The 568,553-nt window shown below is 25.8% G+C and overlaps 21 protein-coding genes and 2 long non-coding RNA genes across 45 annotated transcripts; 12 read left to right on the forward strand and 11 right to left on the reverse strand.

The window, feature by feature from the left end:
- Positions 1–6,142: 6,142 nt before the first annotated feature.
- LOC126550321 (uncharacterized) lies at positions 6,143–8,701 on the forward strand. Its single transcript, XR_007604385.1, has 3 exons — positions 6,143–6,494; positions 6,572–6,661; positions 8,224–8,701. It is a non-coding gene; the product is annotated as an uncharacterized LOC126550321 (long non-coding RNA).
- Positions 8,702–85,568: 76,867 nt separating this feature from the next.
- LOC114122836 (neuronal acetylcholine receptor subunit alpha-7) lies at positions 85,569–159,130 on the forward strand. Of its 7 annotated transcripts, none has more exons than XR_007604540.1 (12): positions 85,569–86,878; positions 126,187–126,326; positions 129,059–129,103; positions 131,795–131,904; positions 133,964–134,144; positions 134,604–134,679; positions 138,757–138,951; positions 140,523–140,717; positions 145,959–146,045; positions 150,438–150,547; positions 151,880–154,153; positions 154,767–159,130. XR_007604540.1 is itself a non-coding variant. In XM_050202043.1 (11 exons), exons 1-11 carry the CDS (start codon positions 86,833–86,835, stop codon positions 152,441–152,443), a joined length of 1,749 nt encoding a protein of 582 aa, XP_050058000.1. In that variant the 5' UTR covers positions 85,569–86,832; the 3' UTR covers positions 152,444–159,130. The 7 variants fall into 7 exon arrangements, 5 of the variants coding, with proteins under 5 accessions (XP_050058000.1, XP_050058003.1, XP_050058002.1 ...); XR_007604541.1 differs by having other exon boundaries at positions 155,370–159,130; XM_050202043.1 differs by having other exon boundaries at positions 151,880–159,130.
- A 3,879-nt stretch (positions 159,131–163,009) lies between these two features.
- LOC114122833 (T-complex protein 1 subunit eta) lies at positions 163,010–167,742 on the reverse strand. Its single transcript, XM_027985604.2, has 7 exons — positions 167,587–167,742; positions 166,146–166,565; positions 165,867–166,058; positions 165,023–165,187; positions 164,071–164,204; positions 163,698–164,002; positions 163,010–163,626 (listed from the first exon to the last, which is right to left on the reverse strand). Exons 1-7 carry the CDS (start codon positions 167,590–167,592, stop codon positions 163,226–163,228), a joined length of 1,623 nt encoding a protein of 540 aa, XP_027841405.2. The 5' UTR covers positions 167,593–167,742; the 3' UTR covers positions 163,010–163,225.
- A 2,289-nt stretch (positions 167,743–170,031) lies between these two features.
- Positions 170,032–173,271, reverse strand: LOC114122839 (39S ribosomal protein L13, mitochondrial). Its single transcript, XM_027985612.2, has 4 exons — positions 173,101–173,271; positions 172,818–172,941; positions 172,074–172,228; positions 170,032–171,171 (listed from the first exon to the last, which is right to left on the reverse strand). The coding sequence occupies exons 1-4, from the start codon at positions 173,122–173,124 to the stop codon at positions 170,932–170,934; spliced, it is 543 nt and encodes a 180-aa protein (XP_027841413.1). The 5' UTR covers positions 173,125–173,271; the 3' UTR covers positions 170,032–170,931.
- Positions 173,272–177,545: 4,274 nt separating this feature from the next.
- Positions 177,546–229,987, reverse strand: LOC114122843 (protein split ends-like). Of its 4 annotated transcripts, none has more exons than XM_050201197.1 (18): positions 229,204–229,987; positions 204,954–205,199; positions 192,878–193,066; positions 190,995–191,177; positions 190,742–190,921; positions 190,530–190,675; positions 190,224–190,449; positions 189,879–190,005; positions 189,511–189,813; positions 182,479–188,731; positions 182,101–182,396; positions 181,635–182,026; positions 180,737–181,487; positions 180,389–180,608; positions 180,106–180,326; positions 179,790–179,981; positions 179,531–179,689; positions 177,546–179,323 (listed from the first exon to the last, which is right to left on the reverse strand). In XM_050201197.1, exons 1-18 carry the CDS (start codon positions 229,284–229,286, stop codon positions 179,195–179,197), a joined length of 10,296 nt encoding a protein of 3,431 aa, XP_050057154.1. In that variant the 5' UTR covers positions 229,287–229,987; the 3' UTR covers positions 177,546–179,194. The 4 variants fall into 4 exon arrangements, with proteins under 4 accessions (XP_050057154.1, XP_027841416.2, XP_027841417.2 ...); XM_027985615.2 differs by lacking the exon at positions 229,204–229,987 and adding an exon at positions 205,388–205,619; XM_027985616.2 differs by lacking the exons at positions 192,878–193,066; positions 204,954–205,199; positions 229,204–229,987 and adding an exon at positions 191,262–191,667.
- An 11,703-nt stretch (positions 229,988–241,690) lies between these two features.
- On the reverse strand, positions 241,691–250,356 carry LOC126550046 (sideroflexin-1). 2 transcript variants are annotated; one of them, XM_050200841.1, is made up of 9 exons: positions 250,268–250,356; positions 245,295–245,512; positions 245,028–245,201; positions 244,496–244,594; positions 244,328–244,403; positions 243,578–243,663; positions 243,306–243,433; positions 242,990–243,174; positions 241,691–241,868 (listed from the first exon to the last, which is right to left on the reverse strand). In XM_050200841.1, the coding sequence occupies exons 2-9, from the start codon at positions 245,444–245,446 to the stop codon at positions 241,815–241,817; spliced, it is 954 nt and encodes a 317-aa protein (XP_050056798.1). In that variant the 5' UTR covers positions 245,447–245,512; positions 250,268–250,356; the 3' UTR covers positions 241,691–241,814. The 2 variants fall into 2 exon arrangements, with proteins under 2 accessions (XP_050056798.1, XP_050056797.1); XM_050200840.1 differs by lacking the exon at positions 250,268–250,356 and having other exon boundaries at positions 245,295–245,564.
- Positions 250,357–250,987: 631 nt separating this feature from the next.
- Positions 250,988–252,263, forward strand: LOC114125380 (biogenesis of lysosome-related organelles complex 1 subunit 5-like). Its single transcript, XM_027988996.2, has 4 exons — positions 250,988–251,194; positions 251,521–251,603; positions 251,679–251,867; positions 251,939–252,263. The coding sequence occupies exons 1-4, from the start codon at positions 251,176–251,178 to the stop codon at positions 252,116–252,118; spliced, it is 471 nt and encodes a 156-aa protein (XP_027844797.1). The 5' UTR covers positions 250,988–251,175; the 3' UTR covers positions 252,119–252,263.
- Positions 252,133–253,436, forward strand: LOC114125379 (uncharacterized). Its single transcript, XM_027988995.2, has 2 exons — positions 252,133–252,496; positions 253,034–253,436. The coding sequence occupies exons 1-2, from the start codon at positions 252,133–252,135 to the stop codon at positions 253,276–253,278; spliced, it is 609 nt and encodes a 202-aa protein (XP_027844796.1). The 3' UTR covers positions 253,279–253,436.
- A 2,984-nt stretch (positions 253,437–256,420) lies between these two features.
- Positions 256,421–259,141, reverse strand: LOC114125364 (methionine--tRNA ligase, mitochondrial). 2 transcript variants are annotated; one of them, XM_050201226.1, is made up of 3 exons: positions 258,910–259,129; positions 258,689–258,830; positions 256,421–258,074 (listed from the first exon to the last, which is right to left on the reverse strand). In XM_050201226.1, the coding sequence occupies exons 2-3, from the start codon at positions 258,702–258,704 to the stop codon at positions 256,576–256,578; spliced, it is 1,515 nt and encodes a 504-aa protein (XP_050057183.1). In that variant the 5' UTR covers positions 258,705–258,830; positions 258,910–259,129; the 3' UTR covers positions 256,421–256,575. The 2 variants fall into 2 exon arrangements, with proteins under 2 accessions (XP_050057183.1, XP_027844780.2); XM_027988979.2 differs by lacking the exon at positions 258,689–258,830 and having other exon boundaries at positions 258,910–259,141.
- A 17-nt stretch (positions 259,142–259,158) lies between these two features.
- On the forward strand, positions 259,159–261,598 carry LOC114125360 (RWD domain-containing protein 1). Its single transcript, XM_027988975.2, has 6 exons — positions 259,159–259,305; positions 259,373–259,449; positions 259,541–259,746; positions 259,803–259,946; positions 260,048–260,231; positions 261,312–261,598. The coding sequence occupies exons 2-6, from the start codon at positions 259,380–259,382 to the stop codon at positions 261,395–261,397; spliced, it is 690 nt and encodes a 229-aa protein (XP_027844776.1). The 5' UTR covers positions 259,159–259,305; positions 259,373–259,379; the 3' UTR covers positions 261,398–261,598.
- A 6,174-nt stretch (positions 261,599–267,772) lies between these two features.
- Positions 267,773–270,979, forward strand: LOC114125375 (centrosomal protein 43-like). Its single transcript, XM_027988990.2, has 7 exons — positions 267,773–268,223; positions 268,300–268,353; positions 268,810–269,008; positions 269,552–269,628; positions 269,691–269,928; positions 270,173–270,366; positions 270,561–270,979. The coding sequence occupies exons 1-7, from the start codon at positions 268,146–268,148 to the stop codon at positions 270,612–270,614; spliced, it is 894 nt and encodes a 297-aa protein (XP_027844791.2). The 5' UTR covers positions 267,773–268,145; the 3' UTR covers positions 270,615–270,979.
- LOC114125376 (mitochondrial import inner membrane translocase subunit Tim13-like) lies at positions 270,639–272,944 on the reverse strand. Its single transcript, XM_027988992.2, has 3 exons — positions 272,667–272,944; positions 270,967–271,035; positions 270,639–270,894 (listed from the first exon to the last, which is right to left on the reverse strand). The coding sequence occupies exons 1-3, from the start codon at positions 272,751–272,753 to the stop codon at positions 270,793–270,795; spliced, it is 258 nt and encodes an 85-aa protein (XP_027844793.1). The 5' UTR covers positions 272,754–272,944; the 3' UTR covers positions 270,639–270,792.
- A 1,943-nt stretch (positions 272,945–274,887) lies between these two features.
- On the forward strand, positions 274,888–281,606 carry LOC114125363 (uncharacterized). Its single transcript, XM_027988978.2, has 4 exons — positions 274,888–275,776; positions 276,624–276,732; positions 279,044–279,501; positions 281,168–281,606. Exons 1-4 carry the CDS (start codon positions 275,645–275,647, stop codon positions 281,585–281,587), a joined length of 1,119 nt encoding a protein of 372 aa, XP_027844779.2. The 5' UTR covers positions 274,888–275,644; the 3' UTR covers positions 281,588–281,606.
- A 68-nt stretch (positions 281,607–281,674) lies between these two features.
- On the reverse strand, positions 281,675–424,664 carry LOC114125368 (glutamate receptor ionotropic, kainate 2-like). Its single transcript, XM_027988984.2, has 16 exons — positions 423,946–424,664; positions 345,543–345,704; positions 319,477–319,734; positions 319,040–319,206; positions 293,583–293,636; positions 293,317–293,481; positions 292,479–292,634; positions 292,166–292,369; positions 285,785–285,988; positions 285,617–285,721; positions 284,986–285,231; positions 284,724–284,921; positions 283,304–283,691; positions 282,613–282,710; positions 282,369–282,530; positions 281,675–282,061 (listed from the first exon to the last, which is right to left on the reverse strand). Exons 1-16 carry the CDS (start codon positions 424,088–424,090, stop codon positions 281,999–282,001), a joined length of 2,775 nt encoding a protein of 924 aa, XP_027844785.2. The 5' UTR covers positions 424,091–424,664; the 3' UTR covers positions 281,675–281,998.
- A 29,249-nt stretch (positions 424,665–453,913) lies between these two features.
- Positions 453,914–475,586, forward strand: LOC114126466 (glutamate receptor ionotropic, kainate 2-like). 3 transcript variants are annotated; one of them, XM_027990421.2, is made up of 19 exons: positions 453,914–454,014; positions 454,222–454,330; positions 454,387–454,502; positions 457,054–457,215; positions 457,290–457,541; positions 458,619–458,797; positions 458,879–458,932; positions 459,235–459,399; positions 459,489–459,641; positions 460,939–461,142; positions 465,789–465,992; positions 466,541–466,645; positions 467,418–467,696; positions 468,939–469,136; positions 470,446–470,671; positions 470,734–470,898; positions 470,989–471,089; positions 474,978–475,106; positions 475,242–475,586. In XM_027990421.2, exons 3-19 carry the CDS (start codon positions 454,412–454,414, stop codon positions 475,290–475,292), a joined length of 2,718 nt encoding a protein of 905 aa, XP_027846222.2. In that variant the 5' UTR covers positions 453,914–454,014; positions 454,222–454,330; positions 454,387–454,411; the 3' UTR covers positions 475,293–475,586. The 3 variants fall into 3 exon arrangements, with proteins under 3 accessions (XP_027846222.2, XP_050057371.1, XP_027846223.1); XM_050201414.1 differs by lacking the exon at positions 458,879–458,932 and having other exon boundaries at positions 453,969–454,014; positions 458,619–458,795; positions 459,257–459,399; XM_027990422.2 differs by lacking the exons at positions 453,914–454,014; positions 454,222–454,330 and having other exon boundaries at positions 457,054–457,174.
- Positions 475,587–488,968: 13,382 nt separating this feature from the next.
- LOC114126457 (tyrosine-protein kinase Abl) lies at positions 488,969–498,682 on the reverse strand. The gene is made up of 13 exons (XM_050201408.1): positions 498,084–498,682; positions 496,529–496,783; positions 496,155–496,456; positions 495,808–496,080; positions 495,600–495,684; positions 495,341–495,518; positions 495,108–495,279; positions 494,933–495,045; positions 494,145–494,287; positions 493,972–494,073; positions 493,777–493,906; positions 493,585–493,709; positions 488,969–492,946 (listed from the first exon to the last, which is right to left on the reverse strand). The coding sequence occupies exons 1-13, from the start codon at positions 498,217–498,219 to the stop codon at positions 491,211–491,213; spliced, it is 3,750 nt and encodes a 1,249-aa protein (XP_050057365.1). The 5' UTR covers positions 498,220–498,682; the 3' UTR covers positions 488,969–491,210.
- A 140-nt stretch (positions 498,683–498,822) lies between these two features.
- LOC114126456 (ubiquinol-cytochrome-c reductase complex assembly factor 1) lies at positions 498,823–501,945 on the forward strand. Its single transcript, XM_027990408.2, has 6 exons — positions 498,823–499,002; positions 499,833–500,042; positions 500,138–500,210; positions 500,281–500,450; positions 500,690–500,881; positions 500,956–501,945. Exons 1-6 carry the CDS (start codon positions 499,000–499,002, stop codon positions 501,028–501,030), a joined length of 723 nt encoding a protein of 240 aa, XP_027846209.2. The 5' UTR covers positions 498,823–498,999; the 3' UTR covers positions 501,031–501,945.
- On the reverse strand, positions 500,916–507,616 carry LOC114126455 (embryonic polarity protein dorsal-like). 4 transcript variants are annotated; one of them, XM_027990406.2, is made up of 12 exons: positions 507,170–507,616; positions 506,750–506,832; positions 505,753–505,973; positions 505,424–505,667; positions 505,183–505,323; positions 504,996–505,094; positions 504,795–504,928; positions 504,610–504,706; positions 503,378–503,455; positions 502,273–502,350; positions 502,027–502,209; positions 500,916–501,539 (listed from the first exon to the last, which is right to left on the reverse strand). In XM_027990406.2, exons 2-12 carry the CDS (start codon positions 506,802–506,804, stop codon positions 501,124–501,126), a joined length of 1,746 nt encoding a protein of 581 aa, XP_027846207.1. In that variant the 5' UTR covers positions 506,805–506,832; positions 507,170–507,616; the 3' UTR covers positions 500,916–501,123. The 4 variants fall into 4 exon arrangements, with proteins under 4 accessions (XP_027846207.1, XP_027846206.1, XP_027846205.1 ...); XM_027990405.2 differs by having other exon boundaries at positions 506,750–506,858; XM_027990404.2 differs by having other exon boundaries at positions 506,750–506,868.
- A 105-nt stretch (positions 507,617–507,721) lies between these two features.
- On the reverse strand, positions 507,722–509,597 carry LOC126550241 (uncharacterized). Its single transcript, XR_007604280.1, has 3 exons — positions 509,377–509,597; positions 508,911–509,308; positions 507,722–507,847 (listed from the first exon to the last, which is right to left on the reverse strand). It is a non-coding gene; the product is annotated as an uncharacterized LOC126550241 (long non-coding RNA).
- A 4,761-nt stretch (positions 509,598–514,358) lies between these two features.
- Positions 514,359–519,450, reverse strand: LOC114126464 (mediator of RNA polymerase II transcription subunit 17). The gene is made up of 11 exons (XM_027990418.2): positions 519,091–519,450; positions 518,838–519,011; positions 518,633–518,768; positions 518,141–518,321; positions 517,105–517,308; positions 516,618–516,823; positions 516,274–516,533; positions 516,113–516,203; positions 515,836–516,054; positions 515,601–515,749; positions 514,359–515,538 (listed from the first exon to the last, which is right to left on the reverse strand). The coding sequence occupies exons 1-11, from the start codon at positions 519,183–519,185 to the stop codon at positions 515,325–515,327; spliced, it is 1,929 nt and encodes a 642-aa protein (XP_027846219.1). The 5' UTR covers positions 519,186–519,450; the 3' UTR covers positions 514,359–515,324.
- Positions 519,451–519,718: 268 nt separating this feature from the next.
- LOC114126463 (brahma-associated protein of 60 kDa) lies at positions 519,719–524,692 on the forward strand. The gene is made up of 11 exons (XM_027990417.2): positions 519,719–519,883; positions 519,949–520,034; positions 520,116–520,315; positions 521,221–521,410; positions 521,479–521,646; positions 521,947–522,075; positions 522,137–522,310; positions 522,378–522,523; positions 522,585–522,705; positions 522,766–522,903; positions 523,742–524,692. The coding sequence occupies exons 2-11, from the start codon at positions 519,957–519,959 to the stop codon at positions 523,895–523,897; spliced, it is 1,500 nt and encodes a 499-aa protein (XP_027846218.1). The 5' UTR covers positions 519,719–519,883; positions 519,949–519,956; the 3' UTR covers positions 523,898–524,692.
- A 1,900-nt stretch (positions 524,693–526,592) lies between these two features.
- On the forward strand, positions 526,593–532,283 carry LOC114126460 (cap-specific mRNA (nucleoside-2'-O-)-methyltransferase 1). 3 transcript variants are annotated; one of them, XM_050201096.1, is made up of 18 exons: positions 526,593–526,963; positions 527,042–527,134; positions 527,198–527,444; positions 527,527–527,647; positions 527,703–527,923; positions 528,028–528,189; positions 528,247–528,414; positions 528,500–528,667; positions 528,726–528,921; positions 529,707–529,816; positions 529,885–530,114; positions 530,196–530,372; positions 530,676–530,869; positions 530,959–531,078; positions 531,140–531,359; positions 531,427–531,650; positions 531,866–531,977; positions 532,038–532,283. In XM_050201096.1, coding segments are annotated over exons 2-18 (2,778 nt in total). In that variant the 5' UTR covers positions 526,593–526,963; positions 527,042–527,132; the 3' UTR covers positions 532,144–532,283. The 3 variants fall into 3 exon arrangements, with proteins under 3 accessions (XP_050057053.1, XP_050057052.1, XP_027846216.2); XM_050201095.1 differs by having other exon boundaries at positions 526,593–526,959; XM_027990415.2 differs by having other exon boundaries at positions 526,593–527,134.
- A 9,362-nt stretch (positions 532,284–541,645) lies between these two features.
- LOC114126461 (ATP-binding cassette subfamily G member 4-like) lies at positions 541,646–561,283 on the forward strand. Of its 5 annotated transcripts, none has more exons than XM_027990416.2 (12): positions 541,646–542,006; positions 556,188–556,327; positions 557,164–557,281; positions 557,342–557,531; positions 557,606–557,751; positions 557,816–558,054; positions 558,125–558,253; positions 558,455–558,564; positions 558,929–559,097; positions 559,172–559,272; positions 559,344–559,499; positions 560,542–561,283. In XM_027990416.2, the coding sequence occupies exons 1-12, from the start codon at positions 541,984–541,986 to the stop codon at positions 560,887–560,889; spliced, it is 1,869 nt and encodes a 622-aa protein (XP_027846217.2). In that variant the 5' UTR covers positions 541,646–541,983; the 3' UTR covers positions 560,890–561,283. The 5 variants fall into 5 exon arrangements, with proteins under 5 accessions (XP_027846217.2, XP_050056834.1, XP_050056833.1 ...); XM_050200877.1 differs by lacking the exon at positions 541,646–542,006 and adding an exon at positions 549,813–549,983 and having other exon boundaries at positions 556,167–556,327; XM_050200876.1 differs by lacking the exon at positions 541,646–542,006 and adding an exon at positions 549,813–549,983.
- The last annotated feature ends 7,270 nt before the right edge of the window (positions 561,284–568,553 follow it).

Genomic DNA, 568,553 nt, shown 5'->3' on the forward strand with positions numbered 1-568,553 from the left:
ACAGGCAAAGAAATAGGAGTAAGAGATTATACCGAAAGTGTTTTCATAAAAGTTAATTTGTCAATAATGCCAAATTTTGTACGGCATTTATATAACAGTAAAACAGTTTCTTAATTTGCATCGAAACAATAGATATCCATTTGCTGCGACCAACAGACGCTGATAATATTGTTAGCGTATAATGGATCGTGGTGCGAACAAAGGATATATGACCGACATTAATGCTTTAATTCATTAAAATAATGAAATCACTAATGTAATTAACCTGTACGTGACAAGAGCACAACTCTAGACTTTATGTTGTAACTTTGGTGTTTCACGTTGTATTGTAATACGCCTAGAGATTAAATGTGTATACTGTATAGCTACTTAAGCTTTCCTCCATGTACTTAATATGAATAAATTGTTTCGTTTAAACAACTTATCATCATTCTGGTTTTCATTTTTTATTTAAATTTTTATTTCAATAAAATTAATAATAATAATAAAAAATAAAATAAACTAGGTATAATTAATGCCAAACTCACAGAGAGGTATTAATATATTTTCAATGTAGGTATTCACATCACCCCTATTAATAAGCCATCGTATTTATGAGTGCTATACTGGAAAACGATTTTATTAATCTGCTGTAATACGTAAATCAGTTAGTTCCATATTATTATTATACTATGATACAATATAATCTTTTGCTATAAAAAAAAATAAACTATATTTTCATAAATTCGATCTGATTGTATTTTATTTTGAATATTAAATGAACTTTCGATATGATATGGATTAATAATAACAATAAAAAAAAAATTGTCTAACGATAAATAGGTTTGACTTATTGTACTTATCTTTTCTTATAAAATAAATTAAACTTTGGGCACTGTTATTTTAAGTTATCTATATATTTGGAACTTTGCCCGAAAATACGTATTTGTTGGAAGGCCTAAATATGCATTTCACCACACACACACACACCGGATACGAAATGATGCCATGGTTATTATGCGGCATTCACGTTGTCTAAGTCCAATATATCTTCTTCCACACTTCCTTGACTATAAACATCGTGTAAAATGACGTGATGAATGAGAACGAGTGAAATATGTATATTGCAGTTGTAAACTGGGCGGTTCCATTTTGACTACATTGTTCTAATAATCCATGATTTTTTTTTTTTTAAGTAACTGACGGTGTGTCATAAACATATGTTTTTGGCACATTTTCTCGTGATGAGTACTGTGTGCTCATGAAGCAGGTTTTTTCTGTTGTTCCATATTTTATAACACTCTAGGGGCAATAAAGAATAGGTAGGTACTTATGTGTAGTAAGTGCATATATTCGTGCAAGTACATGCAGTAAATTGACCAAGAAATAAAATAATAATTTTAGTACTTATTTTACATAATTCTTGCACAAACCTTGGACGGTGTTCACAATTTTCTGGTGAGTTTGTGCAATTATTTATCTTCACCGAGTTTTCCCACAAAGTCAGTTTATCGTAATAAAAACTAACATTATTTTTTTACAGTCGAGCTAATATTTATGCTAGTTTTAAATTAATTAGCTCGTACGACGCTACACAGACAATAATTTTAAATTAAAATATAACTTCTCCGGAGTCAGTTTTAATATATTTTTTTAGCTTAACACATTTTATGTGTCTGTTATACAACACAAATCGAGGTTTAAATCAGTTTTCCGAGGAAAGAAAATGAGCAAAAAAAACTAAATCATAATTTTTTATCGTGGCACACTACTGCAACATTTTGAACAGACACCCCACAAAACAATGCCTTGAGAATAAATCGCCGAAACCATTAAAATGCGCGTAAATCACACGTGCAAGGAAACTATAAAAAAAATATTTTTTTTGATACACCCATGTGTTTATTTTCGATATATAATATATAGTATAGCTATATATTTTTACGGAGATACATAAAGTAAAGTTTGATTTTGCCGATAGTTTTCACAGCATGTCTGAACGCTAAAATCATTTTTATCGTAATGAAAGTTTTTGAGTTACTGCCAATATGGCGTTGGTGATGTGTGTACAAACGAAAAATGTCGTCAAAATTCTGCGGTAGTATATGATATTGCGTGAATAAAAATAAAATATCTCGAACAAGTCCGACTAAAAAAAAAAAAAGTATAAAACAAAAGCTATATAATAATAAGTTGTGTATAGTGGTACGTATAATGGCTAGTCATATTATGCAGAGTCACGATTAAATACTAGAATTATAAACGTTTTACTCGTCGGATAAAATAATGTTATACATGGCGCATGTATATAGGTATTAAAGTTGTAGTAGTATTCGATTTTAAATGGAGTAATAACACACAAATATATTGATCGAAAATATTGTATTTATTCGATAATTACACGGAATGTTATAAAAAACATTTTACGATTCGTGGAAATCGAAATTCACCAAATAATTGCGATTTTACACTTTCGGAAACCCTATTGAAACGTTGTACCTATTTATTACAGTACATTAGGTATTATAATTATTATTTGATTTTTATGTAGCTTAAATTAAATTTACTGAACGCATAATAATACCATGTTACTGCTATACCATAGCATCCGATGATACAAAATATTTAATAATAAGCGATGATTTAATTAAAAATCAAATCGTTCAACCTGTACAGTACACGTATTATATAGGTACACGGTTTTTATTTTTTTCACTAAAATTCTTCGTCGATTTGCATATATTGTTATAATAGGCGTTATGGTTTTGATCGTATGTACTGTATATGTGTCTGTAATAGGGGTGTATACTGTAGTATTGATAAAACCCTCTGAATAATTATGCATATTAAAAACGAATATATGCAGTTCACATGGAACGTGTTTCGTTCGGAGGTCCTCACACAAACAATAATAATATGTATAGTAGGAAGGTACCTAACTACCTACCATGTAATACTAACCCCGTAATATATTATTACTGTGATATTGTATATATATATATATATAGATAGATATATACGTACGTCGTGTACCTCCCCTGTGTTAATATTTAATGCAAAAACGTCATCCGTTAAAGTGACGCAGAAGGAATAAAACGGTAGTTAACCTCGGCGTTTAGATGTCACCGTTGTTGTAAGCGATCCCAATCGATATTCATTATAATTTACAGTCTAAAATGTGCCATCGTTTGACACGGTATGATCGATAATGAATTACGTATACACATTGTGAATATTGTCTTGGTAGCGGTTTGTTCGTGGTTATTGTCTATCGTGTACTAACTATTATGGTTTATAAATATATAATGGATATGAATTGTTTCGCGGTATCATGATGGCTGGCGCGTGATCACCACTAATGCTGTAAGATGCGTGCCCTAATATATTACGCGTGTTAGTATTGTATAGGTTAGCCGATGGATAAGGTTGTATAAATAAGAAAACAAAAAAAAATATATATATGAAAGCGTCTCATTGTTTTGATTTCACTTTAGACACAATTTTGGCGATTGAATTAAAAACAGTTTTAAAATGTATAGTGCCTAACAACTTAGAAATAACTACGTAGGTATATACGTAATATTTTAATAAGAATTTTATATTAAATCAGTCAAGCAATATAATAATAACATAAATTAAAGCTAATTTTAAATAGATTGATTGATGGTTAGAAAATAACAGTAAGTATAATAATATTAATAACTACAATATATATTTTTTATCAAAAAAGCTCTATAAGCACCATTATTAGTAAGTTAATTCATAATATTACATAACAAATCACGTTTTGATAGTTTATATCTATAATATGTACACTTATATAACATTATTATTAAAAAAAAAGATAAAAACATACGCTTAATCAAGTGTGACATAGAACTACAAACCATATTATATATTATAGTAATTATTTCTCTCTGGCAAAGTAATACAATAAATTAAGAAAATAAATGAAAATTGTTAACAACGTAAAAAATACATCAAAAATATTTAAACAAGAATTATTTCAATAAAAGTATTTATGTTTAATATTATCTTATTTTTTTCTTTAGATAAGTGAAATCATTCATTATGTGTAAAAAAAATACTGCTATCAGCAACTTATAAATAAAAAATATCGTAATGCAATGAATCGAAAAACATTGTGAATTCAGCAATAATTACTATTGCCAATATTACTGTTACTCAATGCAATTTTGTAGTATATAATCAGCTTTTAAGATGTATTATTGAAGGTTCATATCACGCTCATTACTTATAATTTTCTACATCGTTATAACTAAAGGGTGGATGTTCATGCCCCAAAAAACTGAAAAAACTTTAATATATGCTTTATATAATTTTAAAATATGCTTGATACCATCTTATAAGACAAAAAAACAAAAAAATGTAAAAAATATGAGAAAATCTACAACGAAATAGTAAATAATACTTATTAAAACTGTTAAAAACTTAATATTTATTAAAACTGTTAACTAACAATGATAAATGTCACTCTAATTCAGAGTACTAAAGATACCTAATAATTATTAGGAATTCCTGATTAATAACATTTATCAATAAATATAAGATTTCTAAAATAGTTATTGAAATAGATAATAATACAATATCAAGTAAAACCTAAAGATACCAAATAGATATGCATTATTATTGTACTAATAAAATATAAAATATGTGCTTTAAAGGAAAAATGGATCAAAATATGCAAATATATTATGCAACATAAGAATTTTGCTTTTATATTCTATAGGTCTCAAAACAAATTTCTATCCTACTTTGCGATTTATATTATTAAAGAAAAAAAATATGCAAATTCACGATTTACCGCTTTTTAGTCATAACTTACGAGCTATTAAAAAAAAAAAAAAAAAAACAGTTTTTAAAGCATAGCGCTGGCCGCAACGCTTTGGCTATTCCGTGTTCGAGTTTTTGAAATTAAAATCCCGTTTTTCAGACGCTCGTGCTCCCCGCTTTAGTATAACCATCATCACTTACCTCGAGCACAATAACGAGAACAATACGTGTGTATAAAAATAAAATATGTACACGCAAGATATTTTCCACATTACATTATGTATAGTATATTATATTGATGAAAGTCGACACCGGTAGAAACACTCTACAAAGTATGGATATGTATATAACTTACCGTACGTCAGATTAAACCCTCTATACGACAGCGATCTCTCAACGATCCAATTAAAAACATCGGATACCGTGTCGGTAGAAAAACGAACCTCTCGATTATCGTGCGTGCTAAGGACGTGATCGGCGTCAGTTGAAGTCTGCTTGTATACATATATATACTACACACACACACACACACTCACACATATACGTGTATGGTATATACATATGACGTGTTTATGTATGTGTGTCGATAATCGTGTTTACCACCGTCGAAATCAATCCTGAGTAAATTAACGAAGCTAGTAATGGGTGGCCGGCGGCGGTGGTGGCGCTGTTAACACGATCAACAAGTCGTCTGGCCAGAAGAAACTCTTGGTGATAGTTTTATTCAAACCTAATAATCACATCACATGTACAAAAATTTCATACTGCCTCATATTGTAGTAGTGACGTATATTATATATTGTTTTTATCGTTTGAAAACACATACACACACACACGACGCTAATAACGCTTAAACACGGATACATAACCGCATAATATAACTTTTCAGATAAAAAAAGGTTTATTAATTTGATAGTGAATTTAAGTTTGATACTGTATATAAACATCGGTTGTATATAAAATTCTATAATAGTTTATTGTAGACGAATTTTTTATTTTTATTTTTTTAACCTGTAGTGTAACACATTTTTATTTTTATTTTATCCAAATAATTTTAACTGTTATTTTTGTTTTTAAATCGTTATTATATTTGAGTTTTAGTTGATAAATAAAAAATAAAATACGATTAAATGTTTTAAATTTTAACTCGTATAATATAACTATTATGTATGTATACTAAAAATTATTAGCCATGAATATTACCAATATTTTTTTAATAACAATTTAACTAGGTAAAGTAATTATTTTTGTGTAATTTTTATGAAACTATAGTAATATATAAATTTTAATTCATAGAATTTTTTTAATCACTTCTCATATCAGTTCTTACATTCTTGACCATGACAGGTTTCGTTTATGTTCCCTATTTTTCGGTATAATCCCCTATTATGTACCAAAATATTTCCAAACAAAGATACGATGTCGAGAATTTTAATATCATATACAATTGGTATATATACTACAATTCCCTTTCCCTGCTCCCCAGACTAACATGTATATAAACTCATCTTGCATCGACAATAATTCCATCCTTGCCCATCTATGTAGCCTATACATATACCGTATTCGTGTATCATCATCAATCATCCAACGTCCGACATCATATTTACTCAGTTTTCACGCAACCAACAGGTTGCATCATGACAGCAGAAACGGCAGCAAGTGGAGATAGTTCACATCGAGGATAAAATGGTGGCAGAATCCTCAGGCTGTTAATTGGGGTAAATAAAATACTAACCATGGTCAATTACGACTGTTAACCACTAAAATATATACTTACTTGAATCATATATTTTAGGTAGGTCGTAGGTGGAATACAGAAGAGCAACATTTTCAACATCGAAAGAAAACCGTGACTGGAATATCCTGTACAACAATAAATATTTATGTAAGATTTTAAAGCTTTTATTTTTATAACTTATGATTATTATTTAAATTAGAGATATTTATTATTCATTAGTAAGTTGTTATTTTTTTTCAAATGTTATTATAATATTTTTAAATATCATTTATTTGAATAGCAGAACATTATTCTTAATACCAAGTGTAATAAATTTTCAAACACAAATCGAGTATCGCTGTTGTTAATACTACTTATTTTAAATTTAGCTTAGAAGAGTATAGTGAAAGATGCATTTGTAATTTGAAAAAGTATCTTTAATGTTTAAAAAGTGTGCTACCCATGTCACGAATAGTGTCTTCCATCAAGTCAATCAATCCCTCTTATACATCTCCCCATCTATTGTGCTTATTGTAAAAAAAAAAATAATACTTTATACAGATTGTACAAATTAAATTAAATGAATAAATGACAATAAAAAAAGAAAAAAGAAAAAAGAAAAATGTTTAAAATATTAAAATAGTTATTCAATCATTTACATAAAATATAGGTACATATTAGTAATGACAGTTATTAGTACATTTTATTAACGGTCACCACTACATATAAGTATCCAGTTAGTACTATAACGCATAAAATAAAGCTTAAATTAATTTGCATAAAGTTATTAATTGAAATACTTACTTGTATTTTGTTAGTACTATAAGTCCGAAGAGATAATAATAAGATTTTATAAATAAACAATTTAGTATTAAAGTGAAGTGCTTACTTAACAATAAGGAGTAAAGACTTTTACCTGAAATTAAAATTAACCCATTTCCCATCAAAATAGTTAAATCAGGTCTGACGTTTCATGGTTTAAAAAAATATATGTTACATCTATGTCAATTATACTATTATATAAATTGCAATAGTAATTTATATACTTATATGTGTTTAAATTGAATTTAAAATATTTAGCTCGATATAATATTTTAATTTTAAATGTTTTGCTTTAATTATGATAAAATTATGTAAGCACATATTATTTTTAGTTAAATAAAAAAAGAAATTATATTTAATAACTATTAAAAATATTTAAATATAAATATATGGGTTAATAAAAATAATCAAAATAAATATATTATTTTAAATGTTATAGATAATTAAAGATTTTAAATATTAAAATATAACATTTCAGTAGTACAATCAATTTAACTGAATAATTAATAAATGTAGTATAATATCTCGAAGTGTATTATTATTCATTAGTTTTGAATTTTAAGAAGTTGAATATTTTTTATACGCTATCGGTTTGTAGGAGACAAAGCTAAAAATTCAATCTTTACACATACAAGTTTCAAAATAAAATATTTAAAATCCATATTTTGTTTTATTCTAGAAAAAAGTGCACGTCTAATAATTTTTGTGCTAATAGTACTAGTTTTTATATTTATATTAATGATATCTGTAAAAGTTTCTGTTTGTATTTTATGACTTATGTAAATAGTAATAATTTACTGTACATAATAAGAATACCATTTATTATTATTATTGTTATTAATATTATTATTACTTTATATTATTGTAATATATTGTTGCGTATTAATTTACAATGGAAATATTTTCAGATACCAGGAAAAAAAACTTCTGAGAGTAATCGATTGTTATTTGTTAAATAAACACAAACATTGTGACAATTCGTATTGGTTTGTTTATGACATTTATACATTCCGAAGCGTTTTGAAATCAATCCTTTAAGATACAACTGTGCCAAACTAAATCAACGGTGGCAAATAAAAGAACATAATAAAACTGTAAATGACGCAGTGTAGTCGTAAGGAAATAAAGTTGTACATAAACAGTATAGATCTTGTAGCTTGTATGTACATTAAATACAGAAACAACTATATACATACTATGATGACTACATATAAGAAATGTTACGATAATAAATTGATCGTTTTATGAAGATATAATAATAACATTTATATACTTTGGTGAACAAATACAAGGAATTCACTCCATAAAACATAAAATTCTTCCGTACAAAAATATATTTTGATTTAATACACCAGAAGCAACCGACATGAATATGGATATATACAATAACACCAATTCCAAAAATGTTTATAAATACATTTTATATAGTTTAATGCATTGTAATAAATGTATACCAAAGAATTACAATTTTAAATGATAATTAAATTTGTATTTTATAAACTAAATGCTAGTTGCAAGTTGACCACCACTGTAATACAAATGTATAAACAAAGTCAAGTATAGGTAATATACTAATATATATATATATATATATATATATTTTTGATAACAATTTTATTAAAAGACAACCAAAACAAAAAAAGAGGAGTAGATTTTTTTCATATATTACTTGAACTCAATTTCACAAAATCATATGCTCACTTTGAGCGTCTAAATTTGTCTAATGGGTGTGAAATTGAGAGCAAACGTTTGAAAGAAAATCGCAGTTACACTGTGGTTTGATTATACGAGTCTTTTCATTTGAAGAGTTTACTGAAAATAACAACGATAAAATAAGAAAATTTAGTTTATATTTTTATAGACCATTAAGCAAAGATCTCCATTTAAAATATATTTTTACATTGTATTTAAATCGTTTAAAATCCTATATAAATAGAAAAAAACTATTTTAAATTAAATATATTGTATACTTAATACATTATTTTATACAGTGAAAGAAAAATTGATATTATAGTAGGTATATAAGTAATAATTATTATTATTTATAATATATACATTTAAATTTATTATCTTAGTTCAAGATTAAAATATGTACAAAAATAATTTAAATAATAATATAAATGTTGACTAATATTGTAAGTACAGATGGACTATAACTTAAGAAATCATGTAAATATGAAACATAATTATAGTTAATTCATAATTATTTTACATAATATAGATATGTCTATATGAGATAGGTATATCTTGAATGTCTTATTGAATATTTATACATTTTGTTGAATAGTTATTCTAAGTTTATTATAAGTATAATAAAACAATATCAATTATTAATATTTTATTATGGATTTATGGTGGTACGATTGTGTTTGTTTAATTTTTATTTATTGATAATGAGGTTAGTCTTGTCTAATAATTGAAAAACTGGAATTATTTAATAAATATTTTAATTCAATATTTAATGTGATTTATATTTAATACTCATTAATATTCAATTATCGGTATTTTAAAATAATAGTAAAATGTGATAGTATTTATTAATTGTCAACTCTTTTACTATCATATTTTTAGGGTATTAAATTGTTTGAATATTTTAGTTCAGAAAAGAATTTAAAATTCAGTTTTAAATAACGTTAAGTTACCTAATTTATTAGTAACAAATTTGCTAACATTATAGTAGAAACAGTCATAAGTTGTTAAGAAATAATAATACATAATCAATACATTGATTAATATTCATATATTGGTAGTGAAAATTCTATACTTATATGTTAAATTATTTCATTTACATTTTTTTGATGGTAACTGTGCGGTATAAATAAATATAAAGTATTATAATATAATAATTATTTTTAATTGAGTTCATAAGATAATTTTTAACGGAATTGTTAATGAAACAAAATAATTTTTCTCATAAATTATATAACAATATAATAGCATGACATGATAATTTAACATATTATTTTAATTTTTATTTAATATTTTAAATAAAATATAAAACTATGGTATTCTACAATTTAAATTTATAATGAATATTTTTATACTCACTTTATGAAAATGTTTTTATTCTGGATCAATATGATGAATGATGTAAATATAGTTTATATAATGCAATTGTAAATAATATACAAGTGTATGCAATTTTATTAAGATGGAATGGATTACAATTTATCGTTTTTTCATAGTATTTTTTTATGATTTAAAGGCAATTGAAAGACACCAAAGATTAAAATATAAATAGTTGTGCATAAAATATTTAGCATACAATTATTTAAGTACATAAAAAAATAACTAATGTGTTCCGGAAAATAGATAGTTAAATTATTTTTATTGAATTGATAATTACAAAAACGCTTATTTTTTAAAATTTCTAAACATAATATAGATAAATATGATATCAACGTTATTTAAAAATATTAAATTTATTAAATTTAAAAATCAAATCCAAAAAAACTTTTAAAGTATTATTAACAACGATATTATATAATAACTAATACGTAAATTTTGGTTCAAAAGTATTTTTTTCGATATTACCGACTGAAAATCATTAAATTATCAATTGCAATGTATTTTCTAAAATAATTTCGCTATTTAGTAGTTAGTTTTTTAAATATGTTTTATTTTATGTTTTTCATAAAAAAAAAATTAACTCACGTTATGAATAAAAATTGTATTTATCGTATCAGTATTACGGTCTAAAATATTTTTTTCTCAATAAAAAAACATTGATTTAACCTTTATATTTAGGTTTTATTTTTTTTTTTAATGAATTTTATTCCAGAATACCTATTGTTTATTAAATTAATAAGATAAATATTACTATTTTAAACAATTACAAGTATTAAACTACCAAAATTTTCAACAACTATCCTATAATTTAAATGATAATTAACATAGTAAATTTAGTATACTAAATTTGCGTAAGATATTCAGTGTAAGGTATTTTATTTTGATAGAAAATAAATTGTACGGTGAAGATGATTTATACAATATCACAGTTGTCGAGATTTATATTTTTGTGAAAGAATGTCGTTATTATGAAAAACCCGCAGGGGTTGGTTTTTTAAGCGCATATTAAAGAACATTTCTTATCTTGAATACAGCTATAGGGTTTCCTTTTCGTAATCCTGCGAATAGTCAGCATTTTTACTAATTTATGGATAGAAAACGTCTCTAACAGACCGTGTAGTTAGTACACTATCATATGTTCACAACAAAAGTCATTACGATTTTTTTTCTATTTAAAGATTAAGAAAGTTATAAACACACAATACAATTTTTTTAATTTTTCAAGTTTGATTTATTTATATTATTTTTGTGATTTAATTAAAAGTACATTTTATTCTTTTAGGACTGAATTTACAATAATAATCAATTAGTTTTATCGTGAGTAGAATTTTTTAATGTTACTTTACCAAAGATACAAAATGCAAGTACCATGAATGAAATATTACAATATTAATGTTGTGGAAACGAAGTACATTGTTATTGTTATCATACTGTTAATAAAGGAGAGAAAATGCTGGATAATCAAAAAGAACCACGTACTACACAAATTGATAAAACAGTTATAAAATACTGTACGGATGTAATAAACATTTTGAATTAATTTTAAATTAAATAATGCTATTCAAAAGTCTTATAATATGACATTATAATAGGTTAAAATGTTCACTAAAAAATAAAAACAATCATATTTTATTTTTCAGAAATAGAGATATAAAATCAAATTAATTCTACATAGCAAGAAAAAATATTAATAATTAAATCTATAAAGAATATTTAAAAACCTTGTTCTTATTATAGTTTGATAACAATTTTAATTAAATACCATTACTGTAATTTAAAAAAAAAAAAAACAAAAAATTTCTATAATTTAATATAAATTGAAATCGAATATATTGAAAAATAATATTGTATTATATTGTGTGTATATCACTTAGTTCGAGGTAATAATATTTCTTTGTGTAGTAATACATCGTGTAAGTATATTTAAAAAAATTATTTTTAAATATTTTTATAAATGTTAAATTATTTTTTATTATAATTTATTTACAATATTGATCGTAACCTGTTCTTAGACTTTTTTAATAATATATTTTTTTTAAATACAATTTGTGATAACTAATTGAAATAAAATATACCATGGTTTTACTTTTATTAGAGTTTGAAGAATTTAGAACTTTGTATGAGCTGCTGAGCAGACTGTTTAATTATTTAAGTTTACTTAAATAAAACAGTATTGTTGAACAATGTAGTTTTAAATTGAACACCATTAGTATATAGTAGGTATCATTGAATACTCAGTTTGAGTGTTTATTTAATTTGTTTTTATCTAAATAATAGAAATCAATAATATGAAATTATATTATTTAAAACAATAAAAGTTGTATTTGCGTTTGAATATCATTATAAAACATTAAACATCACCATAAAAAGGTAGAAATAATTATATCGAAAAAGTTAAAACAATATAATAACATTCAATCGTTCTATACGGATATCCATTTTATGTTTTTCACTAATTTTCATTGACTTTTTATCGATGTATAGTTTGTTTTTTATGACCGACTTTTCATGTACTAAAACCAGCAGCCTATATTATAAGAGGAACATTTTAAGCAAAGCACATATTGTACAAGTAAGGTAAAAATGTATATTATATATAAATATCCTAAATATATATATGTTTTGAGTGTGTGTGTATGTGTGTATGTAATATTTACATTATATAGATAATAGTATATGGGGTAGCAACGAGCAGAGGATTGTATTAAAAGGTGCCGGTGGCGACAAGTGTGGGTTTGACCGACGTGAAGAGGGTAACGAGTAAAATCGATGGTCCGGCGGTGGCGGTGGCGGTGGTGGTTGAGCACACCCTCTTACGCTGCCTGCACCACGCTGATTCCGGTACTGCCGTATTCGAAAGAGTGCGAGGGATTGAGGGAGAGCCATAGGGGAGGCAGTGAGAAAAGACAGAGAGATACGGCGAGAGGGAGGAAAAGGATGCGTCGCCTGAGGGGTGAACGGCGGAGAGTGGATGACCGAGCAGGGATGACGGGCGAAGGTTCGCGACGGGGGGCATCGCGAGACCGCTCTAACAGCCCGTCGCGTCGCTATGGTTACCGGGCGCGCAGATCAATGGTAGGTGGAACATTTTCGAAAACCCAACTCGTGTGCGCGCCCGTAGTACTATCGGCAGGACGATCCGGTGGCGGTACACCGCGGGTAGTACTATAATATATATCACACATACACGCAAGGTATACACCGCCGTTCGATGTGAAACGTAAACTGGAATTCTTAGAAAATACGTTGAAAATTTCCCGTCAAAATCTATGTTATCTGAGTAATCTACGTATCAAAGAGTTCGATTGAGTTTTTTATAAACGTATATTTTTGACATTTTCAGATGAATATATTTTTTGTTTTTCGTAATTTTTTTTTTCGAAAAACGAAAGTTTTTTATTATAATATATTATAACTGTTTGAAAAGTTTTCCCATTTCCACAGATACTTAATAACTTATCTATGGATAATTAATAATTACGAATAAGACTGAGAACTGTAAAGTTTCGTTATATTCAATTTTTTTTCTTTTTATTTAATTAAGAAAAAACAGATATGGTGAAAACGATAAACAGAAATAAATAAATAGCAGCGTTTCAAAAATAATGTCAACAAATTTAAATGATTAATAAAAACTATACACATAATATACTAAAATAGTGTACAATAGCATTCCAACGTTGACAAATATTGTTCTATTGGTTGTAGTTCCCTGCGATGAAATGTGGAAAGTCATAGTAGTTATCGTCTGCGCAGGACCATTAAACTCTTGTTTCCACGTAGCTTTTTATGTAGTTAATATTAACGTTTTGGATTAAAATATTCATTTCAAACTGTGATAATATGAGATTTACTACTTGTAATCAATTTTTAAGTTAAAACCTTACTCAGATATTAATATAAATTATAAAATATATGAATATTTCTGAGTTATATTTTTCAATACGTCACTGAACATACAAATTTACCTATACGGTTATCTTTCAGTCAAATAATAAAAAAAAAAAAAAACTAATAATGATATTAATACGATCACAATAATATTATATTATATTATATTGGGTTTTTTTTTTTTTTTTTTAAAGTTACCTACTGAAAACGCTGTGCGCTAAAGAACTTTACGTCGAAACGACGGTAAAATATATAGTTTCTATTGTAATACCACGAACAATAAATTGTTGACGATAAATCGTTTGGCACCTATGGAATTATAAAATATTATCTTTGACTAGTGTAAACCGATTGTGCGTATCGTTTTTGTGAATTGCAACGCTAAAATGTATTTTTCATCGATGGATCTTGCGCGCTGGCCGGTGGTGAAATGTCGCGAATAAAGAGGTCGGCCTCCCGAAAAACTAGGTCAACTTTGCACATAATACGAATACTTTCTGCGGTTTGGTTAAATTAGGTATACATCCTCTTCACCCCCACACCGTAGGCACTACTATATAATACTCGTCGTGCCTGTGCCCTCTAATACTCCATCCACTGGTATAATAATGGTCTTGACAAATAATTAATCCCGTCCCCGGGGTGAGCAAATCCCATCCGCAGCCATTGTACATTGTACCACCGCTACTACTACTGCTACTACTACTGCTATTGCTAATATCATCACAAGATATATATCTATATTATAATATAATAATATACTCGCCAACATCGCCACTATTATCATTATCATAATTTTATATGCGCTCGGGTAGTGGTTGCCGGTAGAGTGGTATTTGTAATGTGTGGTGCCTATAAAGTTTTCGACTCTTCGTCTTTTCATATCATCATAGTTATCGCTATTACAATAATAACTGCGTATATGATATTATGTGTATAGTGTTAAGTATAATAATTATTATCGAGATTCTTCTGAAACAAATATCACTAATATTATAATAATGTGGAACCGGACGTCTTGCCGCGGGTGAATGATACAGAAATTATCCATTAATGCTAATATCATAGACGTATTCAATAGGTCAGTTTAAACTATTTGGTACTTACTACTGATATAGTTATACGACTAATACTTTTCGTTACCGTGGCTTTTGATCGATTCTTACTAATAGACAAAATTACCTATACTAAATAGATCACAGATTTTATAGATTTATTACAGAACTTTTAGCTTCTATAAATATTCAGTAGAAACATTAATTAAATTATAATACTACAATATTCACAGTAACTGTGTAAAAATGTATATTGAAAAAATACAAAATATATCGAAATCGGTAGAATTAGTACAATTGTACATCGCATACAATACTTTGTAAAAAAAAAAAATATATTAATATTGTTCATAGTTTTAAATTTCTGTTTTTAATATTGTCCGAATATCCATAATTTCATCTGGTTCAATTTTTATTTCACGAACAATTTATTCTTTTTTTTTATCCATGTCTACCTATTAAATTTATAGGATTCTACACATTTATTCAAAGCGTGTGTATACGCGGTCACCCAACTTAGTCCCGATCTGCTGTTTACCACGTAATTCTTTCATGATAATATATTATTATGTCAACGTTAAATTTATGGTTATTACATATTTACGCAAATAACTGCAGTGTACGTTTATGACGTTTGACTATAATATCGTAATAATAATATGTTCAACCGATCAAGGAATGGTATAGTGTTATCCGCAACTACTCACCGTCTGAATCTACCATTACGTTTCTCGTCGTCGTTAACGTTTCTCTCAATATATAATATTGTATTATATTATATACATGAAAGCATTATCTTTATTTCTATTTAATTATTCAATTATTATTGTAACTCATTTTTTTTTTTTGCTACACACCATGTGACTGTACACGTACTTGGGAATCAAATACAAATCGTTCTACAAATTCATATTATTACGTATTGTACGTATGTATTATATTCGATCCACATTCGGCGGCATCCGAGCGGCGGGTACAGCAGCTGTTACACGCGGGCGCGGGACTTTCGAGACTACCGTGCGAAATATTTAGCAGACACTCGAACACATTATTTATGTATTCAAGTGCAACGATGTTCATGTTAGATTCTATCGGAGTGTACGGGGGCGATATGGGAAAACTGAATCGTATTTACATAATATTATACGAGTGTGTTATTCTTGCGAACGCGATTTCACTGTTCTACAACTGCCACAGCCGCCACTGTCGTACGGCGTAATGGACACGGAATAATAATAATAATAATAATATACATATATTGGTCTACATAGACCGATAAGCCACTACGATACCATTGTGCGTGGTCTGGCCGTACGACTGTGTGCGCGTGTGTTAGGTTGATGAGATGAAGAGCTTAGTGGAATTTGATTGATTCTACGAGAATAAAATAATCACGCGTTACCTATCGTGTAAATCGTGGCGGCGGCGGAGATGTATTAATTGTGGTATTATAATATATTATAACAACGATACGATATCAAAATAATAACTCGTAAGTGTTATAAAATATTATGTTATATTGTTACAATATAATAATAGTAATATGAGTACAAAATAAACGCTTATATCATTCATGTAGAAATAAAAATCTATAGGTACATAACACTAATAATAAGTAGGTATACACAGTGTATATAGGTTTAGTAAATACGTGTTATATTGAATTTTATTTTTTCTGTTAAACATTTTAATTAAATTAAATTTTTTGAGTTACAATCTTTTTTTTTTTTAAAAAAAAGGTCATAAAAATAGACATGAAAAATATGTAAAATATGCAAACAAGACGTATCTGTTTTGACAACGCCTAATCTAGGTGAACCAATATCTTCTCAGAATCGTTTTCGAATATTCTATTAAAATATATTGATTTCAAACACGCATAAAATAAATAATGATTGTACACTTGCTCAATACATCAATGTGAGTATAGCGAAACGTTTACTTATACCTATACATATGCAGTACAATCATATATTTTGTTCATGATCGTATTACAGGTACGTAGATAAAATATATATTAACAAGTACCTATTATAGTATATTAAATTTTATAGATAAAAGCCGATTTGAGACAAACGCATACGAGTTGAATAATAATACTTATTTATAGATATTTTAAACTATGGCTATAGTAGGTATAAATTATAATAATCATTATAATAAGTAATCACCAACATCATAATATATAAATTAATTTCAGAAGCTCATCTATGTTTTAAAGTTTAATATTACAAGTATTTTTATTAATATTTTCTAGACGAAATGTATTTTTAAAGTTGACAACATATTATGTATAAGTTTAACTCAGACTTGAAAATTCAAAAATCTTGACATCTCAAAGGATGAAGAAAAAAAATTTCCTTCAAACTGTCAAAATTCTTAAAGTTTTGTTGACCAGAGTTCACATCAGATATTATCAAAAAAGTCTTAATCCATTTGACCTTTGAATTCTGACCGTCTACTATCTACTGTATATTTATTTGAGGTCAAATATAGCATTATCGAACATGAATAAATTGATTTTTAACATTTAACATAAAATATATTAAGTATACCTATAATATTGGTTACACGTGTGTAAATATTAATAATAATAAATGTAAACTTAGGATTTTTTTCCTAATAAATAAAATAATTGAAATTATTATGATTTTTTGATAAAAATGAATACTATATTATTTTTTTTTTCAAATAAGCAAATCACATATATTTGAATATTCATGATTATTACTTTTAAAAATACAATTACGTATAAATCAAGATTTATATAACATTTTTGTTCCATTTTATGTTTCTAACTACTTAATCAATACCCAATGTTCCTTTAAATACAAATCGAGAACATTAATTTTAAATTGAATTTTGAATTTTGTTCTTCATCTATATTTGTGATCATTTAATTATATCTTGATTACTTTTTTATTATCTACTATATTTTTATCAATTGATTTATTAAATTGATATATTCTTTTAGGCCTTTCTATGTATTGTAAATAATTTTAAAATTGTGATAAAACGTGAAATAAAAATAAGAAAATAACTAGATACACCAATTGTATTTATGGAATGTTATATTTAGCTATATAAATTAATATTAAATATAGCTACAACATGCAAGTATTTTATGCATATAAGGATTTCAAGAACAAATCAAAATTTTTTTTTATTGAACGGACATTTAAAACATTGTAAAACTTTTTTGAAAGATGGTTTTTAATCAAATCTCTCTAAAATATTTCTGAGAGATTGTTTAACATTATAAAAAATAAAACCATTTTAAAACAAGTGTGGAACTAAAATTTAGGTTAACGTCAAATCGTTTGCGATATTATGCGGTAAGTTACTCGTATTTTACAATTTAAATTTTCTAATAAGTATACAATGAACAATAGACATATTCATTATTTCTGAATTATTTAATAAAATAATACAATCTGCGGAACTACTATAAGCTTTATTTTATTTTTATTTTAAATTACAATTAAATTTATTTGTCATAATAGAATAATTATTAATATAAGAAAAAATATTTATCGATGCTCTCGTTTGTTATTATAACCTAACTTTTAGTTAAGATTTAAACATATATTGCCACACAGTAAAAATACTATTTTTTTCATTTCACATCCTGATGTTTTTTATTTATTTATTCATTTTTTTTTAAATGAATGTCATATGTTGATTAGTCAGCAGCTAACGATATACTAACGATACAGAACACAGTGAGAACTTAGTGAATAACGTTTCACACATATTGCTGTTAAATGGTATTTTGTTGATCGTTCGGTGCTTGACCGAACACTGTCGATGTGGTGCAAACTATTGAGCGGCTAATAGAGTATTATGAATAAAGGGCAGATGTTTATATATTAAATTTTTTTTATTAATATATTCAACAAAACGTCATTATATACGTAGTAATATATGAAAATATGTTCAAAAATTTTAAAATATTAAATAATATTTAATAAAATTGTTAAAAACTTAAAATATAAATAAAATAGACAATTTATAATAGTTTAAATAAAAAAAAACAATGTTATTATTATATTGTAATATCAATAACAAGAATTATAAATTTATAACAAAAAAATAAACGTGTCTTCTTTTATTGTTGATTTAATCTGAAAAATCAAATTATTTATTGAAATTATTATTTTTTTTTTTTTTAATTATTGTAAAATGTATTTAATTTTATTTATTTAAATATGCATTGCACTGAATAAACATTGTTTTTGAAATATTTTTTAAGTGCAAAGAAGTCTAGTTTATGTTTCAATGTATTTTTATACTTTGAAAACTTAGCTCAATACCTAAAAATATAATAAGTGTGTATTTAAAATAAGATAAATCATCTAGCGTTACGTTTTATTCTGTCTTGATAGTGTTAAATTCATCATTTAATATGTTTGATATCGTACACAGTAATCTTAAAACCTTTGATATTTCATGTCACTTTTTACGATTGTTTAAACACGGCAATTCCTTTGTTTTATTTTAAGGTCTATTTCTATATTTTTATTATATTAATTTCATCAAATAAAGTACACATAAGTATCAATTATTACTAATAACTTATTATGTACTTCCAATTAATACAATGTATTGATAAAGATACAATTTCTAAAATAATGATTGAAATAGACAATAATTCAATATTAAATGTCAAGTTAAACTTGACAATATATAGGATGCACTAATATACCTACACTAATGAAATAAAAATAAATCGAAATATATAATTATACTAGTATAATACGTATAACATAACAATTTTACTTTAGTATTTTATAGGTCACAAAACAAATTTCTATCCAACTCTGCAAACTATTTTTATTTAAGGAAAAATATTCAAATGCATGAACAGTGAACACCCATCCTTTAATTTATGATTTATGATAGTTAACCATAAAATATAATAGTACTACAAGTGTACATGAGAATATTGTGAGCAATTGTAAATTGCGCCCATGGTGAGCAGGTAGTAAAAATAGTATAATAAATTGCACTCGGTATTTGTCAGGTATAAATTTCTATGTGCCTAGTAAGTTGTCTTCATAATATCTAAATGATCTTGAACTCATCGATATCTGTAAATTTTTGTACCTTTATTGGTTTAAAAACCAAACGAGTATCACTTTAATTGTTATAAAACTATAGATGTTAATGATTTTACGTATATTATGTCTAGTAATATTTTAGTATGTTTATTGTTTTCTTTGCATCATTCGTCAACATGGATATACGAATTATATGTAAACAAAAAGAAAATTAAATTATCATTCAAGAAAATTATAAATTTTCAAAATTAAAACGTGAATTATCTTCAGATGAATGAAAGTGGTGTTTTGTAAAAACGTAAGTAATTTTGAAAACGATAACAAAAAATAATAATATTTTAGAAAAAAATGTAAATCATTATTCATTACCATTGATTTAAAAAATTAAAACGAGGACAGTGATAATCATCTCCTTATATTGTCCTCTGGGTAATATTTATGACTATCATAAAAATAAAATTTCTATTAAGTGAAATTTATTACATAGAAATTTATACCTGAAAAATACCGGACACAATTTAAATTTTTACCCTTCGTTGGAAGCAATTTACGTTTGTCCAATATTGTGACCTGCCAATATTGACTAATACATTGGCTTCAACAATCGACACTACGTTATTTCATCCGTCGTTTACAATGAACTATCCATTATGCTATCTCTTGTATTGAAATTTAACGCTCAACGGCCGTTTTACGGGCAATGATCTAGTTTGAACTTAAAAAGTTTTGATTTTTTCAAACCAATAATAATTCTGGTTAGTGTATTTTCATAATTCGACAAGACAGTAAATTATTATATTATCCTATATTCCTCAATGATTTCAAATTTGTAACCATTTTATCAATAATTATTTCAAGACTCGTGATCATGTGAGGCTATATAGGTTATAGTTAGATAGGTGCATGGTTGCCCGATTTTGAGTAATATGATACCACATAAATGGTATTTTTTCTGCATGATTGTGTACGAATTTCAAACTTTTGATATTTTAATATTATCACTAGTTAATTTAATTATTTGATATTTAAAATTAGTTTTTATCTTTGCATATTGTATTCGTAGTATAATAAAATACGATTGAAAAAAAAAATTACTGTACATGGTATTTGGGGTTTTTTTTTGCATTTATTACGTATTTATATTGTTTTGTTTGGAAAATCGGCAGAAATTAAAATAATACAAAACTCCGGTCACAGAAATATTTTTTCTTGAAAAATGTAAGTTTTGGTGTTTGTTAGTATTTTAATTTTTTTGTCATATTAACTTATCATTATGCGATTTTATTTTACTTTAATTGTTTATTTGTATTCAAGAGCCAAATCAAGAGATTATAAATACAAAAAACATGAAATAGGTACATTCAGGTAACTTGAATCATACAAAAGTATAAAATTATTATCAATAATCTAAATATCTTAAATCATTAATGAGGTTATAACTCATAAAAACAATAAAAAAAATACCAAATTAGTTAAAAAATATTAATTTTATTTATGAAGTATTGTATAATGCATAACATACAATTTAAATGAATATTATTTCATGCATTCAAAAAAAAGTATATGTCATGTAATATATTGATATATTGAGCTATGAAATACTTTCACATTATAATTATAACAGAGTAGAGGTAGAGTGCAACTTATTATGAAAATACCAATTTAATTATTTATAATAATCGTGTTCTCATTCTACACTTAAGTTTGTAAAATAGGTATTATACATATAAAAGTGTTTTCTATCCTTATTTTGAATCATCTATTTAAAGTTCTCATTATAATAATAATAATAATAATAACAGCAAAGTCTTGTTATTATTTTTTTGTTTGTTTCATTTTCATTTTATAATGGGAAGATCATTATTTGAATAAGGGCTCTAGGTTGTTTCTCTTACGAGTAATGCTTTCAAAATGCATCCATTGTAATTGAAGTTGAACGTAAGATATATGTGCGTACTATAGTATTACTTAATGGATTGAAATCAAAAGAAACGTATTAATATTATATTCAAGGATTAAAGCTTATTTATTTTTCAACAAAAAATATTTATGCTATATGCATAGTATGAATAAAAAAATAATTATAATTAGGTATTATATTGGTTTTATTAGATAAATTTAATGAATAGAAGAAAAAAATAATTACCAATATATTAATTTTAACTGGTGGCCAATTTAGATACAATATCTAAAAAAAAAAGTACATTACTAATAATTGTATTACTGTTGTATATAACTGAGGATGTATTTTATTTAGTTTACTTATGATTAACATTTTATTCTTTGAAATAATATACAAATATACATAATAATATATTAAGTACTTTTATTTTTGTCAAGATCTTAAGTTGCCCGTGAATATATTTTGTAGGCAGTTTTAAATTTCAAATAGATCTAGACATTTCTAAAGTGCACAGGTTTATAAAAAATAAAACACCATAGTTTAAGATTCAACTCAATTCACAGTTTTTTTTGACGTTTCAAAAGCTTCCAATTCAATTTTCAAAAATCTATATGCTCAAAGTTATTATGGTCGAGAAGTTTTTCATATAATTGATAGGTTGCGTATGAAAAGAAAAAAATAATAAAGAATGCTGAGAAGTTTTCATCGTTAGCGATGGATAAAAAAGAATTGTTGAAATAAAATAGAATTAAAAATAATAACACAGACTAAGCATTTCTGGTATAATAAAAGATAAAATAATTTCAACTTAGGTATTTAAAAATCAAAAATTATAATTTAATATATAATGTGGTTAAAACTAAATCATATATTTAATATTACTAGGTATGATAAGATATTTTTGAATTTTAAAAGAATATTCATGTTTTTCTATATTATAGAAACCAGACTTTTTTTATTACCTTATACTAAACAAATATCTAAAATATAATTTTATGTGTTTCTATTACTTTTCTAAATAACTTTATCAAAATTATTCCAAAGTATTTTGAGTCAAAATACTAATATAATACAGCAAAGATGAATTTAAATACATCAAGTTTTTGACAGTTCATTTAAATTAAATGAAATTAAGTTTAATAATAAAATAATAATATTTATTTTTAGTCTTATTTCGTTTAAAATGTATATTAATATGCTGTTATAATAAATTACGTACTTTTAATGAAAAAAAAAAAAAATCATAAAATAGCATATGATAAGATATATTGCGGGTTTATTATAGGTAATTTAATTAATAGTAAAACATTTATATTTTTATATTACTAATTTGTAATTTACATTTTATTCTTTCTACCTAACATGATTAATCAAATAATAAAAGTGCATAACTATATTAGTGAATACACATACCTAGTGTATAGGGCATTAATTTTAGTAATATATAAATATATTTTATATTTTAACAACCACAAAATATTATAAAAATAAATATATATTTATATGGAAATTAAAGTATTTATTTATGCTTTTGAAAGTTCAAATTTAAAGTATCCTGGCCCAGGTCAATTTTTAATAATCAATATTTTAGATTATTTAAAAATACATATTATATTCCAATATAACAAAAACAACCTATGCACATAGTAGATTACATAGTAGATACAATAAGTAGATTACAATTAATTGTGTTTAAAATATTAGTTGACCATTAAATCTAGTACAGTAAATAAACAATATTGTATGAAACACAGGTATCATCAAACTAATGAAATATAAATATACTATGCATTTTGATACGACTCAATGAATTGTTTTAAAATATATCAGCACTATATAATATTGTTTGAATTAGATTTAACAAAAATGACCAAAATTGCATTTCAATCGATTATTTGTTTTGTGTGTTTCAACCTTTGAGAACTTCAAAAAATCTAAAAAAATGAATATGAGCTTATTAACTTACACACTATGGATTATTATTAATATATAAAGATAAAAGTGGTACATGCAATGTTTCAAAATACAAAAGTAATTAAAGTTTGTCAGCTCTTTCATATAATCAAAATAAGTATAATCGGTTTTGATGCTGGTGATAGGAACCAAAATCGAAACAATGGATTTTCATTGTAAAAGTCATCATTAATATAATAAATATTTGGTGTCCGTTATTATTTTACTTTATTAGTGTTCGAAATGTGGAAAAAATAAAAATAAACATATTACACCTACTACAAAGCTGCAATCTAACCTAACCCAAATGTCAAACAGCTATTATTGTAATATTATAATTGGGCTTAACGATAGGGGTCCCTAGGGAGACCTGTCAATTTTTCATATGAAATTATATCAGGCGTCACGGGTGGGAAAGCTTCGAAAACTATTTTGTGAATAATAATTATAATAATATTATTAACTACCCATGTACCATTATAAATTCGGTCGTTCGCCGGGTCCGATGAATTTTTTTTTTTTTTTATTATTTTTGTATAATATGCATTTCTGTTTTGTGGTCATTACGCGTTTTAACCGTGATCCCTCCCCGTGCCGTCTCCAAACACTACATCCTCCACCCACGACTTCATCCTACTTCCCCTAGGCTTTCCCTCTACACCGATAACACTTCCACGTACACACACCTCGCACACACGCAGAGCACGGATACACGACCACCGGGTGACATGGGTAGTAGTGTGTGTAGTCGATTGGAGTGTGTCCAAAGTGCCTCCTCTCTCTCTCTCACTGTATATATACATACTGAGATACTGTATATACCGATCCACTTCGCCACGCCACCCTCTGACCATGTCTCTACGGTATGTCCTTTGCCTGCACCACCCGCGTGTACACCACCGACTCCCGCTGTCGTTGTATAACATGCGTGTTACTGCAGTCATGTTACCACTGCGCTTATACTAAACACATATACATAAATATATTTATATATATATAGCTGTGTGTGTGTGTATTGCAAAATATATGTATTCACTTGACACAGCCACACGACTGCTGCTGCTCACTCTCTCGTCTTTTACCCCTTTTTATAACATTTGTCCATTTGTGTGTGTGTGTGTGTGTTTGTGTGTGAAAGACGACCGGAGCCGAGTATAAGTATATACGATATGTCGGTAGTGGGGAGGGGGTGTAAAAACCGAGGCGAAATAAGTAACACTCGCGCGCGTTACTGTCGGTCGTATGTACTTAGAGCATATATTATGTAGTATATGTGTACGAATATACAATATATTCACCGCGTAGTAGAGCTTATTAAACAATGATATTATACCAAAGTCCGCTGTAATAGGCGATATATACGACAGGAATCACAATGCGCTCGAATTTATTATCTGCAATTAGGTATACCGGGTATACCAATAATTTTCATGTGCACAGTGCACGCTGATAAATATCAAAATAAGACAGACGTCGGTGAGTGGCGTTTTTTTTTTTTTTTTTATTTGCTTGGATAGAATCGCGATGTCTGTGTGGAAACAGACTAATTATCGGCAAAAACCGTGTATGGGTACATTTTTTTCTTTTAACACACATGCGGATAGCGATTAGCGTATATTATATGGGCGCGGCGTGCTCGGGATAAGGGTTAAATCAAAGACCGGCCCGTATTATATTGATATACCACATGGTAGGTAGTAACTTTTGTATATTTATATCGTATACCATTATGTGTAGGACGCAGGCACACGTGATCGCATTTATCAGGGCCCTCCGACACTTTATATTCTTTTGTCTCAGGCGCCCGTCACTCGATAATAATTAGCCACGTACAGCATTATAAACCTATATAATATAGCATTTTTCACATATATTGTCATTGCATAGAGCGACTTTCTGAACACTCTGTACTTTATACATTATGTGAATTTCCCCTCAGTCACATTAACGCATGTCGTTCACGTAATATTGTCGTATTACGATAATAATGTGATTTTAGATTCTGAACATATATCGAGAAAGCTATCGGCTTTTCAATGACGTGGGGGGGGGTTTGTTTCTGAATATACACTATATAAGGTACTCAGTGAAAGTGCCCTGAAAACCTCTCATAAGTCCGTATATCGATTGGAAAGTGAACACTAAAGGTACTTCAAACAGGTGATTTTCAAAATTGTTGAAAAATGCCGAACATGTCTGTTTATTTAAAACGGTTTTTATATTGTGTTCTGTAGATCTTACTAAATTGCTTTGCCACAATTGTGTTTTTTTGTAATATTTTACAATTAACTATCTATAAATGAATATTTTTATTTCTAAATCTCAATTAAACGATAAATTTTATATTTTTATATATAATTATTTATGTAAATAGACTTGAGGTACAGTATCAGCTGGAAGTTGTCCGCCTAATAATTAATTTTAGTTGCGTACATCGTGTTCTTAATATATAATGTATACTCGTGTTCAATAAGTGTTCCTAGTTCCTTACATATACTGTAAATCGTTGATGGTGTTGTTATTAATATTTTATTGCGACTTTAATCAATACAACTTAAATACCATACCCATATGTGTTTACAATTTTTATATATAATATAAAAAAAAAATGGAAATAAAGGTTTTGTTCAATATTATTACTCTTATTTTACCGAAATACCTAATCATGATCATGTTAAAAAAATTCAATAAAAAACACTACCTACACCAATAATTTCACATATTTAACATAATGATTTCATACACAACTATGACTATTGACTTATTGGTAAACTGCACTGAGTTAGGCCGTGCTTTTAATGTGTAGTTCAGATATTAATCCGTAAAAGCTATACATTTTATTTAATTGTAATATGAATGTGAAAAAGTATACTTACGGAATTTATCAGTTTCTATAATAATATTATATTTATAATATGATGTACAAGTCATACAACATTGGATCTAATGAGTTTCTAGTAAGTTGTACTAAAGTTCACAGATATTTATTGTTTTCCTAAATACCTGTAATAAATTTCTTTCTATATTCACACTTTTCGTCAAACCCCCATAATTATAACTAAGACCAGAAAGAACATTTAAAAATATAATATAAAATATAAAATCTCACTAACGTTTAAAAACAAAGAAAAATCTCTACAGCCATGAACCAATCACCATAAAATATATTGTCTTACACTACCAAAAGTAAACAGACATATCTTATTGAAACACCCATTGTAAATGGAAAAGCACTTAGCAAGGAGAACACCGCCCAAATTTATAACTTTCACTGTCTTTGACACACAAATTTAATTTTAATTATAATTATATGTAAATAATTTAATATTTGTAAATGTTTATTGTGCATGCTAATAGCTTTGGAATTGGAAGTCTTATTCTCACAACAAAAAAGGTAATATGTGTAACTCGTTTCAATAACAAAAAGTTTATTTTTTTTTGCATTTGTTAATAATTTAAATTTAAAATGCAGTTTACTGTAAAAAGCTTGACAATATAATATTAATTCTTTAAGAAAAGAAAATTCTATACGTTATTTGATTTTAAAACGTAAACATTCATCGTTAATATAATTTTTAATGTATTTTTAAGTTTTAAATTAAAATAAAATATATATTTAAAAATAAATTACGTATAACAAAATGTTATTTCATACGGAAATATCTTAAACAAAAAAAACTTGATACATAAAATAATAATATATAAATAAACGTCGAATGATAAAAATAATTAAAACTACATTAAATTGTTACAGTTTTTAAACAATTAATTAGTATTTTTGAGAAATGTTTAAAAAATAAAAATAAAGTAATAGGATATAGGAAAAACCAGATGGCTAAACTACTGTTACAATATAAACTATTTCATTAGTGGAAAGGGTTGGTTAATGATGGTTGCATTTATTAATTCAGTCATGTAAATTAAAAATAATGATTAATTGCATTTTAAGAATGATTTTCGTTATATTTTTATTAATAATAATTTTTCACTGTAAAAGAATGTATTTTTTCAATTATAAATTCCGTTCAAAAATTGTATTCAATTACAAAGATATGATATAACAATCTAAAATTGCTTACTTTAAAAGAAATAAAAATATTGTCTACATTCAAATTTATTTCATTTTGTTGATATTACATAATTTAGATAATTAAAATAATTTGTAAAACAATCAAATTTAATAAGTAAAATTTGTCCATAGTAATTAAAATTTTTAAAACGAAAATGGAAGCATGTGTATTAAATTTCAATATCAACTTTTTTACTAATTAAACATTTTAAAAATATGTTATCAGTTATGTTTATTCAAATTATCGTAATTTTAAAGTAAAATATCTGTAAAATATTATTGAAAATATTTATAAGCACAACTGTAAATATTAGATTATTATATTCTAATAATCGATGATCATAGATAATCATATGTATTTAAACCATAATGTCTCAACAAGTTCAATAAACACTAAATACATACATTATGCATAATTTGTGTGATTATTTTTAAACAATATGAAGTACAGCCCAATTACAAAGTTAAAAAACACTATGAATTGAACAAACAACTTAAAGAATAATCAGAATTTAAATTAAAACTTTTACTGTTATATTAATATAAAAAAAATGACGAATTCTCATAATTTATATGAATAATTCTAATTAATTATAGGTTGGTTCATTCCTTGATTAGTACATATTAATACTTTGAATGAATACTTTAGACGAAGATCATTATATTCATTAAGTGTTATGAGTGTAAAATATTAAACTAAAGCATAACTCAAATATAAATTACATAGTTAAAATATTATTAAGTCGCTAAATATATAATTCATGTATAACATTACTAAGATCAATAATTAATGTCTAAAATAAGAAGCTTTACTATCAATTTTTATATTCTCAACATGAAAAATTATAGCTACCTATATTAAATGTTCATAATAGTTGAGCCCCGAATTATTTTAGATACCTATTACACTAATTGATTCCAAGATAAGTTGTGATAATACCTAATCTATTTGACGTCATTTCAAAATATTGTATTAAATATTATCATGTTCGCAACAAACATTTAAAGATACAAATAGAAAAAAACCATAAACATGATAAAATTAGTATTTTACAATGTTACATATTGATATTGTTAAAATAATATTTTCCAAAGATTTCGAAGGTAGTTTGTGCTGAATCAACTGTGCGGGCTAGTTGATGTGTTTGATGTGTTTCTCTAGTTTACTTCATGTAAATGATGCGACACAGTAACATTCACAGACACTAATAAACATTCCATAACTAGTTTAGTGTATCTAAACTAATTCAAGACTCAATTCTATTATAGGTCTTACATGTAAGTATCTATATAGTGTTTGAGATCCAACTCTTATATGATGAAACTACATATGTTGCTTTGATAAGTTATATTGTATACCAGCAGGAGTTACCTAGGATTTGCCTGGGTTGAGGTGCACTTTTTTGGCTTTTTTTAATTTATTAGTAATTAAATAATATAAATATAAATTAAAATCGAATGCTGTTTTCCCAAAACTTTAATTTTTTTACAAGGGATTTTAGAAATATTACTTGAAAGCATTCGAAGAATATTTCAAAGTAAAAATAGAGCATTAATGCAAATACACAAATGCTTATAAATTTTTATAATTACAAATAATGAATTAAATACTATACATGGAATAATAGCAGTAAAAATTGTAATATGAGGAAACAAGGGACACTAGGTTAGGTGTATTCAAATGTTCATCAAACTGACACATTAGGTCAAATGTATACAGTATATCCAAATAATTAAGAATGTTTTTTCTACGTATATTATTACATAATATACACGGCCCAACGTCGTTTGAACACTTAAAATTTGTTAATATTTTATATGGTACACAGTGGCAGACGCAGGGGGGATCAACCCCCTTCCAAAATGAATGGATGATTAATTTCAAACGTAGTTATTCTCACTTATGAACCTTCAAAAAATTCTAATTTTTTTAAAACCCCACCCGAAATTTTTTCCTGCGTTCAACCCCTATTGGTACATAAAGAGAAGCATGCCTACAACTTGGATTATTCAAAAATAATAAACACTGGAATGATGCATTATCTGAAGATAACAATACAAAACGATCAAGTCAAATAAGATCTTTTTTAACGTCGTGTGTTCCATCAAATCCCCAATAATTATGGGATAAATATAAAGAAAATTTGAGTGAAAATATATCATATCGAAAACAGAAATTAAATTGTTGTGTAGATTATACAGATGAAATCTACAATGAAGCTCTCACAATCATACATCGTATATCCTCAAGTATAAAAATGATTTACGAATAAAATTATAAAAAAATATAATAAAAAAATCTGAATAATCTGAATTGTTTTTTGTTTATTTATTTTCATTTCATCTATGTATTTGTAAAAATTATTTGAAAAATAACAACAAACCATGTAAAATAATAATAATAGTAGCTTGGTGACCAAAGATGGCCTCCGGGGTAATTCTTATATCAGTTTTGAACACCTTTGTAAGGAACATGGAATAGCCACAGATATCTATAGTCTATTCAAAATAAGAACGTGACCACGCGGCGACCAGTTTTCGTCGGGCGGCGGTCAGTTACATAGAAAACTATATAGATAGACACTTCCCCCACCTAATCAAGCAATAATTCGATGCTTCGGATCAATGCCACGCCCATACGCACAACTCGGCCGCCTGGTCACGGTCTTATTTTGAATAGAGTATATCTGAGAAATCTGTGAGAATAACACGTACCAGTTCGTTACTAATAATCCGCTTTACTAACTGCACGTTGCCGTAATTGTCAATAAAATGGCAGAGATCCGAGGCAGTTGGCACCATGAACTAAGATAATATGGACTGGTAACGATAGAATAATATGCGGTCAGGTTTTAATACGGACTTTTTGTGGAGGGGGAAATTGTGAGGTTGAAGCGCCATCTGTCGGACATTATTTCAAAATCAAATTCCAAATAATCTAAATATATAATATTATAAAATAGTAGAATAAAAATAAAGTTTTTGCCACTCAGCGAATTATTAGACATTGGTAATTTTAATAAAAATATATATGTGGACATGTAAGTCGAAAAATATCAAACCATACAAAATGCAATAATTATAAAATGGCAATTCTTAAAGGTTAGATATTAAGTTAATGCATATTATAAAAACCATTTTAAAATATACACACAAACTTACATTATACTTACATATTGAGCAGGGAAATCTTCAACAATATCTGAGACAACTTAAGCCAATATGAAATCTAAAGCAGGCTTGATACATCCCAACCAAGGTTTTTTTAAACTAATTTTAGCAATTGAGGATTCTTTTGAAAAATATTGCAATAGTCAACATGTATTTCAAAATTGTGTTGATGATTTGTTATTAAAAAGTAGACATTTAACTGGGTTCCCATGTTCTAAACATAAAACAGAAATCATGACATATATTATAACATGTTATAAAATAATGAGAATGAGACAACACACAGCATTACAAAGTAGAGATCTTAAAAAAAAAAACAGTTTATTGAAAAAAAAAAATCAAAATTAGTTAAACCTATGACTACTATAATTTGTTAAACATAGCTTATAAAAAAATATAGGTACCTATATATTTATGTGTATGACAGAATAAAATATAAGTTTTAAATTTTTAATATTGACTTTTTGTATTTATTTAAGTATTTCTATCTAATAAAGTTGAATAATATTTTGTTATTTTATGTTATTTAATATGAAATACACAATAGACATTACACTAATGTTACAATATACATACCTATGAATTTCAAAATTTTATTATGGTTGGATAACCAGAGTTTGAAATCGAAAACTTTACCACCGTCCGGTGGTCAGAGGTCGAATTTGTATTAGTTACGATAAACAATACTAGGATCGCTGCGGCTCGTTAAATTGTCCCACCTAAGAAACTACGTAATAAAACGTGACCGCACCACTACCACCCACCGACCAGATCGTTGCCGGTCCATATTATCTTAGTTCACGGTTGGCATCAATTCCCAAACAGTCGAGCCAACAGCTGGTTGGCAATTGACAATTTCTCTCGGTTTTCTACTTAGTGAAAAAATCAATTGCGCGGCCTATCAGCTGTGACCCGATTACTTGCTCGGGGATGCGCTAACAGTTCGCCCGTACTCCGTCCGTCAGTTCGTATTTTGACGCGTAGGTACTGCCGCTCTTCTCTTCCGTGTTATTTTTTTTTACGAGTGTTGTTCCACATTTTCGGCCACCTAAAGTCCGTTTCACGAGAGAATTATCAGTCCGCTGACCGATTTTCGTCCGTATTTGCGCACGCCCTCACTCTAACGTTCGAGTGACTTCGTCGGTGCACGCCGGTGGTCGGGTCGTCGGCCATATTGTCGTCGACGCTTTGAAAGGGAAATCGGGGTGCGGCGTCGCTGAAGCCGTCAGTCGAGGTGCGCGAAAAGTGACTATAGAACGGCGACACATTTTCCGTATTGACAGTCGGTCATCGGCTGAAATAATCACCGCGTCGTCGCGCCGTCATACCGTCCGTCCGACAGTGTTGTCCTCCGTTTTCGGCCATTTGGATTAGAACGAGAACATACTATCTGATCGACCATGGCGGACCGGCTGAAATTGTCGTCGCGCCGTCGTTCATTATATCTGTTTACTGCAGTCATTACAACTTTAATACAAATTTTACCGTGAGTAGCCAAACAATAGTACTTATGAAAGGAACAGTAGAATTCTGTAGAAATTATTCGTTACTATTTATGTACTTATTATTCACGCATTTAAATTATTTTCTTATATCATCTCCATATCATTCGTGGTATGAAGATAACATAAAATCACAAATTTCTATATAGAACTTGATGGCGAAATCCCGCTATCAATTGTAGCCAGGTTTTTCGGTTGGCATTTTAATATGGTATTTTATATGATAAATATTAATTATGTTGTATTGTATTTTATGATGTCTAAACCTGTTGTTTAAAAAAAATTAAGAATATTTTATACAAATCATTTTTCATTTATTTCTATATTTTACCATTCAAAACGATGTTATTCCTGATACATTTTTATAGGAAATGTAATGTTTTGAAAACCGACAAAATGGCGGACACCATAGACATATTATAAAACAACTAGATAGCGGACTGCGTATTACATTCTCATAGGAAAATTGAAGTCGTGCGGCTATATGCCAACAGGGCAATGTTTACAAAGTAACTCAATGGATAAGATAGCTATATTGATAATAATATAAATAACGAATTTATTTTCTTAGTATAAAATTTTGTAAACATTTCCTTGTTAGCATGTGGCCGCTGATTTCAATTTTATCGTGCAGTCCGCTATCTAGTTGTTTTATATGTCTATGGTGGAAACTGATACGCGAGCTTCGATATTAATAATATAAATAATATACGAGTTCCTAATCCAGTTAGTATTTCAGTCTGTGTATAAAACTTTGTATAATCAAAATTGTTAATATTATATCACTATTAATAATATTAAAACTTGTATATTTATTATTTATTACTATTCTAGTAAATTCAATTATTTGTCGTTGTCAAAAAAAGAAACAAATATTCATTATGCTCAGAATTATGTTTTCAAATTATTTGTAATTAGACAATTAAAATGTCTGTTACACCTTCCTCAGATTTAGCTGAATATAGTCGTTTTCTTCCGCACTCCGTAATAGTATGTATACAGATTGATTGATGTATTGTTAGTACGTTATTAATCTGCTAGAGCGCGTCACTAGTTTGATCTGGTTTTGACCTTATTAGATTTTCCCTAAATCATGTTGAATTTCAAATGAATTAGACGAGTAGTTTTCGAGAACAAGAGGATAATAAAAACTTAGTTTTATTTTTATAGATTATACTGCTCAAATATATGTAATTAAAATATAAAAAAATTAGTTCTATAAACCATAAATTAACATCTAGCTACATTTTTTTATTACAAAATATTATTTTCGTCATTAAACTAATATCCCTTTAAATCCTCTATAAAGGACATTTTAATAGCAACAACTAGCTTTTCCGAATACTTTGATTCTAAAATACTTTGAATTAAAATTATAATAAATATAAAATATATAAATATATAAATATATAAATTATAATAGTCGTAATTAAGACTATTTATTTGTATTTGAAGTAAGCAGTGGCATATATGGGGGAGTTTTAGGGGTAACGTAACCCCCCCCTCAAATATATGGTTGGTACAGGCATTAATTTTGATTGTATAACTTATTGGAATTTAAAAGGGAGTAATAAATATTTTTTTTTAGGTAACCTGGAAATTAATTTCTATTTACGCCACTGGAAGTAGATATTTAATAAATAACCAAAATGTATTCAAAGAGTTTCTTCATACGTGTTCGTTATAGATACAAAAAACAAAATAATGATTAGAGTCACGAGAAACTTATTAGTTCGCCTCTTCACTTGCTCTTCTCTACTCATAAACTTTAATATTTATCCCTATATTCCGTGGCTATTTTGTAATAGAATTGAATTCCACGTCAGTAACTTCCCCAATTAAAGTTTCAAAACTTATATATATTATTCCTTGCTGGTTTTGGTGGGACCAACGACCGTCCCAGATGACGTATGTGGACTGAGAGAGAGTTAGTTTGGTTTGTGTACTTTAGAAGGTATACGAAGTAGGAAGATAGATAGTGAGAAAGACGTACATACATATACACATAGACAGAGATATTTGAACAGCGAAGCTCTAGTCATGACGGCCGACGAGATATTCCCTTTTCATCGCTTCATCAATCAATGTGACGCGTGAGATGTTTGCCACCGTTGACATGCTTCTCTATTCGCAGGCTGCCGATGTGCAACAGCTTAGCACGTTAGATGTTGTACAGGGTTTATGAAAACGAAACGAGACACTGACATACACGACACATGCATACATGGCGTATATAATACAGTGAAACGATGGAGGTACCGTGGGTAGCATGTATAGTAGAAGGAAAAGAAACTGATTTTCAGTCATAGTTTTTATTGCTGAATTTATTCTGCATAATACTCGTTGCCATAATATTCTGGCCATCGAATACAAAGAAAAAGTTTTAGAATGTAAAACTTTGCAAAAAAAAAAATATCATAATAATAAAAAATGAAACTTGTGTTAAATCTTAAAATAGTTCAGATACCTATTTTTTTTTATTTATTATTATTTAGAATCCTATAATTTGAAATTTAATAATTTTACTAGCTAATTGATATTTTAAAAATTTGGATTTCAATAAATAATTTATTAATTTTTACTCAGTTATAAACTTTATTTTGATTAAAACATTTTATAAAATAACCTATTTCAATAATTTATTAAATTAGTTATTATCGATTAAATAATGATTGCATCATAATGAATTGTATTAAATATTTTATATATTTATATATTTTTTATATTAAATATAAAAAAATACATAGATAAAATTGTTATTTTTTAGAATAAAAATACCAACGTATATCTTGTGTGTGAATTGATATTTAATGTGCCTATGCCATTGTTTTAAACAATATCTGTTGGTATGTGTACAATGGAGTGTAACTAATATTTGAGCTATGTATTAAGTATTTACCCTTTATGAAAAAACGTATTTTAAATTAAATTTTAATCACGAAGTATAATTATTCGTACAATACAATATTATATTCATAAAAATTACAATATAAAAAAAATATAAAAATTATAATATCCATCTAGTATAACTCTAGACTTTTGATAATTTTAAATTAAAATCTTCTAAAACTTCATACAAATCTAAATACCATATCACATTATATTAAATTATAATTGTTGTACATATTTTTCCGTGAAGTTAAATTCTAATGCATTACAAAGTTGTAAGTTTTATTGCAATAAAATTATGAAGTTAAATATACATAGTATAATCAGATGATGAATAATTTATCTTTGAAGTTTAGCTACTAAATAATGTACTAACTTACTTCGTAGTATTACTAACTTTAACTAACAAAATAATGAAATATCTTACATTTTGTGTTCATACGTAGATATAAGTTTCAAAAATAGAGTTACTAAATATTTGTATTAATGTATTATACATTTATACATCGAAATGAATATTATGTTCATTCAGTCCAGTGTAAAATACATATTAAAAATTATAATGATATAAACAATTATAGTTATAATTATAATTAATAAAATAAATAATAAGTATTATAGGTCTATAGTGTCTATACAGTTTAACTGTCTGCAGTTTTGTTTTTCTGTTACTATTGATGATAGGTATATTAATTTTTAAGCAAAGCGAAAAAAATATTGATTTCAGCAAAATGTGTGCTATTTATTTATCAACAATTTTCAATATAAGTAAAAAAAAAAATAATCAAATAATGAATAACGAAATTTTTTACGTAAAAATTGTAAAATTATAAAAATTTGTCAAAATCACGAACATTTACTATTTGCATTGAAATTTAAAACAGGCACAGCTTTATATATCTAAAGCTTGAAAATTTAATGCAAAAGTTCCTCGTATGTGTATACTGAAACCAATAAAAATTTAATAATATCTTAGCTTATTTTTTTTTTTATTTTATAGATAATAGATCTAGAAAATTCAAATTCGGACAAAATGATACATTTAATCAATTATAATAAATACATAAATAAAATAAATAATTATAATAATTTAAAAGTATTATTTAGATGGATATAGAACTTAACATATTTGCTATATTTACATAATAACATTTTCAAATTTAAATGCGAATATTAATTCGAGCTATTATATTACTTATAGTAAATTAAATTACTCTACCTAATAATAATATTAAAAAATATAAAATGTTACTTAATGATAGACTGTTCTGTTCAAAATATTTAATGCATACACTGTGTTTGCGATTAAATTGTATAAAAAAAAACATAAATCACAAATGTATAGTATATAGGTACCTACATCTATATATCTATATATATAATAATCTAACTTGATTTTGGAGACGAAAGAAACCGGTTGTTATAGCAACCAATATACATATAGTATGAGATATATTAACGTATTGAAATGTTTCTATTGGTATTAATGTTAAATATATTTTTATTAAAAATGAGAACATAAAAATATAACCCCCTTCTCCCGTCCCTCCGACCAAAATATCGGACAATGTGGTGACATTCAAGAAATTATTTAGTAAATTTCTGGGAAAAAAATTGTAAAAAAGTTCAATAGCATCGTCAGAATTATATTATATCAGAATATTTGTTTCTACCTTATCTCTATTCTATAATAAAAAGAATAAAATTTACCACTCCAGTGGTTGAATTCTAAATGTAAGATTTATAATTTTCAGAAATTAGCTATAACAATAACTACAATATGTAATATATTATATTATATTATCTGTATAACCAAAAAACAGTCTTATGTTTTTAAATTGAATTATAAAAAAAAAATTTCTTTCGGAGGAACATCGGGCAGCTAGTATACAATATATACATGTAATATTTTAGGGATATTGACTTTTTATTATAAAATTCAATTCCTGTGATATTTTTATGACATTTCAATATAATATATCTGTCATGATGTGAACGTTTATCATGCAACGACCAAAAACTATTTTCTTGTAGTACCTGTAAACATTATATTATTATACAGCTAGTACAATATTATGGAATATCATGTTTATTTTATAAATATTTTAGGGAAATGTATTTATTAATTATTGTGAATAGCATTCAATGTCAATAAGGAAAACAAAACATAGAGAACATTTTGAGATAAAACAAATGTTGACATATTCATGCTAAACACAATTCATAACGTGTACCTACCTATATTTTTGTAATATTTGAAAGAGCAAAACGTAAATATTTCAAATACCAATAGGTGTTTATAAATAAACATGAACAAAGCTGTAAATCTTATCACAGAGGAAATATATATATTTATATTTGATAACTAGTGGTATTATACGGTCGAATGAAAATAGCCACGTCAGCTACAGGTTCCTACGACTGAATGGTTAATACATAGAAATTGTTTTCTAACTAGTCTTCGACTAATTTTGAAGTTAGTAAAAACCATTCATAAATTATAAATATACTTATCTATTGTTTTCTATTTCTATTGACGATTTGAAATTTACAAGTTCCATATGCGCAACAACCTATATTCTACAGTAATATGGTTTGGACAACTGTTCTTTTCTTACTAGTTATTTGATATACAGTATAAAAAATTAGGCGTATGAAATGTACTTAAAAAGTAAAAAAGATCACCAAATTAAAATTGAATGACATGGATAATGCAATTTAAGTGAAACTATTAACTATAAAATAGCAGTCAACATATAAATAACACAAAATAATTACAGAATATTTTTAAGAAAGAATTAAAAAATAGAGTTTTTATCACTTATGACTGATACTAGTGATACTTGTCAGAAATACTAATGAAAATTCTGAACATAATTTTGTTTTTTCGTAAATAGTTTTTATTTTTGTTTCAAACAAAATCATTATAACGTAATATTATTTTAAAATTATTGAAGTGTATTTTTATTTTTATTTTTTTTAAAACTACATTATTTTGAAATATTTTTTATATTATATGGAGAATAATACATTTTATAATATAATATCATTATTTATTATACATTTTGTTCAAGCTAAATTTAGTATATTTCATAGGTACTATTTATTTTTATATTAATATTTATATTTATTTAATTAACCATATCCAAATAATCATTAATAAATATTACATGAAAACATTTGATGTTAAATATAAAGTAAGGTGTTATTTAAAAATGAATTTTACGTTAGATAAACTTTAGTACACATTATAAAATAGTAAATACTATACCTATTAAATGTTTCACTATTCTTGACCCCTTTAACTTTTTCATTATTTGTAAAAAATATATTTAAATATTTTTAAGTATTTAAATCGTATATGTTTGTAAATGTACAACTACTTAGTATTAATGCATTTTTATTATACAAAAATAATTATTTGTAGTAATATTAATTATATAATAGGTATGCTTTTTCATAAAAATTTAAGAAAATAAAAAATCAATTAATTTTTATGGACGATCAATCAAAACTGATTAATTTGAATAATAAAAATGTAATTATAGTTTATACCTTCATATGAATTTATTTATGTCTTATACGTTAGAATTTATAACTTAAGACCTGTTAATTTGTTACCATTCACTGATAAATTATGCTTATTGTATGTACAGATACAATATTTAATAAACAAATTGAGGTTTAGAAGAAAAAATATTTTCAAAATTATGAATTGTATGTATTATCAGTTAATTTAGATGATGGTTAAGTCATTAAAGTACACTAATAATATAATATTTAATGATATTTATAGTATCAAAATTAAAATACGTATCATAAATCTAAATATATCTATATATATTGTATGAATAATTTCTCATTATAAAATAATTAATAAAAAAATATTTGATGAAATAGTGGCACCTTTAAATCAAAAGGAAATACATTATTAACATTATTTTGTATTCAAAATTGTTAAATTGCTGCTATGATTAGAACTTTGACGCTAAAAATCTGAATGTCACTGTATTTATGCACGTCGGTTACCATATATTTTATGATAAATCATTTTTTTTAATTCTAGTCTTTTATATGATTTTTATTTTGACTTAAATACGAGATTTATGATAAATACTTTAATATTTTATCATGCTAACTGCTGAATGAAACCCTTCCTTAAATTAATTTTTAATTGTGTATACCTGTATTAATATTGAATTAAAGATGGGATGGAGTTAAACTTGCTTGGAAATACCTTGTATTTGTATTTCCACCACCTTTAATTTTTAAACAGTATAATTTGAAATAAATGGCATACAATATGTTCTTTATTGTATTGTTATTATTTAAATATTAATCTATTAATATATAGGTACTATTTATAATTAGCTGCCACAGCAAGCATTATTTTGTTCATAAAGAACTTTCATACTTTATATTTAAAGATATGACAGGTATATATTCTATTGAGCTGAATAATATACATTTCACAAAATACTTATGTATAGTAACGTTCATATAAAAATTCTATAGAAAAAAGCATCAATTTTTACTGAATCGTTAATTTTTTAGATAACCTTATAATTTTTTTTTCTATTTATTTTTATTATAAAAAACATTTTTTCAATTATTGGTCCATTCGTTTTCAAGTTATGAAATTACAATAAAAATTATTTAATTTTCATATAAATTGTATATGGACGTATAAAGAAATATATATATTTTTTTTTTCATAGGTTTAAATATATTTAAATATAATATTTTCATAAATATTTTAAATCTTGAATTAAACGTTCAAGTTAATACTATAGAATCTAATGACAAAGGTAAAAATTAAGAATTTTGATGCTAAAATAAGCTATTAACATCAAAATTATTTTGATAAATTTCGTAAAAGTTTTGAACTTTAAACGCCAATTAAATACTCGTGACTACAAATATTTATTATTTTTTTTTTTGAACTGCACTAATATGAAATAACTATTAAAGAAGATCTTTGTAATTTAAATATACATAATTGTTTCACTAAAAACAATATCTTATTCGAAATTAATTTTGTACTTTTAGCTTTCTAAGTTCCAACTACCAACTAAATTCAATTTCATACTATAAACCAATCTCTAAGTTAAAGATTGAAGTTTTTTTAGATTCCGCTCTAAAACTGAACTACTTCCATAACAAACAAAAAAATGTATTCGATGTTATGCTTAGAATCTAGAATAAACATAATTATAAATAACATTTAATATAGACAATTGTTTTATAATAAATGTAATTGCTTTATATCTAAAGAAAAATTCGATATAATATAAGACTTATATACTAGTATTTTACAAAATATAATTTACCGACTTAACTTTATATAATATTATGCTTAAACATTTAGCTTAACTCAACTTGGATTAAAGATTTCATGAAAATTTATCAAAAACCCCAATTAACACATTCTCATTATGAAGAGAAGTTTAAATTAGTTTAAATTCAACAATATACGTCAATTTTATCACGTAGAATGTTATAAAATAGTAGAACCTTATAATTAAATTACTTCTGTTACATCAAGTATTAAAATTACTATATTAAATTAAAATTATGTTATATTGGCAAGTATTTTGAAAAACAAAATATTATTGAAAATGATATTATCATATATTTTATCATATAATTATTGTATTAATGTTCAATAACATACACAGTTAGGTAGAATTATGTTTGAACATATTCAAAATTTAAATACACGATATAAAATACTATTTTGAGAGGAGACGGTGTGTCAGACTTCATTTTTAAAAAATATTAAATAATTTTTTTATAAAATAATAGGTTGAAATAATTGTTGAAAAAACATCTCATACATTTTATTATAATATTATTGTTATTATAAATAATATGTGTGTACTAATATACCATGAAACAGTGCAAAAAAGTTCATAATATAAATAAGTTAAAATTAAACTAAATATTTTGAAAATTACATTATGTACATAAAATAATTAAGTTTAAGCATAACGATGAAGAATTACAAAGCCTTGCATTATATTTTCTCCTTGCTCTACGAATAAAATAAATACAATTTTTATTTCATTATTACTTGACTATTAATAATTTAATAAAATTTACGGAAAATATTTATTTATTTATTTATTTATTATTTTTGAAATAAAAAAAAGGGCACAATTAATATGACATGTGTATCACAGATTTATACATTTTATTAAAGAAAAAAGTTTTATCAGTATTTTTTTTTTTTTTAATATAAACTAATACTTTCTATTACTAATACTATACTCTGATCAGTTAATAAATCAAAATGTAACTTAATGGGTACTAAAACCAGTTATAGTAGTATAGTAGCTTCTGTATATCGTATGAGCTATAAGCCCCCATGAAAAAGATTATTTACCTTTATTTTTATTTTGTGTACATCTATGTTGAGCAATAAAAAAATAAAAGAAGAAAGGTAACATCAAATAACGTTCTTACATGATTCAAATTAATTTATATAGGATTAAATCTTTAAATTTAGTTAAAACGCGTAAATTTCTTATAGAATTATAAAAAAAATACAAGAATTTAATTTAAAATTAAATGTAAACCACAATGGCTGTTAGATTTTAGTTATTAGTTACTTTTACTAAATACACTGACCTAGTTTATAGTTTTATTGATGTTTCAAAATCAGCTATCACTTTAAAAATATAAAAACCTAGAAAATAGGTAACTATTTCTATTATTCATTAGTTTTCAAGTAAATATCAACATTAAGTAAGTCACTGTAATGGATTTAATAAATTTAAATTAAATAATTGGTATATTTAAATCGTATGATAAACCTAAATTATTAAGCATTTTGGTGGAAGGAAAGTATTTATAGAAAATAACTAAAAAAATTTAAAACAGGAAAATTTCAAATGATTAAACAAATGTCTCAAAATGAGTCAACATAATATTTTGAAAATAATACCATGTATATTACGTATAAAAAATAAAATCGTTAACTAATTTTACATAAAAATACAATTTTTCTTAATATTTTTTTTTTGTAAAATAGTGTGCAATTTTTATTTTAAAAAGTACCATATAGATTCAATTTCCCTAAAAATCGGAGTATTTTTAACGATGATAACTTCAAAAACACACCCTCATACATGATTGTAAAATTAATGTATCCGTCGCTCGCTGAAAATCTAATATGTTTTTTAGTATATGTCAAATATATTATGTACATTATTTTAAATAGTTGAACAATATAAATTAGTTTAGTTAAATACGTTTAGTTTAATTTTTTTTATCAAAAGCATACTATCTAATTCTATATTATAGTACCATTTAAAATTTAAGTTTAGTAGGCAAGGAACCATGTTATTAGAATTATAAAACAGGAATAATGAACATTGTAAGAGATTGCAAGTAGGATAATATTGTGTTTTCTTTCAATACAATTAGAAAAAAATCTAAATTATAATATTTTTCAACCATTAGTCATCAAATTCAAAAGAATTTTCTATATTTTATAAGCATAATCTTCACATAATTCAGTGGAAAAATTAAATAATTATTTGACTCTCATTATAATATAATTGTACAACTTTAATGTCATAACACATCATTGACTATTATTTTTTTAGTAGTGAGAGCTTTTGTTTCTCTTCCACTTGTTATAAATTATAATTGCATATTATACTAAAACTCATAAAATTTTCAAGTTAATCAGCAACTATATAATTTGATGATATTACGTTAATGTACATAATATGAATACATAGTGGAATGTACTTTTACCAGAATAGAGAACACTTAACTTGAATTTGTTTTATTTCAATACATATATATTCGATAAATTAATTAATATATGTACAAAAGTATAGGTATAAAATATAAATATATCATTAATTATTTTTAAATTAATTTGATTTAAGTACATAAATATCATATTTGATATTTATTATAAAAATAAATACTTCACTAGAAAACATGGAACTAAATATGTATTGTTAAAATATAATTTAAATTACTATTTTTTTAACATTAAAAAATGTATAAATTTAAGTTTCTTTTGGTCATTATGACAATATAAGTTGAATGTGTGTGTGTGTGTTTGTAATATGTGCGTGTGTGTGTCAAAACTTTAAATAAAACTAACTATATACACAAAATGTACTTTTGCGAGCACTTTACTTCTTTCTACAGCATAAATGTCTAAGCTTAAGAGGTCTTGATAGTAAACTATTTTTCGTACAATACATTTTATATTCTGAGTGAATTATGCAAGTTAAGCATTATGCGCTATTAATAATAAAACTTTTCAATAACGTACGTAGACAATAAAATATCGAATTGTAAGCTAAGCCTCTATAAGTTTGTCTCATGCATAAAATTTGCCTTCTCCTTTAATAATATTTTATATTTCCCATCACATCAACAACAAATATGATAATATAATATTACCTGAATTAGAGTATATAATAATATATACTATAAACTTATAGCATCATAGTAATATAATCATATAAATGAAACTTATATTTTTATTAATCATACATCAATATTATTATAATATGTACAGCATACAATTGAAAACACACGATTATATGATTTGAATATAAAAATGTAAGAACTTCAATTTAAAATAACATATCTGATTTTTATCAAAATTGATCACTTTAAAAAAATTAGCAATGAATATTAGTTAGTATTAGGATTGTTATTTAATAACAACGATAACCTATGCAATTTGAAAACAATATCCAAATAATATAATTTTTAATGTTTATTAGGTTATTATTAATATTATATGTTATTGATAACAGTAATTATTAACAGATAGGGAATTTAAATTATATTAAATTATTAAATATAAAAGGAGGTACAGGTATAAACATAGGAAATAATATATCTTTAAATTATTGTAAAATAATGTGTAACTTTTGTTAAATTTTAGATTTATATTATGTATTTAATATTTTATCGTATCTTATTATTGAGTAGTTTTACAACAATAAAACTCAATTATTCACATATTTATCAGATTTATGAATTTAAAAATGAATTTTTTCTTGTATTATATTTAAAAAAAAAAAAAAAAAGGAAAAACATTTGAAATTTTAAAAATATTTGTAAATTATAATACTTTAAAAAATTCAAAATTATAAACATTTATAATACATAATCTGACTCAGTTATAAAATAGTTTTTTTGCTCAAAGTACTTACATTTCAAATAATATATATTTAATTTTTATTAAATATTACATCAATGTTAATTAATTTAACATGATTAAATGATTAGGTACTCCTTTGATGAATAAACACATGTTATTCATTATACGATATATTACAAAATATACGGAAAACTATAAAAGTGTAAAAAATAGCTTTAAAACCAATATAATTGATTTATTTCAATCTTTTAACTTTACAAATAATATAGGTGTTGAATGTTATTGTTATGCAAATAAAAATGGATGGTAAAAAAGTTATGCTTTTGTATTTTCAAAAAATAATTAAATAATTTTAATGAACATTAAAATATATAAGTTAATTTTACCATATAATATAAATAATTTGGTTTGGACATAATATAAAATTTTAAACAATACAAAAATTATTATCAGATATATCTATAATTTATAAAACAAAAGCGTAACAATAATAATATTTGTTTTTGTTATTATTATTTAACTATTTTTTTATAATACCGTAAAAAGTTAATTATATAAGAAATTTATTTGTAAATTCATTTAAATGCATTAAATGCAAAAAAAAAAAAGTAGGTCAGCGCATTTCGGTGGTGGATATTTGTCCATCGTCTCTTTGGTCCTCGGACAGAATAGTGTAATTTTACTGTAGGTATTCGATTTGAATGCAATGATTGCATTCGATAAAAAACGATTCTGAGCAGACGAAGGGATCTTTTTTATTTAATTTTATTCGTTTCTATGGTGATAAACAAAGCCGTAATTGGTCATCCGTAATTATTTAATATTACAAAATCGTGATATCGTACGTTTTTTTTTCCTTTAACCGCTTTTATTTCGAGTACCGTTTCGAAAATCCAAAAATGACCTCTTTAAAGTACCAGCTCAAGAACATTACTTTTCAGAAAATATGCTACACTAGTACTTTTGAACAGGTTTAGGGGGGAAAAAATGTTTACAGAATAAAAAAGAAATAAACATCATTGTAAAACCATTACATTCCTCGCTCCGCTCAAAATCTAAAACTATGAATTTTAACCATTAGTTGTACAAATCATTACATACAATTACATAAAATAAATTATAAATTTAAAAATATATACAGCTATACCAAGACTATTTAACCAACATTGTAATATTTGTAATGGAATACTTTAATCATAAGTCATTGGTTTAAATCAATAATTACCTAATAGAAGAATAACGCTAATTTATTATAAAAATAATAAGAATTAAAAATAAATATTTATGATATGACGGCACTAACAATAGGCAAATACACTACATAACTGTGTTATTTATATTGCTAATGCTTAAATTTTTGAAATATTACAGTACCTAGGTTATGTTATTCTTCAAAAAAATAAATAAGACAAGTGACTTGTATTTTTTTCTAATAATTTATGTTAATTTTTGTATACAAAGATTTGTATAAAATTCAAAAAAACATTGTGTATTGACTATTTGTTAGTAACTTGCTAGATATCTCGTGCCTTTCAAATTATTATAATTTATTAATCTATAGGTTAGTATTACATATAATATACTATTTCATAGTTGAAAATTAATTTATAAGTTATAAGTTAATAAAACCCAATCAAGACAAGAATAGTTAGCGTTTTACATATATATTAAATTGTATTAATGTAATATACATACAATGTAACAATAAATGAATTTAACACACAAACTCTAAAAATACAACAAAAATTAAAAATATTTATTTGAGTATTCTAATAAATAAATATCTGTAGGACTTTCTGTTTATGCACGTTATGTTAATTAAAATACTAATTCATAAAAGGTTATGTAATAACTTCATTTAAGGTATTTTTTGAACTGACATTTTTAACTATTAATTGAAACTTAAATTAACCATTAGCCATCACTTTCTAATCAACTGTGTACCTTTTTATATAATTTAATTTACTCATTCTCCAGGAAAATAATTATACTTAAAAGCAAAAAGCAATACGGTCACAGAAGTAATACATTAATATAAACGAATCTTGTTAATATATTAATTAAGAATACAATTTTAATGATCTAATCTTGAATCAATAGTTTTAATGTATAAGTACGTTTACGGAAATCAATTTATTTAATATAAATATCACAAATTTACAGTCATAGTTAAATAATAAACAAAATGTATTGATTTATACTCAAACAGAATCATAAACATTGATATTTACTACGGTTAAAAAAATAGTTACTTGTCCAGTTCACTTTTTAATAAGTTTTGTCGTTATCTTCATGGAAACGAATATCCAACAATCGAATGTCAAATCGCGTTCATATTTTAAAGTTGTCTTCAGTTAAAATTCACCAAGGCGTTGTCATTGAATTCTGTCACACAGTTTTCCAGTAATTGAGAAACGATATAGCTAAAGCAATTATTATTTTGATCCTTTAAAGAATATTTCATATTTATTGAACGTCGAAGGTTTTAGTTTATCGTTTTATTTGTCACGATTATTTGAAGAATATCCAAAGATAATACGCAAATCGACTTTTAAATTTAGATTTTGTAATCGAATTGGATATTATTATTATTCACCAACAATCGAAGAGAGGGAATTTCATTAAAATTTATTATTAGAAACGCGGGCGAGGAAAATGCTGTTAGCACCATCATTCTGCCAATGGAAAAATAAAGTTTTCCTAAACTATTGCCACACATTTGTCATTCAAACATAACCAGGATCTTATTTTTATTTTTTTTTACTTTTTGTGTTTTCTACTCCAACCGTATTATTTATATTTATTTTTTCATTTATTATTGCATAAATTAAACGTTTGACATTAAATAAAAAAACCACTAACCTCGAAAATATTTAATTTATATTTGTATTGTTTAAATGCATCCATTGCCATAAATAAATCAAAAACGAAACAATAATAACTTTCGTATAATTATCATAAAATTATTATTTCGTAAATGGTATGTAAGTATTTTTTTTTTTTATAATTAATCAAAATTATTGATAAAAAAAATGAATGACTTTTAATAATATTTTAGTGATAGATGTGTACTCCTATTTACCATACTTAGATAGGAATCAAAATATTTTTAAATTTATGTTACTTTAAAGTATACAAACTACTTCATTGATTATTGATTCAGTGATATATTTTATTCTTTGAGCGTTGTATTTTTGTATTGCTTAAATTATTTTTAAGATTCGTCAGCGTTAGCGAGCAATATATGTATGTATTAGTTTTACAAAGATATACTTTTTTTTGTCGTCCATAGCCATAATTTGAAGCAGCAAATCTTTATCTGAGAATATCTATATTTTTACTATTACTTAAATGTAAATAATAGTAAATAGAAAATATAGGAATCGATGATTGCAAAAACGTCATGAGACACATTTTTTATGAAATTGAGATATTAGTAAAAACATATACTAGTCATATGTTTCTATGGGTTGTGTGTAAAAACATCTTTAGCTATACTTTTTTTATCCATAAAAATCCAACGGAAAAATCTGGTTGAAAGCGAAAACATCTTTAGTCAATGACGTGTGACATTTTTACACTCAACAGTAACTTCAGATCCACACAATCGTACCGAATTTATACTATTCTCGAATATCTCAAGTTAATTGTACACTTTACAGTTTAGTAAAAAAAAACAATTTTAAAGTCCAACTTATAACACACACAAATATTTTTAATTTAAATCATGGTGGAATAAATATTATAAGAAAACATGCAATTTGGTAGAAACTTCTAACAGATCAGTTCCGCAGGAGTAAAAAGTACCTTTTAATGTTTCGCATTTTCACTGCTAAACTTATAAGAAAGGGATGTTAATAACTAGCGAAAATATTAATAGCGTCAATAAACATCATTTTTGGTTGACACTACCTGGAACAAACCATATTGAATTACCGATAGAAAACTATAAAGACATTTTACCGATAAATTCGAATAAAATGAAGGATATAAAAAAAAATCAGCATATACATGGCACTTTCTAAAACAATCAATTTATTTTGGAATGAAATTTTGAATTGGCGTACTATAGAAAAATAAAATATAAAAAATTTATGAATATTTGTAAATTAAAATTGTAATTCTATAAAAATGTAATAATTTACTAGTTGTTTATAATAAAATACTGTTAAAATATAATGATATAACCCTTTAATCCTTAAATAAACTTATTTTCTTTGTGTTAAAACAAATATTTTTTTTTTTTATTATTATTATTTAAAAATAAGGGTTCAATAACAAAGATTATTAGTCCTAGTATTATTTACAAACTAAGTATTTGTTTTCCAGATTTTTATTGATTTTAAAAACGCCAGAAGTCATAAAACTTGGAAAGTTAATAATAAGCACAAATATATTTTTTTTACACAAACATTATGTATAATTAGTATATGATATAATTTAATAAGTTTTTATTCTTAAATTTATTTATTTTTTGTATTATACAGCTTTTATCAATTATCTAAAACTTTTTACTTCTGACTTTTTTGAAATCATCAATTCATAGGTAGTATAATATTGCATGCAATAATAAAAAAATGCTTTAATTATATTCAGAAAATTTTAATATCATCGCATGTATTTGTGAACCAAATCAAAAAAATATTAACGATTATATAAAATTGTATGTATTATTTTTCTGAGAAACGCCGGTAATACATTTAGGATCTAAACTGTACTCGTATTGAATGGTTTTTTGTTGATAAGTAATAAACAAAATGCAGTTATACACACACACACAAACAAGTATTTATTAAAATTTTCAATATCTTGAATAATTCATTCATACCACGCTTGTATAATACTATAATATAGGCCAAAGAAACAAGATGAAAATGTTATTTTATTCATTCAAAAATAAAATTTTGATATAATTTTAAAAGTCACATTTTCTTTGCACCTGCAAAAACCTATCAGTACACCGTCACAATCAGCATTTGAATATTACGACTATATTGAACGATTGAATCCTTTTTCATGGTTATTGAACACATTCAAACATCTTTACGTACATAATATTATATCGTACTATAATAGTATCCTTCTCCATGACAAAACCCACCCATTGTAGACCGTCTGGGTCAAATATCTTCTTCTCCTTGATTTTCGCGTCTCTTCAACCATAATTTTCGTGAACTATTCAGCTTGTTGACTAAATAACTACCCTTAGATTTTGATTAGGAAAATGGAATTTTGGGATTTTAAACAGCGCTAAAAACAAACCCAAATTTATACGGCCAATGCAGTTTGGATCACGCACTTATGAGTGTTTATATAAACATATAAAATACATTATATATTTACTTATAATATATACTATGTGTGTACGTGCGCGTGCATGTCAATAAATCTGCATGACCCCGATATACCCCGTACCAATTTTTGGGTTGGACCATAAAAATGGGTTTTGCGCCAAAAATATTCAACTCACCCTCCACACCAGGAACCATTGCACACCCTGACCGAGAGCGTTATTTATTAACGAATTTTCACACCGAAACGTTTATATCGGCCCATAGAGAAAATAATAGACCATAAAAAATGTATAATATTAAGTATTAAATGTATCCGTCCCGTGCTCTCGTTGCTTACCGCCTCCGCCGTTCGTTGGCCATTTCGAAGCTGGGATTACCGAGGAGTCGAGGGTAGGACTTAAATCGGAATACCAACGGATATAGGTTTAAAAACGAGTTATTCCCCTGACGGACTTTTAACATAATTTACGATATTTTATGGTGTGTACAAAAAAAGAACATAATATAATGTTTGTATATACATATGTATACGATTTATGTGTAAGCATACTAACAGTAAATACTTCAAATAACTCGTGTCTGTTATACAATTTCCTCGAGTTGTTACACACGCATTTTATTATTTTAATTTTTTTTCAGAATTCTTTAACATTAATGCCACTAAGCTCGTGTCAAAAAAATTAGTTGAAATAATATACATTTTGTTCAGACAACTTCAAAATTAATATTACCATTCTAAATCAATATGACATACAAGGAAAGACATTTTTTTTACATATAGAATACATGATAAATTTCTAAAAGATCACAAGCAATGCTTGAAACATTTTTTATAGCAATAACATTTTTATGTTTTATTTACAAAACGAGTTTACGACATTTGAAAAAGTATACATTTTATGTACAAAGGTGTTTTCACAATTCATCGTGTCACTCACTTTGAAATACATTCAATGTGTAGTTAATTCGTTTCCACCATTCTGATACCGACCCACATGAATATACATTGAACACCAAAAGACAAGACATGTAGCAATGTAAGGTTTTTTTTCTTTACCATACGTGAGATAAAACCAATTTCATTTTACGAAGAAAAGATTTGAAACCATGTAATGCACATCGTTTATTATTCATAAACTCAAACCTTGGTATGAAAATGTTTAAAACAAAATATTATAATTATATATTAATATTCTGAAATCTGAAATGTATAATATTAAATTAAATCGGTACAACTCTATTGTACGATAGATATTAAGTGGGTCACTATAATGAATGTACTAAATTTGAATTTAATGAAATGATATACCTACGGAAAATGATTCTGAGTGGAGATGAATTGTTACCATGCACTACTAAGTAAATTTCATGTTAATAATATATTTTTGATCTTTTTGTTACGTAAAGTAATTTGATTTGTTTTACTATTATAGTAATCAACTTACTTTCTGATAGAAAAATACCTATATCTAAATGGTATCCCGAAGTGTTAAAAGTTAAATAATCTTTGAGTATAATATTTAAGTAAACATTTTTGTTCGTTTGTTAAAAAATATTTAAAGTTTATCATAAAGTTTTTAATAAATTGAAAAATTGATTTATAAAAAAAAAAAATCAATATTATAAAGTCATATTTTTTTCTATTTTTCAGAATTTATTTATTTACTTATTTTGTAGCTTTACCAATCAGCTATAGGTAAATCTCCAACGAGATCTAACTAAAATGTTGTTTAATAACAATTATTATATTATATTGAAAAAAATATATTTTTCAGAATAATATTTAAAAAAAAATATTAACAACAGCCGAGGACCAAAATGAGCTGAGTTATAACTAGATACACAAGCTCTGTTTTAAACTTAAACATTATTAACATACAAAAAAACAATAAATAATCACTAGAACATCGTCCAAAATCCTCCACTGACAGATTGTTTAACTGATATCCTGCTTTCGAATTATACAAAAACTGAATTGACCTTAAATCGAATTACCTATTCAATACCTAATCTTTTGCAGTCCTATTATAAAAACAGAAATTAATTTGCTGACAGAGTTAACAAGTGATAGAGAGACTATGGTACAGTCTCAGCTAGTAAATACATTAATTACGTGAAGCTATATTAAGTATGCTAAGAAATAAAATCTAGTAAATATTTTTCAGTGATAATCGTTTTTCATATTACGCAATGATTTATCCAGGGCTGTCAAAACCGGATTAAGTATCAAAGCCAAATTAAGTATCAGTAATGCCTTAGAGCTATTCTCGTATATATTTGGTATCCCTTATCAAGAAGCCAATAAAACAACATATTTTTCATGTATAATACTATATGAATATATGAATTATGCCGTTATATAAATTTACAGCCTTGAAGCTAAAGTTTTGTTAATCCGACCCTGAGGGCTGTATTTTTATTTTTGAAGCCCGGTATACTTTTACAATTTTACCCCTTGTTTAGGGCTCTCCTTAACCTTTATTACACAAATAACAATTTTAAAATATCTAAAAGTATTAAGTCCTTAAATACATTTTTTATAAATACATAATAATATAATAATTTAATGGTACTGTTCACAATTTCAGCATAGAAATATATAATAAAAATGTATTAACTTAAATTAATTATTTGTTTAATTTTAAATAGAAAAATACCAACTTATTATTTCAACCATTGTTTTAACATCAATAAATAATTAAATTACAGAAGAACAAATTAAGACCTATCAAATTAAAACTATAAATTCGTAATTATTTAACATAATATTATTATGATGTATTATAATATAATTTACAGTATATATTAGTTACAATTAACAGCTACTAATTTGAAATACATTTTACATTTTTACATAATTAGTTATCTGAGGAATCGTTTAAATAAAATATATTTGAAAGAAAAATAATAATAATGTAATATAATTTAGATATTAAAATTTTGTAACTTGTACTTGTCAATTATAAAATTACTATCTGACAATTCAAAAAGAATCTGAAATAATTTACCATAAACATATAAGTTCTCATTGTAAAGTATATCCTGTTACCTTAAATACGAGGTTTGTTGAATTTTTAATCGAACTCAATCTTAACACATTCATTAAAATACCAACCATACTCAACGACGAGGTGCACGCGGTATCTACTATAGAGCGAAAAGACTCGTCTAGTTGTTTTACTATTTTTTAACCATTTAGAATCAACAAATTTAAAAACAATATATATTAAAATTGTATTCAAGAAATAATATTGTCGCAGCTTCACCATATAATTTATAATTTTATATATACCTTAAATACATAATTAAGGTTTCTAAATTGTCATTTTTCCAATGTATATCAATAAATAAAAACACACATAATTAAAATATAATCAATTTATTGATGCCTCATACTTTTTAGTGATTCTGCTGAAGAACCATTTTTGGTTATTTCTTATATTATATTATCATAGCTTAACTAAGTTTCCTATATTGATCTACAGAATTAGTGTTGAGCTACTATTATCTATTGAATGTGGACTTAATTATACATTATGTTATTTACATTACATAACTTTTTTCTTAAATTAGTCTTATACATATTTAATCAATAATCATGTTACATCGGTACATGTATAACATAAACCAAAAGTTTATAATAATATCATATCTATAATAAATGCACACGTATTGAATACAATTTGAATTTTAACTTAATCATTATAATGATAAAATCATAATATAAATTGTAGACCTTTATAATAATTTCAATAATTGATTTTGATGGAATGGAATTGTATATCGACTATTGAGCGATGAAAATATTTTAATAATTTTATTCCGCACTTGAATGGGTTTTTATTAATACAATTCAAAGTAATTGACACTTATTTTGAACATATAAAACGTTCGATATTTAATATCAAAAATGATTATAATAAGGAAATTTATTTTATTCGGTCTCTGAATTTAAGCGTTCGAGGTATACACTTGTAACATCCTAAAGTGGTTTTATAATTTAAATTGTCTTTATTTAAATTTATTATTTTAACCTACAATTATTATCTATATAATCATAATAACCAATCATCTTGTTTCTTCTTGCATGCAAAATAACTCCTTTTATGATTTATAGGTAGGTATATTATTATGATGAGATGTTCTGACTGGACTTGAAACTTGAATTAAACGATTAACTATTCAGTGTCAAATATATATACGGAAGTAGTACGATAAAAAAGGTCTTTTTAAAGATACAGAATTGCACGTCTGTCTGGAAGGATATCCGGTTGAAATAACCATGATATACCTAAAAGGTTTCAACTCGAATCTACTTTTATAATTTACATAACTTCAGCTCTTTTATATGGGTTCTCTGTATATAGGTAACCAATTTTATTTTATTTTAATAGATATAAATGTCTTCGAAATAGAGTAAAAATAATAATATTTATTATATTATATTGTATTTGTTATGTCTTGTTATATATATTTAATAACTTATTTTTTTATTGTTTAAAAATTTATTCTGGGTTTTAATTGTATAATATTCATGGTACCTAACCATATGTATAAGGGGGATATTTCGTTAATAAATTATGAGAGCCGCAATAATAAAAACAACATTGGTCATTACGTCATAATTTTAAGTATATCCTAAGATTTATTTAATGAGGCAGCGATGAAAATTTTGTAAATTATATAAAAATAAACAAACTGACGCACCTACAGTATGTTTAGCAATTATATTAATTTATATATCATTTTTCTTATACAAAAAGGGTTTTCTTTTTTATTATTTTAACAATAATAGCAGTGGAAGTAGTATCGATGGATGTTCACTTTCTTCATTCTAAACGATTGAAAAAGTGACTCATTAACAACATAAAGTAAATTGACTATCCAAATATCAAAAAATATATAACTATTAACTATACATAATATTAAAAATCGAAATTTCTTAAAAAATATTTAAGTAGGTAAAAATAATAATGTGAAGTATAAAAGAGGTGTTAAATGATTCACTTTATATAAAAGTGCTTGATGATAATATTGTTAAAAAATTACAATCAGTTGTATACTTTATTTCAATGATTTAGAGTTTTAACTGATTAATGAAATATTTATTTTACAATGATTGTTATTTTATAGATTTTGGGTAGAAGTATGAATATTATATTGATTTTTAATGATATGAGATTTTTTGTATGATAAAAGTCAATAAAATCCTTTAATTTTCTATTTTAATATGGTTTTGGATAAAAAAAAAAAAGAAAGTATGTAGATCTGATTTAAAAAAATCGAAGTTAAAAATTCTTTTTTGAAGAAGAAGAAGAAAATCAGGAAAAACAATCGAAAAACGGTAAATTTTACGCAAATTCAATATTATTATTATTATTGTTTTGTACCCACGGTTATTAAAATTTTGACAAATCTTAGCTCAAAATTGTTTTTCATCATTGTATTCAAATTTAACATAATCTATTATAGTGATTTATTCAAGATCGAGTTCCATTCGGCATCTAATGCATACTGCATACAGCAGAGCGGATACCACTTGCTTATTTCTTTTTTTATTAATTTTGTGAATGATATATAGTCACATTTTGAGTAGAAAAGATGTTTAGATTTTCAACTGAAATATCTTTTCTCGATAAAAAGTGTATGGTGTTGATACTTTAGTAGTCAAAATAAAAATTTCCTCATAATTATCTCCATAAATAACGGGAATTTTTTCATAAAGCTGAGTTTTTTTAATTGAATTGATTCTATTATTTAGTTTTAATCTTAAAAAAATAACGTAGATAATTAAAATTTTCACCAAAATAAATATGAATATTATTATTTTTTATACATACTGTTTCCGAAATATTTTTTTCTTTTTTTAGACTATTTTTAGGCATTTGATATTTTCAATTTTTTTCCATTAATATTAACAAAAAATATGTTTGAAGAATGAAACAATTGGAAAATTTAATACAAAGTTCATCATAAATTATTGACTTTAAAAAAATGTATCACTTCTATTTTTTTTTTTTATTTAATATAGTTTTTTATTTAAATGAATTATTTTTGTTTCTGTCTTTAACCAATATACAAAACTTTAAATGTGTTATTTAAAGCTTATATTATATCTCAGAATTATAAATAATTCATTAACCAAAAAAAAAAGGTATTATCCAAAAAAAATAAGTATATTTATTATTTATACAGTGGAAAACAATAAATTGATCAAATTGTCCATAATTATTTATTATTGCATTAAATATATTTTAAGTGTTTGAGTAAAATAATAAAATATCATTATTAATTATTAGTTATTTTAAATAAATAAATAAAACAATATAAGAATGTGTCTTGGATAAATGAATTAGGCCAGTAGTTAATATGCCTGAACTATACTTAAGCATTAATAGTGACATGCATTTGGCACTATTAATTTAAAAAATTGCATTATTATAAACAGGTTTTGATTTTAAGTGACTATAAGGACTTTCGTGTATAGCCTTACTAAATACCTAAGGGCAGATGGTTGCAATTTATACTGTCCAATTGCTTATGTCTCCAATTTCACCGCTATATAAGTACTTCAACGGTACCCTCCTTAACCATTGCATTCGATTTGAACATTGTTTTGTTGCTAAATGAGTATTTACATTGGGGTCGAATTTCACACACAATTATTGTGTAAAATGGTGTTAAAAGGTAATAGGAGTTATTCGTCTTTATAGTTTCTCCTCCTATTCAACCTTACAAATCCAAATGACCAATCTTGTAATTCCGACTTTTGTGCAAAAGTATTTTTCAACTGTTGTCGTTAATAAGAATCTTATTTGTTTTATTTCTTTTACATTATATGTATGAAGCTTATTTGAATTGTATACTAACTGCATTAGATATATTACTATTTTACATTATTTTCTACGAAAATTATATAATATTACATAACAACATGTTTGATTTTAATTCGATCGTGTATTTAAACACATTTTCACGTATATTACCTTCTATAAGAAGTACTTTTAAGGTTGTAATTTTAGTTTTTTTATGTCATTACTCTATTCAGATAAATTATTACTGGAATATAGTAAAGTAGAGTATTATGTCAGTAGAATCTAGAAAATTATTTTCTTAAACTGTACAAATATACTTATGTATGTTAAGCATATAAAAGATATTCAACCTCGCGGTTGCGAATTTTGCGTTTTTCTATGAATAAAATATACTATAAATTATTATGTATAATCTAATTAAACTGTAAAATTTTATCCCAGTGCCTTTTACGATGAATATGTGTATATATATGTGTGTGTGTGTGTGTGTGTGTGTGTGTGTGTGTGTGTGTGTGTGTGTGTGTGTGTGTGTGTGTGTGTGTGTGTGTGTGTGTGGTGTGTGTGTGGTTATGTAAATAATTATCGTATTGATATCAGTGGAAAATAAATTAATCTAATTTACTAATATAAAAAAATCTTAATTTGCAATTAAGATGATTCAATATTAAATATTGAAGACAGTTAAAAAATGAATTGAGTTTAATATTTTCTGTGGGTGTAGGGGATGATGGAAAAATCCCTATACAATTTTAAATAATTAGGAATTAGTAGACAATTATCATTATCGGAAAATAATCAGAAAATTATGACAAAATGTATATTTACCTATATGTGAGTATGTGTTCAATACATTGTTTAAAAGATTTAACTTAATTATTTTTAATGACATGAATTATTATTATATTACGTTAATTTACTAATTGTAAAAACAAATATATTGTAATGGCTTTATAATATTTATAGATTTCTACTTGATCTCTAGTTTTCTCTAGTGCTATAATATTATACTAAATTAATAATTATGAATTCATATTATTTTATTGCCCACTTTAATAAACTAAAAATAATTATAATAATATTTGAAAACTAAAAAAAAAAAAACAATATTTATTAAAAAATAATTATTATTTGTTTATTATTATTATTTATTTATTTTTTTGTATATATTATGTAAACGAGTATATTTTTAATTTAATCCATTTAACGTACAACACAAAATTTATTATATCATAGGATAATTTAAAAATATTATACTAGTATCAGTAATAAGCAGATATTATTCATTTTCACGTTTTGACTAAAGCAATTAATATTTTAAAAATATTTATTAACAATTATAATGATATTTTTGATAATTCATGAAGTGCGGCAATGAATAGTTAATAAATAATATAATCTTACATTTATTTTAATAAAAAAACGTATTATATTATATTATTCCTATATACCTTCTTTCGATAATTACAAAATAACGATTAAATATCATTTAACCAAAATATATGAAATACAGTTTAAAAAAGCATATAATTTACATTATACATTAGGGTTCGCACCATATTTTTTTCCCAAAAACGAAACTGTTGTATATTAATAAATTTTTATTTGTACAGATTTCGTATACACAAAGAAAAATCGTAAATATTCATTTACAAATAATAAAATAAATAATCAGAATTCAATTATAACTTTTGTGTGTAGCAATGTAGCATCAGTGCATATTTAGGATTTGGTCTAGAGGAATATACGTTGGCAAACATAATTTCCCAGTGGAGGATTACACACTTACCATCACCATCACCACTTTTTCTCAAAAATGCTAAAGATCAATACAGTATCAGTAAGTGCACACATATTACACTTGTAAAACTGTTTTCATTAAATAAAAGAATAATAACAAATGAAAATATGTAAGATAAATAAACAAATTGGTATGTATGACATTAGTAGTATAAAGTATTTATAATTTACAGTGTAAATATAATTTAACAATAATTAATATACTAAATCAGTTGATTTTTAAATTCAAACAAAAATCACAGAAAAGTTTTTAGGTACTTGAAGTATTGAACTATATGGTCATAACTATAAGTTAATGACAACCCACAACCATCTGAGTAGTGCACAAGTGTAAGTGTATGTGTATTACTAATCACTATAGTGAGTAGTACTGAATAATGAGTTTTGCTAGAATAAAAATAAAGTAATTGAATAATAAATGATAAAAATAACTATATACTATTTAATTAACGTTGTAGATTTATTCTATTATACTACTGGAATTACTTAGAATGTTCAACGAAAATATTTATACTTCATAATAATTAATATATATATTACAATATTTATTACAACTTATAATAAGCCTATAAATATATGTGTTTATCCTGTAATATGTTTTGAATTTTTGATGAATTATGTCATAAAAGTACTTATGTTGTTTAATATTCAAATATTGTAATATAGTATTTATATATTTACTGTAAATCCACTTGCTATTGTCTTAAAAAAACTATTATTTTTTTAAAAACAATTATTATTAGAAGCATGACTAAACTTTAACCAGACGAATAGTTATTGACAATAATAATGATTGACCATATTTTACAATAGGAAACGTTTTCAATAATATTTAGTTGTTCGGCCATTATTTTATTAATATATATTTCGGCCATATTTTTCGTTGACCGGCTGAATCTCTCTCTCTCATACACCCACACACAAACATACACATTACATAACAATAATATTATCATTAGTTTCGTTATTTTCATTTTTGTATTTTGTATACCTTTATATCCGTGTTTTGTGAATTAGGTATTATATAAACTAATTAAATAATTATCTGGACTGCCAAATCCCATAGTATTGTTGTAGTGCGTTGTAGCGAATCGACGCATTTTTTACATTATTATATTCGTGAATTTCAAACGTTAAATCATTTTAAGTTTTTCAATTAAAATTATTTACGTGTGTGTTAATCTCCGGGTATTTTTATTATAATATTTTTTAAGCGACAATCGTCGTGTAAAATTATTTTATAATATTATATTATTCGAGTGCACTTATCGTCGCTGTAAACTGTATGCCGTCATACAACGCTTTGTATTCCGGCTCATATAGCCACTACAGTGTATTATTATTATTTTATTATATCATGTGCGTTAATCGCCACTAAAATAGTAAAATCGTGAGCGCGAATAGCCACTTATATCATATTGTATTATTGTTTTTTTTTTCGATGCTTATCACCAAATATTATCATCATTCCTATTAAGCCATAAGAATCGTTATATTTTATTTGTTTAATACCTATTTATATTGGTATTTGTATCTTTGTAAAGCAATTTTTTTTATATATATTATTATAGCTATAGAACCAGCTAGAGAGTCAGCGTTCCGTAAGTTATTTTTGATGTATTATTATTATTTATTATGTTTTTATATTTCAAATAATTATTTCCTCTTTTTACTTGTTAGACCAACGGGGCCGCAATTTATTTTAAATTATAATACATTTATTACTATATTTATCACTGAGTTACACTTTTTGTCAGTTACTTGCCTTTTTTGTTTTTACTTCTTAGTTCACACATACATATACATATTATACACCACTACATACTGCAGCATATTGGTCGGTCGGTGGGAAGTAGTGTGCAATAGGATATTTTGGTGACCAAACTCACAACTTATTATTATTGTTCGTAGCAGGCCACACACTAGTAGTAAGCAATGTATAGACTACAAACATTGACCATAATTTTTTTGAAATTGTTTAATATTTCAATATTCAATAATATAATAAAGTATGTAGTCTTTTTGATAATTTAATTCTGTATTTCTGTAATACTATTGTATATCACAACAAATATATAAAACAATATTATTACTATTATATCCCTCATATCCCCCTCCATCCTACGACGGTAAATATACTACTGTGCAGCATAAATATTAAACAGTATAATAGATATATTAAATAGCCAATAAACTTATAAAAATACTTTTATTCAACCAAAATGAATTGATTCGATTATTTTTTATTATTGACGAAAAGGAAAAAATATTGAATAGCAACATTATTGTAAAGTACTCCTTTGAACCAAATATATTATATGACTGCAAAATCATATAGCTATCTAATTGTGATAAAATGTTATACTTTACAAATCTTATATTATTATACTATAATAATAATTTAAACATATTTTTTAATAACTTGCATTTAGTAATATTATCATAATATGATAATATTATATAATACTAGAGCCATTTTGTGCGTGTGATATTTCACTGTCAATAATATTTATTTGTTATATTACATTGGCTTTGTGGTATTGTAAATGTTATCTTCTTATAAACTTAACTTAATTTATCGGCTATTAACAAATAATAGTAATTATAATAAAGAATAAATATAATAATAAATTAATATTACTATTGTCATTGATTGTAATAATATAATCAATGCCATTGCATAATATGGTTTATTGATATTATTAATTACTGAATACTCATCAGTAAACCAGTAACCATAGCAACATATAAATGAATTAAGTAAAAACTGACTAACAGATGTACATAACAAATATAATATAAGCATTTATCTATACATAATATAAAGGCTTTTAATATATTCTTTGAATTGTATTCTAATAAGATTAAATAAATATATTATGTTACGTGAAACAAAACTATAATTTTACCTAAAATAAAATATTTCTACTATTTCTATCCTTGTGGCTACACAAATAGTTTTATTTTTACTTAATTTTTAATTTTTAATATGATTATTATTATTTGTATGGTAACATTATAATTAATTACAAGTAAAAATATATAATAAATTGTTAATTTTGCAAGATTCAGCAAAATTTATGTTAGTCCGTTATGTATCTACTCAGCTTATTTTTATATTCTAGTAAAAAATAACTACATTAATAACATATGATCATGTATTTTTCACGAGAGAATATTATTTTTTGTGTAACATTAATAAAAATAAAAATAAAAACCATGTCGTATAATATATGAATACATGTACAATTCTTGATGTATAAAAGTGTCCTTAGAATTTATAAAACAAATTAAAATAAGAACATTTTAAATAGAACAATTCAATAATATTTATCACATTATTTGAACTTTAAGTAGAACATATTGATAATTCTTATAAATAAATAAGTAACATATTATCTAATAAATTGAATTTAAATTAAAAAAATATATATATACATAATATAAAATTATTTTATTTGATACGTTTGAAAGTCGATAAATTTACAATAAAAAAAAATAATAATTAATTAATTAAAATAAGACAATAACTAGTGAAATAATTAAAATTAGTTAAAACTCTTTTTACTTTATTTGTCTTTATTTGTCGAATATCCCAAACACAATCTAAACAGAATAGAAGTTATTTGCAATACGGGAGGAGTTTTTGGCAATGTAACTACAAATTCAATATTCTTAAAAACACACATGTAATAATTAATGTAGTGATCACTTTTTTTTAGATTTATCAGTAAAGCTATTATCAAATTAATTTAATTGATTTTTTGAAAAAAGATAAATATATAGGTACTTTTTTTGGAATTCAGATTTTCAATACAATTTAACAATATTCTCTTTGTGTTCTCATTAATCGAATAAATTCTTAAATATATTGCATATTTTAATACGAGTCTATCGATGTTGCTGATGTCAATAAAATATTAAAATGCAATTGTAATGTATACAATGGATTTGAACATAATTTTATGTATTTTGCATTAATTATTTAAATCTTTGTACTAATCAGCCTAAATAAATAAAACTAAAATAGAATATAAGCTATATTAAGGATTAATATTTAAAATTGAATAAGTTTTCTGATAATAAAAATGAAAAAAAGACGGTCATGAGGGAAATCAAAACTCGAATTCAATCGATTGTTTTCTCGTAGGTACATTTCTCGAGAGATACAATAAAAACTAACCTACTGGATTTTTGTTTTTATTTATTTTTAACTACATACCTATGTATGGTGTGGTAATAAGCGAATAGTACGATGGACGAAGCTAAATAATATAATACCATAATTTATGTCGGTGGTATGCACAATGAGCATTCAACAGCGACAATTAGTTATTATTAAATAGACTCGGACGCATTTTACAGTGACGTAACCTTGGTTGGAAGGGTGCATAACCATATGTCTTTTATCTAATCAAATTTAAACACAATAGCATTGTATCGGTTACATCGTTAAAAGAGTTTGTTCAAAAAAAAATATCTACTTTAATTTAATATTATAAATTATTTTGAAGAAATAGTACCTATGATCTAATAATATCTAACAATAAAATATTGTATAATTTGTTAACTACCAAGTACACTCCTTACGAATGTACATATTTTTTGTACATTATATATTATTTATATTTTCATTAAATTTTATCAATATGTGTTAATTATGACTAGTAGTCAGTAGATAACTTAATATTAAAAATTATTTGGTTATAAAATAAAATTTGTAAAGCACTTAATATCATTGGTTTCAATATTCTCTCCAATTTAATGAATAGTGAGATAATTATCTCCCTTAAATATTATTTTGTGACTTATAATTGATCCACTAAAGTACTGTATTAAATTTTAAAGTATATTCATTAATATTATTATTGCTAGTTTCTATTTAACTAAATGAATAATAGGTACATAATTTGATTTTAATTTTCAACGTTGTATATTGCAAACATTGTCTCGAAGTTATTACAAACTTTATACGAACTATCCTAAAACATTTTTTTTCGGTTAACGTGTTTTTATAATTGAGATCATTATTTTTTTTTTTTTTTATTATTAATTTTATTATGCAGTTTTAAAACATTCTTCTTATCTTAGTAGCTTTAGGTTTGTACAAAAATTCTGCAATTGTCTCGGTTGCGGTGACAAAGTATAAACTGTACATGGATGGTGGTTTATAATTAGCGTATAAATACTACTTGTACTCTAGCACCCATCGTTTCTGTGCACAAATACAACTACAATCCCACGATAACACCCCCGGTCGAGACAATTCAATAATAACGGGCATGTCGGTAAATACTACACGCCTTTAGAACCGATACTCAACCGAAGCTGCCAACGACTCGTACAACACGGGTATGGGTAACCCCCTGGTGTGTGAACTTGGGACACGTAACAACAGGTCGTTAATACGTCATCATTTTTAACACCATCAGTATCGGTGGATAGTCCGGTAATAGTGATACATACACAATAGGTATGATATAAAATTCCTGTATAGTATATATAATTTAATAAGCGTACAAACAGCATATAGTTCTATGCAATCAGAAAGGAAATAAATAAATATTAGTTTTTGGCAAGGGTAGAGAGTTTTCACGAATTTACGACATGACGTTTTTATGTCCACCCGGTCGTCATTGTCGTCGACTTTAACTGACACGCCCGATCCGAAACAAATCACTTGACGATGGCACATTAGGTTCGATTAACCTTTTCTCCTGGACGTACGTACGCGTTCGTCGTGTCTTGCGACGGAGAGACGGTGAGACTATCGCATTTTTTTTCAGCCATCTCATATAAACGGTACGGTGAGTGTAAAAGAGTGTGCGGATACCGATCAACGTTCGAAATTTATGTTTTACACACACAAAATTCTGCAAAATCTCCTATATATAAAGTCCGTCATTCCAACTAAAAGCCTACCGCTAACTCACAAAGCTAACTATATTTAAGTTAATGCTCTAAAAATAATTCAATATAATATGTAGTTCATACTATTGCCATTTATGAACGAAAAGTATTTAAAACTCAATATTGCTATAATGCCTGTAAATACATAGGTAATTGTTTAGAAATTACTGTAAATTAATCAATAAATACCTATTTTATATCATAAATACTAAAACTCGTATATCGCAGTTATATTCATTAACATACAGTATTGGGTTAATAGCAAAATTATATCAGTAATCACTATTTATTTTTCTCTGGCAACTAATGAAGGGTACATAACACATCCCAAGGTATTCACAAGAAACGCTAGCATTTATTTCCATGGTAACTATAAAATGTGTAATAAAGCATATCCTAAAAAAAAATATTATAAAAAATCTCTTTAAAATAATATTTTTTTATAAGATATTTAATAAATATATTATAGAAAAGTGTTACTAAATAAATACTCAAGAATTTCATATTTTTTTATACCATACAATTTGGATTATAAAACGTAATATGTTTCAGTTTACATTATAATTTAATATAATATAATATATGTAATATGTATATTGTATACTGATTATAATAACATTACGAGTATAATATACTTAATAGAATTTTATGCATTAAAATTAATTGTATGAACATACTTCATTAATACCATATTATTATAATATAGAATAATTATGTAATTAAATTTATAATAGTGTATACTACCTATTGTTAAATAAATAAGCGAATAAGAAATGTGGTGTAAATATAGTAATGTATTATTATTTATTAACATAATTATTTCATAATCTGTTGAAATATAAACATTTTTAATAAGATTTAAACAAGAAATGCTCTGTTATTTTTTGAATATATGATATATATATATATATATATTTTTGTTTTGAGGTTATTGGTAGTTTTTTCTTACACTTACACGAGTTAAGAAACTACTCAGAAAATTGAAAATGACCTTTTAAAATCACATTCAATTTTTAAAGCTGGTTCAATACTCGTAAAAGAATTCAAAAAAAAACTTCATTGTAAAACCATTATATCCCACGTTTCCCTCAAAATCTAGAATGTAATACGTGCCATCACCCTGAAAACTAATGATTGTATTTTTGAGCCTTACAACCTACACATATTGATTCTCAGATTATATATAAAAATATTGAACCCAATCTCTAAGAATATATTATTTATATTAAAAGCTAATGTTGTTTGTTTCAGAAATAATCTTAAAACCAAAATAAGTGAATTTATAATGTAGTTTTAAATTCAGATTTAATTTAATTTAAATTCGTACCCACACATCCCTTAAAATATAATACATTTGTGATCAGTGATGTTAACGTCCTATAATGCTTTACAACGAACATGTATGAAGTTGTTCTTTTTGTTTTTCAATTACTTCCAAACCTTCAACTTATTTTTAACTTATTCAACATTTTTTCAAATTTTTATTTTTGAAGTAAAAATTATTTTATAAGTTATAGCGGGTGAACTTTACGATGTCCTCACATCCTCTAATACAAACATTCACAAATACTTTTCAAAATTATATTTTAGAATAGATATTGGAAAAAAAACCAAATCATTTATTCACAGTATCTCGATTTGTTGTTAGTTTTAAAAAAAAGTTTGAAGGGATAAAAGTATTTGATTGATTTTCATATAGCTACAGCACTAGTAAAAAATATTATCGTCATACAAAGATAAATATTTTATAACTGATAAAAATTCTCCCAAGTGCAGAACAGTAATCTCTAGAAAATATTAATTTTTGTGTTAATTAAATTATCACTGGAACAACATTTTTTTGAATTTTAGCTTTCTATAAAATATTTTACCTGCAATAATTTTTGATTAAAATGAAAAAAAATAGTTTAAGATAAAAAGGTAAACATACAAAAAAAAAAACGTTCTAAGAATAAAAACGTAATGTTACAGTTGAAAAAGATTTGATATACAATTGGAGATGAAAACACGTAGAAACTTTAAAATCGTTATGACATTCTCGCCATACTTTATCGTAATGTCATAATGATGTACTACGCAAAACAATACAAAAATACTGTGATAGAATTTTAAGAATTGCAATAAAAAATTGCACTAGTCATCAATTGAGTTCTAATATGATTTTTTGTACTCAAGCGTGTCCTGTTCAATTCATACAATCGATAAAAATCTATTCGTAGTTCATTACTATTATACTATTGTATAACTGACTCAGTAGTCACCGAGATACTATATACAAAAATGGTGAACATTGAAAATTATCAGTATAAGGAACATACTTAATGGTTTAAAAAAAAAATAAATTATACATTCTTAAATTTGATTTGGGCTTAAATATTTGTAAACTAAGTTCTTGTGTCAACTAATATTGGTCATATATCAGTAAATATTGGACAATGACTCGGTTACTATTCGACAGATAGGATCATTTAATAATTATGAATTAGCTTAATCAATAGAAAAACTATATATTTTATGGTACAAATAAAGCTAATTAAATTATTGTTTAGCAATAAAAGTAATCAGTCGGCTTCAGATTAAATTCTCAGAATAAGTTTTTCGTCATCAGCAAAAATTAAGTACTTACTTTATTCTATTATTTATAAACAGAGAAAATATGAGATAGAATAGTAATCACTGATCACCTTCCAATACATCGAGTGTAACTTTTTTAACTGCTGCTTATAAGAAAAAAATTTAATCACTGCGTTCACCTTATGAACTAAGAGGGCAAAAGTTCACCAAATCCTGGTTTATAAAAAATATCGATAAAAACCGCATAATTTATCTTATCAAATTCTTTCGAAATATCTGTAAAGATAACGTTAACTTAACACTAGTTTTTAATTCTATAAAGAATAAAATATTGTTAAGTTACATACTAATGGAAAAATTATTTAGTCCTAATAAACAATTGGTTAGCAAAAGTATAGGACATATCAATCTCATTCGATCATGATATATATATATATAATTATGCAGTCTAAATTAAGAACAAATACTTATACTTTGTTCTGTAAGCGTCTATAAAACTAAGAAATTAAATGTATATAATGTATGCATAATGTATTATGTATCAGGTAATAAAAAGATCTATTATGCATTTGTCCCTAGTTATGTTTACCGATAAAATCACACAAGTAAACACGACCTGATTTAATCTGCAGCAAAAACAAATATATTTTATCTGGTACATAGTAAAAAGTTACGAAAAATCGTGTTTAAAAAATATAAAAGTACATCTAGAACAGAATAAATTAACTAATGAAAGGGCATTCTTAATCTTTGAAAACAATTAAGTTTTCATTAGTTTACATTTTAAATATTATTAATAACTATACTTTGAACTTTACTATGATTTAAAAAACATGTGTTTCTGACTCCTGTTTACATTTCAAATTTTATTATCTAGTATAACAAGTCTCTAATGTAGTGAATTCAACTAACTTTAAGTTTATGTGATATAACCACTTAACATGACAAATGGATCTCGGCTCAACGGTCCTACATGGCAAAATCCACTTTAATTATATGATTTTTTGCTAAAATTTACTTTATTAACCACCTTACAAATTTATGTTTATGATGTGATGTATTTTTAGTTACTGAATCTGAAAATGTGTAGACATTTTGTGAAAACATTAATTATACAAGTTGTTGCAAAAAAAAAAATAAATAAATAACATAATGATAATTAAATACCCAACCACGATATACTTTAATATTATTATATATGTAACATACATTTTCTATAAATATCATTAATTCATGACCTATCTATTGTTATTTCAATGCGATTATAGTAGTCTTCCAATATTCCAGTTTCTATTCGGTATCCAACACCAGATCATTTTTATACATTTAAGTTATTTTTTAGGCGTTTTTATAATATGATGACTGGGCAGTACAATGCTAGTTTTTTCCGACACCTAACGTCGCCATACCATACTATTATACATATTTTATATAGTTTATTATTATTCTTCCCCCTCGTTCTCCGGTGAATACATAATATTGTGGTACCTATCTAACCGTACACTGGAGTTACTGAAATGTCACGATATCGTGTAAATGACATCGGAAAAATGTAATATATAATATTTAAGCCCCCCTTCCAATTTCCTCTGACCAAGTGGCCACGTAGCGTTAGACGAAGACGATAGCGTTTTTTCAAAATTAGAACGACTGCGGTGGCGTGTATGTATATACTCGTGTGTATTCAATTATGGCGGAATGTCTTTGCGGACCGTATTCCTCGCACGTACGGCATCGCGTATATACGAATACGTGACAGGCCGCCGAAAGAACGCACAACTTTTAATACGATTCTGACATCTGATCCGGAGACAGGACGATATATATATGCGTGTGTGTGTACACTCGTGGCTACTGCCCCTCCCCAAACAAGCATCCAACCCGTGTACTACAAAAAATAAAAAATATATATACGCGTATTATATATTGTCGTCTCGTTGTTTGGGCGCGCGTGTGATCTACGCCGTCGTCATCGTCGTGTCCACCACCGTCACGTCTATATTATATATTATATTACGTTTGTGTGTATGTGTATAATGTTTGAGTGTGTGTGTGTGTGTTTGTGGCTGTGGTGCAGCTGTGGCAACAATGCGGGTTTTGAGTAGGTTACTAGTTACTGATTTCCGCCGGAACCTGGCACAAGTATTTTTTATTGCCGCCTCCATCGGATCTTGGATCTTGATATAGAATATTCCCGCAACGGCCGGGTAAAGTAAACATCATCATCAAGTCCGACCGCGTTATTAGGTACCAATACTAAAAAAAATGGCGGAGGCACTATAATAGAGCGGTAAACGCGATTTTATAATTATTTATCAGAACTTTTGATATAAATGTGTGTATGGAAATAATTTTTTGAACAATTTATCTACGTGTTCTCACAGATATCAGAAAACAAAATAGAAAACACACCTTTTATAGACCTTTTGATCATTAGAGTTGAACTCAGAGTCTTTTTTCACGATTTTGTTTAGCTATGTGTATTATTTGCAGTGGAAGACATAAGCGCCAAAATGAGATAAGAAAAAAAAGTCGCATTGCACGAAAGTGCCAAAATCAACAAATGTTGGTGCAAATTATCTGTCATTTTTGCACTTTTGGCGCTTATGTCATATAGCTTGTGTTTGATTATAATTTTTTTTATTTTTTTATAATGATATCTGGTAAAATTCAACAACTTTGGTATTTTTATTATGATTTAAAATCGTTCGAATGTCGTAGCTCACGGGTATCCTTGTATCTACAGCCGATACGACAGGACGCAACGAGTGTTATATTATAGTGTGTATAAGTCACAGGTGCGTTATAATATTAAATTACGTAATATCGTATCCTGGGACGGATGAAACGATATAATATATTCATATAATATCATCTGAAGGCGTTACCTGCTGCTACTCACACGTAGAATTTTCTTAGTCATGTAGATATACATAATATTATTAACACAATTTTATCACTTCCGGTCTGTAAGATAGACGTCTGGCACTTAACGTCCACAGAAGAATGAAAGCATAACATCATATTGCTATATAGATTAGGCTATCACGTGACGTTTCTATTACAGAATCGACAGAAAAAATGTGTTCATTAATTCGTTCAATAAAACGCCAATGACCAACGGGAACACGAATGGCAGGATAAATTTAAATTTGTGTTCTGAATTTTAGAATCTGGAAGAGCAATACATAATATATTGATTTTACTATAATAAATGATAAGTATTTTTTTATGTTCTATTTTTTATTGTCTTTTGCGACAATAAAAATGCTTTAATATTCAATACTAAAAGTACTTATTAATAAAAAAAATTGTATTTAGTTGTACGATTTACAGTGTACGCTTTAAATTAATTGGAGTAAACTAAAAAAGTTGCTGGAAAATGGGAATATTTATATAATACCATTTTAAGACAACATTTATTTTTTATGTAATTAAAAAATAAACAACTTTATTTATTTGGAATATTTACAGAATAGTTATATTAATATTTTCTAGAAAAGACATAATGTTCAAAGTTCTTTGATTATTTATTTTAAGTTTATTTTTTGAATTCTATTTATAAAACTATTGTTAAATAAGTTAAAAAACTAGAAAATTTAATGCAAAATTGTTTATAAGCTTTTGCTCAAAAAAAAAAAAAATAGCGTAAACCACATTTTTTATGATAAATTTAAGTACAAATGTTGACGTCATTGGATATTAAGGCATATAAATTACAATTTATTGTCTAATAATATGTTTTATTTTTTTATTAATTCATAAAATATTGATCGAAAAAACTTTATCAGGTCTCTAATAAGTTTATATGTACCAACGTAATATGTGCGTTCGAGTTGTTCTATCAGATTTGGTAATTTGTTTCTTATTTTTGATCACCTAGAATGAATCTTATTACGTTACGCTGTTACTTAAAACATTTTAATTCAAATAAAATATTCTTATCTAAGAAAAATAATATCTAGTTTTCAGTATCAGAGAAAATGTATTTATTTCAAAACGCCATTGTCTTTTGTAACCATAAAAAATTACCAGATTTCGAGTCAGTATCAAAATGTTTGTAGATTTCCAAAACAATATTCTGTGCATAAACTTTTATCTAATTAAATTAAGAATAATTGTTTATTTTACGTAATTATTAATAATATCCTTCCAATTTAATACATATATAAGTACCTATAAAAGTATCATGTTGTATTTGTTTTTATAATTGCTTGTAATTCTATATTCTATGTTTTATTTTAATTATAAAAGAGAAACATAAAGAAAAAATAGTGATAACCATTGTAGTATAATACTATTTTGTCTCTTTGTATGTTTAGATATATAATTTATGGAAACGTAAAAATTTCATAGTTATGTTTAATATTTTAAATATTATGAAACGTTCTATTTACTTAATTTATTAAATAATGTCAATCAGTTAATAATAATACCAGCAGAGTGATAAACCGGAATATTTCAAGGAAATATAGAGTTATACCATTAGGTTATGAGGACAGATGGGGATAAATCTACGTCGTGATACTATAATGTCCAAAGGGAAATTATCCCATTTCCGAAATGTCATTTTGCAGTTGAATATTGATATCTACTTAACGATGTTACAGATGTGCATATTCATATCATGTTTGTATACAAGTGACATATAAATAATATAAATATATATTTTTTTTGTATACTTGAGATAAGTATTATTTTTTTTTTTAAATTAATTTTGATACATAATTCTTTCAAAATACATTTAAATTTAATTAAATCAGTGACTATAAAATACAATTTAAAAAAGTTACTTATGTTTTATCATTAGTAATATATTTTTGGTCAGAACTAGGGCTAAAACTTCATGCTCTAAAAAAGCTTCAAAATATGAATGCATTTAAGTTCTTAAAAATTATAATGCATGTCATAAAATTATGGAAAAATGCTTACATGCTTTATTTTTCATTGAAAAACAAAAAACTAAAAATATATTTATTATTAAACAAGGAATTTTTAATTTAATTTTCACAATAATAATCTGTACCTATTGTAGAATATTATACTAACCATATTAACGCAAGCCGAAAATACATACGACACAAATAACGAATTGACAAAACCAAACTGACCGTATTCAGCGTATTCCTTATCTACTGATTTTATGTTTTCACAACAAAAAAATAATTGGGAAACACGCAGTAAATAGTTTATTTAATAATATATATTTAATTATTTTTATCTATTTTTTCCAATATTGTATAGTATGTATAAAATATTATACTCTATGTTACATATTGTTTTAATCTTTTTTTTTCAATAAAACTTTGAAATATGTAACTACTTATAATTCAAATATAACAAAATATGAACTTATAGGGAAAAAAGACCTGAATATGCAAAGTATGCAATGTAAAAATGATTGCTTTGAACTTCTAATACTATGAATCAAATATTTATATTTCTTAGTTATATTTCGAAAGATTATTGAAAAACATATAAAAGCCCATAAGTCACTTGTAATAGTTATAATTTAGTATAATATATACCTTGAAACATTTTAGGTAACATCTAGTAGATATTTTTTTTAAATTTAATTCAATCAATTTCAAACTTTGACTAGTTAAGGATTATTAATTATAACACTTAGACAGTGCTCAAAATTTTGTTTTCAAAAGAAATTTTATTCATGACATCATGTTTAAATTACATAATATTTTTTCAGTATTTTTATAGCTTAAACTTAATGATGATACTATTACATTAATTAATTAAATTAAACTATCTATATTAATAATTGACTATTTTATGTACCATGATATTAAAATAAATACAAAATATGTATTTAAATTTTTTACAAGCATATCGATTACTTTTGCATTATATACTAATGTGGTTGTTAATATTTAATCAAAAGTAAAGTAAGAATATATAATACGTTTTTGAAACGATGAAAATAAATGAACTTATAATAATTTTAACTTTGATTCGTCATTTTTTATTTATCCATTGAATAACTTCAGCAATGTTGAGAAAACCTAATTTTTATCAAAAAAATAAAATGTATTAATAATATTTAATATAAAATCAATAACATTAAAAGAATATTACGAATTAATGATGAAAGATATTATTATAGTTCTTTAGAAATGGCCTTATATACAAAACTAGGATAAATATAAAATATTATACTATATAAAATTAACGTCAAATTTTAATCACCTTCCTCAATTTTAATTATAATACTTTTGGATATAATAGGTGATATATTTAAATTTTTGCACGGTAATTATGTGAACACTCTATTGATTTCCAAAAAACATAGTTTTATGGTAAGTAATTTTTTGTAGATGTTAAATCATTATTAATTAATTAGGTCTATGATGGATAAATATTGTCTGGAAAATATTTAAATATTGCTTAATATTTATCACTGAGTTTTGGTAATGTATAAAATTTAAAAGTGCATTAATATTAAACTTGCTGTACCAATTAAAATTGATTGATTTAAAATTGAGATTTTAATTGTATTAAAATAACATAGGTTGGTTAATTTATGAATTTAATATACTTTTTGATAAATCAAAAATTCAAATGTAGCTGGTGCATTTTTTAATCCCATAATATTCAATAATCATTATTCATTATTATAAGTGAGTATATTGGGCCTGGATATAATAATATATTTAATATTATATTCTCAGAATAATTACGACTTAGAATAATTTTATAATGGTTATTAAATAATAATAAATAATAATTAATTAAAGATATTTATTATTCTATTGTTCTTCTCTGATAATTGTGGAAATAAATAGTATAGAATTTTCTGAATTACATTTTACTTGAACAATAATTATAATATATTAGCAAATGTATTCAAACAGGAAAATTATAATATAGATATTAGATAATGTGTTCTTAGTTTACATATAAACATTATCAAGCATATGATGACAAATCGTTTTTATACTTTTTGTTTACTCGTAGTACGGATTTAATGATTCCCACTTTGTATATTCATTTCGTTTTTATTACCATGTATTTTTATAATATTGTATTTAGATATATACAGTTATAAACAACAGTTTTAAATTTGAAATGATATTACATATTCTTTAAAATTATTACCTATTTTTAATATTCCAAGATAATTATTGATATTAGAATAATAACCATTTAAAAATTAGAAATAATTCAAACTTCTGTATCATAATTCAATTAAGCATCCCCAAGAAATACAAATTGAGGAAAACAGAAAATATCTTTTCCCTCTTATTTAAGTCATTATAAGTAACAATTAAATTACATTAAATCATTAACTAGGTATATAATAATATTATCTTTAAAATTAGATAATAATTATTATTAATTTTTAAATTATTATAAAAGAGTATTGTATTAAATAAAATATTAAATATAGGTCACTCAACTCCTCAAAAAATCTGTATGTCTATATATAATACATAGGTAATTCTATAATGTGAAATACATATTAATGAAAATCATACAACAAAAAATAATGTAAGAATAAATAAGAGACATAAAAAATAATAATTATCATATTACTTAATATATAAGATACAATAATTAGTGAGAAGAATTGTATGCTAATAATAATAATATGTGAAATATAATATATTTTATCATATTTTGTGGATTTTAATCGACAATTAAATTGATTTAGTATCAGACGTTGTACAGAAAAAGTGTGTTTTCAAAAATTGGAAAATGAAATCTTTATTTGTTAAATTTTTAATTAGATAACTCTATTCTATATATTTATAAGAACAAAATTATACGAATTTTTAAAAATGTTGAAGCAACCTAACCTTCAGACTTCTCTCTTAACTTAGTAGATTTCTAAAGAAAACTATACACTTAAAACATAAGAGTAAACAGACTAACTAAACATTTTGTTTTGTTTTTCTAAGCTCCTGTTCTTGTGTTATAGAATTTTGGTTTTAAATATTGTATTTAAGCAGAAGTTTTTATCAAATTATTTTCTTTTGTAATAGTTTTAGAGAGCAAAACTTATTTCCAAACATTCATCCTTAATAATACAATCTTTATAATTTGATAATAATTTTTGAAACTTCTGTTTTAAGAGTTTAGATTTATTTGTATTCTAATGATTTTTAATAAAGAAATGTTAAAACAATTTTATAATTTTTAACTTAACATTCTATGAAAAATTGTTTCATAATCACTTTTCAAATTATCTTTAATTCCAATCTATAATATATATTTATTTTTTTGTAATGCCGTAAGAAGTACATTTCTTTTTTTAATAACTGTGGTATAATAAGTAAATAATTATTTATTGAAAAACTTTAAGTCGTTTTATTGGTTATAATTATATAAAATTGACTTAATGTCAAAATGCCTATATGTGTATGTTTAATTGTTTCATTATCTTAAATCATGTAAGTTTAGTAGTCGATGTTTTATTTGAATGATTAAAAATTAAATTGTTATAAAATGTTGCAATTATAAATATTAATTCTTAAGTAAAGCATAAAATTCCCACGGAAATACCTGGGAGGATTATACAAATATCTGATAAGTGACATCATTTCTAATTATAGATTATATTCTAATTATTATAAAATCTAAAACCAAGCTATTTAAATAGATAAGACTAATTTATAGATTGAGATGCAATTTGTATATCTTACCTAGATAATTAATATTTAGCACTCCAAAATATGTGAGATAACACTTCCTTCTAATTTTCGGCTCACAATATTCGTTGAGGTTGTTTCCGAGTTGTCAGCACTTAATAAAGACCTTCCTTCGTTCGGTCTTCACATAGTTTTGACTTTAAAACGACACCTACTTACTTAATTATTCGAAGTCTTAATGTTGATGATTAAAGGCTTTTATAAACTTTTTTAATGAACGTGAGAATAAATGTATGCCCATTGCCGCCCATAAAATCCAGTTGAGCATTATTTCCAACACCTTGTTAGAACTTGAACTTGGGTCAAACCGTCAACGTATATCAATATCGAACAAAATTTTCAAAGTGAATTACACATAAGCTTTTAAAAATTCAGATATTTATCTTATAATTACACATTTATATACCTTAGTACCTTACCCACTTATATACTATAGGAAGAATAAACTCTCAAACCAAAACCTTTTCTTGAAGGGAAATTCAAAATAATATTATATTGCGCTGATCAATGTAGCTTGGTCGATTGAAATAAACTTCGATAATTTTCTAGCAAATCGAAATGTCTAAAAATTGTATTGTAAGCTATTTCACCAACTTTTTATAAAAAAAAAAAACAAATGTCTATAAAAAAAATCACTATTAAACTCAAAATCACTAAAAAGAAAAATAATCTTCTGAATCTATCAGACTCAAAAGATCATCGTTGTATATTAGTATTATATATGAGAAACCTTCAGCCACTATATATTAGCAATACTTATAATAGCATCACAGTCACAGCCATAACCTATTATGACTCTTTTATCCAGTCACCTTCTCTTTTCACGAAACCTATATCTATATCTTTCAAATAATTTTAATGAAATTATATAACTACTGATAATACCCATGTAGTAATATACAACATATGTATATAAATTAATTTATTTGCATTAGTATAAACTTATATGTATTTAAATTTTGTAACGTTCTAATTACATAGATTATACTTTTCTCTTTTTTTATATAAAATAAAATGATTAGGTATACCAGTTATAAGCTTTAACTTAAATAAAAGAAAACCGTATACAAAAATAAAAATAAAGTTTATTTCATTTATTTTATCGTAATACGTTTCTCGTAAATTTCGAATGAATCATTGTATAGTTTACGGTTCAGCAACATTATCAAGAAAATACGAAGTTCCAAAGATTAAGTCATACGAAAAAAATGGCTTCACCATATAATACTGTTAATGGGTAGTATTTTATAACAAACTTCGTACTTTGCGTTGCGTTATGACGCCATAATTTATTGAGACATTGGTTTGGTTATTAAAATAATAATGCAATCATCATCACAACAATCATCATCATCATCATCTCAAATATAACACAATTTTAATATATAAGTAATAAGTATATTACTATTGTAATCGAAAAACCTCTTATAATTTTATATAATGTAAGAGACAAAACACAAATAACACGTTTTATTCTGTGAACTTTTAAAATAAGTCTCTAAGACATTTTTGCGGTCCATCTAGTAGCTTTATCGATATTAATGATATTATGATTATTTTTATTATAACCATTATTATTATTGTTATTTATTTTTTATTTTTTTATTACTCTTTTTATTACCTACCCACTATTATTATTTGACATTCGCCAAAAAAATACTAAACTCACACATTCATTTCTGTTATAAATGTTATAATTAATACTATATTATATTGTTCAACTACTACCGTAGTTACTCTGTTACGGTTGTCGTTACCAAGCCACAAACTAGTAGTGTATCGGATAATAATCCATACTGGACACAAGTTATATCAGTAATTTCAAATAAGCCGTAAAATAAAAACTGAAAAATCGATAATTTTCTGTGTCGTATAGAGTAAAAATCTGCCGCAGTTCTTTGTAACATCGACGGAGTCTGTTGCCAACTATACGCTGCATATGCTGCATTGTATAAAATAAATAGTACACGTTCAATCAATTATTTCCTTTAAAGCGGAATTCGATTTTATTCTATTGGTACATCTATTTAAAATATGAAACTACGGAAGTAAAATAATCTTGTGTTTTCGTCAAAATTTGCATCGAATGCATTACAAATTTTCTTCTTAATCACTCGTACGCATGCTTACACATGAACACACTTAATAATATGTGATCCGTAAACGCGATCACGTAAATTATTTTTATGGAAAATTAATTCGCTTTTGCTTCAACTTAGAAGATATATTCGATGAAACTTTAGAACCACCACAAAGTGCCGTATAAAATGTCTTGAAATTTCAAATGTCCTTATAATTATATTTTGTTTTCAATTATAAATTAACAATATGTACTTAATTATTACTCAGTACTAGTAACAAGTATTAAAATAAGTTGTCATATTTATAATATGTTAAAAATTAATTATTGGTACAGTGATTTATAACTATTAACCTTCAATTGATTTAAAAAAAAAAAAAATGAAACTTACAAGACAATTTTTACAAATATTATTTGTATTTTGCTTTTAATATATTTTGCTTCAGCTTAAGATTATGATGTGTTCTGATAATCAATTAAAAACAATAATTAACATCTGTGTTCGAAAAACGATTTTATGTAGTTATCAGTTTTAATCGTTTTTCCTAAATAATTATTCAAAATACATTGATAGTAAGTTATGAGTAAGGTTTCTTTTCTGTTGACAAGTTATTGTCAAAATCTTCTAGATAAATATAACAATCGATAAATGAACTTTTTTAAAAAAAATTTATTTTTTAAAAGTAGAAATACATCATAGTGTTTTTTGATTAATCGATAAAATGAATTTTGCATTTGATATTTCGACAAAAAAAAAGTATCGTAATACACCTAATACTATAATATTTACTCAAAATGGTTTTACCTAATGACTTATTTAAAAAAAATATCATTCTTGTAAATATCTATTTTAATATAAATTGAAATTTGCTAAGATATTACTTACAATAATTTAATTAATATAATTATATTAGCAAAAAATCATAGCTATAAATATATTAAAATTATTACCAAACCTCACAAATCTTAAAATATAAATAAAATTTATATTAAAGTATTGTCTACATTTTTATTTTCATTTATCAAAATAATTAAAATATAGTTACCTATTTGATATAAATCAATTGTTTATATTATATATATATATATATATATAATATATATATTGTTTGAAAATGAATGTCAAAAATTTTAATTAATAATATTTTATTTCCAGTCATCAAAGTCAAATTGACAAGTTGTCAAATGTTTCACCAAATATAATTTCTGCTAATCCTCTATAATATGTTACAGAACATTTTTAATAAACGTTTTATAATTATTACTTTTATGAAATACATTATAAATTATCGGCTTAAAAACAATAATATATAGGTTAATTAATATTTTCAATATTAGCCTAACTTTACATAATAACGAGATACAATTGAAAACTATAATAGTGACACGTCTCCAGTTTTCATTAGTATAATTATATATTAATAATAATATTATCTAATGAAATATATTTTAATATATTTAAACTCTTGGTCGTTAAGTTAAATAATTATGAATGTCAGCAATTTATGACACTTTGAAATTTGAATAAATTCGTTTAATTTTTGAATTCATAAAATAATACTATTATTTTAGTGAGTAAGTAAACAAATTTAAATAAATCTAATTAAAAGGTTTTTGTTATAATAACTTGCAATGCTATTTTAACAATTAATATACTATAATTATGGTATGCCATTACATACCTATATTAATATTTATATGAAAAAACTAAGCATAAGTTACTTTGTTTTTAAAATAATATATTTTTAAATATTTTTCATACTTAAAAATAGTTTCTTCATCAATTTTTCCATATAATTGAAAGTTTAATAACGCAAGCTTTATTATTAATCCCTGGATTATACATTAGGATCTAGTTGAGTTCATTGAAGAGGTAATTGATTAGGCTCGAGTTATTATTACCTATATCAATGTGTAACTACACCGTTAAGTCCTTAGGGAACTATGACTACTGCCTATAGCTATTATAATATGCCATTCTAAGTATAGAAGGCTTGTAAATTTAACAAGTTAAGTTAATTGTATTTGAAATTACATTGTATATAACTGCGATAACGTGTTGATCCGTATTTTGAAGAAATTAACTTAAATTTATACACTAAAAAAAATCGCCATTGTGGTCATCATAATAAACTTGCAGCAATACACGAAACTGTATGAAAATATTCACGTGTCACTATAATATAGTCATTAAACAACTTTATAGCAGACGTACTTTGACTATTATTAAATTTATCAATGTATATATTTAACATAATTTGAGTGTAGGAATTTTGCAGAAATACTACATCAATATCATATCAGCAACCAAAAACGCATTTGTATTGATTAAGTTTAACGAGGTGTAATTATACAGCCCACGAACTTATTTCAGCATATTACGCATTTTCTAATTTAATGTATGCTACATCAAACTGTATTACAACTGATGTTATTGACTATTCGACGGGAATATCACTGGAGTTAGTTATTTAATTTTTTCAGAAGACAATCATATCAGTTTGAAATGAAGTTAAGTTTTCAACATCTACGATACTTAGACAAATTAATAATTTACAAACAATAGTAAATAATTCAGCTGAAATTAATATAATATAATTAAATATTATTTAATATGAAAAAAAATCCTTTAACCGGACATTAAAAGGTGTCATTGAAAATTAGGTGACAGTCGATAGATTGCATAGGAACACCGGTCAAATATTTTTTTTTGTAGATATCAGAAATTTCAAGGTTAAATTTAGTTGATAGTATTATAATAATAGTAATTTTATGTGCGGCTGTAAATATGAAATAGATGTATTCGTGTACTAATGAGTCGGCAAGTGTTAACAACAGAGATACTTGTTATTTTATTTGTCTTTTTTCCCGGAAAAAATGTAAGATAATAAATTTATTCACATTGAATTTAGCAAATCATATGCATTTAATTACGTTAATGTAATAATCCAGATCTGACTATATTTTGATAGCTAATAGGTCAAAATAATAAGTTGAAAATGCAAGCATTTAAAAAATGTATAAATTAAACTTTAATAGATGAGTACAACTCTAAAAAATCTTATGTGATTAAAATAAAAAAGTATAGTGAATGAAGCTATAAACAATACATTATTATATTATTTTAATTTTTTTTTACATAAGAGGACAATACTGAATACGCGTTAACAAGATGTTTCACCATACAATGAATACAATAAAATCATGAAATCTTGAATTCATTTATTAGTTAATAATAGGTACGTTAAATTATAATTTTAATTTCAAAAATCTAATTCAATGTTTTAGTTTTTTTCCGACAAATACTGACATATCATAATTTTAACATAACATACGAGTAAATAACTACAATATTTTTATTGGATAATTAAAATTATTAGATTATATATATTTAAAATACTTTTGTCCAAAAACTTTTTCGATCTAATAACATTTTTACACAACGATATTTTTACATAATATATTACGTTTCTTTTTAGCTGACAAATACATTAGATATTTTCCAACAATTACTTCAATTCATTTTCAGTGGAAAATAAATTTAAAAATCATAAATAAAAAAAATTAGGGTTTTGTGTAATACATTTTATATGATTAAAAAATGGTAATGTTTTAAATATGATTCCATAAAACTACGATTTGCATATTAAGATTTTTTTATAGTGCACTTAATGACTCGGAAGAAGGAACTAAATATCATACGAAAGTGTTACGATGCATTATGAACAAAACATTAAGAAAATGAATAAAAACGACAGATAAGACAGTTTCTGAGCATTTAACTCGTATCAGCGAGAAACTTATATGTTTCGGTAAAACATTTAAAAATCATAATAAATTATAGAATTCACAAAAATAATTCTAAGTGAACCAAGGTTAAAATCGTATTTACTGACATTTCTCCAAAATTATTTCAAGGCGATTTGTAGGTTTTCCTTCGTTAAGAGTTACTTTTGAAAAAACTCGAAAAATATATTTTTTAAAGTACTATCTAGACTCGATTTATTATCTATAAACATGCTTCATGAAACTTTTTTAAAACTTCTCTACGCAAAAACTTTTCACAAAAATTGATAAAAAAAAAAAATCACTGTTGTAGAACTAATACATATAATTTGACATAATAACAATGATCGTAAAATATTTGCGTCTTATTGAATTCCATGTAAATGAACACATCAAAAAATGTACATTAAACGACAATTCAGTAAATTGATTTATTTCACAATTTATCAGGTAATTATAAAATTAGACAATTTTATTTAGTACATAATAGGTATAGTAGATACTAATAATAATTAATAAATTTGAAAGTTGATCAACAAAAACGCAATATTATTGCAAATTAATTAAATTGGTAATTTTATATTACAAGCAATGTATACAAAAAAAATATGATATATTTATCTATTTTAAGGTAAAACATGTATTTTTAATTCATTTTTTTGTTTCGGTTTTGTTTTCCGGCGGTAGTGAATTCCATGATTTTTTTTAGATTTTAACTTTAAAAAATATGTATTTGTAATACTAAAGCAAGATAAGAAAGAAAAAAGTAAGCAAAAACAAAAATATAATCAGAAAAAGTATATTTTTTGTATTCATAAAAAATATTCATATAAACTTCTACTCAAACGACCAGTGACTAAACTTTTCTGAATGATGATTTCAAATAACAAACCCAGAAAAATGCTCACTCAGATACTCTAGTCATCCAATTTTTTTTTCAGTTAGTGAAATACATGATCTGTAAGGATTCTCTTAATTAGCTCAGTGTAGTCGAGTTTTTTACCCACAAAAACCAAGAGATGTAGATTTTAATAATTCCAAGTTATTCTCACTATTTGAAGTATACTTTTCATATGTAAAATGCGTCATGCTGTATTTTACTTTTACGTAATTCTTTATAGTGATATACTAGCTAGCATAATTATTATCTATTACGTGTTATCTTGGGCTTTCGACTAATATTCCCTGGGTAACATATGAACTTTCCGGATACCAAGGAAGTAACTGAAAAAAAATCAGGAGACAACAACATTTTTTTAAATATATATAGATACTGAACACTTGTCATTTTTACGTTAAAAATATAAAATTTGATTATTATCGTTATTGAAAACGTAAGTCGTCATTATACAATTTATTCGATTTACGTACTTAATAGTTTATTATTTAATAATAAAAATATATTTCAACTTTAAAAATTTCGGGAGGGTGAGGTCTGGACCCCTAGACCCTACCCCCCAGTTACGGCCCTGCCGGGTACATTCAGTTTGTAATGAGTTACACCATGCGCATACTTGTAAAATCTATCTATTGTTTTGTGATCATACGCGTATTTTGACAATACCGATGTGTTATTATTATATCGTAATGTAAGTATGTAAGTGTTGGGATGAGCTAAAATGGCACACATCGAGTTACTAGTGTAACACAAAGTGGTTATGAAACATAACCAATCAAAGAAGCGTCAAAAAACTCGAAAGGGATAAATCATAAGGAACGACTACAGCGCCAGTGACAGTGAAGTCGTCTCCGCGCGACGTTGATGGAATTCTTGGAACGCAGATGCAATGATCGCTGGTGACATCAACAACTGCCGAACGCAAGGCGTCTCCGTGGGCCACGTCGTGTTATCTATAGACATTTGCCCAACTCTGTCGTTTGTTTTCGTGCAGCGATGTGTTTTTTCAAGCGTTGCCAGACGCCAAAACGTTACCGGCGTGATAGGCAAGTCCGCATGCATAAATATGGGTAAGAGACACAAACCCAGACAGTACACGCGTAATACTATCAACGGAAAATTAATGAATGCAATAAAAACCAAATTTACAGTCCACTCAAAAGCTCGACGAAACACAAGTACCTACTATTAGAATCTGTTTCAAACAATATTTCGTACGTGTAAAAATATACACCTATAAATTGACGGATTCGATTCAAAATTTCAAATACCTGAATTCTTTGCAATAAATATATTAGGTCGGGTTAAATGCTTATTACAAAGCATCGTTTAATAATAATATGAAATTTTTAATGTACATTATATTGTGTACTTATTGACTATTTTTGAGTATTTTACTTCTAATATATATTTTTAAATCGTATCATAGTTATGAGTAAAAAAAAAAAAAAAAAAAAAAATAGAGAAGAAATTACGATAATAAAAAGTCGTTTTACTTCAGCCGTTATAACGAAAATACAATGATAATGATAATATTTTTTGTGTTATAAGTCTTCGGAAGTAAATGCCGTCGAATACGTATTTCAATACAATAGAAACGACGAAGCCATACTGTTTATTGTATTATACGTTATCGTAAAAATAAATTTAATGTGAAATGTAAAATAAAATGAAATGTTGACCGCGTACGTGAGGATAGGGATGACTGCGATAATCCAATATCACGTCAAAGCGCGTATCGCCGTCGACCGCTATGGAAAAAGTTTCCCCCCGGGAAGACGTGTCGTCCATCAACACCGGTTGGCGATCTGCCGTATTAAGGCGATATCGGAGTGGCGCAACAACAAACACAAGATAAATGACATGTGTTTGTAGTATTAATCCGGGACGCCCCAAGAATTGGATATATTTATTTCATAACTCTTTGAATCTCTATTATATTATTTTACCATATCGTTCGGGTCCGTTCCGAGTTACATTTGTACGAATAATACCTAACCTACTATCTATCATAAAATATATGTCGAAGTGAGGATATGAAAAAACGACTGAAGTCGTATAATCGACATCGCGACGGTTCATCAAACCCGTTATGAAAAATATTATAACGGCGTTTGGCAAAGCGAGCGTTCAAGTATTCCGGATTACAGAACACAAATTATTACCTCCGCGGCGGTATAACGTGTGTACAATATTATAATATTATTATGTATGTATGGCATCGCAGCCGGGATTTTGCGACCACTGCGGCAGCGACGGCGTCCGCGTAAAATAATTTCGGGGTCGTTTAATGCGTATATGTTGCGCTACATTCCGTCGTCGACGCCGCCACCGTCGTCATACACCCTAACCCCTTTGACCGATACGCGCACATTCGGAAAATATTCCACGGAAAAGTTTTCCTCGTCGTCCCCCGCGTCCTCTGCTACGTACGCGCGCCGTACGGTCGCTCTCCCTCAAGCCGCGTGTGTCGCGTCGCGCTCGCTCTCGCGCCCTATCATTCCGCGACCACGTCGTCGGTCATGCGGTGATGGTAATTATCGTATACGTATATACACACACATATATATATATATTCGATTCGACGAGCGGCGGGCGAGTACGCTGCACACGCAGAACGGCGTTCTCTGACCGGAGCTTTGGCGCATGCACCGTCGTCGCCGTCGTCCGGAATCCGCGACGAGTAGCGCGAGCGTGCCGGCCTGGTCCGCGGGACGAGTCGGAGGCGACAACGGCAGTTTGGGCCCCGTGTGCGCGTGTGTGCGCGTGTGTGTTTGCGTTTTACGCGTGTGCGCGCGCGCCAGCTCAACGGCAGATAGCCAGTGCGCGCGTCGTCGTCGCCGTCGCCGTCGTCACCGCCACCGCCGCCGCCACCGCCGTCGTCATCTCGCCACCCGGCGCAACACGAAACACGGTGCACACGGCGCCCGGGCAGAAAACGGCGAAAACGGGCGCGCGCTTTACGGCGAGCAAACACACATAATATAGAGGTATACGCGGGCGGGTAACGGGGCGGGGTCTCCGGATCGCGCGGAGAGTTGCGCGCGCGCTTCGGCGTGACGGCAGGGCGAGCACGCCAACCGTCAGCACCGCCGACAGCATCGACGGCCAGCAGCAGCGGCAGGACCAGCGTTGGGAGCAGCCAGCCAGCGGTTGCATCTCGGCAGCGGCGCAGCATCAGCATCGGCGGCAGCAGCAGCAGCAGCAGCAGCGGCAGTAGTGTGTGTGTGTGTGTGCGTGTGTGTGTGTGTGTGTGCGTGTGTGTGTGTGACACGGAGAGAGAGAGAAGCACGAGCGTGAGTGTGTGCGTGGTGGCTGCGCGCGCCAAAGACTTTCCGCCGAGTACGCAAAGACGGGTTTTCGTACACAGTCGTACCGCGGTTACCGCTGTCGCAATACCTCACGACGAAAAACCTCTCTCGTCGATATTCTACAACGATCCGTGCACAGTGTTGTTGTATCGTCGACGGTCGTCGCACACGATATACTATTGTTATCATAACAATAATTATATTATAATAATATCGTTTCCGACGTCGTCTGTGTCGCACGTCTATAATATTATAATATACCTACTGCCGTCACTACCTCAGAAACCGGCCCGACCGTGTGTGTGTTCACCGGTCGCGGACGCCGCGAGCTGCTTTCCTGTCTCCGCGTTTTTCGGGCACGCGCCGCCACACCGACGGACACGGCACTGTACCGGTCCACCGCCGTCGCACGGACGTCGCACCAGCCTCCGCCGCCGCTGCCGTTAAAATGGACGCGACGGTCGGCCACCGTCCCGCCACGACCCGTCGGCGACCCAACACCGGTGACGGGCTCGGCCACCAGCAGCTGGTATGCGGCTGTCAGCGAAGACGCGACGACGGACGTCAGAAGGAGCCACTGATCGTTGTTGGCCGCAACGCGTCCTGTTGATAGGAGACCGGACGTCGACGACGAGGACGGGTCGCGCGCGCCACCGCAACCGCCGCCGCCGCCGCTGAATGGGACATGGGAATACTCCCGGATCTGCTCATCGTCTACCTGATCATTGCAGGTCAGTTTTTCTATAAATGATTTTTCAGTCTATGTTTTTACGTCGGTCTCGATTTCGGCGATTCCAATTCCGAAGACTGCTCGGGATTTCAGTACAGTACCGCGATGATGTTATGTCGTTTACGGAAATCCTATTGAAGGGAACGTTTTATTTTTAGAACTTCCACGTGTATTTTTCCGATCACGAGTTGAATAAAATTCATAATACGTGATATCCCTGTTTTAACTTTTTCCCTGTCGAATCGTTTTTTTTTACGAACTTCGTAGGTACTTGTATAAGCGTAAAAAAAATATTAAAACCTATAACATTGTCTATTATTAGTTGTATGCCTATTTGTGGTCGATATAATATAGGAAAAATAAATAACTATACCTAGTTGTTTGGAACTATTTCCACTTCGCTCTGTAAGCATTTTAAACCTCTGTATAGGCTATTACCAATGCGGATTACGTAAGTCATTTTTTTATATTTCGCCTGACAGCTTTGTTCATATTTACAACTGTTGATTTAATCCCACCAGCAGGGAAAAAAGACTGCGATGTCTGTTAATGACGTGTCTGCGATGGGTTTGCAACTAGTTGCACCTGTCAATAGCGATTCATTCAACGACATTATGCGCAGGCGGCTACGAAAAAAAAATGTTTCATATTATATATGAATAAGTGTATTCGAATAGTGCGTGTCATTTCGAGTTTTCTATAAAAAATCAAACATTTTAAACACACCAATTTCACGATACGAAAATAACGGGAGCATACTACTTGCGTTCGAAATTATTATCTGTAGGTTAGGTTAGGTTTAGGTTAGGTTGCGCCCAAAAAGGAAAAATTCAAGAACACACATAACCTATTTACGTCCCGGTATAACTTTTTTTATAACCTAATTATGTCCCGAAAATATCGATATAACCGATATCAATATGTTAATAAAACATAAAAAAAACATTGACATTTATTTTAATTTTTTATGATATAAAAGTTTCATAACATCAGATTGTCATCGTATCATTCATATCAATATACGAAATCCATGGTGTAGGTTGTCATATGGTAATAATATAATTTTAAATAATAAAAAAAAATCATATTTTTTACATTTTGTCATAATATGGTAATAATAGTTTTTAGTTCAAATATGGTATTAATTTAAATGAAACGTTTATTATAAACTTAAATGGGAAAATTTCGATTTTTTAAACTTTTAATTTGTTTTTTTAAGAATTCTTATTTTGAATATTTTTTTTCTCTATAATTCTTTTTGTAGTTTGAATGCTATAAACTAAGACATATAAATATATCACAATGTACCGAATTATTATGAAAAACCACGATTGGTATAGATAAATTGTGTCTACAAACTGAACTTTCCAGATCCCACACATAATGAGGTTTATTATACATTAGTTTATTAACTATCGATCTTAGTGATTTTAGTACATAATATTGATAATAATTATACAGCCGACTTGCGTCCACAAAACGAGAAAAATTTACTATATAAAAAAAAAAAAAAAAATATACCTTTTTTTGGAATGCGTAAATGTTACTTGCGTCTCAAAAAAGTTCTTAAAAAATATTATGTCATCGGAAGTAAACTATGGTTAAAGATGTAGGTGAAATAATTGTCAAATAAAATGATGGCACAAAGTCCGATTGTAATAATTTAACATACAAAATATTATTTAAGTTTTCTTAACTATATTAAGAAAAATATTGTGTATTAATCTATATCAATAATAACTAATGACTGTTACAGACTAAGTGTATAATAAATAATGAACAATAAAAAAATATATTATTTACCTCTAATAACAAATTGTTAGAAGACTTGTCAATCGTACTTAGGGCCGTATACTTAAGTATACCTCTGGTTGTTACTCCCACTTTTGTCTATTAAGGCCGTTATTTTAACCATAATACAGACAATTTGGCGAACACTTAAAAATACATATAAAAAAATTATTATACGTTTAATAGTATCCAACTAGTATTTAGTACTAAATTTTGTACAAATATTCTTGGAGGCTTTGAGAGTGTTGCGTTTATCAACTCATATAAGTTGCTATAGGGTAAACTCACTTATGCATTTTATCAAAGACTTTTATTTTATTATAACCTAAATAAAAATATATATTAATGTATATTTGTATCTCTACTGATTTTGAAAAAGTTTTCAGAAATTATTCTTAAAGATATAAATAAAGTTCAACCACGTTCAAAAATATACAAAGTTTTATATCCCAACCACCATAGGCGGATTTTCAATTACAGTCGAATAAATTCACAAAGCGAGGTACATCAACGTCGATTTGTGTGTGAACTGAGGTACACTAATACTGAGATACACCTATTTAGCACCGTATTTTTTTCTAAATGAAGTCGGGTTACACAGCAAATGTATTATAGTTTATTTCAATTTAGAATACTGTCTACTTACATAGAGAGTTGTATAAATATATTGTCTTGTAATATATATTTTTTAATAATCCATTTTCTGCGTGAACTATTTCACAGTTATGTTTATTTGATGTTGAGAATCAAAGTTCGATAGTATTTTCTGAAGAAAAAAAATATGTCACAATTATTATTAAATTTATAATTGTTTACAACACATCGTATTAAGTATACAAAGTCTTTCTTTAAATATACAACACTTTTTGAAATATTTATATTTTTCACATTGAAAAGTAGTTCATAATCTTAATTAAATTCACATTTTTTTAATTTAAAACATTTTTATTTATTTTTACTCATATTACATTATTTAAATTTAGTACATGAATTAGTAAATACTTTATATGAACGACTAAAAATTAATTCAGCCATTAAAGTAATAAAAGAACCAGGGAATTTGTAATCGGTGTTTATGTAAACCTTTTTTCTATACGTATTTAAACTGACAAGGAAAGCCCTTTGACTATCTTACCTAAATTTATCCGAACCACTTAATTAAAATTTACCGATTTAAAAAATCTAAACCAAATTCAATGTTTAATCTTTAAAGCATTAACTGAATTTTACTTTTTTAAGTTACAGTTACTTATTCGGAAAAATACAGTCAAAATTTAATATAGAATAAATCAAAATTGTAATTAAACTGTTAGTATATATCAACATTTGTGTTAAAATAATATTAATATCTTATATGAGAATATAAGTTAATGTATATTTTTTTTTTGTGATTTAAGGTTTAGTATTACACATTTTTTTCTGAACGAATACTATGTAAATTTTAACTTTAATAAATTGCGTGCCCACATAATAGTGATAAAAAGTAACTCAATTACTGTAACTGATTATAAGTTTCACTAAAATTGTGTATCTGTTACAAAATACAATATACTTTGGAAATGTGTAACGATTACACGTCTCAGTTACAATAACTAAGTTAATTGTCACTTAATTAATTATGTTTATTTCTTCAATATAGTAATGACACGAAAAAGTTAATGAACTAATGAGAAAAATATGTTTCATGAATTGTAAGATATAAATCAAATTTAAAAGTACTTACATTGAAATCTATTTAATACTGGTTAAAAAAATATTATATATCTGAAGTAATAACTTATATATAAATGGTTAACGCGTAGTATTACATAAAAAAAAAACTATATGAACATCAAATAACGAACTATAATATAGTATGTTGACACAAAATATGAATGGATGGTACACAATTTTTATACATCATTACAAATCCTTTATACTAAAAATTAAATATAAATACATTAAATAAAATAATACATTTACCATTTATAACACAATATATAATAGTACTTACTATTTTAAACATTTAATATCACTAATATCAGTAAAACTGAAAATCATATATACCTAGTCATGTATGAAATAACACGTATAATCAAATGCTTCTGTTTAAATCTTAAATATTTGTAATATTTATTTAACAGTTTAACGCGCACATGGAATACAGTGGATATTAAAATAGATTAAAATAAATCAACGCACAAATATATATATTATAAATTTGATAAAAATTAAAATCAAATTTCTCTAATCCATTATATATAACTTAAGCCAGCAACATAATAGTTATTAATAGTATTAATAACGTAATTTTTAATAGTAAATATATGAAAAAACAGAAATTTATTCTTGACTTGGATGTTAGGACGTGTAACCCAATATTAGATATAACATTTCAGAAAAATTGAGCTTACAATTAAATAATGTATAATATACAAGACATACATCAGGGTATTTATAATGTCACTAAGATAAAGAGAATAATTTAATTTATATATTTTAATAATATGAATATTGATGTTCATTGTATACAATTTTCCAATTTTCAAAAATACATGTACCTATACATGACAATTACCTAATCCTATTTACGTGACTTCCGCAGAAATGTTTATTTTATAAATTATGTTATATTATAATGTAATAACTTATAATAATATTTTAGTTTTAAATATCAGCTTTTAGCTGACGATTGGTGTATACGATTTCAAACCACGTTCACGCATGCATGTTTAAACATTATCTCCTAAAGTCTTGTCAAACCATCACCCGAAAGAATATTTCCGATTTCGAAAACTTCCGATGCATTGGTTCAGCATATATTTCTACTTCCTTTACTCAAGAAATTATTGGTGCAAGACGAATGTTGAGTTTGAACACCAGAGAAAGGAAATATGAACAGTTGCTAAATGCAAATTATAATGTATTCAGTAAATGAATGAACATTGTTTACATACGAATACAGATACAAAAGTTGTATTCTCGATGTTGTGATATTATCACATACTGTTTATAACACGAATGCCTTGAACAAGCAACATTAAACGACAGTAAATTTATCAGTTAAAGAGTGATAAAGAAATGAGCGGAAGTGGGAAAATAGTGCTATGCCTGATAGTTGATCCTATGCTATGGAACATAAACGTTACTTTGCCTCGTTCCACGCACAAAATTATTTTTTTCTTTCCGTTGTCGTCGTTACCATCTTTTCCTCTAAATGGCCAACAATCGAGTTACAAAAGTAATAGTCTATTCAAACACATCTGCGAGCCGAAACGATTTTCCCGAATAAAAAGTTTTGTGACTCTCGTGTAAAAGAACTCCACCATCATCGTGTTTGCCGGCGACAACGAGAGCGTTTATGGGTCGTCGACGGGCGGTGGCATAAAATGGTAGCGGACGGTCTCTCCCTCCCCTCCGTGACAAGTGTACGGTACAGCACACTGACTTTGTACTTTGAAACTAAAGGTGTGGTATATAGCAGTAAGAGAGAGAGAGAGAGAGTGAGTGAGATACATACAGGGTGAGAAAAAAACAGAGAAAGAGGTAGAAAAAATGAAAGAGAAAGAATGGGTGGCAGTGTTTAAGAGAAGGAAAGGAACCGAAGTGGGGTACCAACACGGTACCTACATAAAGAGTCGGTCGAATATTATTTTTTTTCCTTTTCTCACTCCAAGTTTAAGTACTTCGGGAAATATCACCTAAGAGTTTGCCCCGCGTTCCGGATGCAAAAGATTAAGAGACGAAAAACTAAAACGAAATGATTCTACTGCGACCGGCGTGCTGGCGTTAACTTAAAACAAGTTTTTCTTGACGACCTCGTCGCTTATGAACGCATGAAGTGTGAGAGGAGGGGTCAAAGCAAAGGATCTACATGAAGGTCTTGCTACGGCACGATGCCGTCGACGCCAGTGGTTTTTTTTTCAACGTAGGCTTGATTAAATTACCGTTGATGCTCAACCCGGCAAACCACCTTCTGTTACTGCCGTGTATAGATGTATGTATATGCATACGCACCACAACGGTCGGATAAAAACTAAAAAAATTGTATTTTCTATTTGATTTATGGTGTACTGAAAACTTTTGTTTAAAACATTTCGTTCCATCTATTTAACTTTATGCATAATAATATACTGTTTTCCTTCCTTGAATATTTCCAAGAGAAAATTTCATCCGACAAACATTTATATTTAATTATGATTTATGTGTTCAAGAAATGGTTTCATTTTTCGTTTTAGTTCTTATTTTCAATTATTACAGTCTGCTGTACACTTGTTTCCACAGTCGTTTAAATTCATTGCTACCACGATACAACCATAGAAATCACTTAATAGGTACCTATGCATTTTAAATAATATTATGATCGCAACATTTTCACGACATAGAATATAATAGATTCTCAGCAGAGAGATCATAATATGTATTGATTTTATCATACTTTTCTATAATTATTTGACATTTTTCTCTATATTGATATTATCACTTTTAACTTGCAATAACATTTTACAAATATTTCGACTATTTTTGAGTAGAAAAAAAATGTTTAGTTTTTTTTATAAATATCTATTAACAACTATTTTCTGGACAGAAATAGTTTATAATGTAATTCACATTTTCATATGTTATTAATTTCTTAATTAAAAACTATCGAAAACCTATACTTAAGTCACAATATATTTTTATAAGCGTTAAAAGTTACAATTTTGACAAAATTAGCATATTTTATGGTTAGAAATTCATAAAAGTTTTTGTTTTTATACCTATGATCTGAAAATTGAATACAAAGCACTTTACAAGTTTTTAAGCTCATATATAAAAAAATTCAACCAGAATTATTATAAATTTTACTATATGTAATAAAATTTTTTATTTATTTCAAAATGTATCTATTGATAGGTACTGTATGAATCAATTTTTACTGTTTCACGGTATTTACAGAAAAATTGTATTAAAGTTTGATTTATATAAGTTGATATGATTATATTGTTATAATAATATATATATATATATTGTTATATATTGTTGTAATAATTAAATACTAATAATACAATAAATGCAAAATTTTCGAAAAAAATGATATTAACCTATTATTATACTAAAAGTAAAATAAATGACATTAATATTTATATCAAAAAAAAAAAAAACATATCAATTGGTGATATAGGCTAATAAATCGTTTCCGTTCAGAATCGTTTTTCGTATATAATGATATTATATCATTGAATTGAAATTTAACACGTTCATAATAGTGTCCCACTTGACAAGCAATGTACAGCAGAACAGTACCCGCTTACCTGCCTTTTTAATGGTAAAAATAATATCAAATAACACAATATAAAACATTTATAAAGTTTAATCATAAATGAAAAGAGCTTTTCCTAATTACAACATCAATTATTATTTTTAAGTATCTATGATGACATAGATAAATAATGTTAGGTGTTAATACGTAAAATAATAATAATGTTACATATTTATATGTTATTTAATACACTTAATTGATTTTTACGTCAAATAATGAAAACAATACATTAATTATAATTATAAACTAAAACATATTTTTGACACTGAAATTAATTAAATGTGACTAGTGAGTAGTGACGACTAGTTACTTGTATACTAATTTTATAGTAATGTAAACTTAAAAATAAAATTAAGATTATATTACTGTAAGTAATATTGCACTGATTATCTTATGTTATTAATATGTTTATTTAATGGTGAAAAGAAATTGCTAGATGACTATGAAAACGTTGTAAAATGCGTTTGATATTCCGGAAGTACCTACATATTGAAACAAATTGATGAAAATTGGTTTTTAATCATCCGATATGACAATAAATATTTTAATATAAATTATACTATAGCTTACAAATTATGTCAAAAACAAAAAAAAAAAAAATGGAGAAGTAGGTAACCGCTCCTCTGTAGAGTATACGTCGAATATACCTCATCGTTGAATAAGTCACTGTAATGGACGAGTTCAATTTGAATTCAACGATAAATCATTGCATACGAAAAGTGATTCTGAGCGGAAACAGTCTGTCCAGTCTGCCAGCCTATAATACTATAAATATATTTTACGATTTTATTTTTAAATATTGTTATTATAAGAGTTATATATTTTATAATCAGTAATATTGTAGATTGGATTAATTTTCGTAAAAAAAAAAATACATTTATTATATTATTAATTATTATAATAATTAATAGTTTATATTAAATGTACATCATTACTATTAACTATTTAGTCAATACTGATTTATCATAGAATGAAGTGAATAGGTTTGTTATATAAAATAGACAATAGCTTTTAAACTATAAATAAATCTAAATAATTCGAAAAATTTAATTGTGTGTAGCTATAAACAAAAACTGTTGAAAAGTTTTAAGCCTTTATTATTAAAACAAAACTGTTAAATTATAAATTCGTTATTTTACGTTTAAGAATTCAATTTCATCGACATTTTAACGTTGGATGCTCCGAAAAAAAAAATAATTGTGCAATTACGCTCAAATTTGTATAATATTTGCAAGGGAAATTTATAAGGATAAGGTTCTTTAACGATGCTTCAAACATGAAATATTGAATAACATGAATATTAAAATGTTTTAAATATTTAACAACAAAATCTATTGAACAATTTTCTGATTTTTATTTCGAAAAATTTTGTACATTGAGTGCCTATTAAAAAAAACTATATAACTATTTATTTTTTATATTTATCATCTGAAACAACGACTTAAAAAGAATCTTGTACTAAATTTCCAAGGTTTTTACTCACAAACAAAAGTGTGGTTGTATATAAATTGAAAACAAATTTAATAAAAATCAACACTTTCCAATATCTATAAGTAGCACAAAAAGAACAAAAATAGTACATATAGAACTACGCTGGAAAAGCAGAACTTCTAAGTATTCCACCACTTGAATAATAATTATAAATTTTATCCAATTTCTCAATTGTAGTAATTTCTGGATTCGGATTACAATGTAATAGTGTTTGGTACTTTCCTGATAAAAAAAAAAATGTTTTTGTTTTTTTTTAAATAAAAAAAAAAGATCATATTATTTAAAACGGTATGGTATAATGAAGTGTCGTAGACTGACATTGTAGAGAACCAATATTTAAATTAAAATTTACTAAGGGTAGATTTATGTAGGTACCACTCAATCCTCATTCGTAACTATTCACTTTAATATAAATAAATTACCTGATATTATGGCACAATGGTAAATAGCCATTAAACTCCAGTATCGAAGTAGACATTAAACTAAATTAAACCAAATGGCATACGAGTAGGTAAAACTAGTAAAAATTAAAGTATGCTCTGGATGTAACATTATTAAATTTATGATACCTCATCAGTCGCTCAATATTATAGCGTAAGACAAATAACACATTCCATAAAGTTTGACTTTTATCCATTTTTTCATAAAATATTGTTATATTTTATCAATATTTGTTCATTGTATAGGTTGTGATCGATTACTGAAATGACAAATGAGTATGTTCACTATGTGAATATTTACTTAATAACTATTGTACATTGTCATTCTCAATCTATGTGGATATAATTAAATTATCAGTACACAAATATTTTGTAAATCGCTCATTTAAAACATAAACACATTATTATTATAAAGAAAAACAGTTACGAGTAAGGTAAACAAGATTTTGTATATTTATGCCGTGCCAATAAATGTTTTATGTTATTACATTAAACCAATATAATATTACTTTAATAATGGCATATACTTATATATCGTGGTATAAATAAATATTAAATTTCAATAATCAAATATTAACTTGATCGATAGGGTTTTTATTTCTAAATTATACTATAATAAACTAGGAATAATAAATACTTAGCAGAAAAAAAATAGTAGCTTTGAATAATATAATACATTACCTATGTCAATAAATAAAGCACTATAAATCAATTAATTTTATAAAGAAAATGATAGATATCTGTTGTTGTGCACGCATCACGCAAAAATTACTGGATAGATTTCAATAAATTTTTTTTAGTTTCACTTCTTAGATACTTGGACTTTATTCAACAACAAAAAAGATATCACGATATTATCATTTAATAAAAAATTATTATAGTTTAAAATTGTATACGAATCTAACCTAAAGATGTATGACAACTATTAGCGGATCTTATAAATCAATTAAAGAACAATTCGGAAGCCAAGAAACTAACCAGGTGAGAACCTCTACTTCGAAATTTACTGAAACACCTAAAAATCAAGACACATGACGAGAATCTGACCACTAATAGCAGAGTTGATCAAGAACGAGAATCGATCTTCATTCAATTTCTATAATGATTATGATTACAGTATGGCAATATTGTAGTTGGTCCAATGATCGATTATAATTTTAAATCCATATTATTCTTCATTTATTTGCATTACTCATTAGACAACCAAATTTAATCAGTATTTGATGCATTCTTTATGAGAAACAAAGTTCACGGCGTGTTTATGGGATCGCTGACATTTTGTCGAAATATTTTACGTGATTTAAGTTTAAAATTTTAAGTAAATTAACGGGTTGATAATTTTTGTAACCAGATCCCTCTCCACCAAACACCTAAAACCAAACTATGGATTCGCCCTTAAAACCGACAATCACGATTCTTAGCCAGAAGTTAATAACACTTGACTATAATGAATACGATTGTATAAAATATAAATATAAGCTATTTATTACTAAAATATTGCACTAATATTATATATCTCCTTGAATAATGCATTTATTTTGAAGAAGTAAACATAATTTTGAAGTTTATTTCTGACATAAAAATAACGATTATTGCAGTCATTTGGGCGGTTGCCTCGTATGCAGTATAAGAGGGAGAAACCAGCTCAGGACAATGGGTTTTATATTATATGTATACATAAGATGTAAATGTGTGTTTGTGTGTATCATGGAGTGATTTAGCGAGGGGCCGTGTTTAAAATGGCACTCTAACTACACTTTTGTGTCTGATGAATGTTATTGTTCACGTCTCATACGAACGCGTATCTTTATTTTTCAAGTGGGTTCTCATTCTCGTACACTCTCATCCACATCTTTTACACTCGACCAAAGGACTTAAACACCGAGAAAATCGGTAGGGTAATTTCAATGGGAATAAAAAAAAAATATTGACCATTATCTTAACGATACCAAAAATATAAGTCAATATAGTTATTATAATAAAGAATAATATACTTATTAATTTGTTAATAAGGCTATAAGTTAATAAACTATAATATACAAAACAAATATATCTTTAGAATAGATAGATATTTTAAATAATAAAATATAATATCATCACGTAATTTACATTATAAAAATTATATACATTATGTTTTACAAATTTAAGACAATTAAGACCATAATACTTAAATACATTTATAATTAATGATTTTATGTAAAAATAATAATTTTAAGTTTTAACTAACTAATTTACTTACCGATAGAAAATAAATATGTAAACTACATTCATAAAACATAAAAATAATATTTAACCCTTAAACAATATAATATTATTACTGAGAACTAATATAATTTGTTCTTATCAAGTATGCTATAAAACTTTAAATGTTATTAAGTACTTATATTTTAATTTACCAAGACTTCAATTAAAATTATATTATTAAATTATACACAAATACAATTTCAATATTATCAAAATCATACAAATTTAATACAAAACTGTTATTGTTTCACTTCTCATTATAACAATCAACAATCATCGTTAGACGTTTACGTAGCAGTTAGTCTCATTTATATTTTATAATTTGGATTATTCATTTAATATTAGTTAGTGAATTTTTCATTTAGCTACATTATTTATTTTATATTCAAAATAATTTTGTAATTATAAGAATAATTTACAATATTTGTTTTATTTCAAATATATAAAAACTTAAATTCATTGTAAATTTTATTTTACGTGTAACTACGTCTAAGTTTTTAGCACAATTTAAAATGTTCTCAAAATATCTATAAAACCAAAATCAAGTATCGTTATTTTCTTAAGTAATTTATAGACGTGATGAATAAATCAGTTAAATTATAAGATAATTAAATGCATAATTCACTAGCTATCTAAATATTTTTTTTATTTCTTTAATTTGATTTTTAAATAAGTTAAATAAGTTATTAAGGTAGGTATTACGTTTCTAACGAACTTTTACAACCATCACTAACAGATTATAAACTGTCTATGGCATAGAATCTTAAGTTTTTCCTGAAAAAGTTTCTAAGGAAAAAAATTTTTATAACTTAACATTTTTATATTTTATTTACCTTTTTAACACATAAATTATAAAAATTATTTACTAGTTAATGACTTTTTAATTTGATGTTAATAGGTTTCATTTCTGAATAAAATAAAGTGTAGTTATGTTTATAACAATTAATCATTATACGTATTACGTTATTAAATAGTTTTTAAATACTAATATTTATGTACATTATTTTTAAATATTCATTTCAAATAAATATTAATCGATAAACTACTATCTAATAATATTTTTAGTTATTTATTCAAAAATATAATGGGGTTATTGATTAGGTTTGTGTGAGTCCCATGAATTTACAATTCACAATATTAGACTTAATATTCGTATTAATATGATTTATATTTTAAATTTTTTACAAATTTAGAATTTTATGATGAAACTAATTAAAACATTCAATATAGGTAAAAATAATTAATATAAAGATACTAATAGTATAATAGGTAACTAATAAGATACATTAAGTAGTAACTAGATTAAATGTTCACTGCAATATTTTAAGTTTAAGTTTTTTTTTTAACTTTTAAAGGATGTTATCATTTTGATGTATAATAGTAATCTAATTAGAATAAAACATCTTTACATGGTATAATATTAAATTTTGAACTTACTATAGCATAAACTTTAATTTTATTATCTTATTAAGTTTAACTTCATTTTACTAAATCCCTAAATCAATGTTTTTTCTTCATTGTTTTAAATTACTGCAATCAAGTAAAAAACATATTCTAAAAACCAATTAATTGTAAATACTTTAATTAGTTTAGTCTAGTAAACTAGTAAAATTTGATGCATTTATAATACAATACATTTGTGTACAACTATCATCAGTTGAATTTTCATAATAAAATCAAACTTGAATACTTGTAAATGTCCTTATACTTGGCATACGGAGTGCAAATTGATTGAAAAAAAATTACAAATATTATCAATCGTGTAAACTTAATCAACATTTTTTCAAAGTCCAATTTCAATTAAAAAGGTTCATTTTTGTCTATTTTACATGAAATAAATGAAATAATTTTATCATACATTAATAACCCATATATTCACAATATTTTCTTAGAAAATTGTAACCAAATTAAAATAAAAATCATTTTGTAACCAAATAAATACTCAAACTATAACAGTTATTGATGTTAAACTTGCATAAGTACTTTCTCATTACAAAACTAACTCGTAACTTTTTTATATTAACAAAAAGCATATTTATCATTTATATTTTATAGTAATTATTAAAAACTATTTCTTGATTACCATAAACTGTTGATATGTATCCAATAATATATCTATATCAACTAATTCATTTCAAAGTAGATTTTATCAATCATTCCAGTAAAAAAATCAACAGATACGTTTATTATGGAACTTGTGTCAATTTAGCTACAAATGATTGGTATGCTGACATGATATATATGTTATTCATGAAAAATATAAAAGCCCAGAGTATTGTCTGTATCTTTTATTCTTCAAATAGTACAATACAAGGAAAAAATATATCTATTATTAAAGCCATTTACCAGTTTTTTTTTTTTTTTTATCAAAAACATCCAGGATTTCAGGCTTTAGTCCTTCAAATAATAAAAAAAAAAAAGTATTTCAGATATAATTTAAAAAAAAACATTGGTTTAAACACAATCAAAAGTAAAATTTTAAATTATAAAAATCAATAAATTTCATTATAAAAGATAAAATTTAAATTATCTCGTATTTTTTTTTTTTACAACTAGTTTAATGGTAGCATTAAACTTAAGTCCATTTTAATCAAATTCATTACTTAAATGATTTTCTATTAATATTTCTTGTAATTCATTATTTGTGCATAGGTATTTTTTTTTTTTTTTTTTACTGAAAATTAATAAGTATCTAGAGTAAATTATTAAACTTCGCCATTATATTCAACTAGAATATTTACAAAAAAATAAAAATAATAACTGCACGACAGTGTGTGTATAGTATATCGAAGTAGAAGTTGGCCATTTAAACTGTGTAAATTTGTTATACGACATAACTAATTTTCTATAATACATCAATCAACTCTTAGTTAACTCCAAAACATCAAAAATATTGTGTATAATGTGCTTTCGTAAAAATCATCAAAATTTTACGTTTAGAAATTAAGTTATAAATGAAAAAGTGCGAACTGTTTCATAGAAATTTATATTAAATTCAGAATCATGGCAGTTATTTCTAGCGTCGTTGTTGCCATAGATAATAATTCTTTATTATTATTATTTTCATTTATGATAAAAATTAGTGATATCACAACAAAAACCCTTCGTAAACTACGTTTAAAAATGACTAAGTAAAAAAAAATATTAGATCTTTGAGCACTATAAAGATGCAATAATATGAAAAAACGCTTAGTATATTGAATTTAAGTAAATTATTTGGTTTCAATTATTTATTTACTTGACGAGAAATTATTTCTTAAAAGAAACAAAGTGTGATGAACAAAATAATTAAATGGTGAAGGACTATTAAAATGAAACTTATTATTATTTAAAAATATCATTATTAATATTTATATACTCCTCTCAATAATTCTTCGACAAGTAAATAAATAATTGAAACAAAATGAGTTTACTTAAATTCAATATACTTAGCATTTTTTTCATGATATCATATCTTTATTATGCTTAAAGATTTAATATTTTTTTTTTACTTAACCATTTTTACACGTAATTTACAAAGGGTTTTTGTTGTGATAATTAATGTATATTTATATCAAATTTAAAATTAATTGAATACATATAATAAAATGTGTAGGTAATAAAATATTGTAAAATATAATATAAAAATATTATTCTTAATATTGATTTCGTTATTTTAGACTAAAGCCTTAAGATAATTTATTAATTTCTTTTTGAATTATTAAACTTATATTAAAGTTATTCATGAAATTATAACTATTCACCGTCATATAATTTTTTAACGGGTAAAAAATGCTGGCTAATGCCAATTTTATTACCTTTGAATTAAACAAGGTTGATTTTGTATTGTTAAAAAAAAAACTAATTTTCAGTAAACGGGCAATATAACTTATAGAAATTATTATATTTTATTGATATCATTTATACTTCAAACAACAAATGAGTCATTTGTTTCCATAAAATCCTGAACAAAAAAAAAAATAACAAATAGAGCCGTTTAGTTGATTGTCATTTAAAATTATTATGCCTGACATCATTATTTACTGCGTGATGATATGTGACATGTTTGACGGATTAACTATACTTTAGTACAATAGTATCAGCTGAATGGATAACGATACCAAAGAAAAATATCTGAGGTATATCACAAGAAATATATCATGTTGGCAGACAATTTTACAAACATTTGTTACCTACTTCAATGTTAACATAAATGTTGGTAGGTACATCAATAATTTGTATTTTTACATAAAGTTTTTATCATAATATATAAACAATATCATATATTTAGTATTTATTATTGTTCAAGTTGGTACTCGTAAATATTAATTGCTTAAAATATGAATAATTTTAGTTTATAAAATTATATTATCCAGTTTAAATTGAAATATGTATAATATTTTTGTTATTATACCATATTTTAAAAGAATGCAACGACTAATTATAAACATGTTAAGTTCCTAGACTTCAGTAAAATATAGGTATTTGAATTAATGAAATACTTTAGAAACTATCCTCGTAAAAGCCTAATGAAAAAAGTTTTACCCAAATATCCTAGAAATGTTTGTACTATCTCAAATCTTTTTAAAATATTTAGTACTTAGTAAGTATTAATAAATAACTACGTTCATGCTTAATAGTTTTTTTTTTTTTCTATTAAATTTAATATTAAATAAAATACAATTTGTTCTATAAAAAATCATTTCCATACAACTTGGTTCAATTTATAAGACACAATACTTACTTCTTTACCAAAATAGTATTGGTTATATTAAAACTACTCTTAAACCTCTATTAATGAATACATCTCAACATTGGACACTTTAAATTCCCCGACAAAAATGTAAGTAAATAATAGGGATAAAAACCTTTTAATAGTGGACACTTAACACTCCTAATAGTGGAGGTGGACATAAAAAATTGTTACAAAAATTAAAAAATACCTCTCATAATTGGACACAATACACAATAATGTTTATGTAATAAAAATACTATATTAATTATCTAAAAAGTTTATTTCGTTCATATTTTATCTTATCTCAATAGATAAAAGATAACACATTTTTTTAATTGTACATAACATTTAACATTTAAATTTATATACCCTCTTTTTAATACATACATACACACACACATAATATCATAATAAATAATAAATTTAAATTTAAGTTAAAATTTACTATATTATATATAGTTATACAGTATATAATAAATACCTACATTTATATTATAGCTAATACCAATTTTAATGTTATGTATGCCTACCCTAATCTAATTTAACCTTTTGTATGTGCTTTGTAATTTTTTTCTGATAGCACCTCCCTATAGTAGAAATTCACTAATTCCTCGCAAATGGCCTGTCCACTCAAAACTCAAATATATTTATTTTCCTGGTATTGCGTAGATAACTTATTCTCTTTGGATAAAATATAAAAACTTAAACTATGTATTTTTATACCATAAATATCACTTAGATTAATTGTCAAATATTACATAATTTCATATACCGATAACATGTTATTGTAGGTAAATATAAAAGTGTATACATAATAATAAATACAACACAATTACATAATTATACTTCTAAACAACTTTTCTAAACAAAAAAAAAAAATTATAGCGACCTTCAATATCCCATTGTATCGAGACAAAAACGAAATGTTTTTAATATATAATAATATATTATGTACTGTAAGTAACCGGGAACGAATTTATAATCAAAAAGATTTTATTTAAAGTGTATTGGATTTTCCAATTTAACCATTCTATCGTCATTGGTCTTGATAGGACTTTAATCACATTTTATCGTAATATGTTCCACGTGGCATTTAAATAGCAATGATCGTTGTTAATCCGATAGGCTTTCAAATTCATCGCACTGTCATTATCAATCGTCTTCTACTTGGCAGTAGTCTCCTTTGAATCCAACCAATTACTTCACATACGATTATATCTGACAGTAACAGACATCCTTCAGGGTATTTCGTAATGTGAAAAATGAACGTTGCAAATACTGTAAGCAATAAAAATCAAAATGAATCTGTTGAGATCAGTACAGAATCAAAAAAAAAAAAAATGTTTTTATTCATTTTATTCACGCCTACTTATACATTTTTTTTCTTTTTAAGAACTTTCAACAAGAAGTTGTTATAGCTAAAAATTGCAGATTAAAATTATACCGAAATTGAATAATTATATAAAAAAGATAAATTATATCATTTTATATTATTTGGCTTTTATTAATTATAAAATAATTTGAGTATTAGATACAGTATTGACGATAAATTTGATAATAAGTAGATCGAGGATGTTAGGTTAGAAAGGAATTTTTATAACACTAATTCAATGTTTGAATTTCGGCTAAGCTATTAGGTTCAAGGTTAAAAGTAATAGAAGCATATTGCATTGAACGTGAATTGGAGAAGGGCTCAAAGGGCTCAAAAAATATTTTTTTAGGATTAGGGTTATTTTTTTTGTGACTGTTAAAATATTAAAATATTACTGTGCATTACTAATTATTTTAATACCAACTATAAACGCCGCATGTTGACGATTTTATCGAAAAGATATTTCCTTACGTTTAAAAAAAACTTACTTGTTTTTTTTTTATTTATATTTTATCGCAACAACATTTTATGATGTGTATAATCATATTTTTGCTACCCATTCTTCATTTATCAACGTTATCCTCCAACGTGATTATGTGAGGTTTAAAAAGCTTTTTAATATTCTTTTATCTAGCTTTCAGACAGTATCATGTTCAGATAACTCGCTTCATACGATACTCAGTACTCCAGTATAATCATCAGATTCGCTCGATCGAATATTCTTATTTTTATTAATGAATTGAACACAAATAATTATAATAAATGTTTATGGAAAGATACAAAAAAAAATTACGTTTTATATTTATGCTTAAATATGCAAATTAAATTTTTTTTTATAAAATAACATTCACAAGGTATTTGTGAGATAATATTATTTATCATAAAAATATTTGATTGTACTATACCATTTGTTATATGGGGTAATTTTTATTTTCATTGTACTTTTTCTCATCTATAATTTTTAATGGTTTTAGAAACATACTAATCATACAGTGGCAAAGTATTGAGAAATACAGTATTAACTAACTTCAAATTAATTTTTTTATGGCTAAACTCTTCACATGTTTCTTATCAAAGAAACTGAGTGAGATTTTTTTCTGTTGTGTAGTATAAATATTTAAAACTTTCGCCTTACTCTTCAGTTTACTACTCATGTATAGAAAACAAGAGTAAACTCTTTTCACTTTTATATTATTTCTTGCAGATGATATGCTTGATATAGAAGCACACTAACTGAAGCATACATTTATAATTCATAGAGTTATAAAAACAGCTTTGCCTGAGCCCATAAGAAATTAATAGGTATACATATTAATGTGTTTTTTTTTTTTTTTTTTTTTAACACTGAATCAAAACTACAAAAAAAATGCTATATTATATTTTAACGTTTAAATTATAAAATAAAACCTATTATTGTTTTAAAATAAAAATATATGATAGACACTAATAATTTATTTATTTATTTATTAACACCTGAATATAAAGTATGTATAGTTCAAATATAGATACTAAAACGTAAGGATTAGAAATTCTAAATAGTTTATCAAAATTGCTCTCTAAAGGAAAAATAGAATTGTAACTTAGATGAATGCAATCTAATAATCTATAAAATGAAAAATGGTTTTAGGCTACCTATTTTATAAAGTCAACTATGCTGTATTTTATCTATTTGATTTTAAAGAAAAAGCTGATATCAGGATTTTCTAGAAATCATTTAGATTGAATAATGGTACCCTTATTTATGAAATAATATATATAGATGTTATTTTTTTACCATAAAGGAATAGTTTGTTTATGCATGCTAGTGTGAATTCGAGTACCATCTCAAAAAATTATTTTACTAAACACAAAAAATATTTATATTATTGTTGTGTGAACGAAGGATAGAATTTATTTTACATTTTCCAGATTTATTTCCATTATAATAACGTAAAAACTACAAAAATCAATATTGTATGCCAAAAATCCGGCGTAGATATATTGTTTCATATTTTATGCTAAAATATAGTTTATATTTACATTTAGGTGCCCATTATCTTAGTGCGCTAGTAGTTTCTATTAAAATAGATTATACTAAAAATGCATGAATAATAACAATAAAACGTAAGAGATACCTTTTTGGAAAATGGAATATTATTATATTTAACTATATATACGATCTTTAATCACATCTAAATGGAAATAAAATGCACCAGCGCGGTATAGGTCGGTGAAAATTGAAAGAGAGATATTTATTGCTCCTCTTTGTGTACACACAATATGGCTAATATTGAATAGCAGCAGCAAGCACACTGCCATCAGGAGCATCTCATCCATCCGGCTTTTGTTATTGATTTTCTCTTTTCCTGTTTTTTGAGCGAAAGAAGCACGGTGGCAGCACCGGCAACGGCTACGGATGGGTGGGCGTCAAGCGCGGGTGGTCGAGGCAAAGGCGGCGGCGTATCTGCTAGTTGTATATTTTTTATATATATATATATATATATACACACACATTGGGGTAGGGAAGTATACCTTAATGTCGCGAGTTTAATGTGAAAAGGAACGATGCGGGTGGATTTTTAATTAAGACTCGTAATACGTTTTATGCATTATGAAGGGTTAAACTTATTAAATGAGAAACTCGGTACCCATGTTCATTGCGGCATAAAACCGAAAGAAGAAAAAATAAAAAGTATAGAAAGAACCTAGTTGGCAGTAGGAGAGTGGCGTAGTGGCATACACCGCGTGGCATAGAGGCAGTTATACCTACCTACATTGTAGGAATAAGTGGAAAACGAAAAAAAAATTAACGCAGTCCCACCGTATAATATTATACAGTATATACACCGAACTTCACCTATGGAATGCTGCGTTTAATATTATGTGTGCGCTAGTCTGAAGTAATAATGTATTATAATAATAATACGTACGAATACGTTTTTGTACGAGTATTCTACATCACTAACACCGTTGTACGGATATGCCGCGTAATTTATAACAACTTCACGACTGCAGTACCTAACCCTGTCGGCCGTCATCGCTGCCACCACCACGTTGATCGTTTAGATTCGTTGCACTCACGAACAGAGTTTGGAGTTATTAAATATAAATTTCTTACTATTTTTAAAATATTTCAAGTATCCATTTATTATAGATCTAATAACTTTATTGAGCTCAAGGACGCCGTATTTCCCCTAAAACCCACTACCGGTGACTTTGGCCACGATTTTACTGGATCGTAAAATTTTTACTTTATAGGTACTTTATTTTATACAGGTATATATAGAGTACAATAAGAAGTAAAAACCATTTATTTTTGTAATAAATAATATAAATAACTCATTTTTATATCGTATATAATGTTGTATTACAAAACTATTTATGATATAATCATATCAATTGTTAAAATTTAATACGAGATTCCTCAAAAATTGTTCTTACATTAATTTCAAGACATCAAAAGACAAAAATACATTCAACTTTATACATTAAGAAATTATTCATAAGACAATTAATACAACATAATTTAAGCTATCTTAATTTCCATTTTCCTTCATTTAGAACCGTTTTTTGTAAACAATTATTTACCATTGAATTCAAATAAATGAACACAAGTAACACAACCTACTCAATTATGAGGTATACTCAAAATCCACTACTACAATAAATTCTCATCTTCTTTTTTTTATGATAACATTGATAACTAATAACAAAAAATATATATTTACTCAGTAATTAGTATACACTATACACATTTATATATCAATTGTGGGTAGCATTTTTATGGCTCCAAGAAATCGAAAATCCGTAATCCTAAATACATTTCTGATTAAGTTGTAGTCTATAAATAAACGCAATAATACGATATTTATTGCGATTTGTGACATAAATCAGTTATTGCAATATCCACATGTTTAAATTTTTATATACATTCATTTAAAGCATTTAGTGTAATCTTAGACTATTATACCTAACTAGATATTATAATAAAATATAGTGAATGGAGTTTGGACGTCAAATCATATAAAAATTACTACTTGTTTTAAATTTATAATATCATCATCTTTAAAAGATAAATAAAGATGAATGCTCACAATATGTTAATGTATTATTATAATGAGGTATTGTAACGATATTCTTGCTATCCTGTCATCACGTAGTTATGCAATTTTTTTAATAAACTTTTAAAATGTGATAGCTTTCATCAATATTAACGAGTAGTTTCAAATTCAACGATTCTACTCCCAAATACTCATACAGAGATATTACTAAAGATCGATTATATTCAGTATCCCAACTTTATCTTGATAGTTGGTTTTGAATAACTTATAGATGATCAAAAATAAACGTAGCTTAAATTTAAAATAATTCTTTCTATGTACGTATTTTATGTTGTAACATGTTACAATTGCTTTTATTTGTATAACTTATAATTGGTAACTCTTAATTGTACACTCAATGGCCATGTTATCGCGGGTCTTTAAAAAAAAAATTCTACATTTTTGTAACTTTAAAAATTGTATGCATTTCATAATTTTATAGTAGGTATATAATAATTACGCTGCTATACATTATCAGTGGTAACGTATTAGGTTTAGTAGTAATATATTTACACCGAATTATATGTCATAAAACTATTATTAATATAAATATCGCTATTAAATAATAACTGTTTTTAGCGACCTATATTTGTTTGAACATGGATATTGTAAAATTCGATAATTTATATGGTAGGTATAACTTTTTTTCTCATAAAAAATTTCATTTATTATGACTTACGCCATTAAACAAGATATTATATTATATGTTTGATGTGATATCAATTTAACACAATTCAAATCGTTTGTATTGATTAGAACGTAGTGTTTATTAGGTCAGTGAAACAATATCAGATTTTAAGTGAAATATTTAATCTGATAATCCAGAAATATCGTTAATTCTGTTTAATAACATCATTCAATATTTTAATATTCAATTCCTTTACATTAATAATATAATACAATTAATATAAATTTAAGTATATTAATAATATTTTTATATTAAAATTATTATGGACAGATTTTAAGGTAGGTAATATGGTAACTACTCTCTCCTATAATCAAACATCAAATGTGTGTACAAATATTATTAAATGCCACACACCTATAAATTTACTAATGACAGCGCACAGTATAAATTAATTATACTATAATGTGTGACCATATGCATTTTAAATAAGCGAGTAGGATCTTATTAAATATAATACTTAGGTCGGTTCAAAAGTGGGTTAATAAATATGATAGTTTAACTACTATTAAGTATAAAGTATCTATAATACAAGTTAGTACTAATGTCAGTCAGTTAGTAAAATGGATTAAAAACGATGATTACAAATCTATTAGTATGTGATAAGTACTAAACTTTTCTTATGGATAAGACTAAATTTGGTAAATGATGCGTTTTAATTATTAAACCCAATATGAACAGTTCTTGGATCCATTACTGAACACTATGATCATATAAAATTAATGTTTAAGAATACATATTATGAAAAATGTGTTATTTAAATAAATAATAATACTATTTAACAAAATGTAAAAAAAAAAGATTAAATTAAATTAACAAGGAGTTGTTAAAATAATATATTATAATTTTTGAACAAAATAATAATAGATTAATAACTGTTTAATTTTTTTTTTTTTTTTGTCTCATGTTTAGGATAAATTATTATTTGTTTTGATTATTTTCATAATATTTTTTTCCCGATTAATTCATCACAACGAAAGTCAATCATATTCTCTCAAGGGGCTTGATAGGATCGGGGTGAAAGTTTCAAATATTCGATAACCTCTTTGGATATACACCTACCTCGTTGAATATCGTTATTTGTAAGCGGCATTTTAGTGTGCATAATGGAAAACTACGTTTAACCACAGCCACTGCTGTCTTCGAAGGCAATAGAGTGGGATGAGTGCGTGGGAGCACGAAGTAGGCAATAGCAGCGACGGTGACGGCTGACAAGATTGATGGCATGGACCCATCATTACCGTAATGCGTTCTTCCGGATCGATTGGATGTGAACTTTTTATTTACTATTATTATCATATGGCTGGACGAACGAGCAATAAGGAATACGTAAAGCAGTAATAGACAATTATTTATGTAAATAAGTTTTGATCGAAAAACAAAAAAATTCAACTACATTGCTATTGCATTTATTTATTTTTTTTTTTTTTGGTTATCATACTAAATTTTTTAAGTAGGTTTCATCTTTCTATGTTAAGATATTATGATGGTTTTAAAGATTCCTACAGATTTCCACCAAATAGTACATTGTGCGGTTGACCATACAAATAGGTACAACTAGTCATTGTAAATAGATTATATATTTTTGGCCTTACAAAAGTCTTAAATAAACAGATAAAAAAAGCGAAGGAAAGCAGAAAATACTTATTGGGTATATGAGGAATGATGAAAAAAATAGTTCAATTTAAAGGTAGAAATTCAGTTTTACACCCAAACGAGAAAATGACGCGCACGCTTTAAACGGGACTAGCACTGTCGTCACTACAACTCTTGTGTTTACCTAGTGGATATAAAGGAAAAGGTTGAAAAAATACACATTCGTATAGGAAAAAGGAGTTGACCAAGTAGAAAGAATATATACAATATAAGAGCAGAAAAGTAGGAAAGGTAAGAAGGGATTGAATTCTGAGAGGATATTTGGACAATCTTAATGCCCTCTTATCCTCTTGATCGCTTCTATATTGATATACCAATGGTCAACAAAAATAATGAAATAAAAGTCATTTCGTCGTTTTCTCACAGGCACTGTTTTCATTTATTTATAGTATGATACTCTCTTTATGAAATCTACTAAAATCAATCCATTAATAAAGTTACTAATATTATCAATAGGTACAAAAACAAATTTCTGTACATACTTAACCAACTAATCTTCTTATTTTTTAAGCTACTCCATATGAGTTAAATCCTACTATATTCAAAGTTAGGTTAGGTTTTTTTTTTTAATATTTCAAATTCAAAAACATCTGAAAAATTATTAAATTAATTTTTAATTCAATAATTCATTGTTGAAAGTAACAATATTTTTAATTGTATACAAATAATCTATATAATATAAATTTTTGTGTAAATAACTCCCATTACAACTCTTTTTACTTTGTAGATAATTCAAAGTTTAATAAAAATAACATTAGCAACAATATATATTGTTTTATTTATTATATAAACACTATGAAAGAATCTTATCGTTTTATATAAATTATCGATCCAATACGACTAATATATTATCATTTATAACTTATATACCATGTCATAAAATGAAAAAAAATAAAATGTTTAAAATAAGTACCTATTCTAAACTCTTAGCAATTTGTCAATAAACTAAGTATTATTTCCTTTTATATTATAATAAATGTTCTTTTTGTTTGAAATTTTAATCCTAAAAGACAGTTTTTCGAATGACAATCATGGGATTTTGTATCATTTATAACTTTGGGAAACGTCCTTTTAAAGCCCTCATTGTAATGAATCAGTTTTTATTCATTTGAATATAAGCATTAGTTATTTTAAACACTTGTTCAACAGATTTTTTATGTAATTTATTTTCTGTTGTATTAGTGAATGACTATAAAACGAATTTCATTAAAACGTTATAAAATCGGTGAAAAATATAAAACGAAATACGCTAATAAAATCCTTTTAAAGTTAAATATAATGATAAACTATAAAATTCGCAATAAAAAACAAAACCAATTTGTCCCTACGCGAAAAGAATCAAAATAAATATCTACGTTTTCTAGATGATAAAATTGTTTTTAATCAATATGTACAACATTCATCATAATTAGATTTTTATTTATTATAAAATTATTTTGAATAGTTCTACACATGTAATATTATAAAAGGTTATATATTATTATTATTTAAAATTATATTTTTATTGTAATTTATAAATTAACATTTTAAATGGGAATTTTTTCGGTAATCAATATATTTAAATTATCTAGTGTATTCTATGAAATAAAAAGAGTTGAAAAAATTGAAATCTACGTTTTAGAAAATTCAAGTTATAAATAATTCCAAAATTAGATATTTTACCTGTCCTGAACTTTGGCTCAATAATTTTGTCCATGCTGAATAATCGGCTACGGGTATATTTATTTTATATTGACCTATAAAAAAAGGTTTCCACAGCCACCCATGTATAATTCAAGCTCCTTATGTTTTTCTTTGGAACGGACGCATAAAATGGAAAGATGAAACAAAATAATAATAACAATACAAAATCCAAATATATATATTATATATATACGCATTACACATACCTGTATAGAAATTGACGTCGTAAAATGAAAAACAATTCCTTTTCTACGGTATTCAAATTTCACTGGGGACAAAATACGCATAGCAAAAGAAGACGATTACATTTACCGAAAAATAAAATCTAACGATTGCCATGGCGTTCGTTAGGAGGGGAAAAAGCCAATTTAAACAAACCCAATATTGGAAATGAACATTTGTTATATGTGTTTTATCCAACAGACAATCCTATTTAAATGGTTATACTTAGTATATTTTTGGAGAGTTAAAGTAAAATGACGATATTATACCCAGTATGAATTATTTAAACCCAACTAAAATTGAGTGTATATTTTTGGTATGAATCACGAAAAATTCATAAGATAAAATAATTTGTGTAATACATTCTACTTTCTAAGTAAATATAAATATACATTTAAATATATATACTTAACTCCCCTTGTGTTTAGATTAAAATAAATATAATATATTATGAAGTAACATAAATTAAAATAAATCAAATAATTGTTTATCATTTTTAATATACAATTAATATGAAATAAGTAATGTATATGTGTTAATTTTAAAAAAAATAAATAATATTTTTTTTTTTTTTAAATTACATCAAATAATTTTAAAAATATGTTTTTTGAATGAATAATTTAAATTGTATTATAGTTGTCTATAGTCGACGATATAAAAATAAATTCAAAAATATAACTACACAATTAAAAAGGTACATTTTTCAGCCATAATTAATTTAAATTAAGGTACCTATACTTATTTTTTCCGTATAATATTAATCTTGTACATAGGAAAATAGACCATACATTTTAATTAATTTTGATGATACAAGTTATATTATCAATAATTTGTTTAAATTTTTTAATTTGTTAAAGTAAAGTTTAAATTCTTAAAAAAATATAAAGCTGTATTTTACATCACTTATTTAAATATATTTAATGTATCATTCCATAAAACTAAATATTTAAATAATCCCATTGATAAATAGCTAAAAAATAAAATAAAACCGTGATGGATACAATAATTATTTTAATTTGAATTGACTACAATGATTAAGTTAGATACTTTTCTCTTGTATCAATAACTAAAAGTTACTTGATTATAAACCAGAAACTTATTAAATTACTTATTATGAACTAATAGCTATGATTAATATACATTATACACCAAATATGAAATCAATAATATATATAGTAATACTGTATAAAATTATGGATAAATTTCAAACTATTAGTTGGAGAAAGTTTTACAAATTAGCAGTTCACAACTTAATCTTCCCTAGAAGAAAAAATAGTCTTATTTTAAATACCTTTAAACTTGTTATAGTTTTTTTGTTTTGTTACATCTGCTTTGCATTTTAATTAATAAAGTTTTAAACTTAGTTCGACAGTTTTTTTGTTTTCACTTAAAAATATTATCGGACACACTTTTTAATATTTATTACACATTTAAAGTATAATATTTTACAGTTAAGCAAATCAGTCAATTTTATTATCTTCACTTTTTTATAATTTTGTCCAAAATTATAATAAAGTCATCACATAGATTTTCCAATGTTCAATAGACAATAAAACTATAAATATCTCAATTAAAATTGTGGCCTGTTATGAATTATTTTATTTTACCTTAGAGACGATTTATGTATTCATATTATTTTTAAAATACTTATGTGACCACTCCACAGTCTTATAAAAAAATATAAATAATAAAAAGTTGTTTAAGTCATTATAAATATGTTAGCAATCATTTCGTTAATATAAGGTTATAAAAATGGTAATAAAAATCTAAAGTTCGTAAAAAACAAAATTATTGATAACAAATAAAATATAACAGTTAAAAGTTAAAAAGAGTTTGTGAGAAAATGATGTACATTTTTATCATCACAAATTATCAAAAATATGAGATATAGATATAGAAATATAAAAATAAAATAAATTATAAATGATTTCAATTAAATCATATTATTGAATATTAATTATAAAACTATAAAATATAATATAATGCATAATAAAATGAGTCGCTTTAGTATTAAATTTAAATTTTGTAACCTTCATAGAAAAAAAATTGTTTTTGTATTTTAAATAAAGTACTATCTTTTAATCTTTTTTTCATATCATCTCATTTTTCTACCATACAAATCACAAAATCGTTTTGTGTGCTGAACTGTTCAGTAATACAACAAACACCTGTATGATTTAATATTTGAGACAAGAGCACTTTAACTACAATAAAGAATTGTTGCTTCTATATTATAGTTATCACGTTTTCAGAAATAAAATATGTTATATTATTTTTATAAGTGAGTTTAATATCATAATCTCTGAAAAATATTGAATAAAAATTATAGATAATGAATAATAATAATACATAATACATAATGATACATAATATATATGTACTTCTACTGAAATACTTTTTATTTCGCCAACTTTTTGAACTGTTTTAATTGTTTTATACAAAACGTCAAATCCTACCTACCTACCTACTATATTCATCTTTAGATATATAACTCGTAATAATATACCATGTATTAATGATAAATGAAAATTTACTAAATGTCAAAATACATATGAAGGTCCACTCATTGTTACGATACAATTATCTTTGGATACCATCGGGAAGTTGATAAATAAACCGAAAATGGAACTTTCCTTTATGCGCTGATGTTTGCTTAGGCAAAATACGATAACAGTGAAATAGATTATGCTATGTAAGGAAATCGAAGTTTACTTGCAAGAACATCAAATATGAAGTACAATGTGTCCCCAATAAAAAAAGGTTTACTTTTGAAACATGAACTGAAATAATTTATCGGTTTCGTCCTCCACTTTATGTCATCTTTTCTCTTATACAAAATATGATAAATTATATTTGAAGCCCAGAAAATAATCTGATCAAACTTCAGTGATCTCAAAATAGAATAACATTATGCATTCAACACATTATTATTTATTACAAAGTAGCAATGTCTTATTTTATCATTTTAATAAGCATAAATAAATAAAGACTAAACATAATAATATGATATTATGATTCTTCAAATTAATTTACTAATTTGATACAGCGTTAACAGGATACTTTTAGTATAATATATTATGCACGAATACGTTAAATAGGAAAAATGAAACGCATTTGTTGTTTATTTTAGATTAACAAAAAACATTCATAGTAAGGTATAAGCCCTGATAAACCAAAAAGGGAATTTTATCCCCATCGTTTTCAAGCGTAAGTAATATATGATGGAGATGATTCATACCGTAAATTGTAGTTTTGTAGTTGTGTGTAAGATATAAAAACAAATTATATAACAAAATCCATATGTAAAACAACATTTCACTGTCCGATTTATATGCGTACACACAGCTAATAACCGATAAAAAAAATTGTGTTGTAAGTGTAAAAAAAATACATTTCAGTTGTACTTATCTTTTGACAAAACATATTCTGATTGGAATTTGGCTATAAAAAGCTTTTAAAATTAGGGAAATTTTCGTTTTGAAAATATTTTTTTTATTCAAACCGTTTAATATGGTAAATAATTCTCAAGAAAAAGAGGTTTAAATCATTTTTTTATAACTAGACCCGTTATGATAATACGTAAGCATAATTGGTTATGTTTGATAATTATAATAACTATACGCATACAGTTTATCAGATTAAAAACCACCGCTTTTATTCGTTAGTAACCCTGGAATAAAAATTTTCGTGATAATGATTCACGAGGTTTCTATTTTGCTCTTGTTGTTTAGAATTACGCGTAAAAATCTCGCGGTAACGATCGGTGCAAACGGACAGACCTTTTTTCACACTCGCATTTCCGTTAGCCGTATTACAGCAATAATAAAACGACAACTGGAATTTTATTTAGACCAGACCCAGACCGAACGATGTGAAATATTGCTATATTGATTTCCTTTTACGAGTGACAACTAGAATTTATGCATATGTATCTTTTTAAAAAATGTATTAAATATCTCTTTCTTTGCCACTAAAATTACAACAAAAAAAATACCCAGAATGAAAGGAAATGAACAAAACGTTATACTTAGTACGAAATGAATGTTGATATTGTCTATAGCTCCATGCATGAGAACATATATTCTCGCTCGATTTTATACTTCAATTAAAAGCCCGTCTATATTCACCATAGTCGAGTAAAAACAAAAACAATAAACAATCGGTACTCGTATGATTTTTTTTTTTTTTGAAACCTCCCTTTCCAAGTATAGAAAACGTCCTCTCCCATCCAATATGAATAGCGAACAAAACACTCATGTGGTTATCTCAACATTCGACATAAAACATAAAAAAAAAAAAAAACGATTTTTGCGTATTGTTATTTATTACACAAATCGTTCAAATGGGTACCTACACATTTTTGTATTTTTTTTTTTTTTTTTGTATGTTTATATATATATATATAAACATACTTGTATAACAAACAACAATATAAAAGAATTAAACCTATATGTATAACAAAATATGTAAAAGGCTTAATAAGTTGACAAAAATTATTTTTAAACTCATATTTTGATAATATTGTTTATGTATATTTATTATTTATGTGTAATTATTATTAAATATAAATATTTATCATAAAAGTGGCTTTATTTTGATTTCCCCGGAGGTTTAGACAAACTTCATGTCTATAAGGTTTCCTAAATTACCAACTCAAACGTAGCCTATACTGCTTTAAAATTAACTGCACATTTTCCCCACATTAAACATTTTCCACATGAGCTTTAAATTAATTTAAAGAAAGTCAAACATTCAAAGATAATTTAATAATAACATTACGACGATCTGAACTGCTAACATTTTTTTTATTAAATATTTCGAATTTTTTTTTTTAAATATTCTGGAATTTTTCGAGGACTCGTTGCTTATACATAAAAATTAAAATTAATATACTACCAAGTCTTAAACGATAATTATACTTTTATTATTTATTTTTAATTACAAACGAAATTTAAGATCAAAATCTGAGTTTGAAATATATTGTTCTATATCACTATCGCAATACTACGTAGGTAGTACCTTATAGAAATATTTCATCTCATATTTCTTGCGTTTCCATATTTAATCATCATTGATAATTCAAGCAAAGTTTATCAAACTTGGGATTATAATAAAAATGATTTTCCCGCTGTTAAGTTATACGATTCTAAGACTTAAATCCATGAATAACATATTTACAATTATAATTCATTCTTGTTATGTAAACTACAATACGAATAATAATAATATATACATGTGTATCGTAAGTATTGTGTAGTAAATATATGTATCCATTAAAAAGTTATTCTATTCTATAGGTATTATATAATTTTTTTATTATCGAAAATCTGTCATCAATAGATTTTTAGTTGTATGGAGCTATAGGAATATCATTTATGATATGGAAACAATGGTATACGTTTGTTTATTTCATTATAATATTATTTACGAATTTTAGGGATACCACTTTACGATTACTCAGAATTTGAGATATGTATAACACGAATAAGTCAATATCCATAAAATTGTAATTATTTCGTAGTTATAATGATAATGTCATATTTAAATATATATATTTATTTTTGGAATAATTTTCATTCACAGCTATTGTTTTGCACCAACAGAAAACAATTTTAATGCATTCGGAGACCACATATTTTTTTTTCAGTTATAGTAATTATTTGAAAAAGTTCAACCCTTCTTATGGTATTAATAATTATGAAATACACAAGGAGAAGTGATAATCACTGTATCATAAGTTTTATTCGGTTTGGGTAATAAATATAAATTGTATAATAATAATCTTCAACCACGTAGACGTAATAGTATAATTTTTATTAAAACACAATCAAACTAATAAACATTGTCCGCAAAAATTTATTATATCATTACATTTTATGAAGTTTTTATTTTTAACTTTATCGCTTAATCAAGCATTCATAATATACAAAAATCACAAAATCAAATATATACTTGAAAAAATAAACATAGTTTAACAAAAACTATAAACCCTATTTAAATAATTTATTTTTAAAATGTGCTTAAATGAAATGTATAATAAAGATTTTAATGTATTCACTTGATATGCCATAACATAAAAAATAAAATTTTAATTTTATCAACAAAATAAATGTAATAGTATTATATTATTATAATGTACCTACCTATTGTTATTCACTATTTCTTATTCTATTAAACTACTTAAACTTAAACTTATGATTCAAATTCTGCTCATAAATAATTATCCTAAATGTTATCTATTGTTAACATTTTAAAAATATGTTACCTACATATTTTTATTTATAATACTTTTTTAATAAAATTTAAAACATTTTATTTTTGGTCTTTAAAGTTTTCGTAGTTTAAATTTTTTGTATCTAAATCACAAAATAATTATCAAAATTAAATTTATTATTATTATTATTTTTATTTTTTATTTTTTAAATGAATCACAATTAGGTATTGAAAGAAAACTGGGAATAAAAAAATTAATAACAAAAATAAAATAAAAGGAATATTGTCATCCTTGTAAAAAAGTCTTGACGTAATCATTGGATAGTGTACAACGTTTTTGTTGGTATCATATTTTTTATTTACACTGTAGTTATGTAAGTAGATTGCACTCCATCTCACTTGCTTACTTTACTAGACTACCAAATGTATAATATATATAAATAAAAATTTAGATAATAAATAAAGGGTTTATCATGAGTAAAAATACAATTGGAATACATACAGGGTTTCTTAAGAAATCGCTAGCACTATTTTTTCTTTACACTTGCACATTTTTATAATTCAAACACAAAGTTAAATTACTATATTAATTAAATTACTTTTCTGAAACATGAATTTACAGTTTTTTTTAAAAAAAAATCATTTAACCAACGCATAAAAAAATAAACACTACAGTACTTGTGAACGACAAATACTTAACAAAGGTAAAGAGAACATTATGCATACTGTGCCAGATATTAATTTTAATAAAATAAAAACGAGAATAATTACAATTTATACAATGAGCGCTGCTCTCTCAAAACATACCCTATACGTACAAGCGCGTGTGGTCGCAGGGGACCGACATATTTCCTGCGTTTGACTACTTCCTCACCGCCATAAAAAGATAAATGACACTGAGAAAATGAAAGGATAGAAGCAAATATTCTTTTTCCTCTGCAATAGCCTTTCTCTGACGTTTTTCCACATCACAAACATCGGTTCACGTTATCAATATCTGCGTAGATGACTTATTTGGATTGTGCATGATTTTTTTGTTTAATAAAATTGAATCTTTAGTTTTTTAGAACACTGAAGAGTTTGATATCTAAAATAGTTGGTGAATTTGTAATATTTGCTAATATTTAATAATACAATTACTTATAATTTAACTATGTATAGTACAAATTCAATTATATTATACTTACCTGAAAAAATAGTAACAGATTAAAGTTTAATTATCTAGTTAAAATATAAAAGGTAAATACGTACCTATTATTACATATTATATAGCTTAAGTTACATAAATAAACAAACCACCTAAGCACAGAAATTGAGTATTAAATTTATCAGAATATTAAAAATAAAGATATTGAACTAAAATAGTTAAATAAGCGTAAAATATAGGTAATTGATATTATGCTGAAAGATATGATTAATTTTTGAACCAAAAAAACTAACAGACAAATTTCAAAACTGAATTCTAAATTAGATTATTTAAACACAATAAAAATAATTGTTATGATTTCATTTTATGGCTAATTAATTATTAAATTTTTGAATAAAATAGAATTTATTAAGTTGATTTGAGCTTCTTATTTTTTTTTAATTCAATTTGGATTCAATATTCAATCTTAAACTTGAATAAACAACGATTGCATAATAGGTATTATACTTGGTTTGAATTTGAATAAAAAAATAAGTACATTTTAGAATTTGATCTTAACCAATTTAAGTTAATATGATATAATAGTAATTGATATAATAAATAAATAAAATATATGTTCGCTCACAACAATTATTAAATGCAGAATATTTTATATTTTATTCACTAATAATATTTAATTTAATATCAGAAGTTTAAAAAAAAAAAATAAGAATAACTATACTAAATTGATAATTTATAATAATAAAAAAATTATACTTACTTCGGTTACTTTCTTAAATTTAAATTATATTGATTACTAACTGAAAATTTGATAATAACAAATTTCAAAATTATCAAAACTTTAAATTGATAGAACGATAATCATTATAATATGTAATATGCTTTATACATAAATATTTTTTATATATATTTAAAGTTTATCTCTCCCATGGTATTATACACAATCGATAAACATAGCTTTGCCATAAATAGCAGGTATATTGGCACAAGAAGGCGTTTCATCCGCCGCACTGCACCAATATAAATCAAATATTATGATGTATAAAAAATATTACATTCGTATGTATAAGTTATTTCCAAATACAATATCAAACAACAAATACCAGAGAACAATAACATCAATCAATAGAAACAAATCACATTTCAACAGATGAATGTGTGTGTGTATTTAAATTAAAATTAACTCTAAATAAATATTTGTCATTAATATACTTAAAATAATTATACCAATTGTTGATTATTTATACAATTTAGTTTTTACTATAAATATTTAATTGGTGGTACAAATTACATATTATATATTATAACCATTTTACAGTTTCTGAAATATACATTTTAAAATAATTATAATAGTGTGAAAAAGTACAAAAATCTATATTTAACTCTAAATTAATTAACATTACATCAACGTAAAATTAATATCACCCACGACGAAACTTCAAGTAATATTAGTTACTCCATAAAATGATTAAATTTGAATTACGCTTCTCTGAAAGATTTACGTCGATATTTTCAATCGTATTCATTACTACGCGCATACAGAATTAATGGAACATGTAATGAGCGTTCAAGTTAACAAATTGAAGAGAAATGCTTTAAGAATGTTTTTAATAAAACAATTTACCAACACCTGCATGGCTGATCCATTTAAATTAGTCGAAGTTATGAGGAAATTAACAGGCTGACTGTTATAAGTTTGTACAATAGTTTCATTCTGCGATCGATCGTCGCAAGTTTGATTGCAACTTTTCACATTCCGTAGAGACTAGAGATTATTGTTGACATTAAATTTAGTAGTCTCATCTGAGGCTCTGGATCGTCCAAAAAACCTAAATTGAAAACCGCCTGGTCTAGGGAATTTCGCTAATGTTCAAGAAAACCCATCCGTGGGATAAAAATATTTATAGTCCAATGTACAATTTGTCCAACGTCCCCGCTGGTTACTAACATTTTCTTTACGGGTCAACCGCTTTTAATTGGTAGATTTAAATTTATTATCTTTACGTCAGAATCCACCCAGACCTCTTGCCTTTTGATTTATTATTATTATTATTATAGTATATAATATATTTATGCATTATTATTTTCAGTAATTCATTGCGGCCTCACAACCGTGTTGTGTTTGTTTTAGTACCTACATTTGTTTTTATTTTCCGTAAATCTCTAAATAATTCCTTACACAAATTAAAAAAAAAAAAAACTATAGCGATTACCCTGAAAATTCCATTTTTAAATCATTGACTAGTAAAATAAATAACTTATTAGCCTGTAGTTTAAAAAAAAGCAATAATTGTAGAAAAATATATGGTTTTTTATTATTGGGTATTATTTATTAGTATTTTGGTTAAGTTTTGTTATTTTTATTAAATAAAAGATTATATTTGTTAAATATATAATATGTTACAATATCGTCAGAAAAAAATGGGTGTTATTTGATGTAATTTAATTAATATTGAACCAAATAATAACCAAACACTATTACCAGGTTGTATATACAGATGTTACCTAAGATACTTAAATTTTTGAACTCATCATTAGCAAAATCACTTTCATAATTAATATTATTGACATGAATATTTTCACTAAATGTTAGCATATTATAATATAATGTTGAAAATATTTTGGCTGTTTTTGCATAATTTATAATTTAAACTTGTTTTATCTATTTTTTTGACTTTCTTATTTTTTTTTTTTTAATTATGTATCATACATTTTGTATATATAAAAAAAAACTGGAAATATACAATGATTTTCTTGTTTTTCTCCTACAACATTTAAAAAATATAATGATTCATAGTCACCGTGAACGTTTGAAATCACGAACATTTCTAAATTATTTTGTAGTTAAAAATGCATAACATTTTTAATTTAAAACCTAAAGCTTGTACAAGATACAAGATTTCTCATAAGTTTTTATTACAGAAATTATAAAAAAAAATATTAAGCGTAAAGCCACATTTATTTTTATGCGTGTTATTTTTTATTTTTGGTCACCTAACTTAAATAAGTTAGCTGTAAATTTTTTTTTTAATTTATTTTTTTTTCACAAAGGGATATGCATGAACAAATCGGGTATAAAAATAAATTATTTATTTTAATTATACAATTATTTGTAACTTTAATTAAAAAATTACACCCCATGAATAAAAGTTTATTCAAATCTAATGTTGTTTCATAAATTTATGAATATTTTAAAATATGATTTATTATATATATATTATTATATTAAAGAACCAGAAGTCACAAAATCAGATAATACTGGATAGTGTTTTTTAGATTGAAGTGAACTAAAATTAAGAAAAATTAAAAACTTGATTCTTACAGATCTGAGAGAACCCATTAATAAAATATAAAATTGTTGAAAAAATTGCAAAAGTTATTAATTTTACAATTAAAATATTAAAATATTCATGTAAGTCTCAAAGTTTAAGCGAAATTGGGAAAATTATAAGTATTCTATATTAGTAGATGAAAAAGAGATATCGAATATATATGCGCGAGAAAAAACACTCGGTGAAATACTACGTATTATAGGTTTAATATTAATAATATTATACATAAAAAATCGTAAATAATATATTTATTATTTTTCAATGATCTCTTCTCAATATAAAATATACATTTAGTGATATTTCCATGTTTATATTATATTATATTCTGTTTTGTATCTTAATAGAACTCTTATTTCGATACACCGTGTGTGCGTGTGGCTGCTCCTCGCCACCGCATCAACGTACCAATATTCGAATCCCAAGAAAACAAAAACTAATAAAGTCCCAAAAGCAGTTGCAATAACAAACATGGCGCATTTTCGTTATCATTTCAGTCACGTTCAAATCGAACGTAACGGGTCGGACGGGCTGGCGGCATCCGGTCGCTCCGGCCCCGTTCCTGCTCCTTTATCTACTTATAGTGGTTTGTCAAGAGGAGTCAGCTACTGATGCCAATCGACCGGGTATACATGGAAAACCCAACGGTGTAGTCTGGAGTAATTGTTGTCCTTTGACATTTTCATTTCAGACATCGTCGACACGACATTTCGTACACAAATGCTATTCAAAAGCAGTGCACTACACTATGGTCTGATAGAGTAGAACTCATATTATTATATACATTATAATGTACCTAAGCATCGACTCGTTTGAGAACAGTTTATGATATCATAATAATATATAGTCTCTCTAATAAGAAAAAAAACGGTATTTACTTTTTTTTCCGTCCGTCTATTACGGTCAAACCACTCGATTATCATCACAGATGATTTTTATTGTTCTTTTTTTTAGTTTTTTCGCACATTATTATTACCACTTTTTTTTTTCTTTGATGGTAAAAAGTTTTTATTTTGTTTTTTTTTCTCGCGTCCTTTGGTAATTTATCGACAATATAATACTTTATTAATAAGTTTTGAGTTTCTGAACGAAATAACTACACGCCAACATAACTATGTATGAGGATATATAAAGACCATTCGTACTTTATCTGCAAAAAACCATTTGTTTTTCTTACAATGTATTTTTTTTGTTTTTGTTTTTTCTCAACAAAACTAGTTTTTATAGAAAACTGTAATGCATAATACCGAACGTAAAAAACTTTATAAAAAACTTTTTTAATCGATTTATATGGTGTACCTACCATATTAAATAATTACTGTGCGACTATAAGTGCAGAATTTATGTATAACAAACTTAGAAAATAATAATAATAGTATATTTTATAAAAATCACTTATAATATAATGACAAGTATTATAAACCTATAAAAAACTGTTTGTATTTTAAGATTTGTTTATTATTCCAAATAATATAACTACGATATCACCTTAAAAGACATTAATAAATTTCAAAATAATAAATTCCTAACTGTTTATAAATAAAATTGAACAATAATAATATTATAGTTATATAAGTATTTTAGTTCTTAATGTTAATTAAATAAATTATAGTGAAATCAATTCTGTTCAAAATAAAAATAAAACATTAATTTTATTAAGGGTTTTTTTTTTTTGCAGTTAACTCTTACTTTTAATACCATTTTATTAGGACTTGAAGTAATGAAATAATGCGATCGTCAAATATTATTGTAGCATTAACTTTTTATTAAATTGGTTTGTACACAACTAAATTAGGCAAACAATATAAATGTTTGTTGATTATTTATTATTTTTTTTTTTTTTAAGATAAACGATATACAATATTGTTTAATGATATTAAAACAATATATTATTTATTTTTGTACTAATTAATATTCCTCAATTTTTTTTTTTTTTACTACAAATTATTATTACATATTTTTAACAGTATCTAATAATTTTATATTATGATCTACACCAAATAATATCAACTATAATAATTAAAATTAGAACTTCTATAATTTATATAACATGTTAAAGTGTACATTGTGTATATGATACTATTTATTTATTATGGTAGTCTGTATGGGAAAACGCAGAAATATTTCTAAACGCCACAGGGCAACGAAATACTCATTTATCAGCCGAATACGGTTTGGTGCAATATTATGTTGGGCGCAAACAAAGTCTTGTGAATCAATTATCATTCTATATAACGGCCGAAATTAGATAGGGTTGAATGTCATGTGCGTTTAATGACGTCGTCGGTGGCGTGAATTTATAGCCCGGGTGGCAATTCGGGTGCTGTGGGGAAATTAGGAATGTTCGAAGAGTATTGTCATAGCACAACAATCGTAAGCTAATAATTATTATTAATAAATGGAATTTATCTCCACCACTATTTCGAACACACGACGACCCCCGGCGAAATGCACCCAGACATTCGACAGCATATTTCCCCGTTGCAAAACTATTTCCAACGGGCGAGTATGGGTGAGCCGCAGCCGGCGAGCTGTCTCGTTTTGTCACAATTATAGTATAATAATAAGAAAAATAATAATGACGTATCAATATCGTTTATTTGTATTACGAAATATTTTAATACAAATAATACAATAATGCGACTGCCGATCGTGTTTGTAATAGAATTATTATTATAACTGTAATGCTGTACGGGTACAGTCAAAAGATCGTTATTTATTTCAATTGATATTTTAGATTATTACATATTTTTGTACAAGACTCGGTTGTATAAAACGTTGATCGAGTTTAGGGCGATTCACAGCAGAAAGTGTTTACCCATTTATACACTTCGTATGTTATGTAACTAACGCGCAAACAAAATAATCTACTCTGTACCTAAACATATTTATATTATTCACCCACTCAGATTTCGTATAAACACAGCATGTGTTAATTTTGGTTCGTATTTTCATTTTACAGAAACGCTATGCGGACCTCACGAGAAGCGATTGCTCAACGATTTATTAGACCCTTACAACACACTAGAGAGGCCAGTAGCTAATGAATCGGAGCCACTACAACTTAGTTTCGGCCTTATGCTCATGCAAATCATAGATGTGGTAAGTATCATTATTAATAATTTGATTACGTCAAAGTCAATTTAAAAAAAAAAATTAGGAAAATTATTAAGCAAGTTAAAAATATTTTTACTATTTTTTTATTTTTCTGGTAATAAAATAACTTTTAAATAATTCAAATTCATTTGCCTAACTTTACAAGCTTAAGCTATGTCACTATAGTGTTACGTCTATATTATTATAATTGATATTTGTATTTCCGAATTGGAAATGTAGAATAACACGAAATAACAAATAATTTCTAATTATTGATTCAAATTATGGTTTTAATATTTTATAAAATTACAATAAATTAAAATTTGTTTATCACATGAAACTTCAACAATACAAATACTTTTTAAATTAATAATTTTTCAAAACTATCAATAAAAAAATATACAGCAAATAAATACATACAATACATATTCATATCAAATGAAATAAATAAAAAAAAAAAAAAAAGATTAAATAATTTGTTATATATCAACTAAATGCAATAAAATAGTAAATATTTTACCGTAATAACTCGTCATAAACTTATTATTTAGTTATTGTATGATAACATATTTAAATGCATATAAATATTATTCAATGGTTTCTGTTGGCATATCAATATTGACATATATTAAGCTTTTTAATGGTTCTAAAAATGATAATAGTATTAAAAATTTACATGCCACATTTGGCCTACATTCAAAACTATGGTTAATTTTGTTTTCTTTCAGCAAGTTTTGAATTCTCTTTTTTACTTTTATACATGAAAGTCACCTAACTTTATAATAATATGCTTTTTGTTGTCACCGCTGTTTTTGTTGTTTGGTTCAATAAAAACCCGTTAAAAATGTTTCATCCAGACCACATCGTCTGCTAGAAAAGTCTAGCTCAGAGGCGTGGACAAACCGTATAATTTGTGCAGGGTGGACCAAGATAAGTTTAATGTTTGAAAAGTACCCGAGCAAGTTTTCTTTCTAACTTTTTATTTTTTTTATCCTAATAATTTATACTGCTGTAAAATAATAGATTAACGTTTCGAAGGTATAGAAAATATTTTTATATATTTATCGAATTCAATATTATAGTTTATTTTAAATGCATTGTTTGTCAAGTAAAAAATAAGATATAGATAAGATTTTAATATCCCATTCTAAGTTTCTAACAGGCATTATACTCGTAATAGTACCTACGTAGGTAAATCCAACAAAAACCGTATCGAGCTGAAAATTTAATTTAATTTACTTAATATGCACAAATTCATAATACAATTTTTATACTAAAAGTTTACAAGTTCAAAGATTATTTAATTATTTAACAATTTAACATAATTGAAAATATTAATGTAACTTGTGTGAAATAAAAATAAATTTTAAGTAGGTATATTTTGTAAATAATTATTGTATTGTATTTTATTTCATATAGTACTTACATTTTCTATATTCAAAAAAATATTATAGGTACCTATGTTTTTTTTTTGAAGATTTAAAAATCAGAATAGGAATAATTTTTTGTAAGGTTAAAACTAAAAATTATTATTTTCAAAAAAGGCAGTAATTAAACCAAGTTAAATTTTAAACCGTTGGTAACAATAAACTTAAGTAAATAATTGAAATACAAAATGTAATTAATCAAATATCACAATTATTAATACAATCAAAAATGTTATGTTATAATTTCAATTGAAAATAATTCTCAAACACAAATACATTTTAAATTTTAGTTCATCTTTTAAATAGTTTCCTCATTTGCATATAATGAATATACTTAGATATCAAGTTTGTTTTTTCGATTAAAGTTAAACTAGGTATCTATTGCAATCATAACTTAACTAACCTTACATTTTAGGCATCATATAATAATAATATTTATAATTTACTTATACATCTACCAATTTATTTAATTTTTAATTATTTGATATTGTTATTTGTTGTCAATAAATTTGTGTTTTATAATTTGTTCTGGCAAATAAAATGTAAATATTTTATGAAAAAACCTCTATCAGATATCAAACCTTATTAAAAAGTAATTGTGTTGTGTATCTAACGTAAAGTTGCTGAGGTGAATTTTGAATGCATTTGAACTTTAATACTGCACGTCACAAAGATTATCAAAGAAGTCACAAATTCATTTGACAAATGCTAAGTATTTTATATTTTGGTCACGAATATTTTATCCTAGCTCAAATATAGAAAATAATTCAAGATTTTACCCAACTGGCTTTGCAATATATTACCTATGGTAAATTTTAAATAAGGGGAAAAACTACTATTTTAAGAATAAGTTAGGAGGGCACTTATTTCACTGAGTGTATCCAAAAGAGCAAAGGGGACAAGAGGACAGTTTAATAAAACATTCCTAAGGTATATTTATATTTTTTTTTGCTGTCCGTCACCACCCTTTTCTACCGAAAAAAGGAAGGGCTGTTTAAAATTTATGTATTCGTCCTCAGAGTGTAAACGTCAGTTACCCCGGTTACCTAGCATTCTGAATGTAAATTTATCGACCTCTTTTAAAGGGGGTTGAGAAACATAATATTTATATCTATAGGTAGATACATAGATAAATTTTTGTACAGTTGAATTATTTGTTATCGACAGAAAGTTTATGTAACTCAAATACATAAATGAACCGAAGTTTCTTTCTTTATTTAAATATATACAAAATAATATGATTAAAACTTATCATTACACGATTACTTGAACCATAAATTTTACTAACATACGTATAATTATTTGTTTCAGGATGAAAAGAATCAGCTGTTGATTACCAATATGTGGTTAAAATTAGTAAGCATATTTTAAATTTAATTAACTATAACATATTTTAACAAAAAATAAAAAAAAATTAATACAAATGAAATTTAACTTAAGATACTTAAAAAAAACTACTTGAATAAAAAAAAAAAATAATGAATTATGCACTGTGATTTACAAATATTATGTAAATAATCATACGTAAAATAAATATTTTGTCATTTTTAAATTAAATACAATTTAATTGATGTACGTCATAAATTTTTCCGAGACTTATTCAAAATTACAAGATTTTATGCCAAAGGCATAAAACTTTAGTAAGTCTCAGTTGTTTTAATTTATATGAAATGGAACGTTTCATTGTTTGTCTTCTAATCTTAACTTTGCGCAAAACATTTATATATACTACAATATAGTTCCAACGGATTGGGTTTACAATATAAACGGAAAAAGAAATTAAAACAATTTTATGTAATATACAGCCAAAAAAAAAAAAAAAACGTTTAAATAAAAAGGAATACTTTTTTTTAATAAAAACGTTTACCATATTTATTTGTTAATAAACTATGATATTCACAGTAACTGAATAAATCAATGATGACAAACATAATTTTATTTTTTTTTTATTTAAAATAATAATAATGATAATAAGCTTAGATGTGTCTATATGAAGATAAACATATTTTTATAAATTGATATATAATCGAAATATTAATAAGTTTAATTTCTAAATATTAAATAACAAAAAATAAATTATAATTATACATTGTTATGAATTTAAAATTGCCTGTTCATAAATCATAATTAAATTATGTATTCAAATATCATATTTATTAGGTAGGTATTTTATTATTTTCAATAATATTGTAAAATATTATATTTTATTTAATAAAATGTAGTATGTACTGATTCTATTTTAAATTAAACAATATATAATGCTTTTGTTGAATTATTTTTTATTTTTAACCTGATAAGTATCATATGGACTATGGAGAAACATATTATTTTTAAACGTTCTTTTAGAATTTACATATATACCTACCTCAATATACTGTATATAGTATATAATAATGAGACCAAATGTGGAATGAAGTTCTTAACAGCCTCTCGCACGTAGGTACAAAAGAAAAAACCCATAAATTCTTTAATAATGCACAAATGTACCTCAAAACGGTGGTTTCAAGTTAAACACTTCGATTCTTAGAGCTTAGAGAAAATCTATAGTTAGAGTAAGTGTACTTTACATGTTTTTATACACGTATATAGGTACGCGCGCTTACTCCTAGCAGTTTTCAAACAAATACAAAAAGTTTTTCCTTCTTGATTAATGTAATGTGCAATCATATATATCCATATAGATTTACAGACCATTTGTCATGATTTTTATTTTTTCGTCTTTTCACCTTAAGTCATAAAAATGGATAGTAACATAAACGATTAATCACACAAGTGGTGCGACTGAGTGACAAATAAAGAACGAAAAAAGTGAGATCCTGTAAAAGCATTCATGACTGCAATGTAAACCAATTTAATGAAATAAAAAAAACACTGGAAAAATACACTATTTCAAAGTGCATATATACTATATAAATGTTTTTGGTTTTTATTCATAATTAAAAATAAACGTACAAAAACTTTAAATTTATATTTGTTTATTTTTTACGAAGTATTAAAACACAATTTGTCACACGAAAAAACATAATTTAAAATTTACATCAACACCTATCGTCATGAATGTATTATCATGAATCACTTAACCCTTTTTAATGTATTAAGTTAAAATGTGTTTTGCTTGTATATAGCTGGTCTGAAAAAAAATGTATTAAAGAAATTTAAAATTAGTACTTTTTTATTTTTTCAACTGATATTAAAAAATAATTTTTGTGAAAATTTAGACTCGATTACATATCCCCTTCACGTACTACAAAATGTTAAACTATAGCCCAAAGAAACTTTTCATATTATTTTTCAAATATTTTATAATTGTAAATTCATAATTGTCAAACAAAATAAAATAATATTATCATTTTACATGTTATATTATGGTAACAAAAAAATACAAAATATGCATATAATACAACAGATTTTAAGTTTTGTTTTGAAATCTTTAGCTAATAGTTGTAGATACGTTAAAATTATTTCTTAAAAAAACAAATTTAAAATTTAATCATCTTATCAAAAAAAAAAAAAGGTTAAAAAATGTCGTTAGATCGCTTGTTTTACATAAAGATAATTAATAAGTTAAGTTCAATGAATACCTCAACATATTTATGCAACCTCTATCTTTAATTTATATTGTTATTTTTATACAAATATTTATTTTCTAACAATAAATAGCTATCGTCATTCACTAAACCTAATGGTAGTCAAAAAGTTTTCATTAAAATTAAAGGTAGTCCTCCTAAAAATATTATACTTGATTCCAACTTCCAAGAATTTATTATAACCATTTCTGTAATTCCAAATTTCACTAATTTTCCATTAACTTCATCATCTATTATAATAATAAAAATGTTAATATTAATAATAATAATAATATAATCTATAATCTATATATTTTATATATATATATAAATATATATAATTTAGTTTATTTTAATTTATTTTTAATATTAATAATTAACAAGTATAAAGATTTATTATTTTAAGAATTAGAAATATACACTATGCACGCGTTACTTAATAATTAAATGTATCATTAAAAAGTTTTTAATTTAAATTTAGGAGTGGAACGACGTCAACCTTAGGTGGAACCACAGTGACTATGGTGGTGTGAAAGATTTAAGAATACCACCGCACAAAATATGGAAACCAGATATGCTCATGTATAATAGGTTAGTACACATACTAATATTTATGCCTATACACATACAACACAACTTGAGTGGTGTATTTGAACGTTATTACAGTATTATGCAGTGTAATATATTATAAAATATAATAAACGAATGTATGACAATATTATAGTTAATAAACATCACGTGTTTATCGTTAATAGTTAATCAAATGCTTTGGTAACGAAAATTACTACACTGTGTGAAATGGGTCGAATTGAACATGGGAAACTAGATCTTGATGGTTTCTGGATGACCGGGGAAAGAATGGCTTAAAGAAAAATAAAATGTGTTTGAAAATGATGCATATAAAATTTTAATTGCATCCAAAATAGTTTAATGATATTCAGGGATTGATAATACTGAAGACAAGGATGCCAACAATCTTGAGTACAGTATACATCCAAAATAAAAATCGAGAAATTTAGAGTTTTATTTTTAACTTATTGTGATTAGTTTAGTTTTGATTCAAACTCAAAATTACGTGAAAAAGAAACAATTTTCTTTGTCTACTAAAAAAAAATATAAGTCGAAGAAGGGTTGTTACTTTTTTTCTTGGCGGTCGTGTAATAGAGTCATAAAACAAACTCAAGACAGTTGAACAGGATCTTGATTGTCGATTTATAGGGTGATTCTTGAAAGAACTTTAATAACCCGTGTTTATAATAAGAATATAGCATTGAAAAAGTTGCAAACAAAATTGTCTATTTACTATTATGTCGAAACGTAAGGGATATAAAAGATAAGAGACAAAATTAATGCGATAAAGTTTGAGAACCAACCGAGTGTAGATAGTTAAGGATATAGTGGATGCATATGTATATAACACATATAAGTTTGACCAAAGAAAATGGAACAAGCCACAGAAATAATATGAGTTAAAATAAATCATTTGAAAAGTATAGGGAAGTTTTCTAATAGGAGTGACATTAGAATAGCTATGAACTAAGGAAGTTTGAGCGAAATTGAAAGATTTGTGTATAAAAAAATATAGTATAAAATACTGGAATTTCACAAAAACACGCTCATCCACTTTTCTTACAAGATTTTTTTGAATTACGTTATCAAAGATAATGTAATGAATATCTAATGAATTAATCCGTTATAATTCACAATATAATTTAAAATAACATATTTCAAACTAAAATATGACTAAAATAAAAACATATAATCTACTATTAAAATTAATCAATTGAATAAATATTTTATAAGTGGTGGATCATGAAAAAGTAGTAGCTGATAGAATAACTACACCCCTCCCTCACGTTATATCATAATATAGATAAATAGTCAACATCAAAGGCATATATAATTATTAGTTTAAGCTTATGTCTAAATTGAACTATAACATATAAATGATAAGTAATTGGTAAATTAATTGCGATAAACAGTTGATCGAGACTCGAACGAGTGACGGTGTTTTAAATAAACGTATCTACGAGATCTGATTAAAAGTAATACTAAAACGACTTTCCACCCTTGAACAATTTTTGAATCCACCATTACCTATATTTAATAATTTGTTTTTATGCAAATATTATAATTTTAAATTTAAGTTTTATAAAACTAGTTTTCTTATCACAGTATTCACTAGTTTTCTATTATTGTAAAACTTCAACGAAAAAGATGATCATGTTAAATTACATAACATGAAAAAGTTTTGATTAAATCAATATAATACAGTGATTAAGGATATTAATATATTATTGTAGTAAATTTAAAATCCATATTCACACTTTATGTGTGATATATACTCACACTTTTAATCAGTAAAACGATATTAAGAATAGCTAAATAATACTCCAATCATTTTTATTGAACAAAATATATTTTCAAACTGATTCAACTAAATTAAGTATTAAATAAAACCAAGATAAATTGTCGTATGCCAAAACAAACAAAACTGAAAATAAAATCATTTCAATTACTTTCCACCAAATAAATAAATATATTTTTTCCTATAAAAATTTAAAAGTGTTATTTTCGAAAAACTAAGAACTATGTACACAGTATTATATATCACACCGATGCTTAAATTATCTCTGAATTGTATTTTTAGCGCTGACGAAGGATTCGACGGCACGTACGCAACCAACGTGGTGGTAAACAGCAATGGTAGCTGTGTATTCATACCACCGGGAATATTCAAGAGTACGTGTAAGATCGATATCACGTGGTTCCCCTTCGACGATCAAAAGTGTGATATGAAATTTGGCAGTTGGACATACGACGGATTTCAGGTAAACGCGGTGGTTTAAACTTAATGATTTTTTACCCAAACGTTTTTGCGTCATTTCATTTATTTTGTCCGTCAAAAATACTATTTTCATCGAACGCAACAAATGGATAATTTTTAATATTAGGTACATTACACATTTATACGTATACCAGGCATCCATTGTGTTTATTGAACATTTATAATATATTATGAACTATTGACTGTATAATATACAATGTTGAAAACATAAAACAATAGATTATCTCGTTACTTCCGCGGTAGAAAATCTTTTTATTTCTATTCTTGTGTATAGAAAATAGAACATTGGTGTATTATAAATAAAATTAAATTGAATTGATTTTCTGCTGGTTCTATTTTTTAACGATATAAAGAATATGTATAATAATAATGGTAATTACATGTTGTACATTTTAGTACCTAAATATTTAACCAATAAAATCGTTTTGATTATGTATTTTAGTTGGACCTTCAACTCCAAGATGATAACGGAGGAGACATCAGTGGTTTTATTACTAATGGTGAATGGGACCTGCTTGGTGAGCAAACAAAAAAAATCACTATAAGAAATGATTTTACAGCTTTGAATTGTTTTTTGTTTTTATGATTTCTAATTATTAACTAATATATAATTTTTAGGTCTATTTGTGGTTTTTTAAGAAAAAATACTGATGGTTTTGTAAATAAATAATTTAATTTTTCATCACGCTTTGAAATATTGTTGTATTTCTCTTAAAAAACCACAATATAATTTATTATTATTATACATGTACATACATAGAAAAAATAATCAATTAGTTTTCAACAACTCATTCTAGGTAGATCATTAATAATTAGCATATAACATTGGTTTATCATAGCATCACTTAGATATATATTACATCTAATTTTATCAATGTAGTCATTAAATACAACAATTTAGACAATTTTTATTCTTTCATACTTACACAAATTAATAATTATTATTTGGGTATACTGAAATTCTTTAATAAATTACAATACTTTAATTTCCAACTTAGATATTTTTTTATCTATGTTGAATATTGATATTATTAACAAATTTAAGAGAAATCAAATATCCTTTATGAATCAATAAATTTTTGTTAGTGTAAGACACAAAGCTTATTGTGTATGAACATTTTAAATAGGTACGTCATCTACAATGTTATTTTCTAATATAATCACTTTATGTGTAATGCAATAACACATAAGTCATAACTTCGCCATTAAGTAGGAAGCATACTTATAATCATTTATAATCTCTTGTGTGTGTATACAATTCAATATTCAGTTGTTCCTTGAGTTTCAGTTGCCTTTAGTCTTTATACATTTATTATGAATTAATTTGAATCCTATACTTTGACGTAAATAGTTTTCAATTGAATATTTTGAAAAAATCTATCTAATAATATGGACCAAAATACATCAAAGCACATAAACACAAAGTTTTAGTCACTATGATAAAGAACGAATGAGATAGACTACACACAGACACACAGTTGTACTTTTAAGAGAATTTTTGTTTAACATAGTACGTTATGTATATGTATATAACTCGGAATAATGTGAAAATATTTTTTCAGATACTTTACAGTATCGCTTATTTTCAATGTATAAATGTAACCAAAAATAAATAAATCCCATTTCAATATTTTTTAAACCAAATCAAATTTGTATCTTCGAATTATTACATCAATTAGTATAATCATTTTACCACCACTTAATAGAAATATTAATTTTAATAATAAATAACACGGATAAAAAAATATTCATTTAAATTTCAGCCTACAACGGAGCATTGTTCCACTTTATTTATACTCTCCGAGTGAAGATAAGGTAGTAATAAAAAAAAAATGCACAAACATAAAATATTACTCATAAAAAAAAATCATTGATAAATCACCATTTGAAGGGAATACTTGCTAATTATATCCTTTGGTTATGAATACATTTTCCTTTAATTCCAAATATCCTAAACAAAATATATAGTAATATACTAGTACTAAAAATATTTTTAAATATATCTAATCCAAAACACAAAATTATATTTTTTTTAAAAATTACATAAAATATTATTTTATATTGGCACTAAATCGCATCGATTTAAAAAGCATGATGTAGATACAATAGTGAGTAGGCATAAAACACGATAAGTGACGAATTCAATTAAAAGTTTTTAAATTCGTAATTTCTAAAGTACCTAAAAATTGAATTTATTCTATCTTTTAACAATACAATTTATTTTTATTTTTTTTTTATCAAATGTATCAAAGAATTCAATCAAGTTCAAAATTTTATTTTAATATAGTATACATTATATTATTACAACAATTTAACTGTTATTATTTGTTTTAAAAATTTTACTGTTTTTCATTATTTTCATAATCTATTTTAACATAATATCTTAATCGTACGCGGCATCATATCTATCTTTACAATTGATTAAAAATCAGTTTCCAATATTTAATAATTGTTCAATATTTTTTTAAATATAAGGTTATATTATTTGAATTTGTCTTTTGCATCAATACTAGCACTAATCAAACTTTAGTTGATGAATAACAATACATTATTTGTGTGACATTCGTTAAACATGTAATCAATTTAGGTACCCACTCCACCTAATTAATTAGGTAGTTTATTTTTTTTATCGTAGTTTTACCTATTTAAAAAATATATCACGAAATAATATAGCATTGACTTAAAGTTAAAACAACACATTAGAAATACATCTGTACACAACATTAAATTTAATGTATATGTTCTGTTTCTTAATTATTTGCACGTTTATTTAATTTTAATAATCAAAGCATATAATTAGTTAAATCGCTTATTTTTTTTTTTTTTTTTGCTTGTGTGTAGTTATATATTATTATACAATACGGTGGTCCATTATAATAAAAACTTAATATGACCTACTTACATTTATAATAATAAATAGTAATAACTCTTTCAAATTATAAATGTATAATAGATTTATTCGTTCATAATTTTAATAATTCTTTACCAGTTTTTGGCTCTGTGTATTATTTATTTTAAAGTTGACTTAATTTCAAACAAAAATAATATTATTTTATCTTATATTTCATAAGACAAATATGTTTGAAAGTTATACGAGTTCGACAACATTTTATTACTTTAAATAATAGAAATAATTTTAATTTCAATATAGAACAGTTATATTTTCATGGAGATTTTGTCATGAAGCATTGTTAAGTGTAATACTTATAATTTAACAATTTAAACTGTAATCATCTAATGCTTTATATCGTTTAGTAAAAATTAATGGATCACCTCATTTATATTTTCCATCTCTAAATCCATTGAGCTATTATATTATGTTTATTACAATGACATTTTGACACACGACTGTTTTATTTTAGTGTGTTTTTGTTACCACGAAAGTATTGATTCACTTAAAAAAACAATTAAATCATAAAATATAAATATTATCGTTATAAATGAAATATATAAAATATATTATAACATCTGGACCGTCTGAGCTGTGTATTATTTTATAACGTATCGTATGATATTAAGATGAACTATTTAAAATTTATTATTATTTATATGACTTAGTAATTTTTTGATTTCCCATCAAAACCTATGTATTTTTTATATTACTATTATTTAAATAGCTGTTATTATATGTTATTTATATTTTACCATGCTAAGAACCAACAAATAACATTCTTAAGAGAAATTTAGTTCATCAATATTTGCTTGATTTTGAAATTCAATGAGATTTCTATTTTATTGATCATAATTAAGATAAACACAAAAAAAGTTTTAATTAGTTTATTATTAAAATATTTCTCTAGCCTTTTCCATGTTATATATTTCAAGTATTTAAATTACATTAAAATAACATTTAATCAATATAATAATACTCGATTTACAATACAGATATTAAAATATACCATTATGTGACAAACCGTATTTTACAATTATGGTCAATATTTAAAAACTACGATATAGCACTCCAACCATTACACGTCAATAAAATAATATTTATATGCATAAATTATATTTTAACAATTTATTCAGTAATATTTTTTTCAATCACAGCCCAATATTTTATACTTTCACGTTTCAACTACTGTCATTAAAAGAAAAGCAAAAACTTCTAGAGTACCTACCAATTACTAAAATGATTAAAAAATTAATGAATTAAAACAATTCAACATGTTTTTTGTTGTAATACAAAAATTATTGTTTAAAAACGTTGTTCGTGATGTTTTCGACCTCATTTCACGCGTGTATGCAGAACATTCAAGAAAAGACACATGATTTATATTTTATACAACATAAGAGAAAGAATAATCTAGTAATATAGTATTTACTTGAGAAAACATTATACATTCCCTCTTCTCGGCGTATTCCTGATTTAAAAAGCTAAGTTTATAATAACATAGAGATTATACCTATAATAATATAATATATTATATTAAATTATAAACATTTCAAACTCATTTCAAAAAACGGCGACGGTCCAGTATGTTTAATAACACAATGTCGTGAATACGACGATGATAATATTATAACAATAATAACCATGTTTAATTATTTGTTTTTAATAACTGTTTTCCTTCACACATGACTCTTCCTTTTGGCAGGCGTTCCCGGAAAGCGCAATGTCATCTACTACAGTTGCTGCCCCGAACCGTACATAGACATAACGTTTTCCATCCTAATTAGAAGGCGTACCTTGTATTACTTTTTCAACCTGATAGTCCCGTGCGTGTTGATTGCATCTATGGCCGTACTAGGATTTACACTACCGCCGGACTGTGGCGAAAAGCTATCTCTAGGTAAACGAAATTAAATTAATAATCGTATAGTAATATGATAATAAATAACTATTTATGTTTTTACAACTTTTCAAAGTGTCCTGTAGTGCAATGTCTGTTGTTTATGACACAAGGGTTTTTATGTTTAGTCTTAAGTGTAACATAATATGGGTATACAATATACATATTATAATATATATATCTAGAGTAACGTTATAATTAATGAAATATGTGTTAACATTATATTATTTATAGGTATTATTAAACTAATCAATATACTACGTATTTTTTTCAGCTATTTTTACGTCTCTCTCGGCAAACTTCTTATAAATAAACATTTAGTTTTAAAAATAATTTGTAACTAATTGAGTAATTGGACTCAAAGTAAAAGTCGTGTCCTTTTAGTTGGATAACTAGTAACTACTAACTTTTTACAATTCCCAATATGTATTAAGCGCTTTTCATTAATCGACCATTAATCAACTTTAACCAAAACTACGACCTTCGGGTTTTTTTTCATTATAACGAGCGTCTTTTGTCGTATTATATACATAGTAACACAGAATCAACCAAAATCGAATTAATAACTTATTCGCATTGTTAAGAACCTCAATAAAAGAAAGAAAACCAAAAATTGTGTTTCTGAAAATCATTCTTTGGACGTGATTTATTATTAATGTTTGAGATATTTTTGTTCAAACTATAGTTTACTGCAGGCTGATATATGATACGTACAAACTTACAGATAGTTTATATACGTAATTTAAAAAAAAAAAATAGCTATTCATCAGAACTTTTGTCGTTTCGAGTCATGTGATGAATCAAACACCAGAAAAGTTTAATGACATCGATTTCACTATTATTCCGTGTTTCATTACATCAGTGTCGAATATAAAATTATTGATTTTTTAGACCATGTCCGATCCTATAATATGACAATATAATGCATCTGAAATTGCACTCGTAGAAAAAGCATCTCGATCTGTCCGCCCTTGTACAACAGTAACGTGGATGACGTAAGCAAGCATAACTACAACAAACACGGCCGTGACAATATCAAAACGATAAACAACTATAAATAAATGGTGCTTTATAACTTCTCGATAAAAACATCCGATCCGGCTAAGATGGGGGAGGAGAATAAGAGTAGTCAGGTACTATAACTGCAGGGTAGGTGCGTCCACTTCTAGTCATCACACACGCACACACACACACACACACACAGACACACTCTAATTTCAATTTTCAGACTATGTTATCGAACACCGCGTTAATAATATAATAATAATAAGTAATATATTATAATAATATATTTTGTGTGCAGAAGGTGTTAGTGCTCGAGAGAGATGAAACTATCGCGAGGTAGTGAAAAAAACCGTTATTCACACTTTGCAAACGCATACACAAATATACGAATAATTTTTTTTTTTTTACTTCGCAATTGTTTTGATGTGTATGTATGTGTATTGTGTATTTTATTTTGAATGCGTTAAACTCTACAATCTTCGAGCTATCCGTATTGTTTATTTCGTTTTTGGTTTTTGGTTTTTTTTTGTTTTTTTGTTTTTTTTCTTTACATCAGTTTTTTACAGACATGAAAGCTGCGAGAAGCTTGAGAAACTACTCTTGTTGTCCGAATCCGTATGTGGATATCACGTTTACCATATACGTTCGGCGCAGAACAGTTTATTACATCGTCAACCTGATTTTGCCGAGCGTAACACTAGCCGCTATGGCCATGCTCGGGTTCACGCTGCCCTCAGATTGTGGCGAGAAAATGACCTTAGGTACATGCGTACACAGTCTTAAACTTACATAAACTCGAATACATACATTAACACAAGTACACCAACAAACGTTTACACACAAGTCACATTCACACACGACTCGAACAAACTCACGAGTAAACATAAACACGGTCACACAATTTACATACACAATAATGCGCGTGCGACAAGACTTGTCGTACCGACAATAATATAATGTTTTGGTGATGTCGATGACACGACCAGACTGTTATTATAATAATATATATTATTATTATAATTCATAATATATAATATGTATATGTATTTATATGTCTGTATATAATGTAACAATTCAATACTACTTGTGTATAGGGTTCATACGAAACGAACCGTGGTAACCGGGGTGTCCGACGAGACGTACTCTGCAAATATTGTGGGCGGCTGGGGAAACGATATTATTATTATTTTATTTAATATATATTTTTATTTTTATTTTTTGTCAATCTACCATAATAGGCATGTAAATATAAATGTTTTAATTAAAGGTGTAACGATTCTCCTGTCGTTGACCGTTTTTCTAAACATGGTGGCCGAGACAATGCCGGCTACTTCGGACGCAGTTCCTCTTTTAGGTAACGCACGGCCAACTAAGCATTTTTATATACAATATACGTACTCGTTTTATACGAAAATCTATACGTATATGATATACATAATATATTGTAATAACATATTTTATAAACATTTTTTTCGTGGTCACACGACTTGGCTAAGGAGGGCACACAAAACAACCACACTGGTAATCGAAACGCACCGAGTATATCTTTTTCATTATATATGAATTTATATAAATATATATATATACATATATTGTAACAATATTATTGTATTTTTTCACAAACACATTTGAGGTCAAAAATGTTAAGTACTATATATATTTTTTTATTATTATTATTATTATGATTTATTTTATTTTAATATTATTATTATTATTTTTTTATTTTTTTATTTTATTATTATTATTTTATTACCGAGTAGTAAGTTATTATTGACAGAAAATATTTATATTGCATATAATCGAATTTTCGTATGAATCTATTATGCATAGGTACTAATTAACTCCAAATAAATAATTTTGTACCATATTATTATTAATATGTACAATGTGCAATATGTACAAAGTTGCATAATAAACATTATACAGATATTCATAAAATAAGCTATTTGAGTACAGATATAATCCATTTTTTATTTGATTGCAAAATATAAAATATTATTCTAGAAAAATTGTTTTAAAAATGTGATATCAATTTAGACACAAACAATATCTGTACATATTTAAATTTAATTAATTAGCAAAATATAGAAAGTTTATAAAACTAAATTCAATATAAATTTATACTTGTGTATTTATGATTATACAAAATCATTTTAGTCGCATTTATCAAGGATTAAGTCTATTAAATATTAACCTCGAAAAATATTTTTATTTTTTTAATGCATACTAAACGATTTCAAAGTAAATCAAACTTTACATTTTGTATGTTTCTTAATAATTAAACGTTTCAATCATAAATTTCAAAAAATAGTTTGATGAAACCTTTAATTCCATAAGATATACAAACATTTAGTTTTTAAAGAATGAAGTTTTCAAAAATTACCAAAGTTACTTATTTGAAAACCCGAATTAATATTATTTAAAAGACAATTTCAACGTGATTAATTTGAGCAGGCTGTTGAACAAAATGAAGTGTCGTTAACTAATAAACCAGTTTTTAAATTTTACACCAACAATTTTTTGAAAATTCTATAACTCGAACGATTATTCTTTCTTAAAATAGGTGTTTGAGTGAGTTTTGTGTTAAATTTATTTATGTGGTTCTTTACAAAAATAATTTTTAAAAGTAATGGAAGTTAATATTAGTTGATATGAAAATTTCAAGCTAAAAAAAATTGTGTTTGTGCTAATTATTTTAATAGATTTTGAACATATCTATTATGTTGCTATTGTATTATTATTATCACAAAATAATCTTGTTACATTACAAACAAATTATATGATATTAAAAATAAAATAATAATATACTTATCAAATCTATCATAGCTCGAGAGGAACTGGAGACCAGGTTCCCATAATTGCATTGACAAAATACACATTTTCAGCTTATAAACCGTGTTGTAAACAATGACATTTTATATTAATTTATATTATACATTTTTTTTTTTTTTTGCAAATAATATGTATTCTTTTCAATAAATTATTAAAATTATAATTAATATATTTTTTTGATGTTGGCGAACAGGAGTTACGGTTTTGCTATCGCTTACATTCTTCCTAAATATGGTGTGCGAAACAATGCCACCTGCCTCTGAGTTACCATTGATAGGTATAATCAAATTAAAAGTTTGTTATTTTTCTTTGTGTTGTTGTTGTTGTTGTTGTTTTTATTATTATTATTATTATTATTATTATTATTATTATCATTATTATTATTATTATTATTATTATTATTATTATTTGCACCTGTTTAAGGATTTGTACTTGGATGGCAGGGGTGCAACAATTGGGGGACTTCAATTAATAAAAATCAAATTTAACACGTACCATAAACATCGCAATGATACAAAAAAAGAAATATATTATTATTGTTTAAACAAAAAAATTAGTTTCGGTCACAAATTGCTTGGAGGCTTCACATAGTGTCAAGTATTTTTTCTTTTTTTTTTAATTATTTTGATACGGCCAAAATAAAAGACTATATAAAAAATGCTTATTAGATATTAGATAAATATGCTTGTTAATTATAATGATAACATATTCTAGAACTGTAGGTGTTATTCTATGGGAACATAACAATGTTTTGCTCAAAAATCAACTGTCTAGTCTAATTATTTAAGAATAAATTTCATAAAATATCTAACTTGTAAATATAGACTTATAGACTTAAAACGCTTTGTTTAAACACAACTTTTATTATTGTTGTTGTTATTATTATTTTGTTTATTATTTTTGTTATTAATTATTTTCATAATAAAATACGAATACCTATGTATTCTATAACTCAAATGAACGGTCACGGGTTTTTGTTTTCCTTTTTCATTCGGCCCCACCATAATATTTTTATTTTCCTCCTATAAATATTTATATTATATATATGTATAAAAATACAATATACGTACATAATATTATATACTATAATAGATATAGAGAAAATTAAATAAATAGATCATTTTTTGTATGTATAATGTTATAATTTATAATATTATAATATACATACTGCACGTGAAAAAATAAAAAATAAATATTATTGAATGCATATACTAAATTGTACGTGTATGAAACCATATTATGTCATTTAGAGCGCTTAGAGCCTATTTTAGATATAGTTGGTTAGAAAAGTAATGCTCGGGATACACCCTCATAGACACAAACGCACAATACACGCACAAATACAAAAAAAAACATACACATTATACAAACTCCCCTCCACACACACACACACACACTTCTCGGCAAATGTATAGATGAAAATATAAATATATATATATTATAATATACGCTTTAGAATGCGCTTACAGACGCGCACACTTAACACACTGAACATCCCGATTGCCGTGACTACAGCAGAAACCGCCACTGTGGGGATGCAATTTAGTGGTTTCAAAAGAATAATAAACCTGTGGGGGCTTCATATCGTCCGGATGATAATGTACATTTTCTTATATATTCTTATACACCTCCCGCTCGCCGGCTTACCACGATTTCCATTATAACCCCACGTCACCATTGCCTCGCGATCATCTTATAACCACAAGTCCTACCTTCAAGAACTACCACTAGCCCAATAAACATAATATTACATTCCAATCGAATTAATTATACTATACACCTATGTATACACTATACATATTATAAATTCTTACATTTATATTATATATATATAAAATGTATATATAATTATTATTCTCGTAGGTATATTTATATATATATATATATCATAGTATACATAATATATTGTACAAGATCGATAAACATAATATAACGTGTAACCATCATAATAATGCATGTATTGATCTTTATTATTTTTGTTTTATATTTTTTTTTTATTATTATTTATTACATAAAAAACAATTGTTTAAAATGTTTTTGTATTTGAACATACAAACATCTTAAACTTTAGAGTGTGGAGTCCTTTAGCTTTCTACCAAAGTCAGTGTTCGCTTAATTAGTGTTAATACAAGTCAAAGCAATAATAATATCATTTTTTTTTTTTTTTTTTATTCGCACTGTAAAAATATTATACTTTTTCTCATCACACAATAATTACCATTAGATGTTAAAACAACAACGTTGCATCATAATATATAAGACGCAGGTTTTGTAAATGATTTATATTATAATATATTTTTGAAATGCGAATATGCGATGAAACTATTTTGGAATTTCAGTCGATATAATAAATACACATATAGGATCCCTGTATAATGATATTCTACTGCTTAATATTAAAACATATACGTAAAACAGTTAACGGGATCGCATTAAAAGTATATCATAATAATATGTACCATAAACAGCACTGTATTATTTTATTCACCCTTTGAACCTGGTCTCCAGAAGAAATGACTTATCGTAAATAAATTATTAATAAAAACCACAATAAAAAATAACGATCTAAAACATATATTTCTCTATGTTGAGTGACCTGAGAAACAAAAACCCAGTGAGCACACACGTAATTTTATTTTTGTAGTTTCCGTGTAGTTAGCTGTTTTGTTCGAGTTTATTTTCGGTTTCATTTCAACACTACCACTGTATACTGTTCATATAATATTGGTATAAGTTATTAACATGTATTAAAATGAAATTGTATTCATCAACAACACATATAGGTACAAACGATTATATTATAATCATTAAGTCACAAAATCTAAATTGTCGTTTGACAGTTGGTATAGGTAGGTACCAATTTAGTAGGTACTCGAATTTTTGTCCACTAGTTATTACTGTTTTTTTTTTAGTCACCGTTAGTCTATACTTATACCTAAAACGTTATCATTGATTTAATTTTGTTGTTGTTATTATTATCACTATAATAATAATTATTATTATTATTGTTATTTTTATTTTTATTATTATTATTATTTTTTTTTTTTATTATTATTATTATTACTATTATCATTATTATTATTATTATTATTACTATTATTATTATTGTTATTATTAATATTATTATTATTTAATGGAATGTGTGGTGTTTGGCATTTATGTTGTTTCAGGAGTGACAATCCTCCTATCACTGTCCGTATTCTCACTCATGATAGCCGATGCCTTACCACAAACATCTGAAGCTATCCCCTTACTAGGTCAGGCAAAATTAAAAATAAAAACAAATAAATACATGTCGTATTAGGAACAATTTAATATTTATATATAAATATATAAATATGTATTTAATCATATATATAGGTTTAAATGTGCATAATATATATACATTATACACACTATACATACATGTATATATATATTTATATTTATTTACACTTAAATCTTATATGTTTATATACATATGTATTATATTTATATATTGAATTATATAAATTATGTTTCATATTTTATATACATATTTTTAAACACTGTTTTTCTAACTTGTATTTATATATATATTTATACATATAATATTATATATATATACATATATGTATGTATACATCCATCTATTGCTGTGTAACCATAACCTAGTTCGAGTTTTTCATTTTGATTTTTTTCCATTTAAATAAATCACACGTATATATATATATATAAATATATATATTTAAAATTATGTATATATATATTATTATATATGTATATTTTTAATATATATACATTATACATATACATGTTTTGCGGAATTTTGTGGTTTGTGTTCAGCTCAGCTTGCTCTTACTTTCTCTGTTTTCTCGTACATACAATATAAAATAACACATTCAACACACTTGCAACAACACAAACAATTCAAATAATCAAAATTAAGGTATTTTGTGTTTGAAAGAACAATAAAACCATAACGCTATGAACAATAGGTGAATCGTTACTTGATTAGATGAATAATGAATGATAATATTCAATATTTATAAGACTTAAAATTATTTTTATTTATTTATCTATTTTTTTTTTTTTTTTTTTTGAATGAGGAAGGTAATATTCTATACTTTTTAAGCTGTTTGTATTAAAAATTTGAAAAAAAAATGACTGGTAATAAGAATAACTAATGGAAAATATGGTATGTTTTTTTAAGATTAAAATAATTGAGCTACATTTTTATTTTCACGATACTTGTTTAAATAGACAAGTCAAAATATTTACAGGAAAAAAAAATTATTAAATAATACAGTATCATACATCCTAAAATCACTTTTATATCGTACAGTTATTAAGCATTTCGGGGAAAGGGGACCTTCTAAGTTCATAGCGATATGGTTATCAAAACATTAAAATTACAAAACACATACAAAATAAATTATTTACAATTATCATTTTTTTTTTTTTTTTGAGAAAAGCCGAAAACGCTTGTACAATGTACATAAATACAAAAACACAAAAATAAACATCATATTTCTTCAACATCATTACAAACATTTCTATAGCATGCTATCTTTTTGTTTATGTTTCGTAAACTACTTGATCGTCACCGTGTTTCATTGTGCATTCGTATTTGTATTTGACATTCTGCTCTCAGTTGTCCGATAAACCATCTAAGCAGAAAAAAACTAAATAAGAAAAAAAAACCGTGCGAATTTTAAACAATAATTTTAAAAAAAACTACTGCTAAATAAAATACGTATATTAAAATATATATGTATAAACATATACATGATTATATGTTAATATACACCACTAAATATTTAAAAATATATACAGTTTTGTTCGTGTGATCATGAATATGTGTCAGTATGTTTTATTTATTATTATTATTTTTTTTTTTTTTTTTTAATTTCACTCATTATAGTAGTTTTATAATTGTTAATTTATTTTTATTTGTCATTTTTTCTACATTTTGTTTCTGTTCAGTTTATAACACCACACTATTAAAACCGAAACAAGGTACCAGATGACGTGATATTGCAGACTGCACCAGTGATTTATTGATTTTCAAAAGTTAAACAGTAAACATAATAAAAGAATTGAAAAAAAAATATTAGTTTATTACAAATCAGTATAATTATTATTTATTCATTCATTTTTATATATATTGTATATATATAAAGTAAAAAGTACATTTTTTTTATTAAAAAATGTTGATATTATTTTTATTTTTATTTTATTTGTTATCATTTTACGTTCAAAATGTTTGTCACACGATTATTTCATTATTTCCTTTCTCTTCCTTCTCATTTTATGATTTATTTATTTTTTTTTTTATTTTTTTTTTATTTATTTTTTTTTTTATTTAATTATTTTCTCTCAATGTTGTGTGAAAACAATAAAACTGATTAAACCGATGTTACCGCGTCAAAGATAAATATTAACCAATTCGTATTGTAAATTAAACAATATTTGTTTATTTCACAAATTAAAAAATGGTTAAATATTAATTAAAAAACAAAATGTTTAAGCAATCATATATATTACTATTATAATATATTTGTGGGCCCCTCTGCCTCCAAGTAACAAAGCCGGTAGTTTCTTAAAAATTGTTTAGCTAATTATACACATGACTTCATGCAAATCGGTAAATAAATAAATATACGTCCATATTATAAATACATTTTACATCGAGTAAAAGAAAACATGAAACTAAAAGGCGTTAAGAACAATCAACCCGCCATTAAAAATTTACAATATTTAAAAATACAATTAATTTAAAACTAATATTTTTTTAATGAAAACAGAAACGATTAAATAATAAGTTATTTTAACTCCGATTTGTATAAGTCATTAAAATTATGATTACCTTAAGACCATAGATGATATAATTGTGTAATTGTTTCTAAAGAAGGAATGTACATAAGTATGTCGTTTTTACATACGTTTTAAACATCTAGCGAAGTTTTTTTATAAACTATTAACATTTTGAAAATTACTTACAAATAATTAGTTTGATGTTTTATATTATTATTTTGGTGTTTCTTTCATAAAACGTTATTCAAATAAATTTTACATTATTGTTTTTACTCAAATTGTACCTATTAAATATTTATATTGTTGGTAAAATTTGAGGTATAACAAAAATGTAAGATAATATTATAAGTATTGGCTGTTATAACTCTGGTTTATAATTTATTATCTGAGTATTTGGATTTAACTTAGACTCTGTAATCAACATATATATTTTTCAGTATAAATAGTTACAATTTTACAAAGTAATAAAGTGATATATTTTGTTAAAACTTAAAATGTTATAGTTTAATACGTCAAACAAAATCAATTGTATTTTATCCAGTAAATTTATACTTCGTCCAGTTAAATTACCAATATTGAATATGTTATTTATACTAAGCTCAAATATTTAACTGTTTATATTAATTACAAGACTAATTTATAAGGGAAAAGGTAAAAATGCCTACAAACCGTACGGACCGTATGGTTATATTTTATTTTTTACCTGGATTGTTATATTTGATTTATGTATTAACAACATACAATTCATACGATTTTGTTGTTACTGTATTCTGTTTTTTTTTTAACTGTAATTATGTTTATAGTGATAAATCATTTTTTCATCGATATCACACAGCAACTACTACTAACATAATCTAAAAAAATGATTTTACTATATCATTTATAACATTTTAAGACTCCATATTATAATATGTGACAATATAATATACAGATGTAATTATTAAGCAAATAAGTGTCCATTATAATAACAATAATAATAATAATAATTATTATTATTATTATTATTATTATTGTTATTATTATTTTTATTATTAATAATATTTTACCATTATTATTACTATTATTATTGTTGTTATTATTATTATTATTATTATTATTATTATTATTATTATTATATATACAGTATACGTTAAAGCGCTAAAAACGCGCCAATGCATGTGAACAATTCTTTATTTTTATATATATATATATACCTGTATACAATATAGAATTAAGGAAATTTGTATAGATACTTTTGTTTAATTCATCAACTAAAACCAAAAGAAAAGTACTTCGCTAGATGATAAATCGTCAACGAAAATAACAAAGTTTCATTTTACAGTCATCCGTGGTCTAAAGTGTTCATTATATAATGATGATGATTTAAACAAGACTTGATCGTTTATCAAAAATTAAATTTTAAATATAAAAATAGTTACGAATGTTACGATAATTATTGTATTACTTGCATGAGTAGTACATTACTTTACATCTGTCTGTCTTAAATATACAACCCTGTCTTGTTTATGTCTGATTTTATTTTACAATTTATTATCTATATGTAGTTTGATTAGAACACTTTTTACTTCCTCGGTCATTACATTTAAAAATAGATATTTGTTTATACAAGAATCCACTTATGAATTCTTCAGTGACTTGGAATTATATTATTTTTTAAATTTTATTTCAATAAAATATTAAAGACAATAAGTACATTAGATTATATAAATGTGTAATACATTATAAATTCAACCTTGATTGACATTCGAAGTCACAAATTAGATCACATTTTTGCACTTAGAAAACATGAACGCACGATGCTTTAAAAACAATGGAAAACAATGCCAATGCGACGATTATTAATACATGTTTTATTGTGTTCCTGCGATCTATAGGTACTTATTTCAACTGTATCATGTTCATGGTTGCATCTTCAGTCGTGTCTACAATCATGATCCTAAATTATCACCACCGTAATGCGGACACTCACGTCATGTCCAAATGGGTAATTAAAATAATATAAATTTCTAACACTATAGTTTATAACGAAACAAAGATTAAATACTAACTAAGACAACAAAAAAACAACACGACACAAGAATGAAGTAAGAACTCCATAATAACCATAATCTAGATATTATTATGATATAAAAATATTTGATTTAAAATATTTCGAGAAAAAAATATTAATATAGATAACTCAGTAATGAATTTAAGATGCTTAAACTGTTTAAATCTTACTTTTAATGTATTCAGATTTGCATAACATAAGTAGTATTTCATTAAAACATTGTTTTAATACAATTATATATATATATACCAATTATATTTAAAAAAAATTTTAAATAATAAACAATGATATAATATTTTCGACGCATATGTAGGTAATAAAATTGCACAACTAACGTGACAATACATAAATCTTAACACTTTTATATCTATTAATATATCATCGTTCTGAGTTAAATACAGTTTAATAAAAATTACAATTAATATAAATTAATGAACAAATGATCTGCTAAAAAACAAAGTTTAAATTATGTAATTTATTTTAAGTATAAAAAAATAAAACATGGTTATAGTTTAACAACAATTTATGTATAATTGCGTTTAAATTTAATTAATACGTACAAATAAATTTATTGTAAAAAGTAATTTGTATAGCTTATCGAAATCGATCCATTCATACGTTTTGACTTAAAACATCGCATTCAAGGGCACGTACCAGAGCTCAAGGGCTCATTATTTAATCTTTGTGGAATATATTTTTATAAATATTTTATATATTTTCATGAAAAAAAATTATTTACTCAACACTCGTAATACCTAGTTTAATGACTTTAATGTTAAAAATTATAAAATTTTAAAAAAAATGCACGGTATACCGTTGCATATAATAAAAATAGAGTAGGTAAATATTATAATATTATCAAAGAATATTTGGTATCACGGTACAGAATGATCTGAAGTATGTTACAAAAATCAAAAATGTTGATATTCAACAAATCGTAATCCTTAATAATTTATTATTATAGCGTTTTAGACGGTTTAAAAAATTATACTTAATAATAGGTAACGCCCATTTTTCAAAAAAAAAAAAAAAACCAATAGGTAAATATTATCCTAAGCTCTACAAATCGGATAAAATAAAATTCACATACCTATAAAAACCACCACTTATTGAAATTTGATAATTTTTCAACTATATATATCAAAAAAAAAAAAAATAATAATAAAAATAATCTAATTTTATACTAATTGAACAATTTAAGAGATAGGTACCGATACTGACAGTATGCAAAATTATACCATTTTAATATGATTAACGACATAACAGGTGAAACTCATGTTCCTGGTGTGGATGCCGTGCTTGTTGTGCATGAGCAGACCGAGCCGCGACGACGCGCCCGGCAACGGGAACAAGTCGTCGGACACTAAGAACAAGTCGGCGACGTCGTCCATCCACCACTTGCCCGACCTGGAGTTCCGGGCCAAGTCGTCCAGAAGCCTGCTGGCCAACGTGCTCGACCTGGACGACGACCTGCGATCGTCCACCCGGAGCTACCCCGGCGCCCGGAGCCAAGTGGCGCCGATGCCCGAGCACGTCATGGTCGAACAGCAGCAGCAACAGCACACGATGCTGTCCGGCGGTGGCGGGACGGCGTCGGCCGTGGCCGCCACTTCGTGTCTGGGACCGCACCGCGAGCTGTCGCTCATCCTCAAGGAGCTCAGGGTGATCACGGACAAGCTGCGCAAGGACGAAGAGGACGAGGAGATCACCAACGACTGGAAGTTCGCGGCTATGGTAGTCGACCGCATGTGCCTGTACATATTCACTTTTTTCACGGTGGCCGCCACCATAGCGGTCCTCATGTCCGCACCTCACGTCATCGTCACGTGATTGCACCGCAGACCATCATCACGTCCAGTTCCAGTTTCAGCTTCTCTCTCTACCTGCCTATAAATATATATATATAGGTAATATAAAATGGATGCAGTGGAGCAGCTATATGTTATTATATTATGACGACCACACGAAGTGGCATTTACATAACACGTGGAAAATGACACATGGAAATCGATGTGGTACAGTTTTAAATTATTCATACGAGATAACTATAATATTATTAAATTATTATTATTATTATTATTATTATATACTCCTAATATCTAAAATTATTATAAAACTATAATTTTTTTTCTCCAAACTACTTCTTTTCTAATGGTTAACTAAAGTATATCAATAAATATATATATATCTATTTGGTTTACTATGTAATAATAATAATGATAAATTACTCTGGCCCTGCTCCTTGAAACGAATTAATGAACGAACAAAAATTATTGAGTAGATTTTATATTAATGTAAATCTGTTCTATAAAATATTAAATTGACACGTCAAACATTACATCAATACAAAAATATATCCGCATAAATGACATTTCTAAAACAAACGTTTATATAAAAAATTTTAAATATACATAACAAGCCTATTATTAAATATTCAAAGTTAGAACGTACACCGAGTATAATATTGATACATTTTTAAATATTTGTAAATTTTTAGATATTTTCATAATATTGGAGGAGTTATTTGCATATTATGTTGATAAACTACTATAATATGGATATTATTTTATTCATTTTTTTCGTATTGTTTAAGGAATAAGGGCTCTCAAAATATATACGACATTTAAAATCTCAAACACAATCTAGAATCGATATATTTTTTGTTGTCACAGCATCGTAAAACCAACAGCATGTCGTGACAATATCAAGTCTTAAGATCAGAAATTATTATTATAATTATATATATTACTAAATACCGAAATAATACTATGGACAGACATATTACTAGTTCCCAAAAAAAAAATAGGTTAAATTAAAAATTATGTTTAGCTTATTACTATATATAATACTGATATGTATTTTTACATAACTGCACTTATTTCAAATTATCTTATACTGCATATTGATAATATTTTTAATTATTCATATTGGGTTCCTTAATTTATTTAACTGTGAATAGTTTGAAATAAAATGTCGTTTTTCACATACATACTCGTAAACATTTTGTCTCACACCTTCAACAATCTAGTTTATTCATTAACTTACACAGTATAAAAACGTTTATTTCAAAATTCACATATTTCACAACTGCTCTGAAAATAAAACATATACCTTAAGTCTCTGAGTGATCTAATTATCAACAGTCATTATCTTAAGAGGATGTTGTACCCGCGTGTCTCCGTCTTACACGCGTACGACATGACAAATTTTTGTTCACCAGTTGCATACTCGTAAGTATGCTGTTAGTTTTGATATTAGGGTGGTTTGACTTATTATATAATTTAAATTTTGAATGTAAAAATTTTATAATAGGTCAATAATATCAAACCTAAAAGCATACTTTTAAGACTGGTGAACGAAAATTTTTCATGCCGTACGTGTGTAATATGGAGACATTACACGCAAGTACGACGTCCTCTTAAGATGCCTACTTACACGTTAAATACGTATCTTTCGATTTTTGGTTTTAATTTTAAATTTCGATGGCGTTGCAAATTGCTTACATACTACGTGTTGTATATTTTTAATTATTCATATTAGGTTCCTTAATTTATTTATCTGTGAATAGTTTGAAATAAAATGTCATTTTTCACTTATATACTCGTAAACATTTTGTCTCACACCTTCAACAACCTAGTTAATTCATTATCATCAATATACCTACACAGTATAAAAACGTTTATTTCAAAATTCACATTTTTCACAACGGCTTTGAAAATAAAACATATACCTTAAGACTCTGAGTGATCTAATTATCAACAGTCTTTATCTTAAGAGGATGTTGTACCCGCGTGTCTCCGTCTTACACGCGTACGACATGACAAATTTTCGTTCACCAGTTTCATAAGTATGCTGTTAGTTTTGATATTAGGGTGGTTTGACTTATTATATAATTTAAATTTTGAATGTAAAAATTTTATAATAGGTCAATAATATCAAACCTAAAAGCATACTTTTAAGACTGGTGAATGAAAATTTTTCATGCCGTACGTGTGTAATATGGAGACATCACACGCAAGTACGACGTCCTCTTAAGATGCCTACTTACACGTTAAATACGTATCTTTCGATTTTTGGTTTTAATTTTAAATTTCGATGGCGTTGCAAATTGCTTACATACTACGTGTTGTGTATTTTTAATTATTCATATTAGGTTCCTTAATTTATTTATCTGTGAATAATTTGAAATAAAATGTCGTTTTTCACATACATACTCGTAAACATTTTGTCTCACACCTTCAACAATCTAGTTTATTCATTAACTTACACAGTATAAAAACGTTTATTTCAAAATTCACATATTTCAAAACTGCTCTGAAAATAAAACATATACCTTAAGTCTCTGAATGATCTAATTATCAACAGTCATTATCTAAAGAGGATGTTGTACCCGCGTGTCTCCGTCTTACACGCGTACGATATGACAAATTTTCGTTCACCAGTTTCATAAGTATGCTGTTAGTTTTGATATTAGGGTGGTTTGACTTATTATATAATTTAAATTTTGAATGTAAAAATTTTATAATAGGTCAATAATATCAAACCTAAAAGCATACTTTTAAGACTGGTGAATGAAAATTTTTCATGCCGTACGTGTGTAATATGGAGACATCACACGCAAGTACGACGTCCTCTTAAGATGCCTACTTACACGTTAAATACGTATCTTTCGATTTTTGGTTTTAATTTTAAATTTCGATGGCGTTGCAAATTGCTTACATACTACGTGTTGTGTATTTTTAATTATTCATATTAGGTTCCTTAATTTATTTATCTGTGAATAATTTGAAATAAAATGTCGTTTTTCACATACATACTCGTAAACATTTTGTCTCACACCTTCAACAATCTAGTTTATTCATTAACCTACACAGAATAAAAACGTTTATTTCAAAATTCACATATTTCACAACTGCTCTGAAAATAAAACATATACCTTAAGTCTCTGAATGATCTAATTATCAACAGTCATTATCTAAAGAGGATGTTGTACCCGCGTGTCTCCGTCTTACACGCGTACGACATGACAAATTTTCGTTCACCAGTTTCATAAGTATGCTGTTAGTTTTGATATTAGGGTGGTTTGACTTATTATATAATTTAAATTTTGAATGTAAAAATTTTATAATAGGTCAATAATATCAAACCTAAAAGCATACTTTTAAGGCTGGTGAACGAAAATTTTCCATGCCGTACGTGTGTAAGATGGAGACATCACACGCAAATACGACGTCCTCTTAAGGTGCCTACTTACACGTTAAATACGTATCTTTCGATTTTTGGTTTTAATTTTAAATTTCGATGGTGTGGCAAATTACTTACATACTACGTGTTGCTAATTGATTTCATTTTTAACGGTGATAATATTTATTATTCATTTGGCAAGTATATAACTTATATAAAAACTGCAATAATTTATAAGTCTGATATAATAAAATCCATACCATAGCGTTTTCAACGAATTAAAAGTCTACTTATAAACAATTTTGAGTAATAGGAAATTAATTTTCCATCACATAACAATGATCAAAATTTCAAACCGTGTTTTATTTCAACTTCGGTTCTTAATGTTTATTTTTAAATAATGTGCTGCTAAAACGTATGTATGTAGCTATAATTAATATTAGTATAATTGTTGGATCGTTAATATCTTACTGGAATACTTATATCAAAACTTTAATTCATTCCTTAATATATCCATGGTGATTACTAAAAATACTAAATATTATATAAAGTTATTTATCAAGACACCCAATTTGTGTGTCCTCTTGCTCAAATTAAAATATATATATATTATATATATTTATAGACTTGATATAAATATATTATTAGTTTAGCTAAAAAAAATTGCTTTTTATATTAATCATCTGTGAAAATAAGATATAAATATATATATTAATCAGACACACCTAATTGTTTAATACGTAATTAAAAAGATTATTATGCGATCAGATTATGCTAATAATCGTATTTAAAATTAGTACAAAATCGATCACATTAATTGTTTATGTATTTGTTAGAGATGTATTAGAGTACTTAACTGTTTTATTTTACGCGCACGTTTTGCTGTGACAATCTTAAAATCTCAACATCATAAAGCCCACAATAAATTAAAATAGTAACTATACCTACTAATAATTATTAAAATTATTATCAATATCATTATTATTATTATTATTATTATTATTATTATTATAAATTAAACTATTAAAAATGTCTATGCATTAAATGACAAAATCTTGAGTCGTCTTCCGGTTCAAACAAATGTCATGAAATAAAAACAAAAAAATTAATTGAAAAATATATAGAATATAAAATACCTTATTTCATTTGATATAAATTATATACTACATATACAATTTACTAGGGATATTATAGAATAGCGATTTGAAATTAATTAATTTTCTTCGATGATGTTTCATGATTCATCGTTAATAAACAAAGTGTTAAATAATAAATTCAGCTCAATTAATTGCTTTAATAAATAAAATAAAAGTAAAATTATTGTAAATTAAAAATACATAAACTACGTTTGTTTAGAGCTATACATTGTTTACGTAATATAAACACAACTATTTTATAAAAATGGAAATCATTTTCAAATTAAATGTAAAAATAATTATAAAAAAAGTTTTATATTAAAAAATAAAATAAAAAACATGTAAATACCTACTTTGTTATTTGTACGTTGTTATTGAATCTTGTTAACATAATTATAATTGATTTTATATATTATTGTAGTCCTTAGAAATAATAAAATCTTAATGTATAGGTTTTGAACATTTTGTTATGTTTTAAGATGTAATAGAATATAAAACAACTATAAGAGACTTAAACTATACGCATTATGAATTTGTCAACCAGAAAGTTTGAAAATATGTGTAAAAAACACAGTATTCCATATTCTACATAATTAATACAACGTATTGTAAAGTAGTTATGCTATAACAACATTATTATATCAAATTGTTCTAAAAATTATTTTATTTATTTTATATAGTTAACTCTTGTCAGTATTATTTTTATTATAATTATTATTACTTGTATCATCATTTCAATTAGACAAATAGTAAGATTAGTAAATAAATTAATTGAATATTTAAGTATATGAAAAGTAATATATCTTCATTTATATATACCTACCCAATTTTTTATCAGATTTCATCTAATATCTGGATATATTATTTTTGTTATATTTTAATAATTTTATTTAATCTAATTGTTTTATCATTTGTTTGTTTATGTTTAGATACGGAACGCTCTATTGTATTATTTTGCCAGTCTTTAATCTCAAATTATTATCATGAAAAATTAAAAAAAAAACATACATAGAAAATATAATACAAATAATTCCTTAATTTCTTAGACTTTAGTTTGATTCAATAATTTAATATTGTACCCTAAAACCAATATTACTATGATAAAATTGAATTGAAATTATGGTCCTGCTCATCTAGGCGCTGTTTTTTAAATTGTTAAGCAAAAATAAATGATTAAAAATAAAAATATATAACGTAAAATTATTATAAAATTAATTAAATCCATTTTATTATAATATATATACATTATATATGTTATATTATCGTTAAGTAAAATACAATAATTTCGTATTCGTTATCAACTAATCGGGTTACATATATCTAAATTAATTTTTTAATTTTTGTTTTTGTTTGTACGCCTGGGTTCATCTTTCTCTGCCACTTTTTAGCAGACAATCAAAAAATATATTATTAACATTAAGATATTTTGCAAATCGAAAGAAGTATTTATTATTTTTTATTATTATTATTATAATTATTTAATAATTTAAATCATTGTTTTTTGTATAATTCAAATAGGTAACATTTCTATTGCTGTAGGTTTAACGTTTCAGTAAACTGAAACGTATCTCTTTCTTAGACTTTTAGAGGTTTAGTTAATAAAAACTGTTCAACCGTTATTTTAAATAATTTATCATTATATTCTACGATTCTTTTCGAACCGAAAAAATATAATCTAAAGAGTATAAGAATGTTAAATTGAAAGATTAATTATCAATTTTAAATACAATATTAACAACAGATATTTTGTTATCTGTAACTAGCGGTTTCGTATAGTCTTATGACTTTTTCTCAGTATTTTTTTTTTATATATATAAATGTCATAATAAGCTAATACTATTAAAATTGTTTATATCATTAGATTACATAAAATGTTTCGTTAAGTTATTTTGTTTATGTTTTTATGTTATACAAAATTTGTTTATTTTATTTTTACAGTTGATGTTTGTTTATTTGTAATTTCTATGACAAATCGTAATGTTCGATTTTAAAGGCCAAAAAATATCTAATATTTATAATGATATCCGTAATGTTATTATATATTGATGAAACAATACAAAATGGTGTACACATAATATAGATTTGCTCATAGTATTTGTTAACTCTTGTATAATGTAGATGATGTTTAATTTCAAGCAATTTGTACTTAAAAATATATAAAGTTATAATTGTGATTATTAAATCATATTAATTTTAATCGTCTACTGAATATTATGTTGACTCTTATACTTACCTAATATTAACATGAAATAATACCAGTGTTTTCACATCAATGTGTGGTGCTAACAACAAATTAAACATAATGAAAACTTATACTATTATTCATAGTTTCACTTAATTTTCGTTCATATAAAAAAGTATATAATATGAATGATATGTGAAAGATTATGATTTATGTCATAATTTTTCTAAAAATATACAAAAAAATATAGACACATATTCTATATCAACCTACCAGTACCTCATCCATTTAACGTAAGTGCATTATTCAATTTTTTTGTTGAATAATTGAATACCTAGGTAGATAGTTAAAAATCAAGATTTTTACTAAATTAAATCGTTATATATCTTTTAAATGTTTATTTTATAATATCATGCATTTTTAATTCCTATTGTAAAAGGATATGTTAAATAAAATAGAATACTTTTCTGTGTACTTAGATAGTTAGATGTATAAAAAATCGTACGAGAAGCTTATGAGTTATAAAAGCTTTAAATACTGATAAAGTTATAACTCATGAATTAAATGTTTGAAATTAGATTTTAGAATTTCTATAAACAATCATAACACATATAACTATATAAGTATAAATTATCAAATACCACTTTGAATATTTCCTTTTAATGAGTATTACTATTAAAAATAAAAATTGTTATAGCCATGCTAGGAAGATCAAAGCGAGAAAATACACAAGAGCACCAACTTTTTAGGAAACCTAAAAAAGTACATTTTTTAATATTTTTTTCTACATTTTTATGAGTGTATATACTATACATATATGTATAGGCATTTAAAAATAATGCTTCGATTTTCAACTTAAATTATGATATCGGATAACAAATTAAATGTAATAAGAACCCTAAAGGGATCAAGATTACCAGGAAAAATTAACAAAAAATTAAGGATAAACGTGAATTTTCACTCAAATCTGGTTTTTGAGAAAGTCAATTTTAATTTTTTAATGTAACTCCAAAACAAATAACTGCAGTTACTTATAATTTTTACAAAATATTTTTTTGATCATTATTTATACATTATAAAAATTTCAAAGTATTTACTCAGTACTCTTTTTGATTTATTTATAGATATTTAATTTTTTTTTTTTTATAAATATCGTTAAAAAAATGTTGCTAGTAAAAATACTGGAAAATTTAATACAAATATCCCAATAAGTTGTTCATTTACCAATTACAAAATATAAAAAAATTGAGTCACAATATTTTTTTATAAACATTTAAAATGACAACTTTGACGAAATTCGTAAAATTTTTTAAATTTTAAAATTATTGTTTTGAAATGTTTTCTTTTTATAGGTATCTAATTTATAAACATTTATTACAAGGTTTTTTATACATTTTTCAACCTATATTAACAAAAATAATTTATAGGAAAGTCGAATTAATTTTTTATAAGCATTTAAACATTGAAGTTAAAATTGTTACGATGGTAGTCAGCAAAAATGTGCAAAATCAAGAATGTCTGATGTTAAATAGTCCAAACTCAAAAATCCCTGTGTTAAAATTATATAAAAAAAAAAATAGTGTACCTATGGAATAAAAGAGGAGCGACTTATAACATTAGTTATCGTTATATCGTTGTCAAAACTGTAAAACAGACTGCAAACATTTGTATAATAATTATTAAATATATATTATAAATTTTATAATTTTTAAGTGATGGCATTGTGTTACTGTTATTACGATTATGAATTATGATTATCTTATTATCTAATTAGACATAGCCTTAGTTTGATTGTTATCTAACATAATTCTCTGTTTCAGTATTTAAAGTCAAATATTCATGCTAGCTTGAAGAAGCTAGTGATAGTTGGTTGACTTTTTTGATTCGACTTATATATATATACTAATTTATAGGTATATCGGCAGGATTTCTATGAGTGGGTGGGTAACATCAATGTTTGACAGTGTAAAGAAAATGTTCATGAAGCCACTGTACTTGATGAAGGAGTAAAATATCACATTCAAAATTCAAAATACCATTTTTTTGAAAAATCACATAAACAATACTTAGTGAAGGAGTAAGTTTTCAGATTCAAAATTCCACATATATGATCTCATGTGTTGCCTAATTAATGTGCATGCATAAAAACGTAAAAAAAGTCAAATTTTTTTTTCCAATTCGGTACAAAGCCAATTGTTGTCAATTTTTCTAAAAAAAAATAGTTTTTCGTTTTTTTCAGTGTAAAATTCATACCATCATTTCACAAACGCACTAATACACATTAAAAAAAACGTCGTAGTATCGTATAGAACAATAATAATAAGAAATATCTCCGATTTTAATGTCAAAATACAATTTTTTTTTAAAAAAATCACATTATGAACAATACTTGGTGAAAGAATAGGTTTTGAGATTCAAAATTCCACATATATGATATTGATCTCATGTGCTGCCTTATTAATATACACGCATAATAACGTAAAAAAATTTTTTTAAGCTATTGCGTAGCTTTTATCGCAGGCCAGGAGTGGTGACTGAAAATACATGTTTAAAATAATATTATATTATATATTATTTATTTTATAATATTATAATATAATATATCATGTTATTATTTTTTTTAATATTATATTATATAATTTTTTTTTTTTTTTTATTAAATTATATTAACTTCTTGTTAATGCAATATGCAATAGCTTTATCGCGGCAGTTCCCGAGTACCACTTGACTTTTTTTTCCAATTCGGTCACAGCCGCTTGTTGTCAGTTTCTTCTAAAAAAAAATAGTTTTTCGTATTTTTCAGTGTAAAATTCATGCCACCATTTCACAAACGCACTATACCTACACATTTAAGAAACATCGTATTATCGTATAGAACAATTTTAATATGGAATACCTTCGAATTTAATGTCAAAATACCATTTTTTTGAAAAAATTACATTACAAACATTACTTGGTCCTAGGTGTCACGACCTTATTTTTTTGAAGCAATATCCCAAAAATTTTTAAGTGGATTTTAATTTTGCTGGATCATAACAATATTTTTTTTTAATATTTAATAATTAGATATATATTTTTTTGTTTGGTTTGGTTGGTGAGTGACTTCAAAGTTTGCCCCTCTGAAGATAATGTTGGTGATGCCACTGAAGTTTACCACCAGCGGTATCAACCTCGATACTTCCATCGTCATCGTGCTGTGATGGCAGACAAGACATGACTACATGCATGAATACTGAATAGGTTCACGGGTAAAAACAAATAATATACATATTGATATATTAAATACCTGTTGTACTTTGTACATATTATATTAGGTAATTATAGAGTATATTATTTTTAATGTGCATTGCAAGTCACGTCGGGGGAGTATATTATGAATGCGGTAATAGCTACTGTTTGGTTTTTTTTTTTTTTTTGAAAACCAAAAATTTTTGTTTTATGTAATAATACTATAGATAAAACCTATAGCACAAAATAGATTTCTTCTATTCTGTACCTGTAGTAAGGTAAATCAATTTCCAATACCTTAAAGTTGTCTGACTTTGTTTTTAAAATAAATTAATATAAAATGATTTATTTTCAAAATGTAAACCTGTTGTAATTCATAAAGGTTAAACCTACACATATAACTATATTTGTATATTTATCCTATTTATAGTTCTAAACAATTTAGACACGCTATTTATGGTTTTGGACAATTTAAATATATAACTAGACTAACTCTAGGTCATAGAAATAAATTATAATTTATAAAATACCCTTAGAAATAGAAACTACTTGGGTATTATTGGATTCAAAAAAATACAAAAAAGAAAATTAATTATTGGGTAATTAAAAAAAATATTATCAATTCTAAGGATTTTTTTTGCAAAATAAAGTTATTAAAACAACTACTTAATAAAATTAAAAATTGATTATTATTTTTTTAGTACTTAACAATATTTTATATGAAAGTTTGTGTGAGTTTAACATAAATAGAAAATTATTTGTTATTAAACAAGCACAGAGGAATATTAGTTTTCAGTGTATAAGCATATAAAGTACAAAAACTTATACAAAAAAAGTATTAATAATTATTATAAATTCAGCTCTTGAATACATTTAAAATGGTTACATAGGTCTTCCACGTCCACGTCCTTGTTGTTCTTCACCACCGCCTGATTTTGGATTTTTAATTGTTTGATCTACTGATAGAACTAAACAAGCAGCTTCAATAGCAGCTGCAAGAGCATTTTTTTTAATGATAACCGGTTCCCAAACACAGTTTTCAAAATTGTCTACAACATGCTCTCGATTGATATCCACACCAAATGCTTCACCTCCTTGAGCATGTTTCTGACGTAATTTGTTCAATATATTAGTAGCATCGAATCCAGCATTATCGCACAATTGTCTAGGAATGATTTCCAATGATTTTGCAATAGCAGCTACAATCAATTGTTCTTTGCCGGCTATTGATCTAGAGTAATCACGAAGTACTTTGCTTAATTCCATTTCAATAGCACCTCCACCTTTACAAATATAAATAAAATTAATAAAAAAACAATACAGCCTAAATTAAATAAATTATTTGTTTATTTACCAGCTACAATGGAGTCATTTTTTACAGTTCTTCGGACAATCATAATAGCGTCATGTAAAGAACGTTCAGTTTCATCTAATAAATGTTCACCTCCACCACGTAGTATGATAGTACATGCTTTGGCATTGGGACATCCAGAGAATATATTGAATCTATCACCTCCAATTTGTTTTTCTTCAAAATACTCGCATTTACCAAGTACGGAATCATTTAAATCATAAGTTGTAGCAACAATGACACCACCACATGCTTTCATTGTACGTTTTAAATCTTCATCAACAACACGACCAGCACAAAACATATCTCTAAAATAACAATTAAAAAACAACCAATCATACAACATTACTTAAGAAATTTGACATATTGCACATACCTGTCAGCAAAGTACTGAGTAGCTACATCACCAATTGGTAGTTTAGATAATACTACTTGAGCTCCACTTTTATAAATATGTTCGAGTTTCTCATATAAAATATTCCATTCAGTATCAACAACTTTTTGGAATTCCTATTATCATAACATAAAATAAATTACAAATAAATATTTTATTATATTACATTAAAATATTTTTATATTATATTTTTCAAAGTTTTCATACATATATAACTGTTTTTTAGTGTGTAAGTACATACATATTCATACATTTTTTAGTGCATAAACATCCTAACCCTAGTTATAAGCATTAAGCTGTTAGTTTTTAAACTTTAACAAGAATATTTTTTATGAATCAATTGTTTAACCCTTGAAGGCTTTCTTTATTTGTATAGGTACCTATAATGTTTATAGCATGTTAAATAGATGCTAAGTATACACTTATTGTGCTGAAGGAATGTGATAACTTTGCACATACAACTATGATGTGGTGTGGCTCACTCTTTTATTTGTAATCCCTACAAGACTTATTCTATTTTGATTAAACATAATTTTTTATAATGAGCTGATGATTAAAAGTTATCAGGAATAAGGAAAAGATCATCTACTTTAGATAATATTACGAGGTATGATACACATTTTAGTTTGTGTACAAACATAATATAAAATAAAATAAGTTATTTTCATGCTAAAAAAATCAGTATTCTAATAAAACTATCAATTTTTGGTGAATCAACAAATGATATGCATTCAAAGATTAATTCTAAGAGACTACATATGAGGATATGGTATTCTTTTAAATACTATATAATATTCTAAAATCAAATTATTTATATATGTATAAATATGTAATATTACATTTGATTGTTTATAACAACTTAATCCCTAATTTAATTTAGACAAAAAATCTTAAATTAATAATATTAGTAAATTATAAAATAAATAAAATTTACCTCAACAGTATTTACTCGCACTTCAGCATTAGAACGTTCAGCTTTCAATTCAAGCTCTATATTAAGCAATGCAATTTTTGGAGACTTATAATGTTTTGGCTGCATTTCAAAACCAGCATAAGAAAATGTTTTCTTAAATGATACACCAGTAATGAGTTGTGAATCCTATTAACATACACAAATAAAAATAATTACAATAATAAGTTGAAATATTAATTCAGTAAACTTTATTAATACAGCTAAAAACCCAAGTTGATTCAGTTGAACACAAATTTTCTACTGTAAATGAATCAAGAGATAAAAACATAAGTAAATTCGATGACACTTTCTTAATAATTATGATTTGATAATTAATCAATGATATTAATAAACGTGTGAAATTGTAGTATTGTCTATTAAAAGTTTGAACTATTAATGAAATTATGTTTTTTTTCTATCTAAATTATTTTTATACTAGTTTTATTATGTCATTCCATTAGAAAAATAATTGTCTACCTTTTCAACTGAAAGTTGACACAGCTATTAAGAAAATATATAATGTTATCGTTATCATAATCTAATAAGTAATTTAAAAATAAACAAATTTAACCACGTATTGGTGTTATATCTTTTATTTAAACAGTAACTTTATTATTACAAACTTAATTTCTGATTTTGAAAAGTAATATAAGTAATAAAAACACATTAGCTAATGTAATATTACTAATCAATATACTTAACTATTATTTTATTTCAATGTAAATACAACGGAATATTATTTATTTACCAAAATTGAGGACTAGGTATATACAAATTGGAGGGAAACTTAATTTAGTTATAAAAGCTAAAATTTAAAAAAAATTACCTGTAATCCACCACCTTGAACTTTTTTAATACCAATCATGTTTAATGGCAATAACTCATCTAATAATAATACTGCATCTACGGCAATCTTTGAAAAAAAGTCTTTTTCTTGATGAATAAGCTTTGAATTAAGAGCAGTGGCTGCACATTTTTGAAGGAAAGTACGGTATTCTTCATCATTGTTAAATTTCATCTATAAAAATAATAATAGTATCATTATTATAGAATTAATTTAACGCATACACAATACTATTAATCTATATTTGTATCAATAAATTACCTTATAAGCAATTTGATCGATTCTATCTTGTGCAATTTTTAATCCTTTACGCAAAGCTTTAATGATAATTCTGGGATGAACTCCTTCTTCAACATAAGGTTTAACTTGTTTAAGAAATTCTCCTGCAAGTAGAACAACACTAGTGGTACCATCACCAACTTCAGCATCCTGTGATTTAGCAATATCGACAAGAATTTTTGCTGCTGGATGGATTATATCTGATATTTTCATGATTGTTGCACCATCATTAGAAATAGTTGCCGTACCACGACTATCCACAATCAACTTATCCATACCACGTGGACCTAACGTAGTACGAATAGCTTCAACAACTGCTTGACAAGCAGTAATATTAGATAATAGTTGAGATTTGCCTTGACTGTCTTCAGTTCCTTCTTTAAGTAATAAAATTGGGGGACGCTAGAAAAATAAATTAAAAACATAACAATATATCTGCAAATTATATACAAAATATTATTCAAAAATAAGATAAATTATCAGTAAAAATACTGATTTCTTCATTTTATCAGTAATTATAGTTATAGCAAAATTCAACACTGAAAAATAAAATTTATGGTATATAGTATAAGAAAAGATAAGTTTAAACATCTATTCTCCAATTTTAATTGGCTTATATTTTTGAGGCAATCCCATGTCTTGATTTTGATAAAATAGGTAATGTAAAAAAAAGCTCCTTTTAGTTTTTTATATTACTATATCTTCAATGCTAAATCTGTACACTACTACTCTTTGACAGTATTTTGTATACTAAGTTTAATACTAAAATATTAACCAAGTATCATAACAATAATTTATTATAGTGAAATATTTTTATAATTTTCATTACATTGAAGGAGATAAAATAAATGAGTTAGACATCTTCTTAATAGGTCTCTTTAAAAAATGTACATATTCTAGGACATTTGTATGTTTCTAATTCATAAATATTTCTTGAAAATAGAAACGATTCAAAACAATTAGAGCTATTTGTTCAAAAAAATCATTTAATTTAGTTTTATACAATTATAATACCACAGAAACCTGCAATAGGTACTCCCAAAATAATAAAATTATTAATTAGTAAAACCGTTAGAAAAACGGAAAATAAATAAATAATCAATAATAACTGATCTACATGTAGTAGTACAAAAGTCTGAATTATTGAAATATGTTTGGCTTTAAATCTTTTGATAAAATGTTCTAATGTTCAAATTTTATCAGGAATCATCATCAAGGGATATTTTTCTATTTTGGTAACATTTCAATAGAGTTTCGACTAATATTAAAGGTAATCAATCAAATAATCTAATTTTTTGCACTCATGTGGTAAAAATAACAATAGTAAGAGTGCAAGACTATAATTTACAGGATATTTCATGTATCCCAGCATGAAATATTATTGTTTTATAAACGAATAATTGACTACACTTGTAACACTTACCATCATGTAGAATTCTTATAAACTTTTAACACTTAAAAAACAATAATTTATAAAGTATAAAAGTATAAGAACACTAAGAACTTTGGGATTTAAGATTTTATTTGTCAATTTTTATAGTTTCTTACTAACCTATAATTGTTTCCAAAGTGCAGCTATCTGCACCCAATTGCAAGGAGGATAGAGAATTATTGTTCGGTATAATGGTATCAAGGCAAACACTGTCTGTATTAAAAACACTAACCATAGTATACCGTATACACCCCCGTATACATATTTTAGTTTTGAGTTTTGATTTTTTACCGTAAGGCGTAAATACGATAGTGCCTATACGACAAAATAATTTTTAAAAAATTTTAATCTATGACAAATTATGAAATCATGACGAAACAAAATAACAATAAGTAACAGGCTAATTTTTCACATTTAAACAGAATGATTCACCAAGCTTAATTACTCCCTTTTTATTTAATAATGCATTAATTATTCAAAATCTGATTTTTGTATTTTATAAATATGCAGGAGTTTTCCCATAGGCCATAGGGTATACTACAACATACACGTCGTATACTTTCAATATTATTATAGTATAGGTACTGCGTATGCTCTCAAATTTACCAACTATTAAATTAGTGTTATAAAATACTAAATAGTAAATATACATTCACCCGTATAATAACTATTATTTCTCAAACTTAGTATTTTATGTTACAATTTAAAAACGAAAATCTAAATACTTGAAATTTTCACAAAATGCTTTTATCATCATTGTATAGTTTTCAAAATATTTCGACTTTTTAAGCCACTATAGGCATTTTTGATTTTTTTTTTCTTTAAATATTAATAAAAATTATTCGCTGGGTAAAAATTCTTAAAAATTTTAACCAAAATCCCATATAAGTTATTCTTATATCTGTATAAAAAAAAATTAAAAATACATAAGTACAATTTTATAAATTTTAAATTAGCATTTTTATGAAATTCGTCAAAATTGCAATAAAAAAAAGACCTTAACTTTTTTACAATTAGTTATTTATAAAAAATGTTCTTAATACATCTAACTTTGGAAAATTTAATAAAAGATTTTTTCGCAATACTGAAACCAAAAAATCTAAAAACAATTATACAGGTAGTCAATTAAGAAATTACTTATTTAAACAATAAACATAGAGTTTAAGTGAAATAAGTTGATATAATATGGTAGGTATAAATATATGTTATTGTAATAATTTAATACTAATATTATAATAAATGTAGGTAATATTTCCAAAGCTGAGTAAGTTAGTCATTTTATTCAACAAGTTGAAGTTAAGTTACTTTAATAAAAAAACTAAGTTAGAATATAAGTTAATTTCTGAAACTTAAAATTTCGAACTTAGTTAAAAGTTAATTTGGTGAAAATAGTAACTAAAGTTAGAGTAAAAGTTAGAAATTAGTTTTTTTATAGATTAAAAAACTTTTTTTGTTAAATTGTAAATAATCAGTTATCTAACTTCAATTATTGATTAAAACTAAAAAATTAAAATAAACACCTAGTAATTTAATCAAAATATTCTACTTAAGTAAGTAATAATTTCAATTTCTTGAAAATTAATTGGTATATCACTTGTTGGTTATTAGAAAATGAAAGGTGAAACAAAATAAAAAAAATACAGAACAGTGTAAACACTTCAAATATTAATATTAAATAATAATACATAATATAATAAAATTATAATAATAACTAGTTACTTTTTTTCTAACGAGTTAGATTAAACTATTTTACACATTAAGTTCGACTAGTTAAGTTACAAAGTTAATATGAATTAAAACTAACTAGTTAGTGCCCAGCTTTGGTAAACATTGACAAAGTGTAATATAAAGAGGATTTATAAAAAATCTGATTTAAAATGTTTCCATATTATTGACACACTCTTTACCGTCTTTACTCTTATAACCCATAAGAATAATACCTACCTGCTACCTATCTATAAATACATGATACCTATTTAAATGATAACCATCCTTTTTATTTAGCCTATTAAGTATTTAACAGATAATTTTACTTTTAAAGTTGATACATACCTAGGTACCTATTTCAATTCTAAATCATAAATTGAACTAGTAGTTTCCGATTTATTAAACACAAACACATACAGTTAAATAAAAAATTTGATTATACAGAAATGGTAGGTAGTTGTAGTCTATTATTAGTTGATTTTTAATTATCTAATAGGTAGGTACACAAATTACACTCATAGTATGCAAACTACATAAATCTATAGAGATTTGAAAATTTTAATAATTATCTGATTAATTAAATATATTAACATGACAAAACAAATATATTATAATTTAATGTATAATTGTACCAAGGCGTTCAGTTCATCATTGAATATTATCCTTAGTACCAAAGCTAAGTCGAAAACTACTCTGCTGAATTGTTTTAAATAAAAAAAGCGATCCTCATTCTATTTAAAATGAAAGTTTATATTGCCAAAACATACTTTAAATGGATCAAAAAAATCTCAAGTACTTAAACACAGTATAATATAAAAATTCCAAAATTTATATTTTATGTAACTGCATTATTATAGGAAAAACAGGGTGTGTATACTTAGTGATTCATGTTGTATAATATAAGATTTATAAAATCAAGCCGCATACCTACGACTGGTGTACTTAACAAATACGCCAATAGTTGTACATTTGACCAGTGCATAATTACGGTGTTCACACGACTGGTGTACTTGACATGTAATACGAGTATTATTGGCCATTCCTTTGACTTTTGTCACATTTACTGACAACCCTCGGGAACAGCACCAGTGACAAATAATTGTACAAGTATGCTGATCCAATGGAATGGCAAGTAACCACCAGCACCAAATATTAGCCAAATACACCAGTCGTGGGAATGCGGCTTCACACTAATTTCTCACATATTGTACTTTTTGGTCTCAGGATAATCATTCACAGCTAAATGAATTTTTTTCAAACTACCATCATTTTTTAATGTTACAATAATGAATATAAATGAGGATTTAGGATTAGATTTGAAAATCAAAGATTATTATTCATATTTTATTTCTTAATAGAGGATCACAAGTGTTTCCTTATTAGAAATATAAGAAACTATTCTGAAATAATAAAGGACTTTAGAATGTACCACAAATTAAGATATCTCTTAATTCGTGGAATGTACTTATATAAACAAAAAAAATAATAATAATATAATTATCAATTGAAAAAAAGTATTATTAATTAACAACTAACCAAATGTATAATAGTTATTGTTAATTGTACTTTACATTATACTAATGATAGTCTAATCATTCAAAATATTACAAACAAAATATATATGTTGTATTAATTTTTTGTTAAAATAAAATCTTCAGGGTAATCTATAATTTTTGGATATTTTTCAATTTCATCTTTACTGTAAGAATCCAATGTTTTAGGTATAGATCGTAATGATCGAATTTGGTTGGAAATATTCTCCATAACCTCTTCTGGCACGTTAGAATCTGGGTAAATATGTAATCGTTCCATGACTACTCTTCTAAATAAATTGCCTTTCATATGATGATAAACAGCTTTTCTGAATATCTAAAAATAAATAAATTAAAAAAAATGCAACTCAATTATAAATAAATCTATCAAACTATAAACTCTTAATTTAAAAGAAATATTCATAAATAGAACAAATTTAGTTCCGGTAAAATATTTCTAAATATTGAGTTTAAATAACAAAAAAAAAACACACATGATAAAATCATAAAATCAATACATTCATCGTTTCACTCAGAATCTAAAAACAGGTAATCCAGACAATATATAAGTGGTACAATCCAGTAATCTAGTTCATTTTTGGAATAGACATTCAAAAATAATGTTACGATTGTATCGTATGCCTCCAAAACATTATATCACAGACCTCAGTGTTTCTACTTTCTAATATAATAAATAAATTTGAATTATGGCCATTTTTAAATGAACATTCTCTTTAGACAATCCATGGAGTCTTTCTTATGTATGAAGTTCCAGGGATTCATAACTTAATTATTAAAATTGTATTAACATTTAAAATGCAAGTTTTAGACAATTATCAAAAATAGTTTAATAAAATAAAAGTTGATAGCTAAAATTAAATATAATTGTTATGATATATGAAAGCTATAATATGGTCTATAATAGGCAATTTTATACCAAGTGATAATTGCGAATTTGTGATAACAAAAAACTTGGGGCATTACTGCATTAGTCACATAAACAGAGAAGTGCCTATAATTTTTTTTTTATTTAAATACTCTAGAAACTAAATTGATAATTACTAATTGTATTTATTGTAAACATAAGAGTTGTCTATTTAACCAAAAAAGCTCTATGCTCAATATTGTATGCAATTCTAAACGAAATAAAATGTTTAAAAATTAATTGAATACGTAAGATATTAACATTAGGTATACAATAATGAAAAACTATTAATTAAGTAATAACTTTTATTATACCATGGTGGGATCTCTATCATGTACTTCCCAAGCTGGAGTCCAAGATGCTCCACCTGAATATCCAGTATGATGGAAATAAGCACGACGACGCCATTCCTCGCCAGGAAATGCGATTTGTTTACTGTTTATAACCACAACATGATCGCCACAATCAACTAAAAATAAAACATTAATATAATTTTTTTTTTATACATAGTTAATGTTTAATTGATAATTTAACTTTTAAGAGACCATAGCTATATTTAATTAGATAAGATAAACAACTGGGTCATCAATCATATTTTATTCATAGTATTATTAACATATTCAATATTTATGAGACACATATTTGCGTCATTAAGTTCATTGGCTTAGATTGTTTACTTTATTAAATGTTTAAGAGTTGTATCACAGTTTTTCTATTTTTTAAATATATTAATTTTTTCCTAAGCACCAAGGGACATAAAAACAATGATACAAAGCAATAAGTAGAATCTACCATTATTTTTTTTTTATCCATTCAATTAAATTATTTTGTACTATGAACATTATTAATTATAATCCTACAAACATATAATCAATTAAAATTTAAAGTAAATTTACTTTTTTTAATAATGATTTAAATGATAAGTTTAGATTTTGTTAAAACAATATTAATAGTAATAGCGTATCACAAATAATTATATAATATATTATTATTACTTAATGTAAGTATAACATATGCCTAATTTTTAGAATATTTATGAATTAAATATCAATACTAACCTAAAGGATGATAAATTGGTTTAATGAGCCCCTTTAAATACTTTTCAATTGTTGGAGCACATTCTAAAGGATTTTGCCAAGCTGCGTCAAACAGATGCCAACAGCGAGCAAACGTGTTCCATTGCTGTGAAAGTGTACAAGTAATTAAAACATATAATTATAATATAATGCAGTATCTATAGTTATTTAAAATCGTCGATTCAACTACACATGTGCTACTCCATATTATATAAAAAATAAACAGCAAGATGGAATTCCAATAATAAGAACCTAAAGTACTCACCTTTACCCTTCCTAATTGTGACATAGGTATTTGTAGATTAGAAATATAAGAAAAATGTATTTAAATTTAGATACAACATACGATTTTAGAACAAATAAATGTACAAGACCATTCAATTTCAAATTGGTTCTGTATTTAATGTAAGTAATAAGTTTATAACCACAGAATAGATAAGCAATAAATGATAGTAATAATGATAAAAAATCTTCAAAATTTACTGATAGATAGTACTATCTATAACCGTGATCGTAATTCTCAGGGCTACCACGACAGTGTTGTACCCATAGACATATTAAGAAATAAATAATAATATAAAATAATATAGGTAATAATATACTATATAATGTGTTAAACTACAACAGACTGGTTTTAACAAATAATTCCTTTATTGTTTAACATTTTAAATCATACATTTAAAGAATTATTATAAGTTATTGTGACAAAAATGAATATAATGAGTATCAATGGACAGACAAAAAAAAAATTACATTTCAAATATTTTAAACTTAAATTCAAATTTTGGCGGGTTAATCAGTTAAAATAATTCTTATCAAGCATTGGAAGAATAAATATTTTATTATTTCTTCCACATTCGGGGTAAGTTGTAGTCTATCTCTCTTACTCAATGATCAAACTAGTTTTCTCTCTCAATGCGCAGTCCATTTCTTAATATGTCTATGGTTGTACCACATAGGGTTACAGATATAAATAATAAATTACCTATTAATACTTATCACGATTCACGATGTCTTTTGAAAGCAAGACGTTGCGTTTTTTCCATTATTCCCAAATTCCTAATATTGTAACGTTTATTACTTTATTATATCGTTTAGAAATAGCGAATTAGCGAAAATGTCAACAGTTTTAAATGACCATGAACTTTTCAACATATAAATTTTTTTTAAAAAAAGTGCAGCGTCTTGCCCTCAGAAATATTATCACAAATCATAATTCAATTTTATTATAGGTGTACCTATTTACTCTAGAACCAAAATTGAGCGAGTTCTACTCAGACTACGTAAACGCATTTGTCTATGCCGTATATGTGTCACGTGTGTAAAACGGAGACAACACATGCGGGTATGGCATCCTCTTAAGTCAATTAACATTAGATATTAAACCTCCCATCACTATCTGTCTATAAAGATATTTTCAATTTTTTTCATTTAAAAATTTAAAATCTAGATGATAGACGAGACTACGAAAGGTTGTATATTGTTCAATTCATCACTAGATTTTTAATCAACTATAGAGTTACCTAGTTGAAGAAAAACTTATGGAAAACTTACTGTTGAATTTTTTAAACTTAGATATCAATACTAAACATTTTATGAATTTTCAACTACAAAATTACTTACAAATTTTAGCAATTTTGACATATTTCGTAAAAATATGACTTTTTTAACATTATGACTAACGATTTTTGATTTTTTTTTTTAACTACAATAAGAACAACTTATAAGAAACCTTGTATTAAATTTTCAAGTTTCTTTGGGCTCCAAAATTTTATTTCCCTATCGACACTTTGAAAAAAAAATACTTAGAAAAATCGAAAATTTCAGTCGTCTATAAATAATTCAAAAAAAGCCAAAATGCCCAAAATATTTTGAAAATTTAACTGTGTATAGATAACGCCAATACTTATAAACATTTGGTGAAAATATTAAGTATTTATAGTAATTCGTCAAATTACAACAATATAAAAAAAATCAATTTTTTTGAAAATTGTTGGAAAGTTTTTACTTTGACCTCTATAATGCATTAATGTACCAAGGATATTCACTTTGCCATTGGAAACCACCCTCGAAGTTTTAAATTGAATCATTATTTAAACATGATATGGTTTACACCAGTGGCGTAATTATGGTGGGAGGGATATGGGATGTATCATATATCCCTCCCCAAATGCTTTTTTTAGCGAAAAAAACAAAAAGGAAAATTTACTTGATATTATAATTTGTGAAAAATATATTTAATTTAATTAAATTATTTACTTTGTTGTCTTTGAAAATCATTATTAAACCATTTAACTCATTTAATTTATAATAATAATAAATTAATATAATATTGTAATCCAGGAAATTTAATGGTCAAGGGGAGGGGCATAACCCAACTAGAATGATAGTATAAGTTTATAGTTTATACCCCAATTCCACCTCAGAACCAATTCCAAATTACGCCACTGGTTTACACACACAAAAACAAAAAAAAATACACATCAAAAATTTCAATTATTTACGGACTACCTATACGGTTATTCATTTATAAATTACAACAAAAAACAAAAATCGATTGGAAAGAAATAGTTATTTTACAGATTCGTATCCAATGTCGTAAAGATTTGAATTTAAATGTTCCTACATAAAAAATAATGGCTTTCGAGTAGAATTTTATTTTTTATTCAATTGAAAAAACTTATAAAGAACCTTGAATAACATTATAAAATCCTAAATTAAAAACAGAAACTTACCTTCAACAAAGGTAACTTTTATTTTACTATAACATAGGTAACTTGTATTTTTTAAAGAATGAATTTTGTGAACAAATTAAATTTGAATGATTATAAAAAAATATTGTATTGTGACTATATTATATTTTTTAATTGAGAAGTGAACTACTTATTAGAAACCTTGCATTAAATTTTCACACATTTTTACCTATTCATAATTGTTTTATTAATATAATATGTATAAAAAAAAATGTCTATTACCTATCAATAAATTTCTATTCTCATCATAAATTTATCGATTTATGATTTATCGATATTTTTTTTTACAAAACGCAAATATAAATCATAAGACTCGGACTTGTGACAGTGGACACGAAATGGTTTGGTCAGGTAAAAAAGGGTCGGTGACATTGTGGCAATGTCATTTAAAATTATGTCGATGAGACAAAGGTGTTAAGACAAATAATTGGCTACAAGTTTCTTAGCCTCTAAGGTAAAACTACCAACTATTGTTCACTTTATTTTTGGTTGGGCTCATAATCTGACATCGACGGACTAAAATAAACGTGAATTTGGACTGAGCAAAGTTACTGCTGTAGTAGATTGGAATAATTATATTTGAGAAGTGTGTGTGTATGGACTTTCTCAGAGCGATTCAAAAATAGGAGGTGCTAGTCGTATTGTTGAGATTGATAAAAGTTTAATTGTTAGACGTGAGGGATAAAAATAAAATACTTAATGCAGATCGATTACTGCCACAGCAATGGGTAGTTAGTAGCATGTCGCGAGAACATCGAATACTTAGTCGTATGTCCATGTATGTGTACCCGATTAGTCGGGAAATGCGTTATTAGTTACTACTAATAATTTGAGATCGTATACGAGTTGGATCGACCATTTTGTCAGATTCATGGCGAGTCTATAATAATATTCAACGTTTCAGCTGTTATAATACCATTCAATAGTAAACCACAAATATAACTTTGTAGATCCTATAAGATCAAGTAGAGTTCATACACAGAATATTGAGGGTATGTGGGGTAGTGCCACCAACAATAAGTAGGGAAATAAGAAACGAAGAGTGATTAAAAGAAATTTCTTCAATCCATATTTGACAGAGTTTATGTGGCGAAGTAAACTGAACGGACGTGATCCGTTAAAGAAAATACCAAAAGATTCACCTGCACTTTGGCCACTTATATAAGTATATTATGTATTTTTATTTTTTACGATTATTTTATATTATTCATATTATTTTATAATATACAATTTTTCATATCTTTATATATATTATTTTATCATTATTTTAAATACATGAGAATATGAGATATAAGTAACTTTTTTTATCTGAAGTATACATTTTATAACAGACGATTAGCAAATCGAAAATACAAGAGATACGTGGAGGGTATTAAACCTGAGCGGCGGGAGAATAGTATAAGCTGGTCGGCGGGTGTCAATCAATCCAGTACCTATATTTATTTTTATATTAAAATGATAAGACACTTTTGTTTATTTTATTACACAAAAGATTGAATAATGATACAATTTAATCATTTATCAATCAGTAACATACGTCCAAATCTCACGGGGCATAAATAATAACTTGTAAAATAAACTGACCAATAAAATTTTTTTCATTTATATGTTATATACATTAAACTGTTGAAAAATAAATACAACTTTGACAAAGTTACTTAATCAATTTCATAAGTACAATAATCCTATTTACCCATTTTATTTTATTAGGATAGGGTTATTTACATATCAAAACTCAATTACGATTTAAAAAAGAAACAGAAATATGTGTGTAGATTTAATATCCTAAAATCTTTACATCCTTAAAGATTCTATAAATATAGATGATAGATCCAATTTTAATAGTATGCAATCTTGTATTAAATAATAAAATGTGCTGTTTCAAACCTCTGTATAAGTAAGTTTGTAGTAGAAGTTTTGAATAACAAAAATTATTAAAAATTAAAACACAAAATAATTATAACTATCAAAACTCATTTTCATATTTGTCAACGGGAAATAACAATGTATTTTATTTATAAGTTAAATATACCATTATATACAAACAAGGTAGTAATATCAATTAGCAATATTTTTTCTAACAATGTTATGAATATTATATTACAAATTAAAAAAAAAAAAACAGCAATATTATTCATATGATAGTTTGAGACTTGTGTTTGTTTTTTTAGAAAAAACACTACAATATAAAAATTTTTGGATTTCAAAAATCGATGTTAAGTACTAAACTGTCATAACCTCATAACAAAACAAAACTAAAAAACAGTGTTTATTTTTCTAAACATTGAGTTTTTTATTTATTATTCATTATTATTTAATATGCAATAATAATAACTAATAGAAATAAATTTAATATACATACATTATGCACTTGTTACATTAAAAAAAAAAAAAAAAAAAAATACTATAATACAATCAAATTATAACAGTGAACCTTAATGCAGAGATCACAGCCAAAGAACAATTTTTTTTCTTCTTTTCTTTCTTATTTTTATTTATTTATAATTTTAAATGGGAGGGGGTTCATATACAATGCAATTATAAGGTGAGTCTAAAATATTAAAACAATATTCACACAAAAATAATAAAAATAAAAATCATAAAAAAAACCTTAAAATATTCCTAATGTTTAGGTTATATATTTATTAATATATAAATATATATACATGTATAGGTGTATATATAAATATATATGTTTACATATATATGCATATATATATATACATATCACTATGATATATATATACATATATATACATGTATAAAATATATATATATAATGTATATATCAATATTGACTGTTGTTAGAAATTAGTTGAGCAAAACACATTTAATAGTAGAATACTTTATGTACACTAGTGTTTGGGATTAATTTTTCGATTTCTCATATTAATTATATATATATATAATATATAATATGTTCTTATTTTTAGTATTTTTTTATTTTTATTTTTTTTTTTTTTACAAGCATCTTTATATATATTTAATATGTTAAAAATTGAAACTTACATGAAACAATTTTCTACATAAGTACATAAAACATTTTACCAAATAATACTGTCAATTTTAAAATTATTCATTTAATTATAATTAACACGTATTAATTAACATTTGGCTGTTTAAATTATATCAACAATATGTCTACATTAAAGTAAATATTTAATGTCTACAGCTTATTAACTACAAATAAATAATAAAAATAATAATAAAAAATTGAGATAAAAAAAAGTTAGAATTTTTGAAAAATAAATAACAAAAATTTTAAATAAAAAACAATTTTTTTCACTTCTAAATTTGTACAGTGATTATTCGTCTTTACATTTTCTTAATTTAAATATGAAAACTTCTTAAATTATGGTAACCAATTTGAAATCATTAGCATTATATTCCAATAACAAATTGTTAATGCGTAAAAAATAATAATAATAATAATAATAATAATAATAATAATTAATAATAATTAATAATTGTAATAATAATAAAAACTGTTAACAATTATCATTAGGTATATTTAATGAATTTTTTCATTAACTATATAATATATATTATACTTTGTGCACCTAATGCGCTAGAAGAATATTGAAATTTGTACTCATTATAGTATATTTACACGGTGGCTATGACAATAATTAAATGGGCCATAGATGCTATTTGTTTCACCATTGCAGGATGAACTGTAGCTAGGACACTATTTATATAATCACAAGGTGGGAACATGTGCACTATGTAAGCATTCTGAAACAAATAACAAAAAACAATTTAGTAAAATTTCAATTGTATAAATATAATCATGTATAAAATATACCCATCATTTATTATTCAAAACACACATGCATATATATAATATACATGATAAAATAATTAATTATTTAAATTTTAATATATTTTGTTAGTTACTTAATACTTAATTTTGTAGTTTAATCAAATTTAAAATTTAAATACCTGAGTGCTTCCAGGTGCTGTGATGTTGATGATTCCTGCAGCTTGCTTTTGTTGTAAATATGTTATAAAACCATTATGCAATGTGCAACTTTGTTGATTCCATTCTTCTTCACTCATACCAATTGGCACAGCAATTAACACACAACATTCATCTTCAATCTAAAATTAATTGAACAATGCATTTAAATATATTATTCAATTATTATTATTCATGCATACATGCATGTATAAGCTTTATGAATAGTTGAATATTTCTTACCTGCATCTTGCGTGAAACACCATCTAATTGCGTTTGTTCTAATCGCATACGTTGGGATAACTTCAGTTCACCATCAATATTACGCTGTAGTGAGTGTTCAGCTACAGCCGCATTCCCAAACAAATAATGCATTTCTACAAGTGCTTTATCATTTTTGAGTGCTAGTGTTCCTTGCCAGTAAATAGGATAGTTCTAAAAAATAAAATATTATTTAAGTCGATTTCTTAGTACATTATTATTTATAAATGATGTTAAATTATTTTAGAACATTATTATTAATATAATATTATCTGAATCTTCTCATAAAGTTACATACCTTTAATATGGTATTAATGGGTCGATAACCATAGTTAATTGGTACAACTTGTCCATACGGAAGACTACCAATTGGATGAGTTACTTGTTGAACATTTATATATTGTTGGGTTCCACCAACATTATGTTGCAGTCTGTCTGTAATACATTCATCAGGAAGCCTTTTGCGCAATTCCAATGGTGGCATATTTTCTTCAATTTCTGGTACTACTTTTATGTTTCCTAAAAAATATATTAAATATTAATAATGTTTTCAGAATAATATTAAATATATTTTAACTTACTGGGCGGTATAAATGCTCCCATTGAATCTCTGATGTAATGTGGATAAATAAGTTGTGGATGTAGGAAATGATGAGCTGGAACCATATTTATAGGAGTTGAGTCAATTCCAGCTTCGAATGACATTGGTTGGCCTGACAACACAAGTGGAGATGGACTCCTCATAACAATGCACCTTGAATTTTCCATTTTAGAAGGATCAAATCCTTTTGGACAAATAATCTAAAAAAAAATAACCAAATTTTGTATTTATAAATAAAACAAATCACTACTCAAATAAATCCTTATAAAATATTTACTATTAAAGATTAAAAAATATAAATATAAAAATAGTATTATAAAGTATTTACATCAGGTACAGTAGATGAACTGTGTACAGACGAGGTAGGCTGAGATGGAGGTACAATAGCTCTTGAAGGTGGACTCAATAATCCTCTTGATGGTGGACTTAACACACTTCTTGATGGCGAGTTTAAAACTCCTCTTAATGGTGGACTCATAACACTTGGAGTGTTTATCAACAATGGTTGTGAAGACTGAGTTGTTGGAGAAGGATGTAATATAGAATTCTGATTAACTGCTTCCATTGACTGTGATGTATATGCTTGTACAATGTGTCCTTTAGGTGATAATAATTTAGGTAATGGAGGAGTACGACTAATGGCAGTTAAATGAGATTTTATTGGTGGTGGCATTGTAGAAATTGGAATTGAAGGTTTGCATGTTGGCTGCTGACTAATTACAGGATTAGATGCTTTATTTAGAACGTTTGGTTGTGTCTTAAGTGGTGGTGGCGAAGGAGACATGACGGCAGTGGATTTTACAATATTTGTAGGAGCTATTACAGAAGCTGTAATATTAGGTTTAACAAGTCCAACAGGTGCAGAGTTGGCAGTTGTCATAACACAAGGTGTTTTAGCCACATTGGACATTCCAGGGGTAACTGCATACGTTGTGGTAGTCGCTGGAAGAATGTTATTTGGAGTAACAGCCAAAGCAGGAATAGTTGTACTGTTTTTGGAAATTGCCATGGATGTAACAGGCGATTTCTCAAGACGAGCTTTTTTCTCAGGTGGTTCATTTGATAATGATCTTTTATTCCTGTAAAAATAAACATTTATTTAATAAAACATTTTAAGATATTCAGAAGTTATTTGGGAAGAAAATAATAAAAGCATAGAGAATATACATTAAAGTATAATAGTAAGATATATTTTTTTAAATAATTATTCAACAATTAATACTTGCCTATTATTATCTCCATCATCGATAGGCACATATTGTCCTTCTTCAGATTCTTGCATTGGAATAAGTAAGCCTGTAACTGGATCTATTAATGTGGTTGTTTCTGAAGTAGTTGAAGATGATGAAGATGTCGATAATAAAGAAATTGATAGCTGATTTTTATCATCATCTTGATCATTAGACAATGGAGATTCAGTAGTTTCTGTTTTAGAAACTGGTTGTGGAGACTCAGCTTTTAATTTTTTCCCATTAATTTGTTTAGTTTTTCGTGGAGATGTTTCTAAACTTAGTAAAGGTATTGCTTGAGGCTTTGAACGTGTGGTACGTCGAGTACATGGACCTCGAGCAACTTCATCAATTGTTTCCTCTAAGGTACTCTTACTTCCATCTTTTTCCTAAATACAATTAGATACAGATATATTAATTTTTACATGAACATTCCACCAATTAAATTAATAAAGAAATTTACCTGTAGTCTTCTAGACTTTCTGGTTAATGGAGAAGTGCTTACTACCAAAGCACCAGTCGGAGGAGATGATGAAATGTTTGGAATAATACTTGTTACAGGTGGTTCTGGAGATTTGCTATACTTTTGACTAACTTTTTCATCTTCATCCGTAAACTCATAAATATCAGTTAGAGTATTTTGAGGGGGCATATTTGGCGTTACAACATTTTGCCGAGTTCTTCTTGGAGTAACTATAGTAGGAGCTCCGCGAGTTCCACGTCCTCTACCACCTCTTCGTCTACCTCTAACTGAAGAATCTGGACAATTAATAAAATATGATGTTTAATTTATTAATATTAATAATAATTATAATACAAATATAAGAATTTAAAATTTTACCTCGATCAATAGCTTTTGAAATATCTTTTGTAAACTCGTCATCTTTCTTAATTCTAGCTGTATCCAATTCTTTAGGTTCACAGCTACTTTCACCTGGACTGGCAAAAACTTCATTTTTATCTTCAATTTTTGGTGTCAATGGGGCCACAACTAAATCTTCTGGTGACTCCATTTCAACTATTTTAGATTTAACTTCTACAACATCTACTTTGCAATCGGACCTGTTTTCATCTTTGTCTTTTGCAATCAGAGCCTTTTTTAATGGCATCATTATAGGTTCTTTTGTTAAATTTAATGCAGTTTCATTAGCTTTAGCTCTCATTTTTTCATTTATCTGTTCAACAATGCGCTCAAGACCTTTTGCTTTAGGATGCTTAGGCATTGATTTGTCATCAATTTCAATAGGTGCAACAACAGGATGTAAGGGTTCTTCATGATTTAAAACTGAAGAGGAATTTTCTTTTGGTTCTAAATGTTCTAATGTTTCATCATGAATTATAGACTTCTTTGCAAACGTTATTGTTGCTGCTTGATTAGATGGCAACTCTTCAGAAAGTTTTGATTCATCAATGACCACTTCTGGTTCTACTATTTCTTCTTTTATGGAATCCAAGTTAGGTTTTTTAATTTCAGGTAAAATTGTTGAAGGTGAAACTATACAACTTTGAACAATTTGAGTATCTTTGGTGTGTTGTAAAACAGACGTTTGACTAAATTCTTGTTTTGGTAATAATATTGGCGCACATGATATAACAGACTGTTCTTGACAAATCACTGTTGGTACTTGAGAAGTAGAAAATTTTACAACAGATACATGATCTTCAGCCTTAATTTCAGGTTTTGAAATACTTTCAACGATTGTTTCTGAAATTTCTGGAGATGGCATTGTGGATGGTTTTACTTCAGTTATTGGTTTAGCATAATTAATATTTAATGATCTTATACTAGCTTGTTGAATGACCATTTGAGGTAATCTAAAGTTATGACTTAAAGGTGACTGTGGTTTAGTGTCCAAAGGTTCAGTTATTGGCGATTCTTGTTGAACATCAGAAACTTTAGGTATTTCTATAGAATTTGGTTCATCTTCTAGTTTTTCATCTTCTATTATTTGGTCAGTACAAAAAACAATTTCGTTTTTATCTGGTTTTACAATTTCATCATCGATTTTAGATGGAATAGTTTTATTTTGTGAAGAATCTGGTACATCATTTTTGCACTCATCAATAATTGAATCTGTACTATCTTCATCATCTGTATCAATTCGTAGTTCACTATCTGATATTGGAGTGTCAGGTTTTGCAGATCTATCAGAGTATGAAGAGTCACAAAAATCTTGACCAAATGTTGCTTCAAGTAATGCTGCAACAGCTCCTTCAGTTTCTTCTTGAGAAATAACCGGGGTCGATTTTTCTTCTGAAGACGCCATATCTACAGGATCAGCTTCTTCTACTAATGGCTCAGGTGTTTCAGATATGCTTTTTACAGCAGTTTCATCATCCATGTGAGATCCAAATCCAATCATTTCTCTTTTAATAGGTTCAAATGTATTTATGGGTCTAAATAATAGTTCTTTTTTCTCATCTACTTTTCTGAACATTACTTCAGTCTTAACAGTATCATCATCTCCTTTAAATATAGTAATTGTTTCATCTTCAGGACCTTTAGAGTCATCAAAATCAAAAAATGAAGAAAATACATCTCTATTTGGAGTGATTGTATTGACATTATTAGCAATGAATTCTTTTGGTTTTTTCTTTGATTCTATTATACTTTGAAGATTATCCATTACTTTTATTTCTTCATAATGTTTTGTCTCTCTAGATATTTTTCTTTCTTCAGGCGGCGTAGTTGTTAGTCTATCACTTTTTATTTCTTTTGGCACTTTTCTTTCTTCGTGCGGTGTATTTACTAATCTATCACTTTTCACTTCCTTTGGAACTTTTCTTTCTTCATGGATTATATTTACTAATTTTTCACTTTTCACTTCTTTAGGCACTTTTCTTTCTTCATGAGTTATATTTATTACTCTGTCACCTTTAATTTCTTTTTTATCATTCTTTATTTCTTCTTTTCGATCATCTTTAATTTCAATTTTTCGATCTTCTTTCTTTTCGTCTTTACGATCTTCTCTTCGCTGTTCTTCCCTACGCTCATCTTTTCGATCTTCTCGTCGTTGTTCTTCCTTGCGCTCATCTTTTCGATCTTCTCTTCGTAGTTCATCTTTGCGCTCTTCTTTTCGATCTTCTCTTCGCTGTTCTTCTTTTTTAGGTTCATCTTTTCGATCTTCTTTCCTTGGTTCATCTTTTCGCTCTTCTTTTCTTAGTTCATCTTTTCGATCTTCTCTTCGAGGTTCATCTTTTCTTAGTTCTTCTTTTTCTTTTCTATCATCTCTACGTTCTTCCTTACGATCTAGATGACATTCTCTTCGGTCATCTCTACGATCATCCCTACGTTCTTCTTTACGGTCATCTCTTCTTTCTTCTTTACGATCTTCCCTTCGATCTTCTTTATTTCTTTCCTTATCTTTCTTTCGTTTCTTTTTCTTTCGAGCTATTTCATCTACATTATGAGACAGTGATTTTAATACATCCTTACCAAATTCGTTGAATTTTTTAATTTCCATTTTTGGTTTATTTTCTTTACGTTCATGCTCAGTATCAGAATCAGTTCCAAAAACATCAGACACACTCCATTTGTTTACAATTGTCTTTTCATTATCCTCATCTGATAAGGATCCAAAAATATCTTGCATTCTTTCATTAATATTAGATTTATGACTAATTGAATGTTTTTTCTTTTTCTCCTTGATTGACCTATGATTACTATCCAATCCATTGATATCAATTGATTTTCTTGAATATTCACTTTTTTGTTTCTTTTGTTTCTTTTTCTTTTGGTGTCCATTAAATCCTTGAATGTCAACATCATTTTGTATTCGATCAAAAGCAAATGAACTTTTTCGAACAAAATGATCATCACTATCACTACATTCAGATTGTATTCTAGACTTAAATTTAGATAATTGCTTGAATTTTTCATTTTCTGAAGAATCTGATACAACTCTTAGAGCTTTAAGCCTGTCATTATCATAAGTATCAGATCCTCTTTGAGTTTTAACTTTATTACTTTCATAAGAATCTGATACAGTTCGTTGAAGTTTTGGTCTATCATTTTCTGATGAGTCAGAAACTGGTCTTTGATTTTTTCGCCGAAAATAGTCATCATCATCATCTGAGCTGGTAATGAGCAATTTAGATGAACGTCGTAAACCTCGGTCAGAATCTGAATCACCATCGTACGATGTAGATCTCTTCTTTTCTTCTCTTTTAGCTCTACTTTGTTTTAATTGACTAAACTTTTCTTTGAGTTTTTCTTGACGTTTCTCTTCTTCTTGTTTTTGCATATTTTTGGTAGATCTGGCTTTTACTTTATCATACATTGAAACATATGGTTCATCCAATACAACTTCAAAAATAGAATGATTTTTTCTTCTTTCTCTAGCTTCTTCGTCCTCATCATCATCTTCAGATTCTGTTTCATTTGGAGTTTTGATAACTTTTCTTTCTTCTTTTTTCTTATCCAACTTTTTTTCGTGATGTTCTTTTTTCTGTTCTTTGTTTTTACCATCTAAAATTTTTGATATGAATGAAATATGTTTATCATTAGTTTTCTTATGATTTTTATCTTTAAAATTTTTAGTATCTATTTTGGATCTTTTAGAATCATCAAGATTTTCAGAGCTATCGCTCATTCTCCTTTTTGACGAACGTCCTGTAGAACTATTACTACTAATGCTGTTTCTATCCACTCGTTTGTCTTTTTTAAGATCTTTATCGTCATTAAACTTCCCATCAAAATCAGAAGTGACATTTTGATGTGATTTTTCTTCTTCTTTACTTTTATTATAATGTTCTTTTGATCTTTTACTACTGTTTTCATGTTTATGCTTATTATTTTCATCTAAGCTCTTTTTTCGTTCTTTGTGCTTAGGCGGATCTTTATCACGTTTGTCTTTCTTTTTGTCTTTTAATTTATCAACATCATCCTTTTTATCAGTTTCTTTAAGAAAATCTTTTTTCTTATCTTCTTTTTTAGTTTCTGGTTTTTTGTCAAACTTGACATCTTTTTTCTTTTCAATATCTTTTGTTTTACCATTTATCAAAAGTTCCTCTTTTTTCTTATTGATTCGGTTTATTTCAAACATGTTAAACTCTAGTTCTTTACTTTTGCTGCTTTCACATTCTTTAGATTTAGAACCTAAAATCTTTTTGGGTTCATGGTCTTTCTTTTCTTTGATTTTAGTGTGGTCAAAATCAATAGATTTCTTCCTTTCGTGTTCTTTCTTTTTTATTGATTCATTAATAACTTCTTTCTTTTTCTCAGTATCTGAAAGTTTGCTAACAGATTCATTTGAATTTGTTCTTTCGACTTTATTTCTAGTTTCTTCTGTTTCAGTCTTCCTATTCAAATTTTCAATAGAAGATAGTAAAATATTAGCAATAGTATTTTCATTGGTAATGAAATCTATCTTATCTTCATCAATATTATTCATTGTTGGAGGAGGTTCTGGAGGTTTAATTTCTTCAGTTACTTTTTTTATCTCAATACGTTCTTCTCGTTTTGTGATTTCTTCAACTTTTTTATGTTCAGTAAGTTTTTTAAGATCATCAATATTCTTTTGTTTTTCTTGAACACTGACAAAGTATGGACTAGGATGAACTATGGTATCATTAGAACATTTTCTTTTTACAACAAAACCATCTAAGAGTTTTTGTTTATTAATTTGTTCAATTTTCATCTTTTCTTCTTCTTCTTTTCTATAGTCACTACTAAACCTTCGACGATCAAATGAGTCAACTAATCTATAGGTTGGCTCATTATCTTTCCGGTCAAATGTATGTAACCAATTTTTGGTATACTCATCCCGAATTTTACTTCTATAAAATGCTTCAGGTCCGTCTTTAATTTCTGCATCTTTATGTATAGGATGTCGAGGATCCTTAGTATTTAGTATATCAGGAACATACCTATTATCATTTATAGTACATATATTTTGTTTAGTCAAAAATGATCCTCTTGAATCAGCTGATAATCTAGGATCAGCAGCAGATAATCTTGGGTCAATTAACCTGGGATCAGTAGGTGGCAATCGAGGGTCTGTAGGTGAAGTTCTGCAACTTTGTGTGATTATTATAGGCTGAGGATGACTTGGAAAAGAATATTGAGTTTTAACAGCTGCTGGAGAAGAAGCTGGGGGAGATTTAGATGACCCACTACTCGATGGTGTTAACGGTGAAAATGAACCCAATTGTTGGTGTCTGAAGTTTTGTAAATTAGGGCTTGTTCGAGATGGTACAAACTCTTTAGGTATATATTTATCAGAAAAATTTTCAAGTCGTTTGGTATCTTCGTCAAAAACACTTGGTTTTGCAAGAACTGACTTGACAATATCTGAAGGTTCTAGTTTATCAACAGTATCTAACAACTTATATCTTGAACGAAGACGAACCGATGTATCAAGTTTTAATACACTAGTTCTAGAGCCACTCCACTGTTCATATTTTTCATCTAGGCTTCTTAATCTTTCTTCAAGACCTGGCGCACCAGGATCAGAAGCTTGAGAATCATCAGAGTTAGACGACTGAGGTCTCCTAGGGGAGCTTAGAGGTGGGCTGAGCAGGGGATTAGAGACGTGCACAGCAAATCTGGGCAACGGCAACGAGATCGGTACATGAGATCTAGGAACTTGAGTCGGAGGAGTGGTACTCTTTGGGGGATGTTCAATACATAAAGGTGTGGCCGAACGGCTAATAACTTGCTGTGCTTTAGATGATTCATTATTCAGAATTTCATCACCAGAACTAATGGAGTCCTCAAGCTGAAGCTGTTCCAGAATATGGTCACGTTCCTTTTGCAAATTATGCATGACTTGAGGGTTAGGAACAGAAATTGAACTAACGCGTGGTTCATCAGGATTCCTTGGGTAACTTTTGTCACCAGCAGCACTACTACAAGAAGATGATGGAGTTTCAAAACCTCGAATAGCAACACCATTTGTACTGCTAGGTGATAATTGTGCAGTACTATCGTGTTGTTGACTGGTGGTGAACCTAGGACTAGATTCACTAGATGTCTTATCTAAGTGTTCATAGAATCCTTGTTGACACTCTCTAGATGCAAAATCAACTTGAAGTCTTCGACCTTTCATAATGGAACCACGCATTTGAGTAACAGCTAACTGTGCATGTGCAATCTAAAAATAAAAATAGTTTTTAAAATTTGAAAAATTATATGAAATTTAAAAACACAATAAATATGTGTAAATATAATTAAAAGTATAGTAAGTATTAAAAGTAAGACAATTAAATAAATTTAAAAAATTTTCATTTTTCCCCTTTAAAAGAATATTTCATGATTGCTTTAAATACCAACAATGATTTGTTAGTATTTTATGAATACATTATTTTATTATTTTTGAAATAATCATATAACCAAAATATTTTATATTACTACCAATTTTTTTTTTTTTTTTTTTTTATTTAACTAGCTTAAGTTTCTCTGCTTTGGAATATTTGTGATCTTATTTATTTATATCAAGTAACCGTAAGTAATGGTTTATAATAAGAAAAGTATGAAATATAATTTTATGTATGTAAATGTTCAACAAGGAAATATTAGAATGTGTATTTAAAAACTAAAAAGTGTTTAAAACTGTAAGGTAAACATCTCTAAATGAGATTCACTTAATTAATTTTCACCTAGTGAAATAGCATGTTGCTAGAGAAACTAAGAGGTAACATTTTTTTTAACTCTCCAATAAATAACATATTAATGTCAAAAACAAAAATTATAACCTAATTTACTAATGGACAAGTTTATTTCAGAAATTATTAAAATTACACAAACAAGAAATAGTAAATATTAATTTAATAAATATTATTAAATTTTTAGTAACTAATATTATCAACATTCAAAAATATATGGATAATAATATAATTATAACTTATAAGTTATAATAAAATAAAAATTTACCTGTTGAAAAAACACCAAAGCATGTTCTCTTGTTCGGTCAATTACACAGTGAGTAACACTGCCAAACTGATTAAAATGAGATGCCAGATATTTTTCACTGACTGCTTCAGCAACACCATCAATCCAAACGCATGTAGTCGCCAATGATTTTCCAAAACCTAAATTTATACGACTTCCAGCCAAAAATTCACCATCCATTGTACGCATAGCTTTAACAACACTGGATATATCAATGTACTGGACAAATGCATATGTGCCTGTTGTACTGCCATTGATATTATTTCCTTTTTTAATATCAATTTCCTGTAATCAAAAATTGTAATTAAAAATGTTTCTTTTATTTAATTAAAAACTATATACTATCTTACAATAATTTCACCAAATGTTTCAAAATTTTTTCTTAAATCAGCCGCTATTGTGTTGCTGTTTAAGTTACCGATGAAGAGAGTTCTGGTTGCTTTTGAATGAAATTCATCCACGTCTGTTTCAATCGGCCTATAGTAAATTATTTATTAATCAATTAAAAATGTATTTTATTAACAGACATGTTGATTATTATTAAAATCTAATAATTCTGCCCATTCTTAATAAAAATGTATACACACTTAGGTAGTTATTCTCATAAATTGAACATAGAATCAACAATTATAATTTACAAGCAACCGACACTAAAGAAGAAAACAAATAAAAAATTATATAAATAAGTTCATTACCTGCTTTCATTGTCATCCACATCTTTGTGTCCCTGGTATGAAGAAACTTCAATTTTAGAACCAAAAAACGACTTGTCGTGAGATACTTGTAAAGCTTTATCAACATCTTCAGTCTTTTTAAAGAATACCAAGGCGTACCTTTCGCACCCTTGGCCCACTACTTTGACACAAGTCACTTTGCCGTGTCGTTTGTATTCATGATACAGACCATCTTTAAGACTGGTATCTAAAAAAATTTTTAATTTGTTATAATTAGCTTTAAAAAAACACAAATTAATTTAATCAAAAATCAATTGTAAAACTTACCACTAGACCTCAAAGGTAGATTTTTTATACAGATTGCATTATGCCTCTGTTGTTCGAGTGAAAGAGATGTTTGACTTTCTAAGTTAGGTGACTGTGCGCAAATGGTGTGGGACGGAACCGTACTGCTCTTCGAGCTACCATGAAGGCTAAAAACAAAAATAATAATAAAAGCATGTACATTTTCAATGAAAAAAATTATTAATCATTAATACCTATGACTTGAAGAAGACTTGTCGGATAATGCGGGACCTGGACTAGGGCTGCGTGGCAGCTGTTGAGTAGGGCTAGGTGATGAAGATGAACTACACGAACTACTTGCCTCTGAATGACTTGCAGCCGAACTAGAGCTCGAAGGCGAACCAGAACGATCCTCACTACAACCCCTAGACTCACTATATAAGGAATATGAATATAATAAATAACAAATTTATTTTTAAAAAATTAATATAATAGTATTAAACATACCTAGGGGGTTTTAGGTGTTGTTTATTCCGGACGATTATTATAGGTGTATCTACCCGTCTATCTTCCGGGTATGTTAAGTCCGGTGAACTACAACTACTTAGGTGGTGATTGAACCTTGGGTTATTGGCTTCAAAAGCCCAGCTACCTACACGATGGTGGTGACCTCTGCTAGAAGTGACAACGCTATAAAACAAACGTAAATATATTATGTTTCACCATTACAATATATAGACCTGTTGCTATTTCACTATAAAAAAATCTACCCACGAAACATGCATGGTGCACAGTTTTTATTGTGTAACATGTTCATATAAATATACACACAAACACACGCGTTTATAAACCATTTACGGCGTGTTGTAAGCTTATAAAAAAATGTAAATATTAAATACACAATATGTAGATCACGAAAAAAATAAAATACTTTGGAATGTTAAAAATAAACGACTTTGAATGAAAATATCGAACTAATGATCGAGAGTCGTTGCGCGCACACACGACAATAGCGTCCAAAGAACCCCAGGGAACTGTTGGAATACTAATGGGGTTGCAAGAGCCAGGACTGCGCGCCCTTCCACCTTCACGCCCACTCTACTCTATCGCTTGTGTCGTAAACACTAACAAATCAATACTGCTATACTACAGTGACAGTCGGTTGTCCATAAACGCTAGGAAAATTGGATATCCACCATAATTATTGCATACCTAAATATTACACTTGCATAGTATATCAGCAATTGTTTATTTATTAATGTTTTACAGTTAAAATCGATTTTATTGATATTTTTAACATTTATGTATAAATAATTATTATATATGTGAAAAATAAATGTAAATTATAGATTATAATTATATTATTATTTGTACTAAAATCATTATACATAGTATACAATTGACATGCAAAACCATCGAACAAAATATTCAAATAGTACAATATACGAATAATATATTATATACTTAATTTAAAATATAAGCTTTGTATACTAGCATATTTAAAACAACAATATTATTATAATATCATATCATTTTTTTTTTTTTAATAACTTTTTATATTTCCAATAAGTGAGTACGTCGAAATAAGAAACACTATACAATTTTTTTTTAAATAAAACAATCATTATTAAGGTAAAAAATGTACTAAGCACATTATTTTGTTTAAATGTACAGTTTCTTGATATGTACTAAATTTGAATTTAACCTCTGATAGTATTTAATATTTTTTCTTTCCATTAAGAACTATATTTATATATTTCATAATATGTAAGCACTCTAATATTACACAATAAAAATCATCAATTGATATTTTCAAAATAAAATAATATACATTAAGGCCCCCTAATACGCCCTGTATTAGCGAGATACACTTGTGTGTAGTGTGTTGTCTCCGCTTACAAATATACTCGTGTACAACATAAAAATTTTTAATTAGCAGAATATATATTTTGTATAAGGTTACTTTAAAAAATAACCACAATATGATTATAAATCTATTAATTCAAATTTGGCAATGTAACATATTACGTTTTCTCAATGGTTTAAGAAATGAGTAAATAACTATAAAAATATAAAAATGTTACCTAATATAATAATAATCAGTTTCATTAACATTAATATTTAAATCAAATTTATTTTAAGTTGTAGTACTATTTTTACTACAGTTCATAAATACATTAGTATTAATATTTAATAGTAAAAAACATAAGCCTTAGAGCTGTCTCGTGTTATATGTTAAGTTTAAATACTTGTACGTTATTTTCAATCAAAAGCGTCCAAATAATAACACAAAAATCGTTTTTATTTAATACCTACAACCTTACCAAAGTTGAAAAACTTAAATAATCACCCCTATTGACTACTTTTTGAGACACCAAAATGATAATTACCTTTCATGCGGGTACGCCCTGAAGACGGTCCTCTCACGAGGTCGCGTTCGGAGCGGGTCGGTCGACCCTTGAATCGGCGATACAACGTGGTAGCCGGCAGCAGTCGGTCGTCCGCGGTAGCTAGCCTCTCGTTCACGATCGTAAAAATGACTAGAACGTTCAAAGCTGCTGAGTTCCTCTAGAGGAGACCTGCGAAACAAAAAGAAAACAAATCTTCAGTCATGAATGTACACCAGATAACAGTTGACGAGTATACAAATTCATTTTTTAACGCAGCAACAATACCGTCGGATATAATCTGTCACAACTAATATTAATCTTTAGTGTTTAAATTTATTCTATAGTTCAATAATATTGCTGGAATAGGTAAGGAAGTAAAGGGCGTTACTTATATTTAAAAATAAAACTACGCACTCGGGGACTTTATCTTATTTACTTGGTTGATATTTCCCTATCTCCAACACTATCTATACTTAAAGGAAATACATCAAATTATAAATTTGGAGTATTAATATATCTTATAGATATACCTTAATAAAATATAATATAATAACATACAATAGTTTTATACTACAACGCAATCGAGTAGCACAGTCAAAAATTAAACAGTATAATTGATTATGCAAGGTCAAGTTCATGTATCCTTTAAGCTAATATAGAATGACACTATAAACACAAATCGCTATTGTTTTTAATGTCAAAACAAATTTGTAAAAGCTAATCGAAATATTTATCACTTATGATTAGGTACATAACGTGTACGAATTAAAACTAATATTTAAAACAAAAATAAACAATATTCATTAATCATATTATATCAATATGATAACAGAATTTAAAATAAATGGTTTTTAAAACTCTCCAAATAGAAATAGATCAATGGGCGGAGCTACGAGGTGAGATTAATAGAAGCTGCACGACCTTTATTAAAAAGAGTCACTTTAATTTAAGTTTTGAGACCCTGTAGTCAGTACCCATTAAACTTAAAATTATTATGCGATTTGACAATTTTAAGTAATTAATAGGTAGTAAATAAAATAAAATAATAGAATATATAAACCATCGAGTAGTTTGGAATTTGGATGACAAAAAATTATTATCAAAAATAATTTAATATAAATGCAAGCTTTATTAAATTATTTGATCAATGATATCACCAATTCAATAAAATATGGGAAAATAAAAACAACTGGCGGTCGGCTAATTAAACAATACTTTATACTCCATTATCTACATAGGTGATGTTATTGAGCACATAATAGCCGTATAAACCAATCCTGCTCTAAAAATATGATCTTTTAACGTTTTGATTTACTGATTTCAAATATAATGTTTCACGTGGTCAATACATAAAAATTAAATAGATAACTAATTGAAAAAAAATGTTTGTTGATATCAAAAATAAATTAAATGAAAATTGAAATGCAAGAAAAATAATAGCATTTTGAACAAATTCTAAAATCACGGATTTCAAAAGCAAAAGATCCTCGCAGGTTGATTTAAATGTCATATTGTTAATGTTTAGACAGACAATGTTACATGCGGGTACGAGGTTCTTTCTTTTCTCTAAGGTGATTCAGTAGGACTATAAATTTGAAAAAAATGAATTGTTTTAGCGCATTGTAAGATTTCGTAATACTACCATAAATTTATAAATTTAAAATTATACGATAATGAATTTTAAAGATATTACTATGCATTTTTTTATTATTAAATATTATGTTGTATAAAATCAAAAAAGCTATAATTAAATAATCACCTACACATGCTAAGTACACTAGTACACTACAGAAGTACAGAAATACAGACGCAAACTTAAAAATCAAATTGATAATATACAAAATCCTCCTAAAATCCATTAGAACTTATAGTCTCCAGCTCTAGAATAGTGCAAAAAAATCAAACATACAAAAAATTCACTTTTCAAAATATTTCTCTAAGAAAAAAAACTAACGCTATGTTTTTAATCTCAAGACTCCACAATGACTAAAAAATAACAACAGTACTTGAAGTTTAAGATTTAGAAGGAAAATGTTTCTTCATAACATTGTATAATAAACTATCTCTCCATTCTAACCCTCTTACAAAAAAGTTATCAACCTTATCTAATATTCATTCCAGATAATCCCCAAGACGGTTAAAGTGAAAATGGTGTTACGATTTGCTTATTAACATGTTAAAAAAATTAATAATAATAAATAAAACAAAAGAAAAACTCAGACTAAGCAATATAAATAATGGTGGATTCTTCTTAAAAAAGCTTCACGTATAACTCGTTTAGCGTTTGCTTATAATTCTAATTTCGAAGTAAAAATAGATTGTAAATATCTTATGAAAAAAAGTAGGAACTAACGTTTGTAAGCCGATTAAGATTATGCATACTCTGAACACAAGAGGAAATTTGGTTTTGCAAAAAAATTATGATGTAGAAAATAAATAACAAAAATAAATAAACTAATACATCAAATAAGACCTTTATATAAAAAAAGAAAAGATTACACTTTAAAATACTTAATTTTTCGTCTTAATAGATAACTATTGGTGCACTCCGTTTGTTAGAACGACTTGACTTTCGTGTTCCCGGTGGCACCAGGTTTAAGATGTTATTTTACCTACCAGTAAGTCGTACAACTTTTGCAAAAAATTTCCTTTTGGTGAGAATGTTGTCGATTTTCAATAACAATCAATAGTATTTTTTTTACTTAGGCCTACTTCTACATTCATGTTATTTGTTATCTAATTTTAAATACAGTTATTCTTGTTTAATTAATCCAAACGTTATGTTTATGTAATTTAATTTAACTGTTACCCTGTTTCAATTAATGTTATGTAACTCTGTATTGTCATACTGTTGTCAAAAGCCGCATGGCGTATACTCTAATCTTAATAATAATAAATAATATAAATCGCACAATTACCGAAATATTATAATTTATCATGAATGACTGAATGAATAACATCAAATTAATATAAGGTGTTAAGTTACCAGATCTAGAAGAAGTAGAGCAGAATATGGAACATAATATTATTTATTTTATGACAATGAATTATTGCCGAGGAAACATTACAATTTACAACATGCATATAATTATACAAGCGTAACAAATTACTAGCGATCCCTTAATGAATTTTCCCTTTACAATTATTACGCAATAGTGATTAATTAAAAATTAAAATAATAATAATAATCGACGGCAAATAATAATGATCGATAATAATCAAGAGCGGCAATAATGCACAATCACGAGTCGTACGATTGATCTATAAGGAATCAATAAAAATGTTTGTTATGATCAGGGTCTCACGTGTTCTATTTAATCAAGATTACCTAATATTATTTTAATATAATTAAAGGCAGGGCTACAAGAGAAATACTTGAATGCCATCGAGAAAATAATATCATAGTAGTGATGTTAATTAAAATTTAAAACTGTCATAAAAATAAGTTATTTACGTTAAGAGAAAAATAATGAGTCAATCCAAAGCCTATAATCTATAGCAATCGAACGTTTTCCTTAAAAAATAAACAGATGTGAAATAAGGGACAATACAATGAAAAATATTATTAAAGAATTTGTAAAAAAAATTAATTCCTGTATGATAAATGGGTACGATTTTACATCTACATATGAGTGGGTACCTTAAATTAAATACACAAAATATATACAATTAATAAATAAATTTCAATATTTAACCTAACCACTAATGCATAAAAGCAAGGTATTTTTAGAATTCAATCGTCAAAAATTAACAGAAAGAGAATTTTCTTGGTGGAGAACCATTTTTATATATTTTAAGCTGGTCTAGTAAAAATGTTTAGTTTTGCTATGCATATACTGTGTATTATCGTGCATGTATATTCATAATGCATGAAAATGACAAAGAATTATTTATTATAATATTATATTATATTATAAAGCGTTATTTTAATTTGAAACTGTATACTGTAACTGTAAAGTTTACTAATATTGAGTATACAATTAAAATTATACATAAAAATAAAAATTAAGTTGATTTAATGATTAAAATAACAATTATTTTTTATTTCACAATATATTTCTATTATTACATTATCATGTATGTATTATAGTAATATGTATTATTTAAAAAACAGCTATATTTAATATATCACTTAAAATATTATCATTGAGAATAGATTATAAGCCAATGACATTATGTAACTTTTTATTATAAGTAAATTAGAAAAATGTATGAAAATAATATCCATTAGAGATAGCATTAAGTATTTTAGCATTTTAGCAATTAGTGTTTTTTAAATAGCATTAGTAATTCCAAATTGTAAACGATTTATCATGTTATATTTATAAAAAAAAAAAAAATTATCTTAAATTGTATTAATTTTTGTAAGTATTTTTAAAATAAAATATGGATTATCAATATTATAATAAGTTTCTTTTACTTAGGTAAATTAATTTTAGTTTATATACAATATAAAAATCTCAATATTATTAATTAATTTGACATAATATATTATATAAACTATATTAAATACTTCTTTAGAATTTTAATATTTTAGTATATGATTGTACTTTAATCTTATGTGATGGGGATCAAGTTAATTCTCTTGTTCTAACTACATTATGTACCAAAGATAAAAATCATTTTTAAAAAATAAACCTTGATTGCCTAATTTTAGTACAAAACAGATAATTTGATATTTATTTTACGAACGAAATAGGTTATGTTATAAATACTTAAAGCGCATTTCTTACATTTCATACACGTCATATTATATTGTACGTACATTTAAAATTAAGTAAAAAATATTAAAGATAACCTTTAGGAAAAAATAAATGATGATTGATACCTTTTTATAATTTATACTTATACTTTATAGTTTATTGATAGATATGAATATGGATGTTATCGAACCAAGATCCTTGGTTATTAAATAGGTGTATAATATTATCTAGGTACCAACTACATATTATTTACTAGTTATAGATTTCAGTATTATTTTATTAATAATGCTAGGATAAAAATCATATTTTCAATATTACAATTATCTACTTTAATTCTTATAGCCTACAAATACTAAAATTGTAATTAAGTGTTGTACATAATATCATGTTTCACGTAAATTAATAGATACTTAAATAATTTTTCTTCGATCGTAATTCGTAACAAAGGTAGGTAAGAATTTTGAAATTAATTTTTTTACAATTATCAAAAAAAAAAATAATAATAATAATAGTTTGCCCTAATTTAAATACATATTATATAATTAGTGCCAAAAAATATTTAGTAATACGAAGGTCATAAATTAAAAAATAAAACAATTAGAAATAACAGATCTAATAATAAAACATTTGATGTAGATACCTATTACATTATTTTTTATTACTTTTTATCATATTATTAATCTAAATAATTTTTATTATTACTTTACATATTCAATATATTATATATATTATATATATATGTATAACCTAACAAAGTACATAAAAACAATTTTATGTTGTAATTAACATAGTGGGATTATCAAATAATATAATATACCGTTAAGAATTAATAAATAAATCGAATATAACACAATAACTTTTAAGAAAAACAATCCAAATTAATGTTTAAATAATTCTCTTATTAGAAAAACAGTTCGACTTAAATCCCACTGAACGCTCTGGCACACATCGCTCATGCTATCCATAACAGTCTTGTCGTGGATACAAATTACCAAATAAAACGTAGTTTTAGAAAAAAAAACTGTTCAATAAAAACGTTATTATTATTATCTTCAATTCCTAATTTTATTACGTATGAAAATAAATAAACCGTAAGGCGTATTATTATACTATCGGCGCGTTTTTATAACTATTATATCCCTAATATTTTATTTAAAAAAAAATATATAATCTGTACGAGAATACTATGTTAACAATGAATTACAACAACAATACTTATGCAACCAATACGACTGATACCTACTATATACTACTATATGCTACTGCCACTACTACTACTGTGCATGTGTGTAATAATAATATTATGCAGTTTTTTTTTTTTCATTTATTTTTTATTTTATTTTGTTTTTTATACAATATATAAATTGAATACAACGACGACGAACCGTAAAACGTTAATTAGGCCGCTATCGTCACTCGACACAGAGCCGAGCGAACAAAGAGCGAGAAAAAAATATAATAATATATACATATATATGTATAGTCTCTATTCGGGGTCCAGAGAACTCGTCGTCTGCACAGACAAAAGCCGTTTGCCGTCCGGAATAATAATAAAAGCCGAAGCGGTGAGGAGGGGACGTGTTCTTTTACACGACGACGACGTTCGTCGCAACCGCGCATTGTATTTTATTATATAAATCGGTCAAACGGAGTGGGAGACGAAAAGGAGGAGACAAGTAAGGGCGAGGCGTCGACGACGAGTTTCCGCGGGGGAGAAGCATCGGCGGCGGCGGTTTCGCGGGCAACGAGTAATAATTTTTTTTTTTTTTTTTAAAACGTATAAGCCGCCGACACCGATTACGGGCAACTCCAACGAGCCGCGGCGACGGGTACGGAACCAGCAGCGTCGTGCACTTGCCCCCGCCGATCGAGGACCGAGTGGTGAATGAATCTGGCAACGTCTGCGCCGCGATGCGATCGCCGCCGTCGCCGCCGCCGCCCGGTCGACGGTTAGTTTGACAGCAGTCACCGAGCCACCGTCGGTTCGGCGGTACGCGCGCCGCCGCCGCCGCCGCTGCAGCGACTGCGAAAACTTCAGAGTAACGTTAGAGTAACAGGACGACCGCGAACTTTGAATCGTCGCCGGTCGCGTGCTTCCAGCGATTTGCTCGACGACATCATGTCGCGCGGACGTCGTTGTCTCGTTGTTTTATTATTATCGTTATTCCGTTACTTCTTCGTCACTCTGGTTATTTTTTTTTTGTTTTTTTTTTTTTTTGTTTGTTCAGTCGTCGATCTGTCGAGTTTTCTTAATGCCGGAGCGCGGGCGCGGGCGCGTGCGCGCCACTACCTCACGGAACAAGAGGTGAAAGCGCTATACGCGACGGCGGCAATACTGTTTTGCAATAGGGAAAGCTCTCCCGCGGGTTCACTGGACTCTCGTTCGCAAAACAAATAGGACCGCCGACCGCAGTTTCGAGATCTCTTTATTGCTACTGCTGCTGCTGCTGCTGTTGCCGTTGTTGTTGTTGTTGTTGTTGATTTCTGTTTTAAATGATCGACGGTCTTTGACTGCACGGGTCGTCTCGTGTGATCATAATATTGCGTTTTTCTGAGATATCCGACTACTAACTACAGCCTAATATTTATACGGAATTTTTTATTTCTTTAAGTATTTTTATTAAGTACTCCCGTAGGTAGAAAAGTAGAAAATGGTAGGTAATTAATTAATCTATCGTATGGAAACGACGATATTGTCACGGGGGATTAGATGTGTTAACCTCAACATAAATATCCTGTTGATTCGCTTTTAAACGATATATCGGGCGAGGATGGAGTTGATTCTGAGATAACGTCTTATCTAAAGATATGATTCGATATTTTCACTTACATAAATCGAAACGTAACTTGATTACAACTAAAGCCTAAAATGTTAATATTTAAAGAAATAATTAAACATAAACATTTAAAACCTAAAAATGTAGACGATAAGGTTTATGTGAAAATTATAATATGCATAGTAGTAGTAGATATATCTTGCTCAATTATAATAAGTTAAAAGTTTTAAATTTATTTTTATTTCAGTGATAACCAATATCCATTATCTCAGAATTGACTCTGTACATATTATATTATTACTGAACCGTATTGGTTAATATAAACTAATAAAAAATAAATCATGCGATATATTAAACTATATAATAAACAAGACAATTTGCCTTGTACAAAATAAAAACCAATATCTATAATAGTGAAAATAAAGTAAATAATATGATTCAATTGATAACCCATAACACAAAAGCATTTATCAGAAGCAAACAAGAAGAATGGACAGGCCGTGTTAGGGAAATAATGGTATTAGGAAACGGGTAATTATACGTAACAAGACCTAAAGGTTGCTCCAGACAAACAATGGATGAATAAGTTAAAATTAAACTTTGAAAAATGTGTGTAAGGAACAAAGTTGGAAATTAGTGAAAATAGAGAAAGATGGCATGGAACATAATGGATTCAACGCAAAGACTGAAAGGGCTATAACAGCTACTAAAGAAAAATAATTTAACACAAATACTACTATTATTGAATAATAAAAAATAACTGTAATCCACTGTACAAGTTAACACGCTATTTATCACACTTGACAATAATAAAAATATGAATATTATTTGTTAGTCATTTTTACATATTTGATGTTTTAGTCAACTCCTGTAGAACAACTGAGATGCAGTGCACCATTACGTCTAGAAGCATAATTTATTCGTATGGCATCGGCACTCTTTTTAAACTTTCAATGATTATTAAATAAAACTAACTGAAGACGAATGGCATTTTGTGTTAGTATTTTACAATTAAATATTTAAATACCAATTATCGTTAATCATAAATAAATTAGCAAGAATACTATTGGTTTTACACAATAGATAAAAATGGGAAAAAATATTAAAAATTAAGTTTTTCAATGGTTGAATAACTTAAAGATTATTAGTTCTTGAAACTTTTACACTATGAACAAATTGATTATTAAAATACAGTAATGTTTATCTCGGTAAATATTAATTTTTACTATATATAATAATTGTAACTAAATGGATTATTACAAACAATTTCATGTTGAAAATATTTTGCATATTGCTAAATAATATAGTGTATACCTAACATAGGTAATCAAACATAGTTTATTACGGAAAAATATTTTACGCGAACGTCATTCAATCAGTTTATATATAATTAAAGCTTGACACGAAAATAACAAGGACATATTATGACTTATACACATTATGCATACACTTTAATAGTGTTTAATTAATTTATTATGCCCAACTAAAAATGTAAATTTTATACTACTCACATTTTTTTCTATTTATTCCCTTAATTAATTAAATTTAATCAATAAATTATTAAATAGGTATTAACAGTAATTGTTAAATATATTAGTAAACCTAAAATCGAAGCGGGATAAAAAAAAAATATACAGCTTTATTACAAGGACATAATATAGTAGGTAAAATAGAAATTAAATAATATTATGTAATTTTAGTACATGGCGAATTAGTTTGTTAATTATATTGAGAACATATTTCCCGTCTTTGTATATTACAATTATAACATTAAACTATTTCATTAAAAAATATCTAGTATTAACTTTGAGAAAATAAACGTATTATTTTTGATTTTTTTTTTTCTTAATATATTATTAAGTATTACACTATTATAGTATTTATGCGTGTAAAGACATATTGTGACAAAGAACATTATAATGAAAATAAGTAGTAAAAATGTATGGAATATTAAAATTTTATCCAACACATACAACAAATAACGGCATGGTTTTACAGTTAAAATATTTTGACACAATTAGAGAATTTCCATGATTGCAAAATATAACGATTATTTATTAAATTATTTGGTATGTATTTTAAATAGTGGTAACAACGACCGTAATAACTACGATGTACACACCTAAAGCGTTTTATTAAATGTACCAACTGGCAACCCGGTAACCCATGTTCGTTAAAAAACATACTCATAAACTTTAGTTATTTGATATAACAAAGTAAAAATCATTACACATAAAATTCAATGATAATTTATATGAACTATGAAGAATTCGTGGAATACAGCTAGAAACTAATTCAGATTTTTAAATACCTATTTTAAAACCAAGCGTAAAAAATGATTAGGATAGCGTTAGTGTATTTGAAACCATCAACGTCTAGAGAAAAAGTTGAAAATTTCAAACGCAAATATAATCGGTTTGAAAAAAAATTGAAAATCTAGAACGTAGTTATCTAGAAGAACTAGTTTATTTTGATGAAAAAATCATGTTTCTACGACCAACGAGAGCTGAGGTAAATGGGAAGTACGAAAGCATGTTTTTACGGCCTCTTAATAACTACGATTTAAATTCGGAATTTTTTTCTATTATTCAATTTGTACATAGTACGTTTATGAACGATAAAATATTATTATTATCATTTTATTTTTTCATTAACTTTTCGGCGCACACAACTGAAACAACAACGAAGACTTACACGCGTAAAGCACAATATGGTAATTAAAAAATATAATGGTTTTAGTTTCCACGAGTACAGAGTAAACGGAAGTGCGCGATAACAGACTAGGAACACGCGTACGTTATTGTGAGATCGGTAGTAGTTACGTCATAATATTCATAATCATAATAAATTATTATTATAATAGTGACAAATGTTTTTATACGCTATCGATAATAATATTATACTGAATTTCTTTCAATCCAACCGATTACAATTCACAATATAATGATAATAATTATTAGGTCTATGTATAATTATTTTAATTGCCAAGTTTAATTTATCGACAGCTGTGTGTGCGCTGAACCGTCATGAATGCGTGCGTGTGTGTAGAGTGTACTATTTAATACTATCTATCTGTGCATTGTTTACACTTAAAATATTTTTATTAAATTTGATTCCATTAACAGCCACATATCTATCATCTTTTATAGATAGATGGATTGTATATTATGCCCCATACACAGTATAAAATATTATATGTGGCGGGCGCGCAAAGAATAAGACAATGGGAAAACAATATGTGTAGAATCGCGACAGTTATTACAAATATACCAACATAAATTGTAATGAAATTACTTATTCAGCTAAATAGTACGTGAAAATCAATGGAATAAAATTTAGCAAAAATGTTTTAAAAAAAAAATAGTTATCTTTTTATTATTTTTTCTTGATTAATTTAGTGTTAGCTATCAGAATACTTTACATAACACCCGATTAGATATAATATAAAATACAAATTATAATAATGAAATTGAAATTGAAAGATTGAAGTTCTACTGTGTTTAAACTTTTTAAATTATAATAGGCAACTATAGGGTTGTTACTTATTATCATAAATATTACACTTTGTGTGCTCATAAGATATTTATGAAACAAAAGTGTACAAGAAATAGGGATTATTTAGATAATATTCTAAGCTAGTAAGCTTTAAGGTTAATTATAACTTAAAATGATATTTTTTATCACGTAATTAAAAAAGTAATTTAAGAAAATCGTAATCCATATTAAGACATTTATACATTTATAAACACATACGCAATAGAATATTATTATTAAACTGTGTTTTTGACATTTGAGTTCTTTAGTATGATATCTACCAGTATTTATAAATCGAACACGTCTACTATTACACTATTCGCACAATTATTCTGCAGTTAAATGCACAGTCACAAATGCAACACGAGTTTGACAACGACATAGGTTCATAATCAATCACAACCACTTGTGTTTAAAAGCAATACATCGACAACGACAGCTTTAGAGGCGAGTTGATACGATTCGTAAAAATATATAATAGGTAAAACCACTAACGAATAAAACAAAATTATGAGAAAAAATATGAAATTTATAATAAAAGAAAAGAATTCACTATTTAACCATTCCTCGATAACTCTGCTATACATACAATTTACCAATTATTTTATAACATTGTTTTAACCCCCACACACACACACACACACGATGACGATGGTGGCCGCCACACACACAAACACACACACGTCATGTATCAGCAATAGTATAGATATAATTATAATCAAATCGATTTTTAATTAGATGGGTACCAGAAGGAGGTTTACCGTCGTCACATCTGGCGTAGTGTCAATTTTTTTATACAGCACATAAAGGTAGGTAAAGTACGTGCTTCCTCTCCACTGCACACATACAATCATACTCACTCATTTTATCTCCATAACAACCCACCTTTCGCACGCTTCTCTATCATTCTCTCTCTTTCTCTCTATCGTTATCTGCAGTGTAGTACGGCGGGGGTGTGACGAAAAATTTTTAAAACGATAAAAATAAATGATAATACCATCTCGAATAAAATATATTGCGTATGAGATAGGTAACTAAATATTATATAAAGACGAAACTCACCCGTGGATGTACGGCCTGGTGGGGGCCGGATACAGGTGTGGCATTGTCGGGCTGGCCGACGATATGGAGGCGGGCTCGTGGTACTCGGTGCTGAGGGGCCTGTCGTCCAACTTTTGCTCCACGTTGTGAGCTTTCGATGCGGACTTGATGTCCATGAACGACACGGTGGCGCACAAGCCACCGGGGGCCAGCACCGCATCTTCCTTCGATCTCGCCAGTATTTTAACGCTTTGCACGCGTCCATACCTGTGGCAAAAAACACGCGACGAAATTATTAGTCATGTTCGAACCGAGCAACAAACGTCAGGGCGGTGATAACTGTAATTTGTTCATATTATATTGTTTGTATTGAAAATTAATCGCAGAAATGTGTTGTATCTTTTCTAGTTTTATTTCTTATATATGATATTAAAAATACGTTTAACATTAAATACATGATTTGTTGTTATGACGTGGAATTACGAGCGGCGGCGAGTAGATGACGAACGACGAATAACTACTACACTACTCGACTACCGGGCGACGAACACGAGTGAGATGGTGTTTTGCAGAACGAAATCGGTCGGTCGGGGCACGCGCAAAAAACCCAGCTACGCACACACTCGCGGGGCGACGGCGGCGACGGGCGCGATTTAATGCACTCGACGAAACGCGCCGCCGCTCGAGTCGTGTTAGTCGTCACTCCGTCAATCAGTGCCGCGAATTTCGTGCACATCCACCTTCGACGGTTGGATGTGCACGACAACGACGACGACGACTAAACACAAAACTATACATATACGTACGCGCCCCATCACAGCCTGCACTGGGTTCTTCAAAACTATTATTATATTGATATAAATGCGCATATAACTATACGAGACACGGTGGTACTACCCTGGAGGAAGTCGAAGGGGTTGCGGGAAAGAACAACCCCCTGGCCCGGAGAGAGACCGTAATATAAAAACCCCAAAAACACACGGTCGTCGCATCGATTTTAATCGAAATGACGCATGAGCGCAGGGCGTTTCTTATACCAGACTAGTGGAGTTTTTACTTTTTTTATTTCCTCCTGTACGTTTCTCTCTTTCACGATCAAATATAATATTATATAATAATGGTAAGTGTAGAATACAAAATATTATTGCTTAACGTTTGTTAACTTTATTTACCCAGATCGAAATTTTATTTTGCTACCATGTGTAAGACACATACACATAGAGAGTATAGGACAACTGAACAATTAATACAAATCAATTTCACAATGGTTTTGCGATGATAATAATTTTTTATTAACGGTAATTACGTAAATGCGTATTATTAAAAGAAAAAATGGAAATCACATTTACAAGTCCGGGCTACACGCTACACATGTAAACAATTGTGCTGCAGGCCCGAACGCGCGAATACAATTTAAAAAACCTTGTAGAACAGCGTTTTAATATTTATAAGCCAACAAAATTAAATTGTGTATTTCCGAGTTCGTGTTCAACATTTTTCAAATATTTTCTAAATAGTTTAATAATGTACGATTTATAAATTCTAAATTACGATTTTACGGGCTAAATAAAATGGATATTCTTAAAATTGTTATAACAATTAATAGTTTCTCGTTTTAATCAATTGGAATAATATAAATCAAACAATAACTAGTTAATAACTTTTTCTATTTTTTAGTAATTTATTTTCATCGTTTCATAACTTAAGTTTATTTTTAATTATACTTTTTTTAATAATTATTTAAGTAAATTATTTCATAATAAGATGTAAAATGTGTTTATTTTTATACGGTTACACCTGGTTGATTTTCGTTGGAATTTAGTACACATCTGCGACGCATATGGAGGGTAAGTAAATAGCTCCTAGCAAAAGTAAAAGTACTTTTACGACCGCCTCCCTCGTGGTTTTTATATAACCGAATTCCGTCGACAAGAAAAGGTTTTCAGTTAACGACAAAAGTTCTACAAACGTTTTACACATCTTTTACATCTTTTACATAATTTGCTCGTTTATTATTCTATAAATGGAACCGTAGGGAACTAGATATAGCTTTTTATCGTTTACTAAATTAACATTTTGAAGCAAAAAACGTTCAAGTTAAAAATTTGTTTTTAATCGTCCTTCAATAAATATTTGCCAAAAAATAGGGCTTTTATTTGTATACGTATTGGCTGTACATACAAATAAATATTAATAAGCAAATATATGTACCAACCCAAATCATAATAAAATATTAATAAATCGTACACATATTTATCGTGGGTAAATACGTAAATAATTGATTCCAATCGATGTCAACTAAATTCTTGACCTAAGAACAGATAAAAATACTACAGCAGCGATAAGGAAAAACTATTAAGTAAACAAAAATAAAAACGTAAATTGGCCGTTGTTCGTAATCCGCCCCGACCTATACTATCTTATAATGTTAGACTACTAAAAATGCTAGTCAAGTTAAAAGTTATTTATCAGTCTCTCGGCACTCCACACATAATACGATTCTTAATTGTATATAAATGGAGTAGACTATTTTTACCCATTTTTCGTATGCGTAACGTTCGGAAATAAATGTCCTAATTTAATTTTTTAATCAAACGATGTTAAATAGCTATACCTACACTTTTAATATATTTATAATTTATATATACATATATATAATTAATAATTTCTTTTAATGAAAAAAAAGATCAGACAGATTTCGGTTTGTCTAGTTAACTTTAGGAAAATTATTGTTAATAAAAATATTTGATACACCCAGTCATGATATCTTAATTATTCTTAATTAGAAAATATTAGTTTTTAATTTTTGTAGTTTGTATAAGCACGTAGAAATATTCCAAAAGTTATTAACATAAAGTCGCTATGTAATTTTCTAAAATAACATAATAATATAAAAACCATAATTTTAACAAACGAATACAAAAGAGCCAAACTCTTGATTTTTTTAAAACTAATAGAATATTAATACAACTATACTTTAAAATGGTAATTTTGGTAATTTTGAAGGTAACTGATGAATGAATTGACAACAGTTGAACAAAATTAAATACTACAGTTTTACTGAAAAATTATAAAATAAAACTTATGTGTATAAGTAGAATAAATTATAAGAAAAAATATTTTAAGTTGTAAATAGTTTTTTAATTAAATAAACAAACAAATATTCATACTGCAATTCGAAAATTCTCATATATAAAAAATATTTAAGATTTTATTTCAAAGATCAAATATAATTTGAGTTTTATAGTTATAATATATATAATATATATAATAATACATACAAAAAGTCTGAAATAATTTCATAATAGGAACATAAAACAATAAAAAAAAAAAGTGAAAACATAAACAAACATTTTATTTTACTCCGACAGAGACGGGAATATTTTGTTTTTATAATAAAATACCTATAATTTCAACAATTAAATACAAATACTACTAATTAAAATATAAAAAGTAACTGACTGTAAAATTTTCTGTATTTATATTAGTAATTCAACCAAGATGGAACTATAGTATTGATATTTATAAATTTTTAGTAATTTTTAAGTGCATACAATATAGAAACGATAATATAATCAAATATTTATTTTAAGAAATATAGAATTTAAAAAGGTCACTAAAAATCATTTTTTTTTTTTTTTTTATGTCATATTATAATTCCTAATCGGTTCAAATCATTACTTTTATTTAATAACAATGATTTATACCAATATTTTGTACACCACAGTAGTAATTATAAAGAAATATAACTAAATTAAAAAAAAAAAATAGGTACAATAGTCAAAAGTCATTGAAAAAATTATATCAAGTACAATATTAAAAGTCATAAATTGCTTATCCAATAGACACGAATAGTAGGTTTATAAATAATTAAAGAAGTAAATATTTTTCTTTCAATTTTGTTGTGATAGTTCGAGTTTTTAAATTTTGGTATCATATACATTTTTTGAACATTATATAAAATTTTCTCCTTTTATTTTCCCTGATAATGTGACTTAAGATTATTCTAAGATTTATAATATTATCTCAAAAATGTTATACACTTATATAATAATATTATTATGATTTTACACTGCAAATTTATATCTATATTATTTAACATAATTTATCTTTCAAATGATCTTCTATTAGTAGTATCAGAGAAATAGTGCAAACCTAACCTTATTACCGAGTTCTATGTAAGGAAAGAGGGGAAAGTTTAACAATACTTACAACGCATTTTTTTACGTATTTGACAATATGACGTATTAAAATAAAACACAAGAATGGGTATAAACAATATTATAATAAATAAGAAACAAACACCACGTACCATAACAGAAAGGAGAAGCATTATAAATGGATATTCAATCAAATAAATATGTAAATATTATTAAATTCTTAAATAAACTAAATTATATGACTTAATTAAGTTAAGTTATTATAAATAAATTGTAAATAAGATTAATTTGGTAATAATGAAAAAAAAAATAATAGTATAATTATTGATTTCTCTAAAACAATGAATCTTAATGAATCATTGAGAAATTCCACCTGTGCCCAGTCCTGATTTCATATTTCTAGAATATTAATTTATTTGAGTATTTAAGTGTTTTCACCGTTGTCATTATAAATGTTTTATTTAAGTTCAACTAAAAAATAATTCTTTAGCTAAGCAGCCTTCGTCGGTATGTACCTCACTTCGTCTTAGTTATACTAACGCATAACAGCAAATTTAAAGCTCAGGAAAACCCATTTAATCTCTTATTTTTAATTTTGTTATAACTAAGACTAGTTGTAATAACTAAGCTATACCCACTCATGAGCTTTTAAGTTCCTAACTTTTATTTTAACACCTAAGGCTTGAATATTTAGAACAAAATTACTCAGAATTTGATTTTATTGAAAATCGAAAAAATTTTAGTAAAACCCTATATAAACATAATTTTTTTTTTAGAATGATCAATTCAAACATAACGAAATTAGATATTCAAACGTATAATTACAATTAATCCTCAAAAGATGTGGGTTTTTTATCATTATTCAAAATATAATAGTCGCAAAAGCTTGAAGCATTCCATAATTACTTTTTTTAAATATTAGAACCAATTTTAAGCTATTTAGGTATATTTTAAATAAATTTTAATTTTCGAAATTGCTTTAATATTTTTCTTTTAATAAAAATAAAGAATTTACTCAAAAATCTTTACTTCAAAAATCTCAAGAACACAAAACAATTAATATGAACTATATTTTTATAATACAAAAGATATTATTCGAAGAGATTTAAAACTTTTTGTCATCACGTACATACTTTTTTTTTATTACTAAACATATTTTCTAAATATTTAAATTAATTTCAAGCTATTAATACATTTAGTATTATAACAAATGCACACCATTTGTATATCACTCGCTAACAATAATGATATTAGTCAGTACGAATATATTAAACAATGTTTTTTTTACATATTTTTTGAAAAAATAATTCAACAAATTACCAATATAAATTTAAAATAAAATATTCATAGGAATAGGCCAACAATCGCTTTCCAGCGCAATAATTTATCATTATCTCAAATTCAACACATCCATTTCAGTAAATAACAAAGTATAGTAGGTAAACTATACAGCAGAGCGACCTCCTCGATTTATTTATTTTTTGATATTGAGTCTATACCTTTAGACTGTCGTTTCAATGAGAATATTCTCTATTTGTAAACAGTCTACTATAAATACGTATATAATTGCTATTATAATAATATATTAACATTAAAAAGATTTATTGATATAAATGTGTAAAAAAATATAATACGCATAGCTATACAGTATACACTTAATGGTTTTGCCTTCACTCCCCTCCTACCATAACCACGCGTAAAATAGTTTCTGCACCACAGTCTACAAAAACAATAATATTTTGTACATTGACAAATAATTTACTATTTCAGTAATTAACGATATAACATTATATATAGTTACAATATTCATTGCATATATGGACAAACATATGTTGAGATTGTAATTATCTCAATATGTCAAAATAATAATATAATAGATACTATTAGGTATCTTATACGGAGTGATTAGATATGATTATAGAAGTATCACAAAATTCTAATCTGGTATACTGTATAGTAAAAATCTTTTCATTCATAAAAATATTTTAATTTAAACAATAAATATAAATACAGATCAATAATAATACGTTATACTCGTTATACGAACTGTAATGCACATCATAAACTATTTTTTCCAAAATTACATTTAAAAATGTTAGATTAGTGTATTCCGTGATTTAAATTGATTAAAAAAATTAAAAAACTTTTAATTATAATTTTTTTGTTTACCTAGACGATTTTGTCCAATACATATGTAATCTGTAATTTTTTTCAACCGTATGAATTTACTTAATAGTATGTTCAAATAAGCAAGGTTTAGATTATTATTATTATTTCAAAATTATATATCCTTCCTTCTATTGTGCTAATTGTAAATATATTTTAAGCAGATAGTACAAATAAAAATATATATTAATATAGATTTTTTCAAATATGTAACCATTTAATTTTTTCATAGATGCAGAAAAACAATTTATTCCATTAGGTATATTATTAAAATTTCGTAGATCCATATCTAAAATAAGATAATTATTATATAATAAAAGATTCTTTTGATACCATTTAATAAACCTACCATTGACAAAACTGGGTTTTCTTATAAAATTTGTTTTACTTGATAATCATTTATAAACTATTGCACTCTCGTCACTATCTAGTGTACGTGCAAACATAATTAAATATTAGACCCATTTCGTATAAGATCTTCTTTTAGTCATTTATCATTTTTATTAATTACCGATACTGGTTATTCGTTATATTTAATTTAATTTAAAAGTATGAGCAATACGGTCTCTATGCGTATGTATTTAAGTTTTAACAATAAAAATTGTAGTAATTTTCCAGAGGGCATCATCTCGGGGGAAGAAATACGAGATCGTCTGAACCTATGAAACCCCATGACATTAGCTGTCGCGTAAAGACAATCCACCAGTCACGCCTAAATAAATTAACATAAGAATAAGAATAATAATAATTATTATCGTTATTATAAAGGAATAGACGAATCCGGTTTTCTGATGTTATCCGTTAGCGTCACAATACATATTAAATTTATATACATATAAATAAATAAAAAGTGTTACAATATAATAACAGCGAATTACAATCTCTGGGTATTATATTATATTGACCTTAGGTCATAAAAATTGTTTGCTATTGGAATACATACATAAATAATAGTATAATACAATTTACATCTTCTCGCCGTTAATATTTCCGTCGGATCGACAAGGAAAAAATTAACAGCGCGTTTACATACACACAAGGTGATACGAACACTGCTACGTGTAATGTTATAATATACGCAGATATGGGATTGAATTTATTATTGAAAATCGACGATCGAATAGTTACAAATAAATACTTGCGACGGTGAAAGAAATAATAAATAATAACTTATCATTATCGTGTATAAACAAACTTTACACAACGATATGTAACAGGCGACAGGCCGGTACAATTCGTGCACAATTCCAAGTCGATCTACGCGTAAGTTCGTGCTTCGCTGTAATTTCAGAACTGCGTAAATGATAATATCGTACACGTTGTAATATATTATTATAATATATTAAAATAAAATTTAAATTAATGTTATTATTGTTTTGAATTTTCGTATTTTTCCACCTTAACCTCGTGAATCCGAGATATTGACGGACAACGCCACTGCATTCCAGTCTTGTGGTGCATGAAAAACGTTACGACGGCGATGGAATATAAAAAAAAAAAAATCCGACGTTTCCATTACGAATTGGTGGAAAAAAAAATAATAATCTACGGAAAAAGTATCGAAAAAAGAAAATCCAAACGTTCAGTCGGCTCGGTCGGCGGTTTGGATCCCGAGCATCACGAGCAGCCGGGCCCCCTCCCGCCGCGCACCATCACCGCAACCACGACGGCATCGGCGGCGGCGGCCCGGCAGCGGAGTTCGCCCACCGACCTAACGATTCAAGCACGTCTCTGTGCGTGTGCGTGTGTGTCCAGGCTGGCCCCGCACGCCACGTTGCCAAACCGTGCGTGCGCGCGCGCACGCACAGACACACCGTCATACATAATAAAACTATGTGCTCCGGCAGCGACCGGGCACGGCTTTCACATCGATACCAAACACCGCCACCGTACCACCACAACGACGACACTACTATTACAACCCTTCACACACGCACACACACACATACACACCCCCGCTGTTCAAGCCCAAAACTTTTGAGTTATTTCATTGCGAGTTTTTTTTTTTTTTTTATTCAGTATCTCGAGTCGTAGACGCGCTCGCTACTAAAAGTACTGGTCCGTTTTCTGTGTTGAACGAGTTTCGTTTGTTTACAGTTTGCTGTCCGCGGTATATAAACGATTTCATTCATCGATAGCCATACATTATTATTATTATTCAAATTTTGTTCACGAGAACACTAAGACCGGAAACACACACACACGACACATTTCGAGTGGAAATAATATTAGTGTTCGACGATAAGTATATACAGGTTGCATGGATCGTTCGTTTTCAAAAAGTGTTCACAGTTCGATTTTTAAAGAAAAAAAACCACTGCACTCGCACGCACGACAACCGGTTTGACGAGATTCGATGGATCTCTTCTTTACCGACCCCCGTCGTGTATCCCTTAACGACACACACACCGCATTAGCCAATAAAGAAGACCCACTTCTTCCCTCGTATTTCTTAAGAAAAAATACCTCGTGCGGCGGTCCCCTAGCGTTTTATGTAATAGCGTAACACTCGAACACGACATCGTGGACTCACGCACACGTTTATTTTATCCGACGAATCGAACACCGCTATTATTCGTTTGTCTAAGACTTATAGTGCGTATAAAATATAATATATTACATTGTACTCGCTCGGGGAAAAGATGTTGCAAAATTTCACCCGAGCGAACACCGTTATTGCACGTGTGTGACACACATTCGTATTAGTTTCCTTCCACACAACGCCTAGTAAATTTTCTCGATCACTGACACACACACACGCACACCTACGTACTACGGTGGGTAATTGAACACGAGCGGGAAAAAAGTATTTGATCATATTTAATGGGAGTAAAAAAAAAAAAAAAATGTCGATTGTATATTATGAGCGCCAAGAGTCTTATCGTTACAATAAACGCTCGTCGTGGTATAATGAAGTATTCTACTACGAAAAACCGAACGAAGAAAAAAAATTATAAAAGATGATGATGGTCGAGAAAAAAGAAAAATGAAGTGTTTGTGCGCGCGCGAGAGAGATGAACTCTACACTAGTAGTACAACTACTACTACTACTACTACTACTACTACTACTATTACTGCCACCCGCCATACCAGGCGTGGGCATTGTGTGCGTGTGTGTGTGTGTACCGCTCCAGCGGTGCGGACGAAGGGAGAGAAAGAGAGAAACCGAGTACGACGACAACAGTAGTGCGGCGTTGCCATTTCGGTATTTTGATCCGTGACGGTCGATCCTACTCTATACAAAAACACCACACGCTTGCTATTATATTATTATTATTATTATTATATATAATAACACGTTACTGCCGACACCTTCGACGACGTTCCTGTTGGGTTATTCACCCACAACAATTATTAATTTAGAACGAGAACGACGGCTTATAAATTCTCTATACAAATATAATATAATATAAAATAAAAATAAAATACTGAACAACAACAACAACCGGCCGCGGCCGAGCATTAAACAATAATATATAATAATCCCAAGGATTGAGAAACGCGTATACTCCGCGCCGGGTAGGAGGAGGATTTTTTGTTTTCGCAATACGAGATTACAGACTCCACCGACGACGACGACGAAATACTAGGGCCGCGTTACAAAAGTGTTGTTTTCGTTTGCGAGTACGACTCGAATATTTCAGCGTCATTTTTTCGGAACCGAATACTTCCGATAACCGTAATTAAATGACCACGCCACCGTCGACTTAGCACCCCTCGACCCTCCGAATGAGAATGGAGAAACAAGACGTTGGCAAGAGGAACGGAGTATAGCGAACCCACTGCTCAAGAAGCCCACCCGCCACGACGATGCGTAATAATAATAATAATATCGTGGCGAGCGCGCCAATGCGAAGAGGCGGCGGCGGCGGTGGCAGCGTTTACCCGGACGGCATTTTCTCATTCCGTTAGCCGCTAACCGTCGATGCGGTGTGTGTTCTCGAATCTCGAGTGCGCGCGTAACAGTTTTAGGTTTATTACTGTTACATGTACATTGACCCACATTAAAATAAATGATTTTACCGCAATTCATAGTATGGTATGTTAAATGTAAATATATTATATATTAATGCCTTATACAAACGCGTTTAATAGCATCGTAGAAAAATTATATTGTATTAGACCAGGTGTCACGCTCACACAACGTGCCAATTCAACACAATATTATAAATAACGTATCACCACGTTTGTACGCGCCAAAAAACTAACGACGAATTAATAGCAGCAGCAGTGCACGAGAGCAATGATGAGGTGTAACTCGTTTATTCCCTCAGACAACCATCGTCGTATACCACCGTCCACCATATTATTACTATCATACAGAACCGTCAGGCGGGTGCTAAATTTATATTACAATAGTAGTTCACGTGTTGCACACGACTTGCAGTCCAAAATATTGTCTAACAGAGTACTACTTCAGCATCATGAGCAGTAAACAAAACGACGTTCCGATAGGACTACTATCGCATTTTATTCCACTTCTATTGGTTTGAGACAAAATATTATCGTTTACCGTTATTAATTATTTGTAAACATTGTCGTATCGGCATAAAAAAAAAAACATCACGCGTAAGGCCCTATTGTGTATCGTCATCTATATATAGCCACACGATGGTTGTGAAAAGGTAGGGGAGGTGGCCGATTTTCCGGACTATCAATATTATTATTTTTTTTTCCACCCACCACAAAAACGAAAAAGTTTTACCGGCTCTACTACCCACCGGAGTCACGTACCTCGACAGCGGATCGAATTGGCGCGAACGTCGTATTATTGTTGTCATAGATTTTTATCGATTACGCACGGCAAACGCGTATTTTAATGATACTTTACCTACCTGCAGCGTTATTTTCCATGCAGTACAACTTGCACGTTGCACATGACGGTATCGTGTTCGGTACGGGCAAGCCCCGTCTCAAAATAGTGCCCGCGCCAACCGCAAGAAAAATCACATTTATTATTACTGTATAAGTTATAACGTGTGTTTTTTTTAATCGGCGTGGTGTGTGGTGACCGAAGAGAAAGTACGTCGGGTTACCTGGGTATATATTATTATTACTATTAATATTATTAAGGGGATTTGCGACGTTGTGGCGTACACGAAGCGTCTTATAGAGGTGTGTGTGTGTGTGCGCGCGCGGCGTGTTTAAACCGTCGCACACACACGCAATATCGCATCCTGATGGTTACGTAACGACGTTACTAATGCAGCACTGCAGCAGCAGCGTATATAATATTATTTATCGAGTACAAAATAATAATATGTATACAGAGTGATTCATCAAGAACGTTCACCCCTATTTTTTCTTTTAATAATAATGAATATACATTCAATTTCTGATTTATGGAATATTTAATGAGTGTTCTAGCGATACCGACTTCTTTTTTTTCAAATGACCATCATCTTTTTATCCTGTAAATAGTTTATCAGTTAACATTTTCAAAATGTTGATATATCTGAACTTAAATCTGAACGAGTGGTTTATTATGTTATATCGTAACTTCTTTATTTACTAAGACAATTTTTTCGATCTTGTTATATTTAATGATAATAGATAAATTTTAACGAGTAATGAAATAATTAATGTAGGTACCCACTATTTTACTTATAATTCAGGCCAAAATTTAATGTTTTTCGGTTCATATTGCGTTCTCATGAAAATAAATAATAAGATTAAAAAAAATAGTTATTTTTGTTTTAAATTTGATTAATTCGATGAATTATATTTTTTAAATTTCTGAAAAATTTAAATTTTGACAATCAGTTTTAGATTTTTGCCCCTTATTAGGTGTTGCACATTTGCACATTATACAGATAACAGTACAATCAAAACAATAAATATTTATTAGGTAATATTTTGTAACTTGTAATAAATTAATTTGAACCGCGTAATTCTTATGCATTTTGGTGATATTTGTACGGTCACATTTGTGCTTTTCAAATTATCGTCCTCAACGACTTGTTAATTTTATTAAAAAATATATATTTTCAAGAAGATTTCGGGGTCAAAAATGAACGTGACTTAAACAATTAGTTTTATTTTATGTTTTCTTGTTCCTATTTTTTCCGTGAGACAAAAAGCATTCAATGTTCTCGTTTTTTTGCACTGGAAGACGACAGCTGGTCGAATACCAATTTTCTTGTCCATCAAATTCTCCGTTGCCGAAATAATGGGGCATAATAACCTTTCATTAACACAAGATTTTCGGAAACGCATATTTTTTTACACGAACGTTGGCAATATAGTTTAACAACGTTTGAATGCAGTTCAACGGTTACTGTTGATTAGACAACAATGCAACTTCACGACACGGCAATAACAATTTTTTTTTAGATTTCATTGCGAGATGGTAACATTAATAATTTTAGTTATACGCGTAATTTATACAAAAATGATAAGACAACGGTGTACGCCACGTATGTGGAAACCAAACAAGGCAAAACAATTGAATTTGAGTATTTGGCTATAGTTTTATTTATAGTTCAATAACGTACTCTATTTAAGACCTTGATTTATATAACGAAGAAAATGTATACTATTTAAAAACCCCAAAAAGAGTTGTGTTTTAATAAGATTAATACGACACTTGAAACCCAACAATAAGTGGTAATTCTACACACAGCGGAATCCAATGTATAAGTTGCTCCATATATTTTCAACACTAATATAAAAATTAACTATTGACAAATTAGGTTTAAGTACCATTAATACCAAGATAAAAAATAACGTAGATGGACTACATATACATTTAAATCATTTAATACATAGCAAAAATTATTTGTTTATCTGTATTTTTAATACTTGCATAATATATTATATTGTATACATTATAGGGTGTGTGTGTGCGTGTAGGTATACACTATACAGTACTTATTTATGATCATTTACGTAGTTCTGCGATAGTGCGATTTGCTACCCTTCTCACATTTTGTCGTTCAATTGCCACAAAATAACACTAATTTTCACCGTTTATCAACGCCGTCATCAGTTTCTTTGTGATCCGTATAAAAAAATAGAAAGATAAAAGCAACGTAAAGAGCTATTTTTTAGCAAACTGTGCAAAATACTAATTCATGACCGTAACAACAATGAATACTGCAATACTGTATGATGAATAATTGCTGCTTTTGATGTTATATTTTTTCTAAGTAAAACTTTAAAATACAAGCGCATGTTTTAAGTATCTTCCCACCTTAAACATTAAAGAGTTAGTTAACATTTAAGAGTTAATAGTTAGTAATTACTAATTAGTAAGTATTATTTATTATAGTGTAGTTGTCGAATGTTGGCTCTCTATAAGAGTATAAAGTACAAAGAAATACAAGACAGGACTAGGAAAATTTTAGTTTCTTTTTTTCAAATACATACAATGTCTACAAACACAAGCCAGCAATTTATTTTGGAATATTCGTTAATATCCATAAAATGGACAATAACATGCACTGGATTTTATTTCACTTTCAGCATAATTACCGATTATGATAATTCATTAAAACTATAACGAGTAGAATAGTAACGACAGGACGACATTCGCGAATAACCTCTACGGAATCAGTCGACTGCGAAAAAGCTCGAAAATCTTTCCACTAGAAAATGACGAGAAAGCCAAACGCGTGATGGACTTAAATTGTCAACAAACGACCGTGATGTTGATGACCTACTCTACAGCGCTTGACAGCGACAGAATTTCATTGAAATAGCAATCGTCGCATTATTATATTCATTGTCTCGGGATCATATATAATTTACATTTATAAACCAGGCTAGGCGGGCGACACCGGTAGATTTTTAGAGAATATTATTCAAGCAACGAGCGATACTGCTGTGGGCTCTCAGACAGCTATTATACACCAAACAAAGTTCAATGCCCTATCATATAATGAACCATAAGATGATGGTCTTAACCAGTATAACTTTCTACAGCCCATTACGCATAATCCAAATAATATTGCACTATTTAATGTTTTATTCCCATACAACCATGGATTTTGTTTTATATTTAGGTTCGATTAAAATGTTTAAAATAATTAATATATAATAACAAATTTAAAAATTACATTTTATTTACCACAGTCGTTATTATAATTAATATGATAAATATGATCTTATCTTTGAAATTATAACAATATAATAGAATATTGTTCATATCCACACAAATGTATTAGGTTATATGACAAGTAACTGAATAATATATCGTCAGTCACCCACACAGAAAGTCTGAAACATAACCAGTATACCACTTATGAAAGATTTATTTTTCATACTAATGCATCGTTTTGTAAATAATAATAATAATTGTCTTAGTAGTAGTTTCTCAAGGCATACTACCGACGGCGACGGTTCGAAAAAAAATTGAACACGTTGCCATATAAAAGTACACGTATACCTGAACCGGTTTAATTTATTTTTGAACCAGTTCGTGAATCAACCACTTGTCGTGCAACTCGCGATTACGGTTGCAGCTTAATGTCTACATTGAACTTCTTGAACACCTGTTAGTGCTGAAAACCAAAAATAATGCTCGCTCTTCAAAAACCTATTATTATAAAAATATATATAAAAAAAATCTATAGATACTAGACGAAATTATTTATATGTTGGTCGAAAATACTGAAATAATCCAAAGTAGTCTTCAGAATAACTTCAGTTCTACAACATAAAATTACTATTTTCAGATATTAAAATTAAACAATAGTAATACCACGTGTAATACTAATGAAGAGTCATCGAAATTAGGTAAATTATTTATAAATACATCAAAATAAAAAATACTATATTATGATCAGGGATCTAATTTTTATTTCTAGCATCTATTTTTTTTTAGATACATAGATGTCATTAATCGCTTTTAATATTTATTGTTTTTGTTATAATTATTTGCTTAAAATTTGGTATTAATAGTTTTGTAGACACTAGAAATAAATTGATTTCCGACTATAATAATATGGTATATTTTATTTTGATGTTACTAGGTACCGAATTTTAAATAAATAATATTAACGAGAACAATAAAATATATTAAACGCGAATAAATATTGACATCTAAATAACTAAAAAAATGTATATTATTTTAAATGTATCTATATCTGTATTTTTTTTTTAAATTAAAAAAACCATTAGATAAGATATGTTTAACATAAAATGAAACTGTAAATTAAATACTATACACAATGAATACCTACATACCTTCATACTATGTATTCATTTGTATTATTATTATACGTTATCACTGTACTTTAATTTAAATTATAAATACATATAATCTTAATCGCTTAAATATTATATGCGTACTAGGTATTTTGAATTAATTAGTTTAGTTTTATATTAGGTTATTTTTTCTTTCAGAAAACTTTTAATAGAATTGTAAAAAATCTTTATCACTTCTATAGGTAAAGACGTATAGTACCGTACTTTATATATTATATTTGATTGTAATTTAAGCTTTACTTTGCTATTACTCTAATTGCACTAATGAACGGTTTTATTTGGAATTTCTTAGTAACTTTTAAGGAAATCAAGACAATTCCGATTGAAAAGTAAATTTAAAAAAATCTTTTAAAATTTCTTAAAGGTTTTACAAATCTAGATTATAAATAATTTTAAAATACAAAATAATCTGACGATAACTAATATTTATAGTTTATATAAGCCATGTTGACTTAGGATATACCTAACAAAACAAAAGGATACATTTAGTATTTACATTTCATTAGACTGAAGCCAATAAATACAATTATTGGTAAACTAGGAACATTTTTTTAAAATTTATTTGAGATTATACCATCTGTAAATAAATTTACAATAAACAAATTTGTTAAGGTAATAATAAGGGTACATTAATAGCAAAATATTATAATTGGTAGGTTGTTAGATTTTATAATTTTATTGTATATCTAAGATTGAGGTTAGTGTTCCTTTAAAATAATTAAAATTAAACATCATACACCTAATATGTTTTTTGGAAATGAATAACAGTACCTAGGTAGTTTACTCATTTACTAAAATATAGAAAACATAACAAGTACTTTGTCAATCCTTTTGCATACATAATTTTTGAAAGGTCATTAACTGAATAATATTAATGAATAATAATAATTAGTTAATAAATATATTGTAGTACAAGAAGTCAAGAACTCTAGTAAGTATAGTTATAACAGAACAGATTATATTCCCTAAATCGTATAAGTATAGTAATTCTATTCTGTATCTACCTGTTATTTTTATATAATTTTATTTTTGGACTCCATACGAATCCTCTCAATGAGGTACAGTACTCATATGTTATATGTAATATGTATGTTAAATAAAATAAATAAATAAAAATTACTGAACAAAGATTTAATATTGCACACTTGTCAAACGTATAGTGAACATAATAATATACAAGATAGACATTCTCAACCCTAGGTCCTCCAACGACAAATTACATTTACTCTAATTCATTTTAATTTTCGTATTAATATATTCAATACCAATAGTACCTTCATAGATTTAATTGTTATAAAAAAATGTATAAAGGATTAGCTTGTTTTAAAGTTTTTTTATTCCAATTTTTGAACAAATCTTTAAACAATACGCCACTTTTAATAACATACACCTTCAAATAAAATGAACTAAAAAATATTATTAGGTATATTTAATTTGAATGTAGGTATTATTTATTAGTATTTCAAAAACAAAAACATAAATATTAAATTATTAAAGATTTACTGGAACATCGTTATAGTTTATAAAAATAATACAATCATAAATCACGCTATATTCATTAAAATAATTAATTTTTATTAAATCTTTACAAATAATAACACTATTTATTTTATAACAAAAAATATGACTCAGAAATATTGTAATAATGATTGTATTGCAATCACTTTAGAAATACTTATTATTAATACATTTTTTATTTTAATATTATTTGAAATAAACAATCCATACAAAAAATTTCCTCAGCTTAATAAAACTAACGATACGACATTATAGGTATACTTAATATACTTTTTTCTTTGTTTTAATTTTTTTTTTTAAATTTAGAATTGATTTTGTTATAGGACTGAATATTATTTTACTTGTAACAGGTCGCGAAACAACTTCCTTTTTAACTTAAGATTCCTTGGTAGTTCTTAAATTTAAAAATCATTTTCAAGGAAATTGTCGATCAGTTTGTGATTTCTAATGAAAACGCATACAAAAGAAGCGTAAATAAATTAATAGTTTCCATACTAAAATCATTAAGTAGAGTTAGGTTGGAAATAAATAGTGGAGTACCTAATTTATAGTTTAGAACACTCGGATTTTATTTATAATAGATTTATTTGCGGAGCCTCAAAAACTGCAGTTCGTAAGTCTAAAAAGACATAGAAAGAGTTTTATAAATTAGTAATTTAGTTTTTGTTCTAATCAAATATGATTTGATCAATTATCTATTTATCAAGATTGAGCCCCAGTACTTGACTATTGAACGTATAAATCGGGACGTTATTTAATGTAACAGTTGGACATAGGTACACTCCGAGAGTGAACACCGAGTAGATTGATTTATTTTAATTTACCATATGATATACCATTCAGATAAGAGATTAAAATTAATTTGTAAGTTACAGATGAAGCAGTTAAAGAATTTTTAAAATACATGATAATTGCAGTAGTCTGCATAATCCGCTTCAATAGTTTATTGCACAGTGGATTAATTAAAATATAAATATTGAAAATATATAACATGCAGTAATACTTCAGATCCGACCAACTTCTATACTCAAAAATAATTCTGACTGATAAATAAAATTATAAACAAGGTCAACTTCAAAAGGATTATGAATGTAGTAAACTGTAGTACAACACTACTACACTAGTGCGTACCATATTTTAAATCAGAATAAAAAATTAAATAAATAATACGTTGAAACACGTGCTTACTATAAACAATATTCGACCCAAATATAATTGTTTTATTATGATAAAAAAAATACTAGACAATAATTCATAATTTTCGTACAGTCTTTAATATTTTAAATATCTGAATCGATTTATTTTAACCTTAGTTCAAATTAAAATTGATTTATAGAATTATAATTTATACATAGATATATTATAATTATTTAAGATTTATCTATTCCGTATTTACTTATTATGTTATATTTTATATACTTTGTAAATATTTCTAAGAACTATTTTTTTAAAGTTTTTGTTCATTAATGCATCCATAGAACATGGAAGAATTTGAACACTAGAACAAATGAGATAAGAAACTTAAAAACAGCATATACTTATTATATATTATATAAATCTAATATCTACGTAATAATTCGTTGTTTTATATCAGATGCTCAGATAGAGTGTTTACAACAGCGGTAAGTAAAAAAAGCATATTTCATGTTCAAATCAATTATCTACCCACTATTTTGTGTGCAATGGAATGTCCTGCGATTTCACAAGGGGAATACAAAATAAACATAAAAATGCAGACGGAATACACGCCACAGGGGTTGGGTCGACACTCCTTCTCCTATGGTTATATCATATAGGTAATATGTATTATTTTACAAGGCCATATTTGCCGAACGTAAATAAACGACGTTGAATTTTCGCACCAAGGAACGCGTGTGTTTAGATTGGAACGAAACCGAATAAACAACAACAGCGGCGAAATAAAAACCTCGTATTTATACATATATATATATAACACGATATAGGTACCCAACCGCAAAACTACAACAGTGTATCGCTAAATTCGTCTGCGGAACGACCGAAGGCCTCTCATTCTTACGGAAACGTAAAATCCGTACAGTATCGCAGGCAGTGCAACTGGCATTCGACATTAATGTGCACAGTATTTACTACGACGAAACAATAATAATCGTGCGGTTAACGAAAAACATAAAATAACATGAAGACCCGAAATCAAATTTTTCGAACCTATATAGTTTTTTTAAAACGTTATTATCATCATTATTATTTATTTGTATAAGCGAATATTTTAGGCCTACGGCGTGCGTGTGTGGTTGTCCAGGTCGCTCGGCAGCAAACGAAAGGGATTGTTAACACACAATGCTTGACTATATTATGTATATAAATATATATATATACATCAAGTCTACGAGTATCTGTGCTGATGCAATATAGTAGTATGTATAGAGAATAGTCATGAGGGGAATGTATTATTCTTTTATCTGCGTACAATATAATATAATATGGGGTTGTCCCCCAAACGCTACCGCTCTGCTGCACTGGTAGAGGAGGCGCGATACACATTACGTCCGTAGTGCGTATACGCACGCACACGCACACGCACACACTTTAAACTCGACAAAAGCGCGCCCTTTTACGCAGCAGCATTCTCTCTAGAACCCTCCCGACCCCCCTCACAACGACGCACATTCAGCCCGAGAAATCAATAGACGTTATCACACGCAGGAAAAGAGCTCGCCGCCACGGCACACATCGTTTCGACCCGTAAATTCCACGCAGTTCCGACAAGACGTAAATGCGACACAGCGATCCTCTTCACCTCGCCATACCATTCGATCACGTGTTTCTTTTAGAATTTAATGTCTAATAATAATAATAATAATATAAAATGGAGATTTTTTGGGGTGGGGGAACTCATTCGTGTGCTACAGTTGCAACACACACACACACACACACACACACATTAGCAACGGATAAGTCAATAAAAACGTACCCGGTGTGCTGCTGCGTTTTTATTATGGTTGTATACTAATATTATTTTTAACGACGGGCAGAAGACTAGCATAGCAGTACATTTTTATATTATAAAACAAAAACGATTCTAAAAACCGGAAACAGACGGAAAAAAAACGGACGATGATACACAAAAGACGATACACATCACCTGCTCGGGAATTATACTGTCTTATTATTAAATTCAAAAACATGCTAATAGGTCTAGAACAATTACCCTCCCGTTATGATGTTTTATACAAAAGAAAATTACCTCCTCAGTTTTCAAACAAAGACGGAATTATTACGTTTAAGCCTTTATTTTCATTCCTACATCAAGATATTTTACAGATGCGAATAAAAACTTTACTACTGTCTACTATAATGGTACCTACTTCTATTACGACGTTAATATAACACATTACGCGATTAAGTCGATTAGGAACCCATACTTCTCGTGACCTCTCGTGCATAACTGGTATTTTTCGTTGACATAATAATATCCTAACTCTCGCGTAGATAGTTCATGTCATAGTATTATAATTTACAACCTTCGTTTTCAATCGTCTTGACCACGGGTAACCATAACCACGACAATATAGCGAATAGGAAATGAAGAATCTAGTGTTTGTTTTTATTCCGGTATGAACCATGGCTCGCGTCCGAATATTTTCGACAGTAAAAAACAAACGATTTTTATTTTTCAAAAACACGTAGTTACAGAGTTTGTAACTCGTATTTTTACCTACATTTTTGGCAACGACGTCGTCGGCGAAGGGACATATGCCAGGAGAGAACAAAAATTAATAACTACTCGTTAGCCGGACGCCCACCTATTGCGGTGCGCGTCAGCTGCTACGGCCCGATGAACGAGAACAATAGTCATTACACGCTAAAAAATATTATTGTTTTTCAGTACTAGGTACGTCTATTTTTATCAAGTCGATTGTAGTAATATTGAAACAAAACATGTACCGTTCAGATTAAAACATGGTCTTCTTTTTCACATTATACCTACTATTATAGTGATTCTACCCGTTATTGTTTATTAAATTTGTAAGCCCAGAATTGGTGGTCGTATTTTATAGGACCTGTGATTAGAAAGACGACGGTTTTTAAAATTCTTATAAGCTAGACTCTGTATTACCTGTGAACAACAGACGAACACAAGTTTTAGCATTAAACGCACGTTGCGGGACGACGGTACGCCGGACGAATATACTAAACACGAGACATTGCGCGTACAACAAACGTCGAATAATAAATATAATTTATTATGATATTTATTTCGGGGATAAGAGACGCACACGACGTGTTTCACAATAGTCGTTACTCGTTACACACACAACGTTTGCACGTGATGACAATAATATTCGATTCGGATATTCTTTTTTTTTTGGTTTTGGCGGCGGTACCGACAAAAAAATATAAGTTTACTTAGATAAGAAAAGAAAAAGACGAATCCTAACGTTTCCCCGCCCGAAGAGCACTATTATTTTACCGGTCGGTAAGCGGAGGAGTCTCAGTTTGGTTTTTTGTCCGCGAACAGACAGTCCTACTGTGTTTCCGAGAGCGATATTATTATACATTTTTTTTTTCGCCGACAATATCTGAATAGTCTCTCGAAACACGGCGGAGCGGAGAAGGAGGAGAGAGAAGAGGACCGCGCGTTTCTACTCTATATAATCGATTTTCGCTACGATTTCGAGCCGAGCAAACAGGTCGCGTCCGCCGCGGTGTGTGCGCAAAATCGTCGTCGTTAAAGCACACACACACGCATTAAACGTCGTTTTCTTTGGCCGCTTTCTTTTTGAAATTATCGTATATTTATATTTTCATCGGGAAACAAAAAAAAAAAAAACAAAATAATAATATTAATAATAAAAGCATCGCGTTTCCGCGACGTCCTTGTCGGCGGCGAACGCACGAAACGCGGTAAAAAATAAGTGAGCGTACGCACGCAACGCCGTCGTCATATTATATTCGACGGCGGCGCGTTCAAAATAATACGTAGTACGTACGTCTAGCTAATAATAACTCGTTAATAAAGTAGGAGTCATGTGACGGCGGCCGCAGCTACCCGTCTTCGGCAACAAACACTCGGGCGAGCGGCGCTGAACAGGTTAACCTCGCGCGGGCGATCGGACTACGCGGTCAAAACACGCCGCAGTCGCGCAGGGCCGTTTCGTCAATAATAATAATAATAATAGTAATAACGATCAACACGTTCGAATATTACAGAAAAAAAAATCATGAAAATAAAATATATATTTTAGTAACAAAACGCCGCGGAGAGCGAATACCGAGAGCACGCTACGGGCGGTGTTTGTGTCCCCGGGACGCTCTCCGTGTGTGTGCGTGTGTGTGCGTGCGCGTTTTTTTGTGTTCCGACGAAGGGGCTAAAATTTATATCGCCCTCGCGCGCCCGACCCCTCGGCCGGTAAAAGAGAGAAACGAAACGAGTCGTTTTGTGTGTACAAAACACAAAAGGGCCGACGGAGAGAGTGAGAGCGGGAGCGGGAGGGAGCACACACGCAACATATCCTGGACGACGGGCGGCAGAGGGAGAGAAGAAAACGTGTGTTGTATTATATTATTATTGTGTATTATACTAAAATATTTTCCGTGTTTATTCGACGAACGCGTATGGCGGGCGGGCGAGTGTACAGAGAACGAACGATCGGTTAAAACTTGAATGGGCCGCGTAAACGATGAACGGTGTAATATTGTTTATATTTAGATTAATAACAACACACGAAATGTCGATAAATAATATGAATGTTTTAATGTAAGTATATATGTAAACCGTAAATACGAACGTGGATAGAAATACACTGCTGCGTGCGCGTACACACACACACACAGGACCTACACACTCATTGAAGAACTATTGCGGTATTTGATGTTAAAAACAGAAGCGACCTTGACATTTGAACGACATCTTATTTTTACGTAAAAAAATTAACGTTACCCCTTCCCCGAATTTCGGTGTGCAAAAATACCCGTGTAGGTATCCAAAAAGTCGTGCGACAGGGTAGATTATACGATCGAATTCACGAGAGCACGAAAGCGGCAGTGATGGTAGTTTTTGTTTTTGGCAAATGCAATATTCGACGTCGCCTCGGGCAACGTGTGCAAAATAGACGCGGCGCTCGTTACGTACCTACGTAACAAATCGAATATTTTATTATCGCATTTTGTAGATTCAAAATAAAATTCGAGACGAATATTACCGCCGAGCGATTTCTTTTGACTCGTCTCGTTCGTGTAGTGTTATTGTTATTATCTTCACGCGGGTGCCTGTTTGTTCGTTTACAAGTTTTATAATTTCGAATAAATAAAAAAAATATATCGTTACACAAATGCCAACCTTGAAACGGTTTATCAAACGAACACAATCGAGCCACAAACGATTTCAGACCGAGTACGAGACGAAGGCACTCGTATACTCTATTCTACTGAATTATAATAATACCGTGTCCGGAGACACGACCCACCGCCGCCGCTATTATTATACATTTATACATTATCGTTTTATTAAATACGCACTTGTATCGAGACGGTCGCGTATACCCGAGTCCGAACAACAAAAGGTGAAATCCACAACAATAATATTCGATCTCGTACCATTCGCCATTATCGCAGGTAACCACGAGAATAACTTAAAACGTGGTACGGATCATAAAAACGACAACGAGCACAGCGGTACCGAGAAGAGGAATTAATTTTGTTCAAACACGTCGAAACAAACCCATACAGGAACGTCGATTACAATCATAGTACGATTTCGCGAATCGACTGATGATCGGCCCTCATCGTGTCCGAAAGTCACACCATCTCACACGTGTCACACGAACCGGTCGACCGACTTTTCGACGACGTTGGAGAACTAACGAGTCCAGTTAGGAACTGGCGTTCGTGTAACCGCCGAAAGTATGACGTTCGTAGCGTGATATGCACGCCACGGGTCCGGCACGCTGATAACGCGCCACGAGGAAAAGTCGCGGGTTACCAGTAACTTCTGGCGGGTAGTGTGGATAGGAAGGTAAAGCCCCGTCCATAAAACAAAGCTTAACCAAATCAACTCGAGTGTTCGAGTCTACCCAACTGTTTGTTTTGTCTTTTGTTATTGTTTGTTATTATTGTTTAAATTTATCAATAATTACTACTACGACGTCATACATCATTATCGTTATCATAGCCCGTACCAGCAACCTGTACGGTATCAATACAATATTACAACGTGATCGCAACACACTATAACTCACCTCTTGAAGTGCTCGCGTATTTTCTCTTCGCGTATATTGTCCGGCAGGTTTCCGACCCAAAGATGGCGAGTCTCCCTAACCATTATGTCGCCAACTCTTCATCATTCGGGAACACGCCCAAACACACAGGTCGCGCACGATTCCACCGCGGTCCAACGGATTCGAAAATGCAAAAATCACACTTGCTCACCACGCGCAAGCACACTCGCACACACCTGAAACGGCGGCGGCGGAAATATAAAAACGAGTGCTTCACGCAAACATCGCGGTCGAACCACACTCGCGCGCGATCACCACGACAAAAGACGACGACGACGACGACGGCGGCAACGATACCGCGTACGAAATCACACGCGCACAGTTTTCACACTCGAAACACACTGGTTGTGTACAATGACGATCACCGATAATCCGAACTGTACACCAAACCAAACTGCACTAGAATATTTCACATCGGCACGTCCGTTTCGGTCGAATTCGAAAAAAAAACACACTCAAAAAAAATAAAATAAAAATAAATAATTTAATAAACGAATAAATATACGCGCACACTGACGTTAAAACGAAAATTACACGAGAAAAATAAATTAAAAACAATACTGAAAAGCTATATATTATTTTTTATTTTTATATACGAACGTATTTATTTTACAATAATATGCGTGTATACATATTATATAGCGTGTATATATATATATATCGTTGAACGAACCGACTCGGAAGGATAAAATACGCGACACGCGTGCTCGTGTGTTTCTCATCGGCGAATGCGGCGGAAAGCGTAGCTGCCACGGTTTGTTGACGGGTCCACTCCCCCACCAACCGCCACAGCCGTTGCCGACGATGCCGACACCACCGACGCCGATGCCGCGGCCGCCGTGCGCCCCACTGCCGACCGCCGTGGTACGGTCGGCCGCCGCCGGGCGCTGACGTCACCGCGAACCCGTCGTCGACCGCCGACACCCGTACCGGGCGGGGGCCGGTCCGCGGGGCCGAGACGGTGGTCGGCGGGCCGCGGGGTCGAGCGCCGCCGATCGAAACCGCACGAAAACAACACTCCTCCCACTTACGCGCTCCGAAACCGGGCGAATCCATCGTCCGTGTTCCGCGGGGTACGGGACCGTGTTCGGACACCGGTTTTTTGGACGTGACTCAATATCTACTAGGCCACCGCATGGGTTTTTCTCGCTCGCTCCGCTCACGCTCCCGCGCACCGTTCGATCGTCCGTCTCAGTCGCTCCACTCGTACACGCACGTATAATAATAATAGTAATCTGTATAAAAGCGGCCGGTCTTCGTACTCTACCCCCGTCCGACCCGGTAGTCCGCGGAAGCCACCGCCGCCGCCGCCGCCGCCGACCACGCCGATCGTTAGCGCTCGCTCGGTCGGGCCACTACTCGTCACGCCTAAAAAAGGACGTCACCGCCGTGTGGCGGGGACGGTGAGTGCGTTGTGCCGTCGGATCGGATGAGGCCGACGCCACCACCGCCGCCATCTTCACCACCGTCACGAACGCTCGGACTCACCGGCTCGTAGTTTGTACTTTGCGCGAGCACTCGGCGCGTCGTCGTCGTCGTTCGCGCCCGGCGCCGGCTCCGCATCTCAGTGGCGCTCTCGCACCCGCACGCACGCACACGTTCCACGTACACAAGTCGTAGCCGCCGCCGCCGCCGCCTTCGTCCTACAACACTACGTTTGCGGTCACACACACGCACGTACGGTTGTGCGCGCGCTAAGTTCTGCCCGGTGGTACGCTGTTACGTCGTATGCGATTCGAGTCGAGTAGTCGACGCCGAGGACGGATTTTTCACACACACTGGACGACGTTACTGCGCTTTTTTGTTTTTTAAAAATTATTTGTTCATGTTTGTTTCGCTTTCACATCATTGTAAATGTCACAAAACAATTATTATTATTTTAATGTTTTCTCGTGTGTATGTTTACAGCCACTATCGACCAATCGCGTCGTCGCTCGTGTTAAACACTCCGTCGTTTATGTCGCATGCCATCACTATGATCATATACGTAGTCACTATAATAGTACAATAATATTATGTATAACTCTTAACTCGGATGTGTACGTTGGTTTCCGTATGCATTTCAAGGGTGTCGTATAAAATGACGGCGGTGTTCTTTGCAAACGACCCCAAGACGATAATATTATACCTATTATCGTAATCGTTTTTTGCTACAATCACCGTCACCGTCGATCCTGCCGCCACGTGTTCCGGTATTTTTACCTATCGGTAGGAAAAAAAAGGTCGTTCTGAGGCGATATGCCGATATCGTATGACGTACAGTCTTGGGCCATATTTATATAACTCTAAATACGTTCCACATAATATGTTTGGGCATGTGTTTTTGTGCGACAGGTTTTTAAGGCACCCCAAAATCTTGGTCACGCTGACAGCATTCCAGCAGGTAAATCGAAACGGCGAATGTTTTCTCGTTGGGTGTGTAGGCGAGAGCCATCACTACCGAGTACCGAGAAAAAAATAAATGCACTATAATATTATGTTTCGTGCCGAGTGAGTAAGAGAAGAGGGGGGATGTGGCGTAGAGAATACGACGCAATAATACTAAATACCGAAAGACCCGATGGCATTCGGTACGAGACGGACAAAAAGTTAATAATACATTTTGAAATCCGCTAATTCATTGTATTATGTAAATTTTAATGATGCCGACTACATATCCGCCGACATCAGGTATTCGCCTTGTTTGGAAAGGCGTTTCGTGTAAGTAAATTATTCAGTGTTCGGGATTCTTAAAAAAAAATATTTAAAACGTTACTTTTTGAAGAATTTTTAAATTACAGCAATGCGCGTATTGTGCTGCACTTGTTTTAGCCGCACAACCGTCCGTTAACTTTTACGTGTTTCAAAACATAAAAACATCTAGTCAGTGGTCATTGTATTAAAAGTGATGACTACCTACTTATAGCTTATTCAGTTATACCTGAATAATAACTAATATTTAAAACTCCTTATCCATCTGATGGCACAGGTCTTCCATAACAGCAATCAATATATTATGTCGTATCCGTATGGATAATGTGTAAGTGCCTTAACACTCGTATAAATAGGGGTATATCGTATTATGGATGCTGAGGTTATGGTGACCACTGACGTTCAAGCCTTGATGATTATATTGTGAAATAATAATATTATAACTTTTGTCCAAACCGCACGTCGGATCGATTCGTTATTTTTTTTCTAACTATGACCGTCAAGTCGTCAACACCCGTCCGCCCGAATATTACAACAAAAAAAATCGTGTCCATCTTGAGTTTTGTTCATAATTCGTCATTTCGACGTTCACACAGATGTTTTCAAAGACATTTTATATATGATCCGCTTCCTAATCATATGATTGTGTGTGTATTTACGACTTATAACATGTGCCTACGCCATATATAGACATTAGCCGCTTTAGTATCATACGATTATTAAAATAACGAGTGTATGTTTTTTACCCAATAAAAATGCTATAAAAATAATAATGATAATGGTTATCGAGAAACGAACCGTTTCTCGTGGTAGCGACGTGTGTTTAACCTACCGCGTGAAAGTTTGCAGTTTTTGTTCACGCTTTTTAATAAAGAAAAATGTATGTATACTCAAAATAGATTCGTTCGGCCGTAAAAAAAAAAAAACAATATAATGATATATTATAACACGATAATAATCATTGTTAACGACCGTGACAAATAAGACGAATACACTTGCGCATGCCTAATGAGAATAATATTTTAGATAATTTATATAATTATAAATGACACTGCATACTGCACAGTGCACATTTCAACATTCAACATATTTTATGTTAGTTATTATCTTTATCGTTGTACGTCAAAACCCGAATATTTGCAAACTTAGTAGTTACTTTTTCGAATACACAAAAACAATAATACAAGTAGTTAATTCGCATATATAAGAACTATATAAATGCTGAACGCATATGCCCAGTATTTTTGGTTGCAAAAACTCTAAGTACGTTGTAGGTATGTATTTGTCCTAGAATTTTTCGTTTGAAAAAAGAAGTTAATAACTATTTTTTACTGCACGCGTGGGCGTGTAACTCAAGGTTAATCAATAATGTACTTGATTTTATTGATAAGTGAAAATATTTACGAACATAATACAATAGGTTAGTACATGTTTATATAATATATAGAAAGAGAGATATAGTAAAATACATAGATTTTGGTGCATTAGTTATTATTGTGCTTTTTGCAGTAATAAATAATAATTCTGAAATTACTGCTGAAGGTATGACTTTTTAATCGAACTCTATTTCACGAATATATTTTTTTTATGAATAATGTAATAATTTTAACAAATTCCTCTCTCAATATAATTATATTTCATTGGTAAATATTTAGTCAAATATAAAAGAGGTTAAAGGTTGTATCCCCTGCATTGTAATATCGCCTAAAATATTTACTTAACCTAACGGAATATGATATGCTTATAACTTATATTATCTTAGAGTCTATTACTAAAATGGGTTGCCATAATATGTACATTGTATATATACTGTGTATAGTAATGTACCTACAGTATATATCACGATATTATAAAAAAATAATACGTAAAATGCAATTAAGTAATAATAATGCGATGATATTCCACGGTAATATTTTAATACTTTAGATTTATATAGTATAGTATTCTTAATTCTTAACATTGTTATACGCGATTGTGCGATACGTCAATACGTGACCATTTTACCAAGCTACTTGAATCTTACAAATTTATCTTTAAATAATCACAATTTATTTAGTTGTCACTAGTCAGTATGTATTCACTAAATCATAGTGGTGTTATCTAAATAATGTCATTAATAAATAATAATAATAAAAATGTATGAATAACTACAAAGTACTGCAATAATTAATCTATGAATAATAGGTAATAGTAATATAATACATAGGTGACAAATCAGTTTTGGCACTTAACCTATTAATACTATAAGTGTGGACATAAAGCGACCATTACGACACCTACTATACCTTTAAAGTAACTTTATTACTTATTAGTTAACATTAATAACAATAACTAATAAATAAAAAACTAAAAATTATTTAGAATAGATTATAATCCTTAATGGGTTATGATCTGTAAAAAGTCGATATTAATCATATAATTAATATGAAATTAACACATTTAATGTTAAGTCTTATCTATGTTAATTATTAAAACTGTAGTTACATTTTAATTTTATTGATTATACTATGTAATATAACATGCTGCAAATATTTAAAAATTAATGTGAACTTGAACATTTTTTTGAATAATGAAGGGAAATAATGAATCTCGTGCCCTGCTGGTGAGTAAAATTGTATATTTCTACCCCTAATAAAAAAAATGGTCTTAGCGTCACTGGTTAACGTGATGTGTGCGTTTTACATCATATGGTGTACCTACACGTTCCATATAATCCTCGAAAAATGGACAAAGTGTTATGATAGATCAGAAACTACAAGACTTACCTATAAATACCTATAATACGCATTACCCGGCTCAATCATTCCTCGAGACTTGCCGCACTATAGGGCACTATAATAGATAATAATATATATTTAGTGCCTTAGCCGCACTATACACCATTATAAATCCATACTCGTGGTCTGGTGGATAATGACGAGAAAATTATTTGGTTTAAATTCCAACGTCACTGAACATAATGTTCACGGAAAAAAGGTCCTGCAATGAGTGCGATAATCGCATTTTACTAACATGCAACGACCAAAAATATTGCAAGTTTCCCACTTGGATCTTACCTTATGTGCATTTAGGTTTATAAAAACTAAATACCTAGATCACTGATCAAGTATTAAATATAGTTAAATGAACGCTAAAGAACCTGTCCACAAAATAATCATACTATTGGACGGCGAACGCGGACGCACTGTCCAAGCAACGTTTAAAACATTTTTCAATAGAGCTATTTTTGTAGGCTTTACGGCTGTATAGTATTTATAAATAGCTCGGTACATTTTCAAAATATAAAGCGATACATAATAGTCATAATATTATAATATCTATTGGTTAGTGAATACCCAGAGTTAATTTTTAATTAATTTAAATAAAGCTTTATGAATTTTTAATAATAATCGAATTACTAGTCCCCATTTTGGTAAAATCAGAAAAGGTCTTCGAAAAGAAATAATTAAGCACATATCTATAGTATATCTATAGTTTTATAAGTCGATACTTTTTAGTAATTAATTTAGGTAATTTAAAAGTTTAGAGTTAACAATTTAGTAATTTTATTGCAGCTAAAATTTATCAAAATTACAGCTACGACTTAGTATATCCTTTATAAATGTATGTCATTATTGATAATAGTGAAAATCCCGTATTGGCGTTAGCTAATTGTGAACTACTCCATGAAATGGATAAATACTGAATTGTTAAATTTACCAACATACGTTTATTTTTGATAATTTATAATAAAAACGTATGATGCCCTTGACATTAAATATTTTTTTTTAATATACCATATTACAATAATATGAATTTTTCCAATTCTCGTAAGAATGGACGAATTATATAATATTTGTTACATACATATACACGAATAATAAATAATATATTGTATAATAAATATTCGTATGAATTACATAGGTATTATTGCAGTGAATATAGGTACTAAATAGTAAATTGTATTATATTATTACGAATATGCATACAATTTTTATTTTTCAGAGAACTTGATAAATAACTTGCACAGAAAATTTAAAACTATTCTAATTAATAATAATTATTTATTATTTATTCACCCTTGAATTATAGTATTATTATAAGCTGAATATATTATATTATTATGTGTATTCGTAATCATTATATTAACTATTTACTGCACCTCACAGTTAAAAAACTTAAATTAGCTACTAATTTTTGATCATAATTATTCTTATAAGATGAAGAATTTAAGATTGGTCTAATTAGTCATTAAATCTGTGTAAGACTCACATGTACAGTGTATTTTATACATTCTATATTATTCTACGTCTATATTTATAAATATTAAATAATAACTAAAATGTAATAACTATACCATAGCTGAATATAAATTATAAATACATAATTAACATTCGATTGTTTGTGGTATTATATGTATATCATATATTCTGATATTCATCATATACATCTTAGCTTATATATGATAGGAAAAGGAAAGGATTTCCTTTATTTTATTCATGGTCATATAATATTATAATATGCATATTGATAAATAGTACCTTTGTTCATTATATACTATGATATACATATGAATATAGTTGTGCGTTTAGTGAGTCACGATCAATAAGTGGAGGTTTATTGAGGTTATCGGTTATTAATAAGCTTTAATAGTTAGGTACTAGTGTCTAGTTAATACCTATAGCTCTCTGTATACAAAATAGGTGTATTATAATATATATATATAAAATAAGCCAATAGTCTTACATTGTACATAAGTACATAACTATATAATATTATATATTTTAATAAATATTTTATATGTATTCATTATAACATTAGGTACTTTATAACAATTGTTAAAAACGATAATAATATTTCCATTTATCAAACAAATTTACCTATATTAAAAATTAAAATGTAAACCCAGTATAGTATCCTATGTGGGCGAAGTACACATGATTTTTAATTTTACTATATCAATACTGACAATGCTCGATATGCATTAGTATAATATACTTATTACGAAATTACAGTTATGATTTATGATTAATAATCATACGATTATTAGCTGTTTCGTGATATAGACGAATAGACGATACCACGATGGCCATTAAAACTTATTAGAACTCAGTTAGAAGTATGGACTTTAAACCGATAACAATAGATGAAAATAATAGAGATGGTGGGTTTAAAAGTTATTCAACAAAACATTTAATTTTTAATTTCTTATATTATAATGGTTTTAAATGTATTCGTGTAAAATTAATAATTATTAAAGATTTTTCGAAGGTACAAACATTTAAACTAATAATCGAGAAATTTAGGAAGTTTAATTATTTGGTGCAACCGGTGCAAGTTTGAGAACCAACGTTATATATTATGATTTAAAAATATTATTATTGTAAACGCAAAAATAATACAGTTTAGGGGTCATTATCCGTGTAAAATACACAAAAAAGTGTAAGAGTCATCATGCAATTGCAATAATTAGTATTTATTGTCGAAATTTATAATTGTAAACTAAATATAGAAAATAAGTATAGGTATACTATGAATGCCTACAACGACCAACGGTTCAGTCACGCCTAACTGGAATAGATTAATTGCAGGCAAAGCGAAAAAACCGAAATAAAAACATATTTATTTAAATAGCTTATGCTCGCATTTATTTGTTAAATCGTGCCACCATGGCATTACTTTTAGCAGCATGACCTATGTATATAGGTTTATATATTTAAATTATACACGAGTAGAACTAGCTATACACAATCTAACTTCCGAGTTATACGCTCAACGATCTATAGATAAAACCATGTATAATATTATGTTTATAATGAGTACAATCCTATATAGGTTTATCTACGATGCGTACATATAATATAATATATTTACGTGAACGGATACGCCATATTTTACACTATATAATAATATTATACTCTGATATATAGTGTACACAATAAACTAAATTACTGTTCAAAATGGTATGACGGCCCTGAAAAAAAGAAACATCTGCAGACAAGGGGTGTTGGATTTGGCGGGAAACCGAAACTGGTGTTGTATATATAATATACTGTATACACAATGCACTACGCATGTTTCTCATTTATATTGCCCACGTGTGTGGCCATACAAATCTTTCTGTAACACACGCACAAAATGCTACAACACCGTGGAACTGTGGCATGAGACTCCTCTTTGTATATTATAATTTAAAATCATTGTTTATTCATTTATTGTTAAGTTTATAGTGCAATTAAATATAAATATAACTATTTTGTGTTTACAACGGTAGTTGCTAAAGGTATTGCAACACGTCTACTTCGTTTATTTAGATACAAATTCCATTTTTAAACTTACATGTACTTATATTTAACGAATTTATATACATATAACTCATATAAGTATAATCCATTATATATAGGTATAAATGTAATATGTATATCCTATGATAATAATAATAATTTTTTTTTTATTATAAACGCTTACAGTTTAAGTTACAGCTCATCATAACTCTTTCATTCTCAGGTACCTAGAGTTTATGACTAACGAATATATTATTACCTATAACCTTTGTATTATATCAACATATTATAGAGGCGGAGACAGACTTTTTACTTTTATAATCATAATTATTATATGTGTATTGAACATAATATTTATATTTTGAAAATCTCAAATATAAATGTTTAAATTACTTAACAATTACAGCTATAACCCATGGTTTTTATCTAATATAGTAATATACTAATATATGTAAAGGAACACAAGAAGGTAACGTACTATATTTATATTCTAGACTACATAATATACTTTTATATACGATAAATAGATTTGTGTTCGAGAAAAATGAATTTTACCAACTATATTATACAGGGGCAGTGTATAGTTTTTTAATGGCTGGCGCTTACCTTCGACTTCAGTATTCAAGTAATAAATGCCGCATATTTTTTCGAAGTTTTAAAAAACTCGTAAATTGCGGAGCAAAAACAATAAAAAAATATATTCATTCTACGCCAAAAAAAAAAAACAATAAAAATAATTAATTTTAACCAGTTGTCGACTCGTAATCGCAGTAAAAGCAAAAAATGAACATTTATAGTTTTGACAACGATTTTTCATTATTCACGGACCACTGACTATACATAATTATAATTATACTCACGACTATAGTCGCAAGTCGTAGTAATTGAGCTTCGCGCCAATACTACACATACTACGCAAACCTATATAAAACTACATTAACGCTTGGTTGACAGTTTTTCGCATTTATAATTTGCATTTATTTTTGGCTGTACCAACCAGGAACTTTTAGTATTTGTACACATATGTTTCTACGAATTAAACAGTCGATAAATAAATTGCCAGTAAATTATTTCAATATTCTAAATCATAATATTTTAGACAAAACTACGTCTACAGAATTATACCTAATATATTATAGACATATATTATCCATCATTCATCGAGCTTCAAACTTATAATAATACTCAAATTGTTATTGTATAATATCTATGTAATTATCACTCCTTAGCCTTATTTATATTTTAAATTAAATACAATTTTTTAATAATTATCTTATAAGGTTGGTGTAAGTTACAGTTATGTGATTTCATATAATTTGTATTGAAACATATATCTAACATGTATCTAGTATCTATTATATACAAGGCCATAGCCAGAAAAATATTTTTATTTTTTTGGGGGGGGGGGGGGGGGGGTTAGAGTATAAATATGTTATATTATGTAATAAAATATGAAATTTTAACTATTCAATCTTATTTGAAAAAAATTTCGGGGGGGGTTTGAACCCTAAAACCCTAAATTAACTATATAAATAATGTTTATTTTTATTGCAGTTAGAATTTCTGAAAAACTTCTATAAAATGTATTTTGTAACTCATTTGTGACATATATTTATTTTTTGTTTACAAAAGCAAGCTTAAATAAAAAATATATATATATATATATATACAATAAATGTCATAAAAATACAGTAAGAAGTCTGAAGTTATGCTGAACGGTATACCCTGACAGATTGAATTAAAAGAATATAGATATATTATTTGGATTAATATTAAGTCTTTTATACAGCAAAAAAACCCTGAATCAAATTCAAGGTTATGCGTTAGAAATATTTCGTATTAGTGTTAATGTGTTATAGTGTGTTACCTTTATCTTTGAATAAAATGCGTCAATGTTTACTGAAAATCACTTAAAAATGCAATATACATAATGCCCTTTAAATTATGTACCTTGTTTTATTTAGGACACCCGTGGGGTAGCCCATTGTAAATATAAAGACTATACATAGTTTTCTGTTAGCTGTTGTTCTGTTTATCTTATTGTGTGATATAATGATTAACAAAATAAATGGTTGTATGTAAATTTAAGTGTACCTGCTAAGCCTACATAGCTTATATCCTATAACTATATAACAGGGGCGGCCAAACAGTCGATCGCGATCGACCGGTCGATCTTGGACAATTTCAAAGTCGATTGTGTTAAAATTTATTTTTAGAGCCACTCGCCCTATATGTTTCTTAATAATTATAGTTATTCAATAATAAAAAAAAAATGTATATGGAAGTCGATCCTCAAAGGTGAAGTACATTTTTATAGTAGATCGTGACCAAAAACAGTTTGGCCACCCCTGCTATATAATATGTCTTATAAGTTATAATGAAGAACTTTAAGTATTGTCATATTGGCGAGTGTATTGCTGTGACTTGACACATTTGTTAATACTTAATATTTTTTCATTGGCAACAAAAATAAGATTGGTTGTTCACGGTGCAAGGAATTTTTTTTTGTGATGAGTATAACAAGTTAGCACTAACGAATGCCACTCAATGCCATTGAATGTGGTATGAATTATGTTTAAATGAATTTACTTTAATCATTTGTGAACAGTTTAAGTGAACATTTATGTAGTGTCAGTGGAAAACTTCCCATTGTTTAAATTCATTATATGTATTCAATTCATAAATTGTTTTTAAGAAATTCGAAGTAATATGAACCTAATATTAAATCGAATTATAATTAATAATAAATATTAAATACAGTTTCTTCATATATTATTCATAAAAAATTACTTTATATTAAGTAATAAAAATAAATGCTTATGGTATACGGTTATACTCGAGTATATAATTTATATTAATTGGACAACTTTATAACATTTAAACGTGAATATGCGTCCATCTACTTCAACCTATTCTCAAATCTGATTTTTACAAAATCTATACTGTACAAGTCTTTACTGAGACTCATTTGGGTGTATGGTGTATAAATTTGGTGTTGCACCAAACCTTCTCAAGTCTGCACCAATCAAGCCTTTCAGTCTATCACTCTTCAATATAGCCTCGATCGCTTAATACGTAACAAACTAAACCTTAAATTAAGATCTTAACATTGCAACACAATTGTTGGTCAATATACCAACTATCCAAACTATACTATAGTTATAGGTTTCACACCAAACTGCAGCAACACCATCCTAATCCTTTAATCTCCCATCTATCATCATTCAACAAGTGCTCTTCCTGACAACCCAACACACCACCTCAAGAGGCGTTGGTGTCGAAATCTATTTAATTAATTTCTAAAATGATTAAATAAATAAATTACTCTGGAGGGTTCCATAGCTAGATGACTTCCCCCATAATGTGCTTCTAATGTTATTTTATTCTATGTATATATTTATTTACAGCAATCGTTTTTACTTATTGTAGATATATAATTAACTACAAATTGTAAATTTTCTTAATATTATATAACAAAAAAAAAAAAACGTAAATATAATCAAAATTAAATAATACATTTTATATATATATATATATATACATACATACAATAGTGTATATTATATAATAACAATAATTTTAAGCGGTATGTATAAAATATGAATATACTAATGAATACTAGAGACCTTTATTGTAGTATCCAATTTTTGAGTTGAACTTTTCTGCTGATTTCTGTAACATTAAGATAAATATAAAATGTGAATAATGAATACTTACATCAATTAATAAAATAATTATACACATATTTTATATTATGTATTTCAATCTTAACAAGTAAAAATTATGATGTTTAAAAAATTTATATCAGTGCTTTTATGAAGCGTTACGCGTGATAAACATATTATATTGTTCGAATTTCATCAAACTATATAACTATAATTACTACCTATACTCTATATTGAAATTGGTTTAGAAAAACAGGAAATTATTATAATATATTGGTAATATTCTTCCAAAGGTGAATAATTTCATTACGTAAACATTAATGTTTTTTATTATTGTGTTAATTACTATTTACTAGCAACTTATCTATAGCAATAGTATATCTACATTTATATTATTTTGTATTTTGTATAAGTTTTGAATTTGCATTAAAATATTTTGAAAATTTAATTAAAGAAAGAACATATAGTATGATAATTTTTAGTTGTAGAATAGATACTGAAGTGGATGGTGTTTGAAGTCTTTACTGTAGTAGAGAAAACTATGTTTTGAATTGCAGAAAAATGACTAAAAAAAAAAATGTTATTTTTTGTTTTAATCATTACCTTAAAATGTTAATTAATTTACATATTTGGTAAAAATGTAATTATTAATTTACAACAAAAAACAAAATAAATTTTATCAAAAATTGGTGTTAAGTAAGTATTCCTTTTTCAATATTTTTTTTCAATTAATTCTAATTATCTTGAAAAGTATCAAGAATTCCTTAACTCATCCTCCACCCTAAGGATTTCGATAAAATTTGTTGTCAGAAACTACTCTCAAAGTTAAAAATTGATATTTATTCTGTTCCAAATATAGATACAAAAATAAATAGATTTAAAAAACATGATTTTAAAACCAATTAACAATATAATCTTCGCTCCGCGATAGGAATTTAAAATATATTAATATACACTACCTATGTATAGTATGTATATAATGAATTGAATATTAAACATTATTTTAGAGTATATATTTCGAATCTTAGTATTCATTAAATTAAACTATGTAAATTGTGAAGTATGCTTATGCATACTAGCATAAGTATAGATGTTTTCATGTTAAATAGATATTTTAATTCATTATACCTGTAGTTCAGGTTCAAGTTTATCAATTGATATTGGCGATATTTGTGGATATAATGCACAACACATTGGAGTTGCAAAAGTCAAAAAGAATCCACACAATACAATTTGTAAGGGTGCTGGAGCCCATTTCATATTTCTTAACAAGCCTTTCTGTTCTATTGCTTCCATTATTACTGGTGATATTACTAAAATTAAAACAATATTTGTAGGTATACTCACTTAAAAATGTAATATTTAAAATAAATTTATGAATATATACATATATAATTTATATGTAATAATAATAATAATAAATACAAAATTGTGTAGTTCTTACCCATTCCTGGAGCGGACATTAATACGCGACTTAACACCACAGCCGTAATACCTTGCCTAGCCGCTGTTTTAGATTCACCTAGAATATTTTTATTTTCATCGTACACTTCAATTCCATTATCTAGTTCTCTAAATTAATCAGTTAAAAATGTTGTCAATATAATTAAAAAAACAATTAATATGTTATACTAATTTAATATAAATATTATATTTAATTAATATTATTAATTTTATTATTAATCATATTAATTTCAGTTTTTAATAGTTATTTACTTAATTCTCATTAAAGGTATGTTAATACAATTGGCTGCAGCAACAGCTGCAAATGGTACAAAACGGCCAGCAACAGTTGGTAATCTCTAAATGAGTGAAAAAACACAGGCTTATTAATTATTGACATTATTTTGTATCTTAGCTGTATATAATTTAAATTTATAATACATTGAAAACGTATCTAATGGTGTTAGTTAATGTATGCCATTGCTACGACTACCTATAACATTAAAATACCTATCCTTTCTTATACATTTATAGCTATATAGATATAAATATTTTTAATTTCGACCATAAAATAAATCACTTGATTAAAAAAAAATTCAGCAATAGATATTACTTAGTACATAATAAAAATAAAATAAAATTATATTTCATAATACTTATTTTATAGAATTTCTAAATTAAGAAACTTCTATCTTGATATTACGTTTTATAAAATATATCTAATACTAAATTTATTTGATTTATGTTGGATGACATACTAAAATTAGTAATGCACTATTATAGTCTATAATAATTATTAAATTATAATATTATAATTCAATATTACAATGCTAGATAATTTATAATATAAACATAAAAACTGTGTAGTTTTATAATACAATTATTATTATTATTTACATTATGTTTTTGTATATTTGTACCTAATTAAAAAAATATTAAACGTTTAAAAAAACAATAAGGAGTTTACCATAAAACCTTATATTTTTGAATTATACAACTACTTGTTATAAAATTGTTACTTACTTTAACCAATTTGTTTAAACCGAGTGCTGTAACTAAAGCGCCACTTGTAGCTAATACATAAGACTTAGCCACTTGACTTTAAATACAAAATAATATATAATTAGATACATATGAAATACTTAGTGTTATCATAAATTTAAAAATAATTAGTAAAACAAATCTTCATACTCAAAAGGCATAGGTGAGGTTCCACTACGATTAGTGTAGTTGACTAAAGCATTAAACGATTGATTGAACCATTGCCAAAAAATAACTGCTGGAGTGGTTCTGTTTAAAAATAATAATAAAAATAAATAAATAATCATTTACATAAATTTAAAATTTTAGATTTTAAAAATTGCCCGAGGTTTATCTGGATCAGAAAATTAATTTTATATTTTGATGCTTTGAAAGAAATATAATATGAGCACCTCTATGCAAATTTAAAATTTAAGTATCAATACAATTTTTTTTTAAAAATAATACCGTTTAATTATTAAGATATAAAGTAGTGTTTTTAATATTATGTTGTTTTTATTAGTCTATTTTTAATTCAAATTAATTTTTAAATATTCATAAATAATTTATTTTACAATATCATCTACACTGTTTTTAATTTTAATTAATTTATTTTTACACTCGAAATTTAATGAATTATTAATATTTAAGACTATTAGAATAATTTATACTAATTCAGATAAATATAAAAATATGTACTCACTTGTAAAATGTGACCATACAACCAGTTATAAGCATATTCATAGGCACTTGAGCTGACATTCTCCCAAAAATTATCATTTTATCTCCTGTCTCAGGATGGTATGCTGAGTCAACTACATCTTTAGCTTTGTAAACATCTTCTAATGTTAAGCCATCGGGTATACTATCGCCTTTTCTAAATAAATAACGTTTCAAGTTCTAGTTTTTCTGATGCTCGTTTGTATAGCTTATAATTTATAAAGTATTATATTTTTAGGATAATAATTACTTATAATTGTCCACGATCTCTTTACATTTCTCCAATTCGAAATTCGACTTAAAAATATTAAGTGGATTAGTAGTAGTGAAAAAATATTTAACTCGACCCCAATATTGAGTCTGATCCCAACGGGGTTCATCCAAATTCACTCGTTCAGTCATATTTAGTGTATTAACAGTTATAATACAACACGAGTAAAGTAATGTACAAATAACAAATCGTACAATCTACAAAAATGTAACACTGATTAAGTGTAATATACGTACAGAACTAAATACTAATATAAGTAGGAAGCATAATTATATAATCTTTAAACTACGGTTATACTATTGTAATTGAAGAGATCAGCAGATCATATATAATTTAATTATTATCGTATTTTGATAACAAGCTATGTTATTTGTACTCATTAAATATTATATTATGTACAAATGTACAATCCCGTGCATTTTTATAAAATCATCATAAATATAATGTAGCAACTTCCTATAAAAATACCTGATTAGCAACCAATTAGGTAAATGTAAACACATGTAGGTATAACTTAAAATAAATGTATGTATTATAATATTCTATTATATTGTATCTGACAATCTGAACACAATACAACGTTTTTTTTTTTACTACATGCGTAATACGTAAATATTTTCCACCGTTATAAACAATTTTCAACAACTTTGTTCTGGTATCTGAAATGTGACTGCAAGATTGTTACTATTCAAATAATAAATATATTTAGTTTACTGCTATAGTTATAACCAACAAATATAGCAAAAGCGCCAATTTCTATCTTTAAAAATGTCCCAAAATTATCTTAAAATATAGCCAATAAAAAAACTGACAAGGCTCAAAAATCCCTAAACGATAAAAAACGTAATAACATTTTTTTTTTTAAGTTTGAGGCATATTTTTAATTCAGTATGTTTTATATTTAGGTTAAATGAACAAAAGTTAGAATATTATATAATTATGAATTATGATAATAACCTGACCTATTATAAATTTATAAATTGAGCTGATGAAATAATAATATTATACATATAATAAAGATTTAATAATAAATTAATTAAAATAATATTTAATATAAAAATACAATTTAGTGTTATTTTTAATAAAAATGTATGTAAATCTGTAACTATATCAGTTTTTATTAATAATAAACTACAAATTATTTATGTAATTTAATCAAGAAGTAAAATTTCATATTTTAAATAAGAATTTGATTTGGAATTTAATGAGTAATAACTAACACATTATAATTGATTTATAATGATAGTTACGTATATAACAAATATATATTTTTTTCTAAAAATACTAAATTATTTCACTAGGTACCTAAAATATATTATCTGTAAGAATATAGTTTATTATAGTAATATAATATACATAATTATAAAAAATTAGCTACGAGCAATCAAATTCACCTTCAGTAATTTGGAATATCTTAATCTAAATTGGTATAAAAAAAATAATAAATCGACAATGATTCAAAAATATGTGCAACCTATAGAATCAAAACACATCACAAATAATTTTATTAAGAAGTATTTAGTCTTCCGTCTTCCTGGGAATCACCACTTTTCTCTCCTAGATGTATTTAAATTTGTATTAATCGGTGAGACTTATTAATTATTAAACATAAACACCTCATAAGCCATGTTGGGCAATATCAGCATATCTGTAACTCCCTCACATATTCTCATTCTTATAAAACATTACAAATTATAAGGAATCAGGCTATATAGCCTGATATGTATTCCAAAGAACATTTGTGAACTTTTCAGGCAAAATCTTAAAATTTCTGCTGTTCATTTAGTGATTCAATTTATCTAAGCTACTGAACTCTATTATAAAATTGAAGCTAATTTAATAATGTACTGTATGAATATTATTATGATCTTTATTTTGTAATCTCTACTAAAAAAAAAATAAGCTACCACATAATTAAGTTTAAAATAGAAAATAGATGCATTACTAATCCTATTTTTATTGCTCATATAATTCTTTTATCGAACAAAAACAACATTTTGATGTATAACTCAAAATTCACACGAGTATAATTTGTAAGTTATAACTGACAACTGTTATAAGTATTTAAAATTTTAGTGATCGGAGCAGTAAACTATTTTGCGGAGTATCACAGTATTACTTCACTTAGCTCACCCAAACTTTTAGCTCATAAATTACTCCTCTAAATTTAATTTATATGTATCGAAATATTTCGTATAATATTCTACTTCGAAATATGAAATTAAAGATGTGTGTGTATATATTTAAAAAAAAAACTTAAAAATTATAACAATAAAAAATATATATTTTTTGAAAAATGCATTATTTCGATTGAAAATTATGTATAAAAATATATTTACCAAGCATAAAAAGATGTATCAACGTATAAGATAATTTATTTAGTTATTTCATTTTCAATAAATAAATAATAAAAAAATTAGAAAAATAACAAGTTAGTGAAAACACCTTAAAAATAATTACATAGGCAAATAAAATTACACATTACCATGATAATTATTATTAAATATTGATTTATTATAATATTGACTGTTTATAATTTTAAATTATTCCATATATTTCATAGATATAATTTAAAGAATGTTTTTACTTTTTACAGTATTTTAATATTATTAGTATAATATTTTATACAAATTAAATGCAATGTATATTGGTATAGGTATCTAATATCTATTCTATTTATATGGTTACCTATTCGAATTTGTAACATATTATCATGATTTAAAATAACACACACAATATAATTAGGAAAGTTGAATTAATACTGTATTAGATGATTTTTTTATTATAAATCACACATTTTTTTTATATAGTGACAAACTGACTACGTACATTTTTTTCAACTTTATGGGAAAAGTATAAAATGTCTTATCTAGCATTAATACACAATTTTGAATTTTCCTTTAATTTCCAACAAAGTTATAAAAATACAATAAATACATTTAACATAAAAATTTTACCAAATGTTTTATTTTAATAATTTATTACTAATACTATACAACCACATTTTTTTAATGTGGGTGGGGGTGGGTCGCGTAACCAACAAGCAGTTAATTACAAAAAGGTTGGGAAACACTAATATAGCCTATTATATCGGCTAATATCAGTGGCGTATTCATTGTTTTTCAGGGAGGGGGGTTATAAAATTTAATAAATTTAAGTTTTATAAACAATCAAAAGCTAGTTTTAATTAATTCATTACTTTACTTTTTCAAAAAAACAAATGTTATTTAAAAAAAAAGTGTATAGTTGGTAAATAATATAATCATTTTAAATTTTTTTTTGTATTTTGAAGAAATTTTGAAAGGGGGGTTATAAACCCCTAACTCCTCTCTGAATACACCACTCGCTATTATAAAACCAATTTACTTAATTCTAAGTTAATTCTTAAGTCAAATTATATGATAACATTATATAATGCTATATATTTATAATATATATATTGAAATAAATTAAATCGTAAATATTTTATTGAGAACAATCATTGAGAGATGGAATAAAAACAAGAAATTCAGTATTAAATACACAAATAGTTAGTTTCTTTTATCTCAAACCTATGACATTACGGATTTTATTTATACACCTAAAACACATAACATGGAAATAAATTAGATCATTTAAAGTTCTGTAAATCATGTATGTTGAATAACAACAAATAACTAACACCACCGTTAATCTTGCAGTGTTCTCATAAAAATCGATGTATCACACCACTTTTTTTTTAGTCGGCGATTCGAGCGTCAAAAACACGCGATAAGCTCAAAAACGATGTGATGTCTCGATTCGTATGAGAATTTTGCAAAAAATACAACAAAATCGTTTATTTTTACATTTAAGAGAATGTTCTAAAAATAACTTGAAAAACCCAGATTTTGAAGATAGAAAAAAATTTTCAAAAAAATCTTCATTGGGTCATCACAGTGAGTGCACGTATACTAATGTCCTTATTCTTTTCAGAAACACCCTGTATACAGTACATTACTAACTGTATGTGTGACAAAATTATATTATTAGATTAAGATTGAGATTATTTGTACTATTATACTAAGTGGCCCACTTGAAGAAAAAAAGTTGGACATCACTAATCTAAAATATTTATTTTAGTTAAAAAAATACAAAAGATAAATTTAAAATTTAGGAATAGCAAATGCCCAATAGGTATAGTTTTTTATAATTTATAGGTTATCCAAATTTTTAATTTATACTTATTTAATACAGTGTGTACTTACTACAAAAATACGGAGTGTAAAAGTACAAATGCATTAACCGACTAACGAAAAAGTAAGTACTAATATATTATAGAACTGTAGAACTGTGTTATTAAATATTAAATTATAATCTCTTCATAATAAATCGCATTGTGATATTAACGGTATCGCTAATATAGAGTAAATTTAGATAACTGCAATAAATAATCAAAATAAAAACCCGTCTATTGGGAAAACGGTTCAATATATCTTAATAATATGCCACAATATTGCCACAATTTATTAAAATAGATCTAAAAATAATTGTCAATTAACACAAGTACACGACAACCTTGAATTTAGGAAATAGCTACATTACTTTCTCTGGTTTATTGTACCTGTGGATATTTTTATATCATTAAAAGTTAAAATATTTTTTATTTGACTTGATTAATTTATACTTCCTTAATTATGCTTTTGTTTTTCATTATTAACTAATAGATACCTAATTGGTTATTTTATTATTTCATAATTATTACAAGTTACAACCATTACAAAAATCAAGATTCTTGTTTAAAATATTAAAAATGAATAATGATAACATTTCAACCAAAAAAAATGAGGAATAATACAATTTAACTTTCGTTTTTTTTATCAGATGCACTGCAATTTTGTTTTAATAATAATGCTTATTTATACACAATATATAATAATACATTTTAAAAAAAATATTTTATTTTCATTTTAGAAATATAAGTAGGTACTTACCCAATAAATTTAAATTAGAAAACAATTATTGACGAGAGCATCTGAACATTTTAAAACATTAATTTAAATTGTAAACTGTAAACTGTAAAGTATCAATTGTCGATTACTATTAACTTAAGATCATAACTTATAATTCATGAGCAATAAACAATATCTAATGTCCTAATATTCAAGTAGGACGAAGGTTATAGGTTATAATTCTTATATTTGTTGACTTGTTGTATATTATTGACTCTTGTGTAGTTGTGTTGAAAATTATTAATACAAAATTATAGGTAATTATGCATTTCTAGTATTTTGCGTTGTACTTTTTAAATTAAAAAGTGTAACTTTCTTACCAGAGACAGTTTATAGCTAAATACTTAAATGTGTAGTTATTAATTATTAATAATAACTCAAACTATTAAACTATAATAATATTATAATACAAATGACATTATGACAGTAATTGAATAATTTCATTAATATTTAATAGATATCATAATTTTTAAATAATATAGATTGTTGTTCAACCATGTCTTAAGATAATTGTAGAATTATAAATTGTATTTAGTATAATAATTTATAATTATAATTTTATATTTTATTGTTCTGTACCTATTTCTGTACATCGTGGGTTCGGTATGGTTTTGTTAATACGATAAAATTATTTTAAATATCAAAAACAGTTTTCAAGTTGGTCATATTGTAGGTTATCAATACGCTATCTTATGAAAAGTATACAAAATATTTCAATATTACAAATTAAAATGTTTAATAACTATAATGTTCTAACAAACTAAATACTATAGTCTATAATTCTATCACGGAATAGATTAAATTAATCTGTATTTTTGTGGTTTTTAAAAACTGTCATATATGATTATATTTTTTTTATCTATGACGACGATATCTTTCATATCTACTAAATGACTGACATTTTTAAAGGTAATAATTGGGCGTTTTTATTTTTTATATTTTTACATATTTTATTTATTAGGTTATTAGATTTTAATACATTCAATGTTATATAATTTATATGTGTTATAGTAGGTAATATTATGTTTGAAAATATTCTGTTAGTCTGAGGAGCGCACAGTGTAAATTAATCAAAGAGTTTTATAAAAATATCAACTAGTTCATAATTTTTTTAAAAAACAACATGGGGCCTGTTCCCTGTTAATTTTAGATACATATTTTGTTAGGACAGCACTTCTTATGAACTACAAAAAGTGCTAACAAAGAGAAAAAATGATTTTATTTTTTGTTTTTAGATTTGAGTGATATTTGGGATAGGCTGTTTAGCCACCGTCCGTTCTTACAAGGAGAAATAAAGTATTTTTTATCAGAATTTGATGTAAGATTGATTCATTTATAAATTACCTGTTTGGTTTTACAATAATAAATAATTGTTAACTAAAATTAATTCCAGAAAAAATCATATAGAGCAGATGAAGAAAATCTAAACAAAATCGGTGAACTTATTAGTGATTTAAAAGATAAGAAAATTGAAAGATTTTTGCAGTCAAGTGGTGAAAATTTATTTTTATTAAATTCTGCCATTAATGAAGCTTTGAATTTGAGTCAAGAAATTTTAGATCAAGAAAATAATATAATTTCAGTAAATTAGCTTAACAATAATAATTATATATATTAAAATATATTTAAAATGTTTGGTTTGAATGTTTTTAGGAAGAAGACTTGAAAATTAAAAAAGAATTGCATGAAAGACGTCAAAAAGAATTGGAAACTTTTAAGTCCGATCTGAAAACTAGATATGAAAGTATAGATAATGATATTGAAGATAAGGTAGAAGCAATTAAAATACATTTTGAAGAAGATTTAAATAAACTTATTGCTGATAATCAGTAAAAAAAAAAAAAAAAATGGATTATAAATTAAAAATAAAAACTGATCCCCAATTGTTGGATCTGTTTAAAAAAATTAAAAAGTCTAAAGTTGATATTCCTACTCATGTCAGCGAATGTTTTTCTGTTAAAATGTTAGACCTAGAAGCCTTTAAGTGGTTTAGTGAAAATTTGAAAAAAATTGATGGTCCCCCTTTACACACATTAATTACTGAAGAAAGTATAGTTTTACCTAGTCCACCAATTGTGGAGTCAAGTCCGGAGTACAAAGAAAAAATGAGAAAGTTAGAGCAACGTCTAAAGAACAAAGAATATGATGCTATGACAAAAAATGTAGATTTTCGAAGAGTTAGATTACCTGAAGATACAATTTCTTATCAAAGTAAAAATGCATTATTTTAATATTGTAATACATTTAAATTTAGATTTTCTCTTTCATGTTCCTTCTGAAAATGATTTAATTAGCAACACCTTAAAAATCAGTGGAATTGTGATTTTTACCTAGTAGGTTACTCATTTAACAAATACACAAATATTTAATTGACTTATAAAAAATATTAACTAGTAATTTACATTGATAGTACAAAAAAAATTGAAGTTTTATAAAAAAAATTTAAAAATTGAAAAATTAAAATATCAATTTACAATTTTTATAAAAGAAAAAACTTACATTTTAATTGTAATGCTGACCAAATTTTAGAAGATTTATTAAGGTGCTTGAAGACATGACTTCAATTGATGTCATTCAGCATATTCAGTTAAATAAGTTTCCTTAATTGCCCCATTAAAATAAAATTTAAAAAAGACAAGGAATATGAAAGGGAATTATCAAACACCATGTTTTATGTTATATTTATTTTTAGAACATTGTCTAAACCATTAAAAAATTATGAAAAATTAATTATTTTTATGTTTTCAGTTAAACAAATCAATAGACAGTTAATAGCAGTTCTCCAATTTGTAATTTCAACTGCCGCTGGTTTTCTATTTGGATTTTTGGGTATTGAATTGATGCTAAGTACAACTTTTGATTTGGGATTTAAGTTATTATTGGGAATCATATGTGCTTTAATTATAGCATTAGCTGAAATTTACTTTTTAGCCAAAAAATTAGCTGAGGACTATGAACCATTAGATACAAGTGGCAAAGTTCATCAAGATTAATTATTGTAATTGATTTATATGACTTATTCTTATTTACTTCAAATAACTAAAATAATTAAAAGTATGTTTAAAATTATATAATAAAAATAGTTATATTTTTACCTATTTATTTATGTATACAAATTAATGAATAAAACATTTCTTTATTAAGAAAAATATTTATTGATTTTAATTATTAAATTATTTAAATACTGTTTTAAATACCTGTTTTTTTTTTATAGATATAGTTATAAAGTTTGCATATTTGATCAATGAAAATTTTAAATATTGAATATAATGTCTTTAAATAGTTTAACATTTGTGTTAAAATGGTTTAAATTTATTAATAATAGGCTGATTTTAATTAAAATTATACATTACATTAATTCTATCTTAATATTTTACTATCTCGTTTACAAATGCATTCTTTTAGTGTTGTTTTTTGTTTGTTACAAAATAATAATCGTTATAAAACAAACCTTATTTTACGCTGCAGTATGTAAGTAATTATCATTTTCAAGTTTCAACTAGATAAAAAGCTGAGACATATTTTAATTTTAATTTATAAAGAAACGTGGATTATTATTAAAATATTTAATTTCACCTATACTAAAATCGGTGCTGCTCTCATATGCGGACTACTGACACGTTTCTGCTCACCTTAGCGGTCTACCTTGTAAGACGTTAATCGCAATGAAATTGCAAAACGATTATCGCATAATACTTATATTGTAATGCCATGTTTATATTTTCATAATTATAATGTATATTTATTAACTCAAATTTGAAAAATATAATATAATAATAATAAAATGTCTACATAAAATAAATAAAAACCTTAATATAAAAAATAATAAATGTCAATAATGATGTGATGTTACATAGTCAAAAAATAAATATCAAAAATAATTAACCTAACTTAACCGCCATTCTTCAGAACTATACTTATAACATGGCAATGTTTCTTCAGCAGTATCTAATAAACCATGCTCCCTTAAACACAGTGGCATTCTCTTCTCTCTGCGACAGCCTAATAAAAATTTTTAAAATGCTTAATGCACATGCATTACTGTGTAACATGATAACAAATTCAATAATCTTGTAAGTTATGTATTGGTCGTCGATTGTGTTGTACTGCATTTAAATTTGTATACGTTTTGTATATTGTGTGCACAGGGCCCCCAGATAACCCCCAGCTATTATAAGGGTCCGTAGGCCCATTGAAATTTATTTGTAATTTTTGAAATTTTAGCAGAAATACTTATTTTATATTAAATAATATTGTAAAATAACATTTAATAAAATATACTAATATGAAATAGTCATTGATTTAATTGATTAATGATAGTTAATTTAATATTTAATAAAATTGTATTTTCTTTTTTAATTTAGATGTAATTGTAATAAAAAAATAGAAAAGACATTATTAATGTTGAAATACTTATAAATCTTGATTTTTTATCATTTACTAGCTAACTCGACAGATGTTATTCTGTGAATATTGAATTTGAATTAGTATATTTAATTAAAAAACAAATATTATTCCAAAAATTGTTATATAGATGGTAAATTGTATTTTTGGAAGTTTTATAAAGGGCCCGAAATTTTATGTGGGGGCCCTGTGCACACAATATACAAAACGGACACAATTTTAAATGCAGTACAACACAATCGACGACCAATACGTAACTTACAAGATTATTGAATTTGTTATAATGTCGCACAGTAATTGTAGAAAGGTTAGGTATAAAACCGATTTTATCTTTTAGTTGATGTACGTCTTTATGAAATAATTTTTTTTTTCTGCTTCGATATGCGGTCTACATTTATGATGGTAAACTGTATGCATTTGTAGTTCGCATATGAGACCAGCACTCTAAAATCATAATAATAATTATGAAACTAATACATTCTCTGTTTTGCTCGAAACTGATATTGTAGCCAGGATTTATTTCTGAATGGAGAGGAAGGATGACATTAAAAAAATATTGTAAACAAATTATTATTCATATTAGTTATAACTATTATTAAATTTTTTGGTTATTTCGTTCAATTTGATGAGGAACTGTCTTGGAGCTTTTTTCACAAAAACATCAATATTTCTTTTTCTTAGATGTTTTCATATTTGATGATAGTCTAATCCATCAATACTCCTTCAGTCATTGTTGACTTTTGATAAGTTTTCATTTTACTTAGTTTAAAATGTATATTTTGAGCTTTAACCTTTTATTAAGTTGTAAATAATTGTAGAAGTAATTTTATACTTGATAAAATATCATTAAAATAGCTATATTTCTATAACTGCTAATAGGGTTTGGGAAGCTATTATATTGTATGAGTAATTCAGTGAAAGTTTTGAGTTAATGTTGCTAGGGAGCTTCAGGAGAAATAGTTCAAAGATTAAGTTCTATCGCTATACCTTTAATTGTTACACCACCCTAACTACATATTACTTTACAATCTTAATTATATTTCAAAATACTTGCATTATAATAGTCATGGAGTCTGGAGTTCTAAAAGTGTGGGTTGCATTGGCCCAGAATTATTGAACTTTACATGGAGTTTCTTATGTATAATTGGTAAGCATTATTCCTATACTTCCCTACTATTTATGTTTATAGTTGTAATGGTGTCGCATATTTATAATCTGTAATGCATAGTTGAATATAGTTGAATCATACTTTTATTTTTACTGTAGATATCTTAACTTCTCCTTTAGTTTGTTACATAATAAATTCAGCTTTCAATGTAAGAAAGTATTAATTGAAAGGTCAACTTTATATATTTTTGCAACATACAATATTGTATTATTATCTATCATAAACATTACTATTTACATGAATAGAAATAAGTTTTTCAAGGAGTCTAACATTGATTAATCTATAAAAAATCTCATTTGTGGTACTATTAAGAAAAATAATAAATATATTAATTAAAAAAATATTCTATGGGGTTACTTTTACTTTTATTTGTTAGACATTTTGAACGATTAGTTTGTCTTCTGCAAATTTGAGATAATTTACTTTAATATTAACTTTTGAAAAAAATAAAGTAACATAGTTTAATATTTTTTCTAATATAATTGTGAATTTATATCATGCATTTTGTATTAAAGTTATCTTAGTACAACATTACTTATACAAAAATAATTAAGTAACAAGAATTAGGGCAACACATATTTTTAATTATTTATAAACTAAGTAGGTGAATCAAATTGTAAAATTTTTATTGAAAATTCATTATTCATAAATATATAATTTAATATTTTAAAACTTGTAGGTAACAAATAATTTAACTATTAGTAAAATAAAGACTAAATTAGTTTATCAACAACTTTTTAAACAATACAATGTTATCTTTTTTTAAGTTAGAAGGATTAACAATTCTGTTTTTATTTTTCCATTTTGGAGTAATTTGATTCCAATTTCTATTATTAATATTTAATTTATTTAATAATTGATCAGCTAGTACAGGTACAATAGGCTGTAAAGCTAATCCAGAAATTCTCAAAGTCTCCATAGTTACAAGTAGTATACATTCCAATTTTTCAACGTCTTTTTTAGCTAATTCCCATGGTTTATTATATTCAAAAAATCGATTGCAACACTGTAATGTGGCTATTATTTCATCTATACCTTTGTAAAAGTTCAATTCTTCATAATGACTTCCAACAATATCTGCAAGACCCTCTAGTTTGTTATTTAATTCAATGAAATATGAATCAGCGAATAGTCTTTCAAACTGTATTAAATCTAATTCTGGGTAACTGAGGTTTGGATTAATAGCTTTTCCACAGCAACGGTTCAATAAGTTACCCAATGTGTCTGCTAATTCAGCATTTAATATTCTTCTAATTTTCAGATCACTGTAGTTACCATCACTGTGAGCTGTACCTTCTCTAAGCAAAAAATATCTTAAACCAGATTCAGTATACTGGCATCCAGCATTTATTGGATCTACTACATTTCCTTTGGTCTTGGACATTTTTTCATCATTAACTTTCCAATGAGAATGTACAAAAATTTGTTCTGGTAATTTTAACCCTGCAGCTAATAAGAATATAGGCCACAATATTCCATGGAATTTCAAAATATCTTTACCACATACTTGGACATTTGGGGGCCAAATTTTGCTGTCTGGATAACCCGAAACAGTTAAATAGTTAACCAAAGCATCTAGCCATACATATACAGTCTGTGTATTATCTCTCGGGACTGGAATACCCCAACTGACTCGACTTTGTGGCCTTGACAACGATATATCATATAAATCATTTGCTTCTTTAATCAGTATTTCATGGAATACCTTTGGTTTAATTCTATTTGGTTTATTTAACCAACATTGAAGATCACGTTTAAAAGGACGTAGATCAAATTTATAATTGTCTTCTTCAGCCCATTCAACTGGTCGTCCTGATTCTTTACTAACACGTTCATTGTTAACTAATTCTATTTGATCTTGTGACAAAAAAGTTTCATCAGCTGTACAATACCAACCAGAATATTTTCCTTTAATAATGTGTGGTTCTAATTTACTCCAAAAATGATGAACACATTTTTTATGATTTTCTGCTGTTGTTCGTATGAAAGATGTGTGACTAATATCAAATTTATTAAATGTAGTTTCATAACTATTTGAAATTTTTGTACAATAGTTTTCCACGGATAATTTACAATTCTCAGCAGCTTTTTGAACCTTCAATCCATGTTCGTCCGTACCAGTACTAAAAATAATATTTAAACTTGGATTAAGTAATTTTTGAAATCTTGCAGAGGCATCAGCTATTAAAGCGCTGTAAAGATGACCAATGTGTGGATCTAAAAAAAAAGTACATTTAAAAAACATTATTATTACATTATTTTTTTTTTTTTTTGGTATACTTTTACAATACAACTATATAGTTGTATTTTTTTTTCTAAAAACATAATATAATCACTTATTATTAAATATATTTTAGTATTTATATTGACTATGCTATATTCAAATTCAGGTTAAAATTGAACCGCATTTGCACACATAGACTGCGGAATAGATCACTGCCCAATCACCCAAGCTAACACTAGGCTTTCTATCATGGGTTGATAATCATAGAACAAACGGTAGAAATTGTTGATAATTAGTGTCGATATTGCCTCTTTGTATACAGAGAATTATAAATCACAGTGGTGCTTTAAAGTATTTAAGTATAATAAGTCTAACTACAGGTTATAAATAGATGAGAATATACATTTTGTGGTTATTTATGGCAATATTTTAGTATAAATGAAGATAAGTAATCAACAGGTTTCAAATCTGTTAATAAAAAAATACTTTAACGGTAAATTATGTGTAGAGGAGTAAGGCCTTAAGATCTATACTTGTTTGCAGATTTTAATGACAGCATAAAAATGTAAAAGTGTAATTTTATTTAATGGGTCCAAATAATAAATACTTTTAGTAAATTGCATGTTCTGATGTGACTGAGTAAGTATAAGAGTGTTCAGTATTCAATTCAATATATTATTTAAATGTGTATAGTTGAAAAACAAATAGTTTTTTTCTTGTGAAATTTACTTATCTGACAAGCCAAAAACCTATCACAAATTACAATTTTATAATTACAAAAATAGAACTATTATAACTAAAAATTATGTGTTAAATATAAATCCTTACTTGCATTTACATAAAATATTGGTGTTGTAATAAAGTATGAAGCCTTTTTAGTTACATCTTTAAAACTAGTACTCATTCGTGACATACTAATAGTTTTCGTAATAGTGCCAACTTAAAAGTTTAGTAATTCTAAATTTTTTATAATTTAAATTTTTACCTATAAACTATATTAATACATTTTAGTTAGTTTAATTTTAATGTATATTGTATTGTATTTTATTTTGCCGGCTGTTATCACTTATCAATTTAACATAAGAACTGATAAAAATGATAAAACAAATAACTATCTTATTGAAACGAGGATAAAATGTAAAACAAGTACAAACATCTCACTATTCACGTTGTCACATTCATGAAAAATTACTAAAGTAGTATTATTATAATAGTAAATTTAAAGTAAGGTGTAAGGATTTATTAGTAGTTCTAATATTAAAAATAATACTTTTAATTTTGATGATTATAGTGAGAAAATGGATTACAAAGAAGAGCAACAGAATGAAATTGATGCATTGGAGTCCATATACTGTGGTGAAATGATAAGTAAATATAGCTTTATAGATATAAAAATTCATAATTTATAAAGTTTGTAATATTTTATAAATTATAATTAATACCTATATTTGTGTTTAAGTTTCAAGTACAGAACCTTATTATCAATTTGAAATTCCTATTAAATCAGACGAGTTTGATAGTGATCAGCATGACATTGGTCTGTCGTGTTGTTTAAAATTTGAATATGTAGAAAAATATCCTGATGATCCACCTATTGTAGAAATTGAAGATGTTGTTGGGTTTGAAGAACAAGAAGATGAGTTAAAAGAGTATTTAATACAACAAGTAATAAATATAATTTAATTGCATGAATAAAATGTTAACCATACATTTTTTTTAAGGCTCAAGATAATGTTGGGATGGTGATGATATTTACTCTGGTGTCAGCAGCACAAGAATGGATGAACAACTATTCAGATAGTGAAAAACAAAGAAAAATAGATGATGATGATAAAAGACGTGAAAAAGAAATGGAAGCTGAATTAGTTAGTATAGACTATTATTTAATATTTTGTAACCTTATATTCTAAAATAACTTCAATCAATTTGAAAATGATGTGTATTTAATACATTTCTTTTTCTTTAGAAACGTTTTGAAGGTACCAAAGTTACAGTTGAATCATTTTTACGATGGAAGTTTAATTTTGAAGAAGATATGGGAGTTTTAAAAAAGCGAAATGAAGATGAAAAAAATAAGAAACTTACTGGTCGTGAATTATTTATGACTGATAAATCTCTCAATGAATCAGACTTAAAATTCTTAGAAGAAGGTTTGTTTATTATTAAAAAGTTTAAAAGTTTTTTTTTTTAATTTTTATAATAAATTATAAATATGGGTAAGGTACAATAAGATTATGTGCTACAAGATTATTTATTTTAAAAATATGAGAGAAGAAGTCATTCAGTTATCAGTAATACATTAAGCAATATTTGAGAATATATGGCATTAACTAACCTATAAAGTTGGTATGTTATGAACTGAGAGGCACTAAAACTATATTATTGAGTATTGGGTATGATGATATTAAAGTCAAATGAGTCAATGCATAACAGGATTTCTTTTAATATTAATTTTTCAACAATTTTGGCAATGAAAGGCAAGAGACTTATACATAAATTGATATGAAAAAGTTATATAATGAAGTTTTTAAGTTTTGGAATAATATATTTGTTAAACATTTCTAAAATTATGAGAAATATACCATGGAGGAAAATTTAGGTATGTGGTGGCCCGTGAGCGAAATGCATTATGAGGGCCCTTTTTATGCATAAACTAGATATTATATATTTTTTTTATTAAAATATCATAAAACTGTGAGGGCCCCTGGGCTGCAACCCATTCAGCCCTTTCCTAAATCCGGTCCTGCTTAGAGCAGCATTAAATAAAACTGTCAGCATAGTGATTGCTCTTTTTAAGAAACATGTGACGTCTACAGTGATTTTATAACCAGAGTTATTTCTGAAAACTTCCTTTAAAGCTAGGAAAAAATAAAACTTAAAGTAAACACATTTTTCTAGTTGATATTTAAGATGAACACTAAAAAATTTTGTAATATTAATTGAATCATTTTAAATTATTAAAATGTATTGTGTTATATCATTCAAAAAATAAAAAAAAAATATATATAATATACATTCCTAGTGTGAAACAAATAGAACAATAATATATTTTTTGTTACCCATTATAGGTAATTTATAAGTTGTTAAAATAGAAATAAATAACTTGAATCAGTTTTTAACACTTATTGTAAATATTATTAAATTTTATGTTTAGATCAAGCTCGAAAGTATTTTAATATTCATTGATGTTTTGCATATTATCTAAAATTGAAATAACTTTTTTTTTTCAGGAGATTCGGTGAAAGTTGATGAATCATTATTTGAAGAAATAGATGATCTAGATATTGGTGATGCTGGAAGTTCTGATGAAAGTTGAACATTTTTTTTTTAGGATTTATGTGCAAAACTCAAATTGTAAATATAAAATACTTTAAAAAAATTGTTATAAAGTGTTATGAAGTATATTATTATAATTATATATTAATTGTTTTATGTATGTAATCACTTGAATCATATATCAATTAATAAATAATATGTTTTATTTTTATAACATGAAATAAATAAATAATTCTTTTTAGTCCAGAATGTACCTTCTCATATCTAACTTTTAAGCATAATAATGGAGCAACATAGTATATTGTTGTTATAGCTATTGAAATAGTTCTAAGTCTAAGTTAAATAGATGATCACATAATACCTCATTATAATATCATAGAAGAAATCAGTGACTCTGATTATAAAAAAAAATACAATATAAGAATTTGAAATTTTTTTGTGTTAAATATTTTTACAATTATTACAGTGTCAGGTCTACTCTTAATCTATTTATTTATTTTTCATTTTAAGTACTTAAATAAATTAAGTTAAATCATATTATTTTGTATATTTTCTAAAATGTAATTAATTTTAACATAAATCAACTATACAATAAAAAAATTAAAATTTGGTGGAGGTATTCTTAAGCAATCTATCCTGATTTCTTCCCCATGTTAAATTATTAGATAAGTTATTGTAGTAGATTTATGCACTGACAGAAGTTGGATAGACAATACCTTTGTTAAAAATGTAGAAATCTAATACAATTATACTATGTAAATCTGCCTATAGATATTACACATAGCCGCAATTTGAGAGGGGGAGCTATTACAATATTTACAATAATAAACTATTTAAAACACAAAATATTTGGGGGTGCTTAGCGCTTTTAACAAATTTAAAAGTGGGTAGATGGGTAATTTAATTAAGTATAGATATTGGCTAAAAGGGCTACTATTGAATTGGCTCCCTAAACTGTAAAATATTATTATTTAATAAGTGGTTTTTATATTATCAGAGTTAAGTTTTATGGTCATGAAATTTTACATTTTTTAAATATATTAAGTATATAGTATTCAATTTGATACAACAATTTATTATAAAGAGTTCCAAAATAATTAAACCACATTGTAAAGAAATTAGAGATAATATAAAATTTCTAGAAGATGAAATTCGAAAATATATTACTGATGTAAATTCAAGGTTTCAATACATAAAAATATTAACTAATAAGTATAAGCCACAACAATTAATAGTTTAATATACTATTTTTGTTTAACTTATTAATTTTTATTCATATAATAGGTACAGGCGCGGATCCAAGGGGGGAGTAGGGGGTTATAGTCCCCTCCGTAGACTCTGGTATACACTGTATGTATGTCTGTATTTTTGAAAACAATTTGTAGGGTGCCAATAATATTGAATAGGTACCTGTACTTGGGAGCCAATTCAATTCAATTGCGCCGGCTAAAAAGCTTTAACTAATAAGAGTGACTTACAATTATGAACAGACCTTTTCCCGTAACATGATTGAAAATGGGTACATCAAATAGATTTGTACAGAAAAAAATTGCACTGTAAATATTAGTACTATAGTCATAGGTAGGTAACAGAAAATTGTTATGATAGATTATATTTTCACCAGGCTGTTAAGAATTATACGAATCAAATTGAATAGTTTTTACTAAAAAAAAAAAAAAAAATGTTTTAATTAAATCTCAGAATAAAGAAAAAAATCAGACAAATTAATATATTCAGAAAAATATAAACTTAGCTGCACGTAGCCTAAAAAGTTAGAAAGGTAAGTTTTGTTAACATATATTAATTTTTTTTGTTATAAATTAATGAACCTATATATATAATATTATAGGTATAGACCTATAATATAATTTTGAACTATTATATTTTATTAGTTATTTACTAACCATTCATATTACCATTGAGTATAGATACTATACTATATCTATACTCAATGATATTACATATTGGATTTTACCTATATTTAATGATAATCGGTAAAATTACCCATGGAAAAAATACCCCATAAAATTGGTTAATTAATTAATCTATACTATACTATATAGTTATATTTTATGATCGGGTGATGGGTAGTTCATAATTATATACAAATTGCAGTCTCTCAGAAATAGATTATTATTATTTATATAAAATTACATAATTAGTAATTACATAATAATGATTAAAAAAATTCAGCCTTAAGTACATTATATTAATTATTATTTACAAATTTATATTTATACAAACATTATTATTTAGTACCATTCTACAAGTACCTTATACATTTTATACACAACCATAAAAAATAATATCGGAAATCAACTAGGAAACGATACACTATATTTTCTGAATTCTTTTCTAAGAGTGGCCATATTATTATTATATTACTATGACAAATATTAACTTATAATCAATAATGTAACACTGTATTTAATTTTTTTTACATTAACTCAATAATATCTATCAAATGAATGTATCATTTTTTTTAATGTACCGATTAAAAATATGTAATAATTATTATTATTATAATATACAGTCATATAGAAATAAAGAATGTGGTACTAATACTACGGATAACGGATCTTACCTCGGCTATAATTTCCTAGGGTATTTTTTTTTCTTTCGGCTATTATTTCCTAGGGTATTTCTTCTTTCAGTTATTATTTCCTCGGGAATTTTTACCGGCTATTATTTCCATGGGTATTTCTTCGTCCGGTAATTTTTCTAGATTCATATATTTAATTACATATTATGTTAATGGTTTAAATATTTAAAAATATCTATATACGACTTATCAATTTCGTTGTTATTCTTACGTAATGTGTATTATATAAATAATATTAATTTATAAAATATGTACCTACCTACCTACCTACTATAAAAATTGCTCAGAAATGAAATATAAAAGTTATGCATTTTATGATATAAAATTACTATGTTTTATCATTTTCGTCGTCTTTATCGTTGAACTTTTATGAACTGATCAAATAGCGGGCGGGTGTATTAAATTTTAAGCTACAATCAGCAATCAAATATGAAATAAATTATACCGTTTGGCGTTTACCTTGCCCAAGTGCCAACTATAATAATACCATCTATTCGGTTATACGGCTGTATGCCATACAGTATAAATTCAAGTTTCATTACAGTTTCTATAATATTATGTTCTAGAATTTAACATTTATACTAATACGTAGGTAATAAATAATGTTTATTGAACTCGCGTTAATGTTGTTGTTATTAAAATCGATCAAATTTAAACAATTCAATTTTAAAAACATCAAATTAAAAGTAAGTGTTTACTTTTTCTCTACGGAGGATTAAGCATTTTATAGAGTTGATTATAAATAATACGAGTAATTTTTTTAACTATAGTATAGCCTGTGGGTTGGATTCAGCTCGTGACCATTTTATAAAAATTAGAAATTTTGTAGAAGTATAAAATATATATTATTATAATTTAAAAAAATGTTTTACAGTTTTAGCATATAGTTTTTAATTTTAATTATTAAAATTGAATATAAAAAGAAAATGTACATTTTATCGAAATGAATTTAAAAAAACCATGAAGTATATGTATATACGGCCCTTGGGCCCGTCGTATAAATATACATTTTGAATATGGCCAGCAAGTTAAAAAGGGTTGAGCACGCCTGTCGCCTGGTATGACCCTTGGAAGGGTTCACTAAAAATTCGAAAACGTATGCAGTATATAGATATTAGATACGTGTAGCTATTTAGGTGCTTGTGCAAAATCTATGTAGGTACTTATAATTGAGTTACCTATATTATATATTAGTGTGGATATAGGCATCACTTTTTTTTATATTATAAGGATTAAGGAAAATGTGTAAAAAGTAGAAAAGCCACACATGAAAATTACACTAATGCCAAACCACTCATAGCTACTCTCTATGTTTACTTATGAAGAGCTATAGTATATTATCTATGTACATATATGTACCTTAATTATAATTATTTCACGTAGACATTTTTCCTCAGACTTTCTAGAAGGAAAAGTATAATTTATATAATTTATTACGGTGTGAAACTGTGAAAAATATTAGGTAAATATATTAAATAATTTAATTCACAAAGTAAAGAAATGGATTGCTTTTAAAATTGCTTAAAAAATAATGTTTTGCTAGATCTTGGAGCCATCAACTATAATGATATAGCTATATATATATATATTAGGGTGGTTCAAGTTTATAGAGGCTAAAATTTTTTTTGAGAAATTTAAAATGAGTACCCCCCCCATTTTTTTATAGGATAAGAAATAATAATTCTGCGATATAGCTTGTGAGGCTGCAATGTAGTATAAGTGTGATAATAACACATATTTTAATTATATTTTATGTATTCGTTTATATTTAAGTAACTATTATATTATATTATTTATTGATTTTCATGTAGACGAACATTACCTATATGTGTTTAAAAAAAGATGCCTTAGGAATTGAACAGTTAAAAAACAAAACAACTATTAAACATTCTGGTGGGGAATAAGGTTAAATGGTTAAATAATAAATATATTTATATATGTTACCTATTATTACTTTATACCTTCATCTACTTATATAATATAAGTTATTTATTTAATATTGGCTGTTCATTACGATTTGTTTTTAGAAGATTTTGGTGGTTTGGAAGTTTCCGCACAAGGGACCAAAACTGGGCGCAAAGTTGATTTATTATAAATGGTATCCGTTGGCAGTTCAGATATTTATTAAGATGTCCCAGATATCAATTAAAAGCAAAATTACCATGGTCCAGTTAAGTATTTTGATATAAGTAATCATCTATGATTGATAATAAGGTTCCTATCTACAGAAGCTGAAAAATGGAAAGTGCAGAACTGTATGAATACACCTAAAATACCTGGTACGCCCAGGTACCTACTTAATATACCTTTACCTTAAATATGTAATACACGATAATATATATAATATATCTATATAATGTAACAATCTATGTTTAAGTTGTAATATAATTATAATAAAATTATAATTTTAACAGTAAACAGATCGTCTGAACGAATGACATATCCCAAACCACAGTGAAACCTCTCTAGGTAATATTATATATTTTATAGATAGTGGACAGTCATGAGGATTTGAGAAATTTTCTTTTTAAGCAGTTGTTCACTATTGAGAAAATCTTTACATAGATATAGTAGTCAGTTGTCCCTTGTCAGTAGATACATAATACAAATTTGTGAGGAATTACAAAATATCTATTATAGGGAGGTGCTATTGAGAAAAACTATTAGTTAACAAAAAAAGTTGGTATAACCTAACCTTACATACACACTTTAAAATTGGTATTATTTATTATAATATGTAATTTATTAAATCTTAATTATTATGTATTATACTCGTATATTTATATTGGACTGAGAGTACTGTAGTATATATTTTATTATTTATTATAAGTATGTACATATTTATGTATTAAAAAGTGATTGTTTATGAATTATATATTTAATAATATGTAAAATCAAATAAATACATTTTTTTTCGAGTACCTAACTAAATGTTTTCTGTTCTGAACAATCAATTTAGTGATAGCCAAATTATCGCACCTTCTAACTTCTTTATGTACCTACTTTTAAAATAGCTACATTTTTAAATTATTAACTTGTAAAATATAGAATTTTTCGGTAGTACCTACTTGTATATTATATTATATCTATTTAGAAGAAGTCATTTTTAATATTGGTACGAATTTTTAGTGTCCACTTCTACTTTATTAGGAATGCCCGCTATTTAGAGGTTAAACTCCTATTGTGTATACATATATTTTTGGTGAGGAATTTAAAATTGTCTACTATTAGGGTTAGGCATGTATCCACTTTTGAGAGGTGTCCATTAATAGAGGTTTCATTGTACATTTTGTATAATTTGTGTTATTATATTATTTATTACATATTGTATTTGTATGTCGGATGTTCGCATATGATGTTAAGTCCAACAGTACCTATAGTAAGTTAGGTACACTACATGGTTATGTTTAAGTACTATAGTAGTAGAGTAAATAGTGGTATAATTTATTTATATATGTATATATAGTTATGCCTTATTGCCTTATGTATATAAAGTACAATAGATATTATGTAAATTATAGGTAGGTATTTAATATTATGTACATAGGTATAAATGTATAATAATTAATTCGTCAATAAATCGATTACATATTATATTACCTTTATAAATTTAATGATGTATAAATGACATTTTTATTTTTAATTATAAATTTAGTCGTACAATAAAATCAAATAATAAAAAAAAAGAATTATAAATGTTAATTATTTTTTTTTGTTAATTTACAAATATGGGTACCTATGTGAATATGTGATAACCATAATAACATGAATTTGGCGGTTTTCGTTTTCATATCAATATAATAATATGCTGATAAAATGAAACTATACTATACCTACTCAAATAGCGGCAGTCCTTAAAATCGAAATGGTTATTTAGATTGCTATTTGCTAACATTTTTAAATTTTTAAAATTTGTTATTATTTAATGAATAATAATTAAAATTAATGTATATTAAACTTATGTACCTAAACAACTAAACCAAACTTATTGTATTATAAAGTTTGTCAGTTCAAGTGCGTGTTATTATTATTGACTGTGTAATTATTAATAGTATTATAATACATGTTTCAAACCTATCCATTATTTTAAATCCTGTGCAATTGTTCGTGATTGAGTGAGTTTGATACGTAATATCTACGATACTGAACAACGAAATCTCATCTGCCTAATCCAGTATTGTTTAAAATGTCTACCGATAACACTAATTTAGAGGAGATGGTTGAGAAAACACTAGAATCCACTGGTCTCTTGTCTAAAATGAGAGTTAGTAGATAACAATGACTAGTCAATACTGTATTTTAACCTACTGTATTGTTTTATTTTTTTGTTTATGTAATAGGCCGAACTTCGAGCAAATGTTTTTCATGTTCTTGAAAAAGGTTCTTCATTTCAGGTATGATTAGAAAATTTAGAAGTTAAATAGAAAAAAATGGTCCTTAATTTTAAAATAATTTGTTGTAATACTTGGTGTTATAGCATTGTATAATATAGAGAGCCATCATATTATAGTTCTTATTTCAATGCTTCCTAGTTTGAGTTATAAATATATTAGGTACTCAGTATTTATTAGATATGAAAATTGGTTTCTTTATCATTTGTATTAAAATATTATGTTAATTTAATTTCAAAATAGTGTTAAATAACTGGGTTATGTATTTTGTAAAGACTATACTATATTATCTATTAACTCTAGGGATATAAGTAAATCATTATAACTATGCCACTAAGGTATTTAATTATTTTAGGATCCTTGAATAATGACTATGGTTAAGAATTTATTACAATTTATTTTATTGTTTTTAGGCTGTGCTATATGCTCAGTTATTCATGATTGTTTATTTTCTTCCAGAATAAACTGTATACAGACAAAATTAAAGACTTTGTTTCTAGTAATAACGGATCATTATTGTTATCATTAGTTAAAGATTTGTTTGAGTACCTAGAACTAACATTTACAACATCAGTATTTGATTCAGAAACTGGGGCTGCTCATCAATATCAATACAAAGATAAAGATGATATTTTTGAAGAACTTTCTCTTTCAAAGGGTAATATATTTTATTTTATAAGCTAATTAACATATACATAATTTAAGGATAGTCATATATCAGACTGTTATACAGAAACAAGTATAGATTATATAAAACAAAGAACTCGACATTTTCAATCTATTTTAATAAATCATACAAATTATCAAAGTAGTATGACAAATACGGTTTCTAAATAAATTTTAATATGAAATAAATTTGAAGTTTAGTCTGCTACAGTTGTGTGTACTAAAATAAAATATCTGTAATATACTATTTCAAATTCTACTAATAAGTATTTAGTCATTTTTGATAACTTAACGGTTAATTTGTGTGTGTCAAAATATAGTTTTTTTTTATAATTGTTTTGATTATAATTCAATATATTTATATATACTATAGATTTATTAGGTAATTAATTATTTTTAATGACTATTTAAGATTAAAAAACGTTCTGGTCTTGCTGTAAGTATTTAGATATAGGAACATTATATTGAGCAATTTAATAAATTTATTATATATATTATATGATATTATATATGTGTATTTTATAATTTATTGTAGATGATAAAAGGCCTTTATTGTTACAAATTCTTGAAACTTACCAGTCACAATCTAAATCAACCAATGAAGTCATTAAGGTTTGTTATAAAAATAATAGTATTTTTTTATATATTTTTTTTTAATTCAAATTTTTTTCTAGCTTGATACAACACAACATAATGGCATATCACATGAAGGATCTTCATTAGCTCAAATATTAAAAAATAATGCAGAAATAATACAACCAACACTTGACGATAATAAAATAATAAGTTTATCTCCTATTAAAACAAAATTAATTACATTAGATGCAGATTATGACAGTCCAGCGGGATCATTATCACCATTAAATCATAATTTATCAGAAAACATACAGTTAAAAGATATTGAAAGCTCTGGTAAGTGTATATTTTATTAAAAATAATTTTTTTATTATTAAACCAATTTTAATTAATTTGTTGTTTATATTGTCTTATGTTAATTTATTAAAATATTTACATTGTTGTATGCATATTTTAAAGTTCAAGTCTTACAGTTATTTTACAAACATTTAAATAAATCCATTATTTACATTTTCTAAGAAATTTTAAAATTAAGTTATTAATTAAGTATAGACTGACAATATTTTTTTTGTCTTTATAGAGAGTTTAAATAGTTTAAACATAGAACAGTTATCACCTATTAAAAGGCCATGTACTATTGATCCAAATGAAAACACAGATGAAGATATTAAGTCTGATTTAAAAAGTAATAAAAACGAATCTAGCTTGGAAGATATTGAAACTGATGAAAATCTTTCATGTGGAAATGACAGTTTACCGAGCACTGATTTATCTGTAAGTTAAATAAATTATAGTTATTTAGAAATATTATCAGTAATAACAGAAATAACTTTATTTAGAACATATCTAGAGTAAATTAATTATTATTTTTAGCATATAATCTTTCAATCATATAAGTAAACTATATGAAAACTGTATAAAAACAACTTTTTAATGAATATTTAACAATGTATTTTTTTTTGTTTCAGACTCAGAATGGTAGTCCCGAAAACGTGATAAGGACTCACAACATACATCTTTAAATATTTCTTTGTAAAATAACAAGATTTTCGATTTCTGATGTTTATTTTTTATTTTTATACAATCAAATTATTTGTAGTATTTAAAAATTAATTACAAATATAAATAAACAATTAACAGTTTAAACGACAGAAAACTATAGCTACAAGTAACACTCATTTAATAATTTGTTGTTCCAGTTTAATGCATATTTTGGGATTCAGCCATAAGTCGTTCACCAAAAGACTTGGAAACTAAACTCACTGTTTCCATATAACGATCCATACACATTGAAACACATTTCTAAAAAACATTTTTAAAATTGCACATTATAAATGTAAGTGTAATATATTATTATATTAATATAATATTTACTTGTTCAGTACTATCTAGTGAAGGTCCTGGTTTTATGATACATTTATTGAAACATAACCGACTCATTTTCTAGAATTATAAGATACAATTATTAAAACATAATATTTTTATAACATATTATGACAGATCCTATCCATGTGTTCCGAAAGAGTGCAAAAATAATTTTATTAACTTTTAGTTAAGTTAGATTATATTTTAAGCTTTTAAATATCATTCATATACATTTAAAAAATTATATTCATATTATACGGTAAATTATGTTTTATATTTTTAAATAAAAATATTACAAATAGACTATACAAACTATACTAGAGTAACAATTATTATTAGTTGTCTTAAAATCAATAAATATATCAATTATTTATCAAAGATACAATTATTAGGGTAATTAGTTTATATTATACATAATATTTTTTTAAAAATATAACAACAAAAAGTTAGTCATAGCAGTATGAGTGATAAAGGGTAAAACATCATAAGTAGTCATTAAAGATAATCAATATGAATATACAACTAGCTTAGGTTATTAAAACTGTCACTCATATTACAATTGGTGTAAAAAGATTAACATAGTTAAAAAGGGTCAATATGGATAGTTTTAAAAATATACAATTACTAGTTAAAAATAAAAATGACTAGATTTTCTTAATAAAATATTGGTATCTATCAACTAATTTTTTTTTTTTTTTAATCATGCTTAATGAGCATGGGCGTAGTTTGGTATAATTATATGTGGAGGCTATATAGGACTAGAGAAATATACCATTCAAAAAACTCCTTTCCTTTAACTGGAATTAAAAGAAAAAGAACATTTTCTAAAAAAAAAAAAAAATAATTTATATTTGACTTCTTCTTAATTTGGCATTTTATTATACAATATTTAAAAGATAAAACAATCACCTAAAATGTAATTATTAAATCAAACAATGGCGTCTGTGTTTTTCTGAAAAAATATTGAGTATATTTTCAGATTTTATTGCATGTGAAGTCTCTTTCGATATGAAGTATTGGCAACTTTTTTAACCTATCATTTGTCATGGTATATTTAGTCCAATTCTTTATTCGCCTCATAACAGAAAATGAAAGTTCACATAAGGCGATATTGGTATAGTAAGTGCAGTTTGCAGAAGTTTATAAAAATTTGGAGAAATATTGTTGTCTACAACAAGTATGATGTCATCTATTTCATAATTTTCTTTAATGATCATATTTTTTAAGACTATCATTTTAGCCTTCAATCTTTCTGGACTTATGTTTAATATTTTCTAGAAAATAAATTAAAAAAATAATGAGGATTGAGGGGGTCACATAAATTTCTGTGGGGGCTGTAGCCCCCATGCATACTAAGTCCATGTTAATGAGTAATTATAATCTATATAATAAGAATAATGAGTAAATTAGAGGAAAGATTTACAGTGACGGTGGCGAAGGAAGAAGCTCTCAGTAGAGCAGATTGTACTAGTTAAGAAAAAAATAAAAATATTACAATGTTGAGAAGATCTCTAGACCAGTTATGGTTAAATATCAACTATCTAAGTAAATAGTACAAAAAATAATATTTAAATTTATAATCATACAAAGGATTAAATGATGTTTGGACGAATTTGTTTAATAATTATGTATAATATGCAAATGGATGTTTAAAGTAATTTTTTATCTTTAATTATTAGTTAATCATGAAATCGCTTAACGCTATTTACCATTAATAATTGTTCTATATTTTCTAATGCCACTTGATGTTTTAATTTTTCCACGAGTTCTTCTTGAGACATCTTGGGACCATCCATGATAATTTATTATTTTAGTTAGTTTAAAATAACGACCTTTAAAAATATATTTGAATTTAAGTGCTGCAGTATATTGTGGTAATAAGGTAAGTAGGTATATGATTTAAAGAGTAAGAAACGTGATGCAAATGATTATAATATATTTTAAACGAATTTTCTTATTAAGTATATGAAAATTGGAATATACAATATCAGTAAAGTCCAATCAGTAAAAACAAATTTAATAAAGTGACATAACCTCAATTGTTGTTATCAAAGACGTTCTATATACATAGACCAGCATTCGACGAGATTCAAACTCGGTTGCTGTTTTTAGTTATGATTTCGAAACTTTTTGATTTTATTTTATAATAATGAAAAAAATCTTATGTAGTTAGTTGTAAGTCTTATAGGAATAAAAAAAAATAAATACAATTAACCATCGCAAACTCAGACAGTGTTTATACTTGTTTACTAATTTCTACGATTCTACGTCTAACAAATCAATAATTACAGTGAGTAGGTAGTCATCAGTAATTTTTCACGATTTTGGTAGAAAAATAATTTAATTATGAGAAACATTTGATGAAATGCTACTCAACATCACACACGCTTTTTAATTGCTTTTTGAATCGATTTACTTCAGTGTACACATTTTTACAGACTTAAAGAGAGTCAGTAACAATTAACAGTCAGCAGGGCTTATATTTAAAAAATAATACTTTAGGACGTAGGTACCTACTAGGTACAAGACATAATATTGAAAAATGACAATCTTTGATGCAACCGTATTGATTTTCCAATGAAACAAAAATAGTAAACAATTAGTTATTTATCTTATTTAATATTTAAAGAGTTAAAATAGTTAAATAGCAAACATTATTTTTATCATTCTATTATTATTGGTATTAAATAATATTGAAGTTAGTAGATACGCGTTAATTTATTTCCAAGAATAATATGTACCATTTATTTAATATATATATATATGTACTACGTAATAGATTTCTCTATTTTGTTAATTGTTTTATTTTAACTGCTGATATCATATATTTACCTAGGATGAGTCCTAGACATTTGTAATTTTTGTGTTTAAATACAATACCTACTGTTGAAGACAAAATAAAGTATAAATCTAATGATATTTTATTACCAAAATAATTAATAGTTTTAAATTAATTGAAAACTTTGTAAACTGATACAGTTTTATTAGATTCTAAAAGCATTATTTTACAAGTTACAATAATTATAGGTATAGGTCAGGGGTCTTCAACCTTTTTTTTCAGCAGACCACGTATTATTTTTCAACAATTTTGCGGGCCGTATTCGTAGTAAAAACATGTATTTTATACAAAAATGCAGTTTTAGTTAACCAATTGCATCGAAATAGAAAATATACATTCTACATTTCAAATTTTCTAATGTGATCGCTGGCCGCATATTATGACACGGTGGGCCGCAGGTTGAAGACCCTTGGTAAACTTAGGTAATATAAATAATAGCAATTTATGATAAATGGACGTTATCACTTATCGTTAGGACGCGAAGACAATTGAACGTAAAAAAAAAAATTATAAATCAATCAATAACATTTTAAGTTATTTATATTTATTATGATATCTACGTCAAAAATATACATATATAAAATATCTAAATAAATTATTTACTATAATAAATATTAAAATTATAAATACCTACAAATCTAAAACAATTTTTTATTATAATATAGGTAGTAGGTACGCCAAAAATTTAAGTACAATAGGTATCAAAAATAGTTATTTATACTATCATACTAATTATATTTATTGTATTAGATAGGTATGTTAAAAATAAATATGAAATACCTAATTTTATAATTTATAAAATACATATAAATCAAAATTATAAAATATAATTCTTATGTAAAATCACCAAAAATATTTACTATTTTCTATAACCTAATTTCAATGTAGGTATAGGTATTTAATTATTAATTTTTAATACTTTTTAATTTTTCTTTTTATATTAATTCAAAACTGATCTATTATGTATGTATAATAATATATATATGTATATTTTTTTAATTTACTACAAATATTTATTCATTGATGATTGATTTATGCATTTTTTTTGTTGATGCCCAATTGTCCGTATGTTCAAACGGTCTCACGTATTAATGGCTACGTCCATTTGTCCCTATTGGCTATCGACCCTATCCGAAATAATAGTATTACCAATCTATCTACTTAATATATATAATATCATATTCATATACAAGCATGTTATAAAAGTTGTATATTTATTTTTATTTATATAATTATTGTTGTACCATTATCAATTTGAACTCCTAAAATGCTATAGAAAACCAATTAAGAGGACGCCATGTGTTCATCTTTGAAAGCATACAACATGGCAAATTGTATGCGAATCGACCTATTATTATACAATTTGAAGATAGTTTTATTATCCAGGATATTTCGTGGCTTTTATTGATACTTTAATTATAAAGCAAGTTCTAATCATTTCAAAACTTATTTTTTTTGTAATTATCAAACTGATCATAACTTGTTTTAAAATTTAAATATCATTGAAATAACTTTTGTGATATTCTTGATAACCCCTTGATATTACTTTAAATTGTTCAATAGATCAATTCCCTCTAAAAAATGATTATTGTGAACGTAAAATTTGTGATGTAAAATTATACGTACATGCTAGAATGCGGATGTGGCGTTCTCTACTATTTGAGAACCCGAGTTGCAGTCGATATAATATTGGTTCATATTTAATAAAATTTATTTTTTTCTTTAAATTTTGATGAAAATAACATTTTATTAAATCACTATTCTATACCTACATTAAAATAAAAATAATAAATCATTGAATTGAATTAAAATATTTTAATAAATTATAATTTTTCAACTTATACAGTAATGGAGTGCGATTTAAATACAGAATTGGCCGTTACATTAATACGAAACAAACCTGTTGGAATGGATATAGTAGATTATGTTACTAGTGTTCAGTCAAAAATCATGAAAGAGGAGAGTGATTTGTTTTTCCAAGTACGTAAGTTTGGTAGATATTTGTTATAAAATTTACAACAACTTTAGATTCTGAGCGTTGTAAAGAATATTTTGATCTTATACTGATGTGTTTCTTTTTTATAAAATCTTTAATGAAATTTTTTTTTGTCACTTTTTAGAGTAAAAATGATTTAATAGTTCAGGGTAGTGTTTATAGTGAACAATTTGATTTCTTTGATACTATAGTTGGTAGTAAGAAATAACACGTTTTCTTAATTACTATTTAAAATTACCACATTGTAGTTATAGACAAAATCGATATTGTTTTTATATTTTAATTCATATACTTAAGGATAGTTATAAAGACTTGGGATCTTCACTAAATATTTGCTATAAGTACCATTTTCTAGATATGGAATAGTTTTTTATTTCTTTTAGCTGCTTTTGAGCTACAAAATTGTTTGATTTGTGTTGATAACAATCTTTGATTCTTGTACTATAATTTTTATAATTAAATTTAAATTCAATGATAGTTATTAGTGTTTTGAAATACTCAGTTCTCTCATTTGACTTTATAACCTTATACATATACATACAGATGTATGTTATGCACTCATACTATAATATTAATACAATATATGGTATATTTTAAGTATTTAAGCAAATAATAGTTCAACCAATTCAGCATCAATAATATTAGCATATTATTATTTAAAAAAAAAAATTACTAGAAGATTTTTGAATATTTTATAACAAAATAATTATAATTAAAATATTTTTTAAAATTTAATGGTTATGAATGTTATGGTATAAAAAGTTTAGAGTCATATAGCTCTTTGTAAGTATGATAATTTTTAGTTAATAATGTTTGTACTTATTTGCAAAGGAATTTTTATGCGATTCTGAACCGAACAGACTATTTGATCAACAGGACATTAAAGAAAATGCGTCTCTGTCTCCGTCCTTCGCGGATCATCAAAATCTTGAAAACTCGTGTATGTATATTGTATATAGTATAATACATCTAAGAACACGGAATAAACATTTTCATAAAGCTATGTATAAACTAAACATATAAACTATTATGACCGTCGAAAAAGGTGGCCCATTGACCTTATTTAATGCGTTCAAAATGTATTCTAATATTTTGCGAGTGATTTGCTAGAATTTGCGATTCCATTCCCAAATTTTTTTAGTCATTACTTCCCCCAGTGCGTTTCACCACTATTCGAGGATGGGCCAATTTTAGGTAGAGTTCTGGGTAGAGCTTAATACAATTTTTACTTATAATATGATAGTAGTCATTCTGGTTATTTCTTAATTTTTAGTACATTTACTGAATTATATTATGTTTAAAAATTAATTACCTACCTATATAGTTGGCTCCTAGTGTTGTTCTTTACATTAATCATTAAAAAATCAGTTAGGTATATTAAAAGTCGATATTCCAGTTAAAATTATATTATAATACTTATAGATATATAAATACTATACTAATGTCTTATATGTATATATAAAATAATAGTATACGAGTATACCTATATTAATTAATAATTTGTATATTATCAATAGTGTAATGTACATTTGAAATGATTAATGAAAAGACAATTTATTATTTTTGTTCGGAAAGTATTTGTTTTTTCATACTTCCTTAGTAAAACAAGTTCTTAAATTGCAGGCAGAATCGATAGGTCATTTTAAAACTGTCCGGCTTAGCAAAATCGATAGACTTTTTTCCAATTAAAAAAAAGTTTGGTAGGATTTAGGAAATCTCGAATTAAGTTGAAAAAATTGAGACTAGTTTGTAACACCTATTTAATGTATACTACTATACTATAGGTCGTAGGGATTAACCAGAACGAATTAACCCATAACTAACGTAATTAACGGAACACTCATTAACATTCATAACAATGTAAATAATTGAAATTCATATAGGTATATAACTTAAACAATTTGTTTTTCGAAATACCTGTACTCACCGAAATATGAATTTACATTATGGTGAAATCTTTATCATTTAGATCCTAAGCGGAACAAGGCGTATGTGTTAGTTTTACCTCTATGTATGTTTTTCTTTTAAATTCTGAGCAAAGGTTCCAATTTTTTTGTGTTTGATGTAATAATCTTATTTAGAGAGGCAGTAAAAATACATACGTTTTCAACTTTTAGTGTGGTTTCTGGTAAATCAAATTTTAGTTTCTAGGATCAAGTTTTCAATTTAGGACAACAAAAGTTAAATATTCCCAGTTCTTTTAAAATTATAAGGGAGGGGGAAGAAAATTGTTTAGATTTGATATTAAAATTAAAAATAACGATTTATCATCAAATACTGCAGGCACTTAGTTAAATTTATTATTATTATATAAAAATTGAAACTGCAATATTATACTCTGTTTACATTTAAATTAAAAAAAAAAAATTGATTAATTTTAAATTATTTGTACCATTTATATTTACTTAAACTAGGCGTATTAAAATAAATTCATCCTATAGAATTAAGAAAATACTTCTAATAATATAAATATAATGTAGTTTTTAAATAAAATAATATACTGAAACTATCTTTAAAAATATATGCTACTAATCTATTACTGATCTACACACAAATTTATGTGAGTTATTTATTCGATGCCGAGTTACACTTTAAACCTACTTTAGAGGAGAAGTGTCCCTTGATTTTCTTATTATGAAAATTGTAGGTCATATATTTTATTTATTTGTTTATTATGTTCATTATTATATTTAATTCAATAAGGTGTATGATTTGTTTTCTAACACGTTAATATTACGTCTACATATAATTCATACGTTGTGCTTGTTCAGCAATATTATTTATATTGAATGATGTTATATGTCTATTTACAGGAAAAAAAAATAGAAAAGCAAAATCAGAAAAGAAATATTCTTTTATGATTAACATATTATAACCCAGCTATTTTTTATAATATCTTAAAATATATAAGCTATATGTGGTATATCATAATCATAGTAGCTCTGTTTTCTTAGTTGTTAAACGTGTTAATTATTGATAAACATAGAATATTGTATAATTTTCATGTGAAATAAACTATTTTTGGTCTAGACAATTATTTAGATAGATATTTTGTAATAACATTAATAAGTAATTTTAGTAATATTTATGAGATAAAACAATATTATCAACATTTTCTATAAATTAAATAATATTATTTTATTTAGGTACCTAAAATAGTTTTTAAATAAAGTTTATTCTGGTTTACTTTACACACACAGGCATTGTATTTATCTTAATTACTAAAAACGTAAATATATATATTATTTCAGACAGTATGCTACAAGAAAAAAAAACCAAAACTGACTACGGAATATTGTCAGTTAGTAACTGTTCATCTAACTTTATTCAAAAATCAAATACATGTTTAATTCAACCTATTATTACTATGAACACTTTGAACGAGATGTCTAGGACTCAAATTGATTCTGGTTATAATACAAACGATTTAAAAATGAGTTTTCCGGATACCAATTTAATACCTACTGAAATAATGTCACAGTCAATACAACAAGCTTTAGATCTTCTTATAAATACATTATTTGATACTTCAAAATTAATAGAAACGGTTTGTAATTGGGACGATTCTAATAATCTTGTAAGATATTTCGTCGACTTGATTGCGAATATTGCAAAAAATGATGAATTTGGGTTTACTTGTCGAGATGATGTAATAACATTCGTCCAAAATACAGCATTTACAATTTTAAACAAGCATCACTTATACAACGTAAGTCATAATAAAACTTTAAAAGCTTGAGGAAATTAAATAATTTAAATAGAAACTAAATATATTATAATTATTACCTTGAATGACACATCAAATTAAGTGACCAATTTTACTGTATGAAATATTATTGCAAAAACAATTATTTAATTTAGAATTTGGGTTACCGCCGGCGCTGGGCAGTCATGGATTTTAGTATTTTAGTTTTTTCATAAATATTAAATATTTTTTGGATTCTGAACGGATCGATGAATGAATTGTTTCTATAATGTTGTGTTTTTTTATGTCTGTGCACACGATAATTTGACAGGGGTGGTTTCTGTTAGCAAATTGAATTTCCTTGGTGCATTATGGAGGTCAAAAGTATGAAGTTTCTAGCAGTTTTTTCAAATATTGGGAAAAACCATTAAAAAGTGATGGAAAAAGGGGAATTTTTACTCAAAACTAGTTTTCGACAAATTCTATTGTTTTATATTTTTGTAAATCATAAACGAATCGTTGTAGGTAAATACTTGTCAAATGTTTATATTATCGATATATATGCATGGTTAAATTTTTAAAATATACTGTCTTTATTAGGTATTTATAGACAACTGGAATTTTTGTTTTTTAATCACAATTTTTTTTTTATAAGCATTAAAAGTTCAAATTTTTACGAAATATGTCAAAATTGCGAATATTCGCAAGTAATTTTGTAGTTGAAAATTCATAAAAATGTTGTATAAGTAGCTTAGAGTTGAAAATTTAACACAAGATTTTCCATAAGTTTGATTTACAATAATTATAAAAGAAGTTGAACGTTGGTCAATTAAAAAATGTTATTTAACGTTTAAATTTTTACGAAATCAAAAATGCACACATAAAATAACTATTTATTACCAAATAATTTAAGATTTTAGTTTTAGTTAAAAATTACTAGTTGTAGTAACTTAAAACATACATAACAGTTGTTGAATTGGTATTTTCTGTACATGATTTAATTTTAGGGTGTTCAGCTCATTAAAACATAAATCACCCTTTTCACTACCCAGTGAAAAATATATTCTAAGCTGACAAATCATTTTCGTTTAGAATCGTTTTTCGTATACAATAAAATTATACCAATTTATTGCATTTAAATTTAATACATCCATTATAGTGACTTACTCTATGTCTAAGATCTACTAGATACCTGCTGTATAGCATTATTAGCGTGATCACTCTTTTTTTTATTTTTTTTTTAAATTTTTGCTGCTTTATCATGATTGATTTTTGTTATTACAGGTGCATTACCAGAAATATGCCTATACTCGATTATATTTTCGTACTTTATAAGAATTGTTATATTTATCTAAATATATTTCTTATTAATTTTTTGTTAATTTTTAAATTAACAACCAATATATTTATTCGACATTTTCATTTGTCATTTGTATTTTAGGTACGGTTAAAACGACGTACCTACTTACGCTTACCAGTAACCGATATAGATGTATCAATTAGTATTTTAGTTTTTAGTAGGTTCTTATTACCAATATCTATATTTGTTAACTGTGTGTAATATAATCTTATAGTGGGTTTATTAAATAGTATGAGATTTTTGAAATTTGATTCATTGTATAAGTCAAATTTAACTAAAAATCACGAAGTTTCATAGTTTAATTTATTCTTTTATATTTATTTATTTTAGTCTATTCATGTCGAGTACCAATGTAATTTACTCGCTAAGTTTTGCTACGACAAATATATTCGATGGAATATTATAAATTTACTTGTAAATCGTCTTAAGATTGATGTTCAGATTGTGCCCAATTCCGGTTCACTTCGAAGCATTTTTTACACTTTTCACTTGATAGATAAGTTGTTGTATAAAACTGATTTTCATGCTACTAACGGTATAAATAAAAAAAATAACAGTTTAATTGATTTGTGGAAAATAAACTATGTAAAGCAAAATGGAAACGAAAACGAAACGATTGAACAAATGTTAAAAGAGTGGAAAAATTTATTGGAACATATTTCAATGGAAGCTTTAAAGAAAAATGTATTTTTATTAAGTATAAGAGCAAATCAATGTTTAGAGGCTCTAAAGTTAATAAAACCTAAGTAATATAGTTTTAGTGTTTTGATAAATATAAATTTGATTTAATGAAATCGTAGGTATACACATAATTTTTCGTATGTTTCTGTGAATATTATATAATTATAACATATAAATATCAACATAAACATAGAACAATTTTTATTATAATATAATATAAGTTATTTATTTGCAATAAAGAAATCGATTGTTCGTTTCACATAAATATATAAAATAAAATGTATGGAATAACAATTTATGTACATTTTTATTTAAATCTAGTAACTATCCGTTTATGGTGGTTTAAAAACGTAGATCTTAATCAATAGGCAGTTTATTTTGTCTCTTAATGGATTTTGAGATTCAATGGAATCGAAATTGAACATTTTTGAACGGACTCCGACTCGCTGGATGTAACGGTGGCGAATCGGAAGGTAAATGTTATTTGTCTTCATGGTCAACGCTGATAGAAGGCCTCGTTAGTTCAATCATAGGAACATTGTCCTAAAAAATTCAAGTGTTAGTAAGTACAAAATGAAAATTGTATATTATACTTTTCGTTCTATATAAAACACATCCATAATAAAGTATGCATTAAATTAATTGTTTCGGGAAAAATCTTAACATTTAGTTATTTAGTTATATAATTTACAATATCATTATTCATTTTAATGTGTGTTGTTTTTTTTTTTTTTTGAAGGTTTATATATCCCTAAATTATATTTTTGTATTTATTCACAAATTTAGTTTATTATAGGTGTGCGCGTGATAAAATCATAGCTATTTTATTATATTGGGTTTCATAACTTACAATTTGACTGTTAACGTGATTTATATGCAGTGGAGCTGGTACGTATGTAGTGATAGGTGAGCAGCCATTACACGTTCTTTTTAAAGTTGCTTTGTGTTTGGTACCATCACACCGTATTGCATATCTTAGTTCTTCTGCCATTTCCGTACAAACAGGTAGTTGCTACAATTTAAATTTAAAAAAACATTACTAACGGAATCAAACAAAGCTATTATATCAAACGAAGTTTTTATTAAATAGGTACTTGATCTGTTGATTTTTTCTTGGAATACCAGCAGAATTCTAATATTGCTATGATAACAGCTACAGTTAGCCCACACAAGACAAATACAAACACTCCACCTAATATTAAAAGTTTAATATTAATAATAGATAATATGCAAGTATTGTTATTAAAAATTTGATTTTAACCCAATTTTAAAGTTTGAAACAAATGAATATTTTTAATACGAATTTAGCATTAAAACCTTTCCGTTATTTTTTTAATTAAACAATATGAGTAGAATTGAATTAGATTTTTATTACCAGCTTAGAGATATTATGTATATATAATATATATATATATATATATTATTTACATTTTAAATATAATATTTACAATTTGTAGCTTGTGTACAATAACCAAATGTGATGATTACAAAATAATGACTTAAATTTACATGACTTGATTTTGGCAAGGAGCTTAGATATTTATACGAATTACAATGTATATTGTTTTATATATTTATTTAAGTATTAATCTAAGTATTATTTATTATATAATTGTTATTTACGTTTGTTAAATTAAAAAAATTTTTCAATTTTGTAAATATTTTAATTAAAAATCAACCGTGTAGAAAAATTCAAAGTTGATGGTACAATTTTAATCAATATCATTTATAACCGACGAATTTAATTTATTAAGATAATAATTGACTTTTATATGTTTTACTTACCTAAATCATTAAGGTCTAAAGGTTTTGGTTTGAATTCTTTTACTTTTTCATCTTTAATACATATATCGGCTGCATTTTTCCACCATTTATCATATAGCATTTGAATGACTCCTTTTTCTTGGAGTTCTAGAACGGCTAAAGATAGTTTGTCTCTCCAGACTGAACCTTTTGGCGTTGCTATTCCGTAACCCTTAGAATCTAGAAGGCCGCTGATTTGCGTTAAATTGCAGTCTCTTTGTACGGCATAATCTATCATAGTTGATTCCATTAAAAATGCATAATTTCCCCCTAGTACTTTTTTCGTGCCTTCGTCGTAAGTAGATACAAATACCGATTGATGTTTCTCCATAAACTTCCACATTTTTTGGTATATTGGTATTTTGGAGTCCTGTAATATAAATATAATATTAAAAATTTTAAAAATGTTTTAAAATTTAAAAGATATTCCATATTTTGTCGTTGGGAATTTGACAGTAGTGTAACAAATAGTAGATACACAACATCAAACTTTAGTAGTAAGCATTGTATTAAGTGAAAGTTTATGAAGCAAATAAACTGATACAATATAATTATTGGAATATAAGTTATTAGAGGGGGGGGGGGGTAGAATGCGAAACAGTGTTGTGCACTTTGTGGTCGAGTCCATGCATTAAGTGCGCTGGTATTAATAAGTACCAGGCTGAGGGTATCATACAATTTATTGTATGTAATATTTTTTGCTTAATTTATATGTTTTATTGTCCATTTGTTTATGTTATGCATACTTCAATATATTTTATATTTGGTATCATGGTCATTCAGATTATAGTGATCTATAAATTTTTAATTTGAGAGCTGAATTAAAAGATTTAAAAGTTCTTAGTGGCTAAAATTATATGAAAATTGAGCACATATCAATTTTAATTACGAAATTTAAATTTGATTATTATACAGGTAAATTGATATATGCAACACCTGACATATAATAGCGATTTTTAGATTATTTATCATTTTTCAGAAGGCTGGTTAAAACTTGCCCGCATTTGTATTTTTGGAGACCCTTGATCTAAATTAAAGGCACAGGTAAAGCATATATATTACCATGTTCATCTATAATTATTTTATGGTTATCTAGCTCGGATACTTATGTAACGTGCTTTAACCGAGCTGGTTTAATAAAGAGATTCTGGATAGAATAATTAATATTGCTGCGTATAAACATGGGTGAACACGTACTTATACGACATAGTGGCATTAAGTATATAGTTAGTAAAAAATTATTATTACTAGATTATTAGCTTGCGTCATGGTTGCCGGTTAGTGAAATACAATGTAACGAGTATTTATATAACAATTTATAATTTGTAATTAGTTGAACTATTTAAGTGATATAGTTGTGCTAAATTATTTTATAAAATACAATATTTTTTTGTGTTATTACTCTAAAAAATGACATTGTAGATCCCCCTTCTAGTGTTCCGTATGTTATTTTTTCTTGCGACGACAATTCCGCTACATTTTGTATGGGTTTTTGTAGCCGCTCAACTGTTCTTAATGCCGTCAAGTTAGCGGTGTAAGATGGTATTATTATGATTGTGAAGAACCACCAAATGCCTCCTAAAATTCTAGCGGATGTTGCCTATAGTCAGATAAACAAAAATTTGATAAATCTGGTGTTGAAAAACCTTATAATTTTAATTTACCTTTGGAGTGATGCCTGCATCCTGTTTCAATGACACGCCGGCGACAAACCAAAAACAATTCGAAATGGTAAAACGGCTCTCCTGGTAATTTTCTTCTGTATGTGGCCGCCATTCGTACGGAGAGAATCTGGCTAGGAAAAATAGCGAAAAACTTACTGCCATGTAGGCGAGAAACATAAAGCTCCAGACACTGGTTGCCAAGGGATTTAAGAAAGCGAACAATTTGGATGGTTCATTACTTGGAACCTGCAATAAGAATAAAAAACAAACTGTTGTTTAAAGTTGTGGTTTTGTTGATTCTATTTTTATTTACAGGTCTTTGTTGTGTTGTTTTTTACCACTCATGTTCGAGTAATAGGAAAAGTAAATTAAGCGTAGTAATAAAACGCTCTAGAGAATCGCAAACTTTTTAGATTTTAAGTGATGATTGTAAAAGTTTGTTGTAGTTTGTTATTATTATTATTATTTTTTTTTTACCAAACTTTATGATGTGTTCTTTATAATATAAATTAAATTAATTAAAACAGTCCTTATCGATGTATAATTAGATTCTGTACATTTTAATTGATTTATCGGTTATTTTTAAAGTCATGTTTATTGTATTTACTTATTTTGTATATTGCTCACCTACCTTGAATAATATGCCTATTCCCATGTTCATAAATGGCTTAGTGAAGTCAACAACACTCTCACGAGCATAGTTAATAGTCATCGAACCCATAGCTAAGTCTGCTTTCTGAAATATAAACACATTTTTAGATGGTAAATATTGTACAATATATTACCTAGTGATGATTACCTTGTCCATTAGTTCTCTAACAATACCATTCCATTGTTTAGTAATGGGATCGTAAGCTCCATATTTATTGTCAGGTACTAATGTAATTGCATAATGAAATCCAACTTGCGATGCTATTCTATGTAATAAATCAATACAAAATCCTTCGTATTTTGAATTTCCCGTTAGGTTTTTGTCCTCTTTGATCATTACGTAAGGTTTTTCCTATACACATGAATTGTTTCAATAGTTATTAGTTATTACTAATTAATTAATTGATTCTGTGTGTTTGAACTTAAACCAATTACTAATTACTATAATACCTAATCAGTAAGTCGTATTATTGGATCTATTGTATATTTGTTAAATCTTAATAAAGTGTTTAAGTTAGTGTAACTTACAATGAAATTTTTGAAATTTATATATTTTACGGATGTTTATTTCATTACCTCAGTTTCAGTTGTCAATTTGTGTACGTATTAAAAATTAATTGAAAAACTTTATAAGTATACCAATTAGGGAAAATTATTTATATTTGTAAACAATAACTATATTGTAAAATTGTAGAATAATTAATAATTGTATTCATTAATCTAACAAGGTTCAACTAAAAAGTAATTCCATAATGAAGAATTTATTAAAAAATATTTAAAAAAATCAATTGTAGGGCTAAAATTGTTATGCATTTGTGCACTTGGGTATATTCAGACATGTTTTTATAGAAATATATTACGTAATATTATATTATAAACAATGAAGTAACTATATATTTTTTTTTAATTTAAAATATTTATTTGTCATTTAAGAACATTAAACGTATATAATTTTATTCTAAAAACACATAGGTAATTTTTATGTTTGCAATTAATAAAATATATATTTTTTTATTTTAATATTTTTAAAATAAACATGTTAAAATATAATAGTAAAAACTTGAACTTAGTAATGTAGCAATACTTGATCATGTAATACTTTAATATTAAACTTATAGGTATATGTATATTTTTTAATCCGTCTTATGTATTATTTATAATATGTCAGTATTGTATCTATAAATTCAATACAAATTGTAAGTTTGTCAAAAAGTTATTTTTTAATTTTATTTCACAATATTACTTAATGATGGAATAAATAGAACTTAAGATTTATTAAATCTTAAATTTATGATAAATAAATAAAAAATAAAGAAATTTAACACGTCCAATTTGGCTCTGTGATTATTTGAAAAAATAAAAGTTGAAAATATGTTATCTTAGTTCTTAGTTTATATAATCGCGCTTTTCAGCATATACTGTAGATTAAGTATATTAAGTATACAAATATTTCAAAATGGCCAGCATTAAACTTTTTGTCAAGTTAGGTGCACAAAAAATATATTATTATATATATTAAATAGTAGAAGCTAAATAAATTAAATATTATGAGCGTAGCTTCATAATTAGGTACTGTTTAGATTGACGGTCATTAAAAATTACTATAATATTGTTAGTTAAGTATGCTACTATAATCAGCAGTACTATTAATACTTATACAGTTATATAGATTAAACTGGATGAAAGAATGACATTTGTGTACTACATCATTTATATTTAATAGCAGAATAATATTATGTGTACTTTGAATTACTGATTAAAAAGTCGAATTTCGAATGATTAATTAATAGGCTGGTAGTAGGTACTGTATAAGTATTAAAAGTTAGATTATTGGGCTAAACTATTTTTTTTACCAGTAGAGTATCCCACATGATAATAATAAAATTGACCAATACTTCTCTGGTTTAAACTTTAAATACATGTAATTAATCAACTACTCATTCAAAATGTTATCAATATTTTAATTGCATTTTTTACCATTATTTTATGTAATGAAATACTTTAAAAAATATTGTATATTTGCATGCTTATAACTTAATATATTGTCATAATATTAGCTAGGCATACTCGTAATATGTCTTATTAAGCATATACAATTATTTAATATATATATTATTAAATTATTGTTGTAATAATGAAATTTGTATTATAATTATACATCGTAGATACCTAATTATTTATTTACTATGACTACTAACTCTCCGCTCACTAATTGAAAAATCCAGGGCACGCCTTTGTAGCATATCGTCCCACGTTCATGAAATTATACTGACACGACTGTGTTCTCTTTTATAATTTTGAAATATTTGAGATATATTAAATTAAATTGGATTTTAAAAATACCACTTTTCTTTGTAATTATTGTTGCAAACCATCAATTAGTTTATTCGTGTTAATGAATAGGTAAACAAAGAACGAACGCATACACTTCAGATTTGTGTGTATTGAATAATAATAATTAATAATTAAAAAAAGGTTAATCAACTAGGCTTAAAATTTGACGGCGTAACAAAACTCAGATTTTTCTGGGAAAAAAAAATGTAATATCTTATTAAAATCATCGCCTGTTTGATCAGACAGTTTTTACAAAAGGCGACCGAAAACGGATTATATACTTACACGTACTTACACGTTATTCAGAGCTAAAATCGTTTGCTTAGAAGTCAGTTAAAAAAAGCCTAAAAATAACCGTCGAAAAATTTTTATTTTAAAAATTTTGAACATTGGAGTATTCTAAAAGGTATAGATATTGTACTGGAATAAAAGAAATAATAAAACGACGAACAGAGCTATCTGTAACTTTATCAATCCGAGAATGAGAATTAAAAATATATAAAGTTCCTTATGATTATATTATATAGTGACATTTATACGATGTACCGTTTTTATTTTACTTTGTTTTAGAGTCCGAGTAAAAAAATGAATATATTGGAAATCTATTTAAAACTTTTTGATTTTTTCAGTTTTTTCTCTATACATTTTTTAAAAATGATAAGTAAGTGGGCACTATTCTGCTGTACATTAGGTATTGAGTGCGTGTGGTATGGGTGTATTAAATTTGAATTAAAGGATAGGTATATCTTCGTTTACGAAAAATGATTTTGAGCAGAAATGGTCTATCAGAGTGTTAGCCTTTGTTTTTTTGATATAGTTATTTAAGTCATTTATTTTACAATATGTGTTTGTATCAACTTCTGCAACTCAAAATATACTAACATCTTTCAGTAAATACTAATAAAAAATAAAGTAATAATAACCATTATAATTATTATAAAACTAGTTTAATCTATCGTATTATTAATAGAGAAATAAATTACTAATAGTGGGTACATCAATTATATATTATGAACTATCTTTTTGGGCTGCTTGTATTCGTTCAGAATTGTTTTTAGTATGCAATAGTCTATCATTTAATTCAAATTTAGCTCTGCCTTAATGTAATATTGACCTCCTCAAAGCTGAGGTACAATCGAAACTTACTATACGAAGTCGAGCTGAACGACCTTCTTGGTTTTTAAATGTTTTTTTTTTTTTTTTTTAGAATTAGGTTTCAGCTGACTTTATCGTGTATAACCAAGGGTTAATACGTACTTATTGATTATCATATGTGCGGGTGTGTTTGTGTTAGGTTTTACGACGACGGCTGACTTTGATTTTGAAAGCGCTTTGATTTGTTGCGGCTTCTTTAACCGAATTCCATCGTCCAGTTCGTATATTATGTAACTGTGTCCGTATATAATATTATATAAATAAAATATGTACTACATACACGCGTTGCCCACGAATACAACACGCACGTTTAAGTACGTTTTGATAACAGCTCGGTAAATTATTATTTTTCCTTGTTTATTTGTGAGCTTCTAAAATACCTACATATATTATTATTATACCACGCAACACCTATACTCCGCATTATTTATGATTTCTTCGGTTATTTTTATTTTTTGTTTCTATAATGTATACACTATACGTATAATTTATCGAGCGTGAGACACGCATTCGACCGCATCCGCGAACGCATTAAATTATTGGCGTTATTATTTTGGAGATATCTTACACGATTATATTCCTATATATATATATATATTATGTTCAATATATAGGTGTATATTCCTAACTCGTATATTGTAAGACCTTTTGAAGGCATCGGTATTATTTCTTCAGGCAAACTTGGGATTATCTTTGATGTCATATCCCACCTTATTGCTTAAAATAATTATATTTCCATTACACAGGCGCTATTAAATAGTTATTTGTCGACAATAATAGTATTCTTCTTCGTTTCGTGGCATGTTAAAATGGGCTAAATTGAAAAGCATCTAATAATATCCCTCGGCCATGGTATAACGGTATCTATGAGATAATTTATAATAAAAACTGTTTTTCAAATAGGAAATTGAAGTACTTTTAATAATTTATTTGGTTATTGTTAAATCTTTTAGTAATGTTTAAGTTATCGACTTTTTGTGTGACTTTTTTTTTTTAATTAACGGAACGAGTGATCAAGTTAAACATCCGACTCGTTTACTTTGTAGTAATATACACTTAACATTGATTTGGTAGTAGGTATCATAATTGTGCGTCGATTATTATACTAGTTCCTGGCCGTATACTTAAAATAACCATCACTAAAAATGTAACGATTCAATTTTATGTTAATGGTCCATTAAATTTAAGTGAATCATTAAATTAATCGATGTAGTGCTTAACAGATTGGTATAATAATTATGTTATTTATTTGTGCTCTTCTTGGAAATTCTGATTCAAGTCAAAGACTTTTCCAAAAAAATATATTATTTAATACCTATTATCAATTTACATCCCACTTAGGGCATAACTTATATGATAATATATTCGAGTTTAGGTGTACAAATCTTAGTATTATACGTTTTTATGTTAAAGCTATACCGATCTAGAGGCCAGGCAAAACTGCAGGGTGATATGGGCATATTATATAATAATGGTTGCTGATTGATGTGTGGACATAAATACTCGACAGAAAAATGGGTGGAGTAAAGGTATCAGAAGTATAGAATCTTGTCAACTGCGTAGTTAAATAACTTACGCAAGTGTCAGGAAGCCGTGTGATTATTATTTTATTTTTGAATTGAATAATTGCTTATACGCCTTATGAGATACTTGGATAATTTTCTCAATAAATGTTAGTATAAACACCAACATGAAAAAAAGTACGTTAAATGTGTGTCCCGATAGTAATAGTATATGCAATATAATTTCCAAATCGTTTGTAGTAAAATTAAATAAGATTATATGTTCCATTCTATAAAAGTATTTATATTTTGAACGGATGAAGGAAAATTGTATATATATATATATTGTACATATTATTAAAAACCTCTTATAGTAGGCTGAAGTCTCCATAGAATTTATTTAAATAAGTATTTACAATCTAATATAACGTTATATGGTTAATACGTTATCCTATTATAATATTATACTTTTGATGTTTTTTCTATAAATTACAGGCAAGTTAAATAGTTTTGCTTATTTTATTTCAATAGACTTGTAATAATTTTGAGCATGCTTAGTTAACGTCAATGAATCCTTATTTTTGTCATAATTTAGATATAAATGGTTCGTAAATGAAGGCGGTCGATCAGTACTAGTGCATTTTAGTCAGTCATGTAGGTATTTAATATATGAACGACATTTTTTGAAAATATTTTATGTACGGTAAATATAAGAACACCTGTTATTTATAAAAGAATATTTATATGTGCAATTTTCGATTACACAACATGAAAGAACTGAAAGGTAATAACAAAAAAGTTATAACAAAATATCTATTCTTGTATTACAATTGTTTAAAACCAATGTTTTTGGTATATAAAAATAGAGATTTGAATTGTCATATAAAATATTTTATTTCAATAAAATAAATAAATACAATCTTTCTGTGGTAAATCGAAAATTGACATTACGCGTTTATATTAATATCATATTTATATCTTTTTTATATTAAATTTAACAACCATTATTTCACTATAAATCCTGATGTAGTACTTTTTTGTCTCATTTACCCACCGAGCATTATAATACGTTTATATACATGGCCAAAGAATGAAAAAGTGTTTTTTCGTATAATTCAAATATCTCACTTTATAGTTTTGATCGTTATTGTGTGAAAAATAGCGAACTGTAGGAGTCAAAGTAATTTAAACACAGAGTCATCTGCAGCAGTTGTTTGCCAATCAGGATTTCCCTATATAACGTATTGACGACAGCGTAGTTGTTGTCAGGCACGAACGAGATTTAATACGCATAGAAATTGTTTCGTGATGTTTTCAGGAAAACGTAATTTATGCAGACGTTTTATCAGGATGATGGATTTTTGTTTTCGATACAATCACTACGCAGATTCCAAAAATATAAATTCTACTACAATAATAACGCTCATTCATTTTTCATAAGTATTTAGTATATGAAATGATTTCGATGTCAGCGTTTAGTATTCGTTAAATTATATAATATTGTACCTAATGTTACTGATTTTATAATGCAAACTTACGACTCTCGTGACCACGATCAGCGTCACGTTTAAGCTCTGGTGTCCGTAAAATACGGAATGTTTAGTGATGTTGATGCCATTCGACGGTGTCCAAAAGCCGACTTTTTTCACTTTTTCCTGATGTAACTTTAGTAAGTCCAGCTTGATATCTGATCGTCTCCCCTCGTCAAAGTGAATTTTGCCGGTCAGGCCTTCGATGCTCACCTACGCCGTGGTAAAATTAAATTAAAAATAAAATAATGCAAATAAATGAATAAACGATAAACTTGCTATGCTTTTATATTGTTTGCTAAACTTATGCCACAATACTTACCGCGTTAAGTCGGTTATACAGAAATGTACCGTTCGCCCAACGGTCAGACGACTTACACGAAACGTTTGACGACTGCATAGAAGTCGACGACCCGTCTAGCGATCCGATACTGTGAGCAAACACATTGACCGCGTCGTACATCAATGCGGGTTCGGCCTGTGGTACAACACAAGACGACCGATTGATTGCATTATTTGTATTTATAGATGGTATTGACTATTGCAAATACCATGATTAAACTATGAATTAAATTATTAAAACTATGATTTATGTTGTTTCGTTATAATACAACGACTCGTGGACCAGGTTTGTTTTATTTCAAATAAAAGATTGAATTTTTCGTTATAAAATATCTATTAACGACCATGAAAATAAGGAATAGAAACAAAAGTAATGTACAATTGACACGTATTACGTTATATATATATACAGTTTACAATTAAATTAATCGATGTTACAATACGAGTTTACGAATAACGTTAACAAAATAAAGCTGTGTTGTTATTCATCATCATGAAAAACAAAATGAACGTGTGCAAAACTGTTTTTAACAAAATCATTCTATATAATTGAAGTGAAGTAATAATGGTACATCGTGAAATGTATGAAGAATTTACTTGTTTGTCTAAATCTCAAATCACGATTTTAAAGTAGGTAATGTTCATTTTTTTATGATCTTCTGTGAGTACGATATAAATACATTTTTTCGACAACTGCTTGAGATAACAAGCTGTTAAAAATAGTCATTAATACATTATATAACATTTTCTTCTTATAACAATATAAAAAATCAACTAGTGAGTGACATCGATAAAAGAGTAGTAAACAATAACATTACCCTGATGATTCCACTGTTGTGCAACATGTTTTGACCGACCCTTTGAAATCTTTCCATTTCACGGAGGACTTTGAACACGCGGTGATTTTCGTCATCCACTATTCTGAACGATGTTATGTTCACGGAGTTGTATTTAAAGTCTTCTAGATCAAATGTCTCGAGATCCTGAAATAAAACATAAATTGAGACATTAGATCAAGCGTGACTGTGACAGAAATTTTGGCCACGTTTTGATTGGAAATGTTTTTTTTATTTTATACACTCACGAATGTAGTGAAGAGAAAATGATAGCGGAAGTCGTTCATCTGCAGTTGAAGTATCTGAAAATGAGAAAGAGGACAGTGAATTTAGTATTTCGTTCAGTAAATAGTGTACAATAACACATGAGGTGTGGATTATTTTCTAAACGTTCGAATTGATCCGTCAACGAGATGATTTTGGGCGTTTTATATATATTTTGGCGTGCGCTGTATTGAGGTTGTAGTCATTTGTGTCATCAATAGTGAACTTTTACTGTGAATAGTGGTTGTGAGCATTGTATTTTCTTTTATAGATTTTATGACTGAAATCTAATGACGAGAACTGTATAAAACTTAATTTTGATAAACTGTATATTAGGCTTTTAGTCAACATGAAACTTTTTTTCTTCAAATATTTTGGTTTATATTTTTAAATAGTTTCAAGACTAGGTTTTGGCTATTCAATTATATGATTACTTATAAACAAAAAGTTTCGAGAATTACGATTATAAATTATTTTGTTCTTTCTTATCTGGTATGCATTAATTTATAAACGCAAAATGCAAATTTTTAATTATTTATTTTACACCTTTTCAATAAATGATAAATAATGTGCTTTTAAGTATGCCGTAATGTTTATAGAAAAACTCAAAAGCTTTTATCAAAATTACGATTTATTTGTTTAGATTTCCAAAATATATGTTGAATGAAGTCATGAATGTTATAAAATATATTAGTATCTTATAATTTGTATTTAAATTTAAATTAATTTATAGCTCATTAGCTGTAAGTAGTACTTGAATCGAATTTTATTTTAATCTTTTTTATTTGTTTATTATATTATATTTTACAGATCGTGTATAGTGTATACGATACTATGTTAATACGTTAAAATATACACAATAATAAGCATAAATTATTGTGTGATAATAATTTGTGTTTATAATTGGGCAATTATAAATTTAAAAATGAAGGTAAGTGGATACCTTTTCGATGCACATTGGGTGTCAAGTGGGTCACTATTATAGGAGTGTTAAACTTGAATTCAATGATATATCATTGTATACATATTCTGAGTGAAAACGGTCTATTAGCCTGTATCATCAAGTGATATGTTTATAATATTATATAGCTACTAAAGTAATTTATTTTATTTTTAGTATTATAGTAGGTCGTAGATGATACAATTTTTTTAAAAAAAAAATTGCATTTATTATATTATAATTACCATTTAGTTATTATAATAATATATATTCAAACCATATTATATTAATTTATATATTATTAACTCTGCGAATAATGTTTTTAAATTATAATAAAACAATTAATATTTTGTTAATAAATTTATCATTTAAATAAGTAATTTCATCTAAATTAGAACTTCAAATGTACATAAATAACAATTGTGCTTATGTATTTTTATTATTTTTATTTAGATATAAGAATAACTTTTGTGTGATCTACTATTATATTTTTTGATCAAGCGAGTAATTTTTTATTGACATTTATAGAAAAAAAAAATTAAAAAATTCTCATGCTTATAAATAACTAAAAAAAAGAGAGTTAAAAATATTATACATCATATGAATAATTATTGGTTGGTGAATTAAGTTCTATTCATTTTTTTTGTACTAATTTCAATAATTTCATAGTTTCAGTAAAGTTTTTTTATTTTTTATCTTTAAATGATAAACCAAGTTCAGTAAAAATATTGCTGTATTAACTAAAATCTTTTATATTTTATCGTCTATATCAAGTGATTTAGTACTGAAAATGTTAAATATTTCCATTTTATATAATTATTTAAATGACAAATATTTACATTGTGTTATTTTATCTTTTCATTAAGATTTCTCTAATGATCATTAATTCCATTTCTACAAAACCCAGATAGCATTTTTCTTTCAAAATAATCTTGAAAAACTAAATAACAAAACAAAACAGTTCATTTTTTTTAAATCCAAACGAGTCAGTCTTGAGGTACTTCCCCCCGTTAGGTAAGCTTTTTATTAAAAGTTATTTTGGAAAAAGTCGACTTTCAAATTTATTTGGTATAAATATATTTTACAACGATCCGTAAAAACGTGAAATTAAAAGACGTTTTTCTGCATTTGTTAAGTAATTTCATATTCAACTTCCTATAGAATTCTACAATCGAATATATTATGTATTTTTCGTATAAAATTATAGTTTAAAAGGCTAAATTATGGTGTAAGTATTTGTTAGTATTTAATTTTAATATTAAAGTTTTTCACTATATTTCAATTTAAAATAAGCAATAAGCCTTACGCTATGTAAAAATATAAAAATTAAAATTAAGATTTGATTGAGGTGTACGTATTTACAAATAGTATTGGCAAAATTTAGGGATATTATAGCTAGCTATATAGGCACTATAAGTACTATTATTACTCCGAATAAAATAGGGAATGTTTATTACTTATATATAACTGTACATTATGATGAATAACTATACTGTACCTACTATAGAAGAATTTACAATTTGAAATTATTTAAATATACAAAATAAAATAATTATATTTAGGTTTATAAATAATACATAAATTAAATGATGCGTGACTGTTAAAAAAAAAAAGCAAAACAGCTTCGGCATTTTTGAGAATTTCTGTTCCTGGTATTCTTTGTAATTTTAGGAAAGGTATATTTTCATTTTCTAGAATTCCTAGGATTGTTAAATCTAGTTGTAAAAACAATACGTGAATAAACTAAAAAATCATAATGGCTTATTATTACATCAACAACATCTCACACCATGTTTGTCCCATTAGTATTTTTTTTTTATATACCTAATTAATATTTTTAAAATGCAATTCAATTTTAAAAGTTCAATAGTTAGTTTCATTTTAATAAATTGTAATTATATTTTTATTTTAATATAAGAATTAATTTTTAAACAGAAAACATGTAAAGGAATAAAAATGTCGTAAGTTATTCGAAAAAGTCTTTGTATTTAGAAATTTAGGTATTTTGTGTAAGTTAGGTAGCTATTAATTAGAATTAATTGATTTTTTCAGTAAATATTCAGTTTGATTAAATTCTGAAAATCAATTGAATATGTGTAAAAAAAAATAATTTTTTACTGGCTAATTCCACATTTCAAAGGGCTTATTTATTTATTATTATTTTTTTTATCACCAAAATACCGTGAATTTTTCAAATTGCAAATGACTAATGACTGACTACGTCATAATCATTAATCATGAACATTTTATATACTTGAATACCATCCTAATCTTATGATACATTTTGGTTGGTATTTTCACTATACGCAATTTTTTCTTTTATACTTAGTTATTTTGTGTGTTATATTAATTATAAAATTAAATATAAGGTAATTGTGAATTATTCACATCAAATAATCAGTAGAAAATATGAATTAATAATCTAAAAGAAATATTAATGTGATGGACTGCAATCTTCAAAATGTTATGAAAGGGTATATAAAATGATAATTTTAATCATAGCAGACAATATGTCTTAATTCACCGCAAAACTTTACTAATAAATTCGAAGTCAGTTAAAAAGAAAAATACTGATTTTTATGACTATATTTTACGGTTATTTTGGATAATATTGAGTAATTTGATTGAACTTTTCAACAACGGATTGTATAGTAGGTGGATAGATAATGGGTATACAAAGACGAACACGGCAAGGCACTGTGCATTCACCCGCGATGTATTGCATCAGTAATATGTTAATGTAGGTTGAAATAGACATATTTCTTTTCAAACTTGCCCTTCGAAAGTATGTTTTGAAACATGGAATTATCTAATTACTGTAAGTAAAAAAAAAAAAAAAATAAAGTTTATATATGTTTATTTTATCTTTTAAAACGACATACAAGATACCACTATAATGACCAGGTATTTGCTAGGTTTTGTGTTGCTCTGAAATTTATAATTGAATGATATTTTTGTCCTCTAATTATTTATACGTTTTGCACTAATGCGATTTCGACCGGACGTATTCACCATGCTCTTTCTAATGAATAAATTATTATTCATCCATACCAGCTTAAAACCCAACAGGAAGTATTATCACCTGTAATATCGAGAATTATTTTGCATTAGATTATGTGCGTGTTTAATGTTATTATTTCGATAGGAACCGTTCGAAAAATAATGAAACTTCATTGCGGATGTTTTAGCGTTTTATATACAATTAAATCCGATTTTTTCTTTTTCGTTCTACCATCACTTTAAGGTTTTTGACTGATCATGGTCATAATTTTTAATTCATCAAACCATAACGGTTGATGACATTCGGATAGCGAGCTTGGGCTGTTATAGTTGTCCAACGGAAACTATTCATGAAAAAGACTTGGAGCACTTTCTTGATAAAACGTTTACGGAACAACAAATACCCTAATAGCTAGTTGTTCTTTTAAAATCAGTTATAGCCGGATTTACAACGCATTAATTTCCTGCAATTCAGATCTAGTGGAAAAAAAGACAGACAGTCATCATGTAAACTGAGAGTTTGCGTGTACCTATTACCAACTATTAGGCGTATCTTCATGTCACGTACTTTTACTACACTTAATATAATTGAGTGAATTTGAATTTATTGTGCATTCATAAGAAACGATTTTATCAGTAAGTTAAGTGAATGAAATTTTGTTTACTTTATAGATACTTGCTTGTTTATATTAACAAACTATGTGTTTGTGAAGGTAAATATTTTAACAACAATTTTCACAGCACGCACACATATATTTACACACACACACATATTATATTCGATGTGAATTTTGTTTACAATTTATAATGTATAAAATAATAATTTGTATTAATGCTTTAAAACCACTTTTTATGGACTAATGTAATATACAAACACAACAAAGGTTATACTCCTGCTGTAGTAAAGAACCAATAATTTAGTTGCTTTGGAAAATTATGTGGTTGCTGTGGATGCAAAAAAAAAAAGATCCATTAACAATGCAAATGACGCGAATAATAACGATATGATTTGTTGCAATTGAACATAAGGAAGAGTGACGGATATGTTTGTTGTATTTTAATGATAATGCGTGTACTTTATATGCCGCCGAGGAGAGCTAGTGGAATAAACGGAAAAATAAATATAATAATAAACGTTGGCAGTGGGAAAAAAATAACTACTAATAATAAAATAATAATTCATGTGCTTTGTATTCTCTCACGCCCGCTGTAAAAAGTACGTTTTTTTGTTTTTCCAACACTCGTTATGTTTATAATGTATTTTTTGTTGTTGCATCACATGCGGCCATTATGTGTGTGTGTTCTCGTTTGCAGATCGAAAGTGCTCGCTGTTTTCACGGCGGAAATATTAAACATAATACCAGTATGTAGGCAGCGGGTTACGTGTCACTTATTCTTGAACGTGGTTCGTCACTACGGGCCGTGGCCTTTATCTTTTGAGGTATTAATATTGATACGTAATATTCACGACAATTTATTATAGTGCCCGTATCATGGGTCGTATACTGTATTTTGACCATTGTAAATGGCCGGAGCTACCCAACACCATCATAATATTCATCTTGAAAAAACAAAATAGATAACTGCCTTACTTAACCTTACTTTTTGCGTGGGTGCGAAGTCGTCGTGTTACGATTGATTTCTTTGGTAATATATATTACATACAGATGTTATTTGATTTTCGTTAATATAAATTGATTCACTAATTACTATAATTACTTAAACATTTTTTTTTTTTATAATACTCGGATAATTTTAATAATAAATTGTTATTATATCAAATTTTAAAATAATATTATAGGTATTAATTTAAATACATTATAATGATGATTTGTGATAAAATTTAAAAACTACTTTAACTACAATTTGTGTTTAACTTATTGTTTTAGTCAATTACTTATTATAATGTGTAATTTAAGTACTAGGTATATAAAAATATCTTGACAGTAGTTCATGTTGTAATAAATAATTATAACATTTAATTTAATTTATTTAAATTTGTTAATTAATATAATATTATTTAAAATTTAAAACTTCTTATAAAATTGTTTTTTCCTTTAGTTTTTAGTTGTCTTTGAATAAAACTATAAAAAAATTTAATGAAGCTGAAGGGTTATGAACATTTATTTGGTCTAGTTATTTTTTTCATCTATAATATGGTTAAAGCAGAACAAATATATAATATTTTAACTAATATAATATATTAGTATTTTATAATATATATCTTAAATTAAATAAATAATGATTGTATTAATTAGGAATGATTATTTTTATTTTATTTGAATATTTGTTTGTATTAAATTGATAACTGTTATTTAATGTTTTTATTTTAACTATTATGAATATAAAAGTTGTTATTTGCAAATATACAAAACAGTTAAGATAAAAAATATATAATAAAAAGATAAAAATATATTACCGAATTGAACTGTGTAAAAATCAAAATCAAAATCGAATAAAATTATTATTAACGTTGAAGATAAAAAATAAATAATATTTTGCTCAATTTCCTTAGCAATTGAATTTCATAATTTGCATACCTCATCCAAGGGCTCCTAAATACCATTCAATCAATCAAATAGCAAAAACCTGTAATATTATTCACGTGCTGACTGCCAATTAGTGTTAATTTTTTGTAAAGAAAAAACGAATAATTTTGTCGTTGATATTCAGTTTATAAATTTATTCATCATTCTAATAATATATATGTTAGCATCGAAAACTTAGTTTATATAATAAGGGATTTCAAACTACATTTTATTTTGTCTTTATTCTCAGATATCCAGAATCCCGATAAAGACAAAATAAAACAATACCTTTTTTTTTTATTAAAGAAATTTATTTGTATAATGATTCAGTGAAGAAAAAAATGCAACCAAAATAAAATAATTGTAACACACAAAGGGTCGCTAGGGGAACTAAATATTCTAATTTATTAGCTTAATAAGTCGTCTTACTTCGAGGTATAGTTTCCATAAAACTAAAAAAAACAACAATATGTTTCTACCACGAACATAGCGAACAAGAATTTTTTAAACGATAATAATTCATTGATTAAAAAGGTTGAAAGGTTTTAAGGTTTTCATAGTTGTTGTATATAATGTTCAACAAAATGTTCATCAACTTTGAATAATAAATACGAAAATTGACATATAAACTTTCTTTTATTTCCACATTCGATGCATTTTTACTAAAATCATTTGGATAATTTTTCTGTACATATAAGAATGAAATATATTTTGTCATTTATCTTTTGTTATAAATAATAAATAAATAAATAAGTATAATTCAATCCCTGGAGTATTATTGGGAATAATAAATCATTTGTTAGAGTCGTAATACTGTTCAGATGATATAGTATCTATAATGTCGACGTACAGGATAATTTGGCCGATAAATTCGATTACTATTTTGTGTTTTTAAAAATTATAATAATAAATTTAAAAAACACATAATATATTATTTCAAAAATAGAGCATAATAATATACACAAATGTGATTTACTATTATATATTATGTATTTTTTTAGCGATCTACGCGAAACGTATAGTTTTAATTAATGTTTGCCCCGAAGACTGAACATACTACATTGCAAAACTATACAAGTATTTCAAACATTATAATGTAGTTAACGCGAGGAAAGTAAATACGCATACGCAAAGATCAACACGCATAATCGTATACACGCGGGCCCAGCATAGATCCCGAGCGAGTATAAAATTTTATAGAGCGGTAACACGGCGTAAAATATAGGCAATATAGTAGCATAAATGCGTTGCGTTTATGTCATGTTATTATTAGGACGTTCGTCAGGAATTCGAATTAGGAGTTAGGTTCATTACTATTCAGCATTACCACTCATCACACAAACACTCATTCACGTACGCCTACATGAACTGCAAGTATTGAATTAATCGGGGAGTACTATGATTCGACACCAAACCACGAGTAACATATGATGACGTAAAGTGTCGTAGAAATGTCTCTACGTCGCACCCGTTAAATTAGTCGGTCAGCTCCGTTAACATTGATATAGGTACTTTCAACGATTGTATTATATTACAACCAACTCATCGCGGTTGAAAATTCTTGAAAATTCGTGTCCTACGTTCAATGGTCGTCATGAAAAATTGGAAGCAAACGAATCGTGCGATTTGGAAGCATGGTAAAAATACGAACTGCCTGGAGCCAATTGTATTACGAAATAATGTATTTATTACAATCGAATTTTATAAAACGTCGTTGTAAATTGCCCCGAGACTAGGTAAACGAATTGTGGAAATTTTGTTTCAGCTAGAGTGGGTGTCCGTTTAATTCGTACAACGGTCGTTTTTTCGGTACGGACGTTTTCCGAATAAAATACCCAATCAAACACTGCGAATAAAAAATCTTGTACCTTTTTGCTTATTTGATATTATTGCGTTACTTGACATCTAGTCGAAAATCATAAAACTATGTTAGACTTGAACATTTATATTAACCTTATGGATATTTGGTGATTTTTTTTTAGGGCGTAATAATTTTACGTAAAATTTACATTATATTTAATGTATTTTTATTTTTAAATTTTAGATATTACTAAATATTAAGCAAAATAACTAAAATTTTTACTTAATAAGAACATAATATAATATTAAATTAAAAGAATAAAGTCATTTTGTAGATTTTTATTTTGTATATTACTTAAATATTATTTATATCTATAGTGTATTAGTGTCTTCAATATATTTTTTGCCAACCATAAACAGGAATGACTCTAATGATTATTTGTATGAACAGCTCGTTACCCACTTCTAGCCGTAGACAACTAGGAAAAATACAGATATTTCGTTTAGAGATAGCCAGTCATTAAGTTGGACTGTGTATTAAAATACGTGTATAGAAAAAGTAAAATATTAATATTATTGAATAAAAATTATTGTATAAAACTGATTTTAGTTAACAGTTTATATGTATACCAATTTTTTAAGAGGACTCCTATGTCCATAGGAGTTGAATATGAAAAGCAATATTAATTATTTCCTATAAAGTATGAGTCATTATATTTTGATTGAAAAAAAATATGTAATAGTTTCTCATGAATGTGAACGGTTCACAATTGATGGATGCAGCGTGATCATTGGTAGTAATGATTTTTCATGCGATGACAACTATGCATGCCAAATATTACGGCTGTGCTGCAGTCACTCACTTTTTCAACTAAATGCAATATATACAGATAATAAATAATGATGTCGGCGTGACGTGTTTTCGTTTTCTATTTTATCCGTGCAATATTGTTGGTTAGAAGGGACATATTTAAATATTTTAGGTTAAAAGTAAGGTAGTTAGGTTTAGTATACAAAGGATTGTTTCGATGGGATTTAGGAAGTTGGAGATTAAAGTATGAGCGTTCAAAAAGGTTGTAAATTGTTTTTTAATCCAGTGGCTGAATTTCAATTACAACGTGTCCATAGGGCGTTTCGTTTTTCAATACATTTTTTGTCTTTATTTAATATTATATCGGATAATTTTTTTCAAAACCACTTAAGCTTAAAATAATATAATGATATTTTAAGATTTTTCAATATATTTTTGTTAAGACAACCCTTTTAGCAATTAATTTTTTATTGGAAATAAGTAATTTGTATAAAAATGTCATCACATTACTGCATAATTTATCAAATTATTATTCATTCAAAAATCTCTGATAAAAGTAAATACAAAAAAATGTCAACATTATAACTTATAAATACTTTTAACTTTTATAGATATTTTTTTGAACACATAAAGCTTGATAGAATTAGTGTTATTTGATAAAATAATCTCTGTATGCGTAGTTGCCCAATCCCGTCAATGATCATCATTTTAGGTATCTTTTTGATAACGATTCTGTATTATTTTTCTTAGTTCTTATACTTTATGAACGTCAGAAACCGTTTTATACTTATAAATTTATAAGTATGGGATTTTTTTTATTGCATTGAAGATATTTAGGATAAATGAACGCTACAGAATTTTCTACAAGTCAGCTTGAACCATGACCTATCGACGATGGAAAAATAACTCTATAAGTAGGTCAGGTATTTATATTATATAAGGGTAAAGAATTTGGAAAACGTCTTTTAAGACTTACGTTACTCTCTCATGAGTATTACTGATTAGAATATCGTTTTCAACTGTACACACTACACACAGACAGGTACACACACACTCAATAGTTTCAAGTTACTTAACTTTAACTCAATGGCTCGGCTCGTAGCTATCTCATAACACCCAACCGAAGAAAAGTGTTTGTTTTTAATTTTAACGTTTTTGTGGAAGATACTGTATGAAAGAGACGATGGATCGTTATTTTGGGATGACCTCAACGTGTGTGTATTGTACTAGTGAATAGAATTTTATTTCTTCTTATTTTTTTTTTTCACCAGTAACCTTTCTGGGGACCACAGTGGAAATATGAATGCATATGTACGATAAACTAACAGTATAACTTGTAAAAATGTAGTGAGAGAAAAGTTGTGTGTCGTATATTATGTACGCTGCTGTTCACGGGGAATTGTTTCGTTTTCATAGGCATAATAAATAAAACCTTTACGTGAATATTTATTTTTATAATTTTTGGTTTTTAGTAGGGCAGTAGAATTGTATAGTCCTATACTCCTATATACTAGACAGACCTTTTCTTATCAATTATGCATTTTTAAATAACAAATACAATTCTATAAAGTAGATTTTTAACCAGTTATTTTTGAAAATAAATATTATTTTACTAATTTTCTAAAATTGTATAATAATTTTCAAGCGTCAATTATTTTAAACTAAATTTTAATCAAGTCCATTGGTAAGAAATAAATGTTAGTCATACCATAACGTTAATGAATAGTTTCAATGAAACTTTTACTATCAAAAACATTATTGTAAATTTAAAAAAAAATAAAATATTATATTACAATAGATTTATTTTTATTTTTTATAGTAAGGTATAAAATGTGATTTTTAACACTTTTTTTAGTGCGATAATTTTGGAACTTAATTTAAAATTTATTGCTGTAACTGAAAACCTATAATTAATTAGTTCTATCAATGCGTAAGCTTTCTTAATCATGTAATTTTGTTATTATAGTTATATATTTAAGATTATTTATTTATCATGTTTACTTATAGTGTTGTTAAATACAGACTGTAAGCTTGAAAAAAAACTCTTTGATTTTTAATTTACTGTTTTTCTTTTTTTTTTTAACTATTGATTTTACATTTTTATATAATGTATTAATTGGAATTGTTAACTGTCCTAAGTTTTTGCATGTTATCGGTTTTTGGGTACTATATGTCAGTATTAGAATCAATTTCTTATATTATATTGTAATCTAATTGTAATTTTGTCATACAAAGTCCCATTAAAGTTATTTTGCTGTATAGAATATAGTAATGCATTTTTTATTTTTTAATAGTAGTTTAAGTTAAAAAGATTGTTTCACGATGTTAACTATTTTTTATTCATACGATTGTATGTTACATTAATTTATTATTTTTACTGTAGTTTCTGTTCTAGCTGGAATTACTATACATTCTGTAAATAAATTAATTGTCAAATAAATATATCGATTTTTGGGCGCTTAGATCGATCCCTCAGCAGATTTCTATGATATATATCTGTGCACCCATTAGTGTAACCTAGTGTAATAATACTTATATAATATAATATTACTATCGAGTTAGAACAGTCGGTACAGTATAATTTAAAATATCCGAACGATACCATCATATTAGCAATTCATTTGACGTTATGCAGATTATACGTGTTTGTGTTTCGAAAAACACACACACACAACAACTACGATATCTTTTTATTTTATAATTCGTCTTGACTACGTGTGCGGTTTTCAAATCGCGTTCTTGTTATCGCTTCGAGACCGAGCAAAGCGCCATAAAGACCCGGGAACCGTCGAAGAGCCAGATCAATATAAATAAATAACGTGAACACATTTATAATACACATCGTTACCGCCCGTTATTCGCTTTATTTTATTGTTAGGCATGCGATAATAAATGTATATGATTTTAATAACATCGGTCCGTTTAAGATTCAAGTGTCGTGCGCGTTTTGTATTAGAAAATATTTCACACAACGATTACACTCCACCACCTCGTACTTACACTCCGAAGGGTTTTTGTTTTTGGCCAAGTTAAACGAGAATAGAAATAGGAAAGATTATTTATCATATTATATATATTATATATTTTCGTTTTTTTTTTTATCGTTTCGCGGGATCAAATCACTAATAAAATGTTATTTTCTCTAAAGCTTTTTTTTATCGTTTTAATAATAGAAGAGTTGACGATAATATCTCAGATTGGTTAAATACTTGTAGGTGCCGTTTGGTATTATTTATTTGATTATATTTTACGCGATATCAAAATAAAAAACCACATCAGTCTAAAATATAATATTATTGCTTACACATGAAATATCATGGTACAAAACACTAACATTATTTCCGTACGGTTAAACCGCGTCCTCTCGTCGTGTGTAAAGCGAATTAAAAAAAAGGGAAACGCATAAAAATCAATTTTTTTTCTCTCCGCAATGTAAAATAATAGCCATCCATCGTAAATATGACCAATGTCGTTATCGTTTATTATTAGGTTTTTTTCAAAATTAATTGGCAAATTTTATGAGATTAATGGTGACATACCAATTAGTGTGATAATTCTAAATCACACACACATACACATTATGTGTGTACATTTTTCTTTTTTTTCCAAATGTCCGATACAAAATAAAAAATAAAAGTTTTTCGACAGAAATAACAATGTAGTTGAAAGGGATACGTAGAATAGTAATATCCCTTAAATTCATGCAAATTATATACTCTTTGTGACATTGCCATCTAGAATTTAAATAATGCTCTATTATTTAATTAATTATTATGTACCTAATGATTACATACAATATACATATATCCAGATAACACATTAGGGATTGTGTTTCGATTTAATTCTAATATACGTCTCGTATTATGTATGATCCGTGTGTCTAGTTCTAAGAAACGCGTATATAATTTGAATTATAGAAAATAATATTAGGTGAACAAATTATGTGTATAAACATTAAGTATACAAAGCTAGTTAAGTTAGAAATATCAGAAAAAATTATAGAATATATATTTAAAAAATAAAATACATACTAAACAGTTGCCGGAAATTTCTGGAAATACGAATAAATTTAGATTACCTAATATATTTCACCGTCTTTAAATCAGAAATAAAAATATTTAAAACATCCACTTTGTAGAATATAATACATAGTTATAGAATGTGGATAAACAAAAAAAAAAAAAGAAGTAAAATGTTAAGCTAGCGTTACATGCAATTTACATATATTGATGTTGATACCACTGTGGTTGATGAGTAATGAAAAAAATATTTATATAATCATGGAAAATCGTTTTTCTTTTTTAGGTATTGCATTCTTGTGTTTTAGTCACGACGAAAATAATAACTTATTAAAGAAAATCAAAAAAATGGTACTTACTGTTTAGTGTAAGAATTTTAATTAATTTATTAAAAAAAAAAAAAAAAAACATTGTACAATTAGATAATCAACCATTTTAGTTATTTTACTTTTGTTTGATGCTTTTAATCATCGTATACATGAAAAATAATTCACACTCGTCAAGATATTATAATATTATGTTAAAATTTTATTAATAAAAAAAAAAAGAAAGAAAAAAAGAAAGAAAAGTAAATATTAAATATCTCTGAATAATATACAAATTAAAATGTTTTAGGCAAACCGCAAAAAAATAAATAAATGCAATACCTGTTTTTTTCACTGAAATACTTGGTACATATAATCTAATATACAAATATAATTCAATGTTTTGTTTATAGGGGTGAATAAAAAATATTATATTTCAACTAAAATTAATTTGCTAGTCAAACTGAAGGGAAATGATTAAGATATTCTACGAATAAATATACATGTATAGTTTTTAACAGAACATTGTAAAATAATAGATTCGTTCGTACACATTTTTTATGTTGTAATTTAAAATTATTTTCTAGACAAATACTAAAGATACTTTTAGTACTAATCTGGTTATTATCATACCGTCTGTATTAATTTGCATGTTTTATGACTGAGTGTCAGTGGTCTTAAACATGTCGTATAATTTTATTATACATAATAGAAATGCGAACAATCGGTACGAAATGTATTATTTAGAACAGTGTTTCTTAAACTGTGTTCCACGGAGACCGTTTGAGGGTTCCATGTGTAGTTAATGTTGTTGTTTATCCTCATGATTTGTTTTGAAGAGGGCTAGGTATTATTTTTTTCAATGAGTTTTTACTATAGATACCTAATATAAGTTGTAAATATCACTCAGTAGTCACACGTAAGCGACTATCGCAGTGAAGATGTTCACAAACTATAATATAACAATATATTATTAATTCATATTTTACGAATACTATTAGGTACTTTAATATAGGTAGGTGCTGTATAATTTAATAATAATATATCGGTGCTTAAATAACATAATATACACACGCTGCTTATACAACGATGGGCGATAATAGTATTGGAGCGTATGCGCGACTAGAAGTTTGGGGATCGAATACGTCGAACTCGAGGAATTATGGAGTAGCGGCGCCGTGTAATCGCCGATAAACATACACACACACACACACACACACACACACACACATATATGTATATACATATTATAAAGCCAGGAAAGGACGGACAAAGTACAATAACAATAAAACGTGATATACTGCTTGTGCTTTTCTCTCTCTCTATCTCTCCGTCTTTGTATATATTCATATATACATGTCCTTTTCCTTGTCTCTCTGTATATCTCTCAACAATCGCGGCGACCAAGACGACGGCGACGGCGACTAAGAAGACTGTACGAAGAACCGTCGTGGAACTATATTGTAGCTTCTGTAAAACGACGACCCCTAAGCGTGCTCTTCGAAGCAGCGGGAGTTATACGTTCACGCCTGCGCACGCACACACACGCGTGCGTATACCGGCAATAATGGTTATTATTATCATCCAAGGGTGGAAGGCTGTGTGTTCAGCAAGCGGAGGGTGGCAGAAAGGTTGTTTGGGGGCATCGCTATATGTATAAGCTCTATGTGTATTTAGTGTATACACCGCGCGTGGATTCCCGGAGCTTCTGTTTATCGTTGTCTTTCTGTGCTGGGGCTACATTATACACACGTATGTATATAATATATTTCGCGTTGTCGTATAATATGCACCCGCACACACACACACAAGTGCTTACCTATGAGACGGACCTTTTGTTTGGACGACACGTTTAAAAAAATATCGAAATGTTTGGCACGCGGCGAAACGAAAACCGAAAATAAATCTTTTTTTTTCCGTGACGTTGCAACCGTCGATAAAACACGCGGAACCGACATGACATCGGCGATTTACGAGGCTGTCACGTCGTCCCTTTGATCCTTTGAGATTTTGCGAGCACGCGTGCTCGGTTGTAATCGACGATTGTCGAATATTTTCTTCACAGCGACAGAGCAACAATAACAGAGCCGCGAAGCGCATTAACGGAAGTGTTTATTGCGATAATTTGAGGCCGAAGGCCGACGGTGGTCCCGTTTGTCTCTTCTCGAAAAATACCGCACAGACTAAAATAGTATTATTGTGGTATTGTATTTGAATCTAGATAGCGTTTATACGTGCAGAAATAGTTTACGTCGTTTTGATAATAACAATTATTTTTTACATCGTTATTCGGTCCGGAATTTGTTTTTCAAACGCCTTTCTATGTTTGTATCGTTAATGTGGCTTGGTGATCTGGAATTATGTTATTGTTTCACGAAATACGTACTAAATTTTATAATTTACGATGTTGTAAAATAAAATCAAATATCTATGGAACTACATATCGTCATGATGTTTAATATCTATACGGAATGTTAGAAATTTACTATCGATATCACGTATGATTAAGCAAATACCGTTTATTTTGAACGAACTAAACAGTCACAAAAATAAACGTTTGAGTATGCACCCTATTTAAATTGATTATTATAATATTATACCTACCATGTCTATAATTAAACTATATATACAAATAAAACAAATTAGATAAATCTTTTTCTTCGCAATTTATACTATTATTTTTTATATTTTTAAAGATATTATATAGATTATTTTTGACTGTTAAATAAGAAATTATTTTTTGAAAAGATGATGATAGTGGGGGTTCATTATTAGGTACACTATGTGTAGATATTATAAAAGGTCCATTATATAATATTGTATTCTTAAGTACTGATACTGTTGTTTATAACTATTAAATTTGATTTGTCTCGATTATTTGATATTAAACTGAAAAAATATTGTTTTGTATTTGTTTCGTCTACATTTGTATTTTTTACAGATTTTAGTATGAAGATAACAAGATTGAAGTAAAACTATTTTCTAAAAACGGGACAAAATGTGTTCCATTTGAAACCTAGGTTGGTTTAAGACAGTATAATATTGTTGATGGACGTCTACCATTTATTGATTGGTAAATTTTGTTCATTAACAGTTTTAAAGTTCAAAATTCAGAAAATAATATTAAAATTAAACATTTATGACGTAGAAATAACTTTAAATATTAAATTTCGGTAAACACTCAAGCTAGTAATATTCCAATATTTCAGTATATTGTTATAATAAATATAAAATAAATCATTGCACATACTGCAGTGTCATAAAAACATACTTTATTAAGTATGATAAAAACTTTTAATCTATCGATCATACATATATTAGAATAACAGTGCATGAACTGATTTTAATCTACAGGTAATGTTGTTGTGTTGATATATTGATCATAGCCTTAGGGCACAAATTGTTCTAGTCCAGACATTTTTATTATAACCTTTTATTCATATAGTTGTTGTACTAAAATTGCTGTACGTATAATTTATATGTAAGTGTAATATGTATATAATATATAATCTTAATTAACGATCAAATATAGTATAGGTAACCGATTTGTAGATATTTTGTGTGGTAAAATGGATGTCATAATTAATTATTTTGAATCATGTAGTATAATAATTTTGATTGTACAATTTGAAGACCAATAGTAAACATAATTTTTTAAAGATAGATGTCAAATTCTAATACAATTTTAGGTGTTTAAAATTCTTTAACTCGTGTACGTTTAGAACCTAATTTATAATAGCGTATTTGCGAAAAATATTAATTATTATTGTTTGTTTCAAGTATCACTCTGTCATTTTTATATGTGGATTCAATTTACCACTTTAGTTTTAGATTAGAACTTAATTTTTTGAGTTTAAGAATTTATCTACTAGCAATGATAGATTTAAGGAAAGGGATGTAAAGAGACTCCCTCATATTACCATAGCACATTTAAGCTAATAAAGTAGCCCATTTTTGATAGCTGTGACGTATAACTTAAGAGTAACAAAAAATAAAAACTTTATTTTGTTAAAGAATTTATAAAAAAAATATTTTTAAGTTATATTGGGTTAAATAAACAGAAAAAATCAGCATAGGTATGGAAGCATTTAAAGAGACCGGAAATGAATTTTTCCATTTAACACACGTCAAATACAACTATTTATAGAAGTATTACCATTTACCAGTTGTAATATTTACAAGTAAGAGATATTTTTCCATTAAAATAAAAAATTAAATCGTATTTGAGAACAAATATGGAAAAAAATCGTTTAAATGTGATAGAATTATTAAATATTAATTGTGAAATTAATGTATAAAATGTAATAAAACTTAATAAATAACGTAATAGGTTTGTTTTTTGTTGAACAATATTCTATGGGCTTACAATTTTGTTTATAATTTATTAATATCTTTGATAAATTTTTTTTTTTGTATACAAATACTTTTACATTAATATTAATAAATACGTACACTTATTGTAAATTGTAATTAATTATATATAAGTATATCATTTATATAATAATTAATAACATAAGTATTTTTTTTTCATAAATATTATGTATTGTTAGTATTGTTTTGAAAAATTTAATACCTCGGTTTACTAGGTTTACTATAAAATCCTAGAGTTACCACTGTGCCTATTTCTTAAAACTTATAAGTAATATTTATACTCACTTTCTATATTACAACTGATTTTGAATACAAGTATAATATATTAAACAAAATTTTTTTTTAAAAGTGTTGTTTCCATATCATTTTGTATTTATTTAATTAATGTATAAGTAAAATAATATAATCTAAAAACAAGAACTAGAAAACATTTTGTGTAGATATAATATTTTATCACTGGATCTTAAAATTATAAAATCTTTAATTATAAAAGTTCATTGATTAAGGGTGAATAGAAAATAAATATCTCTCTACATCGATGTTTAGTTTTCAATGACATACCTACTAAAAAACATATTAAAAATTGTTGTTTTTATCAAGAACTTCTAGAACTAATTTTTTTTTACAGTTATAACAGTATTCAATTGTCACAACTCACAGTTTGAGACATTTTTCATTGAAAAAGTTATGAATTAATAATTCATGAGCTTAATATATTATTTTTTTGTATTGAATTTTGTTTGAATGTATTTCGAATAAATTGGTTAACCTTATTTATCACTGTATTTACTTAAATATTTTAATTTATCAATTAATAATACTTGTGGTGCTACTTTTATTTTTATTTTAAACATATCTATAATTTAAAATAGTACAGTTTTAGTAAAATACACATTGTACTAACATTATGAATCTTTGTGTTCATCCTATTACTTTGGAAAAAACTATATTCTTTAAGTTTTATTAAGGTTAGAGTGTATAGTGCTTTTGATAATTGAACGTGTAACTTTGTTTATTTCTACGTCACTGCAGTAGTGTGCACGATAATACGGTCCTATATATCTACTGGAGTCGTCTGACCAATTAATTATTATTTTCTTTAGAGAGAAGTGGTCGGAGTTATGTCTGTTGTTTTGCAGTAGTCGCGTTAAATGTGTCATGGAATAAATCACAAATACTGTGTTGACAACCACTGCTCTCTAGAATTCCTCCTACATTTTAAGTCGTTTGAAATTTATTCGCTAATTACAGAAGATAATTATTTAACTGGGTTAACAAAAATAATGTATGGATATTTAGATTACATGCATGCGATGTCAACCTATATACGTTTTTGATGATTTGGAATACATAATTTTTTTTATATTATGGCTTATTTAATATCTTACTTTTTTAACGATAATTAATATTGTTACACACTTCATTCCCATTAAAGTTCCGAAGTTAACATAATGTTGATCAAATATTTAAAGTAAATAAAACAAAACAAACTCATGATTTATGAACTCTTTAAATATATTACTTCCATGAATGTACTAACATTTACTCTAATTTGACGAAAAAAAAATTGTAATTTGAGAAATAAAAAATATATATTAAAAGTTGTACCTAGATCATTATATTATTTATTGCATACTATATTATGGGTTAAATAAGATAAAAAAAAATTAAAACGATACAAATTGGTTGAGTAATTATCAGCTTATCATTTTTAGATTTCAGACGAGAATGTCAGACATCACAGTTTTAGCTATAATATTTGTTATTTATTATTATATTAGTAAATGTCTGTGAAACATTTTGAACAAGTGAATTAAGATCTTCCCCGATTAAATATAGAAATAAAATAATATTTAAAGTAAAGTTTTAGTATCTCTAAAATTGTACCTATTATCCTCTTCTTAATCATGTAATTATAACGTTTTGTAATTATATATATAATATTATTATACAATGTTCTATACACTGAGATTATTTTAATTGGATCCCTCAAAACACGAAATATAGGTTATTCTTTAATCTTTTCTTGATAATATTATCTTAGGTTATAATATAATAGTTGTTGTTTTATTGTTTTTAAAAAATCATTTTATTTATTATCAGAATATATACAGAATGTATGACATGTATAATCTTTGGTTTTGAAAAAAATCCATCTAATTTTAAGAAAAGTTTGGAATTCAAAACTTTACACATTTATTTTTTATGAAAAGCTGATTCAAGTTAGGTTAGATGTAAAATTAATTATTTTTTTTTTATATATTAATATACATTGTAATTAAAAAAAAAACATAAAAAATCATTAAGATAATTCTAAAATTTAATTTTACGAATTAGAAAAAAACATCTACAGATAGAACCTTTACATTAACTAAAAATAAATGTAAATTGTATGGTTAAAATTATTTAAAAATAGCTTTGTTTACTGAAATGTTTAGTTCGCTTGGTAACTGATCATTCTTAATCGATCTTAGACCAAATGATGCTCCATTCAGTTAACCAAAGTTCAATATAATTTATAAATTTTCCAAAAACGCAATAGTATGCAATTTTTAATCCTAAGCCTTATGGAAAAATAAATTTATTATACAACAAAAAAAGTTAATTTCAACAACATTGTTTAAAAAATGCCATCAATACTATATAGCAAATTATGAATTACAGCAAAGTATATTTATATAAAGTTTAATGATTTGGTTGTTTTAAAAGCAAATTACTTTAACACAATTCACAAAAAAATACTATGGACATTGGACGTATTATGTACTTATCTGTAAATAATTATATGCGAATAAGAGATTGGAAAATCTAAAACATAATGTTTTAACATGGTAGCGTAGATTGTGTACAAATAATAAAATAACTTGATTTTTGAACACATAGTTAAAAATTTACGAAAATTCGTATTAATACTTAGATGACGGATAACATTACATCCCGTTGACTAAAAGCTTGTGGATTAATTAAATCGTTAATTTTGTATTACTTTCAGATTTTATTATTTTTAACACCTGAGACCCAGGGCAAGAATATTTAATAGTGTTGAAAGTAAAATTAATTTGTTTGTTAATAATTAATTGTTAGGTACTGTTATATTTATTTTAAGGCATGAAAATGTTTTTAATTGGTGGTTCTCTGTAGTAGGTACGGCGTTGACTATAGGTACATACTTTATACTACCCCTCTGCACATAATGGTAAGTCACAATTATATTCAACTTGACATTGATTTAAATGGTCACATATTAATTGATTGAATGGAGCGAGTACAATATAAATATTATGTTCTAAGTCTAAAAGTTAATTTATAATATGACATTGTACAATTTATTGATACGACGATCGAGATATACCGATAATTAGATTTTAAACAGTTAATACGATAAACCAATCGACTTCTATTATAGAAGTGTTTCCCGTCGCAACTTAATAATCAGTTTGTTCGCTGTCGGTGACATTGAGTTTTTAATTAAAAGTCGTCAGTTTATTTAGCAGCAGGGATACGGTAATTTTTTAGATTTATACCAATTTGGGTGCATTAAAGTTCAACGATAGGAAAGCGGTTAATATCAAAAGTTAAAAAAGAGACGTAGAAAAATGCTAAAATAAAATTTCGAACAAAGAAAGTTTTTTTTATTTTTGTTTTAAAGGTAAAACATAGACATTACAACAGGACAAGTTTACACTCAGCTGATGTGCTTTGTTGTTAAAAAATATTTGAAAAATAAATTTATGTACCAATAACGGATATTTTTTCAAAAAGTTTATTTTCGAGTCAATAAGTCAACGTTATGAGTTTTTATAAATATATTTTTAATAGCAAAAATACATAACAAATATTTTCTAACGAACAGCTAGTTAAAGTGTTTAATGTTAAAAATGTAAAAGTGGTAATCGGCAGTTCGTGTAAGAAATTTACATATGAATTTACTTAATTTTCAAGGCATTCTATAACGATTTAAGATCATCTTGTATAACTCTTGAAAATTTCTGTCAACTCATGTTTATTATTCAAATGTTAGCAAAAATTATACTATTAAATTTAATATTTCTTAATTCATTTTTCATATCGTTCTTGGTTTTATTTAAGATACAGACATTTTCAGACCGTTAAAATGTTTAGTAAAATTTGTTATTTTTGATTTACGAATTATATAAACACTATTAATTTAATAGTAAAAAAATATACTATTTTTCTTGATATATGTACAAAAACGAGAAAAAATATAAAACTATTAAAATAAGTTAAATATACTATATTTATTTATTTATTTATTTAACATGGTCCCGTGCAAAAATTATGTTTATTGCCAATTATAATTGGTTAGGTTGATGATAATTTATTGTAATAAACGAAGCAAACTTATTTCAAAAATGTATTATCTATTCGTAGTTATGTAGAGCCACATATATCATAGAGAACAGCTACTATTCTATTGTCCTTTATATTTTACAATGGTTATTTATGATTTTATAATATTTACGCATACACTTGACGAACATTTTGAATGGTAAAAATGAACATAAGTATGTATATATTACATATATTTTTACATTCAGCTAAAATCCATCTCTAGTTTTAGAATAAATGTAAGCGCAATATCTTTATAAATTATCAAAAACAAAAAAAAAAATAAACGATAGGTATAAAAATGTTATTCCTACCAGCTAGTCCACAAGGTATTTAAGAACTTGATAATTAGTAATTAATATTGTTAAAAACTCATCAAGTATATATTATTTTACATTTATACTACAGAGCAATTTTTTTTTTTATTGGGGTGAATTGAAGTATAATGTCTTATACTTATTTGGACATTTTTATAGAAACATTATTTTTTCACTGCTTGCAGAGTTCAACAATTATTACATTAAAACAATATATGGTGAAAAGAGATCAGATAATTAATCTATTTTGATAATAGTTAAGTTGTGAAAAATTACTTTTGAAATATTGTCAAAACATTGAGTTAGGTACTGTAACACAAAAGCAGTAGTATACAGTACGTATGTACTCGTATAATTTATTTTTGAAACTGCTATAATAAGCATACTATGTAATGTGTACTTAGTTTACACTAAACACTGTACAGTGTACATGTATATAAATTGTATATTTTGGAGAATTAATTCTTGAGAAATATCTGTATTTTAAATAGACTGTAACTGTTTGCATTGTATAGAAGTTGTTTTAAAGAATATAACGCCATTAAAATAGCTGGATTGTAATATGAGGAATAAAAAACTGATGAAAAGTTTAAATCACACGTTCAACTTTCGATTCAAATGGTAAGCAGTACACAAGTTATTAAAGTAAATATGCTATTTATTGGTATATTCATTGAAAATACGTGTAACTACCACTGGTCCTTGACATTTTTGGTAAAAAATAAATTCTTCTTACAACGATTTTTTTTATTCATTTCATATACATGATTGTATTATACTTTGCCACTATGGCATATATGACAACCATCAATGTATATGTCGAATAACCATTAAACAATTTAATTTGAATAAAGACAAAATTTCACATTTATTTTAAAATACAATCTTTGATATCGGAATTCAATCTTTTTATTGGGTCATAATATCAATTTATTTTATATTATTCAAATAACATTTAAACTATTTAAAATTATAATAAAATTAAAATTAAATGAACTTATAATAAAATATTTAGTAAATATTTATTAAAAACAAGTATTTTTAATTTACTTGCAATGCATATTTAGTACGATAACTAGGTATGCACTAAATTATAATAAATAATAAATTAATAAAAAAATAATCTTAATAGGGATTTATTTAAAATATTTTGTTTTGAATTAAAGCACAGGTACTGAAAATATTTGTTATTCATTCGGAAAATAATGGAACAGGAAATATTTCGAATCTTTTTATTTCATAAACTGTTTTGAATAGTTTTAATCGTATTTCAAAGTATACAGACGTAAGTATTTGTGTTCTACTGTAAGAACCAAACAATGATTACACTGTCTAAACAATTGATAGATTTATTATAGTTCTTTGTTTAGCATCAGATAAACATGTCTTCTTTTAAACAAAACAGTCTCTGTAAATAACAGACCACTGAATCGTTTTTAAAAATGGTTAAATAAGAAGTATTATTTTGTTATCATGCAACAAGAATAAATCGAGAATGATTAACTAAACGTTTTTGTATTTTATCATAAAAAGTATATACAAAAATATATTTAAAAGTATATATTTGGGTTTTTAAATTTATATTTGTGATCTATATATTTAACCATGAGATACATGGATGAATAGATGATAAATAAAAATTTATACCTAATTTTTAAATCGTTATTAACATTTTTGTCTAATATAATTTGAGCACAATAAAATAATAATCTAAATATTAATTTAAAGAGCTATGGAACCCCATTGAATTATTCATTTCATTCATCCGAATATTGCGTACAATCATTACTTTTAAAAATAATTAATTGTTAAGTTTTTAAAGTTCATGTATAAGTTTTTACATAAGAAAAAATGAGTATAATTAACTGGTTGAATTTTTGATTTATATTAAAAATAGTTAGTTTAAGATGTTCAATGTGAGTGCATTGAAAATCTTACGAATTTGAAAATGGGATTTCATCGAATGTGTACGAAGAGCAGCTGTTAATGGTAATCGATTCTGCCAATTTGAAGTTGTATGCTTAAGTGATTTGAGAATAAAGCATAAGCTATTGTTTTTATACTGAAAAAAATGTTCACAATGATGGACAAAAAGAAAGTATTAAGAAGTATACAACAATTTCGAAAAATAATTCAAATGATAACGTTTTTAAATTGACATAGACCTTTTTGATGATATAATGCAATGATTAAATACAGTTCCATTATATTTATATAGTTCACATATTTTTAAAATCATTTCAAAAATGAATTGAGTGGTTTCATAAAAAGTCGTTAAAAATATAATCAATAATAATAATTATTGGTATATTTCGATCATAAAATGTATATTGAATAATTATTTAATAGATTTTTGATGAACATAGATTATTTATATTTTTTGATTGAGAAATCAACAACTTATTAGGAGCTTTGTATTACATTTTCAAGTATTTCTATCCAGGGAATAATTTTAATTGTTATTTATAGAAATACAACTAAAAATACTCGAACATTTCTTATACGATAAATAGCTCAACAATAGTGTTAGCGTAATAATTGTAAAAAGAAAAAATTAAAGTATACATTTTTAGTGAATATTTGAAGTATATACTTGTTATTGAAAAACATAAAAAAAATAAAATTTATTTTGTTAACAACTGGATAAAATTTTCCATTTTTTATAAATTTTAATTTTTCTAAATTATAAAAAAGTACTGCTTATTTTTAATTTTGATCTTCTATATAAAGAACTGGATTCAATTTTTCATCTAAAATATTTCTAATAATTGAAAATTTAACTATTTTATTGACTACTTATTGTGAATACATATACAAACTTATAAAAAAAAACTCATGTTTGTGTTTTGAATCCACTTAGAATCTAAATAGAGCCCTATTTATTTATAACAGTAAAATTAAAAATAAAATTTCGAATTAAATATGTATAAAAACTTCGTAATGGACAGTCTAAAATTATGCGATAATCTTATAAATATAGGTACTATTATTAGTACTCACTGATCTGAAAAATCCATTTATGTTTCGCGGGTGAACGTCGACGATAATGTTGAAAATATGTTTGTCTTTAATTTCTCTCATCACTTGCCTATGCGTGTGCTGATCCACTTGCCGAACATAAAAGTCAATTTTTGACATTTTCATTAGATTCTGTACCAGCAGTAAACCTATAAGTAAAACGCATTAATCGACAGTTTAAATTTTAGTTTCGAAAAATAAAACCCCGAAGCGTATCGGACACCGTATAAAAGCGAACCTTTTTGCCAGGTCGTTAATCAAACTGTGTTTTTAATAAAGAACAACAATCGAAACGTAACACTCTTTCCCTACAACATTTTGACGTGAAATAGCAATAACATCCATGTAGTCAATTCGCAATTGACGTTCATCACCCACTCGCTCTGTGTCTACTATATTACAACTTAAATTTTCTTTACCTTCTTCGTCGTCGTATACGATAGCGATTTTTGTCCAGTTCAAGAAATTTATAAGGTCCCTGAATGCTTGTCCAAGGTGTTCACGTGCAGGAAACATGTCCGTGACGAAGTGCCGTCTGTTCAAATCTGTGACGCGGTCGGCTATAGTCAGAAGTAGAGGCATGCTGACAGACTCGCAAATGGAAACTATGTGACTGGCCAAGTGACTGTCTGATGGCCCAAATATAGCATGTATGCCACTCTCCAATAGGCGGCATACTATATAAAAAAAAAAAAAATACGAAAAAGGACTTTATATCAATATGTATAAATATTAGGTTATATTATTATCATCGATGGTTTATTATAAGTACACGTATTATTTGCAAAGGTAGTGAGTATTTGATTACATTATCTGCTAGTTGCAGAATCGTGATCTGAAGGTCTTTCAATTCCCATGGCATAGCCATCATGGCTAAATCTGAGTATTTACCTTTATTATGGAACCTACCCACAATGATGGATGTATTAATGCACGCACGAATACATTATATCGCGTTCGCAGAATACACGTATGCTTAGGTGCGTCATTTTCAAAAATATGATCGTGTTGAGTGAGAGTTAAAAGGATTAATTATATATTTACCCGTACGTGTAGTATGTAGAGTGTTGGTGACTTAATTTAACATATTTCACGATCCACCAAGGCTGTCAGAATTGTGAATAAAACAAAGAATACCTAAGTTCTTTTTCGATTTGGAGCAGAACCATGGTTTAGAAACTTAATGCCACATTGTATTGCGAGTTTGCGTATAAATGTGAGCAATGTTTTTTAGACAGAAGAAAACTTTTGAAAAAAATACACTAGCGTTTAAAAAATGGACATAAAAGTTGGTGGATGACGTTTACGTTTGAGACAGATAAAAGTAAGTATATGTATCCATGAATGATAATATGTTTTTTTATTTAAATCTTGAATATTGGACTCTACCGAGAGTTTTAAAGTAGAAACGAAACTAAGAAATAAATTAAACCGAACTTGATTTAATTTATTTACTCAAATTTCAAATATATCTTATGATACAATTGTTTGGCTATTATCCTAAACGCATTCAATTAAAATAACACGAGTCGTAAATGAGTAAATAAAGACAATCGTAAAAATAAAGAATGAGATGACTTTTCTAGGTTATATTATACAATAGTTATTTCCATGGATTTATTGTGTGATTTTTTTCAGCTATTATCTTTTATGGTTGTTTAACCTCGAGTTTATTTTAAAACATGAATACAATAAATTTACATACCAACAAGGAATATTTTTCTATACTGAATTTTGCCAAAATGGATAGATTTGAAATTTACTTTTTTTAAGCTTTAAATACAACATAATATTGACCATACATAACACGCACACACACGCGCCGGTACATCATATTACATAAATATAGACACTACACTGGCATTTTGAATTTGTAAACCTTTTTTAGGATTTGCCCGGGTCGAAGTTTTAAATCAGTGAAAAACGTGGAGAGCATTGTAATCGCCCAATCGGCCAATTCGTTTCTGTCGACGTTATGAAGGTTCAAACTACTGCTGAATTTTTTGAAGAAATTCATGGCAAAGTTCTTTAGACTTATTTGTCCTTTCAGCGTGCGTTGTTCTGAAAACTAGATTGTTTTATTTTATTATTTTAGGGATAAAATTCAATTTGTATTTCCTAACTGGATGACATAAACAAAAATAAGGGGTACACAATTTATCGATTTTAACTTAAGTTCTAAATATATTCTAAATATCTTCATTAGATATCTGTGATTTTCAATGGTTGAGAATCGAAAATATAACATATACATTTAGTAGGATATAATATTATGATAGTTTTAATATATATTATCCAATAAATTAATAAAAGTGATTTTATTTGAATTTTGTCATCTTGTAGCTAGTTAATTAAATGTTTAACAATAATCTAAATCTAAAATGAGAAACGTTTATACTTGATGTATATTTCAACTAATACTAAAATATTATTTTTATTTATTCAAATAAAAATAAGTTAAAATATGTTTCACTATTGTTATATACATTGAAATGAGCTTATTTGAAAAATAAATAATATCTTCTACGAAATATGTTAACTTTTTGTTGTTGTTTATTTTGAAAGTACATTACTATTCTTAACTTCTAATTTTTGTTTTAAATTGGAAGTATAAATTTAAATGTAAAATTTGTAATTATTAAGTTATAATTTAATTTTTGGTGTTTTTTTGAAAGAAAAATAAATGAGTAATTTACGTAGATTACAGAAATGCCAATTGAAAGTACAAGAGTAGTTATGAAGTCTTGTAATATCAAAGTTATATTCACCACAGCTAAAGTCACTTAATAATTTATTACATGTTTGTATAGTTTTCAACAATATATTTTAAATAAAAAAAGTCATATTTTTATCTTCTTTATTTTATTGCCAGATTTATTGACTTTTCTTTCTTAAATTTGTATGTTTATTTTTGTTAACTATAGGAATGTGATTTTATAACAGAAAATACTAAAATATATTTAAAGTATAATTTGTCTTCTAAACTCAAATGATATACATTTTGTAGTAAATTATGATACGATAGTTAAGTTTTCATCATATAATTTTAGTATAGTGAATAGCATTGTCACGATTTATGACAGTCATTAATTATTCATTATAAAATAAAATTACACAACTTAGGTAAAATAAATTTTTTACAAATGCAAAAATAATATTATACATTCACACTCAACTACACAAGATAAAAATGTTGGAACCGTTTAATGCTGATTTTAATCAAAACCCTAATCTTAATTTATCTTAATTTATATTTTTAAAAACTGGACCCAAAACCAGAACATTTAATGAAATAATTTATAACTATAAGCAGATACTAAAAAGTAAAAATAAATAAACGGATGCAATACCTATTTTTTTTTTTTTAATAGAATTTAAAAAGTTAAAATGTTGACTCTTATATGTTACAAATTATCAAATTAATAATTTTTTACAAATTGGTCGTCTTTTTGAGTTGATAGTATTATAATCACATTTTTGTCGTATTTTATATGAATGCGACTAAATTAAAAAGACGATATGATAATTCATTATAACCGAACATTTGATTCGATTCATTGAACAGAAAGTTATCATTAAAATCAGTAGCAATGCCTTAAACAGCACTTGCAACTAAACAAGTAGACAAGTGGTAATAGATTTTTACAAATAAAATAGAAAAAAAAATAACAAGTAAATAATAATTATTATGTGGGTCCTTGCAGTTGACTATTAGACTATTAGATGTGTCCATGTCCAGCGCACTGATACAGAGAGAAATTGGACTGTTTCCAACGACGGGATTGTTACTGGCAACAGTCGGGACATTAAACATGGCTTTTAACGGTCGTCCCCATTCACGGCTTGCGAAAATCGGCCGGAACCATTTTCGCCCGACTTAACAGTTTTTCGTCGTCGTTTTCTCCTTTTAAGTATTAGATTCTATAAGCTGTAATTTTTTTTGCGCCAGGCTACTGCCGGTTGCACATAAAACCCGATTGTTTCCGCACGACGGGAGTACGCGTAGGACTATATTAAATGTATATGTTTTACGTAATTTTTCACGAACGTTGTAGTTTTTATAATAATCAGATCGGCGGTACCATGTTGCAGTATAATCGATACTAGAGTCAAAGAAGATAATTGAGGGAAGAAGAAGAAGATGTAGGAGAGAAAAAAATATGTTAGTAGCATTCTGGTATATATATATATATATAATATAATTGTAGCAGGTTGACACGCAATTGAATCTGAGTAGTCTAAATTGATGGTGAGAGTCGACTTTTTCGGACGTGATCGATGGAATAGATTAATTATTGTTGAAGAATTCATCTGATATACCTACTATATATATGAATTTTTTTTTTTAAGAAAATGGAAATGGAATTTTTTTTTAATTTCATGGATTTTGACATCCATTTATAATCCTATACAGCTTGCAACACTACCTAATCAACTTCTTGTACACGTAGTTAGTTAGATATTGTTAAATCTCTATTAAGTTCAAATAAATAATATATTATTTACCGATTTGACAGAAAAATATCCTCTCAATTAGTTTGTAATTATGACCAAATAATATGAGAATTTAGTACAAAAGTGAAAATTCAATAAATAAAATAAAAAATGGTTATGTGATAAAACACGCCCGTGATAAAAGCTTAATGACGAGTGACGGACACGAAAATCCAGGTGTCTGAAATTGTTCTTACTTAAGTTTCAGCAAACTGACATAAAAAAACATCTATAAAATAAAATATTTACATAGAACTTTGAGTGTAAAAAAGATTTATGGGCATAAAATAAGAGTGTGTGCTTGGAAAAAATAACTTTCACTCACACACAACAATTGTATTGACGACGACGTTGTTGATTGACAGTAACAAGATTTAAAAAAAAAGTAAATCATTAAAACAGTTATCAAAGACGTTGTAGTTGTTTTTCATCTTGAAAAATGTTTATTTTGATTATTGTTACGTTTAGTACGATTATTATATTTTAATTTGGTTTGTTGGTACAATACAATATTAAGTATATTAATAATATTTATAGTAATATATTTTAATTGCGTGTAAACAATATTATATATTTTGTTTATGAAAAATAGAAAAAAAAATACTTAAAATTTGTTTAATTAATTAAACAAAAATTAACTCAACGAATAAACAGTTAATAATATTTGTATTTATATATAATAAATATATTAAGTATTTTAATTCTAAACGCATGCTTGAGCATTTTTTTTTATAAATAAGAAGAGAAAAACAAAATCCATAAACAATAAGTCTTATAATATTGTTTGTGGTTAGTTGAGTTTTAAGTTTTTATTTTCAGAACTTTTAAAATACAAATATTAATGATAATATTCTGTTGATTTGGTATACAAAATAAAAGTATAATTTAATATAACTATTCATTATAAATATATAAAACTATGTTATCAATAATAAGAAATGGAAAAATGTTCTTAGAAAAATTTAGCAACATCTAAATTAGAATATTTTTCTAAGACTTTCACGAGCTAAATCATGAAATATTATAAAATATATCTTATTTGTGGGTGAATGTAGCACTTTGATATTAAGTAAATTAAAAGTAAATGCCAATACCACTTTATGTCTATTTAAATAATATAACAAGTTGATCATTTTAATCTAAAATGTTGATGATTTAGACTCGTTTAAAATGTATGAGTACATAGAGTGCAATTATTAATTATTTGTAAATTATAAATATTTAAATTTTCTATTTTAATTTATGATACATTTTTAAACACCCACAAAAACCTGAACGAGAATATTGATTAAAAAACAATAAAAAATATGACAAATTAATCTTAAACATCGAAATGTGTTTACTTTACAGAAGATTTGTTATTCTCAGTCTTGGTAATAGAATTAGGACGAAGATTTATCATAAACCCTTCAAAGTATTAGCTATACTATGGTGATTTATATTAATTGTTTGCATTTGAAAATGTATATAATATATAAGACAAATTGGATAATTCGATAACTGCCTATTAAGCTATGCCACTAAATTTTATAAAGAAATGTATATGGATTGGGTATAATGTCAACGGGTAACGTATTAATGGGTCTCTATTGTTTGTTTGAATAGTTATTGACGATCCGCCACGAATACTGCAATGTATAAGTTTTTAATAAATATAAGAAATGAACGTTAAGCCCTTGCAGCGGGTATGATGCTCAAAATCCGCCAAGTAATCAAATTACGGTGCGAAAGTGACAGAGGGATTTTTCCATCAACGTTTATTATTATTGCCGTCACCCTGGATCATTGTTTTTGTTCGTCCTGAGAGATTTGAGGTTTGAAAGCCAATGTTTGAGTTAACACGTGAAAAAAGGGAAAGGTTAAATAGCAACCAAGTCGGAGAAAACATACACGCGCACACACACACATTATATATATGTTATATAACATATATACAAAGGAACACTGCATACGTTCTTAAGGGAACCACAGCAGTATAAATTAATTTTTCGGTAAAAGTTTTCGAACGACATACTAGGTTAGATGAAGTCAAAAATAAGGGCGCAAGAAGACAAAGGTTTATATATGTTTTATATTTGGTACAAAAACGAAAGAAAATACTTATCTCGGTGGAGCGTTTTTATTGTAGTCATTATATTGTTGTACGTTCCTTGAATCCTTAAGTATAGTCTAGTTTTTACACGCAAGAAAATAATAATATGTGTTTTTTTCTTCCGTTTGTGTACAATTTATTTTCCGGCCGAATGAAGACTTGTTTATAAAATACTGTTGTATGGGCACAAAATATGACACTGTGATCGTTAACACAATTTCGTAAAAAATAAAAACACATATTAATTTCAATAGAAAAGTTTAGCTAGTTCTGATGTATATGCCGAATGAGTTTTCGTGAATCTGAGACCTATTGTCTATATCAATATCACAAGTATAAATTTTAAATTCACTTCTTTGATATAGTGTTTTAGATAAAAAGATCCGTAGTTCACATTTCATGAGTGTTCAGTGAAGTTTCGAAAACTGAAAGTTTACAGAGTAAAAAATATCGGATGACTATAACTATTGCTTGGAAATCTGAAATATATATATAATTTAATTGTTATAATTTATATTTCTGTGATAATTATATATTTTGGAGTAAAAGTATACATTATAGATTGTAGATTATTATACATGAATGATAGCTACAGTGGAGTGAACTGAAATTAATTACAAGCGCGTACTACAGGTACGTGTAAAATTTGTATAATGTTAAATAGCTTTTTTCTCTAAAGACGTTTCATCTTTTCATTTTATCTGTTCATCACTCGTTGATGATGGGATGCAGTCTATTAAAACGCTGTATTTAAAAAAAACGAGTTCATGTAAGCTATTGACGCGTTCAATCTGATATAATCGTTATTATAATAAAGGATCGTTTGTGTTAATGTCCCAAGCTGTGGCGTTGTTATAATAATGTGTTCTAATATTCGCATTTCTATACAGATGATAACCTGTGTACGTATTTAGCCACTGATTTCAGCTAGTTATATCAATGTAGTAAACCGATAGGGTTTACAAGTTTTTTTTTAAATTTAAACGTTATCGATTTCTTAGTAAAAATTAAAATAAACTCTAACCCGTTGTTTTGAACGAATATCAATGTCACTATGGTATTTTTTCCTTAGATTCATATCATATTCATACTTAAAAAATTGTCTACCTTATATTAGCATTATTTTTTTATGTATAAATATTATTTCAGCAATTAGGTTGTTGATACAAAAAAATGACAGTGTAATATCCTCTTAACATATATTTATATAATTATTATTTTTTTTTTAATTTATATCATATACATTATACATTAATTATACTAGTTATATAAATACGTATATAGGTACATATATATATATATATATATATATAATATACTTATATTTGTATGTTATTTGTACTGATAGGCCACAAAGCACCATATGGTTTTTTTCTTAAATACTCAGAGGTAACATAGATTGAAAATGGATATAACGGTGTATACCTATTGTGATATAATTTGTTTAAACATCACGAATTTGAAAATGATTATGAATATAATATTATCGTATTAACTAAAATATTATTTACATTTTTACAACTAATGTTGGTCATAAGCAATATAATTATAGACTTATACATCAACATACTGATGACATTGTTAGTCAGGTAGCGTTTATATTATTATATTATGACATTATGCATGATGAATAGGTATTTTTGATTCTACACATCATTTTGATCTATTTTTGTGTATGTTTTTTTTTTTTAAATAAACTGTGGCTAGTTAATGGATAAATAGATTGTTATTTTTATGATGAAAATTAGCATGCAGATAAAATATAATATTTTTAAATAAAAGAGAAGAAAAAAGCTATTATTATTCATACAAACATTTTATGAGTTTTCTAGGAAAATTTGACGATAAAAAGGGATAAATTATTGAACAAGGTCGATCATTTTCTAAATAATGAATAAATTATTTCAAATGAATTGTAACGTACACGTACATCGGATTCAATTGTACTTCGTTATGTATAAATATATATTTGTTGACATTTTAAACATTCATTGTTATTTTTTTTTATACTTGTATGTACAATACAAAATGTCAACCACGAGTATAATATTATATTATTCATGTTCTAATTCTTTTTTCATTAACAACATACGTTTTGTTTGGAAAAAAGTTTTTATTGGTATTTAAAATGTATACAACTTTAACAATAGTTAATTTGGGAGTAGTTATTATTTATAAATTTGACAATGCATGCACAAACTTGTACAAAGATTCTCAATAGTCAAATATTACCATGTACTATGATAGCAGAATTAAATTGTTATAAATATTATGATATAAAAATGTAATTATTGTAATTATTATCAAAAAGTTAGAATAAACTAGTTATTAATTAATAAATAAATTGTTAATTACAATAATTCCAACGACGTAGTTGTGGTGAAAATGATGAGGAGAGAGACGTACCACTTAGGTGTATTATTAATCAGTCATGTACCACTAATGACTAAAAATAGGATTTAATAACTTTTTAGTTGAATTCATTAATTTTAAATAATAAGGTTGTAAATACTACAATAATTTTTTTATTTATTAGTTTTTAATAAATTCATACAACAAATTTTCAATGAGATCAGAATCGAATATTTATTTTTAATTTTCCGTTCTACCACTATGCGGTGTTTCGCGTACCACCATGTAGTATTTTGCATACTACAGTTTAAAAACTGCTGCTCTAGGAGATTTTAAGCCAAAATTATATTGCTTTATTGTGTAATGTAATTAATTTGGTGTTAACTAATTCTAGATGAATTTAAAATATGTATAAAATTCATATTGAAAAGTTCATTGACTTCTGACTATAGACTTAGATTTTGAGGTCATGGTACCTTAGGTTATGTCTAGACTAGAGTGTACTCTTACTAGTACTATGAGTTGTGTTTATGTAAAATAAATGACACTTCTGATCGTCAAACAATTAATCCTTGTCTTAGACTAAATAGGTACCAAGCCAATTACCCACCTAGATGAAATTTAATTCGATACTTCTATATCAGACAACAGTTTCAAATTTTTCTATAATTACTATTATTAAAATTTCAAACAATTATAAATTTATTTTGTTTCACGACGTTTTTAATTATGTTATACGACTCACGTCCATGTATTGAATAAAAATATTTTTATAAACGAAAAAATATAATATTATTTCATGATATTTTAAATTTTGTATGAATACATGTTATATACTGTAAGTATAATATAGTGAATAGACTTTGATAAAATTAGTGTACTTGGACATAATAATATTATTAACATTTAAAAATAATTAAATTCTCCATTATTCCCAAAATATTTGAAGAAAATATAACATCTAAAAAAATTGTCTATAATTGTTTCTCCCCTTGTTTGTAAAAATCGTTATGGTTGCAAACCTAATAATATGTCAATTGCCACTAGTATTCTACTTTATCAGTCTAAAATACTTAAATCCTTAAACGGATAGTTTACAGTTAGATTTAATTTATGCAACTTTTTAGAGAGCTTTTAATAAAGTTCAACATAATTTACTTTTTAATAAAATGTCTACTTTTAGCATTCATGGAACATTTTTTAATTGGTTATCATGGTCCTATTTAAACTGCTGTAAAAATATCTTATTATAATATTTCAAGATATTTCCAAGTAACTTCTAGTGTACTAAAAGGCTCTAATTTAGGTTTTATATTATTTATATTCATCAATTAATGTTTAAATTATTATGTTAATTATTGATACTTGGTTACTAAATCTAATATCATTCACACTTTTATATTCTACAAAAAGGTTTACTTCGTTTATTATATGTAAATAAATAATTAGATGCTGAATATTTCTGGTTTTTCTTCAATAAATTCAAATTATAGTGTTCACCAATATATTTCGTTTGACCCGAAGTAGGTTTGTTGTATTCGACCACCATGAAGTAATCCCTTCACAACGAGGTTACAACGTATTTTCCACAATGATTTTGTTTTAATTTTTCAACCTTTTTTTTGTTGTATAATAAGAACGATCCATTAGGGTTTTATTGGATAAATTGAAATTATATGTTGTGGACAAAAAGTATTTTGGCCAGGACTCTCGTGTTTATTAATCAGGGTAGTGATGAAAAACCATTAAAACTTTAATGTTAGACGGGTGTGTGGTAAATGAAAACAATGTAGAATCTGTCATTATTAATGACTACCAGATTCAAACACGAGGTTCAGCCGACCCGCTGTGCGTTTGCTAATTGAGGTAGTCGAGACCCTCTCTTTGCTACCAATAGGAGACATGAGGTGAAACGCCTTTTTAGATGGCTAACAAAAAAAAAAAAAAATTAATTAATCAAATCGAAATAAACATTTTCGAATATTAAATATATATTATATATGTACCAAATGTTACGTTTGACGGAGAAATTAATAAAAGAAAAATAGTATTTTAATAATGAATATAACCTGTCATGACATCATAATTAATCTTGTTCTCTAAACAGTTAAATACTAGCAAAACATAAAAATAATAATATGACGTGTATAAATAAAAATCAAATTAGTCTAGCAATTAGATGATGCAAAATAATTCTGAAAATAAAAATCAAAAAGATAAATTATGTCAACTCTTTTCAAAGAACCTAGATCTTTGGAAAAGTATGATATTTTCAAAGGCTCCTAGATAAATATAAATAATAATTTAGTAAAAAATCGTTTAATGTTTAATGGATGATGAAGTGTTAATTTAATGAAGTTTACAGTATCAGTATTCTTTGCGAACTTAGTATTTTTAACGCTCGTGTAAAACAGGTTAACTGTATGTGTACCTTTTTTGGTACATTGATAATTTACTATTTAAGCTTACACAAAATAAGAAAATGTGCCTTTCTCACAACAAATTTAAAACTTTATGAATAATTATATTTTTATATTAGTTTAATGTGTGATTATAAGTTATGTCTTTGTAACGAAATTAATAAATTTGTTTGCCTGGTAGGCTACGAAATATTGTTTTGTATTTAATTTGTATTAACGTATATCATTTTGGGTAAACATAACTTTTATTGCCAAAGACTTCAGTGTTCAAATTTATCACGGTACATGAAAATTTATAGGAAAAACTTAGTGTATTAAAAATAGTACACGTAGCTCCCAAGATAATACAATTAAACCAAAAAATAACGTAGCGGTTAGCCTGTTAGGTGCTTAGGTAAAGTGTATGAATCGAAAATTTGAAAGAAAAATTATATAAAGTGTAAATATTTATAAATGTAATTGCTCCTTTTTAAAGTATCAGATGATATAAAATGCAAAATGTGTACACAGTTCTAAATTTAATTTATATTTTAATAAATAATAATATAAAGAAAATACAATTTTCAAAAATGTATTTAGTGCGTATAATATACCGTATAATTCTGAAAGTAATGATATGCCCCAGGCCATCTGTTTATGTGTTCTGTAGGTATCTACAATTCGGTGGCATGGCTGGTATATTACCTCTCCAAAGAGACCTGTTGTTCATTTAATCGAGTGCACTAGCGGTTAAATGAAAGAAAAAAAATACAAAATAAATTAAGAAAACAAATCTTTGTTTCTTGATAAAATAGACAAAATAATATAAATGCTGACTGTTATATTGTAGCAATTAATTTATTTTTACGAAATTTATTTTTATTCGTATGCTCAAAAGAACGCGTACGCTTGTCACACATTATGCAGTATTTCTTACAATGTCTATGCACAATATCGTGAGTTCATGATAAAATACGTGTATAATATTAATTTGATTTTACTTTTTTTTTTACTCATTAGAGTTTTTATGTTAATTTATAAAGTATAATGAATGGTGTATCCAAATTATTTAGGTATGAAAAAATTTAATCGTTAATATTTTTATGATAATTAAATACTAATATTGCATGATATTTAAGATAAAAATAAATGAAATAAACATTCTTCACAAGTTGATTGAAAGAAGATGTTGTATACATTACATATACTACGTAAATAAAATTATTTATAAGAATATTGGAAGAAACTCATTGGTATTTTTATAAAGCTTTTGATTCAAAGATACAATAAGAAATAATAAAGTACCTTTTATATTTTTAAATTAATCATATTTTTATCCAACCATTTTCTTACAGAAGTAAGTAATATACATTTGTTTTTAATTTCACTTATTAGCTACATTTTTTATTTATTATATAATAAAATATCGTATTTTTAAGTATATAAAAATATATATTATTATGGATTTATAAAATAAATGTGCACAAAATGTTATGGATACTAAAGAATCACATTCATTATAAAATTTGGTTTTGTATTATGTTTTGATGAAATAGTTTATAAATTTAACTTATTAACCAACTTAATATTTATTGATTTCTATACTGATTAAAAGCTGTATTGTACCATATTATATATATAATTTGTTTTAAACATTACAGCTTTTATTGTTAATTTTAATCTTTAAAATAAATATTTCTGATTTTAAATGCCACTTTTTAAAATCCTAAATAGAAATTCTTAACGTTATTTTTGTAATATATTTATATATTTTACTTAAAATTATGAAATATTAGCAAATACCTATTTTGTAATTTTTTTATATTTATGTGTTATCGATTGATCATACACCATGCGTGGTTCTTACCGAACTTATATAGTTGTATCAAAACTCTTTTACGATTATTTTAAGGTTTTAAAACTATATAATTACTACTTATACAGTATTATTACAAACTCAACATATAAAGTAAAATATAAGTAAATAAAAAATTATTTTAATACAGACACAATATAGCACAATGAATGTTTTCAATAAATACAATTTTAAACAGTTAAAATTTTTTTTTAAATTTATTTAATGCATAATTAGTATTTTTTTGGAACAATTTATAATAATGGTTTATATCCGCACGACAAAAATTCTGTCAAAACGATTTGTTTAGAGAATTCGCATGATGCGATAGCATTATTTATTAAAAATAATTTGTATATATATATATTACCTATGCTAGAAAACAACCTAAAAAAAACGATAAGCGAGTATATGGTATAAATACCACATTTTAATATTGCTTTAAAAGCAAGATAAAAAATGAATAATTTATAAAATAATGTATTATGATGAATATAACTATAAAACATTGGTTTAAAATTTAAAAACAGTTCTTGGAATTCATTTAATAGTATAATATTTTCAATATAATTGTTTAATTTTCAAATAAAATACTAAAATATTTAGATATATATATGTATATATAGTTGTAAATTTATTACCATATGAAAAAATAAATAATATATTTAGATAATTTTTAGTATCAAAATATAAGTTCTAGAAATTAATGTAACTAATTAATATGGAATTATTACATATGATCTAAATCTATAGTAAATGATACTGTTATAGTTGTAAGTGTTTAAGAAATGATTACATTTACATTATCATTATTCAGTAAATAGATTGGTATAGAGTTTGCTGATAAAATAAATTTTTAATTACTAATATTCATTAGAAATCCTCATGGTTGTTAAAACAAAAAAGATCTAAATTTAAAACACAGGACCGTTGTTGATCGATTTTAAATTTCCGCAAGAGTGCTTTAAGAAGGTTGTAATTTGATTTCGAATTGGACGTGTTTTTGGAATTTAACATTAATGATTGTCATAGACATAATTAGAACGTTGAATACTAACACTTCATATTAGTATAGCTGAATAGTGAATTCTGACCTTAAGTAAAACTTTAATTCGTTCACCATATTTGTTGTAATTTACCTATTTCAGATATTGATTAACGGTGGGAAGCGGAAATTCAATCTAACTTAATATTAGATGTTTAAGAATTCGTCGAAGTCAATTATTGTTAATATTAATGACGGTACACCGTACAGCGTACACGTAAAAATATTTTGTATTTAAGCCCATTTAAATGTTAAAAAAAACCTAAATGTTCAAGTTATTATTATTTTTAATTATGATTCATTGCATTATAATGAAAAATATGTACTTCATTTTTTCATAAAAATCAAGTATTAAATAGCAATAAGTTTGATTTTCATTAAATCACGTGATATTTTTCGAGTTCTAAGGTTGTTTTTTTAATAGGTATTATGATTAACGAGTGTGACTAACACAAATGCAGTTGTTTTGCTTTAACATTTCCTTAGATGATGTGCATATATTTTATTTTGAATGTTTGATACAAAGGGTATTATTCGTGTGTTCTCTCTTAGAAGAGCATAATCGAACATCCGTCTGCTATAAATGTGACAATAACCACATTAGTAGTATTTACTGCGGGGCGTAGTACAACTTTGTCACGATTAATTATCCAGAAACTGTTCGAATCACATTTCTCATGAAATGTAATTAATTTAAGTAACATTTTATCTAAAACAAGCAATTCTATGATTTTCTGAAAAATTGTTTAAGATATTATATATTTAAATTAAGTATTAATAAGATAAATTGTTAGTAAAATAATAAACCGATACACTTAGGTTTATTAAATTTGTACTAATACAGCACCGTCAAATAATTATATTAATGTTATAATAAAATATACTAATTTAAAATTTAAATCCATTCAACTATAACATTGAAAACTAAAGAATAATTTTGTTATAATTGACTAAAAAATATTTAGGGTGATAAAAGAACATTATTAAATTATTAGTCATTCTGTGAATCATAATGTAGACTGCAATGTTATTAAAACATAATAATTATATAGAACCTTTGGCAGTATGTGCAAATGTCGGGAATCAAGTGACAACTTTAGTGAATTTAATTATAATACATTAAAGTGTTCATAAGCCAAGGGTTATTATTTATTACATTACAATAATAGTTAAATGATTAAGGTTTAATGGACATCATGACGTGTAAGGTTCCAGCAAAATGTTAATATTATTAAATTTTGCTCAAATAATAAAGAATATATAAGTAAACGCATTTTTTATTTATTTAAGTACCTAATTTAATATGAATTATTACTTGTATTGTTCTATACAATAGAAATTTAAATTTATGACCTGTTATTTGACCAGTTTAAAATTCAACTATTTCGGTTTTTTTTTTTCTAATATTGTTTAAGAATAATAATTATATATTATTTTCATTTTTTTTTTTACATTGAATGAATATTATGTTGTATTATAATATATATTTATAATAGTATACATATTTATATTGTATATAAAATATTTTAAATTTCAATCAAAAAAAATTATTTGAATCTTTATTTTAACTCATTAAAAAAAAAAAAAAAATCATAGTTTATTAATTTTAAATTAAATATCAATAAACCTAGAATTAAATTCATATATTTGAATTTATATATGTTGTTTGTTATAATTAAATAATATCATAACTATTATATTTTAACATAAATATACTATAGGTAATATTGAATAGGTCGATAAGTATAATTTTCAAATCTATGTAGATTATAATATGTGCATATAGATTGTATATACGATTAAAAGGGTAGAATATATTATTATACTACCGTTGGTCATTAAAATTCTTCAAAGGTGAAAGTTTGGCGAAATTCTATTTCAATAACTTAACTTTAACAAAACTTAAATCTATTTAGCGTTAACTTCGAATACGTAAATTGATATAGATTTATTCATTGAACAATATTCAAATTAAATTAGTTGACATTTTGTTTGTTCATAATGTAAAATTGATAAAAAAAAAAAGATTAAATTATTGTCCTGTATGTATATATGCATTTACTCTACATTATTTTATTATTAACTAGAATATCACAGCTAATCTTGTAGTTATTTGTTTTGCTTGAAAATGTTATTATTTTACAATAAAAAAAAATAATACGTGTATTTTTATGAGACTTGGAATATTTTTAGTTTACGTTGAAAAAAAATAATTTGTTTTTAATAGTGTTATAGATTGGCTAAGTGCAAATAAAGTAAAGTTGAAAATGTATTTGATTTACTTAAGTTATAGCCTATACTTATGTTGTCATTGTTGAACGTTGCGTCTAATAATTTTATCAACTATCTATGCATTTAAAGTACTATAGATATTAAGTATCAGATTAAAGTCTGAGCAATGTAATTGAAATTGTCGGTCTTATGATTTTGTTTTTTTTTTTCAGTATATCCATTAGCATTTATTGCGGTAAAAGATTCTTATTGAGCTTTTTTGTTTGTGAAACATTTATTGCAAGCACTTATGGTATTTTTTTTCAGAAATCATGTAGAAGACTCTGGTTCAATTTTAAGATTTGAGAAAAACTTTATACATGTATTTAAAACTTGTTAAAAATTCGACGACTTTATATTTTCTGATTATTTATTTACTTTTTTTTTATGAACTACTCTAAAGCATCTTTATTTAAACAACCAGAAGTCTTTATAAATATAATACGTAAAGGGCGTATACATAATTTGTCAATAAATAATATATAGTAAGATATTACAGTTTTTCTAACGATACAGATTAATATGTATGTGTTAACATTTAAGTCCAAAGATGTAAACTCTATATTATTTATATAAGTAATATTTAGTTAAATTGTATAATCAAAAAACTTATTTGAACATTGTTATGTTCTATACCTAGTCAATTTTAATAATTTTTTTTTATTGTTAATATTTTTAAACTTAAAATGTTTAATGTTTAAATCATGGTTTGATTTTATTTTAGAAACCATGATCTTGTTATTAAGAATATATTTTATAATTTCTTACGAAATTGTAAATTTAGATTTATGATTGTCAAATTAAAACTGGTATTTACATAAGAAAACTGTATAACAAATATATTTTTTGAGAGATCACTGATAGAATTAGTTGACAAAACATAACAGATTTTTTTCTTGTTTTAATTTTTTAATCATTTTTATTCATAAATATTTATGAATATTTATATTATTTTTTATAATTTTTTATTAATCTATATTAATCTATATTACTTAATACATTTTATGATTGTTAATATTGCAGTAAAAAAGTAATTTATTTCACTATAATGTTAGGTTAGTAAAAGGATAAAAAAGTATGTCAAATTAATTTTCAGCAAAAACATTGCATTTGAAAATATTATTGAATATAAATAAACAATAAAAGTTTCAAGTACCCTCGAATAATATTTTTAAATCATAACTCAATAACTACAATCGTTATTCTTTATTTAAATATCTAATTTTCTCCAAATTCGAACTTGAATTGTTAAAAAAAAATTGAGAGAAACCTTTATTTAAATGTTCAATTCTTAGATATAAAAATTGAACATTTTATACATTTTTATCTCATGGAAACATGCTTGTTCCAAAAACCTAAAGTATTATACCCTACAGTAACTAATATACGTAATATCCCACATCTAATAGTTTGTGTTGTTGAAGTTTAATTAAAAATATATGTAGGTATATAATGTAAATGCAATGTTTTCGGTAGAAATTAAATCAACCTATCGTAATACTAATAATAAAATAAATAACTTAAATGGCCATATTATCTATATCAAAATAATATATCGAGAAATCTACTTAGTGATATAAGCTGACAAACCATCTTCGCTCAAAATCGTTTTACGTAAAAAATGATATATCGTATCATCGACTTCAAATTTTATACATCCATTATAGTAGTGACACACTCAACACCTAACGTACAATAGAGCGGTGCCCTTTTTGCACATCTTTTTTTTATTTTACCTCAAAGTACCAACTAGATCCAATTTGCTATCAGAGACCACCCTCAACGTCGAAAATCAAAGCATTTTTACTGCTCCAAAAAGGTTAGGTGATGACAGAAAAAAATAAAAATAAAAACACACATCATTGTAAAATCAATACATTCATCACGCCACTCGTATTATAAAAGTATACAAGCATTAAAATAAAAGTATTTTTAGTAAGTTAAGCAAATGCAATAAAATTGTAATTTTAAGTTGACATTTTATTTTTACTATTTGTTTATGCAGTTAATGAAAATAAACTGGAAAGTTAATAAAACACAACAAATTAATTTTCAATGACGTTTTCTGTTTGTGTTATATTAAAATGTAAAACTTTTCATTTTATTATATAAAATATTATAGTATTTTTATTTTGGTTGGCAATGAAGAATAATAATTCTTAAAAGTGTGAAATTTGGTTTGCCTTAATGTGTTCAGCTAAGTTAATTTTTGGAAAATTTATTAGTGTTTTAACTTAGAACGAAAGTTTATCTTAATATTTTAGTATTTTTTTTTTTGTCATTAATATTATGATGATCGCAGTTGACTAAATAAATTATTGGATATCTAATCATTAATTGCTTATATTTAATATTTTTTTTAGTTTTCATTCAGTTATATTATTTAATTAAGATCATCAGTTGAGTTTACAATTAATTCAGCGTGAGTAGTATTATAATTTATTAAAGTAATATTTAGGTTATTCATAGTATATTAGAATGGTTCATTTAAACATGTTGGATTGTGTTGGATGAGTAGTAAAAATTATTCTCTTTTAGTATTTTAAATTATTCTTTTATAATTTAAATCAGTTAAAAGGATGATATTTACTAACGTTTATTTAAAAGCGAAACTGTTCTAAAAGGAATTTGACAAACAATTCAAATGCAAATTTATAGAATTCTATATATATATATATATATATATTTCAACATATTTTGCATTTAATATTAATTAATATAGTAAATATAAAAAAAAGAAATAACACGAATATTTTTATAGGTTCTATTAATATTTAGCTTGTGTGTTTTTTTTTTATAATTTTAGTATATACATTCAAATGTATTATAGTTAAATCATTATTTTATTTTTGTTCCAAAATAGAATATATCGCATTATTGTTCTTGTTTTTTTTTTTTACTATTATTAGGTTATTTTTAAATTAGTTTGGAATTTTTTATTTTTAGAATGTGGATTCACAAAAATCAAATTTTTAACGAGTAGTTAATTATTTACAAACAGTTGTGTATTGTGTAATGTGTATATGGTATTCTACAGTGTATACTTACTTTTCTAATTTTTTTTAGTGTCTACTTGATAAATTGTCTGATAGTAATAAATATTAATAAGGAACCTTGTATTAAATTTCGAATGGCGTTTTACGATTTCAATTATAACTTAGCATAATTTTTGTGTTAAAATATTAAATATTTAGTATCTTCATTGTAGTTTTATGATTAATCTTATTTCGTTGTTAAAATATATGGTTTTTAAACTAACAATTTAGATTTTTTTTGTATTTTTTCATAGATGAAATTTCATCGTCTTATAAAATTACTTAAAGAAATGTTCGTCATTTTTAAAATACAATTTTTATCTTTTATAAACATTGATAGTAATTATTTTTTACTAAATTGTGTATAGTAAAAAAAATTGAGTTATATATTAATAGTTCAATAGATGATTAAAATAAAAAATTATTAATAAATTAAGCTTATTTTCTTTTATTTGTTCTTTAATATGAGTTAATATGTATAATTTTATACTTTGATAATCATTTTTGATTAATTCAACTATAAGTTATTATATTAATTATAGTCTATATTTTACACAAGTTTAAGGTTGGTTGATTATTTTGAATATGCTATATTCATACACGTATATATTTTACAATTTAGAATTGCTTGTTAATTGAGTTAAAGTCAATTACATTTTAAAAAATTCGATTGATAATAATCGAATTAATTATCACTATAAAAATATTTTGGGTTTGTCGAAACTATTTAATCGATTAATTTTTAAATTTAGCATAACTGATGTTTGGGATAGGTATGCAAAAGCAATAAAGCATACTGAATTTATTATTACACATAGGTATGTGGTACAGAATCTACATACCATAACAAGTAAGTATTTATAGTTGATACATAACTTGATATGATTTAGTTGGTTTAAATATAATATAACAAATATTTATGTTGTATTGAATAAATTAATTATAAATTTATAAAATGAAAAAGTATGATCTTAGATTCTGTTATCACATTATTTTTAAACATTGGACAGTAAATAGATTATTTTATATTTCAATCTTTATCGTGATGTTGGTTGATTGAATATTTATACATTTTTTCACAAAATTTATTGCACTAACTAGTAATTAAAATACATTTTAATTTTAACTTTGTTATTTGATAAGGAAAAAGAAAATTTTACATTTACAACTAATTAATTTTCTTAATATTGTCACTTTTATTGAAAATCGTCGCCTAAATAAATCAAGTACCAATTACTTCCCGTTTAGTTTAAAGTTTAAACAATAGGTTTTATACAGTTTGTTTTTTTATAAATGTATAAGCGAAATTTTTCACTCTTTTTATACCTATATTATTATCTTTTATTTATTTTTGATTGTATCATCAATATTATTTATTTTATTTTAAGAAAGAAATGTATTAACTGTTTACAATTAGTTTTGACTAGACTAAAATGAAGCATATGTATTATCGATAAAATGAATATGTTCACTAGTTACTATTAAATTAATATATTTGAAAATAATAATGAAAATACAAAGGATTTTTTTTAGTTAGTTTTTGAATTGTTTTACGATATTATATGTTTGCCTGTCAAAGCGAATTCGGTAGTCATTTTTATTTTAAGAAATCAAAAATACAATACAATATAATATTGAAAAGAAATATTTTTGGAATGAAAAATTAATGCTTCAATCTTAGATACGAAATACAAACACTTGTGCATTTTATATCTAAGATTGTGAGATGGAAATCGATATTTGAATTTTTTAGTGTGACTTGAGAAATTGTGACAACTAAAAATGATTTACGCAGAGAAATAAATACTTATTTTCAGTCAGTGAAATAGTACTAACAGATTCATATAAAATATTTTGTATTGGTTCAATATTTGGATGAATAAATTAACATTCGTTGTTGTAAATATTTACAACTAAAATCAATTTATTGGTTTTATAACATTTAGTAGGTAGGTTGTAAATTAGTTTAGTATCTAATAATAAAATCAAATTTAAAATAAATAATTTTTTTCTATTATTTTATTTTTAATATTGCATAATTTATAGTTATTACAACAATATGAAATTTATACTTAGAAATATATTATTTAACAGTATAGGCCTACGAAAATGCATATAGTTGAGATTTACACGCCATAAGATAACTAAGTCATAAGATTTACAATATAAGTTATAAAGGTTGAAAATCATGGATAACGAATAATCGATCAGTGTGTGTGTGTGTGTGTGTGTGTGAGTATTTTAGGGTTTCTAAGCATTACTACAAGGTCGAGGTAACCGTACTTAAAGAAAAAAAAATATATAAGACAAAATTCTTATTACTCAAGTCGATCTATCTACATTATTTAATTTAATTTACAAAAAATCTGCGCCTTTTACTGTTTCAACTATTCCATTTTTTTAAATGTAGGTTATGAATACATAACAAAAATGTGACTAAATAAGTTTATCATAATATGTACAGCTCAAAGTACGGAAAATATACTCAGCAAATAGTATATAACCAGACATTTTTCATATTTGATAGTGGTACATTAAGTTATTATGTAAAAAAAAGTTTAAAAAAATATAAAACTAAGTAAAATTGAACAGTGATTGACCGATAAGCATAGTGTAACGTCCGAAAACCACTTTCACGGCAATGTAGCAAAATTGCCTATAGACTACGCTAGCATCAAAAGAAGTTTTAATAATTTTTACCACTGGTAAATATTTATACCTAGATTATAATAATTTTGGTTAAAAATAAACTAGAATATATTAAATTAAATAGGTCTAAATGATAATTAAATATATTTAAATAGTATTATTATACCTAAATATCGAAAATAGATTTAACAATATTGTGTTAAATGCGAACAACTTTATACCATAGTTTGTTTTATTGGGTGCACATTAGCCTTGAGTAGTTATTTTTATATTATTTGTATAAATAAAAAAATTACAACCAACTACTTATTTTATCTGACAAATCACGGAAATCAAAAAAATAATTTAACAATTGCATTATGATAAAGAAGATTACCATTTACCATATTTCGATTTTCGAGTCTTACGTATTTAAAATGTAGTTTCACATTTTGAAGATATAATAAAAAATATTTTTTTATAAATTATGTAACTTTATAGTATTGTATCATTATGTGTTTTTGAGTAATTGGTTAATATTTATTTTAATCTTGATTTTTCCTTATTTTTTCGTATCTGAAAATTTATTTTAAAACATTCAATTACTATTTACTATTATGGGTTAGTTAAATTTTTGGGACGTATATTCTACTATTTTGGTTATACTAGTATACAGAAGTAGGTGTAATTATATTCAACGTTATGAAAATAAGATTATGCAAAGTGGTTTACATTATATACATAGAACATTTATTTTATCATACATAGGAATCGTAGGGTTTATAGGGCGCAAAGTTGACGTGTGTAAATTGTGTTTTAAGGAATTAAGTCATTTAATTTCTTACCATTTTTGGTTTTTAATTTATAAGTCATTCAAAAAATAATATGAAAATTAGAAAAAGCTTGAATTTAAGAGTTTTAATTGAAGTAAATGAAAATTGTACTTATCAATTATCCTTAATCAATTTAATTTATTAGTATTTATTATATTAGTATGGAAATTTATTGGGATTAATTTAATTAACCTAATTAAACATAAATATAATATCTTGTATTTTAATTAATTAAGATCGAATTTTAAGCATTCAAATAATTAATTATATGCCAATTTGATTACAAAGAATTTTCATAACAATTTACAGTAAGTGCTTTGAAAAATAGTTGAAATACATACAAACTGTTACCATGTTAGAATCGACTTAAATGCTGTACAAAAAAAGAAAGTTTTATATAGGTAGTATTATTTTTATTAGTAATATGGAGTTTTGATTCATATAATAATACTATGTGTATAGAATATCTGATATTCGTATATGAATAATATTTTATTGTATAAATAAAATTGTGTATATCTACGTACAGTGCCGTATACTGTTTATGCATATTTTATGATACGATATAAACAAATCCAATAGTTGGTCATAAAAAGTAATCATAAGGAAATGTATTTCTCATATCCTATTATAAATATATTATATATATATATATTATATTTGTTTAATTCTAGAACTTGTGTGTTATACAAAATAAAAATTGTAGTAAAACTTAATTAATTTTAGTATATTTTTTTTATATTTGTCATTTACACATCTTATTAATTTTAACTACTTTTTTTTTTTTTTTAAGAATTTTGGTTTTATAATCTCTAAATATATTATATATTAAATAATAACTATTATTAAAACTATAACTATAGAAATTAAATAACATTATTAAGGAATTTATTCCTATGTATAAATAAAACAATTCAACGTTGATTTTGAGTAATTTCGTACAAATAGTTAATTAATATTTTAATATCTCCTAAGTTGTATGCTGTAAAAATGGCTAGTGACGAAAACATTTGAGTGGTGATAAGTTTTTTTTAGAAATTCAATTATACTACATCAAATGAAAATTACGCAGTGAATGAAAACAAAGAAGTTTTATAAAATTAAATTTCACTAAGCGAAAAACAGCATTAAAATAAGACGTTAGAATTCTACGAATAAAGGTTTGTATGTTATTGTGTCTTAATTGTTATTATTAGATTGTATATGATAACGAAAATCTATAATTTTTCAACGTCATGATATTTATAACAGTCGTAATATAATATACATCCAGATTTATAACGATAAAACTTATTATAGCTATACAATAGCTGATACTTCCTTCATACAAATTTAAACAATTCATACGTAACACTCGTAATATCTAATAACACATATTCGTATGATATTGGTTATCCGATTTCAATATCAGTTTATTAAGACGAATTTCAACGTACATTATTTCGTTCTCATAATACAAAGACTTTTATTTAGTGAAGTGTGGTCCCCTATAATACTGTTTTCAGCTACCTAAAGTTTACGACTTATATTAAACATACTACGAACGGAATAAGTACGGTTGAGTGATTATGAAGGCAATTTTACAGTACCTAAACACATAAAACTTTTTTTAGTTTTTATGTCAGAATTGGGGTTTGCAGTTAAACCTAAATAGTATGGTTAGTATATCTCGAAATAGACTTCTTAGTTATAAAACGTTATATCTGTCAAATCTAATGGCTACATATTTCTAATAATTCGAGCAAGTCGTTGCGTCGTGCCTCCTACAAGTTATTTAAGAATATGGGTCGATTCGCAGATACAGGATTATATGCTTATATAAATTAAGAAGAAAATGATATTCTGATCGAATTTTGTGTCACTTAGGAACTTGTACTTCAAACTTAAACAATACATCATGGAAACAATATTATTCAAATCCATCTCACTAAATCTGTTATGCAGTTATTAGATTTAGCGGGACAGAATGATAAATTATGGTTAATCAAACAAAAAGTATAGACCTTAGGATTGTAAAGGTAGGTAAGTAAGCGAATGGTCACTAAATTCCCAAGGCTATTTATTGTCAGCGGAAAATTTACATTAAACAACTGACTGAACTGTGGAGTAAATCTCGTATCCGGAAGCCACACCACGTCCGCAGGAAATCTTTTGTATAAGACCACAACCATTCAACATTTTGTATAAATAAATGTAAACTTGTTTATAATATATTTATATTTATATTATATATATATATATATTAACTGTAATAACGTGGGTATTTCGGGAGATTCAAATGATTTATGTGAAGTTCCACTTACTCACCTCCTACCATTATCGTTTCACATTCATACGGCTTTATTTGTGATCTAATACTACACACACATACACATTCTCATATCTCAGCTCACTGTCCAGAATACTCGTCTCCAACCAATGCGACCATTCATATCGTGTAACGCTGCGTGTTAGTGACTGATAAAAAATATTATTAAGACGTACACATTATCTTTCGCTCCAGCAATAAATTGTTTCAACTGTGTCATGACTACGCTGAACTCGTTTAGCTAGATTGTTTTTTTTTTTTTCATCCCGTTCAATTATTATGTTATTGAACTATTGGTGTCGCGGATAAAATATTGTGTATTATGCATCTATTGAAGTAATTATTCTCAAGAACTAAATACTATTAGTAATAATTATCACTCATTGATAATTACTGTAGTTTGACACTAAATTGTATTCCTTAAGACATCAACAGTTACATTGTTATTTTAGACCTTTGTAAAAATCCAATTGTTTTCTAGTTTATTCATCAAATTGTTGTTTGAGTTATAAATAAAACATTCTTAATGGTCTTGACACATTTAAAGTTACAAACTTGTTTAATACGTTTTATTTATACACATTTAATTATTTTAATTGATATCAGTATTCAGTAATCGTAACACAAATTATATCATTATATAACTTGTAATACAAATAATTAAATGATAACAAATTTTAGATTTTATATATATTAACTAGGTAATAGTTTTAATTTTTTCAATAGTTTAAAATAAGTATAACTGAGTCGAGAATTTATGAAAATTTTATACACTATATAATATGATATTATAGCGTTTAAAAATACCTCTATTTTCTGTACTACTCTTATAGGCATATACATAATTTCTATGAAATTCAATAATCTAGCAAGAAGACATAATTACGTTCGTTCTATCTGAGAACATATTCATAGCAGAATCACATAATTAACAGTACTGAATGTTTAATCAGTGCGTCATACAAAATCAACCGAAATGTTTAATTAGTACAACAATCTTTACCTTGATTAATTTATTAAATATTATTATAATTGTTATAATTTTTTTAGTTCATATTGATTATAAATTATTTCTATTCTAAACTATAATAAAACATAACATAGCTAATCAAAGTATTTTTTATTTTTTTTTCATTTATATTCAAAATTAAAATATTATGTTATCAACTATACCTTTTTTAGAAGCTTTGAAGCTGTCGTGTGGAGAAACATATTCAATATCGTATACAAGTGTTGTATTTGGCAAGATTGCTTTATCTTTATTTATTCTGTATACAGCGTACTTGAATGCTACCTCTGTAGTACTGTCTTTGTCTTCTTGGGTGAAAATAGCCCCTGAAAAAGAATTAATATGTCAAAAGAGTTATAAAAAATATGCAATCCAATGCAATACAATACTATATATATTATATATTTATGATTTTTTTATACAACTTAAAAGATCTCTGAAATGGATTCCATTGTAATTTTTAAATAATAATAAGGTAAATAATAAGATTAGGTAGGTATTCTCCATGATTGTGTATTTGAATGTTCAAATTTTCTGTAAAGTGGACATTAGACTAGTTATGGATAAAGTGAAGATGTAAATTATTTAAGCAGCTAAGACACTAAATAAAAACCAAATAATTGAAGATTATATTCAATTTTAACAGTTATTTTCGGTTTAAGTAGGATTAAAAAAGTCCTTAGTAAAAAGGGTAATAAATAATTACTTCTTATTTTTTTTGAATTTTATTTTTCACTGCTTGATCTTTATAAATATGATCTATGGTTTTAATATCCACTACATCCTTAAAGTAGATTCATAGTATACCCTTATAATAACATTGAACCACATAATGAGACTATAATTCATCTGTTGAACGTACAGTAAACGTTCAAAAGTCGTAAAATTACCATAATGTGTATTTTTATCTTTTGCCTACACTATTATAGTATTACAGCTTGATTCAACAAGTTTTTATTCTTTATTTTTTACATGATAACAATTTTTTTTTCCTATTATGTAAACACAGATGATTATTTGAATAATTAGGTATCCTAGTATTTTATTGTCAGCCATTTTTATAGAATAATTTGACTATCGATGCTTGTAAAGCTAAGCTAAGATAATAATTTATTTGTTTGATGAAAAAAAAAATCATGTATTTATATAAGAATTTAAGTATGATAACTTTTAAATAGTTTTAATTTATGGGTTTAAATAAATGAAACAGATATTATTATAACTTCATAATAATTATTTATGATACTTTAAAATGAAAATAGAAAATTTTAACATGAAAATTAATAAATGTGAAATAAATTAAATATTAATATTACTGAACACTTGAAGATCAATTATTAATAACAATTAGTAAAACGTTTTCGTTTAATTAAAGTCGGCTGAGTTAAATTGCATGTTTAAAGATGATAATAATCTATAGAGTCTAAAATACTTGTTTTTCAACGTCAGCTTTGATAAGTAGAATGCATTACAAAGTCAACATGAATGTTTGTTTTGAATTTCCACAGACAGAAATCTGAAAGTTAAGTTAATGCTACAAAACTACATCGATTCATAAATCATAAAGCAGACGCCCAAAATCATAATACCCTTTTTAGTTCGTGTACATAACGCTTAAAACCATTATTCAACTGTTTACATGGTTGGCAACAAAGGAAATTTTTTTTTCTATTTTTGAAGAATAATTTAAATATGAGCAAGTACATATGTATCATTGTATAAGATGTACATATTACGAGTATATAGTCAGACTGATTTAAATATTAAATGCTCTCATTAAGCTCAATGGCGCATAAGATATTATCATCAGAATAAAGCAATTAAATATTTTCTAGTGTTGACAACATGATGATGATTACATTTAAGTATCTTATGCAGTGCCATTAATGATCGATAAATTTCATAATTATATATTAATATAAATTAGAATAAGATGTGTTTTAAAAGATTTCTGTATTGTATCCATTAACTGAAACACTGATTTATTAATATTTCGAGTGAATATTTTTGGAGTTAGTTGAAAAACTATAAGTAAGTGAAAAAATAGACAAATCATTATGAAGTCGTTTTTTGCTAATAAACAATATAATTTTAATACTTATAGTTGTATTCTTATCATTTCATACATTTTTAATTATGTTGTTTCTATAAAAAGTTAATAAAAAAATCAAAATAATTTGTTGGTTTCATGAAAATTTAAGATTTGTATCTATAGTTATAGTACTGATATTATATGTTTTAACATAGTGATTTATTTTTAACAATGTCAGTATGATTGATTGTAACAAATGGTATGTATTTTATTACATTTTCTATGTTTTAAAACGTCATCATTTTTAAACCAATAAATAACAGAATTATATTACATTGATGTTTACACACACAACCAAAAAAAATATGAAGAAATGTAGCTAAAATTACAGAACAGATGAAATGTATTATTTCATATATTTTATGGCCAAATTACATATTTAAACCATTCACGTATGATCGTAACTTATATTTAAATACATTATTTTATTATTAAATTAGTAATTTGTACTAAATTAATTTATATATGTTTAGAATTAATATTTAAGTTAATCAAGAAAATGTATAGTCTCTGTATGTCATTTAAAGAATTTCCAGGGCTAATTCATAATTTTTTCAACGAAAACAGAATTTTTTTTACTTTAAACTTAAGCAAATGGTTTTTCCTAACATTGACTTCTAAATATTTAAATTTAATTTAGTAGTTCTTGAGTTATCAATATTTTAAATTTTAAATGTCTTTGTAGTAGTATTATAGGAATAATAATTTCATTATTAATATTATTTTCCTATAATCTCTATCATATTTATAATTTTTTTAACGAGTAAAATCTCAATATTACTCATTGGAATTTTGTGCCTGTTTGATTTTGTTCTAAACAAACAACTCATCGTATGTATGGTATTATTATTTATAGAACTAATTTATAAGAGTTTTCTAGAAATAAGTACTTAATAAATACACAAACATCATAAGATAAATGCACATCTGTATTATATATTTTTAATAATATTTATTCTTTTTTATACTAGTAAAAGTATACTAATACTAGCTAATAGAACCACATCTAAAATATTTTCAATATTTCTTTGGAAATATTGTTAATATATATTTTTATATGAACTATTCATTGAAACTTGAATTACTTTTACTGTTTATTTATTTATATAAAGGTAATTAATAAAACACAAGTTAATTATACATTTTAGTAACAAATTATTAATTAAATTTTTTTATAGGTAATATGTATAAAATAACAATTACTATGTGCATTTAATGAGATAACCTAAAGCTTTACACTATCTAGAGAAACAATCGAGGTCATTTTATCAAGTTAAGTAATCTTAAGTTTAATTAATTTTCATAAATAACTTCCACTAGTCTGTTAAAAAAAAAATAAGTAACCAATTTCAATGCAAGGATTGATGAACATTGTACAAATTACTGCGCTACTGATCCTTAAAGCAAACAAAAGTGAAAGTCATAAGGTACGTCAGATGAAGCCATAATTAATACGTTTGATTTGACAACAAAAACGATAATTTTATTGTAGCTATTCATTATTTAAAATTTATTTGGAAAATTCAGGCTAACTGAGATAAAAATTATATCTAATTAAAGTGGTATTTTAGAATAATTAATAAAATAAATAATATATTATATATATATAATATAAAATCAACATTCTCTACATATTTCAAATATCTATTTACGAAGTTAACTTAACATCACATTAAAGTGGTTACTTAGTTTCACCCCTTTATAGTTTAAATCTTTTTAAGTGCCTTATGTATTTTTTAGGGTTTAATCTCTAGAGATTTGATATGGACCTAATTTCATCAATATCGGTTTAGCGGCTTAGCCGTGAAAATATAAAAGACGGACAAAGTTATTTTAATGTATTATTTATAATATTTAATTATTTTAATATAATATGTTGTCAATTATGAGCTATTTTTCAATTTATTATTTTTTATTTGAACTTTTAAATCATTTTTCGCTAATGGCAATTATTTTTATTGTGAAAAGATCTTTATAAAATCGGGGAAAAAATAAATAAATTTGATATTTTGATTTTGATTTGAATTAAAAAAAAATGTTTTCAGTGTAATTTAACAGCAAAATTACAAATAATTTTTAGTGCAATAAGATGTAAACCCTAATAAGGTATATTAATAAATATTTTTATTTATTTCAAGTTGCTTGTTTATTTTTGAAGTATACATGTGTTGGTTAATGTATTCAAAATATCGATATTTTTCTTCACTTCTAGTCTACTTATATTTCTTAGAATTTTTAAAAATAATGATTCATAGATTTTCATTATTACAGTTTAATGACCTTATATCTATTAATTATTATTTGAATACTATATATTTAATGATAGGTATTTATGATTATTTGTGATTTTTGAAAACACATGGTCTCTTCGCAAATAGTGAACAATTTCATATTGTGATTTTTATTAGTTTAGGGATCCCACGTTTATTTTTTTTAAATACGGGACATTTTAAATCATATCTATACTTCAATACTTGTAATTTGCATTGGTGTTAATTTTAGAGAGAGGGAGGCACTTATGTTAGCAATTAACATATTAAAAAATGAAATATGTGATGGATGTTTTTTTATACAAATTCTTTTAAACATTTGGTAGCTAACATTACATTTGGTATTGAAGTAACATTTAATTTATCTCAGTTATTAAATATTTAATATACTATAAAATAAAGTTGAACACAATACCTATTAGATCATAGAAATAAATATAAATTATAATTAAAATTAAAAACAAATACTATGGTGACTTTCCTATAGTGAAATTTATATAAAACATTTAATTTAAATCATGTAGCAACATTTAGTTTTACTTATTTTTTTAAACATTATTAATTTACAAAAAATTGTGTATAGTTATATCTTATATGTATTAAAAAATATTTTATTTTATACTAAATTCTTAACTAGAGTTCTATTAATAACGTTGCATTTAAGCAGGGCGTGTTTTTATTTGGTTAACATTATATCTTTGTTACAATTTATCATGATAATAATAAATTGTTTATCCAAACTACTATAGAAGTGGAAGTTCTAGAGTGATTTGTCCTCGAGTTAAGGATACTAATATATTTTAGTATAAAAAGGCAGGATTGTTCTAGAACACTGTAATAGGTTTATGTACTTACTCGTTACTTATTTTCAATCAAATACTCTTGGAGTCTAGAGTAAAAGGTAAAACAATTATGTGAGGACAACACTTGAGATTACAATAAGTAGACATAATTGTGTCATGGTAGTATTAATTTCACGCATTAACTGTTATATTTGTGGACAATTTAAAGTTAAGCATTCTCATCATGATCGCTATAAGAAGTAAGGAAATAAAAGAGGAGACAATAATATGCATTATCACTTATCATTTGATTTTCATGAGTTTAATTAGAAATGTACAGTGGTATATTTTAATTGGATATTGGTATGCGTTGTAGAAAGCATAATATTACAATGCACTTACAGTAAAATTGTTTATTTTTATTTTCGTAACACGTAAAAAAAATAATATAAATTTCTTTTGCACACCAATGATAAAGTTGTCAAGACTCAAGACATAATAATAATAAAAAAAAATTATTTGAAAAAAATAATAACTCGGATACTTTCAAAATGATTTAATTAAAAACTTATCCTTCTAACATTTGTCACATTTTTATTGTATTTAAAGATTTCATATGATACTAAAATATTAAATAAACCCAGTTTATTTTTAAAGAAAATTAATAAAAACATTATAGAATTATAGTTTAATACTGAATTTTCTATTACAATTGAAAAAAAAAATACTTAAACTGGCACTGATTTTCATAATATTCGATATCAAAATCCAACGAAGTTAAGGTAACTAAAACGAGTCATTTCAATATTTTGACTTACAGTTTACGTATTGTACACATCTCAAAATCATATTATTAACATAGATTTTAACCAAATTTAACAAAAAAGCAGTAACTTCTCGAGTTAAGAATAATGATTTAAGTAAAAATAAGGAACTAAATATAATATTCATTGAGACTTACATAAATATTATACGCATGTCTTTATACCAATCATTAATATATACATATATACACATTCATGCAAATTTACTACTCACCTATGCTATTTAATAATAAATTGAGCTACACATTAAATTCTTATTTTCCTCAAAAAAAAAAAAAAAAAGGAAAGAAAGGAAAGGAACTTTTCATTTTCATTTACGAGTTTTTTGGACTAGAATTGAGTCTATTTTCCTCCAAATATTAAAATAATATATTTAATCATATGATATTATATGGTTATTCCTTTTGTTTTTGTATACTGGGATCGACGTTATTGACTATATTCAGTGCGGCACTAATAGTCAATAATCTCGTAACTTTGATTTACGCATAATTGAGATATACACACGTTTATACTATAATAATTTTTGTCGTAATTTCACATAAAAAATAATAATAAAATAAAATTATTACTTATAAATAAATTAACATTAAAATAATTAGATTTTTATTCTTATATAAGTATATAAACTTATAGTATTTACAATGTTTTATTATTAAAATTATTATCTTCCTATAATTTAAAAAAACTAAAAATAATCTGTATTTTTTATATTGATATGAAATTATACAGCTCTAAATTATTATATATATAAAAAAAAAAAAAATAATATTTTATTTTATTTTATCAAATTTTTATTTATTTAATTTTAATTTATTTCATATTAATAAAATGACCATCATATGTAACAATATATAAAACAATAAGTTTGATAATAATTGGTTAGGGTTTTGTCTTAAAAAAAAATTAAATTAACTGTGGGTGAAGAAGATGTATTATTTAAAAAAAATAAAGTTGGACTGAATTGACAACCACCACCAGACTCCTAGCTGTTAAACAGATATGATGGTTAAGATTCGATTTTTCTGTGTTATAACCCACGTTTAACAAGAATAATCATTAAAAATTAAAATACCTTGTCATTACATTGAAATAATAATTGTAAAATATATTTAAAATATTAATTATTTTGTTAACCAGTTTTTCGTTCTACGTCATATTTTTATTCTACTGAATTTACAATTTCATTGCGCTTCATTTCTGGTTTATTACCTTAATTTATTTTCATAATATTAAAGGAAAAATTTTAGTTTTGGATTTTAAGCAGTAGCAAAGAATTTATTAATTTTATATCTTTATTTCTGTGGTTTTATTTATTATTGTTTTCTGTTACTATATTCTTTGTTTTCAAATTTAATTTACATTGTACATTATAAAAATAATTCATTTGGCTAACCTAACCTGGTTTTTATTTTCTCATGTTTGAAGGAAAACAATGTAAAAATTCTTCAAATTTATGACATGCCTAATTTTCAAAAAGATTGAAATTAAAATTTTTTAAATTTAAAAAATATCAATTCACACATAACATTATTTAATTTTGATTATTAAATCTTTTTTATGGTATTTAATACATTTTTAATCAAAATTCAATTGGAAATATTTTTTTTTGGTGTGTCGAGTATTAAAAAACGAGACTGACTGTTAAAATTCTTGAATAGTATTCACGTGCAGTCAACATAAATTAAATGAAGTGTTATTTATTCTAAATGTATTTATTTGTAGTATAGTTACAATATTAAAACAAAATAAAAATAAAATATATACATTAGTTTTATAGACACAATTAAGTTCTCCAACTAAAATTAAATTTACTTACAGTTATAAATTATTGGTATTAGATTTAGGAAATCATTTTGATAGCTAAAAAACTTTAAAAATAATCTAATTTGATTAATTCATATTTATAAAAACAAACAGTTTAAGTTTTAATTACACCTAAGACTTAACATAAAATTACTATATCATATTAATAAGTATCATACTTTTGATGTATAAAACACTTTAAAATCAATGAGTAAATACGTATAAATAAATAGAACATCTGAAAATTGCATCAATAATATATATATACGTATTACGTATGTATATATATTTTATCCGTACAATAAGTTGGTAACTGTACGCTATAATATGTAAATAATGAGTATCAAAAAATTAATAAATTAAATTAGAATTATCGCCTTCGTGATAAAACGAAAATGGTCATCTTTAAAACGACTGGTTAAAATTTATTGAAAAGTATACGATAGGTACGCGAAACATTTTTAATTTTATGATGTATTGATAAAAATATCACATTCCCATAATAGTTGCCGTAATCAAATTATCTTGTCGAAGCCCCATAGTGTCTATACAAACTACAAACACAATGTTAAGGTTTTTTAAGTGTAGTGTTTGTTTTACCTCGTTCCACTTTCTATATAATAGTATTTTTATAACAATAATATTTTAGATTGTCTTTTTTTATTTTTTATTGATGTAAAAATAAAATAACCTTTGTAAATAAATATATTATTATCATGTTTGACTTATTTTATTTTTTAATAATTGTATTATTAATATCAGAATTTATTGTTTATTTATATTTATTTAACAATATAAATAATTAAAATTACTACATAATTTAAATAATACCTATTTTATATTTCCTAATGTCCTGTGTTTAAATTAATGAAATTGTGTTTAAGAATATTCGCAATAGAATTTATTTTTCCAAATATAATCAAAGTGTGTATGATCAATTTACGAATATTTAAAATATTAAAAATAACATTTAGAGTAAATAAACGTATTTTTTATCATAAAATACATCTAAAACATAGGCCTATAGAATTATAAAATATTTACCTCCGAAATATCGCTTGGGTATAATAATATAAAAACAACTGTATACCATTTATTTATTTGACTGCTAGCTTATAATATATTACAATTTAAGAGCTATCTATAGTTGTAATCACAAAGTATTTTGAATTTAATTTATTTATATTATCCTTTTGTAATTTATTTAAGGACTCTTGGGAAAAATTAACCATTAGAAAATTTCGATTTTTGATCATTTTATAGGTCCACAGTATGAATAATTTTGTCTATTTGAATATATAGTTAACTATTATCTAACTTGAGCATTTACGACTAATTTAACTTAAAATGCAAACAAAATCGTATATTTTGTTTTGTTTTTTTTAAATGTTGACAAATTATTACGGCTTTTAATATTAGATAACCAATAATTAAGTATAAAAAACCACACAGCTCATATTTTATATACAGTTTATAAAATTATATTTTCTTTAGAAATAATATATATTAAAAATTGTGAAATGGTTATCAAATATTTTATTTAGAAATTTCGAAAAATGTCCATCTTATCTGTATGGTGTTATTTATAAAAAATATGAATATAGAACGATACTCAAAATACAATTTATTTACTTTAATACGTTTGAAAATGTCGACATAATGTGGTTGTGGTTAAAATGAAAATAGTGATGAATAAATCATGATGCCATGAAATATAGATTATCTACAGCAAAGCTGTAAGTTGCTTATGGCTCATAAGTTATGAGGTACTTTTTATTGTTTATTTAAACAATATATGGATACTAGAATGTTAATATATGGGTAAGTAGTGAAGTAGTGTATGTTTAATTCATTTACACGTCATGAGCATATCCATGTTTGTAAGTATATAGGTAGCTCAACATGCAGTGTTGTAGCAAGAACGTTGTAGAACACTTAGGTAAATTTTTAAAATATTCAGTCACTCAGCACTAAACCAGAATGGTTTGATTGTATAGTTCTTTTTTATGAGACCACCTTTACTACTTAACTTCAAAATAATGAAAGAGACAACAAAAATGATCGCACAATATTATTTCTACGTTTTACTACCTAAGGCTGAAGCAAATCTTCATCAAATTTTCGTTAACGGTACAGCTAGTGTACTTACATTATATCATATATGATAAAATTACGTACAAATAATGCGTACATGTTCGTGATTTTGATGAAGTTTGTTAAAAATAGAACCGCAAATGTTTTTAAAAAAATGTGACAAGATACTGTAGATTTTTAGATATTTTTTGGTTGCTATAAAGACAACTATTATTACTAGATATTAGATTTAGTATTAGATTTTTAAGCTATTTGATCATTAAACATAAATTGAAAAAAATTAAGAAAATCTGACAACTTTATCTATTTGTTTTTTTTATAATAGTACTTAAAGAGTATAAATATTTTGAAAATTATATTATGTATGCTAATGTTAATATAAATACGAGTAATTTGTGAAAATTTCAAGTCTGAATGTAATTAGTATTTAAGCAGCCAATAAAACAAAATCGATTTTGTCAAAAATTGGTCTTGCGAATTTATTTTACTTTTTCCGTAATTATTTTTTTGTTTTCAAAATTATTTTGAAAAATGCTTTAAATATTTTGACTACATTAGTAAAGACTAGATACAATTATTTATCTGACACTTACAACTTTTTCTGCAACAAAATGTTTTTTTCAGATGTGAAAATATTATTGTAAGAGTATAAATTTAATATATTAATCGCTTAACTGAGAATATAAAAAAATAATATTCTTTCTTTGACTTTCTATAGTTAAGGGCGTAAAATCCTGAAGCAGCCTACCCAATATTACGTTATATTACATTGCTTATAAACCACCCGCATTTGAATAGTAATTCAATATTAAAGTAAAATACAAAATAATCTTTAAAAAATAAAATAAATTTTTATTTTATTATTTGGTAATTGTTTTCTATTTAAAATGGTAAAGCTATGCATAAAAAAATAAAATGTTCAGAGAAGTAGTCAATTGGAACTAGTGGGTGCATTATTCAAGTTATTTAAACTGCTATAATTTCGTCCAGTGTCGTGAGACATACAATTAAAATCCATATATTTAATGATAAATATCTAAATAGTAAAAACAATAATATGAGATAAATATTTAGCTTATTACCTAAGAATCTGAAAATAGAGTACAATAAAAAAGTACGTGGTAAAACTATAAGGTTTATTAAAGGGCATCTATTCTTATTATTATTAACTAAGTGTATATAGTATATACTATATATTGGCTATAAATTAAGGCTTCAACATCAAGGGTTATTAGCCTACTTTTAGCTTAAGCATATAGGTTGTTAGTAAAATGAAAATTACATTACCTATTTATAGTTTATTCTTTCATATTCAATTTATCTTAAAGCGTCTTATCCCAGTGATTAGTGTATAACCTCAAACAATTAATTTGACTTCTATACCAATCATAGTACCAATCATCAAGGTCGCTTTTTAGTTGACAAAATATTATACCTACTGAAAAAAAAATTAACATGCATTGGTGCATTTATAGATATGGCACAGGTGATTGATGAAGTGTGGGCTCAAGAATTAGGTACAAAAAATGGATAAACAAGATAAATTAGACAAACTCCATTTATTGTTATTTATACCTTTATACAGTAATTAAGCTACTATAACATTTAATAATCTACCTTTTCTTTGTATACAAAATATTCGTTACGTTTCTATCTGGACGATTGATCTGAGCTCACCATATTAAGATAATTGCTCTGAAAAATCGATTTCTCTTAACGTTTAATATTTTTGTAACAAGTAGTTGCCATATCATAAAATACTCAGTTATTTTATAAAAAAAGTTATTTTATATAAATTTTGTCTTCAGATGGCAAAAAAACTAATTTCGACATGGTGTCGTCGTGATTTGTCGTATGCCTAATGCTCTATGAGTATCAGTGTCGTTGGTAGCGGTGACTAAAAGTTGGCACGTTGCAATCTGTTTTGTTTTGCTGACCAGATAATACGATTTCTGTAAAAACGGATATTTACGACATGTCATGCATTGTAGATCATACCTTTAAACACATTATTAAAAAAATAAAATACTCCTATAAAAACTTCTCTTGAAGTCAATATGGTCATATTGCATACAAATTTAGAGTTCAGTCAAGCCATCGTGTGTAAAAATAAATCCAACATTTTACCTCTGACAAATAACTAAAACTCCTTTCTATGTCCTTAATAATAATACAGTCCATAATACTCTTTCAATTCCAACAGTATAACAAGTAACCAAAACTCTCTATACACGCTTTCAATCAAATCTATCCATCCTTCACAAACGAAACTCAAATTTATCTGTTTTTAACATCCCAAGTAATCTTAGAAGATGTTTATAATGGCACCAGCATCTTTTAAATTATTAAAAACCATTTTTCGTTGTCGTGAAGTTCCATCACTAAATGGATCATTTCAAAACTACTGACCAATTTATTACAACCCATACATCATTACTTACTGTGAAAAAATATATTTACAGATTGTATAAGAAATATTTGAAAAAAATTTTACTATTGAAAAATGATAAATTACTTTGGCGTTTCCTTTATTCAGTACTTGTTAGAGTAGGCCGGGTTTTTGAAAATTCTTCGTGTTTTTGCGTGTATAGGATAGTTTGTCGTGATGTGTTTGATAATTATATTTTTCTTGTACATGTCGCATATTGGTGATTTGATAATGAAGAAAGAGTGAATTAAGAAAGTATTTAAGCTCTGATGATTGGGAATTTATTATAAACGGTATATTTCATAAAATAATTACAAAATAATAAAAAGAGCGAATAAATAAAAAGTATAACACGTGAACACAATATACAAGAGTAGTTATAAAAAATTATATGTCATACTATTTAAAGCGGTTTTTAGTGTTTTGCATTTGTATATCTACTCATATCAGTGTGTTTCAATACTAATAATTTATCTTCAAAGAACAACGTCAAAAACCAATGTGTATATTTTATGTAAAAGAAATTTTACACAATAAAATAAGTTTTGTGTTAAACTATTTATGACATTCAAAATCAAATGGTAATGTTACAGACATATTGTTATTATCGTCATAGAGATACTTCGCTGCAATAACCTTATGGCACGAATGATCTTGTAGACAATTGGATCACATGGGTCAAAGTCATTTCCAGTAGAAGGAATATATTTGGTGAACAGCGTGGATTAACGTACCCAGTCCCAGATGTGTATTATATTCTACGGCCTTTAACTATAGACCCACATTGGCTCATCTTTGTACACTGCACAAGACGTGTAAAATTGTATTATTGTATTTTGACTGTGGCTATGGCGTGAGTACACAAGAAAACCATCATGATCCGTGCATAAGACACGAAGGGCTTGAGCTGGCACTGATGTGGGAATTTATTTTCGATTCTCGTATCTTGATTTGATATTAAAAAACTGATACAATACCGTTTAGTTTGTATGATCGTTATTGTGGCGCCCATGAGACCTGTTTTTAGTTGTTTTCTATTTTTTTCCCTCATTTATATCCGATTATGGAAAGCACACACAGCAATATTGTCGAGTTTGTCTTAAATATTACACTATTGAACCAGACATACTCATAAAAAAAGGGTCACTTATACGTATATATTCGTATATTCGTGTTTTATACACCAGGGGCGATCGGTCGTAGATAATTCTAAATTAAATGCCCAGTAATGTCTTTAAATTATTGTAAATTTTTTAGGAATGTTTAAGAAACACAACTTACGTATCTACTCACATATTTTGAGACAAGTTATTTGTGCAAAGCATTATTAAATCTTATTTCCAAATTAAACATATATATTTTACTTTTGGAATATTTACGATTACAACAGAAAAATAAGTACTACACTTGTACGTCACTAATTAGCTATACATTTTGATTTTATTACCTATAAAATGTTAGCATATTCGCTTTTATTTAATACTCGTTAGTCGTTATTTTATTAATGTTATATATGTTGTACAATTCGATATCCATAGAAAAAATTATATAATATTCTCAGAATATATCATTATTAAAAAGAGTTTGGCCATCCCTGGCATATATTATCCCACAACGGATAATGCCACAACGTATATTCAGTCACCCGCTCAACCCATATTAAGTCATATACTATATGTGTGCATTATTATTCCTACATGAGCAATTCAAACGTCCGAACATTAAATCATCCCAAATAAGACGTTCGAATAATTCCAATCAGAAATCTTATAGTGCATCCTAGTAAAATATATATAGTATATTATATGTATAATATAATAATATTATCTAGTGTGTGAAATAAATTCAAGTGATATTTTTTGCAATTTTAAGATACTCATTCTTTAAAAGTAAAATCATTAATTCATACTAATTTTCTTAATATTTTACTAATTCTAATAATTCATATTAAGTATATGAAAAAAATGACTTTTTGGTGTAATCAATATGATAAATATGATTTTTTCAAATTGTGATTAAAAGTTAATTTTTATAAAATTATAGTTAAAAATATTTCATATTTTTCTGATAATAATAAATCAAACTTTATCTTACTTTTATTTTTATAATGTTATTTTCTATAATTATTACATATTAAATAAGCTTAAATAATAATGATAATAATAATAAAAATGTTTTTGTTGTTGTTATTTTACAAATAGTAAAAACTTTTATCTTCAAAATGTTATACTAGTAATAATGATATAATTTTATATATTTTTATTTTTATTTAAATAATGCATACTAAATGTAATATAATATTATGTTATATGTATAAAAATAAAATAACTGTGTATTTATTTAATTTTATGTATAAAAAAAAAAAATTAGAAAAGCCTTCATTATGCATTATGTGTATAAGATAAATATTTTTAACTATTATTTTTGTACAGAATAATAATATTAGTTTTGTACTATAATTTTAAGAATATAAATTTGAATCCTTCGAAACGCTATGATATAACATAACCTATCTTGTCTGGAACTTCTAATATCAGTAATTCAACAAAATAGATTTAAAAAGTAGTATATATTATGTTAATATTATTATAGTTTAAAATATTTAGCGGAATGTAATTGTTTTATAAATAGATAATTAGATACATCACTACAGATAATCAAACATTAAATAATTATTGCTCAAAATAGATTCGAAAGAAATTTTTTTAAATGTTGCCGGATTGATAGATGTAGAAAGAGCATACACATCTTGTTTTCACTCTACACGGGAATATGGTTATATATTTATAACAAAGAATAATAATAAGGAATATAATCTAGTAAAATATTTATCATAATATATTTTTTTTACATTATTATTATTATTATTATTATTATTTTTTTTTTATAGCAAAAACGGATTTTAATATAATTTATTCATTTAATATTTGGAAATTTAATTTTAGGAAATAAATAAAAATTAAAACTAATATATCAGTATTCAGTATATCGCAAAGATAAATCATAGAGAAAAATTAAATTTTATAAGTAAATAGTTATTGAAAACTGTATAAAAACATAAGTTCACTTTATCTATTGTACATTGGTCACGTTGGAGTATTGAAAATTGTTCTTATTTTTTGATACAGTGTATATAATAATAAAAACTGAAAATCGAGGAAATTGCTTTTGAATTGAAAAGACAAACTACTTTAAATGTATTATGTCAACACGACAACACCAGTGCATCACTACCTACTGACTTCATAGAAAATGTGCACAGTTGGGAATACAGAATAGATTACAATTATTATTCTATGTTGATTCACGAGTATAAATATATGCACTTTATTAGTACATATATATATATATATATATTTTTTTTTTTTTTGACGTCTTGTTGTTTGAGTATATTCAGTATAATAATAATACAAATAATATTTTTTCTTCAAAAATCAATCACAACATCATTTTTATGATTTCCACATAAAACAATATGGGTCACTCATTATATTTTGTGTAATGTATAACGTAATTAAACTTGTAGTTTGAAGTCAATCTAAATAATTTAATTAACATAACGTTTGATAGGTTTATTTGATATAAATTGTATGAAAATTGTCGATAAAAATATCTTAATATTGGTAAAAAATGAAACTTAATAAATCAAGGCGTCAAAATATTTTTTATTATGTTATAATTAATATATTTGAAAAAAAAAATGAACAAAATCAATAAATTAAAAACGAATCAATTTATGTACCATTAAACAAAATATATCGATAAACTTAATTTAAAATTAATAATAGACAATAAAAATATAATGTGAAAATTAAAAAAAACTCTTATAAATAACGTTAATAAAAATATACTAATCCATTTTTATGTTATACAAATAACACATATAACACACATCATTCCATTCAAAATTTGAAAAAAATTTGAAGAATTTTTAAACCTTTATTTACAATAAATAATGATTTCCATTTTTTTTATTAAATATTAAATATACTTATTAGTATATTTCTGTAATTAAACTTATTCTTATATTTATGTTAAATTTCATTGGTTTTAGAATTTCGCAGTTATTTTTTACCGTAAACTTAAAAGTAAAAATTAAAATAAGGTTAAAGAGAAATATAAATAACGATTTAAAGTATAATGATGCTAAGCATTAGTATTTTATAACGTTTAAATACCTGAAAACGTACAAACGGTGTATGTATATAATAATTCAAGACTTGAAATAAACACCTTTAACATAGTCAGACGTTTAAAGGAAGGAAGTAGCTGGATTCATTTTTAGTTTTTAATTTAAACCTTATGTCTATGCACGGTTCTGTGAAATAAATATTAATATTTTGAATTGAGTAAATAAGAATTTCACATCAAGCATATCTATGCTGTTATCTAACTTAGACATATTTAGTTGAGATTTTTAATATAACTATGTTATTTGTTGCGATTCCTTTGGACATCTATTATACTGCAATGCATTGATATCCCCTCTTCCCACAGAATAATATTGATGAGATTATAAATTCTAAATTCAACAAGCCGCTATAATGTACATATAATTTATTATTATAAGTAGTTGATTATAATAGAACCATTTTAGCATTAAATAGCTAATATAGCTGTACAATATAAATCTAAAACAATTATTCTAATACATCAATCCAATAATAATGCCAATAGCCACGGAATGTCTAATAATATATTACATCTTATTCAGATTATCGATTTATTTGATGTCTGCCTCTATATATAGTGAACTATTGTCTGTCGCTTGTAGAAATAGCTAAAACCAAAGACAAATGTAAAAGGGTTTATATTCATAACAAACCATTGAAACAAGAAATAAAATGTAATTATAAACTGTTAATTCTATGTTTTTTTTTGGAGGGGGGGAGGTTGCTTAAACTATAATATTAGAGTAAGTTTTCAAGCATTCTTAATTGGTCTAATATAACTATACGAGTACATCATGGTTTGATCACATCTAAATATATTAGTGTACATATATCATCTAATACAGCTACCTGTTGTACTCTAAGAATTTATATGACTATAAGATATTAGCGACGTAATTATAATCAACCACAACTCCACATGAAAGTCATTTCAAATGTAAATGTTCTTGATCTACGCTTTAATTGGTTAAAACATTTTTAACCTTTGCACGCATAGATTTAAATTAAATTATTTGATGTTTTTGAAATGAGAAAAACGGTTCGTTTGAATGACAAGTGTTACAATTACAGATCATGAAGCGGATGGGTAGTTTTAATACTCTGACAAATGTAAAAAAACCTATTAATATTAGGTTAAACGCATTTTAAGAGACAGTATACGTGCTAGAATAAACGAGAGAATATTAAATTATATGATATTATACTTTGAAGTTCTGGATGGAAAAACTAAATATTAAAATTATTAATTAAATACGTTTTTATGAAAACCGTTTTTATAATTCTTGGACCTTAGAAATCATGCTGTGTAATACATTTTTCCCTTTTTATTGCCTCACAAGAAAACCTTTAATTGCCAAATAATTGTCATAGTTTTCTATTTAATTCGAATAAGTTTGTACCAATAAAGTTCATAATGTAAGACTACAATTTACAGTAACTTTAACTCTTAAAGCATTGTAATTAATTGAGTTTATAATTTAATTTGCAAGTGTGTTTATCATGGTTTTGAGCTGTCACCATTTCTGATAATATTTCGTCGTTTATTAGCACACTGATTTTAATTAAACCTAAAACTACAATATAATATAGAATATAGTAATAAAATAACACATTCTCGAAATAATAATATAACATACGTGATGTTTAAAAATATTTATTGCGTAGAAAATATACAATACGTAAATGGTCACATTTTGATCATGCAAAGCATACATTTTCGTATTTTAAATCTAATATTATTGTGAAAATTACTTCTTAAATTAGTCGGTTTGAAAAATGAAAAAAATTCTAGATATGGTTAATGTGGCTTGCATAAAAATATACGTAGGTATAAAAAAATAAATAAAATAACACCATTATACTACGTATATATATGTATATGTATTTGAATTTCGTGTTCATTAAAATACTAATGTTCGTAAACCATTAAAGCCTTTAAAAGTCTTACCATAAACACGTCATTAATTTTAAACTGAATCATTTTCTTTGAAAATCTTAAGGACTGGTGAGAAACAAACATAAGATGAGTTTGATGTAACCAAATTGAAAATATGAAAACTTCGTGTCGTGTTGCAAAAATATGAATAAAATTGAAATATAAATTATTCTTTGTCGAAACTTTTTCTAACACTACAAAATATAATGACTACGCATAATCACACGCTCAGTAACATATTTGAGTTTTGTGGATTAAGGTACACTCGATTGTCATTTAAATGAGAAGAGTTTACTTAAATTCGTTACTGTTATTTCATAAAATCCTTCCAAGGTTGTAATATATGGACGTGTTTCAAAAAATATGACCCACATGTATTAACCTGCATGAACCATTTAAAATTTCAACACTCGTTAATATAATTATATTTACTATAAATTCATCCATAAATATACATTTCATACACAAATATTATTTAATATTGTACTTAATTAAAGAATGATTAATGGAGTATGGTTCATAATTTAAAACCGTTAGGTAAGTGCAAGTGAATTGGACTCGAGAGATACTTACCTCATTTATCCTTTTTTTAATTTTTCAATTTGATGTTTTATATATTTACGTTTAATTAAATAGGTAAACTATTAATTTATAAATATTAATTCATCCACCAACTATTATCTCTTGTTTTGAATTAAAAATTAATGTGGTACACTATTGAAATCTCAATTGACTTCATACGTGATATTATAAGATAGCGTCTCGCTAATACTTTGATATACCTATTAAAAATTGTTATTGAGTTAAAATTATATTTTAGATTAAATTCAATGAGTAATAAATTAATACATAATTATAATATTATATTAAACATTGCGTATTTATGTCGTATAATATTCATAGTAATTTATTGTATTAAGTTAATTGTAATAACATTTTAATAAGTTTTTCGAATTTTTTTATAAAACACCTATAAGGTTAAATTGTTTAAATCTTGGAAATCTGTGTAAGAAAATTATTAAGTATAATCATTTTTTACAGTACATTTGTATGTAGTTAAATAATATGACCATAGATCAGTGGTTCTTAAACTTTTTTTCGTGGAGCCCTTAAGATGCTAAAAAAATTACGGAGCCCCAAAAACTTGAAATACCAATTTTATAACTCATAAAAAAAATAGAACAATACAAACGTTATACAACAAAAATGTAACTTGTAACAATTTAACAAATAAATTAATTTGTTTCGCGGATCTCTAAGGCTCCGCGAACCACAGTTTGAGAACCGCTGCCGTAGATATTAAATATCAAAGAACTCAAATAAATGTAAGCAATTGGCTTAAAGCTATTTAGCGTTTGCAATATGTGAATTATCAGCTGTCCATATTATTGTATTGTAACATAATGTGTAACAACATATTATAATATAATCATATCTTATAATTATTTGTATTTAAATATAAATATGGGTCGAGTTCAATTGATTTGTGTATAAAGTTCGAATATATTTATAATATTGTATAAAATATATAATTCATTAAACGCGTATGAAGACAAAATAATTGTGTTAATAGCTTTTTGTGTAAAAAAACTATTAAATTATGGTCGTTGCTAGTTAGTTTCATCTGTTATAAAAATGATTAATAGTTGTTTAAATAATTACAATTATCGCTAAAAAGAATACGGAATAGAAAATTTTTTTGGAAACTGAATGAAGGGACTTTAGATAGAAGGGCAATGAGGTGTTGCCATTAATTAGTTTAGATGGAAACTTTAATTTACCTTGCTACTTCTATATCACATAGGGTGGATAAACAGACACACTATAACACAAGTGCATACACACGAGGTGCTAATTTATTATTTTCATATTGCTGTCGATAAGAGACAATGGTAATATAACATAAAATTAAGTAACACTCTGTGAATCAACATTATATTATATATTTATAACTGTTAGTTGATCAGTAACACTTTTTATAGGGCACACACACACGCATGTGTATATAATTATTATAATTTTATATGTTCTATAAAAACAACAATGGATATTAAAATAAATCAAACTTCGATAACTGCATATATGAAGTTCGGAAGTACTAGAAAAAATATTAATACAATGATGTTCAGTCAGTATAATAAACAGCGCAGCTTAAATATCATATGCAACTACCCTGTTTGGATTTCATACATTGTATATCATACGGGATGGGAATTTAATAGTGTAATAATGATAAAAACACAAGTGGGTTACCTAAGCTTGCAGCGGTCGGAGCAATATAAAAGTCATCATGGCAATCCTCTCTCCTCTTCTTCCACTCTCATAATCATTCTTTCTAACTCTCTCTCGGCTGCAATAGTAGGGTGTCAACCGACATGGTGGTTGATTTACCCAACGCCACAGATATTTGCATAACAATTGCAGACCAGCCCCCACACATCCATTTCCCACCATTGTTCTAAGGTTGGTGCTGATGTGCTTTATTTAATACCATATACTTTCTATCCAGGCTCTGTATTATGTCACAACCGCCACGACCGGTGTTATTATTATTATTATTAACAATAATTATTTTATTAAAAAATTCCTTGAGTTATGGTGTTATGTTTATATATTAGGTATGTATAAATATAAAATAATGAAATTTAAAACGAAATTACTAATAATGATATTAAAAACAAGAAAAAGTGTTTTCTGCTATAATCAATACACCAATTTTCTGTAGAAAGCAGGAACATTACTTTTGTATCAGATTTATCAATTTATTGCAATGCAAGGAATACAAACCATCCATTTAGTTATGTTACTACAATCATATTTAATATTATGATTTATTGATATAATATTATGATGGTAGGCGTAGTATCAAATAGAATAAAAGCTAAATAATGTTTTCGAGAGTTTCTTTTTAACAAACTTTTGGTGTGTTTTGAGGTTTGATTCCACAAAATGTATTATCATATTATTTATTTTACGAGCACAATACATTCATATGTATGATAGATATTATAGTTGTAAACTTAAATATTGACGTGAATCATACTTGGCTAACATAATTTATATATATATATATATATTACATACACCTGTCAAATAATTTTTGATCGATTGCATTTATTGTACACTGATTTTATAGGAATTACAAAAACTAAATCAGTATTGTAACATAAATATTGCATTTAGATTAATATTTATTTAAAATATAGCGAATAAAAATTCAAATTAATATGAAGTGAAATAAAATGACTAATTTTTAGTTAGTTTACATACAATATTAAGAATCGCCATAGGTAGGTTTTAATATAATAAAATAAATACAATTGTATAATAAAATTAAATAATATCACCAAATAACTGTTCATTTAATATTTACTAATATATCAGTATTGATATTAAGCACATCATTTTTATATAATTACAAACACGATATTGTTATAAATAAATTATCGTTAATAAATGAATATTGTTACTGTTTAATTAATTTTAAAATTTAAAATTTAAATAATTAAAAATAATTAGAGTTAATTAGCTTTTCACTTAAATGTTAAAATATATATATATATTTTTTAATAAATACATTGCTTTAAAGTAGTGTAAATGGATGCTCCTTCTATTATGTCATCACGCCTTGTATGCACCTAATATTATAAAATGTTGCTTGTTGTATTATACTGAATACAGATTGTAAAAGCTTATATTTTTTTTCTAATAAATAAATATATTGGGCTAATTTATCTTTATGCATAATTTTTTTTCATAAAATAACCTCATGATTATGATATTGAAATTAAACAAAATTATTCCTAAATAATCGTTTTTAACAGAGCATATTTATTGTAATAATTGTTAAATGATTGGGAAAATAAAATCCGACAGTAACTATATATATATTTTATTAAATTTAAGTTAATTTTAATTGATATTATTTTGAACACAAATTTAAAAAGCAAATATATTTGCTACTATCATTCAAAGTTCAACATTTATAAAAATTAAAAATCATACAAATCAAAAGATAGGGTAAATTGTGATATATATCTGTAATACAACAACAGTTTATTTATTTTTAAGGTATTAAGGTATTTTATAATTTACAAAGTGTTATTTTATACGACATAATGGTGTTAGTATAAAAGATTAAGTTCCTATTACATTTTTAATGGGGTTTAAGTTTTAATACATTACTAAAATAAACTATGCGACAACATAAAACTACCTAAGTTTGACAATGAGTCGATTTGGCGTTTGAAAGTCTTTTGAGTGGTAATTTATCTGTTTTTATTTTGTCTGGGTTACAGTGTTAATCGAACTTACATTATATTTTTAAGTTCTAATAAATATTAAATACTAACTAAAAAAAAAAATGATAATAATAAGTATAGTGAACAATAATGTATATAATATTTATTTAATATTTTAATTATATATATATATATTTTTTATATTATTCAAGAAGATTCATACTATACATGGTTATACTATGGATACTATGGAAAGTTTAAGCAAAATATTTGGTTAAATAAAAATTTAAAAATAAAAAAAATCTTATTATAATAAAAACTAACATAAAAACACGCACTTTTATTTATGTATTCTATCGTTAACAATCAAAAGCTATCATATTTTTCTGAGCATATTTTAATATAATATGTAGGATAAAAAACATTTTATATTTTTTCTTTTTTTCTTTTTAATCTTATGCTCAATTCATATTTTACAAATTAAGCTATTAAAACAAATTTAGTAAATCTATTATTTTTTTATTTATTCATTCTAGAAACAATAATTATTAAAATAACTATCATGTTTGTGAAAAAATTAACTCCGTATAGTTGGATATGATTTGAAATTAGTATTATTTTTGTAGAATATAGAATTTATTACATTAAAATAATTTTTAAAATTTTTTAAATACTTCTCCAATTTAGTAAATATAAGGCAAATTAGAAATACATTAAATGGTATAAGTTCATTGATCAATAATGAACAATTTTACAAATATTTCATATCAAGTACAATATTTTTTTTTTTATTTTATGATCGTCTTATTGTCTTATCGTATTATTTATACACACACACACAAATTGATTTTAATAAACTTCTTTACAATAAATGAAATAGGTAGGTGTTTTAACATTTTTTTTTAAATAGACCTATGTAGTGAGCTAAGTTCCTACATAATATGTTTAATATTTTTTCAAGTTGATTTCTAACTTATTTTATTAAATTAATAAATTTCCAAAGACCTATTTTCCAAATAAATTCATTTTCTAATGCAACGTTAAAAATTTTAGAATAAAATATTTTTATATCTTAGTATATAGTCTACAATCTACATAATAATTAAAATTGTCTACAGATTATTATTTTAACTGTAATCGTTTAGTTATAGTTTATAGTATCGAGTAGTTGGGTACTTAATTAATTTTAATCAAGTGAATTTATTATTCCACTAAATATAAAACGCGTTTGGTTTTTTTTTAATTTGTTGTATAAAAGTCAATTTTTTTGCTATTAGATAATTTAAATTATATTTAACATTATATAAATAGAGTTAAGTCATTTATACAACATAATATACGTTTAATGTGTAATGTATCATTTTAATGGATTATTGATTGTACATAAATTACATTATTTATATGTTTTGTCTTAAATATAATAATTTTCAATGATTTTATTTTTATATTCTTATAACCCAAGAACTTTAAAATCTGTACCAATAAATTATATTGAAATCGATTATATCATAAAGCAAAAAAACGTATCCTAGATGGGGTTGACTGATATAATGCGAAAAATATCCATTATTTAACATTTCATATCTGAATCAAATTTATACAGTATGGAATAATTTTGAATCAAAATACTCTGATATACATAACCTTTAATAATGTTATATACAATTTGTACAAATATGTATCATACAGTATTTCGTATATATGAATACGTATTACGTAAATTATTAATAATCTAGCCGTGTGTCTCTTACTATAATATAGGTACGTAATATATTAAATATAATATTTAAGTTTATGAATTAAAACTTATAAATTATGACTAATTATGCCATCAATAGTTATAATACTGAATTTGTATTTAAGATTTATAATATTTTTATCTGTCTTATTTTAAGATAAATTTATCTATTTTTAAAGCTTCTATTGAATTAAAAGAACATAATAATATGTTTATGCCTGGTTAAATTTCATATGTGATTAAATTTTGACGCATAATATATTAATATATTTGAAATATTTTGTAAAATATTTTTAGGTTCTATTATGTATTTATATATTACAAAATTCTTTGAATGGTATTTTTTTTATTATAAACAATAAATTAATAAAAATATCAAAAATTACATCATAATTATGTGTAAAAGCTGAATAAATAATATAACAAGTTACAATATGATGTTAAAAATTATGTATTTGTTGTGTTCTATAAAATACAATTGTTATGGCTATAAATCATATAACAAAGGTTTTTACTTTTTTTTTTTCATAAAATACGTTGAAACTGTCAATAAATTATTTAAAAAAATAATCTATTTTTATTTATAAATAAAAATAAGCTTTTAAACTCAACATTTATTTTAAAATTCTGTTTAGTTATGATTTTAAACGTCATATTCGTTCTTTGTTTATAGATTCAACCATTATTTTTACGTAACTATTATAATATATTAACTTGTATACTATATAATATTATATAAAATACAGACAATTCTCCATTTATCTAAAGATATTTATTAAATAAATCATTAGATTTAATAATTTAAATGTTGATAATATAATTATAATAATAATATGTGTAATGTTTATTTATGCCTTAATAAATTAAATTCGAATTTAGAATAACATTGTAAAATACCTAATATTATATTATGATACTTTGAATTTAATTTATATAAAAATATAAGTAGAGTTTATAAAGTATGTAAATAATTAAATATACACATATGATGCACAACAATGAATATCACATTCCGTAAATTTTATAGGAGATATAGATTCATAATTCGAGATGTTTAGAATAATATAATTATTATTATAATGTAATAAATAATTTACAATGATGTATGTATGCATATAGTTTATTATTATATAGAATAATATATTATAATTTTATTTTTACTTTTTATATAACATTATTTTTATATTACTATTTAGGGCTGCAAAAATGTTTGAATTGTCCACTTTAATATATCTTTACTTTTTCTTGTAGAAAATTAAATCTTGTTGGTATTTTGGAGATAAAAAGTAAAAACCCAAGTTTATTTCAAAGTAGTCAGAAAAACAAAATATATTTGGAAATAAACGCGAAATTTTCGAATTATTTGGTTTTTAAAAAATTACATAAAGTTAATTTTATTCTTAAAACATTGTAAGGCATACAATCAAACCGTATAAAAAACACAATAAAAATAAAATACCTACACGAAATACATCAAAGTATTGGACCTTACTTTCTTGGATATCTTATATTATGAATATATTATATTACTAAAATATAATAAACTTAAAATATGTTTTTACTGTATGATGATTGATGAGCCATTAATATACAATGAGGAAATAATGTATGTTAATAATATTAATATACTATATAAGTCCAGCTGCAGGTTGAATCCACGTTAAGTCCGTTTTTAATATTTTTGTTTTATTTAACATGAAAATATTCTCATATTTCTGTGTTTGTAATTAATCTGTCACTAATTAACTATATTAGATATAGACGTTTTCTAATTACTATCATATAACTTAAATAATGGAGGAAAAAATAGTTTGTAAAATATGTAAATTATATACATCTGTAACATATTTATATTTAAATAAAATATTGCAATATTTAATATTTAACTAACAGTAGGTGTAGAATATACTAATATTGTTTTAATTATTTTTAATAATAATATTACAATATTAACAAATTTTCTTCTTAATTTATTGTTGTAATTATACTTTAAAGAAGTACTTTCAACAGTCACCAAAGTACAAACTTAGATTCAATTTTTACAATAAATCTCCCTTCAAGTTGATGATTAGAGCATTATATTTTTAATGGAAAAAAGTAGGACAAAAAACAATATTATAAAATTAATACATATAATCTAACCTTCTCTTAAAACATAAAATAAATAAATAAGCTGATGGTAATTTGAAATTCTCAAACTATACTTATCTAATATAAGTTCTTAATTTTTGTGATTTATAGAAGTTTTTTTTAGTTTAATTTCAATCTTCTTAGAAATTAAATAACAATATTGAAACATAATCATGAACAATATTACTATGGTTAACTAATTTCTTATGCATTAATTTTATAAATTAAACATAAATTATCAAAATAAGTTTTTAATTCTGTTCGCATTTTTCCGCAGTTAAAAAACAATTTTTAAACTAAAAATAAAAGGTAAAACGAATAAAATAAAATGTTTCTCTGAACTGATTGAACTCACTATTGATCTTTGTCAAAGACACATCTGTAATGTACTTAATAAATAATTTATAAAATAATGTAAACTTGAATTTTAATTTATTTATTAAAATATAATTCATCAATAAGAGTGAAATTATTTTTTTCCTTACATTATACTGGTTCTCGGACGTGTTGGTCAACCGAATGGAAATTGTTTATGGCTATCTAGAATAATTTATAGCCACTTTTTAAAATCAAATACCCTTAAGTTACATTTTTTTTTCTTATTCTATTTGTAATTTAAACTATGGATACATGATTGTAAAAACATTTTTGTTTAAAGGCGGAAATAAAACGTTTTCTAAAATTAATATATTTGTAGCTATATATTCTATAAAATTGCCATTTAGTACTATTTATTATTTCATACTATTATAGGTATCGTTCAATTTTAAAAAAAAACAGTTATAATATTAATATAAGCTTATGTGATGGCCAAAATTATATTTTTATCTTTAAGTTTGATAATAGTTAAATTTATTCTAATATTAAAGCTTACAATATAAAAAAGATTCTTTTATACGAAAATTTGCTATGTTACATGTATATAAGAAAAAGATATATTTTGCATGGGTGGCGTCCTTTTAATCATTGACTTAAAATATATTTTTTCACTAGTACACAAATAATTATATTATGTATTAATATCATTATAAACAATCTATTAATCGTATTAAGTTTCATACTTTCAATATAATTTTCTTATTCTATCCGATATTATTTAATACACAGTTAAATATATAATATATATTTATATTTACAACCAACAAGTTGATTTTAAATTTACAACAATCGATTTCTCTAGAAATTGGACTATTGTAATACTAGAAAAAAATAAGTACAATATGGTTTTCCATTGCTTTCTCACTCAGCCACACCGTCCGTCGACCGTCGATCTATATTCATATATATATAAATTGAATATAGAATTCAGAATACTGTATTCGGAATACTACCCAAGTATGTATATATATATATATATATTTTAAAAACCATTATGGATTTCAACACATATTATTTAATACCGTAATAAACTGTTTATATTTGCTGAGAAGGTTTTTAATTATATAAATAAAAGAGGTGTATAATGTATATATACGGCGATAATACGGGTAAGTTACTAATCCGGTTAGGCTACAAAATGATGTGCTGCTAGTGCGACATATAATGGATAAGTTGTTGAATGGTATTAAATTTGTAATTATCGTTTGTGAAAAACGATTTTATTTTCATCATCATTCATAGGACAAAAAAGTTAAATCCAAACATGGAATATTTCAAACCTAATAAGTTTTTTTTTATTATATGTATTTTTGGTTTAAAATATTCTTCAAATACATTTGTTTTGAGAAAAATAAATACGTATACAAATACATATTTTAAATTCAACGTTCAGAATACTGTTATATTTTATTTAGTTTAGTTTTAAAACACATTTCATATTAATAGATATAATATTTAACTTAATGTTTTTCAAAAAAATTCTTTTCGGACATTTAATTAAGTAGTTGTATTTATTTATTGCATATTATAATGCATAACATACACGAAAAAAAGAAAAGATATCAAAAATAGTAATTTAAAAGTTACATTTTTTATGGCTTTGTTGGTGGTTAAAAATTTAAATTTGTGTAAAATGATGTTGATTTTATCAGTCAATAGGTTTGATAGTTTAATATAAATAATTTACTTTTTACTGATAAATATATTTACATCAAACATTTTTTACCTTTTAAATTAAATATTTAATCTATTTACTATAGTAAAAAAGTTTAATCACACAAGTATTATAAGAAATCGATTAGAGACAAAAATACGCTCCATTCTAAAATCAATAGCCTTTATCCATCCACTTTGAACTTTAAAATGTAGTATTTCGATCAAAATATACTTATGTTGTTTATGCAAATGGTGTGTTAAAATAATTTAAAAAATCCTTTGATTTTTGTATATTTTGTTCCTGAATTTTTTAGTTACACAACTTTTTTTTATACAAATAAACTAGATGCCTGTTTCCTTTCGAATCGTTTTCTTGTATAAAAAGATCATTGTCAAAGGAGGGCGAACCATTTTGAAAAAGAAAAAACAAGCAGCAAACAACGGGAAAAAATTCGTGTATAATACACAGAAAACATAAAAGGACGATGCGGAGAAAATGTCGCTACATAGACTCCGGGAAAGAGGACTTGGCGCCACATCTAGCGTTGCCGACGACTTATCAAATAAATGTTATACCGAATCACCCGGCGTTATTAGCGGATTCCGCCCTCTAGTCGAACGACGACGTTTTTACGATGCCTGACTATCTTTCATTCATTGGGAACTGTCGCAAAATAATGTTTTTGTGGCTTTTCGTCTGCCCAGACAATAAACACGAAGAGAAATATTTCCGAAAAAGCCCATTATTATTATTATTAACCTTGGTTACAAACTACGAAATTACAGTGTTACATTCCGATCGTTTTAAAAATGAATAATAATGTAGCCGGTGCAATAGTTTATTCATTCAAACCACAAATAATAAATAATATATTGTCTGTTTTATTATGATCTCTGGTAATCAATACCTCTAAATATAAGTAAGTAAACGATATAATAATAATGTAAAAACAACTTAATTTTATTTACACATATCGACGTATCAAACTTGTATCTTGATAGATAAACTATACTACCTTTATTGTATAACGTGTTATCTATAAAAGGGTCATCGTGTTAAATGGATAAAGTTTAGTTTTAGATACAAATTTAACATACATTAGCACATGTGTCATATAGTGTACATTTTAACGTCAAACGATAACATATATGTTTTAATACAGCTAAAACAAATTGCGACATGTATTTGGTTTACGTGTTTAATAATTGGATTATAGACTATAATATAAAATACAAATACAATTCATAAGATATAATTTAATTTAAATAAAAATCATATAAATTTTCTTATGTTAAAAACCCCAGTATGTTCTAAGATTCTTAACTGTGAAAAAATCATTCAATCTAAAATATGCATTTGGTGGAAAACTTTATTTTTTAAATAAATAGCCACTTATGACTTATTTATTTTTTATTATTTTATCTGATCATATAGTGTAATTCAACATCTTCGCCTTTTAATAATAATAAAATATTTTCAATCATTCTTTTGATACTTTATAAAAAGACAACCTTTTATTCATGTAAGTTATGTATTGTATAGAAAATATACATTTATTTATAAAATATATGTAAATAATAAAAATATAAATATAAATACATAGGTACTCTATAAATATTGTCTTAGTTTTATGATTGGAACGTGTAAGTTTTTTTTTAAAAAATTATTCTTTATAGGGCATATTAATTGATTTATAAAAATATATTAAATATCTAAATTGTATAATTTAATAGATGAAATATAAACAAAATATATTTAAATATAGTGTAGGTATAGGCTTTCATAAATATACATAATTAAAAATATAACCTCTTTTTGATGAGTGACAAATTGTATTATTGAACCAGTTTAATAGTATAATTTGTATGCAGAAATTATTAAGTAAATATAATATTATTTTACATTTATAACCTGTTTTTATTAAAAAAATAATGTCATATTTATTTTAATTAAACTAAAAGCATTTTACATTGACAAATATGTGAACTGAAAAATAGAACGGCGTATCATTCAATTAATGTTTGATATTTTAAATAATCTTTTTCATACTGAACTTTCTTTAAGATAACATTTTATAATAATGACTAAGCATATTTAAAACAGTTAAACATGATACTTTTACTAAATAAGTGTATACCCTTGACAATGTAATTTTAAAAAATGGTTAAATACATTTGTATAATATGAAATTTCATATTGATAATGTTGTAAAATAAACAAAATAACTTCAAATGAATTCAAATGACTGAAGACGTATTTTTATTATCGAAAAAATAAGTTGTTACCTATTTTAAATTCAAGTTTAAAGTAATATTAAAAACGAGGAAGTAAATGATTATGAAATGATGAGTTTTTAATTTTTTTATAAATAGTAATATTTCTATAAAGAATATTCTTTTTTCGTTTGAAACTTGACCAAATTTACATACAGTGTAAACATTTAAAAGTTCAAATAAGTATGAATTCAAGTTTTTCTGAAAAAAAACTTTCAAAGGGAAAAACTGTTTCAATATACTTAAAAAAATTGTATAATGTAGGTTTAATAATTTAAATAATTAAATTACACAATTTGTATTATTGCTAAGCAAAATATAACACAAGAATAAATTATTAATAGTCATAAATAATATACTAAGCAGAGAGGCCTAATAATACTATAAATATGTTACATTTTTAACAGAGGTTATTTTTTTAGCTATATCAAATGTACGAGTATTTAGAAATATTACATTATATAGAAGTACAAAATACACAAACTATTATATTCAACGTTTAAGTACTATACCATACATGTAAGAAAAGCTAAATATTTCAAATACTGAATAATTTTTATTTTTATGGCTTTATAAGTTACCGACAATTTAATTATTAATTCTTAATACATTAAACTATCAATAATTATCATTACTTCAAATTTAATACATTCATTACTTAATAACGTGATATACGCTGATTCCACACAGTAGACGGATAACAATATATAATAATTTTCAAAGAAAAATAATAAACTATAAACACTTAAAGTCGAAAGAAAATAGATAATTCAAGAAAAAGCTAATATTAGAAACAGTTTAATTTGATTTGTAAAAGATTCCATTTTATATCAACTAACAAGGCTCATTTGAATAATAGGTGTTTATCATGCAATCTAAATGTAAGTCATATAAAGCGTTAATTTCAAGCTCATGGTAACCAAAGTTCAGAGAAACCTTTAGAGTGTAGATCCTTTTATTTATTGGAAATATTATAGCGTTATTAAAAAATGTCTATTATAACACATTTAAACATGATATAATTAGTTTTCGTAAATTATACACAATTGTAATCCTATTTATTAGTAGGATAGTTTGACTAATAACTTTTTAATTTTTTTTTCAAGTTAATTTTATTTCTTTTGACAGTGTTTCTATATTGGAATTATAATACTAATAAAGCAATGGATGTAAGTGCAACGATGCGACATAATTATGAAAGTAAAAATCAAACACGCATTTTTTGTAATCATATAACCTATACAATGGTAATGCAATAATTATATTATAATTATATCTCGTCCCATAGGTGTTCACAGGACTTTTTCCAGTGGGAACAAGCTTTAATAGTTATATAAAATAAATGGGTGCTCCAATCCCATCCTCTGCTTCAGTTAAATACCTTGGTCTTACTTTAGACAAACGATTAACTTGGGCCCATCATATTAGAGAAAAAAGACTATCACTGAACAACCGCTTTCGTATGCTCAAACCTCTAGTCTCTAATAAACACACCTCCCTTCATGTCAAACTCCTCATCTACAAAACACTACTGAAACCAATCTGGACGTACGGGATACAGCTATGGGGAAGTGCAAAAAAGACAAATTTAAATAAAATTCAATGTTTTCAAAACATTGCGATAAGAAAGTTAATAAATGATCCCACATACATATCTAACCATACTCTCCATACAGACCTAAAATTAAAAACTATCCACGAGGAAGCCAAACACTTTTACAAAAGATTCCACAACCGTCTTTCCTCCCACTCAAATCCTTTAATTAAAAACCTTTCCTCCCTCTCAATCCCTGGCAATCCTCCTAGGCGACTAAAACGTAAATGGTGCAGAGACCTGTTACAAAATTTTAATTTAGAAATTTAAATTTAAATTTAAATTAAAAAAAAAAAAAAAAAAAAAAAAAACAACTAAAAAATTAAAAAATCAACATTAAAGTGTCATCATTGGGTGGCTTCTTTATTCACTTTTTGTTTGTACACTCATGTTTTTTGTACCTTTATCATATATACTTATTGTGTCATTTGATATAGATCGTATATTTCAACTTAAAATAAAAAAAAAAAAAAAAAAAAAAAATATAAAATAATTGAAAAAATATGTAGCTATATCTTGTATAGTTTTAAAAATTTGGAATTTACCAAATTAATTTAATTTTACCATGTTTCATCTTTTTCTTTCCATTTCACGATCCTATATGTGAACGAGAGTTCACTTCGAGTTCAACTGAATAATATTGTTGATCGCTTCATTTTTTACTAAAAATCTATTGATGGGGTACTTTTTATTTATACTTTTGGATGATCTATGATGTGTAAACAATATAAAATGAATACATGTAAATATATATATAATTTTTTTTGAGGTTTAACTTCAAAAACTATGGCTACGAGTTGTTGATTTATTAATTGTTTTACATTAGTTTGGTGGAACACGTGTTTTTTTTTGTATGCAGGGCACGGTTTCGTCGCTAAGAACTCGGATGGCCATCCATACGGAAGCTAGTAACGTCGAACAGTGCTTAACCACAACACTAATTAGTGACTACAGTCAAACTATGCTCCTATTGCTCCAGCAATATTCTGTGCATAGTAGGTTGTCCTCAACTAGTATGTATTGATGTCAGTTTACTCATCGTGTAATAGCAAAAGCTGATGCGTTAATAAATAGTTAACCTATATACTTGAGAATATGATGGTGCACGTTATACCAGTAAATTATATAAAATTGATCGCTACATATTTAATCTTTAGCCTATTTCTTCAAAATATATTCTATACACTCCGGCAAATGTACTTATATCAGTAGGCAAATTAGTTAAAGATATATAGATTTATTCAATACTACCTTGGATAATTTATCAAATTTTTTATCTTATTAACTTTTCTCTTTTTTTCTTTTCCAATTTATATATATCTATTATCTATATATATATATATTAATTTGTATTCTGTTTTATTTATGTCTATTTTTATGATACTTATCATTTAATATTATGATAGTTTTGTATGTTTAAGTTCACATTGTGTATGTAATATTAATAAACTAATATTTATTTTAATTTTAAGAAAATATATTTTGTCACATGCATATAATATAGACAATACACATGCATACTGTTATTACTCATTATATTATATTAAAACTAGAATTTATTTCTGTAAATAAAGATATTATTATTATTGGTGATAATTATATGAATTTTATTATGAGTAAATATAAAATAAGAATACTGATAACCCACGAGTTAAGAAAACAGCATTCAATATTCATTATAATAATAATTATGTTATACTAAATAAGTACAGTATTTAATACATTATAGGTTTATTAATAAATAAACATTAAATTAGATACTTTGATATTCAATTATACATGTCTAACGTAATTACATAATAAAAATAAAAATAAAATAAAATACATTTGTTTTTGTAAAATAAATATAACCAAAGTTCAATTTTCGAGGATATTTTTAAAATATATTCACCTAATAATATTATATTAATATTATCATTAAAAATCAGAATATTTACTAAAATAATATACCTACTTGAACTTAAAATAATTTTAGTTTTTTTTATTTCACGAAAATAAACATATTTGATTTGATCACAAAGTATGATTATTTGTCTTTGTTTAATATTTAGTTTAAATAAGTAGTAAACTTTGTAATTGGTCTAGGACATCTATATGATGTATGAAAGTTTTGAGTTAAAAATATCTGATGTATTGCTTTTTGTGTTCAACAGTATAAATCAATGTAAATGGAAGTTCCTTTCTGTACAAACTTAATGATAGTCTTATTATTAACAATGCACTCCATACGTCACTGTTCCATATATCTCAGAAAACGTATAATGAAGTTACAAACAAACAATAAATATTCAGCTAATTAGTAGTTGAATTGTCACTTAAGATCATACGAACTCATTCCGATTTACGAGTACACCCATTGACATCCAATTATAATATAACAAGTTTATACCGAAATAATTTGAATTAGTACTTTAGACGAGAAATTAATGATATTTTAACGAATTTTTTTATCATAATAAAAAAATATCCAGAGCAATACAAAATATATTACAAATTTAAAAGTATCAATAATTATTTATTTATTTGTATTTAAAAATATATTAGTAGTTTTAATTTAACTCTTTTAACTATAAAATATAAAATTAGATTTTAATTCTAAATCAGAAAACCACATAATCGAATATTATAGTCATTAATCTTAATCAAACAAATTAAAAATGAACACAGTATAAAAACATTTTTGAAGGTATAAATATTTTTGAATAAGGTCTGGTTAAAATACATTTTATGGTTAAAACTTGTAGTTAATTGTATATAAAATTCAATGGACTGTAATAAATATAAACATTATCTTTACCTTTTCTATACAAACATTTATATATTATTTTCTGACGACAGATGTTAATAAAATATTATAGTAATTAATTAAGTTTAAAATAGTAAAATTAAATGTGGTTTTAAAAAAAGGTAGTATTGTATTAAATATTAGTATTATTTTTTTTTTAAATTTATACACAACCAATATTTTAACACTTGGTGTTTGGGAACAAAATTAAAAAAATATAAATATTTGAAATAGTTGATATAATTCTATTATAGACATATTACTCGTAAGTAAATTATATTTGTTTTAATTTAGTATTATAAAAATCTTGTAATTTATTGTTTATATTTAATTTAAAAAAAATAATTTAAGTACCTATAGAAAATATATTCTTCACTAATCATATTTTCACAGTAGAATCATGAAAATTAACACAAAATAAAGATATTTATAATAATTTTGATCACCTTTCTAAAATTATGATTATAATTCTTACTAAATTATTTTTTTTATTTTAATAACTAGACTCATGTATTTATATAATTAAATTAATTATTTCTCTTTCCATTAAGTTAATAATTATTCTATGACGAGATTTGTTTTCACGATTAATATTAATGTTGTTTTGCTACGATGGAATTAAGTTATACACTTACATCGTTTTAATAATTTATCGATTCATTAATGACTTACATGCGTCGTTTTTAAAAACTTTTAAACAGTTGATAAAAAAAAACTTAACAGCGAAGAAAATTTGTTTTCACAACATTCATATAATGATTGTAACAAATTATATTCATAAAAAAGAAACTCTTACAAATTAAAAATATATAAAAAAAATTGTATTACCTACTGAAGTGTTTGTTTAATTACATAATAATCTTTATTAATCACACATTTCAATTGATTAATTCAGTGTATTGTTCAAGTATACTATATTATTTTTTTTCTCCTGATACAGTATTTACTATTAATACATTTTCAAATTTATATACAGTGATTTTTGAATTGTCTTACAATCGCTTTTATTTGAAATAAATTGTCTAACCCCTCGGTAGCCAATAATAAATACATGTTAAAGTATAATGTTCTATTATGTATCATAGGATACGACAGATTATGGTGGTTATTTAAAATATGATACTTTAGTGTTAATTTTTTTTGTTTTGTTTTTATTACGATTCTTAAAAATTATTGTTGATTGAATTACGACGATTCATCTGTTTAGCTATTGTTCTTTACACGCCTCACCCAATCGAATAACTATGCAGCATAACGACCAAAAAATGTTCAGTTGTTGTGAGGGTGCATACGGTGTTGAGTCGGTAGTGTGATGGTAGGGGAAGGGACGGGTTGAAAAAAGGTTTTCGCTACTTTGCGAAATAACAGAAATGACACAGTAAATGTATTTGGTTCGGTGTAGTCGTACTACAAATAGTGAAACGATTTGCCCTGGAAGAAATGTGAACAAAAGTTTATACCAAATCACTAACAAACTTCTGTGAATACTGTATGTAGAAGTTTTCTTCGTCAATTTTTATGGGTATTTCAATATTTTCAAAAACTCCTTGTTACAATAATGAGCTTTGATTTTCGTTGGCTTTATTTGATAAACGAGTTGAGTTTATACCCACTTTACTGCGTGACAATTGATTGTAATAGCAACGAATAATGTTATTATATATTATACTTAATATTATTACAATAACTCTTGTAGGTATTCAATATATTTGTATTTCATTTCAATTTTCACAAATATTATGAATGTGACTGAGTTTTTGAAAGCTTAATATTACCTATATTATAGATATTACTATTTATTTAAATAAAGTTAATATTATACTCGATACAATATAAATAATGAATAAGGCTCATATTAAATAGGGTAAATTGAAATTAAAAAGATTTAATTTGTTTCTGTAATAGCCAACACAATACATTTAGATAAAAATCAATAATATGTATAATGTGGACCAATTAAATTATAAATGGAATATATAATATTGAACTTATATGTAGACTGGTAAAAAATAAGGGGGTATAATAGTATAAGAACTTTCAAATCATTGTCAGAAATAAATAATTGTTACGTTACAGTATCATTTAAACAAAAATTAATTTAATTTGTTTTTGTTAATTTAATTTAGTTGTAAACTACAGAGAAAACCAACCCCAGAAAATGTACAAGCATCATATGAATTATAATAAACATAAAAAATAAAAATGCGAAGAAGAAGAAAGTAGAACTGATGGGACGCAATATGACTGAAGGATACACTGTAAATTATAACAGTTAATAAATCAAACATAATATATGTATATTAATCACATACATGATATTCATTGTTGATCTCATATACAACAAATAATATCTATATTATTACGTGAAACTATTGTAATTTAAAAAAAAATCACTTATACATGTATTACCTATACTCATACAATTTACATTTCACCGTGTTTGTATAATACATCTATAGAATAACAAAACGTATATTATGAACAATGTCTTTTGAAATGATTAACAGAATTTTAATTTTTGAGAGAGTTTATTTCTTTCTTACTGTTCGAGAGTTATTCACTTACCGCGTACGGTTTAGGTTGTTGACGGTGATAAAGAAAATAAGATCATATTATAATATGATATGGACGTACTACTCTAATATGGCGTCATAAGAGTAGATGTATGAGTATACTTAACTATGTAACATTGACTGTAAGAGTAGATAGAAGGAAGAAAAATATAATATCGTCTGAAGTTGTGTATTTAAAACTCTACCATGAGCGAGAGCGAGTAAATTAATTTAAGAAATATGTCAAAAATGAATCTAGGAAAAATTAAGTGAGGAAGAAATACCCATCAAAAAAATACTCTAAGAAATTATAACCAAAAGAAAAAACCAGTGGTATTCGTACCACATTATGTATATAATAATGATTATTATTACATTAATATATTAAAAAAAAAATACATTCATATTTGATAAATATTGTATTGAGTCAAGGGAAAAACATTTTATATTCAATATTTCAATATAATATTATAAGATAATATTTGTATAATTATAAATAATAATAAATATAATGTACTTAAGGCTGATTTTTTAAAATCATTATTATGTAATTGTGTAATTTTACATAAATAATAATCATCTATTTCTGAGAGACAATTCGTGTATAATTATTAACTTTAATTATTAACCAGTTTCATGAAGTATTTTTTCCACGGGTATTTCTTCCTCAGATATTTTTACTGATTAAAGTCAAAAATAGAATATTATTCTTAAAATCAAACACCAACATTAATAAATTGTTAAAGTGATTTTCATCAAGAGGTTTTTTTTTTGAAAAATATTGTCCCTAACATAATTTATGATAGCACCTAGGAAAATTCATTTTCACAACACAAATCCACCTTAAAAACCTCAATATCAGTTTCACTCTTTTTCAGTCGGTCAACTGCTATATATGAGTATTAACTGTTACCTACATTTTTGAGTAATATTCAATTGTTGTACCGATATGATACAAAATATGTCGGATCATCGAAAACCGAAGATGTCATTTGCGTTTTTCCTATGTCTAAATGACATGTTACTATTATTTACTATATATGAAAGGATTTTACGACAAGTGTATATCTTCATTTTTTAGACGTTTTGAGTAATAACTTATACATTGTTCCTAATAGGTATGTTTTATAAAAATGTGAAACACTTGAATGAAAATATATATTCTGAGTTCGTCATATACGCCTCTGTGGATAACTGATCGTATTCAGTGTATTGTGTATGTCCCTATGTAGATAATATTTTTATATCTGTAATATTCAGAATCTTATCGAATTGCAGATATCTCACGACTGTCATTTTTTTATTTTTATTAAATTAAATATTCAGATAAAAATAAAAATAATAAAAATGATAATTATAAATAAAAAATAAAAATAATTTACACATTTTTATTATAATATTTAAATAATTAAATTTTTTTACAATACATTTTTAGATTATTAATAGTTAATTTAGTCATGTATTACAAAAAAAATTGTTTTCCTAAATAAATTACTTATTCAATTTTCAATTCTGACAACATAATCAATATACACATATATTATTATCAAATTATATACACCAATAACCATTTAAACTTGTATTATTTACTCTGTTTAATATTTTTTCATAATGTTTGATCATTTAGTAATGTTACTGACATTATTTTCATTCGATTACTATATTATAATTGGCAGTAAATCCCAACATAAAATAAAAAAAAAAAAACATTTAATACATAGTAATGTAATAATATAATCGTTTAGTTATTAATTTTTAATAATATACAATATACAATATACATATTACATAGTACAGCAAACAGCTAGTGCTTAAGTTCAATGTATTTTACCGTTATAATACCCATTGAATAGTTAATACAGTGAAACCTCTCTATAACGGAATCACTTGGGACCAAAAATCTTTTCCGTTATGAAGATTTTCCATTATACAGAGGTAAAATTATATTATATTATTTGAACAGGAACTATTGACATTTTCCATGATAAGGAGGATTCCGTCTAATAAAGTGTCCGTTTAAGAGAGGTTTTAATGTATTATGTTTCGTTAAATCAAAAAATTAACTAGTAAAAATTATATATTTGTTAGTTGAAGTTGTTTGGTGAAAATTTTTAATTATTTATTTTGAAAATTAAAAGAAATAGACAGTTTATTTGTTTATCAACATAAAGAGTGGCTTTCAAAATGTTAATTACAGAAAAAGAACGAAAAAGCGAGAGAAAATAATTTAATGAATAATTGTAACTGTTTTTTTTTTTTAAATTAGTTAACTTAATAACTGCATAAATAATTTCTAATTTAAATTATGAGTTGTTTAAGAAAATAATTGTTTCATTTAATGGTGCTTTATTAGTTTTTTTTATTCTGCCAACACTTTATTGATAGGAACCTAAATCATAAGAAATTATATATGTATATTAATAAACATATTTTAATAACTGTATCATCAATGCTATATTGTATTTGAAATATTTAAGATAAATGTTTCTTCTTTAATATGGCTTATACATTCAATTTTATATGTTCATAATGACCAGCATGATTTTTTTCGTAAGTTTTTTTAATACTCGTATGTATAACTAATCATTTAGGTAAACTGTTGTAATTAAAAATAATGAAATTTTTTTCAAAGTTTAACATAAGTACACAAATAAAATTTTTAAAGTTTTTTTTATTACTTTAAGTGTCGTTCATTATTATAATTGCAATTATTAGATAATCCACACATGTGTTATGAATTAATAAGGTCGAAAAATGGTAGTAACTGGATTTACAAGTTTTAAAACTGAACTTTATAATAGTCATGAGGCTACTAAAATAAGAATAAAATAGAACATTATATTAGATTTTGGATCGATATCACGCATGTAAAATGTTGAAGCACTTTTGGCAAAGAATTAACATAAAGTCTACAGTTTTTGAATCCAGTAGGTTATCGCAGAGGTTAACGCTAAATATACTACTGTTTGGTGCTAAATAGTTAGATTTATTGCTACTTCCTTATAATACTAATAATTCATGAATGTAAGATATTTTGTATTTTATCTTAACACGATAAGGCTATTGGATAATTCAAATTTGTATTGTTCTGGGTAATTATTAAGAGTAGGTACTTCAAAAGTAAAATGTTAAATATCTATTTAAAACTTAAATCATAACGTTAAAGTAAGAAAGTCAAGTTTAAATATTTATTTTCATTATTCTTATTTGATATCAAAAAACTTTGAATAACACATTCAGAGAAAATTGTTGATTTTTTGAGTACATAATTTCATAGAAAATAAAAAAAATATTTACCTACACATTATATTTAGATATTCATTGCCATTATGTCTTGAAATAATCTGCAGAAAATTAAAACTTCAATTGTTTATAATTTTTGCTGATTTTTAAAAATATATTCAGAACATTCTATTATGTTATATTTGAAATATAGAGATTTTGTATTGGTGTTATTTATTATAAATAGTTAATACAGAGTATTAGCCATAGAATACATATAGAGTATATAAGTGAATAATGGATTTAATGGTAAAATAAAATGTTTTAACTATGTATTATATTTAATAATAGCTTATTATTTAGTTTCAATGTTAAAAAGCAGGCCTCATATCAGATTCAATCTTATAAATATTTAAATAAATTATTTCATTATGATTACTAATAACTACTTGTTAAACACGAATAGGTACTAATTACTTATCCACTGTATTTTTTAACCTTATTAAATAATTTATTTTAGTAATGACTTATAACTTATTAATATGGTTTAGATTCTTAAACCATTAAATAATTTTCAAAGGTGTAAATTTTAATCATCTGTATTACTTATTGAAATTCACTTATTTACTATACGTAAACTACAAAACTAACTTCTTTTTAAGATCATAAATATTTATTTTTGTTGATATAGGAGCTACATGAATCATATAATCACTTTCAATAACACGAAAGAAAGTTTTTCTGAAAAAAACCTATTTTTATTAAGTCCACAACTTTCTTTTTTTTACTTAGAATTGAAAATGTACTTTTAAAGTTATATCTCTATAATAATAATACTTACACAAAATTTACTACATAAAATTATAAAATATTAAATTATTTTAATTTTAATTTAATACACAGTAAAATGTTCTAATGAAATTAACGAAATTTATTTTTATTTAATTAGTTTAATTTTTTTTTTTTTTTTAATAAATAATTGATACTATCTAACCTAACCTAACCTATCTATAGATCCAGAAATTGTATCTATATTATATTTCAAAGACGTGGTATAGGTTTTTTGGAAATTAGACACTTAAATTTTTAATCATAAAGTTTTAATAAAAACATCAGAATATTATATTTATCAAAAAATAAATCGTTCAGTGTTATGAAACATTTGATGAATAAATTGAGTTAATTGATTTTTTCTAATTAATTATTTGATAGTAGAGTATCTACTAGTATTATTAAATATAATATGTATGTATATTATTATATAAATTCAAATTTCAATTAAAAATTGTAAATGCACAATACGCAAATTACATACTTTTTCTTGATGAATTAAAACAGGATAAAAATAAATAATGGTAAACATATAACCAAGATATGTATTTGAGCATTTTTATTATCGTATTTGAATTATTTAATGTACAGTGTACACAGAATAGTTCATAATAATGTGTAACGTAGTACTGAAGTTAAAACAGATAACCTACGCGATATAGTGTATTGTGTGCATTACATTAATGGTATTGGTGTCTTTATCTTCAGCATTATTACATGTGTATAATAAATTTAATAATAATATGTTATGCTGTATTCTAATTATTATTATATTTTTCCTTAGAAATATATTTTCATCAGTTTTATAGAAAAAAAAAAGAATTATTTCTAAAACTGTGCATCACACATTTTCACATGGTATTATCTGTTAAAAATTTTTGAATTGTTCAAATTACATAAATTTAAACCAAATAAACAGAATGATTTACTATTAAAAATTGTCAATATTTCTGTTTAAAATTTGTATTCCTTATGAAAAAAATATAGTAAAAAATTCGACATTTGATACAACTTTTTATATAATAAAATTTAATCAATATTTCTTTTACTTATTTTAATAATAATTAATATACAACAATTGAAATTTCTTAGATGTATATTATTTATATTGGACAATTTCGATGTACTATAGTGGTACTATAAACGTGGGCAAATAAATGTATAGTGTATAATCATGTATTATAGTTATACATTGTTTTCATAAAAAAAAAGTACTAAAATAGAACTGGATATTATTACTAGAACATATAACATTTTGAAGTTATTTCGTTAATGAAAATTACAAAAGAGAGGTCAATATTGATGTGCTTCTTTGAGTACCAGTATTAAATTGACTGAGGCCATTATTAATGGTGGTAATAATTTATATTAAAACGTCAGGAAACTCCAAATAGAAAGAAATGCGATTTTAGGGTAAAAATCACGATTCTCTAAGTATAATATACGTCGATAATGTGTACAAAAATATCTAAATAAAAATAAATATAACAAAAAAGTAATTTTCAAACAAAAATAATAATTAGGTTTATTAACCTGCTTGGCATATTTAATAAATAATGTATGCACTTATGGAAAGTTACGCTCGGAAATTAATTTAATCATCATACTTAGGTAGTTAAGCATATACGATATACATAATTTACATATAGTTGATAATACGCTACTCATCACTAAATTATCCACATAAAAACGCTACGTATAATGAATGGCTGTTGAAATATAGATTACGATTAAAATGTATTATACCATCGTTATTTGAATCGGTGTATAATTTATAAATTGAATGGCAACGGTTTTCGAGGATGACATATAACCAAGAGGGAACATTTAGTGTTAGAGACCTACGATAAATATTTGTTAAAAGGATAGAATGATGGTTACACTGAAGAAAGAAGGAATTTAAGGCCCCCCCAGAGCAGAACAGATTTATGACGATTTTACCGGCGTAATAAAAACTGTAGTTTTTGTTTTTATTCCTTTTCTTGGTAGTTTAACATTTGAGGTTGTTATTATTATTTTTTTGTTTTATTTCCGTTTTTTTTTTTGTTTTTTGTTATACTAGAAGCAATCACTTTATTTTATTTCCACGTTTGAGACTTGATTATACTATTTCAAAGAAGAGATTATAAATTTACACTATTTATCAATTATAGGATATTCAAATAATGTATTGAAAAAAAAAAGTAATTGAGTGATAAAAAATACAGCTTTAATAGTATTATATTTAACACGTGTATATTATAACATACCCTAATTTTTCCATATTTTCACATTTTACAGTTTCTAAATAAATAAATAAAAAAAAAAAAAACGGAACCGATATTTTTAAATAATTATATTTTAACGTTAGAATAAATTTTATTTAATAAAATAACTTTAATAATAGAGATTTTACGAATATAGTTGATTGATGTTTAAAAATGTTAACATGTATTCGACATAAATACATTCAAGACTGTTAATCAACATCATGTAACGGAATAATATTGTGGCTACAGTCTTACAAAATAATGAAAATGTTTTCCACTGCCACGGCCGGGATGTACTTTACGTAATATGACGAGTTCCGTGAAATATGAAAAAACAAAAAAAGAGTGCACCACAAAACTAGCTGATTTCAAGTGTAAAAGTTCTCACATTTAAAAAAAAATTGCACACTTATTCATTTATAATAATAAATAATAGTTAGTTTAGTATTTTTTTACATATCCTAATGTTTATTAATGATTAATTTTAATAAATTAAGATATATTTATTGACAATGAACAATACCGTTGTTACGAAATGTCGTGATGAAAAATAGGCAATTTAAATTTTATTTTACATTTATTAAAAAAATTCAAGATAATAAACCACTACAGAAATCATTTAATAAATACATTTTTATGGCGTCTGGTGCATAGATTAATAAATAGTTTTTAAATTTCTATCTTAATGTATATTTAATTAAAATAGTAATAATAATATTAACGTAAAATTATTCATTTGAAATTATTTATAAATTAAATTTCGCCATGCAAATTAAAGCAATTAATATTTTGAATTTTTAAATTGTTATTTAATTTTACGTTTTAATTTTTTATAAATTGTTAGTAACGTACAACTTTAAAAAATGTTTTCAGATAACTTACAATTTTTAACATTATATATTCCAATACTTATATAATATTTAGTAATGTAAATATTTTATTTTATTTAGAGAACGTTTTAATAAAAAATCTAACTTTTTGTATTTTAAAATATACAATATTCTATTTTTTTACTATATTTTTTAAAATTAAACTGATAATAGATAGATAAGTGAAAACTAAGACTGGAATTTTGATGCAGAGGAATCTTTTTTTATGGCGTCTTGAAACTTTGGTCCGAAAGTATAAAATGTGTATTGAGTGATACTGATTATTTTTAAGTATTTTTCGACAAAATTAACCTTAAATGCATTTTTAGGGCATTTTTTGGCGATTTTAGTGCATTTTTTTAGTTTTTAAAGCATAGTTCACAATTTGTTTATAAAATGAACGAAAATTGTTGCGATTAAAATCTCAGCCCTAGTGAAAACACTAGTTGTAGAATAGTTTTATGTTACCTATTTGGCTATAAAATGTTTATAACACGTGTTGTTTTACACAAACTTGACGTTCATTTACCGAAAATTATTTTAAAACATTTTTTTTAAGATTTATTATTGTACCAGAACATTTTTATTAAAAATGTATTATTCATAATAACAGATTACAATTTAATTTTTATTTTAAACTGAAGTATTAAAAAACTGTAAAAATGTGTTCATTATAGAAATAAAGATTGTAATACAGGATATTATAATATTATGTAACGACGTAACGTACATTGTTATCTGTATTTATGCGTTTGTATTCTATATTTACACATAACACGAGTCACGTTCGTGTATTATAGAGGGATTACAGTTCCATTTAGTAAAACAACCAATCGAACTTTATGAGTTAATCGAAATTACAGAAATATCATCTCTTCATTCCACTTAAAATGCATAATCCCATGAATCCCAAAACACAACCGAAATTATCGTTTATATGGTATTGTTGAAAAATATAAGTATGTAATGGGTGATTTTCTTTATTTGTGAAACAAAGTCTTATATCAGTAGTATATAATACTTTTAAAATTTTAAAGATATACTCTAATATGTTTGATATTAAATATTATAAAAAAATATACTCTATGAAGAATGTATAGTAAATTAACAATCGTTTTATAATTCATGAATTACAAAAATAACACAAAGTATATAAAACAAAATATAAAATAGACACTTTTATTACATATACCTATTACATTGTGAATTTTTCAACATAGGTTTTAATGTTTTTATTGCCATTATTATTTTTTTCTAAATAAGATAATATGCTTGTTATGTATCAATATTTAGATCAGCACATATATCAATATTGAGGTTTAATAAATTATATTTTAAATTTTAAACTTTACCATGTCTAATTAACTTTGCATAAAAGTTTAAAAATCATCAATATTTTAAAGAAATTATTTTATTTTGATTATAGTTCTGTATTAAACAAAAAAATTTTTTTTTTTGTGTGTGAAAATAATCCTGGTTTTAAGTTTTTTTTTATGGGTTTTTTGAGAAATAATGACTATTTATCATATTTTGAGAGAAACATTGAGATTGTATACTTTAATGTAATAAATGTAGTATAGCAGGGGTAGGGAACCTTTTTACCTACTCGTCCATAATTTGTTTCAGTTTTTTTTGGAGGATTGTTTACAAAGTCAAAATATTAAAAAAGATAATTTTAGTATATAATACTAATAAATTAATTACAGATAGCAACAATCATATTATTACGTATTTAACATTGCGGTTGTCCTTATTAACTAATTTTTAATTAAATACATTAGTAGAGAAAATATAAACGTTTTTGTTATATAATAGTAATGATTGAATATTATTTATAACAATTTAAGCTATAAAATTGAAATTTTAAACACCATAAAATATATTTGGAGGGCCGCAGCAAAAAGTTCCGAGGGCCGTATAGTATAAATCATGTTTGTATAATTTAAAACTCGATAACTATAATTTTCAAGGATCATCTAAAAAAAAAACATTGGATAGTTGTGATACTGATGATACAAATAATTAGGGGAATCAGCAATATTAAATGCAGATCATAAATACGTGTATACCAATAATTCGTTTATTATTTTTCTGTAATAATCTGTAATACACACTTAAATACCTTATAGTTTATACTCTACATATATTAAATATCAAACACATTTCAAAGACATATGAAATAAAATAAATAGTTAAAAATATATTACGTATTTATTGATTGTTGATATCAATGATGCCTAATGGTTCACTTTTGGTGATTATTTTGAATGAAGTATTTACAGTGTACAAAGTTTTGGTAGTGTTTAACTTTTCTTCATTTCATTCATCGTTCAATGCGTGTTTACGTTGTTCATTTTTCATTCACATAGTTCATCTTAAATAATCATCAAAAGTAGACTGTGCAAACATGGTCTAAACTTTAAAGATTGTTTTGTGCCGATCGATCAACTAACGAATATAATATTAGTTTAATTTCTGAACTGTAGAAAATAAAGTTCAGATTAAACCATTAAAACTACTTGAGACTTAAGATTAAATAGTTTATATATTATTAGAATTGTGATTTTAATCTCAATTATTACTACAAGTAAACATGTTTACCTTTTTTTTCATTTGAAATCTTGGTGGATTAAGGTATACCAGTAATTTTAAATATCAGATTATGAACCATTCTTTTTAATACTTTTACACACAGTGGAATTTTTGCTTCAGCTCTTCGAATTCAACGAAACCGATTATATAATAATATTATCATAGAGTCTATCCAATTATTAAAATGAAACGCAAATGATTTTTGATTCGTACTTTATAACACCTTAAAATACTAGGAAATCGCAAAGTATACTACACTGATTTTGCTTTCGCTATTACAGTAAAACATTTCCATAACGGACACTCTATTAAACAGGATCCTCCTTATAATGGAAAATGGCAATAGTTCCGATTCAAATAATATTATATAATTTTACCTCCATATAACCGACAAAATTGTTGGTCCCAAGCAATTCCGTTGTAGAGAGATTTTACTGTATTAAGATTTTCGTGAAATTGTATATGCAATTTATACTGTTGATTTTGAAGGCTGAATATGTGTTAAAGTATTACTTTCAAAATCGTCAAATAATCTAACAGAATACTAAATGACTGGCTTTAGAAAAATATGTCTCTGAATCGATCAATATAAATACTTATGACTTACGAATATCGTTAGTCCTGCCATTTAATTTAATGTTTAAAATGCATAGTATCATGTTCTAAATTTCTTTTACTACTGCATTGTAAATATCCACACCAGTTTATTCGGTAGGTACACGTGATATTATGCATATCATGCATATTATGTGTATATTAAATTTTATCTTGTTATTCTATTACTAAACAGCAATATTTTCAAGAATGGCATAATTTTTAGTAGTTTTTATCAATGATAAATAATAAGTCGACAATAAACGTCATTATTTCAGAGCATTTTTAAAATATTAAATAATATCAATATTGTTTATCCAGACTTTATCCAATTTATCTGTAATATTGACGAGATAAATAAATCATCTAAAAGTTCCACATGATTCGTAGAAGAAACAGTATACTCCAGGCAATTTAAACTCTGAATTGCTAACTTCAAAAGTCTTGAATGAAATTCTACAATTCTACGAAATGAGAAAAATCATACTTAAGCGATAACAATGTCATATTATAAATTTTGAATGTTATCTTACCTATTCTATAAATGTAAAAATGTTTGAACGATAAATCTTTTTCCAACAATTATAATTGACAAACATTATTGATATAGATCCTTTTTATGAATTACCTTTCTCTTCAAATTAGTTTAAAAGGTAATTTGAAAAGACGTATGCTCATTGCTCACTATAATATATTATTTTCGTTTATTAATCAATTTGTACAGTTTCTAATTTCTGGAACTTTTAAGTTTGTTTAAACACCATTTTTTAAACTCTTTATAAGTTAGATTTTTGTTATGCCAGTTAAGGATTATTTTGTATCGATGAAAAAATATTTTATTTTTTTAAATGATGATCATTCATTTTTATTGTAAAACTAGCTGATACCTAACTCGTCTTTAAGCTAAACTCATCTATTCCTTTGTGTAATTTTTCACATGACAATTTCATCAAAAAACTGAAAATAGTTGAATTATAAAATCTTGTTTTCAAATCTTATAATTCTTATTTCTATTTAAGAAAAAACATTTTTCAAATGAGAAAAAGAACTAATATTAAGTTAAAGAATTTGTTATAAAACTTAACTGTCACTCATTCGTTTATAACTGTGTTACTAAAAGTTAATTTTTTTATAGCAAAAATAGGAGACGTCCAAAACAAGTTTCTTCGAAAAATGTTTGGGCTGAGTCCAATAAGATTCTTAAATACCAATATAGAAAAATGGTGGATTTACCAACTGACTACTGCCACAACTTCTAAAAGATTTATTTTACATCAGTTTTATTCAAAAGTAAAATAAAATTACATCTCAAATTATAGAAAATATATGTGAAATAATAGTTAAGAAGTATTTCATAATGTCATTAAAGAAAATCATAAATCTCCTTTATTCAAATAAAACGAAATCAACTTAACTTAACATTTTGTAATACAAAAAAAAAATTAAAATATAGCAAACAATGTTGAGTAAATTATCCTAAGTAAAATACAACTCAAAATTTTATTCAGTTATAATAATGCTAATCAGTTGAGAATATTATATTTAATAATGATAATAATAAAAGACTACTCGACACCAAAAAGTAATTTTTAAATTTTAGTAGTATAATATAATGTCATGTCAAAACTTTTAATTTTATACCCAAAAAAAAAAATTGTCACCATGGTTTTTTGATATATTTTTATGCTGTATGAAAAACATACAAGCAGTGCTGTATTAAATATTCAAGTTTTTTTTACTTAGAAGAATAAAATAAATAAAAAAAAATAACAAATAACAAAGTTAACAATTTCAAATATTTATTAATAGCACATTAGCATAATATATAGAGATGAAAATTTTTGAAAATGTTAATGTAAATGTTTGATTAAACAATTATTAATTTTAGATTCTAACCAGAGCGATATTTGTATTAATTTTTTAGTATATATTAATTTATTTATTTTTGTATAAGTGTGAATAATAGTATCGATAAAATGTTTCAATTTAAAAAATTGACAATTGTTTTGGATATAAATTTGGATCTATAATTTTCACTTTGATGAGGTCAAATTTTAATAATATCAGTACTTATTTGATTTAATCGGAAGAAAAATGAATGTTTTATACATTTTTTAACTTGTACGTTAATATAAAATTATTTTTTACCAAAAAACCTAATAAAAATCTTATGATTATTTAAATTTCAAATTTTTACGACATTGGATATTCTCACTCATAAAATGATTATATTTCCTCAAGACTTCAGTACCTTTCTATTATGTAAGGCCTACAAAATCATAAACCAACCCAATCATACCAAACTCTATATAGGTAGATATATAATATGTAATAGATAGGTCCATTACCGATTTCCACCAAGATTGATGAAGTTTGAATAGTAAACGTTTTTCGAATAATTAATAACGAACAAATGAAATTATGTAAAAAAAAAAAAAACATTAGTTTTACTAAATTGTTTTTTTTTTATTATTTTACAATTTGGATTTTTTATTGATCAGCGTTTTATTTTTGTAATTTCATACATGTTTTTTTATAATTCTTTAATTCTTATGCAAGGTTGAACAGACTGCCAGTTAACATTAAATGAATCAATAATGAGTTAATGGTTTCTTAAACATGATTTTGTGTTTAGTAGCTTATGATTGGCCAATTATATTTTAGAGAACCATTTAACTCATAAATTGTTTACACAATCCATCATTATTTATAATAATTTAATAAATATTAAATATATTTAACGTATATACCTACTATACCTTTCCTGTACTTAATATATTTTTATCAAGGCAAAAAAAAGTGTAAAGATCCCGGAATCATTGACCAAATCACTCAATCTGAATTTTGACTCTACCACCGCTATCATTAAATTCATCATTATGCTGAATATCTTTAAAGATATCTCTAAACTGTTCATTAAATCATGTATATGTCATATTATTTTGTTTAAATACACTTATGATAAGTATATTTTTTGTCTTATTATCGTATTTTTTAACAACTTGATCTTTTTATTAATGATTATCTGTAAATCTCTCCTAATAACACACAATTTTCTTATATTTTTATTTCTTAATGGCGTTGACATGTGAGAGTAAAAGAGTATCAGTATCTATACAAAAACGTGAATAAAATAAAATAATAAGAAAAAAGTTGACTTTCTTTCAACTTTACTCCACGACCCGTTATCCTAGTATTTCGTGTTTATTTTGTATTTTTTTAAGAATAATTTTAAATATTTTGACGTTTTATTAAGGTAATAGGTAAACACTTGTATCAATAATCACCAATTAAAATAAATAATAAAAATATTAATTTAAAAATGTACTATGTTATTTCGGGGGAAAGAGGAAGGTATCCTAGAGTTATCCGTTCAGTATTTACACCACTGTTTTTATTAAAAAAAAAACTACTTTGTATATTATAACATAACAACAAAAATAAAATAAGTTCTTTGACGTAAATATTATATAACGGTACGTGACATGGTATCAATATATGATATTATAGTTGTAATTCGTTTTTTTAATTAAAATGGAACAACATACGAATTATTTATAGTAAAGAACATTTTTTTAAAATTGATTTTTCTGAAATCACTATTTTTTATGAATTTTTCTGAAGAGATAAAGATACTAAAATATTTAAGATGTAAAAGGAAGTTAAATTTATAAGTAACAAATATAGAACAGTAACTTCAAATATTCTACACATTTCTAAAGTGCGTAATATCATAACACAACAAATGTGATTAATGATAACGAAAACATCACTTTAAATATAAGTTATACATAGATATATAACTTTATTAAAAGTGAACTACTTGCAGTATGCACAATTTTCATACGATACAAATAGGCAGTATACTATATATATATACATTTTGAAATTTGTTTATTTTTTTATAATTTTTTTATTTTACCTTTTTTAAATTAAATATTTATTCACTAAATGGTAAACATGTCAAAAATTAGGATCATTAGATAGATAAGTTATTTAAAAAAATAAAAACTTAACCTAAGAATCAACTTTTAGTACGTAGTAGCATACATTAGTGTTGACAACTCTGAACTGTGAACTTTAATTTATTTTATATTTTTAAGCCTTTAATAGTATCCATTATACATAATAGAAAATAGTAAATATGTATCTGTTACACCGAATAACTAATTGATTACGAAAATGATGTCATAAGTTCACGAGTAGTCATATTTTTAATTTATCGTTGATTAAATATTACGTTTTTACTGCTCACATTTTTAAAGTAAGGATGTTTTCTATTTTATTTATAATAATAATATGTTTCATATTTCAATGCTATTGATCCCTAAAATAAATTATAAACTTTAATAATATATACAATTTATGTATTAAGAAAGTACATACATATGTTTTAGATTCTGAAAGGAGCTATAGAAAATATACTCATTTTTCGCATTTGTGTGTCTGATATCACATCTACTAACAATAAAAATACTTTTGCAGTCTTCAATATTAAGGGTGATTCCTAGTAAAACATTATATCTGATTGAAAATTTGAGTGGTCATTCGAAAAAAAATTAGTTCTTTTAAAGATAATTAAGAATACCAAAAATTAAATTTATAAAAAAAAAAACGAGAATAATTTTGCAATAACATCATTTACTACTAGTGATCAGCTTACAATACAACAGTGGTTGATTTTTATTAATTATATTTTTCTATTAAATATATTTCTAAGTGACTTTTCTCTGTCACATAAACAACATTTAAATACTTAATTCTATGTATTGTAATAATTTATTTGGCTATTTTTTTTTAAATTCTCTATAGTTGTTATAGTTGTTTATGGTTTTAAATCCATATAGTATGTATATCCCTAAATATAATAGTAACTTTGCATAAGATACGATTACCTAAAGAGCCAAGTGCGAAGTATTGGATAATTTATTTTTAATAACCCCATAATTATTAGATCGTATAATTGTATTATTTTTATCCTCTTTCTAAGAATTATCAAGTAGATTCTTAAAATAGCTATCGTATTTATATTATAATTACACACATATTTTGTAGTATATTTGAGTTTAATGGTAGATTTATATATATATATATATATAGTATATAGATACATTAGGGTACACTGTACAGTTACTGCACATATTATGTATGCAAATACATTTTTATTTTCACATATAATATTTGTATCAACAATAACTTTGAGTGAGCCAAACAGTATTTTAACGGACTTTACAAAGCCAAATGGAATTTGTAAAATATTGTTCTGATAATCGACCTGTCAGATGTCAACATTTATACGTACAACTTTTTTTATGTTTAAATTTGACTGGTTTTATATATAGTTTGGGTATATCTCTATTTAAATAACAATAATATGACTATTGACTGTTAATAATATTTTAATTTGTACACATAGGTATTCAAGGTTTTAGCATAACTCGTAATCCAATAAACAATTAACTGTATTTAAAATAAATTTAAAGGAAATAAATATTTTTAGATGAAAATATTAAAAAATTAATTATAATATTATTGAATCGAAAAATATCTGTACTTAGTTTTAATCAAAATATTTTGTTTTTTTGTGAATAAAAACAAATACTAAAAGGTTTTTCATTAGTGTATATAATGTTCAGATAAAACTATATAAATCGAATTTTGACGCAATATATTATAACACTGACATTAATTCAACACACGTGTCATATCTTTGTTTAGGTAATATTATTATAGCTCACATTAATTAACGCTCGAACGCGCTCTATATACCGTCATAATAATTAAGCGTTGAAACATAATTTTTATTACGATTTATTTTGTAAATTTTGTGTATTGTGAATAATGTATTTATTATGTTAAACATTGTTTTAAAAGAGATATGATAGGATATTAATAAAGTGAAGTATTTACATGTATGTTAGGGCTTAAATTTTAATAAAGTTCTAAAATGTCACAACGCGTTTTTATTGCTAACAAATATCTAGTGAATAGATGTTTAAAAAAAATAGTATTGCACTAAATAAATGGATAAAAAATTATTCTTACATCAATTATATAGTTGTGTTTCAAATAATGTAACTATGGCCTATTGATAATAGTATACATCTATGTATTTTCTTATTAATATAGTTATAAATATAACACACATAAAAAAAATCACCCGGTGTACTTAAAACGTTTGGAGTTATTATAGTATAAGTAAGTAAGTACCTAATGTTTAAAGTCAATCAAATTAAACTATTATTGTGTTAAGAATAGTATTGATACAACATATTTAACTATTGTTGTTTTATCGAACTGAAAATCATAATAATTTTTATTTGCAATTTACAAGTAATTTTTTTTTGTACACACTCAATATTCATACATCCCTTACTTAACTACTTTATTTATTTGTTGTCATTCAAATTAAATAAAATAGTACAAAAATGAAGATCATAATATACAATATATTATTGTGATTAATGATTGAAATATGAACATTAAAAAGATGCCTTGGATTGAACATTTTATCAAAATCAAATGTATAATATAATATGCTACTGTTCTACTGTGGTGTAAATAATAATGATGTATGTGTACTATAGAGATATATAGGGTATAATGAACTTTATCAGATAGTAGAAAGAGTAAAACTTTCTTTCATAGTCCCTTGCGGTGAATCTCAAGAATGTGTATTGCGTTGTAGTAGTAATTAGTTTCATTTTGACGAGACACGAGTACAACTTCTGTTTTGGAGGTAATTGATACGAATAGTGATAGCGTTTTTCAAAGCTCGAAGAAAAACTTTCGAATTGAATAAAACCGGATTTACGTTTTGATACTATTATTATTTTGTCTCACAAAGAGTGTATTTTATATGTCGTACTATCAACGGTGAACGGAACTACAATGAGTGACTTAAACTTTACAACGCTGTTGTAGTAGGTGAAAGACTGTTAGATAAAACTTTTACTTAAGACAAATATAACTCAACACAGAATTTTTAGCAGCATATGGATTTATGAATATTGATAGTTATATTTAAACTATATTTTGTTTGTGATCGAGAATAAACTAGAGGTTCCTCAAATATTTTATTTTATTTTAAAAGGTTAATGAACTAGTCTAATGAACTAATCTAGTATTATGGTAATTTCTGGGATTTTTCAAGTATATATTAAAACCATTTTTTCAACCTTTAGTTTTTATATTATATTTAAGTGTGATGATCAAAACCCCTTTTTCTTGAATAAAACACAATTATTTTTACTATTTGTTCAAAATATTAATATATAAATATCGAAATTTAACAAGTTATATTTTCTGAGTCATTAACCTTATGTAGTAATAACGATAGAGATTTAGAAAAATAATCTTAGACAATGACATTTACACATTTTAGTAATTAATTAACTAATATATTATAATTTGTAAAATTCTTATACTTCAGCTTAGTATACTTAAATGATATTGAATATTAAATATATTTATATTATATTTTATCGAAAGATTATTTTCTTTACTACACACAGTTTAATAAATCTAAATCGGAAATTAATTGTCCGAATTTGATTTATATATATAAAATAAAATTTTAATTTTCAAAAATGTCATGTTTTTAACAATGCGCAATACAAAATGGTAGTTCTCATTTGAAAAACTTAAGTTTTTATTGCAACAATAAACTCCTTTTAAATTGAAAAAAAATTATTCTTTAATCAATATTTAATAATTCAAAATCTAGACGATGAAAATATCCTAAATATAGAATATAAAGGGTTAAAAATAATTTACACATCATACTACATATTTGTATAATGGATAATTGTGTATCTCCATTCTCCATAAATAAATAAAAAATATTTATCATAAAAATAATTAACAAAAATATAACTAAAAGCAAAAAAGAGAATTAATAAACATAGTTTATTTTTCAAGTATGACTGGCTATACAATCTTTGGAGAATTACATTATATTGAATATTTAAATACCTAACAAATAAAAATATAACAATTATAATTTATAACTACAGACCGGAACTTTAACCATAAAAAATATAAAAATAAGATAATTCTTTATTTAAACTCTATGTACAAAACAACTTTCGTATTTTAAAATAAGACGAAATAATTCAATGAATTCAAAAAATTATCAGAAATGTATAAAGTTTTTAAATAACAATAATAAAAACAAGCAGAAACAATTGAAAATTGCATGATTTTAAAATATATTTATTTCAACATAATATTCTACAATTTTAATTTAATCTGTTGATTTTAATATCTAAAAACAATATATTGTACTCTATACATGTAATCACAGTATTTTCAAATACTATCGATATTGTAATTTGTAGTGGTAATTTAATTTTTCAAATTATACACTAGTTAATACTAATTTTTAAATTATTAAAATCATAGCATAAACTTTAGAATTATTAAAAAAAAAAATGTATTTTAAGTATAACTAGATAACTTTACATAATATTCTATATAATTATAATGCAATAAGAACTTTAATGATACTTATTTTCACATTTTATTAAATTTTAATTTAATTCGAAAATTTGTATGTGAACTAATAGGTCTGAAAAATTATGTAATTTATCTTGGATTGAGTTTTTTTATAAGGAAACTATGTATACACTTAAAACTTAATACTTATAAAAGTAAAAAAAAATATATATATATATTATATAAATACTTATTTTCGAGAGACCTAAAATTATGAAAACAAGAGCTGTTTTGATTAAAAATAATAAATACAAGATGAAAACTAAAATTAACATAAAAACTGCATTATTCTGTTGTATTCTGAGTGTGTTTTTATACATCACTGATCTCTGTAAATACGTAAAACTTATAAATTATAAAATTAAAATTAAAAACCGTTATGTTTGTATTTTATTTTACATTTACGTGTTGATTTTTTAATAGAACAAAATAGAGGTTCTTTAATGTTTAATATAAATATCATAGTTTACAATGATATTTTATTACCTTATCGAAATACATAAATCAACCTAAAATTGTCATAATTGGTTTATTTAAACATTTATGAAGATTATTAAAATTTTGTATATTTTAAAATACATTATTGACCTTATTGTAAAATATACTTGCTTTAAAAAAGGGAAACTTTTCCATTCGAATGTTATAAATTATGGTTTTGTGGCTAAAGGTCGTACAAACTTATCTTTTTGTTTACATGTTCATGATTTTTTTTTTTTTAACTTATCGATATTTTAGGTTTTGGCTTGATTCCAAAATGGGTGCTCCACTAAAAAAATGTATACTGTAAAAGTGATAAATAAATTAATATTCAATCAACGCTGCTAAAAGATATATTTATTTTATTTAAAACATTTTTAAATATAAGTCTTTTGATTAAAACCATAGATAAAAATAAATACTTTACGACTATTCGTTAAAAGTTGTTAAATAAAAACGTTTCTATTTGTTTGTTTTATAAAAACTTTGAAATTGTATACCACTGTAACGAATACCTTATGACGTTACAATAACGTATATAAATATCTACTAATCTCTATGAGAATCATTTCTATGTAATTGTTTAATAAAGAATAAAGTTAATATAAAATGAATATTTTCATTTTAAGTTTTGTTTTATAAATATTATTTTACTATCTTTTGTTTTAATATTATTATTCTCTGCAGTTCGTACATTTATCGTTCAACATTTATTAGCTTGAATAGTTCTTTTAGGTTTTTAGATAGTTTTGTAGTTATATCTTGTAGTTCTGATTAATAAAATTATTTTAAACATGGTTTCATACTCATAAATTGTATTTACTTTCTTTGCAAGACATTTAAGTGTGCACGTTATTTTATTTGTTTCCTTTATATAATTCAGGATGTATATCATTTACAAGATAAGGCAGTTCTGATATTAGTCAATTATATTTTCTATGTTCTTTCTAACTAAGTACGAATGTGTCAAAATAATAAGTCGATAATTATAATATTACCTAATAATTGTAACATTCAAAATGTATTTTTTAAATATAGTTCACAGATTAAATTTAGTTTGTTTGTATTATTTGTTAACATTCTAGGGAAGAATAAATTATTCCTAAGATATTTATCATCTAATAATGAAAAAAAGAGACTAAATAAAAAATATCTAGTGTATGTTTTTAATACACTCTTGGAGTGATATAAAAATAAACTTAAAATATTTTGTTGTTTTAAAAGTTAATAAACTTTAAACATTTTGAGTATTGTATTCTTTTTAGGTATTTTAGAAATCTAAAATATTATATAATATTATTATAAATTAAGTAATAGAATCGAAAAATCTATGTTTGAAATAATGTCTTAGGACAACAGCCATCATATTCCTTTTGTGTCCACCCTGTTGCTTGTGATGTCTGGAGTACCTACCAAAACGGTCGATTAGATAATATCCTTAGATGTATTTAATTATTAACAATTAACATTTTCATTTACTTTTTACTGTAAATATTAAATATATGTAAGTACCTACATGAAATTATCTTTTTATTAATGAACGATATATGTTTATTATTATGAAAAATTTTGATTAACTACATTGAGTTTCTATAGAATATTTTAAATACTAATTTTGAAATTTATACATTCTTTGTGTAAGATCTAGTATATTTCATATCATTAAACTAATTTTAAATTATTATTTTTTTTCTTTAAAATTGTATTAAACATAATTAACATGTTGTAATGAATTTTTAAAATATGTTAGTTTTCATTATAAATAAAGTTCTTATTTTAATGTTAAATATTTAATTAAGTTAGTAATTATTTTATTTATATATGGTATATTGGTTAGTACATCAAATTTATGTTAACTATTTTAAAATACAAATATAAGTAAATAATTGCATTGTAGAGTGTCTGAGTGTCTGGTATCATTATAAGTTATAACTAAACTGCACGACTTCAATGTTTCTCGAACATGATGCAAAATGTAAACAAATTATTAACGTAGTGTTTAATGTATTATTCTCTATCATTAATTTTAAATGTTATACATGTGCTAGTATATGTTAAAAGCTATTTTTACATAGTAATATTAAATTTTCTTCACTTGATTATTTCGTATAAATATCACGAGCAACTATATTTAAGAGTGTAATTTAGAGTCCAGAATATATAAGTATTTTGAATAAAACATTAAAAAGTAAATATTGGAACTTTATTTGCTTATCAAACGTTAGTATTATGAATGTAATAATTCATATTATTAATCATTGTTTAAAATATTTTACCCGACGAAGCAGTTAATTTCTTATATATATTTAAAATTAATGAGAGTAGTTAAAATGTAACATTTTGTGGTATACGAGTGTCGAATATACCTGTAACTATTATCTGAACTACAGCTTGTAAATACTTATTAAGTGAGTATAACTTATATTTCCATAATTAATTTAGTATTCGTTTGTAATTTGATGTTATTCATAAAAATTTTGAAAAAAAAATATTTTGTTACAAAATATAAAATTAAAAATGTATGATGTCGTTCTAAAAATTAAAAAGCTTAAAAATTATGACAATAAAATATATATATTTAAAAAAATAATTATTTTTAAGATAAAGAATATTTTTTATTAAAAAATAGCTATGGTATAGCTATACAACGCTATATCCTATACCACTTTTCACTTTTTTTTATTTAATAAAGTTACTGAAAATTCGAAATATATTGTAAATAATAAAACTGATGAAAGTACTATATATTGGTATTTACCGATAAAATAAATACAACTAAATAACATCAATAAATAAAAACGTATAAAGCATTAGTGCCACGAATGACCACAACTTGGATATAAATTTACGTTTGCTTTTTTATGTTTTTTTTTCACTGATTTTCTTTATCATCTGCGTAAAGCAGCTGATGAAATCACGTAACACATGATCTCTCTTCCTCTAACCCCCGTGGTCATTATTCTACGGAACATCGCTGGTACAATAAACGTAGGGTGCCAGGATAATGGAAATTGATCATGCGACCTACGTAGTTCGGGGAATGAGTTAATTCGCCATGTGACCATAAACAACATTTTCTACGCGCACCTATGGATAACGTATTGGAGACACGTATAACTAGATACGCAACATCCCCTCTGGGCCATTTCCAAATACCCTATTGGTAAACAATGATGGAAACCGACGGATTTCAACTATTATTTTACCTTATAACGTGCTCAACCGCGCAAAGACACATGTGAGAAAATAATATGACAACAATAGCGACTGGCGCAATATTAATTATTCGATAACGATATTTTAGAAGCGGCAGCATAAATAAAGGTAAATTGGTAGTTATAGTGAATTTAGAAGTATAAAATGCGCAGTGTTATTTACACGCATTAGCATTGAGATTCTTAATTATTCGATACGGGGATATAAATTTAGTTGAATATTCATATTATTCACATTGATACAACGATGCCTGCTGGTTTCTCATTCTATTTTGAGAGACATACATACTTATATTTTTCCCATCGAAAAACATATGATAGTTTTTTTTATAACATATAGGATATCCATAAAAATATATATTTTTTCGAATGATAGTTATTTGAAATTTGAATTTTTTTATTATTTAACAACTAAAATGTAGGTAAATCTTTATTTCATTATTATTTTCTCAACACCAAATTGAATGTCATTGTTAATAAATTAAGCATATACAAAACACATAGGTAATAAAGTTATATTACCACCTATTATTTTAAGACTTCATGATGCTGACCATGATATGATTATGCTATTATGTTGGAAACGTATCGACTTTATTTATTAGACTATTATGGAAGTACATTTTATAAAATATAGAAAACCACAAATTTATACATACGAATAAAACTTTTATCGAAATAAACCACTGAATAAATAATAATATTTAATAAAATACTCATAATATATAACCAAAAACTACCATGTGTGCAACGTTCGATGATAAGTTTATTTTTACACCATGGTATACAGTAATACACACGTGCCAAAGACGGTGTCTTTCATAATAAAGTACTCTAATAATTGATAAAAAATCTTCAGATTAGAAAAAGCTATCTAATCATTTGATTCATGTCCATCGCCATAAAAATTTACAATTATATTATTTTAATGATGACATTTCCATGGCATTTAATATGATCACTACAGCTACCGCCCGCCGAACACTTGGCAAAATACTATTTTATTAATTGTACTCCCTTCATATAACGCCGACGTATTTTCATCGAGTAAAAAAACTGATTCTTTTGCTTAAGCTACCTAAAAATGATTGGAATTTTTCTTAATACAGATACCTGATTATTACGATTATTTCATGGAGACCTACCAGTTGTTGACGGTTGTTGAGACATTAAATTAGAAATTAAAAGTAATTGCATAATATAATAAATTATTACTATTTATTTATAATTATTACCTGCTTAATGTAAGTATAATGAAAAGTATTTTTATGCTTCAAATACAGTGTTTTTAAAAATGTTTACTGCATTGTTTGGAATTGTTACAAACCTGTAGTCAAGTAATTGAAAATAGCATTCTTGAAATTTAATTTAATTTTTTTTATTTAATAAATAATTTATAATTTTTTAAAGCATTAAAAATATACACAGTAATATTCGTCCAACATGTTAACCATCATATTTTCTATTAATAATGAATACATTTAAATTCTGCTTTTTGGAAATTTAAGTGTACTCAAGAAATATAATATTTACTTACGAATATATTTTTGTACCATTTAAAGAGTGACAAATGTCCTGAGTTAATATAAACTTTATTTTTTTTTCAAATGAAACCTACATTTTTTAGTGTTAAAATTTTTAAACAGTCAATTTTTTTTAACATTTCGATATATCTATTAAAATGAGTAGCTTCTAAGTTTAATATTTTACCTAATATTAAAATATATATATTATATACTATGGATGTTATAAATCCTTAAAATAATTTTATAAAAATATAATATAAATGTAATAATAAACTTAGTATTTATAATTATTATATTATTAATTTTGATTTAAATACATACATCAACATTTTTAAAAAAGTGATGTGTTTAATAATTTATAAGAAAAAAGGATGGTTAGTTTTTTTACATAAAGAAGTTTATAATACTAAAACAATACACTAGTTAAGTGGTAAATGGTATAAAAAATCTAAGTATTTTAAAATACGATCCTAAAGTGCACATAATTAATCAAAATATAAAAATGGAGTTGATTATGCTTATCAAATCACCATGTATATTATAATATCAAGTTATAACCTAAAATAATACTCATTAGTTTTATAGGATTATATTATGTATTTATTGGAAAATACTACTATAATAAATAAATTTGGTATAAATATATATGATTTCTCGCTATACCTATTTCTTATATAATTATAATAGGTAGGTATATGCATCTTGTTAATATAATATATTATATTATTTAAAGGGTCTTATCATAAATTTTCCGATTCTTGAATAAATGCAACAAATATATTATTACTGTTTGCATTACTAGTGATTCATTGCAGCTTGAATGAGATCAGCGAAAGTTTTTGTGTTTTACAAGTTATGTACTTAGAATTCCCTGGGTGTTATGTGATTATACCCCAGTTGCTAATATTCTTAGCCTACCTTATTTGACTGAGTGTAAATGAGTATTAGGTTTCTTGGCTAGTTTTTAAGTAATAAAACTGAGTTATCTTCCCTATAGTATCACTAATCTGTTTCAAGATACCTTGGTGTCCATCACGGTTCACTGCTTATTTTAATTGTTATGTGTTAACCTAACCTTAGTACCACATTTCACTACCAGTTAAATGGCCAATGAACTCAATTTGTGATTTTAATTTAATTTTAATTGATATATTTTTCGTTATTTGAAAAACAAAAAAAAAATATTAAACATAAGTAAATGTGTACCTACACTGTACATGACATGCAAGTAGGACAATTAATTGCATGAAGTGGAATTTAATCAAGATGTTCCAATATCACACACTTAATTTTTTGGCAATTTAATGTCTGCAACCAAGTTCCATGTCAATTCTTACATTTTTCCAACATGCAGCTATTTCTCAGATAAATCTGTCTAAAGTACAAAGTGTATATAATTGTAAATGTAATAAAACATATCTTTTATGTTTTGAAAATTGAAAAATGAATAAAATATTAATAAAAATTAAAATTAAAAATGTGTGTTTTTAAAAAAAGTGATTATTATATTATGATGATATTTATATTTTATTTACATACAATTCAGATTTACTGGAAATATCAAACGCCAATGTTGACTTTATTTTTTAATTTTGCATGTATTTTAATAAATTCAAGTACTTGTCTTAAGTTATGTACCTAATATTTATATTGTATTTTTAATCGAACATCATATTCATGTATTGATAGCTTATTTCATATATTATATTAATAAAATACCTATATTGAAAAATATATAATAATAATATAATAATAACAGTCAATAGATCATAACAAGATATTATTACGTAATATTTACTGATATAAATACATAATATATAACTGATGTCGATTAGGAAATAATGAAGTTGACTTATTATTTTTATTATCATATGTATTATTTAAATTTGACAATATCTATATTGAAATAAATAAAAATTGAATAATTAATTCCTAAATTATATTTTGGACAATAATTTGTATATAAATAAATATTCATTTTTTAATTTGAATATTATTTTCGATTGTACTAAAAAAGAATTATTCATTGTTTAAATTATATTTTGAAATAATTGTATAATAAAAAATTAAAAACCAACACAATAGTTAACTAAAACACCTTTTCTAAGTGATACATTTATAATTTTTTTAATATTTTAATTTAAGTAAAGGATCTTAAAAAGTTTTCAATTTTGAAATTAAAATGTAGAATATTGGATAGTAGTATTAAGCTGCACTAGGAGTATTTTTTTTAATGTAATGATTCAAAATCGTATTAAAATCTAAAGCATTTACCTATAAATCAAAAATTTATATCTAACAACTATATTATTCTTATGCAAATACTTAGTCAGGGCGATCGTTACGTCAATCAACTAATTTCATTAATTATTATGACTGCTGCTTAGAACAATATATATCATAAGCAGTCGTTATTATTTTGTAATTTGAGGTTTACCTGAAACAACACCCAACTGCAGAGGTTATAGTTATTAATTACATTATAGTGATTGTTATTATGTACTCACTTGTTCTGTGTTCTAATTGATAGTTATTAAATTATACTTAATATAATTTCTTTATCATTATTACCCAGTTGAGTATTTAGTGAAATGTTATATCTACTCGAGATTTTTAAAAAAAAACTTAATAAATAATTTAATTTAAATACTTACTATTCATATTTTTTTTAAGTTTATTATCATTTTTTCTTAATAATATTCAAAATTTTAAGTTACTAAATTCCACATTTATCCATCTTCATATAGTCTAGAACGATAATTGAATATCATTATTCATTTGAAGATATAGCCTTAAGACATTATATACAATTTATACGTTGGGAATCTATATTTCATAGTATTCCAGTATGCTAAGTTTTGTTGTTTTAAAATAGTCATATTAAGAAAACATTTAAATCATCTAGAAAAAAAAATAAAATAACAGTATACGTATCATGATATTTTACCTAATTATGTGTTTGGATTTTAAAACAAGTCAACATCAATAATCAGAATTAATCTTCAATAATATAATAATAATTGTCTTAATCATTATTAACTTTTAAAATCAAACTTTATTTTTTTTTAATTTCATGTACATTTTAAGCTCTTAATTCGTTTAAAACCAAAATAATAAATTATAATACAAATTGAAAATATATTGCTTGCACTAGTAATAATTTCAGGTTAAATCTTGACAATTTTCTGTAACTAATTATTATGCGATGTATTAATTTGAAATATATTAATATTCACTTCTTTACATTTACAAATATATATATATATATATATAAATACAAGTGTATAACTACAGTTCAACTATGTCACTTAATAAATTAGTGCATTAAGCTGAAGAGTTAATATATAAAAAAAAAATAACTTATTAATTTAAAACTAATGAATTACAGATCAAATAGTCACTACCTATTTGTATACGTATTTTAAAGATACATTTTGATTGATCTCATTGTACACTGTTTATATAACTTTAAGAGGATACTTATTCGTTAGTTTTCAAATTGATGCAATTTCGCATTTTTTATTGTAATAAAAATGTATATACCTAGTACATATTATGAATAGATAATCTTAATGGATTTTTACAGCGATTAATTGATTATAACCTTTGATCTTAGTATTATAGTTAATAAAAATAAAGGAGTATACCTTGGTGAATAAAATAACTAGGAATTTAAAAAGTTAAACTCGTGTTTAAAAGTATTTATTATGATGTGTAGAACAAAACATTTATAGTAATTTTTACTCTATTTTTAATGATCTATACCTATTACGTATTGAAATCCATTAGCATTTTTGATTACTGGTGAGAAATAGTTCGCATAATATGGATGCATTTCACAGTTTAAAGTGAAATGAGATAATGAAAAGTCATAATCTCTAGGACAAGACGATAACTTTGATGGGAGGAATGGTAGTAATAAAATGTAGTACCAGATGAGCCAAACAGAAGAACTGTGAAAAATAGTTTTCCTACCTTATTCATGAAAATGCAGAAATTGAAAAGAATAATGGAATTCATGCCGATATCTGAACCCAAAACGAATTCCTGAAAGGTCGTCCGTTCATTTGTAAAGAATTTAAACGACATTATATGGTAATAGCTTACTATACAATTTAATTTAGAATGAAGAACTTCACTTTAGATGCATAAATATTAAGTGATTGAAGATTGATTCATTACTTATTAACAAAAAGAATTGAAAATATACTGATTGTAAATCGAAAAATACAATAGTCAATAGTATAAGATTGTCTAAGAAAAATCAAGGCTTTTAAAATAAGTCACACAAGAATTTATTATTATTATCTATGTTTCATATTAGATTTAACTAACATTCTCACTGTTATACATTCTATTATAAATTGAATTTTGTAACTTATTACAAATAGAATACATTTATTTAGTAAAATTATTTAAGCATATATACATTAATAAGTAACCCTTTACATAATAATTTTAATTTTTCCTCAGTCTCATTTTCTAAATTTGTGTATTTATATTAAAGAAATAAAGTTCAGACGTGAAGTTGAAATTTTGATAAATTGATTTACTAGTTATATATTAATATGATTAAAATTTGTGTGAGTATTTATTTTGTAAATAAATAGAAAAATGTATATTTATTATAAGTATATTAAAATGTTAAAGTTTTTTAACGTATTTGTATAAACTGGATAAATTGATTGTAACAAAATTATATAAATTAACTATAAAACTATAAAACATAACTGTTTTTTTTTTTTTGTTTCGCCAAAATATTATAAATAAATAATAAATAATATAAATATGTAGGAATGGAAATATATTACTACTAACTATCTATCATTCTAACATTAATTTTAATATAAAATATTGATATTCAATAATATAATGTAAAAACTGTATTTATTAATAATATTTTAGAATAAATGGCATGGTTATATTTGATTTTTATAATTTTTTTATACTTAAAACTTTGCTGTGAAAGTCGTCCACTAAAAATGATTTTATGAAAAAGGTTAAAAAAACTTTATGATGGATATATAAATAAAGCATTATTATGTAATTTAATATCATTTAATAAACAGGTATAAACATCATTATGTGTACGATTAGATATGGTTATAAACTTATAAATAATTGATAAATCAATTAAATCATTGACTTAATAAAACAAGAATGACTATTTAATTATATCCAAAATTAACATAATATTACTAAGATAAAATTCTTACAAAAGATAACAATTTATTTAACAAACATAATTAAAACAGATTATTATTAGATGACATACTGAAGTCAATAACTCTTGAATTATTTATAAAACTCATATTTAATATTTAAACTAACTGACCGTTTTTGTTTAGCATGTCATTTATATGTATATATATATATATATATATATATATATATATATATATATATACATACAATTTATAAAATTACTCAACATTTTACTCATTATCATAATTTAATCAAAACATATACAAAATTAACTTTATAAAATTTACCTTAAAAACATCTCAATAGTATGACATAATATTGTGAACTAGAATTTAATTATACGCAAAAATACAAAAATAACCATTACTTAAAAACCAACAATATTCAAAATATAATAAAAAATCAAAATGCTTTTCTATAAAATATAGATTCTTAATCTTTCAAATTAAAAATAAGTTAAACATTTAAAAACTGTAATGCTTTCCATACAGAAATAATATAATAATTTTTTTGAAATATAATTTTATAAAGTAATGTTCAACTCTGTAGATGTTCTGCTCTAAGTTTTATAGTAAGCTAATGAAAACTTTATACTTACTTACCTACTAAAAAGTAACAGTTTGGACTTTGAAATACGGTAACTTTTAAATACAACAAGTTGATGGACAAAAACTTTTTATTTATTATTCATAAAAGAATATAACAACAATATTAGCAATCCGTTTAAATAATTAATTATGAAAGTGAAGTGTGTTTTTTTTGTATAATATATATGTTTGTACTACAGTAAAAATGAATCCTAGTTGTATTTGTTATTTTAAATGTAATTTTTTTTTTTTTATACGGTGTGATTCTATGACAAAATAATGATATTTTAGTTTATTCTCAGTTCACATTTTATATATTAACTAAAAGTATAAATCAATGAAATATACTATGTTATATTATGTAATAATATTATCCATGGTATAATTTTTGAGAAGCATTATGAGGCAGTAGTTATAAATAACAGTAAAAATAAAAATAATGTCTACTATGGACATCACCACCGGACATCTCCATAAAAATAGAAACATTCATCAATAGATTGAAATTCGGATAGGTTAGGTTAACTGGTTATGATAACTGACCAGTTCTTAATAAAGAGAGGAGAACTTCCTATTTGGTAATATTCTCCTCGAGATTAAACACACCATATCCGAATTTCGTACATTCAAAACGGAGAAATGAGCTACAGGAATATCCAATATTCTCTCTGAAGCTCTATACCTTAATAACTTAAAACATATGATAACCTTTATTATTAAGTCTAAATTAATTAATCAACTGTAATTGGTATGTACACAATATAATTTAAGATCAAGTGTAAAAATAATATGTAATTTAATTCTGCCAATGGCCAATGGCCATAGTTGTCAAAGCTAAACGTATCTTACAAAAAAAAAATGTTAACATTAGTGTTTTTTTTTATTTTATTGTTTTTTTTTTTTCACTTGTTTATTTCAATACTATGGTGGCTCTACCCTTTACTGTTTCACTAACCCTCCTACGGGATTTACCCTACGATCAAAGAGTCATCCCGTGTTGCTTCTTGAAATTTAATATCTGTAATTCAAAATTTGTAAAATAAAAAAAGGGAAAATCAAATATACAACTTTTTTTTTTATCATAAAATGAGTTTCAAGTATTTAATCAATAATAATAATAATTATTTTTTTTACTACGCTTATAGTTTTATGGGGAAGATAAAATATACAAAACTTTTTTTTTATATTATGGAGACAAAATAATAAATTTGTATAAAGATATTTTTTTATATGAACATGACTCGGGCCTTGTTCACGTTAGAACAAATATATGAAGGGTAGACTTGTTATTGAGATGGTATTATCAGAACATTTTAAGTTATTGATAAATTTAATATTACCATGAAAAATGTGCAAGTTTTATTAAGAATATTTTAAAACTAATATATTTTATGATTTTTAACAAGTAGCATACTGAAGTATTCGCTAAAAAATAGAAAATAAAACTGTTATTTTGGTCAAAAGATTCAGTTAATTAAGATAGAACAACTAAAATGTTCTTTAATTATATTAACTAGTGATAAATACCATGAAATTCATTGGTTTTTATCAAAAAAAAAAAAAAAAAATACAAAACTAAAACTAACATAAATTAAAATACATTTATCTGTAACTACCTGAAACTAAAGAAATAGAAGAAATCAAGTGTCCACTCAATCTTCATATTTTACTTGTTCAACTTCAACATCCTGGTTGGTGGTCCAAATGTTCAAATGTCTTTAATTCAACCAACGAATAGTTTGTACACTATTCAATATACTAAGGCTTAATACTAAAACATTATATAAAAGAAACGAATATAAACGATATCTACTTTAAATAAATATATTTTATACCCTAAAATTATCTTAATAAATAGGTATCTATACAACGAAAACTAGCTTTAATTAAGTATATTTTTGTTATAAAAAAATGTATGACATACTTTAATAGGTTTTATAATTAACTTTGGTTTTTACGCAAAATTTTTACTTTCAATCCAGATTACAACTGTTATTATTATTTTTTATTTTTGAAAGATAACTTGTCAATTTCTAGTTTCATTCTAGCGTCTGTTATCTACAAAATATATTGTACTTTATATTTGTATGTGCAATATTTAAATATAAGTGTATTACATAAAATATTTTTACTATTGTCATCAATTACCTTACTTTTACTATTATAAAATAGTACCTATTCATATTGTCAAAGCTTTAAATTATTATGATTTATGACGGAAAAATAAGCGATTATGTATTCTAAAATAGCCGATTTATTCATAATTGATTGTTTATTAATAATTATTATTTAATTATTAATTTATTATACAAATATTCAATTACTTGGGGTTATTGCAATTTAAAGAGTAAGATTGCTATAAAGAGTTGTCAATATGGGACTAAAGTACTTAACATACTATCAGAAGACTGCTAACTTCAGTCTATTTCCATTAAATTAATCAAATGTAAAACTTTCTTGAACAATAGTTGCTAAGAGTTCCCAGTTATTATTTACAGGCTCGTGAAATAAATAAAACTAGTTAAAATTCTGAATTAAGGTAAATAAAATTAACAATGAACTGAAATAGAGGTATTTATTTTGACTAACATTATAATAATTAATATTTGTGAATGTGATTGTTTATGTGTTAATATGAATGGACTCTATTTTGAAGATGTAAAACAAATTCAAACACAAAATATTTATTTAGAAGAATAGGTCTGTAGTTATTGAAAAGTCATGTTAAATGTATTTAATATTTTAAATGTTTATATAAAATATAATTGATTTTATATTATAGAGATAAGGTAAAAATGTGTGTTACTTGTATAATATTATTGCTTTAAGTATTTATGTAGATTTAATCTTTGTTTTAATGTTACGTCGTAACATTTGATTACCTCGTTTTGTAGTGTTATAATACACTACCTACTTAAATCAGTTTAATCTCAGTAAAATAGTATATTATAGTATATAAGAGTCCAAATTAATCATTTTATTAGGATTTAATTGGTTTAGATTTAAAATTTTTAAAATAGACTATAAAAGTAACAAGTTAAAAATTAAAAGTACCTATTTAACTAAAGTTAAAATTCAATTGCATTTTTTTATACACTGTTTATTTATAATCCATATTAAAGCAAAAAAAAAATATATAGTAAAAATAATATTTATAAAAATAATTAACAGAAATAGAATCTAACTGTAATACAACAAATAAATTTTAGAACATCTAATAAAAGTAGTATTTGTTGACTATATGTCGTTTCGATTTAAAAATTAAGATAACTATTGTTACAGTTATGTACAATTTCAAATTATTTTTATAATTTACATGAGTTATATTGAACTTATATAGCAAATAGCCACCAATCAAAAATTTCCTACAACCATATGAAAATTTAATAGTTAAAAAAAAAAAAAACAATGTAATACATGCCTTTAATTTTTATACTCAATTTTAAAATCTAAATTTGTCTTAAAAATAAAACATTTATATATGAAGCTACTATAGTTCCAGCTTAGTTGTGTAGAATCCAAATTTGGGGGCAAGTTTAAATATTTAACATTTAACCTAAATATTATTTTACGCAGTGATTTACATGTGCTACATTTAAAAATAATCTCATTAAATTTTAATCGATCTACAAAAAATACTATAAAAATCACTATAAAAACTTTCTTATCATTACATATTAAATAATATAAATTTTCTTCCACAGCTTTTGCAGGATAATCCATTAAATTGAAAAAAAATTTACTAAAGAATAATATTATTTTCAGAGGTGCTAGTAATGACTAATATATAGTTTCAACTTCTCTTTCAACAGTATCTATGTACTAATTATTATTTATTTTTCATTTTATGTTATCGAATTTGATTATTTTACTTTTTTTTTTATTTGTATATAACCATTTTATATTCTAATAGAAGAGAAAGATTTTTGAAGCTATAACTAAATGATCCAATAGAAGTCCATGAATACATGTGGATTATATTTTAATGATTCACCATCATTAATAAATTATCATATATTATGTTATCAAAATATCAAAATAACTAAATTTAATCGACATGGTTTTAGATTTATCAGTCACTGTACAAGTTGATTTATAAAATATAAATAAAATTATAGTCAGTGTCTTAAGAACAATTGTTCATGATTATGAATGTACCTACTTACGTGTTTGTGCAGTTATATTATTTTTGTTGAAATTCATAAACGAAAATGCTTTTCCTTATACTTTTTCTAATACTTTTAAACCAATAATTTCAGAATGAATGAAAAATATAAGTTTAAAAATTGTATTAAAGTATTACTAATAAAGAATAATTTATTTTTATTTAAATTAATAAATATTTAAATAAAAAAGGATATACTTATTTCCATACAAGCATTAAATAAAAAAAAAAAAAAGGTCATCCAATATTATGTCTTAGATGGGGATTTCAAAATCTATTAACCTTAAAACCGTACACTAACCATTGTAATTTAATATGACAATATTTACTTTAAATTTTTCAAAAGTTTATTTATGAAAGACTAGAAATTAATCTGAAATATATACCGATGTTTTTTAGTCACTACTTTATCTTAATTTAAATCAGTGTAATTTTATTTTTTGGTACCCCGTAAAATTATTCGCATTTCCTGCGTAAATCCATTAGATTTTATTAATTATTAAGTAAATTAAATAGCTTAGCGAAACCTAGTCTTTTAAAATACTGTCTATAGGTTAGGTCTATTGATCAAAGAATAAATAACAGCATTTTAAACAGAGTTTGTTTTAAAAATACTACTAATAAATTGTCATTATGAACACTATATCATATGTCAAAATAGATTTTCTTTTCAAAATGTATACTACTAAACCTTAGACTTTGGATAAAAAAAATAATAATGTTTTAACTTGTCAGGTAAAAATTCTAACCTAAACTATGCACCACACATTTTTAAGCTATGAAGTACCATATGAAAAGGGAATATGCAATGATTAAAATGTCAAAAGCTATGAGCTACAATAACAATAGGTTATAATTATTTGACCGTTAACCGTGAAACAGTGTGACTTTCGATTTATCCCATGCGTAATAAAAAAAATATATGAAAATTAAACTACAATTTAGAAAACATATACTATGCAATTCATATTTCTTTTTTTTTTTTTACAGTAAAATTTAACGGCTGAACAAAATTTTGATTTTTTGAGTTACTGGATAATTTTTGAACAAGATTATAAAATAATAAACTTTATATGCTATTAATGATAAAAAAATCTAACTTATTTATGCTCTAAATTAGATTCAGAACATATTGACATGGCCTCTGATGAACTATCTTTGATCAAGCATTATTAAGAAAAATAAACTTGAAACCAATAGGCTTGTATTTCCACCAGACTTAAAAATTAAATAGTATATTATTTTTTAAATAATATTTTATAGTTATAAACATAATAGTTCTATACGGCTATAATATTGCTATATACACAAATATATTTTTAGATTGGTAATACTATGTCTCAAATAATTCCATAACAGGTTTCAATCAAATAAATTCATTTGATTTGAAATTTTTAAAATATTAAAAATATAAAACTTATGAATAATATTATTGAAATAAATAAATAAATAAAATTGAAACTAATAGTTTTTTACATATTTTTCTGCTAGATTTTACAAATTTAAGATACAAATTTCTATTTTTATTCAACTAATCTTATTTTTTTTTTTTAAATGTAAATTATTTAATTATTTTTCTTCTTTGTCATAATTATTTGATTATATATTTTAGGAATACCTAGTTCAATTTTATCACCTACTATTTACTATTATATATATATATATATAATATGTTTGATGAATATATTATACAGTTGATACATATTAAAAAACCAAAAAAAAAAAAAATACGATTTATAAAATTAATTAATCGATTAATATTATTCGAACGAGTTCAATTTTTAAATACTATTTTTTTTTATATACATAACTGAAATACATAACCCATTATTCAAAACGTTATTATAAAGTTAAACAAAAATAAAACTACACTTAATCAGATTATTTATTTTATTTTATAAATCGAACGAAAACTTGGCTTTGTTTTCAGATTAAATAATTTTTAGATATAGGTATTAATTGTGTATGTAGTTTTCATCTGTAATATATCTAATATACAATACATATGAATTCAGTTAGTTGTTACTTAAAAATACCAGATTACCAAAATATGCTATATTATAATATGCATGTAAAAATATTTAAATATATCTATATTCAATAATAAAAAATAAAAAAACAATTATATTACATTTATGTAAATGTAATACCGATCAAACACAATGATGAGCCATGATCATAAAATATTCAATATTACCGATCGCGTGGGAACTATATTATTTGATCAAATATGTGACAACTAAAACCGATATAATATTTTAACAATAATTTACAAATACGTAACAAAAGATATTTTTCCGTCCAACTCTTATACAGATACAACACAAAATGTATTATGTACACATACACACACACACGCATACGCACATAATGTCAACCTGGGGTTTAGATTTATCATTTCGAGTGTAAGATTATGCATGTAGCCCCGTAATTCATTATTATTATTGTTATTGCACACGGCATTTTCCCGTTATGGCACCACATTGTACCACAATTATCATCGCCTAAATAAATATTATGTAAATATATATTTTTTTTTTTTTTATGAAACCGCCTTGGTAGCTCAGATGATAATCAAACGGAGAAAATGCCAATTGCACGCATTCATGTAGATTTAGTCACAGACGAGGTTTTTATATTTTATCACCCGAAATCAAACAACCGCATTCAAACTGTCCAAAGATATATTTCTATTCGCGCGTCTATGCCCGCGCATATTATGACGGCATGGTCGACTACCCTTAACCGCGTTTGTATGGGTTTCGAGCGGACCAAAGCTATATATTATTATTATTATTATAGTAGATACACCGCATACTCTAATATTATTAATGATCGAACGCTGCTGTGATTTTCAATACCTACATATTATATTATATGAGTATAAATAATGTATGATTCGTTTAACGCACAAAATTCGAAAATAAAAATGTTTTATACAGTCTTAACACTCTTAAAAGTCTTTATGTCATACAGTTTTTTTTTTTTTTTTAATTTTTTAATAGGTATCAAACTCTTTACTATTTAGCATAACGAATTTTTTAGTATTTTCAAAGACAATTTGTACCTATATTGGCTATATTCATATTTAATTTTTGGACATTTTTTATGAATAAATATCAATGATTTCTTATTTTCATTTTATTAACCTTCAAGCATGTAACAATTAAATGAGATAAATTATATCCTCGCAAAATTGAAGTGTATTATGTATCTACTATCCTATCAATACCTATTTATGACAATTAAAAATTTTACTATACGAAATGTGTTTTATTTGTTTATTTATTTTTAGGAAAATATTTTGTTTCATAAGACATTACAAATGTTGAATACAATTATAAAAAAACTCAAAGAATGTTTAAATTTTAATATAATGTTGTATAATGTTTTGAATAATACATCAATATTATTTTTTAAACCCACACATCTTCATTAATAAAAGTAGTACTTACCTATATCAAATTTAAATCCTTACTTAACAAAAATAAAAATTCATTACGTATCTACTTTATTAAAAAATTTAATAAATCAGATGATAAAATTAAAACCATGTAAAAAATAATAACCTACGGCTGAGTTATAACAATTAGTAGTAACTCTTAAATATTTTATTAAAGAAAAATTATGAATAGTTAAAATTATAAGACATTGTATAAAAATAAAAATATTATATATCATTTTGGTAGCATTGTCAATAACTCGAAAATGATACTTTATACTTATTTTATATGCACATATTTAAAATATAAACATGAATTTTACCATGTAATTATGCTATAAAATCATATAGATTAAATATTACTCATTTTTGTCTTTAGATAGATACCATTATAACTTAAAAATTCACATAATATGTAAGTGTATTTTATTTGTTTATAATTAAATAAAACGTGCTGACTCATAATGCATGCATATGATTTTGTATTTTATGTTTAATTTTTCACCGCCTAATAGTACGTATATGGTTTATATGACCGATGAATATCTATTAAGTTAACTATACGTAACGTATCCTTTAGCATGATATATGATAGAAAAATAACGTATCAATATGTGCATAACATTAACAATATGATATATATTTTATGTAAATAACATTAACGAAGTATATAGTAAATATGTTGGAAATTACTTTATTAATAGTGTTCAATTTTAAATAAATAAGAAGTAAAATTATTTTCAAAACGTACATAAACGTTATATCATAGCAATTTAATTATAATTTATTTGATACAGTTCTATGATAGCCATTATCCTGTACACATGCACTTTATGTACGCTGCGCTGCCGAAGTGTTCAACTCACATATAAAATAAATTATATTGTAAAATGTGTATGCGCTTTCCTGATGTTCCACAAGCATTTGATATATGCTATGAAATGATGGCTTACTTTTGACATTTAAAAAATATGGAGATCATGTATATTTTTTAATCATTAAATTTTATCTAACAAATCGCCATTTTAAAATTAGATTTGATGATGTAGAATAATAATTGTGGTATAGCCAATATTTCAGCTGGTGTTACCTAGAGCTTGGGGACAATATTCTACCCTATTCTTCAAAACATAACTATATGGCGTTGATCAACCACCTTCTACTCTAAATACCCAAATTACTAACTATGTATATGGAAAGGCCATAAAGTACCTAATATAATAATTTATTATTCAATAAAAAGTTATTACTATGAATGAAATGAATAAAAATATTTTTAAAAAACTTGTCAGTTTATGAATGTTGTCAAAGTTAATATTTTGATTTTAATATATCTATATACTTATTATACTTGTATAAGTACAATCTAGAATCTAGATAATTATTATTAAGCACCGACCTATCACTTTTATCCAGTAACATAAGAAGTATATAATAAAGGGGGTAACTTCTGGAATGTTTATCCATTACTATAACGACTTGGTTAAAGTTAAGACAATATTTATTATTAGTTTTCTAGTTTATATAACTTATAGTGAAACGACGCTCGATAAGGTAATTGTAAAATACACGGACCTTACTTATTTGTTCGTTGGTACAGAATACTAAACTATATTAGATCACGTAAAAAAATGTAAACGAAAATACAGCCATTACATTTATTTATTAAATATAGTATTATTGTACTTATCAATATTCATTTTAAGTTTTAGTATTATGGTTTTCCTGGTTTCCAGTTTTTAGAGCAACAATGCAAACAATGAAACAACAAAAGTATAATTGCGCTGTAAAACTAATGACAGAACAATTTTAAGACCATCGTCTTTTTCCGTAAGTTAACAATCATCGACCGATACTTAGTGATAAACAGTAGAATGTATTATTGTATGCAGTATTAAAAATACAAAAATAATTTAAATACTTTAGTAAGTAGGTTACTAATTATCATTGGTATAATTATTAAAAATATTTTTTTCTTAATCCCCATTCCACATTGCAAAGCAAAATATTCTGTCTTCTGTTTTATGTATATATTACGTATATTTAATACACTTCTTTTTGGCAACTGAACTTAAAATATTCCAGTCTGAAATTATTTACAATGTTCAATGCTTGTTCTTTGTATAACTATAATACATATATTCCGCATGGATATAAACTTTAGTTTTATATTGATTAAATATTCGACGGCGAGTCATTTAGAATATTATAATAATATGATTTTACAGTATGTATATAGAAAGTCTGAAGCCTCTAGAATATTGAGGTAGGTATTATGGAACACCCAAAAATAATCCATTATAATTAATAATAAGTCGTAATAATCAGTAGTATAAAATACATTCAATGCATTTATATTTTGTTAATATCTACCATAATCATGTTTTAACCTAAGCATACATATTACATAACATTAAGTTTACAGCTGAGATTTTATAAACTTTTTGATGCTCATTTATTTTTTTTTACTCCCATTGTATTATATTTTAGATATGATATTTTATGATCAAAAATTATTATAGCAAAATATGAATAAATTGGTTCTTATCCTATTTCTTTGAATACATTATACGAAACATATGCAGACTGCGTACACCTCAAAGTATTACAGTCGTAAAACCTTTCTAGGAACACATTATTTTCAGTCAAAAGATCAAATTGAATAATAACACTCAAATATAAGCGCCGCATGCTTACGTAATGGACAATAGTAATGAGAATAATGAAAGGAATAATAATTTATTAATGAAAACGCTTTAAAAACGGTTTAAATTATAAGTAACAAACAGGGCTACTTGATTCTGCACTATGATAACAATTTACACGTGAGTTGTAAATTATGACTATTATATTATACGCGTGTTAAATGTTAATTTAATAACGTATAAATCTCATATATTTATAAAATTTAAATGTAAAAAAAAATCATTTATGCTGTTAAACTCTTAAAATCTTATGTTTTAAAGTTACGCGGTTTTGTTATTTTATAAAAATAAACGTGCATTTTTCTTCCGTTTGAATTCCGGTTTTAAATGTATACTAGTAGATAAGTCAAGACACAATTATTATTGAGGTTAAACACGTATACCCTTTCTCCGAAATGTAAAACGATAACATAATATTTTGATTTATAACGATAACATTCGTTATAGCATTAACGTGGACCAATGTTTTATTATAAAAATAATTCAACGCAAAAAAATCTGGCTGACGTAGGTAAGTCACAATGCAGTGTTACACGTCGACCATAATGTCGACTCATGCCATAATTCCAATATCGAAAGTCGCGATTCCAGTAAAAAATAAAATAACAGCATTAAAACTGTTATGGTTCGAAAAACTCACCGATTCGTATAACAGGTGGTAACGCGGCGACCGCCGTCGACGAGTCGTCCAACACGTGCACCGACCACACGACGGCGATCAGTTGTAACCAACACGGTCCTGCGCCACCGCCCATCGTCAACATTGTGTCGACGGCCGACATCATCACCGACGAAAACACCACCGGCCCGACCGTGGACGCGGCCACATCTCGTAGCGTTCGCACGAAAATCGTCGTCGCCGGGACGCGGTCACGCAAAGCGTGAGGCCCGAACGCACGACCTCATAGCCGTCGCCGGCCGTGTGTCTGTCAGTGACACCTGCGACTCGAAATCGTACGTAGGTTTTCTTAAGTAGACGGAAGTATATAAAAAAAAAAAAAAAAAATAATGCTAAACAACGAAAAAATATGATAATGCGATCTATAATACACTGACGCCGAATATCTCGACCGTGGCTTGCCGAAACGGTATTTTTCAAATAATCGTTTTGCGTGCGGTAGGGCAGGGCTGCGAAACGGTTTCGATTTTCGTTTGGTTTCGTTATGAGTATACGACCAAACGCGACACTGATTTGGAGAGTACGCGAAAACCGCGTCGTCGTTCGACTCCGATGCTGACGACGCACACGTAAAAAAATAATTTAAAAATACGTTGGCGGTCGGAAAACTGACGTGTAGAACGGGAGCGTCGGACCACGGACAGCGTGGCGTGCACACCGGACGCCGACTGGTTAAAATCGCTCGGGGGAGAGCGCGCACGATGTCGTGACGCCGCCACCGACGACACGACGACGCCGGCGGAGGGTGACGGACTGGAAACCGCCTCCGCTTTTGCGCGCGGACTAAAGTCCGCCGTTTTCCGTTCTCTCAACTCTTTCTATTTTTTTTTTCCTCGTTATTGTTATTATTTTATCGAGATAAAACTATCACAATAAACGACTATAATACCGTAACTACCATCGTATTACTATTATAACAATATTATCGTTTACATTTTTCACGGACGAACGATTGTTGTGAATAGATTATATTGGTTATAAGTTATAAGCCATGTATGCACTATACCGTCTAGTCTGTTGAAAAAATATCGACATTAAATTCGCTCACAAAATTGCGCGATCGGCATCCTGCAACAGTTGACTTAATTTTAGGAATTTTTAAAATATTTAATAAAATATAATATCAAAATTATTTGTTCGAAATAAACAGCGGTATAACAAACGGTGTATTACACGCGTGTCGTATTCACACTAAAACTGCTAGTTTACAATGTGTCTATGTGGCATCATTGATTATATTTAATCTTATCCTGGTAAATCGGCAATTAATTATATTACTTTTTCAATACCAATTAAGTTCTGGTTAAATCCAGATTGTCAAATAAGATAGAGTTATTACCCATATAATAGTTTATACAAATAGTACAAACAAATATAGAAAAAAAATGAAAAATCAAACATCATCTTAATCCTATCTCTAGTTTTAACTTATATAATATATTTTACACATTTTATAATATATACATATTATATTTAATATGTTTCTTTATTTTAATGAAGTGGACGTTCACTTCGTGAGGAGCAATTGAGTTAAATTGTAATGTAATTGAACGTTATTTGTTATTATTGATTTTGTATACACTCGTAACATGTCATTTTATTGTTATAACATGTACATAACTTTATAAAATACAAACTTTGATACTTCAATAAAAATCATTTCATAATAAAGTACCAATTTAAATTGATATCCGTTTCGGGAAATTGGTCAAAATAATATATTATACGTTTAAAAAATAAATTATTCACGATATGTCGATATCAATAATACTTCATAGCTTCCAAAGAAAGTTGTCTATTTATAATTACACAAATGTATCATCATATAAATATTAATAATTTTAAAAAGTTTAAAACTAAAGTTATTTAAAAAAATTAAACTTATCAATAAATTATAGTTTTTCATTAATTTTAAATAGCTTTTATGATAATATTTCTCACTATAGTTATTATACATTTTATTATAATGCTTTTAAATGTATGCGGATATTTTCTAATGATTAAAATGTTTTTACAATTATTTATTTTATTAACTTATCAATTATCAACAAGGTTTTTGTATCCACTAAAATGTTAAATATTAAAACCAAATAAGAAAAATCTCTGAAGTACAACTTTTAATGTTCAATTTCGATATTTTAGGTACCTGCAATTATTGCATACTTAAGATATTTGTAAACAGTATGTTAAATGCTTAATAATAAATTATTAAAGTATATGTACAATTGTACACGCATTCAATACAATTTTAAACTCGAAATGATATAAAATAAAACAAAAATTGTATACATAAATAACTCTAATTAGATAGGTACAATAAAATAAAACATTAAATTAGTTTTTAATACCCTCTCCACCATTGCACAATATTTTTGACTAATATTCTTCTACTAGCGCACTTTGGTTTTGTTTTTTTTCTAATCTTTTATCTGTGTTTGTATCTCTTTCTCTATCTTTCTCTGTCTCTACCTCTCTCATTTTTATAATATAGCTCACCACTCGTGAAAACTTTCATAGAGTAAAACAACAGTATGGAAATATACACTTGGCATGCATATAATATAATATATCATGTAGGTATATCTACTGACTACTGCTGTTACCATACCGATCCACCTTATGTGAAAACGTTAAAATTAGAATGAATTTTAAATATTCAAAAATTAATGCTCACAAAAACAAACGTTATTGTTTTTAAACTAAAATATTTTACTTGAACATTTAGATTCAAATACTGTTATTATGATTATTTAGACTCTGAAAAAATACATTAATTTATATCTTTGCAATTCTGAAAATAATAGTATTTTACCTTTTATTTTATTTTATTTTTTTGTTAAAAGTATATTTGAAAATATTTTTTCAATATTTGTACATCAAACGATATCTGATGAACAAAAAATGTTTTAAGCCGACGTTAAATCTCAAATACATCATGTGATTAATGTATCTATAATACATACTAGTATACCTTAGAAAACTTCATAATTAAGAAATCTTAAAAATATTCTTCTCATAGCTTTAAACATATTTTTATGAAACATATATAGTCTTTAATCTCAAATTAAAATAATTAATATCAAAGGTTCTTTCAATTTCCATTATCGAATTATCATACTATAGTTGTTATATTTATTAATTAATAATGTAATTAATATTATTAACCTTAATTTATTTAAAAGAAAAAAAACCTGACAGCTCTTTCAACATTCAACATTGGACTTCTATCTAACTTTGCAGTCTCACTATAAGTTTTGATATTGTATAATAATTATACAAACTGCAAATTAAACATGATTACTTATTAAAAAAATATTATTTTTTCTCATAACAAATTAACAGCTATTCGATTTGAAAAATTTGTTTTATAGAAGGTAGATACTATTTATAAAGTCATGACTTGGTCATGTAATCGTTTCAAATTGTATAACAATTTGGAAAAATACGACAATAGTAAACTCGTGATTTTGCAATAGTAGATTAAAACCCATATTAATTATTGTGTTTTATATCATATAATTTCTATTACATTCATTGTCCGATCACAGTAGTCTGCAACAGTGTCAACTAGATACACTTACGATATGATCCTACACTATTATTTTTAATAATAGTAAACAGCTGTAATGATTGTAAGTACTAGATATGTAGAAAATACAATTTAAATTTTGGAAAATACATGGTATCATGTTATTTCATTTTAACAAAAACCGTTTATTTACTCAACCTGGAATAATACCATTGAACGTATGTATAATCGAGATAATTGCTTTTGTTTTTATCTAAGGAGTTGCTGTTGTAGGTATATAACACAAAAAACGATTTATATAGCCGATACTGCCGTTAAATTATCGACATTAATATTATATGTATGCAAAGAAACAACAAAATGTATATATTTTTTTTAATTATCATTTCGTCTTTGCGTAAGCACGAAATTATATGTACTCTAAATAGTTTTATCTTTTATGGTCATTTTATACACCTGAGAAAAATTTAAAATATTAATGAAATATTAAAAAATTAAAATTAACAATTGTAAAAACATAAAATAAAAAATAATTTAAATAACGAACTAAGTATACCACATAATACAGTGGTACATTAACGTTGTAGTTTAAAAAAAATACAATCGTTGAAAACACATTAGTCTTTAATAATTAGTTTTAATATAACTACTTTAATAGCAATACCTAACATATACATTATATAGCGTAGTAAAATATATACGGATTAATGAGTATAGTTGTTGTATCTCAGTTTTTGAGTTTCGAAAAGATATGCTTTATTAGTCATTAATCATGTTGTTATATATAATATAATTTTATTTTATTTATTGATGCGCTTATAATTTATTGGTATGAAGGTGTGATGACCTATTTTTGAATCAGATGATTAAAATCATAAATAATATATTTTGCAATGTGACAATACAAGCCAAGCATAGTATTAGATTACATGCTGAATATATTTCAGAAAATGTATTTTTTGAAATTCATATTATTTTATTTTAATTAAACTTTATAAAACTGTAAACAATAAAAAAAAATATGTTAAAAAAATGTATAAAATATTATATATCTAGTTTTATTAAATAAAATTCAATCTATAAACACTTACATTTAAGCGGTTATTTATAGTTATCATTATATAAAATGGAAAAATAAATCAAATATTGATGATAAAATATGTCTTGAGAGGAATTATTAATATTTATAAAATTAATTTAGTAAAATATTAGTATAACTATAATGATTTAAATAAGAAAATCCATCATAGGCCATATTTCATAAAGAAATTGTATAGTAATAAATTAATTAAAATACATATGATTACAGAAGATTTTCCAAATAATGGATTATAGAAAGCAATAGCCAATAAGTTATATTGGTAAAACTTCAATAGCGGTTATTTTATTTTGATTTTTATTAATCTCAAATATATTTTATTTATAATGTATTCAAGATTTGCTCAAACTCTTGTTTTATTCCAAAGAATTTATGTTTATATACTATGCTATATTATAAGTAAATTTTAAAGTCAATTTGAATCATAGTTTGAACAACTGTTTTTTATGGTATATGGGAATTTTAAAAATTCATAAATATTATTTTATGGAAAATGCTTTTGTTGTAGACTTTCTTTGATATTTATAATTTTTTGAAAAAAAAAATGGAAGTATCAAATATAGGTACCCTTGATAAAAAAAAAAAATGAATAATATGTAAAAAAAAAGCTATTCCTACACACTTTGAACTTAGAGTGTATGTACTCTAAAACTTTGGATATTTTACTTGAACGACTCACCTACATTACAATCAGAGCACACTTGAAATTAGTTTCAAAATTATTATTACCGCTATACATAACTTAAAAAAATATATTCAATATAGGATACTCTAAACGTTTATAATTATACGTAATACATAATATAAACACATTATACGAGTTAAATAGTTAAATTTAAGTTAATTTAAACTTTTGTACTTGACTTTTATAAATTTACTTATTAGATATTAATTTAAATTTTAACATGATTATTTTTTATTAATATTAACTTAATAAATAATGATCTACTTTCAATCGAATCCAAGTTACGTATATTTATGAATAATTAAATATTTAATAACATTTTTAAAATGACGCATATCATATCGAAAACTATAAAATTAAATTAAAAATAAATTATATTTACTTCTTGTTGTTAACTTAACCTAACCTAATTGTTTTTATTGTACACTTTTGTACACTTTTAAAAAAAGTTTATGTTTAAGTTTAAGTTTTTGTTTATAAATAATTATAAATCAAACAAGTAGTTTTTGAGTAATTTACTTAAAACACTAAAAATAATAGCATATGATTTGAAAATTATAATTATTATAATATTAGTTCATTAAAATTTAATAATTTATCAAATGTATCCATATATAATAAGAACTAGATTAAATATTATATTTGTTTAGTTTTTATGTAAATTTGTTATTTAGGACCATTATTTTTAGTAAAAACAGTATAAGAACTCAGAATTTATACTCGTTTGAATTTTAATTTAGATGCATTACCATCTTCAACAAAATAATCCATTTAACAATTTACACTTATAAAATGTGCTACTTATTAAAAAAATTAGTTTGTATCGACACAGTATATTCCTCAATTAGTAGAAAAAGTCCAAGCATTTAAAAATGATTAGGATTCAGAGCCACATATTATACAAAATTAAAAATGTTATAAAATTAATTAATTTAGATCTCCATATGAGTTTTCCTTGTTGAAAATCAGAAATTTCAAATAACATTTTAATAAATATAAATAAAATAAATAAGTACATTTTTTTTAATTATTATTAATATGGTAATTTTAATCTATTATACATTTATACCGACCTAATTTATTGAAAAAAACTAATTTTATCAATATATTTCATTAATTTTACTCACTTTTAAGTTGAAAATAAATCGAAGAATATTATATTGGTTTTAAAAAAGTTTGTTTTTTTCTTACATCGTCTTTTAGGGAGATGGTAAACTTTCACAAAATAAACCTTTTTTCTAAAATAAATGTTATGTAAACTGCGATACAATTAAAAATGTACTCAGTACAAACACAATAAAATTTTAAATCTCACGTCTCCATTTAGATGATACAAAAATCATTTTAATTCACATAGTACATACATTTAGTGGATTTTACAAGACGTTCAAGTTTATATATAGTATAACATACCACTTTCCGTCTCTTTGAGTTTTAGATTGAAAATATTTAATTGTTTTAGTAAATTTTAATTGAAAATAGTTTGTTAATTTAAATAACACAGGTTAATTTTATAAAGTGCACATAAGTGCAAGGCACAAAGGCATAGACTCAATGGTTCTGGTAAATCTGCTCATTGTGTGCTGAGTGTTTTCTTGAACATAGATACCCTTACTCTCTAATCCTATACCTGAGGTCCATAAATCAGCCACGGTACCGCTGTTGCGTCTTTTGAAAGTTGTTATTACCAACCAGCGCAAATAATTATAGATCATACACGTGCCATTATAGTTAAACCAGCTATTATATACGAGAACTGTTTAAAAATTAATGTAAACAAATATTACGGATTTTATACACATTATAATATTTTAAATTATAAATATATATATTCTCCACGTATGAGGGAATACATCCATCTGATGCAAATATAAATGCAAAAGACTATTAATATAAGAGTTAAATACAAAATTTAACTGATAGAGTTCCAAAAAACTTTTTAAAAATGAATGACAAGATCGTTAAAACTACTGAAAATCGTCTGGAGAAAATATTTTGAAGGAGATATCTTAAAATAAAATTTAATTTAAATTCAATTTTGTAATTATTAGAAATAAAATTCTGGTACTTTTTCAACAAATCTCATATGTATATTGATCTAAGCCGGCTTACACTATAATATGTAATATTTCATATTGTTTTTGTGATTTAGTAAGACTTATATTTTTTATAAAATATATCCAACGAATTCTAAGAATCGCGATATCATTACAATATATGAAAAATAGGGGTTCGAAAATTGGTTTGATTTAACTGTGTAATAAAATAACTAAAAAAAGTATTAGTAATATCCTCAGTGTTGTTTAATCTAACCCACGAAAATGTGGTGAGAAATATACCAAATTTCAAAGAAATTGAAAGATTAAAACCCAATCCTTTCTCACCTATGTAGATGATATTATTATAACTTTACTAAGATAATCCAAATACAATTTTTAGAAAAGTGAAAGAAAAATAATAAAATCCAGCTATATTATGAGACTAAATGGTAAACCAAAACAAGATAAAATGTATAATGATAACTAGGAATACAACTGTAAAGGGTACTCTCTGCACCGAAAAGCTTACTTTCGAACAGGTAGGAGACTTCAAATACTTGGATGAATATAAACGAAAAAATAATATGCATTATGAAATTGGAATGAGATTGAATATCAACAGATGTTATTTCACAATGAAAGAAACGTTTTCCTCCTGGTTACTGTCAACACTTACAAAAGAGCGCTTAAATCGTACATACATAATAGTGATGTATGCATGCAAGACGTCAACTTATATTCAAAGAAATAAAGAAAAACTACAGAGTTTTAAGAAAAATACTAAAAAAATATTAAGTCCAGTAAACAATAATGATCTAAGAAATTTCCAAAAAAAATAATTTATACTATTATTATAATTATCTACTATATTTTACACAATGCTATTTAAAAAAAATATATAGTTAAAATTTGCAATAACTCATAACTAATAAAAATGTATATTATACTTGGTACTCTTTTTAGTTTATTTTTACTTTTAATTTTTTTCCATATATCGATATTATTACATCGATTACTCTTCAATGTATCTTGTTAAATATACAGACCTGCAATATCACACGTACTGATAATCATTTCACTTAAAGCTGACAAGAACATTTTATTTCCTTTAAGATTACGTATTAGATTAATTAATGGATGAAGTTGACGGTCGTATATCCACATCAAGAAAAACATGCCAATAAAATAACTTTTCTGACAAAAACTTAATACTAACAAATAAATCAAAATAAGACATAAAGTAAAATACAAAAAAAAAAACACAAAAAATTGGCTTACAATGTATATATTATAGTAATAAATTATCGTTGCTACATATCAATTTACATATGCCTACTTCATAGTAGTTGATTCAAAAAAAAAAAAATAAATACATTCGAATGTAATCGAAATATAACTATACTTGTCATTCCATAATTCCTAAGATCAGTTAAGATTTCCTAAGATGTTGATGACGACATCGACAATTTCTGTGGTATCAGAGACGTCCGACGAAATCATTTTTGTGGCGGGGCCGGCCACATTGTCACGAAGACTGTAGCGACGGCGGTGATACGCGAGATACGTTTCTGGTGATGCGTACTCAATACCATATCGATCGTAATATCTAACTACGTCGTCGCCACCCCCACGATGTTCCGAAGGTTTTAGACGTTTGTCGTAAACGTGTACCAAAAGAGTTTGCTCGTCCTTGCAGTTCCGTGGTTGTTGTTTTGAGACCCGTAATGCTTTTCCTCCTCCTCCTCCTCCTCTTTTTCCTGTCATGATATTGTCACTCGAAGAACGTGCAGCAGAAGCTAACGACTCAAACTTTTTCACTAGCTCCGCAACAGAATGGTGAGCTGAAGTCGACATGGTATAACTGAATACGTATTATATAATATGTTCTGTGAAAAGAATTTTTAACAAATTGTTCGATATTCGTATGCTAAATAACAATAAAATATCAAATACAAATAGTCACTTGGATATATTATATTAATATTATTGATGTATTACAATAATTTCAACCAGATATGTAGGTAATAATAAATTTAATAATAATACACAATGATACTATAAATAAACGATTTGGTCATATGAAATGTTTATTAATATGATATGTAAAAATGACTAAAATGATTTAAAATAAATACAAATAAAATGTATACATTGGTAGTTGCAGTCATTTATTGTTGGCTGTTGCATTTCCAATCACAGGTCAAATCACAACATTCACAAAATCACTAACTGTGCGCCTATACGACTATACAAGCAAATACTATTATATTGCAAGTATAAAACCAAAATAAATGTACAAAATATACCAACATTTTATAATCAACAGCTTTCTCATACTGCGCTGATTTCGTTATCCTGTAAGTTTAATTGCAGAAATAAATTCAAATAACAGTGGTAGAGAATATTTTATACTTTAAGTATGTTCGGTTTGATATTTAATGATCCCACAAGTACGTATAGAAATTGTTTTTAGATTTTAAGCGAATCGATGAATGTATTAACTTACAATGATATGATGTTTTTTTTTATGTGTGTATACTGTATATAAAAGCTTAAATTGTTCAATTTTGTAGATAATACATATTTGATAGCAAATTTAATCTAGTTTATAGTTTACAAAAATCAAAATGAAAAATTCTCAGTACTTTTTTTTATAATCAAGAAAAAAACAATAAAAATTAAAGAAAAAAGGCTAGGAAAATTATGTTATGGATTTTTTAAACAAATCTAATATTTGACAAAGTCGATTTTATTTTATTTAGTGTAACTTGTGTACAAATAACTAAAGATACTTGAGAGTTGATATGTACACCACATTTTCATATTATTATTTAAATTTAGGAACAAACTTTTAAAGTATGTAGAAATACTCTTTTATAAGTATGAGAAATTGCATAGTTGTTTTAGTGTTTTTTTCCATAAATATCGAATAAAAATTATTGAATTTTTGGATAAAAATGCTTGAAATTTTAACACAAAGCTAGCTTTTCATCATTTGTTAATTTTTCAACTCAATAAGTTTTTCAACCAACATAAATAAAAAGCATTTTAACAGAAAGCCAAACTAATTTTTTATAAACATTTAAAATTCAAATTTTTATGACATTGGGTATTCATCTGTAAAATAATTATTTACATTTAAACTATTTTTGATATTTTGTTGTATTTCCAAAAAAAAAAAAAAAAAAATAACAATAGATAAGTTCTTGAAATTTTTAATAAATGATTGTATTATAAATTTCATTAACAATATAATTTTAACTTTTTTTAACCTATTTATATTCAATAAATATTTTGATTTATTTTAAGATATTATAATGTATTTATAATACGAATCTATTTTTACTGTTTTACGGTGTTTACAAAATAATATCATTGCATTTTAAGGCATATAAGTTAAAATAATATGGTATAAATACAATATTTTCAAAATAAAAAAATATATCAACTTACTATAATACTAAAAATAAAATGAATGGCTTTAATAGCTATTCATAAAATAAATATATTTAATGATATTACACATTGTCAAGTAATCTAATCTGACGTTTATGTATACAATTGTATATCATTGAATTCAAATTTAACACATCCATAATAGTGAACCAATTGACATTTAACGAATAACAGAGCAGTACCCACTTGACTAACTTTTATTTTGTAAATAGATGTAAAATAATTAGATTTTTTATCAACAACTAAAATAAATATTAATTTAAAAAACCGTACTTAGTCAATACGTTCACTCAATAAATTAAGTCCAACTATAAAGTTATGGACAGACCATGGTCATTTAAAAATTAAATTATTATTTATTGTATGTATCTTTAAATCTTTTTATAAATTCATTATTATTATTCACCATTTATGGCAAACTGCATAAAATAAATCGCACACCAACAATCTATATTGTCGCCAACATACAAGTGCGTCAGGATGATGTATGTGAGTTTATCAATTTAGGTACTACCTAATTCAAACTATACATAGGTTACCACAAATTTAGTTTTGTTTTTTTCATCATTATTTATTGTTAAATTTTAGCGATGGACACATTAATACAACAAAACTTAAATTATACACATAAGACACATTGTATGAAAAAAACAACAAAAATATGAATAAAAACATTTTTGAAACTCTCATGTATAATTTTATTTTAGTTTCAAGTTCCGAGTAAAATAAAAACGTTATTGGTTTTTCAATTACATTATTTATGTAAATAATTTTTCGGTTATTATAAATGTTTTATGCCTCCAACTTTTTCATATAGTTTTCTATTGATTGGACATTGGACACAGATGTTACCTATTTTAATCATGACATTTTTTTTAGTTTTATAGTAATATTTACTGTTAAGGATTACATCAAAAGAACAAGTAAATTACATTTACTTAAACTCTATTTTGAGTAATATCAACTTGTAAAATTAAAAGGACACTAAATTTACAAAACTAAATAACCAAAATATATGGATAATAATAATGTGTTTACTTTAATTAAGCTGCTTATTGATAGTTATAGACATTTTAAGCAATATGTTTATATTGTATTATATTGTTGTTTATGATATTGACGGTCATATTTTTGAAGTAATTTATTTATTACACTCGGTTGACTAGGAAACCGTCAAACATAATTCATTAATTTAGTACAAATTAATTACACTTAACTGAACAGTTATTTATAAGTATTTTTTGATTAAATTATACGTTTTACACTGACATTTAGTTATTTTATTCCATCGAGATAATAATATTAGGCATATGTAAAGTTTATTTTTATCAAAAGTGACTTGACCTAAAATACTACTCGAGGACAAATATAGTACTTTTAAAAAACAAAATGTACACTATAATTTCCAATAAACATAATGTGTGAAATTACATCATAATCAATATACGACTGATAAAATTAGTTCCACAATACTAAAATAGTTTTTGCATTTTTTTAAATATTTATTTGTTATAAGCCGTTGTTTTGTTTAATCAATGTTATATTTGGACATATGCCTAAAGTTATGCGAAAAATTTGGAACAAATAGAACAAATCGTATTTTTCCATTTCTTACATTTTTATTTTTTAATGTAAAAATACCTATATAATTTGCTACCTCGAATATTTTATTTAAATGGAGTTTTCCTTCGGTGTTATAAATATTTTTTGTCCCTTCTATTCCAAAATGATTAAATTTAAAGCATTTCATAGTAAATCGTAAATCTTTCGTCAATTTTTAAACGAGAGCAATCTTTGATCGCTGTACAACCAGAATGAAACACTCTAAAAATTAAATATAAATGTCATCTCCCTTCTAAATGAAAGTTCAAGCCGTTGTGGTGAGGCGTACGTGTTATTAAATTAAGTACACATTATATGAAAAAATATGGATAACCAAGTACAAAATTAACCATGAATGAAAACGTAAGAAGTTGTATACGAGATTATGTATAAAGCAGCTAACATCACGCAGGTCCCAATAGTCCTATCGTATAAGAATTTTAGTCTTATCCCAGTGACGAAGGTTGACGCACTTTTCTGTATACGCGTATATCTGTATAGTTTAAGAATTGTTTGTCCCCAGTGATACACGTCTTTACACCTGAACGTGCATTTCCTTTCTTATCCGGAGGTTGTTTCTAGTTATTTCCCTCGAATAAGTATTACGTCTTATTACCAAATAAAACAAAAGGGGAATACGCATGTGAATCTACAGCCGTTTTAAACGATCCATTGTTCTGCAGCTTTTTGCGTCTTCATACAATATTTTAAATTCAAATCTGATGACATTATTATAAACTATCGTGGTTAATTAACATCACTACCTATACTTTTTATAGCCATTTTGTTTTGGTTAATTTTAGTATATCCTGTTTAATTTTTTAGATGATTAATGACAATCCATTTTAAAATTTTACGACAGTAATATTGTTTGTAAACAAAATAACAATAAAAAATAATACATAATAATATAATATAATATAAATATTTTATAAAAATGATTGTTATATGCATTTAAAAATTAAACTGTAGTAATGTAGTATTAATATACCACTGATGTTATATTGATATATCTACCTATACAGAATTAAATTTTTACTAATACATCTATTTTAAAACCTTGAATTGATTTAATAATGTAAATTATTGATATATTAGTTCTAATACTATAATATTATTGAATACTTATTTTTTATTTTTATTTTTAAATTGTTAAAACTTATACTATGTACAATATTTTACCATAATGTTATAGTCGCTTTATAATATTTTTCTAAGTACTATACTGATCGATATAAGCAAAGCGGTATGTGTATTCTTAATATTAAAAACATTAATGCTCCATTATGTGTTGTATACATATATTTTATATTTAATTAAAAAAATAAATAAATAATAATGATTTTAATTTTTAAGCATTATGAAATGAAGTCAAGTAAACATACTAATACATTACAATTTTTTCAATGTTATTTTAAAAACAAAATAAAAATCTAAAGTTATCTGAAAACTTCTACAGAAAAAATAGAAGTTTTATGATGGAAAGAAACAAACATAAATATTTAGTTGATTTAGTTCTGGATAAATAATCTTAACAGGAGTGCATTATCACTTGTGAAGAAATAAAAGTTCAAACTTTTTTGTTAACCGTTAAAATCAAGGATTCATTGTCATCATAACTATTTCAAACATTACACCACTAAATCTCTACCAGTTTACATAAAAGTTTTTCATAACTTAAAAACATTTTATTTTAGTTTATAACTTGTAATCGGTACGTTGCTGGTTGCCTTATTAAATGAAATCAAATCAACGTTTATAACCACATAATCAGCTCGTATTTGTGATGAATAGGTATAGTTTAATTGAAAAGTATACCAAAAAATAAATATATATGTATAATTATTTTAATGTATTTCTAATTAGATAAATAGGTATTTGAATTTTATGATAAATAAACAATTAAATATATTATTTTTACATAGTACTTATTACCATTATAATAGTTTAATTAATTATATATTATATTGATACAAACATTCTATTCGATAACGAGGTGTATTCCACGCTTAATATAACTACAGAGAGATGTTCGATGGTTTTATAAATTTTTGAATTTACTTTTAGGGGAATACACATTTATTTTTTACAAATAATCAAACACTATTTAAAGAATGGATAGAGGGTTAGTAAAAGAGAGATAGAGAACGTGATTTTCAAGTTGTTCTTTTTTTATTGATATATTTTCAATCACAATATTATTATAAAATCATTATATAATACCCTTTAATATAATACAAGCTGATTTTCTAAGTATAGGAAATAAACTTTTACCACAAACCTATTGAATAATAATAATAATATAATATAATATAATTTTGTACTTTATTTTGATTTTCATTTCTCGTTGAAATTGAGTAAATAACAGAAAACTACAGTGAATATTACTCTTTTGAATTTGTTTTTTTTTATTTATATCATGCATACAATTCATTTTTACGATCGAAGTTGCTGCAGTTACTGCTTAAAAGTATGGCTTTTATTTTTAAAGTAGATACACTAGATTATTACAAAGTCTCAATACAACTTGTATTGTGAATATATATGAAGTGAATTTTTAAATCACGATCACAACTGTTTTGATTTAATCATACATAATGTTTAATTCTGCATCCATTAAAAATCGAAAAGCTGCAACAGCATGACATTAAATTCTATTGCTAACGCAGTATATTTTTCAATTTTGAACGGTCATACAACAATCTAAGTATTGAAATGCTTATCCAATACAATATTATTGAAAACTAATTATTTCTAGCGAGTAGATTAAAGCCTAATATGAAATTTCATAGATAAAAACTCAATAAAAAAATGACCTTTAGTTATGTTTTTACCAGTTATACTGAATAGGATCAAAAATAATATTTCAAATCTCAGCAGGTAAAATAAAATAGAATCTAAAATTAAATTACAAAGCACCATTAATAAAATGCATAAATTAATGAAAACGCTGAAATTTATTTGATCAAAAATCAACAACTACTCGATGAACACAAAGTAAAAGCAGGCGACAATCAAATTTTTCTAAAACGTTCGCACTGCATAACATTTTATGCACTTGCAAATGGTAATGCAAAGACGGTCTTACGAAAATTCATTGATAATTTGACTTAAAAATAGATTTGGAGAAACAATCGGTATTCATTGCTTTCTATATAATATAGAGATCATAGATGTATTAACAAGTTAGGGCTTGCCCTGGATGGAACTTTATTATAAACCCGTTTATATTTATAATTTGTTGTAAATATTGATATCTTACTATAATTTTTTATTTCTAATAATGCAAACATTTAAATAAAAACTAAAATAGCAGGTCATTATAATTTATGTATTAAATTTGAATCCAATGAGAGGTATCATTGTATACGAAAAACGATTCTGAACGAAGATGATTTGTCAGCCTAGAATATAATTTTCAGTGGTTGGTGAAAAAGGTGGTTTATGTTTTATTGACCTGAATAAACCAAATTTTAAATTTTTTATAATTATTGTAAGTAAAACTAATGGAAAATCTTGTATTATATTTTCAACTTTTAGCTACTTATACAAACATTTTTATGAATTATACCTACAAAACAATTTGCAAATATTCATGATTTTGACGAATATTTTGTAAATATTTGAACTTGTGCCTATGTATTCTGATAATTTTTGAGTCACTATAAGAATAACTCATGAGGAACCTTGTGTTAAATTTTCAAGTGTTTTGGACACTCAAAATGTTTTGATCAACACTTCAAAAAAAAAGGCTCAGAAAAATCAAAAATTTCATTTATCTATAAATAGCTCAAAAAAGGCAAAACATTTTGAAAAATTAACTATATATAGATAACATTAATATAAACATTTTTTAAAAATTTCAATTATTGGTTAGTTTTTGAGTTACATCCATATAAAAAAAATTGATTTTGTTGAAAACTGGTTTTGCGTAAAAGTTCCCGATTTTCTGTCACTTAGTTTTGTTTTTCTCGATTTTTTCGAAAACTTTTGGAAAATGTTTGACCTAAGTACACCAAGAATATTCACTTTACCATCGGAAACCACTCCCGAAGAACTATCAATCAATTTTTTTTTTTTTTTTTTTATAAATTGAACAAATGAAAACAAAGCACACATTTTTTAAATAAATGTTTTATTCAAAGTGCGATTTATTTATTTATGCATTTTTTTTTTTTTTTTTAGTAAAATAATCATATTTTTTTGTTTTTAATATTTACATAGTCTTGTGAAAAAGGAGACACTCATTACACATAAGCAACACTTAATAAATTGTGAGACTTTACTAACCTACGTACAAGCGGTTTTTGGTGGCTTATGAATGAGAAGTGGTTGCAATCATAAGAGTCATAGTCTTCTACCATTTGCATATAGAAATGAAAAAGATAGCAATATTTGTGCCAACTAATAAATTTTGGCACGTTCGTGCCATATTGATTGAATGATAGTCTGTAAAATGAATTCTTGAATCCTGAATCATATGTATCTTTTTCGTTCTAATATAATGGATTAGAATCTTCAGATGAAAAGTTCTCAAACTCACAATATGTAAAGTTTTAAATTCATAAATATAACATCTACATACTTGTATATTGAATTCATCGCACTCATTCCATGCCCACTATAACATTATATAGTGTCTGACAATAATAAATAAAAATAAAAAAAATTGGGTTTTTGTGAAAACTGTTTTCTGTGAGCATTGCCGAGTTCATAAAAATGCATGAACTTTTCTTTCAAAAGATTATACATACGCATGTGTGCCTAAGGGAATCTCCAATATCCCAATAATGCGGGGATGATTCGAAACGAGAAGCAAGAAAAAAGAAGACTGGGAGAAGAAAAAAACGTACTTGATCGATTTCGCGCGACATGTAGAAAAACTCCCAATGTGTATTATAGTTCATTTCACCTCCCGTTGACATACCCGAAATTCCCAAAAGGTACGCTATGAGTATTAAGATATATAACCGCAACCCTCATAGTCACATGTTTACGTACAATAAATGTCCTCATTTATTTTTAAAACATTTCTGGTGAATAATAAGAATACTAAGAACACAATACGTTTGTCAGTCGGACATCATAATAATAGTAACGATACAATTATGAATACATACGAGAAAGGTTACAAGTTCATTTTTTACCTTATTCACATAGACGAATGTATTGAAAGATATTATCTTTATGTATACATAACTCTTATTATATACAGACATTTATATTTTTTTGTTCTCTTCAAAGAATATGGATAAAAAATGTTCTGGGCGTTTATAACGTATATCCAATTGTACACCACTATAAAGGACTCTATATAACTTTTCAAAATGAAATGGCGTATTTTACTTTTTCTGATCATTTTATTCAAATGTGGAAGTAGACTAACTTTATATATCGAACAACATAGTTTACAGGGATGTAATAGAACAAAATAATATATTTGTGGCACTTTTTTCTTCAAGCAAATTTTTACTAAAGAACACAATTTTTAATGCACATAATATATATATTTTTTGATTGAATTGAGATTTAAACTTAGTAATTCAAAAAATAACTGCTGCTATATTTCATTACTGTAAAAATGTGTTCATGTATGTTCGCATATTAATGTTAATACCTATAATTAAGTAAATCTACAGTATTATAGAGTTGATTAGATATTTTTATAATCTATGTATGTAGGGTAGCACATACTTACTTGGTACACGAGTCATCTATAAAATGTTTACTGTAGAAATCATTATATAACCTTATATAATGTATTATTTATTTTCCTTTCTGTGTAAAACTTCTATCTTATATAAAGAAACCAAAAAGCCATGAATTAACTAATTTCACTTAAGCTCTTAAAAGTTGATAAGACTACTTTAATATGTATTCCCTATTGCAATCAACATTTTATTATACCATGAAAGTTCATTAAAAATTATCATTTCAATAAGTTTTATATGTAAAAATATTAATTTTTTTTTATGTATGACTAAATTAAAATAAAATTTTTTTTTCTATATAATATATTTATTAATGAGTAATGATAACTTAAATTATTTATTGTAGCCTGTAAATATTTGTCGCTAAGACTTAAGGATTTTTAAATAACCAGTATTGTCCGTTTGATTACTTTTCATTCGTGAAGGAAACAAATAATTAAGAAACTTATATAAAAAATATCAGAAATCTTTTTATACGTACGATTATTGTTAAATATTATATTAACTATACATATACGCCTGTGTCGAAACTTAATAAATAACTCGAATGCAGGAAAATAAACCATTTAATTAACTTAATAAATTTCATTAAAACACAAATTAACTAGTCCAAAAATATATATGTCGTAGGTATATAGTCAAAAAATTTGATTAGAAAGAATTTATTAATATGCAAAACACGTAGGTATATGAAATATGTTTAATTTTGTGTCCATCGGTGCTATTGTTTTAAAACTTAAATTATAAATATATATACATATATAGGGGTAATTACTAATTAGATGCAATAGTACGAGTATAAAAATTAAATAAAAAAGTAATATTATAATTACAAATTTTTGTTATTTTTTAGTTATTAATTGTTATTACAAGTTATTGTTTGGTGGTACTTGTTGGACATTTTATATATTTTTTTTAAACATAACTCACAACTCAATATAGATAAAGTTCCCATACAACCAAGTACCTATATTAATTTTCTAAGGTAAAAACTAATGGAACTTATTATTTGTTTTTATTTAATAAGAATATTCAATATATAATACTCATTACTCGTACTATAGACTATACTACTATATTAATTAAGATATATAATATACTCGTAATATCATCTACGTCTATAACAGCTAGTTAGTAGTTACTTCTACGTTCTACCTATATATTTATGACTTAAATTTTAAAACTAATTGTACTGATGGACACAAAATTAAACATATTTCATATACCTACGTGTTTTACATACTAATAATTAATAGATATTTTTTTTCATATATAAAATAGCAATGAATAATTAATAGAAAATAGAGTTAAATTATTAAAATAATACAAAATGTGGATAGTGAAATTGCATAAAAATCAAATTCTTTGACTATGTCATTTAGTAAAATGCCTGACTTAACTATAGACTTACGACACTTTACAGAAATACTCAAGATTAGTCTTCCCACACTTAGTAGAAATCATTAAAGCAATATATATTTAAGACATTTTTTCAAACTTAATTTATAATTTTGCACTTTTTTCAAATTTTAAAAACGATGTGTATTTTACAATTCATATATTAAATCTAAACCACTTTGAAGTTTTTTTTTATATCAAACTGAGATTTAAACGATACTTTTGCTATGTAATCTTAGTTGTTATTTTAAAAAATGTTTTAATTAAGTACAAAAATATTCTATATTCTAATTGAATACTATTATTAATGTTACCTGGTACCTATGTGGTTGTAATTAAAAGCGGGTTCCCACTACATAGGTGTACGTGTATGTGCATAAAAATACTTTTCTGTGATTGGTTGGTTAGCTAAGCTTTGGTATACCAGTCTATACGTTCTTACCGCACATATAACCACGATAGCATGAAGTTGAACTATTTCCGTTCGAACGGTATAATTTGAACGATAGCAGCAATCACAAATTTAAAAATCTTAAATGTGTCATGTTATTATAATATTAAATTATATAAAATAATCCTTTAAAATTATATTGTTTTATAAGTTAATTAAAATGTATTTACACTATGGTGTCAGTGAAGCAAAATTAAGGCGGATTTCCACTGCATACGTGTACACTGTACATGTACGTTCATAGAAAATTCTTTTCTGTGATTGGTTGGTATACATGATTAGTTTTTGGTAAACCAGAAAGTTTATACATTTCAACCAATCACAGAAAAGTATTTTTATGCACATACACGTACACGTATGTAGTGGAAACCCACCTTTAACCGTACATACGTGCGTGTTGATAAATACGTGCATATACACGTAAACAATCCAGTGGAAACCCAACTTAAGCTTGTGTTCTATATCATATATGTGATTGATACCAGGTATACGTTTTACCAAGTATACTTTTTACCAGGTAAATAGTTAATACCAGGTATATGGTTGATACCATGTACATGATTGTTACCAGGTATGTGGTTGTAACTAAGTTTGTGTTGTATACCAAGTACGTGGTTGATATCAGGTACATGTTTTTCCTAGGTAGGTTGTTAATAACAGATATACGGTTGATATCATGTACATGATTGTAACCTGGTATGTGGATGTAACTAAGTTTGTGTTCTATAACAGTGATGTAGTTGAAACAGGTAAGTGATACATACATGGTATGTGGCTTATACCAGGCATATGGTTATTATCAGATAAGTGATTTATATACATCAGGTGTGGTAAAACCACATCTCGTGAGCCGCATGCGGCTGGCCACATAGACTTTTGCGGCTCGCATTTTATCGTAACATTTTTACAAACAAATTTTTTAGTATAAATTTATGTATTATATAAATAATATGACCTTTTTTTTTACATATTGGCTTTTCTATATTTATTAATTAATGTGGTAGCTCGCGAGTCTCTTCTGGCTGACCACCCCTGATATATACTACCTATATAGTATGTGCCTATTTATTATTATATTTCAATGACACTTTATTGGTGATATTGCAGCTTCTACTGGTTGTAGGTGCTATAGAATGAGAGAGCGTAGATTTTTAATCACATACTAACAAAATAAATAAAATACAATAACATTCTTTTGGTCAAATTCTTTTTGTTCAAAAATCAATCATTTGATCATTAATTTCCATGCACTTTTACTTATATATAAATTATAAGTCACTCAAATGTTAGTTACATCGAATTGATATTCAATTAATTTAACATGTATTTATCGAATCATTAATCTGGTTTTTCTTAAATAGTGCGTTATTATTTAAAATAGATTTATATATAATATTATATAACAGATATAGTATACAGCATACAAATTTCATTAAAACTGTTAAAACAAACTGAAGTAATTTTAAGCGTAGGCGTCAGTGTTATATTATTAATATTTATTTTATATTTTTATATTAATTTATATTTAAACATTGAAAATAGTATATAAGTATTTAAATTTAATAATATTTCTCATCAGTTATAACTCAACTATAACTGAATAGTTCTTATGGTTTTTATTTTATTTTATTTATTATTTTTTTTTTTTTTGTATAACATATATTATTATTACAGCTCTTACTTATAATAATGGCATTCTTGCACAACGAATGCAATTATAACAACAAAACTACTATTTGGTTGAATAATAATTTAAGTATTATTACACCTAAATACTCGTATACTTCAAATATAATTTTTAATCTACCGTACTCTAGTTTTTTATTTTTTTTTTTTTTTAAAACGCAAAATTGAAAACAAAAATAAAATGAATGTAGGATTTTCATAGTATGGTATAGTATAGTATATTATTATAGTTAATACCCATTGACTATATAATAATAAATAATTTGAAATTTTTAATTTAATGTACAATAACAACATGATGTTTTAAAAGAAGCAGTGGACTGCGTAATCCACTCTATGGTAGTGACCTCTTCTCGTTAGCATTTTTAGTTAAAATAAAATGTGTAGTAGCCAATAGGTAGTAGTGCACTAGTGCATCACACTCAGCTATAACGACGTAATAAAATAAACACAATTTTGTGTAAAGCAACACTTACAATTAACGTAAACGGTTTACACTTTTTTCTCTCTTTTACAAAATCAAACATTTATCAATTAATACTCAGTTCGTTTAAAATACCTCATGTATAAGAACTACTTATTACTTAGTACAGTTTAGAATGTCTATGAATTCTTAAATATTATAACATAATACACTTTTTAACTACATTCCATTAGTTACATAATTATCGTTAAATAACTTAAACATTTTTTTATACTATTCCGTTGGGGGTTAATCATTTTATTTCATGTTTCATCTAAAGTTTTTATTTCCCATCTTATCCTACCAAATCTTCTTCGTGTCTCTCATGACAATTCCCTTATCTTTTCCATTATTTTCTAATTATACCTACACTTCAAACTGTATTTAAAAAATATTCTATTTCTAAATTTATTAATATTCCTTATACAAGATTGCATTTCTAACTTATGAGTAACTTATGAGAAACTTTGTATTAAATTTTCAAGTATTTTTATAGGGCCAAAAAAATTCTATTGATACTTCAAAAAAAAATTTCAGAAAAATTGAAAATTTCCGTTGTCTATAAATAGCTCAAAAAAAGTCAAAATATTTTGAAAATAAAATGGTAATTTAAATAACTGGTGAAATTTTCAAGTATCTACGACTTATATTTTTTGAATAATAACAAAAATTTAAAATCGTTAGAGGATAAATCGTTATCGTTACGATATTTCGTAAAAATTTAAAATTTAAACGCACTTAAAATTGTTCCGATAATGATGCTTCGAGTTTTCTCTATAGTCTATAGATACATGAAGGAAAAATTAGTGTTGTATTTTTAATCCTTAGTTATTAACACAAAAAATTTTATGATTTTTCAACTTCAAAGCTACTTGCAAATTTTCGCGATTTCGTAAAAATTTGAACTATAAATGCTTATAAAAAAAAAATGTGACTAACGATTTTTAATTTTTTTTGGCTACGATAAGAACAACTCATAAGGAATCTTGTATTAAATTTTTAAGTTTTTTGGTCATCCAACATTTTTTTATTGACACTCCAAAAAAAAATTCTCATAAAAATCGTAAAATTTCTATGGTAAATAATTAATAAATAACTCAAAAAAGTCAAAATATTTTGAAAATTTAACCATGTATTAATATCAGTAACATAAACATGTGATGAAAATTTTAAATATTTACAGTGATTAATTTTTGAAAAACAAAAAAAAAATAAAACACGCATCATTGTAAAATCAATACATTCATCACTTCGTTCAGAATCTAAAATAAACATCCCCAGATAGTAAGTATTTAAAAAACACATAGGTTATATTTTTATATACATATGAAAAAACTATTCTAGCTATTAATTTAGTATAAATGACTTAAAATCAAAATCAAACTCGTCTTAATACATTCGTAGAATATATTAAATTAGATCACATTTTTATAATTATCAATCATATAAATAAATTGTTATTTAATAATGTTTTAAAAATGAATATAAGTATAATATTCTTATCCTAGTTGTAATAATGACTCTATAATAAGTATTTCTACTTAAATGTGTAAATGTGTAGACTATTATGTTTATGTAAATAGGTAGGTATATGTTTTATGAGGTTGAATTACTTTTGGAAACCAACAATATTATTTTTAAAGTAACAGAAATAATTTTACTTTAGTTATAAATCATACTAATAGATTTGTAAACAACTTTAAAAAAAAAATAATGTATTTTTTTTTAATCATAAAATACATTTTACAAAAATGTATTTGACAGTTTTATATGGGAACCTAAATTCTCTATCTTATTAAAATATTCTCTCTTTCTGTTGTATTTGCCATTTGTAGCAATTGCAAACACCAAAAACCGATGATGTGGCATATTGCACGTTTACGGCTTCCATGACCCCAACTCGCTATCGGGTTGTCTTTTAACTATGTTCATTGCATGTACATGAAATACATAAATATCTTGCTACGTCATATTGTGTGAATATTGACATACATGCAATCACACATTACTCATACACACTATAATGTATGCAAAAATACATTTTTATACATATAATATATTATATAAATTTATAAATTTTATAATTAATTAAAAATCTTTGTTTTTTTTCATATCTTGATGTTGCCAATATAACATAGTATATTTTCGATTTTCGGTTACCAAACGACATTCATCGTTTTGCTCAAATGAAGAATCCTTCTTCTACTTTAAATATGATTTATATCTTTATGACGAAACCCGTTTTTATTTATTTGAGATAATATGGTATTTCAGTCAGTGGTTGACGCACGTGTTTAGGTTTTTTACAGCTCATTTTGAACACAACATATAAACAGTGAAAGGGAAGAGAGGTGATATGGTCATTTGCGCTTCCGATATTTACGACCTTTTGGTCTACCACTCGTTGGCTGAGCAAAAATTATAGCCGACAATTGCAGGAACCCTGTCTAGTATTTTTTCCGTACTTAATAATAATGATAATAATATTCGTATATATATTATCGTATATTTTTATCTCATATAATATAATTATACATAGAACAGATACTTATTTTAAGCACGTAATTATTTGTACCTATCTTTTCATTTTAAATTTTTTTTTTTTAAGCGTTTTAAAGTTCAAATTTTTTTGAAATATGTGAAAATCACGAAAATTTGCAAGTAATTTTATAGTTGAAAACGCATAAAGTATTTTGTTTATATATTTTAGATTAAAAATTCAACACTAAGTTTTCCTTCAAATAGCTATAGAGAAAACTCACAGCATTATTACAGGAAAAAATATTATGACTGTGTGAATTTAAAATTTTTACGAAATCACGGATCAATAACAATTTATCTTCAAACGATTTCCAATATTTGTTAGGTTATTCAAAAATTATAAGTCGTAAATACTTGGAAATTTCACAAATTATTTAAATTAGCATTTTCTTTACATGATTTAATTTTCAAAATATTTCGATTATTTTAAGGCTAATTACAGACATTTGAATAATTAGGTTTTTTTTTTAAAAAAATATCGATGCCATTTTTTCGGCTGAGTAAAAAATTGAACACAGAGTTCCTCTGAAATAAGTTTTATATTGATAGATATATATATATATTATTTTTTTTAGATTTATATATATAAGAATACACAGGTACAATTTTTTTTTATTAGCATTTGAAGTTCAAGTATTGATAAAATTCATTAAAATCGTGAATATTTGGGAATTATTTTGTAGATAAAAATGTATAAAAATATTTGTATAAGTAGCTAAAAAGTTGATAATTTAATACTAGATTTTCCATAAGTTTAATTTACAATATAAAAAGAAGTTGAGTTGTGTAATGGCCAATTAAAAACATTTTATCTTAGGTTAAAATTTTTACTAAATCCAAAATTCACGCGTAAAATAACGATTTACTATCAAATAGCTTTAGATTTTTGTTATAGGTAATTAAAAAGTACTAGCAGTTGAAACTTGAAACATACACCAATTGTTTAAATTGTTATTTTTTGTAAATTTAATTTTGGGGTTTTCAGGTCATTAAAACATACACTACCTTTTTCACTTTTAATTATCACTAAGAATATATTATAACCTAAACTGACAAATTATCTCAGTTCAGAATCATTTTTAGTATACAATGATATCAATCATTAAATTCAAATTTAATACATCCATTTTAGCCCATTATCTTACTCTATGTCCGAGGTCCACTCGATACATACTGTATAGCAGAGCGTTATCTGCTTTTTATTGGTTAAAAATGACGTTTGAATATTTTTTTAATACCCGATTTTTTTAAATTACAGTGTTTAAGAATTGGATATTTATTCACGTAAAATATTTACGGAAATACACATAATCACGTCATAATTGAAATTTCAAATTATTCAATATGCAAATTTTAATATTTCTACACATGAGACTATTTATAATAAATTACTTTACTTTCAAGATTCATTCCATAATCTAAAATTTAATAATTTAAAATAGAAATGAGTTTGAAATTAGAAGTCAGTTTTCTATATAAAAAGTTTTTTTGGGCAGCTGTTGTTACTTCATTTAGGAATCGAAAAAATATTTGCTTAATTTCATTGATTTAAAACTCAATTTCCTACAGGCCCGTATCCAAGGACGGTGACGTTGCCCCCATTAACCTAGTCGTTGCCCCTCCCCCTAAAAATATTAGATAGACATTGTTTTAATATATTATGTCCCCCCAAAAAAAAGTTTGCTTTGCCCCACCTGAAAATTTGGTCGAACTACGGGCCTGCCTAGAAAATACATCATAATTATAGAGAATTTTTAAATAAATAAAAAATGACATACCAGCTCATAACGCATAGTGATTAATACATACATTTTCCAAACACCAACATTTAAATGTTTTAAAATTTTTCACGTATTCAATACAAATTGAAAGATACAAATGTATCTCATATTTCAATATTTGTATATATTATGTATACCTAATACAATTTTAATTTAATCTATTTAACTAACTCAATCCAACTCAGCGGATATTCGAAAAATAAGTTTAATATTATACTGTCTTAATTTAATTTCACTTTTTTAGATTCCTAACGTATAATAAATATTAAAAAATAGAAAACTTATTGTCTTTCAAGTAATTTTGTTTTATTTTGAATTTATTTTCAATGATATTAATAAAAAAAGGATATTAATATTTTTAATTTTTAATCACTACATATTCATAAAGTTACTGAATATTTTACGTCGGATTGTAATGTTTTCTATCAATAAAATGTCATCGTTTGCTTTTTATAGAATTTATAATATTTTTATTTATTTTGGTATTCTTAGTCAATAATTTTTTGCTTTTCCATCTCTCTCTTTCTCATTACTATATTTAACATTTAATGGTTTCTGGAATTGTTTTGTATTTACAATAAACAATGTGTTATAACTAATAACCAACATTAAGAGTGTTATTGTATCAATACAAATAATAAAAATTATTATGATATGTGTATGATAATAATTGTCGAATTATTGTTTAATTTACAATGATAAAAATTTATTTAAGTATGAGTATTTAACTTACGGCATAATAAAATAATAAAACAATAATAATACCAATATACCATTAATTACTAAAATATTAATCAAGCTTAAGTTTTAGAATACTTTCAATAATTTAAATTGTTATCCTTTCTATAAAAAACTACAGTAGGTATATAATTTTTTTATCATGTAACAATAATGCTACACTACTATAATTTGTATTATTAAATAGTATTATTTAAAAAAGCTTTATTAATTGGACTTTCAACATTGTATCTTATAAATAGTACATTATTCCAACAATTTATATTTTTATTCTGAGTAGGGAAATGAATGTATTGATTTTACATTGAAGTGTTTTAATAAACGTATCGGCCACAATTTTTGACGAAATTGAATTAAACTTAAATCATTTAATTTTACAGAGTACCTTTTCTACTAAAGGCCTCTTAACTATTTTATTTTTATGGAATTGTTTATTACTATTTTATCAATTAAGTGTATTATACTACAGTTGTCTAACAGATGGCTTAGTAAAGAATTTTGTTAAAAAAAAGTTATTTAATTTAAATTTTATAAATTCAAAAAATATTATTCGCAGAAACTTAGGAACTTGAAGCTTTTCATCATTGTACTTATTATTCTTTACAAAACACAATTTAATTTTAAAAGACTTAGATTAATTTTAAATTATTTATATTATAGTTTTGTTTTCATCATCTTTCAATATGCTGGTATTGACTTTTGAGTTATTAACAATTAGTAATATTATACGAAATAATATATGGGATGTGTTTTTAATAAAAACTAGTCGATCTACAATAATACTAATTGAAAAATAAATTAACAATAGCAATATAATGATATAATTATAAGGTGACAGATTATTTCTGTTGAGAATAGTTTTTCATATGCAATAATACAACATGAAATTTAACATATACAATAATATAATAATATACTTACGTTACAGTAACCTATTATACATTTATAATAAATGCCGAGATATACTCAGGAACTACTATTCACAACAAAGCAACATCCCGGATTTTTATGAACAAAATATATTCTATTAAAAACTATTTCCTCGTATGGTACATATGAATACTCACATATTTTGTTAAGGTTCAAGACATTGCCTATCAATACCAATACATAACAAAGTATTAAAAATTTAATTCGATAGACACCAAAATTATAATGAATTATTAGTTTTAAAACTTTTTAATAAATTAATGTAGGTAGGCTCCTTGATTAATAAATTTAGAAAACATTTTTTTTTTTTCATGTGTATTTAAAATAAATATACAATATGAGTCTTAAAGTACTATAATACCTATTAGATTAATTACTTGAAAAATATGAGTGAAAAAGCTATGTAGTCGTACCTAGTACTATTTTTTGTTTTCGTATCATTTATTATAAAAACATAAAAATATTAATTTAGGAAAAATGGTTTAGTTCTCAAATAAAATAACACGTATTTACAAATACACAAATACACATAAGCAATACACAAACTAAAAAATATATAATATGTGTAAATATTATAATTATATAACTGTTATTTACCATACACGATGGATTGAAAAGTTATATAGATATAGGTAACTTTATATAATATTTAATTTTTCAAAATAAAATTCACTGCAAAGTTTTTAATTAAAATAAAATAATATAGTATTATGTTTTGTTTCCAATTTAAGTTAAGCCTATCTTATGAATCCTTTCAACAGAATAATACAAAATACAAACGACCTATTTACTATTGACAGTATAATTATGTGAAGTAAAACGTGTAATATCTTGTACTAGCATTATTTTAGAATAACTAGTTTAATAGAAAACAAAACGATTGCAATTGTCATTTATTATAAATATTATTATTTTTTTTTTTTTAAATAACTAGTTAATATAGGTACCTTTTAAATCAAAACTATATTCTATACATTATTAGGTCAATAGCTTATTAGTATAATAAATTCTGTAGAAAAAGACAAAATATTCCTCAGAAGTGTTATGTTGTACCTAGTGAGTTTATCGGCACTATACATAGAAAAAGTTAAGCCTGTAAAGTTGTTTCATTGATTTCAATGGAAAAGAGCTAAAAAAAAGTCACCAAATCAAAAATACATTGAGCTATAAAGTTGGAAAGCGGCACCGTAAAACGTTTTGAATAATTTAAGTTTTACGATCGCGGGATTTTGTGCCCATACTTTATATACCTCGACGGTCGTCGAATCGTGCGTGACTATACTATTATCGCGAGCGTCACAAGTCACAAACCCACGGCCCAAGGCTCGAGATCATATCGGGTGTCATCTCACGGATACATTTTCTTAAGTAACTAAAGAGAACAGGACTTATTTAATGATGTAGGTGAAGTAACTGAAACGAGAAAATATATTTTTGCTTCTTTACAGTATGCAAATGAGTTTTAAAAAATATGCTTGATGCTCATTGTAAATTAATGAATAAATCATTGTCTGTTTTATTATTTTTTTTTTGCGATATGCTTATCACTTATTATTGCATTATCGATAATCTGCTCTATGCTACGTTAGTAGTTCGACTATACTGAACGACAAAAGTACTGATACAAATTCTGAAAACAATATTATATAAAATTGATAGTTTTCCACTTCGTTGCTCCATAGCGACAACAAATCACGACGGCCACGAATATTATTAATGAATGTTCTTGTGAAGAGCGCTCTGGTGGTCAGGCCGTGTTACTGTATACCCTATTGCATACTATGTCCGAACACGCTCCGCTCGCGAAGCCAGACAAGTATATTTACACGTAAAACGGCTCGCAGTGGTACCGCGTGTTTTAAAGGGTTAATATCCACTGTAACCGTCTGCGATATAAACAATCACCGACAATTATTGTCAGGTACGTACAAGATAAAACACGGTATTATTAAACAGTAGTCCACATCACTCACTAAGCATTTGTAAAGCTGTAAACTGTATACTTTCAATGAAAATCGTTATTCTAATTTGATCAATGGATATAATAATGAATGTTTTTATTTTAATTTTATTTTTTCATTCTGTTCCATTGACATCAACAATAATACGTCACTATCGATATATTCAGAACGAGTGATGATCCATATAGATAGTGGCAGTATTGTGGTGAAATAAGAAACATAATCACCGCACCGTAAAGCTGTGGATCGTCCCTTATAAACGTCGTCCAATTTATGGTATGTGTATATAGTAGTTACATAACATATGTTCACAATAATAACCTTTGTTACAGTCACGACTCTAACTCGTTAAAAATAATGAAGATGCGGCATTGGAGTTCTTTAATTTTGGAAGTTTTAATATGCTGGTCGTTAGTTCGAACACTGCGATCAAATAAAATAAAAATAGGTGAGACATTTTAAAAGTACGTTTTTTCGTATATTAATGTTATTATTACATTCTAATAGTGAATACCTATATAATATAATTCATTAAATTAGTATATATAGAACATTTTAGTATATTCTAATTTTATCATCTACTATAAATTTGTCATTATTTCGACAAATAAAAAATATTATTATTTTTAGTCTTTCTCAAATTTTGAAAATTGATAATATATTGTTCTTATAATCTATATATTTATATTATATCAAGGAATAAATGCATATTTATATTTTATTTTTATAACTAATTAGGAAATATTAAATTAGGTAAAATGAAATTATAAAGAATTTTAAAATTTGGTGAAATTACATTTTTTTTTTCTAAATAAATTAGAAGATATGAGCTTAAAAACTTTTGGCATAGGTGAGACTATAATTATTAAAAAACTATTAATTTAATACTATTGAATAAGCTCTAAATATAAGGCATCAGTATTATAAAATCATCATCAAATAGTATGATCCATACTGTAAAATCCAGCATTTTAATTGTACACTTTTAGTGCTACAATTTCAAAAGTTTTTATCTAGAATAAAAGAAATATATTTTTAGTATCAAAACTACTGCAATGTTTTCGATTGGTTCTAGATGGTTTTAACAATCAAACTGGGATTGAAATACATTTTCCAATACTCTTATTTTTATGGTATAACAAAAAAATAAAAATATAATACAATAAAACCAACTGTCACAACATTTGAAAGCCCATTCTGGTGTAAAATAAAAAAAAAACATTTTACTGTTGACTAAGTTTTTAAGTTTTGTTCTAATATAATATTAAATGAAGCAAAGTAGATAATAAATTATTAATATAGCTATAATTTGAGTAATACAATACATTTTGATTTGTAAGTGATAATGTCCCAAGGAGTCGAAAGTTAAAACTCAAGATTTGTGGTATGATTAAATATGTTTTAGTATTTTTATAACGATTTATAAAGTTATAAATAATCACTTAATAAAATATCTTTTTGATAAAAATTGATTAAACTAATGGTCTCAGTTTTCAATTTGTTGAGCTGTTGGGCTGTGTCTACAGAACTCATAATTTACTTTTGAAAACAATATTTTCACTTATAGGATTCCTCTTTTATATTGAGTACCACAATTTGAAAATTGAGACCTAACAGCTTAAAAACTTTTATGTTGATAATAATTTAAACTAAATACAATTGATTATAATTTATAAATATATGCAACAATATATATGAAAAAATAAATAAATATCCTCATATACGCATTAGTATAGTAACATTTACTTATTTTAACTTCATTCCAGATGTATACCTATTTTGAACATCTCATTTATATTGCATTACGTAATAGCCAAATTGTAAAAATAAATTATATAATAGTTAAATAAAAATTTATTTTCAATTAACATTGTATTTTTTTTTTTTTTTTTGTATAGTTAACATAATATTTAGGGTTTCAAATGTTCACAAACCAATAGGGCTTGACAACATTTATGATCGTTTATTACTGATTATACCACTATATTGGCTGTCTATTCACAAAAAAAAAGGTTCAGACACCGGTAATGGACATTTCAATTTACAACAGGAACTCGACCAATACCCAGTCAGAGAGTTGGAAAATCGTCCGGAAAATTACGCCTTAATGTTTCATATCCGATTTCTCATCGCACCACAAAATGGCAAATTCACACCATTTTTCTTTTATTCTATATACAACACTTTCCTAAGTCGGCCCTTAAAGATTCTATATAAAGCTTTATTCAAACTTATAACATAACGTTAAATGTGGTTATGGTTATTATATTTTTTTTCTTTTCTTACGGTTGAACGAGTTAAGTGGTCTCAAACTTGTTAGATAATAAAAAATAATTTTACAAATGCTTTCGAATTTTTTCATAAAAAGTAGATAATGAATACAACATATTTTAATAATTATGGAAATGTGAAAAAATGTTAAACTTATTTTACAACGTACAAGTATTGATAAACCATAATATATATATATATAATTTATTAAAATAATATCGTTACCTATTAAACAATTATCTATACTTCATTTCGTCATTCAAATAGTAGCAATAGTTAAAATTTATTGAACTATAAACTTCACTTATTTATATTTATATTTTTGTGAAGTGAAATATTGAATAATAATTCTCCTGAATGCTTGTAATTATTTTTATATTCTAATCAAATAATTTTTTTAACATAAGATACTTACATAGTTTGTTATTTTATAATATTTGTAACGATTATTTTTCAATATATAAATTTTAAATTATATAAGTAATTATCTACGAAAAGAAACAAATCAATAACTATATTTTGATTTTAAGTTAAAGTAATTAATCATTTGTTTTGCATTCTGATTTTATCTCTATACAATATTAAACACATTATAATTATACACAATTAATATATTATATCATTTAATTTTATAACCAATAAATAATGGAATTTTAATATCTCATTTTATAATTTAATGAACGATTTATTTTCTTCTTGATACTAATAAAGCTATTAACTATTTTTAGGAGCATTGTTTACACATGACCAAATTAATAGCAGCCTTGAAATTGCATTCAAATTTGCAGTTGATCAAATAAACCGCGATGCTCATCTCTTACCACATACCCAAGTGTCTTATGATATCCAGTACGTACCATATGATGACAGTTTTTATACTATTAAAAAGGGTATGATAACTTAATTAAGACAATAATAATAATTTACCTATACTTATTTGTTAAATTATTTTAAATATAAATAGCATGTAACCAACTCGATCTTGGTATTGCGGCTCTATTCGGCCCGAGTAATAGTTACTTGGCATCTCATCTACAATCTATGTGTGATACTTTGGATTTACCTCACATAGAAGCTAGACTAGATTTGGAAATGGATCCCAAAAGATTATCGATCAATTTGTATCCAAAACAGAGTCTCCTAAATCAAGCTTATAATGATGTTATATCATTTTTAAATTGGACAAAAATGGCTATTATATATGAACATGATTACGGTAAAATTATATCATATAATTATTAATATAAATATCCAGGTACTGAGTAATATAATTATTGGTATTAAATTAAAACAGACTAAAATTTATAGTCCATCCTTGAACCAATTAAAATAAACTCAACAATTACGTTACCTATTATATTACTATATATTTCGAAACAAAAAAGTTTTATGTATCAATGAAATGTTCTGTAGTATGTAAACAAGGTCTTAGCTAGAAAAATATTAAATTTTTTTTGATGGGTGGGAGGTTAGAAGACAAATATGTTATATTTCGTAATAAAATATGAAATTATAAAAGTATTATTTAAATTTTAACTATTCAATTTTATTTCAAAAAAAATTTGGGGTGTGAACCCTAACCCCCCCCCCCCTAACTATGGCCTTGTATGTATATCTTACTGTATTAGTAATTATTAATTAATATTTAATAATACTAAGTTGTCGATGATTATTATAGTTCCTGGTAGTCGATGTACATTTATTTTTTTTCTTTATACCATGATTTTTGTACTAACATTTTGATAAATTCATTAATACCTTATATTACGATTAGTTTTTATTTTTTAACTCTATTACTCTATTTTCAATGAAGTTTATAATTGTTAATTAATTAAATTACATTCATACATACTTCGTCACCTACTTTTCAATTATTATTCAAACTTTAATTCTATTACCATAATAACTCAATTGCAAAACTGTACAGTCCTATATCATAAACACGCCTTACACTTATTAGTTATTTATTATAACCTTCTTTGAAAATAAACGACCCATCACTCGACTCCATGTGATCATTTCCTTTGCAATAATATTCTTAATTATATTCAATTATTAACTAACTAAATTGAATTTTTACATTTGTATTTGAAAAAAAAAAAGAAAACCATTTCCACGTATACGATAGTTATAATATAGAAGTATATAAATCAAAAGTGACTCTAAAATACATAAATTCGTAGGTATGAAATAAACTCATAAAATCGATTTTTTTTTTTTAACAATTACAGTTAATTAAACCTACAGATATAACTATGCGATATGTTCATGCAATTGATATTTGTCATTTTAGATTTATTTAGAATGAAAGATTTTATGAAAACCGTACCCGATAGAAAAACAGTAGAAGTGTATTTGAGACATGCCACTCCAGAAACATACAGATCAGTACTGAGCGAAATTAAAAATATGGAGATTTATAACATGCTGGTTGATACTAAATCGGAACATGTAGACCATTTTCTTAGAGGTGTAAGTCAAATCATTATAATCCATTCAGATTTTCAATGATTTATCATTATTTTTTTTGTTCATACGTGTTAATTTACATAGATACTACAGCTCCAAATGAATGATTACAAGTTTCATTATCTTTTTACATCATTTGTAAGTACCAGTAATCAACTAATTTATATTCAATTAATTATTAAATTATTTTGATGTAATATTCCATCCTTTTATTGTTATATTACGAAAGTTAAATTGAATTTTTAACGTCCATAATGATTTGATCTTTCAAATCATATAAATATTCAACTTAAAATTGTTATTTATAGTTTATAAAAGATAAATTGCTATCGCACTATTAACAGCAACATTTCTCTTTTCTTTCATTTTATAAAATTCGAGAAATGGGAATTATTATGTAACAATTAGTACTTATAATTAAATATTATTTCCGTATTCAGGACATGGAAATGTTTGATTTAGAAGATTTCAAATACAATTTTGTCAACTTAACAACGTTTAGAATGGTGGACATTGAAGATGTCGGTGTTCGAGAAGTACTCAAACACATGGAGCAATATTCCACTGAAAAAAATCAGTCAATCAACAAATTTATGTTGACACAGGTTTATTAACATTATGAGAAATTCAATAAATACAATAAAAAATTAATACTTTATGAGTGTACTTTAAAATAAGAATTATATTTAATTAGTGTGAACCAGCTCTTATGTATGATTCTGTGCAAGTATTAGCAGTTGGATTGGGCGCTCTTCAACAAAACAATATACTCGATTACCCAAATATTTCCTGTAAAGATGAAGTTCCTTGGAGTAACGGTTCCAGTTTAATAAAATACATTAATTCGGTTAGTAGATATTTATCTGAAACCTAATACTTTTTCTTGAATTCTTAAAATTTGAATACTCATAAAAACTTAACATGCCAGTTTTACTAAACGATTATATAAATTACCAATTTACAAAAAATATTATATAATTTGATTAATTAAATATTTAATTCAATCTGTATGATTTATTTACTCACCATAACTAAGTTTATAAATAAATCATTAATATACGATTAAAATAATAAAAATAAGCAAGAGAAAATAATAACCTAATTTAAATTTTTCCTTCAAAAAACATTTAATACTTAATATATATTATAATATGTATACATAATTTACATAATATTATATTATATTTCTATGTAATTTAACGTATATTTATTTTGGTAATAAATAATGTAAAATAATTCATAAATGCACATAACATTTTCTAAGATTTCTTGTTTCAAGACATTTACCAATACCCAAGAGCATTAAAATTCAATTTGTTTTTAAAGTTATTTTTATTATAATTCTTTTTATAATACTAATAAATGATTAATAATTCCATCGTTCTCATATTTCAGTTGAAAGTAATCAATATCGTTACCATTGAGTACTTCTTACTTTATGAAAAATATTTATATTATCTATATTTTTCACAAAAATAAAAATATTATGTATTACAGTTTATTTTACAGTCAAAATAATAGAAACAAACAAAGGTTAATTTAAATTTAAATTTATATTTACAGATGTATTTTAATCAGAAAAAAAACCGACTGTAAAATATTTTATAGATAGGTAATCTGTAAAGTTGTATGTATACTTTATACATTGCATTTTTTTATTCCTAATTAAATCAGTAATATTTAATTAGGTATAATAACAGTAACTAAATGTCTGCGTATAAGTATATAATGTATAATGTACAGTATTTACATTAATGATTGTTGTTTTATATTTACAAATAATAAATATTGTATTTTCATTTAAATATTCAGCATAATATGATTGCAATAAGTTCACTTAAAATGCCTTCCTTTTTTATTTTAAATATATTATATAAATTGTTCCATTTAATTAATTTATTATCTTTTGAAGTTCAGTAGCCATTAAGTCTACAAATATTTAAAGTGGTCAGTAACTCCATCATCACAGTGATGATTAGTGTAAACACAAATTAATTTGTCCTCTATAAATTCATCATATATTAATTACTCATACTGACTCAATTACTTATCCTTTAATTATTCAACCATGAGAATATATTAATATAATATTTTATATTGAGTCTCCAAAATGTTGATGTGTTGATTATTTTTTTTAACTCTAGGTAGAGATAAAAGGGTTGACCGGCCCGATACAGTTCAAAAATGGACAAAGGACTGATTTTAAATTGGACTTGATGAAACTTAAACAACACGCATTGGCAAAAGTCGGTGAGTGGACACCTGGACTTGGTGTAAACATCACCGATATGTCTGCTTTTCATGATACAGCTCCTTACAATATTACACTTGTTGTTGTGACAATTGTGGTAAATACATAATATTTTTTTACATAAATATAATTTATAATATTCTAACAAGATCATGTAACAAATTTTAAAAATTTTCTAAATGTAGAAAAAAATATTCTTAAATAATGTATATTTTAATACTAAAAAAAATTATTTTAATCATTATCAATTAAGTAGTTATCTTTTTGGTGTAAATATTTAATCAATGGTGTAATTCTAAAACTACTAACCATAAAAATTTAAGTTTTCACTTATTGGTTGTATGATTATTTTCTGTATAATATAATATTATACTATCAAAATATTGACACTATTTTAGTTATTTATAGACAATTTAAATTTTATATTTTTTTTTAATAATCTCGATTAAACAATTATGAATGGGTAAAAATAATTAAAAGTTTTAAATAAGGTTTCTATAAATGGTTTATTTCTCACTTAAAAAAAATCAAAAAAGTATAGTCACAATATTTCTTTATACCTAAACATTTAGTGTTAGAATCAAGATTATTTCATAAAAATCTCAAAAATTACAAATTAATTTAAAAAAAAATCTATTTATTCTTAATATTTAAAAAAGTAATACAAAATTCTTTAACGTTCTCAAATTATATTAAAAAAATGAAGGTATTTAAAAAAAAATGTCTTCCGGAAAATCAAAAAAAAAAAATTAATGAACGTTCAAAGACCAAATTTTTATGTTAAATATTTATTCATATAATAACTATTTCTCCTGAAATGATTTTTTTGTTTGTTTGTAGTAATTCAAAAACAAATACTTGAAACTTATTTTAATTTATTTTTAGCTTTTTTCCATAAATGTGGATAAAAAGTTTTTGCTGGGTCAAAGTTTTTAAAAACAAAATATAAGATCACATATTATAATTTGTGCTTATATCTGTAAACAAATATTAAAAACACATAAGCACAATTTTTGTTTTACATGGATATAAAGTTCAAATTTTTAAAATCTTGAAAATTACAAATTATGAGTAATTTTTAATAAAAAAGTAAAATATTTTTAATTTTTATAGCTTAGGTTTAAAAATATTATATAATGTTCCTCATAAGTATTTTATACTGGAAATTAAAATCTAAAAAATATACAACCACAATTATTTTTCATAAACATTTGTAGTATTTGGAAAAAATTACGTATTTTAATGATGAATTAAAGGTTTAATTTTATTATAAATCAAAAACATTTTTCTTGAGGACTTACCCTACTTTCGAGCACACTCCATTGGGATTGGTGAATATTGACCATAACACTCTCCACTCTCAAGTGTTTTGATATTGACAAAGACTGATAATTTTATTTCAATGTATAAAAATAATGAAAAATTAAAAATAGGGACTTACAATTTTTATGTATATTATATTATTGTGAATTTTAAATTACACAATATTACTTGGTTTATTTTAAAATATTATCTATTAATTATACTATGAATTTATTTTTAGTATTTTATAGTACTCACAGAAATGCGTTATTAAATGTTGAGTTATATAAATTGATACGTATAACGTGGTACAAATACATATTATTACAATGATTGAATATTTATAGTATAATAAATACAATATCTATCTAAAAAATTATATTTATCTACTTTAATACTTTAAATAATTTTAATAGGAATATACAAATATACTTAACGATGTAAGCTAACTGGCTGTTTTCGAATACAATGATCTTTCAAAGTTAACACACCTACCTATTATATCAACCAATGGTCCTAGTGTACAACAAGACAGTACTCGCGGCTTGTATAGCTTTTAAATCATTATAATTTACAATATCTGTTAATATTTTTCAAATATTACATATCTTTTTAATGGAAAATTATTAGACGTTGATAAATGCAATTTGAAAACTGTTATACATAGAATACACTTTAGTTGTGTATATTGTAAAGAAATACGCACCTATTATACATTACTATTTACGAGTTTCAATTTAAAGTTGTATTTATTCTGAACAACGTATTTTCATTGAAAAAAAAAATGATTACAACTAAATCCCAATATTATTTGCCTTACATAAAAAAAAAAAAAAAAAATACTAAAGATTAAAATATTCTTACATGAATACAAATTTAAATTATTTCTTTCGAAAAAGTTTAATCAATGTTCATTATTTTCAGCCATCATTCAACCAAAGTTATATCCTCTTTTGGATTATAATACATGATTTTTGCTCTTTTCTGGTTATTATTTTTTTGTTTTCGATAGTCTACCTACTTTAACCTTATTATTCTAGAATATTAAATTAGTTTTAATACTCTTTAATAGGTATCTAAGAATTTAATACGGCATATCATCAACTTTAATTGAGTCTAAAAGTAATAATTATTAATTAGTAATTACATAGTGTAATTTTTCAAATAAATGTGCAAATTACACTAAAGTTGTAAAATAAAAATAATAAAGTTTAAAAAGAATAGTGGAAGGTGGCTAAAAAAATTCTAGATATGTGAGAATGGAATGTAAAGGAATGTCAATCCTCTATCACATTAAACGAAGAGATATGGTGCGTGTAATGTTTTTTATTTATATTATGCATATACTAAGGTAACGTAACTACCTGGTGACAATTGTTAACTGGTAAAATAGATAAAAAAAATATAATGCATTAATTACAATTATGCATTTAAATAATCGTAGTTTAGCCATATTTTTAGGAATTTTACTTACATAGTTTTATTTTACTGCTAATTATTATTATTTTTTTATTTATTTTTTATTAACATAAGCGTTGACTACAAAATATATTAGCTTTACATAATATAATATTTTACATAATTATACTCACAAATTATATAATGATAAAAAAGAGACCTCTAACTACTATTTCTTGTGGCATATTTAATTCACTATGCCGATGCTCTTGAATAATGATATAATGTTTTCTGGTTAGAAATCGTGTACGATTATTCCGTAGAGGTTCTCTAATATTTCTTTTCTTTCTTCTTCATTATATATATTAGATTCTATTGGTAGGTTTTATATGAACTATCTTTATGTAAGATGGTTGTGACCGGTTTTCAGTCAATTTATTCTTATTTTTGTTTTCCTTAATGTTTTAAACTGTTACCAGAAATTTTATGTTTTGGTTTGAACAACGATATAGTTATCTAATATTGTTATGTATTTTATTTTGAAGACTTTAGATACTGCTTTTTTATTTATTTCATATTTTTTACTAAATCATCTCAATGTATTTCACAATATCTTGGTGTCTAAATAAGCTGGATATTATCGCTTTGAACTTCATTAATATTATGATGTCGTAATCATAGAAATAATTTCGAATGCTGGTGATCGTGCTTATAGAGTTGGCGAATATGTTGTAATTTTGGTTGAACAGATTATGAAAGGATTTTTTTTCGTTTATATGCTGTTTTTTCTTTTTCAATTAAAATTGTTTAAGTTGATCATATGCCAAATGTAATATAAGTATTAATAATAAAATCTATATTTTATTTATTATTCCAATGAATGCTCAAATATTAGTTTAAATATAAGTACATACAATATGTTTGATAGTGAAATAAACCAACAAGTATATGTTTAAGAATAATACAAAATATGTATAATCCTATGATCTTACCCAATACTCAAATAACTTTGCAAACAAATGAATAACTCACAAAATACGAGTTACGTATCCGAAAATTACATTAAGTTTTTATATGAATTTAGTCACATTACGAATGTTAAACAAACTGGGTAATATAGATTGCGTCTTTCTCATAGATGGTAATCATGCCATCAGCTCTACAGCTTCGAGCTTTTAAAGTTGTATATACGTTCATCAATAACAACAAGTCATATCTACTTCTTTTGTTAACATTTTTGGATTATTTTTTGTAATACAAAATTACACAAAAGTAATTCTTACTAAAACTATAAAATCTAAAATATTATATAAATACAATTATTTTTTATAGACATTTTAAGTTCAAATACCTATGAACAAAATTACTTATTTAAACAATAAATAACGAATATAATTAAAAATTATTAAATATTATTATATTTAAATTATAATTTAAAAACATTTTTTTGAAAACTTAAATGTTTACTTACATTATATTATTATGAATCAATTTTTGCTGTTTTACAGAATTTACGAAAGATAAAAATTAAATTTAGAATTAAAATAAATGATTATAATACCTAGTATAGTAAATTATTATAATAATTAAATACTGCATTATACAAAGAAAATATTATGTCAGCCTACTGCAATACTAAAAGTAAAACAAATAGCTTTAATAGCTCTACAAAAAAGAAACACTTGACGAAATATACTAAGTTATATTATAGACTTTTAAATCTATATTGCTTATGGTTCAATAATTATATCAGAGTTAACTGTTCTGTAATTTTATTTAATTTATAAATCAAATATTTTATAGTACAATAAAAAAATATACATAATGTAATCATGAATAAACTTATAAATAAACATTTAACTTCTATAATCTATACTATAAATAAATTTATTATAGGTAGAATAAATCTTTGAAACATAAACATAAACAAAACGCTTATAAAATGTTATCCCTCAAATTTCAATGTAACAAAACTTGTTGATTATTTATGGAACATTACTAAATATCTACAAATAAAATACTTATTTTATATTTTGACTTTAGGAATTTCCTTATGTCATGATGCACCTTGAAAAAAACTATACAGGAAATGCAAGATTTTATGGTTTTTGTGTCGATTTGTTAGAAATTATTGCTAAACAAGTTGGATTTGATTACATCTTAGATTTAGTACCGGACAATAAGTACGGTGCTCAGGATCCGGTGACATTAGAATGGAATGGTATAGTGGAACAACTCATAAAGCATGTATGTTTTTACGTATAATTTACTTAGATTATTATCATACATATTATATTTTTTCACAAAGTTATGAGTTTAAATCTAAATAGTACCATACTAAGCAATTTAAACTTTTATGTGCGGTTTATATAATATGTATATTTATAATCACACTTAAAATCATATTATATTATGACTATATTGAATACAATTTTAAGTAAAATATTAATTACTTATCAATAAACTATTTATAATTAAATTATTTTGTAAGATAATCAATAAATAATATCGTAGGTTATTTGTTGGTTATTAATAGATCAATAGAATACAAAATATAGCACATATTTACTTGATATTATTAAATATTACCTTACCTCAAGCACATTATGTAAATACATTGGTTTAATCTAACACTCTAATTCATTTTAAAAGTTTAAAAATTAGTTTATGATAAACTAGTGATAAATAACCATAAAACATTATTTAACTAATAGTTAATTGCAAAAATATTTTTAATATATCGATTTTCTTTAATGTTATTATTTCATTATTTGTTATTTTTTTGCAATTCTTAGAAAGCAGACTTAGCTGTTGGATCAATGACCATCAACTACGTCAGAGAAAGTGTAATTGATTTCACTAAGCCGTTTATGAACTTGGGGATCAGTATATTATATAAGGTTATTAAATTATATTCTTTACCACTGTAAATTGTGTATTTTAATAAAACAACAAAATGTTATAAAAAATTTATGTAATTATAAATCTAACAACAAAATAATATAAGTGTAAGTTTGATATTTATTTATAAAATCTGTCAATTTTTAAAATAACAATTGTGTCAATTCCGATATCATTTGATAAACTTAAATAATACTGTTGAAGTACTTGATAAATATTTTATTTAAAAAAAGTAATGATTAAAACTTTATAAAAAAACTTTAACTCATAGTTATTTTAAAAATTTTTATTGAACTCATACTATACTATAACCAAATGCATTTTTTTAAGTAGTACAAATTGATATTTAATTATGCTATATTATAAACAGTGACTAAATAAATATTATTTCCAAGACAATTATATAATAATGTATATTATATTTTATAAAGTTTTTACTATAATTAATGTAATATGATGATTAAAACTATCTCCTAGTTAATTTTAATTGTAAAATTGTTTATATAAATGTTTAAAGTTTTGTTCTTAAAAACAAATAGTCCAAAAAAAATTATATTTTTACAACTCTTCATCAAAAAACCTAAATCATTAATTTTCAAGATCGTTAAACAAATTTTGTTTTGGGTAAATACAGAACTAAATTGCAAAATATTTCTAAAAAACGATTATTCAATATTCATAGATAAAATACGCAATAAATTTAAATTTTGATTGATATTTTATGATAATTGTTTTTTTGTTTATAAGTTATTAAATATTCGTATTCAATAGGTTCCAAGCAATCAACCGGCTCAATTTTTTTCATTCATGAACCCTCTAGCACTAGAGGTGTGGATCTACTGGCTAGTAGCATACGTGGTCGTATCTGTTACACTGTACATTGTAGCCAAGTTTTCACCATACGAATGGGAGGACCAAAATTCTGGAAAATTATTCAGCAGTTCCATTCTAGAAACCAATACGCCACAATTTAACAGGTTCACTTTATCTAATAGTTTTTGGTTCACCATTGGATCACTCATGCAACAAGGTTCAGACATAAGTCCAAAGGTTAGATTTATTTAACTAACAAATTAAAAATTATTTTCTTTAGTTTTTTTATTTTTTTAATGCTATGAATTTAGTCTGAAACGTGTTCACGCGTTTATGTTCTAATAATTGTTCGTTGAAAGAGAATAGAATAATTTATTACAATGTTTATACATAAACATATTTCTATAGAAAGATCGTAGACCCAATAATCTACACCATAATAGCAATTTAATATACATTAAATTTCAATAATATATAAATTAATTTGACTTATAATTTATGAAAATATGAAATTAAATTTATCAAATGTTCTTGATTTTAAAAATATACTACATTAATCACAATAAATAGCAAATTTTCTATAAAAATCCTACAATGTTACCCTATCTTTTTAAAAATGAAATTAATAAAAAATATAGAACACATTAATACATTTCCCTTTTTACTACAAGACCATTTCAGCAACTGATGTCGACTCAGTATATGGTATATTATGTTTTAAATAGGTAATTAGTAAATATCAGAAAATATTGAAGAATATTGAATAACTATAGATAAACATAAAGCATCATTCATACATTTTGTATTAAGTTTTCAAGTACTTAAACTTACCCAAAAAAAATGAATATTTCAAATGCTAATAAGTTGTCTTAAAATAAGCGAAATATTTTAAAAAATAAATTATGTAAAGAAAATAACAATATAAATAATTGGTTAAATTTTGAAGTATCTACAACTTATACTTTTTGAATAATAACAAATATTGAAAATCGTTTGAGGATAAATCGTTATAGTTATATAATTTCATAAAAATTTAAAATTCAGAAGCTCATAACACTTTTTCCAATAATGACGCTTGGAGTTTTCTCTAAAGCTATTTTAAAGAAAACTTATGAAAAACTTAGTGTTGCACTTTTTAACCTTATAAATACAAACAATTTTATACATTTTCAACTACAAAATTACTAACAAGCTTTCGTGATTTTGACATATTTCGTAAAAATTTGAACATTAAACGATTAAAAAAAAATTGTGAAACGATTTTTATTTTTTTTTTTAACTACAATAAGAACGATTTAAAAGAAATTTTGTATTAAATTTTCAAATTTTTTTATGAACGTTTCAAAAAAAAAAAAAAACCTTCTTACAGAAATCGAAGATATAGCCTATAAATAGCTAAAAAAAAAAAGGCAGAATATTTTGAACATTTAACCGTGTATAGATAATCATCATATTAAAATTATTGCAAACAATTTTTAGGCGATTTCTACAAAAATAATTGGATGTGTTTGGTGGTCCTTCACATTGATTATTGTATCATCATACACGGCAAATTTAGCAGCTTTTTTGACAGTGGATAGAATGGTTAGCCCAATTGAAAATGCTGAAGATCTTGCTGCACAAACAAATATTGCATATGGTACCCTAGACAGTGGTACTACAATGACATTTTTTAGGGTAATGTTGTACTTACTGTGTTAGTAACTTTATTTTATAATTTATTTATATTACTAGTAATTGTTTATTTTTCTATTAGTAATATAGTAAGTTCAACTATTTTTTATCAAAAATATTGAATATATTAAATAATATTATTTTATTGTTTTTAACTTACAAAACAATACACTGAAGTAAAGTAAAACCTAGTAAATAAGTTGAAATTGACTAATAGTCTAAATAATTGTCTGGTTCGTTAAATTTCAAACTTAATATGCGCATTTTTAATGTTTTTAAATGGTCATAGATAAAATTATGAGAAATTTTAAATTACACTTACGAAAAAAATAATTAAAAAATTATGTCTAGAAAATGTAAATATATTATATTATATTATTTATTTCATTTTATGGTAATGGCCATTTTAATAATTTTATTTTATTTTAACAAAAGTAAATCGTGGACCATTAGATACTCAAAATATAATATTGGCAAAGTTGCAAACAAAAAAAAATGTATGTATCTATAACACTATAATATAGTAGTTCAGTTTACATATTACATATGAAAAACCATGCAAAACAAATATGTAAATTCGCTTGACGGAAAAATAATGTTCTGTGTTATTATAAATAACCCTTAAAATAAAATAATTAAAATGGTTTTTAATTATTACCATAAAATTATTATAGTTTTTAAAAGGTCTAACTACTGTTAGTCTGTATAATGAGCCTGAAAAACAGCAGGTTATTTGAAGAAATAATAAGTAGTTGCAAACGGGATACCCCATTGCAAAGAGCCTGGTCTTTTCGCGAAAAACCCATTTTTACATATGACTTATGATATAATATAATTACATATATATTTGGTGATAAGTCTACGATAAAGATTAATACAATTATTTATTTTTTACAATCAAACAACAAAATTATTTTGTCGAAAACAACATGTTTTTTGATACGTTGATGTTATTCCTGATTATTTTAAAATATAAGCTATATATAATTTTTTTAGTTTTTATCACTTCAAAGTATTAACTGAAGTAAATTTTCTAAAGTTAGGACCATTAGTCCTCTCAGAGTCTTAAATCGTACATTTATGATAAAATGCAAATCATATACATTTAGAAATTTTTTTCTTATTTCTATAGTTTTAAAGTATTTAAAATAAAAGTAATTTTTATTTACATTTAATTTTCGTGTGTTATTCAATTACTAAAAATGAAAGTAATAATAGTAATGATATGGTAAGTTTCATACATTGAATTGGAAGTTTTGATTTATTCATGATTCTGATTATATTTTTAAAAGATGAACGATTTTTTTTTTAGGACTCCATGATTGAAACTTATAAGAAAATGTGGGCGTACATGCAGAAGAAGAAACCGTCAGTGTTCGTAACATCGTATGACGAAGGTATTGAAAGGGTTCTCCAAGGTAACTTTGCATTTCTAATGGAATCGACGATGCTCGATTACGCAGTGCAGAGAAACTGTAATCTGACCCAAATAAATGGTCTATTAGACTCCAAAGGATATGGAATAGCCACGCCTATGGGTTGGTATTAACCAAATTTATGCATTTATTTAATCTCACTATGTGTGTGAATTTAATAACAGGCTCGCCATGGAAAGACCAGATATCGTTATCAATTCTCGATTTACAAGAAAAGGGTGAAATACAAATGCTATACAACAAATGGTGGAAGCCACCCAATGACATGTGTGTACCAGAAGAGTCTGGAACCGGCACAAAAACAAACACACTGGACTTCAAAAATATATGTAAATACAATATTATATCTCAATCGTTACACTATTATATATTTTATTTAACACCTAATAATAATATTCTGTATCTGTACATTTGTTAAGGTGGAGTATTCGCTGTACTTCTAGTGGGACTCATCATATCGATTATGGTATCTATGTTTGAGTTCTACCACTACAGGAAGAAAATAAAACAGATTGAACAGGTATATGATGTTTATTTAAACTTTATGACCTAAATTCTTAGATATTTTATTAAAAGCTCTTGAAAACCTATACCTACTACAATAAACATTAGATTATAAATACTCTTTGGATTTACGGAATGTACGTTTTATAGATTTAGACTAAACTAATCATGTAGATACACACACAGTATTATTCAGGACTGAATTTTTTATTCAAAAACATTATACAATTCTTAAAGTTGTATAATTATTATGAAACCTATTAAGCTAGGTATAAGATATAACCAATACTGCGTAATAGTTATTAGTATATTAATTTAATCGTATTGAAAATACACATTATTATTGCTTATGAACCATTCATATTGTTTGTATGGAATACTATAAATATATAAATAATGATACATTATAGTACTCTGTAGTTGAATTTTAAATAATTAAAATGAAATACTTCAAGGATAGTATTTTAAAGGATAATTTTTTAATAAGTATTAAATAAACAAAAGTTAAAACTCCGTGCATATTTTTAAACTTTTTGCAATTTTTAGATTCATATTCCTCACGTCAAACAAAACTTGTGAAAAAATTGAAAACATTTAAATGTATTTACAAAACAACTTTTATCCGTATTATCTATCACACGTAAAGATTCTTGATACTCTAATACTTCCTATTTCTTTTAGAGAAAAATATAAATTACTGCAAATAAAAAAAACTATTTTGTAAAATACGAGTAGGTAATAATATCTATTAAATTAAACATAATGTTGTTTATAAATTATAATATATAATTTTATTACTCAACTTATAATATGATTACTGCAATAGTGTCGTGGGTAGGTAATCAACTTATACTTTTCAAGTTTTCAAACATCACGAACTTCTAAAGATATTTTAACTTATACTATTTAATATGTATGTGTAAAACATACGTAAATTATAAAATTAACTTTTAACATTTGCTTCAATCATTAAATAACTATGATTGCTTAAGAATGTATTACGTTTTACATTTTAAATTAATGATGATTATAATATGGAGCGCTAACTTATATTCAATAAGAAACACTATTAGTATAATGGTTATTGAAGTCTATATAAGTTTTTTTTTTGTATTATACAAGTTCCAAGACTTGAAATATTTTCATTTGCTTAATTGAAATGAACGATGTTGGTTACATGAAATAACCTGTATTCCTATTCTATAATATCAATACATTTTTAAATTTATTAAAATATAAAATTTATTTTTGTATTTTAGTTAATGAATTTAATTTCTAGTAATTGAACCATCATGAAAATTAAATTTTAGTTGGCATTTCAAATAAACATGAATGATTTATGTTACGATATCTACTAAACAAAGAACATAAATAAAATTATATTCTATATTTCCATACGGCATTTAATAAAGTGTACAATTTACAACAGATAATATTGATGTATTAGTGAGACAGTGTAGAAGAAAAAAATAGAAGTATGTGATTGCGAAAACATAAAACAAAATTGAGCTGATGTATAAATTATATTTAAGTAAAGTAGTTATGTGGCTGAAAAATTAAAATGAATTACAAAACTGACGAAGTATTCTGTGTGAGGATTTTAACCATGTGAAGTAGGTACAATAAAACGTAAAAAAGTGAGTAGTTTTTTACGAAATGAGCAGAAACATGGAATAAAATTGATGAGAGGAAGTCAAGAACATCAACTGTGCCGCCAAGAAGAGGAGAAATAAAAATGTAATTTTTTTTACATTATTAATAAAATATAAAATGCATATAATATATAATATTTAGATAATAGCATTCGCGTTAACTCCATCAAATGTTTCTTTTATGTTGTGAAGGGAGTGACTTATGACACGTCGTTCTTCGTTGAATATTAATCAAAAATATTCTAAATGTATCTATTTAGAATTTACAGTAAAAACATGTAATGAACACACCTCATTGTAATTTAGTAAATATTTTTCCATGTCAGTACTTGATTTTAATCTTATTACATTAGTTCTTAGAAATTGTTCGGCCTTAAAGAATTACATTATTGAAATATTTTAATTTCTGGTTTCTACGTTAAGTTTCTACATAATATTTATTACAACAATGAACTTTTTACGGTACATAATAAAATTTACAAAATACATTTAAAAAATAAAATATTTCTAGAACATTAAAATTGAATACATTAAACACTTTTAATTCCCGCAGTTTTATACATTATCTATACCTACCTTCTATAAAACATATAATATTATATAAATATTTTATGTATGTTCTGTATAAATACGCATGAAAAAAACACCGTTTAATATGTTTAATATTATAAATATTAGAGTTTAAACTTGGATAATGATTAAACTTCTTGTACATATTATAATAATAATAACAACAACAATAAAAATATAGTCCATAGAGCTATAGTAGTGATGGTTATATTCAAACTCGCCATGATAACGCATCGTTAAGTATGTATACCAGTACAGGCATTTTGAAACGTTTTAAGTATTTGTGGAAATCATAAAGCATTAACGTGTAGACAGTTTTGCGTTCGTGACCCGATGAAAGAGAACTCTATATACTGTCCGCAGTGTTGTAGCCGTAGGTGAGTATACACACAAACATCGAGTCATATCAAAAAGTCGAGACGGAGCCATTTAAGTATAATGAGATTCTAATGTGCTCGTGTTTATCTAAATTATACCAAAAACGACGTAATGTCTGCAAAAGGAATACATTATATTTAACATAAATACATATATATATATACGCACGCACTATACACATTATAACACAAGCATCCGACCGACGTGGGTATACGTGTTCGACTTTAAAAGGTAAAATTTATAAAGCAAACAACCGTAATATTTTATTTGTGAATCACTGAAGCGTGGTTCTCTACGGCATAACAACGACTGTCGGAGAAACATCGTTAACAGCCACGGCACTTGTCGTCCATCGGAAGTCTGTTTGTATTTATACCCTGGACCTCAGGAATATATTTTAATATTAGTTATATTTCTAGCGGACTCAACAGTTCATACAAAACCACGAGCCCGTGCGTTCTGTGAATTTTCGAATAAAATAAGTTGACCCATGAAGACTGATGAACAGTTATTGTATAGATTAGCTGGTTTCTCTTCAAAACATGCATATTTAATTATACATAATTACAGTTATAATACAAATTACCAATAATTATTGTCAACTAAAAAATATTAAAATAATCATTACATAATATATCATATAATTAGTTTTTTGTAAAATTATAATTACTTGTATTACTAATATTATACGCAATTACATCCAGAAAGAAGCATGTAGGTATCCAAGTGAATAGCGTTAAAATTCCAAAAACAAACAAATGAAAGAAAGACAAGAATAAAACGAAAAACCGTATACTTTCATATACATCTGGCGAAATTACAAGGTATATAATTATAAAAAGCATTTGTTTCTTGTAATGACTTTTTACAAACATTTTAGTGAAAAAAAAATAATATACAATATTATGTAATGATTATTTTAATATTTTTAATAGACAATAATTTATTATTGGTAACTTGTATTATAGTTGTGATAATTTATAATTAATATGTATATTTTAAAAACTTTTGTAATGACTTTTTACAAAAATGTTAGTAAAATATATAGATATATTAAATTATTTAGAAACCATTGCCAACTTAATATTAAAGCGGAGTAAAATGGTTTTGGTGGAAACGAGTATCTGGGCGAAACGGACAGCGTCGAATATTATATCCCAAAAGAATTTTATTGAGTTTTAATCATTTAGTTTTATTTCTTATGAATTTTTTTTTTTCATTTATGCATTCAATACAGTTTACGTTTTTATGACTATACCTTTATCTTATTTTTGTTTTATTTGTTTACTTCCAACACGAAACAGCGAATAGGCCCACAAAGATCTACATGGAGAGACTTGGTTGACGAATTGTGGTTTGTTTTGAAATGTCAGGGCTCCAGACAGCGAACAGTATTGATGCACAGATGCGAGCAGTGCCATCCAAAAGTCAGAGTGAGCATAATATAAAATTATTACTTTAACTTTATGGAGTGATTCGTAGATATGAACAAATCCGCGTCTTAATATTATAACACATGCACATTGTTCGTACTATGATTTTATGTAATATTATATTATGTTATTTAGATAACAGAACGACGTTCTAGGCGAGATTTTATGGAAGCCACCAGATTGTAAGGCAACTTTAGTTGTATTAATTATGTTAGTTATAATGCGTTTATTACAGACAATATTATTGTCACGTAAATATTGTAGTGTTAGAATAAAAATTAACATTTCATTTTTTAATTTACTTTCAATAAGATTAATTCACATTTAGTACTTATTGACAATTAATAATATTGTAACATAACATTCTATTTTTTTTACAACTATTTCTCTCTATACTTCATCGTACTTGAATAATTATATGTATTTATTATATTTTAAAATTATGAGATCAAACGTTTTTGTAGTAATAAATGATTGAAAACCAACAAACAAAAATTGTTTATTATAATACTGAATGAAGTTTTTTATTAAAACGTTCATAAAATATCCATTTCCTTTCTTTTATTAAATGTTTGTATCGATACATCGATACATATTTGATAAAATACCTAACATATGGTTACAAATATAATTGATTTTTAAACAAATCACCACCATAAATATCATAGTACATGATTTAATTGTTTGCATATTTAATTATAAAATTAATATATTTCTATAATCAATCAAAATGGGCTTATCAATATCGTACAACCAACACCATTGATTTTATAATATATTATAAAACAATAACAATTAACAATACTTACAACTCGTGCAGTTAGCATGACTGAAAATAAATTTATAAATAAAAAACTGTCTGATCTTCTAAATATAGTATCTTAGCTCTAGTAATAGAACAAGACATTTTAATAATCTATTTTAAATTTCAACCTAATATATATATATATTGGTTTTGATTTTGATTTGTAAGATAAAAATACTTTTAGTGCAACTTCTTTGATATAATAACCCAATCTATTCCCACAATCCACCACCTTTAATTTTGCGACACATGGCTTCCCACAAAATAGTTAACAATTGATGTTATTAGATGATTCTACGTAAAATCTTGTAATATTATAATACCAAAAGCATGATAATGAACAACAGCAACATCGTTAATGCGATTGAAAGGACAACGTTACTATACTATACAATACTAAATATAATAATTCGAGAGCCATAGTTAATTTTAACATGTATTCATTTAGATTTTAGATAATCTCTGCTATATATATAATGTATATATTTTATATGTATATTATACATACATATAAAAAAAATACATTTCGTCGTTGGGATACATGACTCAGAAAGTAAACAGCAAACTCTTATATTGTTAAATATATCAAAAAATATTAAATATTAATATAAAATAAAAACCAATAATTAATTATTAATAAATAATAAATAATATAATGCTAAATGTATTTAAATATTTAATATTTTCTACACCAAAATATTTATTTTTAATTTATCCCCAAAAACTAGTTATTAAAATTTTTACTTTTGTGGTTACAAATACAATTTGAAAATAAATATTATTCTATGTTTTTACTAACTTTACAAACAAAACTATATGTTATATGATTTATGGTTTGTGCTTAATTTTTTTGCTAGACAAATTAAATTAAATAGTAGTTTCCTAAAACATCAGTTTATTGTAAACATTTATCGAACAAAATACAATAATGGAATGTAAATAAATAATATCATTTATACACGATAAAACATTCAAAAAACAAAAAATAAAATAATTCATATATATATATAAATATATATGTTACCATTATTGTATTATAATATTATAATAATATATTCGTTTATTTATTTAACACAACACATCGACAATGAGGTCTTGTCTCGCCACAGTCAGTCCATTGTGTATTCAGTTGAATTGACAAAACACTTTCCGCCAATATTTTACGTGTGGATGACTGAATCACACGTATATCATAATATATAAACATAATATAATATTTTAGTTTTGCATGCAATAAACTTTATGATTTTCTAAAAGTTCGTTTTTATATATCACTGAAAACTTAGTAGCCAAACGCCTTCTTGCAAATTCAATTCGGGATTTCAATTTTTGTGATTAAATATAAAATGCTCTCAACGCAAATAAATAATAATACATATTCTGATTGTTGAAAAAAAAATACAAGTGCTAATGTAACTTTAATGTAGTGTTAAGTATATGTTTAGAGAACTAATATGTGTATACAATATGCATTATACATATAAAGTCTAAGCACGATGACCGAAAATACCAATAAGTGCTCAATATGGCGATAACAATACATTCAATTTCTTTGTATTCCTTTCATTCGCTTTCTCACCACAGTACTATTAGAATAATAATATGTAATGTTGTAGTATAATACATTCTCAACAACTAATGTTAAAGACTGTCAATTCCTTATATGGTTGGTCAGTCAACATTTTCTCTAGATTGCGATCATTTTCTAAAATTAATTTTATTACAATATGTTTAAAACATTTTTAAATAAATAGTTTGTTTAAGTTATTAAAGCTTTCTGCTATTTATAAAGTCCTTACAAACCAAATACACATTTAGACAAATCTATATCATAATCTGTTAGTAGTTTAGAAAGCTTTCTCACGATTTGGATTTCTATCAGTATCATGAGGTTTCCTTAATTAAATCATCTGCTCTTCAATAACATAACTACATGATTCAGAAATTAATTTATCTATGAAATTATTTAATCGTAATAAATTATATATAAAAATTGTGTGCCTGCTAATAGAGCTTATTCCTGAATTCCTGGTGTACTATTTTAAACATCTTATGACAACTACGAATATCTTTGTTCCTAATCTGAAAATGAATCTTAAGGAATTTTATATTTTAGAACAAAAATTCGTTCTAAAATGGAAATGTATTATGATGAAATAATAAACGTTATGAATTCTGAAGTTTTAGAATTATTTTTGTTCCTAAGATGAAAATTAATTAAATTGAATGGTCATCATTTCATAATAATACATTTCCATCTTAGAACGAGTTTCTGTTATAAAATGTATAATTACTTAAGTATAATTTTTAGCTTAAGACCAAAATAATTCTTAATCATCAAAATTCATTACGGTTATTATTTTCTTATAATACATTCCCATCTTAAAATGATTTTTCTTCAAAAATATATAATTCCTTAAGAATAAAATTCAGCTTAAGATCAAAAATACTTCGTTAAATTCAAAATTCATTATAATACATTTTTGAAGAAACATCGTTTTAAAATGGAAACGTATTATAAGAAAATAATAACCGTAATGAATTTTGATGTAGAAGAATTATTTTGGTCCTAATCTGAAATTAATTCTTAAGGAATTATACACTTAAGAACATATACTCGTTATAACTGTTTATAATAAATTAAATCATTATTTTATCCAAGGCTGGGCAAGTTAATGATTTTTTTTAACTTAAGTTAAAAAAAACTTAAGTTAAGTTAAGTTAATATGCATTAATAAGAAAAAGTTAAAAGTTAAAAGTTAATAAAATTTTTGGTTAACTCAGTTAATTTAAATGTTTATACATATATTTTTTTAACTTTTTAATAAGTTAAAAGTTAAAAAAAGTTATTTTTTATATGTTAGCGTTAGGTTAGGTTTATTTATAATTTAATTATTTATAAAATAACGTAACTTAGATTTTATTAAAAATAACTCGTTATTTATTAAGTTAATATCAATAAACATCAGTTAAGTTAAAAATTAAATTAATGAAAATTAAATTCAAAAAAGTTAAGTTAAAAAGTTAAAATTAACTTAACTTTAACTTTTTAACTCGATTATGCCCAGGCTTGATTTTATCACATAATTATGTTTTTAATATATTTTCTACATAACATTTAAAAATTTTTTTTGTGTGGACATCACTAAAACTTACAGCTAACAAACTGAAATCATAGTTTTTGTAAATTATAAAATATACCTCTTTCTTTTAACTATTGTATATTATTTATATTTATATTTAGAAAAGTATTTTCTATCATTGACATAGTATAATAATTTAATAAAACCAAGTATTTACATTAACTATACACTCGTAAGTCGTAACATTAACTATAAATAGATTAATTATTTTTTGTTTTAATCAATATTTGGAGACTTGTATCTTACAATTTACATTTGTAAATCTCCTTAGTTTAATTATTGTAGTTACAACATAAACGGATAAAATAGATAGGAGAAATAAAGCTCTCCGAGATGTTGTATAATACTCATATAATAATAATTACAGCTGATATATAATGCTGTAATTACGTTAATACCTGTAAACAATTTTTGTTAAAAAAAACTATAACAAATATCAATAAATTTTCTTCGGTTTTATATTAAACGCACCTTAAGGATTACAAGTTATACATTTACGTACTAGGTATAAACTGTACATAACAATGATAATATTATTATTATTATTATAAGTTTTTACTTTGTAGATTATAAGAGAATATTAACGATAATAATGCATTAATATAATATATATATATATAATTATTATATATTGACATTAAGGTCCATTACAATATGATTATGAAATTAAGAAACATTAAAAATTATTATGGTTAGATAAAAGTGTATTTGGGATAGCCGAAAGGAAAATTATTAAAAGATTAATAATTAAATTGTAATCCCTCAAACAATTTTAAATAGGAAATAAATAAAGTCGAATAACGAAATAAGATTATTTGGATTTCTTATTAGAACGGCGTGTAGCATTTAAATATAATACACAATTTAATATAATAAAACATTATACAAATGTAATCGTGTCACTGTGTTTGCAGTAACTATAAGCAATGAATTCAATCAAAAAGTAATTATTGAAGAAAACCGTTGATTTATTGATCAAATATAGACTCAATTTATTTTACAATTTGATAAATCGCTGTGAATATGTCCCATAAGTGTGTGCATAACAACTACTATACTTCAAAGTATGATTAACAAAACAACAAAGGTTAAAAAGAGAGGCAAACATATTTTTGATTTTGCATCTTTTTACGTTTTTGACAAGTTTATTGAATCATATACAACAAGAACATTACCAACGCACTTCAGCCAGCACGGTGACTTTTATCGTAAATTAAACTTGTAAAATTGAATCATTGTTTGTCGTTAAAATTTTGTTTTATTTATTACATAGATAAATTTTAATATCATAGCTAAAGTAAACCTTCATTATGATTTTATTATATTTTTTGAGTCACTAATCTGACTGATCGTTAGTAACTCATTTTTCCCAAGATGCTTTCATTAAATACATTTCCATTATTCGTTACCTACATTTGGACTAACATTTTCAGCAATAGATAATGTAAAATATCCATTAACATTACTCTAAATATGTATATATATTATATATTATATAGTAACTATAACTATTACAATAAATTATCTAAAAATATAAGTTCAAAAATTGTTTTTTTTTTAATTTGAGTATGAATAATAATTAAGTTTAAAGTCGTGTGGACTACTTTCTTTTCAGAAAACGAATTTATGACAAAATTCAAATAATTTTTCAGTTTATTAAGAAATCGTTTGTAAATTTAGATGCTTGATCAATAATGGTCATATTATGTTAAAGTCATTATATAGTGTTCGATTACTAACATACCATTGATTATTGGTTATTGATTTGAAGATTATTGACTTATTGGTTGGAATTATTATACCATTTTTTTATTGAGATGTTTGATGCTTCCTAAAATTTAATTTAATAATCAACCAAAGAACCAAAGAGAGAACAAGTAATTAGTATATTATACTTTTTGCAGTGATAGTTTGGATTTTATTAGGGAACACAATTGAAGAAATCTATAGTTCAAAGCTTTTCTTTGGTTTTGATATGAGTTTCCCACGTGAGTCGTCTACTTAGATGTACTCTAAAATATTTTACGAACTATTTAATTAGTATTTGTCTGTTCAGAGGGCAGTCACGAGGTGTAATGTAAAGTTTACATGGAACAATTTTAACCCATTTATTCTTATTCTCTATCAAATCTGCTTTATTATATAAAATTCATATAATATTATCTATAATACATACTATTTATAAATAAAATATTTCAATAATTTTCAATCTTTTGAATACTATTTCATATCAACATCATTGAGACATCAATTTATCAAATAATCAAGAATGGAGTTGAAAAATAAATATAATATTAATCTCTCAGATAAAACCGATATTATAAAAAATAGACATTAATTTTTATCTTCTTTTGTTGGATTTAATTAAAAAAACTTATATATAATGGGATTGTGTACAACTAGAGGTTTTCCATTAACAGTATACACTTATATTCTATACAACTCTAATCTACTATATGGTAGAGAATTTAAAACAAATTTATAAACTTATAATATAATATAAATTATTTTTTTATATAAATATTATTTAAATAATACAAAATTGATCAAATGTTAATTCATATTGGATTTAAACTTTAAATACTTAATAATATTACTAAATATTATTCCAACATTTTGTAAATTATTTTTTTAATATATTATATATATATTATATACATTTATAACTAATAATTATTTTATTGAATGTTTAATATTGTTCAATACTATTATAATATATTATAGTAATATTCCAAATTCTTAGTTAAAAGTGTACACAAAATTTCACGGGCATTTACATGGAATTTTATGAATTTAATATATTAAGTTTCTTGGGAAAAAAATATGTATTTATACTACTCGATGCCTTTAATAGATATAATATTAAAAATAAAAAAATTCCAATTTTCAGTTAATATTATAATATATCTGGAGATGTATTAAGTTTACTAACATCTACTAGTACTAATGATTTTACTAGTATACTACTAAATAATAAACAAATATTAATATAATCTGAACTAACGTTACACGTTAAAGGTAGACACTAGATAGGTAAACCTTAATTTTTCCCCGACTTAAACCTCACTCACCTTCTTAAAAATATTGAAAGGGTAAATATCACACTGAGTGACTGAAGTAACTGTAACAATTTGAAAAATTAATATTCTGATTTCTTCTTTTTTGTTTTGTTTGTTACAAAAAAACACGATTGGTAATAGAGAAATAAAGGATATTATTTATATAGTTACAAAATTGTATCAATAATTTAACCCTTACAATAATTATTTACTTATGTGAATTGATTACTCTACAAGTTAATTTTATAAGTCATTATTTATTATGATATTGATTCATAACATATACATAATATATGTTTTTACATTTATATTTCTCGAGCATTCCATCATAATATAAGATCAGTTTTTCTAAGTTTAGCATTTAATTAGAATGCAATCACTAAAATTTGAACTGTTTTAAAAATATTGATATTTTTCATGATGGTATACAGAAAACTTAAAAGAAAAATTACTTTTTCTCCTTTCATCGAACTCCCACAATTCGATTGTATATTATTTAACATTTAGCTTTTTTTATTACTCTCTCTCTCTCATGTAAGCTTTGACTATAATAAGTTCATATGAGATAAAATTTCTTCTTATAACGTCGAAAAATTAGTACAAACAGATTGACCACTATAATATTTTAATTTCATTTATACTCATAGGTACAATAAAATATATTATTTAATTTTTTTATGCTTATTATTTCTACACCTAAAATTTGATAATAATGATATTTTTGTTACTGTAAGTTGTTACAATCCATCTATTCTATCGTAAACATTATTTACGGGTCTTGTCGATACGTTAGAGTTCATCTCATCATTAATAGGTATGTCCGATTGATATATTATAGTTGGTAATTACAATTTGTTAAATGTATTTGTAGGATAAAAATGTAACCTTGCTTTTATTTTTTTTACCTCATGTTGACATATTGTTCAATTATTTTTCATTTTTAGGATTCTTTCAACAAAATACATTGTTGAACAAATTTGTATCATAATTAACAAATAGATCAAGTTTTTTTCAAATTGTTTAATTATTTCAGTTTTATCAAATAGATTTTTGGAAGTTACCATCATATCGTGTAAATTTGAACCAAATATTAATAATGTTTCCCAATCTAATTACACATTTTATCTCTATCACATAATATCAAAAAATCTAATAATTATATACAATTTGTAATGTTATGGTTGTCTGGAATAATGTTTCTTATTTTTCATAATTTGATGACTGTATCACACATAAGTACATTTTTATTCTATACGGCACCCAGTAATCGTTATTTTGTTATACACAGATTCATTAATAAAATTCTGATAAGTACATTTATAAGTTAATAAATAATACATTTTTATCTTATATAGATTGTTCTTTTTTATTAGTTCTAAGTTAAAACACACGTTTTTAATATTTTGTTTTCTAAGTTTATTTATTAAATTATGTTTTATTTAAAATGTACTCACTCCTTTCTTGACCGCTACTCTTATAATAAATAAATAATGACATGATATTATTATAACAGCAATAGTTATATTGGAATTTCTCGAACTTATTACGCAAAATTATGGGCATGGTGACCATGGTTACTGCTGCCGACGAGTATCTACAGTAATATTACTGGTGCAGATAATAATAAAATGTACTCGGGCGATTACCAGACGTTGGCCGGTATGCTATCCTCTGTACATATATCTAATATACTTGAAAATTAAAAAACTTTTTGGGCAATAGACGTCGCCAAAAACCATTTAAATCCCCAACACATAAATATAATAGCCACAGTACTATAGTCGTTATAATTGTATTTGATGTGCGCTTTAAACTAATAGTTTTTAAGATCGGTAATTATAACTTGAATTTTTACTGAGTATAACTATTTATTTAATTTAATTTATTTATTAATTAATTATCAATTTTAACGGGCGAGCCCAATTAAAATAGTACGTGGAACATAAAATAGTATAAAATAGTATGTACATAATGGTTGTTGTGAAACATAAAATAGTATAAAACATATATATAATTGTTACTATGGAGGTACAAAATTATTTTAAGTGAATAAATAGCTAAGATATAAATTAAATGAACTCACAGAATAACAAATAAAAAGATCGACATTAAAATTATGTACATGTTGCATACATCTAATTAAAGAGGCGTTCTTACCATATAAAGTGTGCTGGAATGGCACGTAAAAAGTGTCTGTCTAGTTGAATGACCAAGAACTAAAAATGATATATTTAACAAAAAATCAGGACTGTAAATATACGTATTAATAAAGCTAATATCGTTTTTAATCCTTCTGACTTGGAGAGTATCAATGTTTAGATATAATAACTATGGTTCATATGAAATGTGAGGCAAACATTTAATATTACACTTAATGGATATAAGTCTCAAGAAACGATTTTGAATCGCCTCAAGAGAATAAATTGGACCAAATGTATATGGAGACCAAATTATTGAATTATAATCAAAAATTGATCTAACTAAGGCGTAGTTAAGTGATTTTAGTGCTAAAGGATTATCAAAATTGTTACAAATACACATTATAAAGCCAAGCATTGAGGACGCTCTATTCTGAATATGGACATGGTGATCATTGAATGAAAGAGAGGAGTCAAGATATACACCTAAATCTTTCACTTGATTAACTCATTCTAGTCAATACCATTTAAAAAGTATTTGTTTAATAGAGACACACGCTTTCTAGTGAAAGTAATAATTTTACATTTTGAAACATTCAAGTGCAATTTATTTTTACCACACCAATTACTTATGTAATCAAGATCATATTAAAGCAGCTTAGTGTCGAGTGGAGTTTTTATAATACGAAAGAGTTTAGCGTCATCAGCAAATTGCAGTATATTTGAGTTGATATTATTAATATCATTAATATAAATATTAAAAAGAAGAGGAGCCAAATGAGATCCCTTAGAAACCCCAAAAGTAACATTGTAAATATACGAGTTATAATTTTTAAGCCAAGAATAGAATGGATCACGGAGACCGGCTTGGAATAATTTTTTGATGAGAATACTATGATCTATCTTGTCAAAGGTCTTAGTAAAATTAGTGTATATTACATCGACTTGGCAATTTGATTTAAATGCATTTAAAATAAAATTTTGCAAAACCAAGAGATTAGTAGTAGTGGATCTACCTGACATAAAAACATGCTGCTTGTTTATAATAAAATTTTTAAAGAGCGGACTAATCTTCTTGTAAACGATACCCTTGAATATTTTAGGAATAATAGATAATATAATAGAGAAAGGTCTATAGTTAATATCTCCACTTTTATAAACCGGAGATACATATGATATTTTCAATTTGTCCGGAAAGACTCCATTAGCAAGAGATCGATTGAATATCATCAATAAGAGAGTTAATAAAACAAATTTACATTTTTATTTACATCAATTTACAATACATTTATAAATAATATATTACAGTATATGTTATATATTTATGTTATTGAATATATTATATATTAAAATTGTTTCCAGCGTATCAAGTAAATATATTTTGTCAAATAAGTAGTGTTATTTCAAGTTTTACTAGATTAGAGAACATTTGCTGTTTTACAAACAATAAATTTCCCCCACGTTCCTTCCGTAGTATTTGATTTTTACAATACACTGAAAATGGTATTGTTTCATTTAAAATTTAGGGTAGCTATAGTTGTTATTAGATAGTTTTGCCTGTATTAACTTCTTCCCCCCCCCCCAAAAAAAAAAAAAACCGTAACTGTGTTGTTGCAACAAAAAATTAGGTATCAATATTCAATATTATACTCCCGTATACATTTTATGTTATTAAAAATAATTAATAGCTAATACAATCATGGCCATCTACACGCCAATGTACCAAAATTGCATATACACCACGCCGTCCAACAAATATAAAATATGTTATTATTTATTAATTATTACTATAAGCGTAATGCACGCTATTAAGCGAATTTATTCAATACACACTATTGAGTTTATTACCTGAAGTGTAACTAGTGTCTAGTTGCTATACACTTACTCAGGCACAACTTTATTCTTCGACAAATAGTGACTAAATTCACCAAATTTTATCCATGTGGAATTACATACCTATGAAAAAAATATAAAAAATAACATTTATTTTCTAAATAAAAAAATCATACGCCATAATTCTAGTTGACGTACACGTCTTAGACTTAAGAGTGCTTTAGAATTCTATACAAAATCATGCAATCAATGGTTAAAATGGAAATTATTTTTATGCGTGGTGACATTAAAAAAGGCGTAACATTCACACGTGGATACTTATTTATACTTAATACTTCGTCATAACATTATTAGTGATGATTTTAATTCCCACAGATACTTTTTGATTTGTATTGGAGTTAAGTTCTTGAAGACATCGATAAACAAAAAAAAGGTAAAAAGTGCTATATAGGAAGTTTAGAATGTACTTAATCAATGAGTAAGCTGTTGTAATGTATGGGTTAAATTTGAATTAAATTATAAATCAGTGCATTTGAAAAACGATTATGAGCCAAAACGGTCTGATAGCCTAAATTATAAGTATTACCTAAGTATATTTTTAATTGTATACTAAAAACTACTACTACTAATAATATACTACTTAACTACTTAGTACTTACTTATATTAGCTGTGTTAACCTACTTTGACCAAGTTAAAATTAATCTATTTTTCTATCGTTTTCAATTTTATTTAAAATTTAAATATGTAATATAAACACAATTTTAACTATTAATTTTATGGATAACCACTTTTTTATTTTAAACATACTTTAAGAAAGCGCAAAAAAACTGGAAACATTTTCAAAAAATGCTTAAAAACCTATGTAAATCCAATATTGTTAAAATTGGTAAATGTTCTCAAGTGCTTACACTAAAAATATAATATATATATATTATTAAGAAAGTAAAACATAAAAGCAATCATAATAATCGTGTTCAAAAGTATTTGATTTTAATTTTTTTTTTATATACATACAAACATAATAATATATTAATATATTTGTTAAGATTTGTATATACCAAATTCTACTAATAATCATAATCTGTAACCATTTTAATAAACCAAAAATTATTCTATTTTATAAATTCGCGTGAGAGTCGATCTAAAACGAATCTGAAATAAAGATAAGTTATAAACACCCATCAATTCTCAGCGAATATATTGATATAATTTTATTGAAAATGTTGAATAGTTTTTGAGTCAGTTGAGTACAAACAAATATACATTCCTTTTTATGCATAAGAATTTTTATTGTTATTACAATAATTTATTTTACTATTATTAATACAGTAGATTGAATTAATTTCTGCTGAAATCATTGAGTTTATCAAATCATTAATATTTATGATTGTTATGATATGTGTTTATATCATATATTATTATAATTATTTTAATAATAATTTTCGAATCATAAACGATTTACCGTAACAATGTAACAATATAAATGTCAATAACAAAAATTAATCTAAATATTTAGAAAATGTCATTATAATATAAAAAAAAGTATGTTATTGAATACGTATAAGTTTCAAGATCCCGAGAATAATACTTTTGAATTACGACAAATCAACTAAATCACTTTTGTTATTTAATCAAGTATACAATTTTGTTTGAATTTAAACATTAAATGCTTATAAAAAATCAGACCTACCTATCCATCATTCATATTATTTTAAATTACTGTAATAAAAATTTATGAAGAACCTTGAATCAATTTCTTAAGCATTTTGACCTAGTAAAAATTCTTTTATCAATATTTATAGCAAAATAAATATATATTTATCAAATATCAAAATTCTAATGAAGTAATTTGATTAAAATTTTAAGTATATTTAAAGGTTATTCGTGTTTAATTACAATAAAATAAGAAAATCAATTTTGTCGAAAATTAGTTCTGAATAAAGAATTTTTTCCACTTATTTAATTTTTCACTTTTTATTTGTTCTTCCGATTATTAAAAGAATACTGGTAATATTTTATTTTAACCCCAAAAAGTACCAATTAGATTTACTTTCCTGTCAGACAGGATATTGAGGATAAAAATGTAAGCATTTTTACTGAGGAGATTTTTGTGATGATACATATACACAAAAAAACACGTCATTGTAAAATCAATACATACATCAGCCCGCTCAATACCTATCTAATATATTTTACAAAATGTATTACCAGAATACAGAATTGTTTTCAAAATACCTAAATTATTGTAATTGAATACATACCTATCATTACGAGTTAGTCTACCATACGAATTCACGCAGAATCATCAAATGCCAACATCGTAATTATACTCGTATTCATACGAAGGCAATACCTGTATTCTCACTCCAAACCCCACGACGTATTTATACCTACCACCTATAATATATGAGTTTAATCATACAGTTAGTATTCGCTTGATACTAACTTTATAATGAATTTTAGGAAAGGTTCGCCATCCATGTTACTTTGATAAATAATTTGTTAACGACATTAGAAATACCTTTATAACATCACAATCGTACGTTATTGTGGCCCTCCGCACACAATTTGTCCAACGAGAGAACATGTAGTACTTCCACATCCCTGTGCGACACCCTGTCATCGAAACCAATTGTTCCATGTAAGACGTCACGTGGTGATGCACAAAAGGACCAATTTTCGACGAACCGCGGCATTTCCTCTCACCGGGCGGCGAGCAGGGTGAGTATATACGTGATGGATTGTAGTGACAGAGATACGTTAACTATTTTAATACCAGATTTGTAAATCACTTCAAGTATAGACACTATTACAGTAGGAAATCGAAGTGGAATCAGTCATTAATTGATAAAAACGAAAAAATAAACAAAAAATTTTACAATATTTAAATATTATAAAAATTACATTTATTTCTAATCGTAACATTGTCAATAGTATATTTTATAGTACTCACTATTATTTTTTTAATATATATATTATATTAACATACATTATTGATTTATAAAATAAAATAATATCGTTGTAATAAAGTTTTACATTCGCTTCCGCGCAGTAAGTTCTAAATATCTAGTATAATAATAGATGTAAGACTCATATCAAGACAGTCGGAGCGCAAAAACAGTACACATTGTAAGATTCATTAATAGAAATTAGAAAATAATATAATATTTAGGTATAACGTGCATTTTTGATACGAAAAAAATAACCTACAACTATATAAAGACTAGATCAGTATTTTAAAATGAAACATTTTTATTTTTATTATATAGACATAATATATATAAGTTATATGATTAGGTACGTAGATCTACATAATATATTTAAAGATAATTTTTTTTTCTCTCTTACACACATAATATTGCGATTAACATATATATAGCTATCGCAATATTAATAATTTATAAAGGCCTACCAGTGGACAAAATCATTTCAGTCTTTTCAATTTTTTTTTTTTTTTTATATATATATATAATTGAATTAAAGATTACATTGATCAAAGACTCAAAAACCGCATTTTTACAATAAGATGTAGGCGTACGATTCATTAACGATACATGTATCGAACAAGAAGGGAAAACAAGGAAGTGAGGTGGATTTAAATATGTAATTAATAATAATAATAATAATAATAATTATACGCATAAAAAACACAGAGGGTATAAAATCGACATCGTGGCGTAATCATCTTACGGGTATGGTAAAAATTAACAAATCATTGAGCAACAAAATATGGGCAGTTTAATTCTTTAGGTAGAAATATAAATAAAAAAATAGCTACGAAATAAACTCAAACACACACACATACACATACACACACATCCAAACGTGCAAGTTATCGGTCGTTCAGAATAAAATAAGTAGAGACCAAACACATAAAAACAAAAAACAAATAGGTATAATAATCTTTGTGTGCCGACCTTACTGCTCACATAAATCTCTGTCGACGCGCAAGTAAGTAAAAACCAATTTAAGTAGAGTACAAATACTCGTTCGGGACTTAAATAATATTCTACTGGTGTTCATAATAAATATAGTACGAATATGTTTTCATAATATGAATAAACCCATGGGTCCAAAGAAAAAATGACAATTATGTTGCGGGAACACTTCTAAAAACAAATTAAAAGCGTTAACAACATTTACATGTAATGGTTTTATAATTAATTATTATAATTAACATATTATTTTTTATTTCTTACGAGGATCTCTCGTATATACCTTTTATAAGCAGTTCGAATGACGGAATATATTTACCGAAAGATTAGATAAAGAGCCGACGTCTCATTTTTGCTGCACAACACTTGGAATGATTTCATTAATATAAAATGTGTATATAATATACATACTAGCATATATACCAGTATAATACATATTTTCTATATAATTTGTATATAATGACGAAATAGGTATAAGCGTTAGTTACTTTTTTTACGGAAAAACTGAGCACTTGATAATTACGAAAGGTAAGTCTCGTCCTAATCAACTGCACGAAAAAGCGCAAAGATATAGTAGTGGAACCGAAATATTTTTGTTTTTACTGGTGCTTTACAACAGACGGGAACAACTACGACTTGATGTAAAGAATAAAAGTATTTAATAAACGTTCGCTCATCAATTAATCTAAAACCGGTCAGATCAATAATCGAGAAAAACAGAGAAATATGAATAATTTCACAATAGTGAAAATGAGAGTTTACCTCGAAACGTTATTGTAAAACGTAACAATGAAAAAAAAAACGAAAAAAACGACAAATTTATCAACATCGAAGTCACACACATTGCACAAAGTATGTACGTATATATATAATGCTAATTTTTAAGTATACACTTATTTTGTTGTGTTCCAATATTATTATAAGAGAAAGTATATAAAGTCTGTACAGTCAAAACTCAAAATAATTATAATAATAATAATAACCATAATAATAAAAAATAATAAATAATTTCGTATAGAATATATATCGTTAAAGGAATGTGACACCACGGCGTCAAGGCGGTATTCGCAGAGCAAGCGTATAATACATAATAATATTCATATGATAGTAAAATATATTATAAAATAGGTAGTAAGGTAAGTGTTTGTGTATTCGTACTACACTCGACAGTGGCGGCGGGCCGGCGAATTTTATCTCTGTATGACGTTGAGTATGTCTTTGAGGGTGCCGTCCAACGTTTGGAATATGGTCGAGTGGTCGGCCTGCTGACGGCCACCGCCCGCGGACCGCATCTGCCGAGACTGCGATTCCAACCTGTTAAGCAGCTCGCGCAGATGGAACCTGAGGTTCGGCGGGGCCGCGGTGTCGGCGTAGTTGAGGCACGACGAGTGGAAGCCGCCCACCTTGTCGGACAGCGACAGCCAGCCGGCCGACGTGACGGCGGGCGCGGCGCGCAGGGCCCGCAGACTGTTGTCCACCGTCTGCCACTGTTCGACGATGTTGGACGGGGAAACGGCGCCCGGGGTCGCGTATATCGCGTTGGATTTGTTGGACGACTTGGTGGCGGCGGCGGCGGCAGCTGCGGCCGCCGCCGACGACGGCTTGACGGGCACGGCCGGTCGGTTGTCGTCGTGTGGGGGCGGCCAAACCCGTCTCTCCTTCGCCGTAACCGCCACCGCCACTTCCGACGGCGGGCTCTCGCCCTCCCAGAGTTTCTTCAAGCTGCTTATGCTGCCTGTGCTTCGCCTCTTGTCGTCACCGCCATCGCCGCCGTCGCCGGTAGATTCGACCAAATCGCCGACGTCTTTTTTCTCGTCGATTTTCACTTTTTTCAATTGCGATTTGATTTCTGCGATGTTGTTGTCGATGCGCTGCAACTGTTGCTGTTGTTGCTGATGATTTTGATGAAGGAGTTGATATTGATCGCGGTCGTCCTTAGCGCTCACCTTTCTGAGGCTCGTTTTGAAATCGACCGGAGACGTAGGCCGCTGTTGCTGATCTTCCTTGCCCACGGCGCCACCGTCGCCCATCGTGCAGGTCGTCTTCTTGTCGCCGGCCGCGGATTGATGTTTTAGTTCCATCATTTCTTTCATGATGTCCGGCACGAGACTTTTCACGTTTTTGGCGGCAGTGTTGTCTTCGTCCGATGACGGTGACACTTCGGCGACCGCAATGTTCTTTTTCGACAACACGGGCGACGGATCGACGACGGGTCCCGCCCCAGGTTTGTTGTTTTGCTCGGCCGGATGCAGTCTGTCCTTGCGTGCCGCGACGCACTTCAGTCTGGCCGGTTCCGATTTGGCACTGTTGCACGAATCCGTCGACGGTTCTCGATGTCTGAGACTCACGCCAAACCGGAACGTGGACATCTCCTCGTGGTCGAGGTCTTCGGGAGGCGGCGGCGGAGGGAATTCGAGATCCGCGAGATTCGGCGGTGCAGTCGGTTGGGCGCGGACGGTCCGCGGCGAAGAGGGCTGAAAATTTGTCGACGAGTTACTCCTAGTCATATTACCTGGTTGTTGGAAAGGCCGACGTAACGGCAAGTTAGTACTGCGGTGCAGACTAGCTGGCGGTTTGGTGGTGCCCGTCTCGGCCGACTCGCCGTTGCCATGTCTCAATGACTCTAGGTACGCGCCGATACGCGCCCCCTTTGGCAACGTGCCGTAGCGGTTGATGGCGCGCTTCACGTTCTGCACTTCCAGCGCTGCGACCTTCGGCGTGTCTAAGTTCCCAGTATCTCTTTGGTATAGTGGGTGTGACGCTTGGTGTTTGGACGTCTTTTTGGTGAGGGAACCGCGGTGGACTCGATTCAGCTGCGGTATGTGGGTACACTCGTTTTCTGTTTCTACTGGTTCGGCGCTTTCTTCACTGGCACCATCGCTATCGGCGAGGCTGTTAACAACATTGTGCAACTCTTTGGTAATTCCTGCAAACATATTATTTAAAGCCAAAACGACGATTTAATAGACATAGACTTAAAAAATCGTACTAAAATTTTTTTCAGAGACCGCTAACAAATATCAAGGCTACATTTACTATACAGAACATTATTATAGATAAAGATAAAATAATGCCAATCAAAAAATTAACAAACATTGTTTTGCGAGAAGTAGACTCAAACATAATAATTTATAATACATACAAAATTATTAATTTTTGTTTATTTATGAATTATAAGTGAGCCTACATAAATTATGCAAATTTTAAGTTTTTAATATAGAACATTGTATTTTGATTTTTTGTTTAAATTGATTGCAATCGTCCATCCTCAATAACTGAATCAAAAATAAATCTGCAGTTAAACATAAAATAATTTGGAGGTTTTCAAATTTTTAATTTATGTAAGTTGCTAATTAATTTACATGTATTGCATATTACTATAATTGTTTCGATTCTGATTTGGATTAACAAATTGTTTAATATAATTTAATTAATTAAAATGTTTATATGTATTATGCACATATGAAGGGAACAATATCAATAATATATTAAATGGCAATAATAATATCAACTATAAAGTATAAATTTGAATTTTTCTTTATATCTTTTTTATATTAAACAAACCGTTTGGTGGAAAGTTGTCTTCGAAAAAGTGTTGAGGAGGAAGAGACATAGCTGCATCATTTTGATCAGCCATTACTGGACCACCATAATGTGAATCCCTAAATGAACTGCATGATGACAGCAAACTGAAAATATTAAATGTTGCAGCGTTATTTAACAATTAGATAATAACCAAAAATACAACCAAATTACCTGGTACGTTTCGGTGGTGCCGGTGCTGTTTTTCCACGTTTATTTGTTGGGCGTCGTAATTGCACAAGGCTTCCTTTTACCACTGGTCCACCAAATGTAGATAAATTACGTTCAACTTGTGTAATTGCTTCTAAAAAATATTAGTATTATTAAAATATTTCATATACTTTTAATTTAAACAATAAAATAGTTTACCGTTAGATTCCAAAGAGGTACCCATGATATTTGAATTATTACCGTGAGACTTTTTATGTGATAGTTGGGGTGTTGAACTTCCTTGTAATTGTTTTTCCACCTCTAATATAAGCAACAGAAAAACTTTTTTTAGTACAAATCTATTCTAATTTTTAAAGTTGAATTAAATTAACCTTCAATAATATTTGATTCTTGAAACATATTTTCCAATGCATGATGAATTTCTTTAAAAGTTGGCCTCTCGTTTGGAGCCCACTGCCAGCATTGTTTCATTAGTTGATATATATTTGGTGGACATCCAGGTGGACAATCCATTCTAACAATAAAATATATGTTTGTTTTAATTTAATCTATGATTATCAATTTGTCATAGTTTTAAACAATAAAAAATGTAAAGAAATAGAAATCAAATATTCTATTTAAAATTTTGATGGTGAAAATATGCCTTCCCCTAACCAATACCTACTTTTTAATAATAGTTAAGTTATTGAATATATATTCAGCAATGGAATTAAATTTTACTAATACATTCTTGGAAAAATTAAATGAAATTACTATATTAATGTTAGTTTTTTAAATGTATAAGCTTAAAAATAAAACAATAATTGTTCTAATAGAAAGAAGAATCTTAATTCTTAATTAAACAATCTCAAAACATTTAATGGTAGATTATTTTTTAATTCAAATATGAATAGACATGTCCATACAAAGAAATTTTTCTTTCAACTTAGCACAACACCAATACCTTGATAATATCAACGTATCAGAACCTCAGTACTTTACAAAACGTATCACTTGACATGGGTGTAAATTTATAAAATTCATGTACTTCACTAACTTATAGTATACACTTAATCACATTGATTTAGTTAATTTTAAATACATAAACATTATAAGATTCCAGCAGTTAAATTCAAGTACACAGTTTAGAAAAAAGTTCTATAAAAATTTATTGTTGTACCTGTATCCTTTTTCCAGCATATGGTAAACATCGGTTAGATCAACTCCAGGATATGGTGACATACCATATGTTGCAATTTCCCATAGTAAAACACCAAACGCCCACACATCAGACTTAAATAAAAAATTATATTACACTAAAAATAAAATAAAAATATCACTAAATTAATGTATACTTTGGTTGAAAATTTGTTATAAGCTAAGCCTTCAGGAGCAGTCCACTTTATAGGAAATTTTGCACCTGCATGTGCTGTGTATGTATCATCACGCATTAATCGGGCCAGACCAAAATCAGCAACTTTGACAAGGTGATTTTCCCCAACAAGACAATTACGTGCAGCCAAATCCCTATAATAAAAAATTATAACCACTCTACTAATACAAATTAATGTTTTTAAAAAACATTTACCTATGAATAAACATGCGACTTTCTAAATAACTCATTGCACTAGCTATTTGAGTAGCCATATACATAAGCACAACCGCATTAATATTTTCCCTATTGCCTTGCCGTAAATAATCCAACAGATTTCCTTTACTCATAAATTCTGTTATTATGTAAAATGGTGGTTCTCTAGTACAAACCCCTGTACATTTTGAATAAATAAAAAAGCAAATTAATAATAAATATTAACAATACATTTCAATTTTAAACTATTATATTATACCCAGTAATTGAACTAAATTTGGATGTTTCATTTCCTTCATAATAGCTGCTTCTTCTAAAAAATCTTTGAGTGCCATTGTGTCTTCCTGTGAAATTATTAAATTTATCTTGTTGAAAAATTTTGCAAATTAACAAAGAAACTATTACCATAATAAAATAACATCACAATGGGAAAATTAAAAAGAAAAAAATCCTAAGAAGTAAATTACCTTTAAGGTTTTAACTGCAACAGTCATATTATATCGTTTCCAAACAGCTTCATAAACATCACCATATTGTCCTCCACCAAGTTTGTGTCTCATAACAATATCTGTCCGATTAATTTCCCACTCATCAGGTTCAGGACTAAGTGCAAATACTGTAGGTTTGTTATGTTTAGGAGCTGGATACAAAAGTTGAGTAATAAGACCATCAGAATGCATTGAATGATGATGAACTAATTCAGCAAGGGTGTTAAAACGACTCTCAGTGGTCACATATACCTAGATATAAAAGAGTAATTATAAATATTAATACCATCTAGATTTAACAATTAATAGCTGAACTAATTATATACTTTTCCATCAGAGGTATCTTCATTAATACGATAATGGTAAACACGTCCTTCATATCGTAATGAAATGGATCTTTGACCTGGAGAACTTTCGCTCTCCCGAACTAAAAAACTTCCGTTTATTCCTGAACTAAGCAGATATTCAGCAGCATTTCTTGATATAGGACCATGATACCAAGAATGTTTCTCCAATGAATTAACAGGTGTAACATAATTTGACGGTACCCATCCAACTTGTCCTGGTGATGCATGTGCTTCACACCATTCACCACTCTTGTTATAAGATAAAATACGAACTTGTTCTCCTATCGACAAAAATAACAAGAAAAAACATTATATATAACTTAAAAATCAATAAGTGATTGTTTAACAATAACCTTTTTTAAGACTGAGTTGGTTGTCACCGCCTGCTTGAAAATCATATAAAGCAACAAATAACTGTGGATCATCATCTTCTTGGGATTGCAATAAGTTTTCTTTTGATGTCCACCGAATTGAAGATTCTAAATTGCTTGAAATTGTTCCACCAATTGAACCGCCAGAACTCCCACCACCTGAAGGAATGGTCCCAGGAGGATCGCCATCAGGAAGATCTGGTATGTGAGGTAAAGGGCGACTTTGTAATAATGCTTCTGCAAAAGTAAATTGTAAGATAAACATTTGATTTAATTTTTTAATAAATTATCATACAAAATAGATTTATAAATTAAATTAAAAATATTAAATAAATACCTATAACTAATATTTACTTTATTTTAGAATATATTTTACTTAATGGTATTAAAAATATTAATTATATTTCAAATAATTTTAAATGATTATAAACTAATTCTACAATTTCATCTAAGGAAATTATGATAAACTATATGATTTGTCTACAAAAATAATTAATACATGCACTCATATTTTTTTGGTCAAAAAAATTATTAGTTAGATGAAATTTACAGTTTATTATTAAGTACCTATTATAATTATTATAAGAATATTATTATTTGGTACTTAACATCAATATATCTACATTACAATACAATTACAAAAATATATATAACAACATATAATTTGATAATTTACTGTGTTATTTAAACTATAGGTAATATATTTCAGTCAAGTATATTTAATTTAATATTAAGTTATATTCAGTTACTGTACATTTAACTTAAATAGACAATATACCTATGCACTTTTTCACTAATTTAATTATTCTTTTTCTAATGTTATACAATATTATCCCCATTTACTTACTGACACATAATCAAAATTAGATACGAATATAAATTAATTTAGTAATTTCAAGTTGGATTAAAATTAAAAAATTCTTAAGAACATTTACAATTAATATGTAATAAAACACCATGAAGTTAGTTTTATCTTTTAACATTAAACTAAAATTAAATATTATGTACAGTTTGAACTAAAATTTTTAGATACAACAGATTCCCCTATTAGTTAGGTTATATAAAACATACCTATAGATGTATATTATACACTAAATATAAATTGCACTTTACTAAATAATTTTCTATAATATTGGTTATGGTTACAAATATAACTTTAAAATTGTCAAATGTTACAATAATTAATTATAGCTTAAGAAAATTATTCTAATGGACCCAATAATATTATCTACCACTTAATCTACTATACGCATGACCAATTAGAAAGTGTGTGCTAATATTATAAATTATTGCACCTACACCTGTTTTAAAATGAGTATATATAAATTGAACTTAATTAATAGAGAACCTTCCTATCTTATTTATGCTACTTTTAACTGTATACTGCAAAATTGGTAAATTATTATTTGTAAAAATTTGATCGTATATAGCATATTAATACATCATAGTCATAGACTATGATCATCAATAATGTTTGTGACTCACATCTAACACATCTATAATGATACATAATAATATATGAGTAGCGCATACTCACCACTGTGTTCGGTGAATATGTTGAGTCCTTGATTCTTGCCGTCTTTGACGTTGGAAAACCGAGGTTTGGACCTGATGCTGCGCACGGTCAGCGATCCCGAGGTCAGGGCGCGATCCTTGGTCTGCTGCGCGCCCATGATTAGAGACCATTACCCGGACAGATGGACGGCGTTCAATCTGCGACGGTGGCGGACTCGCATAGGAGAACACCTCTGAGCGAACGTTGACTAAACAGTGATTTGCCGGAGGGGCGCATTGCCGTAAAAACACTGAAAACCGAAACAGGACGGGCGCAGACAGCGCACAATACGCACGAACGCAACTTCCGAGCCGACTTGACTCGGCAGTCGGCTGAGAAAGCAGCGACGACGGCAACTTGCGCGAGAAAACCCGCGGCGAACTGACGGACTTATTACTAATTATTTTCACTACTGCTGCTCGTCGTTACTATTATTATCGTTGTTATTGTTATTATTTGTTGAACGTCGGTCTTCGGGAGTCAACTGCTCATCACTCGACACCCGAGTTCGTTTACGGTGATGTACGGTGTCTGATTTTCTTCTCCAGTTTTCTCGCTTATCGCTTATCGCCGTAACACCCGCGTATGCTCCAAGTTTTCGTCTATACCCTGGTTCGTTGATGATAACCGGTTATACGACGACCATAAATTGAATGAGATACGAAATGTATTCTGTGATACTGCGACACGGCCGATAAGCGTTATCAATAGTGTTAGTACTTTAAGATATAAACATTACAATTTACAAACTTGTAACTACTCAGACTACCTGCAAGCAAAATATTACAAAACTGTGCGCAATATTCAAAATTCTGTTAGATAATAGTTTAATACTTTAATTGGTATATTATAAATTATTTACTCATACTGCGTAAATCATCGATTAAAGCTCGATCAAATGGTAAGTCACTTTTTATATATTAAGTGTATTGTAAAAAAAAATATATTCCACTTTTAAGTATATCATACATCCTTATGGTATATCAAAAGGTACCTAGTTTTAGAAAATCTTTAAATCGTAACTAATCATTCTAGGTTATGAATAATAAAAAAAAATATGAATGAATGAAAATTATTGTTCATTAATCATCACAAATTAAGATATCAAAGATATAATGTCTTAGTTTTGGCATTAATTCTTTACCCAACATTTAATTGACTTTTATGCTATCATCATTATTAAATATTAATGTATTTATTTTCAAATCCTTGCTTTTGTTAAACATTATATAAATTGTTTTTAATTACTTTAGGGGTATAATAGATTATTTATTGAAAATTAAATGTACATTGGTATACCAATTATTTATTCTTCATTTTCAAAAAAAATTGCAATAATTAAAGCTATGGTACACTATATTTTTTGCTGAAGAATTAATTATTGAACATTTCATTACATTTTGACTTGATGTTTTCAAGTAATCTCTAATCACATTTATTATTTTCAATATTATAATATTATGTTGATGTTGTAGTCACCCTTAAACACGATTTCCAAGATTTCTTAGGCACAAAAATAAAAATGACAAGATATAATTTTTTTTTTAATATATATCTACAGCATATAATGTTATTTAATTATAAATTGGTGTTTATTCAACTTACTTGATAATTAGCTATGTCCCAAAAAAAAAATTGCAATCAAATATCTTTGTTGGTTAAATCATACATAAAAAGAGTTTATAAACGTATTACTAATGACTAGTTAGTAATTAAGTATTTTTCTTTCAGTTGCTTGTGCCAGTTAGAAATATATTGGCTTTCCAAGCTAGATCAGTTTGTTGTATTGCAGTAAAATCTAATGGCTTAATAAATTCAAATAATACAAACTTTGTAATTCCTAAACGTCATGCTGTCACAGACTTTGTTGGTATTAAAACTAAAAGTAAGGTTTCTGATTTCATTGACAGACTCCAAATAATGAATCCATTGCAAAAGTCTGTAAGTAAATATATAGTATTATACTACCAACTTTATTTGTATTAATGTATTGAGAACTTAAAACAACTAATTATTATAACACTGGTATTTTATAGAAATATGAAGCTAATAGTTGGATTTTGTATGAAAAATTGATTGACCAAATTCCTTTTGATCGTATCATATTAAGTAATAAAATGAGTAAAATCTAAATACTAATAAATCTATTTACTTTCTTAAAACATTTATTCATTTTCAGAACTTAACTTACCAGATACATTCAATTCATGGTTTATTATAACAGAACTTCATTTATGGATGATATTTGTTCGTTTAATGCATGAAGGTACAAAAGGATCAATGATTAGAAATTTTATCATGGAAGCATTATGGAATGATGTTGAGTTTCGTTCTAAAAAATTAGCAACTGTAAGTTTTTTAGGAATTAAGTTGCTCTTTGTTAGCTAAAAAAAATTTACACGTATTTATGACTTTCATAATATATGTAGTATTATATTACATTTTAAACATACAGATCTATAAATAAGCTCATATGGTTTGAGAAAAAATGATTAATCATAATTGTTAAGTAAAATTATTACTAATTAACAAAAAGGAACTTGTAACATTATAAAATATATAAATAATAACCATTTTAATACTATTAGGTAAGTTCAGATGTTCGACATCGTCAAATAAAGGAATTGAATGATCAATTACGAGGAGCAATAGTAGGTTATGATGAAGGATGGCTCAGTAATGATATGGTCTTAGCCAGTATGGTATGGCGTAGAATATTCAATAAAGAATGTAATGACCCAGAACAAATTGAATTAGTAGTGAAGTATATTAGGAAACAGGTAAAATAAAAAATATTTTAACTCATATGGTAACTTTGAGTTTGTCAATATTTTATTTTATATATTTTCAACAGATGTCCATTCTTCAATTGCAAACATTCGATAGTTTATTTACAAAAAAAGATGTCAAATGGATAAAATTTGTATAGAAGTATTGTAAAAACGAAAAACAGTGTATTTTATATATAATATTTTACCTAACAAAGTTATAAATAGATATTTTAAGCTTTAACAATCAATAATTAATTACGTTTGGTATAAATCTCACAGAATTCATTGAGAGTATTGTCAGCAATCCTATCAAAACTGTCCGACATATTTAAATTTTCTTGGACTACTAGTTCTTCATCAGGCTTTCTTTGAGCACTATTCTCTGCTAAATGTAGACTAGCAGACAAATTGGCTGACAACACATGTTCACTGTCTTCCAACAAGGTAAATTCTCTCAAATCACTAGAATCTAAACGATCTAAGCTTGAGAATGTAGTTTCCATAAGATTAGGCTCATTATTGCCTTCTGTTGGACATGGTAAAGGTGATATAGTTATGGTTGTTGGTGGAGCATAACTTTTTTGAGATGATGTATTTTGACTATTAAGTGTAGGACACACTTCTGTAATAGTGCAACCACTTATTGTACCACAATTAGTTTGAATTCCTGCACAATTCCATAAAAACTATATAAATATATTGTTAGATATTTCAAAACAAATACTTAGTAACAAAATCAGAAATAGCCATAATAGGATTCTTAATTAATAAGTATGTTTTAACCTCGTAAAAATAATCAAGAAATTATTTATATAAATTTAAATTAAATAAATATTCAAATATTTCAAAAAAGAAAAAAATTAAGGCACTAACTTGTAATGATAACATCGATTTAATAATAATAAAAAAATTGTATTAGTATTTATAAACTGTAATCAAAAAACTTATTTACAATTATAAGATGGTAAAAATCAATAACACTATTTCATTACGATTTGTTTTACTATTTATTATTTCTATATAAAGTTTTGTGTACCTAGCGGCTAACAGTACTATACTTTATATACAATATATATTTTAATGCTGGTTTTTTTTTTTATTTTTTTATTGTGATCATAATATTCTTACATCAGATAAAATTAAAATTAGTTTACCTGTAGGTGGTAGAATACTCGTCTTCAGTAATGTAGTCTGCCCAAACATTGAGTTAGAATTTACATTTGGGAACTGGTATTCAAGTGGTGAAGGTGTTCTAGAGTTATACATGGGTGAGTGTTGACCAAGAACACTTGAATTTGAAAGTGGATATAAACCACTATAAGGATTGGGACTAGTTTCTATACAATAAAAATAGTTAATATTAATTTTTGAATGTAAAAATTGTAATTTATAATTCAAACCTGGTTCTTCTTTAACCGAAATAGACAATTGATCAATAACCATTCCATCAATAAAATTAGGAGGTTGAGCCATAAGTCCTAAAATAAAAGAATTAGTAATAAAAACAGTTTTTTGTTACAATTATAAATAAAGCAATAGCATGCAAATGTTACTGTTAAAAAAAAAACACTTAACAAATAAAGCAATTACAGAAATAACATTCTAAACATGATAAAACATATTGTTTTAAGAAAAGAAAATAGTGTACAAAAGATGATAATGATCAAAAGTTACAAGAAAATCTATTTAGAAAAACAAATGTACATCTAACACGGGATGGAATATCAGGTGTATCAAATCAACTAAAAAATATTTTTCATATTGAAATTTAATTTATAATCCTGATATATGTATATTTTGTATATTTGTATTGTTTTTTTTAAATTTATTAACTATATAGATGTCTGCAGAATATGTTTAGAGGTGGAAAAGATAATATCCATTTACTACCCCTGAAACCGTGAAATATTATTAAAACAGTCAACAGAAGTTTTAACTTAATTTTGGAAAAAGGACCATTTTTTAAAATAAAAATTAATAAAAGCATCCAAGTATTGTATAAAGAATATACATAATATTTTATATCAAGTATTGTATAGGTACTTATTTTTAAATAAAATAGAAAACATGATCTAATACACATTATATCCCATCCAGTATCTTGAAATCTACTTTAGAAAACCACATATAACCAAGAAATACTCTACCCTACTTTTACTTACTTATTACTTCCTCAATTTTATTTGATCCTTTCTTCTTCTTGTATTTTCACATACTAAATATTAAATAAACTACAAAATGTCTATATATATATATATATATAATATATGTATATATACTTGAACATGTATAGAAAAGGAAAGAAACACAATTAGGCTTGTATAGAGATATACACATAATCACGTGTTCGTTAAATTTATAAATACTAGTATCATGCTAATTAAATGAAACTGACATAAACTGAATGACACCGGCACCGAATAGTAACATTTTTTTAAAAATCACCTTACATCGCCCAGGGTTGTTTATAAAAGCTTATTTGTCATTTATAATATTTTTACTCACTAGGGTCACTCTGTAATTGCCTCAAAAGTTCACTTTCGCTAGATAATTTCTGTCTTTTCCTTTTCAACATGGCTGGATCTATAACGCGCAATAAACAAATCAATAAACATTGCATAAACTTAAAATAATAAAATATATTTTTGAACATTAACTTGGCTCACAATATTTAACTGCAATATAAAAATGTATACCATAAACAATATTAGAAAAAGAACATGAAAATAATTATGATCAAAAACCAAAGTTACACAATTATTTATATAATGAAAAAGGAAAAACAGTTGTTAATATATTATTCAATCATTTTATTAACTATGGACTAGACCTTAATTTTCTCTACTCCTATGATTAAATTATACTTGTCAATAATCTAAGTAAAATTGAATTGTTAGTACAAGCAAAAAAATTTCAATATTCACTGCCAGTCAATAATTAAATTAAATTATTTTAAAACCCTGATACGTTTATTTTATTAATTCAACAATCTGTTTGATAAATGTTGAGCAAAATGATGATAATTAACTTTATCTCTCGATTACATTATTTTACACTTGTAACTGTGCCCCCTTCAACAGTGCTATAATACATAGACGATTCATCAAACTCCGACATGGCTGCATGAGGTGCTACGGAAGTATACAAGGCATAATTTTCTGCTTCTGTCAAAGGAGTGTCATTAATAGGTTCATTGATACTACTATTCGATGAACACATTGATTTACTTCTTTTCCGCATACTCAATAACTTATGCAATAATTTGATTTTTGGTGGTTTTTCTTGTACTGTAGGAAGATATTTTGTAGGTCTAGGATTTTTTTTAACTCTTTTTGGTGGCAACGGCGGTGCAGTATTATTATCAAACTTTGGTTTAGAACTGCTAGGAGGTCTGGGTGGTAAGATTGACACATCCTCATAACTCTGACATCTTTCAGGTATTGAACATGGATTTTTAAATGCCATTTGTAGACTAGAATAAGTTCCACGCAAATCTTCGCCCATAACCTCGGAAGAAGAACTAATTGAATCTTCATTATTCTCTTTATTTATGTCATAACATGTATCCTCATTGACCTCCATAGGTTCATCTTTTATTTCCACTTTAATATCTTCTTCCTCATTATCTTTATTTTTATCAAAAACGCTAAGCGGTACTTTTTCTTCTGGTTGATCATCTGCCCAGTAGTCATTGAAACTTTTATCTGGTAGCCTATCATATTTCTGGGGGGACATACCTGAATCAACCGGAGTGAACAAAAATGGACGAGCTTCACTGCACATGCCATCTGTAGGTCGTTTTAACTGAATCCATACATTTATTGGACCATCAATCTAAATAAAAAAATTAAAAGAAAATATTCAACTGTAAATACATTAACTTGCACATTGAAAATTTATAAAAATAATAATGCAAATTTACCTGCATTACTTTATACTTTGGAGTCCTAAAACTAATAGCCACTTGTTTATGTACGTCTGATGGTTGAAAATCAGCATACCCTTCCCAAGTACATACACCATCTTTTTCCTCAAAAAATCGTACTTGGATATCATCTAAATTAATAATATATACAAGAAAACATTAAAATATTAGAAAAATAAATTTTTATTTTTATTTTACCTTTTGTGACTTTTTCACATAATAATATGATTTCTCTACCGCCTACAACTGAAGCTGCTGCATCACTTAATCTACATATCACTAAATCCGACATGGCTTCTAAAATTAATAAATTAAAGAATATATAAGTTATTTTAAATAATAATAGTTAAATTCTAGAAATTTTATTAAGTTTAAGCAAACTAACTTTTATCATAAATGGGATCTGATACAATTGGTTCAAGGATACTATATTTTCCTTTTTGTGTACCACCTAGAAATGCTTGAAAACATAACCTTACTGCATTTAAGTCAATTGAAGTTGGGTTATCTTTATGTGAAAATCCAGCTATAAAATATTTAAAAATGCATGTGCTTAGTATTCTATTCTAGTTGTAATAAAGTTTTAAAAATAACTAAATAGTATATAGATATGTTTAACAATTTACTTCTAAATGGATCTACTCTTATTTCTTCTCGTACTTTGAGAGCCTCATCAATATCTTTTCTTTTTACACATTGTATTCCTAGGTTTTGAAAACTTGCCGTCATTGATTCATTATTGATTTCAATAGTACAAATTCCTCTTTTACAGTTATCACGTCCCACAAGGTTATGAGGATGAGGTCGAAACGGTCTGTCTTTTGTGACACAGGATACAACAACAACAGCTCTACCTTTATACCCCACTATCTGAAATCAAAACCAAAAAAAAAAAATATTATAATAAGAAATATTAATTTGACAATTAATAAAAACAATTTATTAATGACATTACTTGAATTGTAGGGTAAGTTTTATTTTCAGTTGTACTATTAACTCCAGGTATACTCCCAGCTGATCTACCTTCACACTCATATCTAAATCTCAAAGCTTTTGATGCTGGTTGTTCAACTATTTTGATATATGGTGTAGTTATTGGTCTTCGCCCATTATTTGATGATGGACCGTCCATTTGTTGCACAGTGTCAGTTCTTACGTGCTCTTCAATGACCTCAACTAAATAATGATACGTGTTATTAAATATAATAATTTGATTTTCTAACATATTTGTTATAATATACTACAATAAAATTCAGTATAATTAAATTAAAATGTGTCTAGGTATCTTGTTCAGACATTTAATATGTTTTAATTGTTATTAATAGGTTAATATAATAATATAGGTAGAAAATAAAAAATAAGAAAAATATTTTAATAATGATTTGTTGAATGAAAATAATTAAATTATAAAAAAACTAATTGTAACCACTTTTCACTTTTAAATATAAAAATAAATATTGAATAACAAATATATTGATCTAAACAAAATTATTTTGTACCTATGTCTTCAAATTATATGTATTTATTATCCCATTTCCATAAGTTTATACAATTAAAAATATTTATTGATGTTATAATACATTAATGCAGCAAACAATACATAGGTAATTAAATATTATAACGTGCACAAGCAAAACACTTAACAAGTGAATACAAATATTTAGGAGAATTTGAATATTGATATAAAGTAAAAATATTTTGATAAAGTAAACTCAAAAACAATCATATAATTATTGTATAATTCCACTTCAGACTTTAAGTTAATTTTCCACAAAGAACCAAAAATCAGGTTATTTTTCAAAATCCAGAATTAAATATTTACAAAAACCTAAATATTGTTATCAATTACATAATATTATCAATATTAATAGTCTATCTAAATAATACATTTGTATAACCTTATATTATAATGAATAATTTGACAATTTGACAATTATTTTTTTTTTACTTACTGACATCACTAAGATGGAGATCGGGAATATTAGATTGTTTATCATTCAGATCCATAATCAATTGGTTCACAATTTATTAACAACTACAATAACAAACAAGCGTACACATCTGAAATCAACTAAACTGAGATATAAAATCATTCCAAAAAAATACATGCAGTATAAGCAAGTAAAACAAGAATTAATTGACAAGTCTTCGTCAAACGAACACAATAATAGTAATAACACAGAAATCGCATGCCACAATTGCCAGATAAAAGACATACACACGTAAACTAAACACAATAATATACAAGGCAGAAACTCAGCACATATAGTAACGATTTGCGGTAACAGCATACCAGCAAAGAAAAAATTATTATTATTTGTTCGTCGAGTGTGTACGGTGTACTTAATAGGTATTTTGAAAATTCGATTTACCAGTGTTATGCGGCAAAGGGGCATTATTTGCCCAATTCGAAATTGACGATGGTTTTGTACTTTCAGCCCAGGTGGTAGCGACGACGACGCCGTAACTCGTAAGTATAATAACGGCGACACAACCAAAGCAGTAAAGTGTAAAAATAAAACTTCAGATGTGTAATGAACGAGATATGAGACGAGAAAAAAATGAAAACAAAAAAAAAAAACAAAACAAATAGATAAAGGAGGGAGAAGCTGCAACTGCTGCTGGCGATGAACGAGCGCCAAGACGAGAGCGCTGGCTACTTTGACCAATGCGCAGGGTGCCAAGACCTGTAGCGGAAATAGTCGGGAGCGCAGTGCCACAGTGTTTCCAGTTCGTCCGTAGTCCGTCTTCGATATTTTAAAATATTATAATATTAAGATGGTAGTATATTATTATAGCGAAATGTAATGTCTTAAATATTAATATTTAATATAATATAATTAAGTTATTATAATGTATAAAGTTCAATCTAATAAATCATGTACTTATAAAGTGTTTAACTAACTTTATACGTTTAGTTAATACGACGGTATAAATGTTTAATGCCTATCAACTTCAGATGCATATTGTTGTGTGCCGGGAGGATATTTGATAGAATTTGGATTTTGGAGCAGCTGAATACTCAAGATTTTACCTCGGTCCTCGCAGTCCTAAACGAATTATTGTATTAAAGTACTTTAATATTTAATACCTATTAAAAATGTATAATGTGAAAATAAATTTAATAATTCCAAATATAATCTAATAATATTCATATGACCGTGTTTCAATGTATATTCTATAATATACCTATTAACATATTAGGTAGGTACCTACTTATATTATTTACCTACTTAATATTATTAAATAATAGCCAACTTGCTATAGGTATTATTTAATATTTTAATTTTTAATAAAATCTTTTAAAAAAATGTTTACACATTTTGAGACCTTGGCAATTTAAGTAAAATAAGTACCTAATATTTAAATATTTTTTTTATATTTTCTATTATACTATACTAAATATTTCCATACAGTGGACGAAGGATAATTAAGTACCACCCATCCCTCGAGTCGGGGGCCACGATCACCAAGTGTTAGGTATTGTATTTTCAAAATAATTATGAATGTTAAGATATTTATGACTTCATAGATTGATTAATGAATGATTTATACCAAAATATAACTTAAATTCAATTTATGAACTAGAGATTTTCTTATTTATTTTGCATATATTTACATATAGGTACCTAGGTACTAGGTAGTAAATATTTTTAAATTTAGTACCAATAGTACCATTATATTTATCATTATTATTTTGAAAATTTAGGAGAATAATTAATAATAATACGATAATTAATTATTTACGACTATGATCAGTAAATTGTATATATAACCGTGTACGGTGTACCCGTGGTATTATTAGGTAGGTACTTATTAAGGTAGTATAGGTAGGTCGTAGCCCGTAGGTACCTACTACCTACCATACAACATTTAAAATCATTTTTGTGAATTCATATTCTAAACATCTAAACGTTCTCTCAGTCCAGCTGGTTTTACATACAAATATGTTGTTTGTAACATGTAAGTATGATGATGATGAGTTAACTCTTTAGTTATGGCTTATGGAACATATTTTTCACATTTTAATGTATTTTATATTTCATGTATTTATAATTTTAATTTGTAATGTATATAATAGGTACAATATTTTGAATTTTAAATAATATTTACCTTTTTTTACATTGATTTGTGAAAAATAATTAATCATATTGGCATATTTGCGTATTTTATTGAATTTATCATCATTCACTATTCATTCAGAGCTGAGCTCTATAGCTAATAATCTTTTACGTATGGTGAGATTACTATTTTATAACGTTCTAACAATGCAAAATCATGAATCACGTTCACCGATATGTATACCTAATTGATAAACAATTAAAAATATTATACATTATAAATAATAATATAATATATTATAATATACGACCACGACATTAAAACTCAGGCGATTGATTATTTCGCAGTGACGCAGTATATTAGTACCTATATAGAGTAGGTAGGTAGCTATAGAAATATGGCGTATATACAAACGCGATTCGATTTCGATATTAATATTCGGCTAATGGCTATATTGTAAATTATAATACATTAATACACCATAATAATTAATATTGTAAATTTAATGTGTTCTTACCTAAAACTCATCCAAGTAGGAATAATCTAAATATTATATAGAAATGTAGAATATGTCGTAACATTAAGTAGGTACCTACCTGGCTACCTAATTAAATCGAAAGACACGAATACGAACTGCTCGTTATAATAAATTATATCATTAACCATCATAATATACTGTCGATTTTCAATTTTTTATTTTAATATATCGTTTTCTCTGTTAACGTCTTATACACCTGAGAACAGCTGCACATGAATTGCGTCCCAACGTAAAAACATTATTTTCCTTACCATTTCCCCTTCCATGTAGACTTAGGATTTTCAATAGCAAATTATGACTGTATAATATACAAATATACTATATATATACACATATATATATTATATATTACACGTTGTGGACCAACTAGTGCCTAGTGGGCAGTGGTTTACTGAATACATTAAGCCATTAAAGTAGTATAGGTAGGTACATCTTGTAAAAGCGCTGCACTGTCGTTATCTTTACATAAACTTCTGTATACAAGCAGAATCTTGATAGGGTGGCAAATTTTAATTAAAATAATAATTAATAATTCATAGAATCATAATATTTCACAAACGTATTCACCTTAATTGATAGTGGCAAATTTCAAATTTCTATAATATAACCAGGAAATAGGAATCATGGGAAAAAAACAATATTGAAAAAAAGACTTATATAATATAAGTGCATCAAAAAGCAATATGCACTATAGTCGGTAAAGTATAGTCGTAAAGTATAATTATTTTATTTTCTAACACCATAGATTTCAAATAATTAATAATTTATAATACATTTTCTAGTGGGCCGACTTTAGTAGAATAAATCACAATTACACATCCAAGCTTTTAATTAAACTGTATGTACTACCTATAACCCAAAAGCATAACTTTAAAGCTTTAGAAAAACATTTTTTAATTCTATCGCTGAAATAATTTGATATTATATTATCTATATATCATATTACGTAGGTAATATTTAAAAAATATTTATATAAATTAAATAAAACCTTAATGTGAAAGGACAGGGAAAGGGAGAAAGGGCTACAAAAGCTACAAAATAACCACGTTTATTTTACGTATTTTTCTGATAAAGTAAAATATTTTTGGTATTAATTTAATATCCAGTTACTATAAGTATTTGAAAAAAACAGAAAAATGTGTCGATTGCTTTTTTCTTTGATTTCTTTTGCTTGTTAGGTACTTTTTTCCTATTACCGAGAATAGGTACCACCTAATCAGGCGACAGGTAGCCGATATATAAAATAACTTCTAAGGTATATAATAACTAATGATACCTACTGCTACAATAAGAGCTTTTAAAAAACTGTCCAAGAGCATCATTATGTTTATACTATGTAAGTACCTAGGTATCTATTATATAATATGATATATCACATTATCACCTATTATCTACCTATATGTATGTAATTTATAATATGTATAATATATACATATATATTAGCATAATATAGTTTATGTTGTATAAATGTATAAATCTAACAGCCAACAAAACGTATATTTCTACAATTACACTATAATTAATTGCAGTTCAACGAATTGGTAGTACCTATCTAGGTAGGTCGTAGGTACTTACCTATTTAAACGAGTAAGAATAGCACACTATATACTTATTCATAATATGATGTATAATATAATATAATATTTTAATATTAGCCAGCTGCCAACACAAATTTAAATAATTTCATTTTAACTATTAACTATAACTATAATATATTTAAAATATATATACATCCTACACCGATACACTGTATGTATTTGTATACACTAGATGTAAAGTTGTGCATAATACGCCAATAATATGGATCATTAAAAATTACAATATTAGCATAATTAATTTATCATTTTTGTTTTTCTAATTAATTGTAATAATAATATTTATTATAATAGCTATCAACTAATGACCCCAACTGACATTTTTTACAAAACTAAGTTTAATAACAACGTTTGATAAAATCAGTTTTGCCAAAAACTGATTGGTTATTCCTGTTTTACCAATTGCTTTAAGATGTAGTGGGGGCAGACGGTGCAGCAGTAATTGTTTACTTTTGATCCCTTTACAATAATGAGCTAGATACAATTTTCTATCAGAAACCTGCACTCTTGATGTTGAAAAACGAAGCATTGTGTTCTATTCCAACTTCCTTTAGATATCCACAAACAAGTAATTTAAAAATTTAAAAACAAAAAAAAACCATTGAAAAACTAATAAATTCATCACTCATTACTTCATTTAAAGTCTAAGGTCTAAGGCACCTATCTATAATCTAATATAATCTAATATAAGGCTATAAATGATACACATCTATCGTCTAACTTTTAGAAGATATGAAGCCTAATGCATCGTATTCGTCGAATCCAACCTGAATACCGTCACCCGGGCAGTTGAATTCTAGAATTCTCTTATACATGACAAATTACAATGCTCCAAGTCTCTAGCTCACATAGCTCACATAGGTACACATGACACAGCACAGGGGCGGAGAATCCAGAAATGTTAAATGGAGGAGGCGCAAAATTGTCCTTTTACTTACGATTAAGTTACCTAAATTGTAACATATTACATAAAAGCAACAAAATGTACCTATATGTTAGCCCTTGGCCTCTAGGAAAATATAAAAGAAAAAATTGGAACATAATAACATATTTATTAGTTATTACTTACACACAAGTTACTACACAATAAATATAAAATTATATTATTTTATTTTTCGTAATTATATAAATTATAATACTCAAGTTAAAAGTTGTAATGAATTGCGAGAATAATCGAAAACCCAATATGTTATATACATAACACAAACCTATTTTTAGGGATTTGGGGGAGAGTACGCCGTACGCTCTCTTCGCCTCTCATTGCGGATCCACGCCTGACATAACAACACTTTTAATGTGTTTTTAGGCTGAAAATCGTTTATCGTATCACCTAAGAAGGTTATCCTATCTCATCCGCCCTATTCATCCGATTTGGTTCCGGCAGATTATTTTTTATTTCCAAAGATCAAGTTGAGATCACACTTTTTTGACGTCATTTTGTCGAAAGAGCTAGTAGGTACAGTTACTAGCAGTTAAAGGGAGTTCTACAAAAATAATTATCCAGAGCGTTTGAACAGATTTGCGACGATGTAATGAATATATAACCAGGCAGACTATGTAGAGGGTTAATGTAAATAAATTCGTTTATCTTTCATTCTGTGTTATTATTAAATTTAGTTTGTAAACATTTCAGACATACTGTGTATAGTTATTAAGTTATGTTATATTTTAAATTCTGAGCCGCACAATGAATGAATTGATTTTAAAACGATATGTTTTTTTCTATCTGTCATCACCTTTCGCTACTTTTAAGGCAGTAAAAATGCTTTAAAATTCAATAATGAGGGTGGTGTTGGTTGCAAATTAGATCTAAAAGTATTTTATGGTCAAAAGTAAAAAATTCTAAGTTTCTATTTGTTTGTATTTAAGTTATATAAAGTTATTTATAATATTTTATATTTTTTAGATATTTAAGTAATATGACTATAATTAAGATATAATTTTCAATAATACACACACTAATGCCAGTGGTATTGATACAATATTTTTTTTTAGGGGGGAAAGAGAGGTATAGCCCGATTTTACATTTTTAGTATACATATAATATAGCAATATGTGTTATTATTATTTAATTTATAATAATATTATCTATGATTATTAATACTAGCAAGGTCATACGATTTCACTCAAACAACTAATTACATATTAAAATACCAAAATGGCAATGCTTTATTATTATTTTGTATGTTTTATGTATAAAAAATAATATAGCTTAAAATTCTGGGGTAATACTGTTTCCTATACTAGATAAGCTAACCAAATTATAAAAGGTTAAGTTAATAATATTAATTGTAAGTTTATTATAATTATTAGAAAAAAAGTATAAAGAATCATAGTTAAGCTAAATCATAATTATAACCAAATTATAAAAGGTTAAGTTAATAATATTAATTGTAAGTTTATTATAATTATTAGAAAAAAAGTATAAAGAATCATAGTTAAGCTAAATCTAATTCAGGTTTGATTGCAAGCGGAATTTTTTCCAATCTGGGGCCTACTTAAAATGGTTATGCACAAGTCAAAGGATATTTTTAATTTATCTGATCAGATCTGATTTTGGGTTCTGAGCAACATGGTGATGAATGAATTGATTCTGAAGTGTCTTTTAAAGCTTTTTTAGATGAGTAACTGAGTAAGTAGTCAAAAATTAAGGAATAAAATAAGAAAATTCAATATTATTAATAAAATGATTGTTTTATATCTACGGTAACTTTAAAACTTATAATTTTTAATCTATACCTAGTTTAATGCAGATCATATTAATCAAAGTTATTAATACATAAGAACAATAAAAAAAAAACAATAGAAACCATATTTATACATATATTGTTTTTACAAAGTACTTACCGACAGAACTTGTAAGAACATAATTTATTTTAATATTTAGTTATGATTGTTTTTCAATAATATGTAATCTGTACTTAACATTTTATTTTTATTTGTAGAAAATTACTAAATACAAATTATTTGAATAGATGTCTAAGGACTTTAATAGATACATTAAACAAATTATATATTAATATATTATAAAATATACTTAGTGATATAGGCTGACAAATCGTTTTTGATCAGAATTGTTTTTCATGTACAATAATATATCATTTGATTCAAATTTAATACACACAATACAATAGTGACCTTCAACACTTAATGTACAGCAGTGAAGTATCCAATTCAGTCGTGTAACAAAACAATTTGGTACTGGTTTGTTATAGCCCCGCCGCGGCGAGTGAAAACTTTATAGTCCCCCCCATTCAGGTTTGTTATCGCCCTGCCATTCATATAACAACAGAATTTAAGTTATATTTAGGTATGTGGTGGACCGTGGGCGGAATGCATTGTGGGGGCCCCTTATGCATAAACAAAAAAATATCATAAACTTGTTGGGCCCCTGGGCTGCAGCCCACTTAGTCCTCCTTAACCTTAACTGGGGCAACAAAAAACGTAAAGGGACAGATAGATATTTTTCAGACTCGTATTTGGCAGTATTTATGTGGTGATCAAAACTGAATAATAGTGATTCATTTGAAACCATTTTAAAAGATATAGCAGCATTTTGGGAATAACATAACACATAAACATTTTTAATTATATCATTGTTTTATATTTATAATTATTCAATTTTTTTTAATATTATATCAATATATCGTTAATAAATAAATATTTTTAATTATACCACTGTTTTATATTTATAATCATTCAATTTTTTAATTTTAATACATATATAAGTATATATTTATTGTTATATGAATAATGGCGTGAACCGGCAAAAACCGCGTTTTATGAAGGTTTTGTAAATAAGAACATCAAAATATATTTTATTTATTTTTTAGCTATTATATTAAAATTTTATAAAAAAAAAAAACATTGGAAGAGCTAATAGTTTTGAATTTGGTCACTAGATAGTACAATTTTTATCAAAAATAATTACATAATCAATATTTTGTATTTGAAAATTTAAAAAATGATCACCATGATTATGCCATTAAGTTTCATCATTTAAATTATAAAAGATGATTATTTGCTATAAATATAAATTATAATAAATTAATAACTTGAATACTCGATTAAAAAATAGTTTAAATTAACACATTGATACAAATAATTAAATGACTAATTAGTAGGTATACTCTTAATTCAGCATAAATAATTTATTATCATTAACACACATCAAATATAAATGAAATATTACTAATACTTATACATTACTGTAATAATAGTTATGTTTATTCTTATGAATATTAATTATACTGAACTAATAAAATTATATACAATATAAATTAAATACATTAAAATTTTTTTTTTACATTAACAGGTTTTATTGTTCACAAGTTAGGTAGAGTTGGTTAAACTAGCCATTAAAAGTTCAATTTTGTTTAAAAAGTTTTTACCTTCCATTTTGTCCCACCTTACTTTTTTAAACGAACCTCCCAAATTTTCCCATTTTCTTTCTTTTACTAATTGGCCTCCAAAGAAGTCTTTTTTTGGTGAATGTGCAATACTCACACTAACATTGCCTTGTGGTTCACATTTTACAGATATCAACCTGAGGTAAAATATAAAATGATTAAATTTCATGAAATAATAAAATTATATCTAGTTGTATACCTATCTCCAATTGGTGAAGCTAAGAGACATGAGCTGGCATTTCCCATAGGTTCAACTGGACCTAGACCAAGGTGAGAAGAACTAGCTAAGAATTGCCATCCTTGTGTTTTAGCTACTGACTGTACTCCCATTATTTGATGTTGATAAATCTATTATAATTTTTATGTTACATACAAATAGTACAAATTTATAAGTTTTTGGTATTTATTTAAAATTAATTAATATCTATATTTACTTGGCAAAAAATGAGATCTCTTAATTCTTGTGGTTCATATGATAAATACATTACTCGACCATCTCGGCAAATACATTTTAATGATTTTTTCATTACATGAACAACTAAAGAAGTTCGACAAATACAATCAAATCCATGTGACACAATAGTAACTTTAACACAAGCTTGTGTTGGAGAGTTCAATGAATTCCAATGTGAAATTATAATTGGATCTTTAACCTATGAGTAGAATATAAGTTACATATTTTTCTAAGTTAATATAATAAAATTAATTTACTTCTTTAGCTAGCGTATCAATAACATATTCTGTACGTAATCTCATGAAAAAGTGTTGAGCTTGTTCTATAATTTGTTCTAATAAAGTTTGGCTAAAATTTGAATTAAAAAATAATAATAATAATTTAATTCTTTACTTATTTATAGATATTTGTTATTTACCTCTTAGACATTTCTAATAATTCAAAACGATCGGCAGCATTAGGCCCAGCAACTGCACGACGCTTACTTGGACCTAAAGGTCCAGAAGAAGGATGTGGAAATGGTTGATGAGTATTTCTATGGTGCACTTCTCTTAAAAGTTGATGCAGAGAGTGTTCTAATACATGATCATGATCAGTTTTAGATGGTAAAATAGTATTAGGGTTACCATTTGTTGAACTATGACATAATCCGATAATTAATTGGATACCAGGAAACACCTATATAAAAATTAAACAATAATAAATTATTTTGTTTCATATTTTTTTGTGAGTTTGTAATGTATAACTTTTTTTATCACATACTGTAGCTGAAATTTGATTTCCAACAACCATGTGTGGTATAGTTGCTTGCAATTGAACTGCTTCTTTAGCAAGCTGATTAAATAATTCTTTACAAAACAATACATTTTGAGCAGCTTCTAATTTTTGTTGCCAATGCATATCCGGATTAGGAGTAGCTGGAGCTGAGCCCAATAGATTAAATGAAGTGTTAAAAATATTTTCTTGATCTAAAGCATCAAATTAAAAAAAAATAATGATAGTTTTTAATCAATTCATAAAATCACGTTAATATACAATATATGTAATCATGATTTGTAATATTCTAAAAGTTAAGTTAAAGCATTATATCATTATAAGTTATAACCAATCAAAATTATTAAGATAATTTAGTATATTCTTAAAAATGTATAAATTATAATGAAACACTATAATTTAATGAAAATAATAAATCTTGGTTTTCTATTTTTTAATTACTGGTAAAATAAAACATTAAAATGCATTAAATTACCTTTTTGGCACAAAACCATTATGTAAGATACTCCTTGTAGTTCAGTAGGTACAGTTACTCTAAGAGCAGATGGTGATTTAGTGATTGATACATTTTGACCAGGAGATGATGATGGGCTATTGGAAGAAGTTCCAGAATTTGATTGAATATCATCTTCTGCTTTTGTAACTTCAAACATACCACTCTGTCCAAATTTTGAACCAGCTGCACATACACATTTTAATTGTACATAATATATTGTTTATAATTATGTTCTTAAATACAAGTAAAAATAGAATCAGATATTTTGTATTTGTTTAAAATGAGTTTTAAATCAATTTAATTTAATATTATTTTTCAGGACAAATGCCTAGGATTAAGCAAACACCTCATACTACTTCACAAGCTTAATAATATATAATATACATAAACTAATTTTTAACTGTGTATTTTCTAGATAATTCTTTAAGTATATCTAATCAGTATTTGAATTGTGGAGGTCACAGGACTGAATACCTTAACTTATTTTTCATAAATGTTTGTTTACTTTTATTTTTTGTTTTAAGTGGAAGGTAAAATATGATAGTAATAACACCAATAATCTAGTTTCTATAATTTATAGTTCTATCATTCATGTTTATACTCACTAATTAATAATATTTTATTAAAAAACTACATACAATCTTGTATAATAAGGGGTAAGAAAGATGCATAAGAAACTTGTCCAAAGAAATTTATATTAAAAGATAAAAAACAAAATACCTATCATAATTAAAAGAACAATATAAAGAAAAAGTTAATAAATTTATATTTTTTATTTGTTTACTTTTTGTATTATAGGAATAGTTATTTTATAATTAAAAAAGAATACCTATAAACTTTATTTAAATTTTTTTTTGCCTACTTGAGAACTGTATATAATTCAATATTTAAAAAATTACAATCACAAATGATATACAGAAAAGTGGTACAGTGAATGTATTTAGATGATATAGTTTAAGTGGAAAATAGGCAATAGCTATAATTAATAATACATATTTACTTTCAATTAAATTACCTGTTTTATAACTTAAGTCACCAATAATAGCTGTAGAAACTTTTTTTAATCTCCAATTTTGTCGTAATCTTAATAACTCAATATGAAAATCAGGGGTAGTCCGGTTTCTTATGAATTCATTCTGACTACTTCTTAATCGGTCTACAGCAGACATTATTATATTTGATGCACTAGCTAATGCCTAATTTAAAAATAATAAAATTACATCAGTTCATCAGTTTAATAAATATTGAGTATAATATTAGTACTAGAGTCTTTTGTTAAGTAAAAATTAAAGTGTTGTCTTAATTAAGTTTATAAATACAAACTCTACACTTTATTGTTTTTCTATAGTTCAAAATTTGAACAATTTTCAGTAGTCAATAACTGAATTTTAAATTCAAATCAAACAGTTTGATTTGTTAATGATTAAAATGATTCAGTTAACAGTTTAATCATAAAAAATTTGTATTTAACTTATCTACAATAATTAAACATTTTAAATTTTCAAACCTTTTTACGAAGATAAATTTGAGCCATTGGTTTGGTTTCAATTGATTCAGTAGGAATTGGATCAAGTATCATATATCGTTTTTCTTTTGTAACAGCTAACACATCTGATATAACACAAATCTCTGTTGCTGCTCTCCTTTAATAACAATATTTATGAATTAATAAACCAAATTGTTTGTAAAATCTTAACAGTTTACGTCATTACTTTAGTTTAGAAACTACAGAATCAATCCATCCAGATACAGGAACATTAGGAGATGGCTCTTTGGATTCTTCTTCACTTTTGATCTCCACTTCTTGTTGCTTAGAGTCATCATCAACCTTACTGAAGTCAATTCTCTGTGCAAGCTTGGACAAATTATCAGACATAGACAATGCCCTTAAAAAATAACCGACAACAATAAAATTATTATTAAATATGTTTTTGATGTTATTAAACTGAAATTAATCATGCTTACGGTTGATAGATTTCCTGTCCATCATATGAAATTTCCTGAATAATGTTTTCGGCTTGTGTTTCAATACTAATATTCACACTTGTAGAATACGCCATGGTAAATAACAAACTAATATAAATTTAAATTTAAAATTAAACTTAAAATTAATTTTATTAGTTACAAGTTACAATTCATTTAATAGAAAAGCAACAATTTCATCAACATTAAACTTTCATTCATAAATCATAATATTGAAAAGTCTATTTCGTTTTCGTTTCGTCGAACTCGAATTTTATGTTTACATTTACCATTAACGCGTTGATCACGATTAAAGATAGAAGCACTAACATACTAGATAGTAGATACTAGAATAAGACGTTCCCAGTTTGTTACTACACCGCAAAATTTATAGATAATAGTATCTACACTCTACAGCCATAACCACAACCAGGGTCTTACAAGCTCTTCTACGACCACGACCGTGACCATATCAATTTAAACAACTAGAGATATCTCTAGTCTACATGATTGGTTGACGACGTAGAGAAGATCTACTCTACATTGTGATTGGTTGTAAGCAAATCTTGTGATAAAGTTCAAAGCTTGGTTACAATTTAATCAGTGCTTATACCACGGTATAAAATTATCTTACCAGGCTGGAACTTATTCAGTTTGTTTGTGCCGAAAGTCAATGATATCACAATTCTGAAATTGTAGACTGTAGTTTGTTTACAATCAAAGAAAAGCGATTTACCGAGTTACATTTCATACACTTACAGTTAACAGTCTTCGTTCTCTGTAAAGTTTTGTAATAGTACGTTCAATTTAATGTTTTATTATACCTAGGTCATTTTATTATTATAATTTTTTGTGTTGAAGATTCCGAGATGTCAAATTTTCCGCCGACCCCTACTAACCCTAATGTTCAAAATAGATTTGGTCAATACCCGAATCAAACGTACCCGGTTAGTATATGTATATATATATATATATATATATATTCTGTAATGATTCTAATTTTTTAATATTCTGTATGTACTCTGTAGATGCAACAAAGGCCAGGCATGTATCAACAAGGTGGTCCAATACCTCAAGGTGTACCACCCAATGCCATGATGGGAGCCCGTGGACCCCCCGCTCAAGGATTTAGCCCTATGAGACACGGTGCTGGTCCAATGGTACCGAATCAGCCAACTCCTGGCAAGCGTCCTGCTGATAATCGAAATCCACCTCCCATGGTCAAAGGGTATGTGTTTCTTGAAAAAAATTTAAGTATATGATGTACAATTTTAATTACATACTTAGAACTTAATATTTATTAGTATCAAAATGATGACTTAAAAGTCTTTAATCATTATGTCTAACCTTAAATAATAATTTTTTTTATTTTTTTCGTTGAAAATGATTATGAACATATCTTTTTTAATTCGATCAAAAAATAAAATATTGAATATGACAAATAACTTATAATTTCATCATCTTTATTTCTATTATAGAATTATATATTATTATATTCTATTAACTGATATATAAACTTCTGTGTATGGCCTTCAGAGAATATGTTATTAAAAATAGATATTAAACTGTTATTACTACCTTAATTATTTAAAATATTTGTATCTTACATATCTGATTCAGTTAAAAATAAAGTTATTCATTAATGATAAAATAATTTTTATTTGTTTTTTTTCCAAATTTCTTATCTTGTAAACTAAATACATTTAAATTATGTTTATAATATTTCGTTTTTCCATTAAAATGATTTGTACAACTTTCATTTTAACTTTATAACTATTTTTTTATTAGGAAACATGTTTAAAATTAACAATCACTTAATGCTTCACAGTGAAAACAATATGAAATAGAATAATGTATAGTTCAATGTTCTTTATTAGGGGCTATTAGTTAGAATAAACCCAAAACATATAATGAAAAAATAAAAATAGTTTTAACTTAATCAATTCCACATTGTTGTCATATAAGTTATTACTTATTTATTATACATGTACTGATGTACAAGATATATATTATTTATGCAAAACTTAAATTAACATAAAATTGAAATTAATTTTCTATGGATAGTATTTCCATTATTAGTTTTGTAACACAATATAATTTACATAGATGAATATTAATAAATTTATTTTACAGTGATTTTCCTCACAACATACAAGTTCAAAATAGCAGTATTGGAATGAGCAAAAAAAAGAAAAAATTGGCAGATAAAATATTGCCCCAAAAAGTAAGGGATCTTGTTCCAGAATCACAAGCATATATGGATCTTTTGGCATTTGAAAGAAAATTAGATTCAACAATCATGAGAAAACGATTAGACATACAAGTACCTAATATATTTTTATTATTATCATAAGTTTGTGATGAATAAATACTTTTATATTTTAATTATAGGAAGCATTAAAGCGCCCAATGAAACAAAAACGTAAATTGCGTATATTTATATCAAACACATTTTATCCAGCAAAAGAACCTGGAGAAAATGAAGAAGGAAGTGTTGCTTCTTGGGAATTAAGAGTTGAAGGACGTTTATTAGAAGATTCCAAAAATGAGCCAAATAAAGTAATTATTCATTTATTCATTTATTTTTTTTTATTGATCTTTTTAAGCATGGCAACTATGTCCCTAAGCTGTTTGTAGGTTTTTTGCTTTTTAACTGTTTTTACTATAGAGGAAGGTACAGTTGGTTGGACATGTGTATGTGTGTAAAGGTTTTTATTACTACAATTCTCAGGTGGTCACCCACCCGAGAACTGGTGACAGCAGCCGGTGCTTACTCTTAATCACATTACGTGTTGGCATTGCGCCACACCAAGCTACTTTATTTATTAATTATTTTTATTTAAATTTGTAATATTTTAGATAAAAAGAAAATTTTCTTCTTTCTTTAAATCACTGGTAATTGAACTTGATAAAGATCTATATGGGCCTGATAACCATTTAGTTGAATGGCATCGAACTGCAACTACTCAGGAAACTGATGGATTTCAAGTATATATCTACTTTTTTCTTTATTTTTTTATACAAATGAACAATAATAAATAATTTTAAGGTGAAACGACCTGGGGATAAAAATGTACGCTGTACTATTTTATTGCTTCTTGATTATCAACCATTGCAATTTAAATTGGACCAACGTTTAGCTCGACTTTTGGGTGTTCATACCCAAACTAGACCAGTTATTATAAGTGCTCTCTGGCAGTTTATAAAAACTCATAAGCTACAAGTAAGATACTTCAATATATATTTTTATATAAAAACATTTTTAATTATATTAAACTAATTGAATTTAGGATTCACATGAAAAAGAATATATCAACTGTGATAAGTATTTGGAACAAATATTTAATTGCACTCGTATGAAATTTGCTGAAGTCCCACAGAGACTTAATACTTTACTTCATCCTCCTGATCCTATTGTAATTAATCATATTATAAGGTAAATTTCATTATGAATAATAATTATTTGTATTTGTGACTAATTTTATTCAATTTTTAAGTGTTGAGGGCGTTGAACAAAAACAAACTGCATGCTATGATATTGATGTTGAAGTAGACGATACTTTAAAAGCACAAATGAATAATTTCTTATTATCCACTGCTAGCCAGCAAGAAATACAGGTAATTTTCTAAATTATACATATTATTTTTTTTATATTACTATATTATGTTTTTATTTAGAGCCTAGATAACAAGATCCATGAAACAGTTGAAACAATCAATCAATTAAAGACAAACAGAGAATTCTTTTTGAGTTTTGCTAAAGATCCTCAACAATTTATATACAAATGGATAATTTCACAAACAAGAGACTTAAAGGTATGTATAAAATAGATTAAATTTAATATCCACATAATTAATGTTACCAAATTGCATTTACATACAAACAATTTGTATCAAATGCATGCTATTCAATATAATTAAAGAGACAACACATGCGGGTATAACGTCCTCTTAACAGAATATTTAGGCTAGATGCAGTGGGTAGTGTGATCTTGTTACCACAGCCTACTGTGATGCCATTCTTTGAAACTAATATATTATTTGCTATTAATTATTATAAAATCAAAAATAATCAAATTTATTGTTTTATATATTTATTACTATAAAAAATCATTTACATGATGCATTAATAATTAATACATAAACATAAGTATAATGCTAATATATTATATCAGTGATGGCTCGTCGTGCCTAGGTATGCAGGTGTACGCTGCACATACCTTATATTGTACATTATAATCTATACTGTGATTTCTTAGATTGTTGTTCAATCCAATAGCTCTGCACATATGACATGTTGAATTAAGTACAATTCTAAGCAGAGCAATAGTATTAGGTTGCTAGAACTACTACATTGTGTTTTATCTATTATTTTAGATTTTATAGATATACGTCATGCTGTGTTGATGATTATATTCAAAGTTAACCATGTAAAATATATGATAATCTTATATTGATGTTACTTTCTAATTTCACTCTTGTATCTAGCAATATTTTATAAAATTTGTTATCATTTATATGGAGATTTTTATTCCACTATTTCTTAAATAATCAGTTTTATTTGTTTAAGCATTTGTTAGTAAAACCTCAAAATATCATTATGTTCAATGTTGATTAAATTAAACTAAACTGATTATATTTGTTAATATTTTAGACGATGACAGACGTAGTTGGAAATCCAGAAGAAGAGCGAAGAGCAGAATTTTATTATCAACCATGGACGCAAGAAGCTGTTAATCGATATTTCTATTCCAAAGTTCAACAGAAAAGGGCAGAACTTGAACATCAGTTGGGTATTCGTAACTCATAAAATAATTATGTAATATATTTTACTATTATTTGATTTAAGATAGTATTTGATGTAATAGACTTATTATAATTATAATTAAGTCGATATAACCATAGACCTGTAAACTAGTTACTTTGTAAACTAGTTACTGTTAACTAGTTAGTTTACAGGTCTATGGATATAACCAATGTATGACCTCTCTTGATATTATATATTAATTATTTGTACATTTTTTTAAGTCTATTTAATTAGTAGTAAAATATTTTTTATCTTTTTGTATGTGCTATAAATCTATTAAAAAGCAGCATACATTTTTTATATGTACTAATTATTTAAAATTATTTCAATTTAATTTTAAGAATATTGGGAATAGTTATTAGGGTAGTATTTTAATTATTGTATTTTCAAAACTTAAATTATGATATCTAATATTCTTACAATTACTTTTTATTATTTTTATTTGTGTATAATATAATATCATATTCTAACTAATTTATATTTATTCTTCTCACTGAAAGATTTTTAATAAGTGTATGAAAATTTATACAAGTATTAATATCTGACCGAGGTTAAATGAATGCGAGTTTATCTGGTTTAAATCATTAATCACAATTTCATCTCTTATTATTTATACATTATTTAATCAAATAAAATTTGATTTTCTTAGGTATACTATATTGTATATTTAACGAAAATTTAGTTATACTTTGTAGACAATTTAGTTACAATAAGGGATCATCTTAGGCCTCAGCACTAAAAACAAAATAGCTATAATCTTCAAACTGTATATTATATTATACGTTTATATATTCATGATATTTTATTAATTTATTTTAATTATACATTTCATAGCTAAAATTTTAATGCTTATAGACATTGTGTATTACGCATAGTTGATAAAATGCACATAATTATCAAGATTATTGTAAAGAGAAAAATATGAGCGGAAAAAAAAATACTGGTTTGTTTTAAGAAATCAAACAGTGTTATTTATTATGTATTGTGTATTGAGCATATTATTGCTAAAAATTATACATTTTTTTAGAACAAGATTTATTTTCATAAATAATTGATGGTTTAATCTTATATATCACAGAAATACGGGCTGGTTGAAAAATAAGTACTAAGGTATTATAGATGATAAATTACAATATGAATTATAGTCTAATGATAAACTATTTATATTTATATAGTCTATGATAATACTTATAACAGTATCTTAGATACCTACAATATCTTGTCTCACAATACATTTTTAGCCAAAATATCAATACTACAAATATTTCATAAAATAATTTTATTGAAAGATACTCGATATAATGTGATACAATACTGCTTTTTACTTATATTTTTAAAAGAAAACAATATTAAATAATAAATAATGAAATAAATAGTATATTATTAATGTATCATAATATTATAATATACCGTATTACCGTATACTTTCAGTTTTATACAGCCATATAGATTATAGGTACGGTGTTCTCAGGGCCGGATCTAGGGGGAGGCGAACCGGGGCACTTGCCCCGGAAGTTTTGGTCGGGGGCGCTGAATTATGGCACCAAATTGTGGGCACAACAAAGGGGGAGGGCGCTAATTTTATACTTTGCCCCAGGTAAAAAAATATTCTAGATCCGGCACTGGGTGTTCTTCTAATAAAGGTTAATACCTTTAACGATAACTCATTACTGAACAAGTGTTATTTTGTTATTTGCCGTTTCCATTAGGTATTTAACGAATTGGTCACTTACATAATAATAAATATAATTTTTAATAACCTATGACTGATTTTGTGCTAATGTAATGTACTTACTACCTAGTACCTATCGAGTATCTAGTATCGCGATACTGCTTTTTGAGTACCTATCTCGACCAACTTTGCTTATAACTTTTTATTTTTCCTAGGTCATGGTTAGTTTTTATTAAATAGCAATGATGTACCTATTAGAAAATACGTATAATTGACGTGTTTGCAACACTATTCTAAATAGGTATGACCAAAGATATATTTAACAACAATAACAATAACAGCAGTTTTTAAGATTAAATATCAATAAAATGTCAGTATTTTCCAATCCAAAGTCTTTCAGAGTCTCAGAGACAAATAAAAAATACTCCATAGAAATTTATAACAAGTAGGTAGGTATCCTCGTTAGTCATTACTTCTATTTTATAAACGTTGCCACTTCTGGCACTTCTCATTGCCCAACACTATCTCAACCGTTAATCGTTTAAGTCAATTTAGTCAACGCACAAGCTGAGCGACGTTATGTACTTATCTACCTACTACCTACACAGTAGTACAGTACACGATAACAATTTATAATCCAATAAATTTTATCAAATTATTTATTAAAAAAATTAAATTAAAAAATAATTAATAATTAAATTTTTTTTCGGAATGAATGATACTATTATACATTTCAACCACGATTTAAGATATTATTATAGTATACTATCTTAAATCGTGATTTCAACCATGCTATTATCATTTATCATTATTTATCAATAACAATAGGTAAATGATTTAAAAAAATTGTTCTCCACTGAGACCACGGCACAGAATAGATTAAATTTAATCTATTCTGTGACCACGGCTTTAGATCTAAAGCCGTGACTGAGACAGATAAGAATGTATACAAAAATAGTTTATTCTTATCTATATCAATGATTATCATTTGGTTTGTTTGGGATTTGAGTACCTAGTGGCTACTGGCTAGTATAGTAGTATGTCAAGACAAGTACTATCTTAGTTCGTGGTCAAAACTTAAAATTATACTTGTGAATAGTTGAAGATATTATACTATAATATTATTATTATTTATTTATTTATTTAATAGCTGCTGCTAAACTACTAATTACTATATAATTTTTAAGTAATGTTATATGTCCAATTATAAAAAAGTAATATTTTTTCATATTATTATTTATTATAAGAATTGTGTGACGTACGTATTTTATCTATGACATTAAGTTTATTAGGCGGACTTTAGTGTTGTCAAATGTCAATTGACTATTGAGCTTGAAATTATTTTTATATAATATGTTTTTTTAATATGCTCAGTGTTAATAAGACTTAAAGTGTAGGTAATATTTTTTAGATTTATATTATAATTTACAATATAGGTAATATTTATAAATATGCATTATCTATTATAATTTTAGGACCATATAATTAATGTGATATTTTTCTGTTACCAAAGTGTTGTTTTTTGAAAAAAAATTTTTTTAGATTTTTTGTTGGATAATAAATATAATGTAAGTATTGAAGCTGTATAATTTTCTTCTTATATTATACCTACATATTTAAATATGATTTAGGGCAAAAAATTTATCAGACAGCAGTGATTTTTCTTCATCAACATCAGATGATGAAGAAGCACTTAAACATAAAAGTAAAAAATTGAAAGTTCATCAAATCGAAGATCGAGCTACATCAAAGTTTTATACTAAAGATGACAGCCAAGAAGATCTTCCATATGTTGCTGATAATGTTTTTAATGTTAAAAAAACAAAAAAAAACAAATATAAAACAAAATTCAAATCCAAAAGCCAATCATCGTCCAAAGTTAATATTTATCTTACAGTAGCTAATAAACAATAATATTTCATTATTTAATCATTAGTTTACTCAATATTATTATTTACAGTCTAATGAAACTATAGATGACTCAAAAGAAATCAAGTATGCTAACAACTATGCTCCAAATAATCTTGAAAAATCTTATTTAAATAATCCAGTTGCGTTTATGCAGAGTGATAGTAGTCTAGGTATTATATATTTAAATAAGTTAAACCATGTATTTTAATTTTAATTTTTTAATAGATCTTAAAAGAAAAAAATCATATTCTTCTGACGATAGCTCGGATAGTGATAGTGTTGACAGGTTTTCAAATCATGGCAAAAAATTAAAGACTGAACAATCTGATGGTGCTTCTTGTTCAAGAACAATTGATTCTGATTCTAATTTATCAGATGATCCTCCTTCAAAGATATATGGAACTTTTGAAAATAATGAAAAGAGTAACAAGGGAATGTCTTTAATGGTGATAATCAATTATTATGAAATATTTATTAATTATTTATTAAAATAATGAATAAACAGAATATAGTATGTACTATTTATACTTAATAAATATTTCATTTCTAGAAAAAAAGTGGTTATAAAGAAGGTGAAGGATTAGGGAAAAATGCTCAGGGATTGGTCAATCCAGTACAATTACCTACTCAAAAAGGTCGTAGAGGCTTGGGTTTTGCATCACGAGAACCAAGAGAATCTTTTGTTTTGGACTGGGACCCTGAACAAGAAGAAGTAATTATAACTATTATAAAAAATAAAATATATTTAATATACAATAATATTGTATAGTCAACAGATATTTTAAAAGTGACTGAATGGTTGGAAAATGAAGATCCATTGCCATTATCAATTGATGTTATGAATTATTGGTATGAAACTGGTGAAAAAAAATTAACATATAATCAAACAACAGAGTTTGCAGATTCAGAAATTTTTAAAGTTGTTAATTGTAGCAAGGTATATTTTAATATTTTTCAAAGTATCTTATAATTTTATTTATCTATAGTATTAAAATCTATTTATTTATTTTTTTTTTTTATAGAATGTTTTGGATAATATTAATGACCATGATTTCCGTCATGCTAGAACTAAAGCAAATCCATTTGAGACAATAAAAAATGGTATATTCCAAAATCGAGCTGCAATGAAAATGGCTAATATTGATTGGGCATGTGATTTTATGTTCACTGATCCTAAATATAATGATGGTGTATGTATGTAGTTTTTGTGTTTTATATTTTTATTTATGATAATTATTTTAATTTTAGTCATCCATGCTAACAAGTCCTAGTAGTTTACTCTATTTTGCTGATATATGTGCTGGACCCGGAGGTTTTTCTGAATATGTATTATGGCGAAAAAGTTGGAAAGCAAAAGGTGTAGGATTTACATTACGTAAGGCAAATGATTTCAAATTGAATGATTTTTATGCTGGTTCTCCTGAGTCTTTTGAAGCTTTTTATGGTAAGTATAAATGTATGATAAATAAATAATAAAATTGTATGTGTTTTGATTAAATATTTAAAAGTATACATTAATAAATTGTATAGATTACTTAAATGTTAATGTATTTATTATTTTTATAATAACTTCTTATTGTGCTCAATTGTATTACTTATATATGTTAAAACTAAGTATGTAAGATAAATAATGAATATTTGCCATTATAGATATATTGTTTTCTTATATTAAAAATACATCATTTACATTAAATGTATTATATCTTTATAGTGTAATCAACTTTTTTATAAACTGGACATATCTGTGGTAGTTATACATGATGTTCAAGGGAGGGGGGACAAAAATATACCCAACCATCCCTAACTACCAAACATTTTTATATATGTGGTATATATCAGTCGATTGTGATGTTTATTAATGACTTTTTTTTTATCGATCATAACAACCTTAAAAAAACTCAGAGGTCCATAAAAGTTGGCAACTCCTTGTATGTATACATTTAATACAAAATATAAAAAAAATCAAATTCCAAGGAGGGGGAAATCCACCTTTCCTCCCCCTTATAACTGTCACTAGGACTTATAGCTTTTAAAAATATGATTATATAATATATTGTATTATCTATATCAAGTTTAATTTTTATAAAACTAAAAGTAGCCATATTATTATTATTTTTTTAATTCCCCAAACAAATTACACTTAACAGTTGCAAAAGTATTTTAGATTAGTTTTATATATTTTATAGTACATATAATTTTAAAATCAAAACTATACATTGTTTTATTTAGGTCATGATGAAGATGGTGATGTTTATACACCGAAAAATATTCTGTCATTAGAAAAGTATGTAATGAAAATGACAGATGGAATAGGAGTGCATTTTGTTATGGCTGATGGTGTAAGTAATAATATACAAATCTAAAACAATATTTATTATTTATAGTTGTATTTTACATCTATTTTTAGGGATTTTCAGTTGATGGTCAAGAAAGTTTCCAAGAAATTTTATCCAAACGATTGTATCTATGTCAGGCTTTGGCTGCTTTGAGTATTTTACGACCCGGTGGACATTTTATGTGTAAAGTTTTTGACATATTCACTGAATTTAGTGCTGGATTATTGTTCCTTTTGTACCAGAGTTTCAAACAAATTAGTATTTATAAACCAGTTACTAGCCGGCCTGCAAACTCTGAAAGGTCATTTCAAATTAAATATATATTTATAATTTATATTTTTATGTTATTTATCTATAAATAAGATATAACTTTTGCATTTAGATATGTAATATGTAAATGGAGATTAGATGATGTACAAGATATAAAACAATATTTATATAATGTAAATTTTACTTGGCATGGATTAAATTCAAATGAAGATATTCTATCTATTGTTCCATTGCAAGAAATTCAAAGAGATTCTAATTTTTTTAGGTACCTTTGGGATTCTAATAATAAGTAAGTCAATTTATTTTGATTCATATTTGATACTAAAGGTATAAATGTGTTATATATGTTATTTTACTTAAATGTATTTAAAATGATAAATAAAACTAAGTATTGAATATAGCTAACTGACTGATGGACAAATATTCATGAATGTTGATTAATGCTGAAAAATTTATAAATAATAGTTATGAGGGTTGCTTTTCAATAATTTTTAGTTAAAATGACCTTTATAAAAACACTTAATAAGTACTAAATATTAATTTAAACGGGAATTGTCAGTACATGTAAAACTAACATATATTTTTAATTTAGATTAGGACAGTTTCAAGCATTGAGTTTATCAAAAATTGTGGCTTATACTAAAGATCAACGTTTAGCAGATGAAAGACAAAAAGATCTAAGAAAGAAATGTTTAGAGTTGTGGGGAGTAAAAGATGGTGTAAGACGTGCTCCTTTTAGAAGTGACCCTAAAGATACTTGCAATTCACTTATAACTGGATCAAAAGGTAATCATATTGATATATTACAAGTATTAAATATTATTAGAATTAACTTAATTATTTAATTACTTTTAGTAATATCTTATTATATTTAGATTTCTTACAGTCATTACCAGAAGTTTTAAGCAAAGAAAATTTAAGAAAATACGTCAAATCTATTTATGACTGGCATTGTGTTTTGCTCAATAATCCTAAACCACCTACTTATTTTTTAAGTATGTTTCTTATACTAAGTATTATGTAAAATAAATATTTTTTTTTTTTAAATTCTTATAGGTTTAGGTGGTAGTCAAGTTTATGAATTAGTTAATAATCAGTGGGTCTCTAATGAATACTTAAAGAGTGTAATGATGAGTCCTGGCACACTTGTATATGGTGAATTAGCCACTGAATTAGAAGGTGAAAATCTAGGACAACTTAGAGTAAGAGTATTGCACATTATAGATGCATATAAGCTTGGTAACATTGATATTAGTAATGAACATTATTTATCGAGGTAAAATTTATAATTAATGTAATAAATATTTGAATGAATTTTTTCTTACCTATTAGTTTATGTTCAGGATAAATTATTGTAAAGATTTTGCAAAGTCCATGAATAAAATTGAATCAGATAAAACAAGAATAAGAGTAAAGGAACCTGTTTACTTAGAAAACATTCCAGAAATATTTGAAAAAATTGACCTTAGATGGTCAAAGTTCCATCGTAAATCTGTGAAGATGTATATGTTAGATAGTGAAAAATATTGTTGTGCATCTGGAATATTATTTATTAAAGCTACATTAAGTAATTATACAAATTATAAATTTAATTATAGTTATTATTTATATCAAATGACAATTTTGTTTATTATTGATATTGTATCAGAGTATTAAAAACTAAAATTGTCTCTAATATTGATATATATCAAACCATTGATATTGCTGTACAGCACTAATTAATAATTAATAGTATTAATAATCTTTAATTTTAATTAATTTTGAATTGTTAATGTTGTATAGGTCCATGGGTGAGGGCATTATCGCGTACCTATAAAACAATGTACTATGGTCATCCAATAAAACAACCTATTTATGAAGAAGGAAATCCAGTTGCTGCATATGCTCCTTTTAGGTGAAATATTATTTTACTAAAAATAAACAACAAATTATTAAAATATCAATTTATTTGTAGGGATTGCCGTATTACCAATAAAATATGGTTTTGGATGGATGAATCTGGAAATCCCTTAAAAAACCCAAGTTTGGAACAAGAAGACCTTGAGAAACTTATAAAGTGATTCCAAATTATTTTAAGTATTCTTCTTGTTTATATAATTATAAATGAACTATTATCATTCATATGTATATTAAAGTTAGGTTGGATATTTTGACTGACTTAAAATCATAAATAAAAATTAACTGGTATTTTAATTAAAAATTGTTTTGAAAAATCTTATTCCAAAAACATATTAAATTTTTATAATGAATTATCATTGATTATAACAGCCAAAAATTACTCAGTGAGCAATCCATAGTAGTTATAAAATCAATAACATTGCTGTAACTTGAAATAAGGTCAAGGGAAACCATAATAATTTTGAAACAGTTAAGATAATTTTTTTAATCAACAATCATTGAGATATTTGTGTTTGACGTATAGAGAACGTATTGACTAGGCTACTATGGTATGGAGTACAAAAGTACAATGGCTGGTTATACTTATATTATCAAAGTTATTATAAAATATTGTCTTAGCATATATTATGCATTATATGCACTTGATCAAAAATACCATTTCTTCACAAAAAAGTATAAAGTTCAAAAATCAAGAGAAATATGTGAACAATTTATTAATTTATTTACATTTCACCATATGTTTATTTTAAAATGATCATCATGCAAATACATTTGCTATGAACTATAAGAAGAGATAAGATGAATATGTAATTCAACAATAAATCATTATTAATTACCAGCATAAGTAAACTCTTAAGCAATTTTAAATATTAATCTATTAGTATAAGCTATAAGAAAAACTGGATGATAATATTATTTTAGTAAAAGATTTTTTTTTTTATAAAAATAAATCATACTCCATTACTATTAAAGTATGTTAATTACTTGTTTTATGTTATTTTTACACAATAATAATACTTTAACCTGGCATCCAACATGAACTTTTATACTTTAAAACAATACATTAATTTTGTTATACAACATTTAATATTATATTAATGTATTGGATTATTTTCTAAATAAAAATTAAATATAGATCTGTCAAACCCAAAACATGTTAATACATGTTTTAAACATGTATAAAAACCAAATACATTTTTTATTAACCCTATGAAACATAATATATTTTCATGTGAACAATTATAATTCATTATTTCATAAAATTAAGTTAAGAGAATTTAAGTCCTGCATAAGTTTTTATTTTTATAGCTGAAATAAGCATAGAATAGAGATATTTTATAAATACAAACAAACATCTGAAAAGACATTGTTGGTTTTTATGAAATTTTAATGAATTTTGAATTTCGTATACATTTAAAGATTAGATAAAAATTTTAATTTGCCAATGCTCAACTTCTTTAATTATTATTGTAATTCAAACATATGGAAAATCTTGTATTAAATTTTCAACTCTTAGTTATACAAAATTTCTTATAAATTTTTAATTACAAAATAATTTGTAAATATTCATGATTTTAACGAGTTTTGTCAGTATTTGAACTTCAAACGCTAATAAAAAAAAAATCGTGTCTATGTATTCTTATAATATTTGAATCACTATAAGCCTAACTTATAAGAAACTTTGTACTAAATTTTCAAGTAGGTATTTTGACTGGATCAAAAAAAAATTATCGATATTTATAAAAAAAAAAAAACTAAATAAAACAAATATATCAAATACCTATAGATAGCCCTAAAATAAATTAATTTAACCTTAAAGCAAAATATTTTGAAAATTAAATCATGTAAAGATAATGCTAATATAAATACCTAACCGGAGAAATGAAGTACCTTACGACTTGAATAATAACAAATATTGAAAATCGTTTGAGAATAAATAGTTTTCGTAAAAATTTAAAAATCAGACGCTTTTAATATTTTTTTCTATAATGACACTACAAGTTTTCTCTATAGCTATTTGAAGGAAAACTTAGTGTTGAATATTTAACTTTAGATATAAACACACAAAAAAATTTATACATTTTCAACTACTAAATTACTTGCGAATTTTCGCAATTTGACATATATCTAAAAATTTGAACTTTAAATGCTTATAAAAAAATTGTGATTAATGATTTTTGATTATTATTTTGTAACTACAATAATAACAACTTAATATAAGAAACCTTGTAGTAAATTTTTAACTTTTTTTGGCTCCAAATTTTTTTTATCGACATTTCAAAAAAAAAAATACTTTGAAAAATCGAAAATTGTTGTCTATAAAATTTCAGTTGTCTATAAATAGCTCAAAAAAGTCAGAATATTTTGAAAATTTAACCATCTAGAGATAATATAATATAAACATTTCAAGTATTTACAGTAGTTAGTTTTTGAGTTACAAAAATTTAAAAAAATCGATTTTTTTGTAAATCGGTTTTGCGTAAAAATTCCCTTCTCCCCTGATTTTAACTGTTGGAAAATTCTTACTTTTGACCTTTTTAATGCACTAGCCACCAAGGATATTCACTTTGCCATCGGAAACTACCTCTGAAGTTTGAAATTGAAGTATTAATTCAGTAAGTTATTCTATACACAGACATAAAAAAACACACACACCATTGTAAAATCAATACATTCATCACTTCGTTCATAACGAGAAAGCGCTCTGTTGTATTGTCAGTTTTGAATTATTAAGTAGGTAAATGGTGGCCGATTGGTATAATATTGTAACTTGTAAGTAATTACTAATTTATAGCTTAAATTTAATTACCTATTTAAATTCAAAGATATGTAATAATAATCATGTCGTAAAGATATGCAAAACAATTATAAGTGGATACGGTGTGTCATCCTCAATTTTTTGGGCGATATTGATATTTGATTGTATATTTAGTTTATTTATTTATTTTTCTATTACAGTACGATAATATGTTGAATTAAGTTTTTCCAAAGATATCATGTGTGTGTGTATATATATATATTATGGTATATAATAGTTTATAATTCAATTTTTTTTATATTTTTCTTGGATGGTAAGTGGATATAAGTCGAAACCACGTAGGGTAGAACAGTTATTATTTTTTTAATTTCATTATGCTTACAAACTAATATTAGATAAACGTACCTATAATATGGCGAAAAGTTTCACATCTCTAGAATTGCCAATTAGGTAATTGTCAAATGATAAAATAATAACTAAAGTTGATAAAATTTATTTGGACATGTACCTATCCAATTTTGTCAAAATGAAGACATCCGTTACAATGATTTACTCAATTACGAGGTAGACTCGATTATTTTGCATTCAGTGTTTCAACTAGATCTGATTTGCTACTAGAAGACAGAAACTACTATCCAAGTTTAAGAATGAATGATTTTCACTACCTACTCTAAAAAGTGTAACATAAAGTAGGTAAATTCAATAGATTCTGATTGGATTGGTGAATCTAAAAGTGGAAAAGTAGTTTCAAGTATAGAACAATGATTATGGATAACAATAAATTATATCATATTCTCTACTTTTACATTCATGGCCCGTATGGGTACTGATAATTGGTATTTACTATTTAGAGTTAATCATAATGATCTGACACATTCGCAAATACAATTATTGTAGTGTGAAATTTCCATACATTCACATTTCACAGCTCTATGATATAGGTACCATGCCTAGTGGAGGCACTAGCTCGAACAGTAAGAACGGGAAACCACGTCTCTCGTTGATGGAAATTAAGTATAGAGAACGTCATATCCGTACGTGTTGTACGTCTTAGGTACATATGATGTACGACATGGTGAATTTTCGTTCGCCAGTTTTAATAATGTGCTGTTTGTTTTCATATTAGAGTGAATTATCCCATAATAAAATTTAAAGGTAAGATTATTATCTAAGGCTTCGCCTAGTGTTTTATTGAAATTATCATTTTTAAGTAAGTTATGATTTTTTTAAAACTGTACATTTTAAAACGATTATAACTTATTTAAATATAGCAATATTAATAATAGGCTACGCGAGACCCTAGGGGCTAGATAATAGTATAATCTTCTTTAAATTGTTTAATATGTCAATTCACTCTAACATCAGAACTGATAGCACACTATGTCACTATTGAAACTGGTTAACTGGTGAATGAAAATTCGCCATGTTGTACATACCTATATAAGATGGAGATAACACGTCATGAGGTTACGAGTATTACGAGTTACGACATCCTCGCAACATCCGCATGTGGTGTCTCCGTCTTACAAGTGCGTAACACAGTAAATTTATGCTCAGCAGATTACGTTTAGTTCCGTTAGTTTAAAAATTAGAGCCAATAGACCTATTATAAAACTTGATAGTAAGAAAATTATCTGTGTTTGAATGTTTTGTATGTATGGATTTTTACGATAGTTCATTTTTTTAGAAAGTTATGCGTGTATGATATAGTGTAAATTAAAAATGCTCATAATAACTCGCTTAAAACTGAATAATCGTGAAAAATCAATATACAAACACAGATAATGTTCTAACCATAAAGTATCATAATTATAGATAGATTCACTCTAATTTTTAAACTAATACGGAGGTAAAAGTGATCTACTGAGCGTAAAATATTTGCTATGTTACGCACTTGTAAGACGAAGAACACAATATGCGAATGTTGCGTCTTCTTAACAATAAAAAGTCTTCAAATTAATCCTACAATTATTATATAAAATAATTTTGATATTTTCCTTTATGACAATAGAAAACTAGAAACGCGTATTTAAAATATTTTCTTAATAAGTGTTGTAGTAAATATTTTAAGTAACATATTAGGTATGATAATGATATACCTATTACAAAAATACTTTTTTTTATAAGTTTATATAAAAATTTATATGATTGTATAATCCTATCCAGTATCATATACGGTTGTAATTTACGTCGATTTTTATATTATAATTTATTTTTAAAGTATAATAGTAAGCGATTGTCGTTAAAAAATTAATGAAGAACTTTGTTTCAAAAACATAAAAACATAAAAATAGTATTTAGGTAACTATAGGTAAGTGAAGCAATACTATTTTTACTTAGGTATTTTAAAAGGTTATTCCCCTTTCATATAAATAATTATACAATACCTATTTCCAACTACAAGGAAATAATTCGCTCTCCTTTTAAGTTCCACCTAAAAAGCGTCTTCAATTTTTTTAATTAGTAATATTAAATTGTATTTTGTATTTATTAATTATTGTAATGCTAATTTTATAATCTGAAATAGTAGGTACCTACAATTTTAATTTATAATATTAATGTACTCAGGTATTTTTAATTTATAAAACCCTTATAAAAATATAAAATATTTATAAAGTACTTATCTACTAATAATATTGTGCAAAAACTTCAAACGGGAAAAAGGATTTCAAGAACCGTTATTGGAAATCATTTTTTACGAGCATTTAATGTCTGAAATAGGTTGGTGTTACTGTGTTAGTATAACAAATATTATTAATACATTTTAAATTCTAAGCGACAGACATGACGTAGGTATTGACTGTACAAGTGTATAAATGATGTATGTTTTTTTTTCTAAAAAACTTTTCGAGACAGTTAAAAGCTCAAACAGTTCCATACAGAACCTCTATAGAATATAAATTAGAAATTGAACGCAGGATTGCACTTAAAAGGAACTTTTTCAATTGTTCTGTAGTCTCCGAGAAAATATGAGAAAACCCTCATTTTTAACTTTGTAATTTTGGATTTCGTTTCAATACTGTGGTAATTGATTTCGTTTTAGATTAGTGCTATCGTATGTTTATACCTATGAATAGATATAAGACATTTAGATTTTAGACATTAGACATGTTATTGTAATACCTTTAAATAATTTAAATACTTTTTTCAAAAGTCAAATATGAAGAAAAGAAAATTCAAAAAAAATGTTTAACACCAAGGAATAAACTCTGTTCCGATTTCTTTTCGAATGCATTGAATATATTATATATTATCGTATAGCTTTCATATTTAAAATAATATACCTACATAGTTACAATACTCTTCATTGCACGAAGATGATCAGAGTGACATGAATGGTCAAAAGAATACACATCAGTGGTCGCCGGTCGGCAGTTTCTTTATTTTGTCTACTTTACATTGGATCTATAAGCTATAATATACATACAGAACTTAGAAGTCTAATTGCATCATTGTCTATTGAGTCTATAATCGTTAAGTAGTACCTATAGGCCATAAGGATGCTTACTCATTGTTTTCACAGTTTTGAGTCTTGTTATTTTTACGTACAACGTATATGTTATAAATTACATCTAATTTTCTTCATTTGTTCGTCTAAATCGTATACTCTACAGTCTACACGTTTACACTCTATAGCCTAAAGACATCTATAGACCAGTAGCGGCTCGTGAGTTAATATTCTGGGGAGACTTAAAATTATTTAACATAAACTACGTACAACAACGAACAAGAAAAACCCTGTTATTGAAAATCTAATAATATTATAGTATTACATATTTAGTTAATATTTTTAAGTTTAATTTGATTTTTTTGTTCGTAAGTTAAAGTATTAAAACCACTAGTTATAATATGTCTATTATATTGTCTTTTTGCATTTTTAAAATAATTAGAAATATAACAAATATCAAATAGAAGATAGTATAAAACCCTGTAGTAATCGTGTTATAGTTCTTAAATCATAAAAATTAAAAATGCATTAAATTATGACAGCGACTAAGAACGGCGCGCGGTACGGCAATTATTGTCGTGAACCCAGTCTCAATAGAGTCTATAATACGCAGCTTATTCTCCCTGCCCCCTCCGGCCCTCCATCAAACCGGCCGTACCATTTTACATGTTATGATTGAGACTGTCGGGCGGCAGTTTCACTGTAACGGCGACCGTCACCGTCATCGATAAAACTAAAATAGCATTCTATTAAAATAACTATTTAAAGGTTTTAGACTTGGTTGCTTTCAATTTATAATAATAAACAAAGAAAACGATATAAATTATATAATATTATATTTTCAATTCGAATAAAAATATTTTTATGCATTATTATTTTAATTAATTATTATTTACAAGTAACTGGGTTTTTTTAAGGGGGAGACTCAGTCTCAAAGTCTCCCCTGACGAGCCGCCCCTGCTATAGACTACATTATTATACTTATATATGCTTTTAAAAACAAAAATATATTTTAAGCTTAAAAATTGCCGTCTTGTTAATATGTATTTTTTAAAACATACAACATTTTTATGGAAATTAAGTACCTAAATTACAACACTGTAAATAACATATCAATATGCCATGTAATATTGATTAAAAAGTTACTGTACAATACTGCAATGTTAATATTTAAAATGACATTTTTTTTTTTAATGCTATATAAATTAAAAAAAAATTCAATATTATTTAATGACAATATTTTTTTTAAAATGAAATCATGAGCCATGACTACGGGGTGTGGATTTTAGTATGATTTTGTACAGCCCTATCCATAATACATGTTACTATATTAGTTACCATAACGTATACGTATTTTATTAAATGCGATGGCGCTAAGTCGCTAAGGACAGGACATACTATAGACATGTGAAGAAAGAAAAATGATCGACTTTCTATTTTTTAATCTGCGAAGTTTTAGAAAAAAAGGTTTTAAATAATATGCAGTTATTAGAACATTAAAAACAAATGGATATCAAAATAAATTCATATTTATATCGTTATGTATAACATATATATATATAATTATATAATAAATAAGATAAGATAATATAATTGATTTGCATTCTATATATAGTACGAAATCAACGATAATTATGTCTCAATTGATCGTATTAATTATATTATAAGGTACCTATATAAATATAATATACATGATTGCATACGACTTGATCTCTGAACAAGATACAGAAATAATAGTTTTAAGATTATGTATACATAATACATATATCTAATATCTATATTATGTTCAAGTGTAAATATTATTTGATTTAGACAGCATGTGTATATTAATGTCACTATATACTTACCAATAATTTATTTTTAAATTAGGTACCTATCTAATATATTTTAAATTTAATTTTGAAAAATTATTAAGCATTCATTATACATAGTTTATTAGTTTGTTATATGTTTTTTGGTTTATTATATTTAAATTTTAAACGCATTAAAAAATTAAATTTTTTGTTTTTTTATTTCATAATAATTTAAGTCTTAAGATAATAAATTTAATGGATTTATCACGTAATAATTTTATAAATTGTTTTAATTTGAATTTTGAATTATTTTAATTTTCATTCCTACTACTTCTTCAGAAATAGTAATGTAAATCTATTAATAATGATAAAGGAATACTTGTATTAATTATTACTTATTAGTTATTACTTATTACCAAGTAAGCGGACAGTTGCATATAATAATATTCATGTTATAGCTATATACCTACATAGCGTAGGTACGTGGAAAATTGCACCAATTGTGATCTTTTCGTATTAAATATTTGTAAATTGTGTAGGTAGATACAATTTGAGTACTCAATCTAACGAACATTTCACCGATACATTTTTAGTTAAGATGTATCATTTAAATTTTAAAACTACCTACTCAGAGGGCCAGATACCAATAGACACCATGAGGGGAGACCGTCTATACTCTATAGGTACTGCAGGAGTTTATATTCCCATAGGAATATATTTTTCCAAAAGTATTTATTTATTTTTATTTTTATTTAAAAATTATTGTACTAAAACAACTATCTGAACACATTAACGTTTTACCTCGCTTACAGTGTTCTAAATAGACTGTTGTAATTAATGAAAATTCGTTGGGTGCCGGTGACGTGTCGTACATAATAACATAATATATTATACACGCATATATATGTATGTATATTTATCATTTATACATACAGTAAGATAGTGAAATATATAATATTCGTCGATAGGTATAACATTTATTTTAAGTTGTATAATGTATACCCATAAAATCCATTACTCGTGTATTATAGTACTATAGTCTATAAACATACCTAATATACATTAATTTATAACATAATATAGTGTTAGTTTAGTCATGCGATAGTGATCGACAACAATGTTTGTAAATAATTTTCTTTTTTTTTATCGTAGTTTAACAATCAATTTTGATGTGACTTGTTTTTTTTTTCAGGAAAAAAAAACGTAAATTACAATAATTGATTCGGTCGGCCTCTCCAATAACCCTATAAGAATGATAATAATTATAGGTTTGCCCCTGTCAAAAAACCGTTGCGGCGTCCCTGAACGACTTCGCAATGACGTGCTGCGATAGTATGACGTCGGTGCACGTCTCGACGATCGACTAACAATTATTTATTTACCTGTTTGTGGCGGACGAAAAACGCCGTTTCGTACGGATAAAGTGACGGCCGGGTGAACGGAGAACGTGCGTACCCGGGCAGATTATAAAAATGCGCGCATTGCGGACAGGCATACACCACGGTCACATACAATATAGCCGACATAGGCGTTGTATACCATGGTTATATAATGTATATAATATTATGGTAGGAATAATAATATATACAACGATCTCGAGCCGTGGCCGTTTTGTTGCCGGCTCGCGTGTACGACGTGTACACCGCGAGAAATCAGTACTTCATCTTCAGCGGTCGGTTTCGCGCGTTTATTATAACACATAATGTTTTTACAACACCGGTAACCTGATTACCTCTACTTACACGTCCTGCCAATTATAATATAATAATTATTGTGCAAGCAGCGCGCAAACAGGTGCGTGTGTGCGCGCGCACGCGTGTAATCGTTTATGTTGTGTTATGTGCGAGTATAATATAATATAATAATATTATGATGTTAATATACCTAATATTATATTATCGAAAACAAAGCAATTAGGATCGATCGCTCGCAAGAAACACCGTGTACGATAATAATTGTCGCGGTACTGTTGCCACACTACTACAGCATCTTCGTAAAATAAATGGATTTTAATCACTGTTGTAGGTAGGTGCTCAGCTCTGTACATATTATACGCGTATACGAGACTTCTTATTATAACCCACGCGGCTCTATCCGCAATATAATACTAAAATGTTAATATGTTTTATACAGTGACTTTGTGAGACTTCCTTTCGTGCAATTATCGTTGTTCAATTTTTTTCTTCTTCTGATTACCTACTCATTGTATTTAGTATTTACTGTATGGATTATAATTTTCCAAAATAAAGATGTATATTATATAATATGTAGGTATTTCAGAGTATTAGTTAGCGAACTCCATTTGGCGATTATTTATGTATCTATGATTCGCACCTAATTTACCTACTAAGTACCAAGTAGGAATAAATGTATTACACGATTAACAGCAGGGATTACCAATTGATATTTTCCGAAGACCAATTAGGGAAATTTTTGAGAGCCATCAAAATAGTAGGCAATATATTTATATATATTATGTAATAATATTTATTTTTATCCAATAAAGGAAAAATTAAAATATTAATGAAAATTTCATTAAATTCACTTAAAAAAAAAAATCTGCGAACCAGATAATAATATGTTTCTGACTGCCAATTTCTTCTATATCTGGAATCAGTTTAATTATTTAAATAAATAAATCGATGGTTGTAACTCGTTACTAGTCTTTTAGTCTTTATTAATTTTTATATTCAATAAGTATGTGTAAAAATCATTATTCAATGAACTATAAAAAAAAATAAAAATATTAGCTTGAAATTAAAAAAAATTAATAAACATAAGTAATCGAGTAAGTTGGTATACAAGCAAGTCAAGATCCAATCAGAATTATTTTATTTATAATAAATATCAGTGTTATCAAATTTATAATAATACAATTTATCACTTATTTGGGCTGATTTGAGCGAATAAGAAGGGGTGTGGTAATGAGATCCAAAGCCAGACTTAGACTTGGCCTAGACTTAGCATTCGGTTTTATATGTTTGCTGATAATGTTTTTGATTTTTCCTCATGACTTACTCATAATTATAGCATAACTCATAGAAGTACACGTGATTGAATGCCATCGATGTTGTCAAAATCATGAGTTGTATACTCATATTATAGGATGTGTATAAATATAGACTCGGCTTATTAACATTCATTATTTTAATCATTTTGAAAATTTTAACTATGTACTCTTATAAATACTTATTGTATGTCAACAGTCAACACAAAATCTAATAATATTGTTTTTATAATTCATCTAGTCTTAGTATTTTTTAAAGAATTAATGTATAAAATACAATAATTTAATTTTCTACTTATAATTTTAGTATAAATATTGAATTGTCTTGTTGTTATAAAAAATGGTTCAAGATTAAAAGTTTATACTATCACTTTGTTAGCAAAATAAAATAAATTATTTTATACATGATATAATCTGAGTTCTTATAAACATGTATATTGATGAAAATGAAATATTTAAGTATTAAAATATAATATATATAATAATAAATGTTCAGACTTATTTGAAGAACACAAATAATTAATAAAACAATTGTAAAATTAACTAAACCAAACCCTCATATGATTTAATACTTTACTATAGATTAGCATTACATCATTGAAATTTGAGTTGAAACTTTCTGTGTACCTACTTATAAAATTACCAATAATAATATTATATATATGTATAAATTATAACCAAATTATGTTATTTTATTTATAATTAAAATAATTTTACATTAATTTAATCAATTCAAAATAGGCCAAAGAATTAAAAACATGCAAAAGTTATTATGACGTAATTGTGTCACAAATGTTAAAATGTTAATATAATTTATATAATATGTGAAATATATAAATGCTTATTAACAGTTATTTAAACTACGATAAAAAAAACAATATTCCATCATGTCTTGTAAAGTTATAAACTATTATTTGTCTTTCTTTTTTGTATCCGCTAATTATTTATTAATTTATCAATATAATTCCATCTTCTTATTTAATTCAATCGACAATTGTGTAATTACTTACATATTATGGGTAAGTTTTATCGTACACTTCTTCAACATTTACCTATATACTATACGAGTATAATAGAGTTAATTTAATGTAACTATATAATATAATATCACGATTTCCATTGTTCTTTTGTATACGAAGTAATACTACGAACCATATAGGTATACAAAGTATTAAAGTTGAGAGGTATCCAGTGGCGTAATTACGGGGAGGGGTATTTGGATGTCGTATCCCCCCTTGATGTTTTTTTTTAAAAGAATTATTAATTACATTTATTTACTGCTATTATTGTATATTTTGTAATTATTTATTTTCGTGTCACACGCGTAAATAGTAATTACTAAATACATTTATTTCCCTGAAATAAGATGCTTATGATAAATACCTTTTTTGAGGGGGGGGGGGGGGTTATAGGTACAATTTAAAACATTTCATACACCCCCCAACATGATCAAATTATGCGACTGGAGGTATTTATTTTTTTCAGTTATTTAACCTTTTTATTTAAAAATTTTTAATTGACTTTCAATACATTGATCTTATTTTGAGATAGAAAATTATATTTTTATTTTGACGATCTTTTTTAATGTGTATAGTATGTTTAATAAATATTTAGTAAGCAATTGAGTTGAGACTAACAAATTGAAGTGATTGCATATGAAACCAAACCTTTTTTGGCCCTTAAAATTTTAGGACACTACATCTATCCCGCTACCATTTATTTAAAGGGCTTAATTAATTTAAAATATTTACTAATAATAGCCGATGATCCATTCTGTATAGTAATAATCAATAAAATTAATAAAAACAACGATTTAGTATTAAACAAAATAAATTGTCATGTTCAATGATTGAACGTCGTACCTAGTATTTTACAATAATTTTGGTCTTGGCGTTCTTATAATAGAACTAAATAACAAACAAACATTAATTAAAAACAATGTGATTTGTAATGAAGTAATAATTTGATTACACAATCATAATAATATGCAATCACAGTAATATTATTTACAAATCGTATGAACATATCTATCTTTTTTTTTGTCATAGACGTGGATAAAGCACAAGGTTTTATACCGGCTTTCGTATTTTAAATGAGGTCACTCAAAGACTGTTATACATAACAAATTCCTATAAAATAATGTGCGTTGTTTTTATCCATCTAACTTTTACTCACGACATAATGTCAGATTGATATTTAAAACCTATAAATATGTATAAATGTATAAAACTTGTTTTGTTTTGTTTTTTTATTCTGCGAGAATGGCAATTTTTTATGTGGATGGGTACCTTTGTAATACGTTATCTCATGTTAATGAAAAATAGAGTTTACGGCGCGGTTATTTGATGTATTTTCTTATCAAATAATTAAAATAAATCGTTAGGAATATTTTTAACTCATAACGTATAAAATGACTACATACAGGAGTATTACAAACGATGTTGATGTGTATTTGTGAAATTATTGAATTATCTTAATATAGTCATAGCCACTCATAGGTCATACATAGGTATTCTATTAAATAAATACTTAAAAAGTAATTTAACACGTAAAATACATTAAATAAGACAAATATGATGCGATCGAGAATTTTTCGCAAAATCGATGTACACGTGGCATTAAAAATTGTTTTATTTTTTTTTTACCGATAGTAATAATTCAATTCATATCAATATTAAAACAATCCTATCAGAGCTACAATTGCATTCACGCCGCAAAGACCAGTCCTAGATTCCATAAAAATGTATTTTTTATAATATAAGATGTAATTGGGTGAAGCGGCCAAGTGGTCAAATTCGGTACTAGGTTATTGTCTCCCCTTCACAATATTTAATCATTAATAGCATAGGTACATCGTTTTATTGAATAATAACAATTGTCTATATATTTATTTGACATTATTTGAGTGATAAATCATAATGGGAGTATTATGTGGTTTGGATCAGTGATACGCTTACCCAGTCATCCACTAAAGAGCGGCATTAAACTATCAGTGGAGACGATGCCTATTTTATATGTTAAGAATAGTTATTCTTAGTAGGTATATCTATTTTTTCCATATATTTTAGTATATGTTTACATCGATTCAACTAAATTTCATTAACGACAGTAAAATTCGACACATGTTTATTGTTTAATTTTAATTTAACGAATAATAATGGTTCCACCCTCAATATTTAATTACATCATCGCCTAGTGTGTATAATTATATAATATTATGATACAGACATACCGTTGTTAAGTAGTTTAAAACATAATATATGAAAATATTTTTGAATTTTAATGGAAATTGATAAACTTATCTTTTGCGAATATACATGATACGCATACACGATACACACACATATACACACACACTGTATTCATGATGTGTATTATTCTGTATCTATATATGTAGATTTGAATGTATCACGAGAATAACGCTTTTAGATTACGAGCACGGCGTCAAGAACTTTGTAACAATAAACACTGGCAAATTTCACCCGTGCACCGTGTTGTTATTAATATTATATAGGTATCTGGTATATATTATAATTTATAACCGCTTTTATGATGCTGTACGAAGATATTTAACTCTTCGTGGGATTAAATTCAAGAGACATGTAAACATAATACACATAATATATATTATATTATATAGTAGATATACACTATGTGTACTACACATATATACATATAGAGTTTTCGTTTACAATAAGACTTACTTTTCCATTACTGCATGTCTTCCGCCTTTGTACTGCGATTACTGTAATAATATTATCATTGCTGCGTTTAAACGGTAGCGGTGGGTTAGAGAAGTGCCGAAGAGGAGGACGAGGATGAGAAATAGGACGAGGGCCGCGTGTTATTATATTATTATTGTTGCATGACACGGTGGGAGGGCTTCAGGAGAGTGGTGACGAGCGGCGTGGCGGATCAAAATGTATTTCTCGCGGGTTTGTGCCGCTCTGACCCCGAGAATATTATATTATAGCTGTATAATAATTGTACCGTGATCTGCAAGGATGTGGTGGCAGGATTTGTGCTGTTGAATAATATCCTTTTAAAATAATAAATAATACATGTTTAATATAATATAACATAATAGCTACTAAAATAAGACATATATAATATATTGTTTTTTCATATTTTTCATTTTTTGATAATAATGAAGAAAAAAATTTGATCCTAATAATCGCTGCATACGAATTGCGTCCCGAAGATATTTAACGACTACACGAATTTCATCCAACGTAAAAACATTATTTTTTCTCCTATTTCCCATTTCAGATAGATTTAGGATTGTCAATACCAAATTATGACTATCGGTAAGTTAATATTATTGATTTTTATTGTTGATATACAATTAAAAGTAAGTAAATGAAAACGTGTAAAATAATCCTCCACTACATTTGATTTTAAAAATGGAAAACCAACAAAATATTTTAAGAAAAAAGGTACTTATTATATCTGATTTTTTTTTTAATTTTTGACTTAAAGTTTAAGTCTTAAATGAACCGTTTGAATTTTCTTCCACTAATTTTGACTTAAATATAACCAGCATTTTTTTATTTGAACTGATGGTCACACGATTAATAATGATGAGTGGATTACTGTTTCAAAATTAGACTCAAATTTGACAAAATAAATAAAACCGGACGTATATCATGTAATAATTTAGATAAGGCCGGACGCAATTCATGTACCCACTTATCAAATTTTTTATTTCGGGATGCAATTCATATGTAGCCTTAATTATACATTGAATTCAAAATAAGTGACAACAAAATATAAATATTTATGTTATATATATATGCTTTACATATCATATTTTGATATTATGTCAAGTTTCTAAAATATTTCATTTTGTGTATTAAACAATAGACTGATATAATTTCTGTTTTGTTTATGCTTTTATATTATGTTTGTGTAGTGATTTAATTTTTGTTTTAATTAGGTAGTACAGTTGTTATGGCATAAAAAATTGTTCTTTTTTTTACTATTTTCTAGTTATGTGACCAACATACATGTTTTTAATGGAGTGTTAAACTTTTAATAAGTAATACGCAACTATTTAAATATTTTTTTCTGTAGTTATTTTTATAATATCGATTATATAGGTACCTAGTATACCCTGATATATAGATCCTTAACAATTACAAACCTATAATGAGTCAAAAGAATGAATAGTGTCATCTACAGTATTATTAGTTCATACGAAGTCGTCTAACTAAATTAATTTAATTAATTAATTTAATAATGTCTAGAAATTATATTATTATTTAAAGCAGGAGTGCATGAGCTATGAGCAAGACTTATATGTACCTAATAAGTATTAGTGTAATATATAACATATCAACTGCACTTGTTCCATTATTGTAATTATTAGGTAATTTATTTAAATTTGTGGCGTATTCGTTTTAAATTACACAAATGTATGTACATTGTACTTATTGTACATTGCATTGCATTGTACATTGTACATACGATAAACAGCCATTTCAAATTTAAAGAAATAAATTATTATTAAATAGCCACATATGTATTAGGTAATTTGAGTAGTTAATATTTTTCATCACTTATACAATTTAGAATTATTCTAACTTATGGCTCTATAATTAAAAATGAATACCGGCTAGTCTCAATTAAAGGTAATAATCCTACTAAGTGTACACTCTAAATATTATATTTATTTTTACATCCAAAGTTAAAATTTTTGATACTAAAAATAATAATGAATGTTATTTTATTATATTAAATTTTTTATTATTGCTGATTCACATTAAATTATAATTTATATCTGTTTGTTAATAGGGAAATTATATTATTTTGCTTAAAATTCCATGTGAAATATATTTATATATATAATAATGAATATTTAAAATGAATCGAAATGTATGAAGTAAGTTTTACCCAAAAAAATGTGATCATACCTAGGTTTTTAATAAAATAAAATAAGCATGTCGCTGTAAAACCAATAACTAATAATGTAATTCTTAGTAAGATTTTACATTAAATAATATAGTAAATTAAAAAGTTGAATAGAATTTATTAGGGCTTTAAAAATCGCATTTATTAATAAAATATTCGTTGGTATCTAGAAGATTTTCTTTATTTCTTCATTTTTTTAGTGCTATATATTATTTGAGAAAAAAAAATATAAAAGAATTACAATCTATATGATACTATGATATGTATACAATATGCAAATATGTGAAAAAATAAATACGAAAATAAGATAATATAGTTGCGTTAGGTTAGGATTAGATGCTTCAGTGAAATTACTTAAAAAGTTGAATGTAGTTTAAAATATTTTAAAGTAGATATAAATTGTATTTCTATAAATATAATAAAATACTCGAAAAATAAATTTAGATTATTTCAAAACTGTCACGTTATAATTATAGTTTTCAATAAATTGTAATTTTACATTAATTATTTAAGAATAGATTAGATACATTACACATAGTTTTAAATTATAATTTTATCAATTTATTATTATAATGATATATTCATAGTATTGCAAGTATTTATAATATGCCTATATAATATACATACAATATTATCAAATCACGATTTAGTCTAAAAAATAAAAGATTATAATATACAAATGTTTATTTATTAAGCGATTTTAACATAATAAAAATCGTTGGTACAATATATTTTATATGAAATTTAAATTAAAAATATATTATTATTATTACCAAACTAAAATCGCTGATATTCGAAATGTTGGCGCATCGTTGTTAGCAAGTGGGAAACGTGTCTTGTGATAAAATAATATTCAGAGGTCAAAATTCAACCGTTTAGATTAATCTGTTCTTAACATTAATAATATATTTTGTCAGTACATCAAATTGTAATAAACTTATATCTTTTATATTCCGGTCAGTCGCGTGTGAGTGTTTGATGGATCAGTCGTCAATCAAACAATAGCTACTTACGTTGGTGAACCAATATTATTCAAGTTTAATATAATTTATCAAAGACCACCTGCTTAAATTAACATTAATAAGGTAATTTACATTGAAAAGAGTTATATTAAGTTAAATAGTATTGTAACTAAATACTAAATGTTTAAACTTTTTTGTATTTGTTTATTTTTATGTTATTTTCTGTATCAACCCCTTATTGAACGTAATTACAAAATATATATTCAATTTTAAACGTGCATTTTCAGTATACGTCATTCGTTTACTATAGAGAACTTTTATACTTTATTCAAATTTATACTTATTATATACATATAATATGTGCATTAATTTCGAAAGAAAATAGTACGCTTCTTTATTTTATAAAAATTAAAAGGAAATAACGTTGATTAAATTGAAACTTTTAGAGTTCATCACACAACTCATGCGTACGATTTTTTTTTCAAGAATTGCTATTCGATAGTTTATCATACAGTTTTTTTAGACCTTTTTGTTTAATTTACACAAAACTGAAAAAAAGTAATTATAATAAAAGTTGTATTTAAAAATGCTCAAACTTGTTGTATGTATGTATATATATCTATACTTTTTTTTATCTATAATATATATTCGATTTATTGGAGTAAAAATTATTTAGGAAGACCAATTATTATTTTCCTCATAATTTCTTGCTAAAGTTTGTTCATAAATATTTTTTTTATATTTTTGTTACCTGAAAATGTGATTTTATCAATTAAAGTTAAATTTCACAGATCAATTTGTATTAGAAAAATGTTTCATTTTTCTATTATAGATACAGAAAAAAATATATGCTACTCACAGTAATTTTTATCAATATTATCAATATAGGATATTAACCCATTTAACAGCTTAATATAATTTATACTTGAGTTTTATAAATGTAGATTTTTTCAATAAAACAGATAAAACGTGATAAAACTTTGTTAATAACTAGTATACAGAGTGTTATAAGTGCTTAACTTGTTTTACAGGTAGTGGGTTTATAGAAATTATCGACCGTTATCTATTTCCACTAGACAAAAGTTCTTCTACGGAAATTCATGCTATTCAATTTTTATACACTTTATTTTTAGATTAAACAAATAAACTAATTAATTTCTTATTAATTTCCAAATAAATATTTTTTTTATATTTTTGTTACCTGAAAATGTGATTTTATCAATTAAAGTTAAATTTCACAGATCAATTTGTATTAGAAAAATGTTTCATTTTTCTATTATAGATACAGAAAAAAATATATGCTACTCACAGTAATTTTTATCAATATTATCAATATAGGATATTAACCCATTTAACAGCTTAATATAATTTATACTTGAGTTTTATAAATGTAGATTTTTTCAATAAAACAGATAAAACGTGATAAAACTTTGTTAATAACTAGTATACAGAGTGTTATAAGTGCTTAACTTGTTTTACAGGTAGTGGGTTTATAGAAATTATCGACCGTTATCTATTTCCACTAGACAAAAGTTCTTCTACGGAAATTCATGCTATTCAATTTTTATACACTTTATTTTTAGATTAAACAAATAAACTAATTAATTTCTTATTAATTTCCAAATAAATATTTTTTTTATTTATGTTTACATTCTTAAAATATTAAACTTTTACATGTGGATATCATAAATAATGATCAGTGAATAATGTAATGTAAAAATATTTAGCAGAAAATGTTAATGAATTAAATGTTTACAAATAGTAAGGTCGTACTCATATTATATATTATGATATAATTAGTAAATTTATCGTCAAATTAAATATTGCTCTTTAATATATTATATTTGGAATGATAAATTTCTTATCTGGATTAGTTTGGAAATAAAATATGTTACAATTATATTTGTGCGATACATAAAAAATGTTGAAGTGTGTTGATATGATCCAAAACTATTATGAAATCGATTGACCGATTCATATAGTACCTACATCTATTCATTAAATTTAAAAGTCAAAAACAACTTAAATACTTAATTTTTATAAAATTATATTGAATAAAGTAATTAACTAACATGAATATTATTATCTTTCTGTATATATTATATTTTTAAATTATATCATATTATCAGTTTAATAATGTTTTAAAGTAATAGGTTAGAATATTTAGATTATTGATTTTTACATTTTATTATATTGGTACGTTTTTTCTCAAATACATCCACGTCATGAAGATGTAAATAAAATTTGTATGCTAGTACGACTAGATAAATCATACATTGATACTAACAGTTGTTTAATAAAATTTTTATTGGAACTAAAATATAACATTTTTTGTATTGTAAATTCTAAGTACTATTATTTATTTACAGTTATTCCCCAGAATAGTGAAAGTATAGTAAAAACTTATAGCGTCTTGAGATTTACTAAACAACATAGACGCGTATCATAAATCTAGTTTTTTAAACGGCTTATATTAAACATAGACGTATATTAAAATGCAACATGCTTTATGTACATTATAGATTTTTACATAAACACATTGAATAATGTACGATGTATGTAAAAATAATACTTCATGAATAAAATTTATCATTTGTTTTAGTAATATATATATCAACGAAAAAATTAAATAAATATTTATGTTTTACTCATTGGTCATTGTACCATCTACAAATATTGATATATATATCAAATTCTCATGTTTGAACTGCATTGTTAAATTTCAGATATGAGCTGTACAGTAATTACGTAATAATGAATATAAACGTATAAACCTTTGTTGTATGATTGTTTATTTTAATATAGGCACCTACTATTTGAGTAAAACAAATTATAATTTATGTTTATCACGATTTGAAATATTTATGAACATTTTAGAATGATGAGAATTTAGTCAGTATTTTAATCAAAATTCTAAAAATAGAAAATACTTTTTCATTGTTTGGGTGTAAATCATGGCTTGTAGAAAAACTATCTATCCATTTTATTTGACTGTATGTAATAACTAGAGATTACAGACACAACTTTTATATTTTACTATTTTAGTATATTATAGTGAAATATAATTCTTTGTTGTTGATATTTTTAATTATCGAGTATAACTATTATGTACCTAAAAAGGTAGGTTTTTTATAATATGAGATTTTTTTGTAAAAATTATAAATATAAACTAGATAATTCCAAGTCTAAAATTTAAACTATATTCGTGTATTATTTTGTTTATATTCCAAAAAACTTTTATATAATTTTATATAGCTAAATTAAATTTAGACTATAAAAAGTAGAATTTTTAAAATTAAAAGCATATAATATATTATAATGAACTTTACTTGTTATAAGTTTATAAATAAAAATCCAAGTTATAGGCTAACTATAATATTCTATTGAATATTACTGTTATAATTTATAGTAATGACTATGACGGTTTAAAAAATATTTTATATTGACTGGCTATAAAATATATGATTTAGGTATTTACAAAATTGAAAAATCAATATGACGTAATAATACAGTGTGTATATTTAACATACGTAATTATATTTTATAATTTGTAGTAGGAACTTTTTATAGTTAGTAAATTCTATGATACATAAATAATTGCAAAGGCAAAAATGTGCTAAATTGTTATTCATTAAGTAGGCAGGTACTCAATTATTTATTAACTATATAATTATGACATTTTAATTTAGTTATTTTTTCAGATAGGAACTAACTACGTCATACAATACCATATTAAATTTATGGTTATTGGTATAACGTAATGTTGTTTATTTTTGAGGTGAGAACTTTAGTAACCGTCTTAGCATACATTTTTATTTTATAAATATTGTTACTTATTGCTAATATATAAGCTGATTATTTTTTATTTTATTTTCCGAACCTTGTACAGTTTATTGTTTGTAATAAAAAGATACATTACGTGATGGTTACTCATCTTAAAACGAAATTTTTTAACACTATTTAAATTTTTTCCGTCTGATAATAAACATTTTGATTAGTTTAGTTTGAGTCAGAGGTACTTTTTATTTTTGTAAATAACAATAAATAGGTATTTATTTTATATATAAATAACTCTTTGATTAATTTCATTATGTTTTTATTTATGAATTACATTTAGTATACACTAAATCTACTTAAATTATATTAAAACCAATGTTGAAAATTTGAACTTTGTAATACAATAATAAAAAGTTTTGGTATTTTGAGTAATAAATAAGTAAGATTAACTTAAAAAGTTATTTATATTAACAATTTATTTATCTGCCTAGTTTTTTCTGGCGGTGTCATCTTATAGATTATTACTTAGTATTAGTTTTCAAGATGTAGATTTATGTTTTTCAGTTTTTACTCTGAATTTTTGGTTATTTTTGATCATTTTTAGACCAGATGAAAATTTTACGAAGTTCATAAATGTTATATTTTTTTAAACAAAATAATAAATTTGATAATGCTAGTATTATTTATTATTATTATATTGTTATTCGTCATTGGGGATAGTAAATGGTCAGTGAATAATAAATTAAGACGTAAATGAGCTATATGATTGGTGGAGCAATGTAGGTAAATAGATTTGTTCGGATCGAAATTATATTCAAGACAACTTAAATATTAATAAATTATACAGAACTAACATTTTTATTCATAATATGTGATCATGGTTACAACAAACGTTATTTAAAATAAGTTATAATAATAATAATAATAGTATTAATTGTGAATGTAATAATGTACATTGTAGGGATTATGTATTTCTAAATGCCTAGACAGTTTTAACCGTACAAATAAATTAAAGTATTTCTTCTCTACATAAATATTTATATAATTAGTAATTATAACAATAATATAGGTATAAAATGTACCTAAAGCCTTTTGTTTTTTAATTGTTCAAATTAATTTTATTTTTATTGGCCGTTGAGTTCATGTTTAATTTTGGAACTAATGTTTAATTGTTTATATCGACTATTTAAATTGGAAAAGAAATGTCATAATCAGGAATAAAAATGATCTGAAATTTGAAATTTGAAATTTTTATCTATAAGTTTAACTAGTATTATAGTATACGTCATAATAATTATGTATCATACTATTATATATGATTATAATATAACAGTGTTAACGTTCGTTTTAAATTTATAACAATTTACAATATATTATATAAGTATAGTGTATACATAGAACTTTTTTAAATTTACTATCTTTGTAATTAAATTAAAATAAAGAATATTTTTTGAAAATTTTATTTAACAGCATATTATAGAAATATCTTATTTATTTAATAGAAGTAAATGAAGTTATACTTAAATAGTTAAATGTTATTAACGATTAATGCTTACATGCAAGGACATGATTACGCACAATGATAAATATTTTATTATGGATGGTAGATATTTTACATTTTATTTTACATTTTACATTATCAAGCATTAAAAAAATTTGGAATGTAGAAAGATTTTTTTAATTATCTATATTACTGTAGTTTACTAAAAAACATTAATTTTAATTGCATTGGGGTAGAGTATGTTTTACATATACTGATATACTATTCTATAAATGCATATATTAATTTATTACTACCTATTTATCATTGATTCGTTTATAGACTTTGAAATTAAGCTGTTGGTAATTAAATGTTAACTTTTATTCTGTAAAAACTAAATTTTCATTAATTTATTATATTAATATATCTAGTATATAATTAGTTTCATCAAAAATATAAACAAGTAGTAAAAGATTTTGAATTGCATAATTTATTTTTAAAACTATTATTAAAATTAAATTAATTATTGGTAAACATAATTATGTAGTCGTAAATAATAAGCAGTTAAATCAAGATCAATATATATATAAAAACGATTAAGTATATTAACTGTTTAAATATAAATATTACTAATCGTATTTGGCGTGTTTATTTTAAACACTCTGTACATAAAAAAAAAACGGTTAAAAAAACCAATTGTATTTTGTGTCCTTATACATTAGGACTATGATAAGCATTTCATTGTCCATGCCCAGGTTATTTCAAAGGAATCTCAAACCCTTTTATCGCACCAACAGCTGTCATTACCGAATATTTTGTCTGCTAAGTGGGGGACGTCGTATATGAGATCCCAACTTGTATTATAATATTAGTATATATCCGTCCATTGTGTATGTTTATATCTTAACTACGACCTTAGGGCTTAGGTTCGTAGTCACTAATGCATTTTAAATTGATTAAAGAACTTAGACGATATCTGTATAATTATATTTTGTGTATTTTTTTTTTATCAAATACGAGTTTATTGTGCGATTATTTAAATTGTATAGGCGTATACCTATATGTTTTAGCCGTGAGTCTATGGAGCCGAAGGATGATTCAAACGGGCTATATGAGCCAAAAGGATTGTTCATTAAAGACAGGAAACAAGATCAAGTCACGCTAAAATTTAAAAATCTATACTATACAGTCTCACTTGGAATTGGAAAAGGTAAGTCTATATTTAACATGTTGAAACATATTTTTTATTATAATTTAATTTAGCTTAACTGTTAAAGCATCTTTTTCGTATACAACAATAATGTATATTTAAGAAAGTCAGTTAAATAATTTAAATAGTAGAATCCACTAGAATCATCATATTTTTTACTGTGTTTGAAGGTTTATATAAGCATGTATAGGTTACATTATTAAATTAGGTACAATAATTTATAACATTATTTGTATAGTTATACACAATTTTATTGAATTATTCTAAACTAATTATAACACTGTTATTGAATTTATGTGAGGAGTAATAAGACATTATTTTTTAACATATAACTTGTATTAATTGTAGCATTTTTTTTTTCATAATATATTATTAAAATTCCTAGATTAATAGTAACTCTTATATTATGATATATAATATTAACCTAACCTAACCTATACCTAATATCTTGATTTTATTCAATATTAAATTAAATGTTACATAATAAAAACGTTAAAAGTTGATACATATACAAATCTGTATTATTATTAAGTATATATTGGCAATACAGTGGTTACCTATGTTTATTCTAATCAAGATGAATTTAATTATATTATTTCGATTTTTTAAGTGTTTTTATGTTTATACGTCATAATATTTAGGTATATTAAATACTAATTCATTATATAATTTTATTTTAATTCAATATAAATTCATATTTTGTGCATCACTAACATATAGTTTTGAAAGCACCGTTCAAAATATCCGAAAATAATTGTAATAATTATTTTAATCTATTTTTATAACAAACAATTTATAAATATTTATTATTTATATTTATTTATTGTAAATTATAGGAACCAAAGATGTTCTTAAGAACATTAATGGTATATTCGCACCAAACCAATTGGTTGCTATTATGGGACCATCAGGTGCGGGTAAATCTTCACTTTTGGACGTTTTATCTGGATATAAGTATGAAATTTGACAACAAACTAAAAAAAATCACGTTTCAAAAAATATTTTTGATTTAAGTTTAAAAGGTGTCCGAGGGAACGTTACTGTAAACGGTGAAGAAAGGCGTTTAGATAGTTTTCGAAGACTGTCTTGCTATATTCAACAAGATGATCGCTTGCAACCGCTATTAACAGTGAATGAAAACATGAGTGTTGCTGCGAATCTTAAGCTCTCTATGGACAAGACTCAAAAATATAAAGATGCTGTGGTAAAAAATGTTTAAGATTTAAAATACGAGTATAAACGTTTACAAAATGTTGAGTAGACTTTTATGATATTTAGGTGGACGAAATATTATCTACACTGGGTCTCGACAAATGTAAGGCCACTAGAACCGCAAGATTATCCGGTGGTCAAAAAAAAAGACTTTCAATAGCTCTAGAACTAATAAACAATCCAACGGTCATGTTTTTGGACGAACCAACGACGTAAGCATTAAATGTTTTTAACATTTCTATTTCAACTAATTATTATTACTTTCTTATTAAATAGTGGCTTAGATAGTTCTTCATGTTCTCAATGTATATCGCTTCTACGATTATTAGCTCACCAAGGAAGAACCATAATATGCACAATTCATCAACCTAGTGCATCACTATTCCAGATGTTTGATCAAGTATATATTCTTTCACAAGGAACATGTTTGTATCAAGGATCTACTGGCAATATAATACCATATTTATCAAAACTCGAATTACCCTGTCCCATCTATCATAATCCAGCTGATTTTGGTAAAATAATAGAATACAATAATACGTAACTCTTTCCATATAACATAATTGAATAAACTATGTATCATAGTAATTGAATTGGCTTGTGGCGATCACGGAAACGACAAAATTCAAAAAATGGCAAAAGAAATCGAAAATGGAAAGTGTTTAACATGGACAGGAATTTCTGATTTACCAGCCATCAATGACGCATCTTCAGGTATTGAACACTATTTTTTTGTTACTACAAAATAATTAAGAATAACGAATATTTAATTAATAAAAAATAAAGAAGTAAAGACGACAAATCATAAATCTAAGTTTTTAATTTTTTTATTTACATTTGCATTTTAAAAATATAAACATAATCATAAATATCTATCAATTAAATATTTAATTTAAAATATGTTTTATTAACTAGGTAATACTCAAAAAATATCAAAAGAAGTCGATGTGGTGCATGAAACTACTGCTTATAACCAATTGAAATGTTTATTACATCGAGGAGTTTTAAAATGTAAAAGAGATCCGGTAAGTTGACACTAAATTTGTTTACAATTTATTGTTAAAAATTTAAAATAATATAAAACATAGGTACTGAACAAATTATTATTATTTTAAATTGATTATCTGTGGACGTATATTTTAACTATAAATAAGTTATATTTTATCATTTTGAAAAAATCTAGACTTATTAAATTTAATAAGATTGAAATTTAAATATCTTTATTTACCCATAAATGCGTATAGTATTATACTTTTTTTTAACTATTGATATAGTTGTCAATGTAACTAAATTGGCTAAATTATATTTAAACTTATTTTTATGGACGTAAATAGTAAGTAGGAATTATTTAAATGTATTACGAATAATTGAAATATTTATTTTCTTTAGGATTTGACTTATCTACGAATAGGTGTAAATATAATAGTAAGTTTATTATTAGGTACACTATTTTTACAAATTGGTGATGACGGCAGCAAAATCTTTGATAACTATAATTTACTATTTTCCATTCTCATGCATCACGTTGGATCAACATTGATGTTAAATATTATTAACTGTAAGTTTTTAAATCACTTTATAATAATATTTAAATAGAAATATATTATATTAATTTTAATTATGTTTTTTAAGTTCCTGCTGAAATTTCTATATTGACAAAAGAACATTTTAATAGATGGTATTCATTAAAATCATACTATATCGCTACAAACATATTAGATATTCCAATTACGGTAAGAAAATACTTGATAAGTTATAATTGTTTTATATTGTAAGCAATAATATTATTATTATTCTGTTATAGACACTTGGCTGTTTAATATTTTCCGTGATCATTTATTTAATGACAGGACAACCACTGGAATGGAATAGATTTGGCATGTTTACATTCATTAGTTGGCTAATGGTTCTCATTTCTCAAAGTTTAGGATTCATTATTGGCGCTTGGTTTAGCGTTATTGTAAGTAATAATATGGACGTTCATATTAATATTTAAGTAAAATTAATTAATTCGTGTAACGTAATTTTTTACCAGTCGAGCTTAATATTTTTAGCCATTTATAATCAGTTTGTGATAACCCAAGTTTTTAAACAAAATTCTGTGTAGATTACTATGAGGAATTCCGGGAAATCTTGTTAAAACATCTGAAATTGTAAAAAGACTATTTTCTCGGCCAACTTGGTGAACCTCTTCAGTCATGATGAATTTGTGTCTTTGGTCCCCTTTATTAAGCACATTTGTGTGTCTGTTTTTAAATTCTCTACACCAATTACATGCCGAACCATCACTCATTATTGTATTATCGTAAATAGTACATAACCAACGATGAATTTAAGTTGTGCTATTTCCTCCGGTTTGTAAAAAGTGAATTACACCTCAAAGGTGATAGGAGATAAATGTGTACTCTTCATGTTATTACGGAAAAATCAGAATAATAGATACTCAACAAAAACAGTTAAAATTTGGTATTATTTTATAACAAAATAATGTACTGGATGCGATAAGTAGCAGCATGTGAATTAAGTATTCATACATATGTGTAATAAATTGTAACATATCATCGGAAGTTGACTTTAAGATAATTCTTGCATAATAATATCATTATATTTTGTTTAAATACAATACATCTATTACTTACCGAAGGTAAAGGGAAGGTAGGTAGTATTTTACAATAATAATCCATTAGAATAGAAAAGTTATTCTTTATTTCAACAAATAAATTCCTAAACATAATTATCATAAATATATTATATTAGTAATAAATTTACCTATCATCATATTTAGCGCCTCAAACAATCAAATTATTTTTTTGTACATTCTCATATATCTAATACCTATGATATAATCTATTCATGAATTCATATCATATTTAAAGACAGAATCTACTTATATATATATATATTATAGTAAATTATAACACTAAAATAATGCGTTACCTATCTATGTAGAAATTAGTTTTAAATAAACAAAAAATTCATTTGTTTTGTAATAATTTATATAGAACGGTAACTTCGTTGGGCCTATTATCGTTGTTTTGTTGATGGTGTTCAGTGGCTTTGGTGTGAATCTCCGTGACATACCATATCTATTAAAGTGGGGAACAGAAATATCATTCTTGAGATACGGTTTGGATGCACTAGTCGCCGCTATCTACGATAAACGTGGCATTTTGCCATGTTACTCTTTGTATTGCCATTACAAGTATCCAACAAAGTTTTTAGATGAAGTCGCCATGACCACTGATCATTTCAACTATGATGTATATGCTTTGGTCATCACTCTACTAATCACCAGAGTAGTTGCATACTTTTTGTTACGACTTAGAGTCAGATCGAGAGTGTCATTATAATATTAAGATTGCTTCGTTGTATAAATGAACGGCATACTAAACAATTTACTTACATAATATACTTATTTTAGAGAACTTGTATATAAAACAATTTATACATTTAGGTTTAGAGAACGTATATGATTTGTGACGATTTAGTGACCTTTTTTTTTTTTATATAACTATTCAATTTTTATTATTATTATTGTTGTTATACTTATATGCAAGAAATTATTCTGCATTTAATGGTTTAAAAATATTTAGGTATTTTGTATTTTTTATTTATTGTTCTAAAAAGATAAACAGGTATTTGTAAAATGCAATATTATGCATTTAAATTTAAATTTGGGTAATTATAATAATTATTATTCTTTAAATGATATAAAATACAAAATGTATGTTTTTTACAGAATAATATGTTTTATTTATTTATTATATTATGCAGTTTTATACACTTATTGTTGTTATTAAAATGGACATTTTTCATTGTTATATAATTAGGTATTACATTATATATTATAAGACAAATAATAATTTATTGGCCAAGAAAACAGTACAATTTATCATGTATAGTATAATATTAATAAAATATATAGGTACTCGTAAATAATTCATATTTGTTATATAATAATATAAAAATTAAAATGAATCAAGTAAAAATATTATGAATTAATTAAAAATATAAAACAAATAATTCATCATTACTTGTTTAAATTTAAATTCTCATAAGAAAATGTATTTCAAATGTCCGTTAAGGACAAAAAAATAAGTATAAATTACAAAATATGTACAAATGTCAGATATTTACTTACACAAATCAACGAAATGACAACCAATTTAATTTTTAGTTTGTTGAATAAGTGTCTAAATAAAAATACGTTATGTCAGAATTTTTATGACTTTCTTTAACTAAAATGTTTTATATATAAAAATTATTTATTATAATAATAATTTTTTGTACCCGAGTATAATTTTTTTTTTTTTTAAAAAAAAACCCGTAAGTAATAACAATGACAATAGTGAAAACAATATTTATATAGTTATCTCCTCAAAGACATTATTGGTCACATAATAATAATAATAATAATAATTACAGTGTAATAATAAATAAAGAAGAAAACTACGAGATATTATAAAAATAATTAAAAGTAAAAAAAAAATAATAATAATAATAATACAGGTACAAATAATGTTGACAAATGAGTTAACGGCTCGTTTGTCGCATTATTAAAATTGCATTTTGTCAGGCCGGTTGTAATCTAGGACAAAGGTGAAAAGCCATCGGCTCCCGCCCGACACCCGCCCGATCCCTGGCCGCGGGGCTTTTGTGCGTTAATTAAGGTGGGGACCGAGCGGCGGCGGCGGCGGAGCGCTGCAGAAAATGCCGTTCGCGAGGGTGTCATGTTTGGCGCGACGCTGTTCATAAAACTTTCGTCTGATCAATCTCCTTTGTGCGTTATGATTTGAGCCGACAACGCGAGTAATTGATGTATAATATTTATACCTATAGGTATATAGGACTTCAATGAAAATATAATAATACGTAGTATAATGTTTAGTCACTCTCCTTTGACGATGACAGATTTTGATTTTGATTTTTTTTTTATATAGCATGCGCATCTTTTTCAGGGGTGAGTAATGTTTATGTCTACAAAATAGACATTTGGACGCCAAAAAAACGATACATTCTGTTGTTTGATTCTTCCGTACTACGAGGCTAGAGGTTAAAATGTAAAAGCAGTCTTTTCATATTATTATACCACTTTCTATATCGGGTAACACCCGTGTTTTATACTTATGTATAGCTGATTAATCCGTTTTACGGCCACTGCCGCAGGTTGTTTGCAAATCAATTATCCTAATGAAAACGGCGTAATGTTTCTATGCGCATATATATATAGTGACAAGGTAACAAAAGGATTTTGGTCTGTTCAACGTAAATACGGGCCGAGTCACCCTGAGGGCAATACAAGGATTTCCAAGTACGTTATCTCGGATTTTGTTTAAATGAAAATGGAGCCAAATCCTCTAGATCGTAATTTATAGGTATATAGTGTAAAAGTCTTTGAGCCTACATCATGGATGCCGGGAGGTACGTGAAAAGTTGCTGATCTCACTGTGCCGTGTTACGTATTGTCGCCTTTGTCTGTCTGTTTTCTCACTCACGTTCATTACCTCTCTCTCTCTCTCTCTCGTTCTTTCTTTTTGGCTCGACGGTAATACTTTGTAAGAAGTTCAGGAGTATCATAAATATTTTTAAAGTTGGAAATAAGTTTTACAGTAAAATTTATGGTGGCGTATGACACTGTAGCACTAGTTGTATTTGGTTGCAATACACTTAAATACATTATCTATTATAGTATATTATATATATATAGTATATTATTACGTTACCGTCACTACAGCCATTATTAATAATCAGTATTAATAATATTTTCTCACTGATTTCTAATAATACATTTGATACAGATACTGAGAAGTAGACCTAAACATTTAAATATTTCATTAGAGGAAGATATTTATCAAACCAAAAATAAAAAAACACTTAGTAATATCTTTAATAAAAAAAATAGTTTGAAATAATTTAAAACTTAAATTATTTATACCGCAAGCTAGTGAGCATCCATACATGGTTGCTTATACATGTACTGCTACATTGGTCATAAAAAACAATATATAATTTGATAAGGTATTTTCAAGTAAATAGAAATTTCCACTAGTTCATGATTAGGGCTAGGATTTATATATAACGGTACGTTTTTTTGCGATTTCTGATTATTGCTTTTGTCAGTAATGTTTACAAATCACCTCATGATGAGGTAAATTGTGGTGTTTTTATTTTACATAAAAAAATTAATATTATTAATATGATTGTATGTTTCGATTATAAAAACGCGAAAATGTATGTTTTGTAGAATATTTCGTGACTTGACGTTTTTGTCATGTGACTTTCACTTTATGAAAGTTTTGAGATTGTTGAAAACACCAAATCCAAACTTGGTCAAAACAAAGGAACAGCTGCTGAAAAGATCAACAAAAAATTAAAAAAGGGGTTAGAAAAAATGGAGGACTGAAATCTATGTACCTATATGATAATATGTAATATTTTAAGTATGACACTACTGTGGATACGAATCCAAATTCAATGAAAGTTACAAAAATTAGATACACCGAAGTTACGTCATGTGACGTTGATTTGAATCAAATATAAAAATATAATATTAATGTCTAACAGAACAGTTTGAAAAATTTAAAACACATATAATTGTTTCATGTATGTATTACAACACATAATTACATAATTAATAATAATATTTTATTACTTTTAAAACGTGTGAATGTTTTTTTTTTTTTTTTTGAGTGTATATTTCATATTATTTTTTTTGAGTAGATATATAATATTAATTAAATATTTTAAATTTTATATTGCATATAAATCCTAGCACTACTCATGAATCAACTATATGTAAAACAGCTACATAATAAATGCATAAAGTTTTTTTTGAAAATTACTCAACTTCCATGTCTTAGAAATATAATATATATATATTCATGTATAGTATGTATTGTTTTTGTTTACATAGTATGCATTATTATTAACTATGTATTTTTTAATTTAGGTATCTGAACAATGTTATAAGTTAAATTATTTTTTTAGAAATCGAAAAAATGGTCAAGTGCTTTGCACATTTTAAAGCATGTTAAATAGTTAAATTCAATTTAATTAATGAGATTAACTAAATAGTTAACGGGTGTAGTAACAAATACTTGACTATATAATAGTAAATGTCTACCTAAAATTATTATTAAATGTGTGTGTGTCTACCAGAACTAATGTTAGTATTTTTTTTGTATGAATTTTATATGGTTAAGAAATACTCCACCAGATTTAAACGATATAACTGAAGCTTTTACATGAGTGTTAAATGAATCCATTATGAAAAATTTTCGTTTTGCCGCAATAAATGTATTAATCACGCTATTAAGTTATTCACAAATATTATTATTTGTTACATCGCGTAATAAATTTGTAGCATTACGAATTAGTCGTGCTACAAATTTACATTTTGACATTAATGTAAATTAAATGCTTCTGGCACTAAGTTTTTACCAATAACTTGTTTAGTATTATAAATATATATATATATATATATATATATATATATATATATATATAAATATATAACGTTATTATGTTGACATAATTATATAACATATATTAAAAACCATTACTAATAGCTAACATAAGACCTATAATTTCAATCATTATTATAATTTTTTGAATAAACATATAATAACCTAGAACTTATGGCATAATTTTAGAAATAAATAGGTCCAATATTTTTTCATGATTTATGCCTACAAATTTTTTCGATATTTGATCGCTTATTCAATTGCTATTTTTTTCCTTTTTCCTTTTTTGGATTTATACCAGTGTTCTTCACGAATCATAACAATTTAAATCTAATAATGAATTTTTATTTGTAAATGTCTGTATTCGAAGCATATTGTATATCTAATGCGATGACAAATGAATATACATGCATAAAAACTAAACAATGTCAAATTTTTATTTCTTATTAGGCGGCTTATCTGTTATCTTCACGAATCATAACAGTTTGAATCTAATGGTGAAATTTCAGTTGTATATTTTTGTAGATTTTTACAAAATTCGAAATATATCGCATATTAAAACCAAATTTTTTTATATATTTAGATTATTTAAGTAATTAATTATTATAAGTTGTTTAATTTGTGAATTTTTTATAAATAAAAAAAAATGTCCTCCTTATGTTTCGCATAGTTTTATAGTTTTTACAACTTATTATATGGCATATTTCGATACATTTTAGTGCATAAAAGTCCATGCCCTAATAATAACCAATAGAAAAGTAGTATTGTAAGTCAGTAGCAAGCTGATTGGTTTTATCATGCAAAAACCCACAGAATGCCATGCCCAATGTTGTTTAATAATCATTATAATGGTCATTATATTATTATATAATATATTTCCCTTGAGTAAGAATAATGATATTAATGTGAGAAAAAAATCCTTTTTATTATCTATAAGTATATTTATGAGAATTTATAAACACACTGAATTATTATTATTTTGCGTAGTTATATGTTATGTACACTGTATAGCATTTTATGATCGAAATAACTATAAGACAAAGAAACAGTCCCGTAATTTGTAAACAACTATCCACCGTGTGGAGTACGAGGTTGACAGCTAGTATACATCTATATAATTATTCCTTATATGATAAAAAATAAAAATGATCATTCCCAAAAATTAATTATGTTTTGATTTACGAGTATAATTTCATTTCCCTCATAGTCGATCTATCACTTGAGGACACATTGAAATGCCATTGGTGGCAATTTTGTTTTGTTCTCAAGCTAATTTTTTTTCAAAGCTATAAGCCTTATTTATTTCCAACCTTTTTGTTGTCAACATTAGCAATTTTATTACACAATTATAATTCAATTTTTATTTTATTATATTTTTTTATAAACCACGTGCTAGTCTGTAGTCATACATGGAACATCAATAGAAACTAAAATTAATTAACTTAGCAATAGCCAATTCTAACTGCAATAGATGCATTTACCAACACTTTATTAATTAGAAATTTGTTTTTGTCGTTAATATCCGAATGAATTATTATTTCAATATTATATATTTTACATTTAAGTAACAATGAGCATTGAAATCCTTAACGTGGTTCTTTAAAATTTTCCGATTAGATTCAATAAAATATAATGAAATATTTTTTTATTATTTTGGTTTTTACTGTTCGATTCATAACCAAATATAAACTTTATATCCACGATTCGGTGACTATAAATGTGTAAAGAAATACATTTAATTTTCAGATAATGTAAAAAATATTAAAATTATTTCACTATTGTATAATAATATATAAACTAATGATAGATCACACATACATACATTAGACTGATTATTTTCTAATTTAACTTTAAACAAATCTAAAAAAATTACAATTATTCATATTTTTATTTTTTTTTTTTTTGAACTCTAAAAAAAAACTTATTAGGAATTTAATAATAAATTTTCAAATTTTACTGTCATAGGTATGAATATTAAACATTTTATTAATTTTTAACTACAAAATAATTTGCAGTTTTGACGAATTTTTGATATAAAATAATTAATAATATTAAATATACAAATATAATTTGTCTAACTTCAAACTCTTAAAAGTTTTTGGTGGATTTACGCTCAGCTTTTTTTATTTCTATTAATAAAAACTTATGAAGAACTTTGTTTTATATTTTCAATGTGTTTTTTTTAAACTGTATAATTATTGACAATTAAGAAATAAACATAATTAGATGTGTGTATTATGTAGTAGGTATCCTATTAAAAGTGTGTAAGGTTAACATTTTTGTTTTTTTTTTTTTTGTTGAGGTTTTATCATCAATCTTAATAGGTATATTTATTACCGTGTTTAACTAATAAACAAGATTTGTTAGACTTAAGGTTTAAAATATCTGTATAATATTTACCGGGTTGCATAAACTATCATTTAACATTTAATAAATCAATAGTGAGCTAATGGTTGCTTAAACGTGATTTAGTGGTCCATGATTGGTTCATTAAATTGTAGTGAACCATTATAATCAATCAATATTTATGTGACCCAACATAAGAATACTGGCTAATGATATATAAATATTATACCACTTAAAACAGCATAAATTGCATAGTAGAATAGCACTGCTGAGTGAATTATATTAATCATAATGTGTAGGTTTTGGGGTAGATTCGATCTTGTGTAGGCGATAATATCACAAAAGGTGATAAAACAAGGAGAATGAGACTGAATTGTTAGGGTGTTGGATCCTGGCGCTGACACCCTATGACAACAATAACCTCATTAACATCACAATAAAATGGTATCAAACTATAATTAACTTTTAAACCACTGTCAAAAACACTCTAACGGTAGCATTATAATTTCAATGCACAATCTCCCAGAAGTCAAATACATATTATTTTATTCGCAACCAAAAACAACCGCATGATAATTATAAAACTCGACAGTTAAAAAAAATATATATATATATATTTAAATTCTCGTGTTGATGATCGGTGAAACACTATTATTTTCTATTACAATTGTATATTACATAATATGTTTTTAAATTGTATACATATTTACCATGTAGCCTTTAATATAACTTAGAAGATAATACAAAAATAGTCGGATGGATATAATAATATTTTCGAAGATATCAACCATTATAATATAATTGGAAAAGCATTCAGCATTAGAGACAAATAGTTAGGCACATTTATATCATATATAAAAATAAATTATGTATTGCTCGAGAGGACAGAAATGTATACATACTTATATGTCAACATTTATCTGAATGGATTTTTGTACAAAATTTAACCATATTGCATATATATCCATGTAAAGCTTTGCACCAAAATTATTTAATCGTGCTGGATGCATTTGGGCATATTAATATAAGTACATTATACATTTTCAAACCGATCTGTAAATTATCATTATCATAACGATAACATTGTACTTTTTTCTCGGTTGGCAAGGCACAATGTGCAAATCAAACAAATATTATTACAATCGTATTTAGTGTACTTAACCCTGTGTAATTGTCACGATACGTATGTTTAGGTTTCTCCCGGG

This window comes from Aphis gossypii, chromosome 2, assembly GCF_020184175.1.
Source record: "Aphis gossypii isolate Hap1 chromosome 2, ASM2018417v2, whole genome shotgun sequence".
In the NCBI taxonomy this organism is placed as follows: Eukaryota; Metazoa; Arthropoda; class Insecta; order Hemiptera; family Aphididae; genus Aphis; species Aphis gossypii.

Bases quoted from the DNA above. Each gene is read 5' to 3' on its own strand.
- LOC114122836 (XM_050202043.1), top strand. From the start codon at position 86,833: ATGGGAATACTCCCGGATCTGCTCATCGTCTACCTGATCATTGCAG. The intron at 126,327-129,058 runs GTAAGTATCATT...TATTTGTTTCAG, and splicing joins TCATGCAAATCATAGATGTG to GATGAAAAGAATCAGCTGTT. The intron at 134,145-134,603 runs GTAAACGCGGTG...TATGTATTTTAG, and splicing joins GGACATACGACGGATTTCAG to TTGGACCTTCAACTCCAAGA.
- LOC114122833 (XM_027985604.2), bottom strand. The intron at 166,059-166,145 runs GTAATTTATTGA...TTATTTTTATAG, and splicing joins TCGATCAAATTGCTTATAAG to ATGAAATTTAACAATGATGA. The intron at 164,003-164,070 runs GTATGTGCAATA...TTGTTATTTTAG, and splicing joins ACTCAGTACTTTGCTGACAG to AGATATGTTTTGTGCTGGTC.
- LOC114122839 (XM_027985612.2), bottom strand. From the start codon at position 173,124: ATGTCACAATTAGGAAGGGTAAAG. The intron at 172,942-173,100 runs GTGAGTACTTTA...ACACTTTCACAG, and splicing joins CACAATTAGGAAGGGTAAAG to CAATGGAACACGTTTGCTCG. The intron at 172,229-172,817 runs GTTAGTATTGAT...TTTTATTTTTAG, and splicing joins ACCAATTTATCATCCTTTAG to TTGATTGTGGCGATCATGTT.
- LOC114122843 (XM_050201197.1), bottom strand. From the start codon at position 229,286: ATGGTTAGGGAGACTCGCCATCTTTGGGTCGGAAACCTGCCGGACAAT. The intron at 190,922-190,994 runs GTATGTTTAATA...TTCCTTATATAG, and splicing joins CAACACCTAAAACCCCCTAG to TGAGTCTAGGGGTTGTAGTG. The intron at 182,027-182,100 runs GTAAATTTCTTT...AATTGTATTTAG, and splicing joins GAAAGTCTAGAAGACTACAG to GAAAAAGATGGAAGTAAGAG.
- LOC126550046 (XM_050200841.1), bottom strand. From the start codon at position 245,446: ATGACTGAACGAGTGAATTTGGATGAACCCCGTTGGGATCAGACTCAA. The intron at 243,434-243,577 runs GTAAATAACTAT...TGATTAATTTAG, and splicing joins ATACCTTTAATGAGAATTAA to AGAACTAGATAATGGAATTG. The intron at 243,175-243,305 runs GTAAGAACTACA...TTTTAATTTTAG, and splicing joins AATGTCCGCTCCAGGAATGG to TAATATCACCAGTAATAATG.
- LOC114125380 (XM_027988996.2), top strand. The intron at 251,604-251,678 runs GTAAGATTGATT...AATTAATTCCAG, and splicing joins ATTTTTTATCAGAATTTGAT to AAAAAATCATATAGAGCAGA. The intron at 251,868-251,938 runs GTAAATTAGCTT...GAATGTTTTTAG, and splicing joins AAGAAAATAATATAATTTCA to GAAGAAGACTTGAAAATTAA.
- LOC114125379 (XM_027988995.2), top strand. From the start codon at position 252,133: ATGGATTATAAATTAAAAATAAAAACTGATCCCCAATTGTTGGATCTG. The intron at 252,497-253,033 runs GTAAAAATGCAT...TTATGTTTTCAG, and splicing joins AGATACAATTTCTTATCAAA to TTAAACAAATCAATAGACAG.
- LOC114125364 (XM_027988979.2), bottom strand. From the start codon at position 258,994: ATGTCACGAATGAGTACTAGTTTTAAAGATGTAACTAAAAAGGCTTCA. The intron at 258,075-258,909 runs GTAAGGATTTAT...CTTTTTTTTTAG, and splicing joins AATATTTTATGTAAATGCAA to ATCCACACATTGGTCATCTT.
- LOC114125360 (XM_027988975.2), top strand. From the start codon at position 259,380: ATGGATTACAAAGAAGAGCAACAGAATGAAATTGATGCATTGGAGTCC. The intron at 259,747-259,802 runs GTAATAAATATA...ATTTTTTTTAAG, and splicing joins AAGAGTATTTAATACAACAA to GCTCAAGATAATGTTGGGAT. The intron at 259,947-260,047 runs GTTAGTATAGAC...CTTTTTCTTTAG, and splicing joins AAGAAATGGAAGCTGAATTA to AAACGTTTTGAAGGTACCAA.
- LOC114125375 (XM_027988990.2), top strand. From the start codon at position 268,146: ATGTCTACCGATAACACTAATTTAGAGGAGATGGTTGAGAAAACACTA. The intron at 268,224-268,299 runs GTTAGTAGATAA...TTTATGTAATAG, and splicing joins GTCTCTTGTCTAAAATGAGA to GCCGAACTTCGAGCAAATGT. The intron at 268,354-268,809 runs GTATGATTAGAA...ATTTTCTTCCAG, and splicing joins AAAAAGGTTCTTCATTTCAG to AATAAACTGTATACAGACAA.
- LOC114125376 (XM_027988992.2), bottom strand. From the start codon at position 272,753: ATGGATGGTCCCAAGATGTCTCAAGAAGAACTCGTGGAAAAATTAAAA. The intron at 271,036-272,666 runs GTAAATAGCGTT...TTATAATTCTAG, and splicing joins ATATAGAACAATTATTAATG to AAAATGAGTCGGTTATGTTT. The intron at 270,895-270,966 runs GTAAATATTATA...AATGTTTTTTAG, and splicing joins CACTAGATAGTACTGAACAA to AAATGTGTTTCAATGTGTAT.
- LOC114125363 (XM_027988978.2), top strand. From the start codon at position 275,645: ATGGAGTGCGATTTAAATACAGAATTGGCCGTTACATTAATACGAAAC. The intron at 275,777-276,623 runs GTACGTAAGTTT...TTATTTGCAAAG, and splicing joins AGAGTGATTTGTTTTTCCAA to GAATTTTTATGCGATTCTGA. The intron at 276,733-279,043 runs GTATGTATATTG...ATATTATTTCAG, and splicing joins TCAAAATCTTGAAAACTCGT to ACAGTATGCTACAAGAAAAA.
- LOC114125368 (XM_027988984.2), bottom strand. From the start codon at position 424,090: ATGATGTCGGCCGTCGACACAATGTTGACGATGGGCGGTGGCGCAGGA. The intron at 282,711-283,303 runs GTAAGTAAAACA...TTTTAATATTAG, and splicing joins TTTAGACCTTAATGATTTAG to GTGGAGTGTTTGTATTTGTC. The intron at 282,062-282,368 runs GTAAGTTATGAA...TGAATTTTTTAG, and splicing joins ATCACGTTAACAGTCAAATT to GACAATGTTCCTATGATTGA.
- LOC114126466 (XM_027990421.2), top strand. From the start codon at position 454,412: ATGAAGATGCGGCATTGGAGTTCTTTAATTTTGGAAGTTTTAATATGC. The intron at 457,542-458,618 runs GTAAAATTATAT...TTGTCATTTTAG, and splicing joins TATATATGAACATGATTACG to ATTTATTTAGAATGAAAGAT. The intron at 458,933-459,234 runs GTAAGTACCAGT...TTCCGTATTCAG, and splicing joins ATTATCTTTTTACATCATTT to GACATGGAAATGTTTGATTT.
- LOC114126457 (XM_050201408.1), bottom strand. From the start codon at position 498,219: ATGGGCGCGCAGCAGACCAAGGATCGCGCCCTGACCTCGGGATCGCTG. The intron at 494,288-494,932 runs GTACAACAATAA...TTTTATTGTTAG, and splicing joins ATGCTGGAAAAAGGATACAG to AATGGATTGTCCACCTGGAT. The intron at 493,907-493,971 runs GTAAACTATTTT...AATATTTTTTAG, and splicing joins TACCTCTTTGGAATCTAACG to AAGCAATTACACAAGTTGAA.
- LOC114126456 (XM_027990408.2), top strand. The intron at 500,211-500,280 runs GTAATAAAATGA...ATTCATTTTCAG, and splicing joins TTTTGATCGTATCATATTAA to AACTTAACTTACCAGATACA. The intron at 500,882-500,955 runs GTAAAATAAAAA...TATTTTCAACAG, and splicing joins TGAAGTATATTAGGAAACAG to ATGTCCATTCTTCAATTGCA.
- LOC114126455 (XM_027990406.2), bottom strand. From the start codon at position 506,804: ATGGATCTGAATGATAAACAATCTAATATTCCCGATCTCCATCTTAGT. The intron at 505,095-505,182 runs GTTAGTTTGCTT...TATTAATTTTAG, and splicing joins AGATCCCATTTATGATAAAA to AAGCCATGTCGGATTTAGTG. The intron at 504,929-504,995 runs GTAAAATAAAAA...TTATTAATTTAG, and splicing joins ATGTGAAAAAGTCACAAAAG to ATGATATCCAAGTACGATTT.
- LOC114126464 (XM_027990418.2), bottom strand. From the start codon at position 519,185: ATGGCGTATTCTACAAGTGTGAATATTAGTATTGAAACACAAGCCGAA. The intron at 518,769-518,837 runs GTAATGACGTAA...TTGTTATTAAAG, and splicing joins TCTGTAGTTTCTAAACTAAA to GAGAGCAGCAACAGAGATTT. The intron at 516,824-517,104 runs GTAATTTAATGC...TTGATGCTTTAG, and splicing joins AATGGTTTTGTGCCAAAAAG to ATCAAGAAAATATTTTTAAC.
- LOC114126463 (XM_027990417.2), top strand. From the start codon at position 519,957: ATGTCAAATTTTCCGCCGACCCCTACTAACCCTAATGTTCAAAATAGA. The intron at 520,035-520,115 runs GTTAGTATATGT...TGTACTCTGTAG, and splicing joins ACCCGAATCAAACGTACCCG to ATGCAACAAAGGCCAGGCAT. The intron at 520,316-521,220 runs GTATGTGTTTCT...TTTATTTTACAG, and splicing joins CCACCTCCCATGGTCAAAGG to TGATTTTCCTCACAACATAC.
- LOC114126460 (XM_027990415.2), top strand. The intron at 528,922-529,706 runs GTAAGTATAAAT...TGTTTTATTTAG, and splicing joins GTCTTTTGAAGCTTTTTATG to GTCATGATGAAGATGGTGAT. The intron at 530,115-530,195 runs GTCATTTCAAAT...TTTTGCATTTAG, and splicing joins CGGCCTGCAAACTCTGAAAG to ATATGTAATATGTAAATGGA.
- LOC114126461 (XM_027990416.2), top strand. From the start codon at position 541,984: ATGGATTTTAATCACTGTTGTAG. The intron at 557,282-557,341 runs GTATGAAATTTG...TTTTGATTTAAG, and splicing joins GACGTTTTATCTGGATATAA to TTTAAAAGGTGTCCGAGGGA. The intron at 558,565-558,928 runs GTAAGTTGACAC...TATTTTCTTTAG, and splicing joins TAAAATGTAAAAGAGATCCG to GATTTGACTTATCTACGAAT.